The sequence below is a fragment of the Anthonomus grandis genome, chromosome 5 (genome assembly GCF_022605725.1).
Source record: "Anthonomus grandis grandis chromosome 5, icAntGran1.3, whole genome shotgun sequence".
NCBI classification, from domain to species: domain Eukaryota; kingdom Metazoa; phylum Arthropoda; class Insecta; order Coleoptera; family Curculionidae; genus Anthonomus; species Anthonomus grandis.
This window is the reverse complement of record NC_065550.1, coordinates 21,934,497-22,511,212: the sequence shown is the minus strand read 5'-3', so window position 1 is coordinate 22,511,212 and position 576,716 is coordinate 21,934,497. Positions and strand designations below refer to the sequence as shown.

Sequence of the window (576,716 nt, the reverse complement as noted above, 5' to 3'; positions counted from 1 at the left end):
TGTACATTGAATTATATGAGATTTATTAAGACCAACTTAATGATACAGAGTCTTATTTAACATTTTTATTTAATTGGCGAAGGGATGCAAGAATTTATTGACGTCCTTTTAAATAGAATCATATATTTCGCCACATTATAAATACATTAAAACCTCTAAGTGCAAAAATAGTACAAATGATACACGATACACATGGATCATTGTTAGCAATAATAAATATGCTCACATTATACTAATTACTCTTATATTAGTTTTCTGTTAAGGAAAAGTACAGGTTCCATATTAGGTGGAAAAAAACTAAATTTATATAACAAATACAGACATCATGAATTTAAGATATCTAGAGAATCCCTATTTTATTATTTAGTTTAATAATAATTTTTTATTTATTTTAATTATTTATTTTAATTTTTGCCTTTAAACAACATAAAAAAATAATTATAATAAAAGCTTTAGTAATTGCGTTTAAAAAAACAAAAATATAAATAAGAAATTACTCCATAAAATAAAACATAAAACGTTCAGTACACAATTTTTACATACATAAATTTATTTTAAATAAAGGTTCTCGTTGTGTTTTTACGCAATATATAAAATTTAATCTGAAAACTAATCAATAAGAGCAATTAGAAATAATCACAAGCGCAATTACGGTTCATTTTAAAAATTAACCCCAACCATCTAATAATGCCAATTTATGTTAATGGCCGGGTAGAGAGGAAGTCGATCTGCCTGCATGTGCATGGCCCATAAAAACCAGAATAAATTGCACCTTCGACAATAAATAACACGGCCTTATTGTTAATATTTAAACCTTAAATTGCTGTTTTATATTTAATTACAATTAAACAGTGTTTATAAACATAGATGGTGTTGTTTATCGGGTGCCATTAATTCACTTGGATCGAGATCTGGTTTGTGTTGCGTCAAAAGGAAATTAATTGGAGTGCCGAGAGACATGGGCTCGGTTTTTAAATATGGTATTCGGAGCATAATAACGCTTGACTCTTTTAGAAAACAAAATAATCTTTGAAGAGTCGAAATAATTTTAAACTTTTATACTTTGCGTTTCATACCTCCCCTTTTAACGGCTTATCCCAAATCTAAATAGGGATTAACTGAGTCATTATAACAACGAAGTTTAATAGAGATAAAAGCAATAAGGGATCTTCCCTTAGTAAAAAGTTCCCGGTGGAGATCCTTTGGGACCCGAATTCACCCCCTACGGAGTAGGGAAAGTTGGATTTGCACACAGGCCCGCCAGCGGAACAGGAAATGGAAGATTGTCCAGGATATGGCTATCTATTTGATTTGATTTCCAGTTGCCAGTAAATGACGGTTTATTTAAAGGAAATGCTATATTTTTTTCTTTTGAATTGTCATCGTCGTAACCAATGATGTTATTTATCAGTATCAAATCTTCACTTTTTAGTAGTGGAACTATAGCGAGTATCGCAGTTTGCTATTATTCAGAAGAAAAGTGATATTTTAGTAGTAAAAACCCAGGTTTTTTCTTTATATTGGTCTATATACAAGAACAGTTAAAGAGAATCAGGACGAATCAGTCTTAGTAGCAGCACACTAAAATTAACGCAATCCTATACAGGGTGTTTCAAATTCGACCCTCAACATGGGGTAAAGTATATATCTATAAAAGATACAATGATGGTTAAGTTGGGACCAAGATGAGAATTTTTCAGCTTAACAATATGCTATTTAAAAAAAATTAAAACATTACGAATGGTTCCAAGGATATAAAATTTAAAAAAATTGATTTAATTTTTTTCTGAGGTTATTTTTATCTGATTTTTAAATAATTTGCACATTTGCATTTCCACTTTTAACGTGCAACATGATGGCGTTTTTAGATTTTTAATACGACGTTTCATCTTTTGCCAACCAGCATCAACTTTCTTTTTTCTTATGGACGTTATATTTGGTTTTTGCATTTTAAAATCTTTGCAAAAAATTTTTTAATGATGTATATAGAATACAAGTAATATTTTTATTACTAAAAACCAAAATTTTTGGGAAAAACTAAATTGGCGGCATCAGGCTACGCATAAAGTGAAAAAACAATATTTAAATTATCAATAAATATTACACATTAGACAGAAATACTAGCAATGCAATACCATAGTAGGGCACACACATTACTTCAGGGTTACACCCTTATTATATTCGAAACTCCTGTAAATATTTCAATTGGGACTGAATTATTCTATTTACTTAAAAAAACAAGTAAACTTTAATAACAATTTGATCTGATATAGGGTTTAACTTTTTAAATTTATTTTTATCAATTTTTCGAAGTCATTATTCATAATTTACAGGCATTTGATGCAATTTTCTAGTTTTTCCAGGCAATCAAAGTTTTCTTATACTTTATTTGTCTTTCGAAAACTTCCATTGTTGATTTTTTTTATGCACTTGGAGTAATTTTTCATATTTTCCAAGGTCATTTTTGATTTTATTTTACAAAACTACGTTAAGTGCATGGAAGACAGAAAATTACGAAAAAGTCCTGAAAAATATTAAAAAAATGATTAAGATCCTGGAAAACGTAAACATTTCCATCAAATATCTAAAATAAAAAAGAAAATTAATCCAGTTTTTTCGAAAACCTACAGAATAAGGTCAAATGTTTAAAAGTCGTAAAAAATCGCAACAAGCGCCTGTAAAATTGAAAAACTAATTCTTAAAGCCTGGAATAAGACAAAACTTTTTTAAATGCCTCAAATAATTAAAAAATTATTGCATTGCATTTCATATAAAAAGAATAAATAGCGTATAAATAAACAAATACAATGTCTTGGCAATGACCCCGTAAACAAACCGAGCATAATTGGTTTTTTGGAGAGTGGCTAATGGTACAGACATTTTTATAGTGCGCCAGCTGATTGGAGTTAAACAGTCCGAGATAATTTAATTTATTTTGTTGGTCTGGAACTAACGAGGACGCCATGAGCATGGAATGATGACCCCAGGAAACAAAACAATAAATGTGTTTTTTTAAATTAAATATTTTAAAATAAGATTATAGATATTTGGGTAAATATTATGAAGTTATATTCCTACCGAATCTGTTTTTAAGTTAGTTCTTAACTGGTCAGATGATTTATTAAATCAATGATTACGTTATTAGTAAAACTCTGAAAAATGGTAGGTAAAGAGAGAACATACATCAAATAGAAGTTTAAAATATTGACTGCAGAATCTGTGGAAAGTTTTACAGTAAGTGTGCACTATTCAGATCACTTAGCAACAATAAGATGAAATACTCAGAAAAGTAATATTTACAAAAACCCTACTCATATAAAGTGAAACTTTTTGATGATAATATCGTCAGAAGGATTAAACTCGCTAAACTCGAATCGAATATGAAATGATGATTGTTTACTTTGCCTTAATGAAGGTCATTAAGATTATTATTACTCGAGATGAAAATCTAAGACTGGTTAGGGAAGATCACATACAAAATCTGGAGAAAGTGGTTCTCCAGATTTGATGGTTTGGGATAATATACTTGATAATACTATTATTGAAATCTGATTAATTGGGTAAAACTAGTATAATATATGCTTAAAGACGTAATAGGTTCTTTAGCTTGGAAAAATTGATGTGGTTAGTAGCGTGATTTGGTAATAATATCTTATTTGATTTTAACAAGGTTGTGTCCTTTCCCGCCAAAGGCTGGGTCGGGTTAATTAATAATGTAAATAGCTTGAACATATTCTTTATAATAGAAATGTGTATAGATAAATAATAACGGTTATTTATTACAATATAAATATTTACAAAATGTAAGCACACTCAAAATCACTCAAGCACAATAAGTGCTTTTACGTAAATAAGATGGCAAATGTAGGGTTTCGTCAAAATTCTTCGTAAAGTGACACAATCAGTAAAAAAGCACTATCCAAAAAATACCTATATAGAATTAATAAAGCAACAATTATAGCAGGTATTTTAAATTAATTAACTTAATAAAAGCGCCTCTGTCTCAGTCTCAACCTTTAATTATTATTTTAAATTTTTCGGATATACACTTCGCTTCAAAATTAACGCATAATTTTAAAAATAATTTCTTTTCAAATATTTTTTACTTCTTAAATTACAGAAGTAAAAAAGTTGATTTTCGATGAATTGTAAACAAACGGATATTATTTTAAAAGCCGAAAAAATCAAACAAAGATAAAAAGTGGTTCTGTTGGTATTTTTCCATTTAAAATTTCATGAGTTTAACTTTACATATTGAGTTCTTGCAAAATAAACCGACCGCAACGAGAAAACCGTAATTTTTCAGTGACTTCAACTTGCTGAAAAGAATTAATGTCAAACAGGCCACCATAATCAGAGTTTTGAGTGAGTTTGCGCAAATTGGTAGTTATATAGTTATTGGATAGTTGTGGTCTGTGTTGTGAAAGAGTTACTGCCTTTGCTCTTAAGCACCAAATTTGTAGTTACGAATACGGAGCAATAAATACTTTTGTACTTTAAGGTAACAGCTAAGAACTTCTTTACAAAATAAGTTCCTAGAGCGTAACAATTTAAGAATAAATCAAAACACAATCAGAAGAAGTTTAGCAGAGACTAATATGAGGTCTGCTAGAGCAGGTACTAGTGCATTACTCACCAGAGCACAAACAAGAGACGAAGACTACAATTTGTTCGTGAACACGTTGGTTGGAAAAATGGATATTGGGCACAGATTATGTTTAGCGGTTAATCCAGATACTGTATTTTTTTTGACGATAAACATAATAGACTTTACCAAAGGCCAAGAGAGTATGCGCAATTCAATATAGTGAGAACGGTATGGAGGGCCGCACAGAATTAGTACTTGTATATTACCGACATTTTAGAAGATCAGGTGGTCCCATTCACCCCATGTTGAAAATAATTTCCTGCTTATGCACGGTAATGCGGTACCACACATGGCAAGGGTGGTACAGGAGTACATTGAAGAAGTCTAACTCGCTACCTTGGATTGGCCACCCAGAAGCCTGGATATGAATCCAATAGAGCACATGTGGAATATTATGGGGAGACGACTGCAACAGTTGGTAAGTCCTTCAAACAATTTTGAATGAGATTGGTGGAAATTTGGGCTCAGATAAACCAAGATCAAATAAGGACCCTAATTTTCAGTATGAGAGATCAGTCTCAAGCCGTTATAAACACCAGAGGGGCATTTGGACTTAACAATTTATATTTTTGTTAACAAAAGTATTTAATTTATTTGTTGGTTTAAAATTTTAAGAACACATTGTGTATTTTTATTCTTATTATTTATAATTTAAACTAGAGAGACAAAAAATGAGCTGGAAGGACAAAAAAAGAGAGAAAAAATTAAATTTCTAATATTATGCGTTAATTTTGGTGCGCAGTGTAGTTTAAACTCAATTAAAATGTAATTTAAAAAAATTTTAACTAATTTTCCAATTTATATTTTTTAGTATTTCAAGATCAACATGTTGCAAATCTAAGGTCTTGGTTTAGGGAAAAAGTTCATTTACTGTTTTTTTCATTTTTTGTCATTATATTATTTTTTTTTATAATTTTTAAGAAACATTTTGGCATAGTCTTTAATTTTTTTAAATGATTTTTAGAGTCAGAGTCGGACTCCTCTCTAACCTAGTATACCAGATGCTAAATGACTTTAAATTAAGGACAAATGCAAAAATTTTATTTGTCTAATAATTCTAAAATCTAAGTCTCCTAATTTTCTAAACTAATTCGTTAAAATGTAGGTTCCATCTTGCTAAATTGTCTATTTTAATTCCATGGTAATTAATAGATGATATCCGTTTTTGGAAATTTGAGATTTGCCATTTCTTTTCACGCTTTGGGAAAAAATTCTTAAAGAGTGCAAATGGAATTTACTTTGTTGTTTTTACATTAAGCGATAACTTTTTATATTGCAATCACTTGCTTAAATCTAAAAAATGACTTTCAATTTAAAATTTTCAATAATTGTCAACATCTTGTTTTACAAAATATTGTCGTATCATCTGCAAATCTAAGAAGTGTTCCTTCTAATAAATAAAGTTCAAGCATATCATTCATATAAAGGGTAAAAAGCGCTCAAATTAAGCATAATGTTAACTCCTTGTTTTCCTACTCAATTGCATCTGGTATATGATATATTAAATATTTAATTGCATCCTGTATGGATTTTCCTTCTCGAAAGCTAAAATGTAAATCAAGAAGTATTGTATATTTCACTAAAAAACTATCCGAGTTATTCCACAAATTTTGAAAAAATTGATAAAAGAGACGAGTCTATAATTTGACACTATTTGCTTGTTATTATTAATATATAATGGTTTAATAATTTTATCTTTAAGGTAATCTAGAAAGCAACTTGCATCAAATGATTTATTGATTATTGAGATAAAGACAGAAGAAATTTCTTTTGATATATTTTTAACATTCGCTTCTTACATTATATGACCCAGGCGATTTCGTTAGATAAAACTAAGTTTATAATTCTTATATAAAAAAAAACCTATATGTAATTCTATCCAGAAAAATACAATGGAAGTAGCCATATTTATTCAGGACACTAACCAATAAAGTGCAAGGCAGGGCTAAAAGCATCATCGTTCCTAAATCTGGGAGCACTTCCTATGTGGAACCGGAAGTTCCATTTCCCGACGGTCGCCATAGCAGTAGCGTCACGCTACGCTGAAATCGGTGCCAAAGTGGCTTTTTGGCGTCGCAACGCCCGGCTTTGTTAAAAATACACACGACGCCATCGGCAGCGCCGTTACAGGGACGTAATGGCGTGGAAAGAGCAACGATGCCGACGGCGCTCCGTCAAATAATTCATTTAAAAAAACAAACGGGATGATACGAAACCGACGGTGCGAAAAATAACCATGTCGGGAAAAAAGTTCAGTGTAGATAAGCAATTGTTTACCACTGATTTAGTAGTCATTGTTGCAGTAGCAGATCCAATTCTTTCCTGTAACATCTTAGATATTGTCTCGTCATTGACTTTGTGATCTACCGATGCTCTATTTGGCCTCTCTGGGATGCCAAATGAATATAATAATATTGATAATAATAATAATAATAATAGAGGTACACAGACACTTATTTCAATGTAAGTAAGAATATTTTTCGTTGCCCCTAACAAAATAATTTTGTACATAAAAATAAATTTATAACTTCACACATAGTAACAATTAAAATTAGTGACCAATAGGCCATTATATTCACACTTTCAGGGGCGACTCTCAAGAAGCTCCCACAAATTCTCTTAAGGGCTTTGAATTAAAAATCAGATGCTAAAAAATAAACAGGAACATACACTTAAAATATCTATTTTAAATTATATCTTTGTCTATAATATTAAAAATAGTTTTATAATTTTATCATAAAATATTAATTTCCACATTAATTTCATAGTTACTTTTGCTCAGTTAAGAGAGAAAATTTATACCTTGTACAAATGCCGCTTAATTTTGGTTTAAATGGATTCTCGGATATCGCAAAGTCTATATTCTAAATTTATTTATACGATGCACTATAATATATGAAAATGACTTTTTAAACATTTCTTTGTTGTGAGAGCAAACAGTTAATAGATACTTTCTTTTCATATTTAAATTGTGAATATCTGTTCGACAGGTCACCTTTCTAACAAGATATGGTGGAGTTTCGTTTCCCATTTAAGCATCCGATAAAAAAACAAGCAAAATGCGGCAAGGTCGACATGTCGGTTTTCCTTATTGAGTCATGTTGCGTCCTTCAGCTTATGAGGTATATGCATTTTTCTTATTATGCCAAATATAAGCCTAATACAAGAAATTTGGAGTTTCTGTATTTCATATAAGTCATAATAATAAAGACAGGGCCCATAAATGGTATCTCCGAAGCCTAATGGTCATAATACTAGTGAATCGCAAAGCACTTTTTTAATATTGCCACTTAAAAAGTATCTTTGGAAAAAAAAAAAGATCTTAAGCAGAATATCTAGTTTTTAATTGCTTAAATGGTCTTTATGTTAATTTATAATCCATTGCCAGACTAAGGCACTATTTTTAAAAATAAGTCCATCGTTATTACATTAAATGTTTATATTACATAAAAGGGCGGTTTTGTGGCTATTGCTACAAAAAAGAATAGCTGTTCATTAAGCAGAGTTAATTTATATATCTAGCTTTTGAATTTCCGCCATTAAGTTTTATCAGTCATAATTTTTTGATTGGCTTGAGCAACGAAAAATAAATTTGAGTGTCATTAGCCTAGTTACGGTGCTTACAATATTTTATTATTTTTGTAATCTGTAATGTTTAAAGTGTGTATAGCAATGGACCAAGAATACTATCTTGGGAACGCAAATATTCACATCCAGGACTTTCAGAATGTTGCCATTTAATGTTATCCTATGTTTCCGATCAGACCAATAAGAGCAACGGCCGACACAGAAAAGCCTAAATAATGTAGCAATGCTAAAAGAATTTTGTGATTTACCAAAACAAAAGCCGTTGATAAATCTAAAAGAACTAACACGGTGGCTAGGCTACTATCCAGAGCATTCAGAATATCATCAGTTACTTGAGTTAATGCACTAGTACAGCTATAACCTTTACGAAAACCAGACAATTTCATTCAGAATTTGGTATTTCATAAATTCCTTTTATTTAAACCTAAAATATTATTATTAAAATCGCCAAGTAAAAAGGCAGAATCATAGAATGCATAAAAATCGACCAAAATGGTAGCTAAATGAGAGTAATATAAATTTAAATCGCCTTTGGGTGGGCGATACATGTTGCCAAAAAGGATTTTTTGTCACTTACTTTAATTTCAAACCAAATATGCTCATTAAATGCCATGAATTTCTGAAGCAAAACTCGATAATCACAAGTACTTTTTCAATATACAGCAACACCGCCAGCATATGACTAACCCATTTCCATTTCGGTTGTGCCCTAACTCATAGTATATACGTCACTTAAGTTCTTCTACGAATTTCCTCGTTGTGCACTTTATCCCTTAAAGTGATTTCTAGCATAGCCTCTCTATTGCATGTTGCATTGTTTGCAGCCTATTGCAGCAAATTTGCGGGTAATTTCCATTGCCTCGAGTCTATATGTGAGCACCGGCATCACACAAGAGTTGAATACTTTGCTTTTTAAATGTATAGGAAATTCACGATATTTAAGGATACATCGTAGTTTGCCAAAAGCTGTCCAGAAGAGGCCGATCCTTTTTGTGATTTTAGATGATTGGTTTTCTTTGTCAAGCTGAATTTTATGGCCTTGGTAAATATCTTCTGAGGCAACTGGTCTTCAACAGTTATCTTAATCTCTTCTGTACTTATGATCTTTATTTTGTTTAAGTTAATTTCCAGTCCAACTTGTTGCGGTGTTCAATGAAGTTCCCGAAGCATATTTCTAACCTCTTCACCTGTGCTAGCAATGACCACAATATCGTCGAAAAATCGTTAATTGTTTAGACGTACTTCATCAATGTTAATCCCCTGTTGTTGCCAGTCAATTTTTTTTTGAAGACTTCAAGGTAAGGAGAAAAAGTTTTGTAGAGATGGTGTCTCCCTGCCTTACTCTTCTTTCGATTGGAATCTTGTAAGTTTTTAAATCATCATCTATTTGCAAATGAACGGAAGCATTATTATTGGTAAGTTTGATAGGGCGTGAGTATCTAGAGTTGATCCTTGCATTTTCTAGGGTTTCCAGATTTTGCCCACGTTCCTAGGTAGTTGACAAAGGCTAAATGAAACAGAGTATAACATACTCTGTGGCTTGTTACGAGTATAAGAACAGAACCCGCTTGCTGGACTGGTTGGGATGTGTATATCTTGTTCCTCAACTGGTTGGTTATTATTTTTGTAAGCGGAATATAAGTGTGATAATAAGTTAACATAGGTCGATAACAATACCTATATGTTGTTTTCGTTTCCGTTCTTGTATAACAGGATGACTTTTGCATTTTGCCACTAAATTGGTTTGTTTTGCCTTTTGCTAAATATTCATTGAACAACAATATCACATGCTCCATCAGCGTCTCACCTCCTATTTTCTCTGTTTTTCATTCTATGTAGTGCTGCCTCCAATTCTCCGATATTTATTTCTGGAACCTCTTCAGATTCTACATTTTATATTATTTTCCTCTGATATTGACTGCCTTCGACCTTAGAACTGTAAAGGTTTTTGTAGAAGTCTTAAACAGCAGTCACCATTTTCCTACGATCGCTATTTATAATAGCCTCTTTCTTTTCTACATAGTCATTTTTGACTTTCGATTTGATAGTTTGAATCATGGAATTTTCATTTTTTATTATCTTTCATAGAATTTTTAAATAGCTTATTGTTATGGTTTCTTAAATCTTTTGGAATATTTATATTTATTTTTTTTGTGAAGATTCTTATACCTTTGGTTTTCGCGATTTATTTTTTTCTCAATTTTGCTCAAATTTCACATGTGTTTAAAGCATTTAATTCCTGTTGCAGTTGAGTTAAGTCTCAGTCTTCTCCTTTTTGCTAACATCGTTAGCGAAACACGTGTTGAGAGTAAAAATAAAGTGTTTTGGTTAGTGGTAAAACTGTCTCCTAATTTAAGTGTAATACGAAAGGTTCCATCATAGGACTATTATTGTCTTACTGCTTTGATGGAAAATTCGTATATACAATATACATAAAATTTGCTTTATCATATAAAAAATATAAGGACAGCATTTCGTGGTATAAGGACTTGCGAGGTACGTATGCATGTGAAAGGACTTCCCTGTTATTGTGTTTTCCCTGTTTATGTGTAAAAATTATAATTCACTGCAGTAGTGTCTTTAGCAAAACAGATTACGTAGAATAATATTTCATGTTATGTACATTCTTTTGTATCTATTGGATGTGCACAAAAGGAATTTAATAATCATCAGCAATATTACCTTCATAAATAATATTGAATGAAAAAAATTACTCGTAATATAAAATTATAATTGAGGAATTATGATAATCGGCTATCCTATCTTATATTTTATGGTTATATAAATTGCAGTTAAATCTCAAAAAGAGGAAATACTAGATAACAGCATTTATTTAACTGACAGGAAATTACATTAATACCTTCAAGATTTATCATAAGCACTTTTATTACATATAGAAATCTGATATAAGTGTAGATAATTCTTATTTTTATTATTTAATTAAAATCACCTACCGTAAATTTTAAATTATATATTGTTAAATTAAACAAATTATGTTTATAGTCCTTAGAAATGTCTAAAAATTTATGATTAACAAGTTAATAGAATTTACCAGAGTTTATATTTATGTAATCATTATTCACGTGATAAAAAAATTAAACCAATTTCAAGTGCACATAGTGGAATATTCACGATTTTAATTACGCAGATCTAGTTATTTATGCACAAAGAGTGAAGTGGGCTGTTTTACATTCTAGCATATTAAAACATGCACAGCATGCCCGTAAATTTTCCGTCAGTAATTTGGTTGCGGTTTTCTCATTTTGGAATTTACGGGGTTTTATATGCGCAAAACTGAAACTTTTTTACAAAATTATACCCAAAAGGATAATTAATTTTATGTAAAATTTTAAAGTATTCGGCTGGTTTTACCAGAAAAGGTACATTCTATAAATATTTTAAATTTATTTAAATTTTTTAATATTTCACATTTGTTGCAGGTTTTTGGCTTTATCCAGGATTAACATTAAATATCTATGTATTTATGAATAAAATTTTTGGTGTACATTTTAAATAAATAATGTTATATTTAATTTATAAAATAAGTAAATTAAATGTTTTACTCATCATTATCATCTACTAATTAAAGCTCTTCCTCTTTTCTTTTTACTTTAGGGACTATTTGATAATCAAGATCTCTTAGTTGCCATGAGAATGAGAATTTACCCGCAAATTTAATTTTGTTTAATTTGGTCAGATATTTTAACAATTTTTTTTTTATAATCATGTTTTGTTTTAGCTGTTGTTGTTTTAAGGTTTTAAAATGTAGCTGATTACACAATAGAACAATAGAACAATCCGTCGCTAATGTTAATACTAAAGCAAAATTATGAGTGTATTGTTTAATGCTTTCTCAATATTTTCGAAATAGGAAAACTGCATCTTAATATCAGTAAATACCCCAGTTAATATTTTTATCCCATTCGATTTAAAATACCTACATTTTTTAAAAATACAACTCTATAAATTATACACCGTCTATACGACTAATAAGTCACATTTCATCTTCTTCTAGGAAGCAAGTCCTGAGCTCGTCCACTACTGAACATAGGCATCTTAAACTTAGTTACATGTCTTTCTATCCTGTGCTATCTCTAATAAGTTTCTACCCGTAATTTTCTTTACATCATCAGCCAATCTCTTTTGAGGTCTGCCTTTGCTTCTTTTTGTTTGTTTTGGTCTCCACCTTATTAGTTTTGATGCCCATCTATCTGTGTCACTTCTTGCTATATGCCTTGCCCATTACAATTACCAAGTTAAGCATTTTCGTTCCACTAGATCTGTTATCTTTGTTCTTACTCTAATTTCTTTATTTGTTATTTTGTCTCTACGAGTGATGCCCAACGTTGCTCTTTTTATGGCACTATAACAAACTCTGAGTTTTTGTGATGGTCATGGTTTTCAGTTTGTAAGTTTTCACTGGTGAGATACAGCTAGCATGTACCTTTCACTCCAAGTTTATTGACATATGTTTATTTTTAAGTATATAACCCATCTTCCCAAATGCAGCTCACGCTTGTGCATTACTTCTTTTAATTTCTGATATCTGATGTTCCTTTCCCTTTCTGATCTTGTCTGATGTCGATATGCAGATACTCGCTGACATTTTCTATTTTTTAGTTGTTAATAAACTATACTGCTAGTAATGAATGTAATATTATCAGCAAAACGAGGATAGTTGAGGTTAATTCCAAAATGTTCCCATGATAGTTTTTTAAATATGTCTTCTAAGGCTAATGTAAAGAATTTGGAAGAGATAGTATCTCCTCATCTTACCGCTCTCCGTGCATTATGCATTGCTGTTATAAAGGCTCATTTTTCAACTATGTCAAACGCCTTTTAATTGTCAACAAAGGTTAAATGAAGCGGGATATTATATTATGTGATTTACTTAATCTTTATAGTTCCTATAATATGTAAGTGATCTACTCTACCCTATCCTTTTCTAACTCCAGCCTGTTCGTTCGGCTATTATTCGTCTAATCTTTGTGTTAGCTTGTTAGTAATAATTCTATTTAGAAATTTATATAAATGTAATAGAAGGCTAACAAGGCGATAGTTTTAGATATTTTTAGGATCACCTTTCTTAAATAGTAAGACTATGTTTTTTTTTGTAAGTAAAAGTCTATACTGGAAGTGGAGTGGCTATAATTAGCGGAATTCATTCATTTATGGGAAAAAATCTTCTCGTCCTTCCTAACCCGCTACAGTAAAACTACTTCCGCGTTCTGCCACGCGACCGGCATTCTTCCTTCTAAGAGATATTTCTTCATAAATATTTCTAATTTATCATCTAGAATCCTTCCTCCCGACTCTAATATTTCTATTATTATTAAATCTTTTCCTGGGGCCTTGTTATTTTTCATCTAATTTAAATGCCTGTCTTATTTCGTCTAATGTACTTTCTGACATGTCTTCCAATGCTACGTTAAGAATGTGTATCTGCGACCACGTGTGGTCTGGTCTTCTTGAGGTATATAGATCCTAGTAAAAACTTTGGATTTTTTACTAGATATGTTGTCTGCGTGATTTAATTGATCCATTCTCGGTTTTTATATTCATTATTCTTGGTTTCCCCTTCAACGGTTGTGCTCTCAATACTTTCATACCTTTGTTATTTTTTATTGTTTCTTTGATCTCACCGGTGTTGTGCTCTCGAGTACCCTGTCGGATTTTCTAATTCATATCCTTATTAAGATGCTTATGTCAATCAGTATATTTCCTGCATCTTTTTCTTTTTTTTTAAATAATTCTATTGTTTCCTTCTTGCTGCTTTATGATCCTTTCTTAATACAGATTGTAAATAAAATATTTCAAAAATCTAAATTTTGATAAAAATATGTATTCTAATGATCATTAGGAAAAGTTTCTTTAGCAGAAAATATATTTGGTAGAGTACCTACAATATTGCTCGGCCAACAAAGGTCTTGGTTGCCGACAAGTGGAATTATAATAATATGTCTTGGTCATGAGACAAAAAGAGAACAATAGTGTTTCTCCTAATCAAATTAAAGCCGAGATAGCCAACATTTACGGCAAATTGCATTTCCCCGTTCACCGGCAATAAATCGCTGAACCATTGTCGTTCTTGCTTGTGATTTTTTATTGCGCGTTAATGTACGGATATTTTGGCATCCAAGAACAAAAACTGTCGAACTTATATAATTTAATTTTACTATGCATTAATTTTCTGTGGGAGATTCTGCTCGTCACAAGCAGCTATTCTCACTACAATATCATATGATACTAGGTAATGCTAAACCATTAATGAATAGTACAAATAATAATAATGCAAGTATGGGTCCTTGTAGAGCATTTATTTTAACATCGTAAAGGTCAGATTTTACTCCAATTAGGTGTATCAGCATTTTTCTTTCGGTTAAAATATACATTATTATTCGCAGACGATTTCTCCTTATTCCCAAACGACATCGTTTCAAAAAAATGTCGGATTTAGGGTTTTAAACTCTCTGGAAAGATCAAAAAATATTCCAATAATTTGTTCAACATCTAATTTTTCCCTTATAACGTTTACAAGCTCAACCGCTGCTGATTTGGTACATTTTTCCGCCCACAATCCATGTTGGCTGTCGTCAATGAGGTCACTTTGCAAGAAGTGTCCCAAGTGTGATGTAAAGCACTTCCTCAATAATCCTGGAAAATGTGCTGAAAATTGATATTGCCGTATAGTTTTTAATACTTTCAATAAAAATAAAAATGAAAGTGTACCTGATAGCAAGGCTGTAATAATAGTTGCCAGCAGTTCAGCCAATTTATTTGCCATGGCTTTAATGACTTTTATTGATATTAAGTCAGTCTATCAGCTTGCTCTAGGAATATAGATTGAGGTTGTAACAAGCATGTGGTTGGAGTAGGTAGCAAATGGTTATCTAGATGACTATTGATTTCGCATGGCTATATAATTTATTCAGTTTATATTTCAATGGAAATTCAATGCAAGGACCATCAGAATTGATTAAATTGTACTAAGAATGCCCTTAAAGCATTTGATTTAAAGAAATACTACATCTAATTGCTAAAGTAATAAGTGTAATAAGGTAAAATATGTTTTATTAATCAAGTGATGCCATTATTCAGCCTTTAACACTGTATCAATCAAACATAAAATTAATACAAAAATTAATTTTCAGACGGAAAATTTGAGCTCACTCATAGGGAAGAGGATTTAATTAATTACCGTAAAGTCGGGTGACTTTGACCCAGTTTTAAAGTTTGTCTAAATTTTTTAATATATAATATCACAAAAAATGCAAAATTTTTATTAGTTTTATTTGAGCCTTAATGTATTTAATTGAACTATCTACCTAACAGTATGTAACTAAGTCCTATTTCAAAAAAAAAAAGTGGACGTGCAAAGTCACCCTCAAGGATAGGGTGACTTTGTTCCATACACTATTTTGTGCTTATTTAGGTTTATTTTAAAGACTGGGGCAAAGACACCCATTCGGATGGATATAGTTGACTCATATAAAAAATATAATTTAATTTATTTAGATTTTCAGAGAAGGCATGTTTGGTAAAACATAATTATGGCAAAAAAAATTAAAAAATATGAAAGCCAACAAACTTCTTTATTTAAACAAAGTTTTAAACATGAAATTATCCCTGTCTATGATAGATGGATCTCCACAGACATCAAAATATGCCACATGGTAGGAATTTCGTAAGGGCTGTTCAGGCCACTTCCAAATATTTTTTTTAACATGGACCATTTCTAAAACCCAGCCAAACCCAATGTCCTTGGCATACCCATCAAATTTGCCAGGAAAAGAATCTAGAGAATTGGGTTCGTTAACAATTACGTAGTCACCGATAGAAAAAAATTCTTCATTTTCTGACGAATTATCCATGTAAACTAAACTGGAACTAGAAATACTTGTGTCTGAATCCGATTCATATTTTGTGTTCTTCTTTTTTTCGATTTTTAATAAGCCGCTGGTTCCAGGCTCATTAGCATTTACAACTTCAATCGGTTCAGGCATATTATCTATTTCTGCAAGAAAATGATCAATTTCTTCTTCAGCAGCCTCCAAGGTCATCTCATCTATATTTTCCCTAGAATTCAGTGTGTGTATATTATTTTTCTTATTGTTATTTGTGTTTGTTTTTTCCTTTTTTTTATTTTTATTTTCATTTGTTTTTACTTACTTGGATTGTGTTTTTTTAGTGACCATTTTTTTCTTTTTAGTGTTTTCAGTTTTATTGAGGCTTTCTGCTATCTTGCCATTTTGAAGATCATCCGAGCTGATACTTTTTCCAGCAGTTACCTCAATTTTCCGTCTGCGTTTTTGTTTTGGTTCAGAGTTTATTCCTCTATTTTTTTCCAAAAAATTAATAACCCCATCACTTACCCTCGCTGCTATTTCGACGGGATTCTGCTGATTTCTGTTGTAACTTGGAATTTTCTCTAACACTTGTTGTTTGTCGAGTGGGAAAATTCCGCACTTTCGAAAGCCGTTTTTAAGATTTTTTCCATCCTGTTTACTAACAGCCTCCACTAGCTTTTTAAGGAGTTGAGGAAAAATGCTTTTGGGTATGGAGCCAGTATTGATGTTGTGGGTCTTGAAATCGAGTAGAATTTTCCGCCAAGCTTCCTTCATAAGATGAAAATAAGCTACGTCTAGGGGTGACGTTAAATGTGTGGAGTTGGCAGGAAGACACAAAAATGAGATATTTTCTCGTTCGCAATTCTGAATAACTGTGGGTGAAACATGGGAGGATAAGTTGTCTCCTATAATTACTTTTTTCTTAGGAATATTTTTAATTTGGACAGAACCAGAGAAATAAACCAGTCTTCAAAACACAACGAATCAAACCAACCGCTCTTGGATCTCTTATATCACGAATTATCTGGACCATTCTCTATCCAGGTTGGCCATAGCTTATCTGATTTATATACAACGTAGGGAGGAAGCACGTCGCCAGCAGCGTTACCACAAAACTTAATGGACACCGCAGATTTGCTAGTATTTAAGACCCTCTCTATATATTTGGTCCCGCGTTTGGTCAGAACTCTTTTACGACCCGGATCGTCACTTAAATTCGTTTCGTCATAGTTCCAAATACAATTTGGCGGAACGTCCTTAAGTTCTTCCTCCAAATTATTAAAATATTCAGTTATGGTTTCTTCATTTATTTCGGCCCGTGATGTTTTTATGTTACCCGCAAACCGTTGCGTTAGTGTTGGGTTTCTTAGAAGAAAAGATTTAATCCAATCTTTTCCAGGGATGTTTTCTGGAAACTGCTTTACCGTTCTGCCCTCGTGGTCTAAGTAGTTTTTAACTAAATATTTAAGGTCGGTTTGGTCGATGGGGAACCCATAATGAGAAAGAGTACAAATATGTGAAGTAAATGCATCTTCTTGAATTTGTGTAAAAACCGGCTGACCACCTATTGATTTTATGTGTCTATTTTTAATTTTGTTTTTATTGTCCCCACTGCAACTTTAAATTGTAGGGCAGCCTTTCTCTGAGAGAGTTCTCCGTTTTTTACTGCTTCTACGGCTCTATTTAAAGTCTCTTGGGTGTAGTTAACATAACTCCTAGCATCGGCTGTGCGTTTGTAGGTCGAAGGCATAGTTTACTGAAAAAAGGCCATTTTCAAAACCGTTGATAAAAACATTAGAAAGAAAACGTAAAATATTGTTATCAGATAGGTAGGTATTTAAAAAAATTAAGCTCTAGATAGGCTTTACCTACGACTAACTTAGTTTAAAATATTAGAAACTCATCTATTTGTTATTAAACACAATAAACAGGTATTCTTTAAATTGAGCCAAAGTCGCCCGAAGATTGTACTAAACGGCACGCTGTCTAATGGAAGACTAAAATAAAACCCGCGTGTATTTTTATTTTTTGATGCTTTTCGATCATAAAAATAGAGCAAAGAGTAGACTTAGTCTATAGGCAACCCGAAATACATTTATGAACTTACGCTGCATAAATGTATTTTTTAAACATATGTGAAATGGAAGAAGAATGTGTTACTTCGTCATATATGTAGGTTTATGTATACATTTAGGAATTTTCAAGAAAAAACACAATTTTAATCTTTTTCCTTGTTTTGAGACAAAGTCACCCCCGTGAGTCAAAGTCCCTCGACTTTACGGTAGTAGTAACAGAGAAATTAAGAAAAACTACAATATTAATAAAAATTCTCGAACATATATTAATATTAAAAATAGGTTACACATGTTTCGCCCCTAAATGATGACCCACGACCTGGTGGCCGTATTTTCGAAACCATGCGCGAATATTCGAATGCGAACAAAGTCGAGCGGCAAAATTCGCACACGAATTAAAAAGTGCATTTTTGAACAGTATTCGAAATTTCATTCGCATACGAACATGAAATGTAGTGGCAACGTAGCAAAGTCGAGTGCTATTGGAGGCCATATCAAACGGGATGAAGACGATAAATTCGAAACCAAGATGGCGTCCGATACAGGCGTGTGTTCGAAGTGCTCCGACAATTTTATCGTTAACCCAAGGTTTATTAAATGTAACCTATGTGAAGTTAAAAATCATTTGATGTGTGCTAGTATTAAAGACGCGTGGCTAAAAATATTTACCGAAAACACAAATCTTCACTGGATCTGCGATAAGTGCAACGGGAAGTGGTCATCAACCGTTAGTGCTTGCAGTGAAAATAACCTGCTAATAAAGGAGATTGAGTGCTTACAAAGAGAAAGAGAGCTGACTAAAAAGCTATTAGAGGGATTAGAATACACAGTGTCTCTTCAAAAAGATATTATTTATTTGCAAGAAGATCGATTAAAACATTCAAATAAACAAGGTAAAGAAGGTGAAACCAGGCGGTACCACAATCAAAACATTACCCCGCGCCCACCGCTTTTCTCCGAGGTTGCCGGCGGCAGCGATGCAGCAACGCAGTCAATATCGAGTGTGGTAAGCAATGGTGCCACAGTAAGAAAACCAACTTCTCCGAGGCCAGCAAAAAGCTTTGTGAGTGTTGCCAAATCTACCGCCATTGGTACCAACAGTACAACTTCAAAATTGCCCATGCCCAGCTCTAGCGTGACATTAGACATCAACAATGGCAATATGAGGTTAGGCGAAACGTCAACATCATCAAATTCCCGCCAAGAATACATTGTAAACAATAATAAAGTAATTTTTGATAGAAAAGCCGTGGGAAATGCTGTGATCCAAGCACAGCAAATCAATTATATGGAGGAAATTCGGCAACCTGGAAAGGACCAATATGATAACGATTGGACAGTGGTTGATCATAAACAAAATCGTAACAGAATTAGAAAATTTGTAGTTAGCCGAGGAACGGGGGATACAACTGCCATAAAAACAATACTAAAATACGCGGCATTGCATGTTACCAGACTTGCTCCAAATACTAAGCCAGAGGATTTAAAAACCATCTTAATAGATAAATTTCCCGAGGTGGTTTGCGAACCAGTACAGTCAAAACACCCAGGTATTTATACATCAATGAAAGTCACAATAAATCAAGATAACTTTAAAAAGGCATGGAATAAGGAGATCTGGCCGAATGGAGCCATTATATCGAGATTTTTTATGAAGAGGAGGGTGCCACAAATAAATCAAGTGGACCCTCAATAAAAAAAAATGGGGGCTCAAATACCCCTATATCTACATTAAAAGTTATGCATTTAAATACCCAAAGTATAAATAATAAAGTACTGGAAGTTGAGGTGATGTTAGATGAGGTAAAGCCAGATTTATTTTGTATTTCTGAACACTGGCTCCAGCATAACTTTATGGAACTGTTTAGCCTAAATAAATATTTGATGCTAAATTACTCTTCAAGGACTGAGTCTAGGGGAGGAGGAACTGCAATTTTTATTAGAAATAAATTATCTCCTGTCTTAAACATAAGCAAAATTCAAATGGAAATAAATATTGTAGAAAAAGATTTTGAGTACACAGGTTCACAGGTCTTAATTAAGGATAAGTTTTTTATAATTATATGTATCTATAGATCTCCAAATGGTAATTTTGAATTTTTTTTGTCTAAACTAAATGATCTTTTGACAGTAACATACTCAGCAAAGAAACATTATATAATTTGTGGTGATTTTAATGTAAACTTTTTGGTAAATAATGAAAATTCTTTTTTGCTATCACAATTAATGCTGAGCTTTGGGCTTAAATCGCAAGTTCACGGGGTAACTAGGCCTGACTCAGGTACACAGCTCGATAATATTTTTAGTAATTTGGATCAGTCAGTATCTGAAATTTTTGTAACTCATGTCTCAGATCACTATGGGCAAATCATGTCATATCAATATGATAAGCCTATTACAAAGGCTTTATATATTAAAAAACGATTTTTTACACCTTCTAATATACAAAGTTTTGTAGGTTATCTCAAAGAGGAAAAATGGGACGATATCCTAACTATAAACGATCCAAACAGGAAATATGAAAGTTTTTATAATACACTCTATTACTACTTTGATAAATCATTTCCTCTTTGTACTTCCAAAAAAAAGACAGAAGACAAATCTTGGATTAATTCTAATATAAAAAACTATGGTAAGTATATTAAAGATCTATATGTATGGTCAAAAATGACAAATTGTGAAAGGCATAAACAATTATTTAAAACTGAAAAAAAAAATTATCGCAAATATCTACATAATTATAAAACCACAATAAATGAAAATAAAATTGCTATTTCTGATAATAAAACAAAAGTTGCTTGGACCATTTTTAATCAAGAGTGCAATAAAAACATAAAAAACAATAAAACAATTAAAATATCTCATAATGGAAATATAACTGAAGATCCAAAAACAATCGCGGATTTGTTTATAAATCAATTTGATATCCCAACTGTCTACCCTTCAAGTCATAAACCTTTAAAAAACCCCATAACTCAAGCCATATTTTTAGATCCTGTAGATAGTTTGGAAATTTTTCGTATCATAATCAACTTGCCAAATAAATTTTCTGTAGGTCTAGATGAAATTCCAACTATAATTTTGAAACATTCAGCCAAATTCATAGCTAAACCAATATCAAGCATAGTGAACCTTTGTTTTCAAACAGGTACATTTCCCTCTGCCCTTAAGGCTGCAAGAATTGTGCCGGTACATAAAAAGGGAGATGCCCAGGTACTAGAGAATTACAGACCTGTATCTCTTCTGTCTTCCTTGTCCAAGGTTTTTGAAAGAGCTATATATAGCCGAATAATGACCTTCTTAGATCAGTATAATATACTTTCTGATAAACAGTATGGCTTTAGACCTAATCGATCAACACAATTGGCAATATTCACAACAATAAATCATATAATAAACAATGTTGACTGTAACAGGAGGGTGGCTGGGCTTTTTTTTGATCTTTCTAAGGCCTTTGACACCATTGATCATAGGATTTTGTTGCATAGATTGGAACACTATGGTTTGAGAGGATTGTCTGGTGCTTTACTGGGGTCTTATCTGGAGGAAAGAAAACAAATTGTGTGTATCTCAAAGGACAATAGAAATTATTATTCCAAGCTATTGTTTCGCAAGGTGTACCTCAGGGCTCGATTCTCGGTCCTGTGCTGTTTCTATTGTATGTGAATTCACTTTCAGATGAGGTGGCTGCGGGACTCCTCTGCCAGTATGCTGATGATACATCGGCTGTCGTGGTGGGGCAGAATTTTGGGAGCCTGGCTAACGAGTGCTCATGTGCAGCGGGGACAATGCAGGATTGGTGTGATGAGGCAGGGTTAATTCTGAACTGCGAAAAGACTGGTCTAATGCTATTTCAGAAAAATCCCAAATTAACAGAGTCTGTTTATTTGAAAATGCGAGGCAAATCAGTACCTGTGGAAAACACAGTTAAATGTTTAGGGGTCACCTTGGACACTGCTCTTGGCTGGGAGGAACATGTGAGGGTGCTCCAATCTAAACTAAATATCTTTTGTGCATTAGTGCGAAGACTAAAATATTCATTAACAGTAAATTCCATAAGACAGTTTTATTTTGCAGGGGTGCAGTCATTGATTGCCTATAGTGTGATGTTTTGGGGATCATCCTCTGTGGCTCCTCAAATTTTTGTAGTTCAGAAAAGGATCATCAGAGCTATGCTGGGGTTGCGCCCTGGAACATCATGCAAACCACATTTTGAATCACTGAATATAATGACTGTGCCTTCAATCTACTTTATGTCCTTAGTGATGTTTGTCAAAAGGCACCCACACCTTTTTTCGGTAAACAGTGACCATTATGGCACTGATATTGCAGTAATCACAAGGGGGAGGGGAGATCTTCGGGCACCAGCCCATGGTTCAGCGTTTTTTGAAAGGGGTCCTTATTATATGGCAGTTAAAGCATATGGGTTATTACCACCAGAAATAAAATCCATTAATAATAGTGTTAAATTTAGGAAAGCCAGACCTGTGAACCTGTTACACATATGTACATATTCTATATATTTTGAACTTCATTTATTGATATTGTAATTTTAACTTTGTAGTTGCTGTTTTAACTTTTACTGTTTGTTAGTCTATCTCATTTTATTCTATATGTATTTGATTGTATCATGTTTCTTATTATATGCAATATTCATCGTGAATCTATTTTAGGGAATTCACCATTTCTGCTTGACGTTGCTTTGTCAAATTTATTTTGATTTTGTTGGCAATAAAGGAAATATTATTATTATTATTATAAAGATTTTTTAACCTAACCTAAAATTTAAGTTTAAAAACATCAGGAAATTTTGAGGTTTTTTTCATAGAGTTTTTCGAATTGACTTTTTTTCAGGATGGATTCAAAAAATAAAAAATATTGCGGTTTTGTGTCGAGTGAGCAAAAGAAAGAACTAATTTCATTTATGGAAGAGCACCCGGAATTAAAGTCGGGCAAATTCACCCAAGATTTTTCAGCTAAAACTGCACTAACCTTGTGGATAAAAGCAGCAGAAAGATTACACAATCTCTAGAGCACATCAGTTCCATCGTAATAGGCTTGCTAAATCTATATAATTTATTAAATTGAGCATCTGAATACATTTCAAATGGGTCAAGAAATGAAGAGTACATCCTATTCCTTCTATCTGCCAGAGTTTTAGTCTCTTCTAGTGCATCGACGACGTTTCTTTGCACAAGATTGTTTAATCTTGCCATTGTGATTATTGTTATTTTTTTTTCAATAGCGAACAAAAAACACTACGAAAATACTTAACCAACTCACACAAATTTAAAAAAAAACAAAGCTAGTTTAAAATCAAAACAAGACAAGTGGCAGAATCAAATTGAGAATCGCACACGAACTTTAAAATTCAAATGGTATACACCCATTCGAGACACCGCATGTGAAAAAGTTCGCATACGAAGCGGTCGAAAATACGAATATCGATTTTTCATGCGAAATCCTCCAATTTCATATGCGAATCAAAGTCGAATGGTTTCAAAAATACGGCCCCTGATCAACAGCTTCTAAAATTTACATTCTTAAAAAACAGCAACTTTAAGATGTGCACACTACGGATAGATTACGGATACTCCTTCTATACCGTAGTGTGCATGCCTTAAAATTGCTTTTTTTTAAGAATCTACATTTTAGAGGCTGTTTATTAGATCTGATGACCTCTTTTAGGGGTAAAACAGGTGTAACCTATTCTTAATCTTAATATAATTTCGAGACTTTTGAACAAACGGCTGGATTTTTGTAATAAGTAAGTTTTTTTAAGAAATAATGGACGACTACTTTTAACAGAAATTAGAGAAAAGTCTGACAAAAAATGCTTTATTATCTTTATTATAGTGAGTGAATTGATTATAAAGGTTGTAGTAAAGATAGATGTTTCAGCTAGTGTTACCATATTTTAAAATATGGTAACGCAATAATACCCACAAAGAAATGGGGAACCCTTTAATATATATTTACATAATTTAACTTACTAATAATACCAATTGGTGTTCGAAAATAGTTTGCTAATAGCCAGGAATAATAATTGGATAATATTTTGGTTATTTAATAGTCCATACTAATAATCTTTTTAATACGAACATCTAAGTTTAAAAAACTACTTTTACGATTTAAACAAAATTCTTTTTCATATCTTTTTGCTGTTTACCTTTTATATTTTTCAGCAATAAACAAAATAGGCACTTGTTTCCTGTAAATTTGCAAGTAAAATGGCGCGCGGGCTCAACCTCTATAAGTTTCACCTTGTGACTGGCTTGATGGAGACCAACGTGGGTTAGATATAAAATGCATCTCTACATAACATCTTGCCCGTCTTATCTGCCTCATAACTCTTTCCTCAAGTAGGTACTAGGCACGGACCGTATCTCGTACATGTATATGGATTTAGCAAGATTAAGAATGTATGGCCTGTTCAGATAAAAGAACAAGTTTTATGGTATTTCGCTGAAAAACTTCTTAAATGCAAAAATAAAATGTATTTTTTTTTGTACAAGCAGTAGAATTATTTTAGGAAATGTGGATTTTTTTAATAAAGCCTCGAAATTCGAAAATAATTATTTTTTATGCAGGGCTTATAAATCTTCTTGATTGGCAGCTTTAGGTTGTATTAAAGAAAAAAAAATCCTCTTTGCACAGTAAGTATATTATTTTCAATTTATAAGTTTATTATGCAGGTAATTATCGTGAAGGCTAATATACAGTAATAATATGTTAAATAAAAATTGCAGGTAGAATTCTTTTACTTAAAAATGGCCGATAAACTTAAATTTACTATCTCGTTTATTTTCTTTAATAATTTTTAGATGTTACTCTCATATAATATTATAATTTCTAAAGTAAAATGAGAGTAATTAAAATTTCACTTTATATATTACTATTAGTAGGTGTAGAATTAATTTCTATGATGTGAATTTAATTCTACATTTGAATGCAAATGTGAATTTTTTTACAGATTTTTTATTCATAAAATTTTTAACTTTAAATTTTTTGATTTATAAAAGGACTTTTAATAGTTTTTTAAAAAATTAGGAGGTATATTATATAGATGGTGAATATATTAACTTATACCTTTTAATTTTCTTTAGAATGTTTGCGAATTCCTTAAAATTCTTTGGAGTACTCTATAAATTTAAAAAGAAGCAAGATATATATTAAATGAATTGATAAGTATAGTTAAACAATATGTATAATTGCTTATTAATTACAAAATAAATATATCAATAAAAGACTTAAAGAAAAAGGTTGGTATAATTTATATTTACAATTATGTTTGTTTTCTTTACTTTAATGTATTTTTTTCATTATTATTATTTTTTTATTAATTTTAATATAAATGTAGAAAATTGCCTATTTTTAGTTATTTTAACAACAAAAAGATACGGGTATCATAAATAAAATTTTCGAATTTGCACGTTAACTAATTAGCAGTTACGCGATAGGATTGGGCATAACCATTTGTTATGTTTAATTTTTCATTTATCTGTACGTTACTATACTTACATTTTCTAAATTTATCCAGAGATTTTGACATTACATATTTACATAATAATAAATTTAAATTTTATACATTTCATTATCAAACCCCAATACTTGTATTTGGCTTTAATAACTAATTATTTAATTCAATATTTTCCTTAAAGAAAACGATTTAATGTTCTTTAATTAATAAAACTAACTAAAGTTATTCAAATTTACCATCTACCGTTATTTAACCAAATATACAACTTCTTACCTAATTTTAAATTTAGTTAACATTTTTTTTATCACGTTATATATATTTTAGTTTTGCTTTATTTAGGTTGGGCGAATAATCACCAAGCCAAATTTAAGCTAACTTATAACATTTTAAGCATGTACCCACCTAATAAACTAGCAAACGTTGTCACATAATCAAAAATACGAGCTTTTCCAGTGCAGAAATGCATTCGCCTACGAATATATCACGACGATAACCGAAACAGAATATTTTATTGCAAAAAACGATTTATTAGCTAGTTTACGATTTGCTGTTGCTGTGCCTGATTGGGACATTGCGGTATAAGGCAACTGGGACATCTGATAACATGCTACTTTTATATGGGTACGTTGCAGTGGTATTTTGAACTTTCTTGGCTCAACCCCTTTTTTCTTAACATATATATTACTGCTTATAGAGAAAATATTAAATTTCATTTCCTTTTTAAAATTGTACGTTATATAAATTGTATAAGGGGTGCATCATAGCACAATAAAACCTTATTTTAAATCTTACAACTAAAGTTACAATTATAAAGAAATAAATCGGCAAATTAAATATTTGATTTTAATAAATTTTGAAGTCATTGCTAAAAATTCATTACACAAAAATAAAAACAGATACAATAAAACAAAAAATATAATAAAATATGACAAAACACATTTTAAAAAAAGCACACAAAACAAGCTTTAGTTGCCCGGAACATTGAAGAACTTAAAAACATGGTACTGGTATGTTGTGAAATGCTGAGGTCCAAGTTAGAACTAGCCGAAATTTTATGTTAAGATTAACATTATTCTTAAATTAATTTTCATGTTTTTTATAGAATGTCAGTAACTTATAGCAAAATTTTTAAAAGTATATCGAGAAGATTAACATGAAATTAAACCTAACAAATAAGGAAATGGCATAAGTTCTCCACTTAGCACTATCAAATATACATAATATACGTTTTCGCAATAGAAATGGTCTATTAATCTCGGAGATTGATGCTTTGCTATAATACCGTAAGAGAGTCTACTTATAAGATATGTATGCACACAAACCACAAATGCATTTAAGTTTACCTCTTTCTTAAATTTAGATACCGCAAAACACGAGGAGGCTAATGTATTGGTAAAATATTCGATATGACCTTCGAGCTCACCTTGGAATCAGTATTGATCCCTAAAAAATTCGTACATTTAAAATAGATTTACATTTATTCTCAGATGAATGGGAAATTGTTAGTAAGGTGTCATCTGTAAATTAATAAATTCTATAATAATAAAATTTTTTCAGATAATCGCTTAAGCCATTGCAAAATAATAAGAAAAGCAACGGTGAGAGTGTTCTGACTTAAGGCACTCCGTATCTTACATTTTAAATTTTTGACCTGATTTTGTAATTAAAAATCGTTCCTGATTTATATGCAAATTCGACAAATTGGCACCTGTCAGATACGTACGTTATAAGCCAATACAAGGCAGGTTCCCGTATATCGACGTATTCAAGTTTAGGACCTAGAGGGCCTTTGTTGATAATATAAAAGGCCTTAGATAGATCACAATAAATCTCAGAAATAAGCCGTTTTATATCAAGATGACAATGAATATCATTCAGGTTTTCAAAGAGTGCAATTTTAGTGGATTTTCTTTTTAAAAATCCATCCATACATGTATACATACATTTTTCAAATATTTTTGAGAAGACAAATATGTTTGAGAAAGAACAGGAACTATTTGGTTGGAATTTTTAGCGGTTTTTAGTAAGTTGGGAAATTTTTTATGTTCAAGCGAATTATTTATTACATTTTCTAAAGGAAATAATAATATGTCTGCCACATACCTTAAGATAAAGTAGGGATTTCATCTGGTCTACTTGAAGTGCTCCTGCATACCCGTAGAACGATCCTATAGATTTTCTTTGAGGTCACGGGATTTCGGAAAAAAATGCAACTATAATTTAAGGTATTGTATATGAGATTGGGTCTTATTTTTACTAGCATTAATAGTCAAAAGTGCCTGTTTAATGTGTTGCAAATTGTTTAGGGATTTTAAATTAACGTGTGGTCTATATTTAGAGAAGTAATTTAATAAGTACTGGACGAATTATAAATATTTAATTTTATAGTCTTCCAAACTCCTCTACTTATATTTCGTGAATGTTTGAAGAAAATTTACTATTGGTTACTGTGGTCCTCTATTGTACTTTTTAAGAATGTTTCGTTATTCTTGTTAAGTTTATTATATTTACCAGTAAGAATTTTTCTAATTTAGTTTAGCTAGTATAGACTCTTTAGTTAGCTAGACATGCTTAATATATCAGGAGTTTTCCAACTATTTGAAGATTAATTTTTTTTACTTCTGGGAAGATTTGAAAACTATTCTGAAAAAGAATATAACATATGGAGAACTTCTCATCTATGTCATTCGAATGTATACTATAATATTATAATTATAATATTATAGTATATTATAATTCTATGTATAGTATTAAAAGATTGACCAAAAAGTTAGTAATAAAAGTGCTATATTGGATTCTAAGAATGATCATCTCATAGTTTTTAGAATTGCGCGTTCAGTTTTGTAGTGTTATCACAAGATTCCGTAGATATGGCTATAGTCTAATTATTTTGACTATTGACGAAAACAAAGAAAACACATAGTCATAATCTCAAAATATGTCATATATATGTTTCGCTCTAGCTCACATAATATGATTGTTGTGAAATGGCTTTTAAAGGCCTGATGATAATACATATAGCTAGAGTGAAACAAGTGTAGTTAAAACATGTGTATTATTTTGTTTTATGTTATGACACCCTGACTGTTTATTATTCTTATTTTCGTTAATTTTGTATGTTGGTCTCTTTGCGAAGAATAGATTAGATTTTTCTATATTGACTATATTTAGTAAAAATATTATCATTTACGGAATAACGTAATAATATTATTGGTGAAATAGGTTAGGTTAGGTTTGTTGTTACTGGGGCACCTTGTGACCCTTCACTGCGACCCTAGGTCTATTGTGGCTAACTCCTAAGTATTTATACTTTACCATTTAAGTCTGCCCTCTTTAGGAGTAGACCTGATTGGGGAAATATTGGCAGAGTATAATCCATAGCTGCGCATAGAATTAACGGGAGAGTCTTATGACAACTCTCAACCCTGAAGTCAATATTAAAGTTTCCGGAAACAAACAGGTAATGAGCTCCTTTTATTGCATCTAGTAAGAGGCGAGCGATATAGTATTAGGAATAAGGTCTTTTTGTAGTCAACTAAAAATTCACAACAAACATAATATAGAACTTGTGCAACATATTCCCTATTGAAAATAATAGGCTTAGAAATTAATTCATTAAAAGTGAATCTTGAATAAAGTGAATGAAACATTATATATGACAAACAAATAAAATTAAATATAAAAAAAAAAAATAATTTTTTACGCACAAAGTAAACTTTATTTTTCACAAAGTAAACTTTTTTTTTTAAGTCTTATTTTTTATCTCTTAATTTGACTCAAATTCAAATTTTTTAAACTGATTTTAACGTCTGTTATTAGGTAATTTTTAATTTACTTCTAGCTTGTGTCAGTATTTGAATTTTATGTTATGTTTATTTTGATTATGAAAATTTGATTGCTTCTATATTCCTATTTTTATGTATGCCACTTTGTATTTATGTACAGGATGTCTGAGATAAAATAATCCACCCTAAAAATCTTTAAAAAAATGATTTTTTTAGCCAAAAATGGCCGAACACTTCAAACTTAATATTGAGGAGGACATTTATTGACAAAAATTGCGTTTCTCTCACGTTAACTCCTCACCCCGCAGAGCTCCCATGTCAATTTTTAAAACGAAAATAAGGGTCGAGTGATACCTTAAATTAAAGGTAATTTTATTCTCTACATAGTCCTATTTCTATTTTTGTATTTTATCAATTTATTCACAAGAAATATGAATAATCGTGGCCGACATTCTTTAAAAGTTTAAATCTTACAATTTTGTTGCTTGCACAAATTATCTTTATTTTTTAATTATCGAGATTATTATCTCTAACCAAGAAAAAATAAATAAATGTTGAAAATGTAGGTATTAATTGTATTTTATTTAATTTATTTATTTATTTTATTTATATTTGACGTATTCGTCAAAATATGCAGTTAATACCTGCATTCTTCGACGCTGTTGTTGGTTTAGTTATTTTTATTTTGGTATTGGTGTTTTGTTGAAGTGAGCAATAGCAACAGTAGCACGAAGTATTTGTTTAATTTAGTGCTGGTAATATTAATAGTATTGATAACAATGGTTTATACGCTGCAAGAAAGAATTGAGTGGTAGGTCTTCAGGATCCGGATGAGACGGTAAATAATCCTTACGTCATAAATTTGATGAGGAAGTTTCGGAGAAACAGGGCCAGTACAAAACAGAAAAAAAAAGTTTACCATCCAGTGCGAAATTGTAGAAACTGTAGTGTTGGGTCATGTTGAGACTAATACATCTTCAATCTTAAATTTCAAATTCAATCTTAAAAATTACACAAATATCATGCCTACAAAATCAAACTAGTACATGAGCTAAATAAAGATGATTTAGATTGTCGTATTCAATTTTGTGAGTACTTTAGTGATAGGTTAAATCGTGATAGAAATTTACTCTACAATGTGTTTCTCGAAAAAAATTCTCCTTTTATTTACATGGTGTAGTCAATAGACCTAACTCTTGATACTGAAGAGATATTAATTCTAATTTATTTGGAGAAACGCATCCGCAATGACCTCAAAAACTTAATGTACCTACGGGCTAGTATCCTGAGAGATTATATTGTTGATTTTTTTTATAAATACAAATCTTAATGCTAAAAATTACTTAGAAATTCTGCAGGACGCCATCAATCCCAGAATAATTGAGTAACGTAAACAAGATGATAACCTTCCAGAAGATAAACTAATGTTTCAACAAGATGGGGCACCACCACATTATGCTGCTGCCGTTCGTCATTTTTTGAGCGACGTATTTCCTGGACGATGGATTGGCCTACTAGATCTCCCGATCTTACCCCTTCTGGCGTTATTAACAAATAGCGTTATTAGCCAGAAATATTCTCTAATGTACGCAGACATTTTGAACAATTGTATTTTTGTATGGAGGTCAACGGAGATCATTTTCAACATTTAATAAAATAGATGTTTCATACTTTTGATTCTTTTCATTTACGAGAATTTATAGATAAAATAAAAACAGGGTCTACATAGCCCTATTGAATTAAATTAATTTTACTTCAAAGTATCGCTCAACCCTTATTCTTATTTAATAAACTTGATATGAGGCTCTGAGTGGTGAGAGAATGATGTCAGAGAAACGTCTCTGTTCAATAAATGTCTTTCTTAATATTAAATTTGCCGTATTCGGTCGTTCTTAGCTAAACAATTAATTTTTCAAGATCTTCAGAGTGAACCGTCTTATCTCGGACACCCTGTATGTATAAAACAATGATACTAAATAAAGATTATTAACATTATTTAATTTAACTCTTAAGATATATCGTGCTCCACAATAATTATTCTTTCAAGCAAGATATGGAAGAGTTCAATTAAAATTCGGTCATAAATAAGAACTCATTAAAAGGTAAAAAAAACACGACCTGCAAAGTAATTGATCAAACCAGATGGTAATAAGACTTGCCGTTTAATTTTTCAAACGGATTTTTTCGGAGCCAGAAATACAGGTTTACGTGAGAGACGAAGAGCAGGTCCTGTTGGTTGGTCGCGCCACTAAGTTCGTCGGCCGCAGTAAATATTTCAGTCGACCATACTTGAATTTTTATTAAAATTCTTTGATTCTTCATTAAAAGTTTTATTTTTACTATTTTTATTTGCTTAAATATCTTCTGTCTTATTACAATAAAAAACAGGCAACATATAAGAACTGACTTGCAATTACAAAATCAATCCACAAAAACGCATTTATATACAAACTTTTTATTTTAACTATTACACATACGCCTTCTATTTTAATAGATTTTATAAATAATTACAATTACACTTTTATCTGATAAGTGCATAATTAATTAAATAAACTTAAGTAGTTAGATTGAATTTTGTTATATTTACGTTAATATTATATTAATATTTATTAAGGCATTTAAGATAATATTTAAAGTTTTGAGATATGCAATAATTTACAAAGCCTTTAACTATATATAAAGAGTTTTTAATATTCCAGTCCACCAAACTTGAATTTTTGTTAAAATTCTTAGATTTTCCAATAAAATTTTTAATTTACTATTTTTATTTGCTCTAAAATCTAAGACTTATTACAATGAGAAAAGGCAACAAATAAGAACTGTCTTGCAATTATGAAATCAGTCTACAAAAACGCATTTATATACAAACTTTTTAATTTAACTATTACACTTACGCCTTTTAATTTATTACATTTTAAAAATAATTACATTTCCCCCTTTATCTGATTAGTGCATAATTAATTAAGTAAACTTATGTAGTTAGATTAAATTTTGTTATATATACGTTAATATTATATAATTATTTATTAAGGCATTTAAGACAATGTTTAAAGTTTCGAGATATAGGATATATAAACCATATATGAGAAATTTCTAATGAGGCAAATGCATACTCATATAATTTAATTTAACTTTAATAAATAAATTTAGATTTTTTTAATTTATTTAAAAAAAAATAATTTAATTATTTATACTGTATTATTTAATAGTTTAATAACTTTGTAAAATCATTTTTGCTTCCTTATAAAATTAAACACTTTTAAAATTGCTTGTACTAAGTTTAAAATAGCAATAAAGAATTTTTGAAACACCTTTACATGCATAAGTGAATTTCGTATTACTTGAATATTGAAGTTCTAATAACTAATTGTTCTACCATTTAACTTACGTACATATATCAATTATACGTTAAATCTTAAAGACCGTGACTTTTTGTAAATTAATATTAAAAGTAGATATACGTTTTTCATTATTTGTATATTTAGCAGTGTTCCTTTTAATGGACTTATTTTATTAATATTCTTAATGTTCGCACAAACTTCGAAGTATTTTTTTTAATATAGAATTTACAATCACAGTTATGTTTTTTATTGAAAGTACCTAATCTCCTTAAATCTGTACATATTAATTCATAAATTAAACGTCTCCAAAAGGTCTTTACAAAATCTGACCACATACTTCTAAGATCAAAATAGGTCAATTTAAAGCAACTTAGCTTAGTCCGAAATTGCTCCAAATTCGGCCTATTAAGTTAAACTCAAAAACTAAAAATCAATTTTTTTTTAAATTTATGAATATTTTTTCACGAATTACTCATAAAAATATATATCAAGGTTTTTTTTTAAGATGCACAGCCCAAATACACATACCATTTCACTGTAGCCATTGGAGCTTTACAGTGCACTTCTAATGAGATTTAAAATAGCCATATTTTTATAATTTATAGTTTTATTTAAGGACGAAATTAATTTAATAAACAATATGGATTTTACAAAAGTTGTTTAAAATGCACCAATTTTTTTGACAAATACAAAGATTTACACGTCTAAGAAAATTAAAATTAATTCTCTTTTCTGTAACTTCTGCTCGTAGATAATTTGTTATTTATTTATGTTAATTATTTCCTATGCACATTCATTTTTTGATGAAACAATAGTAGTCGCACTTTGTTCCTTATTTCTATAATATCAAGAGTCAAACCAATAAACTATTGTTACTTTGACTTATTGTAACTTTGACAACATTTAAATTTTTATTGCTTTCTTCATCATTTGTCAATGCGGCTCTGGAATATACCAAGGCAGTTGTCGCGAGTCTGTGCCTTTTGGAGATACCTTGTATACAAAATAACAAAAAAAGGAAAGAAAAAGGAAACTTATGTAAACATATATTAATAAAAAAACGCTTCAAATACAAAAAATAGCTTACTGATAAGTAAAGCATTAAATAAAATTAGTTGAATATAATACATACATAAAAGTCCACATTGAATTACAAAAATATATAATAGAACAAAAATTAAAATATTGATAAAACACAAAATATTTAAAAAACTTTGTATTACTCATGCCTTTTAACTTCATATTTTCTGTCGCTTGCAGCTTATTATGTTAAACCTAAGGTTTACCTGATTTAGTCAAACTTTGTGTTAAGAGATTTGATCTGGCATTTTTTATTCATTGCTAAAAGTTGAAAATCATGTTACTTCCTCAATTAGAATATGCAACTTTAACAGCATATATCCTAACAATAAACTTTGTGATAAAAAAGCTAGATAAAAGTAAGAATTACTCTATAGAGCTTTGATAGCTGACACTTTTTTGCGCCACACTATTGTTAAATTTTATTTAATTAAATTAATATAACTAACTCTATTTAAAGGAGGCAGAAGAAGCTAGCCCTCAATTATTTTTATAAAAATATGGCAAACTGCAAGATTCTGCGTATGTCCGTGTTAAGCTATCCAATATCTCGATATACATGAGATACATGATTGTTTTCTCTCTGAAAAACTCTTTAAAAACATACCCTGCTTTCCAAATCTAGAGAAAACTGATAAACTAAATCACTGTAATTAAAGTGCGACAAAACAAGAGATTCGTATGATTGTTCACATAATTAACATTTAATATATTTTAGCAATTATGCAATATTTTTAATGACGTAAAAGTTCTTAAATAAAATTTGTCAAGGTGTTCTTAAAATCTCAATTGATTATCTAAAATAACTCGCAAGCAGAGCTTACTTATGCCAATTTCGTATTATAAATATTAATATTTTTATTGGATTTCAAAAGTCTTTTTGATTTTTGTTGCCAAATATCATAGCTTTATCATAAGACATATTTGGATTTAGTTTTAAATTCTAATTCGGTGAATTCATGCTCATTCGTAAGTAATTCGGCTTTATTATAGTCGTTGTTATCCAAAGAATATTAAATTTTCGTAGCAAACGACGGTAGCTTTCTATCATTCCATCATTCCTTAAGAGACTCTAAAATATCTACAGTATAAATTATAAAGGGTAAAGTTTTTTAAACAAAACACTTGAGGGGCACTGCAAGTATTACTTTACTACTAGACTGTCTGTTATCGGCAAAAATTGTTGATATTTATGTGATAAATATGAAAATCGTAATATTTAAGCAATTCATTCTAACAAATCATGGTTGATAGTGTTAAACGCTTTTGAAAAATCCAACAACGCCAATACGCTATGGATATTTTTATCTCAGGCTCTAAATATATCATTAGTTACATTAGAAAGTTCTACTAAAGTATTAAAATGTTTTCTAAAGCCACATTGCGTATTTTCTATTTTATGATTATAAAAAATTTATTTAAAAATTTTAGAGACGGCAGGCAAAATACAAATATCAATAAAAATTACAGAAGCAGAAGTTTTAGGCTGAGGTTTTCCCATTAAAGTTCTCTATTGATCTGAAAATAACTTACATCAATTATTGGAAATTTGGTTACCTTCCTCCGTATTTGTTTAATGAGAAGTAATATATCTTTATAGTAATTTTGTATTTTATAGTCACGGACCATGAGTGCTTCCAGAGAGAGATCTTTGGTCATTATTTAAGATCGAATAGATGTCACAAAGTAGAAATTAGCAAAAGGCAAGTTTAATTACAGTTAATGTTAATAGAGAATATTTTTAGAAGAAGCCTCATGGAAGCCTGTTAACAAAATTCTTTGGTCAACATAGGTTGTTGCTTGTGGCTTATTTAAGCTTAAAAATTAATTAAATTTCTTGTCATTACTAATATAGTTCCTATTTAGTTATATAACGTTTATAACCTAACTTACTTTATAGCAAATAAAATAAAAATAATAAGGACTGAACGCCATCAGTCCAAAATAATCCCGAGTGTCCGCCATTGCCTAAATTGTGATAATGGACCGTCTAAATTTGATAACGCCCGAAGGATATCATATTCGGGGATTAAACAAAGTATTAAAGCTCGGCTTCACCCTTGTTGCACCGAGACCCCGCGGCTTAACTTAATTGGAAGTAGAATTTATACAGCCTTAAGGCAGCTCGTCGCAGAATCCTCTCTGAATGTGCATTTATAATTGGACATAAACTAAGGGAGATTACCTTGTCGGGTATTAAATGCTACGTTCCCAGATTGCACTGCCTTTTCTTATTTTGCGTTTTTTAAATTAAAATGTTGATAAAAATAAAGCATATAAAAGATATAAAATTTACAAATTGTTGTTTTAGTTATCCGTGAAAAAATGCGCTCAACTCAATGTCTTTAAATGGATAAAATATGGGTCGTTTAAGATTATGTCAGATTTATTCACCTAAAATAATCAGCTAATAATCCAATAAACCAAATATTATAAATATAAATACTAAAAAATTTTAAAAATTCTACCTATTCAAGTTAAAAAAATTAGAACGCAGTTCTCCTAAAACATCCAAAACAAAGTCAATTCTGGTCTCTGTTTTCGGATTACCTTCTTGCTGTGGATTAGCGATATATGACGATAGATTAAAACTTTTGCGCTCTTTAGCCCAAACTTAAGCAAGTATTAAACATTTTACGACTTTGCGTTTTCCAAAAAAGAAATATAACACCCAAATGTATACAAATGTATATTTGTTTGCTTATTGTAGTATGCATAACTTAATTGACCACGATACTTAGCTTATTTAAAAATGTTTTTTAATAGGAGTTTTTATTAATTTAATTTATTTATATAAAAACTGGTTTATAGCATATAATATCTATTATTAGTATTTTATATAGTTTAAGCGAAAGACATTTAAAACAGAAAGTTTCCTAAAACTGGATTGTACAAAATTTCTAGCACTATATGTAAACTTATTTTGTTATGGCAATCAATAAGTGAAAAAAAACCAATAATAAGGATCCTTATTAATCATTTACTCCACTTCCAAAATAGACTTCTTTAATAAACAAAGAAACCAAAAAGACAAATAGCTTGCTTAGACAAATAAAATGCTTAGCTCAGAAAATTATTTAAAAGGATTAAATTAATAATATATTTTTAAGTTATTTATAACATACGCAAAAAGTAAAAGCTAATTTTAATATTTAGGATTCTAAGAATAAAACATTTAAGAATTATTTAATAAAAATTGTTACATTGGTTTATATTTTCAATAAACAACAGTTAATGAAAATTATAAAATTAATTAGTGTATACATATATGTAAACAAAAATTAGATAAATTATCAAGAATATATAAGGTTATAGCTGTAACAGCTAAACTGAAAATAGATTTAAAATATAATTAAAAAAATATACTTTAGCTATTTTAAAATAAAAAAAGTATATTTTAAAAAGTGTTAAAGCCCTAGTTATTTTTTTCAGATATTGTTAGATTTAGGTGTGACACAATAAAATACATATTGTTCTTTTTCTTTACATAAAAAATATAAAAGGAAATTAAGGAATAAATATATAGTGATAAAAAATAAATACAAAAAATAGAAAGTTTCTATATTTGTTCAGACCGAAATTTAGTAAAAGAGTCAAACATTTAATTTGATATTTTACTTATTTGATTTAGCATAAAAGTTTTATTTTTTAAATTTAAAAATAATAATAATAATTTTTTATCATACATTTCTAATGTTTTCTATAAATTGACATAGTGGTAATGTATAAAGGTAATTTTTTTTCAAATTTTGCCAAAAATCAACAAGGGCATTAATTTGTAATTTTGGGTTTTAATTATCATATATCTTTATTATTACATAATTTTTATCCTTCCTCAGAAAGTCATATATTTACTGTTATTATTCATACTTATTATTATTAGTATTCAAAAAAATCTACTGAGGCGTCTTTATCTGATACATAAAGAAAAAATTACTTAAAATGTAAAATAAATTATTGAAAATTTAATAATAAAATATAATAATTCACTTAAAATTTCAGTAATATAATACCTAATAAAGAACTTAAATATACAAACCTACCACAGTAACGTTAATTCTATTTATATTTAATACCATAAATTATTTATTATTCTCATATTTCATCAAAAAGCAAAACAAACCCACGTTGACTAAGCACCTAATCTACAATTCTACACTTAAAAAAGTCACATTTTCTACTTCAAACTTGCAATCACAAATCAAAAAGATATAATGCTTTTAAAACTTATATAACGAGGTGAGACCTGACAGTTTCAACCATAAATTCTGACCACTTAAGAGTTCACTTTGTTGGAAATGTATTTATGTCTAAGAGTTCAGGATAGTGCGATAATATAAAAGGTCTAAAGTTTCTTTCACAGAGCAAGGCACGTTGTTGTTAGAGAACAAAATGATGAGTGGGCAAAATATGTGGGATTTATGGTCCGTTTCCTGTAGTTACTTTTTTGTTTTAAACAATTTGTTACTGGGTGTTTTAGTAAGAAATAGATTTATGCTATTAACTATTTTTTTTTACTTTTTAATAACTTATTAATTTATTAAACGCCTTAAATGTTAAAATTGTACCTAAGCTTCTTTTTAGTTCTTGAGAATTGTGCTAATGCTATTAACCTCGCATAGTTTCCCTATTCTAAAGAAAGCCTAAATACTTGTTTTTATATGTTCTATAAAGCAAGATCGGAAGCACATAGCTATGGAAAAGAAAAGGTTTTTGACATAAATACTTAAGAACAGTTTTGATCTTTATAAATGTTGCACAGCCTTTTGCTATACGGTATTTTGTTTTCACTGAATGATCTCACTCGCTATTAACTTAAACATATGCAGCTTTTGAGGCAACGTCAACTTCAACTGTTTTTTATTTTTCATCATCAATTCAACATCAATTTGTTATTTATTTTTCATAGAGTTGTTAATTTTTGGATCAACTTCAATCGCTAAAATTAATGATTTTCTCTGTGAATGAATTTGAGTCCTCAGAGTATTTACAAGATTGTATCATCCTATTCATTTAAGAGCCTCGATCTTCGACTCTAAAAGCTATTAAAAAAATAAAATTAAAATCACATCTACAGTAAGATGTGCCATAGACATTTAGGTTATGCATAAAATATATAATAACAATCAATTCTTATTTAAGTTTGCTTCTTAAATCTCATATTTGAAGACCGTACTTACGGCCAATAAACAGAATTCAAAGAGAATTGATGATTTTATCAATTCTGACGCCAACAGGATTCGATTTTCTCTTAATATTCAACAAAATGGCCAACACTTAATAATTATACCATTGCACATAAAATAACTTTCTTCTTGAATTCAAAAGTCTTGTTAAAATTCTTGACAAAGACTCAACAAATATTAAAAAATGGTTAAAGATTTTTTTGGTTTGTTATGTCAATTAATTTAAATTGAATGGTTCGTTTTGCAATAATCTCTCTAGTAACTTATTTTATTCATTACCACTACCTTTTTTCTAAGTCACTTACATTTTACGAAATTTCCTTTTTTCTTATCTGATATGTAATCTCTAGATCATTGGATTAAGTATTGCTTTTTTATTTAATTACCAAGACACCTATATCATTACTTTTAATATTTCTAAGTTTAGAAGTCAAGGCTAAAGTCGTAGATACTTTACAAGATTAGTAAGCCCAGGAATAATTAAAAAAACTTAGTATTTCTACTTTCTAATACATAAATAAAGCACAAGTTGTAAAGCAAAACCAAACATTCCATATCTGAATATCCGTTAAAAGAAAGTTATATTAATGTATATCTTCTTATCGTTCAAAAGATGTTTTTCAATAATAGTTCAATGCTCCATTCCAGCTTTAGTTTGGATAATCAAGTATCACTACTCACGAAATATCAGGAAGTAGTTGCTGCTTGCATTATCTGCTTACTTCGTTACATTTATCTGCTTTGTATCTTATTCCTAACAATAAGTTTCTTTATTGATCATATTAAATAATCATTTAAAATAGTTGTTATTTAAAGTTTTGACTGAAAAACTACCTTTGTATATAAACATCACATTTAAATTATGTTGCATATAATAAATTGACCTTAGCTGGCTGTACTTGAAAAACATCCTCTAAGGCAATAAGTTAACAAGATATATGCATATGCATAGCAATAAGCATATTTTTCTATAGCATACTTGTAGGTACTACATAAAGTATTTTATATAACTTCCATAATTATACGCCTTAAGAAAAATATGGTATATTGCTTATTAATTACGCAATTTAAATTAATAAAATTATACAATAAGTGGCATATAAGACTATAAGAAATAAGTTATAAGTGAGCGAGAATATTAACATGGTTATCATTCTCTAATTCTACGGACCTGTACCACAGTTCAAAAGATACTTTAAAATATTTAATCAAGCAGATTGCGTGCAAACTTATAAGTTATACCCTGGAATCTTTAATATATAAGCCTAAATAATTCACATGCCTGGCTAACATACATTTACCTGGTAGCCAACTACGAGGTTCGTATGCGTTTATATTCTTTATGGTTGTGCTTTAAGGCGTTCTCGCAGTGTGACATTGTGTATGATTTAAGATTAGCGCTCAGTTAATGGCGAGTGCATGCACACCTATAAATTTCGGTTTAGGAAAAACTGATTTACGCTGTAATAAATTCTCATACGCATCCTGTTTAATAGACCACAAGCAGGGTACGCAAATGAAAGGTTTAAGTTGGGTATTGAAAAGTGAATTGGCTGGAGCCGACTTGATTTATTAAGAAATAGATTATTGTATAAAGTCGTCGTTTTTATAAAGAGTAAAACTAGATGAGACTTTACATTTACTGCAAATTTTGTGCATAACTTAAATGTCTATTATACACCTTACTTTAAATGTGATTTATTAAGTGGTTTTTAAAGTGGAAGATTCTAAACCAATAAGAAAATACATCCCTTTAGATACACTCGTACTATATCATGAGACTGGTCTATAAGTTCTTTATTTTAGTCACAGCTAGAAGAACAATGTTTTACAATCCAACCAAATAAGAGTTATACCATGAAAAAATAATAACCTACAATAACTATACTAATCTAAATTAAAATAAAAACAAAGAAATGCCACTCACATACCAGAGGTATAGTCTTTACACCAACTATATTGCTTTAGTCACTAATATAAAATCGCTAGGTACCTCAAATTTAATTATACAATTTTAGGTTTGTTTCTTATTACTTTTTCTAATATTTTTTCATTCCTATGCCTTAAAATGGTCAGTAAAGATTTGATAATACCCCTGTTTTTTATATAACAGATTGGACAAAATTTTATTGTTGATATTCTCAGTTTTTGACATAAAATTATAAAGTTTCTTTATTTAAAGGAATACGTTTATTTTTAGAAGTTTTCTGCAAAAATCTTCAATCTATATTTTTTATTCGTGAATCATCAATAATATACCTGATTTGTTTGAAAGTTAGCACATAATCATTAAAAATAGACATATTCATACTTTACATGGCTTACAAATACTTGAAAATTCTTGATGCATTCAACTGAATTTAGTGAGATTTTAAAAATAATTAAACTTTTATTTTCTAAATACTTTGTGGATTACTGAATAAATATTTGGTCATAAATACATGATCTCTAGTATTGTGATGTTTTATGAACCATCCATTTAGTTTACCATAGTTCATATTGGAGTTGGTCGGTTTTACTGCGGTATAATCTATGAGATACTAACCCCATAAATCCTAATTACTAATCATTATATTACCATGATTTTAAAATTTTAGTAGTATGCTCTGAATATTTTTAAATTAGTAATTTTTTTATAATAAACTATGCAGATACTCTATTGTCGGACAACGATTTCTAAGTGTCTCGAGAAAGAATTTATTAGGCGTGACAAATTTTCAAGTAAAGTTTTAAGTCAACCCTTTACCTACGCAATTATTTGTTTTTTTTAGAACTGGTAAAAAATAACTGCATATAGAGAATCTTATATATAATACCTTGGCATATTTACGTCTTTTTATCTTGTAATCACATTATATATTATGCATTGAAAAAAAAAATAAAACCTAGACTGTCTTAGAGGAAAAGTTAATTAATGTTCATACATTAGGTTGTTATGACTTTTTTTACTACCATTCCTGTTTTTTCTTTCTGTTTGTTTTTTTACTTTGGAGCATATTATGACTGGTGTACATATTATAAAGATAAGGCCTTTATAGTTATATAACGTAAGGTCTATAAAAGCTGCAATTTTTGGAAGTATTCTGCACAAAATAATTCATATATAGAATAAACAATCTACAATAATTGTGATATATTTTTTAAATTTCATTGCCTGCTTAATTATCATTTGCACTGTAATAGTCATAGCACTAGTTCGATAATACAAATGCAGTTTTTCTACTGTAATTTAGAGAAATCACAGAATAATTTACATTTTTTATTCTGTTACATATTATATAAAATAATATTATAAAATTTCTTATAAAAACACAAAAAAAAATTAAAAAGGAAAAACCATATATAATTATAAAAATACGAGTAGATTATTAGTAATTTGTCTTTAATTTTAAAGATTAAATTTAAATTACGACTTTATTATTACATATTATATTTTTTTATTATTACATAATATTATTAGACTTTATTATTACATATCTTTCAAAATAGGTCACTATGGATTTTATAAAATAATTTTATTTTACAGCTACATTTCTGTATACATAAATAATATATTTCTGGGCATTATTTTTATTTACAGTGTAAGAAATACATATTACCGTAATTATATTAAAAAATTAGATTCTAGAAGATACAGACTTAAAACTATTTTGTACAAAATTCAAGATGGATTTTTTTACAAGTCTAACATTGTTTTTTGCATATTAAATTATCCAATTTTATGTTATTATTTTAATATAATATAACAAGACAAAAGAAGCCTTGGACTGTAGACAGTATTAATAAGGTATCTTTATGCTTTGAAAAAATAGGGCTTAAAACTTGTAAAGCTAGGGGTAAAAAAATGTAAATAATTGAGAAAAATATTGCAAACTTTAGATCCATTAGCTATGGACCAAAAGAAGGAATGCTACCTTAATCAAACATTGCGTCAGGGTAACTCTAAGAAAAAATTGGAAGGTTCTGCACTAGATTTTTATTAACTCAAAATGATGCAATGCAATTCTTAGCCATTTAGCTGATACCGAGCTCATTAATAATATTTTCATGAATGCTGCGAGTTTGGATGCTATAGATCCAGAAACTACGGCATTTGACCTCTCGAGGAAGTTAGGGAGGCTTTAGTTTTAATAAAACCGTTGGTACAGACAGATGTTTTTAATGTCTAGCATTTCTTAGTATATCATTTGGTCCCATATCCTCTAAGTTATAACAGATTTAAAAAAGAAATAGCAACAATTGATAAGCTGATTGGAAGACATAGACTTAAAGTTAATTTTAAAAAATGACCACACTTTATAAAGATAAAAAAACTTTCGTTGCAATATCATATAATCCTATTTTGACCAAAGGCATTGATAAGGTTATTAAAGACTTAGATCTAAGCATGGTCTATCAAAGTTTGGCCAAGTTCCGAAATATTTTAGGAAACCCAAAATATAAAATAAATCCAATGAAAAGTATGTGATCTATAAGATTAATTGCAACGATTGTGATAAGATCTACATAGGGCAAACAAGAAGATCAATTAATGTTAGATTAAAAGAACATGTAGCCCATGTGAAATATGGAAGAGTTGAAAAGTCAAGTTTGACCGAACATGTTTTAAATACTGGTCACTTTATAGATAATTATATACAGACTTTATAGACAACTTAAGTTTACTTAACCCAGTTAATAACAATAGAAAATTAGATGCAAACGATAGTTTAGCAATATTAGAAAATCAAAAGACTATTCCTAACAGCGATAAAGACCCAATAACTTATAGTCAAATATATACAGCGTGGTGACTTTAACTGGAATAAATTCAGTTAAAACCAATTAAAATTTATCTCGCAAAATTCCTGAGACCCGTCGATTTTTGTTTATTTTTTTTTTCACATTTCAAGATAGTTTTTGTATTTTTTCACCTACAGAGGGGGTCCAAATTAACCCCAACTTTTTTTTTTCAAATGGAAAGCCACTATTTTTAAACTCTCATTGAAAAGAGCCCTTTTTCTTGATTAAATTGCCCTATTTACTTTTGTGATTATCTAAAGGAGAAATACGAAAAAAAAAACCATTAAATTATTAAAAGTTGCGTTTAATGTATAAGATGCTCAAAATGAGCACCATTTACTTGTTGGCAAAGCCCAAGACGATAATAAAATTCGTTTCTGACATTTTGTAACACTTCTGGAGATATTTGTCGGATTTCTTGCCTAATACCTTCTTTGAGTTCATCTAGGTTTTCTGGTTTGCTCATATAAATTTGACTTTTCAAATGCCCCCACAGAAAAAAATCAAGTGGGGTGAGATCGGGAGAACGTGCCGGCCACTCGATTACACCCCTTCTACCAATCCATCTGTTTGGAAAATTGTCATCTAAATACTGGCGTATATTACGGGCATAATGTGGGGGAGAACCATCTTGTTGCATCCAGATTCTTTCATCATAAAAATCTGGATCGAACTGACGCGGATATAAGGCACGTAAGACTGGAACTAGTTCATGTTCAAGAAATTTTAGATATCTTTCCCCAGTTAAAGTATCATTGAAGAATATGGGCCCTATAACTTGCCTGCCAATTATGCCAGCCCAAACATTAGTTTTCTGGGAATATTGTGTATTAGTTTCCCTTACCCAGTGTGGGTTCTCGTCAGACCAGTAGCGACAGTTCTGCTTATTAACATGGCCATTTAGGGTGAATGTAGCCTGATCAGAAAAAAGGATCCACTTCGAAGATATGCGATTTTCGTCAATGGCGTTCATCATTAATTCACAGAACTGAACTCTGCGATCTGGATCGTCTTTCAATAACTCTTGAACGGGTTGCATTTTATAAAGTCGTTTGTTTGCACTTTTTAAAATTTGTAGCACAGATTTATGATGAATAGAGTTTTCGCAAGCTACTCTTCTGGCTGCAGTTACCAGATTTTCTTCCATCGCTGATTTTCGTATTTCTCCTTTAGATAATCACAGAAGTAAATAGGGCAATTTAATCAGGAAAAAAGGCTCTTTTCAATAAGAGTTTAAAAAAAAGTGGCTCTCCATTTGAAAAAAAAAAGTTTGGGTTAATTTGGACCCCCTGTAGGTGAAAAAATACAAAAACTATCTTGAAATGTGAAAAAAATAAACAAAAATCGACGGGTCTCAGGAATTTTGCGAGATAAAATTTAATTAGTTTTAACTGAATTTATTCCAGTTAAAGTCACCACACTGTAGTTTTGTTAGTGTTTAAGGTTTGTTCGGCCATGCTTGATTGCATTTTTCGCTCTATTACCCACATCTTTTGTATATAAGACCAATTGTAAGCAGTTTTAATTTTCTGCCAAAGATGATAACATTGTTAATGAAAAATTTGCCGATCCAATCATAGGACTATTAGCTGTATGGTTAAGATAAGATATGGCTACGCTCTAAATTATAGCTAAGACATTATAAGTGTTAACATTATTCTTATTTTGGTGACTACTGAATAACTGATTATCATAATTAAAATGAGACATGACCATTTGTAATTTACTTTGATAACTAAACATTTGTATCCATTAGTAAAAGCAGTACACAATACTCTAAATCTACAATAAATACATAAAAAAATTAAATCATAAAATGCAAATTTAAAAGAAAATTTCACCTAATACAGTATAGACCTTTTACATATCCAATAAATTAAGTCTTTTACGTATTAGATTGTATAACTAAGTTTCCAATATTTGGAAATAGAACTTTATATTTTTATATTTTCCAGTGTATTGTAAACAACACGTATCCACTACACCATCTAATTATTCTTATTATTACATAATATAACTTTATATTAATAAGCTTTATAAATATTTTTTGACACTAATTAAATAACACATTTTAGTGTAAATATATTGCAATTATTTTGAAAAATAAAATAAAAAATTATAAATTTTTTTGTCTATAAAATTTGTTTAAGAGCTATTAAATGTTCAACATCTAAGTTAAGTTTTTTATAAAATAAATTTTGTTCCTAATTTTCCAATACTTGACAAACAAACTTTATCAGTATACTTTTTTATAAAAAAATATACAATTTTTGATAACCATGGATTTTTTAAAATATGTTTATAGCGTGATTTCTGTATAAATGTTTATATGCTAGTATAATGTTTATATTTACATTGAAAAAGCAACACATATAAACTGTTGTAAATAAACCATTGTAATTATATCTAAAAACTAAGTTCCAAAATACAGATATAGGAAATATTATCTTATTTTTTTAATATTATTTTTTATAAACTTCGTTTTAGATGTCCAATATTGTAAGTTTGTTGGGGTTCAATGTAACTTTATTTATTTACTTTTTATGGCTATAGTATAAAAATAAGCAACTCCTCCATTACATACTATTTCGTAGAAATTATTTAATTTATGTTAATAAAAAGTAAGAGTTTTTTCCAAAGAATGTGTATTTATTTTAATATTGGTCATATAACACCACAGAAATGTTACTATTTCTTCTTTAATTTAGTTCTCTTGATATCGTGGCAGTAGTTTATTTGACCAATAAGTTAAATAGGTTAAATAACGCTTAGAATTTAATTCTGATAAAATATATCAAAACTATGACTCCAAAAAGTAGATGTCTTTACTACTATAACTGGTTTTATTTTCACTTGCTTAATGAAGATTATGTTTTTTATTAAGAACGGAGGCTGAAATTTTAGAGTTTTTCACATTAAAAATGGGCAAACTCCGCATTATAACTTGCTCTATAAATTGATTCTGGATACTTGTAATAATGTTTTACTCATAAAAGGATCACAAAAGCCGCAAGTATCCAGTTTATACTATAAGTAAAACAATTCTTTAAACTGTATCAAAACATGTCTCATGGTCATAGAAAATCGAGTCTTTCAGAATCCTGTATATACAATCATCTGCTTTAAGATGATACGACTTCCTTATTACTATAAACGTTTTATTAATTTATTAATTCACTATTAGTCTATGCACTTTTAATTCTAATTTTCCCACAACCACTATATAAAACTTTAAAATTGATCTTCTGGAGAATGTAGATTAAAACATTCCGAGGGTCTGGGCATGCAAAGAGATAAGTGCGCGTTTGTGTAAAATATCCGCCAACACACGGGCCAGAGCCACGGAATCGTATATCTCCCTGGGCACGACACGAAACCAAATCTTTTATCCGGACTCTCGCAACTTATTGGCTACACGACTCCATATTTAAGACGATTTTTTAACTCCGGACAGGTTACATGTAACACGGAAACAGATACTCGGGTGTGCTTTCTCGAAATCTTAGATAAATTTCGTTTTCATGCATATAAATTTGAGACAGTTCGTGATTTATACTAAAATTATGCGCTTTACTATTGCATGAAACCTTTTTAGATTAAGATTATTTAGAAAATTTTATAAAAAAATACTTTCATCCAGCCGTTTAAAAAACAAATGGTACTCAAATACCATGGTCTATTAATTTAAAACAATTAACTACACTTAAAGGGAGATTAATATTCATCTCGTCGATTTGCATTAAATCAATTAAAGCAAAAAATGTTTCCTTCGTATCTTTGCTCTGTTTTTATTAAGTGATTTATCGCCCCAGTTTGATGGTTCATTAAGTTTAACAGACCGAGTCGTAATTAAAGTTTTTTCTTTGCCACGCGGAATGACATTGCAAATGAAGCTGGTTTATCTTCCTTAAGGACATAGTTTGTTACGCTGCCTTGGTTTAATTTACAACGGCAAACCCAAGGATTGAAAATTAGTTCTCTCTTATTTGATTTATGTTTTCCCTTTATTCAAAATGGTTGCTGAATAGGGGATAGGCATTTCGCACGTTAACTTTTTTTAGTTACTTCGCTTATATCTTTTCTATTGGATATACGTGAAAAGCGAAAAGATAAAGCCGCGATAAATTTACATTTGGAGTTGATCCCAGATCGCGCGTCGCTTTGCGGTAACGCCCTCATATTTTCTTTCTATATTATCTTCCGGACCGTTTACACCTACAATGATAGCGTTATGGACATTTCCAGACATTTTATCACGGTCATTCGTGGCATATCGTCCGTGCATAGATAGCTGAGCGTTTTTCTCTTTTTGGGGTTATTTGTTGTGGGGCAAGATTTTTGTAAGGTTCATTTGCTTTTAACTTTATCAGTTGCATAAATACTATTCCTAATGCAGGGTGGTGCATCAAAAACAAATTTTGTTTTTAAAGGGGACACAACTTTAGTGAAATATTTCGTTGACGCGTGCAGCCCCCTGGGCAGGGGTGACACTACCCCTAAAATCTTAAATAGAAAAGGAAGTCGAGTGATACCCTATTTTAAAGGTTTTTTAATTTCTTTTGGAATGATTTAAATCTCATGTATAATTTTTATTGATTTTAAGCTTAAATAAAACTAATACATTATCATTAGAGGAGATCAATACATTTGGCAGGAAAGTAACAATAATAATAATAATAAGACATTTATTAGTCACCAAAAAATTACAGCAATTAAGCACAAAGAATACCAATAGGTAGGTGTATTAACTTTTACAAAATTGTAAATATGACAAAATTCTACTAAATGTTGAGTATTTCATCATTTACCAATAACAAAAAAAAATGGAAGAATTTGTAACAAAATAAAAAAGCTAATAATGCAAGGTGACCAACAGGCCATAATATGCAGATTTACAGAAATATCCCTTACATAAAAGGCTCCCTAAATTCTCTGGAGGCCAAAAAAAAAACAATAATTTAAAAACTTAATAATAAATATTCTACTGAATAAAGAAAGAACATACCTAACGGGAGCATGAGAAGAGTATCAGGATATAAAAGAAATACGAGGGGAACGGAAGATGAGGAAAATTATATAACGATTTATGGCAACGTTCAAAGCCGTTCAGGAACAAAAATCATGAACAATATTATACACAAAAACGTTAAAAAAAATTCACTCATACGCATAATTAAGCAAGGAGAAGCAGCTTAATGTTGACATTAAATGTTTTTTCTGTCAATGTCAAATCATTTATTTTAAACCTATTTATATAGTGTGCAATTAAGTATGAAAATGACTTTTTAAATAATTCCTTATTGTGCGCCGGAATAGTAAGCAATTTTTTTCTTCTAATATTTAGGTTATGTATATCCGTTCGGAATCTAATCTGATGGAGGCTTCCATTTAAGTAATTTATAGAAAAAACAAATAAGATGTAAAGTAGTTTAAAGATGAAAAATGAACTGACTCATCAGGCAAGTTGGAAACGACTAGCATGTAGTAATAAAGATTTTGCTCAAAACGTTGTCGCCTATTTTGCAATATTTGAAGGGTAATTTCAAGGCACTCATTCACAATTTTTTGCCACAAATCTTCAAACGATATTGACTAAGTAGCATAGATTTGGCTTTTTAAGTGACCCACAAAAAGAAATCCAAAGGTGATAAGTCTGGCGATCTTGGGGGCCATTCAATAGCACCTCTTCTACCGCATCTTATTATCAACCTACCTTCTGCATCGATCTGAAAACGTTCGATCTAAATATTATTGAACACAAAATGCGTATTCGCAATATATAGCCGATCATTCTATTTTTTTATTATGGCAGTTAGTGCAAGATCTATGACGTCTTTTAGTTATTCCAAATACATTTCATTGGTCAAATTTCCAGGTATGAAAAAGGGACCAACTAAATGATTGCCAAAAACACTAGCTCAAACATTAAATTTTTGTGTGCTGTACCTCATGATAAGGATTAGAATCGGACCAAAATCGGCAGTAATAGCGATTTACTACGCCATTAAAAAAAAGAACGTAAATCTTTTCGAAAGAATAACAAGTTTGGTTTTTTGCATTTTTTGTGATTCGTTCACACATATGTATTTTCACAAAATTGTATTCGCCAATCAAAATCGTCTTCGTTAATACGCTGGAGGTGGATTTAGATATGACCTATTAAAAGAACTTTACACAGACAGGGTTTACCACACGAAAAGATGATTTTTTTTAAAGCAAATTAACAGATTATAAATGAGAAAGTTGAGGTCTTTTAATGGTATAAGTTATGTTCCGACATTGTAAATCAGAACCTAAAATCATTCTATGATAAGTTAAAAGAACGTTATTAATTCAGCTATATTAAAAGCAAAATTAAAAAAAAAACCAGGTACATAATTAATTTAATAAAAAACAAACTAAAATTTATTTATTAAGTTTTTATAGAAAGTGAATTTTAAATGGATGAAAACTAGGTCGACTAACACCTCACACAGTATCCAATTTGCGTAAACTTAACGTAGGATCTACATAAACTTGCCCTAAAATCCCCACTTCTATTGCTTTTTTCCTTATAGGAATTTCAATGTTGCATTTTTTATTGGCTGATCCAGTTTTTCGAAGTTTGGCTACAAGTTCTAAAACATATTTTTGATGCACGTTACTGTTCTCATATCGTTGGTATATTCTAGTGCACTCATTATTTCCGAAAAATATTTCGATCATTTCAATTTCTGCCGTGGAATACACCATGGTTAATTTATGTAAAAAGCGTATTTTAGCAATAAAATTTGGTTTGGCATGGTAAACTATTTAGCATAGAAGCATCAACTGAACCAGTTTTGTCTATAAAAGCGTGGTCCATAAAAGCGTGGAAAGAACAAATCAATGCTCTACACCTTTAACTTACCAATAGCACAGAAGCTTAAATTCATTTATACAATACTGGCAAACAGTCCACACTTTTACTGACTTCTGGATCACACCATTGCAGTAATCTAGATGCTATTCGCTCCAGAAGAGTTCGATTTATCCTTAGAGGTTGTACAGCTCCAAACAGTCTTGGTATTTCTATAAACCATTTATCTGTGCACTGGCGAGAGACCTAAAGAGGTTGATATTTTTAATAAATTTAATGATAATCAAGAGTTAAAAAAGTCGCTATTAGTAATTATGGTCAGTAAGTTGATAATAATGAATGAAGTCAAGTTAATTCAGCTTAGTATTAGCTAGTGAGCAAATTCGCTTAAATTATAATAACAACAGTGATTATTATGTTTTAATTTATAATATTACCTGCAATATTTTTAAAGTAGTATATTATAAGGCCAAGTTACCTATAATAAAACTGCTTCTACAACTACCTCTTTAAGTTAAAGTGTTTACTGTTCATCTCCAAAAACAGTGCTAATAAATATTATATAAAACATCTTATAATCATTGCAAAATTTGAAAAAAAAGCGTTCAAAAAACAAAGAAGAAAATCGAGAAAGAAATGTGAAAGAATACAAGGCAAAAAGTGGGTTTTCAATAGTTTTAAATATCTTCAATGGACATTTTTGATAGTCTCTATGTGCTAAAAAAATTATGTTATAAAATAATCGCCTATATTTAGGTAACTTAGGTTTAATTACTTTTAATTTATTTAATTTTAATACTCTAATCATTTACAAATTGCCCAATAATAGTATTAAGCAATTTAATATTGAGACACATTATTGAGAAAATCAATATTGAGAAACATTTTATATTGAGCAATTGGAGCCTATTAATTTTTATTTTACTAAGAATTCTAATTTAATTCTGTAATTTAAAAAAAACCTTTAATGGACAAAAACCTTAACATTAGCTCTATTTTTACTCTTCCTAACTAAAATAGTCTTATTTCATTATAACGCCTCTTTTGTACTTGCTTCTATATAAGTGATAATGAAAAACCTGTGTGTCACGCCTTCCTTTCATATACTCGTCACGATTCATTCGAGATTCCAGTCTTATACCCACGTTCGATTGTTTGGCACGTGCATAATTTAACCGCACGGAACTGTAGATCCCGTCTAGATAAATCTTGGTAGCGTTTGGAGCCAATTGATGCGTGATAGAATCTAAGTATATATTATTGAAATTACAATAAAGACATTAAAACAAGATATATTTTATACGTAAATTGACTGCGTATGATATATATGTAGACGAAACACGTACGTCATATAGTTTTGTTAAAAAGTACCAAGCATGAGCTTGGAGCTTTATGAAAATAGAAAATATTTAATTTTTTAGTAGTTAAAGTTTTGCATTTTTTTACCGATTTTAAGTTTTTGATAGACTTTGATATCTGGTTGCTAGTGTTATACTAGGCGTTATTTTTCCATAATGTAAATACAGCGCCATTTACTTTAAATCAATTAGAGGCGATGCAAAATGAAACATCACAAGACCTGTCGATACTGTAGCTTCTAAAGGGAGTCCGATTCAAAGAGCTGTTAATAAAAACTTAAGATAATGGTCGAGAAGATAGATTTCTTACTAACTTGGAAATGTTTTAAGAAACTTTTTGCCACTTATTTTTTATTGACTTAACAAGCATAATTCTGTACCAGCAGGTGCATATTTGGTGATAATGATTGACTATTAGTTGGCCAAATCATATATGTATTGGAAACATGCTTCTCATCATATAGCCAACACCAGGTAGCATTTATCTTGTATGATATAGGAAGCTTATCAAAAATTGAAAAAAGTCTGTTTGTAGTTCCAACATATACCGTTTAAATTCTGACTGTTATTAAAAAGATAAGAAATTCAATGAGTGCTATAAAGAGCAATAGAGAATAGAATTTTGCGAGGTTGTCCCCTAACGACGATAATGTGACATTGAGCCACATCAAGCATATCCAGAACAAGACATGATGGATTCGAGGTAATGCTAAAGACTAGAAGAATATTCAGCAGTGATCTCAAAATTGCTAATTGATATAATAATGACAATGGCCTTAGCACCATAGTATTACTAGATATATATTTCTAACTAATTTACTATCTTCATAGCAACATATGCGCAACTAAAGAAAAACCTAAGCATTATCCGATAAGTGTACACTTGGTAGCAGAATATTTGAAATTATTTTTGGAAATTCTATATTTAACTATTATAGATATTAAACATAAAAGAAACAAATTACTGAAAGTTGTTAATAATATTTTAAATCAGTTTTCAGCAAGAATTTACAAATAAAACTATGTTACGCTTAGATTTATAAAAAATTTTGGCCAAAAAAATAAAAGGTAAAATTTTTGGTTATAAAGATTATTGGATTTAATGGATCGGTGTGCATTTGCTTAATCTATTGGAGCTTAATATTAGAGATTGGCCTTTTCTCCTAGTCAAGAATCTTAATTTTAACAAGCCAGAACTTTATTAAAATCGACAACTTTGACTTCGCTTTTTACAATATTAAACATCTTAACAGCTCATGTCTTAAGTTAACTAAAGTCATAGTACAAAGTTACAAAAGTAAAGTAATTTTTAAATTTTTCAGTGGAAAAATTGCAAATTATCATAGAGGTCACTTACTCAGATTTATCTTTCAAAACTATTGAGAGCTCAAGAGTTTTTGGGCGAAGTTCATTCGGTAAATTAAGGGAGTTGATCTGATCATCACCTTAAAAAACCTTAAAATTAAATTAGGTGCCGCATGGACCAGATTCCCATTTTATCGTTAAGGACTGCACTCAGACTCTTATGGCACCTCTTACCTCTATGTTTTGTTTTCAAACTCTCTATCACCTTTGGAATTTTTTTAACTTGTTGGACAACTGCCCGCATCACACCAATTTTTAAAAAGGGAAATAACATTTAATTATACAGCTATATCTATTTTTTTGTAATTTCTCTAAGTTATTCGAAATATGTACTTACAATCAAATTTATTTTTAAAATTAAAATATTTTTTCTTTTGACCAATGGGTTTACGGAGATTAGGTCAGTCATGTGTCACTAATTTGGGATGTCTTTCTCAGTTTATATGCTGCACTCTTAAAAATCAAAAGCATAGTAAATAAAAGTCAATGTAATTTATACCGATTTTCATTTGATCAGTATGATCTGAATATCCTAGTGTGAAGTTGAAGTTGTTAAGTTGAAGAAAGATTTTCAGAAAAATTATTAAAACTCCTTGGATCTTATCTACTGAAAATACATCAATTTATAGAAGTAGAGGGACTTAAATCTACAAAGTATGTTGTTGAAATTGAGGTTCTTCAGGGCTTAAAATTGGGTTCTCTATTATTTTTGCTATTTATGAATGATCTAACAGAACGCCTTGAATGTCAGAAGTTACTATTTGCTGACGAACTAAAAATCTACTGGCGTGTTTCTACTATTTCTGAATATCAACAACTAAAGGGTCAGTTAGACTTACTGAATGAGTGGGGCCAAACAAGTAAACTAAATTTAAATATTTCTAAATGTTTTATAGTTCCTAGGAAGCAGAATATAAAAAAATCATCCATACCAAATTAATTCTTAAGAAGTAATAACTATTAAAAATCTCCATATTACTTTTGATCGAGCTTATAGTTATTGAACATTTTGAACTAGTTACGCTTTTAGCTATAAGGTTACTGGGATTCATAAGATTCATTATAAGAAACTGCACAACATTTGAAAATATAGAGTATCTTAAATTTTTATTTAATTTTTTTGTAAGATCAACATTGGAATACTGTATAATTATTTGACAACCAATTTTTAAAACCTATATATAAGTTCTTTGGATTTAATAGAAAAAAAGTTGTTAAATATTTGGCACCCAAACAGGATGGACTATATCTATTAGAGGGAATATATCTATATTAACTCCTCAGGCTCGATTTAAAAAAAAAATCAATATGATCCGCTTGGACGACCGAAGAAAATTTATTACTATATTATTTTTACATAAGTCATTACATAATAAAATCAACTACATTAATCTATTTAATCAAGTAAGTTTTAAAACTCCAAGACAAAATTTAAGAAATCCGTATTTATTGGATCTTCTTTACACTAGATCTGCAAAAATATATTGCAATTCTAGTAATAACGTTGAAATATTTGTAGACACTTTGGAGTCTAATAAACGGGGACCGTTATAATAATGTATAGACTTATTTTCTTGTGTTTAGTAGGTGCACCAACATTCTACTTTTTTCTTTTAATATTCATTTTTGTTTTTTCTGTTACTGGAGGACTGTTGGAAATAAAGAGCTACTTATTTAATTTATTATTTATTTACTATTTAAAAAAGTATTTAAACAAAAACAAAAATATTGTTTCACAAATAGCATTTTCTTAAATAGCAGTTTAATTAACGAAGTAGTTATCTGCGAACCATAAAATACTTGGTTAAAAACAAGAAATTATGGATAAAGATTTAATACAGGTGACTGCTTTGGGGATCTTCTCAATACCATGTTTAATGATAGATATTGTCAGTGCTCTTGAGAGATAGATAGAAGTAAGTAACTGATATATTTTGCCACTTCTCAAAGGGATTTAAATGAGTCTGCGATAGAACCCTGCTTTAAAAATTTGGAATGTATGGTAATGCTTGGTCTCTGCTAGAATATAAAAATGGCAACATGTAGCTGAAATTGATTGTCTTTTGAATATATTTTATCTGCGATATATCAGAGATCAATAATGGTGTCTCATTTTATTCACTATGCAATGTCTCATTTTGTATACTTAAAACAGTTAGAATTGACTGATTACAGATAATATTTCAATTCTTAAAAAAAATTCATAAGAGATAACAAAATTAATTCACCTAACTATTTGACTTGAGTATTCAGGCCAAAAGCTAGTTTTATTCAACGTATAGATATCTCTCACTGAACAACTTATGCAGTTACTTAAGTCACAATAATAAAGTGCATTTTTTTATTTTTCAGTGGGAAAATTAACAAAAAAAATGTCAAAAGCTTGAAGGAAAAATACTTTTTTAAGACAACCGTAATCCGTTTTAAGTTAGATTTCTTTTTGTAACAAAGAAAGAATATAAACCTAGATGCGAAGCCTGACGTACACTGGAATCCATTTCTGTGACTTAAGAAAAGTGGTCGGCATTAAATTATATAAATGTATTTAATGTAAATAATCTTATGCAAACCTAACGAGAATAATAGTAAATATTGAGCTTCAAATGAGATTGCGTGCTAAAATATAGGATGCTCTAGTATCTAATTATAGTGTGGACACAACAGAGTATCGAAATACATATCTGGTAAGAGTAATTCATGTAACATAAACAGTTTTAAGAAATGGTGACCAGAGAGAGTAGTATCCTTTAACTACTACATGTTTCTTCGTAGAACAAACAAATTGTGCAACAAACCCTATAAAGTTATGCAAAATGTGTTAATTTAGGTACGGTACCATAACACGGATATCATCTAACATCGGACACATCCCACGGTACGGACACCATGTAATCGGCAACGCCGCAGTGGTGATGGCGCGGCGACCCAACCTCCTGCGACCACCTGAGAGGTGCCGCTCTGCTAAGAAATGCTGCTACAGGCACCGAGTGCATGATTTAAAGTGGTGCTTATTTACGAGCCTTCTTTATATGAAACATAGACACGGTACGGCAGAGTGCAGCGCCCTTTTGGATGAAATTCAGTGCAGTTCGTTTTTAGTTATATTTACGTCTTCGCTGTTGGGATATATTTATTTATTTCTCTTTTACTTACGTTAATAAACGTGAATTTTTGTTAAAAAAATGCATACATTATGCTCAAAGAGGTCTTGACAGAATACAAAACGCAAAGTTGTGGACTCAGAAACTATATAATCAAATAAATTATAGGTCACGTCTTTTTTCTAAAGGATTAATCAGACCCAAAATATAAAATACACCTTACTGTAAGACAAAGTTTATAAAAATATTACCTACCTGAATACACACATACTTTCGATTAATGACACGATAACACAGAGTAAAATTGCCTAATCACAACATACTTCTTAAAAAATATATTTAACATTAAAAAAATAAAAAAATTTAATCAGTCAAGTGGAGACCCGGCTTCTACATCTGATTATTATAGGCTAGGGCTTTATACAGGCTTAATTTATGGTTTAGAAATAACAGAAAGTAAGCGTGAGACTAAGTAAGGTTATTAAAGTCCCGGCTCGAGGTAAACATCATTAACGCAAATTTGAATAGAGCCTTTTCTGGCTTTAGGAATATCCATCTTTTGAAGAAGATCTAGCTTTCTACTCTTGTAGCACTGGTTAATATCCGAAACATTTTCAGAAATCGTAAAACTATGTCCTGTCATCAGAAAATGAATAGCAAATGCAGACTTCTTTTTCTGCAACTTTTGTATCTTTGAATTTCCTAACAAAGCTTAGTCGTTCTTGTACCCTGGATACTCTTCGTTCTGACTGTCCTACATAAAGAGAAAAATAATCTGCACATGGTAGGCAATATACACCAGACTTAGAGAGAGAGTCTAGTTGTTTTAAAGTCTTTATTAAGTTCTTTTTTAGTGAGTTATTTGTATTAACAGCTATGGTTAAACTACAGATCGTTCTTTGTTTTTGAATACGGTTTTTAGTTAAGTGATCGTGGGAACGGAAGAGTTTTTTGAAATGTAATGCTTACCCGCCAATTTTTCGATGTATAAGTCATTGGATAATAATTTGAGAAGGCTTTGGGAATTGAAACGCATACCTCAAAAATTAGTAGAGTCTCCAGAGGCAAAATTTTGTGACGATTTTTATTTGAGCATATTCTCTAGGGACTTATTTCCTAAGTACGTTGTTGCATTATTTTTTCCTACTTAAGATCAATGTTTTGGTGAATTTAGACGTTTAACGCTTAACTCTTCGTAGAGTCTACTCGCTTAAAAATAGACTTTATGGAAAACCCTTATTATTGCAAAGGTATAATGAGTTTAGGCAAGATTATTTAGATTCAGGTTATATATATTTGATTCCTTTAACTCAGCTCGAGAATGATTACTATATACCGCATTATTGCGTAATAAAGGAAAATTCTACTATAACAAAACTATGAGTTGTCTTTGATGCTAGTATCACAGTTAAAATCTATATACTTTGCTAGTATAATGAGTTTCGCAGGTATTTCATTTAATAATACGCTTTATGCTGAAACTTTAATAAAAATAAAATTTTTATATAAATTTAATATGGAGTATCTGCTTTCCGTCCGATGTCGCCAATTTTAACATAATTTCTACCATTGGCTTGTATCATGTAGTGTTGCTTTCTGCTTCTTCTTTCTTTTTTTTTATAAGTGAATACATAAGTGGATGTGATGATGCCTAGTATGGGCGAAACACGTGTAATTCTTTGACATTTATTTTAATAAATTTGAGACCTGTGGCTTAGAGTTTGTTTCATTAATATTTATTGTAAGCCAGTCTTTTTGAAAAAAAAAACTATTTTTTGGAATCATACTTAGTTTTACGCTTATTTTTTTTTAGTCCGAAATCATATATTAAGGCGAGGTATAAAGCTTTGGTCTATACTAAGCAAATGTAGAAGCTATGGATTCAAATCACATAACTAATTTTCATTTTTCTATTTTTATTTCATGTTTAATATAAATGTTTATATATTTGTTTTAAGAAGTATGTTGTTATGGCTATGCGATCTTACTCTAAGTGTTATCGTAAAGTTAGTTGATTGATCTTTCAAGTAATATTTTTATGAACTTTGTGCTATAGTGAGGTGTATATTATATTTTAGATTTGATCATGCTGAATTCTTTAAATAAAATATGTTACGTATAATTAATTTGATTATATAGTTTTTGAGACCTACACTTTGCATTTTTTCCGTTTGTTGTAAATGAATTCTTGTATTATTTTTAAATTTTATTACTTAATCTATAATCTTAAAATTTTTTTATTAGCTTTTAAAGGTTGCAGGTTAATAATCTAGTCAATGGCGAATTAGGTAATAACCATATGCTTCGGCAAGGTTATAAATGTTCATGAATTTTTTCGAAAAATTATAGGATCCAAGAAATGTTTCTTAGATAAACTAAATTCTTTGTATTACTCTTCAGTTAATTTATTTAAGCTAAAATGCTGCTAAAAGTCAATTTTTTAAGCTTCATTTATTTAACTGACAAAGAAATTTAAGTAAGAAAGTCCCAGATTTATTAAATGCGTTTGGAAAGGATAGGGCATGCTATATTTTGTGACCTCCCAATGGCATTTGATTGTGTCTACTAAAGACCTCTACTTCAAAAAAAATAAATAAATATGAGAACAGTGGTTAACTAATTTTCTTGGTTAATAAAGATTATAACCAAATAACTTACTTCATTAACTATTTTATCAAGGGTGGTACCCCATAGGTTAATTAGTACTTAAATGTCATTTTATTTATGACATATTCAAAATAATCTTTTTTTATATTAAAACCTAAGAAATGTATTCAATTTGTTATTGCTTTTGTTAAACCCCACATTATCAATTTGATCAACAAACAGGCTAAAATAAATTATTTTTTAAGAAAAATACTTCAAGATATGGTGACAATGATATATAAAGTCCTATTATAAAGTTTATAAAAATATATATATAATTCTGTTAACTTATCAACAATGGCCAACTATTACAATGCAGAAATAAAAATCACATAAAATTTTGCATTTTAGCTACTTAACTAATTTTGTGATTAAAGGAATTTAAATTATTTGTGTTATTAGATTTTAATTTTTTACAATAATTATTTATGAATTTAAAATTTTTATTACTATAGTAAATTTGAAATTAAAACTATCATTACCAAATGTTAAAGTTACTTTACATCTAAAATCTTTTATTTTCATAATATTTAATTTCATAAATTGTTTACATTTTATAACTAAACATATTCATATTTTTTTATTTTAAATATAAAAGGTTTTGTGATTTAATTACAAAAATTTACATTCTTAAAAAGAAAAATGCGAAGTAATAAAGTTAGCTAATTTAAACAGTTTTATATTAAAACTGAACAAAATTATGAGTGTTAGACAGTGAACTTAGAATATCCCATAAGTAAATATAAAAATAAACTTAGTGGATCATAAAGAACAAAATACCTTAAAACATATTAGAAATTTATTCGCATAACTCAAAACTCGCCCATAGTTTACATTTGCTCCTTCTCACATAAAAGAGCTAAAAATATGTGCTTTTCCTGGAGCACTTACTCACTGACAGTGCTGCACGCAAACGTATTGCTGTTTACGACGGTATTTTTGAAAGTCGTTAAGAATCCGCCGGAGAATGGAATTTCCAACATTTTACAGAAGATTGAGCATTATCGAGCTACGTGTTTACATTTAAAAGGAATAGTTTTAAGATAAGAAGGGGATTTAAAGCTATGTTCTAAGGATTTGTTAGTGTTTTCCAAAGTTTCTAGGAAAAAGTGTATCACGGCCATTTAAGTTATGCTTATGAAAACTTAAAAACTATTTTTTTTGTTTTGAAGGGAATCTATTTAATATTCCAATTAAGTATTCAATCTTGTATGCTTTATTAAATTTTTTTATGGCCTTAAAAATTCTTCCCAAAGTTACTTTGTTTCCATTGTTATTTTAGCGAGTCGCTTTCCAGTCACGAGACAATTTTTAGTTCCTACTGTAGTTCGCTTGCTTGGTGCATCCGTGATTTGTATTGTTTTAAATCGATTTACATATTTCGTGGCCACCATATCTGTATTATACAGTTCTCTTGGAACACGACTTACTTGTTTTACAATGCTAAAACATCTTAAATATTTATTTAGTCTAGAATAGAAAAATCTAGTTCAAATTAACCAAGATAATATTACAATTTTATGTTAATGGTTTATTCTTACTTTATTAATATTATTACTACAAAAATCGATTACAGCGGGTTTTAATGAAAGAGTCAACAATCATAAAAATATTTCAGAAAATAAATTATAATGTGGTGCATATCAAAATTACAGGTATTCAAACTATATTTTCGTTTTCACGGATTTTCTGCGGTATTAAATCCTGTGTTGGAACGAACTGAAAATAACTATGTGCAAAACATTATGAGCTAAATAAGTATTGAGAAGATTTAATTTATAATCGGGTGTAAACTATATATAATAACATAAAGCCTCTTTTAAACCTTGGTAAATATATAAATAAAATGAGAAGATAATATTCAAAAGGACATACCTAGGAACCCTATTGATTGATTAAAAATGAAAACATAAATAAAATGATTTAAACCAGATTTTTTTTATTTTGACTTGTGAAATTGACTGCTGCCCCTCTTAACTTTTTATTTTTTTACTTCTCATTTACATAGACCACACGATACCATACCATGTACATTTTTACAGACACCAGGCACCCATTGCACACCAGTACGCCACTCGTAATTTAACCATATTAATTGCCAAGCCAGTTTGTGTGGTAAATTGGAATCGCGTTTCTTGTACGCGTCATAAGCGCCATATTTATGGCATTATAATGGATATTTATTTGCTATAGAACGCGACTTGCGAGCAACCACGGTCCCTAGTTCTATATGCGATGAATTACGATGGTCTTGTTCTCTTTTGGCATTATAAATCTCGGGTTACAAGAAGATTATATTGGTCGTGTAGAATTTATTAATGAAGTGGAGGTGGGTGACTTATAATTTAGGAGAAATTGGTTCATGGTGATTTTAAAAGCTGTGATTAAAGAGCTTTTCATACTCGATAATGTTTACTATCTGATATTTCAAAAAAAGTAGATGTAAAGAGTTTAAAAGAAGGACCAAAATAGACGAAACGGTTCTTGTTTAGACCGCACCTCATCACAGGTCCAGGCAACTTAAGTCTGGTTTTAAATGTGAAAATTATTGTACTAATTTGCAATAATGAATCTATGATACAGGTTAGAAAGAGAACGATAGCGTTTCTACTTATTCTTCTTTACTAACTATAGTTTGACCAGCGTGTTCCCGAGTTGTGTCTACGTTTCTTATTTAAATAATCGGGATATCGGCATTAGTGTTGTCTCTTTAACTTAAGATTTTGATTTTCCATTACATACTTATATATGGGTATTTCAGCATTTAAGAAAGAAAGTTGGTAGCCGTGTATGTACTGCCCATATTGACCATATGTAATTGCGGACTAGGCTAATGCAGAACTTTCAAATATTAGTTGGTACTTTATTTTTAATTTCATAAATAGTCTAACAAAGTGCTGCATTGGTGATTTCTAAGTATTTATTCCAGCTGATATTCTGATCAACTAAACCTGATATCCGATATTAATTAATATCTGATATGTTAAATTCTACTAAAGAAATCGGTGCATCAACATTTTGTCAGTTTAATTTTAATAAAACCTAATATATTAAATCATTAAATTTTTAAAATACTGTGAAGCTATAAAAGAAACATTTGATTCTCCGCAAGTCATAATTCAGTTTTAAGTTTTGTCTAGCCACAGCCTAAGAAAATATAAATTTAAACTGATTATGAAAAAAATTTGTAATTTTTTTCATCATTTAAAAAATTTGTAATTATAATTGAAAACTAAAATATTTGAACAGATCAAGAGTTAGAAAAAGGTTTTGTTGATGATCAATCAATCAGGTAACCATTGCATAGAATTTTCTAAATTTTTTTAAGTTCAGAGGATGACCTCATAGAGATCAAACGGTCGCCTGAATATAAATACATGTTTTTCTAAGGAGCCTTAGTGCAATGCAACCTTAGTGCACAACCAAATATGGCAAATGCCTAAGACATACTAAAAAATACTCTTAAGGGCCAGGAAATCACGAATATTTTTACTCATTACCATCATTTAATGGAATTAATACAAAAATTACATCATTTGTCACCATTGGCTTAAAAAAAATTTCTGTTTTTTTTTAATATTTGCAACAAAAGTTCACGTAATCGGGTAAAATGTCCGAACGCTTTTTACAATTAGGATCTTCAGGATTCGTTGATTCGAGATGATCGTCTCCGAGTGTAATGTTAGTGCAAACATCTTAATCTAAGATAAACTGGGATTCTACAACAAAAACAATGGCTTATTGACAGCTTTGGAAATGAGCTTTAATATTAATATGAGGTAATTAAATTGATTAGTAGGTAGAAAATAGCTCACTTAGAAGAAAAGCTATAAAACCCGACCTGAAAAGTCATGTTCGAATAATCCAAAACAATTCGATTTCCGCCCATCCTGACCTCTTTCCCTCAAACAACATCGACATAGTTGACACTGACAGCGATCTATTTGTAAATGACATCGACCATGTGGACTACAAAAAATTAAATTCAAGTAAAGATACGTCAGACGGATTTATAAATGTGTCAAAAGTAGTGCTGGCATCACTACCAAATAAGAAAAGTAAACAAATGACCAAATCAGCACCAAATCAAATTTCTTCTGGAAATGAGATATAATAAAAATTTGTTATTTAATGCTGTTCAAGCTAAAATCCATGAGGCGCTTTTTTCTAAGACGCCTACAAGTAAAAATGCTTAGCCATCAGTTGTCAGCAAAAATAAATAAACCACCAAACGAAGACCAGGATACTACCTTTGTGTTTGTAGTCCAAAGAAAAAATGTGAAGACGAGGATAAGTAGCAAATCATTTAACCTAAAAATTACTAAGGACACAAGACCCATACCTACTAAGGGCACATGCATAAATTCCGCCTTTTGTGTTGACTTGATCGTCACTCAGAACAAATATTGGGCTTTCCTACCTGGGTTTTCAAGTACGATGGATAACGAAAATATCCCTAACTGTCTGAAATTGCAAACTCGGACGTTAAGGGCTTTACATGCAAAAAAATAAGTCTCAAGGAGAAACGTTGGAGTTCATTTAGACTGGAAGTGCCTATAAAGACCAGGGATAAAGTTATGGATCCAGAACTTTGGCTTACAGGTGTGACAATAAACCATTTTGTCAATCTGCAATGTCGTCACTCACGCCTCATATAAGTCTACCAGGTACCAGGTTTGAGGCTTGAGGCATTGAAATTGGAATGTAAGGACTGGGATTGCACTGACTTTTCCGGCTCTTAAGAAGCATATAGATGCATATTGAGCTTGTGTCAACTGATTTGATGAAAAGTGTGAAAGAGAGCCAATGGTTTCTGCTCGAACTCTATATCAAGAGCCCAACTGAAGGTCTAGGTACAGAATTGAAAGAATTTAAGAACAATACAAATTATACCCTAAATTTTTAAATAAGAACCCGGTACATTCTTCCTGAAAGGTCATAAATTGAAACTCAAGTCATAATGAAACTGTTAATGCCGGTCAATTAATTCAAAAAACCTTCTTTGTTCAGGTCCATAGCCCGAGTCTGGTAGATTTGCCTGCAGTGATAAGAAGTCATAGGCAGTTTCTGAGGCAGAATATTCTGATGGTCTTCAATTTAGCTAAGAAAATCTCATCCATTTTTCACAAAGAGACCGACGTATACAACAGACGAAAAACAATGAAAAACACAAAGTGACTTTGTGTTTTTCATTGTTTTTCGTCTGTTAAATTTAGCTTTCAGCAAGTAAGCTGGATAAAGATAAGAGATCCTATAGATTTTCTAAAAAAAATCAAGCAAAGACATATACGGTATCAATGTAACCATTATTAAAATGCTAAAAGAGCAGCTTATTTCTCCTATAACAAAACTGCAGTGTTTAATCTCTCGAAGACATTCGACTATATTTCCCATAGGATCTTCATGGACAAACTAGTATTTTATGGTGTAAATGATGTTACCCCATCAGCTGCAGACAGCATACAGTAAACAATAATGAAACATCCTTATAATATTAGTGTGGATTATGGATTTGGTTAAGAGGCGGTACTGGAGACTCTCTTGTTTTAGATTTCCATTAATGATGTTAAATATGTCTATTGTGCACCTGGTCTGTGGCTGTTTGCAAATGATACTACTCTGGCAAAAGAGGGTTTTCACCTTTGTCTTTCAGACTAGGAGCTAATACAATACAGAGGGTAATTAAAACGTGACAAAGTTCTTAGCATTACCAGGTTATAGCAATGGCAAAAAAAAGTTTCTGGTGAAAAATCTTCTCTATAGCATTTAGGAGTTTTTGTTTTACGATTTCTCCATTAAAAACTGTTAACGGTGGGAACAAATCTACGTGTTACTCTTCAATATTGTTAGTTGTTAAAATTTATGTTTTTTAACTATGGTCATAGTAGATCACGTAATTACTACAATTTTATTAAGAGATTTTAATTTTCTCTGGATCGTCAATTTTATAAGTGGAATCGGTTAGTACCATCATGCATTTAGAATTATATAATGTTTTTGTTATTTATAAATAATGTAGAGGTTATAAAGTTTAATTTACTATTTATGATTGTGACATGAGGAATGATTATATATCAAATACTTGAAATATAGTTTAATTTCATTTTATTTAAAAAATATATAAATAAGTACTTTCAAAGCCTGGAAAACAAGAAAATAAGTGAAATATTAAATATCAAAAAATCGCTAAGTTTGAGTAAAAAGAATTTACCTGAGTATGTTTGTTTAAATTGATATGAGTACAGAATTATTGCATTATAGCTAGAGATAATAAGATGCTAAACCATTGTTGCAGCTTAAAGAAGAGTGTATGCAAATGATGGTAATAAATTACTTATATTGTATTGTACCTTATCTTCGTAGATTCAGGCTTGCGTAAGTTTTCAGTACTAAAGCAACTTTAATTGGTATTGCCAATGATACTAGGGCTAAGGATAATTTAAGGGAGACAACATGCTTAACACTTTTAGATCCAAGTAAAGCGTTCGATACCATAGACCACCAAATACACCAAGTTGCACTATTTTGGTTTTTCGGCAGATGCAGTTAGTTTATAAATTAAGGCCTACCATGAAGATCGCTTACATTAAATTCGAATTGTAAATTACAGTAAAATTTAGATTTTCCAAGATATTGCCATTTCAATGCCTCAGGGTTTCATATTAGGTCCCCTACTTTTTTCTCTGTATGTTGCTGATATACTAAGTATGAGGATTAGAAAGAAATGTCATATGTACAATTTAAAATGATCATATAGACAATACAATATGAGGAACTCGCACATGTTTAGACTTCTACATCATAGAACATAAAGCTATAAAAAATCACTGCAGTATCTAGCAATTCACAGGTGGAACAAGTTGCCAAATTATATTATGATAGTTCACTTAACAAACTTATTATGTTAAGAAGATTCTTTGCAATTCTCAATTAGTAGAATAAGTATGTTAACAATAATTAGCAACCACAAGAACATTGCATTAGAATTAGATTGAATTAATATTTGTTCAAGAAAAGCATCTTGATTTTTAGTTTTTTTTTCAATAAAACATCTATTACCTAGTCACTCTTGCAAGCATAAATTAAATTTCATATTTGAATCTTAAAATATTTATTGCTACTTTGAGATGTTCGGGCTGTTCAGCCAATTTTTGAGCTTTTGCTACCTTTTATACAAGCAATAAAATATGTTTTATTTAATTATTTGGTTTTTTGGCTTCTTTTTAAGAGGCTTAAATACATATTTCTTAATTCATTTAAATTAAAAATACTGTATTTACGTATGTTACTGTGTGAACACCACATCCACGCTTTTTAGTTCGTTTGTATTATCGGTTTCGTTTAATCGCTGCTCAGTCTATTTCACCCTTATTTATGAATATTCTTATGTAAAAAAAGGGAAATTATCATTTTAATTGTATGCAATATTAATGTAGCAATACATTTTTTAAATTTGTATTTTAATTTTAATTTAACAAAAAATAATTCACGGGTCTCATGAATTTTTGTCGTATATATCAACAAAAGTTAATTGAAATTAAAAACATGAGGTCAATAAAATATTAAGTTCCCATTACTTTGGACGGTTCGCAACCAAACACAACACAACCCATTTATCGCGAATTAGCATCGAATTAAAATACATTTGGTATGAAACCGGGCGTCATTTTCGACTGTTGGGTCGGTTATTAAACGGTGGCACAAACAGAGCGCCGCCGTATTATCCAATTGAAATATACCGGTATTAAAGTTAATGGCAAGCGAACGCATATTTGGTCGCCGTTATTTGGTTAATATTTAACGATAAGTGATGTCAATAGCTAGGTTAAATGGTATTTAGTAGGTGCTTTTACTTAGCAGGTTAAACCAATGAAATATCGCGGCACGGTGTGAATCCGCTATGCACGGATACACGCTGCTTAATTAACTATTAAATGTGATATAGGTTAAAGCTGATGCACCTGCGTAACGATAAAATTTGAAAAACGGTTTTAAACTTACGTTAGTAGATACTCTATTAACAAATTTCGTCTAACTAGATGAAATGGCTATATTCATCAATTGGGTTCTTATAGCCAGAGTTTAGAGCCAAATTTAATCCCTAGCACTTAGATAGCCACTTCTGAGTATGATTAGTATCCTTTGGTCTAAAACCTCTAACATCAATCTTTGTTAATATAATTTTTCTCTCATGGTGTGTCAGCATTTTAACTTATATCTACCCAATTTAATAAATACACCAAATAATCCTAAATTGATCATCCGTTGTTTGAAATTGTAAAAAGAAATAATCGACATCCCTTTTTTGTTTTATAATCTTCGTTTTTAAATCCTCTTTAAGGATTTACTTTAAAAGTTAGATCGAGATATTCGGCGTTTATAGAGTTTTATTATTGTTTTTTTGTGATTAATTTGATTTTATTTAAGTTGGTTTATTTTATACACCGCCATGACAATCAGATTGATTTAAAAGCGTAAACAATTAATCTATTCTGAAATAAGGCAAGGCATTAATGTAAGTAAAAGTAACTCGGTATTAAGGTAGGGTAATTAATCTGTTTAAAAAAACTTAAATATTAAATTTAAATATTAAATTATTTTTATGTTTGGTGACACTAAAAGGAATGTATAATTTATTGTTTAAGTTTTTTAAATAAAAAAAAAAAAAATAATTTTTGGAGTTGAGGTACTCCGAAGGCTTTTTGGATAGTTTTTTATTTTGGTGCCTCAATTTAAATATATTTAACGCAATATAAAGTATAAAAATTGTAATAAGCTTGGAATAGGAATATAGCTTATAATCTTTAAAAGCTGAAAATAGCCCAATATTTCATTGTGAGTAATCTAAAAAGAGTAATGGCAAATTACTCGACGTACATTTATCTTTTTATAAAGTATATGAAAACGTAATACTGTAATATCATGTATTTCGTTAAGGTGCCTTTCTAAGAACCACACTGCATTTTTTAAAACATGTACTTTTTCAGCTGAAACAACTGAAAAAGGAAATTCTATGTTGCTTAAATAACTGTCGCATCCCTGAAAAATTAACATATTATTGACTGAGCGGGACTCGCCGTGCTTCTCCATGGCCTCCGTCCACAAGTGTGTGACGTAGGCCAGAAGATCGGCGGTGGATCTAAGCTTTCGGAAGTCGTATTTATGATCGCTGATTAGTCCAGATGATTCCAGATATCCTAACAGTTGTTGGTTGACTGCTTTCTCCATAATCTTCGATATTACTGGAACTAGTGCAATCGGGCGGTAATTGGAGGGCATCGTCTTCTTACCCTTTTTGGGTACAGCTTGCACTCGAGCAGTTTTCCAGCTTGTTGGAAATTGGCCCTGCTTATACGATGCCGTGAACAGTCTACATAAGGGAGGAGTCAATTTGTCTGTACAACGTTTTAGTATTAGGGCTGGAATTCCATCGGGTCCAGAAGCTTTGTTGGTGTCTACGCTCTTAAGAATTCTATTTATAATTCGTTGGGAAAACGAAATTTCTTCCATCGATTAGTTCACCCTTGGCAAATATGGCGGTGTTTTGCCTTGCGAGTGCAGAGTAGAATTGGACGGGAAGAGTTTACCCAGTAAGCTGGCTTTTTCCCTTACTGCTACCGCGATAGAACCATCATCTGCTGTTAGGGGCTTTCGATACCGACCAGAAAGTTCTTGTTCCATTTGAGCAGTTTAGCAGTTTGATTTTGATCCTGTTGTTTTGACTCTCTTTGCATTCATCAATAATTCGCTTGCAGCTATTTCTGAAGGCTAAAAAGTTCCTCCGATTTTCGATGGAAGGATGTTGACGCCATTTACGATATGCTGCGTTTTTAGTGTTTACTGCCTTTTTGCAATTCAGGTTGAACCATTGCTTGTTGTTTGATCCGCATTTAGTAGAAAAAGGGATATAAGCTTCCATTCCTGCCAAGATCGTCTCTGTAATTTGGTTTGCACATTCTGAGATGTTATTTGTTCTAAAGCAGACTTCTTTCCAAGGGAATGAGCGATAAAATTCCCAAAGATAGTTCCACTCTGCTGATTTATAGTGCCATACCTTCGCGGCATCGGAGGATCCTGCGTTTTAACCTCCAACTGGAAAGAGACTGTTATCAATTTGTGGTCCGATGTTTCAAGGGGGGCATGTACTGATACAGTCAGGGTCTGAAGCCAAGACCAGATCTAGGAGACTCGCGAACTCGCCGTCTCGATCGGAGATTCTGGTAGGTTCCTTCACAAGCTGCGTAAGCCCGCATATAGTGGCAAATAGCTCAGCTTCTCGTCCTTCATCGTCGTTCTTCTTGCAGAAGCGCAGCCAGTTGATATTGTGAACGTTAAAGTCACCCATGACGATGATTTCTTCGCTTGAGTAGTCAATTTGCAGATGGTTAATGCAATCAACCAGGTTAAAAAAGAGCCATCTATATTGGGTGTCGCTTGCTGGTCTGTAGATACAGCAGATAAATTTCGTGGCACCACTGGCCATTATTTTGAACCACATGACGTCGAAGCAGGTTCAAGCGTTTCCTTCCGCTGGCAACTCAAATCGTTCTTGACAAATACTACCAATCCAAAGTTTAGTCGAAATCGGGTGTGTAGATCGTATCCAGGGTAAATGAGGTGAACATTTGTTGTTAAAGGTTTCACCTTTGTTCCTGCCAATGCCAGAATGTGAGGCTTATTTGATTGCAGATGTTGGTGTACTGCATTAATATTGGTGTTTAGGCCTCTGATGTTGCAGAAATTGATTTTTAGGCTTTTTAATCCGCCTGATGGACCTCCCCGACCAGCCTCCGCCCGGTGATCCGAATGGGAGGCGAGTTTACCTCCGGAAAGTTTTGGTCGGGAGGGCGCCATCATGCATTTACTTTTCTTCTCCATTTCCCCTTTGGAAACCGGACACATCGACATGGCGGCGACTTCACGCCGCCTAAGTCCTATGTGGTGGTATTGAACCGGGCGATGCAAGTGGACAACATCTACCACCAAAGGGGTTGCTCTTTTAGTCGCCTTTTACGACAGGCAGAGCGTACCGAAGGGCTATTCTACCCCGGCCCTCCCCGGGAACAATTCAAACAAAAATAGGCGTAAAACCTTCTAACAGATTAAAATACTTCAAGTCAGTCAAATCCATAAAAAATATAGCTAAGCCTCACAACAACTTTATTAACTAACAAAGAACTAGTGATACAATAAAGCAAAATAAAATTAAAATACAAAAAATGCATGACCAACGAAACTTAAAATTTAATAGAAGAAATGAAGTCTCTCAGACAAGTAATAAACAAGAACGAAAAACTGAATATAGGAAACGATGTAGAGAAATATAACGGCTATGTAGACGGTCTAAAAATTACTATACAGAACACATATGCCAATAGATCGAAAGCAGACCTAACGTCATTGAAACTCGAGACCTTGTCCAATACGTTTAAGAAATTACAAGAGAATTTAAATGAAAAATAGAGAACAAAGAGGGATAAATCATCAATGAGATAAAATATGTAGTAGGGATTTGGCGGAAATACTGCAAAGATTTATACACTCATGAAACAAACAATCAATCATTAATACTCATTCCTTTTTCTGGGAAAATTAAACGGAAACTGGATATGCTAAAAGCAGAAATAAAGCAAGCCATATAATATTTAAGAAACAAGTACAGTAAATAGGCGTACAGGTGTTGGTTATATGAGCGCAGAAATTCTTAAGCAGCTTCAAGACAACACGATGAATCGACTCTTTTAAAAAGACGTCAAGAAAACCTCAGACAAAGATAAATAGAGAAAGATTTCCCAAACCACAAAGTAAATGGCAACCATGAGATCACGACTATCTAGTGGTGTCTCGTGTTTCCATATTTAAAAAAATAATTTTACGCAATTTACCGGTTATTTATTTATACTTTATGGCCGACCCATTTTGTACCGTGGAAAAAATGTTCACAATGCAATCGTGTGCCTGAATCCTGGCATGGACCTGGTTTTTTGTGTTTGTCTGTACCAAAAATCAAAACAAACAAAACTAATCTAGGTGGTATTGAATAAAAACCACTAGAATTCATTGCAATTGAGAAAAAAAAAAGATGTATACTTTTCCTGCAATTAAATTAATAGTGAGAAATTACACGAACACAATAAGATATTTGTAAACTTGCTCCTTAACTTTTAATTCACTGTGTCTGAGCTTATTTATCAAAAGTGAATTTTTTAAAGTGTGGTTTTTCATGGTTAGATTTATGTTTCCTGGCTCAGTTAACAGTACAGCTCTGAGAATAGTACCTTAGGAAGCAAATTGGTATATTATCTAGGCTAGTTTGTCAATTTATTTCTTTAGGGTATTTTTTCTTTTTAAATATTTGGAATTATTATTAGCATTATTTTAAGCTCCAAGTTCAATATTACAACACATTCAATAGTTTTGTGGATTCATAAGGGCCAACCAAATATTAAATTTAACCACCCAACCCAACCCAACCCAACCAAATAATAAATGTAAAAAAAATTATTTTACATTTTTCTTTAACTTGGATTTTAAATGATGTCAAAATAATCACATATTTAATAAATAAATGATATATTTTGAAAAACGAGACATTAAACAAATTTCGTGAATATTTTAGATCCATGGCGATGTATAATATTAGGTTCAGATTACATTTTTAAACCAGAAGTACTGTTTTTCTGACTCGTAAAGAAAAGTGGTTTTTCTTGTCCACGTTTAAAATAAATTTGAATAAAATGTTTGGAATAAATGTGAAAAACACAGGATTTCAAGATTTCTACATTGGGTTGTTTTAATAAATTAAATGTATGCTGTATAACTGTAAAAATAAAAAGTTGAATATAACTATTATTACACTAAATGTTGATAATTTTCCGATAAATTATTGGTAAAAACCATGGGTTTTTTCTTAATTTTTTCAAGTCATAAATTCAATATTTCAATTTTTTTTCAAACACGAACAAATACAACAGTTAAGTTGTATGTAGCCTAAGATTTTAAAAAACCTATTTATTGCATTAATTCCTATAATATTTACTAATGTTTAGGTTATTTTTGAATTACAATATTTTGATCCTTTGCTGAATGCGAGAATTTTTTTTTAAAAATCACATTTTTCTATCTAAATTTTAAAACTTGAAATAGTCGCAAGTCTAGCCTCGGACTTAACTGATTAAACATAAAACTTTACCTTCAGAGAATCCTTGAGCAAATAAAGGTAAAAAAGCCGCTTTAAAAAACATCCAATTTACCTATAGAACCCAAATTGGCATGAAGTCATAAAAATTAACCGAACGAAATAGAACCGAGTTCCGAAAAGGAACCTGACTTGATAATAAAAAACTCTTTTACCCTTTTAGCATTTAAGTTTTTTGTTGATTTTTTTACAAGGGCGAGTTAAACCTTTTTTTTTGGCGAGTTTATTGCAACCCTTACTTGTCCTTGCAATAAACGTTCCTAAATAGTTTTTGATTGAATAGGGTTTAGGAAAGGTATATTTTCAATTATACCTGGAGAATATGAATTCTCTTAGCAAAAAATTATTTTTTAGTACCCATAAAATAGGCCTAATTCTCATATAATAGTGTTAAATAAATCACATTTTTATGATAGTAATATAATAATAATAATAATAATACTAATGCTTAATTGTTAAAAAATTGTGTAAATGTGTAGACAAAATAGATAAGAATATTATTGTAAAAAGTAAAAGGAAAGAAAATTTCATAATTTAACATACTACAAAAGGTTAAAGATGACAGAAAAAAGAAAGATATACATCTTGTATCTAGAATATAAAAAAAGCAAAAGCATATAATTTTAATCAAATCAAATACAAAATGACAAACTTATTAAAAAGATTTTTTTAAGAGTTTTTTTTCGTTTACAGACTTAGACAGTACAGTGAAAGTAGTAATCGTAAGCAACGTAATAATCAATTTTTACTTATTACTGAAAAGCTTTTAGGGAGGTTACTAAACGGGTTTTAGGAATATGCAATCGGAAAAAAACAGTAGCAAACCCTATTAGCTTCGTGCAGCCTTGTAAAAAAATGATGATTATAGTTGAGAAATTTGTTATTAAAAAATATATTTTTTTTAGCAAATAGGTAAAAATTGTAGGATACCAGAGGCTAGTGGGAGAACAACATTACAAATAAAAATCTGAACACGTTATATCGAGTAAGTTTTCGGGCCGGTTAACCGAACCTTCTCGTTTCCACCCATCGTCATTTTCGTACAAAAATGTCGATAATTACTGCAATAAGACCTACTGCAAAATGTAAAACCATCTTTCTTCTAGTCAACATTCGGTCTCTCGGTCGGTCCTTTAGACGTCTAGGTGACATAAAAATAGGTCATAAATTAAATTCTAGGGACGTCCCATTACATGTGTGTTATGTGTTTTTTTATGTTCTACATTTTTTAAATTCAAGTGATTGTAAAAAAAAATAATTTTTCACCATAAAAATTGAAAAAACTGAATTTTGCAAACTTTGGCGTCCTCTATCTCTATCCTGACTGGTTGTACGGTTTTGCTCCCATAAAGAAAATTGTACAGCAGTTTTTTCTTTTCCTTCAATGACTTACATACTTGTTCGTAAGTCCAACCGTTTCCGAGAAAAATAAAATCCAAAATGTTTTTGAGATTTCCAAAAGTTGGAGAGGAGGAGGGATTCAACTTTTTGATTTTAAACTTTTCTCATGAACTACAATCAACTGTCAAAAAATATCAAAATGATGTATTCTTTGAAAGTGCAAATGCCAGATTGATTGTACTAATACTTTAGGAGACTTTAATATTATTTTTTTGATTTTAATAATGTTGTCCTTAGCTGTTTTGACTCATATAGTCTTGTGCAGATACTTCACGAATCAACTCGCATAACTTAAAATTTAAGCAAGCTTATAGATCCAATTTTTATCAGTGATACCACATTAGTCCTCTGGTACGCTCTCTGCCGATACAATCTCTGATCACAGACTCGTTTTTATTGACTTAAAAGTAAAATCCAATAAACCTTCATCAAAACTTGTTTCGTATCGTTGTTTTAAAGATTTTGTTCTAAATAATTTTTTGTCCAATCTCTACAATTTGCCTTGTATGGACATTGCTTATGAAGAACGATATAGACAAAAAATTACTTGTTTTTACTGATTTTTTAAACACACTTTTTGATATTCATGCTCTCTTTAAAAAATCTAGAGTGATAAAACCTCATGCTCCGTGACTAACTGAAAATTTGAAGGCTACCATGAAGGAGCGAGATAAAGCCTTACCAAAATGTAAGCGTACTAAAGAACCTCAAGATTGGGGCCGGTACAAAGAACTGCGTAATTTTACAGTTTCTGTACTGAGATCCGAAAAAAGGCCTATCTCAATTTTATTTCTAGACAAAGTCCTGAACTTAAAAAAAAAAACATGTCCTAAACTCAAATGATAGCAAGTTATTTCCTAATTTAACAAATCTAAACTTAATAAATCAGCATTTTTCTTAATTTTTTAACAACAGATCTAATGACTCTGATGAAACTATAAAATTTTACGAAAACAAGAAACTCAGCGCAACGAAAAAATATAACTTTCCATGTGTTCCATAGAAGATGTTCATAAAATTAGTCAAAACATGAAAACTAATGCTTGTGGCATAGATAAAATCACGTCATTAAAATCACTTATTAATCTTTACATAATTAATATTATTAACAGTTGCATAGAACGAAATTATTTTGCTCAAAGTTGGAAAACTGTAATAGGAATACCTTTATGTACTTATATTTAAATGATAATGGTATAATCTCAGAATTGCAAAACGGGTTCCGTAAGGGGTATTCCACATCCTCCGCCTTGGCTGTGGTAACTGATGATATAATAGAGGCACTGGATCATGTACTTGAAAGTATTCTTATACTATTAAATTACTCCAAGGCATTTGACACTATAAATCATCGACTCTTGTTGACAAAGCTAAGATATTACGGTTTTGAGGTCGACTCACTGTCACTCATCGCATCATACTTCTCTAACAGGTTACAAAAAGTGTTTGTTAATGATGTGTACTCAAAGTCTAGTGCTTTGCTATCAGGAGTACCTCAGGGCTCTATCCTTGGTCCCCTTTTCTTTATTATTTACACGTCTGAACTTATAGGCTTTCTTTATGTCGGAAAGATACAAGCTTTTGCTGACGATACCCAGATGTACGATTACTTCTCTTCAAACGACTTTGTAACTTATAACGAAACTATTAATCATGAACTAAACAACCTAAAAGATCTCTCTAAAAAAGACGGCCTTCAACTAAATCCCTCAAAATCAAAACTTATGCTGTTTGGCAAAAGAAATCAAAACGAATATTTAAAAAATAATATTAAATATTACCATTTTGTAATTCTGCTTATAATCTGGGTGCTATACTTGATTATCAGCTGAATTTTTCCAATCATGTTAAGCAACTTCTACAAAGGTCATGTTTATCACTTAAACAACTATATTCCAATAGAAACCTTTTAAGTACCAAGTTAATGACAATGTTATGTAAAACTCTTGCACTTTCCTACTTTAGCTATGCTGATTTTATTTATGGCCCTTGTCTTTGTCAAGCAGAACAATATCGCATTCAAAAGGTGTAGAATAGATGTATTAATCGAATTTTTAATTTAAGAAAATCAGATTACGTATCAGATAAAATTAATAATTTGAACTGGTTAAATATGTCAAATCGTAGAACTTAACATTTGGGTATTTTTATGCACGGTTTAATTACTAATTCAAAATTTATATCTAAATCGCTAAAAAATAAATTTAAAATCAATTTGAGCGTCCATGATATAAATACCAGAAATAAATTTAAATATATTATTCCTCGACATAATACAGAAACATACAAAAAGTCTTTTAGTCAGAATTCGATTAAAACATGTAACTCTTTGCCAAACAATGATTTACTACTTCATAATTTAACTAAGTTTAAATCAGGATTTAGGTTGTATTTATATAGAGAGCTCCTATTTTTTAACTCACTAGTATCGTGTACTCCAGAGCTAGCATGATAAAAGACCATTATTATTATTATTATTATTATTATTATTATTTTTATTATTATTATTATTATTATTATTATTATTATTATTATTATTATTATTATTATTATTATTATTATTATTATTAATTTATTATTATTATATTATTATTAATTTATTATTATTATTATTATTATTATATTAGCGTTTCCCCTCGAAAATTATTTTTATGGGTTTCGATAAAAGAGTCTGAGATAGATATTTAGTTTATAAAATTCATTTGAGTTTTGGTCACTAAAGAGTGAAGTTAAGTTAAGATACTGAGCTGGTCTGGGACCATTGCACAGCTCGTTGGATTTAACAAGGCTTTGTATCTGAAGAGGACCCTTGCGTTTTGGTGTCCTATGCACCCCTCAGTACAAAGTGTGTTATCGTCAAGTGGTCTAGATCGGAGAATGCTGTCTCATTCTCATGTTTCATGAAACGTTTAATTATCATGATAATATTTTTGGGAGCATTTTGGCTACGGTTTGTGAGTAATGTATTGCTCACGTATTCGCATATGGAACGATTGTATATAATAATAATAATAATAATAATAATAATAATAATAATAATAATAATAATAATAATAATAATAATAATCATAATAATAAATCATTTTATTGTTCCAATTAATTATAACAATTTTGCAAATACAAAACAAATATATAAATGAAACAAATGGCCTTTATAGTTAGCTTTTCTCCAAAAGAAGAGGCTGTTAAAGCCGTAGAAAAATTCTAAGCCGTACTTACATTTAGTTACCTAACCTAAGCCTAATAAAACACAATACATTAATAAAAAGCTAGATGACTCAGTCCAATATGTTAAGCGGTTCAGAGATAGTACATGGTAAAACTATTAAGCTCTGGTCAGAAAAAAAATTGTATGTATATAATATCTTATTTTCTCTGAAATGCATATAAACGCCCATAAAAACTCATTCACTGAAAAGCTGCTGTCTGATCCTTCTTTTGAAGCAGGATAAAGATGTGTTAAAATGAGTAACTTGAAATTTATTTATGGTTGACGCTATGTTATAAGAGAATCCTCTCTTAAAAAGTTCCTTATTGCTTGGGGATCGTAAGGATGTGCTTTCTACGTATATTTATATTATTAACATCAGTTCTGTAAACAATTTTCCTACTGAGATAGATAGGATACTGAAATTTAATGATGTTATAAAATCGACAAGCCGAGTATAGTACACGTCTATTGAACATTGATAACCAGCTTTAGTTTTGACGAGTGCTTATGTGATACGTATTGTTCACGTCTTGTGCCACATATAAAACGTATGCATGAGTTTTGAACCTTTTGCACTCTCCGGGCCTGTGTTGTATCCAGAAAAGGACCATAAACACTATCCGCAAGTTAAAGTGTGATAGTACAAGTGCATCACATAGTTCAATTTTGGTTTTCTTTTTTAAAGTAATGCCTATGAGGAAAAAGAGATTTGAGGGCGCAGTAGGATTTTTTAATACAAGCTGTTATGTGTTCGGTAAATTTAAGTTTAGTGTCACAAATTAAACCCGGGTTTTTAGTGGAATTTTTAAAAGAAATATTAGCGTTTCAGATACTTAGATCCAACTGACTCAAGATATTTTTACGTAGTTTATCATTACAAAATAATAAAGCCACCGATTTCAAGAGGTTCAACCTCAGCATGTGACCCGCGGACACCTCACAAATCGCCCGAAGATCCGTATTTAAATTTAAGGTTAGCCTCTGTCGCATTTTCTGGCTTAAAAGAGTATAAAATTTGAGTGTCGTCGGCATATAAATGATAATCACAATGGCGAATATAATTAATAAAATTAGACGTGTAAATTGTAAAAAGGAGGTGGCCCAAGACACTTCCCTGTGGGACACCTGAGTGTAAAGTAATTACCTCAGAGTATTTCCCATCAACTAATACCCTTTGCGTCCTGTTACTTACAAAAAGATTGAATTATAGATTGGGCATTAATCCGATAACTAATATGAACCAAAATACTCAACAAAACATTATGATTTAACAAGTCAAAAGTTCGTGAATAGTCTAGAAGTACCAAAACGCTCGCTTTGCTGTTATCCAATTCCCCATTAATACGGTCTGTAATCTCAACCAACGCAGTTGTACAACTATGTCCACGTCGAAATCCTGACTGCTCTCCTAGCAAAATATTATTACTTGAAATAAAGACAGAAATTTGCATTACCATAACTTTCTTTAAAATTTTGGACATAGGTGGTAGGATAGAAATAGATCTTAGCTATCCATAGTCATTGGGCTAATTTACTTTTGGAAAAGGAATAACAATGGCCGACTTCCAAGCACTCGGAAATGTTGATAATCGGAAACAATAATTAATTAAATGTTTAATATAAGGAATAATAAAGGGGCAGCACAATATTAAAATAGTACTGTTAATATCATCGCTTCCAGAAGCCTTAGATTTCATCCCAAGCACAATATTGGAAATTGTATCCTCTGTTACCTCACTGAAACAGAATTCCTGATTGACTTTTTTATTATTCTTGTTAAATTCTAAAAGGTCTTTGTTAGGAGCAGAGTTTAAATTTGTTGTGCTAACAAAATGTGAATTGATCTAGTTAGGTTTTTTTAAATGAGTCCGAAATGAATTTATTTTTATATTCACAATATTATTATTTTTTAATTCAGCCCACTTTTGTCTAGAGTTACAACTTTGGAATTTTATATTTAAGTATGCTTTTTCTCTGCGCGATATGCTGTTGTAAAAGTATTACGAAGTTGTAATATTCCCAATGTTGAGGCAAACGTGTAAGGCGAAATCGATTTAGTGCATCATTTCTTAGTCTTTTCAGTCACATCAGTACGATGTCGTTACTATGACATTTAACAATCGGATGAAAGTAATAAATTGGTGAATAATAGATTTTGGGATATTTAAGTAAAGTGGTTAAATATTGGTGAATATGAATTAAATAGTTATCGTAAAAGTTAAATCACTGAGCAAGTTTAAAACATATTAATTTATATTTTTCATATTAATGAGTTTCGCTTAATGTTTTTTAATTATTTATTTTATGGGAATAAGTGTGCTCAGGATACTTTTATTATTTTAGGTCTACACGTCACCATCTTTACTTTGGATTCGCCCAAGCGCCCAGTTGTTTTACAAGGTGTTTATTCTACTTTTATGCTTTATTTTGGACTATTTTGAATATATTTGATGTATTAAAAATTATAAAATTATTTAACTGACGCTCACAATAAATTGTATTATTAACTAACAATGAACAGTATACTTAGATAAACGAACATAAAATTAAAGAAAAAAATATAACGAATCTCGTGATGGTAAATCTATAAACCGAGAGTAAACGTGTGAGTCGCACGCACATGGGTTCCTCGAAGCCCGGGCGGCAGTACATTAGCGGTCAAACGGCCCGAGCGAGATTTATCTCCGCCATTTTCCTGAAATACGAGCCATTGTCCGATGCAACGGCCCACGGCCACTTTACAAACAACGACACCAAATTCGGCCACTCCATAAACCAACATTCAAAATGGCTTCATTTGCGATACCGATTCCTACCTAATTTAGATACGCGACAACGCATTTAAATTTAGTACCCTTGTTTTTCCTATATCTTTTTTTTTAATTTGGTATGTTGGCTTTTATCACGGTGCAAAACATTGTTTGTGGAGGAAGGTAAATATAACGTAGGTTTATATTTTCGATCCTAAAGTCTTCTTGAAGAATATCATTTCTAGGTAGGCGTAAAAAAGCCTCAAACTCACTAAGCAATTTATAAATTAATTTATTTAAGCATAGTGGCAATAAATCAGGCTATTGATACACAAAGGATTGACCTACATACAAAATGTGCAATTACCCACAAATGCACACCACTCCATACACAGATGTTTTAAAACTTTTGACTCCTTCTCGAAATTGCAAAAAACATCTTTTATATAACCCCAATAAAACCGCACAAAGAAAAAAACTCTTTGAATTCTTGTAATATGTACCGTTTAACCCATCCGATTGTTCTCATGGTTTACGACTCAGGTTTTTGGGTCGAGAGATGCCAAGAAAAGGACCGACCTTGTGTTATTATATTCGGATGCCTTTAAAACATTACAAGTTCTGAATCCTTTAGCTGTAGGGCCAAAGCCGGTTCTCATTATTAACTTTTTTGATAAATTTGCAAAAAGAATGTGTATTATTACAATAAATTTAAGACATTTTTCATCTCTAGGTGTTCCCTGAATTACTGATCCAGCATATTAGTCGATTCTATAATTATAAAAATATTTTGTTGGTGTTCTCATATACACATTTAGTTTGGAAAGCCTTTCAAATATTCCTTCTTAAATTATTTCCATTGTTTTTAGTTCAACCACTTTGTGAAATAAAATATATTACTTCCGATTATCTTAGATTTAGCATCATTACCAGAGCGGTATATCAATTCAAGTACCTCGTTATACAGATGCGTGTCATCTGCCTTTTAATAAATTTTAGAATTTAGCACAAATCTTGGCATATCCATGCTAAAATAATAAAAGTAGAGTGATTACTTGTAGCATATGTTCCTCTGAACTCTTATCATCCTCAACTCTTTACCATCCAAATATTTCTTAAAAAAATTTCCCGATTTTAATTTAAACCATAATAAGATAACTTAGCGCAGAGAAGTCAATGCTTTAAGTTGTCGAAGTGTCATTAGGCTTTACTGTATTCTAATAAAATTATCGCGATTAACTGCCCTCTATCAATTAAAACAATAACTAAATTATGACTTAGAGTATAGCATTAGGTGTGCTCTAATTAATATAATAATAAGCGAAAACCATATTGGTGTCTTCTTCCTAGAGTGCCTATCCATTTCGAATGCTGGCAATTATGTTGGTTGTGCGGAATAATTAAATGATTAATTAGTTGAACTACGTTCTTAAATTTTTCAACCACGCTATTCTTCTTCTGCACACTAATCTAGCTCTATATACCTTCCTAAAAGATCTTCTGCAAAAGGATTCATCGCTTCTTATTACGCATTACATGTTTAATATATTCTAGCTTTCAAGTATTAACTGTATTCAGGACTTGTTTATCCTTTCCCATCATTCTCGTACCAGTTATTCATCTTCATCTTAGTTATTTTCCTTGTTTAAGATATCGTTGGATTCTTCGGCACAACCAAATTTGGAATAGCTTAAGTTTTTTGGAGGAGACCTCTATAAGCGTTCACGATTCGACCCCATAAAAAACGATCAAAGACACGTAGCATCCTAAGTCGTGGCTGTTAAAGACTTTTTTCATCCTGGCAAATGCTGTTCTGACTTTTTCAATACGCGTCATGATGTCCACAGAATAGTACCAGTTATCATTTATGTTGGTGCTGCAGTATGTGTATTTGTTGACTTTTTCTAAAGGAGTTCCGTCTACCAATAAAATATCCGTAGTGTTTTGGAACTGATGGTCATGAACTTTGTTTTGTTGTATACTTCCAAACCATATTGTCGACTGTATCATGTAGCACTGTCCATTAAGAGTTGTAAGGAAGCAAGGTTGTCTACAAAAATAACGGTAACTTCTGCATACCTAATGTTATTCAGCCGTTCTTCATTTATCAGGATGATCCAGCTTGAAAATCTTGCAGAGCTTCTCTAAAAATGTATTGCGAGTACAGTTTAAAAATTTCAGAAGATAGTATGCATCCCTGCCTTCCACTACGTAATATTAGTATCTCATCTGTTGTCTCTTTGTCTACCCTGATTAAAGACATCTGATTCCAGCAAAAATTTGATAATTTTGAAGTCCTTCGCATCCATTCTTTTTGCAGAACTTTAATCATTTTCACGTTTTACACCTGATCAAACGCCTTCTTAAAATCTACGAAACATGCGTATGCTTTGCAGTTGACACCCTTGCAACGCTGGAAATACCTGGATCCAAATTAGAGCCTCGAATTTGATGTGCAAGAACTAAATTATGGTTGCCTTAATAGATTCCTCATTTTTTATTGGTAAATAATTTTTTGGAAATTTTTAGTAAGATAGCTTTTCTATAAACATAGATAAGAGGCTAGTTGGTCGTAAGCCTGAGATCTCTTAGAGATAAAAGGTTTAGGTAAAGACTCAATGATAGAAGTTTTCCGGTCTGGTGGGAAAACACTGTTTCCTAAACTAAAGATAGAAATATGATCAAGAATAAGGACCATTAAAGTACAACTAAGTTTAGTTATATTTGAAGATAGTGATCTAATAAAAACCATTTATTAATGTTTTACGAAAAATAGCATCAGATGTTTCTAATGAAGAAAAACTGCCTCTAAAATGTTGATTTTTCTTGTAAGATCACACTTGAGATCACAAGCCTGAAGAGGAGGCTTAACATAATTTGGTTTGAAGCATTAACGATAGTGACATCCCTACTTATATAGTCTTATCAAAAAATAGGAGAGATACCGCTTGCCCTCAAAAGAAACTTTCTCTGCATCAAATTGGCCTTTAAAAAGCGGGCTCTCAGGGATAAAGCAACTATAGATAATTTTGGGGAATTTAATGGAACACCTAAACAGAACCTCTATACTGCAGGAATAAGGACCTACCAACAATAGTGGAGAAATAAGATTTAGCTCTACATTATATTAATATCATAGAGAAAACGAATAAGCTGCCCTGTTTTGAACAACCATATTGCAACCAGTTAAGAACAATAAACTAGGCTAATTCAAACATTAAAAAATACTTCTCAGGGGATCAAACAAAACTCAATAACATATTACAGGGGAAACTTTCAGTACATGAATATATTTACAGAGATGGCTTCCTTAACCTCACAACAGAACAAACTGGAATTGGAGTATAGACTCAATCGAGGAAAATTGCAATTATTGAAAGGTCTATAAACGGGACAATCAATGAGGCACTGACAAGCCTGAGACAAGACACCAATTAAGTCCTCATAAACTGGGATTCACTAAGTGCTATTCAACGCAATCATAAAAAGGCATAAACAAATATGACAACATTACAAACAAGGAAAACTTTAACGAACTAAGACAGCAAGAAGACTTCTGATGAGGCACTATTTTAGAAATGACATAAGATTGTGAAAATTCTAAGCTATAATCTGTAAATTGTAAAAATACTCTTACTCTTTTATCTTTAGGATACAAAAATATATGATCACTGAGATACGTACTACAATTTTCCCTAGGTTCAATGAAAATCCAACAAAAAATTGTAATTCCTTAACTATTTAAGTAAGTAGTTGCTGAACTACTAAAGGTCAGCATCCAAAAGAAAAAGCTACTGTATTCGACTAAAAGATGTGTGTAGTAGAGTAAGTAGAGATAAAAATGGTAATAGTCGAAGTAGGAAAAAAGTATCTACATCTACAAAAAAATATTGTATAGAAGTAGTTCTTTACATGTTCCAGACAAATTTGCTTGCGTTAATTAGATTTATACTAAATAAAGTTATACTTAAAAGGCACCTGACGGCAATGTCATTACTCTATTGAATTACATCTCTCTTTAAATGTCTTCCAAAAGTTCAGTTGCCTTTTATAACTATCAAAAAACTACTTTTAATAAACCTATCCATATCAACACTGTTATCCTAATGTTATCACCTATTTTATAGACTACAGATCTTATTAGTATTAGTTTAATTTATATTAAGTGGAATTCTACTTAAAGGAATTATGAATGATTTGATGTGAATAAATGATGATTATGATTTGCAATTATTATATATTCTATTTGGCAACATCTGAAAGCAATGACATTGTACTACTGAAATACATCTCACTTTAAACGTCTTCAAGATTTTTAGTTGTCTTGTATAACCATTCAAACTACTACTGTCTAACCTGTTCATATCAACATATTTGACCTAATGATATCATCTATTTCATAATCTACAGAATCTTTTACTAATTTTAGCATCAAAACGTTTAATGGATAAATGCATCTTTGTGAAGACGAGTAGACCGATTTATAATTTTCGTTAAATCTCATTTTATATAATTTAAGGTTTCATTAGGATCGACAAGACTTACCAATATACTAATAGTTTAAAAAGACCTATAGGCAGGCAGTAAGAATGTTCATGAAAAATAATAGCGTTTTAACCTGTTAACCAAACTGCTATAACTATGAAACAAAATAAGCAATTGATTGAAAATTCTTATTCATAACTAACCTAAAAAGGTCAACAGTAATGGTCTTATATATCTCTTTCATGTTCTGGATACAGAGGCATAAGATTTAATTACCAAGTATTTTAATTAAATATTTAATCTTAAGTCCAAATGCAAGTCCAAGTGTTTTTACTGTAATGAAAATGATGACCCAAGTGACTTAATCTTTACTTTATCCCAAAGCAAAAATTTAATTTTTTCTCTGAGATGCTAGGTTTAAAAGTAAATGTAACATTAGAAGAAAGCATCAGCCTGTAATAGAATGAACAGAAATATGTTATCCTAATACAACTGAAAAAAGAAGTCAGAATCATTAGCAAGTATACATTCTAAAATATATTGCAATAAGTTTATATGATTTTAATTAATTACATCTGATGACCATGGAATACACCTAGTAAAAGTGTCGCATTATATATGAAATGTTTACATGCAACTTAAAAATACTCATGTAATTCTAAAGATATATATAATTTTTAATGTAGATAATATACCCTATTACATAAACACATAAAATAAAGGATTACAGATGTATCATATTACCAATATAACCTTGTTTTCTTTATATTACTGCAGCGCTCCTGTGTAAAATGGACATACACCATTTTCTCACATAACGCAAATATAATCTCAGGTCAGTTAATATTTTTGACTTTTATTTTACCACCACCAAAAGCTCAAGCACACTGAGGCCATTATGTAATAAATTTAGATAATGCTCTACAGCGAGACTGGAATTGCAACTAGTCGAATGCCATATAACGAGCATATAGGCTTAATTTTTGGTCTCTCTCTTTTGGCGTCTGTTCTGTGGCAGATTTTTCTCCTGAAGCCATTTTTAACATGTTTTGTTTTATTTTGTACGCGTTTTTATCAACTTCACTAAAATATGTATTTTTTAATTAAATGCTGTCTGAAAAAGTTGTTTAGAATTAAATACTAGCCGCATCCATAACTGAATATAATAAACATAATTTTATTAAGCTATTATGAACAATTAACCGAGAAACAAACAACAACAGCTCACAATAATAGTCTTTAAATAGGGTACTTTTCAAAACCGTGAGGTAATGATAATCCAGCAAACAACACCTGGAGTGTATATACATAGCGTTAGAGAGATCATGAAATGGCGTGCTCGTTAACATTCATGAAGTGTTTGTGAAACATTTAACAGTTCCATGAGTACGTTTTTATGCTCGGCTTGCGAACGTGACAGAACGGCTCCCGGCTTAGTCTTTGGAGAACAAAAAGACGCGACGCAAGTTTGCTCAAATAAAAGCTGATAATATGCTAATTTCTATGTTTAGTTTGTCCTATTTAAATTGCCCTTCGAACGAGCTTTTCGGCGCCGCTTTCAAAGTTTGTTTTAGGTTTTTTGGGTAGTTTAGACCCGAGAGTAGTAAGTTACAACTTTTGAGTTGGTTTAAGGGATTTCATTTAATAAAATTAAAATAAATTGTCTGAAAAAAATTGCAGACAAGGATATTATTTTTGCTTTTCGAATCAGTGTAGCTTCCATATAATGTCTTTTTATTTCTGGATTAAAGTAGGGCTCTGAAATACACCTATATCAAAAGTTAAAACTCTGTTATTTTTCTAGCCCTGGCTCTTGCTGGTTTACTTACATTATAACTTGAGACCCGAACACAGAGTCATCAAAGAGTAAAGTGAAAACAGGAGTGCCACAGGATATGTTCCTTAAACATTACCTTTAGATGCACATGAATAATCTTTTTCAATATCTTCGTACATCTTCTTTGCCAATAACACACCAACTATCTTAAAGGCACACAGATTATTGATTTGTTAGTCGCTCACAAGAATGTTTGATGGCTCATAAGCTTGTATTAACCAAGAATAGGAGTTGAGGTATGGATATGGATGTTCCAGATCAAGGGTCTGTTAAGTTCTTTAATATAAGTTTGCATGTAAGGCCCTAGTGATCGGCTCATATACATAAAACTACAAAGCATAAAAACATAAAATACACAATACATAAAACTACATAGCTACAAAGCAAGTGAATTCTTTAGAAGCATTTAAAGATAGATGTATTTTAGGTGAGCAGTGCCTTTGCTGTTAGATGCTAATAATTGTAAATGACTTCTTCTTCTTAATCTTTTTATATCCCTTGTAAGTATAACTCTATTTAATATAAGTCCAGCTAACGCAAGTAAAGTCTTTTTTTCTATAGAAGATGGCAGTCGCGTATAGTAAGGTGTATATTATTTCACTCGCACTGGGTATCTATTTAGCGGGTTTATATCGCATTTTAATTAATTTTGTTCTATTTGATATATTTTAGTAGTTGTGTTGAATCGTCAGTGTTGTTAGTGAAACTAGAAACCCATTTTTTCAGACATAAAAACTTAAAATACTGTGTTTTTAAAATTTTAAGTCGTCCATTTTGTTTATGTGTTGCGTCCAATTTTTCGTGAGCTACGTTCCAATATCCCAGTGTTAAATTGTTTTATGTGAAATGGCAGGCGGAAGCAAAACATTTGATGGGGATCCTTCAAATAGTTGTTTCAAGTGTCCACTTTCGATGATGTAAAGTCGATTATACAATGTACTGTATGTAGCATGTTTTTTCATGGGAAGTGTGAGAATATAGACATGAGAGGCTTTCATATGAAAAAAGCCACTTGGAAATGTGAGGTGTGTGATCCGAATCCCACTTGTACAAAATTCTCAAGAGCCGAAGACAAGAAAAAGGAGTCACTTGGAAGATCAGGGAAATCAAGAAATAGATGTTAATGCTACATTGTTACTACTAGTAGAGAAAACAAAAGAGTTAAGCCAAAAAGTAGATTTGTTGTAGCCTTAAAGTCGAAATAGCTAGTTTAAAAGAAAATAAGCAAGCCGTGACAGTACAGCCAAAGGGTAATGTTGAAGCAACTAATGCTATAATGTTACAAAAAACGACAATAAGGTATTGATAGTAAAACGAAAGTGTCCTCAAGAAGATGTACAGAAGGTAAAAGAAGGTTTAAGAAGTAAAGTGGATCCTACTGATTTAGGTGCGGGTTTAACTTTGGGAAAGACAACAAAGAATGGAGGAATTATTCTAAAATGTGGTACAGAAAAGGAGTTATCCAATATTCAAGCCCACAATCAGAATAAAATGGGAGATTCTTATAGTGTGGATATCTCAAAAGTATTAGAACACCGTGCTAAAGTAGTGGGCATAAGTGAATCTGAGTATCCCCTTCCAGAAAATAAGATTGTGGCAAAAATCAATAAGCAAAACAACTTGCAAGATAGTTCCAACAAGAAAATAAAAATTGTAAAGAAATCGAATATTCTAAACAAAAAATTTAGCGTGGTCCTGAAAGTTGATGCTACCTCGTATGGTATTTTTATCGAAAAAGAAAGAATGAATATCGGATGGAACCGCTGTATAGTCTTCAACGAGTATGGAATTCGGAGATGCTTTAGATGTTGTCGATATGGTCATTTACTTAAGGATTGTAAAGAGAACAAAGTATGTACAAAGTGTTGTGGAAACCACGATGTTAAAAAATGTAATGTGAATTTTGTTAAATATGTGAATTGTGTGTTGTCTAACGAAAAATATGGTCTCAACTTACATTTAAGTTGAGACCATGTAATCATGTTTCATGGAATGTGAATAAATGTGAATCTTATAAGAAAATAGAAAAAATTCAACGTAGTAAGTACATAAAATAGCAACTAGACTCCAATATTGTACTAAACGCCAACATTATTTATTTTAATTGTCAAGGTTATTTAAATAATAAGGATAATATTATTTTGCTGGTTAACGATAGGAGGCCTAAAGTTGTTCTTTTGAGTGAGACTCACATAACACCTGATGTTGAACCATACGAGCTGGACATAGATGGGTACAAGTTGGAACAGTGTATAACAGTAGAACAGAGGGAGTTATGGCTTTGATAAGATCTGATATTAGATATAAAAGGAAAAATGTTCTTTTTGTTAATTCTTGTGTCTGGTTATTGTCTTTGAAATTGTCTGTGTATAATGTTAAGTATTTGAGTTCAGTGTTGTATCGTATACCAAACAAATATGACGCCAATTTTTTAGACTTCCTCGAAGAATATTTAGATGAAGTAAGCAGTTTTAATGGTACTAACATTATTGTTGGCGATTTTAATTTTGATCTACTTAAACACACCTTTTATGGCAATAAAATGAAAAATCTTATATATTCAAAAGGATTTACACAAGTAGTGAAAGAGCCTACCAGAAAAGTTCATACAAGCCAAACTCTAATTGATTTTATTATTACAAATGATAAGCAATTGGCACATAAGGTACATCTGACCCCTAAAATCAGTGACCACTCACTTAAATCTATTTTATTTAACCAGCAAGAAAAACCACCTGTTGATACCGTGATTTATCAAAGATCTTTTAAAAATTATAATTGTAATCGTCTACAGGAAAAGCTGCTTGCTATTGACTGGAACAAGGATAGCTCTGATGTAAATTTACTGACAGACTCTATGATTGGGGACATTGAGGCATTCTCTTTTATACACAAATCTTAGTCAAATACAGCGACATTTTCTCTCTGGGATTTTGGGGCATTTAATTAGTTAAGCAGAAATTATGGAATTACCACTTTTTTGTTGGATTTTCATTGAGCTTAGTGGAAAATGTAGTAAGTGTGACTGATGGGTCATAGTCATATATTAATATTCATTTATGTCTGTATACAAAAATAAATGACCCAAGTAACATTTTTAACATTTATAGATAAGAGCTTAAAATGTTTACTCATTTCTTATCCTGTTTTGTTACTATTTAAAAAAAAAATTAAACCTATTATTTTTATCGCATTTCTAAGCAGTTGTTTTTTCTGTTTTTTTTTATTCGTATTATTTTTTCTTGGCCTTGTAACTACTCTGGTCTACTTATTTTTATAGGTAAGATCATTAGTGTACAATGTACAATGCATGAAAGGTCACCATCATGATCTTTTACGCATATAAAATGAGCCCTAAGAGATGATAACTAAAAAGTTTTAGTGACTCTTTTAAGGCAATGTGATAAATAAGCAAATTAATAAAGCATATTTTGAATAATAACACTCCCAAAATATAGAAAGAGAAGTTGTGAATATTTACAGAATTTAGGACTGTCAAAATTCTCAATTTTCACAAATCCGATGACTCTCTCTCAATTACTAATCCCTCTCTAAATAAGTGATCACTCTAAGTTATTAATTTATTAATATCATTAGGTGCTGACTTATCATCTTTTGTAACCATAAAAGGAAAATGAACAGTTCTTCTTCTCCTTCTTCTAGTTACCACTGACTGAATGCTCCACCAAGTCTAACCCATCTTTCCTGCTTGCCTACAACAGCTGTTTCGGTTCTCCACATGTACATAAGGAGTTGTAGGTGACCCCCAATCCTATTTAGGTGTGCTGGTGTTTAAGCAATGCCTTGCCCTCGGTCTACACATAAAGCTGGCTTTTACTCTGGAGAAACTAACTTCATCAAATCAGCCCTCTTTCCTAGTAGTTTCTACACCTAGTGGTATCATATACCGTTGTTTCTGCATATGTCGTGGTAGATGTTTTGCCATTTCTGTCATGTTTAATATTTAGCTCTCTTCTGTAGATCAGTGCGAAGCAAATTCCTATTGAAACTTGGTCACCTGTTCTGCCTTCTAAGCCTAGTTTAACTGCCCTCTCGTTACCCGCATGATATGTACCTCTTCTGCTTGAAGTCTTAGTTCGCTAAGTTTTTTCCTTGTTTGTAGTGTTATCATATTTGTTCCTGCATTCATCTTCATTTTTATAATGCGTTGAATAGTACTCAGTGAATTCGAGTATATGAGGGTTTTTAAATTTTATCTTTAGGCCCGAAGCTAGAGAGTTTAAGTGGCGTGTGTCATCAGAGAGAAAAGTGGAAACAGAACATCCATAGCATACATGTTAATGTATTCAGGCATAATCTACTTTAATAGGCCAATCTCTTCTTTGCCGATGACACCACCATTTCCCTAAAAGACACATAACTCATTGATTTATTTGTGGCTTAGCTGAAAGCTATAGAATGTTTGATAATTCATATGTTTAAACAGGAATAAAACTCCGAAAATAATTTTTGGTCTTCGGGATCTGGATAGTCGAGATCAAGGATCTGTCAAGTCTCTTAGTATTAATCCAGATCTAAGGCTCTAGTGGCTTATAGCCTATTTATGAGAAGCTTAGAAAAGCAGTTTATTTTCTTGCTTTGGCGGCTGCAGAGACCTATGTCTAAAGAGATTATACTCTCTGCATAATATGCTTTATTTAATTCTATAATAAAAAAGATGAGGCATAGCGTGGAGCAGCTTGTATACATTTTTGAATTCTAGAGAAGAACTAGCAGGCCTGATTTAAAGGAGGACTACAGGGGTTGTCGGTGTGAATATTGTAAATTTTTCCGTTGCCTTCATTATGGAGACTGTAGGATCTGCTTTAAAAATTAAAGAACGATTTCTTCTTCACAGCGATGTATAACTATGAAACGAGGAATAAAATTTATATAAGAATACTTAGGTAAAAAATTAAATTCAAGCGTCCGGGCCGAAGAATTTATTGGAGTGAATGTTTTCGATAAGCTACCTTTAAAAACAAGGAGTTTAAAATTAAAGTAATGTTAAAAAATATCTACTTCTTCCTGCCCTCTACAGCATATCTGATTTTTTAGATATGAGTTTTTCATAAACAACGAGAACAGCATATCGTAGGATTGAGATTTATGCTATTATCACAGTATTAATCACAAAACATGCATAATTTTTATTGTAGTCTAACACAGTAATTTATATATGAGGACAAATTTAGAAAAAAAATCAAATCTTCGGTAAAGAAAAGAAATGAGCTGTAATAAAAATAAATTAATACGCCATTAAAATTAAGATTAAATAGCAGATCTCTTAAATATAGACCTCAGATATATAAAAGGGCCTCAATGCTTAAAACATTTCTATATTTTTTAAATTATAGAAGCATGATTTATGCTATCAAAGGCATTGAAACAGTTGTTTTTTATTATATAACTAAAACTAAAAAAGAAAATCTGATGAACTTATTTATCCATTAATTGAAAAGAGTGTTTTTGGGATAATAATAAAAGTAGTAACAGAATCAGATATCTAGCAGAAAATGTTTTATCGGCAACACGTCTTTTCAGAGAGAGATAAAACTAGTAGTATAAATAACCCTAGATATCACTTAAAAATAAAATAAACCTCTATTTGTTGTGAGATGTCACTATTTCTATACTGGATCAATACAACATCAGATCATTAATACAGTTCATAATACAGATATAAATACATATTTATATGTATATAATAATATATGCCATCTGTATTTATAAATAGTATAAATACGGATCATAATCTAATGGTTCTGTCAATGATGTTCAAACACAACACATAAACAAAAATACGTGGGTCTCGAGTGACCACAGAATACGAAACCAAATAGATCATGACTGTGCTGGCCAATGCAACTTTTTGCAAGATGCAAAAAAATTTCATGTCGGTGAAAAACCGCCTCTAGTGGCAATCAAAGACAAGTAGTACCAAGAAGACAGAATGGTATGATGCGGAATGCGAACAAATCCAAAACACAAAAGATAAATCGGGATTGTGCATGTTATAAGACAATAATAACGTCACCATAGAAAAATTTAAAGCAGAAAGAAGGCAAGAAAACTTAGAAGAAATAACAAAAGAGCGGTCCAAAATTACTACAGTAACTGGAGGAGAATGCCAAAAGTAACAATAGTAGGAGATTCTTTTAAGTGCAACTAAAAAAAAGAAATAAATCTGTAGCAAGCAGTATCTTAAAAAGCAATGACGACAAACTGATAAGAGAAACGGCGGATATACTAAATATAATATAAAATGTAGTCTGATATGTATTTCAATATAGTCCCAGATATAGCTATCAAGAAAACCAACATCACCAAGGAATTATTTACTAACCAGAAGCCACAGATGATTTTGGCATTCACGGACGATATTGACGCAGTCGGAAGAAAAACTGTCGAAGTCAAGCTTCATACAAATTAAAAAGAAAAGTATGAAAATGAGCCTTAACATCCACGATGATAAAACCAAATTTATGCACTAATGTGCATAAATGCCAACAACCAACCAGGGACAGAATCTATATCTTCGAATGCGTCAGACAGTTTAAGTACCTTGACACGATCTAGTCAGACAACCACTTCAACGAAGTGATTAAAGCACAAATACATAGTGGCAATAGGTATTGCTTTATTATGGGAGCCCCATTTTCAGCTAAAGGAATGCAGAAGTCCAGGACCTACATATACAGAAAATTAGATATAGTAAAATCAATAAAATTCAGTGACTGATATGGGCAGAACATACATAGTCCTGATAACCGATTGACCAATTGGAAAAAGAATATTATAGACTACTAGATATATTAAGATCTACAAACTAGGCTGATATATGACTGAAAGGAGACGTTGTTGGACTGGGACCGATGGAGGGAAATCGTTAACGCAGCCAAGACCCATTAAGGATTGTAGTGCTATTAAAAGGAATGAGAAGGATCAATATAAAATGTTCAATGATAAAGTAGATGTTTGGATAAATATGATAAAGTGAGTTTTTTGTATAAACCCAACTACATAATGCATCTCATTTATGTGCAAATTCTCAATAATGTAAAATAAAAAACATGTTCGAGGAATCCAAATGAAAAAAGCATATCTAAGTATCTTTATTAACATGATGTAATGAAGAACCTTAACACATGGTCCTAAATAATTAAATTATAGTGATAGGAGTGATAAGTAATTCTGACCTACTTTATCATAAAAAACAAATGGATGATCTATTTTATTTGCTAAGGCTTAACACTATGAATTAAATAATAAGAATAACGCTCTTTTAATATATTACCTAACTTAATAATATCATAAATTTTATTATCGTAAATATACACAAAAAATCTTATTTCCAAATAGAAGACTCAAACCGACTTCATACATCTTAAAACATATCTTACATCCGAAAACAACCCCATTAAATGACCGTTTAGTCCTTCGGTTATTTTACAGCCTTGTAAACTCCAGTTAAGGGTTGTGTGTTTAATGTTTTGACTATATTGGGGGTGGAGCTTTTCATGGTCACTTGGTCACATCCTGTATTAGTATCAGGTTCTTGTCAGTCGATAGTGAGCTTTTAGTATTTTTTCTTAAATAATTTAGTGTTATTTTAAGTGAAAGTGCTTAAATTTTAACGTATCGTATTAAGTGTTTTGAAGTGGTTTTGTAGTTATAAGGGTTATAAGTGAGGTGTTAAGTGATATGTTTATTAGAATTTTGCCAGCAAGGAATATTGTGTGGGTAATGATGGAGGTCATGGAGGACGTGTTGAAAAGGTTGGTTTATGTCATAACATTATTATAATGAACTAGGTTATTAATGTTATTTAAATAGTGGATATCATTATTGTTAACTATAATAGTTATATTACTAAATGATTTTTTAATGAGAATTAAAAAATATAAATTGCGTGAGGCTCTTTTAGAATAAAACCGTTAATACCTGCTATTTTGTCTTATTTACAGTAAACCATTTCAATTTTTCTTCAGCATTTAGAGTATATCAGTAATTTTTTAGAATTAAAGAAATTTTCAATTACTCTTAAAACCACGTTAAGTTTATCATTTGAAGTTAATTTTTTGTTCGTTAGATTATTGAAGAAATATTTATTTTATACTGAATTAAGCTGTCCAATCTTCAGCTCAGTCTAGCCCATCATAGTAAAGGGCAATAAAATTATTCTATCCTTATCATATTTGGTATGCTCTGTCAGAGAGTAACAGAGAAGTAATCAAGTGGTTCTCCGTCCGACATAACGTAAAGGAGGTTATAAAATGATGCTGCCCTTTTTCATATTGAGAAAATTGAGTTAGATAAACATAATTTCCTAAAGGTTCAGGCAATCCTAAAAAAAGAATTAATAGTAGTTTTATCTCTATTTTCATATCATAGAAGAGGGTAATAAAAAGCTGCTGTCAAATCTGAAAAATATATATTAAAATATATTTCTTTCTAAAATATCTTTCTAATAAAATAATGTCTGTAACATTGAGCAAAATATGTCCGAGAATCCTAATTTCCAGAATATCCAGAGAAAAATATAATGTTCAACAAAGAGTTCTTTTTTTTATATATTCGTCACAGTCCAATATAATATAAAAGAGTAATAAAATAATATTAACTCATTGGGAAAACTGTGTTAGAAAAACACAATTTTGAGAAAATTTAGATTGTAATAAAGTAAAAAAAAAAACGATAAAACAAAAAGAAGAATAAGTTCCATTTTTATTTCTGCATATTTATCTTAATATGCGTTTTAAGAAAGAAAAGCCCTCAACTCTGTCTCTAATCACATTAGCTAAATTATGCCAAGAAAAACATAATTTCTAAAAGAACAAAATATTAAAAAAGAAGTACTATGGTCAAATAGAAAAAGGAGAAAAAAGTTCAATATTCACATTTCTATTCTTATCTAATAATATCAAACAGATGCAGATTTGTATGGGATATATGTATATGCAAAAAAAATAAAATTTTAATTATGTTGTCTAAGTGACATTGGGCAAAGTGTGCCAGAAAAACATAATTTTTCTTAAGATTTAGGGATCACACAGAAATTGATATAGATGAGAGAGAATTTTAATAACTTCAACATAAGCTATTATACGGGTAAAGTCTCTTTTTTATTAACTGTTTTATCAATAAAACTAAGAAACTAATTTTATTTTCTAAAATGTGATCAGACAATTAAAGCAGTAATTAAATTTGCTTCTCAATTTGAAAATTGGTGAAATTGGTTGGTACATACATACATTCAAAGGCATCGATAATTAAATTTAACATAAAACTAAAGATGCGTTATTTAATAGGCTTTTATCGAAATCAAATGCCACTAATCCTTTATTGTTTTAGAAAATATTTAACTCAAAAACGTGTATTTATGTGATTAACACATCAATTCATACTATCACATAGTAAACCCAGATGTTACGCTACTACGTGATCATAAAAAAATCGTAAAACCAAACGACCTGCCGGAATCATAAACAGACTCTAAAAACTGTCATTAAACTCAGGTTGATGTGTCGTGCGCCAACTTCACAAGGCTTGTGGCAGGTCGGAAATATTGTTCCTTGCAACAAAATCCTACGTTTACTGCTACTAAACGGGATTAAACATAAACAAGCCATAACATTTATTTTATTACCCAGTAAAACGCTCGTAAAATCAATGAGGATATATGTGAGTCTTTGACGGTGACGAGTTTTATGTTTTAGTGGTCCAAACGTGATAGTTTGTATTCCCTCCTTGTGTTTCTGATGGCTCTTCGTGTATGGAATTTTCACACCATTACGTCTTTGCGAATAGTTAATCATTGTCATATAATATATTAACATATGTTTTGGCTAAAGCTGGCTAAGCACAATTGTATAAAGAAAACTAATAAAACTTCTTTCAAGCATCATATGTTTTTCTAAAGACCATTTCTGTGCCATTAGGCACTGTAAAAGTTTAATCAAATCCTTGAAATGGCTCCCCATCCTCAGCAAAACACAGTCTGAAAGGTTCAAAATCAAATTAACAGGCTATACATGTCCTGTAAAAATCATCGACCCATTCCCAGGGCCGTAACGAAATAAGAGGAGCACATCTAAAGGCGCAGAGCTGTGTTGCCGATATAAAGGAATAAGTTTTTTTTCTCAATTTAATTCATTCAATTTAATATAATTGGCCAATATTTAGCGAAAAAATATATTTTTTCTTATCGGCTTGGATCTATTTATCCTCTTATTAAAGCCAGTAAATATGTTTTATTGCTAATCATCTTTTATAAAAAAAACATAATATTTATTCTTGCAGAAAGCTTATAATAGTAAAGGCATTGTTCGAATACAAATCATCGAAGTATTTGCGAATTGTTGATACCTTCATTCAAAGAGTATTTATTGAATCGGATCCATCCAAGTTTAATGTGCGTATTGAATCCAGCAAGACTATTAACAACTTTCCAAATTACTCTTGTAATTCCTCCAAAAAAGAAATGATCACTGCCTATAATAAACTAATAAATAAATTGAACTTTGGTACTGATGGGTGCCAAGTCTTGTCTTTAGAGATTGTGCATTTTGTCAAAGTTTGCTGCACAATTTTATAATCTTATATTGTCTTTGATTGTCTTCCTCAATGAATGGAAGACTGCAACAAGATCCCTGATACTCAAAAAGGGACCAAAGGATGACATTTAAAATTACAGACGTATATCGATCTTATATAATTTCTATAAATTTTTCAAAATAGTTCTTTATAATAAAATATACTCCCATCTCAAATTAGACATAGTATTTTGGTTGTGTTAAAAATCGCTGCTGTGTATTAAATCTAGCTCGATTAAATGATTATTTGTGCCAAAATTTATATAATAGTGGTCAGGTTGTTAATTTACCTTGACTTCTGCAAAGCTCTTGTCCAAATTGGCCATTTTATACTTTTTCATAAGCTAACATTATTTTGGTTTTTCTAAGAATTTAGTTGCTTTGTTATAATTTATTTACGAAATATAAAGGCGCTAAGTCTCATGTATATGAACTGTGTTCGGGAGTTTTGCAAGGATCTAACTTGGACCCGCGTCTCTTTCTATTATTTATTAACGATATTGTCAAATTACTATTAAATAGTTCACAAAAAATGATACTAAAGATGATTGCGAAGTTCTTTAAGTAAAGCTTAAAAAAATTGAGAATTATTTTTTTAAGATTTTTATATTAGAATATATTTATATATAAGAATAGAAAAGATTAATTTTATTTAAAAAGCAAATAAGCTTGTGTTAACTAACGTGATATAAGGTAATTGATCTGGGGATAACTTATGATGCTCAATTAAGTTTTGTCAAGCATGTGCAAAAATAGTTTCTGTTTCTGCCAAATCGTTAGGTTTGGTTGTTTCTGGTACCAAGAATAAACACTAGGGATTTTATGTTATTTTTTCTAAATTCTGCTAGGACTAATATTTTGTTTAAATCCCTTATTATTATGATCTGTCAGAAGTATATTCATAATAATTTATATGAATGGTACGATATTTTTGGTCACAGTTTATGCTAAAGATCAAGTGTATAAATTAGAGGGGTCTTTAAGGGTCTTTTAGATATATAGTCTGCCTTAGTACATAGGATGTTATGCATTTTTATTTAATTTTTATATATTACTATATACGCATCTTGTATTTTTTTTACTTGTCTCTATTTTTTTATCTGTAATTGGTAACAAGCCTGTTAAAAATAAATGATCTTTTTATATTCTGGGTGCATTCGATTTTCAGCAAAGTATTCGTGCTAACCTAATCTCAATTCGTTAAACGAGATGATGAAATATGAGAGAATAATCGCTCTATGCTGAATCGGAGCCAATGGATAATTGGTATTGCAAGAATGAAATAGGTTTTTTAAATATTACAGTTATGGTTGTAAACAATTTTAATTTGAAAATTAGACCCGAGAATCGAAATGGCATTAAAGAAGCTCCAGACTGAATTGCTAATAACAAAATTTATAATATAGAGTGATAAAGAACTACGACTTGATTCTTTGCATTCAAATAATTATTTAATTCTTTAGATATTCGATTATAAAAAACACTCGATTTTTCCATCTCTGGTTTATTGTTTAAAGCGTTTCAATATTATATTTACTTCAATAGTGATTTAAAAAGATCCCTAGAAGAGGGATTCTTCATCATATATTTGTCTTAACTGTGATCTTAAAAGCTAAATTTAACAGAAAAGCTGATTATGTTTTTTGCCTTATGAGAACTAAAAGACGTTAGTAAAACCGAAACCGGTAATATATTTATGGAGATATAAGCTTAATTTCTACACTTTATTTATCTCAGTAGTAATTTTAAAGGTTCGTTGCCGAAAATCAGTATTTTTTTCATAAATTTGCATAAATGCTATAATACTTTTAATTCAGTACTTATGTAAAATAGTGATCGACTTTTGGTTCTCGACTGATTATAAAAATATATTTACTAGTACACCATATTTTTTAATATAGGTTAATAGTAACTTGGTTGGATTCGATTTCATATAAGTGCAGTCGTATAAGAACCAACTAAAAGCATAGTCTCACCATTTTAATATCCGTGAAATATTTTGTGAGCATTGATTACTTACACGTAAGCACTTCATTCTTTATTTATCGACTTAAATGGTAATAATATTTCTAATTCACCAATTTTTTTAAATGATTATTGAACTTGAAGGCAATTGCATATGTACCTTAGCAGTAAATAATTTCTTCTAATTCTAATTTATATCACTGTATTTCTTTATGTAAGTTAATTGAATGGAAACCGGTCAAGAAAGTTCTTTTGATCGGTTTATTTTTTGTTTTTTTATGATCCGCTTAATGTCTGTAGAATGTTTTTCCTAGCAGCGATTTTAAAGGCTTATCGCTTCGGAAAAAAAAATTTACTTTGTTATTAGTTAAATTGTTTTTACCTTCCCGGTATAGGTGTGATAGTTTATTTATGTCAGATGCTATATCAATTAAAATTATTTAGGCTGATTTGATTTTTTTTAGATATTACCTTAATTTAATTGCTCGCTTATATACAATAAGCTATTAAATTTGCCAGTTATTTAAAAAAAATTATACGAGAGACAAGGTAAATCTTTTTTTACCTTATATACTTAGATGTGAAAATCTATTTATCGGAGAGTACTCATTATTTTTTATTGATTGATACCCGTAAAAAAATCTTTTTGCTCTTATTCTCTTAAATGTAAATGCATATTTATGCATATTGTATACATATTTATGTCAGTAGTAACATAGAAAAAATACTGGATCGGAAGCTTGAATATTTTAGCAGCTTTTTTTAGGCTCTCCTATCCTTGTAATAAGTTAACATAAAAGTAATTAGTAGATTTAAATCTAGTTTTACCAATCTACAACTCGTAAAACTTGACTGCGGTCGTAAAAAATCAGAAATGTCTTATTCCTTATTAGCATTAACTCGTTCATATCTCATTATTCTTTTTAAAAATAAAATAATAGCCTAAATTCCAACAAAGAGTACAAAAAAATTTATTGACTCCTAGTGGGTAAAACAATAGTTTTGCCCTTAACCGACTCACTAATATCTACCGGCACTAATTTAAAAGAATCCGCCAAGGCAGAGTTGTAAAAACATGTCTTTCATTAAAGTCAAGTATGCGGTGCACAAATGACACCAGGTATACAATTAAATCATAAATGAATCCAATGATATTTTCTAAAAAATAAGAAAAAAAGCAAAACAATTAAATTATTTTTTACCCATCTCTATGTATATTTGATGTCTGGTTATATAGAATTTTTTTTTTTGTTTAGATTAGTTTTAATTTTCCATTTATTTGTTTTTTCTGGTGTATTGTAATGATGTGATTTGGGTATTTTTTTGACAAAAACTACTGCAATTCTAATACGTCGAATTAGGGCCTCCAAATTGTCGACTTTGTACGCTTCTTTTTCAAACCAGCCCTCAAATAATAGTCCAGTGGTGTAAGGTCTGTCTCTACTATTAGAGACATGACAATACATTATGGTCCTATGACCATCGTAATCAATCCATAGTCTTGAAAACTTTGTGTAAATATCAGGTGTGGAAATCGTCGACGGTACTATCCATATTTGCTTATTCTAAATTTGAATAGAGGTGTGGCATTTTATATATTTGTACAAATTCAAAAATAATCGCGTCAAACACACTGACACTAATTGACATACTGACTATACTTATACGTGTCAGAACAAGAAAACGCACAAAACAATCGGTTCCTACAGCATTTGCTATAAGAAGAGGTGAACTGTTAAATATGCAAAAAATTAAAAAATAAATGATATAATAAAATGGACTGTACGAGTCTACCGTACGAGAGTACGGTTTTTGTTGTATAAATGTTTATTATTTTTGTGATTTGTTTAAAGGGGTATATGAAGATCATGTAATTACATAATAACAAATAACATTATGTAATGAAGATCACGGCTTTTTTGTTGACGATTGACTGTGCTTATCCCACATTAAATAAGAGTCTACTTCTGTTTCTACTAGGTAATTAGTTAAGTAATTTAGGTATTTTTTGGAAGGCTGGTAACGTAGATCGAGAACGAAATATAATCTGTTTTGCATGTAGTAATGCATAAAAGATTTGTGTCTAACCAATGTATAGTTTTTATTAACTAATTTTTTTTATGTTTTGTTTCACACTTCTTGCCATGTATCACCATTTGTATGGTAAAAAGTTAAATTTTGCCATTTATATCAAGTCTTAGGACGTCCTCTATGTAGATTAAAAATAATGTTGGAGTGATTACAGTATCTTGTGGGTCTCTGAGGCTTAAAAACTTTTTTCGCTAAATTCATTTTCTATTTGTATAAATTGCCTTTTTTAATTTAAATATCTTTTAATTCATTTGAGTGCAGTTTTTAGGATTACAATACTTTTTAGTTTTCGCAAAAGCTTTTCCTGACACATAGTTTCAAAAGCCTTTGCTAACTCTATAAATACGCTGACTAGTCGATTTTTTAAACCTTTTTCAAACACTTTTGCAAAATTTAATATTAAGCCTAATGATAATTTTCAACAACATCATACCTATGTTTCCGTTTTTTTTAAATACATGTTTGACGATTGCTGATTTCAATAGTGTAAGAGAATATTCGATGAAAAATGCTAAATTTATTATGTGTTTAATTAAATCAGCTATTTCTATTGCGATTATTTTAGGACGTTTACGTTAATTTGTTCGTAACCTGAAGCAGCATCAATTTTAAGTGATTTCATTAGGTCAGCTCATTCAGTATTATTGGTGTATTTTTTCTAGTATTACATTAGCCATTTTTCGTCCAATTGTCGTATATTGATGGGTAAATATAATTTGTAATATAAAAAAAAAATTGTTGAAATATAATTACAATTCATTTAGGATATGTTACTATTTCTTCACTTTTATTTTTCGATTCTTAAATTTTTGGGATTTATTTTTGTATTATTTTATTGTTTGCCACATCCTTTTATTGGTATTTGTGTTGTGATTTATTATTTGTTTATAGTGTTGAGCTTCTATTTCTTTTATAAGTTTATTTAGTTGATTTTTATTTTCTTTATATTTGTAGTATAATATACACTTTTGTGTTGCCTGTATAATTGCAGCTGATATCCATGGTTTTTATTACTTTCTTTCTTTGTTGTTCCTGTACAGCTTAATTATTCAGGTGCTTTTTTATTCAATTTTTCAGTGCTTCAGTGCATTATAATTGGTTCTATCTTTTACAAAAGTCAATCGACCAGTTCTGTTATCTCTGTAACTTCACCTATATAAAATGCTTGGCAACAATGTAAATAACTCAGACGTATAGTAAGAGAGGGATCGGTTGACATCCTCTTTTGCAGCTGGGGGACCTGAGCTTGCTCGCAAGCTCCGCGTCCTCGAGCTTTCGACGACAGAAAAGAATCTTGGTCGACCGACGACGCCATTTCCCCCTGCCCGGTCACGGATCCATATTATGTGCCCGTTTATAAACCGAACGGAGCGTTTATAGACTCCGAGAGGATGTTGTTTTCATTCCCTTCTGGATGCCTGGAGATTTTTAATGAAAACTCAAATCGGCTCCGGATTAAGGCTTGTTGAAACGTTTGAAGAATGTTTATTAGAGAAAATACATTTTAGGAAAAATTCATAAAATAGAGTCTGATTAAGTGGTATTTAAAGAAGCAGCAATAATTTAGAACAGGAAAAATGGTAAACAACTAGAAAGTAAACGAACATTTAATCCAATTATACAGGGACTAAAATATTCCAAAAAACGTAAATCTTTGTGCGGCCTTTAAAGAAATTTTTTTTGACCCCTTAAAGAGGGTTAAACCTAACTCTACTTAATTTTTTTTAAACGGCATGAAACAACACTTGCAATACTGTGTTCTAAAGCTATTTTAAAAAGAAAAATGGAGGTGTACTTTTCTTTTTGAAACAAATTAACTCGACTTTAAATTAAAAGAAATAGTAAAGTCTAAATTCTCCGATGTTAAATGAGTATTTTGTCTATCTTAAGGAAGTGATCAATGGCTAAAAAATTACCTGAGTGATCCCACAAGGAGTTAGGCCAGGTCAGCACTTAGCCCACATATTTTTTTAAGTGAAATGATACGGCTTGTACCACCTTGTATGTTTAGTATTAAAAAATTAAAGATTTTTTAACATTTCTGGTACCGTTGCTTAAACCGCAAAGGTTTTAAGAGATAATGAAAAGTCATAATATAAGTATACATTTTTTGCAAGAAAAATTAATACTTATGTAATTTTTTAAAATGTAAATAATTTACTTCTTAGCAAAGCTCTAAACGATGATTACCTTTTATTTGTAAACTTCTGAAAATATTTGGCTTAATTAACTGAACATCGATTCTAATCCTCTGTTTTGGTTCTTCAATATTTATGGCTATTATTGTAGCATATACTTTACCTTTAAGGCAACTTTAAAAATTAAAATCTTATGAAGTAAGGTCAGGTGACCTTGCTGGACATTTTTGATTATCTCTCTCCGTCCAGTTTATCTGTTGCGACAAAAAATATTAAGAAATTGTCGCACATTAGCAACATAATGAGGTGGTGCACCGTCTTGCTTAAAGTAGACTTTTTGGTCAAAATTTTAATTTTTAGTAAGAAATAGTCGTGTTAATTCTGGTACCAATATAGTAATAATCCAATAGAATAAATATATACGGGTATCCGTAAAGTAGGCGAATAAATTCAATAAAAACAAAATGGACCGTTTCTGAAAAAAATCGAACCCGTTGATTTTATTATTTGATTTAGGATTTTTCTACGTGAAAATTAAATATACAGGGTGACTCAAAAATAGATATGATGTAATTAATATGTTTTTTAAATGTAAACTACCATTTTCTAATGCAGAATCAAAAAGAACCCTCTTTTTTACAAAGGATATGGTACAAATAAATAGTAGTTACATATGCAAATATGAACGAAAAATGATGATAAAATGTAAAATTAAAAAAAATATCTATCTATACTAAATGTTCAAATTGAGAACCGTTAACAACCTAGCAATAACCAAGGCGTTTTAAAAATTCTTCTTCAACGTTGTCAATGACATCTGGAGTAAAATTTTCTGGCGTTTTTGTTTTTTTAAATCCTATAAACTCGCTGGTTTAGTGACATATATTTTGCTTTTTATGTATCCACATGAAAAGTAATTAAAGGGAGTTAAATCTGGCGATCTGGGTGGCCATTCAATGAACCCTCGTCTACCTATCCAACGATTTGGAAAAAACTTTATCTACATAAATGCGAACGAATTAAACATAGTGTGGCGGGGCTCCATCTTGCTGAAAAAAAGATCACTTTAATGCATGTCAGGTTCTTGCAAATCTGGATACAAAGTAATCAAAACGGGGACAAGAACATAATATTCATTAAGATCATCAATGTTAAAATCGACAGGTTCGGGAATTTTTTCCCGATCAGAAACGGTCCATTTCCTTTTTATTGAATTTATTTGCTGCTTTACGAATGCACTGTGTATTTCTTACGCTGAATACGTATTTTTATTCCATTTGACTGTTCGCGATAGTTAATAACAGCTTAAAACTGACGAAATTCAATGAAAATGCTTTAAAATTATTATCAAAAAAAACTGCCAGCCGCCACACAGTGCCAGTTCTTTCATAATGTTGTATATGCTGCTTGACCACCCACTTTGTATTTATTTTGGCATAATAACAACAATTTTGCCGGTTTACCTAAAAAGAAAAGCTATGGGATAGATATTTGCAAAGACCATATGATAAGGTTTTGGCTTAAACTTTAAAACGACATCAGCATCTATCTACTTGTGCGGACTCCGTTTAACAATCAATTAGAATACCTAAAGAATACGGCTTGGTTGTTTAAATTGTTGATGCTTAGTCGCAGTAAGTCTTCAAACAATTAAGGGCCTCTCCAATTATACCTCAAAAATTGCTGCAGATAGACAGGTTTTATTCTATTCCGAAAATCAGGTAATCCTCCTGAATCAGTGCACACAAGACTACATAACAATCAATTCCTACATCCAATGAGGTTAAATTCGTAGGAGTAACCATAGACAATATAGTAAGCTGGGAAGGTTTATAAAAACATATAATGAGACTGTATTTTAGACTATCAAGCTCTAAATTACACCCAGTTTAAAATATTTGACCAGTTTCAACCAAATTTATCATGGTTTCGAAAAATTCTAATTTATGGTCAGGATCGTCCTCTAATAGCTCCTAGATCAAATTTATTTTAAGGGATGCTGACTGTAGAACTTTTAAAACTATTTTGTGACATTGCTGGAGTGACAGGTTATGACTTAGTGTTACGATAAATCAGGATGAGTTTCTTGAGAAAACATGACAATTTCGTTTTGAGTTCGCATCCGGTTTCTAAACCCAATCGTTATTGGAATTTCAATCCTTAAACTTTCCAAAAAATACGGCATTTTGACATAAATATATACGAAAAAATACTGGGTACTTACTATACCAAGGAACACTTTTCTAATAACTACCCATTCTTTAGTTCGATTTATACATCCTAATACAAAAATCTGTTTATTTGTGCGTTTTTTTGTTAAAAAAAAAGTGCTTGAATTTGAATAATTACTTAAAGATGATCATACACGGTGATATGTACATAATTTTGGGGCAGATAGGTCGGTTTATAGGGGTTAATCACCTTCTCAAGGGGAACAAAATACGCGTTTAACATCGGGATATTTTGTTTTTAATTTTCATAACCCCACAGTTTTTTCAATTTAAAGTTAAAGGTTAATTTGTTTCAAAACCAAAGTACTCCGTCCATAATCTCTTAAAAAGGGTTATCAGATAAGTTGTCACAGGTGGCAGCATCACATTTAAAAAAATCAAGCAGAGTTAGGTTTTACCCTTTAGGGGTTAGAGGGGTTACAAAACAATTTTTAGTTTATTTTTAAATGCCGCAAAAAATTTTAGTAGACTTATTTTTGGTATATTTTTTAGTAGCCGGGTGCAAATTTATTCCAGTTTAAGTACCCAACCTGTAAATGCTTTTATATATATTACTTATATGGAAATTTATGAACAATCAACCAGTAAATAAACAGGTTTCCTACTGATAAGCTTATTATTTCTCAATGGGGTGAAAATGCTTTTGTAATCCAATACTGATAGCCATTCATTACTAGTTCTTGGGCTTAAAAAAATACTAAAGTAAAATTTATCTGAGTGTAGGATGCCTAAAAACGAAAGTAAAAATTAAATGAAGTAGTACCAATACAATACTAGACACTACCAATTACCACCAAATGGCAACTGAAGACGTTGTATCATAACCTTTAAAAAGCTTTTTATATCAAGCTTTTAAAAAATTTGATAGTTTTCTAGAATAAATAAAAAAATCCCTTAAAAGATCATCCAAAAGTAGAGTTAACTTTGGAAAAACAAGAACTCTTAAGCTCCTTTGATATAACTATCTATAATAAATTATTGTACATGTTTAAAATAAAAAATATGAAGCAATTTAATTAAGGGTTCACAATCATATTTCTCTATTTTTTCATATTAAAGGCTCTTTTAATTGCAAAAAACAATTATGTTATAATTATATAATATTAGACATTTTAAGAGTTGCTTTTTCAATACTTTTTCATACTACATATATCATATATACACATATAATTCTACATATATCAAAACAAATTTTTTTTCCATTATCACTTAAGAAGCATTAAATCAATTTGCTAAATATGTAAAACAGAGAAAAACAAAAGCTGAAAAAAGGTAGCTAGAACTGTTTAGGAGTTTAGTGACGAAATCTGAACGGTTTCTCGTAAAAGTAAAAAAATTCTTTAAAAGATAATCAATGTATTCAAACTTGTATCATTTGAGGCTTTATCAAAGATCCTAAAGATGAAGTAATGGTGATTCCCCGATTCACAAAATACTCAGGGTTTATGAAGCAACAATAATTCTACTATATGATTTTACTTCTAATAGCATAACAACTTGCTATAGAAGATAGGAGATGTAGAATCAATAAAGAAGTTACTAATATAGGGATTCAAAAATTTTTTTCTTTAGATTTTGTCATTATGCAGAGATAATTCTTAGACGGGTTCTTAAAGGAAGTTGATGAATATCTAATATAACATAAAATATAAATTTTTCATTTACAAGCTCCAAAAATGCCTGGTATATTGCAGTTAAAAATTCTCAAAATTTCTTTTTTTAAGTTAATTTTTTTTGTTATAAACCTAGTTTCCACTATCAGTCTCATCAGTCAAAACCATAAATTAATGCAGGAATTCTAAAGCCTACCAATCATATCATTTTCTATTATAAAGGCTCTTTTAAATTGCAAGGATTACTTATGTTATTAAGTCATAATAAGTGCTTTTCTAATGCATCCTCTTCCACATAAAATAATCAACACCTTTCAAAGCACTTACTTAAAAAAAAGGTACCAAGTAAAAATCAAAAAGAATTACTGGTTGTATTGATCCATTCGAACGTATTCGCCACCACTAATAATCCGATAACAAATTAATTAAAAGGTAGTGCGGTTTACATAATAGGAGTGAAAACTACCAACAAATAATCGAAATCGTCAATAAAAATGACATTGATGGGGCATAATATCCACGCCGACTTCATCTCATTACGACGGTCTGCTGGCAGGGTTCATTGTAACAAGACCCAACAGTTATTGCCACTAAAGAGAATTAAAATATAAACAAGCTATAAGTTTGATTTTTATGGAGGACATAATCGTAAAATCAATTGGAATAAGTGATCTTAACGGGGATTTTTATATTCCCAGTTAATCCGCGCCGGTTATTCGCAATATAATATTGGTAGTTTATTGGTGTTATTGATTTAATTTTAATAATAGTTTATGAATTAGTTTGTAATTGGTATAGACCTTGATTATATTAAATTTCATGTTTAGGTTTTGAATTAGCATTTTAAAGCTGTTTGACAACCTGTCCCAGTTTTTGAATATTGTTATCTTAAAGATCTTGATAGGTGCTTTCAGTAAATAAATTAGGACGTCTTACAAATCTAGTTTCTTAAATTTAATTATTGGTTATTCCAGTGTTTTAACCATGGTTTCAGTGATCTCCAATCCTACCGGGATTTTATATTTTTTGCTACCTTCCCTTCAAGTTTTTGATAAAGAGATATTATTATATAGAATTTGTTTTCAGAAAGACGTAATAAAATATAAATTTTATCAACCTTACTTTAACTCCTTAGCGGGTACGTCATTCACCCTTTCCTTTTCAAGCGGAAAGAGGTGTGTTGTGGTACATCTTTTTCTTTGCTGTGTAAATTTTTTTAAGAAGCATTTAATTTTCCTTAAATTTACGCTTTGTTTTGTAATTAAGCTGCAGGTTACCAAGGTCTTTAATTTTTTTTTAATTTAATAGTACTAACTTTTTATGTTATTAGTTGTTAAAAATGTTCGCCATTTACCTAAATACATTAATAGAGTAACTGTTTAATATGTGTTAGTAGTAAGTATTCCCGCACGTTGTAATGAAAATCGAGTATAATTTGATGCCATTCGTTAGTTATTTGGTTTCGTCAATCTTTCAAGGATTGATGCAGGATGGCAAAGTTTTTGAAAATTTTATTGGATGGCAATAAATAATGCCTATGCCTCTTCTTTTTTTATTATCATAACTAGATTTAAAACAAATATTTATTATTTTGCTAATCTAAAATATACAAAATTAAAATTATTTGTTTAGTTATTTAAAAGAGTTTCACGACAAAAAATTAAAGTATAATATTTTTTTGTTTATTAAGTTTGATAATTAATTAGGTTAAAAAGCTAATAAAATGAATAAATAGCTTAAAATATTGGTTATTGCTTAATTACTTTGAAGATTCGTGCCGGTTAATAAAATTTTATATCGTATTCATTTAAATTATGCATATTTTTTTTTAAATTAATATCGTTGGAATTATTATATCCTTTTTTAATGATTAATGTTTTTTTTAATTTAAAGCAAACTTTCATAAGAGAAAAAATATTTACCAAATTTAAGTAATGAGTTCTATTAAAGAAACAATACTTTTCCTGTTTTTAAAATTAAATATTGTAAATAGTATACAAAATGTTGATTTAACAACAAAAGATCGATATCTAAAAAAGGTGTTTTCATTTTATTTAAACTTATATCAAACATTACAACAAAATTTAAAAAATAGATGTCGGTGGCATAAAAATACGTACGATAGCTCAGTTAATCTGAAATAATATATAGAATATTGTGCCAGAAAAGTAGATAAAACTATAAACAATTAAAACACGAAAAAAGGTATTTAATTTCTTTGCCAATAAGTACCATTATGTAAGTTCAATAATCTAAGAAAATTTTAAAAAAATCCTTAAAAAGCGGTAAATTTCCAATAAAAAATCTCTTCTAAAAAAACTATTTCTTATTATAATTTTAATTTACCGTAAATAAATAGGTCTCCGCCTGGCATTTTTAGGTTATGATATGCTAGAGGCGTGAAAGTCTGAGTACATTACACTAACAAATACTTTTGAGATTTTTTGCTAATTGGAAATATTACTATAAAAGTTAATTTTTCGACATATAAGATAATTGTTATTTAAACGAGCTTTTCTCGAATTTGCATTTTATGATATATTTGAAAAGTATTATTAAATATTTCGTGAAAAATTCTTATACTTCCTAGAATCTTTTTTACATAGAGCGTCAAGAAGATCACATATATATTATTTTTTTAACTTGTTCAAAAGATATCTATTAAGCAACCTTTTAAGTTATGGACAGTATTACATAAAACTATTAGGACGGGCCAAAGTAAGGTTACTATTTATAAAATTTTAAATCGGATACCTATACAAAATAGCAAGATAATGTTTATTTAAATCAGTCCAGGTCACAAATCACTCAAGTTGTTATCGAAAGAGTAATAAAGTTTGATTCCTAATTACCCGTTGATTTTTTAATTACTGACATTCCCAGCCTTATGACATTTCTTACTGAAAACAAAGTTGGTATGTCTGACAATTTGTAAGCAAATTTTCAGTAAGTTCTGGTTCCTTCGGACACCTTAGAATGCAAATTTATTTTAATTATGATGTCATTTCGGTTATGTGACTAAACATTTTTGTGTAAAAAGGTTTCGGTAATTTAGTCTTATCTTTAAAAAAAAAAAAAAAAGTACTTTCGATTTAAAAAAATTAGCATAAGTTCGAAAAATAATGTAAATAATAATAACTTTGATATTTAGTTATGTGGAAATATATTTTCGTAATAAATATAATTTTTGTAAAATAATGACACAATGAAAAATTCCTAGTTTATCATCTTGAAATTCTTAAATATAGGAAAACAAAGGAAAACAGGGTAAAAAAAATATACACGTTTTAGCTGCTAGGGCGTTGCGTGATCCATACTTTATCCAAAATATGATTTATGATGCAGACTGCTTGGACACGAAGGTCCGCAGCACAGTCTAGCTTATTTATTTGTGAAATTCCATTTTCAAAATGATTAATTAGTAAGAACTTGGCTATCTATTATATTTTAGTTAAATATATGAATGAAGAAATTTAGGCCTGCAAAATAATTATATAAAGTAATACTGTCAGAAGGTAATTTTTGCCTTACAAAGTATCATAATTCAATTTAGTATAATATATTTACAATATTTTTTTTTAATAAATATATATGATCAGTATTAACACGTGTAAATTTCAGATTTAGAGCTTGTTTTTTTTTTATAATTTGGAAAATGGCTAGCAACAAAAAATTTTAATATCTATGAGTCCATCTAATTTTACCAGAAAAACTTCTCCTTTCCAAAATGATAAATTTTTATTTAATGATATAATTTATTTTTTTTTATTTTGTTTAATATATGCTAAATTACTCCTTAATCTCATGTACTCCCTGCGTTTCTTTTATGATGAACTTGCTTTTTAGTAGCTAATAACTTTTTAAGACCAAACTGAACTTTATTGGTTGACATGTAACCTAATTAAAACTAGCTTTTTAACTAGCTTTTTCTGTTTTAACTAGCAATAAATATACTAAATATAAAATGTAAGGTTTTCCTTAAAAACATTAGTCTTTTAGAGAGCATGAATAAAGGATAAACAAACCTTAGTATTTTTCTTTAACCTAAACCTAAGTTTTATGTCAATTTTGTCTAATAAAAAAGAGCAGTTATTAGTATCAGTAAGCACTTTGCACAAAAATAACACGCAATGTTTATTTCATTTGAAATAAATCAGTTTTTAAATATAAATTCTCACAATACTTTTTTTGTACCAATTTAATTAATTATATAGATTGTTCATAAATTCCTGTTTACTTTTTCCTAAAGCATACTACATTCGTTTGAGTACTTCACTGTTTGCTCTAAGAATTTCTAATTATTAAGGTTATAATTTTTGATTTACTCGATTTAAAATCCAAACTTGAATCACAATACTTCATTTTGTCTACAGTATTTACCACGTTACCGCTTCACATTCAATTGAAGTAAATTTCTGCTATTACACTTGTCGACAACACTAAGGCAAAATCGTAGGTTTCAAAACTGGAATTAACATTTTTTGAATTGAAACTTGTTTTCACTTAAGTGATATAATCGCAAAATCTCTTGATTAAAAAAAAGGCAAATTCAGTAAAATCAGCTCATATTGAAGCTAAGAGATTATTCTGCAGTCCATTAATGGCTTTATATTCAAATTTTCTAGGGATTTTTTTCAAAACAAATGTTGAAGTGTTTTAAGAAGATGTTCTGTATTAACTTGGATATAATTTCTAATACCACCTTAATATTAGAAAAGTTTTTGCTAAGTATATGGATGGATGCTCAGTATAAGGATGATATGGTATCTAAATCAGATTTCTAAATCAGAATAAATCTCTAAGAAGCCAGTAGGCTTTCTTGCAATAGTAACTAATTAAAAGATCCGTTAAAGTCTAAAAGTAACTTTGTAGCTGCTATTTGACAAATCTACGTAAATCTCAAAGTTAAATGCTTATTAAAGACTTTGTCTTTCTCTTTCTTTGTCTATCTTTTATCTGCCCGTATTAGTCTTTACACTTGAAAGTCACTACGATACTTACGATTAAGAAGTTATATTGACTTCACTACCATACCAGAAAGATTTAAAATTTAATCATATGAGTAAAAAAATATACCAGAACTGACGTTCAAGACATTTTTCTCTTCCAGGATCACGTAAAGAAGTAATAATAGATAAGGCATGAAATCTTTGATATCATGAAGGAAAGAAAACAAAAATTAAAAAATCAAATGAAGAATCAAGGAATAATTCGCAATATAAAAATAAAAATAAAGGAAGTGAAGGAATGCTGTCTGAAAAAGAAGTGACGTGAAATCGAAGAATGTGACAGAGATGATATGACTACCACAACATGTGCAAGAATATCAAAGTCTCTTAGGCAACTAAAAAGAAAACCAATAATCCTCACTAGTGGAAAGCCTTATATCAGATGACTTGAAGCTTATTGACACATGGAATGACTTTTCAATGATGAGCAGCAGCAGAGTGACAGAAGACCAAGATGACGACATTACTGGACCCAAAATATTAAGGTCTGAAGTAGAAAAACCTATTTGGTTACTTAAAAATGACAAAACACCAGATCGAGACAACATACAGGGCGAGATCATAAAACTCGTACACGAGAAATGGAGGACCACTTTAACATCTTACATAATTTTCATTTTAGACAGCATTTTAACATCTTTTAGGATAAAGAGGAGATTCTGAAGGAGTGGCTTCGACCATCGTTTGTAGCTCTACCTAAAACACCAAGCGCAAAACACTGTAATCAACACTGAATAATAATCCTAATAAATGAAGTTTTTAACACATTATAAAATTTTAATAAAGTTTTTAGTCGGTGAGTTGTAATTTAAAGATGCAGAGACATGCATAAGGACGTTAACTTCGGTTTTAACTTCTCCAAGGCATTTGATAATATCACACATAATATGCAAATGCTCAGGAAGATGCATAATGATGGGAAAGATCTGCGTATAATACCCAGGCTCTATTGGAACCAAAGTGCTGAGAAAATGGCTAACTTACACAGTGGGAAAATAGATATTAGAAAGGGTATATGACAGGCATCCTATATCTCGCCGCTTCTTTTCCATATATACTCTAAACAAATCTTCATTGAAGCATTAGAAGAAGTTTCAGAGGCTATCAAATTAATTGGAAAGGTACTAGCCTACACACACCAAGTCAAGAGTATGACCAAGCACTAAAAGGCCAGGCAACAAAGGGTTTTTGTGGTCTAGTTATTTTTTGAAATGCTTTTAATCTCTTTATGTACAAACGTTTTTTTGAAAAGATAAAAGCACCAATTTTTTGTTTGTGTTTTATACAAGGTGTTTAAAAAACTCAATTTTTTTACATTTTTCAGTTTTTTGCTAATAACTCCTAAACGATGCATTTCTGGGAAAATTTTATCCTTTCATAAAGTTAAGTATATAAAATTCTGCGTTGAATGAGTGTCATGTTATTAAAAATTCGCTAAAATATTGGGAAAATATGCCAGGAAAAATGTTGACGATATTTTCAATTAAAGAAATTAATTATACGTAACTAATTTAAAAATGTTTGTTTACTCGTTTTCATAATATAAAATTTAATACGTATATGAAATAATAATGTAATATTTCGAAACTTTATATTATCATATCGTGTAGCGGATCGTATTTCTGAATTCTGAACAAATTTTTTTAATAAATTGTGGGATTTAAAAATAAAAACGATTATTCTGGTTTAAGTGTGTTTGTAACAAAACGGCATAAGGTACAAAACGCGTTGATTTAAATTTTAATAATATAAAATACATATAGTTTAGAAAAAGATGTATACATACAGCCCTATTTAAATTTGCTGCGCTTAAAAGTATAGGCTGCCTGAATCAATTACTCTCATTTAGGATCCTCATCATCCACAAGTTCTTCTAATTCCGCGTTATCATCAGGTAGGATTATTTCGTCATCATTCAAGTTTGGTTCATTATCGATTTCACTTGTTGTATTGGTGCAGGATGTTCCTCAGCAATTATAGCAGATTGGGGAACATTACATTTCTCATATACACCCCTTCAAATATTTGCTCGCAATTTTACTAAGCAGTTCTTGTGAGGCTTGTTCTGCTGTTAAAGGTACTGGGAGCGTTCCATGAGTAGTAATTTTCCAACCCCATTAAAGTGGAAGATCCACTTAAGAAGACCACCTCAGATGATTCACTTTAGATGACCACTTTATGAGTGATTTGGAAATTAAAAGTCTTCTGTACTGAGAATTTAGCGAACAGTTTAAATCGTGTTTTATTCAGAGAATAGGATTAAATTAAGGCGAGCGTACAAAGCCGCATTTACCTTTTCACCATTTTACCAGTAGCATCAATTTGATCTTGAATCGCGTCAAGATTTTTCAATATCTTGACAATCTTTTGTACCTCCGCATCTTTGTCAAAAAGCTTCACAAAATGTATCTCTCCCTATTTAAAAATGGCTGAAGTTGAATCACATATGATTAACCCACGAGGAAATAAAATATTTTCTTCGAATTTTATTGATATATTGAAGTGTGTTGGGGAATACAAACCGGTTTCCGTTTTTCCTTTTCCAAGCTTCATTAAAAGCAACCTGTCGCTGTTTGGAGGTAGCATTTTTTAAAAAATTTTTCAACAAAATAATGCATTGCACTTATCTGATACACCACTTGGTGCTTAATATAACTGTATAAACTTATATAAACTTTAAATACAGAATTACTTTATATAGTAGATTTTACGTAATTGAAATAACGATCAAAATACTATTTTTGCTTCAAAGATTGGAAAGATGATTTGTGTTTAACATGCAGGTCGTCCATACCACATAGTTTAATTTAAAATGATTTATGCTCATTTGACGTGGAATTTCATGTGTTGTAATTTATAGAAAAAAATAAAATCTTCACAGAAATGCATCGTTTAGGATTTATTAGCAAAAACTTGACTTGTGTCGCATTTATATAAATGTTTCAATCTTTGCTGTCATAAACCAATATATAAAAAAAGTTACATTAGCCTTTAAAGGAGATATTTTGTTTTGTTAAATATAAATAAAAGAAAATTTTCACTTAAAATTTTCAAAAGCAATATACAAAATGTCAAAACACGGGACTCACTCTATACTCACCATAGTAGGGGATATTAAATAGTCAACACAGTAATGTTAAAAGTTTCATGTGAACCTCGTTGGGGTAAAAATAAAATTCCCACAAGCACTTGGCGACTTCGTCTCCCATGTTGCACCGTTTTTAAGTGCGGGTTTTAAAATAAAAGAGTTGCTTATCTGCTTTTTTTAGAGGTGTGAAAAATGTGAACGCCACCGACTGCTTGTTTTTATTTTGTCTGGTTTTACGGATAAATTCATATTTCGGTATCAAACTTATGTATTTATTTTCCTTTTTTTTTTACTTTAACAGATATTCAACCTATATTGCTATTTAGACTGTCCTAAGACTTATACGTAGATATTGAGCACCCGTTGAAAATGTACGTAGCGAGGTTTTATATCAAAATTAAGTATCTAAAAAATTTTAATTTAAAACTAATTTATAAATCTAGCTATATAAAAAAATATATACAGTGTGTCTATTTAAGTTGGCAATATATGGGAAACTTTTTTATTATTAGTCTTATCAAAAAAAAGTTATTTTTTATAAAAGGTTCTGCATGGTCCAGAATCTAAAATACAATAATCAAATATTAAATTAGTGGTATACGAGGTTTATCAAGAAATTTGAATTTTGCTCAAGAGTAAAGTACGTTTACAATACCGAAAATTGGGTACAATACCGAAATTATAAAAAGATGTTGATTAAAACTAAAAACGATGTTCAAATATGCAAATACATCGCGGTACTTAAAACATATTTTTTACAAACTGTTCTCAAATTAATTAAGGATACTGCACATTTTTTTAATTACAAACATGATAAGTGTACCTTTCCATTGAGAAAATAATGAGCAAATTTTCACAAAACAAAATAATGAATAATAAGAACTAATCTCTTAATTTTTATTAAACACCTTTACACTTATAACCTCTCAATTAATCAATGTCAGAACACTTTAGAGATGCATTTTAATAAAAAATACAGTAATAATTAATTATTGTAATAATTTTACCAAACATTATTTGCTCCTTCAATTCGCTAATGTCTCAATATATCCACCTTCTCTTTCAATACAGGAAATTATTCTATTAAATATATAAGAAGTTTTTCAATACAATTACTTGTATACTACTTTTTCTTTTAATTATAACGTGAGTAATACTCTGTAATGTCTCTTTCCAAATAAGCAACATCTGTAAATATCATTTTACTCTAAATATCGCCATAAGAAAAAATCAAGTGGCGTTAAATCTGGAGACCGAGGCGTCCAAAAAATGTATGAAACCCGATGTATCAGTCATCAAAACAATTTTCAAGGCTTTGCCTTTGCGTGTTGTAGTAGGAAAATATTGTCAAAAAATGAATATTTAAATGCTTCGCATTCAAATATTCATGGAAAAAAAAGATCCGGTTATTTTATTTCGATATATTCCACACCACACATCTGTTTTAATTGCCTATAGTTCATGACTTTTAATGTTTAAATTTGAACTAGTATCAGTCCACCAACGGTAATTTTGAAGAGACTGTTCTATTTAATGAAAATTTAATATATTTTCAATTAAATAAATAATATGTTTTTAAATATTTCTTAAAATAATACTTATTAAAAATAAATTATAGCCAAGCGAGCTACAAAGGGATATTTTATTAGATACAAGACAGTTGTAAGCATATATTAAACCTTTTATTACTATATTATTACTATATTATTACTAACGTTAAAAAAAAATATTGCAACCAAATGAACACGATAGATCCAATACGTTATCAATATCACTCTCAAATAGTCACTGAAATGACAAACAAAAGAATTAGTCAACGTGGTTTTTATTTTATTTCGCCCAGATTTTATACCAAAGTACCTACCTCTTTAAGCAAAAACCAAAATAATTAACTATTCTTACAAAAAGCTAGGAAGACTTGATTATTGATTGACATGGAGATTGCACCATAAAACGCTATCGCTAATTATAATATGTGATCTTCGCTGCGAGACTGTAAAATTAAACAACATGGAACATAACATAAAATTTTCCATAATTGTAATTCTTATTTTACAAAATAAGTTTAGGAGACAAATTTTCGGTCTATATAGATTTTATCTTTTTTTTAGATTTAAGAGAATAATATTCATCAAGTATATGTTATTAGAAAAAAAATTATTTCTGAATCATATAGTATCTTTATATATTATTGTATACCTACGCACATTATATATAATATGAAGTCTGTAGGACATACTTGATTTATTTTTTACCGTAAATGTAAAATTTGTTGGGTTACTTGTATTAATGTTATGAAAATAAATATATAGTCATAAACATAAATTATTATAACTTTCCCATAAATGGGTTTTCTCCATATTCAATATTTCTTGGATATCACAGCAAAATTCAGAGCATTCATCACGATTTTCTGGTCTTAACTTATGAATAAATTGTGACTTGTTGTAAGTAGCAGGATAAAGTCGCACATTCAAATGTAATTTTTAGTTCCTAGCAACTTTTTTTTATAATAATTTTCATTATTGTCAAAAATTAAGGCACTTTATTCTTGAGCCAAATCCACATTTTTTGACAAAATTCATATACAACTAACAAAATTTGATATTTCGTTATTGCATTTTAGATTTTGGGTCATGCAAATTTCTTTATAAAGAGAATAACTTATTTTCCTTAAACTAATAATGAAAAAGCTTTCCATATGTTGTCAACTTACGAAGACACAATTAAAATATAAGTAAACTGCGAAAAAAATTAAAAGCATCTTACATGCTTAAAATAAACTTTTCTGAAATATGTAAAAAAAAACTTTAAACATCTAAAAAAGAAAAGGGTTTAAATTACTTTAATTTTTTGTCAGTGGAAGGGAAAAAATGATTTCAAAAGCTGGGCATAAAATTAAGAATCCAAAGGCTGGATCTACAAAAAAGTGATTAAATCGAGAAATAGTGACCCAAAAGTAACTTTTTTATAGTTTCAAAAATTACTTTGAAGACTGTTTTAAAAAGTTTTTCCACTGGCTTTTATCTAACTATTTTTAACTCTAGTTAAAAAAAAAACGATCTTAAACATAAGGAAGAAATAAATGATAGTCTTAATTGCTTTTAAGAAATTCCCTTCTAATCATCAAAGAAGAAACTTAAAATAGCTTTAAATATAATATAAAATAAAATATAAAATTAGGCCAAATAACTGGAATACTTTAATTGAATTATTTCTTATATTTAAGTAATACTGGTGTATATAATGGCTTCAAATTTTATTTTCAATTTGCCTATTATCATAAATGACTTTAAAGGTTTAAGGACAGCCAAAAAAATCTAATATTGCCACAAATTTCTAGAATATTCAAACTTTTTAAAATGTTTCAGAAAACATGATTTTGGAAATCTGAATTTTACAGAAATTACTTAGAATACTTGAAAGAAATAAATTGTAATTCCAGAACTCTAGACGAAATTACTTTAAATACGATAAAGAAATTAGAAATGGAAACTTCAAGTACTTGGACAAATCGAAAATAACTATAATTGTAAGGAATATAATGAAAAATTATTCAAGGTCACAAAAGTGTCTAAGTAAAAAAAAAGTTATTGGAATAAAATAAGAACTATTCCAAAAGCCTGGAACAAGTAACTTATACAAAGTAACTGAAAAAAGTTTTAATTGTTTTGAAAGAATGGATTTAAAAATAAAGACCAAGCATTCTTAGATACTCGCAAAAATTACAAAATATGATCAAATGCCTTTAATATCAATAGAATATAAAAATAGTTAAATTTGAAAAAAATTTGAATAAATAAGGAGTAAGTTTAAATTGACCTTAATTGCCAGGAATAAAATAAAAATTCTCCAAAAGTTAAGAACCTAAACTGATAAAACCAAAAGTAGCAAAGAAAAATGATATTAAAATAGATTTAAATTAATTTAAGGACCATAGCATATCTTAGCAATCTAAGAAAAATAAAAATTCGCTGCAAATACCAGAAAGAAATTAGAATTAATTCAAAAGCAAGAATCAAATTAAAAGTTCAAACTAAATGATTTATCTAAAATTATTTTGTTTTAAACGTGTTTTACATATACGTGTATAATAGATTTATATTGTTTACATAGTATCATGTTTATTTAATTTATTTTTATGTTTTGCTAATAAAATTATTTTATATACTCACCTTTTTCAAAGTTTGTGATTTTGGAAATCTGAAAATATTTATTAAAAATATCAGGAAATCAATATTTTTGCAATATTAAACACATATTTTTAACAGTATAAATTTATAAAAAAGTTAAAGTTTAATATGTTGAAAAGAATATTAGTATAAGCAATTTGTATCACATTAAATTTTTTTATATAAAAAATAATTTCTTATAAGTTTGGCATTCACATTTTTCTGTAAATCTTGTTATTATAAAGATAATGATTGAAACCCGTAAATTCTATAAAAAATGGGTTTACTAACTCGTACTACCTTAGCCGGTGTAAGTTATCTAATAATTCCGTAAAAGACACTTTTATAGAGCATTGCATTCTAAGAAAAACTTGACTTAGGGCGATATGATACCATGTCAATCAACAAATAACGTTTACGTACGTTTTAAATGAAATATCTTTACATACCTTGGCTGATTTTTTTTTTAGATATTAATCTTAAACCTAAAAAAATAATGACAAAAAACATCTTTGTGTGTATATTTAATAATTTAGTTGTAATATTTTTAATTCGTGCATTTTCTATTAAGAAAATCACAAATACAGGAAAATAGGGCGTGTCTGTCTAAAAAAAACATTTGTAGGTCTACTTAAGACGCTTTTATCTATTTTAACTGACCTTATATTTCTTACGATCCTCTACATTTTCATTTTAATCCTCTTATTTTGGATACTTATATTTTATTAAATTAATTATAATTCTAATGTCACTAAGAAAATAATGTTAAAAATTATAAAATAATTATGAATAATAATATAATAGCTACCTGTCACAGAGCACTTACGTCGTTATTTATGATCCATCAATTGAATATCGATTGCGATTCATATTTGCATATTTATAGAGTGGTGTCGTCGTTATTTTCACTTACTGAATTTTAAATATTCATATATTCATTTAAATAGGATTGGTTTTCGACAGGTTGTTTGTTGGCTTTTTAATTGGTCGATAAATTGATGTTGTTAATAATATTAGAACCGCCTAGTGTTAAAAAAATATATTTTAAAAGAAACTTGCTTAATATCGGAAATCTTTTTATATAAAAACTAATTGCTTAAATAAATTAAAATGACTGGAAGAAATAATTTGCTCTAAAATCACTTGCACTTATGTAAATTGCACTTATTAATGTATAAATTTTTATGGCATTATTTGCATAAGGAGGGCAATTTTGTGAAAAATATATTATATTGAGAAAATTATAAAATAAATCAGAATAAATGTTAGTACTAATTAATGGATTTCTTTAGGGTTTCACTACATTAAGTTATTGTGGTACTTTCAAAGAAAAAAAAATTAGATTTTGTTGTTATAACTAAATTTATACATAAATATGCTTAAATAATTTTATTACAAACCGTCTTGAAATTGAATTAATTGATTTTTTAATATTATATTTTTTATTTTTACTTAATATTCCGGAAATTTTCGAATCGAAAGAAGTATATTCGTTCTTACAATATCCCTTTTAACGACATTTTAAGGTAGTTGCAGTTTTTAGTCAAAAATGTACCGTTTGTATGTACTGTGTAAAATGCATAAAAAATTTAATAATCTTTTAAGATCATTACAGTTTAGCTAACTTAATGTATATTTTCTTGAAATTAAAGAGTAATTGAAAATTTCTTTGTAAAACTGATAGTTTTTTAAATAATATATATTTTTTTATTACATATATTTTCTTTAAGAATAAAACCAATAAGATAATTATATTATTAAATTTATAAGTTTCTCATAAGGTAAATTTCCTATAGCATATTCGTTCTCGGAATATCTCTTTTAATGGCCATTTAAAGCAGTTTCAGAATTTAATGTAAAATAAACCGTATATACGGCTTAAAATGCCTAAAAATCTTATATGTATTTCTGCCTAAGAAACTAGATAATTAAGGAAAAGGTGAGTGAAAATGTTAAGAAATATTAATATTTATTTCGGCTATTTTTAATTTTGCGTTTATCAAATTATTTTTAAAATGTTGTTCATTTTTTTTTTAATTTAAATTAGGTATGCCAACATTTTATTGTAATTTTTTGTTCCGTTTTTCATTTTTAATTATAAGATATTTTCACAATTTTTTAATTAAATATTTTCTGCATAAATGAAGTGAAAAGAAATATACTTTTAATGTTTTAAAATGTAATTTTGCGCTTTTAAGCAAGTGTAATGTTTTATTGATTGTTTAGTTATTTTTAAATATTTACTACTTTAAAAATCAAAGTTATATTTTTAAAAATAGAATATGTAAAAATTATTAATAAAAATTTATTACTACAAAATAAGCATTATAATCTGCCAAAAATGATTTTACAAATTTAAAACGAATTTTCATTATTTATTTTCATTTCATATATTGCAACAAAATAATATATATTTTATGTAAACATCCGGCGTATTTATCATTAACTAATATACTGGATAATAATTATTTTGTATATAAATATAAAATGGTATTCGGTTAATTAATAATTTTCTCTAAAATCACTTGCACTTATATAAATTGCACTCATCAATATATAAATTATTATGGTATTATTTGCATAACGTCGCAGTTCTGTAGGAAATATTAACTAGGTTAAATATTTAGGAAAAATAATTTAAATAAAGTTATAAAATGTCATTATTTGCTAATGGATTTTTTTCGAATTTCCTTACTTTCATCTTATTTGCTACTTTAAAAAAAAATGTTATTCTAAACAAACTGATAACAAATATGCGACATTAATTGAAATAAATGGTATAATTTTATTTATTTTAACAATAAACTTAAATCGCTATGAGTTGTTTAATTTTTTTGCAAATTTTCTTGAAGTTAGACAACTCTTTTTAAAATTTTTATTTTGTTTTTTAAATTAAAATTAAAATAGAAAGAAAAAAATACGTAATTAATCCTATATTTGCATCTAAAAAATATAGAAAATGTAATTTTAAATAAAAAACAATTAAATTTTCTTCTAAAGATTCTTTTGGTTATTTTAAGTTTAATTTTTCAGTTTTTTATATTTTTTAGTTATCTTCGGTATTTTTTAAATAAATATTTTCGACCTAATTTAATTTTAAAGAAATGTGCTTCAAATGTTTAAAAATGTACCTTTGTTGTTTTAAAGGACATGTACATTTTATTTTTTTAATTTCTATTCTTTATATAGTTATTTTTAATTGCTTACTATTTAAAAAATTAAGGTTATATTCATAAAAAAAATATATAAATAAAATTACTGCTATTATTCAAAATTAGTAGTTTTAAAATTCGAAAAGCATTACAGAACGTCCCTAAAAAAATGACATAAATCATTTATTTTAATTAGAAAACTATACAGATATAAATGCCAAATTTCTTATTACTTAAATTAAAACTTATAAACCGCCGAAAAATTTTGTAATAAATTTAAAACGCGTTTTAATTACTCTTTTAATACATAAAAATATAATATATTTGATGTAAACATCCGGCACATTTATCAATAATTATTATATTGCAAATTAATTATTTCGATATGATTTTCGGTTGATTCGGTACGAATAAAATCATATATTAGCATTAATTTATACAAAAAAATTTAGAAATTAAATAATAAAATGTAAAATAACAAATTGAAGTAATATATGATAACAACTTTTCATACTAATATTTTTTAAATACATTCTATAGCTAAACATAATTGCTAAAAATATTGCTGAAGTTATTTTTTATTAAATTAGTCGTAAAGTCAAAATCAGGAAAAGTAATTTTATAGTTGTCATATTATATAGTTTAAAATATTTTACTGTAAAAACAACTTGTTTAAATATATACAACTTATTTTTTAATTAGAAATATATTTTACAAGCAATAGCAAGATATTCCCAATATCACTTACAAACTATAATTTTAGTACAGCCATTTAAATAATGTTTTATGTTTATTAAAATAATTTTGGTTTTGGTAAGTGCCCTTTATTAATTATTAAATTTCTATTAAATCTTGTTTGCTTGCTGACTTGCTGACCGATTAAGTGTTGTTTTAAGTTTTATTCCTTATTATTAGTTTATTACGTCCTAATAGTGCTTACTAACCGGCGTTAGCATCTTTAAATTTGTTTTTCTTTAATAACAAATGGGTTAAACTACTAATTAAATAAATTTTTCCTTACAATAAATTGTGTCTAATATGTAATTAATATAAGAATAATATTTTTCTTTAAATAATGTTTCCTCAGGTTTCCCAACAAGAAATCAATAACGTCCCAATGACACAAATCCTAAGTGACGCCGCTTACGTCATCACACCTCTACGTCAAAACTCTTTCTACCTCACTCGTTTCTACGACGTTTTTTCTAATTTTCTACAAAACCACACTTCCAAATGGCACTTACCAAAACAGTTTTTCTGAAAATTACAAACCAAAACTCATAATTTAACGTACAAAATAATCAAACCGCAACAAAAATAGATCCACAAAATCTAAAAATAATTCTCTTACATATAGGTAGAAAGCCCAAACTGATGTCCCCTTTATGGTGAGCAAGAGAGATGGCACGTTAATAGCCAAGATGGCCGCCAAAGCTCCGCACAAGCAGCATGGATTCTTTGACCCACTTGAATTTAGAAGGTTTTTTAGTTTTCGGGCAGTTGTTTTGGTTTTTTTAAGGTTTTTTGTTCAAAATTGTTACAGGTTGTGTTTGTCTGAATGGTTTTACGTGTGTTTTGTGCAATATTTTAATAAAAATTAATGAGGAAAATGGAAAAATGTGTGAGCTTTTAAGCTGCCACGCCTACTCGGCATGATTTCGAGCTGACAAAAGAGGATCCGAGCGGCCATTAAACTCGCTGATACGCGTTCTGGGATTGCGTTTGGAGCAAATGTGAACTAAGTAATTTTTCTTTATAATTTTATTTTTTATATATAGAAAATCTAATCATATGGGTCAATTAAATCATTATCATAGTTAAAATTATACATAACATACAGAAAAATATAATTTTGGCCAGACACCGTATATTTACTAAACGTGTTTTTTTTGTGTATTTGCTCGTGAAAAAAATTTCGTACATTTTCATCATCGACTTATTGTTAAAATTGTTTAAGCTTAATATTAATGCATTAAAATTTTTATATGTTTTTGAAAGTCAACCTCATTTACCACAAATATTTAATTTTAAAGTTAACAGTAAATTAAAATTATTATTCTAAACATATTATTAAATAAAGAAATGAACAATATAATTTTATGTATTTATGCAAATATTATGAGCAATATACAAATACGTTAAAATGCAAAGGAGAGACATTAACTAAATACTTAAATTTTTATTTAATCTTTATATTTGTTTTTTACGAAAATACCGTTAAAAGATAAAAAAATTACTTTGCAAAAGCTATTTATTACAATAATTTTTTTTCTTTACTTCATATTGAACTTTTATATTTTATGAGGTATATATAACTTTGAAAGAATTAATTTTATGTTATTTAACAAAACTATTATAATTATATATAATATTATAACATATTATTTTACCAAGTCAAGAAAACATGCATCATGAGAATAGAATATTCCTGATATTCCTGAACCAAATATATATTTAAATAATTTTTGTAAAAGTACTTTGGGAATTCTAGCAAAAGCTGTATAATATAGTTAATGCAGTTTAAAACATATAACAAATAAAAAAAATATATATATTTATATCTCTTTCCTAAAAACAGAACTAATAAAAGATCAAAATATTAAAAATTCTCAAAATATACATTTTTTATAGAATATTTGAAACGTCGAAAAATATCTTGTTAGGTTCTAGGGCTTCATGGACAATTCCAAAAAAACCTTTATTATCAAAATGAATATTACTAGAATGTTCCGCCATAATATTCCACAGATTTCGAACAAGAAAAGCATATCCATTGCGGAATATCTTTTTAAACGACCCTTTAATGTAGACTCTGATTTTAGTAAAAAATTAACCGTATATACGTATAAAATACACGTATGGTTTATTATGCAAAAATATACAAACATGTTTTGAACATTGATATCTATTTTTTTTTTCTGAAAAACTATTAAATTATAAAACAGCTGACCAAAATCCAAATGTTAAGAAATGATTTATTACGCTATTTGAAATTTTCCATTTATCAATTTATTTTTAAAAACTTTGTTAGTTTTTCTTTCTTAAATTAATTATACATATAAGTATATTCATTAAAGCTTATATCCTTCATATATTATTAAATAAAGAAATTTACAACATAAATCAATATAAATATGCAAATATTATGAGCTACCTATATATTTAAATGCAAAGAAGAGATATTATTTAACTATTTTCAACTGCTATTTTTATTTAAATTTTAAATACTTAAGTTTGTATTTATTCTTAATCTCGATTTTTTACAAAAATACTGATAACAAATTTTAAACAATGCCCTGCGAAAGCCAAATATTATAAAAAGCTTTTTCTTGGCTTTATTTTATATCTAACTTTTATATTTTATGCGAATTATTTCAAATTTCTAAATTTAATTACAATTCTTCATACAAAAATGGAAGAATCATATTTATATTATCTAATAAAACTATAAATATAGAAAAATAATAATAATAATATTAATCTTTATTTAGCATAAATAGCTACATACAAAAACACGAAATTTCCCAAAAATTAATAAAATAAAAATACATATAATTTTAATAATAATGTTCATAAAGCTAATTCAATACAAAATATAATTTAATGCACAATTATAAATAGAAATTAATAAAAAATCTAGGAATTCTATAAATTGTTTAAATGTGGAAGTATATAAATATTTATTCTGGTAGTAATTGCTTAAAAAAAAAAAGCTTTATATAAATATTTCTTGTATGTGATCCTTGTTTCTTAAATTTTTATAAACTAAACACTTAAAAAAACTAAGAAATAAGGAAGGAAATCGAATATAAATTTATTCAGGAATCATTTAAAATAGATACAAAGGAAATAATTTGACACTTTTTAGAATTACAATTTTTATTAATTAAAAATATAGCTATTTTTTGACACGTAAATTGTTATAAAATATATAAATATATGTGTAAATCAATTATTTTATTTGTTAATTTCATTACAAGAACTGCTAGTTATCAAACATTAAAAACAAATGAAAAATTAATTTTAAATTATTAAGAAAAAATTATTTTAATGAAAAAGTTTTATGACAAAAAGTTATATGAATAGAATTTAATGTTTATTTACTAGTTATAAGTTTCTTCCTCTATAGTCTAAAATATATACATAACATATTAAAAGAAACAAACTTATAAAAAATATTTTCATCTACCTAATACATGGTTATTATAAAATACTTAAATCACGGATAATTTAATAAACTCAGCGTAATTTTTATATATTTTCGACTCTGAAAGTTCAAAAAAAAAAAATTTAATATAATCAAAAGTTAAACAGATAATATTGTAAATATTTGGTTATTACCGGATGTAAATAAATTTACATTTGCTACTTATTTAAATAATGAATATCATATAATGTTATCTAATATCATCAATAATTTTTAATTTTTTCGTAAATTTTTTTTCTTAGGTACTACTCTACTTTTTTATATGTTCTATTATAATTAAAATTTCTACAAAAATAATTAAGAAATACGTAATATATGAAAATTGATTTCTCCCAATTTATAATATTTTTATTAACTTTTGCATATCTGATGCCACTAAGGTAAATTGAAAATTTAACTTTTTCTTGTATTTTTTTATAAATTTTTATAAAGTGATACCTCATATGGTTCTAAGATTACATTTTTTACTTACTAAAACATGGAAGTACGAACCGTATATAGTAGATATATATACATATATAGTAGTAGTATGGTAAATAAATTTTCCTTCTAAGTGAATCTTAATATGTCAAAACAAAACATAAACTAAGAAATAAAACATGCTTAATAAAATATTAATTATTAAGATTAAATCACTAAGAAGTAACATATTGTTCATTACTGGAAATGAATATTTGCAAATATTTCTTTAGTATATTTTGTTACTAATCTAATCCATGTTATGTAATAATGCTAATATCAATTTTTTCGTTTTTACCTGTTTCTACTACTTATATATATTTATACTGTTCTGCTGATTTATATATAAAAATAATTAAGAAATATATTGATAAATTTAAAACAAATATTTTTTTTTAATTATTAATAATATTTAAATATGTTTATAATTAATGAGAATTACGCTATAACATTTTGGTTCTCTCAGCAACATAAGAAAAAAAAAAAGCTGATAACTAAGACCAACATAAGACAGAGTGTCAAAAGTTCCAAAAATGCTTATTTTCTAATTGATAAAACTTAATATACTTTTAAAATATATTAGAAATATAAAATACAATTTAATATGACTCTTTCATTTTGGTATATTTAGTATACACTAAAAAATCAATTTCGAGAAGTACCTAAAACTCTTTCTAGATGGCGCATATATAGGCTGACCTACTGTAGTTTTAAAAACTGAGGTATTTAATTACTATCTATTTATTTAAAACAAAGTTTCTAACAAAACTATATACAGGGTGTCTTAAAAAATTAAACAGATTTCTTTAAATATAACTTTATATGTATTAACTTCTCTTTACTAATACATTTGAAATCATTGTATTTTTATGCTTATTTATTGGTGACTGAAAATTGTAAATCAGAAGTGGTGATTTGCAGAAAAATTAATGAAGTACAAATAATTTTTTTCTTCTTTTTGTATTTTTTTAAGCACTTAAAGAACATTAATGAATTTATGGAAATCTTATAAAAATCAATTTTAAATCACTAGGAATCAAATGCCTCATTTTCAGGTGATCTTTATATAATTTCATTTGCATGTAGTAGTAATTTCGAATATTAATTGTTATGTTGTCTATATTGCTTGAATATAAGAACTTAAATAAAGACTAAAAAATTAGGGAAAAAGAGAAAACAAACACCTAAAATAGATCAAGGACAAGGGCAAAGAACCCTAGCTCTGGTACTTTAATATTAGAATTATTATTTATTAGATTTTTACCCTTACAAAGGAAATGAGGAAATACAGATTTGGCAAGTAACTCTCTATCCTTACATTCTTCTTTATCCCCTGTCTTATAAATAAAATGCTTTGCAATATTGTATTAAATCAATAATTAGTCTATAAAGGAAGTAACTAGTTAGTTGACTTTTTAAAATTATTTATGAAAATACAATGCAAACGATGATAGAAACCAATTATTTTTTAATATATAAAAAAGTTAAGCTTTTGAGATTATATAACAAAAAAAGGCATGAAACACGTTACTTAAATAATGGCAGCATAACAAAGTGTTCAATAATAAAGATAATTTGCAGCTATAGAACAGATAGATAATTTATTTTTGCCTCGGGAGACAAGCACCCGACAATTTACGGATAATATGTGAAATTATCAGTAATGTTATGGTCTCTTACGTCTCTGAACTATGTAAATAAATCATTGTATAAAGTTAAATAATTTATAACTTTATTGGAGGCAATAATATGTATTAAGGTTGGTTTATTTATAGGTTAGCATAGGCCAAAAATGTTATGTCCAGTAGTGGACACATATTATGGTGAATTGGGATTATTAAAAAAAATACATATGTTATAGTTTAAAATGCATATATTTATTTTGTCTGATGTGTCAATTTATATGGGATCAAAATAATAAAATTAGAGTAAACAGTTTTTTTTTTGATGAGTCAGTTGCTATTAAATTATTAATATCAAACCACCTAAAAAAAGTGATAGATAAAACATAAGATTAAATAAAACTAAAATAAAAACTATATTTTAAGTATTTTTTTTTAATTCTTAAGGTTAAAGTTAGTTGAAAGAAGCCATTTTGGTAAAACCATGTTCAAAGTTTCCAATTTAAATTTGTATCATCAGATTTGTCTTGTATATTAAACACAGACCTGGATTTATGGGTTTAAATCATCTTTAGTCTGCTGAAAATTATACGTGTCGATAAAATTTTTAATAATGGCCAATTTTTAGGTAAATTGTACATTAATACCTTCATCTCTTTTTATTATAAAATTTTTATCAAAAATTTGCTTCTTATTAGCAAAGGTTATTTCAAATATTTTGTTTAAATAAAACTATTTGTGTAGTAGCTAATAATTTTATATAACGTATTTAGTAGTTATCTCTGTCACCATTTTGTAACTAATAAATTTAACATTGTTATCAGAATGGCTAATAAGTACCTTAAATTCAATTATATACTAAGTGACGAAAATTGCATAGTACACGAATACATTAACATTAATTGTTAAATTTAGGTTGATAACATTAAGTTCGCAGGAACATAATATTTAAAAAGCCATTTGTCTTATAAAAACTTAAGTTATAAATTAGATTCATTATAGATTGTCTTAGTTTTTCAAATGCTTTTTGCCTATTGACTGTAAATCATTATATTATTTCTATAGTTAAATGAGGTATAGTACATACCCAGGGTTTCAAATATTATGTGGTTAAATAGTCTAATTAAAAATTTTAATATTTGTGACTATATTAGTGTTATAAACCTAAATAGCTCTCAAATAAAACCAGAATATTGGTTGAAATAACTTATTAAATAAATAATGTATTATGTCATCGCTAGAATTGAGAACTATATATAGAAAGTTAATAAGGAAAAAACACATGTTACTAGCCTAATAATATGTTATATAATGATGCTATAATAAAACAAAAGATGTACATCAAAACAAAACAAAACAAAATATATAAATATTAAAACACAAAGAATTTATTTTAATTTCTTATTTTAGTGGAGAGAATATTGTAAAATTTAGGTGCTTAGTAATGTATGGTTCTTCATAAATCATAATTTTTTTAAACCGACATCTAACGTCTTTATTCGTTATTGAATCCCAGAATATGTTACTTCAATTACCATCATGGCATGATATTTTATGTGTATGTATAATACTGATGTTTTTTTTTTAAATTACCGTTTATAGTTATTATAAACTTAAATTAGTTTTGTTATTTTCAACAACAAACTTTTCAGTATAATTTAAATAGTTCTATAGCTTCAGTATAATATTTATGCCTAAAAAATTATTTTATATATTTTATGTTATTAGAACTTTTAGGAAAATTGGAAACTATTAGAACATTATCCTATGATATGCAACTTAGTTCAAGTTCGTCGACAGTTTTAAATAATGCCAATAATAAAAACGGAAACATTATTAAAAATAACATTAACATTAACAAATTATGTTAGATTACTCTAAACTCCCTTATGTTAACTCCTAATTTTGGAGGAAAATCTTCAGTAAAATTTAAATAGCTCTATAGCATCTGTATAATATTTATGCTTAAAAAACTATTTTATATATTTTATATTATTAGAATTTTAACAAAAATTGGAAACTATTAGAACATTATCCTATTATCTGCAACTTAGTTTAAGTACTACTTATGTTTTTATATACCTGCCTTATATTCGATTTGAAAACAATATTATAAAAATGCAAAATGCTTGTTGCAGATCAATATATAGTATTAAAAGGCGTGATCAGATATCACACAAAATAAAATAAACTGTTTGGCTGACTATGTCAAATAGATGCAACCTTCATCTACCAAATTTTGAACATAAGATTGTAACATTGTCAACAATAAAAATTAAAAATAAGTTTATCACTAGAAGTACTGTGCATATTTAAAAAAAAAGGATTTTTCACCATGCCTAAACTTAAATCTGCTTCATTCAAAAGATCTTTCCTAATAAATGTTATCGATTTATATACCGATAAACTTAACTAAGGGCTTAAGCTTTTAAGTATAAACAAATTTAAACATAAATTCAGGAAATACCTATTTTAAAAACAAGCACAGGTTGGCATAACAGCATGGATAAGCTTCTTTAGACTTTAATTTTATTTTGACCAACTAATTTGTCTTAAATTTTATATTATTTATGTATGTTTATATATTGTTTAAATGAGCTGCTGCAACTACACCACGTATATTACATTAAATTACCTATTATGTTAGTGATCTATTCAGGCAAGATTTCATAGCATTTTTTTATTATATCATTAACTATGTAATATAAAGCTCTACAGAATAGAAGCCCAATTATACTATTGTTGGTTTTCCTTTAAAAAAGGGTTATATATAATTTCTGATCTTTTATGGTTAATTTAGAGTCTACTTTATTATTATTAATTAATGGGTATTTGCACCTTTTCATGTAAACCTTCTTCTTTCATTTATTCTGCCTTATATAAAAATACTGCTCCCTATATTATCATGGAAAAATACCAAAACATATTATATATACCAAAACCTTTTATTTTTTACCAGAATAAAAATAAACTGTTATGTTAATATAAATACGCGCAGAAATAGTGGTACACAATTTAACAATTTTCCATTAGCATCTCTTTTTTTAAACATCATGTTAATAAATGCATTTCGAATTTTTAATATTTACTAAATTAAAAAAAAACACCTACATATCAATATAGCTCTGAGTTTTGGTTCTAATTAATTTTTGCATAATAAAGACATAACTAATAACTTAATGATCAAGTATACTAAAAGATAATATAGGTACCTAAATATTTGGGTTCTTTATCAAATGTCAAAGCAGCGGGAAATAATTAATTTTTCTTACGATAAAAAAACACAATTTAAAATCAACACAAACCTCTTATCTCTTGAAAATGTACAAATGTTAAAGTCTGTTAATGTTAATGTTAAGTCTATTAAACATTATTTGATTAGATTTAATCAATTCTACTATATTTTTAACAGAAAATATTTGATAAAATTACTGAAATATCCAAAATACAAACTAGAAATAAAACTTAAATTATTTATACTAGTAATATATTTCGCCAAAGGTTAGTGAAACTGAATAACTACAAACTAATATATCCTTATTACAAAATAATAGAAAACAATACAAAGTAACAAAAATTAACTAAAATAACCTAATTAAATTGAATTCAAAATCCATATTACATTTTTTTTTATAATGTAATCTACTTATGTCGTTTTGTAATTAAAAAATTAACATCCTAGTTTTTCACTTTTCCTGTTAGTCTAAGTTACATAAATAGAGCGCATTTAAAATATTATAATATAACATAAAAATAACAATCCGGTTTACCTCTTGAGTAAAATTAAAGGCAAATGTTATTTATATCCTATTAAGTTATGCTTTAAAGTCTAAATTAAGAAAATAAGCAGATTTGTTCAGTTCTAATTTTGCTGAAATATTATATCTAATATAAGCTTATTTTTAACTATCTCTTTTTTAAGTATTGATATATTGGCTAAACACCCATAAAACTTATCTACTTAATAAAATAAATGAATCCAAGCATAATTCAACTGAACGCAACCGCAGCCATCATAAAAATTTCATAAAGCCACTACTTTAACCTTCTGCAACATTTTTATTAAAAAAAGTGGTTTCCCAAAGGTATAAGAGAAGCAAAGGTAAAAGAAACGTCGGTCTTATGGCATATAAACAACATAACCGAAAGTTATTCCGTAACCTTATCGTAAGTAGAAACGTTTGTGCCTCATTCTACAAGCCGTTTTCGTTCTGGAACGGTTCCTTATTGGCCGTAAAACTCCCATCGTATTGATTGCTAATGGGTCCTTACATAAACTGAATCATCTTGCCCTGATTATGGTTCTATCCTTTTTTGATCCTTTGGTAAAAGGCGAGATGGCTAGATGTTCTCTTATTGAACGTTGCGGAGTATTGCTGAGTGGGCGAATATCGGTTTCTGTATTGTAAAAGGGCACTGCGAGGTTGGACTATTGGCTTGCAGATGGAGTTGCTAGTGGTTCTTCGGAGAATGGGTTTGGGTCAGGACTGCTTGTACGAATTGGTTCTGTAAAATATATATGATGTATTATACAGAACGTTAATGTGATGATAAGTTTGTGGAAGAATTAATTAATTTAATAGTAAAAGTAAGGAACATCCCGTTAATAAGTTTTTGTTTTGAGATACAGGCTAACGGGTTTAAATAAATATCTATAAAAGAAATAAATAATTTGCAATATAAGCGGTAGATATATAATACTATAATTGATAAAATACATGGGTGTGAATTATATTTAAGTGAAATATAAATTAAGGGCATTAAATATTATAAATTTATTAGTAAGTAACGAAATTATTGTATATATTTTTTAACTAAAATGAAATATACCATTTAAGTGCTGCTTAACATTAAAAATAAACAACTTAAATTTATTTTTATTTGTGTGTATACTAAAATAATTTCGTTTCTTTAATTTAAACAACAAAGGACCCATTAATAAGATATAAATGATACAGAGATAAATAGTTTTACGGTTATAATATAAGGGTTTTTATATATTTTGAATATGTATTTTAAATTGAAAAGTACGAATTTATAATACAGTGTCATATTTATAGAACTAGTAAGAATATTTTTATATTCGTATATTATAATTAACCAAAATATTGTGAAAATTTTAATAGCAAATGATCATTAATTTCTTTTAAACGAGTATTCATTTTAGAAATAAATAAAAAAGTTTTTTAACTTTTATCCTAAAACTTACAAATTAGGAGAAATCGTTAAAAATAAATGTTAGATTTACATAAATTGCATCTTATCATTGATATAACTACAAAAATTCAATTTATCCAAAAATCCAACGTTTCTTTTCTCATTTAAAAAACATATTAATCGCTTGTTTGGTTAAATTAAATTGATCCAGTATAATAAAATTCAAAATCAAAACTATAAATTTTGCCTAATACATATAATACTTATAATTAAGACTAAAAATAGCCTTGCTCTAATAGGAATAATCACAGTTTATGTCTGTTAATTGTTTAAAAAAACCATAAATATTTTTATAATTAAAATATACACAAGTAGTTTTATATTTTTTACCTTACATCCTGTATGCTAAATACGAAGCTTTCTTTGACTCATATTCAAAAAAACTTCCTTTTTATCTTCTACTGAGACGACATCCTTTGGGCTTTTTGCACTATAACTCTCTCTTTGTATATAGAAAATATAAATTATTTCTTTTTAAAATGTATCATATATTATGACTGCTGTGAAGAAAGAAATAAAAATTAAAAAAAAAATACTAAAATTTGCCATTGGACTTACCAATTCAAATAAAAATCTAGTTATCATAAATTAAATCAAAATGATTTATTATAGTAGAAAATTCAAATTTAGCCAATTAATTATTTATAAGAAGACACGCCTTATAATTTTTTTTTTGTATTCAAATTTCATTATTTCAGAATCCAAATAATAATTAAATAATTAATAAATTATGCATATAAGTGACAGATACGTTGTTTGTTTAATTTTCAGGTTAAAAGTTAATTAACTTGACAGTTTTTAAACAGTTTAAGTTTAACTAAACAATTTTTTTAATGAGCAATAATATTACAGTAAAATAAAGAACAAATAAAAAGAGTCTTTTGTAAGATTACTAAAAGAACTAAATTACAAAGCCACGTAACACGCCTCGTTTTCTCGTCACATCTGCTACCAAAACATCTTTTTACACTTTCAATACAAAAACTTACAAAGACGTGTGTATAAAAATGACCCCCTAGAAACATACACAAAATAAATCTTCAAGTATCCCAGGCAGTTGTAAATTCGAAAAAAAACCTTTTAAACAGGAAATTCAAGCGGTTCTTTTTCATAATTCATCAATAAAAAATATTTTTTATTTAAATAAATAGTTTTATAAATAAATAAAAAATATAACTAAAATATTAATAACCTATTTAATAAATACACTAAAATAAATAACTTATGTCTCTATTATTATAATTCCTAGCTACCAAATATTTAACAAAGATTTCTTATCTCCACAAACAACCTGTTAAAACACTTGTTAACACTATTTAATCACGTTCTTGCTTGGTCGCTATTTCAAACTACCAAGTCGTAAAACCTAATACAGGCAATAAATCCTATTATATTTAAATAGGCATGTAAAACTGAGGGTTTTTGTCATAAAATTAACAGATTATTTGGCCAATAATGACTTATATAAAGCCATAAAGTCACTTGAGTAACCCACCGGGTTTTTAAGTGTTTCATTATGGTTGCCTTAATAACATCGTAAAAGTACTATAAAATGCTGGCGAGCCATTCTCGTCTTTACGTCATAAGTATTTAAGGTCTTAAGAAATTCGGTCCTCAAGTTCGGCACTTTTTGTATGCAAGAAGGTAAATATATAGATGTGAAAAGTGAGTTTTATTAGTATTTGAGCGATCGTAAATGTCACCAATAGTAGCTAGAGGAACTTACGGCTTTTGCGGACCGTAAAGATTAGTATTATAAGTGTGAGAGGCGCGTGCCAAACCTCGTAAAACTTTTATGGCCGAATTACATAAACCACAACGATTTGTTTATGTTATAAAGATGATATTAAAAATTTTACGATATTTTTATGGGTCATTTATGCAATTGACTGTTATTTATTGTGCCGGCTAGTCCTTTAGGATATGATAAATTTAACTTTCTTATTTATTTATTAATAAATATTGTCATTCAGAAAATACTTTAGTAGAAAGCCTCATATTTTATTAAATTTGATTGTGATAAATTAGTTTTTGCGATTTTAAAAATAATGACTACAGCTTTTTTTTAATTTTAATATAATTTTGTTTGAAAGAACATTTTACTTAAGAATAGATAAAATTAATTATAGTAAGAAAGTTAATAGTAATATCGCCATAAATTCCTATTCTTATTATTTAAATATTTTAGTAAATCCCGGCAAGTCATATCCATTAAAGTTATGCATCAAGCCACTAGAAGTTGGCCTAATTTAGTTTATTGATCATCATTTATTAGTTTCCGTGTAATTGCGGCTTAAAAAAAATGCATGTAGTATGAGAAAATAATAGCAAACTATTCCAATAAATCACTGAATATAATTAAGCAAGACTAAGAAGAAAAAAGTTTCTAGAAACTGTAATATTATATTATAAAACGAGTAAAACTTTCTTAGTATCTTTAAGTTTAGCTTCAATTTTATTTTAATTTTGTAAGTGTACTTTTATATTAATAATTATTATTCGTAACTGATATATTCTCCTGTATTCTTCAATAAATGATATGGTATCCGAGGTCTCCTTCTTGCTAAGTACGATTCTTTAAACTCTTTCTGATGTATTTTTTACAATTAGGCTATTTACGAATAATTACTGGAACTAATTAAAAAATATAGGTATTTCTCAATGATAGGAAAATATTAAAATTATTGAAAATGTATGGCTTTCTGGTCATACAATATAAATAATAGAAAATATTATAGACTTTATGTCCTACTTTATATAAGTATAAACTATAAGCTACAGGTTACAAACAAATTTCAATCAAAATTATTACACTATCACAAATCTACATCGCTTTTACTGTAAGTGTTTACATCATGGGTACCAAAGAAAAACTCTCTTGAGAAATAAATTTTAAAAAAGTTGATTATAAAATGTACCAATAACCAATAAGAAATTCCATCAAGAGCATTTCTTCTTTTTGATCTGCAATCCATTAACAAATCTTATCGACCACATTCCCCATTGCCGCTAGTATCTATATATTATGTAAACCTGTTCTTTGTCCTGGATTTTTCATCGTACCTTATATGATCGAGGTAAGCTGTTGTTCTTTTTTTAATAGTATGGAAAAATATTACGGTCTTTGTTTATCATCCTTAAAACCTCTTTGTTTTTTACATTGTCCGTCCATGCGACCATCAGAATTCTGCAATAATCCATATTTCAAACGCCTGTAAATTATCAATTATGTTTGTCGTAAAATTCCAACCGCCAGCTTCATATCCAGCTAGATATTATAGTACAGGAATCATAACATTAGCTCCAGATAAAAATTAGTACACGCGAATATCTTTTTCAGTTTTATTAATGCATATTTTATCTAATTTATTTAAAGTTTTGATAAATTCCGGCAAATCATATCCATTATGCATACTAACACTTTAAATTTAGGCTAATTAGGTTGATTATTGACTTAATTTATAAAACTATAGAGAAATACTTTTTAAACATATTGATTACCAAAGGTATCAGTATGCAATAAAATATTTTGTAAACAGCATTTAGTAAAGTGAATTGTACTTGTTTATTTCCTATAAATGATTAATAATTTTTTTTTTGTCGATTTTTGAAATATTGTTGGGGATACCAGTAAAATAAGCATGAATATGGAAATGGAAAAATTAACTAATCCAAAATTAAAACTAAAAATAAAATGAGGATAATCATATACCTTAAATATCAAAATAGTTTTTTAATTGATTTTAATATTTAAATTTTATAATTTTAAGTAAAACTTGTAAACTTGTAGCAAGGCAAATATATAATATTAATAATAAAAATAATAATTTATACATCTTTACTTTTTATATAAAATCTGATAGAATTTCTTATAGTAAAAGATATTATATTCACACCATTTTTTAGAATTCTAAATTTAGCAGGATTTAAAGCTTTTGAAAAATATTTTGATTAAACTAGATTTCTTTATATTTTAAGATTTGATACATTGCATATTTAATTTTTGTAATTGAAAAAAAAGTTTAGCTAGTCGATGTGATGGTCTTTTAGGATTTGATATATTTAACTTTTTTATTTAAAAAAGTTAATTTTATATAACAAATATTTTATATTATTTGATTGTGATAAATTATTTTTTAGAGTTTTAAAAGTAATAATTTTTCAGTTTAAAAAAGTTTTATTTTTTTTATATAATTTTGTTGAAACTACATTTTACTTAAAAATGGATAATGTTAATTATGATAAGAATGTTGCTAATAATATTTCCCTAAAATAACACTTTAATATTTTCAGATATTTTATTGAACCCCGTAAGTCATATCCATTAAAATTATGCATCTTTTTACTTTAGACAATGTCCAAATTTATCTACCAAGAAAGACGATTAAAAAACATCTCTAGACCACGAAAATCCTACAAATATTTGTACTTGTTATGGCTTTGCACTTATTATTATACACGAAGATGATCTACGATAAATATGTCTTGTGAATGAGCTTATAGAACCTGAAACATCGACCAAAATTTATTAATTGATCGTCTGAAGCAGCTTAAAGAAATGTGTTTAAACTAAAGCAGGTTTTCTTATATTTCAAGGTTTGGTACATAGATATTTGTATTTTTGGAGAATTTGGATTACCTTTTTAGTGAGAACCAATATTCTGCTTAAACGAAACTCTTTTTAAATTTTTTTTAATTTAATTTTTTTTTAAATATATTTGTTTTATAAATTGTAATTAAAAATTACCTTAAAAGTTTATTGTTAATATAAGTATTTATTTTTTTTAATATATTTTATTTTGAGATTAACAATATCAAAATAAAAAGCCTAGATAGAAGACATACACCTATATTCGTTATTGAGCATCCTTATTAAATTTAGTAGTCTTAAATTGAATGACTTTCAATACTTCAACTAAAATTTAAAGAACAAGCCACAGAAAAACATGCTGCAGTTTCACCATACACCAGGGCGTTTTGGTGCCCACGAGGAAAACTTAATTTTTTTTTAATTATAATATTCGTTAGAAAAAAACTGAAAATTCATAAAAATTAGTATAAAGATATTTATAAAAAGGCTTGTCAAGCTTATTTTTGTATTTGTTTGATTTAGGGGAGAATATTATACGGCTTTGGAGCAAGACAGATAAAGAGTTTTAAATTTATGTTTTATAAATTCCATAGCATAAAATGAATGCTCTAAGCTTTTTATAGACATTAATGAATTTATTAAATTTAAAAATTATATAGAATTTATATATTAGTGCTTTAGCCAAATATTAGGTGTAAATATGACAATAAAGATTTTAATCAGGATATACACTGAAATGTTTTGTTTAAAAGGTTTCCTTTATTTTATTCTTATTGTCAATTAAAAAATTAAAAAATTGGCCCATTTGCCCTCGTTAAAGAAAATGTCATGTAATATTTTTTTTTTTACATTTAAATATAATTAATGCATACCTAAGCAATTTTCTATCCTATTTATGTTCTCTACAGCATATTGCTTAGATTGATCTTAATTTTTATCATTAAAATAAATGCTATTTAATTGTAATTAAATATTCGTTTATAAATGCTATTATATAAATTTTTTATTTGTTAAATTTATTTTGAATACTTATATTTTTGTATTAAAAATATGTTTGTAAATCTCCTCCAAGATTTTTAGGGTGCTTCAATTTCATCAAAAATTTTTTTATTTTATATAAGAATTAAAAATAAGTACTGACGCTACTCACATCAAAAAGGTTCTAAAGATTTTAGGTTGTAACTGAAAACATTTTTAATTTTTTAAAAGTCTTGGTCTTAAAAACTATACATATAATTAAAAATACATTTTATTGCAAATTGTATCAAGGCGCCTTTAAGCATAATGGACAAATTCTTTCAACTCTAAGAAAATAGTTTATATAAAAACTTAATTTTTTATTAATAATGACAATAATGGCATACGCAAAAATATTACTTCCTTATAGTACCTAAGATCACTTTCTTAAAACCAAAACAAATCTCTTATTTAAAAAAGAAAAACCAATAACATCATCAGATTTTCCCACGCTAAAACTTATTTTCTAAATCACATGAACGAAAAACTCGAAAACGGGCATGAAATTCACTCGAAACGGCTTCAAGTATTAATTTTGAAACGAATTTCATCCTTTACGAGCAGGCAATATCCCTTGATGTAGCCCATTCGAGCGCTCGAAATAGTCTGTTTTACTTAGTTCACGTCGGTGCCCACAGAGGCCGCCACACAACAAGCAGCCAGATTTAAACGTGCTAAAAAGAGACCGACAGATTTAAGTGGGGCGCATCACGGTGAGATGGACGATGTTATCCTTGCGCAACGTACAATGTGGGCGCCAACATTGTGACGAATGTTCGACGCCATTGGTCCTTTTATGATCCCTTCCATTGTATGCGCTCGTTTGCCTCTTTATTATTTTGCAAATACACTCGCACTTTCTCTCTCTTACTAACTGAGTTTTTATCAACATCTTTTTTTTACAAATTGTTTAAACAAATTCTTGTTAGTGATAGATAACTTCTAGAGTCTTGTCGTAGTTTAATAAGGGTGGTGGTGAGTTAAATACTAGTCAAGAAGACAGTGTAGCCAAGGGTTGAAGTGCTCAAAATGAACAAAAAAGGGTGATAATGAGCCGTAACTGACTCGAATTAGAGCTGAAAAAGTAGAGATGGTCGAAAACAGGTAGCATTTTACCGGCAGGTAATAATAATAGGCTATTAAAGTTGGCCGCGTGCTGCTCACACGGTAGTGGGGGAAGGGGAGAGTGAGAAAGCGCGATGGAAAATGTAAGCGCGAATGGGCTGGGAACGTGTGGGTCGGAGTCTGCTCGGGTGCTCCAGTGCACACTGGGTTTTGATCCATCCGCGATCTAAGCAGTATAAAACGTCAGCATTGCCGAACTGACAATCGCGCGGAGTACTCGTGCTTGGGTCATTTTATTACCCGCATTATTATCATTATTATTACGTCGTAACAATAATCATTTTTACTTACGATTATTATTAATTTATCCCCACCGTTCGAACTGTCGTTAGTTGACACGATGTCATTTGCATTTTTCGAGTGCCCGACCATCATCAGCTAACTTTGAAGTGTTTGTTTACATTTTGTGGAACTGTGACATTTTTTTTGTTGTTGTTTTATTTGTGCTTAAGGACGCATCCCTCCTATCGGGGGAGCATTAAAAATCAGCCAAAATTAACGCCGCAATTATGAACTCTTATTTTGAACAGAGTGGCTTCTACGGAAGCCACCACCACCAGGGCACAGGCTCGGTTACGGGGGCTCATCATCATGATCCTGCTGCTGCGGCGGCAGCCTACAGATCATTCCCTTTAAGTTTGGGAATGTCGCCTTATGCATCCACTCAGCATCACCACGCAGCACATTCCTTACACCAAACCAGACCTCCACAAGATTCTCCGTATGATGCTTCAGTAGCAGCCACATGCAAACTATATTCTACCACAGACGGGCAGCAAAATAGCTACAGTAATCCCACGGGCAAATCAGATTGTTCGAAAGGTAACGTGGATCAGAATGGGTATGCGGCTGTGGTAGCGGCATCAGAGGCAGTGAAAAATGCATGGCAAAATGCTACTTCGGGCACGGGTGCTAATTTGGCAAACAGTTTAGCTGGACCCGTACGTCCATCCGCGTGCACTCCTGATTCTAGAGTCGGTTATGGATCATCCGGGTTGATCGGCGGAGATCCCTCCACGAGTCCCGGAGCGGCTTCTGGTACCAGGACGTCAAATTCCCTGTCTTCTTGGAATAATCCGTGTTCATTAAATACTTCTTCATCGCAACCAGTTGGGACGCAGATTCATCAGCAGACGAACCACACTTTTTATCCTTGGATGGCGATAGCAGGTAAATTTATTATTAATGTCAATTAATGAGTAACCAATCCAATCACAAAAATTAACAAAATCAAGAATTAACTTTTGGGAGACCTTTCCATGATTTTTTTAGTCATATGAAATAGTTCTTGAAGTATTTTAAACTTTTTCCACTTAAAAATTATTAAAGCGGAATATTCGCTAAGGTACATAATAAATGCAAAATTGTTTTTAATTTTTAAGGTCAAAAATATTTTTTAATGAATATAAAAATACTAAAAAAATAATATGTTTAACAAACACAATTTAATTTTACAAAGTTTCCAAAAAATATTTCTTGTTTAAAAAAAAACCAAGAAAATTATAATATTTAGGCATAAAAACCTCTCAAGCATTAAGAATGATGCATAACCTTTTGTTATGCGACAACTATTTTTCTTTAAATAGAAAATTACGATCAAGCAAGGCAATTTTTTTATCAACACTAATAAAACCTTAAAAATAAAATGCCTTTAAAATTTCTGCTTGCGTCGCAGCATAGTTTTTTTAATAATGTAACATTAAAAAAAATTAATAAATAACATAGAACTAAGAAAAGTATCCTAACAAGCTTATATTATAAATCCATAAAACGCCTTTTAAGTTCTCTAATAAAACACCACCAAATTACATAAGCAAAATCGCTAAACTCCTTTTTAACCCCGTGTCAGGCAGTCAAGTGTATGAATAATCAGGGTTGAATGAACGAACTGCTTCTTCGTCAGATGCATTTTCGGCAATATGGTCCTCTCTTTGTCGTACCCGTTGCATCCGAACTAATGCGGTCCTTTTTTAAAGCCGTCCACGAGGCGATCAGCTGTTCGCATAGCCTATTTCGTGTTTCTATAGACCCCGGATCCTCTAAATTGTGAACGATTATGTAGGCCAGATGGAGTTTAATTGATTTCGGGTTAAAGGTCCTTAAGTTAATCTGCTAGTTATCATAAAGGTTTAAGTAAGGCACAAAAATAGATATTTTTAAGTTTAAAAAATTTTGTGCATAACCTTTTAGGCTATGATTAATTTTTAACTACAAGTCTGCTTGTATGACGCGTATCTTAATACTCATTTTCCATTGCATTAATTCCTAACATTTCTTAATGTCTAATTTAGTGCCACATTACATAACTTGGTAGGACATGAATGTGATTTATTTACCAGAAAATTATTTGCGACTACTTTTTTTGTGTATATCTTATTTTAATTATCTTAATATTTATACCTAATATTAAGAAAAATATAATTTAATTATGCATAACTTTTTAGAATATGAATATTATGTACTTACAAAGAGACAATCTTAGGCTGGTTCACTGGTGTGCATTACTGATTATTAATATAATTATTAATATTTATATTAAAAATTACATTTTCATCGTAAAATAGATTGAAGGTTTTAAATATCTAAAGATAAAACTATCTCCCTAGCAGATTCAATACTAAGCTCCATGTAAGCTATTTAGATAGAAAAGTTAAATTAATAAAACTTAAAGCCTTAAATAAACAATTTAAATAATTTCTAACTGGTTTTTAAAAAGTGATTGAGAAATCTGCGCCAAAGATTTTAACCTGGAAAATAAATGTTTTTTACTAGACACCAAAAAAATGTATTACTATAGTAAATCGTATTTAGCCCTATTAAAGTGCTTTATTTGGGACATTTTACCCCCTAAAAAAATACCAATTAAAATCTTAAAAACCTATTTCATTAAAAATGCTCAATTTCGTTAAAAATACCGTATTTCTTTAAAATTAGGAGGTTTCAAACAAAAGCCAAGAAACAATTCTACCCTTATAAATTTGAAACAATACTAAGCCGTCTATTCCCTTTAATATAATTTTTCTTTATTATATCTTAAATTTTTTAAAAAATACAAATTTAAATCAGATCAAAATAAGTACTAAGACAATCGAACTGAACAAAAAATAGTAAGGCTTATAGAAGAAAGGATTTATAGAAAATATAGAATTTATACAAAAAAATTAAGCATACACAAAAATCCCACTGCTTTTGCCGAAAATCAGGCTGCTCTTAACCTTAACATTTCGTAACATCTAATTTTATTACTTTTTTATAAAAATGAATATTAGGTTATCTTCATTTATTTTAACCTTCGCTTAACCTAGATGCAATCACGCGATTATTATAAGCCTAAATTAAAAAAACTTGTTATTTCCGTTTTACCAAAGTACAGTCAATTGTTTACTTTAATTCGATAATTATTATACATTTTAGTGTAAAAAGTAAAAATTATATAAACAGGATATTGATAAAATTTGAAAAACAATTTTGAAAAGAAAAAAAAATGTTTCGAATTAAATATGCCGGAATATTTTGTTAGATATTATTCGTTTGGTTTCGCTAAACTATCTGGACATTCGAAATTTATTTATTAGTGATCGATTTTGAAATATTAGATGCTTACTTTTACATTTAAAAAAAATACGTACAGGTACACGTATTAGAAGTATTTACAAAACACTAACTCAAAGTGGCAGACAAAACAACGGTCAAAAACAAGAAGTCAAGAAAAAAAAACAAAAAGAACCAAACTGCAACAATGTTTAAAACCCCGTCAAAAGTAACGAGTTCCGATGTAAAAAAAATGTGTGTGTAAATGAGCTGGCCATGCCAAATGAATTCAGTTGGCCCAGGCTCTTAAACTGTATAGTTTACGAGCCAGCCATGGAGAAATATGATCGCTCCTACAACCTAAACAAAAATACAATTTAACATTTCAAAACATTGGATTATTTTCGGTCGCTCCTAATGAGATTTTCTCAAATATTTTCGATAGTTTTCTTTGAAAACGCTTTGGATACATTTTAGCCGGGCATCATAAATCTCATTTAAGTAGTTTTACAATTTTAAAGTTATATTTCCTTGAAGTGTCGAGTTATAAAATTAGCTATTTTTCTATATCAGGGTCTATTTATTAAAAAATAAACGTAATTTTTTTACTAGATTAAGATTTAAATTTTGTTAACTTCCGTATTGGACTTTTGCTACCTCCCACTGTTAATTTACTAATAAAACTTATAATTTATTTGACTAAAATCAATTTTCCTAGAAACAACTATGTCCTAATAAAAACAAATTATCAATTTGATGAATAACTTTAATCAATATATCAAAATTTATAATTATAATTTTTTCTATATCAGTCAACTTAAATCGAAATATCCTATTGTTCCCTCTATGAATATTTAAATTTAAAAGACATATTTTAGTTTAAATAAATACTGGACCTCTGCTACCTCCCACTGGTAATTCAATAATAAAATTTAAAATTTATTTGGCATTTATCCTTTTATTGTTTTTATTGCACTATTTATTTGATGTTTATATGTATGCATTTATAACTTCTCTCTACTATAAATTCTAAATAAAATCCTTAGCTTAAACTAAAGCCAACTTATCAATAAACCAACATAAATCATTACAAACTATCTTAGTCAACACGAATTAATAAACTTGATGCATAACTTAAATGGATATGACCTACCCCAAGTCCCTCTAAAATGGTACGGGGTCTAAAAGGGCCTGCCAGAACACCAGTGATTCTCGCTTCGACTTCCTGAGAGTCGGGTTATCTTTTCAAGCGGCCAGTGGACTTGGGTGTAGCGTGAACCCGGAAATATAAATCAGTCTTATGCTGAGTTACCGAAATGTGGTCTAATTTGAATATTTCCTGCCTTAGAGATATAAATATCAAAATAAATGCCTTAATTTGCTTTGAAAAAAAAGTGTTTAAGTGGACTTTTAAGATATATCTAAGCTCTAACTGCCATCTACCTTTCAGTGCTTAAAGTATTTTGAAAAAAATCTATAAGCATAACGCCTTGTAAAGTCTTAGGACCCCAAAAGAGTGAGCCACTTTTGTGACCCTAAACTAAATTATTTTCTACCTTTCAGTTTCAGGTAGCTGTATTAAAAAGTCCCTATTAAATCTTAAAAAAAATTACTTGGTCTTGACTTTTGCTAGCACCCTTTCTTTGGAAATCTGAATTACAAAAAAACTGCCGTTCCGATAAATGGTAAGAATATATTGGCCGTAAGTCTAAAAATAGGGTGCTATTAGATTTGATTGAAACGGTTTGGTCTTAAGACCAGTGGTCGGACAGCACTCAATAAAATTAGCGATTGATGTAGTTGAATGAGCGGGAATAATAAAGTAAGTGGAAGTAATGGAACAGGTATAACAAAGCCATTACTCCGCCTTAATGGCATAATGGTGAGGACTTGCATAAGATTGCTTACGATTTAGACGATTCCACGGTCACGCTGCTTGGGTACTTTGTAATTAACTGTACGTTTTCCGATCTTTCTTTGGAATATAAACTTGCTTATATAAATAATATTTAGATTTATCACGTGCGAGAAAAGCCAATTTAAATTTATGATAGGAGTACTTGAGAAAATATAAAATAATTTTGCTTGTTTGTCGATCATGAAGGCTAAAGTTTAAATAGTTTTAGCGTCTTTCATTATTAATTAGTTAAAACTGTTTTTTTTCGTGACATAACTAGCTTACCTTTTTTGTAGTATATAAGCTTATTTTGATACATTTCTTATGAAAGAAAATCTTATTTCTATGATCTGTTCCTTGCAAAAATTATCCTATTCTTGAAAAAGATTGATTTTAGGAATTTAAAACGTTAAGCCATATTTATAGAAAAATAATATGAAAGTGTTCAAAATAATATAAATGTTTTCATAAAAAAAGGTATTTTTTTGTTCGAAAATTTAAAAAAAAATAGTTTTTAAAAAGGCAAGAATATTTTTTAATTAATAAATAGGGATAACATAAAAAAATAATGTTAGCATTAAATAGAAATAGACAAATGTGAAAATAAAATTAAGGTAAGAAACCTGATTATAAATACGGTTTAATATATGCACAGAAAGTATTTTTTATAAATCTTAATATTTTATGTCACAAATCGTTTTTTTTTCAGTTTTCTTAAATTTTCCTCAAATTTGCTTTAGTTTACTGAGAGTTAGTATTAATGATAATGAGTTCATGAGAATGGCTTTATAAGGGTTGAAACGTCGACATATAAATTAAAGAAGCTTTAGTTTAATTCAATTACTTAAGTACACTAAGTTGTAAACGAATTTGTAAATAAATGAGGTAAAGTAATTTTAGCTACTACAATACATTTATTTTGTGCAAGATTAGTTTCCTAAGACATAAGTAATTTTGACTAATTAGCAAATAAAAATATATTTTTGGATCATAAAACAATAACAAAATCACAATTTACAATAAGATTAAGTCACACATATAGAATGTTATAAATAATATTAGGCTTCTTTTGGACTTGTTTTTAGCTTAATATATTAAAAAATTTAAATTATTTAAAAATTGTAGTTGTCTACAACTTACTGCTTGCCTTAAATTGTTACATTTCTTTTATACTTAAAAAACTCATTAAAACTTAAAGTTTAATAATTTTATAAATTTGTAATATTCATTCAAATTCATAATTTATTTTAAAATAGATTTATAGCAAAATAATTGTGAATTCAAATTTGTAGATCTAAAAAATTAATTTTTAAAATAAAAATTAAGATTACAAAAACAGGAACTAATACATAATAAATAAAAGAACTCTAAAGGTCGAAACGTCGACATGTAAATTAAAGAAAATTTAGTTTTTATTCAATTCTGGGTCGTCCAACACACTTGAGAACACTAAATTGTAAGTGAATTTGTAAATACACGAAGACAGTTAATTTAAATAAATACTATACATATTATATGTATTGTATGTACTATACATACTATTTTGCGCAAGATTACTTCTTTTAAAAGTATAAGTAAAATTGACTAATTAGCCAATAAAAATAAATGTTCGGTTCATAAAACAATAACAACATTTTAAATTATAGTAAAAAAATATAAAATAATTTAAACTTATTTAACTAAAATTATTTGAAAATTACAATTATTTACAAATTATTTTGTTTTAAATAAATTGTAAACTTTTTTTCATACGTATTGATTTTATAAATTTTTTAAATATATCTGAGATTATAATATGTTTTAAAGTAGATTGGTAGTAGAATTGTGGATCTAAAAACATTGATAGAGTTTAATAATTATTACTTTACGTAAAAATGGAGATAAAAAGGTCGAAAGAAAAATTATTTTTACAATAAAATTAGGTTAAAAAATCTAAAATAAGAATATGTAGGTACATAATTTTATTTTTTCCAATTATAATTTTCTATTTTAGACATTTAAAAAAATATCCTATATCTTATAAATTAATTTTAAGTCACAATAACCTGGTATTTAAATAAAATATATTTCTTGTAATTTTTGTTTAATTTAGGGCAGTGTTTTTTTCTCATTTTTATTAGTTTGTAAAATTCCTTTAAACTCGCTTTAGTTTACTTTAAATTACGTCGCCTTAGAGTTTTATATACCAGATTAGTTCTTTAAAAATTCGACTACATTTGAATTAAAAATAATAAAAATAAAAATTAAGATTACAAAACAATAAAGAATTGTTAAATTACAATACTAGTACAATACGCCGATACGAAAAAAAAATTATATATATTTTATCTTTAGATATAAACTATGGAGTATTATTTATTTGTATAATTTTACAAATTCGCTTTTATCTACTTTAAATATTAAATTTTATTTTCAAATGGGTTTTGTATTATGACTATAGTAAGTCGATTACTAAACTAGGAAATAAAAAAAGCATTTTTAGTAAAATATTTTATATTCTGTAAAATATATATTTAATTTTTTTCATAAATCATAAATTTAATGCATTAAAAAAGTTGGTATCTTTAGACGCATATAAATCTCTTCTTAAAAAACAAAAATCTGGAATACTAAATATTTTAAAAATATAACAAATAACATAAAAAAAACAACCATTATTGTCATGTCAATTTTTTATATAGTTTTTTCTAAGCCAATGGTGACCGCAGCCTAACCCACTGACAATTTATACAATTTTCCCTTTTACTCTGACTCAATCGACCAAATACCTCATTCCAGGCTCCGAATTTAGTCGGAAATCAAGTTATTATTTTATTATAGAGCTCATAAATTATTAGTTCTCTCCGGCAGGTATATTAAAGGTATCTGTGAACGAACTTTTTTAAATTTATGACATTTGTAATGGTTTGGGTTACCGTTAGATTTAGTCAACAGTCAATAGACCCTTAATATCTCTATTATAAAATTAACCTTGAATTTTTTTAAAGCATTTCATGATGTATTAGCCTACTATTTAACCAAAAAAAATTAAAATAAATATTTTTTTTTGTTTCAGGTAAGCCACTTAAAAGTCGATATTCACAATTATGCTAATTAGTAAGTATTTTATGGATAACATATATTTTAATTTCTATATAATTGACGCAAAAAAAATAACAAGTTTCCTTAATTGACCGATAAAATATCTCAATAATTAAACTAATTTCGTGCCCGCGATATCTGAACCAATTAAAACTTTTTTAATTCCTGGCAAATTCTCGGTCTCAAAAGTACTACAGCAAACAAATTTCTGTGAAATGCACATTCTTTAATTAATTAAATTAAATTTAATACGACGGAATGCTCCCGTTTCCTATATCGTGAACGGCAAAAAAAAACTTTTGCGTTCGCGATTTTCTTTCGTGTACTGTAAATGGCGAGGCTGGTTTTCTTGGACGCACGAGGATTTTAATAAAAATGCACTTCTTGAAATCAAAGTCACTGTATCTCGTCAACGGCTAAGTAGACTGGTATGGAAATAAAGAAAAAAACTTCGAAACGGAAAGGAATCGATCAGCTTATGCGAGCTTACATGTCATGTTTATAATGGACTGGTACGAATGGAAAAAATTGTTGTATTGTTTTTTGCTCAATGTCATTGGGAGCAGTTGCTGGATCTTTTTAAAGAAACGGATTAAATAACAAAGTTCTTTAAGAATATGTAAGGATTTTTTGCAAAATTCCAATTCCAAAGAGTCTGACTTTTAATGTTATTGGATGCGGTGCAAAAAATCTTACAACAGTTATGCTTTACTTAGGCTTTAGAATATATAATACATTTTTTTTTAAATGTCCTACGTTATGCGTTTAGCCTATTGACAAACCTTAAAAAAGCTCTTAGGACTCTCTAATTTTCATTGTTTTTTAGAGATATTTTGAAATCCGGGAAACCTTTATTATTTTTAACTAAAACAAAGTACTTAATTGACTTTTTCTTAAACTCAAGATCTCAAATCTTCCTTGCGAACCTTAACTTGGATTTTATTTTTTGTAACTGTTAAAATATTAGTCTCTTTGAGGAATATGGTCTTTTTCTTGGAATCAGAAAATAATATGTGTTTAAAAAAGTATATTTCAAATTTTATCAAAATAGCCATTTAAGTTATGCCTTGAAGTTGCTGGATTTTTTCAAAAAAATAAATTTAACAACAAAGTTTTTTAAAAATAATAAGGATTTTTTGTAAAATTTCAATAGGAACCTAACTTTTATTATCTTTGAATTTGGTGCAAAAGATCTTGAACAGTTACGCCTAACTTAGGTTTTAGAATATACAGGGTGGTCTATTTAACTTGAGACATCGCAATATCTTAAAAACTAAACATATATCCAGAAAATGTTTCATGTGAAGTTTGAATGGTTTCCAGGAGGCCATAAAATGATGTCATTGGTTTGACCTTGAATGGACGTTTTTAAGGTTAAATGAAGGTCAACTTCACTTTTTTGCATAGAAACCTCTACTTTTTTTTAATAGTATCTAATTTAGCGTTAAAAAATAAGTAATTTTTATCTAAGACTTTCTTAGAGTCAGTAAATTATTTCAATATATACGTTTATATAATTCCACTGCTATACGTTTTTCGAGTCGCTTTCTAAACGATGGGTGAACAGAGTGCAGCATCTGTGGAGTTATCTTCCCGTAAACCTCCGGGATTCGCAGCTTTATATTTTCGGGAGTCGTTGGTGGATAGCGATATACAATCTCCTTCAAATAACCTCATAGAATAAAATCTCAAATCAGGTGACCGTGGCGGCCAGTGGACTGTTCCACCGCGACCTATCCAACGTCAATACGGATGAAACTTGTGACGTTTCAAAATTCTCTGGACACTTGCTTTGAAGATTCCAGAAGCAACTGCAGCTAAGATAGCGATTTCATTATTTTGACTGGTAATGCTTCTCTTTCGTGATCGATCTGTCATTCTCACACTTTCATCTTCTATAAAGTGGTTCACTACACGATAAAATGATGCTCGCGATAGAAGTCGCTGTTGAGGATGTCGCATGGTATACAGTTCGATGGCTCTATTAATATTCCGTTCAGATTCACCATATATAAGGACCATTTCAACTTTTTCATTTAATGTTAGGCATTCCATAGTCACTCAACAAAATAGTCCAATACTTGATAACTGAACGAATACTGTGAACCAAAATAATCTCCCATTTACTTTATTCATCAGTATTTGTTTATAATCGCCTGAAATACCTGGGATAAACACGTGAGATCTGTTCACTATAGGAAACTTTCGCAACATAACAACTTGCATTGATCATTGATCAACAATGCCTTGTCACAACAATATTGAAGAATTGCTGAACCAAAGCTATTCCTACTTCTAATGTCATTGTCGAGGAAAAAATTTGTAAAAGAATCAAGAATTAATATCTTGAAAATGAGAGGTCGCATTTAAAAAAATGTCAGATAAAATTTACTTATTTTTTAACGCTAAATCAGATACTATTAAAAAAAATAGAGGTTTCTATGCAAAAAAATGAAGTTGATCTTTATTTGACCTTGAAGACGTCCACTCAAGGTCAAATCAATGACGTCATTTTATGGCCCCCTGGAAACTATTCAAACTTCACATAAAACATTTTCTTAATACATGTTTAGTTTTCGAGATTTTGCGATGTCTCAAGTAAAATGGACCACCTGTATAACATATTCCTATAAAATGTCTTACTTTACTTTATAGTTTTAGCACATTTTTTCCAAACGACTGAACATTTTATATCTTACTTGTGAGATCTTAACTTGGAGTTTTCTTTGTTGTAACTATTAAAACATTGTTCTCTTTGATGATCTTTTTCTTGGAATCATAAAATAATATGCTACAAAAAAGTGTATTTAAAATTATTTGAAAATAACCATCTAAATGGTTATTTTCAAATAATGGTTATTTTCAAATAATTCATTATGCTTTGAAAATTTAAAAAAACGTTAGTAAGGTCAGTAAATTTAAATTATTGACAAAATCAAATTAATAAAAAATTATTATCATTTTTTTTTGCTCAATGTCAGTAGCTAGATCTTTAAAAAAAACGGGTTAAATAACAAAGTTCTTTAAGAATATGTAAGGATTTTTTGCAAAATTCCAATAATAGCCTGACTTTAAATGATATAGAATTTGGTGCAAAAAATCTTGAGCAGATATGCCTATTAAATAAATAGGCACGATACGTATATTATTATTATTATCAGTCCCATTGACAATATTAGTCTTTTTTTTTAATAGGAAAATAATATACCAATAAAAGCTTATTAAAAATTAAACTAACTTATACATGCAGGTCATTCTCTGAAAATAAAAAAAATATTTAGTGAGGTTAGTAGATTTTAATTAATGAACCAATCAAATTATGAATAAGTTTTTTATTCAGCGTCATTGGAATCATTTGCTAAATCTTTTTTAAGGAAAAATATTCATGAACAAAGTTCTTTAAGTCTTTATTTGAATCATTATCAATTATCAAAGTTCTTTATTTGAATTAATAGGGAAATCAAATTATATAAATAAAGATCAAAACATAAATATCAAGAAATCGTTTGAATAGTATTTGTGTTACATATAGTTTATGTGAATTAATTTACATGTATATTGTTAACCTAATTGAAAATTCTTTCATATTTACTAATTTTTGTTTGAAAATTTTTGTTATTTAATTCTTTCTTATTTTTTGCAGTATTTTTTTTTCATTTTCGTTTTTTTAAGTATTTAATTTTGATACTTAAATTTATTTTATAAGTCTATTTAGTTAGACAGTACTTAAAGGTTAAGGTAAAAAAGTATTTACCTACTGACTTTTAATTACTTAATACACCTACAGGAAACACATCAAAAAATCTTACAGGATGTTAATTACCATAATAAATAACTTTATACATCTTAAAAAATTGTTATAATTTTTAAAGAAATACTAAAATAAAGTAACTGAAGCTATTAAAAATAAATGATAATGAAACTGACATTTCATGAATAAAGCTGTTTTTAATATTATGGCTTAATTTATTTATTTCTAGCTAATTTTCTCTAAGATAATATTTTGTGCTAGGTAGCATAAAAATCATTTAATTTTAATCTAAAATAAAGTTTTGCTTATCATTTTTTTCGCTGATATAGTAAAAGATTAACTAGATTTTCACGAAGTTTGAACCAAGATTTATATTTATTCTTTACCCCATAAAATTTCAATTAACTTAATCCAATAACCATTTGTATTATGCTGTAATATTTAAGAAATTTTTCTTCTGTAGGCAAAATCTTTATGAATGTTACGTTATTTAAAATTATTTAAAGTCGTTATAAGGATATTCATTTTAAAGTAAAATATAAACCTATTTAAAGGTATAATAATAAGTACTTAAGTAAAACGGCATTAAATATTTTTTTGTATTTCATATTAACACTTGGTGGTTTTTAAAAATTAGATAAATAACAAAAAATTTTAGGTCATTTAATATGTTATAAATATAAAGTAAAATAAATAGGAAAGCCTTGAAAATTTTCCAATAAATTTTAATTTAAAATATTTTTAAGATTTAAATATTTAAATTATTAGAAGCTTTAAAAAATCTAAAATATATAGAAACGATTCAAAAACCCTAATTTCTTTTAATTTCCTTATTAAACCACAAGAGATGTTTTTTTTCCACTTATGTCAGGTTTTTTAGGTCTATTAATTCAATATCAGAATGCGTTAATAAAAACCTAAAAAAATATTTATTGAGCAGATTTAAAAAAATTATATTAAATATAATCTATTCATATAACACAATATATTCAATATAATTATATCTTAGAACTATATATTTGACCGGAAGGTGAAAAATAACCAAAAATTCCCACAAAAATTTATAGAGCAGTCTTAAAAAAACCTTCTTCAAACATTTTATCATTTATACAAAGTCCATTTCTCAATAGGCCTCAAAATTTGAATAAAAAGTGTCTCAATAAACAGGTGTTGTTTAAAGTACTATTTATCAAAAGGGATTTTCTGTATGATAATTTGGGATATAATGAGGGACTTTTCAGTTGTTTTCAAATTTACATTTTTGTTTAAAAAGTAGTGTGAAATTGTAAATGCGGAATTAACCTCATAGTTTTTGTACTGTGTGTAGCATTTTAGGACTTTTAAATTCAGCTGTTTATTTGGACAGCCACTGTTGATTTTTTGTTTCCAAAATTAGGTAAAAAAATTTCTCATATAGGTTTCCTAATGTTTTTTTGCCATCGGGTAAGGGTTACTTGGGTTTAATAATTTTAAATGTTTTATTAGTTATTTCGTAATAACTATTTTTAATGTGCTTGCAAAATATTTATAAAAACCGTTGTTCTTCATATATTAAGCTAACTATATCACACAGGTTTTTCTATTTTTGATAAATAATAAATTGATAAATACTCCGGCCTATTAAAGAAATCGTAGGCGCCCTCGTACATACATCGCCTCGCGCTCTAAAACACTTTGAGCGAATCGTTCCGACCTAAGTTGGACAACCTTTTGCGTAATAATAGATCTATGCAACGACCCGGCAGACCCAGCTATTACAAAAGCCAGTTTTTAATGGCGACCCTGAGAAATGAAGGTCCATATTTATACAAGGGACTTTTCGGCTATAATAGCTACCCTTGCGCAACCGTTAGTTCAAAGCTGCATCTTGGCTTGCAAACACGCTAGTTTTTTAAGACAACGATTTTTATCTCCTTTAAGTGGCTTAAAAGTGGTACTTGTATAGGTTCTCGGGGGTAGCTAATTCACATGTTCTCGAGTGGAGATTTCAGCAGTGTATAACAGGCACGAAAAATGACTTTATTTCAGTGTTAGTGGTTGTTTTTTAAAGTTTTTAAAGAAATTTCAATTTATGCTAAGTGAAAACCGGCTTTTTTGCGACAGGCACGTGACATTTCTGACGTATTATCAATAAAATCTCTAAAGTCTGTCCGCCATTGTGATGAGAATAAAAAGTGCTAAAAAAAGTTTGCCGCAAAAGTTTTTTCAATTTGTTACGCCAGATCGGGGAGATAAGCGAGAAGAAGTTATGAAGAATTTTTACCAAGGAGAAAGACGATTATATCATTAAGAATGTGGTAAAATAGTGTTATCCAAGTTACTTAATTCATTTCATAATTTTCATTACGTTTTTATTAAAGCTTGCCCCATTTCTGTGCCAACATTAACTATAAAATTAATTTAGATATTAGATTTTATATTTTCTAAAAAATGAAAATCAATCAACTAGAGTAACATTTTGGTGTTTAAGGTGCTAAGGAACTCTTTTTTTTTGTATGTTATTTCTTTTCTTCTTATTATGCTACAATTATGTTGAGAAATTAAAATCTTTATCTCCACCTATATTTATATTTGCCTATTTATTTACAAGCAATATACTTTTGAAAAACAACGCTCCTTAAAACCATTAAATAATAATTGTTATTTTGTCTACCGCAAACTATATAATTTAAATAGCATATCCATTTAAGTTATGCTTTGTTTATACTTAACTTTAAAAAAGTAATTAATGTTTGTTGTAATAATTAATGTGTTCCTAAAAGAAATTAATAGTCATCAAAGTTTATAATAGTTTTTCAGTTCATCTTTGACAAATGACATTGTTATATGATTGCGATTCAATATGTAATTTTTCTAATTTTAAAATTCTTTTTTATAATAATTTTTTTTTCAACTTGCTTAATTTTTTCTGTTGAATATACGAGTAGATTTAGACGATCGATTTATATATCTTTAACGACGTTTTAAAGAGATCATCCTTAGAACTCTAAAAGATACACAAAAATACAAATAAAGTTAAACATTCTGGCAGTGGTAATCACAGCTAAAATTTAAAATAAACATTTAACACAATTTATCAACTTTTAATTTTAAAAACAAAATTTTTATAACAGATAATATGAGACATATCACTTTAAAATGAAAATACTGCAGATACGCTCTTATATATCGTAGATCGTCTTTGTTAATCATAATAATTGTAAAACCATAATAAGTAAAAAGATTTATAGGATTTTGTGGTCTAGATTTTCCTAATTTTTCTCAACCACCTACCTTGAGAAATTAAGGGAGATGAATTAAGACAATAGTGGTTATACAAGTGTCTTTTAAGCAGCCAATTTTCTTGTCAATTCCTAATAGAAGAAAAAAACTGAAACATGACAAGTATTATGTTGTTATAAATTGTGATAATAAATATACCTCGGGACTCACCTAGTACAGAATCTTATGCTATATACAAAGTGTTTTCTTTTTTATGTTGCTAATTAAGTCGAAATAAGCACTACTTGCTAAAAACTTTTAAATAACTTAACCTTTGACCGCTGTAAACACCATTGGATTCACAACATCGAATTTATCGACTGCAGTAGTTTCTAGGTTCTTTGGTGTCTTTGTTTTTAATTTGAAAAAACCCGTTTAGTAGTATTTTTATTCTTAAAAGCAATATTAATATTATCGTGATTAACTTCTTTTGCAATCTTTTAAGACAAATTGTTTAAAATTAGTCAAAACATTATTAAATTAATCAAAACTTTAATTAAGAAATAATGTTTTGATTAGTTTTATTTAATTAATTAATTTATGTGGACTCAATTAGGTATCGAAAATTTAACCTTTGTAGCTATGCCAGAATATATCTCTTAGAAATCTGAGGATGATCTTAAAGAGATCGAGACCTCAATAACGAGAGGTTACGAGAAATATTTATAAAAAAATTAAAAGCTTAATTTTTAATAATGTTGAATAACAAAAGCAGAATTTAAAAGGAAAAATGAAATATAAAAAAATTACGGTTATTTTGATATTACATTATATTCTTCTTACTTTTTACTCTTAGAGACTGTTAATTAACGCACCAAAACTATAAAAAACTCAATATTAATTAAATACTTAAAGTACTAAAGAAAGAACACAGATCGAAATAATTCTCCTGCATCTTTCTTACTAGCTTGGCATTTTAATTTGTATGAATACGGTGTACTAATCACAATTCTTTAGTCTAATATTAAAACCGTATGGTACCCATTTAAGTTATGCGTTTAAAACTACTACTCTATTTAATTTGAACCCCTGATATATACTTCGCGTTGAAGCCTGAGTGAGAATATATATTTTATGAAAAGTATTACACAAAATACATATTTATATTTATCTTTAAAAATACATATTTCAAATATTGTTTGATTCCATTTAAATAGCAATATTTAGACAAAATGACCAATTAAAGTTTACTAACTTTTAAAAAAATTATTGTTCCTAAAATTTGTTGGTATTTTTTTATTCCTATTTACAGTTTTTTTATATTTTATTATGTTTATCATTTCCACTAAAAATCTTTAGAGGTTCCCATTTAAGTTAATATAATAATATTATCTATAATATTTCTATATTTTTTCTTATAAAAGTAATATAATAATATATATATTACTTAATTTTTTTTAAAGTAAATTAAGGATATATAAAGAAAAACAATCGATTCTGTTCTTTAGAATGCCAAGTGATGTTTATGGTAATTAAGACTAAAATTAAAGACTAATTTATTTTTTGTTACTTTAAAATATAATTTGTTTAATAACCTGCATTGTCTTATTGTAATATCATTTAAAACAGTTTAAAGGAGTCCTAGGCAAGCTAAATTGTTAAAGCATTTTTTATTAATTCAAGTCGAAGATTTTTTTTAATAAATGCACCCAATCTAAAAAAAAATATTAAATGTTCTCTAACCGTCATCGCATTAACTATTAACCTGATTGTTATGAAAATTTAATTAAAATAATCTCTTTAATAAATTCCAATTAGCTATTTGAAACTTATCAATGTAACCCAAAACTGAAATAAAAATATTTTTACAAAATTATAAAATATTTTAATCTCAAATTTTATCTTTCTTCTTAATTTAGACAGCGTGAATATTTACGATGCCTAAATTATTATATTAAAAATTTATATAAAGTGAATAGTAAAAACTAGGTAAGCTAAATGCTTAATTACTTTATAAAAATGACAGATCCAGTTAGTATTTCTGTAACTTCTTCTTAATTGTTTGGTATTTTAACTTGTACTACTATTATATTTTACTCGATATATTAATATTGTTTCTATTTGAGTCTGAGTAAAAATATATATTCAAGAAATATAATTATAAGAAATATATATTTATATTTGTCTCCAGAAATTAAAAATAGGCTATTTAAAATGTTTTTAAATATAATTTGGTATATGTTAAACCGTAATATAAAAAAAATAATTTTACTTCATATTTAAAATTTGTCGGTATTTTTTCATTTCGTCTTTCCTCTAGATTTCTTATTCTATTATGCTATTATTTAAAAATAAAATTCTTATATTTTTTCTATTTAAAGTAGTATAATATTTATACATATTTTATAGGGATAACTTTAGCTGAATTATTCAGATTATATACCACATAATTTTTTTATTTAAAAATATAGGATATATCAAAAAGGATTAGTCACAAATCTGTCTCTTAATCATTAAGGTCCCAAATAATTTTTCTGCAATTTTCAAATTTTTTTGATATGATACGCTATCTTTTTCATAGTAAGCTAAAATACTCGATATTGCAAGCATCTTTTATTTACCCAATTTAAAGATATTTTTTTATAAATCAACTCAATTTGCTGTTTTTTAAAACATTTGGATGAATTCTTCAATTAACGGCTTATTTATGAATTTTTCAATGAATAAGCCGTAATAATCAACATACTTTTAAGAAATTCAAAAGTTGTATCATACCCATTTAAGTTATGCCTCGTTTTCTATTAATTTGACTTATCGTTCTTCTCACTTAATATAATTAATTAAACAAACTAAACAACACAACCTCAATTCCAGCAAACACAACAGCTGTCATTGGTCGCAACACTCACTCACTACACAGAGCCATACCATTATGACATCCCCGTATCCACGTACAACTCGTTCGGCAAATATGGCCACCGAGAAACGCCATCCGAATAAATGTCAACACCACTATAAACAGATTAACATGCATTGTATGCTAATACCATATTTGGTTTAATTGTCCATATATTAACGGAGATATGCAAGTTAATATAAAGTAACACAGACTTATTTATGGCCTATTAATTATGTTACTGTTTTCTAATATCTATATTATTGTAATCGGTCGGATTTGTGGCATTCTAAAGATATTTTATCGAGAAGAGAAGGTTGTGCGTTGAGAAACGCCATTATAAATCTTTCGAGAACGTTAAGATAGATTAATTATATTTTTTAATTGTCCGGTACCTGATTTGGATTTTTAATGGGGTATTATTAGGTACTTTTTTTATGGTTCCGCTTGTAAATTTATGTTTGCTAATAAAGCCAATTTATTAGTATATTTTAAAATAAATTAAACATTGCTATTTTTAAAACGCTGACGAGAACATTGCTTTCTGTAAAATATCACGTATAATAACTTATTTAAGTAGCAACTGTACTAGCGCTTTTCTTTCAAAATATAATTAACAACAAAAAAAACAATACGTGCTCCTACCTTTCGCGCAAACAATGAGAGACCTATTGCGAAACCAATTCGTACATATTTTGAAATATGTGTTCTCCAGCAGCCGTTTGAGATAAAACGCTAAATGCAACCATGTTATCGACACGGACTTTTTCATTTCACGCGTGAACTACATTTTTTTTTAATTATCGCAGAAATGTTTCTGTTACGGTGCCAATTAGGTTGGTAGCCTTTATTTGTGTAGACCGGTAATCGATATGGGTTTGGGTTTAGTGGAACAGTTTTTCCAGATGGGATAAAAACATATTATGGCTTTGGTGGCATTTCTTAATTGGATCCAATTAGGTAAACCCAAGGGAATTTTTCAAAAGGATGATGGTTTTTTTTGGAGCAAAAATAACGCCCACTTTTCTAGGTCTTAGTAAATATGGCCACTTTTCGCATGTTAAAAAAAGATTTAAACAATCTCTTGACATAATTGGTTTTGGTCTTGTTAACAACTTCTTTAATTTCTTTCGAAAAAATCTTTAAAAAAAAGATCTTAACGAATAACTATAATATGTTTATTGCATATATGACTTTATATAAAATATTGATAAAATATCTTTCCTAACGAAGAATTTAAATATTTATTTATTAGGCATCATGCCTAATTACATAAACTAAATTTACTAGGTAACCTGGATTTTGTACCCTGGATTACCAATAAAATAAAAATATTATACATGCTAAATTGTTTTAAATAGTAAAAAAAGCTTTTTAACCGAATCAATCATCAATAATTAAGAACTTGAGTAATCACTGTCATCCGTCAAATTTCAAAATAAAAAAACAGAAAAATGGCTTATAGTTGGTGGCTTAATTACTAGAGAAGAAAGAAGAAAAACTCTTGGATGTAAAAAAACTTTAAATGTTTTAAAAATGTTTAATTTGTTTTTGTTAATACTGCAGGAACGCCCTTTCCTCTTCAGCAACAAATATTGCATTTTTACAATGAGAACATTTTTTTAAATATTTATAATCCTAATACGTAATTCGTGTTTCATAGCGGATTACATATCAATATTAAAAAATATTTTTAAATGTATTTTACCTCTACAGAGTGGAGCCTTGCCTAAGGTTCTATCACAGTCTAACTACTTGAAACCTATATACTTTGGTTCTGTGGTATATGCCAATTTTTTCGCTATTAGCATTTTATCGTCATTTTCAAAAAATTAAAAAAACATGTTCTTATAAAAGCCTTTGATATTTTACCCTAAAAATAATCTCGATTTAGGTAAGGTTATAGTTGTGCCACTATGTACACCCACCAAAGCATTTGATTACATAAGTCGTAAAATTAGCATATGGCATTTTGTTATTCTTCTGAGCAAACAGTAGAAATGCTAATTTTTTTCCTGGAGGATAAATCGTAAATAAATATATCTAATAAATTCGTAATAAAAATCGGAGTTTTTACATTTCTTAGTAATTCGTGGATTTAGTTTTCACTTACAGATATCTCGAAGATATCTACAAATGACACTCAATTTGTTTCTCTGAATAATTTTATTTAGCCAAATAATTTGGTAGCAGTAACATATAGGTTTTAAAATTTTATGTTATAAAATTTTTTATATTTTTATAATTTTATAACATAAAATTTTTATTATTTCTTTGATTATTTTGCTTTAGAAAGCAAATGTCTTTTCCTTTTATTTTTTTTAAGCATTTCTTATTCAATATTTCCTAAGAAATAAAATGAAAAAATTATTATGCTGATGCTATCTCATTTTAAACTTTGTGATAATGTATTAAATATGTTTTGACACACCCAATGAATTTTTACAATATTTGCAATAAATTTATATTACTTAAAAGTAAAATAGAATAATGAAGAAGTTAAAGGAAATTGGAGGAATTGGCTTAATTACGACTAGAAAGTTAAAAAAATCAATGTCTCAAAAACATAATTTAGAGTTTTGCTGATTATGTCACATTTGTCTTTGGTAATATAATCTTGTAAATATAATACCTTTATTATTTTTTTTCATTTTTACCATATTTTTTATACTTAAAAGCTTTAAGCATTCATTTATAATTATTTATAAAAATCTAAGTAACTCGATTCTTAAAAAACAGAGTTTATCACTGTCAAATATCTGCAGTTAGAAAATAAATTAAAAAGCCAATACTAAACGATTTAAAATTATTATTTTTCGCAAATTTATCAGTTAATTTTTTTACAGTATCTTTCTAGCATTAGAACTAAATGCCTAATGACTTGATGTGTGTTCCAGATTATTAGTAATCAACACTCATAGCATAATATACATGGCCACTCTAATTGGTATTCATAAACGTTGCAATTTCAGACGCCACTCTGGTCGTTTTATTTGCAGAATATTATTATGAAATTATAAACCGTCTTCGTATTTGAGTTTGGAATATCAAGTTTTTTAAATACTTTTTTGTCAGAAATGGCCCTAAATCTTTTACGGTTCGCGTAAAGGTAAACCGTTAAACGCATCGCGTAGATTAGGACGTAATTCATTTTGCAGAGAGGACGTTTGCTCTAAGTCTGAAATGATTTAGTCCCTGGAAGTTGTCACTGCGACGAAATTATTGCAGTTTTTTTGGTTAAACCGCAGACACGCCGGTTTACGTTATAAAACCTACTACATAGAGTTTCGTAAATAATTTGACAAAACGTCGCTTATTTGGTTTAAAGAACAAGCTACTAACAGATTAAAAATAAACACAATTTTAATTCCTGGTTCATTTAGTCTATTTTTAAAATTGTTTAGTAGAAAGGGGAGGGGCAGGTTTTTGGATCTTACATTTACCATAGCTGAGATTATACTTCGAATATAAACTGTTTATAGCAGTTTATAATATTAACGGGCCACCGAGACTTTTACATAAACATTGCAAGAATTTATTAGTCGTTTGTTTTGGCCTTGCAACTTGCCTTAACAATGTCATGTGCATTTATTAATGCTGGTTTAACAAAAATTATATGAATTCTTTTAGCTTATGTAATATTAATTAAATATTAGGCATATCAAATACAAATAAAAAAAACAAATAATGCTTTAACCAAATTAAATATATTATTTAATAGGTACAAAAAATTCAAGGCTATTGCTAAGTAAAGAATATTTTTTTTAATGCTGCTCCTAAAAATATTACTAATTTAATTACTTCTTTAATTTTTCTGCTTAATTTTGGTGTAATAATTTTAATTAAGTGCTATCTCTAACTGAATTTTTAAAATTTTTAATTAACTTATTAGTGTTACAGTTTTCGTTATTATGACTTATACATGTTTACGATAGTGCTAAGCAAAGTTTATTGTGCAGCAGTTTACAGTGTAAAATAATTGACTATATCAATAAGTACCATATTTCACCTCCACAAAGGCTCAATAATGCGGTTCTTGGTAGCAGAACCTGTATTAAAAAAATATTCTAATAATCTGCTGGCAAGTGTTTTTATTTCTATTAACCAGGTCTACGTCTAGCATGCGAAATAAATAAAGTTTTTTATAATAGAAAAATTATATAAATATTTATAAAAATATTAACAATTTAGAAAAATCCTTGGGACTTTCCCAAATAATTCCAAAAAAAGTGGCGTTAAAATATATTTTCGAAAATATTCTACTTCAATATGTCCCATAATTTGACATTTAAAAAATATTTTAATATTCATTTTACGAGACGTTAAATTATTCAAAATCCATTGTAATTTTAACTAAGCATTATAAAAGTAATTCACCAATAAAATACAAAAATTATATTTTTTTTAATATTAATATTAAAGATGTTCCTTAATGCCCTTATAGCATAGCTTATAAAATGCTGCAAAAAAAATGATATTAGATAGCTTTAGGGTCAGCATTGTAAAAAAGTTACGGGCTGTTAAAGCCACAAAATATATTAAAATTGGCTGTAGATAAATTTTTATTAAAATTAATTTTGCAAAAATGAAAGTATAGAAACAAAAAATAAGCTTTCTGCTAAATAGTAAAAGGGAAAAACAACGAAAAAAAAAAGTAATATACGGTTCTTATACTCATAAAAACTTATATGATGTACTAAGAAATATAAAGCTTTTTCCTGATCATATTCTTAAATGTTTTAATTAATAGGAAAAAATCTAAAATATGTACGTAAATAATAATAAATTATATTTATTAATAATTAATTAGTTTATTATCCTTTGGAACATCAATAAAATATTAGTGTCTTATATTCGCAGTGTGTACTGTTGCTCTCAATTATATTTGTATATTCTTGTTAAAGGAATATCCAGGGCTGTATGGCTTTATGCTATAATAGAATAAAATGGAATGAAGCTCTTTACGCCTTGCCATATCTAACTAATTGATGTCATTCAATTTATAGGTTACATATACTATTGCATCTACGTATTCAAAATATAAATCTTAAGCAGAGATTTTGTAATGTCTGAATATGCCGTTTTGTTAGCCTATCAAAACAAGGACCGATATATGGAATCTTAAAAATTTAAAACGAGATAAGAATAAAGATTTAGATAGTACCTTATTGGTCTCTTAAATTAGACAGTGTCGATGTGGATATAGATAGCATTTTTAAAGTTGAATATGCTACTTTAATTTTTATGCCAATAAGTTCCTTAAACTATAATTTATAATCTATTATTAACCCTAAGTTTCTTACGTTATCCTTAATCTTATACCTATATATGTACGGTGATTGTCACTAGCATTGCAATATATTTTTTTGGATTAAGTAGTACCATTAGACGTTGCTAGTAATTGGAGAATCTAATAAAATTACTATTTATTCCAAAGTTGACTTCGTGAATTTTAAATGTCAAAATTATAAATTAATAATATTTACACAAAATCTATATAAAATTATAAAAGTATCTTCGGCATACATACAATGAGAACAATACCAAAGATATATTATCCTGTGGAATACCGGCAACAAAAATTGCTTAATTTGAGTACGAGTTTCTAATACAAACTGTTTGAAGTCTATTTGTAAAATATGACTTCATTACTTTTAAAGGTAATTATAAAAATGCGAAAGCAATCATCATCCTGTGATTTAGAGTGTTGAATGCTTTGGAATAAACTAACAATATAAGCATAGAAGCTCTATTTATATTAGGAGATCAAATTATAGAGTCTGTAAGTTGGGCCAAACAAATCCGTTTCGCTGCTATACCCCTGTAAGACCTGACAGATTTTCTGGTAAAACATTGTTTTGGCTTAAGAAAATATTAATTTTAATCTCCATAACCCTTTCCATAATTTTAAGAGTTCTTAAAGAGTCTTTAAGATTAAACTGGTAAAATTCAAAATTATACAAAAATAGTGATTTACATTTGCCTATTTTCTTAAGTCTGGAAAGACACTGAAATTAAGGCAGATTAATTTTTATTAACTGTATTATAGGAGAAATTAAAAATGGAAAATAGGATAACATTAAATTTGAATTTAATTTGTCTGGATCGATTGCATTTAATTTAATTTTTTGAAATACTTTTAAAATATCTTTATCAGTTACAGACTTAAACTAAAATTTAATTGCATTTAACTAATAAAATTTATTTAGTTATATAAACATGATAATAATGGATTTTAAAGTAATTTTTTTTAATATTTTTTTTAATTCAGTTATTGTAAGCAAGTATTTCTTTTTCAATTAAATTCGTAATTAGCTTTGCTTCCTTTTTTTATTCGCATATTTTTATTCTAACTAAAATAATATTTTTTACCTATTCTAATGAAAATTTAATTCGTTTAAATTAGTAATTTTTTTTTATAAAGAAGTTCTTATTTATTTTAGCTTAGTATTTTTGACTTTCTAATTTATATTTAAAATACATTGTTTTAAAAATAACCATAATTTTTTTAATTAATGTGTAACTTAGTGTGACTTATTTGAATCTTTATATTTTTCAATAAATCAATGACTTTGACTCAGTATAGTCGCATATTTTTAAATACTATATATAAGGATTTATAAAAAAATCATAACTTAGATATTGTTTTTGTAGTGACTAAACAATTTTATTTCTATTTAAATTTTTTTAGTAAGTTAATCTTAAAAAAACTACGGATTTCTAAGCTTTAACAAGCTCAATGTTCTTTTAAGTGTTCCTGTTTTTATTTATTTAAATTTAATTTTTAGTTTATTTTGCAAGTTTTATGAAATGAGGTTTTATAAAAATTTTGACAAAAATTTAATTTTTTTAAATTGTTTCTAATACCTTTATTGTTCCTCTTAGAATATTTTTTTATTTATATTTACTAATAAATATATTTCTATTCCCACTTTCTCAAAAAAGAAATAATTTTTATAAACCAGAATAAAATATCTTATAAATGATTATCATGATAGTTATAAATTATTTTCACCATGAAAGAATTTATAATTAAATTTTTTAAGTTAAATATAAGTTATCTAAATATTTTAAATACTTAATTATTTTATTACGTGCCATTTTAATTAATGATCTAATATTATTCATCAAAAACAATTCCAGAATATACGAGCAATATACTTAATATTCAAACTGTCATGAGAGCTTATTAGGATATGCCAAAAATATTTATTGTTATTAAAGTTCTGTCTGGATAAATTTTTATCACTATGACTAAGACTACTACAATTCCCAGATTATTTAGTTGTTTACGATTGCAAATAAACAGATAAGATAACTATTAACTTAACAATAATATTTGCTTTATTCGCATATTTCTGTATTGTTAATTTAGCAAATCTATCCAAACTTGTATCAAATAACATATTTGCTATAAATTTTATAATCAGATGTTCGATCGTGTAACTTATTTTTTACCTTGGGTGGTCTTTTGTTCGCAGTAACATTAAGGGGACCCCTAGTGCTATTTAAGATTAATTGATATGTGTTAAATACGCCTTGGCAGTTTTTTTTTACTAATTTCTTATTGTCAATTTGTTTCCTTATTACAAAAATATTTATATTGCGGTAATAAAAAGGACGATAATAATATAACAGGATAAATAACAGTAAATTACGTCAGAAGTATTTCGCTTAGAAAAATAATAACTATTCATTTCCCAGAATTCTGCCAAATCACAGTGTGTCATGCTATGTAGGAACATAAAATGGTGAATACTTTTAGCCCCCTTTATTTAACGTAACATGATATAACTATAAATTTATTTAATGGTGTGCTTGGCAAACAAAAATGTTACTCTACAAATTTGTCTGTTTAATTTGGAAATAAACTATAAAACATGATCCTGACGTCTAAATTAGCGTAACTATTTTTTATTAGTTCTCATTAAAAATATCTCCCAAAAATTCAGATGTAAAACCGGTTGGTTTTCACTTAGTAATTTATGCCTTTAAAGCTTTATTAGCCGTAACGGTTGTTATTTTAGTCCAAAAAAGTATATTTTGTATTGTTCAAAATTATCTTACTACTATGAGAATTTAAGTTTATTCACCCTAAGAAAATTACATTATAAAAAGTCAATTTTTACCATGTTATTAATAATATGAAGGAAGATTGTGCTTGATTTAAAATTCATTTCTGAAATCGACAAATGCGGTTTGGAACCCGCCCTGTTGACGGGATCGATGCATGGACTACCTGGCGGCCATCAGTTCCCACTTTTCATCTTATTTTTAAGGCCCTCTCTAGATCCGTGATGACTTGCGGCCAGAATAAAGTTATTAAAGCGTTTATTCAGAATTTTTATTAGAATATTATTTTTTCACTTGCAATTTTATGTTAGAAGAAACCTTTATATAAATTTCGTTATGTTACAAACTTATTATCAGGTAGCGGTCTGTGACTTGTCAAAATAAGTTTGTATTACTTTATATATACATAAAATTTTAATGCAATATCAAGCAACCTAAAATTTAAAAGAATAAAAAAAAAGATTCTTTACATTTGAGTTTAAAGTTATATTTTCTCTAATTAACCTTATGGTTGATAAACGATTTTAACATTAATTTAATAAATATATGAAACGCTGATACTAAGGGGTTCATATATAGTATCAGCGTTAGTATAAGGGATTGGGGGTATTTCAAGTTTTAAATTTCTGTAAAGAACAGCAAAAGTAGCAAAAAGATAATTAAAAAAGAAACTTTTAACGTAGATTTTAGTGATCATGACTCAATTGTTTGCAATATGTACGTTTAGGTAAATGATAATTAACCTGAATTAAAAACATAGAAAAATTTTTTTTTCATAGGTCTTATAACAGAATTCCACGGATTATTGGCCTCATATTAAAACTATAAACATAAGTCTACAGCAATATAAAGCAGAAAACTTAGCAAGTTTTGATAATATTAATACACATTTTTTAAATTCAGTACCCACTCTTGTAGAAAATGTTGAACAACTACAATTGTATAATCAAAATAATTATCTACCAAGTTTTATTTTTTATCCAGTAAATAAACTTGAACAATTTAAGATTGTATCGCAAATTAAAACTACAGCCTCTAGAGTAGACAGTATTGATATTCTGTCTCTGAAATCATGCATCCTATTTATCCTACCCTACTTAACACAAGTTATTGTGCCATTACAGAAGATGTATTTGTACAATATGTGAAAGAAAGCACTTATTGTACGAACATGAAGAAATAATTCAAACAGATAATATTTTAGATTATAGGAATAAAAAAAGGCCTACATTGCTACTTCTTTTAGATTTTAGCAAAGGGTTTGATGTCATAAAGTTTTATTAGCTATTTTATGTTAAGTGGATCTAACAAATAATGCTGTATAACTATCATATGCATTTTTAAAGATAGAAGTCTTAAATGCAAATTTATCTAGATTTCAATTTGTTACCAGTGGTGTTCCGTAAGGATCCATACTTCGTTTACTTCTATTTAAAGTTTATATAGCTAAGCTGCCTCAAGGTTTTCTATCTTGTAAGCATCATTTATATGCCCACGATACTTAAATATATTTTAAAAGTAATGAGTCTATGGGTGCTTTTAATTGTGACTTTAATCAGTTTTCTAACCGAGCATAAAATCATAACATCATAATTAATTTTATAAAATCGTTAACTATGCTTTTTGGTAAGTTTCATGATTAGCTATATTTTCATTTATTCAATAGAAAACTTCAAATTTTGTTTACGATTTCTTAGTGTTATCGTATTTGGACTACTGTGATATTGTTTACGGACCGTATATAATTACGGCTGTATCAACAAGATACAATACAATTTGTAAAACAAGATATTTAAATATTGTTTGTTCATATCATAATATGTCATGGCGTAATTTAAATATCCATATTATAAATATTAATGTGTCAAGGTAACAATTTCCGCGTATTCTACTTACCTCTTTAAAGTGCAGTTGTATTGACAATGTCTTTAGTTAATTTTGAAAAATATGTAAAAAAATCTATTTATACAATTTTTTTGCTTTATAAATTCGTATGAAAATAAAAAACATAAATACGCATTAAAAGTTAAGGAAATTATAAAATTTACGCCCATGACTAAAATATTTATATTAGCGAACATTAGACACAGCTAAACGAAACTTTCATTTAAAATTTTCTTACATTATGAAAATCTTAAAGCAGTTTTTAATATATTTTTTTTTTCTTTCATTTCAATTATGCTAACCATCATTTAGTGCTTATTTTTAAGGCAAAAAAGTAAAAAAATAAAATAAATGAATAATATAAGCAAGCAAGAAATGTATCGCCTCGAGAAAAAAAGTTATTTGGGTACTTACGAATATGCCAGAAATTAAAAAAAAAATATAGGGTTATTAGAGAATAAATAAAATGTATAACGTTATATGAGAAGGATAAATTACTGATAAAAAAAATTAAATACCATTTTAAATTATTATCTTATTTATTAATTGCTTCTATATTGAATAATTTTTATTGTATAAAAAAAATGTTGTTAAAAATTTACTGTCCTATTATTAACAGTTTCTTAATTAACCTAATATGAAGTGTTAAGCATAGTTCTTTACATTTTTTAGGTAGTACAAGCCCTAAGTTTTATTTTTGTTCTTTTTTACGTTCTTCATAAAATCAAATTTAAAATTTAAAGTTAAAAGTAAAATTTATCAAAATAATTTTATAAAACATTTTTGTATTTTATGTCATTTACCATTTTGCGTTTATTCCGCTTTTATTAATTAGAATTTTAAATATATAATGAAATATTAATTTTATCCTAAACATATTGCTTAAATAATTTAAGAAAATTAAAAGAGAGCTATATATAATATTTACATTAAAATGTAAGAACTAAAATATTTTTAAAGCAAAAAAGTAAAAAACTAAAATAAATTATCCTAGTAAAAGAAGAATGAGCAAACAATTAAAAGAAGTAAGAAATAAAACCAAATCACAAAATAGGTTAAACTCTTTGTTTTATTCTCGAGGCGCGTTTCAGTAACATTGTTACCCAAAAGTTAAGGAAATATTAAAAATCACGCACATAAATAAAATATTTATTACTTATTAATAATTTTCTTACGTCATAATTTTCGTGCAGAGTTATATATTTTTTTTTTTCTCGTTTGATCATTGTTTTTGAAAATTAGTTAATTTTTCATTATATAAATAATTATTATTTGAATGCTTTTTTAGATTCAAATGGCCAAAGTTTTATTTTTGATTTTTTTTCATAAAATTCAAAATTTAACTCAATAGTTAAATTTACCAAAATGCCATTATAGATTTTTTTTGTAATTTAAATTTCGTAACAATTTTGTGTTTATTTAATTTTTATTAAAAATATCAGTATATATTATAATATAAATTCAATATTCAATTTAGCATGAAGATATTGCTAAATTATTTAAAAAAATATTTCAATATATTTTTAAAAAATATAATAAGAGAGCTCTATAAAATATTTATATTAAAATGTAAGAACTAAAATATTTTCAATGCAAAAAAGTAGAAAAATTAAATAAATGATCATAGTCAAAGAATTGAAGCAAAAAAGTAAAAAAAAGCAGGAAATGAAACGTGTTGACAAAAGAAGTTCGTCGAGTACGGATTAAAAAATTTTAAAAATGAAAAGAATGTAGATCAAGAAATTTTTTACAAAATTTACAGGGTTTTTGGAGAATAAATAAAAATTAAAAATGTACAACATAATATGGAAAGGATGAAAAACAGATTAAAATAATCATTATAAGTATCATTTAATATCATATTTATTTATTGCTTTTTTTAAAGAATAATTTTTATTATATTAATAAACTTTTAAGTCTAAAAAAATTAATTATATTTAATATCGACTCTTCAGTCTATCAGTAGCTTTTAAAATTTTACCATCCTATTAGTACTAGTTGAATTACTAACCTAATATTAGGGAAAGTATTAACATTCATTCTTTAATTTTTAATTTTTTAATGTCCAGGCAAGTAAGAATTATTGGAATTGTTAAATGTAGAATCCCAATTTTAAAATCCAGCATATTAGTTCATATCAATTAGTTTAATTAATTTTTTTTTGCATTATACAGTATAATTTTTATCCTGAATATATATTTATATTTTATGATTTTACAATTTTTAATAGTAATATATTCTTATTTGCAAACTAAGCAATCAACTTACTTATACATGTATCTAAATGATTTAATATTTTGATGAATCAAATTCATACCTGATCATATATAATAATTGTCTTATAAAAGACTAGAACCACGAACAATATATGAGTCAAATAAGAACTTCACAAAACCGTATAATTATTTCCACTAATTTCGTGACAAAATAAAATTGACGTTTTAAGAAAATCTGTATTTTAAATATATTTCAGTTCCGTTATTTTAAAATCTGTTACATTAACTGTTTGTTAGTCTTAAAGTATAATAAAGATACCTTTTATTTAACTTATCATACCGCTTTTGCAGTGAACATTTTTTACGCTATTTTTCTCAAATTTAGTAATATTTTTTCGTTCTCATTTTAATAAAAATATTTCAAATAAAAATATGTTGTTAGCTGATAATTTTAAATTTCAGAATTTGCTTTGCACTTTGCATATAACGCTACATTTAATAGAAACTTCTTTGGTTACTTTTCTGTATGAATCTTATCATGCCTCTTAACTTAATTTCCTTTTTAAATCCGTCTCGACTTTAAGCAGTCATCGTAAATTCGCCAATTCTTACCCATTTTTAATTAGACTTAAATCAGGCCACAGAAATGAAATAATTAAATTTAAGAAAGAGAGAACCCGGTGCCTAAAGGCAATTAAATTAGCATTCGGCAATGCATCTCAATTTGGCCTGGCGGTTTATCAACAGGCAGATTCTTGCTGTCGTATACAATGACGATGCATCAGCTTTTATTGTCTTACAACCGTTCGCTGGTGAGAAAACCTAAGAAACTGCCGATCGAATGAGCTATAAAACACTGGAGACGATTGTTTTCCACGCCACTATTTTAAGGACGTTTTATTTCATCTGTCCCACCGCCTATTTCCTAATTGATTTCTTTTTAATTAATTCCTATTTTCTTTAAATATATCTATATTTCTTAACGGTTTGTTATTATATCAACCTGTAATTAACTGAGTACTATTTTTTCTTAGTTTTTTATTTGAATATCAAACTAAATATAGGTTTTAGCTTAACATATCATGTAAGTTGCCTTGATTGGGAACCTTGGTGGCAAAATAAAAGAATTATTAAGAGTAAACTATTACCGTTAGTTGCTAGCTACTTTGGAATTATGTAATATTTAGAAGGTTCTAATTATAACTACATTTACTATCTTACTTTTGATATAATTTAAAGAGTTATTATCATTTCCACTCGAAGCGTTCTTCTATAAAAACCAAAATCCAAAAAAAAATCCGGAATTTTTCGAATTGTCCGCAGGCTTTTGCTGTTACGTGTCAACCCAGCAAACACTTCAAAGACTAATTTATCTCCAATTGAAATTCCAAATTTTTTTTCATTTAATTAAAACGCTTAATAAAAATGGTGAAGCCGTTAAATTATTGCCTCCGATGATTTACGATGTCCGGGATTTGAATATATGGGGGCTGCAATAAATAATAATTTACGTAACAATTATTAAATGGATGACTGATAAAATTGTGTAACTGTAAATGCGTATATGTGAAGGAAACAAACAGTAATACGGATAATTTTGTCAGTGTCTATTTATTACAGCAGTAATTGGATAAAATTTATTTATATTACGAACTTCAGACATAAACAGTAGCTTATAACTTATAACCACTAAATGTTATTAAACAAACACTTCATATTTTCTAAGGTATCAATTTTCTAATGATCGCCAGCATACTTGTCTACAGGTGTATGTAATAATTACAATTTATATGCGACCTATTAAAAAGCCATAAACTATGGTAATTACTATATGCTAGATATGCAAAATTAATGAACAATTTCGCGTTAAACGGATGGGAAATTAAAACAAACGCGTTTTGGTGAATACAAAATAAAAGGCGATGAAGTGCCCATAATGATGTTGCATTATAGCTCATAACAGTGAGGGAAATGATGTGTATAATTATACGCAATGTCAATTGAATTAGAAGTGGTTCTCTACGTTAAGCTATTTATGGAATATTATGTTCCCTTTTTAATTGGGTTTTTATAAATTAATGAAAACAAAATTTAACCCAGAAACCTGGTCTCGAAAAGTTACGAAAAAGGAAACCATAAAAAAATTATCTTATACAGTCTGGTAATTCTGCATAACAACGAACCAAAATTTATGATCAGTTTTACCTGAAAGAGTCAGTGACCGTCAAAAAAAACTGCAAATTTACCGAGCATCAAGCTCATTGTGTAAAACTCGTACTGTAATTGTGTACTCGACCTTGCAGTTTTACGATTTTTGTGAGGACACTTTTTTCTTTAACTTAAAAAATGCAATAAAACTTAAAGGTCTATTTGACAAAGCAATTATGAAATGCTTTTTTTGAATAGATTGAGTTATAAAGAAATAAATGGTACCGTTGCAGGTACATTTAGTTTTACCAAAATCAATATTTTTCAACGTAAAGAAATCCTTGGTTTAACGTTTTTTGAAATTATTCGTTTTGTATATACTTATAATATCAGGTAGTTAATTTTAAAGTTAACACTAATAGCTTATCATTATATGCGATTCGAACAATTTAATTTTCACCTAAATCCTGTAGAAATCCAGGAGTTGGATCAATAGCACATAAATCCCAATGTGGTAATTAATACCATCCTTGTCGGTTTGTGTGCGAATGTGTGCTTTAATGGCGCTTACGAAAACAGCATTATAAGTGAAAATTACGAGGGAAAAGATAATGGGGTAAAAACATACGATTTAAAAAGGCATTGTCAAAAATCACATGAAATATTTATTCAACTGTCAAACCAGGAATTTTATTTTAATGTGTAATCTTAAAGTATACTAAAAAAAGTATAACTTAAATGACTACGATGCCAATTTCCTATTTAATATTTAATTACATTAATATTTATTTAAAAAAATTAAAGCAAATCAAATGGCAATGGGCTATAAATTTAATTAGATAGAAAATGTTCACACACTGATTAAACTAAATATAACGTTTTTTGTTTAAAACATAATATTAAATACTTTTATTAATTTAATAATAAAAAAATCAGAGAAGTATTTTATTTTTTCAACTGACGACAGTGTCTAGACGTTTTTACAAAGAAAAAAATAAAACGAATTTATTTGTATGATTGAATAAATAATTAAAATATTTAAGGTTAGGTTTAAGGCAAAAAATGTATGGAAAAAAGATTATTGTTTATCATTTGTGCTGATTTTTTTATGTTAAATCTGAAAAATTAAAGAACCCCAGCAAAAAATGCTATCAATAATTTAATGCATAACTCAAATAGAAATTATGGCCCTTATTTATTTTTCAAATATATTTATTTATTTTTATGTCACATTTTCAATAATCTTAAATTTTCTGACTGTAAATTTGGTTAGACTCTAAAAGCGCTTGCATACAATATTGAAATAAAAGTTAATAAAAATCAATTATTTAAATACAATAAATTTATCTTAAATATCTCATGGTTTTATTTAAAAGATAATTAAAATTTTATTTTTTTTTAATTAAACTATAAAAAGAAAATAATGAAGGATGTATTAAATCAGAGAGAAAATTTACAACAAAACGAAAAAATGCAGTCTTCAAAAAGTCTTCAAAACAAGTTTTACGATACCTTGGTTTAATTTTTATTAATTGCTATTGCCTAAATTTGTAAATTACATGAGCTATGTAGATGATATTTTTTTTGATGAAAAGCTTGCTTTTAAACAAAAATCTGTATGTGAAATTAATTATTTATTAGAAAGATTTAGTTTTCAAAAACTTAAAATTTAGCCAATCGATTAACTTAATCCTAATTATTATGTTGTATTGTAAAAAAACAAAATTTTATTGTTCCAAAAACTTAATTAGGTATTACCAATTTTATACAGAATATTACAAAACCTTTTTATAGCAACACAGGTTCTGCCGCAGTCAGTTATTATTTCTGGTCACGGCAAAATTTATGCCTGAAAGATTATCATACCATTTCAGTAAGATTTCCCTTAAGCAAGGTTAGAGCGGTAAAATCATCTTTGCTTAGGAAGACTATCGGTCTGGGGATCTCCCTAAAGGCCGCGTAAACTGTGTTTTAATAACACCCATAAATATGATTTAATAAGAGATAGAATTACTTTGCACATCATAACGAATATTGCATAAAATGAATAGTAATCAGATCGATGCAAGGCTACACATTTCTCTTTACGAAACTAAAAACCGCATGTCTTTAAACGAATTAATATCCGCTTTTAAACTATAATTCAATAACGCCTATTAGAGGTAAAATTATTATGTATAGAGCAACGAATGCCATGCAGAATTTATCATATAAGAATAACCTCAAGTTTATTATTCAAAAAACAAGAAAAGTGTACTTATGTAAAGCAAACAATTAATTTTCTTTAAAATAAAAAAGAAACTTGAACCTTAGTAAAGTAAAATAATTATCCCGCAATAAATTGTAAGATGACGTTTTGAAAACTAGTTTGACGAGAAAAGATCTTCATTTTCTTCGTATAGCAATTAAATTTATCAATTTATCATTAACTGTTGCTAAAATAAGAGCGTACGCTTATAACGGAAACCTCGAATGCTGCCGGAATATCTGATGAACAGAAAATGACTTTATATAAAAGAGGCTGACTCAGTACCTGACCAACATATAAGAAAGAAGAAACTTTTCAAAAAATTTAATAATTGTTTTTTCTTTAAGTTTTAATTTAAGTGGTAGTTATTTAACAAGTCATAAAAATGAAATAAGCTTAGTAAGAAGAATTTGTTAATCGCCCATGAATAGCCAATAGTACAGGAAAATAAGCTTTTTTAATATTCTTAATAGTGAAGAAATAGTCCATACTTGCAGTGGCGTCGTAAAGTTTATCTGTAATAAAAAAATTAATAAATAATAATAAATAAAGGGTTTTTTGACATGGACTTAAACCCTGGTGTGTAAACTAATACCAATTTAAAATTTTATACCCTAATGATGGACACCGCAGTGTCCGAAGCATGTAGGGAATTATAAAAACTGAATGATGTTTAATAAATAACTGGAGGGCGACTGTAAGATTTGCTTTTTATTTTTTTAATATTGCAATAGTACTCTGTAGAGTAATTATTTACTACTTTAAAACTCTATTGACTTCCTACTATAAATATGCATAACTTAAATAAATGCGATGCCCTTTTCACCTACTTAAGCGATTTTGTCACTCATAATTAATTTAAAATAAATACAATGATCTTTTTATTTACTTTAAAGATAATATTAAGAATTCAATATTTAAGTGTGTTTAGGCTGTCTTTAATGAATAGTTCAGAGCTTGATTAACTTTGGACTATAAATGACCTCAAAAACAGGAATTTTTATATTTATTACTAATATATTTCTAATAAATAAAGTTAACGAAGTAAGAACTGATTGTCTGCCCTAACTAAGCGATATGATAAATTAATAAATTTATTAGTCGGAAGTACAGAAAAATACGCCTTTTTAATTATGTTTTAATATTCTTTAAAGTAGGCAACTCATATCTTAAAACTATATGGAATTTGTAATAATAATATGCATAACATAAATGAATACGGTGCCCTTTTTATCTATTTTAAAGGTCTAAGCGGTTCTGCGACTGCGAGCTTTAAAATTGATAATAAATTTTTTTACTTACGTTAAATGTAATGGTTAGCAAGTAAAATGTATGGGCCCAAATTAAAATATGTTGCGATGCTCTTTCTAACTACCTTAGAACTTTAAGCAGTTTTGCAACTAGTTAACTGTAGTCCATACCTGCTCATTAATCCAACAAAATAATATTTTTACTTGTTTTAAGGGTAATGCTAAGAAGGTTGTATAGATTAAAATTAAAATGTGTTCCAAGTGTGATGACCAATACATCAAATAAAAAAATATTTAGGTATTAAATGGTAATACATTTTGCTAAAAAATGCCAAAATAATGTCTTAAAAAATTTGTTTCAATTTAATGTTCTTGATTCTAAATTTTATAATGCTATAGTACTGGCTTTATTAATTAAATATTTCTAGGATATTTAGAAGTTTTTAAGTTAAAAAGTTAATTCCATTTAAAGAGTCTGCTTGCTAAATGTATTTAATATTACCTTTTTATAGAATTATTAATATACTTGTAATATCCAAATATTTTAATAAGCATTAATATTTTGTTAAAATTCCTAAAAATGTAATTTTTTAGCTGTGGGAATTTAAAAATATTAATTTAATGCATAACTTAAGTGAAAGATAAATTTAAAAAAATAACTTAATTTTCTTTATTAATATTTTTACAAATTTCCATTACAAAAGTGCTCCAAACAAATAAAAACTCAACAATCACTTAGTTCAAGTTGTTTCGTGCCACACAGAAATTCATATAAGCGAATATGTAATAGCTGAGGGCACACCAGTAATTAGGCAAGAATAATGATTTATCGTATCCACAGTACCCACCTTGGAAGCCATTAAAATTATAATTACCCACAATTATAATTTTATAGATGAAAGATATCGGACTTAGGTGTTACATTAATTTAAAACTAATCTTATATGTTACGAAGGAGTAATCAAAATATTATTTATTGTAACTTCCAACCCGTAGTAAGGCAAGTTTAAGTAAAATTTATCAAGTTTTGTTTTGTCTACCTTATCATCGACAATCGCACAAATGTAAGCCGCAGCAGATCGATCGAAAATGCTACGTTGGTGGTCGGCAATATATAAACGCCTATTATTAATAACAACACGTTTATGAATGGGCCTTATTAAAAATGCATTACTTCTTACGTTTATCGGTTCGCAATGATCTCCGAGGATATATGCAGTGTCTAGTTACAAACTGGAAATTAAAGACCTGTATATATCCTTGGGTAATTCATCATCCTTTCTGCTTCAGCTCCTCGATGTAAATTACGGTTTCAATATCGATATTTTTTTTCAATTTCAGTACATCATTTCACAAAATATAATTATCTTTATGATCAATTGCTTTAAAATACATGAAAAGCATCTTTAAAATATTATTTTGGGAGCAAAAAATAACGGGACAAAATAATTCTTCCCCGATATAGGCGCTACGTGCCTTCAAATGACATTAAGTCAACGCTTTATGAAATACGAATCTAATTAAAAATATATCATTTTCAGATCAGATAGAAGGCTTTTACCTTCTTCGGGCAACGTCATAAAGCCCGGTTGTGTATTTTTCTGCAAGAATCAACAAGAAGAGAGATAGGCCATATCTAACGGGGTGCACCGCGTGTTTATATAAATGAAATGGCGCCATGCCTCAACTCCTAACGGTTATTAACGCCGACCAGAATTCTCGTTAGGGCACGTTCACTTGTTAAATTTTCGTTGATAAATCCGCCGGTGCGCCTGTTTTTTGACTTATTGGACCCCTTTTTAACAGTTGTATTGAAAAAAATTTGTTAAAATTGCCTGCTGTTTAGCCACATGTTTTAATAGTCATTTTAAACCCAGAATATTACCACTTCAGATAATGGCTTTAAATTTAAATGGCCAATGTTTCAGATAAACCTACCATATTCGTAAAATTCGCCCAGCAAATAAACAAATAATTAATTGCTTTAATTTCTACTATTTTATTAAAATAAATCATGAAGGGTAATGCAAAAATTAAATCGAATCTCTAGGATAACGCCCTTTACCAAATCATTCCAGAAAAATATTCCATAGAGTCTAGTTATTTCTGACTCGAATTCACGTATTCACCTTGGCCCGGTCCAAAACGTGACCGGTCGTTTGACTAATGGCCCGTCACGGTTCGCTTCAGCAATGGAGTTTGTTTCTGGTTTCCCCCATTGTATCCCATTTAAAGCAGCTACAGCTGGTAGCTGAGTCCCACAGTTTCTGTGAACCCCAAATAAGCGACCGCTAGTTTTCGAGGTGACGCTGGATATGGATTTTTTATGTTTTATGTAGGTCAGGATTAAACGGTCAGAAGAATGTAGAAAGGAATTTTAGTTTTAATTGAATATTTGCAAGTGTCTATTATTTTAAAGTTTTTTGCATATTTGAGAAGATTGGAAAGTTCATAAATGGCCTAGTTGGGTAATTAAGTAATATTTATTATATATTTTTTTACGTAAGTGCTGCATAGTAATTATTTACTTTTGTGAGTAAATTCAAATCAGAATGATGTCGCTGGTTCAACTAAGGGTAATTTAAACCCAAAAGTCTATTCACTTCTAGCATGCTGGCTCTAGGTACTATTAAGTTTTTCCTCATATAAATTTTCCAAACTCTCAAACTTTATGCTTTCCCAATGAAGGGCCAATAAAACACTTTTCCAAATAAAATATTTACTAGTTATAATAAGACTTAGATTTATTTATGGAAAATAACGGAGACCAAGAGTCAACTGATTTTAATAACTATGAAGATCATAAAGCGACTAAAGTCTATTCTACCTTTCTTCATAGAAAAAAAAGATTAATCCTAAAAACGTTGAGCAGTTGCATGATGCTTTCCGCGAAGTATAAGTTTCGTTTGCGTTAGAATTAAAGTTGACCCGTAAGTAATTATCTTATTGGTCGGTTATTAGTCGGGTTTTGATATGTTCAAAGTTTTAAATTTTTAAAAAGCTCATGCAGGCTTTGTATTACTAGCTTGATAACACTAAAGTCAACAATGATAAATACTATTAATTTAATTTCGAAAAAAGTAAAGGACTAAAAAAAATTAAACAAAATTCTCTGCAATTAAGTTACACTAACAAATAAAAAAAAATTATACGCAAATTATTTTTTCACTTGTCTATCACTGGAATCAATACAGGCAAGTTCAGTAGATGATTTATAAAAATTGTTAATACTACACGATAAAAATCAAATGGCACTTCTCTCTTTTTCTATTTGTTTTCACTTCATACATTTTACTATAAATATTATTAAAACGATTAAAGTAATTCTTAATATTTTAGCACACAATTAGAAACATTTTATGTTTAAAATTGCATTGTATTTAGGTACAGTTCGTAGAGCGGGACATTAAAAAATAAATAAGGGATATCTGAAGTTGTGCGTTCGTCGGGAAATTTTTAAAAATTATAAAAAATAGAGTGTTTTATGAAAGCACATATTCCCTCAATTTTCTAAGTTAACCACCCTCTCTTCTTTAATTTTTTAGTTGATAGATAATTTTTTTCTAAATTTCTTTATTGACTACTTCATAAACAAATACAATTTTAGCAGGTTAAAAATGTGCAAGTTACAGTGCTTACTGGTAAACGTGCATTATAGACATATATAAAACATTACACTTACTAAGATATATTTTATCACAATACAGTGACTAAAATAGACCTGATTCAAATTAAAGATATGTAATATTATGACATATTTGAATACGTTAAATCCTCTATTAAGAGCTCCCATATACTGAGTAGAATAGAAGGCATTTTTATAAGATATAGCTTATTAAATTTTATTATAGGTGAATTTTTACATTTATTTTTTTACAACTCAAACCTATATCTATGTAGACGCAGAAGTGATGCCGAGCTTGTTGATTGCTACTGATGATAGTCTAAGTTGGATTCATACTTACTTATATTTTCAAGTATTTTGCATAAATGGGGGTAAATGTATAAGCAAGGTAGAGTTTCCTCAAATTTTTAAAAAATGGGGTGCAATAGTCTCAGCAGCCTGCCTAGTTGTCCTAAGTTATCCTAGAGTTCCAATCCTTACGGCATATAAGAGTAAAAAATAACATATCATGAACTGACACGTTATTCTGTCCAAACACAAACTACAAGGATACCTTCAATTTTTTTTATCAAAATAGATACGAGTGTGCGTCAACTCATTCTATCATCCAAAGTTATCCCAAGGACCTTGGCAGATTTTTCAAATATCACTTGACTGTTATTTGAGAATATAAGTTGTTGAGTTTTGTCAATATTTAATTTTAGGTTATTGCTTGTAAACCAAGATTCAGCGTTCTGTTTTTTTTTACGAAATCTGAAAAGGTATAAGAGCAAATACACAAATTAGACAAGTATGTCAGAGGCTTGAAAAGAAATTTTTTACAAAATTTTATAATTTTGCTATTTATATTATAGAGGTCCATGAAATAAGTTGATAGTTTCATAGCTAGACGAACATTTTCTTCTATTACTGACTCTAAAAAGAAGGTTTTGTTAGACACGGGTATTTCAATATATAGATACTTGTCGACATTGAGATTACTGACAGAGTTTTATGAATAACGGAGCAGATTGGATTATTATTTGCCAAGCATACTGTAGTAGTTTTTTTAGCTAATTTTATATGGGAGTTATAGTTTTTTTTTTAATATTGTATACTTATTTAAAAATGTTGTATTTTGCGACTTGTTACTAAGTAGATTAATATTCCCTGTATTTTAAGCCAAGGTCAATGCAAGCGCTTTCCATAAAGTTTGATGACGTTTTTGGATGTCTTGGCGCCCTCTAACTTTTATTCTGTATATTGTACAGCTTCGCTATTGAAAGATAAATTTATTAAAATAGATACAAAATAATTGTTTAAAATTTTTATTTTATATATTTTTCTATTGGACAGTTAAACCAATAATTAATTTTTTATTATTTTAATTTTTCTTAATTTTCTTTAAAAAGAGCAAGAGTGAAATACAGATTATGATTTCCAAGCTTTCCTTCTTTTGATAACAAAAAAAAGCTTTATGGATTTTTCACACTTACAAGCCCTTTCTAATACTAAATTAAAACTTTTTAAATAAAGAATAAAGTGCATTTTTTTATGAATAATAGACGATAATACTAGAGAAAACATATTCATTTCCAATTAAATTATGCTTTAGTTTAGTACATTTACTTTTACGCGATACTCATGTGTTAAACCTCGAGAAATTAACTTTAAAATTTTTTAAGCTAAACTATACATGAAATATATTTCGCTCTACATAACGTCCGAACTAAAGATGAAATTAATTAAAAAAATGGTAAAAATATACACCTCTTTACTAGATCGTATATATTTACACATTGTTAACATGGCTATGGCGAAGAAACCAGTTCCAACAATCTGGATAACTGCTCTGGGAATCTCTATACCAAAGAACAGCCAGCCTTCTAATGTTTCCAAGTTTAGGATCATAAGTATTCTTACCACACTGTCAACGATTTTCCAACGAATTGTTTATATTCAAATATTAACTCATTTTACTATTAACAGCTGCTTATTTTATTTACTGCTTAATAAGAAATGTGAATTTTAAAAGAATTTTAGTACGGTATTTCTAGACTTTTCCAAGGCCTTTGGTACTCTGAATCATCGTCTCCTATTAGCTGAGCTGAAATATTATGGTTTCGGCATAGACTCTTCAATTTGTAAATTTATTTTTAAGCAGCTGGTCGTACAAGGTGGTTCATAACAATATCAGATCAGATGTGCCACAAGAAGCTATTTTATCCCTCCTTCTCTTTTTCATTTATACCATTGATATATTTTTTTTTTCTTAATACTGTGAAACACAATCATATGCGCGTAATGCACAAATCTATGTTTCTTTTAATTATAACAAATCGCAAGTGGAGCCGGAAATTAAACGTTCAGTTAAAGAATTATCTGCTGAACATTACCTAAACTGAAAAACATTTTTAGTATTTACTTTTGTAGTCTTTAATTTAGGTATTAGAGTTAAGTTAGGGTTAGTTGAAGAGTTGTTAGATTTACAATCTGACAAAGTAAACCTCGCCTTTTTGAATATTTACCATTATTTTATTTATTTTTTTTTGATTTGTCAGTCTGTAATCTGAAATGTGAATGAACAAATAAAGTCCTTGTTATTAATATTATTAATAAATTTTGATAAAACTAGACTTTTATGTACTAGAAGTAAAATTGAAAGAAATTCTATTTAAAATAACTTAAAACTGAAAGAAAATAATTCTACATTAAAATTTGTATCCAGCGTGAAAAACCTTAGTTTCGTGCACACGTTCAGAATATCATAAGAAAAAGCTTTTCTGTGCTAAAATTATTAAATAATATTCGGCTAGCTATATATTGCAAAAATCAAACTAAATACTCATAGTCGATGTAATAATTATGAAAAATATGAACTTCAGCTGTATATAAGCAAGGGATCTTAGGAATCTTATCTTCTATACAACCTTAAGGCATTCAATATGGCAATAATAATAAAGGCACATATTTAAACAAGGAGCGAATCAAAGAGCAATTAAATAATTTGAAACAGTAAACTGAAATATTTACACTTTGGCTAGTCATATAATCAAGACTACGTATACTCCTTTTATTTACATCCAAAATTAAACGGATTAGGTAGGTTAAATAAGAGTAGCCACAGGGATGGGATTTTGCCTTACTACAATTCCACAGTTGTATATCAAAAATAACTTACCATTTTTTACCATATGTTGCGATGTATATTAGTGCTTTTTTTAATTTTTATGTTCGAATCGTTATTAGAAATTCGTCAAAGTAACTACTTAAATGACATTAAAAAAAAAGAGTAATTTTCATTTTTATCCCCTCTAATACTAACCCTTTTCAATCCTGAATTTGGCGACATCGATATGAGTAATGGCCATCACAAACATTAAAGGCGGAGTGCCGGAATTCAGTGTGTATCGTGAAATAGACAGGCCTCGGTGGGTTAAAACGGCTTCTGGTCCTTAATACTTGGTGCACAAACTGTCACCTGCCTTTCACGGTTATGAATTGGAGAATTATTCGGACAGTGGTCGGTTTGGTGCAAAAACTAAAAAGAAAAATATTTTAGTTATTACAAAGAGGCCGTAAAAATTTAAGAATAAAATGCGAGACAATGAAACAACTAGACCGTATGAATTTTATTGGCAAAATGAATAATAAAATACAGTATAAACAAATTTAAAGAAACTGAAAATGTGTATGTTTTTTATATAGAATATTTATATGCACGAAGGAAAAACTTTATAAATAATGTTTGGCAACTACAGCCATATTACTCAACCTTTTTTTTTGAAGGTTCAGACAAAATATTGTTAACACTTTTTCCTTTAGAGCCCATAATAAAAAACTGATATTCATCCCTATTTAAGTTATGCCTTATTATTTTAAAAAAACTACCTTCTCTGCTTATAAAATTATAAGATTAGTTATAGTAAAACAGTCATTCGTTGATTTTCACATTTGGCCCATTACAAAAGACAATAAATATATTGTATGAAAAATTAAATAAATACATACATATTTACAAGAATTCTAATACTGGTTCTAAAATACCATCTAAATAAGCAAATCTATTACAATATAAAATTATTGCAATATTTTTTTTGAATAGTCATTTTTATCTACTGGTGCGGTTAAAGTAAGATACGCCCACCATATAAACCCCCACCATATTTTTTTTTCTACAACATTTCCATTCATACGTCATGCCAACCAGAACTCACGGATATCTCAATGCGGAATAAAATAACAATTAAAAAGTAAAAAAGAAAATACCACATATGCTTTTTCCTATACACAATGCAGGTGATTAAAATTTTCTTGGAAATGCTCCGCGGCATAATAAGCCTTAATGACTGCAAAGGATATTTTTATTTCTGCTTGTGAAAAAATTTAAACCACATTTTTATGTTTATTTATTTGTGTCTAAGAATTATTATTGCTTTCGACATGCAACTGGAATTCTTTTCGTTAATGTACCTTTATGAAATTAATGTTTTTTTACTTACTCGAGTATTATTTTTTTTATAATTAAAGGAAGCTTAGTAAAGTAAATATACTGGATTATAATTGTATTTTACTGCATCAGTGTAACAATTTACTATTTTATTAAAATTAACGAAACTACCAGAAAAATGAAAATATAATATACGAACGAGTATGACTAAAAAAGCATTCATTTTAATAATTGCTGTTTTACGTTTTTAATATATAGCACAAATTTACGGGCCCTAAATCAAAGGTGTAGTATTTTATTTGTCACGGGCCTTTTTTCGCCAAAAATTCAGAGGCGTACTAATATTTTCGACGTACTTTTAGATTAATTGTAAAAATATTTTAGACAAATGTTTAAGTGGTCATATTTATTTTTAACTTAAATTTGCTTTTGAAAGTTTTTGGAAAATCATAATTCTTTAAGTTGGTTTGATAATGAGTTTTAAAAAAAAAAAATAATTTAACTCTAACAAGCATAACTGTTGTGGATATGATGTATTTTTTACATATTTTAAAGCTAAAAACAACTAAAAGCTAATAAAACTAACTATATAGCGTTCTCACCGACCAATAAAAATAGACCAATCATAGTAAACTACTTTTAAACCATTTGAGTAAGGACGGAAAGGGTAAGACTTGGGAATATAATTGATTACTAATTTGCCATAAAATTCGTAGTTTGATTCATAAATTCTATGTGCTTCAAAAGATATCACGTAAAAAATCATGCCTAATTATTTATAAATCTTTGGTAGTTGTCAAGTCGTTGCTATCGTATTGTATTATATAGGTGGTTACAAAATAAACAAACTATACTCAATGGAATTTTTATATAATTCTGAAATAAGTAATATAGATTGATTTTACATACAAAATGTTTGCTCGTTTGTACATAAAACTGATATATTAAAGAGACAAGTTCTTTATTTTCAGAAAACCAGGAAAATTGTCAATATAATCCTTTTTTATTACTAAAGCACAAACAGTTTATTCTCCATTTTATAAATTACTTAAGGCCAACATTTTCAAACTTAATTTTATCCTAAAATAAGACATATAAAAAACTTAAAATATTCAGTAATAAAGTGTGGGAATATGTATATAATAATTATAATAAATTTAATAGGATAGATTCGTGTACTGGTTTTGGTTATTTCTTTTTCTCACAATTGATTATTCCTACATAATTTAAGGTTGAAATTTAAACTAAATATATAGACATTTTTGTTTTCTATAATGTTATAAGCACATACAAGTGTTTAGTTACTTAGTGCTTTTTTATATGCAATTAATATTTTAATGTAAAATTTTGCAAATAAATTAGAATTTTCAAATTGTGCCAGATTAATTAAATTCCTAAATAACTGATTATCTTTAAATTAATATTAAAAAATATATATACATATATATACATAGAAATTTAGGTAAATATTAAAATTATTGAAACATTTCATTAAAGATTAAAACTTAAACTGTTTAATAAAGATGGCATGTATGTTTTTTCAAATTAAAAAGACACTCAAGAGGTAAAACCAAATTGTGAATTTAAAAGAAAAAAATAGCACCGCCACCTAATTAATTCGAAAATGAGATAAATATAGAAGAGTAAAAATTGATACTATGCATAACTTAAATGGATACGAATAGTTTTAGGTAATTTTTTTTTTATTAATGGATGGCACTTTTTGATGATGATCTAAAATATTATCAAAGTTAATATTTTTTTAGATATGAACTTGTAAAATTTTGTAATTTGATTTTTTATTAATGTGTGCCTGACTAATTTGTCTTTGTAGTACCCTAATGTTAAGGTAATAAATTAAATGTAAAAGTTCAAATCCAACAGCGCTTCTTTATTTATTAATTTAAATTATTTTTTTAATTTGTTGGCTTTTTAATTAAATAATTTTTTGTTTCATATTTCTCTTTTGAAATATTATCGGTTTAATGTTTCATCATTTTTATATTTTTGCTTCGAGCTATATATACTACGAACTATATATTCTATAGTTTTTAGCATGTAAAAAATAATTGTGACTAAAATAATTAAAAAGATCTTTAACTTAATTAAATTACGTTTACCAAATTGTAAAAAATTTATAGAATATCTGTCCTAGGAGCTTAAAAACTAAAGCCTCTAAGGCCTAATGCTTCAGTAAGATAGAATAAGAACCTTTTATTTTTTCATGATTTATTTTATGTTCAAATAGTGCTTCTTCAATCTGGTTTTAATATATACCTCTACTATGTTCATATTAGGCTTTTATACTATTTTTTTTTATAGAATTGAAAAATTACTGAAATTTACCTCAACTATACGGTAAGGTAACTGAGATTGAACTTTTTTTATTACTTAAATGCTTTTGTTTTGATTTTTAGTTAAGTATTTTACGTTAAACAGTTTATAAGCTACATATATACTTAACTCTATTGAAAAAATACGTAATTTAATTTTTTGGTACCCACCACTGGTTTCTATTCTCTCTTGAATTTTTATTGTGTCCGATCTAGTGCAAATGGCATGCTAGATGGCAGTTTGCAGCAGAGCCGCACCACTCCGAGCTTGGGAAAAGCGCGTGTTGAGTGTGTCTTTCTCATCGATTTTCTGTCGCCTCTAATTATAAGTACGCACTGATTTTAATTTACAGATATGTTTTCGCGACACGGAAATATCACATCGATTTCACCCCCATGACAGTACGTTTTAACTTTGTTTTAAAGTGAAAAGTTTTTTAAGTGAAAGACCTTCTTAAGAACTTCGTTTATGGCATGTAAAACCAACATTAGAATATTATTTGTTTTAGCATTTATAGTTTTAAATGTAATTTTAGGGAGAAATTAACAACCCCGCTATGACCCAAGTGGGTCAAGGGAAACAATAAATTTTAATTAATACTAACGTGAAAAAACTCGCAAGCGTAAAGCATAATAAAAAATTTACATGACAACAAAACATGAAAACTGTATACGGATATACCCTAAAAATGTTGGCACAGAATGAACCCTTTTATGATCGCGTAAATGGATGGCAATTTTTGGTGACTGTTATAATATTATTAAATTCTTTTTTTTAATTTTGTATTAATATGTAATAATAAAGTTAATTTTTATAAAAAAGTGTTAACCATAGCCATTTAAGTTATGCTTGTCAAAGCATGTATATATTGTAAATGTTTAATATATTTTTTATTAGAATATAATAAAGTGTTTTATTTTACTTACATGACACATTTGTATTATAAATACTTCCGAGATCTCAGAGAATATTAAAAGAAATACATGAATATATTATATTTTAAATTATTAGGCTTGTTTACTAACTTACCACTTAACGAACTGAAAAATATCTATAAAATTATATTAATTCGAATATATCCCTCCCTCGGATGTACCACTTTATACTTAAATAAAGTATAAATAATAGCAGGATCGCGTGCGAACCATTAAGCATTATATCCGCTGAAAATGGAAACAATATTTAACCTAAACGAATGCATGTTTTTCTGTTTTGTTTTGCCTTTAATTTTATTATTGTGGGTGCATTAGGAATAAGTAATATTTAACTTAGGACACAAAAAAATTTTAAAAAAATTATATAAGACTTACTTTAGCATTCCTTATGCAATCTAAAACCAGCCTGTTCGTTTTCGTATTATTTAAAATATTCGTGAAGTGCAAGTGCATGTTTCTCACCGTGTTTTAAATTACATGCGATTTAATCAATTTAAAATTCTGAAGTTTTTGAAGGAAGATATATTATTACCATAATAATATATTAATTGCGGATATTATAAGCTGATCCTTGATGTATATTATGTATTACCGTTAAAGAATTATAGTGCATAATTGACGTAATATGGTGAGAAAATTAGGGCGCAAAAAAAGAACTTACAAAATTTAGTTAAAAGGGATCTTTTAGGTCCTAATGAAAGTTTTAATGATAGGAGTTTTCGTAGCAACAAATTTTTTATTTTTCTAGGCTAATGTGCATCATAAAAGTTTAAAAAATTTAAATAAACTATTGTTATTCATACAAGACCACTTAGGGTGAGTATCAACTAATGGCAAAAGTAAACACAGTACAGTGACAAATTTATTTAATTTAGAAAATGCATTTCAAAAAATAAAAGCTCTTCAATATTAGTTTTGACGTCCTTCAACATTAAATTAATTCTTGTTGCAGAACATTCTTTAAAAGCTTAAAAAATATTAAATATGAACTAAGAAAAACCTAATTAATAAGTACGAAATAATAAAGATGAAAATTAAAAAAAAAACGTTAAATCAAAGAAAAGAAATATTTCAATTTACAAAAAAATGTATTTATTTTAAGATACCTAAAGAGCAATTAAAAAAAACGAATTTACTTAACTCTTTAACTGTGCAATACTCAGGTAAATTAGAGATAAGAAACTTTTATTGTTTTGATGCTAAGCTTCCAACGTGTTTCGGACACTGCTACGTCCATCATCAGGGGCTCAGACACTAAGAGGAATTGGTCGTAAGCACAGAAAAATAAATCAATAAAACACAGGAAGGATATCAAAATTGATAGAAATCGTGTACTAACCAGGGCTCGAGTATTTTTACATCAAGAGCAATCCATGTTTTTTTTTGTTTTAAATTTAATTTTCTGAAGTAAATATTAATAAATTATAGTAATAAATTTAAATTAAAGAAAATATTGACTCTTTTCTATTGAATATTTCTTTATTAAATTATAAAGTACAATTACAATAACACAAAATTATAATAACATTTTTACGAATGTTAAAACAATTTTTAAAGATTTAGCCATTTAAGAAAAAATTATGTTATATTTAATATTACGAAAAAATTAAAAATTAAAAAAATATAATAGAAAATACTTTAACCCTTTATATACAAAATATATATTAGAAGCATGTTAATACGAACGTTAAAAAAATTTCAAAATTAAAGTTTTGGTTAATAATAATTTTTAGGGAAACATCAAGTTCTAAAAAAAAACATTTTCTAATAATTTTATGCCTAAAATTTAATATTTTACATATCAAAGAGTGAAAAACTAATTTTCAACACTTGTAAGTTTATAAATTCTTTACTTAAAATTTTCTATTTAATTTATTTTAAATTAATTCTAATACATAAAATTATTTTTCTAAATAAAATTTTAAAAGAAAAGATTTCTAATTATTTTCGTGTTTAGAAATGTTGCAATTGTTGAATTTTACTTAACTATTTTTTGCCTAAGTTTATTACAAACTAAAACAGAAAAATTAAACTTTAATGAAATTCTTATTATATAATATAACCAAAAAATTATTCACATATTCACAACAATTTCACATATTCAAAATCGTCCTTTTACAACCGCATCTATCGCCACCTACATCCACAATCTGAAACCATAAGAAATATTCGGACACCAGACGCCATCTACGACAACATCACCGAAACTCAGGCTGTAGAAAGTTTACGAAAGTCTGCACGTCGGCGAAAGCATGGCTCAAAAAAAGGAGGAGCTACGTAAAGCTACGGAGGAGAGTGGGGATACGTAGGGGAAACGTGACGCGAGAGAGATAGAGAAGGTTGTTTTGGTCCTGGGTTAATGGCATGGCGTGGACTTTGAAGAAGAAACCCGCCAATTTAGAGAAGTGTTTTGAACCATGAAACTATAACTATATTATGAAATTGAAATAAAAATTAACGTTTTGAAGGGGTAATATATTAAGAATTGGTCTAAAATATAGGAAGTGTAGATTTTTAAAGCTTTTTGATGTTATTTTATTGTCAGATTGGTGAATTTTTTAATCCAGAAAATATTTTTGGATAGGTACGCCAGAAAAAGAAACCTTTGCGTAACATGTTAATTATTTCGGACAAATTTCAAATGTTTATCAGTTTAAAATTGGCTTAATTAATTGGCATTTCAAAATAAGTAAAAAATGTTAATTTTTTATATTATTATTTTAATAAAATCACTTATTTCTCTTCAAGGCAAAATTAGTGAAATGAGATAAGTTAAATAATATTTATTTATAAAAGTACGTCAGAGTAAATAAAATTAATAATTAAATAGGAGAATAATATTGAATACAAAAAAGAACTATTTTATTTCTTATAAATTCAAACACTATTTATTAACTTATTCTTCCCTACTCTAAATTTAATTCTGTTTCACTGTCACTATCACTGTCTAAGCTTATTATTAAGGGCTGAACAGTGGTATTTATAGACGCGTAAGAAATTTCTACTTTTAAAATTATGTTGTATGGAGTTTTTCTAACTATGGGTTGTAATAATATTTTCTATACTTTTTATTAATTCCTCTACAGATGCATTTGATGTTGGGAAAGTATTTTTAGATTGTATTTCTTCGAATATTCAATTTTACTTAATGTTATATTATAAGATCAATGGGATTAAAACCATAATAATATGCAGGTAGTCGCAACCCTGTATGCCCATTTTCCATTGCAAGTTTATTACACACTTATTCTTTTTTTTTAACTGTTTAACTTAAGAAAAATATATTAAGACTTGGTCTAAAATTAAGAAAGTGTAAATTTTTAAAGCTTTTTAATGTTATTTTATTGTCAAACTAGTGAATTTTTAATCCAGAACATATTTTTAGATACGCCAGAAAAAAAACCTTTGCGTAACATTGTCAATTATTATCACTTTATATCATTACAATATATGTCACTTTAGACACTTTAAAATTGGCTTAATTAATTGGAAGGTAGCATTTTAAAAAGAGTAAAAAAAATTCCTAATTACTTTTTATTGTGAATTTTGAAAATATAGGAGTGCCTGTAAAAAGCCAAAGACCTTGTCTGGCATTGACAAATAAATATCTTGGGTTCTCATCGTCCAAATTTAAAAATTATTAATTTATGTACTACTCTAAAGACTTTTTTTGTATTTTTTTGTTATGCTAATTTTTTATATTATTATTTTATTAATATCACTTATTTCTTCTTCAAGGTGAGGCAAAACTAGTCAAATGAGACAAGTTAAATAATATTTATTTATAAAAGTATGTAAGAGTTAATAAAATTAATAATAAAATAGAAGAATAATATAAAATACAAAAATAACTATTTCATTTCTTCGCGTAAGAATTTTCTACTTTTAAAATATGTCGTATATAAAAATATGTGTATTTACTACACTTTTTATTAATTCAACTACAGATGCATTTGATATGCAGGTAGTTACAACCCTGTATACCTACCCATTTTCCATTGCGAGTTTATTACACACATATTTTTTTTTTTACTGTTTATACTTATAAAAATTCTTGTTTTGTTACGTCTTTTTAAAATATAACAAAATAATACCATAAAATTTTGAATTTCTGCTTTAGTACTATTATAACAAGATAACTTGACTACCTACTTGACGGCATTATCCATAATAATAACACTATTTTTTGGAATAATTTTGACAAGCCGATATTCAAACCAATTTTCAAAAAGTTGTGAGTTAGTATCTTAGTGGTAATCCAGGGAAAAATCAACTATATTTTTAGCTGAAACTAGAAGACCGTTCAAAATATAACCACTTTCTGAGACTGCATGTATTATTGTTATCCTCTTCCCTTTATTTGAGGGTGCGTTGGTGTTATTTTTTTTGAAGAGTCACTGCATCCTTTTTGTACAGTATCAAGAGCATCAACCAAGCTTTGTCAGAGTAAATTATTGGTCGATTCTCATCTCTATACAGACCTAACATCACAAGTTTTAATTTATTCGTTTTTTGCCATTAATCGTACCGACTTAATATTTTGCAATGCAGGTAAATATTAACACTTTATCCAGCTCATAATTAGGGCTTCATTGCGGTCAAAAGATCAGCAGTAAATCTTTGAGTGAAATATACCAACTTTTAAACAATTGGAGCGCTTCTAATTTAACCAGTAAGTACTTACATCAAAATTCTAAAAAAAAAGTTTTTTTTTACATTTAACCTCCGAAAAAATATTTTAAAATGCATTTTATTAGTTAATTTATACATTCTAAAACCGCAAATGAGGTTCACCTGGTACCCCATCGAGCTGACGCGCAATAAATCGACAATCCGCGAAAAGGAGAGCAATAATTTAAAGATTTCTTCCATAGTCTAGGTCACGTTGTTCGATACAGCCCAGTGGTAGTAATAAATTCGCGATATGGTCCGGAGCGCGTGCAACTCCGCGTGGGCATAAACATGTCTGTCCGGCTCTGGAGAAGTTCATTAATGCAACTCCGGTTTCGTCGGGCTAAAACGGCACTGCCCTCTGGCGGACTTAAATGACGACTTTAAAATTGCATTTGCATAGCCTATCAACGTATTAAGTCTTTCTTTCGAATATATTATACATGCTCGGAATGAGAAAAATATATTGCTTTATTTATTACGCCAATTCGTTGTTTATTACTTAATTTGCTGGGTGCTGCCGTAATGAATAATTATCCCTGCTATGAGAACGGTTGTACATAATATGTTAATATTGTAAGATGCTCTTTAAATGAATCGGTATCTTCAAAATGCCTATTAATGAAAAAATAAATTTTTAAACGATTTTGGTGATCATTTTTAAGATACCAAATACAATAATCGGAAATTTTGGTTTGCAACAGGCCAAAACATGTTCCAAAAAATTACATTCCGTAAAAATAAATACCCAATTTCAAGCTAAGAAAACTTACAATAAAAAACGTATTTAAATAAATAAAATGATGACAATTCGTTAATAACAAAAGCAGTATCAAAATATTTTTTGTTAATCTGTGCATATTAAAAACTATTACTTCTACTTAAAAATTATACAATTGAATATTTATAAAATATAGAAATCTACCTCATATCTGTCAATGTTTGGTGTTAAAAAATATCTTAAATCCATCATCATTAAACAGCTATTTACGTCCACTGCTGGTCATAGGCCTCTCTTATTAGTGTCTGCCACCGTTTTAGTCTTGTGCATCCTGTATCCATTTTCCTTGGATTCTCTTTATATCGTCCCTCCATATTGTTGGTGGTCTGCCTCTGTTCCTATAGGCTTCGTACCTCAGTGTCCAGAATACCCTTTGACCATCTTCAATCCGTTGTTGATGCCAATTCAAAAGTCCCATTTCAAGGTTGCACTTCACTCTATGACATCGGTCACACCCGTCCTATGCAGTATAGTCACATTGAGTATCCTGTGTCTTAGAGACAGTTATTGACCGCTCCATGCATTCCTATGCAACTCGCAGCTTGTACGCTATTTTTTTTGGTAACCGTTAAAGTTTCTATACCATAGGTTGTAGTTTTCTGTCTGCAATATATAGAAATATTCGATTTAAATACATCCCCAAGCTTTCCAGGCCAAGCCTATTCTCATTTTAAGCTCTCAGGTTTAATTATCTCGGTCAATCCTGATCTCGCGTCCCAAATATTTATATGAGGCAACCTGCTTAATACTCCTATAGTCAACTGAGATATTTTAGCTCATGACAAGGTTGGTTTTTGATTTGAAATTTACTTGTATGTGCTTATAACCTTATTGTTTTATTTATATTTTGTTATATTTATATAACCAGTTGCCTGCTTGTATATGTTTTTCAATAGGGAATTCTATCAGTGATCAATATGACAGCCCGCCATCGCTAGCAATATTCGAAGCTATCTTCATCTATAAATACCAGGACAAGTGTATAACCTTCATTATATTTAAATTTTGTGATAGCTAAAAATAAATAAATACTTCCAGTTTTGTCGATGTCAGAAACTTTTAACTAGTAAAAGTTTGCTGTTTATAAAGGGTCGCAAGAATAATATAAAAATCAGTTAAACACAAAATGAACTTTAATCTAATTTAATTTAATTATATAATATTACAACTCTCAGACAAAATCAAGGTTTATATATCGAAATGATTAAATACAAAAGGTACTCGCTAAATATCTACCTTTGCCCAAATATATATACTCGTTTATAAAACCTGGGTCACTATAAATTAAGAAAAAACATACGCTAACCCACTAAATGCAAAAAAGAAGATAGTTCACTGTCTGGAATTATGACTTAGTATCAACGGTCAATTCTATCTAGAGCCATCTCGTGACAAGAGTGGTAATCCAATTCCAAAACCAATAAATCAGGGAACAAAACCACTTTAGCTTTGTTGTGCTGTAGCAACCAGTAATACAGTAAGCCTAGAGAAGGATTTGTAGATTTGTGTTATTAGGCTATAATTTATGTTTTATTTATTTTATGCTGAAAGATTAAATATATGTTGAGAATTTGAAGTTCATTATTTTAATAAAAGACCCACAAAAGTAAAAACGCTACTACTATTAGAGTCTTAATAGTTTAAAGAAGGTCGTTTGTTCCATACTCTGCTCTATATCCCGCCTGTTCAGGTGGCTGGTATAATTGTAATTTAGATATCAGCTTTGCTATAATACCCATTAAGTAATAGTCTTCTAGTTTTGCGATATATTAAAAAGCATTACGATTTTTATAGCATTATCCCACAATAAAGGTGTTATTCCCTTCAGGAGGCATGCATTGATAAGCCTTCAGATATTCTTAATCAAAATGCTTCCTTCTATCTTAATAGGTTCAATGAAAATAAAGTCTTTACCTGAGCCTTTATTGTCCTTAATTTCTTGCAGCAATGCTTTTATCTCATGCAGGTAAATATCAAAAATATCCTTTGAACCTTGGTTTCTTTATACTGAGGTAATTTCTCAAGCGGAATTTGTTTATTTTCTTTGTATAGCTCTGTATAAAAGTGATCAATTAACTTTAAAATCTCTCCCTTATTTGAAGTAGTACGGTCTGCTCCATTCTCCAGCTTACAGATGTTCTTAGTACAAGAGAAGTTTTATCCAAAGATCTTCAAACTTTTATTGCTTTCAATAACTAATAGAATAAATATTGAAGCTATTTTCTGTTTCCCCCTAGTATTCTACGCCATAAATTATTCTCTCTGGACTAATGGTACACTTCTTAGATTTTTAGTCACTTTTTATCTGATTCTGACCTTAAATTTTTTCCAGTAATTTGAAGCTATTTTCTGGATAATTCTAGGTATTTGAAGTCACTTTAAGTTTTTTGATGATATTTGATGCTAATAATATATTTCGTCTTGGTTATTGGAATTTAGTTCTTGGCCATTTCATGAATTTCTTTATATGTTTCAAATATTTTGTATAATTTGTTATATCTTTAAGATATTTGAAGTAATTCATTTTTGTCTAGTTCTTGCAGCAAGAAGAGCTATAGAAGAACTTGTAAAATAACTCACGAGAGCCTATAGACTGACCTAGTCTGAATAGAAAAATTACTCTTGTTAATTTTTAAGAGTCCATTATTATCATTTTCATTTAGGTATGATTCCTAGACCAACACATTGATAATAAAATATTGATTTATGCTAGAGCCATAGATATACCACGAAGTATAATTATTGGTTAAAAAAACTTAAAAGAACTGCTTCTTTCTAGATAAAAATATTAATCTTTCTTTAAATTTAAACTTCTAATATCTTTCCTGACGCCCCTTAAGATGTCTTTATTGACGATTCGTAGTTGGTATGTATTCGTGGTATGCTTCAAATTTAGTTCCCATCTTTTTAAATGCCATAACACTCCTTGTCTTTTCATTAAGCATATCCTTTGAATTCTTATTTTTTGAGCACCACAATTTTTTTGCGTCTTTTAAAATTTTAATAATTTTTTAATTTCCTGCTTCGACATTTACTTTCTCATTTTTCGCAAACTCAGAGTTCAAGGTCTATCTCTTTCTGGTATTCACTCAGGTCTTTAACATCGGACCACTTTTGACTTGCTCGCTTCATAATTATTGTCCTCTTTCATTTTATATTGATCATCCTTGCTTTTACCATTCTATGGTCAGTTCTAATTAAAAATTGTACTATACGGTGACATCTTGTACAATATTTTTTCTGTCAGTAATCTCATGACCAATCTCATTTTTGATAATTACATCTGGGCCATGCCCAACGCTTCTGTTTACTATTTTTTTTAAATTAGTTCATGCAAAAAAACATCTAATTAAATTTAATATATATTTTCTGTAAGATTTTCACACTTACCAAAAGCTTATGTGACAAAAATACAAAAATGCTCTATTTTTAAACTATTGGTAATATTTTATAAGAAACGAGGATTGGAGCAACAATATTCTAAAGCAACTTCCATCAAGTATAGAGAGTATATATTAATATATTATTAAATTATTTTATATGATGTTTAAGCTAGTTTTGTAGTTATGTTCCACTTACAGTCTAACGAAAAGCTTTAATGTTTGTGTTAGCCCTGAAGAAGGCCTAATATACGACGAAACGTTGGCATTAAAAGAAAAAGAGTTTTAAGGAGCTTGGATCTCAATTGACCTCTGATCCAACTTACCCTTATTAAAATATTTTTAAACAAAATTATTTTTTTATCTCAAACTTCTCTAATATCTAATTTATAAATTTATTTTTCTTTACCTTTGTTTAACGTTTTCATTAATATTGAATGCTGCTTTTATCTATTATATCTATGTATATAATTATTAATGGCAATAAAAATAGCCGAAGAGCTGAAAATGCTCGTTTCCTTTTTAGGATAAAGTCCTCCACTATTAGCGTTAAATTATAATTAAATTTTATTTTATATTATCTTATTATTTATTAAAAAAAATACATACAGTAATTTTATAAATGCTTCCAAAAGTATAAATTGTCATTGCTATAACTGTATTTTAAATTTTCAATACCAGAACCGTTTTAATAATTTTATAAAGAAAATTTAGGTAAAATCTGTATTCAATATATAATGAATAGAACAGAAAATAATCAAAAAAATATTAAATATTAGAAAAATTTTATAAATATTTTTACCATGATTATTACTCATAGGATATGTTAAAGTAAGAAAGTTTCTTGTCTTTCTTTAAAAACTTAAAATTTTAGCTATTTACATATCGAAAATGTTCAAGTTTTGATTTTCTATTTAAAAAACCTCGACTAATTTTTTTAAATGTGTCAATATTTTTAAAGCCTTTTAGTTTCTTTAAAATGTTATTGCAATTTAATAATAATCGTTAATTAGCATTAAAAAAAAAGCTACATATAAAATACAATCCATTTTACAAAATTCAATAAGAATGTAATACTTTTACCAACCTAGTTCATTATAACCTACTTTCGTCAGCAGCTTAAATTAATATTTATGGCATTTACTAAAACAATAAAAAAAGATCTAAAAGTCTTTGAATTATTTATTTATTAATAAATAAATTAGTTTTAAATTTACATAAAAGTCAATTATTTAATAAATATAATTGAAAAATTTATAGATATTTTTTTGACAATTTTATAATTATTTTACTAAAAAGTTATAGAAAATGTTTTAAACCTTTGACGTTATATTAAACTGCAGTTTTTCTTTCACGGTAAATTTTTATGTTTTTGTCTTTTTTCTTTTATAGATAAGTTAAAATTTAAGAAAAAATATTTAGGGTCAAGTGGGGTAATTGTAAATGAAATATGCAATTTTTATAAATGTCAATATTTTTAAATATATTTGTAAATAATTTGAAAATCATAGGATATATTATAGCCTTCCTTAGAGTCTTTACTTTTGATCTAAGATGGTTTCCATCAAGTTTTTTGCATTTTTATGGAATTATGGTTCTTTTACAATTACCCGGTGCTATTTGCAATTTCCCCTAATATTTGGGGTAAATGTAAATTAATTTTAGTCTAAATATGGGTGATAATGTTTCAAAACAAAGGGTAATTGGAAACAAATGGGCTGATAATAATTTTTCCTGGACTAACATTATGGTAGTTTCATATCAAGATCTGTCATTTACAATTACCCCATGTGCAACGTTAACAAATACACCATTAAATAATACTAAACATTTGAAAGTAGTTTTTATTAAAGAAAAGATGCCTACAAAGCCACTTCTTAAAAAAACATAAAGAAAAATAAAACTTACTCTAATAAAACTTAACTCTAGTTAACTCAGTTTTTGCCCAATTATGGTTTATTTTTCAAATACACTAACATAGCCAGGAAAAATATACAGCAATTTTCTTTTTTCCAACATAATTTTATGGTCTGGTAAAATTGCTACTATTGAGCTGAACTCAATCTCTGTAGTTAGTTCTTCTCGAGCAGCAAAAACAGTAGAATATTTATCTTCTCTTCCAAAACAATTGAGATAGATTTCCCCCTCATCTATAGATCCTTGTTCAATGCATACTACATATTGTTAATGGTTTGTTTTCCTTAGGCCCTCCAAAAAGTCTGCCACTAAAAATATACCGGGTTTAAGTTTGTTCCATTCTGGTTTTTCATAATCTACTTCTTTCAAATTTTCTTTTATGCAAGATTCCAGAAAATCAGAATCATCTGATTCATTATCTGAGCTTTAATTAGTATTGTTTTCATCGAGGTCTTCATTGTCCGAATCAGTTTCAATTGGATTTTTCCTTTTTCCCGTCTTTTTATGTTTCTTCTGTTTCTTTTTTAAATCTTTATTTTCTTTATTCTTATTTTTCATGACTTATTTTCATCTATTTTTTTACTTGGGGTTTTAATTGGAGTTTTATGGGTAGAGGTCGAAGGAATAGCAAGTTCAGGATCAGAGATTTTAGAAACGTTTTTTTCCAAATTAATATCAAGTGTGCTGTTTTCTAAGGTAGTATTGGCTTGATTATTTACATTTAATATCTTAAGATTTTTAATAGGAGATTGCCTCGGAGATTGCTCTTCAATATTTTCTGTAAATTGTGTAGGGCTAGTGCATGGTGTGGATGAGTTTTTAGATTTAAGCTGATTTTCTTTATACCTTCTTAACAAAACAGGATTAAAATCTGCCTTAGGAAATGTTGTTAAACCAACTGGAAATGTGCCAGTAGAAATAAAACCTTTAACGATGTTATCATGTTTCATAGAATCTCTCCGAACCTCTCCTAATGACTCAACAAATTGGGATTTTGATAACCTTATGTTACCTTTACCAATTAGTTTTTTTTTCATGAAGGTTATTAATTTTTTTGTCCAAGCCGTTTGCACTGGACCGAAGATACATTTATCTAATGGTTGGATCTTATCAGTCAAATGACTCGGAAATTTGTAAACTTGAATGTTGTTATTAAGTGCCGCATTTACAATACGACAGCTTATGTGAGAACTATGCCCATCATACATTAAAAGAGCTGTTTGATTTGGTGTTCCCCATGTTCTTCTTTTATTCTGAACCTCTTGCACAAAAGTTGTAGAAAACCATTCAAAAAACTGAGGTTCCTCCCTCCAGCCATTGGATGAAGTAGTGTTTAGGGTCCCTGGGTAAGCTTTTTCTAAAATCCATCTTGGTTAAACTGCTGCTCCTTTAAATAGTATATAGGGGGGCAAATACGAACCATCTGCATAAATTGTTGCCAACACTGAAATGGATTCTCTGCCTGATCCACCTGTGACACGTACTAAAGCTAAAACCAAAAAGGGAGATAATACAATATTAGTTAAAAATTAAGGAGACTTACATTTTCCTTATTCTCCTAATGCCTTTAGTTTGTGTGGATCAGTACCAAATCCACTTTCATCTGTGTTAAACATAAATGATGGTTTTTCTTCCAAATTATAATCCTTAACAAGCTGCGAAAGTTCATTATAAAAATTGTAAACAACTTCAGGGTCTCTGGCGTCTTTTCTTGATTTTTCTAATAGTTCGGGTTTTTTAAATGAAATTGAGGGTTTCCGTTTTAAAAACCCGTAGTACCAATCGTCTCCGGGTGTATCATCTTTAAAGGGATTTTTAATTTGAGAAGTCTCGACATATTGAGCCACAATATTTTTAATTCCTTCTTTGTCACAGGGATAACCCATCCTAGCACGAGCTTTAATACACTGTACCAACTTTTCTTCTTCTTCTTTTGACAACACTGATGGACGCCCAGCACCTATTTTATCTAAAGAGATATTGCGTCCTTTAATTCGATGAAAAATACAGGATTTGAGAACACCGTAAAAGTTTTCAGCTTGTTGATATGTCTTGTTTTTATTGAGAACATCCTCCACAGCACTTCTTGGCGCTTCTTCGTATATTTGCGAGGCATTTCTGAGGAAAAAAACAGTTATTTGCAATTACCCTGAATCTATGTTTACAATTTCCCGATAACAAACATTTTTTTGGGTAATTGTAAATTATCAAGAATATACAAAAACCCTTTTGTCAAAAAGACACAATTGTTGCTAGTCAGATACTAACATGGCTAACTTACCTTTTAAAAATATTTAGAATAAGTATTAATCAATACACACTCAAAATTTTTACCAAAACATTCAACGTGTATAAAGCGATTTTTAGTTTTTTCGACACATTTCAGAAACACGTGCGCTAAAACCTCATCCCACGAAATACAAATGCAACCTGATCATGTACATTATAGCCCAAGGTTAAAACATTGCTGCAGAAGCACCATCTACATTTTAAAGCCCGCGGCTATTTGACAAACAGGCCTTTTACATTTACCCTGTTTTTACAATTACCCCACTTGACCCTATTATTTTAAATGTTAAATGAATACAAATAAAATGCTAAATTTGTGAATATGAATAACTTTGAATTTTAAATATTTAAAATCTCTTAAATCGTGCATAGAAGTATATTTTTATTTAAATTTTACCCATTTTTTATCCAAGATTTTAGCTCGTATTTAAGTAGTTCTCAAAAAGCTTAAATTTTGCAGTTTTTCCGTTTTCCAAACATTTTCTCTTTAATTTTTTTGTTATTTTTAAATAAAAATTCTAATAAATACTTGCAATTTTCAAATAAAATTGACATTTATATGAGTTCTTAGATTTATGCTTCTCAGATAATTTCTTTCTTTATACTCTCATTATATAAAGTAAAATATTTTTTCTTAAAAAAGTTCTATAAAAACTTTGTTAAGTAACTTCTTCTTTTTTTTTGAGATAAGATGTAACACTCTTTAGATCAATTTTACTATATTTTCAGTTAAGAGTTGGAAAATAAAAGTTTATTTGTAATACTCGTATTCAATATACCTTCTGTGTAACTTGTTAAGGGAATTTATACACACAAAATTTTTTTGCACGTTAGGTATTTCTTGACCATTTTTTTTCTGATAAAAATAACCATAATTTAATATTCCAGATATACCATTAATTCATCAAATTATCAAGAATTATATTCCGATAAACAAAACCACAACCACAAATGTGGTTAATCATTTCGCTTTTCAACACTAATAATACAGTATTTAGTAATAACATACTATTGATCCGTCATTTCCAAAGCAAAGAATTTTACAGTTCTGTATGGTTTTCACGTAATACCGTTTATATCGATTACACGTACTCTCACTCATTCGCATCCTTGGCGGTAATACAAAACAAAAACCACAACAGCGACGAATAAAAAAATGAAGCGTATAAGGTAGTTAAATTCTTCAATACCCAACCCATCCATCATATATAATTTAACGAAAAAAAACTGGTTTGCCCTTGTTCCTTAAATTGGTTATTATATACCATCCTGTATTATAACACGGGGTTTTGGCCATTACGGTACCCCACCAGTTACGTTTTTCGGGGGGTCAACGATTTCTCACTCGAAATTATGTTATTACGCAATTAAGTGATTTTTGGACGCTGCTGAACGCATATATACACTAATCAGCACAGGACCCAGGCTTTTTTATCGGTATATTATTTAAAAGATTTTTTTATATGAATATTATACATAATGGATACAATATTTTAATAATTTTTGATAGCATAATAGCTTCATTCTGCAATTAGTGCAAAACTATTAATTCTGGCATCTGTTTCAAAATAAGTATCTATGGCGCCATCTAAGTGTCATGCTTATAGACATGAATTAAGGTATTTGGTTAAGGAAAGGTAAACTGGAATGTGAATTAAATCGAAGTGTCTAATTCAACTCATCAACACTCCTTTTAGGATCTATACTATTCTAGTTTTAATTAATAACCAAAGATGCTTAGATCGTCGCGAGTTCATAAAAATAAGGCAGCCACCCGTCGGCCATAAGTTCCGCCACCCACTAACTCTCACCCCAGGTGTCTCCCACTGACATATTGCTCCAACCAGGGGTTGTCTTACTGATTTATCTCACCTGTGAAGAGGGTGCAACGGCACTGCCATAACTCAAACCTATCACGGGCGACTATAGCTCTTAAACTAGAAGATACACAAGGACCAATTTCTCGTGCTTGGCGAGAAAAAACATGAGCCATTTAAAATGTTTCCTACCTGAGATGCGACCGAGATGATTTACGATACAAGATGGAAATCTGGTATTAAATTCGGTAAAAGTCCTTATAGGTATAGGTAGGCATGAGGGAGGCCAAATGTTTTCATTTTTTTTTCTACGTTTCGGGTTTTTATGGTGTGAAAACATAAAGTGGGTTTAAAATTTCTTTTTAATGAGTTACGTTGCGTGTTATTTGATTTTAATGGCTTGTTGATTTGCATATCATAAATTCGGAAGAAAAAATTCTTTCAGGGTTTTACCTATCAAGCATAATTCTTGTGTTTTTGCCGTTAGTTTGAATCAAATTTTAATTTAGTGCACTGAAATAATGAATAATTTTCGTTTCCAAGTTTCAATAAGGTAGGAAATGCAGGAATAATTATGTCATTTATAGCAGACCACAAATTCAGGGGTCAGATAAATCCTAGGATACATGAGCTACCCAGACTTTCGTAGACCAAGAACCATATCTAGGTAAGAGGCAAATCCCTCGCTGACTAAACAATTCTAAAGATACAGCTAAAAAAATAAAGACGGGTTTGACAGGAAGTTTGAGAAAACATGTCGTCAATAAATGGGGACCGACAAACTTTAAGAAGAAAACAAATGTTTATGGTTGCTACAATTGCTCTTTGATAGTCCTTAGCAGATATTATAAGCATTTCGATAACGTTTATGAATTAAGACATAATCAATTTTAATCCTAACTGAGCAATTGATGTTATCGTTGGGTGATTTCCAAATGTAAAGTGATGCTTTGGGTATGTATTTGGAATTACCTTGTCTTGTGCTTGACAGAACTATGTCATTCTATCCCCACTTTAATTTTTTGTGACCAACCCAAAATTACCAATTGTAATATCTTCTAATTTCTTCACTCTTCAAAGTTGGGTCCTAACTCTCACGAGATGTGTAAGCCTAAAACGATATTGAGCCTAGGGATACTGAAGCGAGTAAAATTGTGATTGACGTGAGTTACAACTATGTCATTAGCAAATAAAATTTTAAAACTGGACCTCGATTAGACCCTTGTGGAAGGTATATGATCTGTATCCCTGATAGGCTGATGATGACAATCAAAAATGCCTGGAATAAATAAATAAAATATAATAAACAGCCAGCATATTAAATAAATAAATTTACCTCAAGTGTAAATAGTAACATTGGTATAAAAATGTCATATTCCTTAGGAAAATTTATCAAAACCTGCACAAACGGATAAACCAAGTGCTGCAGTTGGTACCTTGGGTAGTTCAGGATGAGTTGAGCCTCCAAGATGCTTTAAAGGTTCATATATTATCAAATATATTCGGCCTGTGAGAGAGCATGAAAATAGAATACTTGAGAAGTTAAAAACAACTAATATAATAGGGGTAGAACATTTTTTTTGGGAAGTTAAAAATATAAAAAGTACGTTCATATCAAGATCATATACTATTGTAAAAAAAGATAAAGGAAACCTAGTAATAAACGAAATGAAAGTAACTGAAACTAATTTGGAAAAAACTTCTCAGCTATAGACAAAATCCTCACTGATGGAGAAATATTGGGAATGCAGCCAACCTTTACACCAACTATTTATTGATTTTCAACAAGCATATGTATGCAACGTAATATAGAATTTAAACAGTGCTGCTATACAACGTTATGCCAGAACTAGGAGTATCTAGAAAGTTGATAAACATAGCTTAGATAGAGTGTGGACGCCTTGTGGCCCCTGCTGTTTAACATAGTATTAAAAAAGGTCGTAGGAACAGCAAACGCTGGTACACTTTGTGGAGGATATAGGCATAGTAGAAAAGTGGGAAAGACAACCGTAGATATAAAAGAAGATGCTTTTAAACTAGAAAATGCTGTAAAACAAGTCAGTTTGAAATCCAATGGGTCTTACACTAAATATATGACAACAGTAAGAACCAGTCAGCGAGATCGAAATAGGCAAAATATAACAATATATACATATAATTTTATGCGAGTGGAACACTTTAGATTTTTAGGATCTACCATAGCAGCAAGTAATACCAGGACAAAGCAAATTAACATGATAATGCAAAGTAAAAATCATTGTTAGTTTGCAGTACAAAAAATAATGAAGTCCAAAACCAACAGAAAGAAAAGAATTTTGAAGTATGTATGGGCCAATAAAAAAACAAAAAACTGTACCGGATTAGAAGCATTAAAAAACTAAAAATTATGTACCGTCAACCAGTTATCATCAAAACGGTTACTGCTCAAAGACGTAGATTGGCCAGATACATTAAAAGACTAAATGACGACGAACGAGTGGTGCAATTAGTATAAGAACAGAATTCAGCCAGCAGAAGACCTCTTGGAAGACCTAAATTGCCCTGTAGAGATAACCTGTAGCAAAAACGAAAAACTGTATATTATAACTTAGGAGCATGCTATAAGTGGAGTGGTCTTATGCGGAATTTTGGCCTTCTGTTTTTTAAATTTTGTGAAGAACAAGATTGAGATTAAGAAAATGTGAAAATATTTATCTTAGCAAGGGCTGAGTAGTAAATGTGGAAAATTTATGGTGCATTATTGTGATAACTTTAGTAGTTCCAGTAAAATAAATTATATTTATTTTTTCTTTAGCTCGGTCAAATAAACACATTTTAAACCCAATAGTATTCGTCTCGTCAATGATTCGTTCCTATTTACTAAATTTATGCAATTTGGGGTTTTCCCATTTACTTAGTGGAGATAACCAATATTCATTGCTTTATTATGAGTAAGCTTTGTGACAATAAGAAACAAAATGTTTTTAGTTTCGTGAAAAATCGAAGATTTGTAAAAAATTATTTAAAGAAAGTTTTTTATAGAAATTGCTAAATAAGATTTGGTATTTGCTTCGGCCTAAGTACTTTATATCTAGTGTAAAATGTATTAAAAAAATTATAATAAAATGACTTATGAAATCGCTAGGCAATCACAGGAAAATCCATGTGACTCACTCAGAAATTATTGACAGTCAACCTCATAATTAATTGGTAATCTTTGAAAGTCACATTTAATACCACACATTTATACTATCCTAGTCTATTCCAAAAACTCATGATTAAATTTTATTTTTTTTTATATATCAACAAAAGTACTTTGATTTGACACATTAGATGTTAAATCAAAAGTTGCTATTTATTATAGCAAATGTGCAATTCGTGCTATTTTTCCTTTTTGAATTTTTTCTGCATTTTGGTGATAAAAATTTTAGTATTTCAACGGGTTTCTTTTATGGATATAAAAACAAATTAACAAAACACACCACCACAATTTTAAATAAAAAAAATGCTGTTTACACAAAAAGGTGATAGGGTATTAACCAATAAGGGTTTACACTTCTTACGTGTCAATAATTATTTCACAAAGTTGTTCTTTTACCATATTTTTTACTGTTTTTCCTTAACAGGTTATTTCTTAATTTAGCCCCATATCTTTACTTGCTTGATTGCTGGTCTTTATTTTATAGGTTTATTTATTACAACAGGTATTCTGCTGAGAAAATATTTTTACAGACAAAGATTAAAAGTATTTTAGAAGTTTTATTCTTAGTACCAGCGCTTGTTCAAAATCTTGGTAGCATTTTTCATATATAAATTAATTTTTGATTGTTATTATTTGGTTTTTTTAAAAGCATTTTGTTTAGTTTTTGGATTTCTTAAAATTATGGATTTTGGTTCATAAATCATGTTGAAAAAAAATTAGTTTATATAAATTGGTATCATAATCTTTCATATTTCGTAATTGGCACCATAATTTTTGAAAACCATCCTATAGGAATTAAAGTCTTCACTTATTTAATAAACATGATAAAAAGGTAAAATTGGCATCAGTTATATGGTATGCAAACTAGGTTTTGAGTCCATGAGTGGGAATTTATCTTTGCCAATAATAGAATGTAAATAAATAAAATAGAAAATTAATAACAAATAAAAATACAATAATAAAAAATAAAGATTTTTTTTGACATGGACTCAAACCCTGGTGCGCATAACATATAACTGATACCAATTTTAAACTTTTTATCCAGTGATGATGAACACCTCTATATCCGAAACATGTCGGGAATTATAAAGACTGAATGATGTTAAATAAATAATTGGAGGGAGACTGTAGAATTTTCATTTTAATTTACAACTCCACTCTGGGTATGGACTATTTTTTCACTATATAGGAATTATGTAGTTGGTTCAAAGGTTCCGTTTGATTATGTAGCAAATTATAAATTGAAAGTGTATTCCTTAAAGGATTATTAATTTTTTTTGTCCTATTCCTTAAAGCCATTTTTTAATTTTTTTCAAGGAATCGATATATGTTTATTGTAGATTTTAAAAGATTTAATATATATTTGACACATTTATAGTCGTGTTTAATTTCGCCCATACGATTATTTTTAAACTGGTAAAATTATTCCTAGGCATTCTAAAGTTATTTTTAAAAGAAATTTTAAGATTTTTCATAATTTGTGCATAACTTAAATGGACACGACTCATTTTTGTCTTTTTAGGCACATGTACTATTCTTATAATTTATAGAGGCAATCGAAGATTCTAGTAATGCTGTATTTCATCCATGCAATTAATTTTTCAGACTATTGAAGTTATTCCCAGACATTCTAATGCTATTTTAGAGCTTCCATTTTGGAACACCCTGTGTACACATTTTTAAGTTTTTATTGTCTATATTTAAAAGATTTTTCAAAAGCTTAAAAATTCTTAAATAATAAAAAAACTAATAATGGAATCCGGTTGTTATAAATTTAACAGAATGTGAGTTAAATGTTTATTAAGGAAAAAATTTTGCTTAAAAAGTTGTATATTTTTCAGTTTAGCAGTAGTATGTGGAAAGCTAAAACACTTATTTTTTGTTTCAGGTAAATCATGATATGTTCATAAAATTATTTGGCTAAATTGGTAAGTAGATACTTTAACTTAAGATATTTAACTTCTTGGAACATTTACGTCTTGAGAAGCCTCTCAAAAACTACTTTTTTTAAACTATAACATTGTTGCTGCACAGCTATTGATATATAATCTGTAAAATGAAAACGTATGTCGTTCTAATTACAATTTCTGACCCTGCGAAAGGGAGCGGCGAAACTTGGCATATCTCTCGGAGGCCACAAGTGGTAAAGTAAGAAAACTTGAAATGCAGAATTAGAAGTTAGTGGCACTTTAGGGGTCTCCTTGACGCTAATTTGAAATTTAAACCGGCACTAAATTAGCCTATATGAATTTTAGTGAGCTTACCAAGAATTTACTGCCGCTTTTGAAACTCCAAAATTGGAGTTATTGTGCGCGGAGGATATTTATCGATTAAACTTTTTCTTCTTCTACGGTGCAAACTTTTTGAACGCGCGGCGTAGGGAGAGTCGGAGAGAGAAGTTACTTTGTGTAACTTATATAACTTCATATTTCATTAGTTGTGGGGTTAAGTTATTGTTGTTCTTGGCTCGCGTATAAAAGATCAGGAAAATTTCTCGTATTTCTCCACTCACTGGCTCGCTTGGCTGAAAGAAGAAATTTCCTTGGACTGCGTACAATAGACCATGATTTACTGTAGTTGTTGAATATGGAACGGGGAGGTTTTATGGCTATTTTCTTAGATTTATATATAGTAATAGGAACTTTTAAAGCATGATTTATAATAAGAGAGAAAAATGTAATATCTTTGGAGATAAGTTTTATATTGCGTCCCAAACGTAATGGAAAATAACCACAAAATATTGGAATTGATTTAAAAAGAAAATTGTTTTTATAACTAAGCATGTTTTAAATCTAAGAGTATTATAAAAAGAATGGCGTAATTAAAGCATATGGGCAGTTTTTTTTAATATTGCAGTTAATATATATAATTATATTTTATTATTAATGTTGCGCCTTTAAAGAAATAAGAAAATATACTTGGTTTTAGATATAAATCAACGGCTTTATTTTTTTCTTAACATTTAATCCCTGAAAAAACAATAACATTTCATCAAATACTGAATTTTTCTATAGTTTTATAATTTAGGCTAACTTTTAATTTAAATCTATAATATATAGCACACTTACGTTAAATGTTCTATATATTTTATTAAAATAGCAACAATCTAACTAATATTGCCTTCTTTTCACCATATGAAATCCTCTTCCATTTTTTCTAAGATACCACACAAAATGTAAACAAACAAACAAAAAACAATGTCACGGTCTCATAAGCAAATTTTATTGGTTACACGTGTTTCGCTCTGTATAAGCAGGGCATCATCAGGCCTAAAAACAATTAAAAGGGGTGTTGTAATTTACAACCATTTGAAAATAAAATAAAATTACCTTAGGACCTACACATACACTGTGAAACTAACAACAATAATTAACAAGGTAATTTTACCAGGTAAGATGTTTAGGGTAATAAGGTGTCTGTTGTATCGCTCAAAAATGCGGTCATAGAACCATATAGATCAGAGATTATAGAAATTAAATTTTCTTCAAATTTCGTGACAAAAATACTTTTTTTTGTAAAAGATAAAAAAAACAAAATTTTGAATATTTTAAATTTTAAATGTAAATTCTGCGAAAAAAATTAAAAGAAAAATTGTAGATCTTTTTATTACCTACAATTTTGCCATTTAACTTTTTTCTAAAGAACTTTTAGTTTTAAAAAATGTACTTTTGAGAAAATTGCATTTAATTGTTTTTTACTTTCTTGTGGTTTGCTTTTTCATCAAAAGAAAAATATTTTAAAAACTTCTTACTAGACCACTATCTTAAAAGTAACTTTTTTTTTTCTTTTTTTAATAATGCATTTAACTATAATCTATGAGAGAAAAAGTACCAAGGTAAATAAGCATGTGTTAAAATTTAACTTATTTATTAGGGTTTCTTGGACACCCTGTATGTTTGATACACAATTGAAACTTGCCCCAGTGAAAAGATAACGAAATATTGCTTTTATAACTATTTAAAAAAATTATATTGGTTATTACCAATTTCACTTAACATGCAAAAATGAAAACCCTTAATAAAACTAATAAGCAATATAATATGAGTAATAAAAAATAAAATGCCAATAAAGGAAGCTTGGAATAAATGCATAAAACTTACACAGTTATTACTACAAAAAATTACGATGTAATCCTTTAGTAATGAGTTCAGGTTATCTACCAACCCTTTATTATTTGTGCCTTTATTTTTTTTTTAAATTGCTTTTGATTAACTTTTACAACCTCTTTAGGGCTAATTTTGCTTAAATTACTTTATATCAGAAAGAAACTGCCGACAATATTGTAACTTAATTTAGCCATAAATCTGCGTTATTATCCATGACCGGCATTACGATAATAAGAATATGATAATTGTCACAGCCTAATCTTCTTTACATTTTAATAGTAATAAAAAAGGCCAGTACTATAAGGAGTATCCCATAAAACAATTGGCGATAAAAATCGGCTAATTCATTTATAAAGAACTTTAGTTGAAGATGTTAAGTCTGAATTTTTTAACGTTGTTGTGTACATTATCCGCCATCGTAAATTTAATTGTTTATCAGATTTTTTCCAAATATCTCGGTTAATATTCAAGGCTAAAAGTTGACATGTTCAATTGTTCGTGATAAAATTTTGTTTATTTAAAAAATTGCTGAACTTATATGAAAATTGTAGTAACAACATTGTTTTCTTGATTTTAACTACTTTTTTCAAAACAAGGCACATATTTAAATATAAAAGGTGAAGGAGATGAAATTTGCCAACTTTTGTGTATTACATAAATGATTGTACTATTTTTAATCTTTTAAAAAATTATCAACCTGCACGATCCGCCATCTTGTATTTTTTTATCATATTTTTCCTCAATAGCCCAGTTTCTTCTAAGTGAACTTATTACCCATCATATTTTAAACTAATTTAATATACTATAAATATTTTGCAAACTACTAATTATTTCAAAAAACGACTAAATTCGCCCTAAATGCCAGCAGGGACGTAATTTTTTGCGTTATTCGCTATTTTTTTCTTTTTCATGAGTATATACTTAAAATTAAGGTTGCATGGTAAAAAATATCAAGAATAACCATTTATTAATAACATTTTGTGATCCTGATTTAATTTGTTTATTTAATATTTCCTTCACATCTTGACTACCTCTGTGTGTATATTCATAGTTGATGAGTTAATTTGTTCTGAAATAGAAACTTAACGGAATAAAAAGTTTGTTGCCTAAAAGTCAATAAAAACAGTTTTTATAGACACGGATATTTACAATCAACATATTTATTAAAAAACCATTGTTTGCATAAATTTGTTTAAGTAATAATCAAATAACTCCTAATGTGTCAAGTTTAACAGAAAATGTGATTATGTAAAACCTTATTAATAAACCACAATTATAAATGAAAAAATAGTCGAAATATTACGGAAAATGTAAATAAACAAATATATGCAACTATTACATTGGCGTGAGTGATTTGTCAACAAACATTTATTATGTACACTGAAATTTTGATTTCTGTGTGATTTGATTTTTTAACTATTTTAATATAGTTGTGAACATACCAAATTAGCCCCATGTAGTTACAGTCTACACTCAGAAGAAAAGGAGATATGCAGACAAGGCCTATTTAACTAATTAATTTTACGTGGTGAAATATGCAGGTTAACAATTCGTTAAATAAATAAAATGATGCATCTACGTAATTGTTCTATAAAACAACAGTAATAAATATTAACAATGTAAAAGTGTTATACTTATAAGGGTACTCCTTTTTATATCGCGCCGCGGCATTATTCTACCATACCCTACATTATTTATGTGATACGCAAAAGTTGTTAGAATAAAATTTATTGCAAATTTTATTTTCTAAAATTTTTACATATGTACATATTTATATATATGTTACCTTTACATACATATATCTCAATATTTGCAAAAAAACCTGATTAAAAATTAAATTCAAGATGGCGGATAAATCACACAATAAATTAGTTGGAAAACTCGGATTTAACACCTCCACGTGCAGGTCTTTAAAACTGCAATAACCGATTTTTTCTGCCAATTATTTTGTAGGAACATAATATTGTAATGCATTTAAATGGGAGACACTTAAATAAGTAATTGGGTTTCATTCCTTAATTCCATAATAAATATTTTTTGAAGCAACTAAACGCCGCGCCGGTAAAGTTTCTGTGCTTTTAAGAAAAAACAATTAATGCCATAGTGCAAGATGGCTTTGTAGGTAGGTATGTAGCAATAATTGCACAAAACTGAAAAAGACAATAATTTATAGGAAAAATGCCTTTCGTCGGAGAGGTAATTAGGAGCAAATCTTTATCTTTGTAGAAATCAGAAAATTGCGGTCCGGTCGCAGCAGCGTTGGGCAAAAAAGCCGGTAATGTATTGATAAATGCGGTAACGATGTGCTCGATAATTGAAAATGCCCCTTAATTAACCAGGATTCCTCGGCTACCGGAGAGTTATTCCCACGTCCGCGACACAAAGACAACGTAACCGGGGAAAGATAAGAAATAATACGTCAGCGGGACAGCTGTCAACTCGATACCGGAAAAATGCCTCGCGATAAATAACGGCAAGTTTTTCGTTAAAATGTTTCCTGTTATTATACGCCAATTGCGTTTTTCAATATTTGTTTACGGACAAACTTTAGGCGGAGATTCTGCTATAATAAACAAATCATTTTATTAGATTTTATACACGGTGGCAACAAAATATGTAAACATACTTTAACCATCGAATTTTTAGTCAGTTTGAAGACAATATCCTGTATGTTTAGAAAGAAACGACAATAATATAAAATAGTTTTTTTTTACAATAAATGTTTAAATTGGCCGCTTTCAATTTCAATACAGACATCTAGTCTTTAAAACATTGATTAACGAACTCCCTAAAAATACCCGGCGTATTTTGTATAGTCAGACATGACTCGACAAATTTCTCAAGTCCTTCACCCTTTGAACAGGATTCTTGTATACTAATAATATCTAATATCTTCATAAAAAAAATCAGGATTAATGTCGAGCGATTTAGACGGCCATAGCTATGGTCCTCCTCTTCCAATCCCATCGATTTAGATAATTATGATTCAGGAATTCTCGCGCAACGACACTGGTGTACCACATGCGATGTCGTTTTCTAAGAGGAATTTCCTCCATTAATCCAGGTAACTCAAATATGGAAATGGAGTCCAATCAAGTAATCAATAATAAATATTTATCGAAAAGTCGTATTGCGTATTATTTTCAATTACGTATATTTTGGAGCTTTATTAGTTCTATTTGCAAAAAACATGCTTCGTCTAATTAATAAATATTGTTCTTTTACGTAACTACTTGAAAAAATCAATAATTATAATATATTATAAACATATCAAGAGGCAAAAGTGCTTGTACATATTGTAGATAGGGATAATGTTGCTGATCTTTTAAAATTTGCCACACCGTTACATGATTTATTATACATTTAAAAAAGGCATCGTTCCAAGGATACAGGGTGTCAAAATGTGTATGGGAATTTTCAAATTTATTAATATTTTAGTTACTAAAATAAAATTTGGATAGTTATCTAAACTTATTACTTAATCTAGATAGATCCTTTCACGTAAAAAAATTTACTTTCATTAATGATGGAGATGTTTAATTATTTTTTTTCTATTTTTTAGAAATCAGTAGGTATTTCAATTTTTTACTGTAAGCAGAGTGTCAAATAGAAAAAAGTAACGATAATTTTTTGGATGTCATTTAAACAATAATTCTAGAAATATTTATATTTTTTCAGAAATTAGTACCAGCTATTTTTTTTACTAAAATTGTTCAAACTTGTATCCACACGAACGTGACTAGTAGCAGTAAATCAATATTTTTTTAGTTAAAATATGTATTCAAATTATTTATGATGTATGCCGAATTTCAATTTTTAAGTATATAATTTTTTTTTAAATTTTGATTTTGTGCATCTTTGTAAGAAAGCCTCTTGTCAATATAATTATTAAAAGAAACTTATATTATTTTATGTTTTTCAGTTTGCTTTTGAAATTTCCGCTTTCAAAACTGGACCACCTTGTATTGTAGAAAATATATGCATCGTCATATTTATAATTTTTATTATTACAGTCATGTCTTATAATTTTTTATACACACATTTTGTAGCACAAAACATTAATTCAAATCATTTAGCATTTAATAATTTAAGCAATTAATTTTCAAGTAGATTTTGACTTTGGTTCAGTTTTTTTTACTAAGAATGATGAATTTACAATGCATTCTATCTGAATAGGTTTCATGCAATGTGCACGTGCTTGGTCTAAAAGAGAGATCAAAAAAATTATATGAAGTAATTGTATTATTACATATTTGTTGTTTTTTTTTTCTTTTAAATTCTTCCTTGGATTTTTAATATTTATCAAATTATTTAAAATAAAAGATTTTCCTTAAAACGCACAATATTTTTTTTAAATTACTGTTTTTGTTAAACTGTCATCTGTCATTGCATTTGATTCATTATATTTCTTATTTATTCCAGATATTGGACTAAATTTCAGTTTTCTTTGGGTCATTTTAAATTTATTGTGTATTTCTGGAGACCAAAATACTTTTTCACGTAGATATTTTATAAGATTTTTTTATGTCTCTTAGAATTTTTAAATATTAATGATTGACTGAATAATTGTTTTTTTGCTCCTAAAGAATTTACCATCATTTTTAGAAGTTGAAATGAATCAAAGAATTGAACATAAGTTTGAATATTTTTAAACAGTATTTTTTATAATTTAAAATTGGAAATAATTTGTCACATCATTTCGAGCATTTATCGTATTTCTTTATTTTATTCAAGGCATTTAAAATGTATTTTTCCAGGTTTTTGACTGGATAATTAATTAATTTTTTAATTAAATATTTGGCGTAATTTTTAGATCTTCAAAGAAGTTTTAAGCGATTTTTGAAAAAAAAAAAAAATTTAAATCTTTTAGCAATTGGAAATTGTAGTTTAAGCAAAGTAATTTTTCTTTGCATAGCAGGATTGAAAATGTCTCTTTTCAGGTATTTAAATAATTGAAAATAAGTTTTTATATTTGTTATTTTAATTAATATTTAAAAATATTTCAGGCGACTAACATATTTTTTTATTATTGTTCAAGATTTGAAAAGATTTTTGTGCATTTTCAGGCTTTAGTAGTAACTTTTTAGGTTTCCGATTATTTTAAGGACATTTTTTCATTTGTTTTAATAAAGTAGTAGATAAAACTTTCACTGCTTCAATAACTAACTGTATAGCTTCTAATGAAATTTTTTAACCTATAAACCTACTTACAGTGTTTAAATCAAAAATTAGTCCTATGGCTTAAAACTTTGGTGTGACACTCAAATTACAAAACACTATCACTAAATACAACTCTTCATTTTACTTTCCACATGTATTTTGTTAACTATGTTATAAGTTGTCTGTTGTTGAAATGTTTGAACACATGTTTCTTTAAAAATCACTCAATAGTAAAGGTCTTTTTATTTTAAAAATTATTTAGAATGACTAATTCTAACAGGTGGTGAGATTTGGCACTGCTACTTCACATAACGATACTATTAAAAATATGTTCATAAAATATTATTTCTAACTTAAAATAAATGATGACGAACCAATGCAAAAAGGTAGTATAAGATAAAAAGGTAGCAGATTTTAACTCAGTAGAGAGAGTATTAACCACATTGTAGCTAAACAATTTTGTAAACTTAGCAATCTTTTGTTTAGTAATGACAAGGCTATTGCAGTTACGATTATGTCGATTGTGGATGGTAGCATGGGACAAGTTTATCAAAAAATATGTGGGATTTCTTCATAATATAATTTTATGAGTAATAGTAGAGTATTGCACTAGATATTTTTCGTCTAGATTCAACCACTTAAACGCTTTAAATTAGGGCATTACTGCCTAGAAAAATTGCCTGTTTTTGTTTTTAATTAAGTGCAAGCTACTAGAGTACATTACAATTGAAAAATATAAAAAAAAACAATAACGCGCATAATCATAACTTAATGTTGGTGTAAAGGATATATATGTGTATGTATAAGAGTTTAAATTAATGTTCAAAATTTAATTTATTGTTAATCTAAATTTTTTACACGCAGGAGTGAAAATCATGCCTTTACCTTAAATAACGTTTAAAGTTAAATGAATGTAGATAACGTATATTAGAGAAAAAGGCAATGCCGCTCAATCGCATTGTTGATTCCACCGACACAAGTAATCTTTACCAGTGACGTCGTCAAAAAATATTTACATGATAAAAATTTAACCGTTTATAAACTCTTTAAGCATTTTTTAACGTACTTTATTAAAGAAAGGTACTTATCTATAAAAAGGGTTTTTATGGAAATTAAATATTTGATAAATATTATAGATTTCTTAATAAGTTTTTATTATTCTAGGTTTATGACGACGCTTGTCCCTTTATATAATAAATATGATTGTATTGATATATAGCTGAAACTTAATAAGAAAGAATCGATAAATGTGTTTGTAAACAAAACACTTCCTTGCCCCTGTGTACAAATTGAACCTAAATAAAATTGTTGTTTTCTAATTCTAGTCTTTCAATATTCTAAGTAAAGTTTATTATTATGTTTTATGAAACTTTTTTTCTGTTTACTATTAAAATTCAATTTCTACAGAGTGCGCCAAAAACTTCAATACAAGATCTAAATTTATGCTGAAGGTAATTAAATTTCTTTAATCCCGGTATTTTTTTAAAGTAGATTCCGTGTTTTATTTTTCAAACTTTGTTAGAACTTTTTGACGTAACTCTATCCTAAACTTTATCGTTTAACCAGAAGGCTATTATCGGTTAACCATGATGTTCTGAAACTGTAAATCAGTTAGCCTAAAACTAGATATTTGGTTACTTTTTGTCTTTTGTAATTTTCATTTAAAGTCTTTTCGTCATCATTGAATTCCTATTTAGTCCTTTACAAATGCTTTTCAAGAAAACTTAAGCGTCCAGTTACACGTGAGAATTACCTTTTGAAGGTAATTAGAGTCTTCGTAACATCCATTATCGTTATCTTCTAATGAACTAATTTTTATAATTTAAACTCTGAAATTAATACTTTTACATTTAGCTCCGTAATAGAAACAACTGACACTATACTTTTTTCACTAGCATCCAAAACCGGTAGCAATCTGTTCTGAAAACCGCGCACATTTTGTATTAAATAAACAGAATGTTCATTACGCCATATTTCAGTGGGGTGGAGGTGATATAGTTCCGACCAGGCCGGAGTTATGTCTGCGGCCGTGTGTGTTTCTCATTTCGCAGCTACAACTGCGCTTATTACGCCCGGAGTATAACGTGATTATGAATATGGGAACGACGATGTAGTGGATGCTGTTTCCAGAATTTACTCGCGCCTAGCTCTTGCTGCCAGTGAATTATTGGATTGCCCCAACTTGTCTACGATGGTATTGTTGCTTGTTTTCCTTAATTTTGTGCGGTTTTGCTTAATTTACAACTACGATGTCTTACAAGTAGCTTAAATTAGGGCCAGCTATTTATATTAACTCATTTAGTACAAGTTGATTGTTGCTCCTATAGTCACCATAATCACAAGAATGATATAATATTATTTTATTATGACGATTTTAAAAGTGGCATTAGACTCAATTTTTTTAAGTATCTTTTAATCTAAAAAAGACTTTTTTTAGTAAAAGCATTTACCAATGTTTTATTTAGTTTATATATTAATCATGATCATAAAATTTTTTTAAAAAGTTAATTAAATTAAAAAAATTAATGAAAGTAAGGAACAAAGCATTAACCAAGAAAAAAAGAAATATTATACTGTTAAAGATCGAAAATGAACTTTACCTTCAAACCAAATTTGCATGTTGGTAATGTAAAACATAATTGGAATATCCTTGGAGATCTGAATATTAATTTTTGGCATACGAATTACATTTCATTCGACGAAAAAAATGATTACCACCCTCAAATTTAGATTCGCATCAATTGATGAAGTTACATCCCCGTTTTCCAAGTCCATACAATTGAAGGTTTTTAAAACTGATGGAGTCAGACTGCTAAACAACTGATTTCCTAATAAGAGAGAAATCCCTTAATTTTCTACTGCGTGGAAAAGTTAATTTCTTTTAGAGCTACCTAAAATTTCCTATAGTCTTCTAAACTCAAAGATTTCAGGCCGATAAGTATCCTTCCTACTATGTGCAAGATTGTTAAAAGGGCCTTAGAAAGTGTATATGTGAATCATAGCTATACAACCGACTGATGACATCCTTCAAACGCCTGATAAAGGTGATTTTACATCTTTAATACTGTTCGATTATTCGAAAGCTATTGACAAGTTTAATCCTCAATTATTTTTGGTTATCCTAAATAATTTGTAATTTAGTAGATCGCACCTAATGCGTAAAATTAAATGGACAGCAGTTAAGGTGTCAAGCAGTTTGTAATGTAGTTCCTCAAGAATTTATACTCGCTCCACTTTTTATTACACTTTATACTTCTCAAATTTACACTCATATGGATTTTGCTTCCTCGCACTTTTATACTATTGATTTATTTATTAAGTTCAGACAATATTGGTTATGCCTATTATCATCAAGCTTTTCGCAAATGCAAGTTCCCAAAGGCAAAAGCCTTTAAAGTTAAAAAATTAAAAGTAAATTTGAGTGCATCAAAATCAATTGAATTCATGAAAAGCAGATGTACAGTCAGGAAAAAAAATATGGAAGGATTTTCTTTTTGCCCATGTCTTTAATCATTGCTTATCAATAACAGATTTTATGTCAAAATATAGACCAATACTACTAAATAAATGATCTCTTATTCGAGAAATAAAAATACAAATTAAAACAATGGGATCTTATGAAACATAAAAAAACTCAAGTGGACAAATGTATATATGGCCTTAAATGTACAAGGTTCTGACACACTTCAACTGGAATATTCTTCCACTGATCTTATAAAATTTCCTATAAATGATTTTCATTATGTATTATTCTTTTCATAATTTTTCACTCCCAAGTGCTCCCAAAAGTATTCAATCAGATTAAGGTCTGGCGATTGCGAGGGCCACTCTAGGTATTCAACGCAATATATAATCGAATATTATATTGTTGATATCTCCACAAAAGAGGCATTTCTTCTTCAGCATAAGGTAACATCGTATCCGCACTATCGCGGTACATAAATCAATTCATTTTTGCAGTTATTTTTGCCATCGGACTTGTCCCAGACCTTGAAAAGCATCCACAGACCATAATACTATAACCCCTATGCACCCCTGAGCAAACTAAAGTCTTGCCCTTCAATTTTTTTTGAGAGTAACAATTTTTTGAAAGCAACTCTTTGTGTTGAAATTTTAAAGCATTTCCGCACAAATTTGAGACAATGACTTATGCGGGTTAGCGATCGAAATCTTTTTAATGCATTTTTCGTGATACGGGGTAGTTTTTCTAGGGCAACCTTATTGTGGCTGATTAATAATATTATCAAATATTTCTTGTCTTTTTAAATCGACATCTCTAAGTTGCTACTCTTTTAGCAAATACTTATTTTTCTTCACTTTAACACAGTGTTGGGTACAATTGTAGCAGAAAAATACTGTAACAATTATTTTAAATCTTAAATATGCACATCAGACATTATCTTTTCATACATATGTGCAAACCGTAAGCAAAAAAGGCAGATAAGAAAGGAATGTCTACAGCCCAAAAGCATGCGAGAAAACTGAACCTTAGCAAGTATATTATATAAACGTAGTATATTTTTGTTACATACAATGTGTGCTAAAAAGCTAATTGAATTAAAATTATTTGCATGCTTTGGACAGTGAAAATAAAAGTGGCCCCAAGATTGACCACTGCGGAACACCTTTCTGGTAATGCAACTATTAAAAAAGTTTCATTTAATACAAACTCTTAGGCTCCTTCCCATTAGGTAATTTTAAATAAGTTGAACCGCATTCTGACTTAAGGCAAAATATTTAAGCTTCTGGCAAACAAAAGTATCGAATACTTTACTATAGTCTAAAAGAGTCAATGCTGTTGGACGACTTTCATCGATGTGTAACATAGTAGTAATGGTACTATGGCCAGTTCTGAAAATTAACTGAGTAGGTTTGCTCAATATGCGATTTTATTTGATATCATATAATCTATAAGTACATTTGTCTATTAATTAAAGGACACGTTTTAAAGAAACTAAGAAAATGGTGAAAAGCAATGTAGCCAAGCAAGTAGCAAAAAAGACCTAAAAATTAAAATAAATCAGTTATATACGGAACAATTTCTAATTTTAAAAGAACGGGTAACTTGAAAGGAGTTCTGCCAAAAGTGACAGAAAAAAAGACTAAGACTGTGGTGGATAGAAATATCAAGAGCTTTATTGTACAAAATCCATTTGTTAGTGTTTCTTCAGTTAAAAAACAGATATGTATCAGTATCAGCAAGTATTACCAACCGAAAACTTTAAGAAAGGAAGTTGGTTTATACGGTAAAGAGTCAGCAAAGAAACACTTCACCTCAATGAAGAAATAAGAGATCAGTTTTTGATTTGCCAAGAGGATCTAAACTGGTCTTCGGTATTATGGTAAACAGTAGTATTTTTATATGAAAGTCATTTGAATCTGTTTAGATCAGATGGTATTTGCTCGGTTGGGAGACCACTGATCGAAACATTTAATTTTAAATATACGCAATCCACAATAAAACACGGTGCTGGTGGTATCATAGTTTGTGGTTGCTTTGGAGTTTGCTTGATATTACATATTTGAGAACAAGATGCTGCCTTGGGCAGAAGACAACATGTCCTTTAGATGGGGTTTTCAGCATGAAAACGACCCAAGCATACATTAAAATCGGTTAAGAGTTATTTAAATGCTAATTAAGTTGACATTATGCTTTTTCCATCCGAAAACTACAACCCAACCAATAATTTGTGTGATAAAATTGATAGAAGAATCCATTAAAAAAAAGTTCTAAAGAAAATGAATTGTATGAAGAAATTTAAAACGTAGGGAAATTAATTCCTTAAGACTATGTTAAAAAACTTTTAAAATCCATAAAAAGATGATAATTAACGATATATAACGATAATATAACGTCATTATAAATAAACGATATGCTATATAAAGGCAAAATATTTAAGCTTCTGGCAACCAAAAGTATCGAATACTTTACTATAGTCTAAAACAGTCAATGCTGTTGGACGACTTTCATCGATATGTAACATAGTAGTAATGGTACTATGGCCAGTTCTGAAAATTAACTGAGTAGGTTTGCTCAATATGCGATTCTATTTGATATCATATAATCCTTATAAGAATCTTGACTAAGGATAGAAGAATGCTCACTAATCGCTAACGGCAAGACTTCGGAATGATGTCAGCCAGTTTTCAAGGAGATTTGCAGGATTTTAGAGCATTATTGTGATGGAATTACTGCTGAAGTACTAAAAAACATGGGTGAATAAGGTATACCCATCATAATGTCAGTAGCCCTCGACGACAGGAAGTTGGCCAGAAAAATTGTTATTTAATTTTTTTGCTGTTATATATATAAGAAATGTTCCCCTCTCGACTAACTGTAAACTATGGTATGATTGCCCTTATTTCGCATGCTAGCAAACTCATGCTCGGGACACTGAACGAAAGGCTGAATAAATACTCCTCTCAAATAAATACTAGACGAACAGATCTTGAACGTCCGATAAATCATCGAAAAACCAGAGAGTTTAATGTTAAAATGCTCATATGGACTACAGGAAGGCTTTTGAGGAGGATGGGAACATCGAAGCAATATTTAAGTTTGAATCTGGTCTAATGAGTAAAGAGCAACAAAAACATAATAGTCATATTGCTATTGAACAACAACTTGATTGCTCGATGATCGCTAAAAATCGTTAGTAATTTCAGATGTAAATTTAAGATTTTCTGAATTAAATGATCTGATGATTATCCGCTTCAATGATTTGAAACGAATATAACTAACACAAACCCCATGTGTGTGTTTGATTACTAGTATCAGAAAGTATATTAAGGGTGCAAAACTAAGAGAGATCCGATGGCTAATTACAACGGAAAGAAGGACTTTACAGTTGTTGATGTTAAAGCATGAAATTATTCTCAACAAATTGCCGAGCTGTATCAAAAAATGAAGCTTAGGCACGATGCACATAGAGTTACGGCTTAAACGTGTGATCAGTCCTCCACTATAAAAACTGGTCTCTTTTAAAAAATCATGGAGTTATCAACTATCGTCTTTATTAAAATTTAAAGGTACATTACTGAATAATATTTTGTATTTATGTATAAGAAAATAAGTCTACTAATTGTATTATTATTCATCTATTTTCTAAACCGTGCGCATCAGTTATTAAAATATGTTGTCAGTTAATCTAGGGTAAGTCATTATTATTATTATTAATCTCTTGTTTAAACTTATTTCTGTTTACTATATTGGACTACTTACTATATACTATTTAGGTGACTTAAGATAGAAAAGTAATGAAGTCAGTAAAAGGTGAGGGAAAATTATGCAGTACTATTTGGAACAATTTGTTCCGGCTTATTTGGCGAATCGATTATGTAAATTCAAGCAGGTATTTACTTAAGATGACAAGTTTGAATTTCCATAAATAAAACACTAACAATGCTACCGGCAACTGCCTTGATGAAATATATTCATTTTTACCATATATTTTTTAATAAATTACCACGATAAAGCTTCATTAAGAAGCTGTAGCATTTTACACAAATGGTGGAATATTTATTCAAATGAGAATTAATGTGTACAGTACTGTTAATTAAAACTAATTTATCACTTTGCATAAATACATAAATCAGATGAATGTATACAGGTCTTTTAATTAATTATGCAAATGAAATTTTACATATTATCAACACATTTCATACTTAAAGGATGAAATATACAGTATTATGTATTAAATATGTTTTTTTTTAGTTAGTTGCAATGGCAATCAAAAATATTTTAATTGAAATAATTTTTAGTCAAATACAAGTTAAATGGGAATCCTATCCACTTAGTTTATGCATAGTTTTTTTCAAAAACAGTATAGGTTTGTATTAAGACATATCTAGTTATGAGCCACTCAATAAAGCTCGTCAACTGTAGAAAAATATCTGCCGACGTCACGCGATAAAATGCCGGCAAGAAAATCATCCTAAAAAAGGCAAAACTAAATAAATTTATGAGCGCAACTGACCGCAAATTCAATGTTGACTATACGGCTTTATTAATGTCGATTTATGGCTCCCTGTCATTTTACTAATCAAATAGGAAACCTGCTCCTAGATTGTTATTTCCAGGCCTGTCTTGAGGAGATATTTCTAAGAGCTTTCAAAGACGAAAATTTAGTTTCTTCTGTTAGGCCTTCTTAATGAAGAGCTTTTGCATAAGTTCGTCCCATCTAATAGAAACTTTAACCAAGCGTAAAAGAACTTGAAGACCAATTAAATGGGAAATCATAAAATTAAAGCCATTCCCATCCTGTTCCTGTGCTTTTGAATACAATACATTCTCCAAATGCCTCGCATTGGTTTATTAAATATTCCTCATTTAGGTACGCTCGCTGTTGTACTCGGAGCGAATCCCCGTTTATGCAACATTCACGTGTTTTGCTTTTGTTGCAATTGTTCTTTTGTGCTCCGGGTAACCGCACACCATTTAATACTATGGTAGGTGCATGAGCCGACCATATGGGCGGGGTTAACACTGGATAAATTCAATTAGGCCATCGCGAAATGAGTTATTACTGATTGGATAAAATATGAGTGGAAGCGCTTTTGATTTACGGCATCATTGGTACTTTTGCTGGATGGGGTAAAATTAAAAGATTTATTTACGAGGGTTAAAGCGCAATCTGTTATTCAGTACATGAGTCTCGATCGAAGAAGCATGGTGATATTCAAGAGGTGCACAACCAACCAAAAGAAAAAACACCTGAGTAAAGCAAATAAATTATTCATATGAAAGTTTTAATGAAAATTCTCGCAAAGCTGCCCAGTGGCAAATACTTGAGGGACAAAAACGCGGACAAAGAGAGATAATGCCCCGGCCTGATTGGGAAAAATTACAAGAAACGCGGAGCAGAATGGTATTCTCGTCGCATGCAACGTGAACAAAAACCGGCACAGAAGGAGAAGGATTTCTCGATCGAAAAATCAAAATAAAAGAAATGAATAATGGCGTTATACCTGTTGAACCTGTATTTCATGAAAAGATACTTCATTTCGGGTCGTCACATGTTTGTTTTTTATGTTTTTGCCGTTCGCATGTCCTGAATGACTGAGGACTCTTTTAATTGGTATCATTTTATATTTTGGATTATTATATATTTATGTTTTTCTTTTGGCATGAACCAGCTCTTTTTTATATAAGTGTTTGTAAGCATATACCGTTTTTTATTTGAATAACAAAAATAGCCAATAATTATATAGTAAATAAAAATATTTTTGGCCTAAGTTATATATCTTGATTTATTTTGACTTAAAATTACTTTAAACGTAAATAAAAAAAATGTGATGAGGCTACTGTTTGCTAATTCCTATACATCTGAGGTAGAAAAAAACTGATAATAATTATAAAAGCTCTACGCTATAAAGTTGCAACATTTGTTGTATTACAACAAGGGCAGAGCTACAAACTTTTTAAAATAATAATATTTAGGAATTCAGACATAATTAAGATTTAGTAACAGATACTATTATTGAAATGTATTTGTTAATTTTGTGCGACCATATTTTTCGCTGATTTTTGCATTTTTAAGCAGCTCATATGTATTGCAACTAAATTTTATATTTATTTTTTATTTAGTTGTGTTTGTCCTCTTGAGTTTATCTGTGGTGAATTTAAAAGTATAAAGATTTAACATGCTAAGGAGTGTCATTTGTCTCTGTAAATTAAAGGACAAGTTCTAAAGAAATTAAGAAAATGGTGAAAAGCAAAGTAAAGTAGCAAAAAAGACCTAAAAATTAAAATAAATCAGTAATATACGGAACAATTTCTAATTTTAAAAGAACGGGTATCTTGAAAGGAGTTCTGACAAAAGTGATAGAAAAAAAGACTGAGACTGTGGTGGATAGAAATATCAAAAGTTTTATTGAGCAAAATCGATTTGTTAGTGCTTCTTGAGTTAAAAAGCAGTTATGTTCCAGTATCAGTAAGCATTACTAAACAAAGGCTTTAAAAAAGGAAGCTGGTTTATACGATAAAGAGTCAGCAAAAAAACACTTCGGCTCAAGAAAGAAATAAGAGATCAGTTTTTGATTTGCCAAAAGGATCTAAGCTGGTCTTACATAATGGTAAACAGTAGTATTTTCATATGAAAGTCATTTAAATCGGTTTAGATCAGATGGTATTTGCTAGGTTAGGAGACCACTGATCGAAACATTTAATCCCAAATGTACGCAATCTACAATAAAACACGGTGCTGATGGTATCATAGTTTGTAGTTGCTTTGGAGGGTTTGGTATAGGTTCATCGGTGAAAATTGAACGTATTATGAATTGCTTGGTATAACATATTTTAAAAACAAGATGCCGCCTTGGGCAAAAGACCACATGTTTTTAAGATGGGGTTTTCAGCATGAAAACAATCCAAAGCATACATCAAAACCAGTTAAAAATTATTTAAGTGCTAATTAAGTTGGCATTATGCTTTTTTCGGCCGAAAGCCACAACTCAACCAATAATTTGTTAGATAAAATTGATAGAAGAATCTATCAAAAAAAATTTTCTAAAGGAAATAAACTGTATTAAGAAATTTAAAACGTATGAAATTAATTTCTTAGGACTATGTTAAAAAAAATTAAAATCAATAAAAAGAAGATATGAAAAGCCAGTCATCATAGAAAAAAAAGTCATCATAAGTAAAGGATATGCTACCAGATATTAAATAAAATTTATATTTATTTTGGAACATATATTTAGTTTAAGTTGCTTTACTTTTGAGCTATACATTTTGTAACATATATTAATTTTAGTATACATAGGACATTGAAAACTTAAAATGAGTTCTTAGCAAAGTTGTTTTATAATAACATATTAACTTGGCAGAATTATTTTTGAAAAGGAATTAAAAAGAGAGAAACCACTTAAAAAGCAAAACCTATTTAGACTGAACTTACTTCATTAGAATATTTATGAAACGGAGTTGTAAATGCACCTTCAAATCACCTGGAATATTGCAGATCATCCGACAACGTTTTGGCAAAATCTATATTATCGTACAAAGAATAGATAATTAATTAATGAGCATGAAGTTTAAACTCAACAAGACTTTTAACTAAACCTTTAATTTATTAGTAAGATTTCTGAAATTTCGATAAGAGGTATCAGAGAGACTAAAAAAAGTGTAATTAAAGAATGCATAAAATTAAAATTGTCCACTATAGGCACTAACTAATTTAAAAAAAAATCAGTATCATAAACAAATAAAAACATCAAAATTTATTATTATGTACTGGAAAGAAGATAACACTGAATTTTTACAGGTATCTTTGAAAGTTATATTGTTAACCATACAATGTAAAACTTTGCCTTAATTATATCCTTTTTATCTTTTTAGCAGCTAGAGTACTACCACCTACAACTACTACTACTTACAACAACTATCCACACCTACAACTACTTACAGAGATTTCAATAGTAGCCTAGTAGAACTTCAATCACTGAACTAGAACTACAATCCTGCTTAATCACCTAAAAAATTAGAAAATTAATAATAAAATTATTTCTCGATTATACGACGGTTAAATTATTGATTAATTTTTAGACTAACAAAAAATTTAAAAAGCCTTAATAAGCAGAAAAATATTGAAAACTGGTTGCAAAATATAAACACCTTCTCTTTTTAAAAAGTTAAAACAATGTGTTGACAGCATAAAAATTAAAGGAAATTAATAAATATATGAGAAAAAATAACGGATACTATAATAAATACGGTACTGTTTTCCAGATTTCTCAGCTACCAGTGAAAAAATCGAAATTAGTCTAGAATATAATTTGCCTATACAATTTGTAATAAAAGATACTAAATAACGTGTACATGAGAGGGAAATTTGTATAGAGCATTATGGCTATACTGCATACAATAATTCAGTTGCTCAAAACAGAGAAAAATACTAAAATTTAAAAAATAGGAAAATGAATAAGGTGATAAGAATATTGTTTATATTAAGAATTATAAATATTTAATTTGTCACATTTTATTATAGTTACATTTTTTCAAATATAATTTTTAAGAATTTAGAATTTAAGTTGTAAAATACTGTAAATCAACTATAATATAAAAATAAAATATCTGAAAAATATTCAATGTCTAAACTGAGCTTAGCTGCAAACTATAGGCAAGGTGTTCATCAACTCTCAGACAATGATGATCCATTTACCAGTTTTTTATACAATAAATATCATTTTTCATTATCAAGTTTTATTTTAATTTGCTATCGATTAATAAATAAATTAAGACAAATCAACAAACTTTTCAGAACAAAGTTAATGAAAGAAAAGCAACTTGGCAACATAGAATACGCGATATGTTTACAATGCAAGTATCCATTGTTGCCACTTTGTGTTGTTTTTAACATATGATAAATAAAAAAAAAATAACTATAAATAACTGACTATAATGTGGAGTATGTGAAAAAAATCTTTTTGGCATACCTGAATTAAGGGAGGCCTAAAAATAAACATATTATATACACCTAACATTGATCTGAGAATGTGGTCTTTACTACAATGACTGAAAAACTTAAACTGACTTTAAAAATAGTTGTGCCTATTTTCAGTTTTGTACTCAACAGAAAATCGTATAAGTTAAGGCATAAAAAATTTTATTGAATTAAATATATTGGGCGCTAAGAAAAGTTGACAGGAAAAAAAGGTTTATTTATATACATAAAATATTTCGGTTAAATCTAAATAATTTGCCATATTTTAATAACATACTTAATGACGTAATTCTAATTATTTTTTTTTAAACTGAGGCCAAGAAACTAAATTTTAGAACCCAATACCGATATTTCAAAAATATTTTGTATATCTTTTATGATATCATAACAAATGCTCATGATAACTAACTTATCTGTAAAAGAGACGATTTGAATTTCTTTTTGTCCAATATAAATAAAACACATTTTTTTACATTTGTAAGAAAAAAGTTAGTACATAATTTATACTATTTTATACTACAATTAATAAAAAAACGCACTAAAATCATTCAAATTTGTATTTTTATTAATAATAATACATGAAAAAAACCACGTACTACACCATTTAAATCAATTCACAGCATTGCCGTTCTGTTTGGAATTTGGTGAAAAAATTGTTTTGGTTATTATAGGAATTTTACCATTTCGGTTGCTTTAAAATATTTTTTTTTAATTTATGCTATGTACAATAATTCATTATATCTTTTTATATTTTGTTAAAATTAAGTAATAACTAACAACGTGGAACACCAAGTACCTTTATCAATAAAATATCCTGTCTGTCCCCCGTGTAGATGATAACCTTACAACAACCTTAAATAGCCAATGTTTATTTAAGTGCATTTAATGTTTTAAGAAAATTATGTTTAAACATCTTTAAAACGCTATATTACTTATTTTTGGCCCTCACTTACTGGCAATAAAATGAGCGATATCTATTTAAATCCATATGCAAATCCATATTGAGATTAAATACTCATTACACATAAGGTATAATAATTTACAAACACCATAATCCTTACCTAATGGTGTTACTTCTAGATGTTAATAGCATAGAATTAGAAGCAATTATATTTATGACTTACTTAGCAGAAGCTATTTAACAACATAACGCGTCAAAAGTGTTTAAACGAGGCAGAGCAATTTCATTTTTTCTGAATAAGGACAGGCCCAAATAGAGAAACCAACTCCGCAAGCAAAATAAAGTTCTTTTGAGTTAAAAACCGCATATCCTACGTTAATTGCCGTTGCCACAGAGAAGAAAGGAGCTGAAAAGCCTCGACAAAAACCACTAATTAGCAGACTAAAACGACCGGACCATATACAGATAGCAAAAATCCGGGTCTGGAATGTAGTCCATTAATATGAACAATTAAAACACATATAGATTCAAAGATGGACGCGACCTCACAGGGCGAACATATCTGAAATGGTTCAGATTTCAGCTCGAAGGGGCATTGGTCATAACAATGACGCGTAAATGGCGGCTCTGTTGCCTTTTGTGAATTTCTAGGTACAGATAGTTACTGCTTGTGGTACTGGACTGGTCGGGATACTACAACCCGCGTGCCTTACCGTTAGCGCTGGCTGACTGGTATACTATTGTAATCAGACTGAATCTTAATTAGTTGGCCACCCGTGAGAATAGGTTTATCGAAGCAAAAGGAGAAATCGGTCTCGATGCAACACCTCAGTCATTAGCACGAGCTAATGGTACTGAACTGACTATTTTTAGGCTTAGCGGGAAAAACTAGGAGAAATGTATTTACCATATTGTCGAACATGGCTATACTGGCGATAACATATAAAAGCAAAGTCGTAATTAATTATCTACTTGCAAAGTTGGTCTAAAATTACTTTTTAAAATAACATTACATAAATTGCTACAAATAAAGAGTTTAAGTGCTTTACAAGTCACCAAACAATCAGTTTATCTAACTTTTTTTTCTTGTGCCCTTAAATGTGAGTAAAAAGAGTTATTGACAAAATACGATACTTTTTGTATATTTAGAGAAAAAAAAATTATCGTATTTTGACGTAAAATTCATAGTTATTATACAAGGTCTTTCAAATTCAAGGGTGACCCTTAAGATCTTAAAAATCGTAAACGTTATATATAAGTATAGTTAAACTCACAGGTTACTCTAATAAGCAATTTAAATTTGAAAGGATTTTTTTTTTATTTCTGGAAAAATTTGAAAAAACTAAAATTTAAAAAAAAATACTGGTGCCGTGGAACAAAATACACACATCAAAATAGTCTAGAAGACAAGGGAGAAAAAGCCGTCTTATTTTTAGAGGAAAAAACTGTAAAAAGTTTAGTAAATTCTATTAATTATTTGAAGTGATTCTTATTGATATTAAATAAATAGTTTAAGTTATACAAGGCATATTCTGAGAAATGTATTCAGTGCAATTTTTGCTTACAGTGTAGGGAGAATTTGTATTAATTTTGCGTGTAACATAGTCAATATTCAAAAGCAACACATACGCTTAACACACTAACTGTTGGTTTGGTACAGGCTGGTAAGCTGCAAATGCTACCAAGAGCACTATAGAAAGGTTGTGAAAGAGATTTAAAGAGGCTGATAATGTGAAAGAAAGACATGCTGGCCTAGCAAGAGCAACAGAACCTATACATCATATGTTTATTTTCGTTCAGGCATTACGAAATATTAATATTACTACCAACCAGCTAAGAAGTAAGCTTTAAACTACTTATGTCGTAAGTGTCACTGCTCAAACAGTAAAGAATAGGTTATCTGAAATCAATTATTATAGTAGATATCCCATTAGAGCTTCAGTCTTATCCTGTGGTTATTGCGCAAAGTTGATTTTCTTGACTAATCTGGTTTTCATTAAAGGATGTTTAACATGCAAATATTCGTGCAAGATCTGAAGCCCACAGATGCAGAATTTGTTTAAAATTTTGTACTTATGCACACCAGTGCACGCATGTTGCAAGAACAGCTAGAATTATTTTCGAGCAGCACAATATTCAGATACTACCATGGTCTGTGTAAACCTCTGACTTAAGTCTTATCGAGCATGTTAGAGATATGTTAAAAATATGTGTTTTAAATCAAGAAATAGGGTTTCACATAAAGGAAGATCTATGAAACAGTTTGCAAATGATACAAGTTGAGCAAAACGATATTTATTTAAAACAATTTAATTAGGAGCTTGCTAAATAGACGTCGAGCTGTTTTTAAGAACAAGAGTGATTATAGGTTCAAGGGCTTCACGAATTCTTGCCACAAGGTTAACCGGTCAGTAAGAAGTACTACCTACAAGCTCAAGCAATCCGAAAAATACGTCCGGATTTAGGGAAAAACTATTCATAGCTTTTACACCACAGTAATGCATCTGCTACACTCTATTGCTTGGTCGTGAATTTTTGGCCAAAAGCAACGATACCCCAGCCTCCATATTTACCAGATGTGCCTCAATGTGACTTTTTTCTATTTCGAAAAATAAAAAGAACATAGGTAAAATGCGAATCGCTGAAAGAGGCTATCCAAAAGATTGAGTTTGAGAAGTATTTCGAAGATTGGAAGAAACGCTAGAGCATTATCTCTAATTGGGACTATTTTGATAGTGACACCATCTGTGTCAAATAAATTTTCTTTAACTTTAACTTTCCTCCTGTAATTCGGTTGGGACCTAGGGACTCTTGTAATACTTTTTTTCTCGATCATCAGTAACCAGGAGCAGACACGGACCGGATATCCTACTACATCATTAAACTTTCTATGAAAGATAGGCACATTTCAGGGCAGTGAGGGCTTATCAAATGCTCTTACAAAATTTACAATGTCAACAAAACTTCAACACTTTTAAGAAAGTACTGATGGATTTATTACTCTACTACTACTACTCCTTTCTTTCTACTTAATTATCACAGAGAGTTTTTTTTATTATTTATTTGTTTTTCTTCACGTTGTTTTTAAATTTGAATGTCAACTCAGATCAAAATCAAACCAATGAATTACAATACAGAAATTACAAATGCAAGTTATAAGTATGGTCAGTTAAAATGAACTTAACCTAAGAAGTGTAACAGATATTAAAGAAATATTAAAATATCAAAAGTATTGCTAATTAAATGTAAAATACACATAAAACTCATACTACACCTACTAATAGTAAACTACACAAGAACAATCTAACCACGCACGGTAAAACTTTTAGAATATTTGATATAGGCCAGTGGTATTCAAAATCCAAAAATTCCTGGACTAAATAAAAAATATTTTCCAAGAGGATTTTTTTGTTCTTAATTTAAGCCCTTTATGATGCACCTCCATTTCTAGAATAGCTTTTAATTTGTTCAAGCTTTATCAGCAAACCTTGCCCATAGGCAAGGTTTTTCAGCGTTCCGAGTTTTATGCTGGTGGACGTCACAGCTTTCTTGTAAATATTTTTTAAGCATATAATCAACCAACTGCAAAATATAAAGACTTGGCAATGTAAGAATACCATGTTTTTAAACACACGTCTACAGGGGCATCTAGTGGACTTAACTCCATGCATCTCAGAACTTCCTTTTTTGCTTCTTAAAGTGCCATGATGGACCCCAGAAAATCAGGTCATATTGCAGAGCAGCCTATACCTGTACCCATGATAAACAATTCTCAGCATCTTTATTCTAACTGAGTTTCTAATTTGTCCTATTAGAAAACAAAGTGATTCAAGTCTTGTGTACAAATCATATCAATGTGGTATTTCCAAGTAAGCTTTCGATTCAGGTATAAGCTTAAAAACATAGTTGTTGGTCTTTCAATTAGAGTCTTCGCATTAAACCAAATTAATAAGCTATGATCAATCAAATATTTTTTATATAAATGCCTTAAAATAGTAATTTTATTATTAGGCACTAAACCATTCCCACAACAATAGTCAACTATATCCTAACATGCTTTGCTGCAATTTTTTGCAAGTTGATTCTCATCTGAATTACTCAGTAACAGATTTGTGTCGTCTGCATACAAGACAGCTTGACCAAAGCTGTCACAATGTCATTCATAAATAAAATAAAAAAGGTACGACCCAATATTTACCCCTGTGCCATAAAGGACTTAGTTTCATTTAATACAACAACCAGCTTTCGTTTTGAGAGGTATGAAGTCACCTAACTGTGTGATATACCACGTACACTAGCAGCATTTAGTTTTTGCCATAATAAGTTGTAGTTGACTATATCAAAACGCTTAAGTCAAAGAAAAGCCCACAACTTCTTCCTATCATTAAGTGCATCAAAAATATATTTAACATATTTAGATATTGCAGTGGCTTTCGATTCATTTGGTAGAATTCCATGCTATCCGCTAGTAATGTATTTGCATACTTTTACATATTCCAGTAATCTTTTGGCAAAACAGAGTTCAAAAATTATTGATAGCTGACTCTGAAGTGACTTTAGACATGTATGGGTCTGCAACTAGAAGTATCTCTTCCCAATCGTCTTGAAAACAGGCATGCATTTGCACATCTTAATTAGATATATTTAAGAGCTTGTGGCTCTACCACTTAAAATTTATTAGAGTGCATATGTATGTAGAAATTTCATCATTGATAGGGTTAATATCGTCGTCTTGTACAAATTTTGTCTTAATATATATCACTCTCGTCTTTTACACTTACACCCTTTTACGTTTTATGCATACTGTCATCGTCTTTATAATAATTTGCGAGTGGTTCCTCGCATCCGTCTTTTACTCGACACATTGAGGGCGCCAGTTGTATCAGCGTTGTCACGTTCAATTCAAATTATTGAAATTGTCGGCAAAATATTAAAAGTATTATAAATTATATAAAATTACACTTACATGTATTTTTGTCATTTCTCTTTGGGACGTTGCTTTGTAATTATATATGATGTAGTTTCCAATAAAAGGATATTAATAATATTAGCATCTCTGCTGAATTTGTAAATTGAAGATGACCTTACCTAGTGAAATAAAGAAATGCTTTTCGGAAAAAAAAATAAAGTTGGAGTTTTAAATTTTTAGCTCTATTTTATAGTTTCGAACGTAGAAACTAAACTTCCTGATTCTCGATATTCTAATGAGCCCCGAATTACAGTAACAATAAAAAACGGGGTTTCCTAAGCCCGACCAAATGGCAAACAGTGCGCCAAAATTTAATAGCCCCCGTTCGGAAATTGCCAGGACTTCCGATAATTTAGGAGCATGCATGTTCTATCGCTCCAGGCAGGCACAAACCAAACAGCCTCTGATCTAAAGCGCGCCCGGTGGGGATTTAAATTGGCCAACTAAGCCGCGCTAAATATCGCGATGGCCGAAACCACGTCTGCATTTTTCCTCGTTAATTGGATTTTGGCTTCGCTTTTGTGGTGAAAAGAAAGAATAGTTTCGGATGCATTTATTAAAATACATGTACTAGTATCTTTATTTATCATTTTTCTTTAAGAGATAAATTGCCATAATAAAAACCAAAAATAAGCTTATCCAGAAAGTATGCTAAAATTCCTAAACAAATTTTTTATAAATGACCCAAAACTAACGAAAAAAAAACTATATTATACGGACTAGCCATAATATTATCTTAGCCACTGAACACAATCTGCCAAGTCAGCTACCATTTATCTATATCCATCGAACTTCCAAAACATTTATTTGTTTTTCCAATATAGCTTTCTGATTTGATGCTATATATCACATGGGCTACAGGGATACTCCCTTATAACACACATAAAGAAAGTTTTAGTCATATATAATTCCAACCAATAGAGCCACTTTGTCTTAATAAATAACCTAAAGTATTTATTTAAACCAACCACCAAATATATTCAAAGTAATTTAGGAAAAAGCCGAAATAAATCTTAAAGGGGGGTTAATCAAGGTGCTTAAGTAAATCCAAAAAGCAAAGACCTCTCCGACTTCTGTATTTAACTTACATTGCTGATCTTGATTGGTTGACATAAGATAGGAGGGTCTTCAGGAAATTCGGGAAAGAGATAAGACGCTGAGAAAATTGGATGGATTGAATTCAACGAGGTTATTTAATCAAAGCAATTGTGATGCGTGGTAAAGCCAGGCGATGCGAGGGTTAGTCTGAAAAAAAGGGGAATTTATTTTGTTGGATTTATTTGTTTCGATCTAGCCAAAAGATATTTAAAATATCGGATTTTCTTTTTGAGACTTTATTATTTTTGTATAAGGTGTTTCTTTACTTTACAAGATATTGTGTGATCCAAATAATCTTAAATCTTTAAAAAGTTTAAATTTTTTAGGATTTATTTGTTAATAGTTAAAAGTTTCGTTTGTCTTATCCGCTAATATTTTCCTCGTTTTAATGGACTTTTTTATACTCTTAATTGTTTTTTTCATTAATTGAGGATTTTTGAGAATAAATATACTTCGGTCATCCTCAGCTAAATTTATTTAAAATATTAATCCTACATGTTTCAGATATATAACATGTCCATCATCAAGGATAACAAATTAAGGGGTTTCGTCAATACATCTTACAGATCTAGGGCCTCAGATAAGGTTAAAAGGTTAAAACAAATTAAGATACATAAGAATAGGTCCAAACATGGATTTACAAAAACTTTAAAATAACATTATTATGACAATACGATAATTATTAAAATTATTGAAAAAATTATATTCCAGACTATCCAGATATTATTAAGAAAACGATGCAATGATACAAAAAAGGTGGAAAACTCGAATTCTCATTTATATATCCCTATCTCAGAATTAGAAGAATATGCGAATAAAGAGATGTTTTTCGGGTATAATCTGGCAAATTAAGGGAGAAAAACACAATTTCCAGGTAATCCAGACACTACTAAGAAAACGATACGACAGTAAATAAACAGGTGATATATTAAATTATCATAATTATTGTATTGTCATAATAATGTAATTTTAAAGTTTTTGTAAATCCATGTTTGGTTTCATTCTCATGTATCTTAATTTATTTTAACCTTTTAACCTTGTCTGAGGCACTAGATCTGCAAGATGTATTAACGAAACCCCTTAATTTGTTATCCCTGATGATAGACATGTTATATGTCCCAAACATGTAAGATTAATATTTTAAATAAATTTAGTGGAGGACGACCGAAGTATTTTTAGTTACCCATTAATTTAGATTTGGAATTGTAGACGTGAATCAAACTTCCTGATAAACAGAAAGATAATTTAGCATTATCAATAGTCTTAATAACGTCGTAATAGTCGTTATAATCTAAATAAGCTAACCTGCAGAATTTTTGGCACAATTTTTCTTCTTCATCTTCTTCTTCTTCTTTTTTACGTGCCACGTCACCCTACGACATCAGGGATCATCAATATGATTTTAATTTAATTAAAAGCGGTATGAAACAGGCTCGTAGAATTAACACCATACTACCTCTCTCAAGTTTTTCAGCCAGGTTACTCGTCATCTTCCTAGACACCTTCTTCCTTGGATTTTGCCTTGCATAATATTCTGCAAAGTACGGTACTTTTTCCCTCTTATAACTTGTCGTGCGTTTCTTGATGATAGACATGACTTATAGTTACTTCTGGAAATGGGCAAACACCTTGATGTTTCGGTCTCTGCCTACCCATGATAATCGTAGCAGGGGACAGTAGGACCACGTCTCGATATTTGGCTACATATTGCTTTTGTTAATATCCACACTTTTATTTCATAGTACAGAATTGGAAATACGTAGCACCGTAGTAAGCGGATAGGTAAGGGTATTGATAAGTCTTGAGAAGTAAGAACTTTTTTGTTACCCGATGCTAGGGTCGTTATTTCCTTCGTGCTATCCCAGGTTCTTTTCATTAAGCATCTTAAATATCTGAAGCTGGAGACTTGCTGAATTTGTTGGTAGCCTCTGCTCAGGTTTGCTGGGCCATTTTTATTCATAGCCAAAGCTTTGCTTTTGCTGATATTTAATTTGAGCCTTCTTTCTTAGTTTTTACATATAAGCCTATCTAGTAACGCCTGCAAGTCATTAGCACTTCCTGGCAGTAGAACTGCATTTTTCTTACGGTTGCATAACGCAAATTATTTATTACTTCTATGTTAATAACAATTCCTGACTATGCTTTGTTCAATGCGTCGGCGAAAATTTGCTCAGAGGTAATGTTAAGTAATGATTAAAGTGAAGAATGAACACACTCTTGCCTCATACATCGCTCGGAAGTCATATCCTCAATTTTGACAGCAGCGATTTGTTTGTAATATAGGTCTTTCATAATACGGGCATATCTACCATCTAAACCCGTATTCTGAAGGACGATTATAAGTTTCCTATGGTCAACATAGTCTAAAGCCTTCTGGTAATCGAGAAAACATGCGTATCCATCTGTATACACGTTGCGGCATCTTTTTATTAAGACCTCTATACCGAAAATGGCTTCTCTCGTTCCAAGCCCATTACGAAATCCAAATTGAGTATCAAAGAGGTATTCCGCGATTTATGGTATAATCGACCATGTATTATTTAAAAAAATATTTTTAGACTATAGTAGTCTTCTCATGTTTTGGGCTATATCTTCTTAGGTATTGTGACGAAAACAAACTCCAACCAATCACTTGGTATATTCCCAGGAACATATATGGCGTTAAAGAGGCTGACCAATTTATCTGTAAATTGATTATAGTAGATTATTCGTCAATGAACCAAATGAACGTCGTGTGATCCATCCAGCTTTTCGTGGCAATCCTGTTTCCTGTTTAGAAGTGCTGCGGAGCGATTACGTTTTTTAGTTCCAGCAGCATCTTTGATTTGCTTTTATAAATTAAAGGTGTGTTTTGCATTTAAACTTTTAGTTTTGTCAGATTTTTTTATAAATCACATTGCTTTTAAGATACATCAATAGCACAGTCTGAATATCAGTTCAACTGAAGTTATTATTGAAAATTACTTCCAATAGAAGTTGAAAAAGAAAACTTTTGATTAATTATCTGGAATATTGATGAAATTATAGATCATTTTAGGTAAGTAAAAGATAAAGAAGAAGGACTGAGTCAAAATTGCCTTGACTAGGAAGCTTCACTTAAAGAAGAAGAAGTACTTTTAATCAACAGCCTAAAATCGTTTTATAATTCATTTAATTACTTGGAGGAATTTCTTGGATGAAATCCTTAAATGAATTGCTATTGAAGGATGATCACTGGAAAAAAAAGGAGAAGCTGATCCTGATGGCAAAGTATACTTCTAGAAGGTAAAAAAATTAAATTTTAATCAATTGCTTGGAACAATGGCAAAATTTTACTGCTGGTAAGAAGATGATAATAAAAAAGAAAAAGAAAAAGAACATAAAATTTAAGACACATCAATAAAGCAACCTAATATCCAATAACTTGTACAAACGATATTATTACACATTTCTGCCAACGAAGAAGTAGAACAAAATTTTTTGTTAACTTTCGTAGCATATTAATAAAATTTTAGATCACTGTAGGTAAGAAAAAGATAAAAAAGATGAACTGAGTAAATACTGCATTGACTAGGAAATTTTACTTAGTGAGGAAGAAGCAGAGAACTTATGTTCAACTGCCTGGAATAATTTTAAAATTTCCATTCACAAACATTCTTATTATAAATTACTTTCAATAAAAGAAGAAAAAGGAAAAGATGCAGATGAATTAGAAAAACAACTTGCAGATAAAGAGCGAGATCAATAAACTTTTTATTAAAAATAATTTGCATTACTACCTAAGACTAACAAATGGCATAATTTGAAAATTTCATAAACTACCTGGACCAATTTCTTTTATTGAAGTATTGAGTAAATTTATCCCGAAACTAATAAGTCGAAAGAAAAGGAAGAAGAAAAATTTCAGGATACATCAATAAAACAATCTGAAGTTCAACTAAAGTTTTTATTGAAAATTACTTCTAATAGAAGTAGAAAAAGGGAACCTTTGGCCAAGCAACTTAGATAAAAAGAAGAAGAGAACTTATTGGAATAATTTAAAAAAAAATTGAACTAGACGAATTTCTTAGATAGGACCATTAAATGAATTTACATTGAAGGGTAATGAGGTAGAAAACGGGAAAAGAAGAACTTTGTCATCTTGATGGTAATGTTCGCTTTGAGGAAAATCCCGCCAAGCAATAATTAATACGTTATAAACAGGATGGATCCTAAACTTGTTTTCTGGACTATTTTATTATTTAGTAAAGAATAACATCATTATTTTTGCCATATTGTCCATTCTTTTTTCCTTAATAACTCTTAAAAAACACATCAACACACATTATATTGTTCTAAAGACAATCAATCGGTCATAAGGGAACAGTGTCAAATGCTTTTGAGAAGTCGAGGAAAAAAAGCCAGGCATTTTTGGTTTTCTTTTAGAATATTAATAATTTTAGAAGTCATACTTTATAATGCATCAGTGGTACTGTTTAAAAAGCCAAGCTTTTTATCTGAAAGAGTCTTAAGCGTCTTAAAAAAATTACTAATCTGTCTTTTAAAGATTTTTCCAGCAGTTTTGCAATGTATTATTCTTTTTTATTGCGGTTTATTATTCTTCAGATTTTGACGTATATCCATAAGATCCAAGATCTTGTTAATCATCCAATGTTTTGTCGTATCATTTCTTGATTGCTTGAGTTCGATTGTTGGTGTTTTTATTCTGATCAATATTTCCTTAGTATCTAGCATGTGCTCGAGGTTCAGTGACTGTATAGCTGCGTTGATCTTCAAACCAACGATGTCTCAGATTTCAGGACTATTAAGCAGCTTTATGTTCAGCCTCCACACTTTTGATTTCGTTCACCCTCATTCACTCCTTCCAACTTTGGTGTTAAGATCTCCTAGTAGCATTGGTAAATCTGAATTACACTCTTTGAGTTCAAGAGATAGTTGCTTGTAGAATGATTCAATATTTTCCTCGTTACCGTTACCAATTCTCTTATACAAAACCAATCGTTGTTCTATACTTATATATGACCTAATCGTTTACTATAACAATGCTAATTATTAAGAGATTATTACTTCTTAATTGTTTGGTTAGATAAAAACCTAAGGGTTATTTTGATGAGAGACTCTCATTTGTGGACCATATAAATGTAATAGTCTTAATTATGATTTTTCTACATTTTTTATTAAATGTAATAGGGTTGTTTACTATGCTAAGGTAAGATCCACTTAGGAATAATTTTCTGTTGGTCGGTCCTTATTTTCAGGCACACAGGGAATTATTGGCAGGAATCAGCAAAGGGTTTGTGCATTTGGAAATGGGTCTTATAATTGCAGATTACGACCACGGTTTTATGGAAACTTGATTAAGACTACCTCCTTTAGTTCCCCAAGATATAAGTTTATTATTTGTTTATTGGTTCATGGTCATATTTGCTGTCATGATTTGCTGGGGCTTATTGGACTTGATGTATTAAGTAGAGGGCTACGACATCAAGATATTTCATATTCCATTTCATAGAACAAGTTATGCTGTGAACTATCGTTTGCTTAGATAGATGTCTCCGATAAATAAAGTTCGATGTTTTTAATGTATCTCTTACTCAATTTAGAAATTTATTAGCTAAATATGATCTTATGAAATGTAATTGCCTAGACTTAAAGATTTTTTTATTGATTAATTAAATTTATATATACTCTTTTTGATGATTTATGTTCCTGATTTAAGAATCTTGGTATTTGCTTATGTGGTACAAATTTACATTTTTAAAAATTTTATGGCTGTAAGTCTATTCTTAGTATATTTTAGATTGCTGTTGTATATCATTCTCGATAATCATACATAACTCGAAAATCCTATTATTTTCTTATTAAGGCAAGGATCATACGATCTGTATTAAATTAAAATTTTAAAGTGTTTGAATCAATTTTTTAGTCCCAATTTATTTTCTGGTAATTGTAGTCAAACTCAGTTTTTTTTTAAATTTTATATCCTAATTTAGTAATTGTATTCTGATCCTTCTATAATTTTTTAAGTAAATTCTAAGAAACTAATAAAATTTGCATTAAAAATAAGCACAAATTTTATATCCTCTTTACCGTATCTTAAAAATCGAATCAAAAAATTGTACATTTTATAATTTTTTCTACATTTATACATTTTTATATAAACATATTTTTCTAATATTGCAAAATTAACACTTAATTTTTTTTTGTTTCAGGTATGTATGGATTTGGCGTTAGTTGACCCTTTAAACAAGATATAACCAACTTGTAAAGGTAAATTCATTAACAAAACTTATAAAGTAGTTACTAAGTAAAAATAAAAAAATTCTCAAGTTAACACCCAACCACTAAAAAAATAATCGCAGTATTTTACTGAAAATCCCCGAGTCAAAACCGGCGAAAATCTCATAAAAGCTCGCAAGCAGTTTAAAAGCCCCCTCGCGGTGTAGATTAGCAGTTAGCCGCGTTTCAACGTGATGAAACTACTTTCGTAATTTGTAAGGGGGCATAAACTCTAAAATGGTCGTCTAAATAACGCAAAACTGCGATTTAAGAAGAAGCTTTGCCTAGATTTTCTCTATTTCTCTATGAGGTTGCTGGCTTTGAGCCGAAACTCGAGCTGAACACGTATGCATTAACGACGAATGCAAATGCGTCGTTATGGTTACCTTTTGAGATTCTGCGAGGAGAAATCCAATTGGGAAGTAATAAATTTAGTAAAGTTCTAAATAGTGTTGGCAAATATTGATTATTTTTTTAATTTTGTAGGTTTAAAATAGATTATACTAAAAGGGGGTCAAATAAAACTCCAGATTTCTTACATTTTTAATATGTCAACGTTTTGGCTTATATTAATCCTTCTGCAGGGCGCAACAGTAAAAAGAGTAATAAAGTTTAATTATTACTGTTTTTTATGAAAAATTAGTTTTAGTACATTGCTTTTTAAACATGTTCATTTATTTTTCATTTTTCACTGATTATCGCTTCTTCGGCTAATATTTTTTCTTTCATTTTCCTTCTAAATATATTTGCTTTTAGTAATTTTATTTCTTCAGTGTAATTATACTCAGCTTTTAAATGTATATGCTAGCTTAGTTCTTGGTGTTCATATTTCTTTTTCTATTTATTTTAAATTTATTTTGCCATTTGTGAGAAAGAACTTTTGTTTTAAAAAATAAATCGTCAATAGTCAATAATTAATCTTGTATATATTTAGATTGCTTAATCATTTTTTACTAGGGATTTCCTATGTAAGTTTACGTATTATGATCACTATCTTTCTTTCCTATGTCTTATTTTGGTTTAGGTATCGTTAATTCAAAAAAGTCTCTAAGTAAAGTATCTCTAAATAAGTAGGAATTAAAAGTGAAAAGCGCTAAAAAAATGTATGATTCTAAGCTCCCTGAATTTTTCTATTTTCGTTAAATCCTTTAAGTGGTATTACTTTTTTCTTTGTTGCTTGTCACTAAATTTTTTTTTTTTTTATTAGCTCTTTTGCAAGTTTTGAGTTTTTGTTGTCTTTGTTTATATACTAGATTCTTTAAATATTTCCTATATTTTCGTATTGGTTATCTTTTACAAGTTTTATACGTTTGGCATATTTTTTGAGGTTATGGTTAAAGGTTTTGTTATTTGTTAATATAATGACTAAAGTTAAGTAATTTCTTAAGATTTGAAATTTGATATATATATAGTAATAAATGAAGGATTAATTTAAATTAGTTTTACGAATTTAACCCGCTCTTAAATTCTGCATGTAAAAAAATTATTTTTCAAATACTACTAGATATTTTGCGCTTTTTTAAAAACTTTTTGATAAGCTTAATATCGGTACAAATTTAGCTTTCTAGTAAGTTTCCATATTACTTTAAGGTTTCTATTAAAGTGGAACATTATTTTTAAAGAGATATGTATTTTTAATAATGATTTTGCGTTTAAAGACAATATTTTAAGGATTTGCAAAACTGTAGTTTTGAGTAAGATAGCTTTAAAACTATTATAAACTCTGTAATTATCCACTTATACCTCTGTCTTTTGCTATATTTTATTAAATTAACATTTTTGCTTTATATAAATAAAATAGTTGATACTTCTTTATTAATTAAAGTGAACTGAAATGCAAATTGTAAAATTTCATTTTTATTCTGACCATAGAACTTTTTCCTACTTACTACTAAGTTTCTAAATTTACTACTAAGCTTATATTCTTTAATAATTTTTTATTTAAAAGTTTAAGAGGTCAATTGATTTGGGCAATTATTTAAGAAACTTAATCATATAACAACTCATTTATAAATCTGAAAATCATCAACTTATATTACAAAAAAGAAACAATACCAATACAAAAATTTCAGGGTTGCGCCTTTCGGATCTGGCCAAACAAACATCTTCTTTAAACAGCAGAACTAAGCAATGCTTGAGCGAAGGCGATTTTTTTGCTCGGACCAGATTTTAACAACATTTTTGGCCGGCATTGTTGAGCACGGTCAATGCATACGAAATAAATCACCCTGTGTAAATTATTCAGCGGGTCTGTCTGGGTTTTACTTTCAGCCAGAAGAAAGATTTAAAACACGCATTTTTATGTTCTACGTTGCCAAATCTTTTTAATATCGATTAAAACCCTATATTACATATACAATTAAACTTGAATTTTAATGACAAAATATTGGCGCCCAACAATACTCTTAAAATATACTCTATGAATGTATGCGAGGATTAAAAAGATTCAAAATAATTGTAAATAAATATTTAAGCCAATAACAAAATTTTTAAGCAATATTAATATATAAACAGACCCAAAGTAAATTAATTAATTCAGTATTTTTTACTGAATTAAATTAATTAATTCAGTATTAGTTTAGGGATTAGGATGTCTATTAAACTTGGCAATATTGCAATTCAATAAATACATACAACAACGTTCAGCTAGCAGAGTCCAAGTCAAGATACTGCAACATCTTTATTCGTTTTCAGGTCGGAAAAATCGCTTAGGGTTGATAACCAGCGGACAAAAATAATGTTTCTTATTTTGCTTTTGTTTATGATTCAGATTTATTACATGACTTATTGTAATGTTTATTAGTTAACTCCTTAGATAAAAAGAAAGTGAAATAAAGAGCAAATGACAAACTTTAATTAAATAAGCTTTAATGCAATTAAATGCAAATTAAGTTTATTAAGGAATAAATTTAGATTTGCTTAAATGTATATAAATGTATTTTTTTACAACAAACATCAATAAGTTGCAAGCTCCTTACATTTTCCAAAATAAACAAAAATACTTATCTTAACAATCAATAAAAAATATTATTTAGTTGACTTTTATGCGGCACAATAATCAATCAAAATTAATTATATCTGAAAAACAACCAAAAAACAAATAATATATTCTTATTGACCTAAAAAAAATGCACACTTAGCAAACATATAATTTTGTATTTTTATAATTAAAATAAATCATTTCAAGGTTCAAGGGTTCATTGGGGATCCGACTGTAAAGGAAAATAGTGTTATGTAAAACACACACACAATACATATTATACTTTGGTCAAGGGACATAGCCGTGTGAGTGGTATATAATATCAATAAATATTATTTATGTCTAATGTAGACAAAAAATTAAACTAATATTCACATACAAAAAGAAAATAGAAAAATAAGCCATTTACCTTCAACTAAATATTGTTTTTAAGTTTTAAAGTAGCCTCATTATAACTGACATTATACTATACGATATATAGATCCAGAAGAGTTTTTTATATAGATAATAATATGTAGGTCTTTCTATATAAGAAGGTTATTGTATCCATTTAGGTTATGCATCTATTTATGCTTAAGGAACACAGAATTCGCGAATGCCTATTAAAGATGTTTAAAACAAGATTACAAAAATATTTAGTTTTATCGTTAATTTAAATTTTACTAAATAGATTATATTATTAAATGGGAGTAAGTTTACGTTTTGCGAAAAAAAAATGAGTATAACTAAAATTTTATTAAAAGTTTCTATATTTAATAGATCTAGTTCATTAGCTAATACTATATTGTAAAATATCTTGTGGTGCTCACAAATATTATCAGTTGATATGGTGCCTGTTTTTTAGATAATAGGTGGATTACAAATAAATATCACATTAACTAAAATGTTTATAGTACCTGTTATTTAAGTCTATATCTGCACATGGATATAATGGAGGAAAAACATTATCAAACTGCGCTATTAAATAAATAAAGTTTAAAAATGTGACCTATATACACCGCCAAATAGGTGTGTTTTGTGTTTAAGTATTATCTTTAAAAAAATTAAATGCCTCCAAATCAAAATTAAAGAAAATCATATTAGCCTTGTATTTGTTTTAAACATATTGAACCTAAAATTTGATAATTCCATGATGAACCCTGGAACCTGATTTTTTTCCTTTCTAAAAAAGTGGTAGCCAAGAATTCGATAATTATATAAAGTCTTTTTCTGCAAACCAGATCTCATATATAAATGTTATATATTATCAACATCATTCTTTTACAATAGATTTTTGAACTCACTGGACCTTCTATTTAAAGATAGAACGTTTATATATCCTAATTTCATGTACCTACGTGACCTGCTGAAAAATACAATTAAGTATAATTAAGTTCTACTATCCCAAAGCTATAAATAACCTAGCAAAAAAGAAGTAATAAATGCTAAGCTATACTTTATCGAATTTCATTAAAAAATATGTAAATATAAGATAATATCAATTAACATTATTTATGTCAAATGTAGAGAAAAAAGAAAACTAAAATACACAAACAAAAAAAAAATCTTTTTACCTCATTACAACTTATACGATGAATAGGTAGAGAAGCGTCTTTCACATAGATAATATACAGGACTTATTATATAAAAAGGTCATTAGTATCCTTTTAGGTTATGCATCTATTTATGACAAAGGAACTTAAATAAAGGCATAACGTAAATGTTGTTGTTTTATAACAACGGTTTTATTATACATTTATAAATAAAACTTTATATACTTTTATAAGCTAAACTATATATATTAGGCTTAATTATTATCTTATACTTATTATCAATGGTTTTTGGTCCTTGACCTCTGGCCATAAGCTCCCTCAAAATATGGCGACGCTCTTTGCCGGTCCGAAAATCCCTTTTAATTCCAAATTGTCTCGAAAATACGCTGGCCCGTTATTATTTGTCGGTCCCCGCATATAAGCGCCCTTTTCGTCATTTTATTAAACGAGCGAGGCCCCGGCTCATACACGAGCTAATTTAGAGTTAATTTGTTCTTCTTGTTTCTTTTATAATGCGCCCATGTATGTGGGGATGTCGTACCATTTTATAACACGGTTTTAAAAAGTAATAAAAAAAAAAGTCGGTGCTATTATTCGAAAGTAAACCGTTGTTGTCGTTGTCGTCTCCACGCAAGCAAAGGTACGATCGTATTTTTACGTAGCCAAGCCAATTTCCCACAGAGGATTGCCCCGGGTACTAACTTATCGGCTCCTCTATCGGATTACTGGATCCAATTACACGAGCAACATATATAAAGGCTACGAAATCAAGAAATACCTTCTTGGCCTGATAGAGATCAGCTGGTTACTTGCTTGCAGAGCGCGTGTGCGGTTAGGTACTTCTTATAACTAATTAGAATACTTCTAATTTATTTAAATAATAATGTGCTACATTGCATCAAAAATTATTATTTAATTAATCCTTATAAAGCAAGTTTCTTTATTATTTCTTCAATGCATAATTTTAGGAAACAATTATCCATTAACCACTTTTATCTATGGTTTAGCTGAGTAAAAAAAAAACCATTGGGTGCCATTTATCATGCTCTTAAATGAAGGTACTAAAAATATACAAGATATGTCCCAAAGTAAGAGAGATGCTATTACGTTATGGGTACTTGGAGAACCAATATTCTTAATAATAATAATAATATCGCGGACAAAGTACAAATTTTTAAAGGAATTTTCCAACGAGATTCTTTGTCACTAATATGGTTCTGCCTAGCATTGGACCCTTTATCTACACTTTTAATAATACAAATATTAGATACAGGTTCAATACAAGTATGATTCATTCATTCATTCATCATTCAGTCAAATTCTCCACCAAAAATTAAATCACTGCCATAAACACTTAAACAGTACCTACCTTTATCTACACTTTTGGGATTTTAAAATGGTCCGATACTGATCTTAATGAGCTAGACAGAGCAGCACACACAACGTTGGCCAAGTTTGCGTTTCATTTCATGTTTACACATGAATGCATCAACAAAAAGACCTTATTGGGGAGTGGTGAAAATCTACAAGTTATGCTGAACCGGCTCCTCAAATCCAACGATATAATAATAAGATTGGAAGCCCAGGAAGACCAAAGGCTATACATGGCAAAATCTGCAATACACAGATCTCGAGTTTAAAAGTCTACAGCTGGATAACGTTGACAAACCGTCTTCGTTATGCTGGTTACCTCTATCCACAGACCAAAGGTTTCTTTATAGCCATCCGAGATAGAGTAATAAGAACACGAAATTACGACAAACACTGCCTTCAAATTAAAGTCGAAGATAAATACAGAAAATGCAATAAGATAAGAATCCAAAATATCCTAAGGACTCAACTCAACCAACAGTCAAGTACACCAGGTATCCAAAGGAGGAAAAAGATCAACCCTAACAGAAATATTTTATAATAAAATCGAATAAAGTACAAATCATAAGTCTTACCTCGCAAACTAATGAGGGTTACTAAAAACGTGCCACTAAGGAATATGACGCAGTGGATTTGATCTAAAATAAACTTTTGAAGCAAGTTATAAAATTATGGTGTCCAAACACGGATACAATCATACCGAAATTTCAAATATAGGACAACTGGACCACTTTCATCATTATAAAAAGTAAAATGTCCAAAAATTCCAAAGACTGCATGTGGGTACAACTACAATTTCCAGCCAACTGAGAACGATCTAGAATCATCCTCTTTAAAAAAAAAATTAAAAAAACCAATGAGAGGTTCAAGTTTTTTAAATTATACATTTTATTTAGATATTTAAGACAAGAAGCAAAGAAAAACGAAAGGTTTCTCCCTCCCGTCCGTTCTCGACTTCTTAAGGACACAGAGGGTGGCAAATCGGAGGCGGCTGAGACTCGCAGCTTGCCAGAAATTATGTACACGGCTCGGGGAGCAATAAGTCGTAGAACGGGACGTGCCAGACAGAACAGCCCCGTATTATATACGGAGAAACTTGAACGGGAGATCGGGAATTCCCCAGGCGATCGTCTATCGGGAATGAGACAATGAGACATAACCTCTTAAATTGTTATTTGAAGGAGGAAAAGTTCATTAGTTTGCCGCGGGCGTAACACAACACGCCTATCGGTAAATTAGTTTTTACGTTCGGATTTGGTATTTTTCAAGGATTTGGCTTCTTAATGTTTTTTTTCTAAACATGGACTTGGTCCATGTTTTATTTAAGTTTTTTTTGTTTAGATCAATATTAAGATGTTTGGGATAATCAGCGTTATCGTGTTAAGCTCGAGCTTCGGAAAAGCTTCGAAATTTTTTAACCATTAATAGTTAATTAATGTTCGTTGTTTTTATTTAAATATTTTCTAATAGACCTTACTATTTCAATAAAATCTTATATTTGGATATTTTTTTATAAAAGTCTTTGTTAAATATGACTAGTTTTACACAAAACACTACTTTTGTTTGAGTTTTCTATAGTCAAGTACAATTTGCTACTTTTCATCCGAAATAATTAGATTATGTTTTTTAACACTTGATCATATTCATTTAAGTTATGCATAAATATTAAAATTATCTAATGTTTTTTAGATTTTAAAATTTGCCTTAAACTTAAACATTTGACACCGTTTTTGCTTATATTCAATTTCAAATTTAAATATAAAATAACAATATTTATCACATAAGTTGTTATTGGTAGTTTTGTTGAGAATAAGTAGCTAGTATAATTAGTTGGATCCAAAATTTTATTTCGATTGAAATTTTATGTGCAAACAGATGAATTATAATTATTTGAATAATTGGATAAATATATAAAAAATAGATAAGGCGAGAAAAGAGATGTATGTATTTAGACGTGCAGGAGAGTTAAAATATAAAAGAAACAAGTGTCAAAATAATTATTATTTAAGTCAAAAGATAACAATATTTTATGTCTTTTGTTTTATGTGGTACTACTTTTTTGAGTATCTAGAAAGTATTTGTGTAAAGATATTAAATGGCAAATTGTTAATATTGTCGGGAGTTTTATTCCACAGTTAAAAACAAAAGATTTTTAAAAGTTAGAAGTTTTATACATATAGCATATAGAATATAATATTGTGCGGATTTCAATAATTTAATAATTTGTCAAATAGGTATGATTTTCTAGGTTTTATAACATAAGTCTACAGATGATACTTTCTGCGATTTTCTATATTTAGGATCATACTAGATAAGAAGAAATGTGATTTTTAATAAAAAACTGGTATGAAAAGCACATAAAGTAGTTTTAAAGATTTTGTATTAAATAGCCATAAACTTCAGTAAGTGAATCAGAGTAAAAAATATCGCAGTAGTCACTCAGGGATCAAATAAGTCTACTGCTTAAACGAAATTTTATCTTAGAAGATAATTTATTTTACCACGTTCTGAAATGCCAATATTAAGTTTATCTTTTATATACCTGTTTAATAAAATATCATAATTAAATACACTTCTAAGTTTTGACCTCTTGAACCAGCGGCAATTGAGTGTTATGAATCTGTAAGTAAAAATTGAAAGAAAATCGTGGGCATTCCTCCCTCCGCCTAGGAACATCAACGATGATTAAAATGTATTTAATTTCAAATTATGATATCTCGAAAAGCTTAGGTATATTCTCTATATCTCTAATAAATCGGTCTTTTATTACAGGAAACTTTGGCGTAAAAATGAAATATACAATTACGAATTATCAGCGTGTTATTGTAACATAGAATGACTTACACAAGATTTTATATCTGCGACGTACAACGAAAATGACAATGGACCTTAAATAGAACTTTAAGGACACTAGTAGGAACAGGAACATAATTTGATTTTCTGCCCTGAAACTCTTTGTCTCTTACACATAGTCCTGTCTGTTATTAAGATATGAGCTATAGAATTTGATTGCATCATTAAAAAAATTAAAATAATGTAGTGTTGCTAATAACAGTTCGGTGTCTAGTGTATCGAAAGCTCGATTAAAATAAAAAAAAATATTTTTAGCTTCAAATATTAAAAAAGCAAATTTAAAAAATAAAATAAATCTTCCCTTCTACTTCAAACTTATTTTAATGTTAAAAATTATACTTTCCAAGCACATTCCAATATTTACGAATTTATCGTTGCGTGACTCCTCCGTTGCCGTTCGTTAGTATAAAATACCTGAATATGCATTATTTTGTCTTTTGCGAAGACTTTTGGAATTTTAACTTCGTTGTTAATTCCACAATGACAGCTGCAAGATGTATTGCCAAGTCTAAGTTCTTTTAGCAAGTCCCCTGTCACTTGTCCGCTTGCGTTTCAACAAAAAGGAAAGCCCTTATCTTTGACACAAGATAAAATGTTTTGTTTTCGATGGGTTTTCATAAATTATTCATATCGTTGGGTTTTGCCTTGGATGACGATTCTTTCCCGTTTCCTTTGCCAAACTAACGTAAAAATATATTTATCTTAAAGAGTTATTTTACGGGGTTTTTCCTGTAATGCCCATTCATATTATTATAGCAGTCGAACGACATAAAAATCATTAATACTGCTATTTCAAAAAAACATTAAACTTCCATTTGGACTTTGATAAGAAAACATTTCCTCTTGGCTGATGTCTCTATCATATTTCACTTGAAACTCAAATCAAATTCGCCTTAGGGCGTGAGCGCAAATGCAAACATAAATCTTAACTCCCGTATGTGTTTTTGATGGCTAAAATGCATACAGATAACAAAATAATTTTAATAATATTATGATAATGTAAAAGTTTGAAATCGGAGTAGCAGAAAATGGCGCATCCCAAAAAAAAAGACCTTAGAGAGCAAAACAGCAGGAACAGAAATACGCAAGTTGATTTAAGTTTATTTGACGGGCTAAGCCCCGAAGATTTATTGCTGTAATTTAATGGCGGGGCAGATATATTTGTAGAAAATAAATATAATTTATTTCTCCAAGGAAAAGCACGTTACATATATACCCGAAAGTATGGGAGATATAATACGTTATTTAGAAGCACGCACGGAATATGCGGGGGTGATTTATCTTTGGAACGTTCGAAGAAAGAATACATCCGGTCGCTTCAGACAAAACAACGTATATAAAAATTTGTTTTGGGGACTTTATAAAGCCAAATATGGATTTTTTGTTCGCATTTGTACAATAAATTAATTTAATACATAGCAAAAAGCGACAAACCGCTAATTTTTCTTTTAACCGCATCTGAAAGCTACAAATAATGCTTTTTTTCTCAAACGGGAGCGGAACTTTATCAAGGCAATTAAGTTTCCAAGTGAATTTATGATTTCGGCTGGGAGGGAGCGATAAAGTAGCGAAGGGGTGAAGAATTTCGATCTAAAATGGAAATTGGAGTGTCACATCCTTTGTCTTTTCTAGAAACGGCACTTTTTGCGCCCCGAGGTCGCAGATAACCGGAGACGAATGAGGACAGACGACGCGAGCGCTACAGAAATATTGGCTCGGAAAGTTCCTTTGTCTTTTTTGGTGTGTGTGGCTTAAGTACATTAAACATATAAATTTCTAAATATGTTAATACCATGTGTTATTACACTTTGAATCATTATCAGGCTTTATTTACAAATGTAATAAATTTTTTAGAACTAGTATTTTTTTAACATTTCTTAAACCCGGAATATGAACTATATGAAAAAAAAAACTATTTAAAAATTAATACGCTCTAATCCAAATCGAATAAAAGTTATAGTCTTAGAGATTATTAGTTATATTAGGAATTGAACATCGTATCCAGTAAAGTTATGCATACAATTTTAGTATTTATCTTGAAAAAATATGTATATATTATTTAATTGTTTTATTTAAATGTTATTTTAAAAATTGGTGATATATTTTGGTGATACTTCGGTGATATATTTTGGTTTGCGTTTTTTTCATCAGTGTTCAGTGCTTGCTTTAGGAGTTGAGTTTGTTGGCGTTTTGGTTTGGTGGTTCTCTTATCCTGCTCTTTAAACACTTACTATCTGGGGAATCAGTTGGAGAAACTTATCTTAAAGATTGGGGATAGGTTTTGATCTTAAATCTTTAAAAGTTAGCTACAAATATGGTATTTTCAATATGGGAAGAAAGGTCGTAGAAAGATCATTTTTAAAGCTGTACTCGTGGAGAAATCGTGGTTTTCTGTAAAGAGATTTACTGTGTGGCATTGATAGCTTGTCTTTAGCGTATTTTTTTTTATTTTTTAATTGATAATCGAAGAGTTTGAGAGTTACTTGGGGCAATCTTATATTATCTCAATATCTTAGGGCAATTGTAAATGATGTTAATGTGCACTTTTTACTTTTTTCCTCTAAATTTTCCACTAGAAGAATGCGGAAGTTCCATGTAAGTTTTGCGCTGGAATTCAATTTTTTGCAGGTTTTTTTTTTAGATTTTTAAAGCAAGACGATTATAGATCCTTCTCAGTTTAGTAGAGGGTACAATTTTAAGCGCATTTTGTCGAAATTTTATGTGCATACATATATAATATAATTAACTAAGTATTTAAATAAATCTATAAACAAAAACATAAGGCGAGGTATATATGTAGATTTGCAAGAAAGGTAAACTATGAAAGAAACAAGTATCAAAATTATTGCAATTTAATACAAAGACGGTCAGTGATCGGTAAAAAAAGACCTTTGTTTTTTATTTTAAGTAATACAATTTTTTTGAGCATTAGAAAGCATTAAAAGGCAAATTCTTAATATTTTTGGAATTTTTATATCATGGTTGAGAGACAATAAAAATAAAAGATTTTCGAAAATTTGACATTACATGCTGTGGTACTCTAAATAAATTTATGAATCTTGTATTGTGCGAATACAAATATTTTGAAAATTGTCAGCTAAATATAATGGTTATCCAGTTTTTATAATTATATGAACAAAAGTATACATATAATGCTTTCTGCAATTTTTTATACTTAGGATCATATTATTATTAAGGTAAGGTAAAGTGGTAAGGTGATTTCTGACTAAAACTTAGTATAAAAAGCGCATAGAGCAGTCCCTGAAGATTTGGTGTTGAATAGACACAATCTCCAATAACTGAATAAGAGTAAAGAATATGGAAGTAGTCAAACAGGCAGAAAAGAAATGTGTTGCATAAATAAAATTTTACCTTAGAAGGTAAATAGTTCCTAAACGCATATAGGAAATATTCGGTTTTTTTAAAGATAAGTGCGTGTGAAATTAAATACCAGAATCAAGGTATGTACCTAAATTTTTGACTCGTTAAACTACCGGCAATTGGTGGTATGAATCTGTGGGTTCCTTCCGCCATCTAAGAAATCTCCGATGATTAGATTTAGATCAGATATATTTAATTTCAAATTATAATTTTTGCAAAAGCTTTCTATATTCCCTAGGTCTTGATTGAATTGCTTCTCTATTACAAAAAGGTTTTGACGTAAAAAATATTTTTTCTTTGTCATTAGAGAAATCAAAATAATGTAGTTTTGCTAATATCAGAATATCTTTAGAATGTCTTTAGAATTCTTAATTTCACATTTTTTTAGGGGCTCAAAGTGGTTTATATGTATTTGGAATTTCGGTAGAGTTATACTTTTTTTGAAAAATATAATTTTACCCTCTTAGGGTTAATTTAAGACTCAACTATCTGCGTCGCATATCCCTGCAGTGGCTAAAACCCACTACAATCTATATAAAAAATTGATTAAAATCATATATAGCGAGTGTCAAAAGCAATAACTTAATTCGGTAATTATTTTATACTATTTGAATTTTTGCATAAGTTTAAATGATTGTGGCTTTATAGGACATAAAAAAAGGTTCCTTTAAATTTTGCACTAAGCGTTAAAATATTTTTGCTTGAAATATTAATGCGTTTAAAGAAAATCTAATAAGAAAGTTTAGTAGTACAGATTTTATGATTATTAGATGCTTTTTACATCAAACTCAAATTTAAAAAAAAATTATGAAATGTTGAAAGTGACTTTCTCTTTTACATAGATTCAGATAAAAAGTGCAGGAAAATTACGAATAGTATACATTTAAGTTATGCTAATAGTAATAATATTTACTTGGTAATAAATTTTTAAAGGTAATAAACTTCTATTTTATTGAAATGAGTCATAGACTTTTGCTTAAGTTAAATAAGCATTTTTAAGTTTCTGGACGTGCTGATTTAGTACATTAAAATGTGAATAATTAAATATATTAACAATAATTATAGTTAGTTATACTATAAATTCTTATTAAATAAATAAGGTCTCTAGTTTTTTATCTAATTAAAGGACTTAAAAAATCCAGAATTATAAATTCAGAATGTCTTTACGATTAGTTAAGTTTGAAACTGGTAACAGTAAATATTCTGACTCAAAAAGTATAGCATATCAATCCAATTTTAATTTAAAGTTAAAATTTTGCATTTTACCAATTATCTTAGAAAATATGTTAATAGTATCCATTTAAGTTATGCATATAAGGTTAATTTTACCGCGCATTTATTATATAAAATTGTTTCATTTTATTACAAAAACTCATATTAAGCTCAAGTTAAATTACTATTTTTATTTTCTAGTATCATTTTTGCTAAAATATTAAAAGAATAATTTGTTTTAAGTATTTTTTTTAAATCTTTAAAAAATACTCAAATTCGAAATAAATGCTATCAGAATTAGGATATGAGAATCTTATTTATTAAATTTAATTAGTGAGTTTTTATTTTAATTTATCTTAAGGTTTATTAAGATGTCATTTATAAAGGTAAAATTATTTGTCTAAGATTTGTGAAGTTATTGAATATATAGTTTTAATAAGAATTTGATAGTTTAAATGAAAAAAGTATTTATTTAAGTTGCATTGATTGTTATTATTTTTACTCAAATTTAAATAGCGATTTATATCAAAATCCCTTTTGATTTTTTTAAAGTAAAAAATTATAAAAATATAATATAAAAAACTTAAAACAAAATAAACCTATATTTAAAGAAAATTATTTTTTTAAGAAATATTGAAAAAAAATCCTAATATAGTAACGAATACACAAATTATTAAAAATTTAAACCATTAGGTCGCGTGCGATTTATTCGCGTGAAAATAAGATACACAATTTTTAATTGATTCAAAACTTAATATGAAGAGTATAAGGATAAAGTTAATGTTTCCGATATCTTAATAAAATTACTTTTGCTACTTTAAATAAAGTTAAAGTGTGCATATCTTTTCATAAATTAAAAACTTAGTATTTATTTTTCAATTTAAAAAAAAAAACTTGAGAAATAAATAACTTAACTAATCCCTAAGAAAATGGAATTATTTAAATCTGCCTAATTTAAATTTGCAGACTCAGCGGACGGCCGTGGCAGGAAAACAAAAAAAAATAAAACGAAAACGAACTTCCCGAGCGAAAAAAGGCATGATGCATGTTCGGGATAAAAAAGATTAACATAGCAGGAGTGCAAAGCGTCTGGTTAAAGTCCGATAAATAACTGAGCCCGTGACAGGCTTTAATTACTGAATCAAAAGTGCAGTGGTTCTTAGGCTGTTGTTAAGGACAATTTCAATTAATTTGCATTCGATACCCTCCTTTTATTCGGTTTGGTGCAAATTTAAACTGCGCTGAATATATGCGCGGACACTGCCTTGAATAAATTTTAAGACTTGGTAACATACTAGTACACAGGAACGTATTTAGAGCAATTTCTCTTGAACCTCTTAAATTATTCCTATAAACATTTTGCCACTAATCTCGTAAGAGCCCGTTTTGATAAATATTTATTTAAAAAAAATATCATCACCTTAAGGAATTAAATACTAGTTTAAAAAGTTTTTTTCATTTAAGACGAATCCAGCTCTGTATAAATTGAAAACCGAGAGATACACGCGTGGCTTCAGCTGGTTCTCTAAAGGTATGCAAATGCGGAATCGGTAGCTTCTTTAATCTTGATCTAGAGGGAGCGAATAGTCGTAAACATGTCTACTTGCCCTTTTCGTGAAATTTCTTAGTTACGTTAACCTATGCACCCCTCCATGAAAGCAATTTAGCGAAAAAGTCGGCGATACAAATAAAATAAATACAGGAAAAACCATTGCTAATATATTTTCGGGTCCTTGTTAAGTTTCAGCAGCGAGTCTATAAATTGCCAGTTTCATTTATCTCGAAAGTTTTCTTGAATTATAATGGTCTTTCATTATCTTTTATATATTTCGACTAGAAATGCAACGTTTCCGGAAAATCTATTACTCTAATTTCTTTGGAGTATCTTCTAGAAAACTTGTAAGATTCCAGCAGAGTTATGGCCGCATTTAATCTGTAGATTGAATGAACCTCTTTACAGAATTGGTAATGAACTTTCACCAGAATATGAAATAATTTCCCATCGGGTTGGCTGATTCGTGGAATCAATAAAAGCAATAAACTTTCAAATTGACATAAAGGAAAAGGAATACTTATAAACGTGCGCTTTTTTAAAAAGCCCGACTCTATTCGCGATTAACATGCAACGCTGAGACCGTGCTTTCTGCCTACATGCATGCAACATGTCAGATCGGTTCGGTCGTAAATAACGCGGCCATACACATAAATCAACTAACGAGTTAATCACTTGCAGCAAAGAAAATAATTACAAGGCCGGCGGCCATTTTGCCGAAGCTTCAATTCTAACACTTATCGGTCGACACACTCCTACAGCCTTTTCATATTTTTTTATTCTTGCTTTGGTGCTTTATCTAAATTAGCATTTTAAATGTAAATTTTTGTAAAATCAATATATTTGATATATTTAAAAGGTATGCACATAAAGGACAGGGTGTTTTTAAATTTTAACTGCTTCTCGGACTCGTCAAAAAAAGCTGATATACCAAAAATCGCCTATATAAAAGTTGCACAATAAAATAAATAGTGAAACTTTAATTTAGCAATATTAGGAAATGAATTCTGTGTACCGACGAGGCCACATTTATACGAGATAAAATGTAAAATTTCCACAACAATTATGTTTCGGTAGTAGCAAATCAGCATGCTGTAAAAAGATCTCATTTTCAATATAGATTTGCATTAAATGTTTGGGCTGATGTGGCAAATGGCATACTTTTTGGACCTTTTTTTTTCTACCTCGACTAACTGGAGAGATTTTTTAGATTTTCGTCGGCAAAATCTGCCACAATTCATAGATAATATTCCTCTAAATGTGAGACAGTTTATGTGGTTCCTATGTGCTAGGGCTCCACCACATTTTAGACGAGAAGTTCATAAACATCTAAATAATGAGTTTCCGAATAGATGGATAGGTCATAATGGACCCATGTGTTGGCCTCCTCGCTCCCCAGATTTAATGCCTTGTGATTTTTTTTTGTGAGGTTATTTGAAAGAGGTGCTGTATCACGATGAAGACTAAATACTCCGGAAGAATTTTGGGAAAAGGGAATTGAAAATTCTTGTGATTTAATTCGTGGACACCAGGATCTTATTAAAGAAGCTTGTAAAGAGTCTTGAGTTTTGTGTAAGTGGAACACATAAGGACGTTTTTAAACAATTTTCGGAAAAACCCTAACCATTTTTCTTAATAAATATTTTTTAAATGATTTTCAATAATGTAAAGTAACTCTCTTATTATGCCATTCTGATATAGGTGATTTTTAGTATATCAACTAACTTTTTGTGACTAGTTCTACAAGGTATTAAAATAAATTATCAAACTTTAAAAACCTCCTGCATAAATGCTTATAAATTTGTAATATTCATATTTTAAATTATCTTTTTTGTAATACCTAAATTCACTTTTGTAAAGTCAATATAAAGTTGACGTCCATTTTGCCCAAAACTTTAGTTTTAATACTTATCGGTCCAATAAATTTTTTTAAATAAATATTTGTAATTTATCCAAATGTTATGCACATTAAATATGAAAGCTTAAAACATTCTAATAATTATATTTTGAATTTTACTTTTCGTGAAATTTAAATTTATTAGGAAGAATTTATGAATATTATTATAATAAAAATTATTCACAAACATACAAGAGTTGTAAAAAATAACTATCCACTACGATTACTACTAATTATTATTTTGCCAAAGTACCACCATTTTTCTCTAAATTGCGTACCTATCTAAAAAATTTCCAAACTATGGAGTCATTTTTACAATTTTTGTAAAAAAAGCTTATAATGTACTTATGTATTTATATTTGTCGCCAAATAATAATTATTTTGAATAATTTGTTATAATACTTATTTTGCTTATATGTAAATTTTTACAAAAAAATTGATTTGTATAAAATTTTAAAACTTTAAAAAAAAAATCAATTCCAAAAAAATATTAAATTTGAAATTTAAAACAATATTTAAAAATTTCCATAATTACTCTCCTGATTTACTAATAATATTAATGATTTTGACTGAATAGTGTAATAATAACTAATATGCATATTTGGAACTTTGAAACCTTAAATGTGAATGAAATTAAAACATTTAAATAAAACAAAATTTACTGCTACTTAGAAACAATGCATTATTAAAATTAATAGTTCTTAGAGCATCATATGCACTTAAGTTATGCACGTTTTAATTTTTTGCTAAAAAATATGTACATTTAAGATTTTTAAAAATACCTTGTTTTATTGTTGACAAATTTTGCAATGTAAATAAATAAACATATTTTGATTTTTTCCTTATGTTGGTTATAAAAAAATTAGGTTTATCAAATTAGTTAAGGTTATCAAAACGTAATTTTTTTTATATTTTCACCATGATTTTTCTTTTATTAAAATGTATATTGAGCGGACAAAATGGAAGTTTTGTTGAAGAATTTTAGAAAATAAAATCTCTCTGTGGTAACTTTGTTTCCTAATTCCATAAAAAAAAGTAAAATCAATTATAAACTTTGATACATTTAAAATTTTTGATTTACGTTCCTAATTTATCACGTTGTATTATATTTTATTTAAATCCATTTGAGTTATATCAGCATTATCAATATGTAATTTTCTAATTTAATAACCGTCCAAAATTGTTTTTTGATTAATTAGAGCAAAGCATACATGAAATTATTTAAAACATTACAATTCTATTTACTGAAATAATAAAACATTTTTAATTTTTCATATTTAATTCATATAAGCGTAATTATGAATGTTTATTATTTTAGATTACTTATATCTTCACTAAAAGAACGAATCTGTTTATTTAAAAACATAGAAATATTTAATCATAGATTCAAAATAACTTTTTAATTATTTTTAAATAAAATCCTCAGTTATCTTTCAAAAGCATAAAAAAAGACAAATTGTTTTAATAAATTGGTATCAATTTTCAATAACAGCGCTCTTATCTTTAAGACAGGATGTTACATAAGCCACATTAAGAATGTGCCGATAACTCACTTTCAAGAAACAATCGAAACTACTCATTGCTTGCTAAACAATACGTTTTTATCATGAGCAATAAACAAAAGTTGCTCTACCTGCAAATACTTACTATCTCGAACATATTATTATTGTTCTCGAACATGTAAGCAATAATATAACCGATTGAATTTCAAGAGTTAATCGGTTTGGTAGATTTGATATTGGCAATAACGTATATAATTTTGAGAATTTGTGAAAGGGTTGATAGTAATTATATTTCTGGAGCAATTACTCACCGTTTTCTCTTCTAACATAACAAATAAATGATAAAATGTCTGCCGGAGATGATAAAAACTTGCTTGCACGCATAAATTTAGATTGCATTTTTATTTATATCTGCTGATATAAATCCTGCTTTATGTGTTTTATGTAGACATAGCAAAAAAACGTGAACCGCTTTTTGATTTAATAGAAGCAGTAAATCTAAGCTGCTAAGTAGCTTTTTAAAGTGGTTATGATATTTTTTCCTCGATGTACTGCTTTCAGAATTCCTGCATTAGAAAGACATATTGCATTCTGTTTTGGGTTGGATCAATAATTTGAAATTTTAATGTAATATTGACGTAGCGTAATGCTCGATGCAGGAACTAGTAAATAATTATGATTTATAATGGCAAGGAAAAATTTATAGGCGCATTGTTTGAACACCATGATTAAATTTATCGATTTTGTCATTTATTTATATCGAAATTTATAGTTATTATATAACAATGAATATATAAAATAGTGCAAATCATTAGATATTTGTTTCATTTCATTTATTTTTTATCATGTTATTTTAGCATGTAGTCTTAGCTCAAATATATTATTTTTATTGCTTTTTTTTCTATTTATAACTGCATGTGCTTTAACTTTCGTTTGCTCTGCTTTTTATGTTACTAACATTGCTTTTCTTTAATTTTCAGGATACTATAAAGGTAGGTGAGCATAATACCAGGATGCACTTTAACACTTTATTTTTTTATCAGTATGAGTGCTATAGAGTAAGACATATTTTTTTCTTTTTTTGATCTTTTAGGTAAAAAGATATTTTTTGCTATATTTATAAAGTGGTGCATTGTATGAAATGAAGTTATCAGAAGATTTGCTTTTGATTATATAGGTGGTAAAATGTTAATCCAAGTTTGACAGAGATTTTCTGTAAAGTAGGTTTTAATGCTGAAGTCCAGGATTGCAGTATCTTAAATTAAGGTTCAGATAACTACTTATTATCTCAGTCTCTCAAAAAAGAAATTTATCCTCAAAATTATTAAGAGTAACGCATAATTAAACAAATATTATTACTCCTTAGTACTAAGTCTAAAATAGATTATATACATTATATAGATTATATTTTCTTACTTTATACATGTTTTTAATTTTTACATATTTTTTACTTTATACAAGAAACTCCTGAAATATGTTTGATGTATATAAGGTAAACCTACGTTTGTAATTTTGTCTGGATACAAGTATAGTTTCCTATTAACAAAAAAATAAATTTATCAAATGAAATCAAATTAAATAACATTTCTGACAAAAGGCGTTCCTAAATCTGGACGACGGGTTACGGTACAAGCGATTTCCTTTTTTTTGCGTGGATTTGACCTGCTTTTAGAGTATGCCTAACTCCGTTGTTAAACATTCTTAGGGTAAAATTAAAACATGAAAACTTTATTATTTAAATTAGATAAATGCTCATTATATAATTGGAAAAGAAACAAATCTTTTAAAATTCAATTCCCAAGTGCATTCTAAATACAATAAATAAGAAATAAGATTTTAAATATATACTCAAACTTCTCCTTAATAAACCCCTATGATTAACCCTTAAAGAGATTTAAAAAAACTTTATTTGACATAAGCAAAATAAAAATATTTAAAATAAAATTTCAAAAAATATGGAATTAAAGTCGATCTATATTCAAACATTTTATTTTTAAAATCATTTTAATCAAAATCTCAATAGTAATTTAAAATAAAATAAATATGACACAGATCAACTAGGAAAAACTATATACAAACAATAACATTAATTATATTTCTCTTATATCTAGATTTGTTTGCTACAGGTGATACATCTAGCAAAAAGCTGAAGCAAGGACAAGCTTATAGTTATCAGAAATTTAATATTACTTTTGAGATATAAAATAAAATATGCTAAATAATTCTGATTTTTAACAAAATTATTAAATAAAATAAAACAATGGTTTATATTAATAACCTTAAACAACATTATTCTTCTACCTTCAAGAAGCTTTAAAAGAATATTAATGCACATAGTTTAATTGAATTTTATATGTCTATATTCTCAAAACATATTTAATATAAACATACATTGCACCTCTACAATATAGTAAAACCATTAACCTAGACAATTGGATATTTTTTTCGATACAAAAACCAAATCTGTTTCCTCAAATTGAATTCGAAATAAAGACTAACGGTCAATAAATTCATTGCGTCGGCAATTTTTACGTAGCGAATAGGACATAAAATGGAAAATGGCATATAAAATTCTGGCAGGATGAAGTGTAAACGCGGCGTTGGTTCGCGGTTCAATGAAATAAACTGTGCCGGTGTTTCTGGTTACAATTGATTACTGCTTGATTTACCAAAAGGAGGTTTTACAAATCGTCGTCTACTATTATGTTATGCAATTTTGTTAAAGTATTAAATTAATTAAGTGTAAAAGCTTTAAGTTAGTTTTACATTAAACATTAAAAGGTATTATTAAAAAACTAAAATATTTGAATTTTCCATTTAGCATAATTTCATTTAGCATATTCTGGATAATTATTTAAAATAAGGTTATTTATAATTAAAACCAAATACATACGTAATACCTAATTTTTTTTTGTTTCTCTCAAAAACATTTACTTTTTAAAAAAATTGATTTTAATAACAACAAAAATATAGCCTATAATTGTTGTGAAGATTTTCTAATTATTTATTTTTGATTAATTTTAATATAAAAATTTGTTTTAGTGAATAATTGGTATTGTGAAATAAATGTTGAATAAATAAATTGAATTAAATGAAAAATATGTTTTATGAATTTGCAGTAAAAGAGGTGAACGGTTAATCCAATTCCAATTCTACCAAAAAAAAATAAATTTAATGAATAACTTCTTTAAATAACCTCCTAGAAGACCATATACACGGGACGTGGATACGTGGATACGTGGATAGATCCGGTAGATGGCTTAAAAGACGGATTATTCAGAAATTAATTCAAATATATTTTCACTATTAGAAGATTTAAAACTTTTATAAAATTAGTAAAAACTCATCTTGGGGCAGACATATCACCCGATCATAATTTCCTTCTGGCAACAGTAAATCCCAGGCTCAAAAGGATTAAAACAAAGAAAGAGGAGGTTGAGAAAGATCTCTTAATGCAGAAACACAACGTCACGTTCTAAAACTAGTTCTTCAATATAAAATGAATTTGGAGAACTTACAGGTTACATTCAATTCGGTTTTAATAAGGGATTAGGTACAAAAGAAGCTTCATTAAACATGAAATACTACTATATGAGTACAAGTATTTATTGAAAGATGCAAATATATCAATACAAATATATACAAACTAAAACAAACTTATTAAAATAAATCAATCAGGCTCAAAGCATCGTGTTCTAAGATGTTATGTTTTTGCACATTACTTTATGGTATGGAAACGTGAACGCTAACAGAAACAACTTAAAGGAGAGTGAAGGCCTTTAAAATGTCATGTTACTGTAATATGTTGAGAATTTCTTGGACAAGCAATATTACCAACATCAAGGTCCTAAATCGTATGGAGAAACAAATAGAAATAATGATAATTGAAAGAAAAATAGACCAAAAAGGGGAACAGGCAGAGGAAGGAATTCATGCCTGCATATGACTTTTAATGAATTGTTTCGAGCTGCAGTTAATAAAATTAGATAGGATAATATTATCGTCAACATCCTGAGAGAATAAGGCGCTACGAGAAAATATATTTACGGAATAAAATGTAATTTTTCTTTTATCTTTACTGGTTGTTTAAGTTATTACGTAGTAAAAAGAAATTAATTAATTTATTTAAGTATTTGCATTAAAATTCTTATATTACTCTTTCTTAAAAATTTATTAAATCTATTTATAAAAAATATTAACACAATTAATTAATATTATAATTATCAGGAAAAATATGTATGTAAACTGGCTGGTTGGTTTTCAGGGCGTTTGAATTAATAATAAAAGTCACTAAAAAATTAATTTATTTTAATATTTTCAACCATTTTTTTATTTTGTATTTGAGTACTTTTTTTTAATTTTATAAGAACGTCGCATATATTAGTGTCCTATTAAGTTATGCATCCTCGTAAAATCAAGTTAATAATTTTTTTTTATTATGATTTTCAATTAAAATTTATTTGAGTTTAATTTTTAATTAAAATACGTTAGTTCCAATACATTTATAATACGATCTTTAAAAACATATATCTGTTGGTATTTAAATTTTAGTATATTTATGGTAGCGATTATGCTTAGGTATTAAGTAAGCGAAGAGATTACACCAAAATAAGTATTTCTCGGAATCTCACTTTGAATTTAGATGAAAAAATTTAATATATAAATTTAGAAATTAGAATTTAAAAAAAATTAATATTCTGCATGGCGGAAAGAAAAACAAGAATATTTTTTTCTAAGGAAATCACGCCTGATTAAGAATTGAATATAAAGCGTAGATGTGTATTTAAATAATAAATAAAAATAAAGCCCGTAATATATTCATAATTGTGATATTTTTTTAATTTTTTATCGTTAATTTTGTCTGAGTATGACTAGCAATAAAGTCTGCAATAATGTCGTTGAGTGTTACCTTAAAAGGTAAATTAATTTTTGTGTTCATAAGGACTTTATATAACCTATATACCAAATTACCAAAAACTGATTATGTTCTTTTAACACATTTACTGAGTTAATTTTGGTTAATAGAAAATTAGTTTTATGTTTTAACCGTGAGATTTTATGTTTTGGGTAAATAAAAAAATATAATTTTTTAGGTATTTAAACTAAAATTTTAAATAGATTGAATATTAAGTCGAATAGGAAATTATGAAATCCTTAACTTTTTATTACATAACCAATGTCAAAAAATTAAAAAACTTTATTGTTTAGCTTACCAACATTTTAACTTATTTTTAGAAACTACATCCTTCATTAAAAAGGTGTGAGAAAAACTAATTTTTCTTCTTTTTTTTGTTTATTTTTATTGGCATATACAAGTAAATGATTTTGAATAGCATTTTCACTTAAAATCATTAATTTTGCTTAACTAAACATAATGTTATGCCAAATACAACTGGGCAGAAATAATACAACTAAGAAATTTAGTTCAAACTAAGATTTTATGAAGTGAATTGGAGACATCAAACATCTTTTAGTTTTACTAATATCCAAAATAGGAATATCTTTATTAGCACAATAGTTTCATGAATAGTTAATATTTCATGAACGTTTACTAACAAAGTTAATAATAATCCTTTTATCAATCTTTTGAAATATTCGTAACCTGTTGTAATTTGCTTTTCTAAGTTTTTTGTCTTGCTTGTTAAATTTTTTATCAAAGTTGATTATAGTAATGGTATTTTATTGTCATTTCCAAAAATGTAAGAAATAGTGATAAATAATACAGAAACTTGTCATTTATATTATTTTTTAATATTTATTAATGGCAAATCATTTACAATAAATTTAATAAATGTTTATATAATTTTTTTTTTAATTTAACTAAAATATCTCAGAGGTAATCATCGTCATAGCAATAAGTATTCTCCTCGATTCCAAAAACGTTGATTCAGAAGTAGTTCTATTCCACTCATTCTTATAATTCTCCCTCCCATAATCAGAGTTACTCTTCTTTAAAATTATTTTTAAACTATTTCTAATTTATTAATGTTACAATGGCTTACATGAGACCAAACAATTGAGCCAAATTTTAGAATGGCTTAAAGAATTCATAGTGAAATCAGTTAAGGATCCCTAAACAAAACTAGACGCTTTGATCAATTTTGATGCAATCTGATTTATCTTGCTAAAAAAATTTAACTTTAGATATAATTAGGATTTCAAGATTAGATATAATTATATACATTTTACAATTAATTGGTGTACGCTCAAATTACAATATAAAATTTATCGAATCTCCTTGTCATGACAATGAGATTTTGTATTATTTACTAATATTTTAAGTGCATTTAATTTTATTTACTTCACCCCAGTCAATAAAAAAGTCTAGGTTCTTTTGAAGATACACATATTTTTCTTTAACAAATTAGAATATTAGCAAACATTAAGCATTATTGATATAATACTATTTATTTTTTGTTGTAAATAAATGAAAAATTAGCAAAAGAGAATATGGTCAAAATTAGAATCCTAAAATAATCTAAGATCCACCATTTCCATTTAATAAACATGCCAGGATAAAAAAGTACAGATTTAGGCTAACAGTGAAGCACCTCACGGTAGACCTAGTCAAATGCCCTTGATAACTCTGCATAGAGCAGATCACAAAAAGGCTTTGCACAGGAGTAATTGGGTAACCAAGACAAAACTAAAGGTCATAACTTGACAAAATATACAAGAAAGTTTCTTCATCGTTATTTTTCTTCATATCTAATCAAACAATTACCAGTTCTCTTAAATTTGTTTTTCATACTCTCTATTCTAGTTACCAATATTATAGCAAACTTGATCGTGCACAACTTCATTTTCAGCTAGAATAATAATGAAACTGGATATTTTACTAAAACTGACATTTATTCATTACTTTTGATAAAGATTTGATAGCTTGTGGTATACAAAATTGAAAAACCTGATTTTAGCTTACTCTAGTAAGCTTTTGATCTTAAGATAGGACTAAGCCCTAAAAAATGGTATAGTGCATAAACTACTTTTTCACTTTGAAGACTAACAAGCTTAGTTCTCATATTAATTCAAACCTAGTAAAAAAGAAACAGAGCCTATTCGATACCTATCACCGGTGTGCAAAGAAAGCCCGATGGTGAAAATCAAACCCATTGACAAGCAAACGACTTTTTGCGTGACGCGAGACATTTACACTGTCTGGATTTTATCTAGCAACGTTTAATTCAATTTAAACACTCATATTAGGAGTAAACAACCGATATACCATATAATTAAAGTACCATAAGAGGCGTCGCGCATCGCATTATACAATCAGCTTTAATAACATTATTTCATTAAAATTCATATAAATGTAAGCAGACGGCAGTGGTTACCAGTTTATTCGCATTTACAAGTTTTATAGTTCGACGAGAAGTAATAAATTAGGAGAGTCGTTATTTAAAGAGGATCAAGTTTAGATTTTTGCTTTAGATTAGATTTGTTTTGTATAATTATTTCTGTTTTTCTTATGTTGTTGGCTTATATTTCATTTTATATATGAGGCGCGCTCTCTGAAGGTGATGCTTTGATGCCGCACCTTTGTATTTATTTAACACAATTTTTTGTGTAAAATACTTAAATGGTATGAGGGAGTTTTTGACCAAATTAGTATCATTTAGCAGCTGTTAAGTTAATAAATAATATTAAATCAGTGGTACATACCTTTTTCTAATTCTAACAACGATTTATCACAGAACCTAATAAACATATTTCTAGCAACATCACCACTTAAGTAAAAACACTTTAAAATACCCCATTAATACTTTGTCACAACTAAAACACAACTAAGTGCAGATTTAGAGCCTAAAAATATTTTTACAGCGGCTCTTCCTTCCTTTTGATCGACATCCTTTTAGTATTCTTGGAAGTTACTTTAAGATACCGTAACAAAAACTTTCTCTTCTAAAAAACAAAATTGTTTTTTCAGGTATATGCGGTAATATAGAGCCCTGGTTGCCTAATTATTATTGCACCTTAACGGCGGTTTATTTTATATTAGGCTTCATGGTAAAAATGCGTAAAAAATCACCTTTATATGTGGGTCAGTAGAAAAAGGTAGAACGAAATAACCATAAAGTATTTTCTACCTTATTTGTTAGTTCGGTATATTTAGAAAGCACATTTTTTATGTTTCTTAGGATATTTTGGCTGAAGTCCCAATTAGATTAATCAAAATGAGAAATTTAGACAGAGAGGAGCAATGTTAAAAAATAACAGCTCCAAAATGATGGTTTTAGGTCTTTGCAGAGTTCCTATTGATTAGTTTTGTTACAAATTTAATAAATAAAATGACTGGTATTCAATCTATTTACTGACTGAAAAAGGCAAAATTAATAGAAATACGAGACAAAAAAAACTGCCGTGTAGGAAGCTAATTTCAAACAGAAATTCTAAATATAAATTAACAATAAATATTTTAGTATGTCCAATATTGATTTAATGAGCTGTGGTTGACGAACAAACTCCAGAAGCTATAGATATGAATAATTAGGTAAGACATTTTCAATTAAAGTTCAAGTTTGATGATTAAGAACAGCCGAGATATAAAAATATTGGCTCTCGGGGGCTATTGCAACTACTCAAAACTACATAACAATTTATTATAATTCTTTAACCCTTTAAAAAAATTATCACATTATTAAAGGTAAAAATAAGGCGTTGTAAAAAAGACTGAGTAGCGTAGTTAAAAAAAAACTTATATTTTTTTCTATTAATGTTCTATTTTTGTTATTATTATCAAGTTATTAAGCGTATCCCTAAAAGTTATGCCTAACTTACATTACTTGTTATATATTATCTTTATAAATAGGAATGGGGTTTTATACTTAAAAGTTATTAACCCTATTCGTAGAAGTTATATCTAATTTACATTGCTTGTAATATAAAGGGGTAAAATCTATTTTTATCTCCACTAATAGGAATGGGATTCTATACTTACACAAAGCTTTGGGTATGAAGTTAGAAAATGTGTCTAAAAGGTATCTCTTGCTTGTTGGGTCTTAAAACAAAATCTAATTAAAATTAATGTCTATTAGGGCAGCCTGGGGAAGACCTAAGGATTTCAGGTTGACTTTAATTTTCATAAATTCAAATCATTTAAAACACCATAGGAAAATTTAGTTTTAACATATAAATATAAAAATTATTTGGTTAGGAAAGCTTATATAATAATATTAAATAGAATTTTTAATAAGCTGCTAAAAGTGTAGAAAATGTTTCTGATACAGTTTTTGTAAAGATTTTATTATCAGCTGCAAGGAAAATATGAGACATGCAAATATCTTGACAAAAACCAACAAAAGTTCCATTGAACTATGCAGATATTAATATAGAAGTAGCAAACAGTTCTTTTTGGAGATCCAGGGTAGATTTTAAAAATCGAAGTTATTTTTAAATTCTTGAGCGTTTGATAAAATAATAATTAATTGAATCCTAATTACCTAAAGTATCAGTCAATATTTTAAATTTCGTTTTTCTTTTAATTAAATAAAATTACAACAAAAGTGCTTTGTAAAGTCAAATATAAGTAAGGATATTAAAAATAAACATATGCTTAAGTCAACGACACTGAAAAATAAACAACATGGACGTGTTCGGTTGTCGCATGACTAGAACGTTTAAAGCACAATATTTTTTGCGTGGAAATACATCTAGGATTTATAACGTTTAGGATCATAAATCCGACAACGCGGCGCTTAATCTGTCACCAAATTTCCTTTGTGGATATTGTAGCGGAATGTACAAACATTCATCATCAACGCTTCCATGTCGTTCTCGTTTTTTCATCTAGCATTTGCCAAAATTACTAAATGTCTTTTATTTATGTTCTTAGGAAAATACACTTTAACTATTTTTTCTTAATTACTTACGAGATTTAATGTATGTAAAGGTGCCATTTTATAATTACCAATCTTGGTCAAAACGAGGCAAAGACAGTCACTGTTCTATTTCTTGCACAATTCCAACTAGACCCCGATCGGTTCCAAGGTTTTTAAAATGGCAAAATAAAAAGGGAGAAGCCAAAGAAACCGCAAAGAAGATTAGAATCTAAACTATGAACTTTACACATGCATGCTAATATTTATTTATTTATGTATTTATTTCGCTGCGCGAGTTATACTTGGCAGGATAAGTAATGTATTTTGCCGGGTGTACGTAGCCGCATAATTTAAAATGACAACTCTATTTTACTTGCTGGATATTGCGATGCAAATTTTTATTCTCTTGTCGAAACGAGTGTTTTATGCGATAAATATTTATAAGTTAAAGGATTTCATTTGGTACACTGATAAAGCAAATCTCTAAATCAAAAAAATATATATACTTAAAGCTTCATTTAAAGAGTATTTTGCACCAAAAATAAACATTTATTTAATAAACAGTATATAACATCAATTAAATTGATTATTTTTTTTATTTTAATATTACATATACATATTTAATTAAAATGAATACTATTACTGGTAAAAAAAATGTTTCTTTTTAAGTTTTTATGCGTTTCTTTAAATTAAATTGTTTTAATTGCTTTTCTGTTTTTTTTTTTAATATTTTCCTATTAAATATTTAAACAAAATTATATAATTGAGAAACAATATTATTATTAACATCAAAGGGAAAATAAAATTTATTTAGAAAGTAAATTGTTTTAAGAATAACAGAATAATAAGACACTTAAGAATTATTTTTATACAAATATGTATAAAAATAATTCGTTTTTAAAAACTAAAGTGAGTTGAAAAGGTTTATAAAAATATATTTATGAGAAATAATTAAAAAAGAAGTCAAAGTTTTATTAATATAATTATCAACTTAATAACGGTTGAGATCTCGAAAGGACATAATATATGAAATCGTTTAATTTAATAGATGACCTCTTTAACTGAAAGCATTTATGCACCTACATAAACTTTTTTAATAAATTACTTAAATTCTTGTTTTATACTTTAATATTTATACTAATTGTTGCTACCTATACTTTAATTTATCTTAATTTTATAGTAAAAAATTAATTTACGTGTTTGTTTTAATTTTTTTTAAAGTAGAAAATGTCTTAAAAAAGGTCTTTAAATTATATTTTTAGAATTTATTTGCTGTTTTAACTATACAATGCTCTACGCTATTGTTTAATTTCTATTAAATAACTTTTTAGACCTGAGATAACTTAAATAAATGAAATAGCTAATTAGTTTAAGTAGCAAATTATTCTACTAATGTAATTTAATATCAACGGTCAATTCCTTACTTTAAGAAAAAGTATATGTAAATTAAATGTTTTACTTATTTTTTATAATAATAGAAAAATTTTATTATCATAAAAAATAAGACAAAAATTTAAATAAATGATTATTTTTCAAATTTTTAACTTATATAACTATTTATTTTATTCTAATATATTTTTATTTTAAATATACTATATAAACATATTATGTAGCAATAGCAAACATAATATAAATATAAAATAATTTTACTAAATAAATGTAATTCCATGTATTTCACTGTCAATTAATTACATTGAGACATAGTATATTTAAACTATGTAGATTGTTATAAATTTGCGACTCTTAATACCTTCTGTTTAATTTTATTTTTAATTTTAATTATAATTATAAAATACGATTTAATTATGTTTTTATTTTTGTACTTAATAATTGTTTATAAAAAAATATTTTTTAAAAATACGTTTTTAATCATATCTTCGATCTCTTTTTACCCTAGGAACTGTTAATACCCCTCTTTAAGAGGAAGTATAATTAAATTAAATTTATTGTTATAAAATTGTGTTATAATTTTCGTTCTGTTCGTTTTTTACTCTCTCTTTCTTTTACGTTAATCTTTTTATTTTTAATAAACACTTAATATTTAAAAAATATATTAAATAGTACTTTACAGATTTGAGACAAAATTGTATTTTACCTTTATTAAAAAGATATATATAAGAAAAATAAAAATAATTAATACGAATCAGAAAATGATTTCTTCTATTGAAGTCGGTAACAATTACGAAATTAATTTAAAAAAGCTAATTGCAATATTTAATAAATTCTTAGGTTTAAAATCAAAAAAATTAAATTTGATCTATTGAAGCTATTTAATACTTCAAATATGATTTCGAAAAATATATGTTTAATATTAAAATTAATTTTTTATTTATTGTAAGCTTTTTTTTTTAAAATATCTCTAAAAATTAGGGTAAAATGGAAATAATGAAATAAATATTTTGTAATATTTTAAATTGTAAAAGTCTTGTAGATTGTGAAATTTTGTATTAAAACTGTTGAATAAACTACATATATTAAAATAATAATAATCTTTATTTAGCAAAAAAAAGCTACATAGATAAAATAGTAAAAAAAAATATATATTATATTATTGTTAATCGTGCTTCCATTGCATTTCCAAATAATACATAAAACATATATGTATAATGAAAAATTATAGAAGAAAAAGTCAAAGTTTTATTGATATTTCTTCTAATAATCTGTTGTGTAATATTTTTATTATATTTAAATAATTACCAACTTAATAACGGTTCAGATCTCAAAAGGAATTATTATATCAAATAGTTTGATTAAATCGCTGATTTTTTTACCTTAGCATTCATTTAACTAAATTACATTTTTATTTAAAGTATCTTATGAGCCTATTTTAGCTACTTATACTTTAATAAATCTATATTTTATAATTAAATTACATTTTGTCTTGTTTTTAATGTTAATGCCCATCATCTTTTAAATTTGTTTAAATCATAATTTTAGAATATATTTGCGATTTTAAATATATAACGCTTTTTTTTATTTCTACTAAATAATTAATAAAATATCTAATCATAAGAAAGTGCTTTAGAACATGGTATTTATTTATTTCTTTCTAGCGGAATACATTTTATTAAATAGTTTTTAAACAAAAAATATATCAATAACAAAATTAATTAAAATCCCACATTGTTTTACTAATTTAAAGTTATTTAATTTATTTTTAAAAGTAAATTAATTATATTTTTCTAAAATGAAGATAAAATATATTGACATTAAATATAATACAATTAATTTGAGACTATTGTTAGCTTTTATTTAATATTTTGTATTTTTTATAAATCCTGTAATTCTTTCTCTAAGCAATATCTTTTTTTTCTAAAATCTTTATTATAAAAATTCCAATAATAAATCCTTGAATTTAGCAAGAAATAATTTTAATCTGATCTATTGAAACTATTTATGTAAAGTAAATGTTTAATATATAGAAAGTAATAAACTTGAAGTATACATACATAAATTGAATCAAAAATTATAGAAGCACGTAAATTTTCAATAATTAATGCCCCCCCATTAAGAGTATTTAGACTACTGTATCTATATCTCATAAAATATCTAAGTTATTTTTTTTTTCTAAGTATCTTGATCTAAAAATACCTCAAACGCCATGGCCTACGCGAACCAGTAATAACGTAAACAAAACCTAAGCAAAACAGCATTCACAAAACTAATAAAAATAAACAATAAAACACCATAAAAACCATTCATAAAACCACTAAAATAACGAAAATATCCCATTAAGAAAACCTCTGCGTTTACGATTCCATTTTATTGCACGGCACATGCCATCAAAAGCCATGATGATGCTACACGCCGCCTTCCGAACACATCGTGCCGCGGCCATTACGCAATCGACTCGTGAGTCACAATTTGCCCATTCAAATTTCGGGTTTTTTACCTCTATTTTGGCACTAAAAACTTAATTTTTTACTAAAATTTGTTTATCAAGTCAAGGCGTAACTAATCTTGTTAGTGATTTGGTTAAAAACAATTAAAATACGGTAAGAATAGCCCGGTTAAAAAATGAAAGAGCGCAGCACTGTCGGACATTCAACATGGCTGCTGAAGTGCGCAGGGCTGAAGCTAGACGAGGCTGTTTGGCATGTAGAGAAAAGGAGAGATTGAAGTGAGATGAAGATATTAAAGAAGCTTTTGGGTAGGTTTTAGAATGAAATTAGGAGCTTATAAAGCTGAATTGTTTTTAATAACTGTTCTTGTTTAATATCGTTTAAAAATTGTTGGACGCCAATATAAGATATATAATATTATATAATTAAAAAAATTAAATAAATTCTAGAAAAAACTGTAAACTTTTTGTAAACCACAAGCTTAATATTTCTTATACTTTATTTTTCCACTGCATTTTTTCTTTAAGAAATTGAGGCAATAATGGATTCAATATACGAGACAGTAAAGTAAGATAGAGGTATTATGAAAGGTCTTACGTATATTTTTAAACAGAATTAGGAAATATGCAGTTATTTTAAGAAAATAATAATAACTTAATTTTCCTTAAAAATCCTATGAAAAAATGTTGGGCGCCAACATATGTGCATAAATGCATATATTTTATGGGGACAAAAATTTTGACTAATTTACCTTTGATTAATATAGTTCTAAAAATAATAAAAAACTTATTTTTTTTTAATATTATTTTTATATTTCCTAATAAAACAATATATTTTAATGAAAATAATAACTATATAAACTATATACATTTTCTAAGATATTTTTATTCTTTGTAGTTTATTTGCAAGCTAATTTATACTTTATTTTCAAGTAAACTGTCTTAATTATCCAATATAAACAACATCGATGTTCAGAAAGATTAACAGTTACGTATAAATATATTGTTATAATATTACACAGTAAATATATGAAATAATTGAATTCAACAGAAAATGTGTAAAAATTAAGTAAAATATACATAATTTCATAATTGAATAAATTTAGTATCATATTAAACAAACAGGTTTTATGAAAGAAAATTATATCTAATTAATATTTTTAAATTAGTAATCTAAGAAAAGTATTGGGTTATAAAATATCATTAGTAAAAGAAAATATTTAGGTTTGTTAAAAGGACCAAAATATATTTTTTTATAAATAAAAAAAATATTTAAAAGAAGATTTTTGTATAAATATAGAAATTCAAATTTAGTAATTACATAATATTAAATAAAAATAAGGAGTAAGATAAAGATAATAAAAAAATTTTTATATAATTTTATAGAATATTGACAAGAAATGAATAGTTTTTACAACCACCTCACATTCCTCATATTCAAATAATTTTTACAGAAATATTAAAAAATTATGGATTTTCAAGATCTAATTGGTTAAAAGAATCTTTTATTTTTTCGATTATTAGCAATATAATAATGATATAATATTAATTAGCAATATAATTTATTCCTTATCAACAGTCTTAATTATTCATTATTAGAATGTTGTGCCATTGTAAGTGTAGTTTAAAAAATATAAGTGAAAATAGTAAATTATTTATTAATTCCTCATACATTTTGTAAATAAATATGTAAAACTCAAACAAAAAAAAAACACACAATTTTATAATTAAAGAATATGCAAATTTAGTATTTACATACTAAATTTGCATACTATATTTACCTATAAGATAAAATATCCAAAAAAAAAATTATATTCTAGATCTCCAACATTAAATAATAAACATAATTCTAATAGTGACTTTAGTAACATAAAAAAATAATTAAGCAGAAAAAAATGTAAATAGTAATAAACTAAACAAAATTTGTTGTTCATTTAGAGCCTATAATAGGAAAACTTAAATATTTAGATAAGCCATTTGAGTTTATTTATTTAATATAGAGACGCTTAAAAATACGTTGACAATATTAGACAAATGATAATAGTTTTCTTAAAATTTGACCAACTAGGAAAGTTTGGTACCAATATTTACTAATATATATATATTGTTGATGCTAAAACTATACAATTAATTATAAAATATAATAAAAAATTATAATGCCTAAATTTATTATAATAAAATGTTATTTTGGCTAGAAAAACTAAATCTAAAATCAATATATAACTGAAATAAACTAAAATATAATAACTAGCTTTAATAAATATAAGGAGTGGCAGTTAAAGACATATTGAAATTAAAAGTTATTACCACTAATTTATAAAAAGAAAAGAAGAATTGTATTTAACGTTGAGTTAAACAATTTATAAAAAAGAATATAATCAGATAAATTTTATAAAATAAAACAAAAAACAAGTTTGTTAATATTAGATATAAACAAAATTTGAATTCTATTTTGAAACGTGCATCTAGATATATGCGACATATTTAATAATAATAATAATAAATCCTTTAGTTAAGCCATAAATATAAAAAATATAATAAAGGGGTAAAAGACAATTTCAGCATCCTTTCTTTTCATAAGAAAGGGCTGTTGAAGCCTAAATTTAAAGAAAAACATAAATGTACAAAATAATTATTTCTTTGACACTTTTTTTTCTATATGTAATTATTAATAAAATTGCATGCATATTAAAACTAGATTGATAGCATAATATAAAGTTTTAAGGGCTTAAGTATTTTGAAATGTTCATAGCTAGACTAGTAATACAGATTTAAGATTTTGTTGTCATTAATTCTATCATGAAGATTAAAAATTAAATACAGAAAATGTTTGAGAATATTTTTACAGTTTTGTTGGCGAAACTGTAAAAATATTTTCAAACAATAAATGTTGGGAACTGCGAATACAATTATAAACGAAGACAACTGGCTAGGAGAAAACAAAGGGTAAACTGAATTAAAATGTTCTCTTTGTTTTTATTATGGGCAGGTTTAGTAAAGATATACTGCCGCCAAATGTTTAGATTATGAACATCAGTACGAAATCTGATTTTGTTATAAAGATAACGTGAACATTTAAATTTAATTATTTTATAAAATAGGAAGAAAGAGTACAAAAGACGTCTCATAGTAAGTCATCCCAATTCTCTTAATTTGTATGACACAGGCTGTCTTCGTTGTATTCTAAATATCTGACGTAAACAAGATATTTGCTTCGAGACTAATATGTTTTTTTAAATTTCTATTTATCATCCAAAATAAAAGAGATATCTCATTTATAAAATATTTTACAAAGCACTACCTTTTAAAAAAAAATTAACTGAGGAGTTAAAAAATCGCTAGCCTACAGCAAGTGAATTATAAAAACATTTACACAGATAAGATCTTGCATGCCAACATAACTTATTTCAAAAATTACCGTTTACATGACGTTTTCGCCAAGTTTCGCGCGCAAAGAAACCAAAAAAAAACCGGTAAAAGTGCGGCCTTATTTATAATGGCGGATACATAATGTGGCAATTATTATATCATCCTATGGCAAGACGAAACTACGTACATTAATATGCATGTAAAGGTTTATATAAACGTAATTATATAGCAATTTTAAGCTTTATTTTACATTCTTATTGTTCCTTAATATCCGTGGTGGGAATTTGTTTAGGTGTAAAATAAAAATGTGTAACATGTAAGCTGCATATATTCATGCATAACTTAAAGCGATATGAATTTATTATTATCTTAAATCCAACATTTATTTATAGCATCCAATAGTAGCACAAATAACCTTCAATTCTCTAGTAGCTTTTAGCACTTATGTTTCTTATGTATTTATTAAATTCCCATTTACATATAAAAAGTATCATTGCTGTTCCTTAACCATTGCAAATACAACCATAAATTATTTCATATTAAAACTTTATGAGATCGAATAATAAATTGTGTCATTATCTGGATTATAATTACCGTCATATTACTTTTATAAAATTATTTATTTAATTGTAAATTCCTGGGCGTAGCGTTATCTATGTTTGCTTTTAATGGCAAAAATTATAAATTGCCTATATATACGTCTGTTAAACAACCGATGTAATTGCTTATTAAGTTTTGCAGCATTTATATGTCCGTTTGGATTTTATTCGGGTTTTTTTAGCATGGGGTTAAATGTAAATAAGCGCTTAAATTTTATGTACATTTTAACAAAATTTTGCCTTTTATGCCTGGGGTTGAGGACTTTTTCCTGTTTTGGAATTTGGGACAACAGGATCGCTCAGCGTGCGTGTTCCTTGATTTATGGGGTCACATAATCCTTTTATACCAAATTTCTCAATTGTACTAAGCGTTCCAGAAATATTCTCATAAGGGTTAGTTGGCTTTATTATATTGAGTTATGTATTATATAAATTTTAGTATAACGTTTTATATTTAATTTTGAAGGAGGAACTTAATTAATAAGTTGAAGCTGTTAATCCAGTGTCTTAATAAGTTGTATAATTCATATGATGTTTCTTGTTAAAAGACTCTCCAAAGACGCTTTTCAAAAAGAACATAATATTATAAAAATAATTGCTGTAAACAATAATTTCTCACTTTACAGCTTGAACAAATTATATTACAAATTTTATAATAAATATAAACTGTCTTATCACATCGTCCACCCACCGAACAACATCATCAACAATAATAATTTTAGATGCCGTTATTTCTATTTTTATTATTTATTTTTTTAAGCCTTTCAGCCTTTCTATAGCTTTCAAAACGACTAACTCGCTAAGAAAGAACCTAGTAAAGACGTTGGATAAAAGTGATCCTCTATCTAAATCGGGTGTATATTGTCTTAATTGTAAGGATTGCCCTGCTGTTTATGTGGGACAATCAGGAAGGAGAGTATCCACAAGGGTACAGGAACACCTAAGCCTCGTTAATAAGTTCAGGGACACCAACACCACAGAAACTAAGTCAACATTTGCTTACCATTTATTATCAACGGGTCATAGTTTTTCCGTCCCTGAAAATGTTTCCATTGTTTACGAGTGCCCTAAGGGTAGAAAGTTGGATCTCTTGGAGAAAATGGAAATCACCAAAACCAAAAAGGAGTCCAAATTTGACATGCATTAGTGATGTTTTCACCTTTGAGCCAGGACTTACTACACCTGTCACGTTTTTTCCCTTTTTATATGTTTTATATTTTTTCTTAATTTTTTGTGCCGTGTTATTGTTTTTATTACAAAGTATGTGGGTATTCTCAGATTTAAATTGTATTTGTCAGTACTTAGCAGGTCATCTAGCTGTAAGGCAATTTTAACTAATTTTTAATATTTAATTTTGTTTTAGTGTAAAGTTTTATAGTAGTTACGTGTGTTTTTTTGTTTATTGTAGGTCTGATGCTTTATTAGCGATGTGTTACCTGATTAATTAAAAAGATATTTTGAGACTGAGAGTTTTCATTTTTTCTCTGATGTTTCTTGAACTAGAGCCTAGGCAAACAACTTGAAAATTGGCATAACTTTAAAACCTATTATTACCAGCATTGATTAAGTATTAAATATACATTTTGTCTTAATCTTTTAGTATAAGTTAAAGTAGGAGAAACCAGTTAAAGTAAAAAATTCTGCTTAAACTATATAGATTATCGTGGATAGTTATTAATTAACATTGACAGTTTATTCACAAAATTGTAATATAAATTAAATTACAGTGGGTGATGCTGAATATCGCAAATAATTAATATAAAAATTTTAAGAAACAAAAAACTTACCCCAAACTAATTACCACTTAAAAATTGTGGCAAAACACTCTAAGATGAATTCATACAATAGCAATTTTGAACACACTATATAAAATATCATATCTAGTAAATGAGAGAAATTTCTAGTTTCTCGTTGTTAAGAAAATTATTGTTTTATTATATGAATAACGATAATAATGCATGTACATTTCTTCTTAGTCTTTTTTTAATTGATTTTATTTTTTTCAGGTAAGCAGTAATTGGTAAAGCTTAGTTTGGAAACTATAAACATTGGTAAGAAATTAGATTTAATTAAAATTATAATGTAATTTTATTTGAGAATGCATAAAGTTAGTAACCTGACTTAAATTATATTATCTTTATTGGTCCAAAAAAAGATTAAGAAAACAGATGTATGGTAAATCGAACTATGCATTTTTACAATAACAAATTACTGAAAAAAATAAAAACCCTATTTTTTCATCTTGTATTCCTTGTACGAGGTATAAAAGTTATTAAAGAAGTATGTGGCAATAACCTACAATAATAGGCCTATATAGTACCATAATATTTAGGGATTCAGATATAAATAGAATTTAATATTTAACAAATCCAATGTAGTCGTCTATTTTTTCTGAAAAAATTACAAGTTTGGTCAAGAGTCTTACACTTATATTACGATTTAAAATTGACTACACGTATTTCGCCACCAAAAGTATCTTTAGACCTGATCAACTGAAGTTTCTAAAATTGACATTATTAAAAAACAGGCAAATTTAAGATCTCGTAATATATTTATAGTATGCGTGTCTTAAAGTCGCTGTTTTTTAAGAATGTAAAATTTAGATACTGTTGATCAGGTTTAGTGATGTCTTTAGTGATGAAATACGTGTTTTAGTCTTAATATAAATTCGTGACTTTTTACCAATGTCGTATTTCTTGTGATATTTAACAAATACCACAATAGGAAAGTTTTTATCAATGTTGTGAGACAAAGTTCTTTGCTGATAATTTTTTTTAATTTTTTTGTTAGTTTATATATAGCGTAACTGACTTTTATATATACCTCTTGGTCAGTTTTGTGTGTAGTCTTGACTTTATCTGTGGCAAATGTAAAAGCATAAATAATAAGCAAACATTGTCTGTGCAAATAATAAAAAACCAATTTGAAAAAATAACAAAATAGTGACAAGCAAAGTATATTAATAAAAGACTTACATTTAAATAGGTCAGTAGTATGCAAAATTATTTTTTATTTTAATAGAAAAGGACTTTTAGAAAGGTTCCAAAAAGTGGCACAAAAAAAACTGTGAATGTGAATAGAAATATCAAGAAATTGGTTATGTAAGATACATTAATTGGTACTTCTGGTGTTAAACAATAGTTGAGACATGTTTCAATATAGCACTATAAAACAAAGACTTCGAGATGGTACCATGATAGTACAGGTATAATAGTTTGGGATTCCTTTGGAGGGTTTGGTATAAGTCCACTGGTTAAAATCGAAGGGATCGTTTTGTATACCAAAATAAATTAGAAAACGACATGCTATCTTAGGCGGGTTTTCAGCATGACAGCAAAGCACACATCAAACCTAGTTAAAAATTGGTGCTAATAAAGTCGATTAAAAATTTTTGGGATGAAATTAATAGGAGAATCCAACAAAAAGAATATCTAATGTGAATGAATTCTATGAAGAAATTCAAAACATTTGGAAATCAATGCACCAGATCAGAAGGATGTGAAGCAGTTATTAAAAGTAAAGAATATTTCTGATCAAATTTGAGAACATTTTACAAAAATTTTATATTAAATATAGTAATATCTTAAATTTTGGAGGTTTTAATATAAATTTTTTAGATGATGAAGCACTACAAACAAAATATTTGATGAAGGTTTTTAATTTGAGGCAGATTATAAATACACTTACAAGAATAACTCAAACCAATTCTTCTTTGATTGACCTAATATGTAGTAATTTACCCTATTTACAAGATTTTGACACGGAAGATATCAGGGTCTCTGATCATATGTTGACTTATGCAAACTTTTGATTTCAAAGGCGATGGCTCCATGCCTAAGCGCTTTAGATATAGACCTTTAAATAAAATAAATTTTATTAATTTTCAAAGGGATCTGGAACTTATAAATTGGAATCATATCTATGCGACAGATAATATAGATTATAAAGTACTCTTTATTACAAAATCTATTCTTGACCTTTTTAATATTCATGCACTACTGAGAAAAATTAAATAACAATTAAATAACTAAAACTATAGCCCTTGAATGACTGACATTATCAAACTAATGATTAAACTTCGAAACCAGGCACTAAATCGATATAGACGTACTAAACAAGCAAGTATTGAAAATATTTTAAGCGAATAATAAATCTTACTACTAACTCAATAATATTTGGGAAAAGATTTACTTAAATAGAAAGTCTTTAAATAGTATTGCTGCAAAACAATGAAGTGAGTTGTAAAAATTAAATAAGCTACGTTCCAAAATTTAAATACCTGATAAATTCAAAAAAACCAAACGAATTTAATGATTACTTTACTTAAATCTCCAAGAGTGCTTCTATCGCAATTTTAAAATACAGTTTTAAGAAAACGACTTCCTGATAATCCTGTTTCTTCATATTTAGCTGATAGATTTCAAAGGGTAGTTGTAGAGCATTAATTTTCTGATTTAGAGTGCGTAATGGTATGGCCTTCCTCAGGGTTCAATATTGGGAACCCTAAAATTTTCTTGCTTATGTCAAATGATCAATTACTTAAAACAGCCAGCAAAAGCATGACTATATTATTTTGTCCTAAAAATTATTACACGATTTTCATGGATAGACTGAGCATTAAATTACGGGATGATTATATAACTTTTAAGGATTCTCCAAGGAGTCTAGGGCTTATTTTAGATAACCGACTTAAACTTAAGGAACATGTGAGTTTTTGCTCAAAAAAAAGCATTTTCGAAACTAAAATGAATTTATACATACCGTGATTCATTCACTTCTAAGACTAAAGCATTATTTTGTAAATCTCTAACACTATCAAATTTGAATTTTGCGGATTTGGTCAATGGTCCTTTCTTGGATGTTATTGATACAACCCGTATTAAAAAAATGCATAAATCTTGGTTACGTCTATTATATGGTTTACGACAAAAATAGCCTGTCTCTAATAAGTTAAAAGAATTGGGGTGGCTTAGCATAGTTAAAAGACGCGTTTTGCATTCTTTGTGTCTATTTTAAAAAATAATAACGTCCGCCCTACTTGTATAGTAAGATTAGATTTCGCACCGATGTTCATAATCTAAATATTCGGCGACAATATATTTTAACAATGCAAAATCATAAAAAAATAACTATTTAAGAAGTTTGATTCATATTTAATCGCATCAACCATAAACAAGTAAGATAATTTTTTTTTAGTCCCTACTATGTATTAATTTATATTACTAGTATCTATTGTTCAAATTTTTTTTATTCCAATTTTTGATCAGCAGTTCGAATATATACACCGTATTAATATAATTTTTATGGAATAATGAAAGTATTAATATAATATTTAAACTCGGTTCTTACTAAAGTTGTTAAATTACATGTGAAATTAGACTTATTTTTGAAAAGGAATTAAAAAGAGAAAAAAATTAGGTTTTTCAAACGTTGCTGTATATATGGCAATAGTATATCAAAAAAACTTTAACAAATAGGATTGTAAAAATAAATAAGAGCTTGAAAAAATAAAAATACGTTCCTGTGTAAATATATCCGAACAAAAACGAAAAGAAATGCCTGTTTATTCAACTTTAATAAGCTCCTTTTCGGCAAAGGGCATCAATCCAAAACATACACGGTGATATGGTATGTTGTGCTTCTAATGGCGATATCGTATTAAACCCGTTTCGAAAAGTATAAAGAGCTCGAATGCCGCCGGACTGTTGACAAGGCCCGATATGAAAAATGTATCACCGGCCCGAACTGATTGGCTTGCAAAGGCTGGCTTTTTGCACCGTCGCCGTCTGTGTCGGTCTACTTTCATTATCCAACACAAAAGGAACTTCTTTTTGTCTCAAATCGTTCGGCAAATCTCGACAAGTCCTCACGGAAACTAATTAAAATTTTCTGATGGCTGGACTTTGGGCTACGCCGTTTTTTTCGTCTCAATGGATCATGAAGAGAAATCATAATAACCCACGATAGAGTTTTTTTTGTTTGGATGAAATTCATCACTAATTATACCTTTATTAAAGTAAACATTGACTTATTACCCGAAAATCTGCTATCGCTTTTCTTTTACTTGAATATATAACTTAGGAAACAAATAACTATCTTAGTTTTAAGTTTCTGTCTAGTAAGCATAGGAACTCATAATTAACATTTTTATTTCATTAGAGCTAGATACCAATACTATATTAGAAAATATTTGTCTGTGCTAATCAATTTATAAAAAGAGATACTGGTATCCATTTTAGTTATGCATAGCACTTTTTTTTCAAATTTAAAATTGGTGCTTTTTATTTGCTATTATTTAGTCTTAATAAAATAAATGTTGGTGAAATCATAGAAACACTCTATACGATAGTACATATTATTGATAATTTATCATTATGCTGTACTAAAAATACAGTTTTCTAAACTACTTATTTCATCATCTTTTTATCACTAACACTTTCTAACCGATTAAAAACTCATTTCCAAACGGGTTTTTAAAAAAAGAATAAAGGCAATATGCAAACAAACAATCAAAGGTAATTTTTTATGGGGTGTGTTAATTCTAAAGTCGTAAACGCGAGACACCCAAAGAACTAACGACATGGCGGACGTCCATAAATCGCTAGACTAGGCTAAGCCAACGGCACCGGGCAAAGTTTCCGTATAAATAGCCGTTGACCGGTAGAGGTATTTTCGTTTTTTTTTTAGATTTTATTCGCTTTTCCACGAATAAACCAACAGTATACGTTGGCTCTTTTTAATTGGTCAATTCAATTGTTTTTTACTTTATTCCGTGTCATTATCGCTTCATTAGAGTAACCAGGATTTTTACCGTATAAGACGACGTTTGCATGTGTGCTACTGACAAAAAAAGTTTTTATCAATGGACCTGACTGACACCGACAGTCTCATTCAAAACAGCTTTCGGTAGCATAATAATGGCATTTTGTGTCAGCGGGTTTTTAAGTAGGTGATACGCGATTTGGCTAATTACAGCATTATATTACTCAATAACGGTTGTTCCCAGGATCAGCTCGGCACCTTAGCAGTCTCCAGATAACCTTATCGAAAATTCGTAAAGAATAGCATCCTGAGATTGGTTTGGGTAAGGTGGACAGTGGCGGTACTTCAGGAATTTGAAGATGTCTCAGTTAAAGTATTGGCAAAATTAGAAATTAACTAGGTGGATGGATATGTTAATCAGCGGCCCAAAGATTATATCCTTACTGGAATTTAAATAAGTATAAGGTTTTGACAGTTTTAAAGTAGAAATGCTTCCAAATATCTTTAGGGAATTTTAAAATTTTCCTATAAAACCATAAAATTTGTTTTTTAGTATTGGCCTTTTACTTATAGATTTAAAAAAATGTACTTTACAAAAGTAGAATGACTGATGATATAAATAGCCTAAAACCCATTTCTCTTATTTTAGATTATTTTAATATAATAGAAATATGTTAAAAGTATCGCTTAGTTATTATTATTATAGTATAATTACTCCTAGTCTGTTAATAAAAATGAACCAACTATTTACATTTTTACCAACCTTACTAGTTTTTGATATAGTAAATCATGACTTATTCAAAAAACTAATGAATAATGAAAACTCAAAACTCAAACTCAAAAAAGAACTCAAAAAATACGGGATATAATATAAAAACCTAAATATTTAAAGTCATAATTAGACAGACGCTATCTTTTTGTGACAAGCCACTCCTTACAATTGCAAATAAATTACGGCAAATCCGATGAGAAAAAAACAAGCGATTGGTATACTAATACACTAAATGTTATTCAAGGATAAGATCAAAGATATCAATTCAAGATCAAAGACACCTATATACACGGCTAGCCAACAAAGGTCTTAGGTGCGAAAATCAAAATATTAAATTGGAATATTAAGTCTAGTGTAAAATCATATTTAAAATGTGGTTTATTACTTGTTCAAGTTGCTCTAAGCCAATGAGTGTCTGCAATTGCAAATTTACTCAACAGTCATCTTCATCTTATAGTCAGACAAAAACCTGAACCTCATATAAATATAACACTAACCATTACTGTTCTGTCAACTTGAAATATTACAATATACCTGCAGTATCTCGGTTTACATCAATTAACACAATGTTACAATCCAATATTTAGATATAACAGAGAGGGTTAGAGTAAGAGCTTCTCCAAACGCTCCACTGTCGCTAAATACATTTCTATTATAACCTCATGTTTATTTGTATCAATCGAGCCCCAGGTAAGGTTCCTAATCTTACTAGTCAGCACTCGAGGAATTGCGCATTCATTCCTTATTAAACAGAGGATTTCACACCTAATTGTGCGGGTACCAAAAGTGCGCAATATAAAACAGATCTGTGCAAACTTACTTGATCGACTATTTCTCTCATATTCACCGCTATTAAATTCAGCACCCTCATGCCACTTATAATACTTCTTGCAAACGTTACTGTCGGACTTACTGACTCATTAACTTTTTTGTGTTTCCTCTGGACTAATTATTAGAGAACTTTAGCCATATACATATACAATAGATAAAGTTATTTATTGATTAAAGCATGTTTGACATATATTTAATATATATTAAAACTTGGATTTTAAACGGTAAATACATATATATTAAAATTGTAAATAAAAAGAAAAGAATAATATATTAAAATTTACTATTAATTATAAAACAATAATATTAAAACTTAATATAATAAAATATAATAAGTTTTACACTAGATTACAAGTTAAAAAGAGGACGATCTCCTACTCGCCTTCTACTAAGTACAGTTTATTTAAATTTTATGCAAGACTTTTTCTTTCAGCGCTAAAGGGAAGGCGGGATCTGGGATTTGATGCAGCATTGTCGTTTCGACTTTAATACATAAACTTTTATTCCGTCTTAATCCATAAGTATTTTGGCACCCAACAAATAAATTCGTGAAACGTGTATGCAAACCCTATAAAATTAAACGTTAGATTTAGCCTATCAATTAATTTATTTTCCACAATCTAGTAAAAAATACCTAGCGGAATTAAAAAAAAAATCATATTTTCCTTTTAATTTCGTATATATGTTTCTAATATTAAACATGTTTCTTCTATTTTACGTCTTTCTATAATATATATATATTTCTATATTATAATATATATATTTCTTATATATCTGTATCCACATGGTGCTGTTTTTAAAAAATAGTGATTTTCTTCTAGTGTGTAGGAAGTCAGCATAAAAGATTTAAAAGCATGAACAAACAAAGTTTGCATTCCTTCAACATTAAATTTTTAACCTCCATACTCTATCCTAAGATTATTATTTATTAAAAAAAAATTGGATTCTTAGGCCGCCACTGTGACCCGTAACAAAACCACCACACTGGCAAAACAACCGGTTCTATATACGGTCTCTACACGACAGGTCTCCGGGCTGCTGTCAGAGCCATTTCCTCCGCTAATGAGATAGAATTGGAAGGACAAGCCGGAGCTGTTTAGTTGCCCCGTTTGCCACTTTTGCCACAGATACATCGTTAAAAAACTGCATGGCATTATACACGGTGTTCCTTAATATTATTTCAAACTGAAATATATTATTAATTGGCTTATTTAATTCAAGTGCATATAAACATGTATCTTAAATTGACTTATTTTAAAGATTTAATGTTTTAAAATTTGATTTGTATTTTTATGTTTTTTATCTAACTAATTTTTAGATATAAACTATATTTAAATAAAAAACATAATAAATTTTTCCTACGTGTTTAAATTCTCTCACTAAGAAAGTAATTTTTTATGATTTTTTTCCTTATTTGTAAATGCCATTAAAGTCATTAATGAACAGATTATTCTTATTTTACTGAAAATATTTTAAAATTATTTTATAAAATAGTATTAGTTTTAAAGCGAACTTTAAATTAGAGCATACTCTTAATTTAAAGTGAACCCTAATTTTGAAGGATGGTCTACTACACTTTAATCACTAAAAAACCACACTAAATCTAAATATTACGTTACATCTTTTCAAGAATTTTGACTTTGAAGTTTTGTGATTTGGTTTGCTTCTTATTATATGTAATAAAAAAGCGTTAAATAAGAGGCTTCAAAATAGAAATGTGTAGTTCAGGTTCAAGCAGTTCAGGAGAAGAAGAGGTTATTTTTATATGCGAAAACTAAATGTTTATGTAATTTAAGGAGACATTATTTCAATAAATATGATGAACTGCAGTTTTTCGAACGTTTTCATTAAAAAAAAAAAATATCAAAAAAAAATCTGATTTTAAGAATTCAGCCTTTAATAAATTAAGGTAATTTATTTAATGTATTTAAGAAAACAAAAAAATGTTTTACGATAATTTTAATCTAGCAGAGGTCAGTGGTATGCAGTGGTATTAAGAGTAGGGTAGGCACTAGGCAATAAGGTAGCATAATTTTTTTAAATGCACTTACCATTACAAACTCATCAAGAAGAATCGTTTTCTTGATGAACTGGAACATTGTCTTTATTTACACAAATTCATTTAAAAATGTCTGACTAACTGAGAAACAGAAACAATCATTTTTTATAAATTAGTTCAATACGACGATTTTTCATCAAAAATGCATTGATAACATCATCATAAAAACTCAACTTACGTTTTAAATCTAGCAAGGGTTCTTTCTCCAAGGAAAATATTGATAAACTGCTTAGCCGTTCTTGTCCTTGAGTATGACGTAAATACGTGTGGATGCGTTTTAATCCAGAGAATGAACGTTCTGCAGATGCCTAGCTAGTGGGTATTGTTTCGATTAATTTTGCTAATTTCATTATTTGAGGGAACACACACATGTTTTTTTACTGGCAAAAACGTATGACTTCATAAGCATTCATGCCTTTGAATTCTGATGATGAATACAAACAATTAAGCTCAATTTTCAATCTCTCAAAATCACGATTTTGTCCGTATTTCAATTTTAATCCATTGAATATTTCATCTGGAAATTTATTTCTAAAAGCTTCGAAACAATCATTCCAAAATCCAAATCCAAATCCAAAAGACGGAAAAAATCGAATAGTCTAATTTCCCTGTAGCGATCATCAATTTCGCTTTTGATGTTGTCAACTATTTCTCTGAAAATTCGTCTGTAATGCGTTTTAACATCATCTATATTTCGTTTTCTTCGAGGTTCGCCATAAGCATTCACACATTTACTACATAGATTTTCGAATTCTATAAAGACATTTTCCAAAAATCCTTTGAAACTCTCAATTTTTTTAATATAATAGCCAATATCAGATAGTTTCGACTGTATTATATTATACAGTACATCCGTCTGAACAAATATTTCATTGAAAATTTCCAAAAAATAATTGAATTCAAAATCTTCTAGTGTAAATAAATACCTTCTAGCTGCCGAAAGATTCTCTCCATCCCAGTTTGATTGATTTTTAAGCACATCATTGAATAGATTTTTCAAATTTCACTGAAAATTACGTTTACAGTTCTGGAATTATAGACCCATCGAGCCTGTACTACACGTGGTAATTTTTTAGAACAAAATCGATTATAGAAATCAGAACGTTTGATACTCGTGTGGAAAAATGTGCCCAAATTTTTAATTGTTCTAAAAAAGTGTTTGGTTTTCACTACCCTCTCGCAGGATTTCGACAAAACTAAATTTAAAATAGGAGCACTGCACCATACGTATATAGCGTTAGGCCAAATTTCCCGCACTTTTTGCTGAACCCCATTTTTACTAGACGATAAAACAGCGGCTCCATCATAAGTTTGAACTATACTAGTTTATCAGTACATTTATAGTCATTCAAGATATCCGTAATTATTTTGGTTAGCGCTTCTGCAGTTCGTTTTTCACTTACGTCGATAAATCCCATAAATCGATCTTTATCTTTATATCGTTATTTCTCTAATTTTCAAATATTGCTAGGGTAAGCAATGCCTTTTTGCCTACATGGTTTGCACGCCATTGGAAGAGGTGCTATTCAGCCAATAATAAAACTTCTAACTCTTTTGATCTAACTCTTAAGATTTTTTTGAATAAATATATACATAGCTGTCGCTGATTTAATAGTATCAAGACCTTTATTTTACAGAGTTATTTATCAAGTAACGAGTAATTAGAATATATATAAAAATAGGTACAGACAATGTCGAATTGAATACCTTATACCGCCAAAAAATGTTGCAAGTAAATTTAGTAGATCTTTCCTATTAGGAGATAAGGTATATGCTCTACAGTCATATTTAATGACCAAATTAACAAACATGCAAGAACTTATATAATGAGTCATTAATAAGGACTAAAAATGTAGTTAAACGACAATATGGGGTGTGGAAAAGGCGTTTTTCAATTATACAAAAACGAAATAGATTTAAAAACATATTTAGTTATCAGTATCATCATAGTAACAGTAGAGTTATATAACATAGCAATGGATATAATGATATATTTACAGAGGAGAATAAAATTAATTTAACCGAGGCAAAATTTGACGACTTGTTAGAGGAAGGTGATGACATCCTAAACAATGTTCGTCAATATTGAAATTTATTAATATAACAATATTTTTCTATTCTAAACTGTTTATAATCTAATTCTAATAATTTAACTCTAAATTCTTATTCTCTCTTAACTCTCGCCTCTTTGGTTATTTTCTTTATTCTTTTGCCTTTGTCCCTTTTCCTGTAAATCTAATATTTTTAATTTCCTCTTGTAGTACTTAGATTTTGCATTTATGACAAGATTTGCTACTTTTCTTCTCAACTTATTTCAAACTTTTCCTTTTAATTTCTCTAGAACATAAATATTGCAAGACATCAAAGGCGTTTTGGGGGAGTTTTAAAATATGCAAGCATATCCATTATTGCATTCAGAAAAGTAAATATTTTTTATATACCTTAATTGATAGACCTGCAACTAATGAAGCAATAATTTCTGATTGCAGATTCTGACTTGTATCCGCAGTAGTGGAAGCGGTACACATGAATAACTACAAAAAAACCGCAAATTATGATACAAGCAATGCGGTTGGTACACATGTACTATAGACTCAAATAATCATTTTTACCCGAAGTTCCTATAAATACATCCCTTAGGGGATGAGTGGAAGCACCATTCTGACCGCCCTCAAAATTCAGATGTATTTATTCACCAAATGTCAGTAAACCAGCTTTCATTCTGTTTCAAAATATTGTGAATTACGATCAGGTGTTAAAAAAAGGTAATAGTAATCTTTAAAAGCAGTCGAAACAATTATTAACCCCTAAAAGGGGGTGGCTACCCCATGATTTTTTAAAACTTTAGCGCAAAAGATAAATGTTTGAGTTAGTACATTTCCATAAAATAAATTTGATGCAAATTAAAAAACTAAAAATTTTGAAAGCATTTGGGGGGGTGAGAGAGCCTACTGCTCAACTTACAAGAAACAAAAAAAAATGTTATGTACCATTGCGATCAATATTCAAGGACAGTTCTTTTTTAAACAAATTGTACTTGTGACTTTTTATGCCCTAAAATATTATTTTTTATTTTGCCCTATAATATTATTTTCATCTATATAAGCCCACGGGCACTTCCACAAATGTCTCTGAATACTGTTCTAAACAGTTAGTTCCTGATCTAACAAAAATTGCTACCAGCGTAAGTGCTCTTAGAATAGATGTGGCCTGGGATCTTTACTGCAATATGAGTCTTAAAGCGACCACTCGTGATCGAATAGGTGCTGGAGTTCGCCAGATAGATACTCCCGAAAGAGGTAAGAAAATTTGACACAAATAACTTTTTACCAATAGTATTTGCTATTATTTTTTATTTGTTATAGATATTTTTCCAAAAAACTGAAACGACTATTTAAAAAACTCAGAAAACAAACAGAAACTGTTCCGTTTTCTCGCTAGAAATCTTATAACTTTACTAAAACAATTTCAAATTGTTACAAATGTTGATAATAAAATTGTAACGTCACCTGGATCTACTTCTGAGTTACAAGAATTGCATATTTCCCAAATGGAGGAAGCTGACGGCAGAATACTTCTTCATGGAAAAGATATGGTTGCCAATGGAATCGAGTCAGTTCTGATCTGCTGTTCCGACATAGACGTAGTTGTTGTGGGAGTATCATATTTCAACGAGCTTTAAGATCACGGTTTAAGAAAGTTATGGATTTTGTTTGGCAACGCATTAAAAAAAAAGATACATTCCCGTCCACGAAATCGCAAATAAACTTGCGCTGCGTGGATTTCACGGCTTTACAGGGTGTGATTCAACTTCCTTTTTACATCAAAGGGTGCGTACTCTTATCATTGTAAGAGAAATTGTTTTGATATAATGTGTTTTAGGTAAGAGAAGTGCCTGGTCTACTTGGAAAGACCCAGACATTACTTCAGCTTTTAAGTGTTTGTCCTACCCCTCCAGCATCGATCAGCTGACTGATGCACACATGAAAGCTCTAGAAAAATTTACGATTGATATGTACGATTCACGCAGCGAAATAACCGATATCGCCGAAGCCCGTCGTCACTTATTTGTCACTGGAGAGAAGTCCATCTCAGGGATACCTCCTACCGCTGGTGCCCTTTTAGAGCATATAAAATGCGTTAAGTACCAAGCTGGAGAGATATGGGGACGTGCACTGGAAGGCTCTATATCTAGCCGACTACCCCCAGAACAATGGGGCTGGAAGAGGCGCAAAGATGGTTCCCTTGAGCCAGTTTGGTCGCAGCTAGACTGGATATGGGCATCAGTTAAAGAGCTGGATAGATGTGGTTGTCGGTCTGGCTGTGACACAAATAGATGCTGCTGTAAAAAATATGCAATCCCGTGTACACCCGCCTGCAAAGTTTGCCACGGAGACTGCATTAATAAAACGTGTGTTTGTCAATTATTTTATCCTAATTATTTTATTCGAATACTCCTTTTTTATTTTTGTACAGGGAAGCAATGAAGATGAAAATCTCTGAATAGAAAATCAATTAAATTAGTTAAGGAGGCAAGAAGGGGCGCATTTTAGGGGTGCCTGCCTGCCTTCGTAGCACCGTCTAAGACCATATTTTATTTTAGTTGTGCCATACCTGGGATAAAATACCTATAATAACTAACATGTTTATAACTAATACGTTTGTCTCTAAAAAAAAATATTTGGTAAAGTTCGCTTTTAGGGGTTAAAACTAATTTTTTACTCCCTTTAGGACTACTGAAACTACTGTTAATGTCTATTTACCAACCACAAGACTTTCTAACAGGATAAATGCACGCTTACCTACGATTTGTAAAGAAATCTATTTACATTTTCAGTAAGCGGTAGTTATTCTCCCCATTTCTCCCCTAAGGGAAATTTTCGTAGGAACTTCGGGCCAGAATGATTATTTGGGTCTATAATATACATGTACCAAACGTCTTGCTTGTATCACAATTTGCGGTTTTTTTCTAGCTACCGCTTCCACTACAGTGATGGCATCCCATAAAGAAAACAAATAAGTTACAATTGGTTTAAGTGCAAATAAAGTCATTGCTGTATAAATTATTGTAAGCACTTTTTCATTTACTTTAATTGATGACACTACCCAAGATAGTGCAATTTCTGTATGAGGTAGCTCTGTACCAAACTGCCACTACATTGATTGCCACTCATTAAAAATCTCTACTGTATTTCGCTGTTTATTTTTTATTATTGCTCTGTACTGTGTTTGATAATTCACGCATTTTCTGAGTAATGGAATTTAAAAAAAAATACATATATATATATATATAGTTGCTTATCAGTAATAAACCAAAAATACCTTTATCTACAATTTTTTTTAATATTGCGACAAAACTTAGAGATATGTTCCTTGCACGAAATTAAGAAAAAAAAGTTTCTATTAACATTTGTCCTAAACGTCTTAAACTTATAATGCAGGTTGGTAAAGTTAAAAAAAACTTATTTTGTAAATATGTGTATTACAACTAAATTTTTATAATTAGCGTAGTAATAATATATTTACCATTATGATTAAAAGAGGCCAACAAGAGTTTTAATATTGATCATATTTAGAACAGCTTCTAACATTGGTTTGAGATCATTGATATATTTTTAGTTTTACTGCTTTTTTTCAGCTGCTCTTAGCTGGTCACTCTTCGAATTAAACGAATTTAAAATAACTTAATATTAGATTCGTTCTATGAATTAATATATTAACAAACCTTTTAGTGCTAACTAATCTTATTGGTTCCTTGCATTCAATAACATGTTCATGTTTGGCAATTTCTTTAACAAGAAAAAGTTCTTTTTTTTTAAATTAGTAAAGCGATTTTTTCTTATTTCTTCGTGGGTACTCAAATTTAAAAAAAAAGACCGTATATTATCAACGGCAAGTATAAAATATGTTCTAAGATGAAAAATATTTAAACTTTTTCGCATAAATCAATAACGGGTAAATTCGGTTTTTTGCTCCACGCCTTTTAGGTACTACTAATCTAACACAAGTATCTTTAAAGCTCACTTTTGTTAAGCTATATTTATCGGTTCATTATAGGACTGAAACTAAATAAAAGTCCACCTAAGTAAAAGAAACTTTATTCTTAAAATTATAAAATCGGCCGTTAGACCTTAACATACATGTAAAGGTGCATGGTCTCATCATATGGGTATCTCGTGCATCATCTGAAAATTATGTCACATAATATTTTACTCAGTCTTAGTAATATATATAAAAACCTTGGTCTCCTTATTAATACTGACCCAAGATTCCAAGTCCCAAATGATCCAAGTTGCATTGAGATCCTTGATTGCACAGAAAGATTAATAAAAGAGAAATCTTTTAAATCATTTAGCTTGCTTATATGCGTTAGACTGGTCAATTTATTTTTTAGATGCTAAAATACTTATTCATTAATATGTAACACAAAATCATAGAAAATGCCTTAATTTTAAGATAAAACAACAATGCTTCACTGATTCCTAGTGCTAGACACTATAAGATAAACTATATTTTTGCGTAGTGAATATTGCATGCAACATAATTCGAAATCGATTGGATATTCCAATTATATATTTCCGCCAGCATTCCTTTCCTTCTTCGCTTTCCCTACTAGTAATTTGAGTCAAAATCTTATTACTAGAGGAAGTAGAGTATTAGAAACACTATGTCTCTTGTTTTAACATACGACGTTAATTTGTTATTGCAATAAATTGATTACCGCACCTAAGATCGAAGTTGGACGGACCTGTATATTATTACGAAAAATTAATTTGCATGAAATATGTAGCATTAATCTATAACAAATTAAAATTTTTAAATGGCTTAATATTTTTTTTTTAGCAAAACAGTCTGTTGTAACCTATGTAAAGGTAATTTTAATGTTTAACTTAAAAAAAATGGATTAATACTTGAGCCTTTGCAGAATAGTAAGGATTGAACTAAGCAGTTTAATGACTAGTATTTGGAAGTTTAAATTATTTGCTTAAAATTAGCCTTTAGATTATTTTCAATTTTAATTAAAGGAAATTTTCAATGTGTCTCACTTGCCTGCCCGCAAAGTGTTCGTATTGTTTTTAGAATTTTTAGATCCTTTAAGGCTTAAATGAATGCTTATTGAGCAGAGGAAAACTACGATTAAGCATCAGCCGATTAAGAAATCTTTCTTAATAAAAACGTCTAGGATTTCTATAGAATTTTTACTGACAAGAGTATATATGAATTAAAGTTAACCCCCTATATACTAATTTATAGTATGTTTCAATAAGAATGCAAGATTTGAATTGCGCGCCATATTTGACAGTCATAATGTCACATGAATATAACATAACAGATGAAAGTTTACTTCTGGTCGTGGCATTTCTCGATTTGGTGACCAGAATTGGCCTCCAGGCTTTTCCGATTTAACGCCTTTAGACTTCTGACTGTGGGGTTATCTGAGGTTATGTCAGAGGTTTATGCCAATAAACCTGCAATCATCGAAGCATTAAAAACCAATAAGATGCTATATCAATGAATATCACCGCATGTATAAAATAATACTGTTACTGAAAAATTTGTCGAAAGGGTACGTAAATGCCAGCAAAACCGTGGTGGCCATTTTCAAGATATTTTATTGCATACATAATTCCCAAAAGTATATTTTCTAAATCAGTAAATATTTTAATACTTTTCTATATAACACTATGTTCTATTAAACACTGATATCTTTCCAAATCTAAATCTTAGTTTAATTATTCTTTAAACTTCTTGATTTGCTAATTCTCATTGTTGTACCCAGTCAAACCGGTACTGAAAATATTAGTATTAAGTTTCAAAATGTCTATTTCATATTTCGTTATTGTACAGCACGTTCCCTTCGGCCTGGCGAGGCAATCGTATCGATTGCCTTTGGAAAAAATAAGTTCATGCGCGCCATAAACTTTTCACCGGGTGTGCAGACCGAACTTGCATAAAACAACGCTTTTCCTGTACGTTACGTTGCACTTCATAACTCCATTGCTCGGCGTGAGCCCGCGTGTTTTATTTCTCTATATTTTTATCAAAAAGTCGTTTATAACGCGCTTTGAATAGTTGGACTTCCTTTTCGAGTTACCCGGTAAAGCGGTTCAACAAGGATTATCGTAAATTAAGATTTTGTACTTTTTACATTTTTGCCTTCATAAAACACAAACGACTTTACTGAATTATTTATGGATATTCCAATATAATCTAGGGCTGCTTAGTGTTGTCCAGAAGTTAATTACAATAAATTTTGAAGTGGAATTCAAACGCGCCAGACCACATTCGGAATGTATTGTTCTTTGACCTCCAGGATCAAGCGCTATATCCGATCGTATTTTAGATGCTTGGAGAATACGTTTGGGCCGCTTACTGCTCCGAATGCTGGATTAAGTATTATATAGTTAATGAAGAGATTATTGCTAAAATCGTAATCTTCTTTATTGTTTGATCTAAGGTTTTCTCTATACGCTCTTTTAATAATTCTTTAAAATAAAATGCTTCGTTTAAATTTACCCCAGTAGTTCTGATGACTCAATATTTATCCCTAAAGAGACAATATTGAATTTATTGGGAGCAGTTTATTAAACTTGGGCCAATAATAGACCCATCGATGGGGGAAGAAGGTCCCTTCCTATAAAGCCCTTTATTACTAATTTTAAATAATGCATTATTTATAAATTCCTTTAGTGTTAAAAAATTCCAACAGGGCTATACTCGTAGATAAAAAATGTGTTTTATGCATTATTAGTGTTACTATTTATTTACAGTTTCATAATTTACGTTTAGATCAAAATTACGATTTGCAAAATGAACTTTCCGGGACTTTATTGCGACGCTAAAATTTATTTTCGCGCGATTTTATTTGCTGGATGCGTTCATTAACCAAATTTTATTGCTCATAGTAAATTTTGAATAAATATGGGAATAACCCACATTATGAATTATTTTTCGTATGTAGTAAATTATTTACTGATAAATTATATCAGGAAAATTAAAGGTATTACTCAGTTATAGTCTAAATAATTTTTGTTGTTCTGTGTATGCATAACTTTAATGGGTTTGTTTTTCTTTCTTCAAGAACAAGAAGATCTAAAATTAAAATTAAATTATTTAAAATATATACTATTGCATTATTTTTTTTTAGGTAAAAAAGTTCATATGAGAGGTATGCCTGGAGATGCTTCATTTTCAGGATACTAGATGTTAAGTTTTTTTAAATCGACTTTTTATTTAATTTCTGAAAAACGTTTTAAGGTTTGCTCAGCTTGATACAAATATTAAACGCAGAAAAAATGGTGGCATACCCACAAAACAAATAGATTTTAATCAGCAAACCATTGCAATTATTATTTAAAATTTAAACACCAAAAGTAGCAACTTAATAATTACTTAATAGCTAAGACTCTAATATACCATAATTCTTATTACTAATAAAGTTGAATTCAATTGAAAATGCTTATAAACGAATTTGAAATTAGGTTTTTCAATCACATCAAATGTTTATCTAATGTGTAATGAGATTTAAACTAAACTCAAATGGATCAAACTGAAGTCTTGGTCTATAGAAACGGGGATTACAAATTAGTATTACAACTACAAATACACTTAGTAAATATTTTAATATATATACGCGGTAATTGCTTAGTTTTTGATTTTATGTTAATGTGGTAGGGGCAGAAACAAACAAAAATATACGCATAACTTAAATGGACACGATATTCTTAAATTTTTTTAAAATTTACTTTTTTACTTTATTTCTTGAAGGTCAATTTGCTGATTAGAATTACCTGAATTAAATCGGTTTATATATTTTAAAAGTCATATGAATTAATTGAGAATAATAACTATATATAAATCATCTTAAAAAAAATTTCGTTTAGACTTAAATGAAGAAAAAAATTGTGTTGTAGAATTGTGTTTCAAGATGAATTTTGCTAACAAATATTGATCTTTTTAGCTAAAAATCTACGTGGAAGTTAATTTTATATATACTAAATCTATAAATGCCTAAAATACGGTTAAAGAGTTGTCATTAATTATCTCTCAAATAATTTAGTTTACTAAAAAAAAACCTACTATATTTCAACCTAACAACATTTTTGCCAAAAACGTATTGAAAAAAAAACTAATATTTTGAACACATTTTAAATAAATAACGCGCAATTTACCATCAGTAATTTAAACGCAGTCCAGCTTTAAACAATAAAATGAAACCAGCTCGTTGTATTGGTTTTACCTGAAATTTATCGTCCGCCATATTTAACCGGCGGCTAGTACATCAATTAAATATTGACATATTGCATTTGGTCTCGCATAAACATAATGTGAATTTATGTCGTATCGTATTTGCCGCTAAGCACACTATTAATATCATTATCCGGATATGCAGATAAATTCTCCAGTACTAATATTCTGCTGCCAAGCTTTGATATTAAAAAATAAATAAATAGTTGACTAATGTGGAATAGCTTGCATTATCGGTGTTCCTTGTCCAACCAACCCATCTTGAAAACCACCTTCAAATTAATTTAGGAAAACCATAATTTAGTTCAAGGCTTGCCTATGCGATACCCTAGCTAGACCATATTAAAGCTTCCTAGTAACTCAAGCTGCGGTTTCAAGGCATGAGTTAGCATAGCTATCTTCGTAACAGCAGTAGTATAGAGCGGTTCGCAACTCTAGAGTTGTTAAATACAAAAGCTCGCCTTCTAATTTACTACGATGTTTCTCTCTAATAAAGCAAGTGGTACATGAGGCTAGAGCTCGTGTAAATTTAATAGGGGGGGATTTTTTGCATGCTGTTAACGGATAAATTGCAACTAATAAGGTAAACCAGCCGAAATGTTATTAAGGAAATTTCAGGAACGCGAAAACTACTTGCGGTTTTAATAAATGAAACCGCACGGCGTTCGTTTTTATTGAGGCGGCCAATAAATCATGCTCGAACAACCTTCATCGATAAAAAGGGCGAGCAACTTTCCAATAAGAGGGTCTTATAATGTAGGCATTCTATTACTTTGATTTAGTAATGCGACAAAGTCGATTTATTGTCCGATGCAGTCCAAATAAAAAACGTTTTTACAGTAGAGTTGCCGTTTGCTGATTAAAACAGTTTTTTCCAAAAAGGGGTTGGGTTTTCCAAAGATTACTTTTTTTTGGTCTGGAAAATTTATAATTTCTTTTCCAGATTTACGATTCTCAGTAAGCATTTTGTTTTTCAGTGATAGTTTCATTTCAAAATAGTAATGAAATTCTCATCATAAGAATACATATACCAATGGACCTGCTGATCATGATATTTAATATCTTATACAAAATGGAATTTAGTTTTTATGAGATCGATTTTTTACAAATTTTGTGTCAAAGTAAACAATTGTAAAAAAGCATAATTATTGCATATAAATATTGACCAGCACTTATAAGTAAATAATTTAATTTTAACGTGAAGAAAGAAGTTTTTCGTAAAGAATTAAAGAAACTATTATTTCAAAAATATAATCGCTAAGTCTTATAGAAGCAACTAAGTCTTAAAGAATTTCAACTGGCATATTTTGAAACTCTGTTTTAGAGTTAAACGTTTTTTAAAGCAATTGTTTAGAACTGTAACCATAGTTGTCTGTGCGATGAATCCGTGCATAAAGGATTGTTATCAACATTATTTCTCATTAAACCTTTAAGTTGATATTGTGGGTGACTCGTTAATTAAACCGGTAGTTCTACCAGCAAGACTAACGAGATATACCACGAATTTTTAAAATAAATACTCTTTCTGGAGGAAGTGCTTTGGGCTACAAGAAATGTAATCTGGCTTAAACCCCTCACATTTTAACATGGTTGCTCGTCATGTCTTACCAGCATCATATGAAGATTGCTCAATTGGTTAAGGTGGACTCCACCTCTAACTGGCTTAATCACCGGACTTAAAACCTACTGAATTATTTTATATTGTTTTCCTAAACACTATAGTTAGTTCCTAAATACTAGTCTAGTGGAAGATTTATTATTTAGATTATTTTAATTATTTAGAAGATGGCACTCAAGGAGATGCGTTTTTAATTTTTGTTTAAACATTTCTTAGTAAAGTAAAACAGCCTATGTAGGTCGAAACTCTTCGGTGGCTATAGTAGTATACTCTCAAGTAAGTAAACACGTAATATTAAAGTCTTCCTCACACTTAAACAGAATTATTGCATCTCAAAAACTAATAAATATTCACCACATTTTAGTTTTGTTGCTCAATGAATCTTAGCAGCTAGGTATCGAGATCTCTGGATTGGTTAAGGGGGACCTCGCATATAGCCTGCTCGATCACCGGACTTAAAATCTATTGAATTATTTCACACTGGTCACCTAAATAGTTTATACTAGTCTAGTGAAAAATGTGCAAATTTTTAGAAATCGGATAGTTAGTGAAAGTAACTCCATGAGCTCGGAAGTTAAGAACATACATTTTTGATTCTTGTATATTAATAATTATATTTTACTTCATACGTCATATAAACACTTTGAACATCTCTTTAAATCAATGTTAATCAGTTGATACTAGTATGTTGTTCAAAGAAGCACTCTCAATTAAGTAAAAATGTCTGGCCAGTTATATTGCCAGGATGAAGTCACAATAAAGACTTGACATTGTTCTCGTAGCTTTTATTCAGGGTTGATCAATATTTGAAAAAATCGATTAGAAAAATAATCCCTCTGTGAACCTTAAATGGTATGATGGCTAATAAAAGTGAAATAACTATGTAAGTAAGAGAAATATGAGACTTATCGTGGCATCAGTTTTTAATGTTTTTGGTAATATCATAAAAACGTTAAGGTCAAGTTTTATATCGAATTCTCTGATATCACCTATTCAGACGCTTGGAGGTCTAATATTTATAATTTTTTACATCTGTGTCACATAACTTTCAGCCTAATTATGTCAATAATACCCCTAATCCTAAATTTACTTACTGTTATGCAAAATAAAAAATACTTTTCCTAACGTTGGCTTTTTAAGAACGTTGATCAAATTAAATAAATCAAAGAGAATTATTGCATTTGGATATTGAAGAGCATTTGTGAGTAAATAATTGTCACTAATCATCACATTTTGGTATTGTTGCTAGAGAGTTCAAGAGCAATATATGGAGATAGCTGGATTGGTTAAGATGGACCACGCCTATGGCCGGCTCGATAACCGGATTTAAAACCTACTGGAATATTTTATACGGGTTACCTTAAGATTATAATTCATACTACTCTGGTTCAAGATGTAAAAGATTTTAGAAATCAAATATTTACATAGAGTAACTCCATGAGTTTGGCAGTCGATGAGGAGAAAATTCTAGTTTTAAATTAGAACTAGATGTACTTTTAATTTTTCTACGTCCTTGTACGGCTGTGTTGTAAACTTATATTAGTCTTTTGTATATAAATGGTTCTAATTTTGTATTAAAAAATATTTTGAAAAGAAATAATTTTCTGATAAAATATATTTTTGTTAACATACACTTGATATCTATAAATATTTCTTAAATAAAAACAGAACTCTTAGGTCGGGACTACTAAATAGCTATAGTAGCGTTAATATGCTGTGCTTCTTTAGGAACTCCTAATTAAGTAAAATGTCCTGCTAGTCGCATGGTGTAATGAAGTCATACTGAAGACCATCCTGGACTAGTAGCTCTTATTCAATAAATCAACATTTTTAACATATATATATGTAAAATTAACCTTTGTGTCTGTTAACATTTAATCGAAGAGAACTGAAAAATTGTAGGTTTTACAGTAGTATTAAAAATCACTAACCTTTGCAATTTTATTGGCATCTAAAAATATAGTTATGAATGTTACAAGAGGAATAATCTCAAGAATATCAGGCTTATCATACATTAGATTTCTTTTTAGGGTTTTTATTATAATACAAATATTACTATCAAGTTTAATATTGAATTTTTTGATGCATTAAGATCTAGTATCTCTCATTATTTACATGTAACATGTTATTAAAGAGTTTTGCTTTACCAAATAGGTCTTTATTAAAAACCTGAGAAAAATTGTTTGGATAATGTACGTTAACTATAAGAGGTTTTGCTTTTCAACTAGTCAATACTTAGTTAATGAACAGGGGTTTTTTCTTATATTAACAAGTATTTTCATTTTTTTTTTTGACGATACACATTTAGATTAATTCAGCTCTACTATTTAAAAATTAAGTCGCGGTCTGTCTTATTTCAACCAAGAGTGACTTGAGTTGGTGACAGGTTTGATTTAAGACACATAAGGACTTGTCATTCGTTTTCTATCGACTATGATATCTCCATAGGCATCTGGCGGGACGGAATGGCATGAAGACATCGTCCTCGTGCATTCCTCTAACATGTGTGTGAGACGATGGGTCAACGCTGAATGTTGTTCTACTCTTGGGAAACGGCAATGCCGATAGCGATAACGCCGTGTTTTTAGTAAAACATTGGCGTAGAAGTTGTCGGTTTTGTGATTTTTTTTTAATGTTGTATCGCTCTTTATTTTTTAGGTCAAAGAGAACGCTAATGAAGATACTCAAAGCCTATTTATTAATTATTTTAAAAACCTACATTTATAGCGTCACACATAAATGTTTTTCTAAAAATTGACGGAGCCCTTAAAAAACATAAAAACACCTCATAAAAAATAGAAAGTTTAGACCCTTTTCAGTCATCGCAGCGTTACCGACAAAAGACTGCATTTTTTAAGGAAATAGAAAGTTGGGCTTTACAACTTTGCACCTTCAAGTCCATTAAGTTTTCTATGGAACTTAAGGGTTGGCGTACAGATATTTTTAACGAAACTTTATGAAGGGTAAATTTATTACTTTTTTTTGGCAGGGAGAAAGTTGTTCCTTTCCAATTCTTTTCCTACAATATTTCTTAAGGCAGTTGAAGTCTGTTTGTGTTGTAAAGTGTGTTTGCAAAATACTGTTATATTCATTACAAAAACTAAATATGTATTGAAGCAGGTAATAATTATAATTTAAAAAATTTGCATACTCTAATTAAGTCATTAAAACCTTTGCTTCAACTGACCAGTTTACCTAATCTAAATATTTAAACCCTAACAAAAAAAAAATAAATTAAAAACTGCTTGACCAAAAAATCCGCGCTGATACTTTATCTCTTTATATTAATCTCCGAGATTAAACTGAGCTCCCGTATAATAAATCTGGAGGAGTAATTATAGTGGGAATACGAAGTCTGACAGGACACTAATGCATTTCATTTGTTTTCAGGTGAGCAACGTAGTACCTATGGAAATTTATCTTTTGGGCACCCGGTTTTCGCCAATTAAACAGCCGCATGCGGCGACGTGAGTAAATGCATCTTTTATTTTTTCCGATTTGTTTTTATTTTTCAAATATCTAATTAAAATTTAATACATTTTTTATTAATGATTTATTTTTTTGATTAAAATTACGTTTTAAATTGGTACTGCTAGGTGACATATGCGATATTTATGGATTTAGGTATTTATTATATCCTAAGAGTCTGATAAAAAAAATGATGAAAGAAACTTTATCGATAGCGCAGAACAAAGTAATTTAATCTAAAAATTTTATAAATAAGTGCTCATATAAAAATTAAACAAAAGATAAATATAATTTGCCCAAATAGCGATTGATGGTTTCTGTATGCTCTCTGTCCAAGTTCCCTTCCCTCTCTCTCTTTTGCGATTTGGTGGTCCCATTTTATAGAAATTTTAGGCAGTTTTGTTTCTGTCATCCTTTGTCATTATCGAATCATTTATTCCCAATCGTTATCGTACGCCGTCATTTCAGATGCTATTTCTTTGTCATACCCACTGCTAAAAACGTCGATTTTAGCTGCTTCAAGATTTCTTCAACTTTGATTTATTATTCTTCATGTCTCTGCTCTATAAATTAAATTGCTTTTAATAAGTGTTTCATATATGTTGTATTTACGTTGTTTTTTAACTTCGTTACTCTATTTTTACCATTACACATTTAGACATTTTTCTGGCTTGTGTCATTCTTTTCTTTAATTCTCTATCGTCTTTTCCAGATGAGTCAAACTCTACACCAAGATACGTGTAAACGTTGCAACTACTTACTTCATCTAATCTTATTAAATGTGAAATGGTTCTGCTTCTATAGGGAGATATTTCGTTTTCTGTGTATTAATTTTCAGTCCCCAGTTATTATATTCGTCCTATATTTTTTTACGCTATACATTGTAGTTCTACTAGTCGTCCTTATCGTTTGCTATGATAACTTGGTTGTCAGTTGTAGAGCTTAAAGGCAAGTGTCTCTGATGTCAATGCCTATTCCGTTACACTTTTTGTTCCTTTGATACAAAGCTCGAGCTACATAGATCTTAAATAATGTAGGTGATGTACAGCAGCATTGGTGTAATTTTTTTTTACTGGGAACTCCTCTGTCAAGTTATTACCGATTTTTACATTTGTCAGTGTTCTATCATTTCTTATATTGAGGGACTAAGATTGGTTTTGTAAAAAACTTTCCACAACTTTCTGACAGGGAATGTTTCATAGGTCTTTTGGTCATCCATGAACATGAGACAGATTTCTTGGTTGATGGCTGACTTTTTTCTATAATTTATTTTAAAAAGAAGATGTTACTCATACACGTTCTCCCTGCTTGAAATTTGGACTGTTCTTCTTTGTTCATATATTCCTGTTCAATGAAATCCCGGATAATTCCCATACAGCGGACTCATGGTACTAGTTACAGATTTACCTCTATAGTTTTAATATTCCTTAGTGCTTTCTTGATTTGGTTGATATTGACCATACTTGTATCACCCTCTACTATCACATGCGCAGGTGTGTTCAACAAATACTGTTCATGGTTTTCAGTCAACAGCTTTTGATAGTCATCGGTATATTTCCTTGTTGGTATAATTTAAACGTTTACCTTATGTTTTGAGTCGGACTTAAAAGAAATCTAACTTAGTCGCAATTAAACGTTATATATTATTTTATATTTAATTAATTAAATATAGGTAAATTTAATGTTTTTGTTAAAATTAAGCTTAGAATCAATATACAAATCAAGCTTCATCTGTTTAGTAAAATAATCAGAAATACACTATAAATTTGTTTTTCATGCCACTTAATTTAACCTTTAAATTTAATTTGAAAGATTTTTTTCTTAACTATAGGAAAAGTTTAAAAATTTAAGGACATGCAAAGGTCAATGGAAAAACATGATGTGATTAAATTATTTTGTTGTTTCGGGCTTTTCTGGTTATGAGTGAATAAGATGAAAATAAGATAATTATAGTTTGAATTTAAGTTGAACTCGCCCTTACCAATTATTAAATAACGATTAATTATTTAATTATCAACACTATTTTTTAAAGTTGTGGTAAAAATTATGTTTTCTATTTTTGATTCCACTTTTACTTATATAATAAAACTCTTTTTACCCTACGTACATTCATATTAATTTAATAGGTTAAAAAAAATCAATTTTGCTACTTTTCAAATTTCAGAATGTATCAATTTAATTCAATTTTACTAAGGATTTAAAAACTATCTAACTTTAGTTAAGTTTTAAACTTTTGATCAATAACTGTACTTTAACCTTTTTTATTAAGAAATAAATGTTTTTCTTCTTATTAAGTACTTAAAACAATAAGTATATTAATATAAAGCTCTAAAATAAATGAAATTAAAATTTTTATGTATAACTTTTGTACAAAATTTAAGAACAGAGGGTTCCCAGTACATCTACATTACTTATATTTCAAAATTAACCACGCTTAGTAACTTAAAGGTTAATTTTGCATAGGATAAAATTGGTTGTCAATCACCTGCTCATCTTTAGCGCACCCCTATATGAGTATATGTTATCGTGTGATACAACATTCTAACGGGCATAAAATAGTCTATTTAACCATGCCAATAAAACGTATAACAGTATGCAAAAATAAGTAAATATTAAGTATTTTATGGACCTCAAACTTTTGTCTCTCAAATGTCAGGAAATATTATTTTTTAAAGCAATTAGGGTATTTGAAGTTAATGCGGTTTAAAGAATTTAGTTAAATAAATACTTGAAGTGTGCGGAATTATTATCGGGAAAATAGTAGAGCCTATTTTGACATCACAAAACTATTAAAAAGTCAGTATTTTTAATATATGGTCGATTTTTGACTAGTTTATGAAAATGTCTATAATATCCATTTAAGTTATGCCTAGTAAATCAACCATTTATACAAAATTTTGTGCCATATACAGATTTCTTTGCTAATTAATATAACTTAGTCATCATTAATATAAATACTTTACAATAAATTATTAGTTAATAATTCAATTTTATAAAATCATTAGAAGGAATAATTTAATAATGTAATAGAATCCGCCCCTATATTACATATTATGGTAATGAGCGGTCTATAGAGCAAGGCAAGTAAAAAAGATTGCAGAAAGAAATAATAGAAATAATTAAAAATTATCTACATTATATTTTTTTCTTCTAAAAAGCAAAAAATAATTAAAATGTTTAAGTGAATCAAACGCTGTGAGTTATCCCGTACTATTTTAATATCTTTGCTAGATTAAAAAAAAAGTCCCTACTACTACATAAGTATAATTTCTTTACATTTAAATAAAATACATAAAATTAATACCATATCCATTTAAGTTATGCATTTTTTATTCATTTTGTTTTTTTTAATTTTTATGCAAATTAATTTAATTTTCTGAAACAGCATTCATTTAAAATACAGCTGACAATCCTAAACTTTATAATACATATACACACGAACAATTTAATAATTTTAAGTGCACCCGCCCCTATATAACAAAACAGGGAGTACATTCACAGCAACATCTAACTATACATAAATTCAAATACTAATTCATTTAAAAACATTCTTATGCATGACCCATCAATAAATGACTTATAGGACCGCCATAGGCATATCCGAGCCATTTTGCCCCCTTTTCGAAACACAATACCGACTCAAAAGGGTCGCGCGGGGTTGTTGCAAAAGGTGATACGGTTTCGGGGGCATGTATTGGGGTCCATTAAATCATCTTTGACGTTTCGAAAGTGTCCGCCAGCATTGTTAAACTTAAGTGGATTCTGATTACTTCCAAAGTTTGGTCTTGTTTCGAAGCAGATGCGAAATTTATAGGCCGTCATATGCTGGAGCCATTTTAACTTTCGGACGGTTATGGGTATTCTAACAGAACGTGAAATTTTCACCGCTATAACTTATTAAATTAACAAAAGAACGTTAACTTTTAATTGGGTGGGAGTAATTTAATTTCGCAAAACATTAGCGCGGCAAAAAAAGCCTTAAAAGTTCACTTCTTTATAAAATAATTAAATTCCAACCATGAATTTACATTCAGTTTTTTAAAGCGTTTGTTTTCTTTCATCTTGTAATTAAACAAGACTTTTTGCGAGTTGAAATGGCCCCGTTTTGCATTCATAAACGAACTTATTATGCTAATTGGCGTAATGGCTGGTGTGACATTAAGCAATAAATTTGTGCGAAATTAAAAATTAAACAAGAATAAATGTATTAAGTGTGAAAATGGAATTGTTTATTTAACACTAACAAATTGCTTATTAAATAAATTATCTGAAACTTTTTAGGAATTAAAAAATAATTAGTATATTTATTAAAAATATTTTAAATTACAATGTAACAAAGCCAATGCATTTGAATTAAAAAAAACTCCTTATATTTTTAAATTATTTTGTAATTTTGAAAATTATATAATTTACTATTTTATATTTTACTATATGTTGGAGTGACAAAAAGTTTTATAGAATATGCTTAGATGTTCAGCACAAATAATAAGTAGAAAAAAAAGGAATAAAAAAACTTAAGAAAAATAAAGTAAAATTATATTTATCTTTATATAAAAATATAGCATAGGGCCAAAAAAAGTTTTGTTAAGATTGACTGTTAAATCAAGATTAAGTACCTTTAGTCAGGTTTGTTTCTGCTAGTATTTGCAAAATCTCTATTTATCATTAATATAAATTAGGCCAGTATCATCTGCAAATCATATTGCTTCCCCACTCGATTTGATGAAAAATAAATTATTTATATACAAAGTAGACGAAATTAGACCCTATTTGTGCAGAATTAACCTAATTCTAACCGTTATTTATAGATATGCACTGGGTTTTTTAAAATTGGTGGCTTTTAAGAAGATCAAACGATATTTCTCTAAGTTTAACGCTCTTTAAACTTCCCTAAAGAATATTATGGGCAATAATGTCAAGGGCCTTGGTAAATTGGGGAATACATACGACATGTCAATATGAGAATATAAAATCAGTAATAATATTAGTAAAAAATTTATAAACTCATTAAGCCAACCGTGGACATATCGTCTCTGAAAGCAAACTGAATTTTAGACGATACTAAGAGTATAGTTACAAACTTTACCAAAAGTGTTCATATTATTTTTAAAAATATTGCTAATGCAGCTCAAAATTCTTATATTGTATTTTATATTATATTTATTTTTATGTGTTTTTCTTTACTTACTTTAATCAGGAAGTTCTATAACAGCTTAAAAGGAATATCCAAATTCAAATCTCCTATTTACTAAAAGGCATCGAAATTTTCAAAATCACTTTTTAGTTCATTAATGCCTAAACAGTCTTTTTTTAAGATTTACTTTTTCAACGATTTTATTACTTGAGTTATTTCATTTAAGTAAGTTTAGAATAAAAGTTGTTGGTTATTCTTCTAAATTGGTGACCAAAAATTATAATTTAGGTGTGTTATTTTGTGGGTAATTTGGTAAAATGCTAAAGAAAACTATTTATTTTTACCCATAAAATATCACATCTAATTTGGAACAAAAATTACCTATAATTTACATTCAACAGATTTTTGTCAATATGTAATAGTATAATTAATAATATATGTAATAGCCAGTGCCCAATGCTTCCAAAATTATTGTTTAAATATTTTTTTTTGTATTTTTCATTTACTTCAATTCGTCTTATAATTATCCTTATTTTATATTCATATTTATTTATTACTTAATCTAAATAATATATTTAAGCCTAAGCCTTATTTTAACACTCCTTAAAAAAACAATAATATTAAAAGAAAAATAGAGATAATAAGATTCTATAGTATATCTAACAATGTATGTACTAAACGAGAAATAATTATTACAATTATGTTTAAAACAATTATAAAAACCGTGACAAAAACCCTAAGTTACTCAGAGAATATCTAATACTATGTAAATCGTCCATAATATCCTAAATATTTTTTTATTTGGTCTAGCAAATAGTAACAAATCAATCCTGTAATTAAATCATGTTTTTAATCTGTCTCTTAAAGTTGGATGAAGATATGCCCAAGATTTCAATCTCGTTTAAATTATTAACTTTATGTGTTCTTTCAATAGGAGAGTGGACTGCATAATTTTTACCATAAAATGGTAAAACGACAATTGATTTTACTTCAACATTTCTAAAGGGAATATTGAAAGATATTGTTTTAAAGAATTTAGGGCAGCAAGAATGGTAACTGGGAATGCCCATACCAAGTTTGTATAAGTAAAACCTAATAAATTTATTTTGGACTTTTTCCACATGCAACTGTTCATATAAAATGGGAACCATATCATTAAACCACTTCCCTCTTCCATATCATTAAGGCATATTTGAATTGTGACACAACTAGAGAGATATATAAATTTGTGCAGGTCTCGATAGAAAATATTTTAAAATTACGCAAAATAAACCTCATCAGTACACTTATACTCAGATTCAAACTTTTGATTTTTCTTAAAGAAATTAATAAACTAACTAATACCAATATTAAGGAATAGCCTATAGGCAACACATCATTTATTGAGCCTATCCAAATTACTCTGCAATAAGGTTTGGTCATAAGAAGATTCCACTTCCCTATAAAACTTTACGTCGTCAGCAGACCGTTTTTAAAGCAATTGTTAATATAAAAAAGTTTAAAACGATTTTTAGTATTTTTTAAACTTTCTCCTATAGTGTGTTCCGCTTACTCATGTTTTTGTTTATAAGGGATTTATATTAATCAATATATGCTTGATCAAAAAATGAATGCTGGATACATTTTAAATTCATCCTAAGACTGTAGATTTTAAGAAAACATTTCCATTTTTTATATACGTTATACGTATTTTACATTGATTTGAGTATGACAAGGGTTATATTCTTTAATATATTTTTATCGTTGATTAATGATTAGCTAACAAGAAAATTAAAAAAAAAAAAATACGTATTGCTATAAATCATTGTGCCATTGCTCTATTTGAAATCGGTGATCCGATAAAGTTATCCGTGTAAACTGCGGCGTAATTGTCAAATAGCAGTCCGTTGGCAAACAGGCTCGGTAGGCCTGTTAAAATAGCGCTTGCCGGAACAATATTGGTCTCTGGTCTGGCATTTTCGAATCTCTTGGGGGTTTTCGTAGCGCTACCGAGCGAGTTATCAAGCGGTAACCAGATTATAGCACTATATTGTCGACGGTCTATCGTTACTTTTTAATTTTTACCACCATAGCACGTTCGCTGTAGTTCAGTGTAAAGAGTGGTTAGTCAAGTAATCTATTAGGGCCGTAAATAGGAAGCTGTGCTCCTTACCTAATAAAGAAATGCTTATTTCTTGCGAATACGAAAATTAAAGCATAATTTATTTTATCCCAAAATTTTACATTCAAAGAAATCTTTTATACCATAAAGTACCTTCAGAGTTTCTTACAATCTAAGCTGGCACTATATAGCAAGTCGTTTCTATTCATTGCAAGGGGGGATATTTTGGCTCGAATATCGCAATATTTTAAAGGAGATATACATAGGAACTATTGTAGCACGATCTTATCGAAATGTATGCAGTGCACTGCGAGATCCTAGATCCGGACGTTATCTTCTTTGGAACGTGGCCCTGCCCGGATTCAAATACAGCAAACGGATTCCGGAATTCGAGACTTTGGCCGCTTTTCGAAAGACTCACGGCGAGCTTCGGCTTAGGACGAAGCTTAAAAGTTTTGTTTTAGTTAAAACTTTATTTTAGGTTATAATTTTAGGTTAAACCTAAAATGTGACTGGTTGCTAAGAATATAAGTTGCTTGAGGAATTTAAAAATATATAACAAAATGTTACGATTATAGTTAGTTTTAGGAGTAATTTATTATATTTAGAATAAATTATAATTTTCTACAATTTTATAATAGTATACAAAATAATGCATTTCTAAATAAATTATTTTAGTGTGGTAGTAAAAAAAATACTGAAAATTTATTATAGTTATAATACGAATAAATAAACTATCATTTGGCAAGTTTTCAATTTTAAATTTACTTAGGTATGCATAACTTAAATGGGTATAATTTTTTTTTATTTTTAATAACTTTGACAGAAGAAATTTATATTAAAATGGTCATTGCTTTAAAGGCAATAAATTATAATAATTACAAGACATCTATTTAGTCGCATTACAATTTTAGAGATATATATTAAAAAAAGCATATAAAGCTTGATTCCTTACCAGTAGATTGTTAATAGTCAATACTTTTTTAATTACCGGTGTAATACCTTTTAATCTTAATTTTATATTCCCTACTTTCCCAAAGAAAAAGTCGATCGTGAGATGGCGTTTAAGCCTCTCCAAACTAAGAAGCTAATTTACAAATAATTACTTCTTTAGAATTACTAATTATCCGGAAACCAGTACTTATAATTAACATTCCCGTAACTTTCGGCGAGTCCTGCCTGCAAAAACTTGTTAAAACGTTAACTAAAAGTCAAAGAAATTAGATAAGTGCCAATTAAAAAAAACTTGTTAGCAAATCGACAGTTTTTATAAACTCTAGTGAGGCATTAAAACTGAGATATAATTTAACTTTAGGAGCTTTAAAAATTTGCAAGAGCGCCTGTTATTTGAAGCACGCTTAGAACCCCATTAAATGAAATGTAACCCCCCGCAGCTAACTCATTAATATAATCAGATCCAGCAGAGAGATACTTTCCGTTTTGCACACAAGGCAATTTATTGCCCGAGTTGATTCACGCCTTTCTATTACCTACAAAGGCTTAGATATAACATAACAACTTGTCCAATAGCCTTTATTTGAATCACTTGAGTATACATTACTTTATTGCTATCATAATTATCAGTTAATTCCTTGATAAGCTTAAAAAATTTGATCAGTATGCATAGATGTAGAACTACAGTGAACCATATATTCTTTAAGCCCAAGAATTACTCCATAACTTAAAAAGGCGTTTTCAATATGATTTCACCCTATTAATTTTAGCAGGACGCCACCACGTTTGGAATTTTCAATTCTATATGAATATTAGACCTTTCCGTCCTCATATGACATCTATAAAACTCCTTTATGGCCCGAAACGTCGCCGTATGGACTCCTGAATCGCCCATTAGTAATCGTTGAAAACGTATAAGGGATGGGGGTGCATTTTATATTTTAAGATAATGCTGCCGGTCCCTGCTTAGTAAGCTTTCGAAGTAATAATGTCGGATTTAGAAGTATATACTTATTTAAATTGAGGAGCCACGGGATTTGGTATATACGTTGGGGAATGTAAAATTTTGTGGAAAGTTTATGGCTTTTTAAACGTCACTTAACGGGGCTTGACTATGGGTTTTTTAGTTCAAAGAAAGACTTAAATCAGGCGCAGTTATTTTTCATGAGACCAATATTTTTGTTCCCACTCTTTGGTGTCATTACACCACTTAAGAATTAATTATCTATATTTCATATATGCCTAGTCGCTTTTAGTAGATTCATAAATCACGACAAAAAAACGAACAGCTGGAAAATGGCTTCCTAACAATAAATATTTCGTGGAAAAAAAGACTGGGCCTTAACTTATTAAAATACGCTTGTTTATTTCTTTCTTTTTCAAAGGAAGGGATAAATCACGACGTTTCTCGAGGTGCTACAATCTTAAGATTTATTTGGTATTTTGTATAGAACATAAAACATGGAATGAAAAGGTCGAGAGGCAAATTGAATAATGTTTTGACCGGCCTTCGGTTTTGGTGATTTACATAAGATCGAATCTTTTTGGACCCCGTTTTCTCAACTTTTCGATATTTTAATACTTGCCTCTATTATAATTTAGCCACGTAAAGCTTTTCTATACATAACTTGAAAGCATATTATAGCAAAATAACTAAAGGTTTTGCTTTTATATGCAGTGGAGAAAAAATATAAGAGTTCCTTGTAAAGCCTTATAATCTCTTATACTAATAAAGTATATAAGCAATATCATAACGGGCACACAATAATAGTTTAGTACGACACTAATCCAACTTACAATATCATGCAATAGACGTAACTCATGCGGGCCATACACACGCGTGCATAGTGTGCACATTTGCACTTCATTAATAAAATTACAATTCCAGATTTCCAGTGAAATACGGCTGTCCCGAAGGTTTATTTTCTTAAAGAGTTCCGGCCAGTAGTTCAAACGTTAACAAGCGGCACAACTTCAAATGTGTATTTTATTTTAATCTCGATTTATCATACGCGATAAGTCAGTCGCTTTACCTTTCGAAGTGGATTTGCATTCTGATATCTTGATAAGTTAAGGCCTGACCGGTGGTTTTGTCGTACGCTTTTTTTCTGGGTACGTAGGCGACAACAAAAGTTTTAGTTCGATTAAGAATAAATTGCATTTATTAAAGCAACTTCTTTCTGCATGTCGTAAATGATTTAGAGCATTGTTATCTAAAGCCTACGATATTTTCTAGGTTGAAAGTGTTTGCACCTCATTTGTAAGAGAAACATATTCCGTTTCACCGTTCCTTTGCCTTGTTATACTATTACTACAAGGCACTTCAAGTGTAAGAAGTATAGGCTGGTTGAAATTCGTGGGCGTCGAGTATGGATCTTCTTAATTGAATAGGTATAGACTAAATTTTTAGCGCCTTTGGTGAAATATTTCCTTTTTTTGTTAATAAATTAACTATATAATATACTGCACAAAAATTACTAATAGAACGTGCTATTTACCAGAGTAGAGAAAATTCAAGAGTTAGCCCTATTAACCATTAGCAGTATAATCACCAGTTGTAATGTAAAAACTGTAGCATACCAAAAGATTTGCTAACGGATATCTATTTCCAAAGCTGTTATAAAAGATTTTAAAGCCGTGTTAGACGCTTTGTCCATTTGCCGAATTAAAATAAAAATTATATCATGTTTATTGCAACTTAGACACTGGGTTTAAGCAGTTCATTTTTTTGACTACCAATTCGTCATTTGACAATCCTTAAAAACCAAAATGATGATGATCCTTCTTCACCTTTTTCATTGGCTAGATTCGTATCTATTAACAGTTTCCGTTTTAACCATATTTACCAATTTTAACTCTTCAATTTTTCTTTTTTGTCCTAAAATAATAATTCTATTTTCACCACTCTTTGGGCCTCTAGCCTGATAGATGTACAGCTAAGAAAATAAAAATAAAACAGATCAACTTCTTCTTGTGATTCTAAAGACCTTGTTCATCAGAATTCGTAAGCTGAGAGAAGTGAAGAGAAAATACTATGAAATGATTAGTAATATAGTTTAGTTTAAGAAAAAATCGAGGAAATTTGAAGAAGCTTATATACAAGAAAAAATAGACAATTATAATTGTGAATATAATAGAATCATTAGGATTTTAAATTTATAATATTTTCCAAGCCTTCAATTTTTTTTCTATAAGAGCAAAAGCCCTACTACACTAAATATATCCTATTTATTACTCATACATTTACTGATAATACATACACAGGTACTGCAATATCAATATATGTATTATTTACTTGTTGCAATTTATTATCTTTTACAGTAAGATACTATAAGAGACGAAGTATTAGGCAGTTTCAAAGAAAAACTCATTAGAAATATAATTTAATAACTGCGAAGCTTAGGTTAAAGAGGCTCAATAAAAAAATGTTGTTAACTTAATTGTATTATCCACTTTAAGGATATTCTTGGTCAATATAGCTTTTCCTTTTTTGGATACAATGATCGCACGTGAAAGTAAAACATTCCAGAAAGGCCGCTTTGTTCTGTTAAAAATGTTCATCAGCAATGCGGCGTAGGTGCAAAATTACCTTTTCTCTATGTAACTTTATGAACATCCATATAGATCTCGGGGCCCGTTGTCTTGCAAATTGTGTGCAAAATCGCACCTCTAAGAATGGCCAATTATAATATCGGCTAGGGCTACTGCTGCTACGGCGTTTGATTAAAATTACATGTAAACCTGGCCCTGGCTTGTTTTACATTCCATTGTGTGCAGCCGAGAACAAAGGTTCTTCGTGCCGCGATTCTTTCCTCCTTGCCATTGCAAGTCTTAATTTTTATCCGCCATCCTGTCGATAATTTATTGTGGCAATCATGCATTATGTATTTTACTTATGTCTTTATTCGCGAAATTTTACATATTCTCTTGATAGTTTCCCGTTGCCTTCTCCGTTAAACCTGCGTTAAAAAGAACTGTAGAGCGAGTGCATCAGTTCCCAGCAGAAAAAAATATGCAAATCTGTTTTTATTGTGTTTCTTAAAAATATACAAAATTATTATACGAGATTATATAAAAAAACACAGGTCCCAAGTAATGTCTCGTCTTGGTTAAGCGGCATTTAATAATAAATGCGTGCAAAGAAAATCTCACCGATTCATTAATTATAATTACCGGTAGCTACGTAATTGCGTACTATTAGTTGGTGCAGTGAGGATGAAACACAGCCTATAATTAACCACGTCTAGGGGCGGAGCTCGGTGGTATCACGTGACATAGTTTAAACTTTTCTGTCCATAGAGCGTGTAGCGGCTATCCTTCTCGTTCGATATGTATAAAGTATGTGCATTGTTACCTATAATTAAATAATTATGTAGTATGGGTATAAGTTATTAGGTGATTTATTATAGTTTCAAAGCGTATGGAAAGTATTGTATATAAATTGCACAATTGGATTCGGTAAAAGATTTATTGTATGTAAAAATATTCTTTAGGTAGTTTTTCTTAAAAATAATAGTTTTGTTTATTATGGCATAACTTAATTACATACGAATCTAATGCATTTAGAAATCCTTAATTTCCAATTTTATACGTTATTTACAATTTTCATTGAACTTTTATTGCAATATTCAAGTTCTGCTAATATAATTATTTTAGAAAATCTTTGAAATTTCTTCCTTTTATGTATTATAATATATTTTAAAATAATATACAATTATGCTAGACCACCATAGTGATATATATTTATCAGACTGGGCCAAGAAAATCGACTATATTTTTTTTAAATATACTAAATTCGAGCCGATTTTTTATTTATGCTTCCAATTTTGCATCACAGCTATCAAACTATTAGAATAAAAAATAATTATCTGACCATACGTTTTTAGGAAATTAAATTCCTTAGAGAAAACCTTTTTTTAAAAATTTTCGCCAGAGGAGCCGTTTCCTCTGTAAATAATAAACAAATAAATATATAGAAAAGAACAATATACGTCCTTAAAGGGAATTTATTGCTCTACAAAAAAGCTTTCTAAACGTTTTAGAGTAAAATATTTCTTTTAAAAGTTATTCAAAATTTTGGTATTATTAATAATTTATCTAAATATCTTATGCAAAATTAAATTTTATAATAGATTTAATTAGAAAAAAATATTGACTGAGCAGCTTTTGTGCTAAAAGATAATTATTTGTTCTTTTGTTGCATAACTTTATTGTATAGCATCCTCATGCTTTTATATATCATTAGTTTTTATATTTTCAGCGTTATTCGCATTCTGAATTGAACTTACTTTTATACGTATATATATCCAGGCTTTCAAATTTATTGTCATTAAATTTTTTCATATTTCTGTGAATTAATATCATTGATTTAAAATATCTTTGGACTTTCCTGCTTTATTGTTGGTAATGATTATTATTTTAAAATGTTTAGTTTGCTTAACCACCATAATTGTATTTGTTCTTAATACACTATACCCTCTGCCTGTAAATCGGTGAATTTTAATAAACATTTACTTGGTTAAATTTCTTATTATACAATAGTCCTTTTTCTGTTGTTAACTTGTTAGTCCGAATTTTTTAGTCTTACATTTCTATTTGGAAACCTAAAAGGAGTGCAAGTTTTTTTCCATCTTAGACTAGTACTCTTTAGTCAAATGGCGAGTACAGGTGACTCTTATTGCAAAGGCTTTAAACAGTAAAATGTTCTTAAAAGAAATTTTGCGAAACTTTTACTTTTATTTATTTCTTAATTGCCTGAAGCCTTTATGCAGTTATATCAAACTGTATATTGCAGAGACTTTTTTTACTTATATTATTGTAGTGGTTATGGAAATGCTCCCTTATAAATTAGGCATCGTTTTCTTTTATCTTGATTCTGATCAAATTTTCCATTATCAAGACACTTTATTTAGTTGATATAAGTTTAGTAGCTTTTAAGGTAAAAGAAGCACTTAAACGAGTTATCTTAGAAAACTAAGAATTTTGTGGTCTTGATATGAAAAGATATTTAGACAAAACTGCTTTTACGTTTCATCTCATGTTACCTATTTACTATATAATTATATTTCTGCAAACATAACTTTGATACTAAATTATTCTTAATAATTGTTCTTTTTGTAAATTAGTTTTATATTAAGTCATTTGTCAAGTAGGATAAATATTTGCTTACATAAAATGTATAATTTGATAACACTCTTAGCCGTGAGTACCTTTTAGATGCAAAATTAAAAAAAATCTATTTATATTAGTTCTATAATTAACTGTATCCGACTCATAGGTTATTAGAATTAAATTACAATTTTTTTAAAAATTATTAAGTGATGCCTTAAGTCTAACTAAAAATTAAATAATAGTTTTGTCATTTAGGGTTGTTATAACAAAAAAAATATTTTTTTGCTAAGAAGTATGTTTGCATATATGAGTTTATTATTCTGGCCTATAAATATTAATTAATAAATCAAAAAGACATTAAGTTTATTATTCTATTAATATTTAAAATATCTGCTTTTGCTTTCCAACTTTTGCATTTTCAAAAAAAAATTAAGGCATTGCACTCACATAATCTATAATTACGTACTTCTATGCATAACATAGTTGAATCTGACTCCCACCCTAATTTCAACTTTGATGATTTATATATTTATTATAAAAATCTTTAGAACTACCGAAAAAGTGACAAACAAAAAAAGTGCTTTTCCCAGAGAGTATGTTTGTATGGATGCTTTCACGTTTAACTTAGTGGCCTATTAATAACAATTAATAGCCCAAAATAATAATTTTTTTTATCTTATATATACTTCTTTAATATGGCAATAATGATAATTTCGAATAACAACTTAAGGCAGTTATTCGAAAAGGTATTACCACAGATATCCGATTACTAACCTTTTCCGGTTCCAATAATTTCCTTTACCACAATTAATAATTTAAACAAAGCCATATTCTTTCACGATAATTTTCCAAATATTCATAGTATTTAATATAGCAACCCGTTTGGTATGACATATAGTTATTTTTCTTATCTTATGTATTTTTTATCGCAATAAAAATAGGTAGCTACATATAAAATTTCAAAATGCATAACTAATGTATTTCTGCGAAAACACGCAAATTCTGGCTGCTTATTATTTATGATAGTATGTAACATTTTAAATATTCACGTATTAAACAAAATTGATCTTGGACTAGGACTAGTTAAGAATATAAAATGTAAAAGCTTTTATTCAGCTTGAAAAAGTAAATAATGGACAATCTTTAAACATATACTACCAGGCATAACATAAATGGATAAGATACTCATCACCCTATTAATATATTATGATCATGACCACTGTTTTTAATAGTTTATCCATCCTATAAACTATGTTGCTATGGTTGCTTATATAATTGTTGGACCAATTTGTACTGGACAATAAAAATATTATTAATGAACCTAAAAATACGTAAATATTCTCACTTTATAAACACTTATAACACCTGCTTTTGTAATTAAAAAGTACTTCTTGCAATCTGCAAAAACAAACCTTCAAAAACATTAATTTCTTAGTCTTTAATTTAAACATTAATCATAACTATAATCAAACATTAATCATAAGTTATTAATCATAACAAATATAGGCAGGTGATTTTTACTACAGACAAGTAATCGCTACCCTTTTCCGGTTACTTAAAGAAAGTCGTATTGATACAGAAAAATAAGAAAAAGGAGTTTCACGAATACTTATAGTGTGCTTCAATAATAAAATAACATCAGATATCGTTCTTTTTTAATTTGTATAAATTTCTTTCGCAATAAAAATAAATATCTAATTACAAGACGCATCGCTGATGTATTTCTGCGAAAAACCGCAAATCCTAACCGCTTACTACCGATAGCATTTAACATTTTAAATGTTCAAGTACGCGGAATAAACATCCATTAGTAACGCTTGAGAAGGTATTTTCATGAGAATGATTCTACTGTTTATTTAAAAAGCTTAAGTGAAATTTTGCCTAGTAAGGTTACGTAAAAATAACAAAAATAATTTGTAGGGAAGATATTGCACCCTCGCAAACTTTAATCAGATACTACTAAGCATAAAAACCTAAGAAACAACTTAAAAGAATAAATTTAAAAAAAAAACCAAAATGTCTCGTTGAAAGATATACGCGAGCATTTTTATCTTCTCACATCTGATTCCCATGAACGCTATTGATTTATTTCCTTCTTTATCTCGCACAAACATGTAAAAAACATAACCTAGGGCCGCCGAGATATATGGCCGTAGTAGTTCGTGGGGTGGAAGGCGGTTTTATCGGACCCCCGAGACTTGAAATTCGTAAGATTGGACCAATTCACTTTTGAGGATTGGGGACCTCCGATGCACACATACTGTCTGGCTTCGTATATGATTCCCGATAGTCGTGGTAATTCAATAATTCTTAATTATGGCTTGACATCAGACTTAAAGAGGATATATACTTTATCTGCTTGATGAATGTGGTATTTTCTTATTAATGGCTCTAAGTGCGGCAGTTAAGTACTTGGGATATATTGTTGTAGATGATTGTGTCGGAATGTCTTTAGTTTTTTAGTACTATTCAGTAAACCAGATGTGGGTGTGGTAAAACACTTTATTGTGGGATATTTTAGACAGGCCTAAAATTTTGTTAAGGTCTGGCGAGGGAAAACTAAAATTTGATATTTTTTTTCATTCAAAAAAAAAATTTTAATTTGAACAAACGAATAAGAATAAAGGTTAACTAATTTAGATCTGAAGTTAACATCATAAGTATTACCAAAAATAAATCTTATAAAGTCATGATATTCCGTGAACCAAAAAGCAGATAAAATAAGGATGATACATGCCGAAACATATTTCTACTCTTTGGCTTCTTCAGGGCAAAGCCACTAAAAAACCAATGGAAAAGAACGAATAAAAAATACAAGGGATACAGACAGAGGTAAACGTCGATATATTCATAGATAGATAAATTATAACTGGTTACTATTTATGAATATAACGTTTTTTTTTTTTAGATATAAATTTAGATTTTTGGTACTAGTAAACACATTTAAAGATAATCTTCGGTATGCTTTTAACTATTAAGTAATATTTCAAGTTCACATCAACTTAAGATATTTAGGAAATCTTTAATTTTATTCATTAATTTGCTAAATATCCTAATTTAGGCCCGCGTTACATTTTAAATTAATTCTTTGGAGTTTATGATAATCTAAACTTATAAAAACTTATAATTCAATTAAACTATTTTAAATTTTATTCTTTTATATAATTACTGTGAAGTTCGAATGTAAATATAAAGATTATTAACGGAAATAGACCATAATGTTACAAGCAATTGAAACAGAAAGGACAGAGTTTAGGAAAGTTGTTTTAAAAATAAGCAAATTTAAGTTTTATTAATGGCATTGTTATTTTTGTTTGTAGAAACCACACATTAAACCTCTTTATACTAGATTCTTAAAACAAGTCATAAATTAATTTTTGTGATAAAAGTAGAAATAAATTTAAAAGCTTTTTAAATAAACGTTAAAAAAATTAAAAGGCATTTTTATGTTGTTTTCAAATTATTTAAAAGCATGTCAATTTTTTATAAAATAATTAAACAATCTAAGCTTTGTTGATTATTTTATATAATTTTTTTTTAAGTAGGTAGTATAAATTCATGCCTTTTTTTTCGTTTTAAATAGAACAATTTTAAAAAAGAGCTTTTTTTAAAATTAATCATGCAAGTATTAAGGTTTTAACACAGGGATAATGGTAACTAAAATCATTTAGAATATTTAAATATTCGTATTTTTATTTGTAAATTATATTATTTAAAATTGAAAGCAATTCTAAATGCAATTTTTACATTTCTTGAATATATTTAAATATAAAAGCTCTCATTGATTTTCTTAAACTGATTGAAAACTTATATTTAGATTAATATATAATAAATTAAATAAATTATTTATCAAATTAATTAAAAATGTTTCAATGTTTTACAGTAAACAAAACGTTAATAAAGTGTGCGAATAAATAAATTTACATTGAAACTCTATTCCTTTTTATTGATTGATGTTCGAATTTTTATGCTTACCCAATTTGTATCTTTTTATTTTTTCTTTCTTTACTGTATACATTAAATTGAATAAATTACTTTTTTTGCATACTTTTTAAACTTCAAATTTGTTATCATATATAAGAAAATGTTAATTACACCTATAGGTAAAACACGTTTATCCCTAAGTAAACTTTAACCAATCTAATGGCCTACAAAAGCTCAAATTAAGCTCATCATCTTTTCATCATCATCGCCGTTTTAAGCCAAATCGTCGAAAATATCGGATGTTTAGTAAAACAATTACGTGCGTGCATAATGAATACCTAATGAAAACGTTGCCATTTAAATTACAGCAATCAATTCACGGTAATTATAGGTTGTTATGCCGGGTTTGATGTAATTGTGCGCTAGTTATTTTCCCTGGATGCACGCGGATCTTGCAGAGCGCTCAGCAAATTAAGCTTTATAGATTAACCGCGACATCGTAAAACCATTAAAATAATTATCATAACCAATGACTGTTAGATACATTTTTTTTGATTCGTTTATCTTTTTAGATTCAGTGACCTTATTTTATATTGTGAGGCAAGACTTAGATGGCACCACAGGTATTCGTTCCGACACAAGGGAGAAAATCATTATTTTAAATATTTGCTTATTTATTTGACGAACAAAGAGCCCAATATTACAGAGAATAAATTGAATTTAAAATTACAATTGTATGCTTACCCTAAGATGAAACAAACTCTATATGGCAATATACCACAAGTTATAGAATAAAACTTTACAACTAGGTGGTCAGCTTTTTTATTAGAAAAGAAGATAAACTAATACAAGAGAAATTTATAGTTGACGCCTATTGAAAATTCATTACAAACACAACTCAATTTACTCGATTTGGAAAAGGCGTTTAGAACACAAGACAAAAAGAAAATAATTCAGAATACAAATATTATAAATTATTATTATAAATTAATAATTATATATTAAATATTAATTAAAGAATCAGTTAAAGTCATAGTTGGTTCTATACGCAGAGTGCTATGCAGTGCTACTATAACTTGTTTCTCTTGATGGTATATGAATGAGAATATACGCCAATTTGTTGCGGGTGTGAGTAACAAAAATGGAGAAAATCATCAAAAACTGACATCTTAGCCTCTCAAGATTTTTCCTGATTGCAAGAGTTGTTAGATGTAAAACCTCTTCGACTTGTCGTTGGTCCCAGGAAGATTTATCCTGTATTCTATATGTCTAAAGAATTTGTGTTGAACTCGCTTGATGTTTTAAATATGGATAATGTAAGAAGGGAACCATGCACGTGAACCATATTTCAAGTAAAGACGGCAAAGGAACAGCAAACCAGACGAATTGAGTCAGTGCTCTAAAAATATCTACAATATCTCTTGATAAAGCCTAACATTTGAAGTGCCTTTAAAGTAATTTTGGAATGTAATAAATGTACAAAACTTAAACGGCTATCAAGTGTGATACATAGATCTTTTACTTATGAAACAGATGAAGAATATTGTTATTGATGAGTCCGAAATAAAATACCGACTTCTACATTGTGTGACATTTTTTAGCATTTAAATTCATAGAACTATTATTGCAGCAAGCAGCCAACCTGTTAATGTTACCTTGCTGCCGAGCACAATTATCAGCCGATTTTACTTAAAGTCATCAACAAAAAGATGCAAAGAACGGTGATGAAAACATTTAGAGATGTAGTTGATATAAACATTGATTAATGAGGTATGACCTTTGAAGCACACCAGATAGCACAAGAATCTCTTGATATTGATATTCTTGGATTCGAACAACCTGAGTTCAATCATTTAAGTACAATTTAATTCACTGCAGCAAGAATCTATTAACGCCCATTTTTTTATATAGTTACATTTGGTATTTGGCCCTATCGAAGGCCTAAGAGAAGTTTGTGCAGGGAACTGTTCAGGAAGTCAGCAAACGTTAAAAGATATAACTCAAGTATAACGATTAGCAATAAAGCCAAACTGTTTATCGAGAAGTTGTAAGTGAAGAGAGAAAGTCATAACGTCGCAGATAAAACTCAAACATCTTAGGAATGGTACTTATTATGCTGATAGTTCTGTAATTAGTTACTTTGGATATGTCGCAATTTTTATGAATTTGAGTTATGTAAGTGGCCATGGAAATAGAAAGCTAAACTGCCTTAAGAAACTGGAGAACCGACCATCTTAGTCCGGCCTGTACTTATATTCAATAATAATAACTTGATATAGATACCAGAAATTGATAAAGATAATTTGGTTAAATGTAAATTGTTAAAAACTGATACATTGGGGATTAGATGAGCTCTTTGCATTTTAGCAAAATTAGTGCCTCTTCAGTAACTTGCATTATGCTCTTAGGTTACAAAAGAAAATATAGTTTGTTTATAAATTAGAGTTAACATATCATTTTTTTTTCTATAAATCAATATTTAAGTTTACCAATACCTGACATAAACCTTAAACCAGCATTAAAGTCAAACGACTTAAAGTCTTTGTAATAACCGTTACCTACAAGCTTAGTCTTTTTGTTAAAAAAAAGGAAATGTTAACTGTTAGAGATAAATGGTACCTATCTAGCGGCAACAGAATTCGCTCTTTAGCCAAGTCTATCTTAAGATATACCGGAAAAAATAAAAAATTCCAGACCTTGGAGGTCGATATCTCGGCTTCTTTAAGCACCATTGAGAATATTCTGTTAGTAGCTTTTATATAAGCCGAGATTTCGCCTTTTGAGGACTAAAACACAATGTCAAAAAAAGGCTTTTTCCAAATTTTCAAGTGCTCTTATTCCCTTAGTTCTACTCAAATCCCATTATAACCCGATGTTTTCTGATGTAGGTGATGCGAGCAAGTCGATGTTGTAGTTAGTTCAAATTCGAAAAAAATTCTTAGTGAAAAAAATGATACGGGGATATTATACGATACTATCTTGAGATCCCTATTAGTATTATATATCAGATCTAGCTAAGAGGCAGCATTATTAATAATTTCAAAGAATAAAAGCTGGCAAGGACAGTAGAATGGTATCTGTCGGCAAGTACTATCTTTATCTGTTCTGCTTCATGTCACGGAGTATTCCGATTAACCTATTCTTCTGCCATTAATAACAAAGTTACTGACTTGATACAGTTTATAAAAGCAGCACATACCCATTAGAACCCACTAGTTTTAGCCATATTTGGAAAAGTATTGGTGGTGCCTCTTGCCAGATATAGTAAGCAAATTTCACAATGAGTGATTTTTCGTTCACTGTTTGCCCCAGAGCCAAGTCTCATGTTAAACATGAGGATTTGAGATTAGTTGCTTACTTTTGAGACTCATATGTACTGCAACGAGTACTCCGCCTCTCCTACAAAGTAAACTGGTACTGAGAGACCTGTCTTGCTATAAATTTTGTAGTCATATAGTCGCAATTGACTATCAGAAAAATTTGGTGTAAGCCAAATCTCATTGAGTACAATTATGCTGTAGTGTGAATATGTGGCATTAACAAAAAGAGTATCCAGCTTGGTACGGAATTATGGTACGGAATAAAAGCTATTAGAGATTTGTCAAGATTTCGTTACTTCCTCTACTGAATTCTCTGCTGAAGTCTGATTTTTAAAGAATGGTACCCATTTTTATTTTTTCTGCCAATCCTGGTAACATCAGTAATTTTCAAAGCGCTCTTGGTTAGTTGGGACAAGAATAATTGAGCCTCTGGCGGTGCTAAAGTTTTAATTTTTTATAGTACTGAAATCGAAAAAATTCTCTTCTAAAAACTGATTTAAAGTGGTTCGAATTATTTTTTTTAATTAAGGAAAAAAGTTGATACGGGCGCTAATGACTGTCACCATACTAAAAAGTATAAAAGGCATACTATCGAGACAGGCGAGCGGTTCGCGAAAAAGGGACGGACATACGTGGCCAATTAAAATTTTCTAAGTGCGGCTTTCGATATATAAAGAATAAAAGAGGCCGTTATCGCCATTCTGAATGCGTCGGAAATGGGAGGCCAATTACAAGTTGGGCCGAGTAAGCGTCAAGCCATGTCCAGTCCGGGTGCCGCGGCCGCGAAAAAGACAATTGACAGACGACGGATTTTTGCCGTAAATAAGGCAAATTAACATTCTTCGCGGTGGTAGCCTCGCAAATTTGCTAATTGGTAATTAGTCGCTGCGATGGAAGGCTTAAGGTTTTGCTATTTATTACATGTAGACATTTTGATTGTAGTTACCATTGTAGTTACCATGTAGTTACCATTCAATAACATACACCTCTTATGGGCTTAAAGCTTCTGTTAAACATCATATTTGATAATTTTAGTAGAGCAAAATTTAGATTTTTTTGAGAGAAAGATTTAATTACTAAGCACAGAGCGTCTCCTGGTTTTAAAACTGTAAACGCTTTGGTAATTCTTGAAAATTTTAAAATCTGGATAATATCTAACTTTAATTTTTATTTTTGTTTTTTATTTTATACCACATACTCATATATTATTAAATTCTTACTCATTATATTATATAATTACTCCAAAATTAAACTATTACATACATGTGTATATTATACAACATTCTTAAGGTTTACAATTGTAAATAGATTAGATAAGTAGAAAACCTTATTTCTGTAAGTACCATAATAACCATAATACTACGAGTTTAATAACAAAAACTAACTGGATAAATATTAAAATAAGGTATGTGCACCATTCGAACTCATAATAAAACTTAGTTAGCTTGATAATTGATAGTAATAGATAAATAAATAAATAATATTATGAATTAAAATAAAGAAGTTTTATTAATTTGAATCAAGAAAACAATTCAGAACAATTTGGAAAACTTTTCCAAATTATGAGCTTTAAAAGTTGCATGTTTCTTATTAAAAGTTTTTCTGTTCCCTATCATCCTTTCTGTGAGCGGCAAAATAATGTATACCCAAGGTTTAGGTTGGTAGTACTATTGGAAATCTGTAAGTTTCCTTCATCATTAATCCTGGTATAGTAAGAATTGACTAACATATATACAGTTATTTCAGGATTTTCGTATATAAAGAAACAAACACTTAAAATATATGAAGATCGAATTGCCAGTGGTTTTTCACTGTAAAGTAGGTATGCTGGGAACACTTTGTTCTTTCTTAAAATAATATTAAAAATGTAATTTTGGATTACCTTTAAAGGTTTTAATGCATTTTTATAAGAACACCATACTATTATAGCATATTTCAGTAAAGACTCTACAAGAGCTTTGTAAACACATTTCAAAAGTTGTTTGTTTAGAATTTCCCCAATCATAATGAAATTTTTAAATTAATGTTGTTAATTAACCTTAAAACATGTTGTTTCTACTTGAGATGATTCCTTCTAAATATTTAGTAAATTGTGCATCCCTTATTTCAATTTTAAATCCATTTACCTGAATGCTATTAGAATTGGCGCGATTGGCATTTGTAGGGAGAAAGCTATGAAGTTGGTTTTGACAACATTTATTGTAAGTTTAAAAGAGTCTAGCAAATTTTTGATTACTGTTGAACCTATGTTTTTTAATTTCACCCATGAAAGTAACCACAGTATCGTCAGCACAGGAAACCACCATACCGTTCTCAAATAAGATATCTAATAAAGAATCTATATAGATTAAGAAAAGTAATGGCTCAAGAACGATACCCTGTGGTATTTCTATCAGCATCTCTGAGGGATCACTTTAGATATAATTAATTTTGGTCATTTGTTTTATGTTCGCTAGATAACTCTTAAAAGCTTCTAATACAATTCCTCTAACACCATAAATATGTAAGACATCATAAAGATTCTTATAAGGTACAGTGTCAAAGGCCTTCGCTAGATCAAGAAATGTTACAAGATTCTTTTTACCTTTACTGAGGTATTTTATTATGATTCTTTGACTGGAGTATAGCGTCCAAAGTACTAATACTTGTGCAAAATCCGAATTGGTGTTTAAATAAAATATTATTCTCAGACAAAAATTTAGAGAGTCGTTCTTTTAGGCATTTTTCAAAAAATTTGCGAAATTTGTAATCACACTAATTGGACAAAAATTAATAAAAATAATTTAATAATTATAAAATGATTTAAATAATTTTTGATCATGAGCCTTCTAGATAAGATTAGGCAGCTTTTCAGAGGTTTTAAAACATTTAGGGACAGTGCCCGATGTAGATATATGACTGAAAATATGTATTATTAGATTAATCATATATAAGTGATTTTTTTTATGATTTCAGTTTGTATTCCATTATAACCAGGCGAGCAGTTGTTTTTGAGCGAATTTATATGTTCACAGTTTCATTTCTATAAACGGGTATTTAAAACATTAAATTCAGTGATCTATACTGTAAATTGAAAATATTTCTTGCAGATTTTATTTAACTTGCCATAGTTTTCCCTACAATAACAAAAAATTGGTTGCAGTATTCAGCCATTTGTTTTTTGTCAGTAAAAGGCTGAATATTACCATCCTGAATATATATGTTTGCAGATTGTTCCTTAGTTTCATTAACTGCTATTGAAATGATTCGATTTATATTTTTGAAATCTTGTTGATGAGAATTAATTTGGGCTTTATAATAGTTAAAGTATAACTTTTGTTTATTATTTATTTTATCTAGATTATTTCCATAATTTATATAAATACTCTTTAATACATAAATACTCTTTTATTTTCTAAATTTAATAAATAAAATTATTTTACAACAATATAAAGTGATTAAAATGTAGACATTTAAAAATATGTCAGCTTTTTCTACCTAAGAACCCAAAGGAACTAAAAGGTGTAATATATATTTATATGGAAAATGTCACAATGTTGATATGCGTAAATTTCACCTAAGGAAAGCAACATGGAAAGTAAAATGTATGGCCGTGTAGTCAGTATATCGGAGGTTGGTAAGTTCAAATGTACCCCGAAAAGGAGTGTGGTGATTACTTCTTTCACTGTTGATGATTTTGCAAATGTGATCTGTGCTACTTTGAGATTTTAAGTTAAAAATGCTAAAGAATTAAACCAAAAAAATCAAGATCTTAAAGTGAAGGTTGTTAGACTAAAAGAGTGGAAACAACAACCAAGTGCATTAATATCTAACATGAATTTAGTAAAGTCATCCTATGCTGTTACTGTCACTAATAATAGTGAAAAAGTTCTAGTTTTAAAGCAAAAATGCCCCAAGAAGCATGTACATCAGGTTTTGAGTCAGAACGTCAATCCTACTGATATAGGGACTAGTTATTCAATTAGGTAAGCCAACCAAAAATGTAGGTGTAATCATCAGATGTGGAAATAAGAACACTATTAGTGCTACTTAGTCTTAGTCTAAGAAAAATGGCTGATAATTAGTATTAAATACCAAAGTAATTAGCATTAATGAATAGGAGTCTAACCTTACAGACAAAGAGATTCTGTTCAAATTTTAAAAAATCAAAATAATATTTATGAAACGTTTGATATAATATAGAAAAATCAAAGCTGTAAGAAAAAAGAAAATTATTAAAAAAATATTTTTAGTGGTGTTGGAAGTTAATAATAGCACTTTGAGAGTTTTCACAGGAAAAGAGAAACTGAACTTTAGACGGTATTGTTGTCCTGTCTTTAACAAATTTGGAATTAGAAAAAGTTTTAAATGATGTCACCTGCTAAAAGAATGCGAAGGATTGCAAAGTATAGTGGATCACATGATATAGAAGATTCTAATATTAATAAGTGTATAAGTTGTATTACATCTAATGAAAAATATGGTCTTGATTTTAATGTTATTTATAATTTTTGGAACGTTAATAAGTGCGATTCTCATAAACGAATTAAAGAAGCTAAGAAAAAATAAGTACATCAAATAGCAATTAAAGTTAGTTACTTTACTTAACACTAGTATTCTTTACTTTAATTACCAGGGTTATCCAAACAAAGATAACATTGTCTTATTAGCAAATAATTGGAAACCGAAGGTCTTACTACTGAGTGAGACTCAAGTAATGCTTGAAATTGAATAATGAGAGTTGATCATTGATGGCACAATTTGGAACAATGTACGAGTAATACAGTAGAATATTGCTTTGACCAGAGTTGATATTAAATATAAGGTTAAGACTGTAGTGTTTGATGAAGGTTAAGTTGGGTTGTTATTATGTTATAGTTGAAGATAATAAATTTAAAGATTTTTTTGAACATTACTTAATAAGTTATTGATTTTAAATGGATTTTAATTTTGACTAATTAAAAAAAAATAATAGTAACAAAATCGTAAATAGTATTTATAGTAATGCTTTTAACTAAACAATAAAGAGCCCTACTAGAATAACGCTAAGAAATTAGAAACTAATCAGTGTCTGTCCTCTTGGCCTTATTAAATTTCGATTACTTAATTTTAGATGATAAAAATCTTTAATATAACCGACCATTCCATTATATCACTTCTTATTGATTAAAAAGTGATTCTCACTTATCACTTTTTATTGGAAAATAAAAAAAACCACAAGAGATCGAAGGTCTCTTAAAAATTGTAGTTGTGATAAACCTTTTTGTAATCCAAGGGACCGAATTTATAAAAAGGCTCCTATAGAAAGTAGTGAACTTATAAAGAATAAATATGAAAATCTAAGAAATTTGTTTGTTAGCAAAATAAGTGTAAATAAGGAAAGATTTTACGTACAATGCATAGATTCGAATAATACTTTTTTGCCCGGAAATATTTTGTAAATATTATTATACATTTTATTAAAATATTCCTCGAGCGGCTAATGGGCTAACTAAGTGTACAAGAACTCCTGTGCTAAATAATTTATTGTCAAAATTCAATATAATTTTCATGGCAAGAATAAAAGAAATCCTTAAGCTTTAAAACATATTGAAGGGAGAGTGATTTTTCAAAGAAAATTCTATGTAATGTAACTTATGCTATCGGTAATTATTTTTTAGATATTGTTAGTACTTCTTTGATTTATAGAGCCTTTGTAGAGTCCTGGAAACAGTCTACTATTATTCCTATTCCCAAAGTACAAAACACCAAGTGTGGTAATGAATTCTGACCTATTAATGCTGTGCCATTATATGAGAAGCTTCTTAAAGTTTGTTTCACTTCTTGACTACTGGAACAATAATAAATTGATTGTCTCTATCCAATCAGGCTCTCATGAGAATCACTCATGTGATACTTGGATACTTGTTCCCCAAAGTTTTCCGAGGTACTTATAAAATAGTAGATGCATTAGGTAGGAAAACCTCGAAGAGAAAGCTTACTACACATAAAACTTAAAAAAAAACTGTGTCCTACTTTGTTCTGTATTGCTTGAGTTTAAACAAAAATTTCCAGATAATCCGTTCTAAAATAGAAGCATAATACTAGTATTCTAAAGATGTCATATTAGTGGAATTGATCCGGATACGCCTAAAGATTTTGGATTTATGCATTAAAAGGTACAACTGGAACAAAAAAAAATTTAATAGTTGAGTTTTTGGTAGTGAATTTAATTATAAATAATTTTTATTAAAATAGTAGGATATTTGTTGGATAAGAAAATTAAATAGCACATTTATTATTCGACTGCATTTGGAACCAAAACTTCAAGAATGTAAAAAAAAAGTTTCTTTAATATTTCAAGCCTTTTTTTAATTAGGAACCTTTATTTTATTAAAAAAGTCAAAATTTTAGCTCTTTAGGTTATAAAAACTACTATTTTATTTTTTTATAATTCATCTATTCGTATACTTTCTCATACATGAATAGATAGAAACAGCAACGTTCTGAGAACAAGAAATATTCGCTCTGGGTATGATGCATTCGTCGTGCAAGCGAAAAAATAAATCCCGCCATGAGAAATGTATGCCGGACCACCCAAGATGGCTGAATAATCTTATTCGAGGAGGCCTTAAAGCTTAAACTGGTCATCGAAATAAGATAATTATATATTATATTTAATTAATTCTCGCGTTTTTCGTTGAAATTTTTAAGGCGAGTTAAATTGCATCCATTTAGGGAGAAAAATATGATTAAAAGCTTAAATATTAATTTTGATAAAAGACGGTCAAACCGTGCTTACATTATCATGGTAAATAATTGACAAGTAAATATTGAATATACTATAATAAATTTATTATTATATCAAGTTTTTGTTTATTTTATGTTTATATATTTAAATATTGGACCGAAAGTTAAAAAAAGACAGTAAAAACGAAAAACCTCGTGTAATAATTTAGCCATTATAAAGAAAAATGCAAAAAAATATAATTTAATAAATTATCTTTAATCTAGTACCTCGGTACACCAAAGGCCATCGCTAATCCCGGTGTTTGCTTTAATAAAAGCAAGGCATGCTGAATTTTTATCAAGACGCGATCATCGTCCCATCGCGGGTACTCAATAATCTTCTCAACAATTTTCATTAAATCACTCTTTTAGTCCGTCAATGCATTAAACGGTTCAAGTGATGAAATTATAGGCGTTCTATAAAGCGGTTAAAATGAAAAACCAGAGGCGGCTCCCATAAAAGTATTTTATAGGGTAAAAAGAATTTAGTTTTAAGTAATAGACTCTTAGTAAAATTAATATATAAATTGTATATTATTATTACAGAAAGAACAACCATAATACTCAAAGTCTTAAGTTATTTAAAATATATTAAACTATAGTCAAACGGCCACCGCATATCCTTTTAAATTATGCCTCTTTCTTACCAGAAACGTGTTTTCAATTAAAATTTTTATCTTATTAGTGTTGCTTTAAAATGAACTTTAAATTATTTTAGGAGTCCCTAAACTAACTTAAAATAATAAAAATACTTAATAGAATTACAGTTTTTATTTATGGCCAGACATTGCTGAACCACCATCCCTTATTTTCGGTGATAAATCACCTTAGCCTCCGGTTCTGTATAAGCTCGAATGCCTCGCTTTCCTGACTTTGATCTATTGCCTAATCTGGTATTTTTGCCATTTTTTTTAGTTCTTTACGTCTTGGCTAAGTTCCATATCGTAAAACAAATCAATACAGATATACGAATAGTATATTAAAAGTATGTACAAATAAAGTTAACAGTGAAACTTTGCCTTCTATTAAAAGACTTGATTGTTATTTTATAATTGAAAATTTATAATTTTTTTAATTTGTTTTAAATAGTGCTCAAAATCTCTATAAACAATGTTTTTAATAGAATAGTGCGGATTTTATTTATTGCTACCCATAGAGTTTTTATATTTTGAACTGATTTTTATAATAAAATTTTAGAATTAATTAAATTTAATATTTTTTTTTAATTAATGGATAATTAATTTTTTTCTAATAATTGTTATTATTTTGAGGTAAATATCATCATTTTAAATTCCTTAACATAAATTAAATAATGAATTTTTCTCTAGGTTTTAGGTAATTAAATATGGACTTTTTCAAATTATATAAAAATGCTAGCGTTTTAAAATTTTAATATTTTAAGAGATAAAAGCTCCTAAATACAAACAGCTGGGCATTTAGGACTTTTAAAAATTTTAAAATAAAATGTTAAATATTTACCTTATTTTAAGAACTTTCCTATATATATTATATATATATTCCTTTATTTCCTATATATATTCCTGGTAAGTGTTTTTTATTATTTAAGTAATTAATGTTTACATTTGTAATATTTTGTGTCTAATAAATAAATTGCAATTTTTTAAATAAATTAAACAACAAAAAAACTTAAAACAGCTCCGTATAATAATATCGACATCTATGTCGATATAGGGAGTAAACTATCGTAAGTAATTTTATACATAGAAGATTCACAAAGTCGTCGCGTTGTAAAATAAATCTGAGCGATTAATAATAAAATGCCAAATTGAAAAATTTGCAAATATTATCAAGGCACTATTGGCAAAATGAAAATTAAGCTGTTCTGCGGAACTTGCAGCGGCGTTTTTCACTTGTAATGCTTAAATGTAACTGAAATTCAAGAAAGAAAGACCTGGTGTGGTGAAGACTGTTGTACTAAGGATAGCTCAGCACACTAACCTAGATCCAGAAGAATGTCTATATGGCCTACTTATTCAAGTCCTGAGACAGTTCATGGAGTTTCCTACTCTAAAGTAAGAAGAAAAGTGATAATATAATGAGGTTATGGCTGAGATGTTTTAGAAATTAAACAATAAAAAAAATAGTTACTTTTACAAAAGGGTTTTTAGATTGGAATAAACAGTAAGCATGCAAGGCCCATAAAATAAAGAATAATATATGTATTAGTGCTTTGATTTGCGTTGACTCTGGAAAAATGCCCTTTCTCAAATACTTGTTACATTATGTGACTCCCTGAATAAACCTTCATCTATCAGCAACTTTGAAGTTATTAGTCATTGCAAAACTCATTACAAATTTAGGTCATTAATTAAAGTTACAGACTCGGAATTATATTATATGTTTTAGAAGAACTTACGAAAGACATCTATAATTTTTAAGAAATTATCTTTATCCATTAAAGTTTCATTGGCCTTCCAAAAGATGTTTGGAAAAGTAAAGTTAGTTTACCTAAGTCCAATATTAATAGATTTTTTTGTAAAGTTATTGGATTTATATTTCTATAGATATATCAGGCATCCATTACTGGTCGAACCATCATAACTTTGATGAATATGCATAACATGCCATGAATTTAGGCAAAAGAACCATTAAACAAAATACACTAATGATAAGCTATTGAACTCATATTTTTATAGATCAGTTATCTTTTCTTAAAAAATGTAGAAGACCTACTATTGTGGATTGAAAAAAATGGTAAAAGTCAATGGATGAACATAAATAAAAAGCCACTGTACTCGTATTTTTCTAGACTCATTAAACGTTGCTTCGAAAACTGTATTTTCATTTTAATGAATATACTGGACGTCTTCTAGATTTTCAAAATTCTTAATCTCATGGCTTCAATCAAATAAGAAGTCACTGGTGAGACAATAAGAAAAAACAATTTTAATGAATGTGTTTTAAATGAGAACCAGGATAGTACCGTTTAATAAACAACTCTGTGGATATTTTGCATCGAAACTTATGTTATCCTTTTATTTTTTTTTGTTATTTGGAAATACTATGGATGAGGAGTTAGTTATTATCGATTGGACTTTCTATTTTACACATCCCTTTGTATCAACAAATTATCTGTCTAGTGGATAATTTTAGTTAATCATCCTATACCGATACATTTTGTAACATTTGTATAACCCTATAAATATCCATCGTATTTCTTTAAAAATTAATTTCCATTGGAAAGATTTGGGCTATCTGGGATATCGTTATTAGAACTGAAGAACACTTAAATGAACTATATGGTTAACTTTTTCTTTTTGATCTTGTGTTAATTAATGCCTTCCAAAATTGACAAAAATTAATATTTCCTTATAATAAATAACACACATAAAATGTTACTAATATAAGCCATATTAAATCGAGATCCTAATTACTCTGAATTAATGACATAAAACATTATGTGAAACAACATAATTTTTCATGTTTTATATGTTTTTTATCGTCGTTTGGCGACAAAATGTCCCAAAATATTACGCGAAAATCCAGGCATTTTTAAAATACAGGGTGTTTCAGAACTATGGGATCAAACTTCTGGGGTTTGTTTAGTGCAACAGAAGAATCCATTTGAGTATAGGAACCCATGTCCGGAAATACGTCACTACGCCACTACGGCCCTAAGACGCTTTAAAATTTATAAAAAACATTAATTATCTAAATAGAATCTGCTGCATTTATTTTTACCTTTTGTACATGATAGCATGAAAACAATTGTTTAAAATCAACGCTTATCAATGTCATGTTTAAAAATTTTACAGCTTACAATTTTTAAACATTTATTGCTAATGGAAATATTTACCAATCAAGAATTGGCGGATATGCATTTGGCATACAAAGCAACAAACTGCAATGCACGAGCAGCATCGCGGTTGTATCATGAACGTTATCCCCATCGACAGCATCCACCACTTTCAGAAAGTTCAAGGTATGACTGCAGCCGGTTATCATCCTAGAAATCAATTTTGTCGATGGCTTCTGGATCACATCATTGCATAAGCAAATTTATTACAATATGTTTTATGGACCGATGAAGCCTCTTTCACAGGAGACGGTTTTTTTAATAGTAGGAATAGCCATGTTTGGGATGAAGAATATCCATATGCAGTTTTTCCAAGAAAACATCAGAATCGTTGGTCTGTCAACGTATGGGCAGGCATTGTTGATGATTATTTAATTGCGCCATACCTTCTACGTTAACAGGACCTATTTATCTGCGTTTCTTGGACGAAGTTCTCCCAGAAGTCCTTGAAAATATTCCAATAAAGGTTAGACAGCAAATGTAGTTTCAGCATAATGGAGCGCCGGCTCACTTTGCTGTACAAGTACGCGAGTATTTGGCTCAGCGGTTTGGGCACCGTTGGATTGCCAGAGGTGGAGCAGTTTCTTGGCCTCCTCGGTCACCCGATTTAACGTAGCTCGATTTTTCTTGTGGGGACATGTAAAGTCTTTAGTCTAGAAAACTCCAGTAGAGCAATGTATTTCATACATTGTACTGCCGAATTGCCTCCATAAAACCATTTAATTAGTTGAACTCTTTCGGAAGGGGTTTAAACAGCCATAGTGAAAAAAACACGAAAATAACGCTCAAAAATTATTAATGCAACGTGTAGTAACACAGCAAAGTGAGGTCTGCTGACTCCCGGTTCAAAAAATAAAAACGAAAAATTCCGCCGCCTACAAGCCGCAACCAAGCGGTATTGCCATTATTTTGGGTAATACGTAGCTCACGATAACACGATCTGTATAAGTTTAAATATTAATAGCGTCAAGATTCATATAGCTCATCATGGATAAGACGAAGGTATAGAACTTTTACTGTATGCGCATTGTACACATTGTAAAATACTTAACCATTAAATAACTAATTATTTTAGGCAAATATGAATTAAGTTAAAAGTACAAAATAAAAAATCTATTTTGGGTCTATAAACCTCCAGAATTTTCCAGTTTTGCAGAATTTTTATATGAATTTAAATTAAATATCTCTTTAAATCTACTAGCACTCGATAATCCTATTTGTTTCAAGGATATTTTCGTCAATTTCGTCTAGATATTTTAAAAACAAACGCTACCCTCACGAATCTCATTTTATTTTCAAACCTTAACTAAATAGTAGACGCCGGTGTCGCTCCTACCCTTAATATCTCAGACTTTTTACCAATAAAATAGAAATCGAAACTACAAATATTTAAACAAAAATCTTTTTACAAAAAGTACAGAAACTTTCGCAATTTTAACTAGCAAAATTTCTACAAAAAAACAAAAAAATCTTAATAATTGGAAGTCATATTAACTCCTTAGGAAGTAGGTTAGAATTACACGCCAAAATGCTAAAAAAAAGGTATCTTTCCAATAACATAACGATCGATTATCCTAAAACTACTTAGTAAGGACTTAAGGATTTAAATACTCGTATATACTGTAAACTTAAAAATCAGTTTCTGTAATGCTTGATAAGGTGGAAAATATTAACAAGTATTTTGTCGATGCGGCTACTTCCAGAAGCCCTGATCTATATACCTTAAATTTTTAGCGGCAAAATAAAAAATGTACTGCAGGTGACTAATTTCTCTTTAGTTACCATCGCTGACATTAAGAAAAAAAAACATTAAGATAAAAAAATATCTCCATAAAATCTGAGGCAATTGGTACTGATAGTATTGGAATTAAAATACTCAGCTACTGTTGTACACATATATTGCTAATAATTTTACACTAAATTAATTTCTTTATTAAAAAACGTACGTTTTTTAACCTATGGATTCCAAAAGTAGCAAATCCCAACAAACTTAAACACCTTTGACCAATAAGCATTCTGCCAACTATGTCAAAGATCCTGGAGAAGATTTTAAGCTTTCGTATTTGAGATGCAGTAATGCTGAAGCACATTATACAAATATTACCTTCAGGAGTCCGCCAAGATCATACCTGTACTTTTCTTAAAGTGATGGACGATGTTCTGGAGGCTGCTGATCATGGTCGGTTTACTGAACTCGTCTTGTTGGATTACTTCAAAACATTTGAAAGGCTTAATTAAGAGGTACTTTTAGCAATTCTGCAATATTAAAGGTTGAGCGCATTGTTGATCTGTAAAATTCAATATGCAAGAATCTGGTGGGGTGCATATTTTTAACATTGTTCCTTCAGGGTCTATCCTTGGACCTCTTCTTTCCACTTTATACACTTCGTTGCCTATATACTTACCTTAAATGCTCATATATTGTTGATGTTAATGATTCATAAAATGTATCTGTCGTTTTTACCTGAGGAAGTAAACAGTAAGATTAACGAGGATATCCATGTTTTAATTAGTGCTTCAGAAAAATATTGCTTAAAGTCTAAATAAATAAATATCAAGATCTAATATTCAAGCGTACTTTTCCTAGGCAACAGTATCTAGATCAGCTTAACATTCTAATAGGTAGAGAAAAAGTTGATCATTCCGATATTGCTAAAAACCTGGAATTGGCGATGGATTTTGATTTTCGATTCTAATCGCATATAGGTAACTGAATAAGAAAGGCATTTACTAATATTAAACTTATATAATATAATCAGCGTCATTTATTAGGTATTAAACTAAAAACTTAATTTTATGAGCCTGGTTCTTTCGCAATTTGCATTTTGTGATGTAGTATATAGTTAGTTCTTGCCTCTTAAATAAGACGAGATGCGCATTTAACGTATACAAAACTACTGTATTCGTTTAATCGATATTTTGAGCTTTTTATTTTTCTTTTTAGTCAACTTATGTTAAAGTATCAAATGCTTAATATTTATTACAAAAACTTTAAAAATCAATATAAACTTTCAGAATAATATATTAAAAGTACAAATGATAATAAATTTCATTGTGAGACTCAATGAAACTCTACCCTTTGGTATATGAGATTTAAGGGTTGACTGTTCTAACAAAAACAATGAGGCACGATATTGGCTTAGGGTTCACTTTGCTAAATTAGTTTACAACCCTACTACCATTGCCGACTGCTGACAAATGGCGAAATTGGCCTTCTGTGAAATGTGGCGAGAGAGAGTTATGGCGATATTTATTTAAAGAAAAGGAAACTTTGCTTGATTAAGATTCTTTGAAACTTTTCTTGAAATTACTGCCGTTCACCCCTTATATTCGACTCGTATTTGCTTGGTGACATTTAAATATTTTCTAGTTAATTAAAAAATATTTCTATAATAAGGCGATATGATATTTAGATGCAGGTATCAAAGATATTCCCTTGTTGTTCTTCCCACAACCCAGATAAGAAGTGGGCACCAAGCAAGAAATACCGACCTTTATACACGGTTTTTATATCTAAGTGATCAGGTTCGATACACCTAGTAAAAGGCCCTAATAAGTATCTTCGGACATCTTTGAAGAAAGCGGAAAATGCATCAAGAATGGACCATATATCAATGTTATGTCAGAAGAGTGGGCGGGTGGCTTTTAAAGCTCGACTTCGGGACCATTAATGAGATTTTAGAATATTGGGAGGACTTTAGTTAAAAATATAAATTGTAAAATGTCATAGAGACAGATATACCGTTACCTCGCGGCGGTCTCTTTTAAACCTCAGCATCTGAATTAGAGGCCAATGTATCTGTCTCTTTTTAATATTCGCAGGTATTGATTTCACAAAGTATTATTTTACATTACATCTTGGAAAATGCTTACATTAGAAGGAGACATAAGTCATGATGATTTATAACGTTGAAACAACCTACTTCTTTGGTCAGCGCGCGGTGATTTTGAATTGGCTGTAACTTTGAATAGGATGTAATGTGTCATGTGGCGAGTCAGCTTTTGCGGTAAAGGAATGGCGGCTTTATAAAATCAAGATTTTAAATTATGTATTTTTATTCGTAATTCGTAGTTCAAATAACGGAAAAGTAAAATAAATTATGGTATCAAATAAATATTATCAAGTTGTATTAGAAATCTTGGAAAACTATTAGAGAGTAAGGATTATACATCGTAAAATAAGGTTATTTTACTTTAATTGGTAATTTAAGAATATCTCTTTTAGTAATTAGCAATTTGAGTATATTTGCATCTAGGGGCGAAAAGTGTATTGATGCAAATTTTTTTTGAAGATTGTAACAAATGACTGTCAGCCTTTATTTATTACAGATAATGTAGAGCTTTTGAAAATATATCATTAAACTTTATATAAACCGCCGAGTAGAAAGGATCTGTCAGCAATGATTCTACCGCGCAACTATGCAGAAGCCAATAGTTAAAGCTTTACTATAAATTATTAAATTGATATTTGAACTACGTGTAGTAATGGTGGTTATATTACTTTGACAACACATTTCACATTAAGTAATAAATTAAATGCTTAAGAGGGAATATGCAATATAATGCAAATGCAGTACGTCTTACTTTAACTGAATGGAATGCCATCGATAAGATATTAATAATAACAAATATTAAAAACAGCAGTAGTACCTATTTTTAAAAACACCACTAGCTTTGTGTTGCTCATAACCTTAATTTTAGTGCCAAAAGTGTAGTTTTAAAATGGTGTAGAGAGCTTGTCGGTCCTTTAGCACAAACGCGTATAATAAATTAAAATTTAGTCAAGACCAAATGAACCTTTTAGTATTAAAAGTCATGAAAGATGTGTCAATGCGATGAAATTCATCTATTATAACATGTTGGAAAGACTTTTGGAAATTAAAGATCCATTAAGTGTTCGCATCATTATTTTGCCTAAATCTTTCGAGTTTCTAGATGCAAAGGAGTACAGGAATATTATTGATTTTATTTACGTGTTAGAACACCGGTTTTTTTGTCTGACAAAGAATACAATTTCATTGATTGTATCACCGATTAGGAGAGTAAATGTTCGCTTAAAAATTGTACATATATGGACGCAGCATTAAAAAAAATATTAAGTGCAGTAGACTAGGTATATTGGAAAGAAATCAAACTGTGGCAAAAGCTACTTTCATTAACATAAAATAAAAAAAAAATTGTTTTGCTGTTAAGAAAAAATTAAACAAATGCACAAAAGTGGGTAAGAGAGAAACTTACTATTAATTTACTATAACAAGAAATAACTTGAAAAGAGATAATGTGGAAACCCAACCCAAAACCTTGGTTTTAATGAAGGTCATATTTGGGCTTATTTCGATAGAAGGCTGCCAAAAAAATCATTTTCAATACCAACAATCTTGTTAAATACGTTAATGATGAGACCGTTTTTGTATATAATTTCTGTCACTACTTATTTATAGATATTTTTATTATATTCCCTTACGGACAGCTGAGACACAGCTGAGCACAAATTGATCAAGATTCGTGTTAAGAGAGTTTATTTGATTTGTATTGTTATACGAAGAAGATCGTTTTTGTAAATCTTTATTATGCCTGGGAATTTAAACCTCTTCTTCGTAAACTAACGTGATGCATGTCAGTACGAAAAAATATTTTTTATACAGGGTGTTCGGCACATAAACCGACAAAATTTTTTGGCATATTCTTGGGGTCATTTGTAAGCTTTTTATTCCAATACCTTGGGTCCTAAAAGTTACTGTTCCGAAAATATGAATTTTTTAATATTTTTTCTTAAATTATTTAAAATGTCGCTTTTAAAACCATATAACTTTTTTATAAGTGTAATATTTCCTAATGTATGGTATTTAAATAGTAAACAGCTTTTGTTTCGACTGATTGCCCTAAAGGGAAATACGATGTTTTTTATTTAAGAAAGTCAGTAAATGTTTGAAAAAAAAATCAACGTCAAAATTTAATTTAAAAAAAGTAGCAGGAACTAGGAGTTTTAATTCATTTTAATAAATTCGCCAATTATTGACCTTTCTGATGGTGTGCTTATTATTAGTAAAAAAATGTATGGTTGAAAAAATACAGTATTCTGTCACAAGGGCGGAAATCGATCAGAATTAAAAAAAATCAACTATGGCTTATGATCGTTTACTTGAAGAAAAAATTAACTAAAAACAAACATTAATTACCTAAGTAACTATTTTCTTGGTACAAATTTTGTTCGAACTCTTGTCCTCTATTCCTAATGCACGCTCGACATCTCTTTCATACTTCAACAGTTACGGTAGATAAACGCATTTCGTCTCGCTTTGTTCCAAAAGCGGCGTTTATCCTTTAATACCTCTCTCGTAGGCACCTCCATCGCATAAACTAAAGCTTTGGGCCGCCCCCCAGATGTAAAAGTCTAAGAAAGTTAGGTCTGGAGATCGTGCGAGCCTTTAGAACCCAAGGTATTTGGGTAAAAAGTGTTTAAATGACCCCAAGACTATGCCAAAAAATTTTGTCGACTTATGTGCTGGCACCTTGTATAAATATGATAAAGAACGATGTTTTTAAATTTTTGAATAAAATCTAAGTAATGTAGAGTTTCTTGATTTTGCATATGTAATCATGTCAATTCTTAAGGCTTAAAAAAAAGTTTGTGTCGACAAATGTGAAGAATAAGACAAGTGCAAACATTTTGATGTTTTTGTAGTCTCGCCTTGTCATTGCAATATAAGCACCATGTATTTACTGAGACAGCACTAGTGTTTCACAGAATAACTTTTTTGTTTCTTGCCTCAGATAATGCCTCTATAAATATACTAATTTAAGCGCCAAATACGCTTTATTCAGGATTAACGAAATATGCTTTACGAAATAAAATTCTCTATTGTAAGGCCCAAATTGTACAATTTTGGACAACCAAAATATTTGTACTCCCTTTTTTAAAACTAATATTATTGCTTAAAGGTAAAACTTGTAAAAATTGTAAAAAGCAGTGGATCTAATATGCTACCTTATGGTACTCCACTCTCACCGCTAAAGGCGCGGAAATATTGTTTTCTATTTTAACTCGTAATCGATCGCTTAAAAAATTGTTATTTATTTAAGGGCATTGTTAAAGAATCTCATATAATATAAGACAAATTTAAGTAATTTATGGTTTACAAAATCGAAAATTTACGTTTAATCCAATGAAACCAAATATTTATAAGATTAGCTGTTTCATAATCATTACCACGAGTTTTAATAATGTCATTAATAGCATATTGCATAGAAAGGGCATTGCTATAACCTTTTTGAAATTCAGATTGTTGTGGTGGTAAATTAGCGCCAGAGTCCAAGAAATTGCGTATTTCAGAGTCAAAAATCCTTTCTTATTTTTTTGAAAATATGGGTAAAGTACTTAAAAAAGGTCCAAAATTAGTGAATTGGGTTAGGTGGAGTTGAGTTGGATTAAATATAAAAAAATACATAGACTGGCAAACCTAATTAAACTTTTGGAATTTGAATTCTTAAATAATACTTATATAATTTCACATCGTCATATATTTACCGCCGCTTGAACTTATTTTTATTTCTTTTTTAATATTTAAATTAATTCTTGTTCTTAAATTTCTTTAAATAAATCCAACAGATTTTGAAATATTGTTTGACTATTTAGAGTTAGCACTTCTCCCTATATATAGATACTTATTTCATAACCTAAAAAATATTGAAAAAGTAAGAAAAAACGCATTCAGGAGTTCCTTATATAAGATCTTATTAAAAATTTCATAGTACACTTACAGACAAATATAAAATATACAACAGAACAAAATTTTCCAAATATATCTAATAATTAGAAATATTAAAATTATTGCACACCACGTTCCATCTAAGTAACCTAATAACGTTTTCCATAAAAACTTCTTGTTGGCGGTCACCCCTCCCCATTATAATGGGGAAACTTTCGTATGGTTGCCGTAAGAGCAGAAGCAATTTCTCAACTTTTAATGGTTTCCCGGTGTAAAAGTTCTCATCTCTTCCGAGAGAAAAATGCGCCTTCATGATACCCAACTAATTTTCCTAAAGATGTCGGTCGGCTTAAGTTCCAGACATGTTTAGGGCCAGAGGAATTAGGCAAACTTGCGAAGTTATGCTCAACACGTAAATACCGCCCTTACAGTATACCACCGTTTGGCTTTCGTTATAAGGCTTCTCTTACCCCCTTCCGCCATTAAATCTTTGTTTTAATTAATTCGTTTTATTAAATGCATTAACGATTTGTTTAATGGGGGTTTATTTTAAGATTATGTTCGGTAATATTTCTTTACTTGAATTTATTTTAATAGATAAAGCAATTTATAAAGAAGGTTTAAAATAATTATTTAAACTAAATAGTAATAAAATTTGTATAAGGATTTTGTTAACGTTTGTTTTTTATTTTCAGGTAAATAAAAACCATCAGCAATATGTAGAAATGTAGGTAAGTTTATTTGGACTTACAAGCCTAATAGATAAATTGCCCTCAATGACTATTACTAGTTGACTTTATGTGTAGAAAAACCTATGGACAAATAACTGCTAATTATTATCACTTCAAAAAAAATCAAATTTTATTATTTGGATTTTTGGATGTAACATTGTTCTATATTCCAAATAAACAAATTTTTAAAGATGTATTACCTATTATATTATTGTTGACCTTTACTCCAATTTTTATAATTTAGTAACAACTTTGCATTTTAAAATAGCGTTTTCGCCTACCAAAAATTTTTTTTTCTCACTTATAAAGCATTTGTTTTACTTTTTATAGTTTATTTATTATTATAAGTTTTTATACAAAATTTCAGTTGCAAAACTACAGAGTTTATAACCGATTTAATTCTGTTAATATTTTTTCAATTAATTTTTTTTTTAACAGGGATCAGATTTCTGGAAAGTTAAAATTTTTTAGCTCTTCTTAGAAAGAAACAGCTGATCTTATATCTGTAATTAGTTAATATTAACAAATTAATATTCTCGAAAACGATTTAATTATCTGTATATAAAAAAAAAAAATTCTTATACAATATACTTTTTATCAAAATCTTGATAATACTAAAAGCATATATTGAAATCCTCAGAATTAAAAAAATTCTAAAGGAAAAAATAATTAACATAACTTAGGTACCTTAGAATAAATTACATGCATTATATAACTCGACTGCATATATAAAACCATAAGGAAAATAGCATGAAAAATGTATTAAAAAATTATTAAAATGATTTTTATTAAACGTTAAAATAATAAGTTACTTATTTTGTTGGGTATTACGTCACTTATAATAAAAATTATATATTAATTAAATTTTTTTAAACATAAATTTGGTTATAAATATTTTTTTTAATTCTTAAAGGCTTCTAGGTGTTTTTTTACTTAATCGTATTTATGCCTACTACTAAAATATAAAATGAATATTTTTTTATACAAATAGCAAATGTTATTTCAGTTTTTCAAAATTTTAGCTGTTGTCGAAATTTTGTTTGTGTATATTAAATTTACTCTATTAACATATGCCTAAACTTTTTAAGTATGTTTAAAGCTTTTTATATTATATGAACTGTATACCATTAACTGATATAAATCTTATTTATCGCTTCTTTTGCCTTTTTTTCCATTGAATAAAACCAACTAATAACCTATTTTTAATTTAGTTGTAATACATTTATACACATATGAGCATCAATATTAACCTTTACACTAAATTTAGTAGCACAGAGATGATCTACACACTGATATGGATATGAATTTCTATTAAGTTGACTTTAAAGCCTTAAATACAGTAAGACATAAAAAAATTGAATTAATTCCTAAAACAAAATACATAGATAACAGAGATTTAAGAATATTAACAAATCTTTACTGGAATCAATGCACACAAATAATAGTGGACAAAGAACAAAGCCAGAAATAGAAATAAGGAGAGGAGTGAGATAAATAAATGCTATGTCAACCCTGCTCTTCAATGTATACAGTAAATCAATTTTTGATAAGGCACTACTATCTCAGGATAGAGGAATAATAATTATAAATTAAAAAGTAAGATATAAAATAAGACTTGCATATGACATAGTGATTTTAGCAAGCTTCGGATGACTTTTAAATAGTATTAAATAGAAGCAGTACATTTTGTGTACAGTATAAAATTATCAAAAAAAGGATTAAAAATGAAGTAATAACAAAGAAGCCAAAAATACACTCAAACATTAATTTACTAGATCGCCAAATAGAAAGAGTTCGAAAATACCTGGGCACCTGGATTACAGAAAATAATGAACCGATCATAAAAATAAGAACAAGGATAGAAACAGTAAGAAATGCGTTTGTAAAATTGAAAATATTCCTTTGTTTCAGAGATCTCAAAATTAAGAAACAGGTCAAAAATATTAGGTAATTAACATCATAAGAGCAAGAAAGTTACAATGTTTCGGACATATAATGAGAGGAGAGCGGTATGAGATGCTTATGAGATGCAAGATGGAGAAGAATAAGCATTGATAGAAGGAGAATTACATGGTTGAGAAATTTAACGAATTGGCTTAACGTATGTAAAGTGTGTAAATTCTTCGGCATACGAACTCCAGTAGAAACAGAACAAGACTTAATTGGATTAATTATAGCATTATATAATTGTGATTTAAAACAAGGATCACATTTTTAATCAAGTTCGGCAAAGACATTTTGACCAATTATTGTGATGATTTTATATGATACAAAAGGCTAAAATGAAATGCATTAAATCATATTTAGGCAATACATCGTCTCTCTAAATTTTAACGCGTCTTAGGGCCGTAGTGTTACTATTCCGGACATAGGTGCCTATACTCAAATGTTGTCTACTGCTGCACTGAAAAACCTCTAAAAGGTTGAATCTATAGTTCTGAAACACCATGTATAATAATATTTTTCTCCACATTTTAATTTTTTTAATTATTTTGCGTGAAATTCATACTATTATATGATGTAAATCTGTTTTATAATCTGTTATATACCCAATTTTAATTTAATTGTAGTAAGTACTGTGCAAATTTTGTAGAGAGTTTATTAACTAAGCGGTAAAATCTATGACTTATACTTATACCTGTTAGGCAAATATTTTAACCAAAGTGACTTTTCAAAACCCTTAAAAAGCAGGTCCACCTAAATCTGAATTACAAACGAATTTTTATGGCCCTTTTGTTTTATTCGGTTCATGTTCTAAGGAGACCATCCATCTTTTCGCGGCCTCCTTTTGGATTTATGAGATCAATTTAATTGGATCCCCTTCTCAACCCCGCAAAACCCTCTCTTCGAGCGAACTTTTTCCCCATCGGTGAAGGAACGATTCGTTCCAAGCTAAAACCATCCCCTTTTGATAATATTTTTTATAACACAGTGCCGGGTTAAACATATTACATATTTTTCTTTAAACGGTTAATTATTTAACATTGTGGCTCTAATGGGAATAGGTCATATAAAGATTGAATTTTCCAGTGATAAAATACTTTTTAATAATCTAATTCAAATATATATTGATCTTACTCATTGTAATTTGTTATTCTATTAAGAAACCAATTTTAATTACAGTTTAAAATAATTATAAGAAAAGCACGAGTTAGCAACGTTTTTTCTTTTGAAATGGAAACATTGGCTCAAAATCCTTGGTTTATAGAACAATTAAGTTAAAAAACTGGAGGGTTGGTCTACGTCACTGGCAGTTTAAATAAGAAACGCGTCCAAGAACCGGCAAAATAGGGTGACAAATTGGTCGGACCCTGCAGCAGTGGCAGCAGAAGGGCTAACGGCAGGCAGCCTCTTCCACCCTTCCTTATATTCTGCGCCATGCAACAGTAAGTATGAAAGTAATATTGCTTCCACGACATTCCTAAGTTATTTAGATGACGGTAAATTTAAGGGCGCGCATCCCCCTAAATTGGATAACGGACCCTTTGCAGTCCCGTTCCGATGGTTTCTCGAGTGCCTCGAGTTCATAAGGATATTTAAGGAATTTTTATTGGAAATGATATTAAGAAAAATAACTGAAACGAATTTGTTGGTATGATATTTTAAGACTTTGTGGGAAATTTGGATGGTTAAGTCCATAAATAAGAGTAAGATAGTTTTGTTTTATCATTTTTACAGTGGTTATTGAAAGCTTTTTTACTATTTGATTTAAGTTAGATTAGGATCTTCGACTTCTAAGCTTCTTCTAAGGCACGAAAAACGGAGCACTTATTCACAGCATTACTAATGTTTGGTGATGTTTGTTCTAGTAACTTACACAAAAAAAACGTTACATTTTAAGTAATTTCCAACAACAATCATCCTATCTAAATAAACAAAAACTGGGTCAATATAAATTGTATTAAAATGAAAATTCTGCATACCTGGGTTTGTATTGTTTGTGATAAATTTGACAAATAATTGTCGAAGTTTTACTGTGTTTGGCAAGTCATTTAAAAGTTTAGCTACGTTTATTTGAGCTAAAAATGCCTGTTTAGTTCTGATATTAGTCCTGAAAAAGCGCGGTTAGTCCAAAAACAGCGGCTGATAAGGTTGCTTTGTTTCAATACGAAAGAAGTGTGCGTTATATTGCCCTACGTGATCATAGCTTATTAAATAGCACTGTACGTTATATTTATACAAGCTTTTTGGAAACTGAAGTTTATACTAGATCACTTTATCATCTAACAAAGTCTCCACGATATTGTCTTAATACATCAGAAATCGACTTCATCATGTCCGGAAGACCAATATAAGGGAACGGGCCATTATATAAAGACTTGCTAGATCTTGCTATTCATAGATCAGCATCAGATTCACAGCTTCTAAGACGTTATCATATTACGCGACTTCAGTCTTCCAGGAATTCTGAACACTGAAGTAAAAATGAATAAGAGCGTCTTATGCTTCATCCAGAGTTAACCTGTAGTCTCCACATGATAGAAAAAGAGTTTGGCAAAGACCACAAGAACGTTTTGAAAATTGATCCTTTAGTCCTAAGGCAGGCTACCAAAGGGATTCACTTACGGTTTGGGTGGAATTTTTTTAGAGGCATGTACAGAGTTGTAGTAGTGTCTTTTCAAGAGGCCCTTTAACTGCTCTCAGGTATATTATTGAAATTCTGAATGATTTTGTTGTTCTTTATATTAATTTTATTAGAAATAATTTTATTCTGATGTATGATAACGCCAAACCCTACACCGTCAGATATACTTAAGAATACCTTAACGATGTAGACATTCCAGTCTTGGAAAGGCCAGTGTTAAGTTCGGATGCTAACCAAATTGAACATGTTTAGGAAATACTTGGACGAAGACGTGTTCCTGCTCCTTTAACCTTAAATAAGTTACAATATTCTCTTTTAGACAAATAGAAGATTATTCCTTAAGAAGACATTCGTCATTTGATTTTATTAATTGACTTGATTAATGGTAAAAATTCCCCACCGCAGTTTTTGCTACCAATAAATTTTATTTTCTAATAACTTAAGGTCTTTTTAGCAAATTATGTGTTTTCGTAGTGTTGTAACAAGAGAGTTTTATTTTAAATAAATGGTAGATTTTTGTTCGTAATTTTACGTTTCAAAACACGTTGTCTTATTTAGGTGTAAGTTATCAGAATAATACATCATAAAAATTTTAAAAGGAAATTGCATATAAAAAGTTAAGAGCTTTATTTTTTGTATGTAATTATAGCTTTATGACAATGTTTTTGGGAACTCTTTTTTTTCTTCGTACATGTACAATTGGTTTAGATCCAGTAAGGCGAACTTAAGTTGATTATGACATATTTTTCCATTAGGCTTTCTTAAATAGTAGCATCATGAGAACTAGAGCTTTCTTCAAGACCTTTTTTTATTATTTTATTGTTATTTAACTTACCTTTACTGTAGAAGATTCCATAAAACTCCTAAAATTTTTTTAAGCAGAATTGCCTAAGTTCTCAATTTAGGACATAATAATAATTATCTAAGTTTAACCACATCAGATTAATCGACTTTGTTATTGTTTTCAACGTTTTTTTTTGTCAACGTAAATGAGAAACATGATTTCTTTTGAATAAACGGTGATACTTTAAGCAACAGCCTCAAGTAATTTTTCTCATATTTATACACGACTAGTCGTTTACATGTTAATTACAACAAAAAAATATAGGCAAAATCTTTAAAAGTTAAATAAAGCAGACAGTGCTGGGTGGTTTTCCCATATACTCTAAGTGCTGAGATCTGCAATACGCTTTATCCCATTCGATTTTTTTTACATTTAATTTATGTTGATCTCTAAGTTGTAGAGAAAGAATTCGAGAAATATTATTTTTTTAACTTGGAACCCACATTACAAGACATTGGTTTCCGCACTTAGTTTACCAAGCGTGTATGGTTTAGTTATTTTCCATGAGTTTATTATATTCAATTTAAGGTAATTAGATTTATATGTAGTTATTGAGGAGGCGCATTCTGCAATATCATAATATAAATGTCTATGTAGATACATGAATATCATGTGAAATATGAAAGAGTTGAAAAGTCAAGTTTTGTAAAAATAAATAGTTTAAAATTAGAAAATGAGTTAATAATAATCGAAAATTAGATCTTCTTCTTCTTCTTCCTCAGTCATAGCTTCTTCACTCTTGTTTGGGTAGCAGCAGTTCGCATGCTGTAAAAAATTTAATTTGTTACATATATTTTCATTTAATGTTTTGAGCTGGTGTGATAAATGACATGCTTATTAAACCCTACTTTTTTCCACCTTTACTGACCGGTGAAATTTATTTAAATTTACTTCGACATAAGTTGCCACAATTATTAGAAGATGTTGCCCTAATTTTAGACAGAATATTTGATTCCTACATTTCCACTTCCTATATGCTCCACTACATTTTAGACAAGAAGTTCATGAATATCTAAATAATAAGCTTCCGAATAGATGGATAGGGCGTAAAATGGGTCAATTTTTTGGCCTCTCCGCTCCCCACATTTAACGCCGTGCAATTTTTTTCTATGTATATTAATTGCATTGCATTTAAATTCGCCAATTCTTTCCACTACATTTGTCACGTACGTTCTTCCTCTTATTTTTTTATTTATTGTTGACTGATCCCCACATCGCTTTTTTTACGGCAAACTCTGAGTTTTTCAGCAGTTCTTTCTGTGATAGTCATGGCTTCAAGTACGTAAGATATTACTGGTAAGATACAGCTAAAGTCGAAATTATACCCATTTGTAATGACGTCATTTTTGTTTATCTTTGTTTAGCATATTCCAAGCAGCGGCGACAACAAACTTTTGAAAAAAATTGGTGTATAATGATTATTCATCTTTTATATAATAGGTTATGTGAAATATCCGTCACTGTCAATCAAAAATATTGGTTTGTCAACTTGTTCTTGAAAGTTATTTCGAAAAGTGTTAGATAATGCCTAAAAAAAGATATAATAGGTATAATGAACAATCGCAGCTGATGATTCTAAATATATTGGCTTTTTTTCAAGTCCGAAACGGAATTGCACTTCAAATTAAGAATGTGCAAACAGCGAGCCACAGATGCAACAAAATTGAGCACAACAACGATCGCAAATATAAAGAAGAATGAGATAAAATCAGATTAGGATTACGCAGCCCGTATAGAATTCGGGACACAATTTATTCTATGTACGCCAGAAAAGAATATGTAATATTGGCAACAATAAGAGAGAAGTTCAGGGAAGAAATTCAATATTTTGAGTTTTCCATTGACTCCTTAAGAAGATGGATCAATAGTATAGGCTTCAAGTGGAAAAAATAAAAAAACAGAAAATATTTGATGGACTTGCCAAATATTGTTCATAAAAGAATCAATTTTTTAAGGGAGTATATCAAAAATAGAAATGTAGGTCCGGAAGGTTTTACTCCAGTTTTCATTGACGAGACGTAGATTTTTAGCAAGGGATCATTTCGTAGTAGCTGGCACGATGACACCAAGCACACGGATTCAAACTTCAAAAATAATGAAGGTAAAAATTATCTGGTTATCTTTTTAGATTTTTTATGAATAAAAACTATTGCCCTTGTAAGGGCCCTCTAACTTCATAATTTTATCTGTTTCGTAGTTTCATATAATTTCTCTCTAAGACAATATGAGGGAATTTACCTCCATACACTACTCGTATGTGCATGGAACATTACTTATTAATTATATTAAATTTATGTTCTGGATAAATGATTTCTAAAAGAAGAGAATTTATTTTTTTTTTATTTTTAAGGTCATCGTTATGTCGTGGTCCACGCCGGAACCAAAGATGGCTTCATCAAGGGTGTAAATTTAATATTCAAGAGTGGATTAAAGACGGGAGATTCTCATGACAATATGAACAGGAAAAACTTCGAAAACTGGTTTGAAACTCAGCTGGTTCCAAATCTTTCCCCAAAGTCATTTATAATCATGGACAATGCAAGTTACCATTCTGGTTTATTAGAATAAATCCCGAGAAAATCTTGGACAAAGTAGAGATTGACCGAATGGTTGAAGAAAAAGAATATTGGCTTCCAGCTGGCTTCCAGAAAAAGCCAAAAAAGATAAAATATGGAGCATTACTTGCAGAAACTGCCCTAGTGAAAAAAAGTACTTCCTTGATGAATATGTTAAACCTTTAGGACACAAAATTTTGCGACTGCCACCATATCATTGCCAGTTTAATGCAATTGAAATGGTATGGTCGGAATGTAAACGAAAATATGATCAATATATTTCCAATTTTAAGGGGTCGCCTTCAGAAGTTCTGACTACATGGTTTCTATAGATCATTGGCAAAAATATGTTTTTCATAGAGAAAAGGTAATTGAAAAGGCTTGGGAGGCAATACAAATGTGTGATGCTTATGACATTCTGCCACTTGTGATTACGACTGACGAAGACGACGATGACGAAGACAATATTTCTGATTTCAGTTCTGACTCTGACAATACTGACGAGATTGATTAAGCTTTTTTGTTCTAGCAAATTTTATTTTATGATCGTCATTTAAGTATTCAATCATGTCGTTGCAATTTCATTAACTTGGTAATGCAATATGGCGTGTTTTTTTTTGAGTTTGTATGTTTTATTTTTTGGAATGGTATTTTCATTTTAATGTGTTAACATATTCCTTCAAGCAGCATTTTTTTTCATGAACAAGTAAATTAAATTGTCAGTATTTAAATTTTTTCCAGTAAGTTAAAATAATTTTATACCATTATTCACAATTTTTGTAAGCTCGGTTTTGTTACGTCTAGTGCTCGTGCCGAATTCTACTTTTCAAATATGTTGTAGATTTGGTTTTTGCGGTCTTTTGCTTGGAAAATATATGAGCAATAATGCTAATCTGATTTTATCCCATTCTTCTTTATATTTGCGATTGTTGTTGTGCTCAATTTTGTTGTATCTGCGGCTCGCTCTATCACATTCTCAATTTGAAGTGCAATTCCGTTTCGGACTTATTGTTTATGTCCCATTATTTATGATTAATTATAATAATATTTGTTCATTGTTAGGTTTGTCAATAATACAATAAATACTACAAGATTTTTTAAATTGTTTGGGAATGAAAGTATATAAACGAATATAAAAATATAATAATATGCTGCTAAAATAAATCATTTGTTAATTTGTGAACGTATACAAATACATAGCAGACTATTAATATCTGAAGGCGATGGTAAAGTTTCTAACCTTATATTGATTGGCAAAAATAACTACGCCATACGTTTTTTCTCACCTGGATGACGGAACTACAAATGGGTATAATTTCGACTTCACTATATACTTTTCTCTTCAAATTTAATGTGTTACCTTGTATATATGTCGTATTTTTTTTTCTTTTCTATTCTGATCTTATGTCCCAGATATTTGTACTCGCTGACTTTTTCTATTTGTTAGTATTAATTAACACTTCAATTTCGTTAATACACATTAATTTTTGTTTTTTGGTAGTTCAAGTCCGATTTGACACGATACATTCGTTAGTTGTTGCAACATAGTTTAAAACTTATCTACATCACGAGTAATAAAGTACAATATCATCAGCAAAATGAAAATGATTAATGTAACTCCCGTCAATATTCATTCCAAAATGTTCCTATAGAAGCTTTTTAAAGATGTCATCCAAGGTCAAGTAATAATTAGATTCTAGATAAAATCCTAATTAGATACATACAAATCTCTTAATAGGGACAAATTTGAGATTGGTCTCAACAGCCATGATTCATTGGATTTCTCAATCTATTATCTTTAATTTATAAATTGCAAATGATTAGTTTCATTCTTCTCATGAGGAGGCGATTAGCGAAATACTTATCGAGAATAAAATAAAGAATTTTGCTTACTAGTAACTGTTTTATGATTTGTGTCACACCAAAGGTTTCAATCATAGAACTATTTTAGTATAATTACCGAAATTAGAGATGTAGATTCGCAAACATTAACTAGTTTTATCATTATTGGAAGAAAAATAATAGTATATAAAAAGATAGCTGAATACATATAGTGTAATATGGCAGCAAGGAAAATTAACTTGCAGGAAATGCAGTAGTAGATATATATTGAATTTTTTGTAGATGTTAAGTCTGTCAATTATTAGGAGTTATATTATAGGAGTAAGCCATCAGCATAGGAGAAAATAAAAAACTATATATAAAATTCATCTAGAATTATGCTTCTTAGATAGTATATGGGTCAAATACTAAAGCGAAAAGAAAAATATATATGAGTAAAACTACAGGCAGAAATTACTGGCATCAAACTTATATAACAGAAGACGAATGAATATGAATGTCCCTATAGTAACTTCTACGCAATAAATAAAAATCTGCAAGTATATAAGCTATTTCCTTAAATATTTTGTTCCATTCTCAAGGTAATAAATGCTTAATATCGTCTAACACTGCTTAATTAAAAAATGGCCCTATTTGAGATTACAAATTACACCCTCAAAAAATTTATCTCAATTATGCGTATATAATTCAAATCAAATCAAGCAAGCAATAAAGTATTAGTATCAAGCAGTATATTTGCAATTTTGATATGATATATGGGCTGCGGATTACGACACCCCGTATAATATCAGGGGTGGTGTTAGTCTACGCCACCGACGTAAATTAACGGTGTGAAATGGCCGCACGGTCTCGCGCCTAGTTAACGAGGTACAAGTGATCCCACCGAATTTATGTAGGAAATTTGCAAATAAATTGAACGCCGCTACCTAACTAAATTGCTCTATAAACAAATAGGTTTGGGCCGCGCAGCAAGATTGAACGCTGACATTTTGAATTTATCACGTATCCGATAGAGTTACGATTGGGGTATGTGATTTTTGGCTAAATAAAGGCATTTTCGTATTGGTGATGTAGGCATTTTTATTTGCACATTACTTGGTTTATTTAGAATCACCTTTTTAAAACTAAAAATTAAACAATTTGACTTGATTTTCTATGCTTTTTAATAATTTTTGTTACTGCTGTTAATTTCGCATTCTATTGATAACCTTTACAGCTGACCTGAATAGCATACATGCAAATTTCAACCACTACCATGAATGATTACCACCTTATAATAGAACTCGTAAAGAACCGTTCGGCATTTATGACAGGCCATCTACATATAACATTGGCGGAAAATGAAGTTATTAAGCCGTAATATACATCACGCGACAACAGATCATTGTTACCACCAGAAGGAAACATAAATCTGTGTTATATAGACTTAGGCTATTTGTATAGGTAGATTGATTTAGCGAAGTCGTACATTTGTAACAATCAAATTGCTGTAAATATTCGAGACGGTTGCCCAAGGGAAATAAATATAATTTACATGTGAAAAGGTTGTTAAAGAGGCTTGTTTTTGCTTGGTGCTTACTATTAGGTATAAATTATTATTTAATTTTTGGGTTTTGTATTAGCTCTTCAAGTTCATAGATGTATAACTTCTAAAATATTAACAATAAATAACATGTCTTAACTAATCAATTTAATAGAAAATATCATTTTTTTTCTTCATAGTGTTTGAAATCTTAGTGTAGAATTATGACTAAGGAAATACTTACTCTTCTTTATTCAGGTTAGATTCTGACAGCTTCATTTTCTTTTTAAGTTTTTCATAAAAAAATCAGGTAATCCTAAAAAGAAGTCAGATCTTAACCCTTTCTCTCTTACTTTAAATACTGCTTGTATCGGACATATTTATATTGGGGTAAGCTAGCCATATCATCAACAATATAGTGATATTCAAGAGGCTTACGTCTTTACTATACAATTTTATGATATTTTCCTTCATAGTTTGTCTTTGAATAGAAGTATAATTGACTACAAATGACGCGAACCTTGAATGTGTTGTGTGATTTTTTTTTTCAAATTATTAACATTAAACTTTTAATATTTTAGAGATTCTTATATATTTACTATATTATATGATTTTCATCCTCATATTTATTTTTGTCTCGATACAAATTCTACTTAAATCCAAAGAACATATAAAGATATTATTATTTCTATAAATTATGAAAACCTGATACCTACATTTTTCAGCCCACCCAAGGCCTTACTATGAACCTTTATTAATCCTAATAAAAACTCTTACTTTAATCCTTAGGGAATTACTAATTATTAAACCTATAGCTACATTATTTAGCCATGCAAATTTCATAGATTTTTTGTAACCATTTATCGTGTATATTCCCATTTCCAGAAATATCTATCTTTTTGCTGTTCATCAAGGCTTTTAAAAGTAACAGATGATATATTCCATTCTATAGAAAATAATGAATTGAGTATTTTAATCCTCCTGATTAGTTAAAGCAGCTGATAAAATAAATATTACAATTCTTCTAGTAATTTAAAAATATTTGGGCCTTGATAGTAAACTTGTCACAAGTTATCTAGAGGGTACAAATCAAAAGGTTGATATTAATGGCACAGTTTCTGATTTTAGGCATCTATTTTTTTTAAATGTATTTTGGAGCCTTTGCTTTAAATACTTTATACATCCAAGAGGGCAAAACATATACATTTGTAAGCAGATAATAGTCAGATTTATAAATCATTCAAGCCAGACCATATTTTCTAGTCTGTAGGTCCATTGAACCAAGATGTAGATACTCTTCTCTCAGTATCTCAGAACATTGCATAGTATTGTTTCAATATATCAATCCTTTTAAGTCTCCAGGTATTGCTGTTTAGTAGAACTTGGTCACGAAATTTGAATTTAGCTAAAATTCATTTAACATTAAATAATAATGGATTTCTACATTTGTAATGTGAGCTATCTATGGTATTCTGTTAATGGTATAATGTTAATCTCCTATACAGCCACTCAAATGCTATTGATTTTTAGCGGTGGTATATGTAAGTGTCCAGGGAGTGTAAGGCCATATAATAAAACAAAAAGAACGTACCTTACTTTCATTTCAAAAGTTTTCATTTTAGTAAATACTATCCTTACTTTTCCTATACGACATTTGATTTTTTCTACATTATCTCATTTTTCATTTAATATAATGCCAAGGTAGCAATATAGTTGAACACTATTTGGAGTTCCGTTGACATATATAATTCTTTTGCTGATGATAATTTAATTATTTTTTTTTCTACGCTGATATTAAAACCATAATGATGACAGTACTGCTTAATATGATTCATTAACATTTGCAGTGTTTCCAAGCTCTCTGCTATCACCATGCTATCATCGGTGCATTGCATATTATCTTTTTCTTCTCCGTTAAGGGACTCTTTGAAAATTGTTTCGTATGACATATTCCTGTTTGGTCCCACGTTGTATTTTCATCTATTTCGTTCAATTTATATCAAGGCATAGGCATGCTGCCTGAATCCAGTAGAGATTAAAATTAGTCTGATAACTGTATAATTCAAGCCAGCCACTTCCAGGTTATTGATCATTTTATGATGTTAATCGCGATCAACTGCTTTTTCATAATTGGTTAGACATGTGTGTATATATAATAGTTGACATCTCTGTATAAGAATTGAATTATAATAATGGACTTGCTGATACCAATTTCTCAAAGAACTTAGGTCTTATTTTACATACAAGACTTTATTTCAATAAATATACATTATAAATTCAAGATTTTAAAGTAATGGCGAAGTCTTGCCCTAAGAGCTACTCTAACCTAACCACAAAAAAAATAGCATATGATTTTTTTTTAATTTTATAAACTAACAATAATAAAATTAATATTTTATTCGATAAGACTATAAAATAATACGTATTTTAATTTAATATTAAGAATATATAGAGAATATATAAGGCTATAGATCCAGGGGCCCATCTAAAATCAAATATGATTAAACAATAAATTTTATAAAATAATAAGAATCTTGTTGCTTCATATACCTAAGGTTATATAATCTAAGGCTAAAGGACCGTATGTAAACAATGTACCTACATGATGGCATGCTCTCCTACGGTTGTTTTTGAAATATATAATCCCTAAATTTATAATTAAATTTATTTATATTTAAAAGTTTAAACTCATTAGATATATTATTATATAATTCATTAGCATAAAACAGAAAAAATCTTTTGTAAAAAGTAGATTCAAATGTAGGCATGGTGAAGAATCCTTTATTTCTTATGTTCAAATTATGTACTTTACCCCTAGGGATAACCTTATTTTTTAGTTTTATTATTGAAAAAGTTAATACTAGTATTGTAACAATCTTGTGTACAAAATTTGCTAAATGAAGCTTGCATCTATTTGACATGTTAAGCCATTTAGTTTCTTTCATTTTATGTGATATATGTTCATTCTTTTTAATACCATATATTAATGTGCAACAAGAATTTTGCATTTTTTGGATTGTTTCCTTTTTCTACTAATCGAATACATGGCATGTATATAAAATCACAGTACAAATAAGGGCTTAGGACAAGACTTTCACAGAGTATTCTTTTTAATCTAAAATTAAGCAAATGTCTTTAGCTGTATATTAATTTAAGAGAAAGGAAAGATTTTTAATTTAAATGCTTAACGTGCTGGCTGTAAATTTTCATCAAGGATTAATACAAAATTTTCAGGTGAAGTAACATAGCAACAACAACATATCAACGTTTTTCTTAATAATGTTGCTGTTTTTATTATTGGCAATACATAAAAGTTTTGACTTGCTTGAATTTAGTTGCAAATTATGCTGATAAGACAATGTTCTAATAGTTTCCAAGTCCAGATTGACCTTCTGTGCCGCATCAACATATTTAGATGTGTCAAAATTGTATACAAGCTGTGTGTCGTCAGCGAAAGCAGTGACTCTGCAGTAACTCGTAAATTGAAGAATATTAGCAAAAAAATATAAGATATTTATAATAATTATTATTTATAAAATTATAATTATTTAAAATTTTTATTTAAACATAGACATTCACCTACGCAATCTTTGGAAAAAATGCTTTGTAACGTCTAGACTTTCTAATTTTAATTTTGCTGATATGCGTGGATTTTGCTCATGTTAGCTGAAAAGGGATAAATACTGCATTCAACTTCTTTAGAACGACTGTGTAAAATTGGTTAAGGGTCTGCGCAGTAGAGAGCGGGGTGTTTCAACTAAATTAAGGAACTTACACGGGCTTAGAATGGACAAGAATTATATACTTCACTCTGTTATTTTGTTTCATAAAGTAATTGCAAAAAGCGTCCTTATTATTTATCCCGAAAAATAAAGTTTGGCTCTGAAATACATACATGTTTCAAATCTAGGGATATTGAAATATTTTAATTACAAAGTCGTTTTAAATTTCCAAATGAATTATTTTTTGTAACCATTGTAGGAAGAGATAATCCAATAACAAATCAATTATAATGTAATATCAAATTACTGATGTTCATGCGAAAAATTTAAATTTATTTACAATATATGCGAGACAACAAAAAAATTGTAAACAAAATTTTAGAAAAAAATATAATATGGTATGTGATCTCCGAATATATACGTATAATGTGATCGTGCATTGATTGTGGTTCTACATCGTCTTTTCATGGTAAGCATTAGGTTATTTCGATCTTTTTGGGGAATTGTTGCTATACAACACTGTTATCTATAGCTGATCTTGGTCTTATACCTGATTCTGGCACTGAACAACTCTTGACAGAAGCTATCCCAGACATGCTTTATAGTATTGAGATCAGAAGATTGAGCCAAACAGTTTAAAATACGAATATTCTGCTCTTCCAAAAAATTTCGTGTGATTCTAGCTCTATGTGGTGTGGCATTATCATGCGCTAAAACAAAATTTGCATCAATATTTTGAACATATGGAACAACAGTAAGCTCTAGAACATTTCTAATGTAGCGGTCTGCTAATAATAAATGATTTAGAAGAACAAGCTCGGTTCGACTCCCAAGAGAAGTATGGGCAGGAAATACCACAATTGTGTCTCTTCTATAACTATGGAACTCCTGGGTATATTGGATTCGATTTCTTGTACCAGGTGCCCTCCATATACGTATTTAAGAATATGAATATAAGCCAAAGCGAGATTCATTAGCAAATAAAACATTTTGCCTTTGATTTTGTTCCCAAGTGACATGTTCCTCAGCCCAAGTTAGTCGACTGGCGGGATTCCCTAGCGATTCAAGAGTTGGCATCTTCAAGGTTTTTGGCATACAAGATTACCTTCTTATGATCTTCTGTAGATGTAAATTGTGGTGCTGTCACCGTGTCGCTTCTTTGAGCTTCTAACTGAACATATCGATCCCTATGAGGAGTAGTCACCCTTGGTTGACCTAAATGCCTTTTGCATGTGGTTCCAGTCTATCGATTACGGCTCTAGAGGATAAAAAAAACGCTCTGAGTGATGCCTATAAGATTGGCTACATCAGTCTGATGCATTCTGGCCTCAAGCATTCCCACAGGCCATTACATCTCACTATCTGCTAAATGATTTCTAGGAATATTTAAACAATTTAAAAACTTAAGTCATATTAAATAGTTATCAAAAATTTAATAGTTAAAGTTTTAAATATCCCTGAATTTTGAGCATGTGTATACGTAATCTCGCGTTACAGATTTAATAACAAACCCATTTGAGAAAACTACTTTTTTTTGAAAAATCTTTTAGTTACAACATACCATGCTTTATAATAAATTACCTCTGCATATAAAATCTTTACCGCAGGTCTCTTTTAGAAAATATGTTAAGGTTTAGATTGATCGGTTTGAATATTGTATCATATTATTGGATATTGGTGTAGTAGTTGCATTTTAGGTTAAAAATTCAGAGATTGGAGAGACACAAAGTCAATTGTCTCAGATTATAAACTGAGACTTTTATAATCTGAGACCATTGACTGTTGACTGTATGTCCCTCCAATATCTGAATTTTAATTATTAAGAGGTCTCTTAGAGAAAAATGGACCACTTTTTTACATTTAAGGTTATTTAATATTTCGTGGTATAAGTAGAATAGGATCGTTGCTGTTGTCTAATCAAATCTGGGTTTAGTACTTTTTGGTGTGTACATTTATTTCTCTGAATAGCCTCTTGGTGCCTATACTAGGTTCAGTAGTAGGGTACTGCGCCATGGTTAAGGCATTAGTGTTGTTTATTTTTGACAATAATATTGCCTCTATTTGTATTTGTAATAAAAACCACAATACAACAATACAACAATATTATCATTAATTTTTTTTTCATTGATTTTATGGATAATTTTTAATTAAGGGCTTTTAGGCTCTGGTCAGACTTTTCGTGCCTATATAAGTTCAGCTAATGCTTTATCAAAACTACTGTATTCATTATAATTATATTAATAAGCAATGCTTTTGATACAACAACTGACTATTTCCAAACGAAAAATGTAATTAAATACAAATCGTGCCAGATTCGGCACCCACCTCGCGGTAATTACTTCGATTCGGCACGGGTTCCGGGCAATCGGGGCAAACTTTATCGTCGTTCCGGGCGTGACCGGACGGAAGTTATAAGTAGATAGTCAATATTTTAGCCGGCAGCGCGTGCGAAGCGCCAAACACGGCCAAGTTACCGCAAAATGCGTACAGATGGTTCACCCCACTTTCATACTTCCATATCTCTCTCCCAAACTCTCTCTCGCGTTGCTTTGATTTATATTTCCAGGCTGGTTTACAAGCTGCGAAATTTGAGGGGGGACCGTAATTAACTGAGGTAATATTATGTCGAGGACAATAAATATTCATTCCGAAGGTTCATTAGCTATTAGGCTACGGATAAACTTTGGGGGGGTGGATGTTTTTAAATTAATAATTTATTGGGATTTAAAGGTTTTGTTTCCTCATATATGGATATCCCAATATTTTCTAAATTAATAAATTAAAATTTACCAATAATAAAAAAAATTAATTTTAATAAAACGTGTGAAGTGTCCAATTAGATTATGCAGCAAATATAAAATATTTCAACAAATAAAATACGTGCAAAAAAACATGTGGTTGATAAACTCTTATAAGTCTTAATATATATTATTATTAGCATATAAAATATATTTAACAAGGTGAGACGTATTTCGCCGTCTTATACGATATCCTCAGACCTGAATAAAATACAGTTTTAAAATCCACTAGCATAACTAGGACAGGAAATTAAAACGTGCACATTATTACCGACAATAGCAAATTATAAACAATGCTTAACTTTTAGGAATTCGCTTAGAAAAAATGTACATAATGCAAATGGATGCAACATGAAATCAAAAAAAGTAAAATTAAAAATGTATTTTTTTTGGTTCTACCAAAAGCCAGAACCCAACGCCCACACGCTTAAACAAAGCATCACTACCATTTACCTAATCGGGTTCGATGAAAGATAGACGATGTTAGATAAATATAGAGAACAAAAATTTCTAGTTAATATTATGAAAAAACCAACCTGGTTTAAAATTGAATATATCGTTCACACAAACCTCTTAAAACGAAGTCTGTCTTTCTAGGGATTTCAATTTTTTGTAAAGGATAAAGTTTAACGCACTTTCGTTTGCAAAAGCTGACTTGGTTTCTACCATATCTAAATTTTTAAATTTGTCTACTTAACCATTCAAAAGCCCTTCAAAAGCCCTTCTTCTGAAGAGGTCTACTTAAATCGATAGACATTCATTACAATTCAAAGCATATACGCCTAAAATTTTCTGAATAATTCAAACAGAAATAATGTTCATGGATGGCTTTAATTTAAAAAAATAAATATGCATCCAAAATTCAAAAATAGTATAAAATAGTAAGAAAAAAATCATTAACTAATAACGGACAAAACAGAGAAATATATAAATAAATTCGTGTAAGGCATTATATGAGAAGAAGTATAAAAGATGCCTAGTAATTCTACGAAGTAAAAGGCAATAGCCAAAAGTTTTAGTTAAAAGGGCTTTAAGTAATATTTGTCATTCAAATAGATTCAAATACCAAAAAAATTAAATCTTATTGAGTCACTTTTTAAAAAAATTAAAATTCAGAAATCAATTTACATACATTTTTTGAGAAGTTATATGAACTACAGAACTAGTAGCATCTAAGCGAGTTGATTTCATTTATATATCCCAATATCAATCTGAGATATCGTAAATGATAATAGTAAAATTATGTTTTATGCACGCAATTGGGGAAATTTCACAAGAAAAAGAGAATTTTGATATAATTTGATGGAGTAAAAATGAAAAATATATCTAAAATATCTGTATTACACTAAAAAGGCATTTGTTGCAGTTGTAAATTTAAATGTATTATAGTTTGTGGAATTAGTAGATTTTGATTTTAGAGTAACATGATCGGGTATTTATTAGCAATTTTAGACAAAAGTTTCTTTTTGAGTAACAATTGTTAGTATTTCAACTTTTTTTAAGATTAACTTAATTAACTTGCAAATAATAAGTTAACTTTATCTTGATGGAGAACATTGCGTAGCCCATTTTATTTATCCTTAATAGTGTGACAACACCAAATTCCTATAATATCTTTCAAATCTGATTATAAATAAAAAATAAACTTTATTACTTAAGGGATTTTAAGGAATCTAGATATTTAGAAAAAGGTACAATTTCCTAATATTATATTTAGACAAGAGAAAAAAAACGAAATTCTTAAAAATTAATTTCTTTCCTATTTTATAACATAAAAATTCAATATATTTTGTAAGATCAATCCCAGTGACCATGGAGAATCTTAAAAAATTGTTGGTTTTGTATAAACTACATTAAAAAACATAATTTGAAATAAGGAAACAAACAATTTATGAAAGAAATTAATAGCGTGTTTTCCATATTTGCAAATGAAAATCCATCAACTCAAAGTGACTAGCATAAAACTGAGTATTTTCTATTTTAGTTAAAATCCTTTTTTTACAAAATTCTGTTTTTTTTTTAACATTTTCCTGCCCTTTTGGGTTATAGTTATTAAGTTATAAATTTGGATAAGCACGTCAATTTGATTCCAAAAGAACTGCTTGTCTCAGCCTATTCATCGCATCTGAAAACCAACTAAAATTACCGAAACACTAGGTGGAAAATGTCTAGAAAGCGTTTAAATTAATACCGGTTCAGAATACGAAGGATATAAATGTTTAACTATAGCCACATAAAACAAAAAAATATTAGCCAATCTCTTGGCCAACCAATATTATTTGGTTTATAATTTTTCATTAGTTTTAAGTTGTATAACTGACCAAAAATATTACAAAACTATATCCTTTAAAGCCGCAAAACTACAAAAATAATCCAAATATTCCTTTCTCCACAATAATACTTTTGCTCCTAATTGATTTGAAAATATATTTTTTAAATATTTTAAGAAAATATTTTTAGAATTTAATTAAAATTTTAATTGTCTCATAAACTCCACTGGGAATAACACTGCCAGTATTCTATTTTTTGAAAACCTGGCAATTTTTTATTTGTTTCTTAAAACCTACTTCCCATTCCTCTTTTCGGTAAACCTTAATTATTTTGCAGATTATTCTGTAAATTGTGATTAGTCTGGTTTTTGGGTAATAAGTTAAAATTTTAAATCGTAGACACTACTTGATCCACGATTTAATTTATATCCATATTTTGGTTTTATTCTTGTAGATTTTTGTAAAAATTTGCATTACTCTTATTTAAATTTACTCTTGCACTCAAATTATTATTATTTGTATTTCGCTATCTTAAAATATCACTTCCACCTCTAACCCATCAAAATAATTTTTCTTAGCTTTATTTTGCAATATTTTCTCTTTTTCTGACCAACCGTAGTTTAAAGAATTCATAAGGTTGTCGTTCTCTGGATTTAAATTTACCGGAAATTTGGGTACACTTGTATTTAAAAAAGTCATATCTGCTCTCAAGTACCTTGATTGGTTTTCAGAAGAAGAAACTACGAGATAAACTGAACTAAAATTGTCTACAGTTCTTACACTTATAAAACACACAATTTTAAAATTAAAATTAAATGATATTCGATTCTCTGCTCTATTATTTTTTTATGAATGTTGTCCAATTAAGTTATGCATAGAATGTATATTTTTGCAAGTTTGTAAAAAAGTGTAGTTTTTGTGTGAAAAAGGAATTGTTGGTTCATTTATAAATGCCCTAGAAACAATTAAGCAATAAAGCTACTATTTCCAATTTTATTTTTTACTAAAGTGTAGCTATACTACATCAAAATTATAAGTGCATCCATATTTGTATAAATTACCCGGTCCCAAATCAATTTCCTAATTTTTCTTGCGTAGCACTATAATTTAAATAAATAAAAATCACCGCGGCCATTGATATCGCCCCGACCATTTCCCTAATTTAGGGTCATAAATTTTCAACTTAAACGCCACATACCAGTTTTATTTTTATAAATTACTGTTTTTTCGGTCCTGTCATGTACGACTGCCGGTTCATTCGTTTATCTAGACAACTTCGACCGGGCCAGTAAATAACCCGTGGTACCCAAAAAACCGGACTTATTAATCACTGGGTTATACAAGGTGTATACACCTTAAAAAAATATATCGGAACATTAAACGATTTATGGATCTAGCTATATTACTATGAATATATTACATAAGGTGCCGTTTTATTAATAATTTGCAATTTATTTTGGTTATCCTCTATACTGCCAAACGAATGTTCATGACTTATTTTAGCGCCTACTTATTTATGTGTCGCCGAGAAAACGGTCAGGTGGCGCAAGCGTTCGACTTCCATTAAAAACGCATTAAGAATTTACTTATCTTTCGGAAAATGGATGTTTTTTAGATTATAATTGAGGAGGAAAGTTATCGTGGCATTTTATTTTTAAACCAAATTAACGGTGTCATTTTTAAAAAAATTCCAACAAAATTATATTATTGGCCTACAAATATATATTATTTAATTTAAATAATTTACTAATAAGAAAAAGATGGTTGCTTATAGCTTTCCAACCCTCTGTTTCCGTTCCATACTGAATTTGTAACTTATATAAGATGGCACGGGATGCAAAACCGTAACTAAAATAGAAATATTTCTTTAAATAGCCTTATTAGGAAATATTTATTACAACCATATGTTAGAAAAAAACCTTCAGTTTTAATTAGTTTGCTACAACAACATCTGTAGGCCAGTATTCATAAAATTAGGTTTTTTCTATGATGTAAGAAATCTGTATCCAACAAATAATTTAAATTTAATTAGAGCCTTGTATAAATTTTAAAATTTTTATTAATTCTATAATAAACATTTATGTTAATTTTTATTAAATTAGATTAACTTAAGCAGATATAAAGGATTTAATTTAAAGATTACAAAAATTAAAAAATCAAGACGCGTTGGAATTAATTGAAAATATTTAAAATTTTTCACTTTAAATTTTTTAAATATTTCGTCTCTATAAAAAACAATATGGCTAAGTATTAATTAAAATGGCGATTGTATTTGCTTTTTTATTAAACCCCTTTTTTAGAATTGGATTTCCGTTATATTATTGACTATTTATAAGGAGCCTTTATGCTAAAGAAGAAGTTTGGATAAATTTATTAATGCTTTTGAGTGGGCATGCATAAAGTTATACTTTTTTATAATAAGTTCTTTCAAATTATATGTTTATTTAATTTAGTTGCGCTTACAAGTAATGGACATTGTTTCAAGAGAATTATGGTTATTTTTAACACTAATTGCACTAGTAATATTTTTTAGAGCTTTTATTAGGCCTTACTAGTAACTATCATATCAAGGCAGTTCCTATATATTGTATAAAATTACCCAATATTTTTCTATTTTTTTTCAAATAACTCTGTGTTTTCAAATTTAATTACAAAAATCTAAAATCTATCTTTATTTAACCTATAATTTTACTTGTCTTTTATTATATATTTATTAGGTTTGTTTTAATGAAAATTAAGTTTTTTTAAGCATTTTTATTAAAAAATTATAATTTACACAGTTTAATAACGAACTAACGAATGTAACAACGAACGAATGAATAATGAACTCTCGTAAGAGGTAAATATACGATATTTACTATCACCGCTATATTAAATCTTTATTGGGAGGAAATCATTTAGAGAGCACTAGAGAAAACAACAATGGAAGTGAAGGTTAATGGAATACCTAATAACAATATCTGGTATGCAGACGACACGATACTTATTACCGAAATATTACAACACTTACGGAGCTTAGTTGATAAAGTAATGACCAAAAGCGAGAGCGGACTTGGGATGAAATTCTAGAGTTAAGTTAAGGAAGTGATCCACTTAAATAATTTGAGATGGGGTCATATAGAGGCACTTTATGAATAAGTTGGGTGGACGTGGTAATACATGAGGAGGTACTAGGGAGAAAGTTAAAGAAATAGTGAACACAATTAAAATAAGGAAGCTGCCATATCTGGAGCACGTAATAAGAGGAGAGAAATATGTATTACTATAGAATATTATGTAGAAAAAGATACAGGAAAAAAGAAGCAAAGGAAAATAATACATTTACTGGTTACAGTAAAAAGAATTTGTATATCTAAACTCGACAATCATTTAAGGCATTTAGTATAGCTTTGAGCACAATTGTATCAAAGGCTTTGTGAAAGTCTACAAAAAGAAGGAGTAGTGATTTATTGTATTCGATTGTTTTCTTAATGAGTCTTAATACTCTGCAAATGGTTATTAGTTTTAAAGATTCAAATCGGTATCTATTTTGTTTCCAATATGGCTCTCGTGAAAATAAATATAGATTAGGCATTTGACCATCTTTTAATTTGTGTTCATATATATACTTGAGCAATACTAAAGTCATAAGCCTTTCAGATACAGTAGATATATTTTGTATATTTTATAGCAAATAAATACTATATATAACGAGTATTTAACCTATTAATTTCCAGTAGCTTCTCATATGTTGTCAAGTCAAATTGAAACTAAACCATTATTCAAAGCACTGCATTAAGTATATCGTCGGCATAAGGCTTAGGATCTGAACCCTTTACTCTTAATAAAAATTCACAGATCTCACATTTACTTCTCACATTTTACGCAAGTATCTTGGGCATATAGAAATTATCAATCACAATTCACAATTACCAGGTTAACATATTTGGTGATTTTGGTTTTTCAGATAAAGGATAAGAATCATATCAATACCCTGTATATTATTTAATATTGTAAATCGTTATTATTACTATTATTTTATAGTGCAATTTGGTGAAAAATCGAAATAAAAATCAAAATTCAAATAAGACATTCTATTTTTACTAATTAATGATTAAGAAATTTTTATTATTAACTGGCAAAACGGGTACCAATACTCTGGTTTTGTCCATTGGCCAAAATGGTTGCGCCATCAAGAAGGTATTTTTTAGTATTTTTCTTATAGCATGTCTGTTTATGAATATGAGTTCGTAACATTCTAGAACTGGATACTAAGGTTTTCTTTGCTGAGGCAATAATATCAATTAACTCTATAGTTCCTGGCAAATCTTCACCGTCTAAAAAGTTATTCTCCCTAGAAGATGCATTTTCTAGCCATAATAACATATGAGCGTGAGGACCACCTCGATATTGAAATTCAATTTAAATAATCTTTGAAATAATATTTCTGAAATGGGCCATTTTCTTCAATTTTAAACCAGCCATTATATTTTTAGAAATTTTTTTAAAATATTGACAACAAATAACAGGATTAATATTGACTTATTCTCCTCTTGCAGTATTGGTCACACCATCAAAAGTACTATCTCTATATTCTATATTATCTATATTATCTTCATTTTTAAAATTTTCTCTAATTTTATAACCACATTTTAATAGTTTTTTTTAGTATATTTTTGAGGCGTTCAATACAGTTGGTACCGTACTCGTCTCCACACAACAGTATTTATTTAGTTTATTAAAATAAAAAAATTTTTTATATAATTTATCAAAAATAATGTTCTGTTTTCAAACATCTTTACATTGGTTGGTTTTATCGTAGCTAAACTAATATTATTAGATTAAATTTGGTTTGTAGTACTACTAGAACTTGCTTTGGAAAAGTTGTCATCCATAAGTAAATCAGTAGCTGCATCGTTCATTAGCGAATGTTTCCCCAAATATTTTACCCAAAACTGGATCAGTTTTGGGTAAAACATTTGCCTATAGCTGAGTTTCCTTTTTACGGTAACGTCGACAATTTAATGCATTTTTAGATACAGCATTTTCAACATGGACATCCTTAACATTAGTTGTATTAATAGCTGTTACTAAATTAGCGTGATTTATTTGTCTTTATGTCGTTGTCTGATATTACGACATTTTTCCGCGTTTGATAAACGGCTATGCTATGTGACAGGTGACAATATTATTTGCTCGTCGCTTACGTTGTCTATAAGCACGACATTTTTCTGTGTTGAAAAAAGAACTTTTGTTATTTTCTGTATTTTTTTTATTTTTCCTTTACCAAATGTGTTTTCCTCATTTTGTTTGTTATAATGAATAAAAAACTGGGCCTTGTAAATTGTCTCTGTTTTGACTTTATTTTAAAACTAAAATACATTATGTGACAAAAAAAAAATTGCTGCTGACTGCAAAATATCACATCTGTCAATGTTGCCAGTCTCCATCCAGATGGATATTTATCTTTACGTGAATCACCCTGTATATTAGAATTTAAAATAGTTAACCTAGTATTCTAAACAAAACAACACTATAACCTATCTTATTCAAAATAATTGTTTCTTAGGGAAATACCTAATTTTCGCCGCAAGTAACAAAGATAACGAAAATAACAAATAAAAATATTCGGATCTAGTTTATTCATTCAATCACAATTTAACGCGACTTGAATGGTACAATCTGCACTAATAAATAAATAAATAAATATTGATAATAATATTGGTTTATTTTGCTTGAAATGGTGTCGCTTGGCGGTGTCGAGGTCGCGACATCCTATGTTAAGTTTCAATAAAAAAGGTCCCAGTAGTATTTGCAATACTAAAAATTAACACTATAGAAAAGAATTTATAGAATTGTTTAAGTCTCACTCTTTTTTAATATCCTTACATTTATATCAACGTAATCTAAATATGCCTCAAAATATGACTCGTCTCTATTTTTATTAAAATTCTTTCCAAAACCGGCGTTTCCATCTGAAAATTTCAACGTTTCATAGCGAACTGTTCTGATATCTCTTATATTGATGATGTTACATTAAAGATATGGTCTTCATTACGGCAAGGTATCGGCATGTTCTCTTTTACATATCTAGATGCACGATAATACCAGTGCTGATCTGCAGCATGCCCCCAACTCATGTCGTTTAGGAAATATACATTGCCTTTATAGCGTAATAAAGTAGACCTGATGATGTTATTAGGGGTAAACCAATGTGTATATTTACCCATAGCCCAAGTAAGTGTCATTAACATTTTCGAAGAGCGCCGCAAAATTAAGGGAATATACAAAATGTTTTTATTATAGCGTGTGGTAAAGTAGAAGCCGTTCCATCAATAATATCTCAATCAAGCGAGCGGTCATGCACGCAATTATCAGTGGAGCAATAAAGATGGCGAATTCTATGCATGTCGAAGGAAGGCAGAAAGAGAATTAACGGCGCAGGGGTATTAAAATATGAGGGTGAGGCACAGGCGGACTCGTCTTGTTTTTCTCCGATTTGCTGCACAGCTGGGTACTCAGCCATGAATCTTAAGAAATACGTGTGGTTTTATATACGTATTGGTTTGTTAGTACTTTACTTCTCAAGCAGACACAAGAAACAATTCAGAGTATTCTGACATAAAATTTATAAATTATTTAATCTATAACTAGATTCAAATAATTTCTGAAACATTTTTTATATGGTTCCTTATGTGGACAAAACCAAAACCTTCTACTTTACTTAAGTTTTATGGTATATTAATTATTTATAAGTATATTGAGCTCGAGATTTATCTTTAAGTCCCATTGTTTTTATAGATTTATTTCATAGCGATTTAATAAATTTTTATTCATAAGTGATCATCATAAGAATGAATTTTTTAATATAGAATAAATACATTGGGATGGTGTTAAAAAACACTATTAAAAGGAGTTAAGAAACACTATGGAAAATTCTCAATAAAACTTGTTTAAGAGTTTTAGGTCTAATATAAATAGAAGATTCTTGTTTAAAAGTAAATGTTCGAGTTGAAACCTAAGTCTTATAAAAATATTACCAGTTCCTATGTTACCATCTATTAAAAACCGTACCGTATCTCCATTCATTCGATGTATTTGAAAGCTCTTTTTGAAAAAACAGGCAAATATCTAAAAAACCTCAATTTTAAGGAGCTAAAAAATAAATGCATTTAAATGAATAAAAGTAGTAACTCAAAAGGAGTTGGGCAGAGTACCCAAGCAATGCATCATATATTATACTCGTCAAATATATATTTATTCACCGATTTTTTAGTAAATTTTAATTTTCGTATATTTATCAACCGTATGGTCAAGATATGTTTACTAAACTGTAGAACATACGTATATCATACACTGTACAAAAATTTCGCTAATTAAAAAAAATGACACGGGATTTACTTATGTAGTTTTTAAACTCGATTACTGCACCTCAAATATTTGGCAAAATTCTTTTGGAAATTCACTGTTTTTCGTTAATATTTTCCAATCTAATAATGCCGTTGTTAAACTGAATATTTAAATATAAAATTGTATCAAATTTAAATAAACAGTATAATCAAATTAAGGATTACATATATATTTTCTGCAAAAACATTTTTTTTTATTAACACGACCCTTAACCCCCCACCCACCCCAAACATTTGCTTAGTAAGACATTCTTCTGAAATATCACTGTTTTTTGTCCATAATATCTAATCTAATAGCATTGTTTTTGTATTAAATATTTATTAATATATATATATATATCAAATTTAAATAAATAAACTGTGTTATAAGATTGAATATTAACGACAAAACCAGCTATTATACATGCGTATTATTTTGGAAAACAATGATTTTTGAAAATAAAGGCTTACTGGTAAGTTATGTGGAATGGGTTGTGGGGGGGAGGGTAAAGGTAGGGTTGTTTTTTGCCTGAGAGAAAAATGCTTTTTAAGAAAATTATAGGTGATAAAAAAATCTATAGTTTTTGTATCTATATTTTTTTCACATAACTTGATCACCTAACAATGTTTGCGAGTAAAATGTAAAAAAATGTTTTAAAAGTTGTATAAAAAATTCAGTCTTTTTTGGTTTTAGACAACTTTTCATCTAGGTTTAAAAATACAGTTTTTAAATTAAAATTATTGGTATATCTATCAACCATATATGGTCATGGTATATTTATTAAACTTTAAAATATATGTATATCATATGCGATTCTGTTTATACAAGGGAAAGAAATTCGGCATTTAAAGAAATTGATATGGGACTTACATAGCTATAAAATAGTGTTTACACTCGATCACTACACTTCAAATAAGTAATAAAATAAGCCCGATATCACATATTTGCCACTGTGTAGGATACGATATACTTTTCATACACGTTTATATCTTGTAGTGTAATATTGGAATATCATAAACAAAGAAACCTAGGAAAAAATAGGAAATCCATTAAAGTGTATGAAACAATAATTATATCAAATAAGATATACAAATAAAAAATACTCAAGAGTATAAATTTGCTCAAAACTAAACAAGAATTTAAAAAGTAAAATTTATTTTAGAAAAAAGTAGTGGTAAATTTTTTTTATTAAATAATATTTACAATAAAGCTCATATCGACTTCGTTTGTAAAAATTAATTTTTGCTTTGTACGTCGAAAAATGCTCCCTGATGCATAAAACACATCTGCAAAAAAAATATCTACATTGGCAGTAAAGTTATTTTTAAAAAATCTCATTTTATTAAACGCTTTTTATAAACGTTTTTAAATAGTATACAATATACTATACTTAAGCTTTTATGAAATAATAATTGTATATTAATAACATGCAATAAACCTTGTTAAACGTGAATGAAACATTAACATAATATTAAATTCCTCAACACATATCTCGCGGACATTTTATCCATTAAAATGTACATCTGTTATTAACCAAAAATAAACGTTTATTTAACTATCGTGTATTGGTTGAGATGTGTATATGGTCTATATTCAGCAGTAGATGTTTTAAGGCTGGTTGATGATGACAATGATAAAGATTAATATTAATCAAATGAAATCTAAATTTTGTGAATCATAAGTTTTTGTTAATTGTTAGATTAAAATTATGCTGCTTACTGTTTTAATATTGAAATAGTGGCGAACATATACAAACTAGTAAATCATTATTTCAATCTAAAGATAAAAAAACTGACAGCAATTCTAACAATAACAAAGGAACAATCTTAGAAGTAAACGATTCATAGAAAACATCTGCAAAAATACCCTAAATCCTTAATTTAATCGTCATTATTTCCACGGGCAAACGTCCAAGCAAATTTCAGGGTACTCGTTCCAAAGACGACTCCCAAGAAGTAATGAAATCGAATTGCTTAACCCGTAATTGGCGCATAATTTTATTTAACCCTGGGCCCGCTTCATCCGCTATCCAGTCGGGGAAACTTAGTTTGCTCCCGCTCCCGAATTTACGAGGGGGGCAGTAAAGTTGGCGGACGACATGTCACTTGGGTAGCCATGGCGTGATGTAAACACAATTAGGGAATCGGTGCGGTCTCTCAGGGAGTAACTTACTATATATTGAGCTTTGTATTGGCTTTTGGGCAAAGTCAATATAGGGCTGAGTACATATAGATACGTCAAACAGGAGTAAATCGTGTTAGAGGGCACGCGGACTGAGTTATGATTATTAGGTTTGTGTATAAATACTAATGGTATTAGCTTTAGTTTGATTTGTATTGGTGGAGTGGGTAATTTATATTAGTCTCGATAGAGAATTATATGGAGATATGGGGGTTTTATTAGGAAGTCATTGCTGTTTATGTTAATAACGGTCTTCTTATACCAATTCAGCCAAATCCATGATTTTCATCATTCAAGATTTCAAGATTGCAGTAATATATTGTCAGCACTTGGAAGTTTCTTCAAAATCAACAAAATTTCACCAACTGGCAGATGATGTACATCACCTTCACCCAGAAAAGAAACGAGTAACATTTATAAACATTTTATATTGATTAATAAAGAAATTCGAAATGGCTGTAAAGGGTGTCCCATTTTGGGTAGTTTTGCTGGATATCTCGGTTATTTTTAATATAAGCGAGGTTTTCGCGACAATCTGCTACTTTTTTGTACTTTAGTTTTTAAAATACAAGTCATTTTGAAAAATTTTTTACTTTGAAACCTCCCTCGTATTTCTGTTATCCTTATTTAACTTATCGCAAAGTTAAAATAATATCCTAATAATTTTTTTTTCTTAGAATTTAGTGATGTAGATAATATTTGTTACATAAATGCTATTTTCAAATTGAAAACCAAACATTTTTTTTTAATAGAACACCCTACATATTTATAGACACTAAAACTTATCTTCTTTTGACCATTTCAAAAATATATAATAGTATGCACTATTTTTCATAAACACGCAAAAAAATTACAATTTTCTAAAATTAAATGCATAATTCAATAGTAGGTCACGAACAATATTAAATAGTTGGTAGCTACACTATTACTAATGAAGGATTGAATACTTTGCAAATCAAGGTCATCTTTTTATAAAACCATACATTTTCCAAACACTTAAGTAATTTTTTTTTATTATAACACTAAGTTTCTAACAACAGTTTTGTAGCATAAGCATAAAGTAATAATATAACAAACATAATAAATTACTTTATAAAAAAAAACTAATTTTTCAATTTTTATTTTCTTTGATGCAAAATTGACTTGATCTTGAAAGGACAAATGATTTACCCATTGAAGTTCTGCTATGTCGTCTTATCGTTATACAGGGTGATTCAAAATTAAGTGCAAAGATTTTATGGGCGTATTTACCAGCCAAAAATAAGTCTTTTTCATAAGAATTTATGTCCTAACTTGTTTCGTTTTCTAGATACAGAGTGTAAAAGTTGTTTATCAATTGTTCAGAATTCTTTTAGCCGATTTAGATAAAATTTGGTAGGTTTATTTGTCGTCATAAAGGCCCCCTTTTGGTGGGAATGAAATAAATTTATTAATTTCAGTGGCGTTTCAGGGGGCTACCTATTTGATACTTATAGGTAAAATTATGGTACGCCACCGCTTTATTTGACAATTTAATGTTTTTTTTTTAGATTAAAAAACTTTTACACTCTGTAATTAGAAAACGAAACAAGTTAGGACATACGTTTTTATGAAAAAAACTTCTTAGTTAGGTTGGTAAATACGCCCTTGAAATATTTGCACTTAATTTTTAATCATCCTGTATACTTAATTTTGTATATAGCTCTATAAAAAAAATCTAAATTTGAAAGATCTGGAGTCCGTGGAGGGTTGATATCTATCCGTCTTTGGGAAAAGTCATTATAAAAAAATGCCCTTAAAAGTCTACAGTTATGACTTACGACACCATCTTGTTGCAGATCAACAGCATTTTATTAGAGTAATGGAATAGTTTTGAATAGTTCTAGAATAGCTTCCTTAATCTTGCTAGATATCTACGTACTGTAAAACCTTCTTTAAAAAAATTATAAACTATTTGTCTGCCTAAAATAAAACATGACAGTCCCAACACCGAAGCTGTCCAGCCATACATATTTCAGATCCAGTGACCTTGTTTATGTTTTGGAACATGGTTCTTAGATGGCACGACAGGTATTCAACTCGAAACAAGTGCGAGTTCAATATCAGTTTGTCTAATTTAATGGTTTTAATAGCACATTTAAATAAGCTTAGAGTTTTTGTATTGCCAGGAATTCCTTATTGGATAAGTATTGCAAGTAAGTAAGCCAGGACTTGATTGGTATAGTTCTTCGACAGAGAGATTTTTTTTGAGAGTGTCATAATCTCTTCAATATAATTACTGAGACATACTGAAATTTGCTAAGATCTGTAGAAAAGATTAAATTTTTCCTCCAATCACCTGAGAGAACTTTTCAAGAGATCAATCTAATTAAAGAAATCTCCTGTAATCAACTGACAGAGTTCAATGCCTTGCAAACATTACAGGCTCTATACGATTAGGCCCTGTCCTTGAAACTCTGTTCAACTGCCCCTGGACTTTGTAGTTTAATCCATGAAGATTGAGTATTGTTTTTATGATCATTCTAAAATCTGATCGCATTCCAGAAATGTCCTCTCCTTTTGATGGAGTTAAACGTCCTTTCCTTCTGAGCGTTAGTTTTTATTTAAGGATGAAGACATCGACAGCCGTGTATGTTAGGAAGATTAAATATTGTTTTACTTCTTTAGTATCGTATTTTTGTGTTATAAAAGCCCTATTTAATTTATTTATTTATATAGAAACTAAGAAAACTGAGTTGTGAATGTTATTATTTTTGCCATACTTTTTTCAATGTTCTTTAATTTACTTATTTGTGTATTATATAACAATATATTTTATTCCTTAGACCCATAAATTAACTTCATCTAATGTAGCAATATTTCACCTTTCAGAAAAAAAATCGATTCATTTGTTTTAAGGATATTTCCTTCCGGCTCAGAATCACGAAGGTAGGAGTGCCTAAAGTGGTATAATTTGACATCGAAAAGAAAAATGGATTCTAGTCACGGATAGTGCCAAATCAGGGGGAAATGATTAATTTTTGTTGGAATTTCGTGACGAAACTAAAAATATAAATTATCTCGAACGCATATTTTCTAAAATATGGTGCAAAAGAACACCTTTTTATTTAGGCAATAAAACTTAAAACTTTCTCTTTGCCTTTTAGAAGTCGTTGTTAAAAAAGGGATTTTTATTACAATGGGTGGTTAAAAAACTTTCTAATCCTTTTCATTTCAGGTAGAAAAGCACAGAAAGGTTTTTTATGAAAAAAACACATTAATACAAATTTCTCAGAACAAACTAGAAAGTTTGCTTCTTGAAGTAACAAATCCGTTATTGAAGAATATGAGTCACATCTTGATACATTCGTATGCTCAGCAGCCAAATATTTACGCTAATTATAATTGCACGTGGCCATAAAAGGTAAAGAAAAATATATTAAAGAAAATTTATCTCACAGCGCCTTAATTTAAATATTAGAAATACAAGGCCCTAATTTATTTTCCGTGTTTCTTGTTCCGGAAGGGCTCCCCGAGCCGCTCCCGAATTAGGAACTTTTTTATTTTTATCTTGCCGTTGAGAATTTTTTTTTCCTCCAATTAAAAACGCCACCCTCACAGTCTCCCGAGAAATAAAACTGGCTGTATAAATGCATTATGGTTTGCGGAAAATAAAAAGTGAAGTGACATAAGGCGGCCGGTTACCCTTGGAAACCGCCGCTGAATCACGTAGTAGAGAAAATGGTAGAAAATTGGATATATATACGCGGTTTGGATCTATTGGTTTATTGGTTTTCGACCCCCAGGGACACATATGCTTTCTAAGATTATCTGTTAGGCAATTTTTGAGTAGTGTATTGGTGATTTATTTTGGATTATGTAGGGAATAACCGAGGGTCTTACTTTTAAGAAACATAAAGAGAAACCACTTTTATAAGATATTTCTTTTTTAAACTAACTTTTTTTATTTGTCCTTACAACTTAATTAGAAATAATTTAATTCAACATGAGAATCCTATAATTTAAATATTGTAAGCATTAGATTAGCGGTAAATTAGTTATACAGATACTTAACGGGTTCTAGATATTAAAAATTTAAATACTAGGCACCTTAAATACTAACATATTATTTTATTATATCAAAAGTGTCATTGTATATCAGCTATTTAATCAAAACCTCTTTACTGTCTTATTCTTGCGTAATTTCTAAAGTTTGAAGAAAAGTGTCTAATGCCCATTTAAGTTATGACTTAAAATTAACTTCCTCTTTATATTAAGTTCACAAATAATAATCTTTTCAAATTGTTTATGGTTTGCATATTGTTATAGCTTATTTAAAAAAGCTTGGGTTCTTAAAATTTCACATATTCTACCTTGACCACAAAAATCTGGTAAAATCCGCGCCTGTAAACCCGTCAGACAAAACACACACGGGGTTTTCTACCTGACCGAGACCAGCTAGATATAAAGACCTTTATCTCTGTCAAGCTGGCTCGGAATTCCACAGCGGGAAGTCGAGCTCGAACACCAATCATGTGGCTTCCTTCAGCTTTTAAAAAAGATGCCTGTCCAACGGCCATTTCTGAGAGAGATCTGCCTCAGTTTTAGTTTGAGTGCTGGTTGTGACACATTTTTTTTAGGTTTTTTAGGTCAAGTTATTAGTTAAGATGGTTTAAAGGTAAGCGTTTTAAAATTACTAGCAATTTGCTAAAGTAATCGTATTAAGGTTTAATAAAATATTCAAATATTAATCCGATTAAGAAGTCGTATAAATATCATTATACAAAAATCGCAAAAGAAGTGCATATTTTCACTTTTAAAGCTATTTGTAGCGCCTTATGGTTCGCATAATAGGCTAGTCAGTTTTTGCAAATAAATAAATATAAATAAAATTTTCCAAAAGTATCCCTTTTCTCAATAGATTTTCAATTTGGCATATAAAATATAAATTTTGTGCGTGTTAAATGAAAATAAAAGTTAATTTTTTTTTGTTTAATATATCTTTCAGGCATCTAAAGTTATTCTAGTTTCTTTGTAGTAATTTTGTTACTTATTTAGAGCCATGTTTCAAAATATTAGCTTTATTAAATTTCTGCTTTTATAATCATTTCCTATGTCTTCCAGGCATTGAAAGTACTTCATATGTGATTCGATCATTTTAGCAATTCGAGATAATATAAAAAATCATTTTATTTTAGATATTTAATAATTTTTTCTTTTGGGCATTTAAACTACTTTTTAATTTTATCTTTTGCCGTAATGTCTTGAATTCTTAGATAAGTTTAAGAACTTGTCAATTTATTCAAAGTATTTGACTTAATTTTAAAACTCTTTCGTTCAAAAATCAAGAAAGTTTTCAAATTTTTGATAACTTTATTCTGATTTTTACCATTTTTAGAATGAATTAATATTTTTCTGTTACGTTTCACATTATGTTAATTAAAACCTCCTCATTTCTAGCTAAATATTTTACTTTCCTTCACATTGAATATTGACTCTTCTTCTTTTTTACATTTTTCTGTTTTGTATTTTAAGTTTAAAAATTTTCATAATTTGTTGAACCCCGGTACCAAAGTTCATCTTTGCACTAAACAAGAAATATATTTTAAAAAAGTTAAAATAAAGATGTAATTACGTGGTGACCATAGTTCTATATTAAAGATGATTTTATCGTTACATGTCAATTTATGTATATCTATATAGTAAATAATGATAAACAGTGGAAATATGTAAGTGCATTTTATGCTAAATAAATGTAAAAGCTAAATGAAGATACATAGCTACCCAAGTAATTTTAGTTTTCAAGTAGTTTTTTTTTCTTTTACTTTTTGTTATTTTAGTGATTTTTTAATACCATTTTATAATAAAAAAAATTATATTACGGTTCAAAATAATTTCTCTCATATGAACATTTTTCGTAATTTGATGTAGAATAGTATTTTCTCCAAATATATGATAAAAAAAAAATATTTTAAGTAGAATTTGAATTTCTCGATTCACTAAAGCCAATCTTGAATTCTTTTCAATACAGATATTAAAGATGTGTATGTATTAGTTAATAAATTTGACTAGATAAGTGATAGATTCTACTATTTTCAAAACCAATTTTCTCAGAAGTTTTTCATTATTTCTTTTTATAATAATGAAATATTCTTAAATTATATTATTCTACCCTAGGTATACTTAAAATAAGTTAACATTTGAAATTAATTTTATTTCACAAAATAATCTATGTTAAATATTTTGCCTTTATAATATTAAATTAGAATCTATTGCAATTCATTTTATTTAGAACTTTTATTAGAACTATATAATTTTGAACACTTTCTTTATAACTTCCCCATTAATATTCGCTTATGCTGGATTATGTCAATATGCTTAATCTTATTGAATGCGATTAATCTTTTAGTATTGCTATAACTTATGTTATTAAAAGAGTTTTTAGTTTAACAAAAAACAGTTTTAAGGTAAGCGTCTTCCAACTATTAACAATTTGCTATAATAATCATGTTAAGATGGACCGTAATAAAATATTCATCACATTAAGGAGTCGTACAAATATCATTATAAAAAATTCGTAAAAAAAGTGCATATTTCCATTTTTAAATATATTAGTAGCGGCTCATGGTTTGTATTATAGCCAAGATTATCTTAAGAAGAGATTTCTAATTTTGGAATTAAAATTTAAATTTTATTATGATTAAATTCAAATAAAATGCATTAAACATATTTTTTGTTTAATATGATTTTCAAGCATTTAAACTTATTCTGGTATTCTTCGAGTCATTTTATTAAATTTTTAGAGAAATATTTTTTTTATTACAGGCATTTAAAATAATTTTTCTTACTAATTTCTGCTTAAAAATAATTTAAAGCAGAAATTAATTGAGATTTAAAAAATTAAATGTCTTTTAGGCATTAGAAATATTTCTTTTATTTTTTAATCATTTCAAGTATTTCTTATTCTGTTTTCAGCATTTCACGTAATTTTACATTTTTCCCACATTTGAAAGAACATTTTATATTCTCAAGATATTTTAAATATTTTTTTTTTGTCTTTCAGTCAATTTAATTAATTGTATTTGTGATATTTAACATAATGTATAAAAATAAAATTAATTTTATTTCAGATATTTTTCCTTTTAGGCATTATAAATTCTTTTATTTTATTCTTAGATTTTACAATAATTTCACTGTATAAGCCATACTCACCTACTCAGAAATAAAACACTAAATAGGGTGTTTATTAATGTTAAAACATTGGCAATGGACATACAGTACAGCCAGTGGAATATAAAATTTGCAGGAAACATTGTTTTCCTGTTTTTATTTTAGTAATTTGTTAATAGCATTTTAAAATAACAAATTAGTAAAGAGTCAAAAATCACTTTTTTCGATGTCAATTTTAATTTTACAAATTTCGATACTTTTTTTTTTTAAAGACTACATTTTATTTATAATATGAATATTATCTAAACTTGGTTGTAAAATACGATTTTCTCCAAGAAACGTTATCATAAGCAGAATATGGATTCTCATATGACTTAAGCCAATCTTGGATTTTTCCAAACTTTATAAAAAGGTTCTCAAAAATTTGTTTTTATTGATATTAGAGTTTTCTTAAATTAAAATATTTTAGACTAGGTATACTTAAGCTTAAATAAGTAAAGAAATAAAGAGTATTCTATTTAAAAAAATAATCTATTTTAAATATTTTGTGTTAATACTATAAAATTAAAATCTACACCAATTTGATTTTACCATAGATATCATAACTACATTATTTTAAACAGTGTCTTTAAGACTTTCCCAATAATATTCACTTACGCTCTGTTAAGAAAATATGCATAACCTAATTGAACGCGATCAATTTTTTCATTTTACTTTATAAATTTACCATTAAAGCACTATTAACATACAGAGACTTATTTGTATTGGTAAAACTTGAGTTGATCTGCTTGTCAATAAATTATGTATTTTATTATTATGTAAGATGTACGTAGGTTTTAATTTACTATGTTCTAAATTTTTGGCTTGTCTTATTTTTTTTAAATATGTAAAATGTCATTAAAAATGATTTATTCACATGAAAAATGAAATTTTGTGAAATCTAAATATAATAGCAAAACCTTCAACTTAAAAAACATAATTCGTGATGTCTCCTTAAAATTTTTATGAAATATAAATATTAAACCTAAAGAAATACACTAAATATTTTCTAAAGCTAATTTTGCATTAAATCATAAAAATTACTTCTTAAGAAAAATGTGTTTTAAGAATGACTTTCTATCTCAATAAAAGCTGACTGCCATTTTATCTGCATATAGTCTAGAATATTAAAAAAGAACAAACAATAATTCTTTAGACTTGTAGAAGTAATTAAAGAACGCAGTCCGAAATCGTACAACGAAAACAAATCGATATAGAATTCTTGTTAATTGTTATCGCAATGTGTGGTCTCTCGCTTGGCGCGATTGAACTTGCGCTGCGGCCGGTTAATAAAAGAAGAGCAGAGAGCAAAAAAAACGAAGAAGTGAAACAAAAGATGGTTTATGGAGCCTCCGCTGCGATTTTTTTCGTTTGGTAGAGTTTATCTGATATCAGATTCAGGAAGGCTAATATTAAATCGATTCGGTTGTTTATAGGTCTCATATTTCGTGTGTTATTTTTCAAGCTCGCGGTTATTATATTTTCGAAGGAATTGGTTTGCCACGTTTACCTTATTATTACTAAGATTATACTTTCGTATCAAAGTAACATTAATTTATATTTTTTTTGAAATTCTTTATAATTTACATGTTAATATATTATATACACTCAAGCTGAAATAAAAAACATTTAAAGGATCTCTATTTTACAAAAAAAAGTATAAAATTACATTGTTATTGCTAACAATTGACATCAATTTAAAGAATCGCTTTAAAATAATAAAATAAAAAATATTACTTCATAAATATTCAATTATTTAATTATAAATGAATGTGCATAACTTAACTGGATACGACTAACCTTTTATTAGTATTTTTTTAAATCCTCAGTATTCACTTTTGGACTTTATTATTTACCTTAATTTTTAACTAAATTTCATCAAACTGAATAATAAACACATATGCGTATATTTGTAAAATTTGTTTTGGTCAGCTTACCAATATTTTGCATATTTTATTAATATCTGTCCAATATTGTACACAATTAATGTTACTGCCTCAATATTTGTTTTGTTTTTACAATAATAAAGTAATAAATAAATATTAGAGTCAATTTATTAAAGGCTGCAACAGCAATAAAATTTATTTTATACGCCATTCGATTGGATTTTAATGATATTATGTGATTAATATTATTGCTCTAATACCAATTTATATTAGGCTCGTAGCTTTTTAGCAAGAATTATCAAAATAAATTACAGATTTGTTCGGTTTTGTTTGTTTAATAATTAAATTAAATATTTTTAAAATGTAGCAAATCAAGATAATATTAAAACGGAATGACCTCCTTCAATAAATATTTAATAACACGCTTGAAAGCAGCAATTCTTATATTATAACTGGTTTCGGTTCTTATTGTACTTGAGAGTTTTAAATTATACCTCTATAACTACAGACGTGCCAAAGATTAAGTGGGTGTTTCGTAACACGTATGAAAATAATAATTAGGCAGATTAAATCGGTTTTTAAATAGTTAGGGTTTTACTTTTGCTGAATATGAGCTGCGTTCTTAAACTATTATTATTGTTTTAATATTGTAGGAAAAGTATGGTATTGGCTTATCTGATTTTAAAAGAACTGCTCTAGCTTTTAAAAAATTGATTACAATATTTTTTTTTTTTATTCTGAAAAATTGTAAAATGCATAACTTATTTAAATACGATTGACCTCTGTTTATAAAATACCGTGCAAATATATGTTAGTCGCACAAAGTAGCACCACAGCAAACTTGACTCTAAAAATGGACAAATTTAGTTATGCCTCCTTTTCTACTTAATTTTTGCTACTTCATATTTATCATTAGGTAACACTGTTTTGACCCTATATGGTCCTTTAAGCTTACTACCTATTTTTGATAAACAAACCTGCAGCAAAAGATTATATCTTACATTTATTTGTAATAAACATTTACTTATGCCTTATGCTAATTCTCGTATTTTGAGTAAAGAAGTACTCGTATTATCTTCGTCTAAAAATTGATATATTAACATGTTTATTTTCAATAAGTAAATTACTTATTTAGTATCCAATAGCAGTTGAAAACTAGCAAACTTGTGTAGTACTTTTGGGAATTGGCAATAAACTCGTTGCAGAAATTTAGCAGCATAAGAGATAAAACCTCCAACCAGGTATCCTAGGTATTAAACTTAAGTTTTTTAAGAAACCTCAAGAAATTTGAGGTTTTTTATATTAAATTAAAAGAGATTTGTCAAAACTGATAGAATAATTTTCAAATAATATAGCCCCTTACTAATTGAAGCAGAAAAAATCAGTATATCGTCGATATAGACAACCGCAAAATTTGTATTGTAGGTGTCCAAGAGCTTTCTCATTAGCACCCTGATGAACAAAAGAATTATTAGCAAATCTAAATAGCATAGTCAAGAACTCGTAGTGGGCTGAGATACACAAGCCGTTTTCTCAATACTATTCTGACTAACAGGTATTTGTTAAAAACCTGAAGCCATGTCAATAGTTTAAAAATAGAGGGCACTCTTAATGCGATTAAATGTTAACGGATAATTGTCTAAAATACTTTTTTCAGTCAGAACCTGAATCAAAGACAAAAAGGAACAATCTTACCATTTTTGGTGTCCTTTTGGCCTTGCGACAATACCTGCATCTCTACCAAATTCCTCCACCTTTCTTCATATCTGGGTTTTCTAGTAGAAGCTTGCTTTTCTTTATCAGGACAACATTGCAATATGCCTTGATTTCTACAAGAAAAACACATAACGGATTTTCCGATTTTGCCAACGCGCCGTTTATTTACAGATACAACATGTAACATTCACTCAACATTGATTAGCCTCATGTCCAAGTTTGCCACAGACACGCCTGCCCATAAACGATTGTTCCTTCTTGTTTGGAGGAAAGACTCGATGCTTTAAACTAATTTGGTGATCAGTTGGACCGTTTACCTGTCGACCCTCTTAATGCAATGCAAACACTTTTGCAATGGCTTACGCAGCATTTAAGGAATATTCTAATGTCCAAGAACTGCTTCCTCGGACATCTCCATAAGGTCAACAGGTTTTAAATTGTCAATAAAACTTCTGTGCAAATATCTTTCCTTGTTTTGCTCAAAGATCTAAAGCAAATAAGCCGATCCTCTGTCATAAACCAATCTCTTTAAGTGTACACAATAAACTAGTCATTAACATAATTCCCGATAACTTTTGCATTTTAACAAACTCATCAACTTAACAGCACCAGTCTTCCGGATTAGTTGATTGTGATCCCACTTCTGATGTTACACAATTTTTGTTTTGTTTTCAGACCACATTTTAACACTTGTTAATACAAGAAATGATAAAATGAGATTTTTCATTTAAAATAAAGCTAAAATCTCTGTCTTGTCCTTTTACACTCGAGAGATCATGGTGACATCATGTCTTAATTACTCTGATCATCGTTATCAATATTTGTCTGCCTTGACGTTCAAGAAAACCTTCTTGCAGACCATGACCAATGATTTCTTTGGTTTGATCCACGAATTGATACGTTAGTTTGGTGTTCTGTACATGATATTCGCAGCATTATTCTTCAAATACCCTAATTTAAAAAAAAAATAGTGAAATAGTCTGGAGCAGACATATATTATCTCAGATCGGTTTGAATGTGAACTTTTATTTTTAAATTCCATTTACCCTTTTTATGTAAAACAAATTTCTGTTTCAGGTGCTAACGGGTTAAGGAGGCGCGGCCGTCAAACGTACACCAGGTACCAGACGTTAGAGCTCGAGAAGGAATTCCACACCAACCACTACCTGACTAGGCGGAGAAGGATAGAAATGGCGCACGCGCTTTGCCTGACAGAGAGACAAATTAAAATATGGTTTCAAAATAGGCGGATGAAGCTCAAAAAAGAAATACAGGTAATTTATATAATAATTATATACCTATTTTTATTTTATTTTTAATATTGGGGATCTGGAGTGAGTCGATTTTTTATATTTGCTACATCTCCTTAATTATTTTTAGAATTTCTATATATTTGCAAAAGCATCTTATATTTTTAGTAAATTCAATTTTATTAATTATTTTTTAGCTTGCTCGTATTATTCAATTCATATTAAATTTATCGACAAAAAAATTATTTCGACAATCTACCAACCTGTAGTACAAAATCTAAGACGTTTTTTCCCTCTAGCAATCTTATGTCTTGGAATGTAATAAAAAACGTTTTTATTTTCGTTCTTCTAATCACATATTTGGACTCTAGTATATTCTTTAGGATGTACAAACACCTGTTGGCTAACTTTAGGCGTTTTCCGATTTGAATGTGATTGTGGGATTGTTTTACATTTTCGGAGTTATATATGTCCATGGGCACATTTTGTTCTATTCTAGCTCTGCCTGGTCTTGAGACATGCATATATTTTGTTTTGACCTCGTTGGCTTTAAGCCCTATATATGGTACTTCTTTTTCAATTCTATAAAATAGCTCTTTAACTTTTAAGACGTTTAAGGTCGCCCCTTCCATATCGTCAAAAATACTGAGATTTAATGTTGACTTCTCTTACTACTTTCTACAATACGATAATAAACAGCGTAGGTGATGCGTTTTTCTATTTCAGACTTGTAATCACCTGAAACACATCTGAGAGGTCATCACCAATCTTTACTCTGCACCTAGATCTTTCCATACAAGCCTTTGTTACTCTGATTATTATGGTTACGTGGGATGGCAAACTTTTTCTTTATTTCATTGTATGTCATACATTGACCCTTTTTACGCTGTAACATGCCTGCTGAAAATTTATAGATATTTGGTGGAGTTCTTGGTTTAACACCCAAGTTTTCTCTAGCAATGGTAAGGAACTGGTCCAACTCCCAATATTTTTTTTCCGGTGAAGGAGGTTAGTCTTAGAAGAATTACGTTCAATAGCACTTTATAGGCTACATTGATTAGTGCTATTCCTTTGTAGTTTTTACAGAACGTGCTGTCTTTTTCTGGATTATTGTAGTAATATTCTTCTTCCAGTAATCAGGGACATCTTTCTTTTCCGATAGGGTTTTAATGAGATTTTGCGGCTGTGTTATAATAGCATCGCCACCATATTTAGGATTCAGCTCTGCTTAAGTCTCCTGCAGGAGCTTTATTATTTTTTAATTTCTTTATTACTTTTATAAATTTCTTTTTAGAAGTGTCTTATTTGGGTTGTTCCGTAGCCAGCACATCCAGAGCTTGCTTCTCTTTACCTGTTCTTTCATCAAGCAGTTGACAAAAGTAGTTTTTTCATGCAATATTTTCACTTTGTCAGTTTTTGGATCGCCATTTTCCGTCTTTAAGATATTGTCGATCTTGGGTATGAATCCTGCGTAGAGCGTAATTTTTAATGCGTTTTTTTGAGTGCATTTTTCACATGTTATGAATTAAGTTTTTCCAAAGTTCATGTTTAAATCGACTTTAAGCTGTGTAAACAGCATATAATTTAGTCATAATTCTAATCTCTCCCAGGTTGTCTGTTACTAGAACTATATCATGGGCAAATCACAGATGATAGAGCATTTCGCCGTTAATACACGGTATAGTCGTGGAAGCATTGCTTGTTCTGCTTTTATCAGTTTAGAGTACCGATAGTCTATGCGCCTTCTACAGCACTTTTATAACACTGTTTGTTCCGATCGTTTCGAATGCTTTGCAAAAATCGACAAAGGCCAGGACCAGAGTCGGTTCTATTTGTGGAGCCTTTTATACAGTTAGTACAAAAGTTTCTCCTAAAATCCGACTTTGCTGGTAAAAGTCCAATTTTTTTTTTATTGATTTGCTATTTAACTTTCTGTCTTGCAATTCTCTTTTTTGCCTTTTTAAAATTTTCTTTTCTAGGGTGCGTAGTCCCTTGATTTTTTTCCTGTTCTCGTTTCTGGGACTTTTTATAATTTTGAAACTAGCAGTGTCTCTGTTCTCTATACCATTTTTGAAATCTTAATCACACGAATGGTTATTGTGTTGCCTCTTAGGTTTTTGCTCCACCACGTTTCTAGCTACCTCTGCAATTATTCCAGATATAAACTTCCAATGTGCATCCATATCAATATTTTATGTGGAGTTAGTAATTTCTCTGATATATCGCCCTAGTTCTCCCTAATACCTTATGTCTGTCTGTTGTAGCCTTTCTTTATTCGACTGAGGAGAATGACAATTGGTTTGCTTGTAATTCTGACGTTAATTTTGGATTTGACTAGATGACTAAGTAAATTGTCATATCTTCATGAATTCTGACAGATCTACAAAAACTGGAGGTCGCCTAATAACCTTTATGTATTATTAAGGAAAATGAATCAGTATGTACTCAACGTTCATTTATACATGCAATGTCAAACAATTGTTCATTAAGGACTATCTCTAACTTTGATATAACTTGATTTCATCTAAAAAATACGTCTCTGAATTTTGACCCAATAATAAAAAAACATCCTGTGTATTTTGATTTCTTTTTGCTTTTAATTCTATTTAATTTAAGACAAAATGCCTTATTTCCTTATTACCCTTTGTCACCTATTTTTTCACAATAGAGTTTTTTAACGTATTTTATCTTACTAATTTAGCAACAAGAGAGTGTTGTAAAAAAGTTTGCACAACACTTTTGATTCGAAAATATTTAATTCGCATTTAAATTTAAAATAAATTGGCGTCATTTTAAAAATAATAAAATCAGTGTTGTATTTTTTATTTATTAAAACAAAATAAATCTAGGTGAGAACAGTGTAGTGAAACTTAAAAAGCTAATATTCTCATTATGTACTTCATTATGGTTTAATTAAAAATGCAAAATAAAAATAGGAACTTAAAAATGGTACCGGAATTAAAATAAAATCCAAGAACGCCTGCATTTTGTTTTCTTTGTTTTATATTGGTAATATACTAGTAAATACTCTTTTTCTAATTATGTGTCTAAAGAAGGAAGATATTAAAGAACCGCCCTGTAAAAAAATATGTGATAATTTATTACACAGAATTTTGACTTAGAAGATTTATCTGGCACTTTCACCATTTTAGTTCCTTTTTAAAATAGTCTTAGTACAAGTTTTTTTTCTTTTAAACTAAAACTACTTTCGACAATTTTCATTGACAGTAGTTCTTGTTGTAGGCAATAAAAGAACTAAACGAACAAGAGAAACAAGCGCAAGCGCAAAAAGCGGCGGCCGCGGCAGCTGTAGTTGCACAGCAGGTGGATCAAAACTAGTTAATTGCCCCCCTCCCTCTCTCCAGTGATAATGGCGGGATGTACGGCTGCTGAGTTCATTTACTGATAAGGTAAGTGAGCTTTCAGCCATTAGAACAGCAATACCAAATTTAGCCACGTCTCGATATACGATATACGTAAAAAAAAAACAAATAATATACTATGCCAATTTTGTATTATACATAATAAGAATTGCCCAGCATTAAGTGTGTCTAATTTTTTTTATTAGTTTTAATAAACTGAATACGTACCTTGCCTTAAAAAATTATTTTAGAGCAAATAAGTAGATACTCAAAGAAAATATTTATTATTGGCTAAAATGTACTTGAGTCCCATTTTCTTGAGAGGAGGGGGGCAGTTACTTTTTTCCCTTACGTCTGCAGGTTAAGTATAAAGTAGAATTTCGATACTGTAAAATTAACAATAATAAATAACTAAGGATAGTAGGCTTATACCGTAAACAACCTTTATAATGTTTTGCAAAAAATAAAATTGGTTTTATTTGTATAAATTAAATAATTATCCATTTTAAAAAATGATTTTTCTTTGTCAAACGTTATGTCTACAATTTTAAATTACATTTTAGCATATTTTATTAAAATTATACATTATATCGCAGATTCGAGGCTTATTACTGCAACAGTATGAGACACGAAGTGGGTTAAATTAATGCAAAGTTTAGCAATTTAATACCAAAGTATTTTTTTTTTATTTCAATCTAAATGCTTCTCTGAAAATGATTTTTACATTATTTAACATTAATTTTTTAAAGAAGTTCTAAATGATTGTCAAGCTTTATTTTAAAAATTCAAGGCGTAGTCTCTTGAGGCACTGTTTTTTTTCGTAAAACTACTTATTATAACTATTTCATACGCAAGTTATTTGAATGATATTTATTATTATAAAAAAGATTTAAGCCATTATTAAATCAGATAAGTATTTACCAAAAATGCTTTAAAATGACGTTTATTATTTTTGCTTTAAGTGTCTAATGGTACTTTTCTTTTAATTAATAAATTTATTAAGTTATTAAAATTTCATTTATTAAAAATGTTAATTATTTAACTTATTTCCAGAAGCACTAAAATTTATTTAAATTAAGAAGCATTTTATTTATCATTAAATTGCTAAACTTTCTCCAATATAACCAAACTTAAAAAAATTGGGATACCCTGTATATTAAAAAAACATCAGCAATTTTTAAAACATTTTTTCAATATGTGTCTGTTAACAAAACTAAATTTGGTTATTAATCACAAATATATACAAAGTCAAACCCGTTACAAAGGTTAACTATTTATTCTCGGTTTAATTTAATAACAGAAGAATAGAATATAATAATAAAAAATATATTTTTATATTTTTGACAATCATTGTGCTGCCTATTAATTTTACTACTTTTAATAAGTTTGAAAAAATTTATTTTTGGCTTATTTTGAGTTGTTTTGTGCTAATTTTGATCTTACAATTATATAATTTAAGTAAGTTCAAAATTTTTTTGAACTTGAAAAATTAGTGTTGTATTAAGTTTTGTTAATTAATTTTAATAAGGTTTTTTTTTTATTTTAAAAATTGTTATTGCACATATTTTATTATGTTAAATAATATTTGTAATAAACTTTTTGTAATACTACTTAAAAATATTTAATGTAAAACTGTTTGAATACTACACAATTTTTTTAATGTAAATAAAAAAAAAATGATTTTTTTTTTAACATTAATGAATATAAACATTACTAATTTTAATTATTAAATAAAGGAGATGTGAAATATTTACTATAATTATTAATCTCTATTTTAATAAACGATAATTTGGAATATACCTCGCATTTATACTTTATTAAATTTCAAAAATATATTCAATTGAAAGTTGTGGTATTTATTTTTGCTTGTAAATTAAGTTTTAATGTTTTTTTTGTAAATTTTATTTAAAAAAAATAATTTTAGTGATGTCTTAATAAAACATATAAAATTATTACAGGTCAAATAAATACATGCAAAATTTTTGTATTTTTATATTATAATCTAAAATCCTACATGGCTAACCTTTGTAATGGTAATTGTATAAAACCCTATATATTTGTATAAATAAAAAATTATTGTATAAATAGTATTGAAAATTTTTTACATATAGTCTAGTTAGAATTGTAATTTTAGATTTTCTTTGAGTATCTATACTTTATTTTTACATTAAACGAGTATACTTAAATATAAGTAAAATATTAATAATTTATTGAATAAATATGGTTTGTAGTGCAATTCTTCTAATGGTTTATAAAATGAACCAAAAAGTACATATATTTATAATTTATTTGTAAATAGTCTAAGATTAATTCGCAAATTAGTGGTTAAACTTGGTAATGTTCCTTTAGTTAATAGTATTGTACTTATTTGTCTAGTAAATATAAAAATACTACTTTAAAATTAAAAAAAAAAACATTGTAAGATCGTGCGTGTGTCATAAAGTACCTCCTCGAATGTATTTAAAATTATTTCTTTTAGTAAAAAAAAAATTACGGAAAAAATCATATTTTTATGTTTCGGTGATGTTTTTTATTTACATAATTAGATTATGATCTCTGATGTTATCATGTATACGTAACTTATACCTTGTTTTGTTAATATGTTTTTTCTTTGCATAGAAAAAGCGTAGCCATTTTATATATTATAAAAATGTTTTGTTATTTTTTTTGCCAAATAAGTTAATAAATTTAATTTAAAGAATTATTGAGGCGTATTTTTTTATGTGTTTTTCGCTTCGAAAAAAGAGATAATTTTTGCAATTAATTTTAACTTCGTCATACTTTAGAAATATTTTAATCTTATAATAAATTTCAAAAACTTATAGAATATTTTTTTTAATATTTCAATTAGTTCTGAAGTTAATAATATTTTTACTGTCTTTTTTATTAAATATTTGATAGCTTTATTAATACTTGGGAGGCAGAAACACCAATTACCAATAATTTACAATTGCGTAAAGCTTCTATAAAAAGTTAGAGTTTCTTGAATATCTTAGCATTTGCTGTGTAAAGTCAGAGATATTAAAGAAAATAATTAAGCAAAATAATAATAAGACAACCCATGACGTCAAAGGTTACTTCCTTTTAATTAACCCACAATTCAACTACTTTTATTTGTTTTGCATTTATATATTTTTATTTTATTACTGGGCGGAAACTCGTTTTACTATATAGCTACTGCCACTTTAAATATATTTTTTTGCTTTATCTTATTGGGACTTTTAAATCAAATTTTGAAAAAATCAAGTTTTTAACTATGATAATACTGCTGCGTTTAATAATTAACGCTCTATACATTTGATAAAAAAATATCAATCAATCATCAATTATCAATTTTTTTCAATTGTTTTTTCTCTTCCATATCTCTTGTCTCTCTAGAGCATTAAGTTTCTCGTATATTTTATCTCATTTTTTTTCCTTACGAGTATCATTTCCAAACCCGTTTTTTTCAGATTTTAACTAAGTGAATGATTACTGTGGGTTCGGTTATTTCACAATTAATTTAAGTTTACTATTTAGATAACAAAATATATAAAAATATGTGGGGCTTAATTATTGTAAGTTACAGATTGAATAGGTGAAGATAAACAAAAAGCGAATTGAAAACCATGCTCTGCATGATTCTTTGGTGCTACTCTGCATACATAGTTATAATCAATAATAATTAGGATATATTTGGTAAACATTGTTAAAGTAGTCAAATCTAATTTTTGAACTATTGTCCTTATTTTTAATTTAACCCTTAACAACTATTCCAAACAAAAAATCGCAACAACTATTGATGGGTCAGTATGACCCACTGTATTATTTATTTAAAAAAAGGTAACGAAACAACGTATTTTCTAACATAAAAACAAAAATATTTTAACAGAAAAAAAACTTACTTAGTGTAGTTAGGACAAACTTTTATTGCACATTGTTGACAAATAGGCTTTTTACAATTATTGCAAACAGTATTTGTTTTTCGGTCCTTTGACAATGGGCATATGGCACATCTTTTTCGCTTGGACGTTGTTCTATCAGCGAGTGACACAGGAGGTTCTGTGTAATCTCAGTGTGAAATATATTGGAGCCCATTTCTCGAACCTTTCGAGGTACCTTTGTATTTCCTAGTCTTTTTATGACGAACGGCTTGCATAACGATACCCCTAGCCGCTTTAGAAAATCATAGCGCGTAATTCTTGTTTCATTAGATGCACAGTTATATAAAACATAACTATTAATTCCAGCAATATTCAATATTGCATTAAATGCCATTGGCCAACGTCTTGTTCTGCTTTCGTTTTTGGAATTTGGCCTGCTTGTTCAGTTTTTGGAACAAATGATACCTTGGTAATCGCCGGAGAAAAACCAAACAGTAAACTTTTAGGTTGTCGCTTACGGCTGGGTTGAAATTCTGGTGGCATTTGACGTTTATTTTTTTTTAGAGTGCCTACATAAGTAAGCTTATTATTCAGCAGCTCATTTACTATTCAATCAATTAAAGAGTACCAGTTGTCAGCAGTTATATTGCGGTTGGTACCCATTATGTGCTTTGTCAAACGAAGCACAACCTCCGAAGGATTCGAAAAACGTTTTTCTTTAGGGGTCCGATCTCCAAATTGGGGCACCTGTATATACTTCGGCGTTCAACATATAGTGGGTCTTTGAATGCGTCAGAATTTGTACTTTCAAGCCATACTTAGCTGGTTTACTAGGGATATACATACGAAATCTGCATCTACCCTTAAAGGGTACCAACATCTCATCCAGGGTAACATTATCACCAGGGTTATACATTTCCCGTGCGTTATCCACAAATGTATTAAAAACTTCTGAAATCGGTGCCAGTTTGTCCAATTTGATCCTTTCCTTCCTGGTTTGTAAATCATCAAAACGTAAACAACAAATCAAAAAAGAAAATCTTGCAAGGCTCATTGTAGCTCTAAAAATGTATCTTCCTGTTCCATCAGTATACTACATTGACCTTAGATCCTCATGACCAGACTTGAATAAGCCTTGAAGATATAAAAAACCAAAAAATGCTTTTAGCTCTTCTTCACTTGTTTTGGCAATAAACGTTGGTTGAAATTTTCTTCTGGCAGCCCTACGTCTTTTGAAACTTTTATATTTGGCCTGACAAGGTCCAATTTTTATATTTGTAAATTTACAAACTATCTTTAGGATCTTATCATTTATAAGTAAGTTCCATGCTGACTCAGGTGACTTGGGTCGATTGGACAATGCAAAGCCCTTCAAACCTGATTTAGTGTAAATAATGTTATGAGCTGCTGCTCTTCCACGTGTTGCTGCTCCTTTTGACCATCTTGTTCTATCCTTTCCAACCCAAGACATAAAATTAATTAGAGGTTGATCTTCTTCAGAATCATCATTGCCAGAAACCCCAGAAGCCTCACTCGGAGAATTATGTTCACTAAATAGCTCGCAGTCCTCTTCAGAATCATCGCTTTTATCTCCATCCTCCAAAATTTCAAAAGAGAGTCCTGTTCATTCTCAGCAATTTCCAAGGGCACATTGGCGCCATTTTCATCATCCGTGAACTCATTAGTTTCATCCACGTTTTCGAGGTCCTGCAAAAATCGTCATTTTCTATAATGTCTAAAAGCTCCGCATCCGTGTATAATTTGGAATTCATTTTTATGGATAACTAGATAGAAAAATTAAAATGAACACTTCTTCGAAACAATTTTTATGCAAAAAAAACTTACCAAAATAATTATTTCATAGTACTAAATTGAAAATATTTATAACGCAACAAATACCGCTGGGTCACTTTGACCCATTTTCGTAAATTCGGCCACAACGAAGCTGCATTCCTACGTAGTTAATGTGCTGCTAAAAGTAAACACGCGCGCTAGACAAAGTCGTGAAGCCTTGCCCCCAAGTTACAAAATTGGAGGGGGAAATTTCAGTTTAAAGGCGTCTCTGGGTCAATTTGACCCCGTCAATAGTGGTTAGGGTTTAACATGTCATTTTTATTGGGAAGTATATTGAAGCATTATCAATTGCAAACTAACAATAATACATATTCTGAAGGCTTATATTAGATATAATGTGTATAGAGCTGAATAACGTTTCATCATGCATAAATCGTATTAGATCCAACAGTGTTCTAACAGTAGATATGTTGGGAATATCAACACTGGACTGACTGAAGTATTCTCAGTTTTTCGCTATGTAAGTTGTTTCCAGATATCTTCTTTTCTTTTGATAATACTCTTTACACAAAATCTTTGCCTCTATTCAATGTATAATATGATCATTGGACCAATCAAGTTTTGCTATTTCTGATCTGGAAATCTCTCCTATTTAGGTTCACTTTGTCCTGACTTCCAGTGGTCGCTTTTTTATCGCGAATGTATGAATCTCCGCATTCACAGGAGATTTGATATACGCAGTTCTTGATGTTCAGAACGAATTCTGGCTTGGTCTTCAATACTAAACCTTATCTGGTTGGCTGCGAAGGCTTGATGTTGAATTTTTTGACTTTTTAGAAGCTTTTTTGATGTAAAAAATCGTTTAAAAATCTGGTAGGGGCATCCACTTACTATTGTTCTTTCTTTGTTATGTAGCTGCTTTTCTAATGGTTGTCTTTATTAGTTTGCCTGTTATTACATATTGTGTCTGCCCTCTTATATAGGGTTTTAATAATTCCCACCTTTGTTAAACCAGGATGATTACAGTTGAAGTATAGATATTGTCCTATGGGTGTTGGTTTGGAATAGACTGATGTACTTATTAACATTGTTTATTATTCTTTGTAAGATTATCTAAAAAGGGAAGTACTGACTTAGTTTCCAACTTTATCGTGATACTTGGCCTAATGTTAATAATTTGTTTGTTAGCTCTATATCACTTTTGTTTCAAATAATAAATAAAATTAATAAAAAAATAAATAAGATCAATATATCAAAACCACATCTTGGGTTTGGATAGAGCTGTCCTTATAGCGTGCCTTATGGCTACCACTGGAGAAAACGACGAGCCGATTGGAAGTCCTTCATCCTGAATATAAAACCTATCTTTTATTTAAAAGATGGAGTTAAGAAGACAAGCCTCCAAAAGATATGTCATTCTCTCCAGTGGAAATCCAGTGCGTTCTTCAAGTGTTGCGTTCTACTTAAGTTTTTCAATAATGCTGTTAAGGGATTCGATAGGCACATTTATACAAATGTGACTTTTAACAACAATGCTGATTAGCTTATCGAAATGTCTAACGTTAATGGCCTAAAGAAGTTCGACGAAATGAGCTTTCGTGTAAGGGAGTCCGTGTTCCCTTGTAGTGGCTGAAGCATGCTCAACTGGAGTGAGTTTGGTCTGCCGTGCATGAAATAGCTACCGTGAATACTCTTTAGGAGCTGTGGTGTGTGAGTTTTAGTTAGGTATTCACTTTTATTCTAGACTTCTTCTTGCAGGTCCATATTCACTGCGTAGAATTTGATGTTGGTGTTCCTTTTTAGATCTTTAAGTACAGTTTATTTCTACCTGAAGATAATTCTTTTTGGTGGTTTCTATACTAGTTGGTTCAGAGTACTTCTAATTTCCTAGCGAAATTTGTCTGCTTCCGCGCATGTCATCTTACATATTAGTGATAATATTTAGGCCCGATGAGTTTTCTTCACAAGTGGGAGAAAAGACCGAGAATATTTTTGTATAGTCCCATTTTAATCAGTTTAAGGTTTTGATGTTCTCCAAAGAAGATCGATGTGGAATATTTGGAAAAAAAAATTTATAGTGGAATAATAAAATTTATGATGAAGGTGAAAAGGTCATTCAGAAAATAGAAAAGAAATTTAAACTCTTAAGTTCTTTTGTTCATTAGGCTTATTCTATATTAAAGTTTTAAATATTTAGTCTATTTCTGTATTTAGATTCATATTTTTTAATAACTGCGACCTTTGCGAAGAGTTTGTGATCATTTAGTTTAGTAAGTTTGGTGCTCTAATAATAGAAGTATTTGGGATTTAGGACATTTCTTAAGAATTAACTTCTTTATTATCCCTTTTTTATTTCAATATTTTGGTATTCTATGTTATCTATTAAAATTAATTTATGGACATTGATTTTGTTAAAATAATAAATTAAATTTTCTTTAGCGATTTAAATATTAATCAAGACGAATTTTTATGTTAATTTCAATTTTAATCGACTAAACTTATAATGATTTTAATACTTTGGTGATCGGTAAATACCAATAAAATCAACCCAATATAGTTCTATTGCAGGGATCTTGTTCACACTTTAAAATAAATACTAAATTTAGTAATTTTATTAAAAAGAAAAGAAACCCTATTTAGCCAATATTTTATTATTTCTTATTCATCTTCTTTGTCATTACCAATTATTTCAATGAAAGAGACATCATGATAATTAAATATCTGTATATAAAGACTGAAATATTTTTTTGTAAGATACTTAGTGAGACAAAGAGGAGCTTTATGTATTAATCGTATTTTTAACTACCACTATGATCATCTGATGATTTTTTTATCACTCACTAATTAATAAGGTTCATATCCCATTCATCCGATAAGATTTCTTGTATTGACTATATTATTCACAAAGATTCTGATATTCCTGTTTATCTAGATTTTTTAATTAGGCTAATCAATTAAAATTTCATGATCGATAAAAATATACATTTTATTAAGATTTTTTTTTATAAAGTTTAGTAAAAGACATTTAGTGCTATGATCTTTATATTTTTATTTCTTATTTACCCATTTTCCAAAATTATAATATTTGGTAACAGGCAACATTTAATAGCTTGCGATTACAGCTTGTTATCCGTTTGAAAGGTAAGTCTCAATATCATAGTATCACCTTAAAATCAATAATTCATTAACTATTTTTGAACCTATTTTTAGAAAACATTTTTCAAAAAAAAGTTGATATAATATAGTAACGTCCAAGAATCATGTTCTATCTATAAGGTGATGACTCACGTCAAAGTGCAAGATTTCAGCAACCATTTAGAAAATTCTCATGAAACAAACAGCATTTTATTAAGAAAACTATGGTTAACAAATAATGTTAAAATTGAAGAAGCAGTCCATGCTTGCAGTGGAGTTAATATGTCAAAGGGTAACTAAAATAGTTTCGGTCATCCTCCACTAAATTTAGTGGAAATATTGTTAAAAGTTTTAAACTAATACAGGCAAAAGTTTTCGAGAAAATGGACTTTTAAACCAGTGACGTTCAAAAACCATGTTCCGTCTTCAAGATGATCATTCACATAAAAGTCCAATATCTTAGCAATCATTCTCATAAAACAAATAGCATAGTATTAAAAAAACTATGCCTTACAGACAATGTTAAAAGTTCTAAACTAAAACAGGTAACAGTTTTGGAGAAAATTGACTTTTTGTCTAGTGACGTTCAAGAATCATGTTCCATCTTCAAGGTAATGACTCACATCAAAGTGCATGATCTCAGCAACCATTGGGGCAATTTTCAATAAACAGTAAAATATTAAGAAAAGTATGCTTAACAAATAACTTTAAGGAAGTTTTAACTGATTCAGGTAACAGCCTTGGAAAACGTTCAAGAATCATGTTACATATTTAAGGTGATGACTCACATCAAAGTGCAAGATCTTAGCAATTGTTCGGAGAATTCTCATGAAACAAACATACAAATATTAAAAAAACCATGCTTAAAAATTAGTACTGTACTCAATTTAATTCAGTTATTAGTTTTAAAGAAATAAAGCTAAATCAATTCTTAGAGCTTAGTTGAATAACTTTGAAATAAAGCATTTATTACGAAAGAGTAAAAATTTTTTAAAACAATTAAACGGAACAGCTAAAGCCTTCAAATTACTAAAAAGTGGTCTGTAGGAAGTTTTAGAGGCTACTTTTGTATTAGACATATTTTTCTCCAATAAATACATGCATCATTACTAGTAGCTATAATAAATCATTGCAATGTACACCTCTCATGAAAAAATGTCATCTAGTACCAAGCCAAGAAACTTTCTTGTTTTTTGCATTGCAAGAAACTACCATTATTATTTAAATAGATGTAAATGTCAAAATTTAATTTTTTCTTTAGGTGAAAAAAACATATAATTGGTTTCCTTGGTATTAAGAAAAGTTTATTTAAAGCAAACCAGTTGTTTAGCTATGCAAATTTTTACAGTAGTAATGTGCATATTTTCTGTACTTTGTTGTCCAACAAGTGCTGATGTATCATACGCGTACATAGTAACGCGGCTATGCAATAAATATGTGTGCAATAAATTCACAAATATGGGAAATAACACAGTTGTGATTACCGAATTCTGATGTACTCCCAAGTCAGTATAAAAATTGTTTCAACAATATGAGCCTAATTATTTTCACACCCCTAATAGGGAATGATTCCATCTTCGACAACAAAGCATTAAGGCTGAGACAGCTGACAAAACCCTTGCTTAAATCGCAAAACATCTCCACAGGCTGCTCAGCATCTTCAAAGTCATCAATAACCTCAGATTAAAACGTAAAAATGGCACACAAGGAAGAACCATGGTGTCTTTTTAAAAATATTTTTTGCTTTATTTAATAAACTAAAACCCTGTCAAGCATTATATATTCTAATAAAAAATTTAATTTAGATTTACATTTCTTTAGAGACACACTTTTGATGGTACAAATCAACAAATCATTTTCAAAATTTGCTCTTGCAAGTAAGAAAAACAAAAATTATACTAACTCTTGAAGCTTAAAGCTTAGATAGTTAAAATATATTTAGTTTGCTGATTTGTACTAGTACTTCCTAATGTACTGATTGATAAATTATCATTTTAAATGTCTAACTAAAAAATTCTTATCTTATCTTTTAAGCTATTTATTTCTATTTTATTATTTTTAAACTCAACATTCTAATGAGATACACTCTCACGAGATGTGTATTTTGACTTATTAAACTAAGTATCTGCTTCTATTTTTTTAAATTTCTTTATGAATCACTTAGGTATAAAGCTTAGTTAACTTAAAATTACAATTTTATTTTTTTTTTAATTAAAAGTAATTGGAGCTACCCACTATATATAAGAAACTTGTAAACAATTACACACTTAAATTTAATTCCGGTGATGATTTAATATATTATTTTCACAACGACAAAAAAGCAGCATTTATCATTTGTAAAGATAAACAAAGACAATCGACAGACTGTACTTTTCATACTATGCGTATTATGATTATGAGCATAATTATCGCATTATGATAACCGTAGTGTTTTGCTATTAAGTGAAACAAAAAATTGAAAGCCGTAAATCATTACTGATATGGTATAATTAGCTATTATTTATGTTGTAAACAATGTGAAAATATTGTTTATTCTTAAAAAAACTTAAGAGGAAGCAAATTATTATTAGCCTTTTTAATCAATTATTTACCTAATTTATTATTGGACAGAATATTTTAAAAGTATTTTAGAGGCTGGCCTAGGATATTAAAAGAGACTTTTATAATTGATGTTACAGTAAGATATACCACAGACAAATTCGTTTTTATTTATAAAACTTTATTTCGTTTAAATATTCTGACTTAACTGCAATAAATTTTAATATAGAATATTGGCTCAATAAACCAAAAACTTCCATAATTATAGATTTGCAATAGAGTGAACATTTTTATATTGTAATTCTTGCTTCTATCCATTGTCACTATAAAGAAAATAAAAAAGATTAATTACAGAGTAAGTACTACTAAAGTACTAAATGCTAAATATATTCCATTATTAATTATAGGATTCTTATATGTATATAACTGGATCATAACTCAGTTTATTAGAACTCCATTTCGGAATAAGTGATGAAAGTAGTAGTTTCCGATAAGTATCTATCAAGTAAGGAGCAAAAAAAAGAAAAAGATGATTAAAAGACTTTAGAATGAGAAGGGTCCAATAAAAGGCTGGAAAAAAGAAAAAATTAGGTGACCAACAAGAAATGAAAACAAAACGATATATATAAACGGGAATTTAAAAGCAACTTAACTAACATTAGTTACATAAATAGCATCTTTATACTGAGGGTCTAAGAACATACCAGAAATAATTTTAGCAACGAGATTAATTTTTTACAACAATATAACTGTCTAAAAGCTCATAATTATATATGATGTGTCAGTTTCTGAGCCATAAATTTTCACACCAACTGAAGACTTGAATTGAAAACAGAGCCTTATAGGCTGGCCTTCCTGCTCTCCCGATTTTAACTCCTTGGATCATTAAAAAATTTGTCTTCATACAAAGAAAAAGCCTGAATTAACTTATTATCTTATTATTTAGGCGCCAACTTTTCATTTTTTCAGCCATTTATTTAGGGGTTCTTCAAGGCTATTTTTCCGATATAAGGCATATGAGACCCAAACAGCACTTATTTTCCAATGGATGTCGTTGATCCAAACTTAATCATAATGTCCATGGATTAATTGTAGACATCCCCAAATGATAAAAAGGGAAACCATTGAATAAATACTAATGCACTAATGAAAAGCCGTTGAACCCAGATCATTAAAATCATCAACTCAATTTCAAGCCCATGGATTGAAAAAAGTGAATAAAAAGTCATTAGGCATTGGACAATTCCAATAAACATGCTCAAAATCAGAACGTGTAATAAAATGTGTTTTTAAAGATAAAAAGAAGTGTATTCTTACACAAGGTAGTGCCGTTTATTGAACCTGTTTGGCAATTGTATGGAAGTCCAATGGACTCATTAGCATTATATATCTATTAATTTTTTCTTTAGTAGTTATTTGGATCCATTTAACTTTCTATTTTTCATATACCTTTACATCGACAAATTTTATATAATGGTCCTATGGTTCGCCAAGTTTGTGATATTTGTATATTCTTATGAACATCCATTGGTTTTTTGAAGAAATTAAATTGATGTTCAATGGACATTTATACTTCAAAAAAGAAGAAAACCTTTGGATATCCATTAGATAGATTTGTGCTATCCAAATAGCAAAATAAAAAAGTAAGTAACAAAACAAGAACAATTTGCCTTATGGGTATTTTTAAGCCAAAACTTTTTTACTATCACTCTAAAAAAACGTATAAGCAAAGCACACTTTTTTGTCCAACAAAAAACATATTTTTAAAAAAAATATTGTATTAAAAAATAGATTAACGTGTATTGATTCATTTAAAAAATTCCTGTATTCCAAATATATCTCTTATACTAATTTAAGTTTGAACTCACTTATACCTTGATCTTAATAACGTCAGATACATCATCGTTCTTAATTTTTCCTTGCTACATTTTTAAAGTGCTATGTTAATTTGAATAAATTTTGAGCGGGATATTTTTTTAGATTCAGTAACCTTTATTCACGTTTTAAAGCATTGGTGCTACAGAAGTTAATTACGAAAAATATAAATAGATAATTTTTTTAGCACTATTTAAAGAAAAAAGCTTTTTTAAAATATATGTTGAAATGCAATTATTTGTAATAGTTGTAAAAATTAACTTTCTTTCACTTTCTGGAACTCTTTAAATTTTACTGAATCAATTTACCTAGTTGACACCTGTATGAAAAAAATCCTTAAAAATAAGAATGACCTAATAAAAATAAAAAAATCGATATATTCCTTGATTTGCGTGAACCCTGAACAATTATTATAAATTGATCCAATTCATATAATGATCCATTATTGTGCTGTTAAACGTATATGATAAACAAATTTATTATTTATACTTGCATTATTTTTATAACAAGACGTTCTGACATTCCGTAAATATAAAGAATATGACGAAGTTCTTAATGCCTTAATTTTGAACTGATTTTTAGTACTAGATCCTCTTTGGCGATGCAATAAGCTTGATCAGTTTACTTCCGGATTAATTTTGTTCCTTTAATTTCAATAATTTTAAGTCAATAATAAAAGCGTATCAACTAAAAAAAATTACCAGCAAATCTTTGGCCAGGCGTTTTTTTTTCACGCAAAAAACTTTATTTCGTACTTACACTATTACTGTACTTTTCTCTTTTTTAAAATTATTTTTGTGTTGATATATGTTTTTTTTAAGTTGATATATGGTAATTTTTGCTCTCATAGCTCAGTGTGTTGATTCTCTTTTTTTTTTGGTTTAGTATAAAATATGTTTGTATGGTTAAGTAGAAGTCTCTAAAATTTCGCTGTCCATTTATTTCAATTAATAAAAGGCATTATTTATTTATTGAAATAATAAAGAAACATTTATTTTATAAATATATCATTGTATATACCATTTACATAAGCTGGAAAATAGTCGAAATAATAAAGCCATAAAAGTAATGAAGTAAACAAATTATCTGCACGTATGCTCCAATTAATATTTAAAATCCCTTGTAAGCAATTAATTATAATTTATAGGTCATTAATTTAGATAAATAATAAATTGTGTACCTCACTACTCTACTAGATCAAGAAGATAAATATAAATTTGTAATAAAGCTAAATATATATAATTACGGCACCGGTAAGCTTACGGTTAAAATATCTTCGGTGAGGTAATTATTACAATAACTGAATTGGCGCTTTACATCCTCACAAAGCATCTAACAAAATACGTTTTAACTACTATCATTAGGCCTAAAGCCTTCAGGTAGTATAAAATCATGTCTAAACCTATTCAGATTTGCATATTAAATAATGGTCATTAAAACCGGGACAAAGTTCCGACCCAAGCGCCAATAATGATTGGTGTAAACAAACCAAATGACTGAAATGGTGCTGTAAAAGTAACACCCTCTTATTCAGCCATTTGAATGGGGATAATCGTGTTTACGATCATAAAGATGATCGTAAAATGACGAAGGCTGAGTTTTATGGTTTACTCGACGGTGTTGAGGTGTGTAAAAAGCCGTACGGATTGACGGTAAACTGACGGAGTTGTTTTTGTTTGGGTTTGAAGTAAAATTGGTTTGTATTTTTTTTCAATTTTATTAATATCAGCATCGCAAATTAATAAATAAAAACAACCATATAATAAAAATTGCATTGCAGTAATTGTAATTTATGCATATAATCATTAACAGATTTCCAAAGTACCTGAGAAGTTTAAATATATAATTTATGGTTATTTTATTAAATATGTTCCTAACAAATAAAATTTGAGTTTATTTAAATAAGAATACATATATGGTTACAAAAATATTATTATCACGGTGCTTTGGTCAGGCCATAAGAAAATAGTGTCTGGATGAAAAGAAATAAAAATTTGAATAATTTCTTAGACACATTAAAAAAATTGCATCAAATGTATAAAAGGAAATAGAAAATTACTTTGAATGACTAAGGGATAATAAAAATTTACTACTACTTAAAGATATAAAAAGGATGTCGGATGCCTAAAATAAAAGGAAAAATTGTTTGCAAAAGCATCGAAAATGCTTGATTGCTAGACTTTAATATCTAAAATATAATATATTAAATGATTTTTATTATCTAAACGATATAAATATAAAAGAATTTAATAAAATTGAAAATTTTTTGGATGATAGACACACAATTTTTTAATTGCTTCGTCTCTTAAGAGATTATTTTAAAAATTTGTATTTACAAATATTAATAAATATTTGATATTGAAATTCTCTAAATAGACCAGAAGCACCTTGGTCTTCTAATAAACATAAAAATTATTTAAGAAATTTTTTGTTTCATTGGGATATATTCTTGCTGGTTGTTCTTTAGAATATTGTTACAAACTGTATATAACATTTTTAAAAAGTATTGAAAGAAAAAAGCTCTTGTTTCCCAAAATTTTAGATTTTTATAATTTTTAAAAATTAAGACATAATTAAATGTCACTTAGAATCCGCCTCAAATACATTTTTTAAATCAAAATAAAGAGATTTTTAAGCATGAAACTAAAGGTAAAAGTATGGTTGTAAGTAAAGAGTTAATAATACTTACCTTAGATGGAAAAACTATTATTAATTTAAAAAGTAAACCTATACATTTTTAAATATATGTTATAAAATTAAGAATTCAATATTCAAAATTTATTAATAATAAATACATTAAAAAGAGCATACAGATGCGGTGTGACAAATAATATTTATTGCCTATTCTAGAAACATTAAATGTATTGATCAATTTATAAATATTCACAGATGGTTCAGAACATTCACATAATGTTAAAGTTTTGAGTAAATACTATTCCTCTTAGGATTTTTGAGTATTTTTAAATAAATAAATAATATTTTTTACGTGATTTTTGAAGTATTTGGAAAGATTTTTTAAAAGTGTTTTGTATACATTTTCTTACTTATAGGTTAAACATGTTATACAGTAGTTTTTTAATAATAGGTAAAAAAAAGCTTTTTCTTAATTTAACAGCTTTTTTTTAATTATCTAAAATTATAGATTATTTTATAACTGTTTAAACAAGAATGAAACAAAAAATTATTTGTATATTGATGCAAAATTCTGAAAATTTTCTTGTTAAACAAATTTGACATATTTCGATTAAATATTATTATACAAGTATTCGCTGAAAGTCAATTTTGACTTTAATTAAAAATGAATGCTTAATGGTTGAAATATTGACTTAAATTTTTTTTTTATTCAAGGAATACTTGTTCAAATTTTGTATATTTTCACTTTATTTTTTATGTTAACAAAGATATTGGAAAGAATTTAGAAAAAGTAAAATTTAGGAGAAGTCATACCTAGTATTTATAAAATTAATTAAATACAAAAATTATTTGAAGACTTTTATGTCAGTAGCAAGATCCTTGAAAAATTTTAGAAAAATTATATATATATATTTTATGTTTAAATATTTTTTTTTAAATATATATAAAAAATTTTTCACTGAAAGTTAAAATATTTACATAGGGGAAATAAAGAACAAATGAAATTTAAATTTATATATATTTTTTTTTGGCAAATTTTGTTTCATAGAGAATATTCATACTTGTTTATTATTTTAATCTCTACATCTTTCTAAAATGCCATTAAACATTTATGAGGGACACATCAGTACTACTACTAAATAATTAAAATACATCAAAAATTTATTCAAGAATACTTAGGTAATATAGTTCAGCTATATCAAATTTAATATGACAGATTTTTTTTGGTATTGCCTGACTTTGAATGTTCCTAGAATGTTCTAAATATCTGAGGTATTTATATCAGTAATATTTCTTGTTTGTAAGATATTAAAAGTGAGTTTTTCGATAACGTATTTTGCGAAAAATTTTAAGCAACAAAAAGTACGACATTTAGGTATTATTTCTAGTAAGTAAAATAAACCAGTAAGTACGGAAGTAGCTTTAAGTGTCGCTTTTTAGTACTGAATTTTTTTAAAAATATAATTTTTTGTTCTTAATGTCACTTTCGATAATAGTCACAATAAGGGTTAGAGTTTTTATATATGCATAATGTACTTGATGAACTCAAACCTATATAAAAGTTGCATAATAAGAGAGTTACTTTACATTGCTGAAATTTACTTATGAAAAATCTTTATTAAACTAAATTGTTATCGTTTATTCAAAAATTGTTTGAAATTTTCCCCATTTGTTCGATTAGTACATACTCGGCAAATCTCCGACTCTTTACAAGCTTTGAAAATCCTGGTATTTACGAATCAAATTACAAAAATGTTTAATACATTCTTAAAGTTCTTCTAGATTTTTTTCGTCATGGATACACCAACTCTATCAAATAGCACGATAGAAAAAATCATGAGGGGTTAAATCTGAAGCGAGAAGGCCAAGAAATAGGTCTAATAAATTTTGGAAACCATCTATTTGGAAACACAGTATTTAGATATTCATTAACTTCTCTAACACATTAAAGGGAACATAATAATTATGGTAGATTGTGTCGAAGAAAATCTGAATAAAGTGTACCAGTCTGTCGAGGTGGAAAAAAGTAGGATTCAATTAGCATTTAATTTATTATACCAACCTAATTAGTTTATGAAAAACTATTTTGAAAATTAGATCATTTTACGGCATGCGGATTTTGTACTACTCAAACATGATTATTATGGAAATTTTGCGCTCAATCTTCTATAAATATGACCTCATCTGTACACAAAATTAATTTCGTGAAATGATAGAATGATCTACAGGTAATAACGCTTATACCTGTTGTGAATGATAAGGACAATACTGTTCTTGTATCGTCTTTTATATGAGAAATTTCAACTTGAGCTGCTATATGGCTCTAGTACCCATTGTTCAGTCATCTTTCATCATTTGTAAAATGACTTTCTCAATTTGAAACATTTCAGATTGAGTAGCTCTTTTAGCGTGGCCTCCTCGTTGTTAGTTTAGATACCCTATGCCACGAAATTTAATAGCTAAATTTATAATTATACGTGGGTCTGGGTAAAGTTTGCAACCTCTATGCAATTGCATGCAGGTTAAATGCAATAGTCATTATTTTAGTAAACGTGGATTATTTTTCCGCACATTATAATCAGTTAAATAAGCTACGCTTTATTAAAGACTGGTACAACTAATAAAATCAAAGATTGGTTTTAAGAACCATAAAATAATACAGATTTTAGTAAACGGTAAACGTAAAAGAGCAGTGAACAAAAAATGGTCTCTTATTTTTTCTTATTTTGAATGTTTCACTAACTCTCATTTAGTTTCCAACTTTTAAGGTGATTGTGATTTTCTTTATAGGTGATCTGTGGTAAACCCCTTTAAAGGAGTTCTACAAGCAGTTAAAACTAAATGTCTTAACTTTTAAAACTCCCTGTATATTAATACAGATAACATAATGCCTTAGTTGCTTATTAATTTTTATGTAAAAAAAGGAATTAATTTCTTGTATGCTTATTTCTACCATCCATTTTTTTTTATTTAGTATTAAATAATTTTTGAAAAATACCGTCTTTTACAGATTTTGAGTAATCATGCCCCCTTTTCCAAATATTGTATTTTTTGAATGTGTGCACGAAATATCTAGTTTTTACAAATAATGAGAAGTTTAATTTGTTTTATTTTGAGATAATTAATATTCTTTGTTTTTCAGATATAAATATTTTCTCAAATATTTAAGAAGTGAAATTGAGATAAATGTGTGGAGTATGATACAAATTAAGAAAAAAATTTTCTTAGATATATTTAATCCCCATTTTGACCTAAGATCACAAGTCAGCTGAATAGAAAATTGCCCTGTCATTAGTAAAACTTATGATAATACATTTAATTTGATTTTTTGGAAAACTAGAATATATTGTAAACAGTAATAGTCCCGTATCTATTCTCCGGGATACTCCGCATGCCACAATCTTAGTTTCACTTTCTATTTTGTGTAGTTTTTGCTAAGACCTGTTCTTTAAGTAATTTTTAGAAAAATTAATCACACTATCTCTAATACCAATTTCTTTACTTCTTAATTAAAATTTCATAACAAACTGCGTCGAAAGCATTTGGCAAGTCTACAAACACTCATTTTCCAAGGCTTTATAGATTATATTCGTTTATAGTTATGATTCAAAAATTTTGGAATTATTCGATGTAAGTAATATCAGTCTATAATTCCTTAGTTCACATAGGTTATATTACCCTAATTTTTAAGAAGTCTAAAACAGCACAATTGGATCATTTAATTTTAGCAATTATTGATTTTTAAAATGGTTTTTGACATATATTATTTTTATGTTAAGTTTCGGTTTGTAATAATTGTAAGAATATATAAATAATGTTTCTCCTCTACTCAAAAAGTATCCAAAAGAAAAACGACTCGACATCGGCAACATCGCAACAATCTAAACTTACTATCGGTGACTCACTCTATAGGCGAATGAACTGACGACACAAGCTCTGTGTCGAAGCGCGCTGTAAAGTAGAGCTTAAAGCTCATAAAGCTTTATGGGGTCATAGTTGGACGAGTTACGGGTAGATGGCCGTCGCAGCCGAAGAATTAAATCCGTAGCACTTGTGCGTGTGGCTCGTTGTTTATTGCATAGATGGCGCCCAACATATTGGTTTTTAAGTTATTGGAAAATTAAACTTTCACACAGATTTTATGATGCTTGGCTTTGCATTTTTATTATACATCATTCAATTTATTAGAATTTTAAAACATGATTTGAATCAAAATAAAGCTTTTTTTAGGGCTTATTTTTTTATAAATAATCAAAAATTATGGCCACCAAATTTTTAAATAATGTATTAATAAAGATGTGCAGAAATGTAACAAATATTTTTACAATATTAAAAATAATAAAGAAAGTAATAAATAGCAATGAATAACCGATGAAATTATTGCAGGAGAGCTAACGAAATAAAACCCTTTGCATATAAAAAGGTTTTTTTGCCTTTTGCGGTAGAGTGATCTGGATCTGAGTTTTAACTCATATCGATTGGTAATTTTATTCAACAAATTTTGCTATTCCAATTACAATATATACACTTATTCAAATATTTTGTATTTTAATCGTCTTCCAATTGGTTAATTTTTTTTTCAAAACTTATAATTTGGAACAAAATAATTATGTATTTATAATGTTTATATAATTATAGCTTGAAAGCAAGTTTTCAATATATAATTTATTTTGTAAAAAAACTTGTAAAAATAGCTTGCTCTATCTTCCCTCTGTTGACATTTTCACCATTATATCATGAAAATATTAGAGAGCCTAAACCAAACTGATAAAATTATATTAAAGAAAAAAAACAAATATTGGCAATAAAGTAGTCATATAGAAATTTGCGTGAATTTCAAATTTAAATTATTATTATACATTTTTTTGTCGCTAACCTTACAGTAAAGGAAAGTAAAATAAAAAGCAAAAAAAAAAATAAAAACAATAGAAGTTTATGATTCTGGGTTCAAAAATGTAATAATACGTACTGTCTACAATGTCTTTTATATGTCTATGTTTAACGTAATTAATTTATTCTTACAGCTATTTAAATATTCATTTTAATAGTTACTCTACAAAGTGATTAGGAATCAGAATGTTTAAACGCGTATAAGTTTTTATAACGCAGTAATGAAGCGGATTTACTATAAATTTAGAACCTCATTTGTCATATTTCATAATAGCTAATAAGTAGGTAGCTAAACCGTTTTTTTATTCTCGTCATTTTTAGTTAGGCCTAAGAACTGGAATTTGGCTTGATTGGGCTTTGTCAGTTTGATGGATGATTGGGAATAGCTAGTAAATATTTGTAAAGGTTTATTTTTCTGCAATTATAGAATATACAAGATAGTTTTTGTAGAATTAAATTTATAATAAAATTACTTAGTAGTGATGTAAAGCAAAGTTGTATCGTACTAGAAAAAGTTTTTAAAAATTTTCATCCTGTCAAACTTTTAATTAGATCACTTTACTTTATAGGACCTAAAGTACAATTTCATGTTTAAATAACAATTAAAATATGATTAAATTTTAAATTAGATACATTAAAATTAAATAACGAAAACTTGTTATTATAAAGCCTAAATAATATTTTTATTTAATATAAGCCAAATATATATTTTTCTGCCTACGCTAAGATGAAGATATTGGGACCAAACATAGTACATGTATTGTTTTAATTGAATTTTTTTATTCCTCATCACAACATATTTTTTTAATATAAATTGGTTTTACCTGGCCAGATGCCATAGTTTTTTTTATCACACTGAACCTGAGATATATTATACAAGTTATTGGTAAAAATCATAGCTTCATATAAAACTTCTTTTTTAATCAAAATTGTTGCCGAACTAGTTGAGTAAGTTTTGTTTTTAATTAGATTTTCAAATTTTAATATTTTGCTTAATTTTTGTTTTATATTTTTAGATATATAAGATAATATATAATTTTTGAATACTATATATAAGTCTTCTGGGCTTAAATTTATCAAAATAATATAAGAAAATACTAGGTTAAGTCTGTCATAAAAAAAATTAATCAATAGCTCTTTATATTCAACAACCACACTTACAGGAAATACAAAAACTTACAAATTTGATCTTTATCTACCCGACATATTTTTAACAGATTAAAAAGTATCTTTGTTAACTAACAATAAATAAAAAAAGAAAACAAGTAAGTTATATATTCCATAATAGATATGAGAAAAAAGATTCCACTTTTTTATCACCATCAAATGATAAAAATTTAACAGTAGAAAAACAAATAAGTCTAAAGATAATAAAAAAATATAACAAAATGCAGAGTACTATAGGATAAGTCCGGGATAGTTGGCTCACTTTTTTAAAAAATGACATAAAATGAAAACCCAAAAGTTAATCAAACCAAAGAAAAGAGATTTAACATAAGCATTTATTCCAGTTAACGCCAAAGTTAACATTTAAAGAAAAACTAAAAAATCTAACCCTACAAACAGTTTTAAAAAAATAAGCTGAATGGGCCAACTCTCCCAGATGCTATGGGTTAGTTGGCTCACCCATACTAGGTGAGACGGCCCATTAAAAAAACTTAATTTAACATCGCTTTTTTGATAAAATTTTTCCTTATAGGTCACAGAGATTCAAATATTTAGAGCAGCTTTCATGAAACCACCTTGTGCAGTGAATACATTGAATCCAGTCATCAGTTTTAGTTGTGAGTTTGTATATCTCGCCACATCCAAGGCATTCTGTAGAATCGTCTTCTTGTAAGCAGTCCGCAGATTCGGAAACATAGTCGTCTGATGTGTCAGTATCTGTGGATGAGTCGTCTTTATTTAAGTATTTTCGCTTTTGGTTTTTGGGTGGTAAGGTTTAATTTATTTTTCCCCTTTATGTTTTTAGTTTGTTCCTTTACATATGAATCATTTGACCCATCATCATTATTTTTTTGTTTTTGCTTGTTTATAATCGTCGTATCTTTTTTCTTTTCTTTGTCCTTCTTACGCGCGTTAGCCAATTTTTGTTTTTGAATATTTTCCGGAGATGTTTGGACGCAAGCTACCTGTTTTGCACTTTTTCGTGCATTTTCAATATTAGCTGATGTGATTGGAACAGGCGAAAATTTGTTTAACAGTGTTCCGGGTGTGTCCCGATTTTGATCTTCATCACGTTCCGATGGTATGTTATTGAAGCCTGACGTTAACGTGGATGGTATTGCTTGTTCTTATTTTGGCATTTGATTTTCATCAATATTAGCTCTATTTGCATCATTATTAACTGTTGCCGTTTTATCTAAAAATGTTTTTTTTTATAAATAAATAAAAATACGTTTGTTAGAGGGACTTACTCAAATTTATCATGTCCTCTTCAGATCCCAAATATGCGTACTCTGGTATGGCTGAAGGATTAAAGGGACAAACACCTGTTGACCTAAAAGCAGATACAGCATTCTCAACTGTCGTAGCTTTTGACCACGCCTTAGATAGCAGCTGGCCAAATTGTAACCGGTTAATTTTCCTAGTTGGATTTGTTTTAATAAATGTTTTTATTAAAGAAAGCTTTAAGGCTCTTAAAAACATCTATCTAAAGGTTGGAGAAACTGTGTAGTATGACTGGGCAGGCAAAGAGGAATAACAGCATGTTTATCAGCGTATTTAAGCATCTCTGATGAGCTGCAATGGCTGGCATGCCCATGCAGTAAAAGTAGAACTTTGCCTTGCGGTTTACGTGGTATAAATTGATTTTTTAGCTAAGCAAACATTATGTCAGTGTTAATGTAAGCCGATTTTGCATTCATATATACATTGGAGCCAGGGGGCATGCCTTCTTCAAACTCAGCTTTTTTATTTTTCCCCTTGAATATACAAGTAGGTGGTATATAATAACCTTCTGCATTACAACATGATATTACTGTTATGGTTTCTCCCTTCTCTGAAGCAGTAATTGCAGCAACATTTTTTGGGCCTTTTGTAGCAATAACATAACGAGGTTTATTATTTAATTGTAAGCCCGTTTCGTCCATACTAAATATGTGACCAGCTTTGTTCATTATTTTTTCATCAATTAATGTGGTTTCAAGTAAATTAAAATACACAAAAATATCTGTCTTATTCATTCCTTTACAACGGGATAGTGTAAAGGAATGAATACACTATCCCGTTGTAAAGGAAACTGCCAAGAATAACTGCCAAGTAAAATGCCATTGCTCTGACGCATTCACGAGTTGGTGCAAATCCATGTTTCTGTAATTTCTGGATATGTAGCTTAATTTTTTTCTCCTTTTCGATACCAAGAACACAAGGTGGACCAAGAGCTCGTTTCTGGAAATCATTGTTTTTGAAGCGCCTACGAAATGTTGGTGGTGGAATGTTGGTAAGATTACAGCATGCCTCTCTGATTCTCATAACACCATTTCTGATAGCTTCTGCAGCATTGACTAAATCTTCTTCAGTCCAGTTTCCTCTTTGCACTGAACCTTTTCTAATGTAGTCAGTCGGCATGACTCTAAAAAATACATTTAGATACTTTGGATGTCTAAATTGTATACTCAAATGCCAATTTTAGACTTATATTTTTGTATGGATTAAATAAAAAAATATTTTTGTTTTCCGGGATAGACGGCTCATGGGCCAACTAACCCATTTAGTAGTTGGGTCATCTATCCCAAAAGTCAGGGTGTGAGATAGCCCACTAAATATTTCCTAAGATTTATTAAATTTTAGAGGTACGGGTGCATTAACATACTCAAAACATAACAACCATACATAACAACCTCAAAAATACACAAACCCAAAAGGAGTAACAAGAACTTGAAAAAAAAACAAAATTTTCAGAAAAAAACTATACATTACTTTTAAGGTTAAATATTTTTAATGCTTGTAAAATATTTTTTTTAGCAAAACTTACCTTAAAGTGTAGAAAAAACTGCAAACCTGGATCACGATATATACAGCACGTTGAATAGGATGTCTAAAGCTACAGTGCCATAAATCAAATATATTTAGGAAATATTATAAAAAGCCATCTCACCCGGCGGGCCATCTCTCCCGGAATTACCCTAATGTAGAAATAATATCGTATCCAACTTCATTCATAAAATGGTAATAGAAGAAAACATTAAAACCTTTACTGTTAAAAGTTTAACACATATATTAAAACAGTATATACAGGGTGTCCCATTAGTACGATAACGGACGATAGCTCCTTATACAGTAATACAAAACAAAATTTTTTTATATAAAGTTACTTTACTGTCTAAGGTGCATAACATAAAAATAATTTTGGATATACAGGGTGATTCATAAATGTGATATGATACTCAACTTTTTTAATTTAAATGGAACACCCTATATTTTATTGCATTTTTGGATTGCTTTAAAAATTCTGCATACCTTTTATCAGCATCGTCTCTACCAAAACTTACCCCTTTGTGAGATATTTAATATTTTATCAAAAAATCGACGTTTGCACGTCTCCACAAAAACAAAAATAATTCACTCATTTGGGATCCTACAAGCCAAATCTTTTGTAGGTTGTTAGTGCATACTTACACTTACTTTATGGTCCTATGAGAATTTGATAATATTTTACAAGGTGTTCGCAATACTCTATCCAAAACCAAAAAATGTAAACAACCATATCTTATTTTTTTCAAATGGTATGACCCATATTTTTTTATCTTAAAATGTTCACAATGTGATAAGCTTTCTTTTTTGTTAAGCATGTTCTATACCTATCTGTAATAGTTATCGAGTTTTTTACACTTTTTCCTAATTTCGCCCTTAAAATCCACAATAGTCGCGTTTTAACTTAAAAGAAGTTTGCCTAGTTGGCCATGGAAATAACAATAATTGCACAAAGATCAAGCAATTACTTTGACAGAAAATTTAGTCAGTTTATCACTAAAGCGAAACATTTTTGCAATAAAAATGAATTTTTCGAAAGAGGATATGGTGAAAATGATTTACTGTTTGGATGCTAGTGAGAAAAATTGTTTACTGGCAAGCAGAGTTTATGCACAGAGATATCCGGATGCGAAACGACATCCAAATCGATTGGCATTTGAAAGACTAAAGGAGAGATTTGAAATAACTGGAAATTTAAATTATGAAATGTCACAAAGACAAAAAACAGGAGCAAATCCACAAAATGAAATGCTTGTTATGCAAGCCCCAGTAGAAAATCCGCATGTCTCTTGTAGACAAATTGAAAGGCAGTTGGACATTAAAAAAATCCACTGTTAATAGAATCACCCAGAAACATAAATTTCATCCATATCACGTACAGCTTGTACAAGAATTAAGCGGTCAAGGTTTTGCTAATCGCCGAAACTTTTGCCGCTGGGCTTTGCATCAAATCCAACTGCAATAGGACTTTTTTGACTTTGTGTTGTTCACTGATGAAGCGACATTCCATAAAAATGAATTTGTAAACCGACACAACTTCCATTATTACAACGACATAAATCCAAGGCATGTGATACCACTGGATCATCAACATAGATGGTCACTTAATGTATGGGCTGGTATCATTGAGACAAAGCTTCTTGGACCATATTTCTTTGATGGGGCAGTGAACGGTCAGAACTTTCTACATTTTTTGCAAAATGAATTCGAAGAAGAGCTGGATGATTTACCGTTACAAATAGTAAGACGAATCTGGGTACAATTAGATGGAGCGCCTCCTCATTTTAGCCGTGTTGTGAGGGACCATCTAAATGACCATTTTCGAAATAAATGGATTGGCAGGAGAGGACCAGTTGCTTGGCCGGCCAGATCTCCTGACCTTACAAAACTCGATTTGCTGATTAAAAAGACAATATAAAATTATGTTAAATCTATTATAACTATTATATTAATTATTAAATCTATATATATGTTAATTAATAGTATTATATTAAGTTATATTATAAGAAATCATTATAAAAATAGTGTTTATGTTAATAGCGCATGCATATGCTAGATATGATCCCTTATAAGAATAAAATAATAAACGCATAGTAAAAGATGTTATTCAAATACTTAATTTAAACACTCTATAAGAAAAAAATACGATAAAAAAAGAATAAAAAAATGGCAACCAAACATCTTATAATCTAATACAGTGCATACAATTTTCGAAATCAGGCAAGGAGAGTTTTTATAATATATATATATATATATATATATATATATATATGTGATGTTATTCAAATACTTAATTTAAACACTCTATAAGAAAAAAATACGATAAAAAAAGAATAAAAAAATGGCAACCAAACATCTTATAATCTAATACAGTGCATACAATTTTCGAAATCAGGCAAGGAGAGTTTTTATAATATATATATATATATATATATATATATATATATATAAAGAAAATCCAGTCATAACATAAAAGTAGCCAAAATCTCCACTTATTCTCTTAAAAGGTAAGGGTCGAAAAAATATTAAACACTTTTAAATTTAATAAATAAAACTAAAAATTCTAGCGCAAATGTTAAAATTTACCGTTATAAAGCCAGAATATAGGAATTAAAAAAAAGTTATTGCTTAGCGGTTTAAATAAACGATATAAATATATCAAAGTAAGCACCTAGTGTTAATTAAAAAAAAAAACAAACATAAATAAAAAACTCAATAATAAACCAAAAATTAGTGACATTGTTAAACTTAATTCTTGCAAATAGATAATCTGAAAAAAAATTATTACAGTTTTACATAAATTAATAAATAGTAAATCGAAAAAAGTCTTCTAAGTCTAAATAACATACAAGTTTTAAATCCCGATCCCACTAAGCTAGTAAAAAATAAATATTGGTATAATTTCAACTTTCTTTTATATAATATTATAAAATTATTTTTATGGCTTAAAATTAGAGCACAAGGCTACCAAAAGTAAACCTAACAAACACGCTTTTTAAAGAGGTCAACTGACAATAAAATTTTATTAGGTAGACCCTGCAGACACATTTTTTTTACAATTCTTAAGCGAACAACTGTAAACATTTGTGAGAATTAGAAAACTACTAACCTCTTAAAAATATCAAGCGCATCCGGGCTTTTACCTTATTAAAGAAGATTTATTAGTTTTTTTTTTGGAACACCGGAAGGTCGGTGTACTTTTTTTTTTATTAATGGTGTTGAGTATGTCCTTGCATAAAAAATACATTTTAGACTAAATTGATATTAGGTTTATTAAAAATAACCAAAAGTTACCTGTAAAACTTATTAAACCCGATACTAAGCACGTGCCTTATCTGAAAATTGGTTAAGGCCTATTGGAAAACTAACAGCGCTCCAACTTTGTTTAAGTTTCTCGTTCCGAGCGTGTACATTGTTTAATTAGTCTCTTATCTTGGGGTTTCGGCACTTTAGTTTCTAGACTTTTGACCCTGAATTTAAATTACTTTATTAATATAATTTTAAATATTTTGTCATACGTTGATTTATCACTGTCGGCACTTAAACAACCATAAGGCACTGACGTTTTATCCATACAGCCCTAAAAATGAAAATAAATAAAGAAGTAACGTGTAATAAAAAACCTTACACACTTCTCGGTAGTTAAAGTGATTTTTACGATCTGTAAACTCGACCGTAAATGTCTCGTAATGTTCCGGCATTACGGTCGCATGTTAACAGCCCTAACCATCATTAGTCGTCAGCCTCGAATCACTATAGAGCCACATTTTGGTGGCAATTTATCATATTTAACGTAAATTTTTTACTTTATGTTAAATTGTCCAGTTTAAAGTTAATATAGACGCATAACCCTTAGGCATGTGTCACCTATTTCTCTATAAAGCGAAGGTATTTTTTCCAATTAAACTCCCAAGATAGTGGTCAAAATAAAAGAAGCGCCGCTTATTGTCTGAAGCTGAGTTATGGCCGGGGTAAAACACGTGACTGGCGAAAAAGAGAGGGAGAGCGAAAAAGGGGCTGATCAATAAAACATTTGCCCTTATGCGGGGTGCACCCTCGCCCTACGAAAAGAAAGAAAATCGTTACCAGGAAGAATGATATAAATGGGCCTCCTTGGCTGAATATAAGGGCGTAAAGTATATTATCTTATCAGTTTTTGGTTCCATGAGACATAAAAATTTGAAAAAGTTTTTTTTATTTATCATACCCATAAATAATACGTTTACTTATTATAATTTATTACATATAAGTACATTTCCATAAATAGAAACATAGTAATTTTTGAGTAGAGCTATATATAAATAATTAAAACTATGTAAGAAAAAAATATATTTGCAATAAAACTTTACCAAAAAAAATCTATTCTCTAATTTACTAACTCATATTTCTAGGACTAAGGTATTAATATAGGTTTAATAAAATTAAAAAAAAAAAAACAAAACGTACAATCTTTTATTAATATAATATAAAATATAGCATTTAAAAACAATAAAATTAACATTTTTATAGCTAAAAAATATAATTGCTTAAATAAAATAATTTTTACCAGCTAGTCTTAAAAAGGTAAAAAGAGAAATAGGTTATGAGGTGTAATAAGCAGCAAATTTTTTTTTAAAGTCCTTAAAAATAAAATTTAAAAGTATTAAGATAATGTGTTAACTGAGTTTGTATTTTGCGTTATAGACAAGAGCTACTATAAGACGTTAGTACGAAAATAAAGTATGGAATATTTTGTTTTAGGTCTAATGTTCACATAATACACAGACCAAGATATTTTAAAGATATTGCATATCATGCGCTTGAAGTTTATGAGTAAAATTGAAAAAAGACAATTATTCAGAAATGAAAATTTTATGTAATTTTTATAATTTTTTTTTAACTGATCCCAAATCTTTGGATTTATTTTAAAGAAATTAGTAAAATACTATTGATCACTTACTAAATAATAAAATTAAAAATTGCATTAAACTGAAATATTAAAAAAATTATTTAAAAAAATTAAAAACATAAAAGGGGTAAAAAAATAGATTTACACCATAATAAGTGAAAAAACTTAAAATTACTTGAAATGCCTGTAATAAAACATAAAGTTACATTAAATACCTAGAAGTCATATAGTATGATGTAAACTAGTATGGTTTGAAAAATCTCTTCCTGTTATTTGAAGCTAATTATGAACATTTACAATGGCTGAACAAAAATATATTTTATACTAATATTTATTTAATAGGAATATCAAAGTTCTTCGACATTTAGGAAAATTGATATAGTTAAAAGAATTTTGTAAAATCTTTTAGAAAATTATAAGTTTTAATATATAAATAATGTTTTACCTAACAATAAAGAAAAATAAAAAATAGATTCATAAACTAGGAAAAGCCTAAAATTAAGGATGTAAAAAAATAATTTAAATGCATGTAAAACTTAAAAAGTGATGTTTGTTAAGTTAATTAAAAACTATTTTATTTAAATATATATAAAACGAACATTTAGTTTATACAGAATTTTATATAAAAATTGATTTAAAGCATTTTAATTCTCTGAAATGTAGAGTAATTTTATTTTACTATAAGAAATCGCACCCTAATATGTTATGAAAAAAAAAATAATTATAACAAAATTATTTTGAAATATTTCAGTTTTCTGAAATAAATTCACAAATAAAAGTTAGCTGCCTGAAAGAATACTAAAAAATTACGAACTAAATAATTATGTAATATCGAAAAAATAAATCTTATTTAATTGTAAAATTATTTTCAAAATTGCCTGGAATTAAAATAATTTTGAATACTTCAATTGCCTTCATTGAAGTATAAATATCATGGGCTCAATCTAATGGACTCAATCAAAGATCCAGCTATTTAGACTTAGATACTAAAAGCCTAATAGTATCATGGTTTAGAGGATTAGAAGTATCAAAGGTCTTTAAATAAAGAAGTTGGGCTAGAACTATAACATTGCTCTAATCTGTGTTTTTAATGTCTAGTTGCTGCTAGTAGAATATGTCATAAAGACTACTAGAACCAGCAAATTCAAGTAGTTCCAATAATGCTTTTGTGTGTTAGAGAAAAATATTTATTCCGACAACAACGATTTATTATATTGACAATATCAATAAACAGACCACAGGATTTAAGCATTTAAGTTATAGAGTTTTCCTTTAAAAAAATGCAATAAAAGATATTTAGAAATAAATTTAATTTTATTCCTATAAGTCAAGCCAAATTTTTTAATTTTTCAAAATTTTAGGAATAAGGAATTTTATAATCTGGACCATATATTTTTATAATACACGACTACTGCAAATGGCATGTATAAATAGCACAGGGTACCACAATAAATCTTTTTACAAGGAGACATATTTTATAATAAGGTAGGCTCAATATTCTTCAATTGCATGAAATTAATTTAAAAATAACCAAGTTTGCATAAGAGTATTGTACTAACAATTATCGAAAAAATTATTTTTATAACAAATATAAATAGATACCAACATCGTTGTAGATATTTTTATTTACCCAAGTTTTGGCACAGCCCACACTAAAAATTTGTATGAATAAATTTTGTATTCTTAAGTATATCATTTATATTCAATAATTTTGTTTAATAATTTATTAAGGGTAAGTAATGTAAATTTTTAATTTTTAAAATTAATACCTTTTTTTAAAATATTATAAAGGGCCAATTATAGAATTCAAAGAAAATTAAAACACAAAGATGAGGATAGTTCTTGACTGCCCTGGTGAAGAATAATGACTTGGAAGAATATTGATTTTACCAGATATGCTGAAAGAATATTACTCCATGTACGCACTTGTATGAAAAAATATAGGAGTGGTAAGTTCTATCTTTTTTTTTTAATTTTATTTTATGAAGTCATCTCCTTTATACCAAATAACAAAAAACAACGAACTAATTCCGTGACTATTTTCGGCTTCTAATAAACATTTAATATACATGGAGGAATAATTTAGTTAAGATCCAAATTCTTAGATCCTAGGCCATTTAAAGTGCTCCTGGTTAAGTAATCAGTATCTCTTTTCTTCAATTCATTCAAATATTCAGTGCTCTGTATTGACTGTAGAGAAGCTCAGAATTTCCCTGAAACTAAGAAAATTGAAATTAATTTTTATCTATTATAATGTTCGAAAAATCTTGTTTTTTGCAGGTTAAAAATGCTATGCAACTGTGCAACATCGACTTACATATATTTTAATATGACTTTTAATAGACACCAGACATAAAAAGTTTGAACTAAGGTTTCTAAGGCTTAATCAAGGGTCATAATACACATAAAAAAAACTTACAATAAAACCCTTGTCAGCACCATACGACATGAATTAACATGCAAATTTTTGCTCTACATCATCCTTACACCTCCAAATCACTCCATCCATTGTTCTTTTTATAATTGGATCCATTGTACAAATATTCGCCCCCGCCTGTGTCTTTCGCTAACTAACCAACCCCGAGAATAAAAAGGGGTCGTAGATTTTAAAACTGCCCCCATAAATCCCAAAGTACGGATGGGATTTCTGTCGCAAAGAGGCAAGCGGCATCTGTAGATAAAGTTGTTTTAGCTGCAATACGACATTTTAATTCTGACATTTGTTTACCCGAGAAAAAGACGCATGTCCTAGATGGTTGCGGATAAAGTCGCGGGCGCGCGCTTTTCGACGAATTCTACTTTACTTAGGAATTCTCCTTATATGAAAGTGTGCCTCGTTATTTTAAAATACCTGCTGTTCTTTTCTCTTATACCTGATGCGGTTAAGATCGATAGTCTCGGTTAGATTGCTTGAAGTATTATAGCATTTTTGTAGTTTATTGGTTCAATAACTAAAATATTTAAAAGTGCATTTCGTTTTTACTTAAAAACTGTGTCCTAATTTAATAATATATATCTCAATAACTTTGGCTGTAACCAAAACCAATTCAACTAAATTTTTTTAAATTTTACTAGTATTAATTTATGTTAAAAAAGGGCATATAAAATACGTAAATATAAAAATGTAACTTTAATAACATGTTGCTTTATAACTGGAATATTGCTTTCGTATATACAATCTTTGGCACATTTATATGATATTCCGTGGATATTTGGTATAGTCCTAAAATTTCCCTAGTAGTTATTTTTTTGTCTGTACAGAATTATATTCTATTAGTACTGCCTGAATAAAATATTCAAACGAATATTTTATAACGTAATTTAATCCACTTCATACGGGAAACAACGTTACCGATCCGATATTTAAATCCACTTTTCTTGAATTAAGGAAAAATATTAATTTCTCCCAAGTGAATTACGGTTTTTCATTATGGCTTAAGTCAATAAATCAATTACATACAATGCATAAATACATAATTGAAAAAATAATATTTTTTATTTTTATTTTTTATTATATATAACACTCATAATATATTACAGTTTAATAAACTAAAATTACAATAAAGTCAATGATTTAAAATACTAAAAGAAAATAAATAATTTACTCAACTAAATTAATAACATACCTTATTTACTTTTTTATCTTAAATGAACCCTTTAATTTTAATTGTTTCAACAATTTATAAAATGGTATAAAATGCATAATTTAAATGGGTAATACAGGCGATTTATTAGTGGCGTAAATATTTGTTATAATGTAATGTAAGGCGCTCAAATAGCTTAAACAAAGCCCTTTAATGGTTAGAGTGACAATAATATATTTTTGCATTGGTATTATTTTACATAAATTCGTGTGTTATTTGTTTTTACTATTTAATAGATTACAGGCCAATAATTAATATGTCAATATATATGTTTTTATATAATTTATAGGTCTAAATGCTTTAATATTTTATCTTTTCTGATAACTATTGGTGTTTAATTTAAAGCCAGCAGTAGGTAAACTAAAATAAAATAAAAGGTATGAAAAATCAATAATGTAAAATGATTTTATTTAAAACAATAATTGTTTGCATAATATAAGTGGATTTCACTATCCGTTTATTAATTTTTTTATTTAGTGTTGTTTTACTCTTCCAGGATTTAAAAGAATCTGTAAAAATAAAAAGTATACACAAATAAAAAGAAATAATACAAATATAAACTAAAATAAGCTGAAACCAACTTTAGAATTTTTTCTACAGCTTTGCTACTTTTGTTAAATTAAACTTGTTTTAGTGGGTTTTCTAATTAAAATTATTAATTTTTAGGATTTATTTTATATAGAGAAACTTAATTTCATTGAGATAAACCAAATATTTTGTAAAAGTCATTTCGTTATAATTTTTTTTTATGACTTTTATTAGGGTAAAAATCATACATCTGTACTATTTTTTTATTATCGATATTATTTATTATAATTATTATTATATATAATAATTAATAATAAATTTAGAATGTTTGATTATTTTTTGAACAACTAATTCATGAGAATTGGGTTCAGAGAAAATAGGATGGATTTAAGAAGATCAGGTTAGGTTAAGGTTTTAATTTATTTGGATGATTATAGTCGTATTTTAATAGTAAAATATTCATTTATGTATTTTAGATGGTTCATTCATTTTGCCTTTTTAATTAATTATTGTTAATCATTAGAGCTTGTTAAAATACGATAACTAGTTTAAGCATTAATTTATAATAAATTGTAATAAATCCATATAAAAATCATATCCTTATTATTAATTTATTAGGTAATAATTATTGCAAACATTTACTCATAATATTTTATTATATGATATTACATTAATATTCTTATAGACAAATTGAGATATTACATTGTAAAACTTAAAAAAAAGGGTTTTTAATACTTTTAACAATACTCGGAAAATTCTCTTTTGACCGTTTATCTTAAGTGGTGCAATTTTAACCCAAAAAAATGTATGTAAATTTTATTGAAGTTTATTGTAAAAATCTACAATCATAAAGTAATTCCTCTGCTTCCTTAAACTCTATAAATCCAATAAAAAAGTTATTTCTAAAAAATTGTGAAAAAAAGTATTTAAATAAAGTGATATTTCTCAAATTTTATGGAAGCAGTAAACAAAATTATAAATAATGCCTAATTTAAATGGCTGTGATAGCCTTTCAATTCAAATCTTTATTTAATAGGACCCTACTATATTGCAACGATGTACGATTAACCTGTAAAATTAATTAATATTTTTGGTATTAGCGAGGGAACTAATGTTATCTATTTTTACGCTAGATTTTTGTATTAAAAAAATTGCCTTATTTTCTTAAAAGATATCTATTTTCAATTAGTTTTTATTTAACACAGTATAATAAATTAATTTATCTTCTTTATTAATTAACTGAAGTTGAATAAAAAACTAATAAATCTTGGTGTAATATTTTAAATTTAAAGTTGAGTTTAAGCCTACCATCAATCTTTTAAATCCCATACAGTAACCATTATAAGGTGACCAATGTCCATCTAAACATCCTATACAAATTTATAAGCCCACCCTTTTACATCCCTTAGTTGTCGCCATAATAAATCGCAGGCGGCGTTTATTTCTCAATGATTTATGTACCTAATAGCCGCAGAGTGACCATCTGCCCACAAACAATTTAAATCTATATTAAACCCTTCCGCTAGGTCTTACTTTAAAATGGTTTCTTATTAGTCAGAAACCCTAAGTTGTATTTTGTGTAACCTAATTTGTAACCCTAATTTGTAGTTTTGAAAATGGCTGCCAAGAAGATAATAAAGTGAAAATTAATAAATAGAAACCGCCCGCGGGGACGTCAATGAAAATCTCGCCCTCCCCTCCCCTCAAACACCATTTTCTTGGTGATTCTCGCTTCTCTCATTTCTCGGTTGGTTGGACGCAATTGAGTACCTTTTTAAGTTTAGAAACTATCGTGTCACTTTTATCTGATGGCCACCAACAAAATTTATCGGTCTTTCTTCTATTACTTAGATGGAAAGAGAGTCAGCAATGGTTATTTCTCTAAATCCGTTTCTGTGTTGTGGAATTACTGCGATTCACAGGGCCGTACACAAGTAATTTAAGTTAAAAAATTTGAAAAACAGCATAGTTTGAAATTAGATAATAAATAAATTAAATACTTTCAGTTTTTTTCTTGTATTGAGTAAATAGCTTTACTGTAAGACTTATACTTTTTTTTTAATTAGTAGAATAACTAGATGAATTTTCTCTTTATTTAATTTTTTTTATAGATATGTATTCCATGTCCCATTTTAGAAATTTTTCTAAAAACTTTACGGGAGCTTAGAAAACAATTATATGTATTTTTCTCTACTTACCTGATATCAAATTAAAAATTTTAAAATATGCAAGGCACTCTGGATTAGATTAATTTAAAATCTTGAAAAACATATTGTAGGTCTCAATTAAAATAAGTGAATTTATTAGAAAACATTAGAAAAAAATACAGGATTTTGCAGAAATGTCTTGTTAAAAAAATCGCTGTTTAAAAAAGTTATAGCGCCAAAACCACTTGCTTGGAAAACCCAATATAATAGAAATTAATCTAACAAATTTTCCTTTTACCCCAAATAGTTTTTAATATTATTTCTGGCAGACATCCATTTTTTTTTTACTTATTTCTGCAATCAGTTTTTGAGGCCTTAAATTTTTGGTAAAAATATACTACTACTAGTAAAAAATTATCTTAATTAACATAGTTCCTTATATAAAGAGCAAAGTCACTCCAGAGATGTTTTTGCCTCTTATATTATCACATTCTAAACTTCTTCAAAATGGTAAACAAACCATATATTTTTAAAATTTTGAAGATAGATTCCAAAGTTATGGGAATAATTATGAAAAGAAATAAATAGGTTTACCTAATATGAATGAATTTGACCCTGTGTTTATTCATTTTAAAACTTCATCTATATTTATCGCTATAGAATAATAATAATAATAGTAATATCGTTTACTTAGCATAATAGCTACATACAAAAAACTGGTGTCAAAAAAGTATATAAAACATACAAACTGCAAAATACATAAGGCTGCGATGACAAAGAAACTACAAAAACCTTGAGAAGCACGAAAAACTAATAATTTAAAAGTGATAAAAACTAACCTAAACTAAAAATTGTAAAGAAAAAATTGTGTGCTCAAAATGAAAGATAAAATTTTACAAATACAATGGCGACAAAATATTACAACAAAGATATTACTACGAAGACAATAATGAAATAAATTTCACAATATTTTAACATTTATTTAAAATAAATCCTCTCAGGTGCCGCTTGAACTGGTTCAATTTATCATAACTTTTAATGTCATTAGGTGACTTATTAAACCTAATTAAGCCCTTGAATAGAACAGTATTGGGCATTTGACTGTTCGACATATATCAACTAGAATAAAGTCTGTACGATTTCTGGTATTGTATTCATGTACATCTGCGAATACTCTTAATTTTTGACAAATATATTTAGGTAGTAGACGTTTATTTATCTTAAAAATAAACAAGTACACATTAAACATAAATCTCTTTTTACAGATAACATATTTAGGACTTTTAACATAGACATGTTTTGTATTATTTCCAGTTTAACATTAAAATTATTAAATACCATTAAAAAATATTTATATCATTGACTGATTCTTACTAGAACTGTCGCTGCAAGAAAGAATTCCTGTTCAAGTTCGGAAAAAAGGAAAGAGGAGGAAAAATTAAAACATTAAAAAATGTGTCCTACATACTTTCCTGTTAAGTGAGTTCAGTGGATAGTTTAGTTCTTTTTGGACTTTTTAAACGTTTTTTTTTTTGTTCTGTAGTTTTCTAGTAAAGTAAAGATTTATAGCTTCAAGTTGTTTTTAGTGATTATTTCCAAATCAAAAAGGTCTAATTACTCTTTCTAGAATTATAGGTGACTAAGCTAAAGTTTCTTTATGGTTATTTTTATAGAGTACCTTTTGAAAACTTGCAAGTGTGTGTAGAATACTGGGATAGTCTGTTGTTATATGTAAGTACCCTATATGGCCCAGTAATTTTTTTGAGGATAGCAATATTTACCACAAATTAACAAATATTTTTTATAATTATTTCATATCTTACGATTTTAAGCAAAATATCAACAAACCCACAAGAATAACTGCTAACCCAAAAAAAATTATAGACGTGATCTACACAAATAACTTTGAGTATATAACTTCCTCTAGAATCCTATTAGCTGACCTAATATCGGATCACATACACCACGTTTATTTACAGGCTCCAGAAGCATTCACCCAAGGTGGTAACTTATCGTGATTTTAAGAGCATGAATGGTGATCTTTTCTTTTGAGGATCTAGGAAGAATGCATTGGGATCAAATATTCTATATGCCTGATATCGAGCAAAAAATTAATTATTTAAACTATCAGATATTGGAACTATTTGATCAATATGGTTTTATTGGCTGTTATTAGGACAAAAATTTTAAAAAAAAATTGTCCTTGCTTAACAGTTACAATAAAGGAAGTTATAAAAGACAGAGACAAATTGTTGGCAGTTCAAGCACTATTAAGGGGTAAAAAATGCATATTTAGGATATTGTGAGACTCACAAAGACACAAAACAGCTTTGAAAAAACTCTTAAGAGTATTCATATTCAAATTAAAAAATAAAACTGGAATTCCTATCATTTAAAAAAAAACCAAACGAAACGAATCAATATTTCTCCTCAGTCTTTGGTAACCCTTAAAGCTGAATAGAGCATGTCTCGTTATTAAGGACTAATAAATTAAATCAAGAACGTAGTTTTCGCTTTGAAATTACGTCAGCAATCTCAAAAGCAACGCTGTTGGTTGTAATAATAATACAAAAATGTGTATACTATAATGCTTATACTATCATTCTGCTATATATAAACATATAACAAATATTATGTATTACACTGTTGTTCGGAAAGTGGCAACTTTTCAGACTTGTGGAAAATCTCGCATAAAACTCTTTTAACTTAGATCACTAATCCCGAAACATCTTTGGATTAAAAGCCCATTAGTATACTTCTTACAATTTATACAATACTACAAAAAGTATGTATATGCCCCTAGAAGTCCTCTATAAGGCTTTCGAAAAGGTCGAAGAATGTCCATATTAATGCGATAGAAGATATTTATAGGTCTCGCAATAAAACTAAAGGTACAGTCTCAGTTCTTCTGGATTTTTCAAAAGCTTTCGACACTCTGGATCATAATTTGCTTTGTGCCGACCTTAAATACTATGGCCTTGATCCGACTTGCATTAAGTTTTTTATTAATTATTTAAGTGGTGTAGTGTAGTAGAGTGTATATTCATTGATATGGTCGGAAAACGATGCGCATCACTTCTGAAGTGCCGCAAGGATCCATATTTGGACCGCTATTATTCTTGATATACACTTGATATACACAGACATATTTGGTTGGATTATGTACTTTAGTATGTGTTGCTTTGCCGATGACACGCAAATGCCATATTCATTTAATGTTTCATTCACTGCAGAGGCTTTTTACGAAATAAACAAAGAACTTATAATATAAATATAATAATATCAAAACAAAAATAACTTTGTGCTTAATGCGCAAAAATGCTTAGCTTTACCCTTATGCTATCCATAAAGAGAGCACTATCTAAACATTTAACACTGAAAGGCTTCATTATGTGACTGGTGCTAGAAAACTTGCGCTTATGGTTGATACTGACCAAAAATTCTGAGAACATGTATTTTTGGCTATCTGAAGTTTAAGAAATCGATTTAATCCTTTCTTCTATCTAATAAGTAGTTACTATATGCTGTATGTTTTTTTTTATTGTTTTAAATATGAGGCTCACGAATATCGGTAATTTTTAATTAAGAATATTACTTATATACTCAATAATTTACTTAACAAAACAAGGGATATTGCAATTTATGAGTAGCTATGTAAAGCTAAACTTCGCCGTTTTTCGTCAAATATGTATGTTACAAGAATAAAAATGTATAATAATATGATAATTATGCATATATTAAATTAAAGGGTGACTAAGTAAATTTAATTTTTTTTCAAATTTTTGAAAAAAAGGTTATCTTAAAAATTATAAGTAATGCATAATTTAAATACATATGGTTGTCACTTTTATTATTTCTCAAACTATATTTATTTATAAGGTTTTTTAATGTAGAAGATTATTCTAAACAGTTTTTAATATACCCGTATGACCAGGAATAATTTAATATTTACATAACTTTTCTTCAAGACCCTATTTTTATAACAAAATGTTTGCAGGTAAAACCCCAAATTAATAACATAAATTTTCTAACATTTTTAATTAAAATGAGACATGTTTAGTTTTAATATCACTATAATTACGGTTTAAAGTAATTTCAGTTTAATTAGGAGCGTTTCTTTTTGTATTTTCCTCTCTTGATAAATTATCATTTTTTTCTGATTATTATAATATATTTACATTATATCAAAATTTGCCTTAAGCTCGTTCTGCTTTATTAATCCCTAAAATTTTTTGAAGTCATTGTTGAAATAAAAGGCATATATGTATAAATTATGTTAAAAAAATTACATAATAAGTACGGCTCTGTAGAAAACGTGCATAAACAAAGCGACCCATTTTTTTAATTTTACCTTACGATATCAAGTCTTTATTTTCAGAAGGCATATAAGAGGTGACAATGACAAGTTCCCGGTAAATACTTATTTATGGGATCTTATGAAATAGCGGGGTGTTTCTCCTTGGTCAGACCGGAGTCCGGGCTGGGCCTTTTTTAAGTAGGATTTATGAGCTCAAGGATTTTTTTCTTCGGAAGATGATGCGTGTAAAAAATATAGCCAGTTTTTATGGTCCCCGGGGTTCTATATTGTGTTAAGAAGATTTGTTTGAGATTATTTATGAGGTTTCTAACTAAAGATTTGGTGGAAAGGTTGCGGGAAGTTTGGCAGAATTTTGGACAAGTTTACCCATGTAAGGTGTGTGTATACATTTTATTTTGTTATATCATATATACTGTAAGATTTTAAAACAATTCAAGAATTTTTAATTTTAATAATCTTGAATATTAAATTTGATAATTTAAAGAGATACTAAGGATTAAGGAGACCATTAAACCTCTTATATAATAGAAAAAGTTACTATGAAAATAGACCATTTTCGCTGACTAAACAAAATTAATTTAAAAAGAACTTTCCTTATAAATATATAGGAATTTGATATATAAGTTAAAATGTAAACTAATAAGTGTAAAGACTCGTTTGTTTTTCTTAATAAATTTAATCCAAGTTGCAGGAAAGTTGTCAAATTGTTGAGAAAATACGATGACTAAGTTTTGAACTAAGCAAAAATCTTAAAAATGATTTTAATTGGGTTTGTTAATATTATTCAAATAGAAATATGCTTTACAAACTTTAATGAAATTATATATTAACTTTCGTTTAATTACTTTCTGAAAACCAGAAACAATTTATGATAATACAGAAATGAAACTTAATAAAACACCTTTTTATTTTAAAGTGATAATCACAAATTTTATGGTTATGGTTGTATAAATAAATCATTAAAAAAAAGTAAAAAGAACAATAAATTAATTAAATGTTTGATTCCTATTATATTACGTAGAAGCAAATATGCTAATAAAAAATTTAAAAAAATATTTAATTATTATTTATCTTTGAAAATTTATCTAATATTGAGAAGGAAATTAATTCTTACTGTATAATACTCGTATTTTTTTTTAATTTTAGAGAAAATATAACTTTTCACCTGTAAGAAAATTTTATAAAATAATTTTTCATACAAATCATTTGCTTTTAAAATCTAAATCATTTATTAATTAAAATTCATAAATATGATCTAAAAAACATAAGGGGAAAGTCGTTAGGGTTGGCACACTTTTGAGACTTTCCTCTGCAACTTTAAATTAAAAATTGGCCGACATTTTTATTTCATACATGATGATTACGTCGATAAAAATAAAGTTTTCCATCGTTCAAATCAATGTGCATTTTGAAAAAATAAATTAACAACAAAATAAAGAAACAAAAAACAAAACAGGGTTAAGGCTTGTAATCAGAGTTGGGACACTAGTAAAAACCTGCGAAACTTGTGTCAGAATAATTTTTCATGATCTCATATTGAATCAAATCATTTTGTTTATCCGTTTAATAACACAGACTTCTGACGTGAAAACATTAGTCAAATTCACAGTTTTGGCAAACGAAGTAACTCTTAGTGAGTTCTGCGCACTTCAGATGAACTCTTTTGCACTCACTGCATGCAATGGAGTTGTTATGACTCCGGGAGCATCGTTTTCAAGAAAATTATGCATAAGTTCTCATTCTCATTTTCGTTTGAAGAAGGTTGCTTTTGCGTTTTTTTGGTAGGCGACCTCATTTTACTGATGTTTTGTGCTAAATACTGAGCCTTTTTTCTGTTTTAGACGTGTTCCGTTTTTTTTTGTTTTTTCGAAGTTCGTTACGGTTTTCTGGTATTATAATGGAGCTTTTTATATTGGGCTATTCATGGTCAAATTTTTTCGTTGGCACGGCTACTTACATAGGTCTAGTCGATGACAAAATTCTAGAAAGGTCAGAGTCACATGAAGTAGAAGCCAAAGGCTCAGAACTTGCTGCTTCTGCGCAAATCTCAAGAGTATCCGAAACTATTATATAGCGGTGTAGATCTCCTTCGGTTACTCCGTTCTAAAGGGTTGCTTGCAATGACTACATTGAAAGGAAAATGAGAGTAAAAGATGCGACGTATTTATCTTACTGCAACAGTTTGGGTGTTTGCCTTGAGGCTTTTGGTTTATCAACGAAAAATTTGATGCACTTAACAAAATCTGTTTGTTACATCTACTTAAATAAAATTTATAAAGCAAACAAATATCATTCTCATGTATTACAGTCGAAAAAAAAGTTGCGACACAGTTATTCGCTTTATTAAAATAAAAAAGTGATATGTCACTTTGTACCATTTCACATCACTTTGCCTAGGGATAATCAGGTTGAAATTTTAACTTTATCTCTAGGAACTTATTGAGAGACACCTGCAGATTAGAAGCGAATTATAAAATTTAATAAGTTACAACATTTTTAATAATAAAATTAGAGACGAGATCTCATCGTCTGATCGTATCTTACAATTTTAAAAATAAAATAGATAGAGTAGAAGAAAGAAAAACACCGAGAAGAAACTTACTTAGTGAGTTTATGCTTGTAGTTTTAAATTATCTTTAGGTGTAATAAACAAGAAAAGCCGTTAATTTATAGAAAAGTAGAAAAAGAGGGAAATTTACGTTTTGGTTTTTTTACAATGACTGACTGACCTAGTTATTAAACCATTAATTTAAAAAATCAAGTTAAATATAAAATTAATAGACTATTATCCTATAGTGGTTATCCTATAATTTTAGTTGACGATGCAATTTGAATATAATAGTAGATGAGAAACTGGGTCATTTGTGTTCTTATTTCGGTTTTTATTAATTTTGGTTATTGTGAAATTTTCTAATAAAATTTATAGCTGGGTCCTCAAGGGAGGAAGTTGCAAATAAAAAAAAATTGGCTTTAAAAACAGCTACTTTAGCTGTTATTGATATGCGTAAAATATTTCGAAAGTTATTATATGTTGTTTAGTTTAAATAACGGGAAAAAAGAATAATAAAAACTAGAAGAAATAAAAGAAAACATGTAAAAAAAAATAAATAAAATTCCTAATATAAAATGTTATATTTTTCGTACCTTCTATTAAGATTAATATTGTTATTAAGTTGTTATTCTTTATATTTTTCAACATTCTTTGTTCATAAGTATAATGCATTATGCAACCATAAAACAAAAATAACACACAAGTATTATTATTTTAAGAACAGTTGACTTTCAGTTTAGTTTAAACGAAAACCGACATTTCTTATCTCTAACAATGGTGTTCAGCATAGCTGAACGTGTAGACATTATTTTCATTTATGGTTCTCAAGATAAATATTTCTTAAGGACAGCTCAATGTTTTAGCTAAAGGCACTCAGGTCATAGTGTAATTGATACGCACTTCTTTATGTTAAGGTTTAGTTGATATTTCGTATACCAAACACACAATCTATCAAGGTCTTGGTACAGGAGTAATAGATATCCAAAACTTCAAATCATCAGAAAATTTACTATTAAGTCATCAGACATTTAGTGTTCTTAAAACAATAAGTTTTGTAGCGTGTTCTCGTTAGTTAGGTGTGAATTAAAACAATCGAAAATAGTCAACTAATTTATTTACACACTATGAAAAACACGATCGCTCACAGAGAGATCACCAGAGATTTTTATTTTTACTGTATTAATTATAGTTATTTAAATCTCGCGCCAATATTCCGAACTTTATGTGCTTATGAGCTTAATACTTTAATGAACTGAGAACTAACGGTAATGTGACTCTTTATATTTTCGGTAGAACGCTGTTTCGGAAGATTTCCGCTAATCTTCAAGAGGTCGTGTAGTGTATCACTTGTGTTATTCCGGAATGACAGCGAATCAGATGGTCCTCGGTTTTTATAACATCGTTACACTGCCCCTGCCTTAAGCTCGTCTCGAAATTATTCTAAAGATGGAGAGTCACGATATCGGCAAATGGTTCAGGTCAAAACATAAGACTGAAGTATGTTCTCCAACTATGTTTCAAATTGAAAAAACTGGCTTCATCATGAATAAAAAGAGTAATCAACTGAGATTAGCCAACGAAACAGCGCAAATTAAAATTCTGGCTGAGTTTGCAATAAATGCAACTTTATCAACTTGCTAAGCAGCTGAAGCAACTGGATTATCTAGTGATTCCATAAGAAAGAAACACAAGAATCTAGTTTTGTCACAGATTTACAGAATACAGATGCAAAACTGATCGAAAATACGTGTGCGAGCGCCAGACTTCAGACACGCCTCCTGGGTGATGGATTTCCATCACTCGCCTAGTACGGTGGCAAGGGGTTTAATTTGCTGCAAGCCTCCGCGCCGCGTGCTTCTAATTTTCTTTGCGTAGTACGCGTGTTTATGATCAATAATTAAATTGAAATAATATATTTGTATTTTTTCTTAAATATTTTTTTAGTATTATTTTTGTTGCAATGGGGGGTATAAGTGTGTAAATTTCGTATTTGTTATATGATAACAATAAAGGCTGTACTAGCACTTTGGCAGCAACTTTCTAGTTTGGGCTTTAGCTATATTAAATTGAGAAGAATCAACCAGGATTGTTTAGAAAATTTTTTTGGCAGTACTAGACAACAACAAGGCAATATCATAAATCCAACTCCAATAGAATTTGAAAGGGCTTTCAGAAAACTTTTTTGTCAAACTCTCTTGCATTCAAATCACATGAATTGTGCTGACGACTTAGGAATTCTCTTAGAGCATTTGAATAATACTAAACGTGCGACTTTGGAAAAAAAAATATTCCGGAGCAAAAGATTAAAGCAATTACCCTGCAAGATTATGATTACGAAAAGGAAAACTTGCCAACGCAAAATGAATTTATTTACGTCTGTGGGTTCTTAATTATTAAAACTCTAAAAATTCATAAATGTGATATTTGTTTCTAATTTGCCAGTGATGCTAATGTTTTAGACAACAACTTATTTACTAGATTTAAACAGTACCATAATGACAGTGACAGTGTTATCGAAAATATTGAAAGGGGTCTGAAGTCGCCAAATGAATAATTTATATGCGTAATATATAAATTGGAAAATTTTTTTGTTAAATTATTTGAAACAAATTGCAATAAAGAAGGAATTTCACAAAAATATTTTGAGATAATGAAAAGCATTAATTTGACTCACCCATGTAATAACTTTCCTTTCCAGTATTTAACAAAATTATTTATACGACTTAAAATATTTTATACTTTAAAATTCGTCAACAGCGATTTATCATCTGCCAAAAAATCAGATAAAACTAAAAGAAAATTAAAAATTTTGTTTCATCTTTAATGTTTTATTAAATAAAATCCTTAAATCTGTTAAATGAAATAAAAATGTACTTAAGGACCCTTACATTCTGTTTTATTTAAGCCTATTTCTATTTTGACATTATAAATGCATTATAATATCCCAGCGAAATTATAGTGCAGAACATCTATCCCTTCAAAACAAAAACTTAAAAATGCATTGGTGCGGCCAGTCCAAACCATCCGTTTCAAGGGCATCGAATATCGGGAGCTTATATCTGCGATCTTTCGCATCTGGTAATCTGTAAATCTGTGGTTTTGTAAAATAATGACAGATAGAATTATGACAGAATCTCGACTAGTTAAAAATATTTGCTGCAGTAATTAGTGTACCTTTTATTTAAACGGGCATGTTAATAAGCAACACTGTTGTTACTGAAATAACGAGAACCTACACGTATTTAAAGGAGGGCATACCCAGTATCTCCAGAAAATTGGTAGATGGTATTATCAATTATCAGCCCAATATTTATAGCAGGAAATTTAAATCTTGACGTGTATGCTGAAATGCTACAAAGCTCTATCGAGGCACTAATAGAAGAATCCACTACAATTCCAACAAGATAAAGCACCTCCTTCATTATGTAGAACTTCATTATGTAGTTCTTCTTAGGCAACGGTTGGATGATCGTTGGATGAAATGCATGTTTTTGTTCACTCTTGGTCTAATAGAAACTGTTTTCAGCGTTTTTTTATTCAATTTTTCGTTTCTAATATATGCCAATTTCAAGTTTTTAAATTGTCACCCTGTATACTGTCCTGGCCAATGAAAGACTTGGGTGCGGAAAACGTTATAACTTAATAACAAGTATAATAAAACACAAGTAGTGTCTTTCTCTCTCTAACTTAAAGCATTCCCTATAATTTTTGTTGCATACTAATATACGGATATTGGCACCCAAGGAATAAATTTGCCCTATGTATTTGTATATGAGGAGAATTATTACTTTTATTTAAAAAGGAATAAACAAAGTGATAGTTATCTTAACATACAAGTGCCATTTTATTTCTATTCATATATTAGTCAGTATTAAACATTAAACATATATCTAATGACTTTTTTTCTTTTTTAATAACATAACAAGCTAATTCAACATTCTATATTGAATTAATTTTTGATATCTTTTAGTATTAAATATTTTCTTAAACAAAGCACTTTTTCTAATAACTGATCTTAATCCTATTTGATTAGAACGCGAATATACCAATAAAATTAAATATAAGAACTAACCTCTATTGCAATATTCAAAAAGGCTTAAAATGGTTTTAATTACAGAATTTCAATAGCCATATATTTTCTACTTCGGAAACTTTTCCACCGAATCAAGTTAAATTGAGTTTTCGGATCCGTAACATCCGCCAATAATGAAGGCGGGTATATATATCGGGAAAAGTGCGGAAAGAAAAGACGATAAGTATAATTTAATAATGACTTATTGCCTTAAGCCTACGGATTACAAGAACCATGATTACCGGCGCGTCATAAATATAGGGATTTGTCAATTTAAAATGGGGTTAAATAATTATTTATTACTTAGCCGATAACCCTCCCGCTTTAATTTTGTCGGTTTGCTCCCCATTTTGGGGGATAGCGAGCGAGCACGTGTTGTGCGAGATTAAATGGCCGACTTTTTAACAATTTACTAATTAAACAAACATTCTGCCAAGTTGTTTTTTTTTTGCTAATTTTTATTATTAAACAGCAGAATTTTTTTAATAAAAAAATGAAACGGAGGAAAACAAATTGAAAAACGTTATTATAAATGCCACCGCAATAAAAATGTAAAACAAAACCATATTTCAAAATAACGCGCACCCCATTTGCGAGGATTAGCATTTTAAAACCAGACACCTTGGCTTTAAGGAGCTATATGCGTTTTGGGGAAAGAGGGCATGGAGACAGGGTTGGATTTTAATACAAATTATGGCCCCTTCATGTTTATTTATGTACCGAAATGTGACAGCGCTTTTATTAAAGTATATAATAAAAAAAATGAAGAATATTTGAAATATTTCCTTTTAGATACAACATATAGCTCTTTGAGTTGAATTTAGCGGTAAACCTTAAAATATACAGGATTACTCAAAGATCACGCATAAAATTCAAAATGGTGAAATATGGGAAACACTTCGAAAGTTGGATGACCTTTTAAGTCTATTTTGGATCTTTCTAATTTAACACATTCGGCACGATGAAATTGACCCTTAAAAATATAAATGGAAGAACGGTTAGAGTGATACCTTATATAAAAGGGTTGTCAGTTGTTTTTGAGAAAAACACGTGGGAATAATTTCGACAGTATAATTTATAAAAATTAAAATTACTAAATAAAGTATTTAGTCGATAATTTTTATTACATGTTGATATTGTTTTGAGCCATTAAGTTCGATTTTTCTGACAACCTTGACTCTACTTTATTTATTAAGAGATATTTTAAAGTGAACCCAAAATAGATATACGTTCTTGATTTATGGATGATGTATGTGTAAAAAATTACCACCTCCTTTAACTTGTAAGCGGCAAAACGATGACAAGAGCCGTCGGCAGAGTTGTGATTACCTTCGATTGGTATATTATTCAATGCAATTCCAATTTTCCCTCTTAATACGTCAATGTGATCTGGTTTATTTTAATAAACCCTTTTTTGATATATTCCCAAGAAAAATAGTCCAACGGTGTTAAATCAGGAGATCTAGGTGGCCATTCCATAGCACCTCGTCGATCAATCCAACTATGTGAAAAAATTAGATTAAGACACCTGTGACCACAGTACAAGATACTTGTGACACCAAAATATAGAGGAGCACCATTTTGCTAAAACCAAATTCGGTCATGGTCTATATCTGAAGACGGCTTTTCGAAAATATACGGCTTAAGAAGAAAACGAACAGAACGAGACAAAATCTAAAGATCATTCGGCTGTAAAATTATTTTCGAGAAAGTATGGTCCCAAAATTATATAGTTGATAATGCTAGTTTAAACATTCACATTTTTATGAATCCTAAGTATGTCTGAAGCACATAGTAAGTATCCAGTATATCCATCTTTGGTCTATTAACAATGCGTTTTTACAAAATACTACTTCGCTAGATAATAGAGTATTGTATGGAAAGTTATTATTGTCATTAAATCTTCTAATAATTTCCTCATAAAACTGTAGTCGCTCAGTAGGATCATCTTCTAAAAGTTGATGTATTAGGCTTACTTTATATGGGAGATACATTTCATTTCTTATAAATCTGTGTATTTGTAAGAGTAGGTTGTGGAACATTGTTATCCAATCGTTATCTTGGCTTAATAAAACAGTTGAGTTATATGGATTCTCATGAATAGGAATTAGTATATCGATTTTTTATACTCACTCAAACCAGAAGGTTCACCACTTCTTGGTAAGTCTTTGGTAGTCTCATTGAACCAGTTTTTGCTAAACTTGTGGAATATCCTACTAACAGTTGAGTGTGAAATATCATTTTCAAGATATGCTGCATTAAAAGACGCACAAACTTCTGTCTGAATTCTTATTTTATTATAAAATCAAAACATCAATAAAATTTCAATCTGATGTCTTGCCGAGAAACCCATTTTTTTACAAAATAAAGTGACATAATACTTGTAGCCGATACTACATTTACACTTGAATTATTAATAATGCTACGATAAAACTACTAAGGAGATAAGAAATTTTAAAAATTGAGAGATCAGGTATGGCTATTTTGTGTTCACATAAAAATATCTATTAACAAAAACTAGTACCAAGGTCATCGGAAGTTAAGGATGTGCGGTTTAAATATTAATACTCAAATATTGTACCTGTACCTCATTTTTTAATAAGAAAATTAAAATCAAAATTCAAGAAATTATTAGCTTAAGCCACAAAAAAAATTGAAATTAACAATCACAACCTAAGAATTACTTGAAAATCTTGTCCGTTATTAAGATAATAAGTTATTCACATATTTTAGGGAAACTGTTTCCTTTTTGATTAAGGCAATTTTTAAAGTCTACACGATTAAAATTAGTATCTTATAAATACATTGAAAACAAAAGAGGAACAAATTAAAAACCCATTTTTTTTTGCCAATCCTTTGAAATATATTTAATTTCTCAATCTTCAGAGCTCTAGAATGGTTAGAGAGAAACGGTGTTTTAAATCCTTTTCTTTATATTTGTTAAAAAAATTATATTTTTCGTAAAAAAAAAGAGGAGAAGGGAAAACTATCAAAACCACTTATAAAAGTCTCAATTCTTTCGCATTAACTTCTAACAGTTCTTCTTTTTCAGGTTTCTGTCCAATCATGTTCGGATGCTCGCAATCATGTTCGCCATTATAATTTTTTTGTAACAGCTTGAAATAGTTTTACTAAGCTTTCTTAAGTCCGTAGGTTACGCACTCATAATGTTCTTTTTCTTCCGGACCCTCTTTTACCCAGTACCTTTTTTTGTATTACGGTTTGCAGTAGGGAGGATCGATCTTTATTTCTCATAACGTGCCCTAGGTATTGTAGTATTCTTTTTTTAATAGTGTACATGACTTCTAGATCTGTTTTCATGCTTCTTAACACTTCTATGTTTGTAATGTAAGTCTGCTGACCATGATATTCTGAGCATTCTCTTGTACAACCACATCTCAAAGATTTTTAGTGGTGGCTTCTGTGAGTGTCCAGGATTCTATGACATGCAATAAAACAGAAAAAACAGATAGCATCTCAAGTGCCTTATTTTCATTTCAAGATATATGTGGTAACTTTTGAAGATGTACTTATTTCATGAAATACGTCCATGCTTTTCCTATATGACATTTTATTTCTTGAGCACTCTCAGTGATCGTTCCAGAGTAGCAATATTGTTGAACAAGTTCAATTCTAGTTTCGTCGATATATATGTGATCTCCATTTATATTTCTTTTGCTGATGGTCATTTGTTTCATTTTCTTTGCATTGATATTAAGGCCATATTGTACTGTACGATATGGTCCAATAATACCATGGTATTGTTAACATATCGAATATTATTCAGTATGACTCTGTTCAAAAGGAATCCTTCTTGTACTCCGTTAAGGGCTTCGTTGTAATTTTTTTAAAGTACGAGTTGAATATTAAAGACAAACACTTTCCTGTCTGACCCCACGTTGTATTTTCACCTGTTCTGTTTGATCTCCATCAAGTCCTACGAATGATGTCTGATTCTAGTAGATATTTGATATTAATCTGACATCTTTATCGTCCAAGCTGGCCTCTTCTAGGATATTTATCATTTTTTGACGTTGAAGGCAATCAGATGCTTTTTCATAATTTATTAGACATGTGTCTATTCCACAGTTGACGTTTCTGCATGTGTGGATTAGGACTTGAGCTTTTGCATTTATTGTAAATTCGTCTTTAGATGATTTAAAAAAATAATTTTAGCATGTGAATCATCAGATAATCCAATATTTCTCGCACTTCTTTGCTCTAGGTTTTTTGGGCCTTGGAAGATGTCACTAATCCAGGCTATTTCTTTTAACAATAGCTTCGGAAGATCAGCTTTTATGTTGTCTGGTCGCACTACTTTTCTGCTTTTTATTTATTGCTATTTTTAACTCGCGGATTTCTAACTCAGTACTAGCTGTAAAAAATACAGAATAATTGTATGCATTTATATTTGTAAGTAATTAAATAATAATTCTAAGATAAGAGTATTGTCGCTCGCAAAAATTAATAATTGCGTTTAATTAAAAAACATAGAAATTCATAATAAATAAATATAAATTAAAAACACAAATTTCACAAACAAAGGCCTTTCCAATTTTTTTATTTATTGGGTTACTATAATTATTTTCTTATAAAATATTTGAAAAAAAAGGATATTTTATGGCTAATTTTAGAAATTAATGATGTTTTTTTTTTAACAAGCAAACAAATTAATAGACAGCTGAAATAAAAATAGTCATAACAAGTTACTAACTAAAATAAATTACAAGCCAATAAACTATTAATTTAAAATGAAACAAAGGCGTATATATAAACATCTTTCTTATATATCAAAAGTTATCAGTGCGAAAAATATTCATTTGTATCAAAAACATTTTAACTTTAATTTTATTGAGTATTGAATATTCGATATTAACATTATTTCATATACATATATAATATTTAGCTAAACACAAAAAAATACATAAAACATTACAATACATAGCAATGTTTAAAAAATTGGTGATAAGATGATAAAATAATATAAATGAAGTTAAAAAATCTTCAAACAATAAAATATTTTCATAATGAATGAATAATATATCAATATGTTTTTATTATTTATATAATTTTGTTTTATAAAAATAAAAAACCTTATATAGTATATTTTATAATCTTAAATTTTACTAAATAATTATTTTGAAAAACAACAAAGACATACAATTTTAATTGAAAAATAAAAAGGATTTGAATAAATGTATGTTAAAAAGATTTCTTCACTAACATAAATATCGTTCTATGTTATTTATTTTATTTATAATTTAATTCAGTTTAATATTTGTTTGTTTTAATATTATGTTATGCTACTTTTAACAAATTTTAAAATTAACTTTTTTATATTCTTGTTTTTAATATAATTGCAATTTTAAAAAAATATTAAAGAAAAATATTTAAAATATCAAAGTACAAAGCTACAAATAATAATAAAAAAGTTTCATATTTGTAATTTTTTTATTTACATAATTTATCATTCACTCATATTTTTGAGCGCAAATATTTACAATATTATTTTTATTATATATAACATCTATTTATAAAACCTTAATTTTTGGTCAACGTATGACAAATCTTTAACTTATAACAGGTTTATATGCCAACAACAAAAAAAAACTGCAAAAAACATATTTTAGAAAATAAAATAATAAAACAATGAGCAAGATTAAGAATAAAAATGGATTTCTATAAATTGTTTGCACGATACCCATTTAGGTTATGCATAACGATATAAAACTAGCTATAATCGAAGTTTTAGCATCATCATGTAAAAACAAATTAAATTTTCGAAGGAAAATATGTCCTTTTTGGATGCTAGTCATATCATTCAAATGTATATGGAAACCTAGATTACAAAAACAATTTATACATTAAAACTTACAAAGTATTGATTGATTATTAACATTATGACATAAAAATTAATTGATTTGTCTAAAAAGACACCTAAGAACTGAAAAAAAAAATTATGACTAAAATTGTGACGGTGAGAATTAAATATACTTTAAGCCTAATTCGATAAACGAAATAATAAAAAAATTGATAATAAGTAATAAATATATCTTTTTTAGTTCAGGCTTGAATTTATCGTTTTTTGACATAGAGATTCAAGAATTCACAAGTCAGATGAAAACATCATTCTGCATTGACGAAAAAGAATAAAATTTCTCAAAACAAAAAGGGTAACATATCTAACCAAGTTTTGAATAAAATACTGTTTTTATAATATATTTATTTGAATATTCATTAAATGCTTAAATTTAATAATCAAACTAGAGAAACTTATAATACCAATAAAATATTTAATGCAATTTTATAATGCACCAATTCGTCTATAGCGATACTGCGGCTCTCCAGTCGTCAGTATCACCTTTCTAAGACAATACACCATGTAGTGTTTTTCATTTTCTTTATATTACCCTTGATGGTCGTAAAAGCATTTGCCATGACACAACTTTTATACTACTTTAGATTGTGACTGGTGTAACTTATTAGCTGACAGGGGCGTACTATTTCTTTTATGAATCCATTTCCTACAAGAATTTTAAGTAAGTTGTAAATGTAATTGGTAATAATTGATTTATGTTGATAACTTGTAATAAAACTGATCGTATATTTTAATATATTTCTACTATAATTTTATATTCTTGAAATTTGCTTGCTTTTTTTAAATGACATAGTTCAATTTGCAATTGATATTTGGGTTTTTTCTTTATCAGCACCTTGTTTGGACCTTCTTAATTTCTCCAACTACGCTACCCCTCTTTCACAACAGAGAATCATGTTTCTAACTGACTTGTGCATTCTTGGATATTTATGTCAAAAACGGTAAGTTTCAGCCTAAACTAATGAAGATATGGTAATTATTTATTATTCATTTTTATTATGTAATTGTGTTTGTAATATAGGTTTCTATATACATTTGCATACTGTCACTAGCATGCAAATGAAATATATTACAAAGTTTGTTGGTCTCATTACTCTCCAGCGAATTTATTTTTCATAAGATCATAAATAATAACAAATACTGAGCTTTAATTTAGTTTATTCTCTTTTTAATGGTTAGTTTTATATAGTTATGCATAACCTAAATGGGTATCGTGCAAACAATTTATAGAAATCCATTTTTATTCCTAATCTTGCTAATTGTTTTATTTTTTTATTTTCTAAAATATGTGTTTTGCAGTGTTTTTTTGTTGTTGGCGTATAAACCTGTTACTATAAGGTAAAGACTCATCATATGTTGAGCGAAAATTTAGATTTTGTTTTTCAAGTTTTATTAACAATACTTTAATCATGCAATAAAAATATAAATTTAATAACTTATTTACTTAGTACCACCACTGTCTTCTTGCACAATATGAAGCCTATCGGGCCACTTTTTTCAAAGTAAGACAATTTCTTTGTTTCGATAGTCGGAATGCCACAACTGATTGAGAAGGGAATAGGGGACCGCTCGTTTTTCTTCCGAGACTCCCAATAGACCCGCTAAGCTAATTGAGAATATTTATTTCTTTACAACGCCAACTTGTTCTACATTTTTTCTGCGTTCGATATTAAATATTTTTCCTACTGGTTTTTATAGGTTACATGCCGCTATATTATATGTTGTCGTATTATTGCTGACGTTGATTTATTTCGAACAATATTTTATTAGATTTTTTCATTACTCAGAGTATTATCTAAGGAGTCATGTAAATAGTATGAGAACTATTTAGCTATTTTGTATTTTTAAAACTCATACTTCACAAGTATATTATAAGAATACAAAATATTTTTTTTAGTTTGTAGTATTAAATTATTAATATATAAAGTTGCTAAGCGGGGGCAGGGTGTCAAACACAGCTTTTTGTCAAAATCTAAAAATTTAATAAGTTATGTTCTTCTTAGGACAATAGTTATAATTTGTATGTTCAGATCTACAATTCGTGTTCATAAATTTGTAAAATGCTTATATAGTCAATATTAAACATTTGCATATTTCAACATTTCTGGTAATTTATTAATTTAAGAATGAAAAATATTATTTCTGGTACTTATTGCTGTGTATTGCATATTGTACGGTAATTTAATGTTTGACAATTGAAGCATATTACTACTATACCGATTAATACTTACAAATCCCAATAATGGAGTTACGACCTAATAAAAGAACCTGACATACCTCAAACGATAATGCAGTGAAGGCCCAAACAAGAAACTAAGACAAAAATTCCTCAACAACCAAAAAAGATTAGCAGAGAAACTAGAGAAAAGATACAAAAAAAAACAAAAGAAATGTAGAAGACAACACAGAAGAAGAGCTAAGGGAAATAAACAGACAAATCTCCTAAGCAATAAGAAAAAATACACGGAGGACAAAGTTAAAGTAATTAAATAAATCATAGAAAATAACAAAAGCATAAAGGCACTTAAAAGAAAACTTACGAATAAAAGGAAAGAAATATGCAAAATGCAAAATAAAGATGGAGACTTACGACCAATTAAAAGGGAGTATTAAATATAGTCAAGGAATTTATAGAAAATTGAAAATACTTGTTATAAAATGTTATTTTAATATAGAAAAGCAAGTTTTTATTTTTAAAATCTAATTTTTTCCATTTTGATTTTTTAATTTCTTTTTTTTTATAAAAGTTTCGGCGTATGCAAAGACGTTAAAATAAAAGAAATAAAAATGACATAATTTGCACATTTTAATAGAGCCTAAAGGTTTAACGTGTTTAATGTAAGAAGTAGTATTATAAATTAAACAGAAATTAAAAGAAATTAATTAGCTTTCTGAAATAGGACACTAATAACCAAATTATTTCAAAATAAACAATAATTCTTAGATCATATTTTACCGAAAATACCTAAAAGGGACCAAAACTAAGGAAACTAGTTCTAATAAACCAATAAACAATTACTTTTATATTAAGTTTAGGATCTCTAAATGCATCTCATGGTATAACATTTAAAAAGACCTTAACACACATACTAGTAATTTATTTATAGCTTTTCACTAATTTTATTATTATTTAAAAAAAACTAAATTTCATCATAAAAAAATAGGCAAAAATTAATTATAATTATTGGGTTTTTCTATTTTTTTTTTTAAATTCTTGCCACTTACTAATTATATATAAAATTGTATTTTTCAATTTTTTTAGCTCTAATTGATCTAAATAGCTCTAAAGATCTAAATAATTTATTTAAATTTAAACCAGGCGAAGCAAGTATAGTTTCTTTTAGCAAAAAATTCACATTTTTTAATTTATACCAATGAGCTATAAATACTGGTGCAACTATAAAGAAAAAGCGAATTTAAAAATAAAATAACAAGAGAAACCTTTTATAAAGTTAATTTTCATGTTGCATATACAATAACTTAACTTTTTATTACCTCTATATCAAACAAAAAAATGCGTGCTTTGTTAACACTACATAAAACCAATAAATCTTTAAACGTTTTTACACCCCCGCCCTTAACTTTTAGTTTCCTGAACAGATTAAAAATGGGCTCTATCCGGAATTCCGTAAAACTTCGGGGGATTACCTTGTTTATCCAGGTTGAAAACACCCCTCTGTTTTAGAAAGGGAACGCAAATGTTCTTAGGCTAAACTTATACGCACAACCCCCATTTCCACAGCTATAATTTGTTAAAGACTTGTGCTTTCTGTCACTTTTTGTTACAAAGTATTTGATATATGTCCATTTATAAGCCGTAACTTACTAGGAAACAAATGCTACCTTATGTCTAGATTTGGATTATAATAAATTTTAGGTTTTGCCGCTTAAGTCAAAAGTTATAAATAACAGAATAAGTTGACAAAAACGGCAATTTAAACTATTTCCCTAAATAAATATATTTCCCAAAGAAAAAACATTTATTATCAACCCAGATAATTTTGGTTTCGTGTTTCTCCGCCATGCATCACAAGTGTAACAAACGTGTCCATTTTTTACAAGCGTCAGGCGGGCGAGCAGGGTCCTATGGCGAGGGTGCGTGGTCAGGTAGATTAGGTCCTAAATCAAAAATTATTTGTGAGAGCACCCCTCTGCCCAGATGTGCTGGATAGATAGTGTATCCAGAATCTAGTTGACAAATGGGTTATTGGATATTCCCGCGACGAAACGAGAATTGGATGTAGGTTTAGGTTTTGTTACCTGAGATCTTTTTTAAAACAATAGGTTGTAGTGATTTATGTTGTAGATTTATTTTTAAGGTTTGTGATAATTATTCTGTATTTCTACAAAAGAAGCAGATGAGTGATTAATTATGTTCTGCTGATGTATATGACTTTTGTTCCCTTTAATTAAATAAATTTCATATAATTTTTTATGATATATTATGTATTTTGGCCATTTTTGGCCATTGTCAGATACAAAAGAACAGCTTTTCTGCATTGGAATACGTACTTCTTCTATTTTAATTGTATAGGTTTAGGGTACCTCTTACTTGTGCTCGTTTTTTGTTTGTGACATGCAAATTAAAAATAAACAATATTTTTTTTAACGGTAATATCATATTTAAAAAAAAAAAAAGATTATTGTGCCACCCAAGCTGTAAAAAATAGGGTGTTATAAAATAAAATTAAACTTATCTTTTGGTCTATAAGGAAAGCTTTTAAATAAAAACGGGTATCTTCCTTTGCCTTTATTGTTTCTTGGAGAATTTTTGCATGTATTTTGTTTGCTAATCTATAAATCGTACAGAAAGATGTATAGAAGAAACATTATTAATTTTTTTTAAAATTTATTATTTTAAAGAAAAAAAGCGAAAATAAAGCTGAAAGGCCGCAAAGTCTCTAGAGTAACAAATTTTTTACTAATATATTTTATATCTTGCGATGAGTTTGGTTCAAAATATTTTTTGTGTTAATTTTTTTTACACAGAATTGATAGGAAAAGTTATTATTTCTAACTTTACTGTTATCTAGCTTTTAAAAACACTTTTAAATACAATAGAATGTACAAAAAGCAACAAAGTAAATTTTATATTCTTCACTAAAGTTTATAAATAAATCAAATTCATGAATAATTTTAAAATGCATAACCTAAATGGGTACGATACACCCTTTAGATTTTGCTATAAAAAAACTGTAAATAGAAAAAAGTAATTAAAAAATCAGATATAAATTACTAGCGGAAAATCTTTAATATTTAGCAGTATAAAAACCATATATTATTGGAAAATTTGTCATACATATGGCTCAAAAATTATTATTAACATTTTTTTTACCCAGCTCAACCGTACAGAACTCTTATTATGTAAAGTTTGCAGTGTTAAATTAAGTAATAAATTAGTTTTTATGCTTTTTATAAGAAAATTAAAAAAAATATATGCATTCTTAACAACTCACAGATGTAAACTTTGGGTTAACATCTACATGATTAAAAATTGAAAAGTGATGATCTATTTATGGAATATTATAGAAATATTGTAATCAAAGATACAGTGCTGTCTCTATAGGTCCAAATAGCCAAAGAGAAACTTCTTACTTTTATAAAAATTATTTTAATTTGCTGATTTAATAGTATAGGAAACTACACTAGTTCTAGGCTTCATAAAGTTTTAATTAATCACTGCATTCTAAAGAGAATTCTAAAGAGTATTGTCAAATTTCCTGTGTGATGCCTGTAGAAGGCATTAATATCAACGTTAAAATTAAACACTTCCAATAAAAAAATACTACTTAATGGTAAATGAAACCTCTAAAAAATCAAAAATTCTAACCAAACTGTACACAATTAAAAAATTCTGTTTTTTTTATTTAATTGAGTTTTACTTAAAAATTCCAAGAATTAGAATTCCAAGAATATCAAAAATCCACAAGACCACTACTAATCCTCGTTGGCCAATCATCGGAATTATTAAATTATTTTATCCATTCACAGTTTAAAATTATGTTTTTAATAACTTTTAATTAAGTTTACATGATTCAACACCTTAAAAATTAAAAGATCTGATTCAGATAAAATTGTGAGAATCTTTAAAAATTATAAATCTAAATACTTAGATACTTAGAATGTTTTTGAGCAATCGATTTATTTGCTTATTTTTTAGGCCTTATGAAGAAGTGTCTCTAATATTGTTCTTCTATTTGTATCTTGACAATTATTTATAGAATTAATATTAATTTTATACAGAGTAAGAGTTATTTATACGTTTGTGATTTTTAAACATATACTAATAAAAACTACTAAAATAAAAATTAATATTAAAATTTCGCCTATGAATGAAAACTCAGGACATTCACTATAAGTTTAAAATACGAAAAAGCAGGTTTTATTTTATAAGCTTTATAACTTGTTACACATAAATCTAGTCATTTTAAATCCTAATAAATTACTGAAAAATAACAGTTTCTAAAAATGGTAATTTATTCTGTTTTACGTGACTGTGGTTATGTAAATTGATATTTTTCAACCATGCACAAACGTTAACTTAATATTTAAAATTCGAATTTTTCTTGTTATATAAAAACTAACTTTTAAAACTTAATTTGATTACTTATTTTTAATATCTATGTAAATCTGAAATCAAAACAAATCACTTTCTTCTCTGGTCATATTAAAGTACTTAAGATTTAGTGCAACATATAGATTAATTTTTATTACATTTACTACTTTTACAGGAAGCAAAAATCATAGTATGTTAACAAAATGGAAAGTAGCAAGTAATTATATTCGTAGCGATCTGTATAGATCGGAAAGCATTCATACAAGCATGCAATTTTTAAGAAACTTAAAAATAAGCCAAGGTGCAATTGTCATATTATACGTATTATAAGTATGACCTTTGTGGAAGAAAAAAAATACTTGCAACCAAATAACAATTATTTTCGTGGATAATTTACCTTACAAAATAACATTAGCAGAATAACAAGAGAGCAAAGTAGTGTGCAACTATAATCCAGAACCTTTAACTTTTTCAAGAAATTGTATTATTTACACACATGCCAGTTTCTATATGAGAGATATACTTACTTGGATATAGTAGGATCTCACTAATTATCTGATGGTAGGACGAAAACCTACTATCAGATACGAAGTTTAGAAACACCATAAATACTTTATATATTTATTTATTTTGCCGTAGGGGCAAAAGTAGCTATTCACCCTTCATCAACGAAAATGACTACCACAAAGCGATTTTATCGTGATAGGAATAAAATATTTAAGAATCTCTTAAAAATTTCGTAATAATGTAAAAGGTATTAGACTTAAATGTTCTTTTGAATTCCCTGTTCATTCATTATAGGGGTTTTTTGAATCTTGTTAGCACTCTTCTACAAATTTCTCTAATGGACATAATATTATAAATCCAGCAAATACTAAATCTTAGCTTTCTAAAGAAATTTCATCTTTAGCTTATCTTAGATGTTTTGATAATTTTAAAACCAAACCAACAGATCTATATCATTACATTTAAGAATGAACAGATTTGATTTGGGAAAACGAGATTCTTGTTAATAATAATAAACTACAATAAATACATTTATTAGCTTATATCAGTATAATAAGAGCCATAAAATTATTGTCTTCAGTATCCATGAAGACCATTCTAAATCTTTCCGATAAGAATTTATCTAGTCGAGACATTAAAGATTTTTAGTTATCTGAAAGGACTTAACATTATATATATTAAGTTCTATCACTTTTAAATAATTTCATTTATATGCCCTTTAAAGTTAAGCTTTTATATAAAAAAAATTGAAATATTAGCAATAGTAGCCTTCATAAAGATCTGATCCATTATACGACTGAATATACTATCGATAAAAGGACCTGTATATTTGGAGGAAAAAAAGGTCAGGAGATTTTTTACGCCTTAAGAAATCTTAAGCAATGCAAGTCTAGACAAAAATCTTTGAAAGAAATGAGGAAATTTGCATACTCGAAGGAGCAACAAGGATGGAGGGCTCACCTTGCGACATCTCGAGACACACGTAGAAAGTTGGCGAATGTTTTAGAACAATGGTCTATCTAATATATAAGGAGACCTCGGCGCTAGGACTTCAAGTCTGCCTGTAGTCTGATAAGTTTGATAGAGATTATAGACTTTTAAATCATAATTATTAGAAGAGAATAAATATATTGTAAATAATTTTTTTAAGTCGTCCTTAGTAATGGTGTTGTGCATGTGTTGACTATTTTTCATGGACCAAGTGTTTTTATTTACACGTAGACGAACAGTTAAAAAAAATTGGTGTTAGGCATAGGGTGTAAATTAGATGTCGGTCAACTGCACAATAGTGAACTAAAGTAAATCTAACTATTAGTGTGTACGTATGTAATAATTGTGTTATAAGATATAATAGGTTGATTTTTTTCGTGTATCGAGTGTGTTTCACACCTAAACGGATAGTAAAAACACCCACATTAAGGCTGATGAACTCTCGAGGAGAGGATCTTCTTCACACTGAATTGGATAGGATTCCGCGTTTTGGCTCTAATAACAAGTATTGAATTTAAGACTACAGAGACAGGTTGAAAAACTATTGGAGTCAGAATGCTTAAAGATATTTAAATAGAGCTGGCGTCTTCTGTGGAGATCTAAATTCTAGACTGTATAATAAGAAAACCTGCCTCACAAGTATAAAATTAAGAAGGGCAAACAGAGTCCAGAAAATCCAACTATCAGAAAAGCACAACTTTTATAAACTGGTACAGAATAGATTACGTAATTGAAGTAATTATTTATACGTATAATCAGTGAGTAAATCTTTTAAATCTAAAAAAAATAATACGACAGAAGAAGCAATATTGCAAAAAAGGGTTCTTTGAAACAATTTATAAAATATTTGGCATATATATTTTGAGTCAGATTTTCGGTCAGAAAAAGAAATTGCATTTGACTTTTTAAATTGAGGACACTATCAATTTAAGAAATTTATTAAAATATTAGGAAATTATTAGGAAAAAGGAAAAACTCTATTTATTACTAAAAAAATTAAAGCAAGTAGTTTTTTTCTCGTTTTACTAACTTACATTACTAATAATAATAATACAATCTCTAAATAAATTTATTTTATATAAAAATATTTTTCGAAAAAAATCTATTTAATTTAAATTGGTTTTATAATAAACTAAATAATTTAGTAGAATTTATGTGAAAAAATATTATTTTTTCATCAATTCTATAATTTAAAGAGAAAGAAAAATATATTCATATACATATCTTTACCTTATTTGATTATGATGCATATAACTGTATACTACGATGCCTATTTAAATAATGTAATAAATTATTTATTATGATGAAACCATGCAAAAGTAAAGTACTTTTCAAGCCAACAAAAAATTCAAATTTACAACTTCACTAATAAGTTGTTTCGCAGATGTCAACTTAATCTTTATTAATATCCTTTCTTTGCTAAACTTTGAATAACTTGCGTCGGCTTGCTCTGTAAACCTGAGACAGTTTTGATTAAAATGTTAGCGGTTTTCCGCTATGGTTTCTTTATGTGTTGATTTACTTTATTTTAGACGTAAATAGGTAAAATTTATGAAAAATATTTACCTTAGCACCATATACCGAAATATTATGCTTTTTTGGGAAAAACTTTCTCTTTGGGATTTAAGCTATAAATTTTCATCGAATTTAACTTTTATTTGATTGCCTATATGCGACATTTCACCGAGAAACATAAGTCAAGATCGAAACCTGTCCCAATTGTCTAGCCATTATGGTTCAGTAGTGGATATTTACGGGCGTAGAAGCATCGTGCAAAATGTTTCGGAAAACGATAAATATTCGCTTGGCAATCCATATTTCTTGCGGGATTGCACGGCGGTATAATAATGCATCAAATCCGCGGACGCAATCCAGAATTAAATATAGGATGGAAGCTCCCTGGCAGATATATCGGGCGGGAAAAGCGGCTCGACGCGGCATTACTCAACCTAAGCCCGTCCAATCCCCCAATTTATCCTGGAGCTGCCGCCTGGAACGGCTGGAAAGTAGAGGATCTCATTGGGATTTGATGAAATTCGCCCGCTTGCTGCTAATCTGCCGGTTAACAAGCTTTGCAAAATAGATGCCGCGCTGCAAAAAAGTTTTGCGGTGAGATGCCCCTTCGCTGCCTTGAACTTTTCCTTTATTATTAATGTGAAAAAATTGCTACTCAGTCATCCTCGCTAAAGGATGTTTTAGCAAACATATACGGGGTCTTAATAGGGCATGTACAATAAAGTTCATAAGCTATTCTTTGAGTAATTTTAAGACAAAAAGTTCAAATAAACATAAGTATCCGCAACAGCTTTGTTTCCGATATACAATATACAAGGTGTTAAACTATAATCAGAAAATTGTTTTTTTGTTAACGTCCTAAATATAACTTCTGCAATATATACTAATAAAGAGTTGATTTAGTCTCAGTTTTGTTAAATTTTTTAAGTTGGCTGGCGTCCCGAGTAATACATAAACCAATATTTTCGAGTAGAAAAATGCACGCCTCTGACTTTTTTATGGATTTTCTTTTACTTTTTTTGGATAAATTAATCAAAAGTACAGCTTTTTTATCTCCTGACTTTTTTTTTGTATTTTGCTTAGTTTTCGGGTCAAGAAATTAAATGCACTTAATTTCATATACCTAGACCATATAAAAAAACATGAGAAGTTTTTTTATGAACCATTATGGCAACAATAAATAAGCACAAAAGTAAGAAATATAAACCAATGAATTTTATTAAATGGAGTATTGGAAATAGCTCCCTTTAGTCTCAATATAACCGTCTAGCCACCTCATTAAAGTCACTCAAAAATACCTGGCTTTTTCTTATTATTTTACATTAATTAATATTTCCATTTCGTATATCCCCTTTACACTTAATGGGAATTTTGTATATTAACCCTTTAGTATGTCCGTAGAAAAAATAATCTAAAGGATTCATGTTGGCAAGCGAACGAGCCAGTTGTGTGCCTGCTCACCCAATCCAGCGATTATGATTTTTTTCATCCGAAAATTGCTGCGCCATTGAAAGTTCAAATAAAACAAATTCGTAAAACCTTTGATAATTCCAACTTAGATATTACAAAAAAACTGTTCTTGAAAATTATTTTCCATTAATAATACCGTAATTTATCAAAGATCTTTTAGAAATTATAATTCTAATCATCTACAAGAAAAGCTGCTTGCTAGTGACTGGAACAAGGATAGATAGCTCTGATGTAAATTTACTGGCTGACTCTATAATTGGGGATATTAAGACGATCTTAGACCAAATGTGCCCTAAAGTCAAGATTATCCAAAAGCAAAAATATGTGGATAAAAAATGGATAACGTCTGACATTAAAAACCTTATGCATGAAAGGGATTTTTATACAAAAGGGCTGTTCCTTATAGGAGTGAGGGTGCCTGGGATGAGTATAAGGCAAAAAGAAATATTATGGTTAATAAAATTAGAGTAGAGAAGGAAAAATTATATGCAGAATGCATAGATGAAAATAATAATAACCCTAAGGAATTATGGAAAACATCTTAAGACTCTACTACCTGGTAAAAAGCAAACAGTACCCAATTAAATAAACTTTGAAGAAGAACTGATAAATCAAGAAGTGGTTATTGTACAAAAATTTAATAAATATTTTGTAAACAGTATCGAAAGTATCATTTAAAATGTTCCACAATCTCCAAATATGCTAATTCAATTTACCAGGGCCTCTAAACCTAATAATATCTTTTCCGAGTTTAACAAAATTTCAATGAAAATAATGAAGGAAATTTTAAAAAACCTGAAAAACTTAGGAGGAGGTGAAAGTGGTATATCCAAGGCTGTGCTGTCTGATGTATCTTATACTGTAGGTGATCGTCTGTTAAATATTATAAACAGTTCCTTAAGTAACGGTATGTTTCCAGATTCCTGGAAACTCTCTACTGTTATTCCTGTTCCAAAAGTACAAAATGCCGTTAATTACAATGAATTCAGACCCATTAACACCGTATCTGTCGATGAAAAGCTCTTTGAGGTTTGTGCAAAAGAGCAACTTCTTGATTTTTGCAACCAAAATTCAATAATCGTTTCCGATCAATCGGGTTTTCGTGAGAAACACTCTTGTGAATGTGTGGTTGTTGATATCTGTGATAATTTTCTCAGAGACATTGATAGTGATATCTATGTTTTAGCTTTTTTTTTTTTAAATTTTAGAAGAGCTTTTGAAACTATTGATAAGAATATTTTAATTCAAAAATTAGAAATATTGGGAATTAAAGGTACAGTCTTATAACAGAGTCCAACGTGTTAAGTATGTTAGTTGTCTATCTGGTGTTCTTGATGTTATGTTTGGTGTATCGCAAGGCATAGTGATAAGTCCATTAATGTATGCACTATATATTAATGATATGATAAAAGTAGTCAAAAAATGTAAAATCGTATTATTTGCAGATGATACCATGATTTAGGCAGTTGGTAAAAATCTTAATGAAATGATATCTAATATAAACAATGATCTTACTAACTTATTTGGCTGGCTCTGCCACAATTAACTGCGTAAATAAATAATAAACCAATAAATCAAAATTCTGTGTGTTTAACAGAAAATCAAGATTAAGCCAGGTTGATGCTATGGACATTATTGTAAATGGAGAAAAAATTCTTTTTGAAAAAATAAAAAACTTAGGGACTATTTTGGAGGCAAGCCTAAACTTTCATGCGTATGCTAATCACATCATGAGGAAATTTTCAAAGAGAGTTGGATTTATACCACGCATAGGAAATAAACTATCAATGCACAAAAAACCATTGCTTTTTAATGCCATTGCCCTTCTTCATCTGCAATTCTGTTCCACATTATTATTTAATTCACCCCAATATATAGTAAACCAGTTTCAAATATTACAAAATAGAGCTATGAGACTGATTCTTAAATGTAATCGTTATACCCCAGTTGTGTCTATGTTAAACGTCCTAGGTACATCATCGTAATCTGTGAATGTCATCTGTGAACGAAAGAATTATATTTTATGTTTATCGGTTTATTTTTAAATTAAAACATCATTCTGTTCTGATTTTATATTTTAAAATTTTAATTCAACTTATTTTATTACTTATTTACGTTTAGCTTAAGATTTTATTTGTATGATTTTGTTTTTATTTTTTTTTATATTTCCACTCATATTTGAGTTCATAATCCTAAACATATTTATTTGGCCACAATATTCGTATCTTAATAGCACTATTATTGTAATATTATTCTTATTTTTTGGTTTTTAATTTTAGTTTATTAGTTTTTAATATTTTATAAAAAGCCATATGTATTTTATTTTTATGTAGCATCTTTTGCTAAATAAACAAAGATTATTATTTTTAAGGCGTGTGGGTGATTTCCAGCCCATATGTGATTGTTTGAGTAAAAATTGGTAACTAAATTTCAAGAAAAATAAGCTTCATCTTATAATTTTATTAACGTAAATATTATTTGGCTCAGGAAACTTGTATTTCTTCTTATTTTACTTTGTAATCAATGAAAAAATGCTAGTCTTAAATTAAACTATCATACATTGCATATGGCAGAAAAATGCTGCTGGTCTCTTAAAATCTGCAATACAGTGATGTGGTTAAAATTTAGTTCTTCAGATATTTTCTAAATGGATTAGGCTGGTATTAGGATTTGCTTCAATTTTATTTAAAACAGTGTCTTTATGTTGAATGGTACGTATAGCTACAGGCCTGCCGATAAGAACCATCGATCTTCTAAAGCTGTCTGTTTTAAAAAGTCGAGCATGAAGATGTTCAAAAGTTCTTCCGTTGGGTATAACACGTTGAGAAAATCTTTCTCCATAAATGCGTTTTGTAGCATTGGGGTTATCATGAGTAATTCACCATTAGTAAATTAAACCATTCTGCAAAAAACACAACTCAAAAAATACCTATTAATAACTACCAGTAGATTAATAACAATTAACAACAAGAAGAACTATCAACTCTCAAAAAGAATGTGTTATTAGAAATTGGTCAACAGGAATCAAGGTTTACAACAACTCTAAGTTATTTACTAAATGTTGCAAATTATTTTCTAAGGAAACCCTTGATTATTATCTTCTACGTGTTCCTTAATTACTTAAGTAAAAACCATTTATTTAGATGTGAACGTAATGCAATTTTATTTAGTGTTTATTAAAATATATTGTTGCTGTTACATGATTGTTAATAAAAAAATTATAATCGGCAAAATTTCTATGGTCTAAAGATATCCAATTAAGTGCAAGTTTTTTTCTAAAAAACTAAGCTGCAGATGAAAAAAATTCTTAATTGATTTATCTAAAGAGAATTTAAGAAAATCTATAAAAGTCAATGACGTGGATTATTCGAGTCAAAAATAGTCGTTACGGCACCGCTTAGGACGCTGCTAGAGTTAAAAAATGAGTTAATGGGACTAGGACTAAATTAACATCAATAGTATAAATTACACCGCCAAATTATAACCAAATTGGATAAAGCATATTTAGGATATTTAGGAAAAACCAATATTTTTACTTAGGTTAAATATACTGTATCTTATAAACAAAGCCGTTGCGGATATATGTTTATTTAAACTTTTATTTTAAAATTACTTAAAGAATCGCCTCGAAAAATCAAATTTATTGTACATACTTAATAAATACCTTTTCTATAACCGATACATTCAAGTTCAAATAAAATAAATTAAAAATCCTAAATTTACTTGGCTGGCTACCAAAAATTCCGAAATTTTGAAAAATCACGACTTGTCACACAAAGTTTATAAAAGCAAAATCTTTTAAGATACACAATTCTTCAATTTTTCTAATTTTACCACTTTAGATATTTTGGACCATTATATAAACAGTCCTTCTTTAAATGCATACTGTCGTTTTATGTTAACTTATATTTCTATTATTTTTTAACAAATATTTATAAAAAATAGAAAAAAAACCTTCTATCGATTGTAGAGCCCTACAGATGAATTAAATATAAATCGAAACATTGGCTAGAACCAATTTTTTTTTTAATCATTGACCAATACACTTACAAAATACGACTGCTAATACACAATCTTTGGTCACAAAATCTCAAAAATTATAAACAAATTTTGTTCCTTTTGCATGTGTTGTCAACAGAGCGGTTAAAATGCTTTATACAGAGTAATAGTAGGCAGATCTTACTTGTGGTGAAATTGGCAGCAGAATAAATAAAACAAAGCACCACTGAATCCCATTCTTTTTGCGAACACTAACTTAAACCCTCTGTTTTTATAAAAATAAAAGAACTTGGGTTCATGAGATCGGATTTAGTTCTCCAAGAGCATTTTAAGGAGCACCAGTCATACAAATATTTAGATCCTGGCATTTAGAGTAAATAAATATAAGATACAATTGAGGTCTATATGATAAGTCCAACGATAAGTTTGAATTACCCTGCGAAAATTATCAGTTATATAAAATTATAGGTTTTTTCACCTAAGTCATTTATAAATATAGATTATCTTAGAATTAACAGCTTAATCAACGATAATTAGTTTAAAGCTTTGTAGCTTAATACTCAAAGTACTATATTTATGTAATTTGATACAGAAATTGGAATGAAATAAATATAGTCACCGTCAGATATAATTTATTTTAATCGCCTGTCAAAATCTTTAAATAAAGCCTGGACTTTTTTTACCCAGAGAGAAGAAAATTAGTATACTTACAAAGTTATGAAACAAACTGAGTACTTTTCGTAGATTTTTATTACTCCTTGGAGTTTCTTCAGTGGACTTTTTTATCTAGATTTAGGTAGTTTCTGGGTTGTTTAGAGAGGTTAACTAATAAAATGTCATTGACGAGTATGTAATTTTCTTTTCTTATGAAGGATATTCAAACATAGTGACTCTACAAGTAAAAGATAGTAGAGTCTCGTCTTTCTTAAACGAACAAATATTTACATAGACCAATATTATTTTATGGAGTTGGAATTTACACTGGTGAGATCCTATTATACTATATCTTAACCATTTCTCAGAAATGATGACCTAGGACTGGTCTCTAGGACTGCAAATTACAAAAAGTATATTATAATCAAGACAAAGATGTTATGTGAAGAGGTTTAATTCTTACCATTAATATTAGAGATTTGACAAGATCCAGGAAAAAAATTAAGCTAAGTTATTATAGCTTGCAACTTTGTAAGTATAGTTTGTTACTGAGGTTGTTATTTTATTATTGATGGGAATTCGCCAACGAATATCATACAGAAGAAAGTGTCAGGTGCTGACTAAAAGTGTTTTTAATTATCAAATCGTTAATCTAATAATATCACTTAAAAATTAATAAATATTTTTTTTGTTAAAGAGTAAACCAATAAGAGAAGCTTTGATTTTCCTTTTAGGAAATTTAATATTTGTGATATTATTGTAAAAAAACATTTTGCGCATAGCTTATATGCGAAAGAAATCAATATTTTATTTGATTTCTTTCGCATTTTTTTCTAATTACTAAATGTCTTTATATTATACTAATATTATATATAACTTAGACAAACATTTGTATACAAAAATCGTGTGCATTTTTTTTCACTACTTATAGCATTTTTTCCAATATTTAAACAATTATTTCAGGTCTTTAAATTTTTATGCAGTAAATAAAAAATTTAGTAGTTTATATTTGTGAACTTTGTGTAAATTGAACATTGTCTTATTATAGTTGAAATGAGCCTAATAGCATTGCTGGAAATAAAAAAAAGATTTATCAACTGCTCGAAAACTAATAAGAATAAACAAATTAAAAAATAAATCTTAAAAAATTATAACAAATGCTAAAGGAATATGTTTATTATGTAATAAAACATATAAATAAATATAATAATATAAGGATAAAATTACTTTCAGTAAGTTTTAAATTACAAAAAAAATTGATATATCTAAGTACAACGAAAACCAAAAAAACATTGTAAATTTCTTGTAAGGGCGCAAGTTTAGCAAATTATTATTCTTACTCAACTTATTTAAGATCCACTCAAAATAAAATATTTAAAAAGGTTCTTTTTAAAAAAGCACGCATTTTGTATAAGTCATAATATATAAACAACTTTACAGAATATCTTTTCTAATAAAAAGAATACTTGTCAGTTTGCTATAAATTAATGTAAGCGCATAAAATATTTTTTTAATTACCTTCCGTACGTGTTTAAGAAACAGATCCTCATCCACTATTAAGCCAAATTTTTTTCACAAAAGAGAAACTTGTGCTACCAATGTGTAGAGTTAGAGAGTTTCTTACCATGTCTTTTTTGATTTTATTACCAAAACATATTAATTTTAGTTTATTAAAGTTTATGTTGGTAAGCTAATTGATTCACTATATTAAGATTTGAGTTTATTTTTTGCCGGTATTCTAAGGATTAAAAGAAAAGTAGATCGGAGTATCGTCAGCGTAGGTATGTGTACTGCAAAACAAAGGAGCAGTTATAACGTCTACTGTGTAAAAAATTAAATAAAACTGCATAAAAGATAAGAGCGGGTATAAGATGCTACATATAAGCACCTTGAAATATTACTTGATACCAAGAGATTTAAACAGATATTTTGCGATCTATTATAAAAAAAAATGAACTAACCAAGTTAAGTGCATCTATCTCAAGGCCACACATAATACTCAAGCTTAGGTAATGAGAGCCTATGATCTTAAGTATCAAAGGTTTTAGAGATGTCAATAAAACTAAAACACTAATAAGAGTTCTCGAAACTCTTAATGACTTAATCAAGACCAAGCTAAAGGCGAGGAATTTAGTCCGTAAATTCGAAATGTGATCAGTAAGTCAGCCTAGAGATGAGTAATTTAAATTTTTGAGCATCGCAGCTCAAAAAAGCAAAGAATTACAGTTTTTATTTTATGAGGCTTTGAAAATTACATAAATTACCGATAAGGTTTAACCAAGTTTTTAAGATAATTATGTAGCATTTAAAAAAAATGTGTATAAAGATTATTTTACCTTTTAAACATATTTTTTAACCTTTTTTGTGAAATAAAAGAAAACATTAACTTATTGCTTAAAAACGGGTAATAACATTAGTTGCATGATAACGAACAATAAATATCTTGGGTATCAAAATTTTAAAAATATCTGTTTGACAATTTTTTCCATTAAGTGCTAAAACGAATATAAATTCCCTTTATTTAATATAAAAATCGTTTTTAAAAAATATTGTATGTTCTCTTTATTTTGCTATTAAAATAATTTCTGAACTTTCTGAACTCTTTGATATCTAACTTAATTCTTTATAAAAATCATGATAAATTTAAAAAATTAACGCAGATAACTTGCATGCTAAAACTGCCCAGAAATTTTTTATAGCAAATGCAGCTGTATATAAAAGCATAAAATGTTACCCAGAATATTAACTACCTAAAAAAATATTTTTTTTTTTTTGTAACTGGCTTCATAAATATACAGAAACGAAGACCTTAATCATTTTTATGTTAAATAGTGATATACAGCGGTATGCTGTAGAAAATGCTTAATAATTATCTATGATTTTAATTTTTAACGTAAGCAAATTAACCATATTTCCTATCAATATGTGCAAATGACTATAGCATAGCATGGCAAAATAAAATTACATAAATTTTAATCCTATCAATGTGAATAAAAAAACCCAAAATTTACCCCGGTAATTTTTCTCAAATCATTAATTTAGCTTCGCAACTCTAGTGGCGGAAAATTGACGCCCTCCAAGTATAATTCCCTTCGGGCAATAAATTACGGAGTTCGGCAGTGTAGCCCTGCGATAAGAAAGGAAGGTCGTCCTGCCGCCAGCAAAGATCACAAAACAAATAGATCAAGATTGGAATCCACCCAGTTGCGCCAAAAGCCTTAGGCACTTTGCTTAGCTCTGCATACACTTTGTCTCTTTGGTTCCCATTTAAAGGGATATTTCTGAAAAAAAAACATGCTAATATTATGTCAATTCACTAAAAAAAAATATTTTTTTAGGGTTTAGTTTTAGAGTTACAACAAAAGAAAAAAAAGTAGGCGACTTTTACTCGGTGCTATATAACAAACACAATATGGCGATCGGTATGATTTACGATGGGCCTAAAGTGGAATAAAAAGCACGGAGAGCAAATTTAGATAATGCATATTTCACAGACCAATAAATCAAAATGGTGTGCTCCGACTAGCAATTTCGCACATGAGAATTTCTGAAAAAGCTCCAGCACTGGCCTGCATTACCAGAATATAAAATATATCGTTCCTTTCACATTGAACTAGCATTTGTTTGGGTAAGTATAAAGGCAGAAGTAGGAAAACGCAATGTATATACATATGTTTATATTACAGTTTGGTTTTTGTACAATGAATTTCATACGCATCTCTTTTACATAATTTATATTTGAGTATCTTAGATTGGATAAAAAATTCAATTTGCTTGCAAAATATTTTTGATAAATGCAGTTTTTTAGCGATAGTTAGAAATAGTCTTTCTCTCTTTCTCTCAACTGTAACTATTTCTGGACTCTTTTAATTTTTGACCAACTAATTTCTAAAGGCAATAGACTTTTACTTTTTCTTATTTTTAACATTATAAAGACTATATTTGCAATTCTTTTAAACTAACATTGTGACAATATACTAGCAACTTTTGGGACGTTTTTATAAATATAGATAAGTTTTAAAACTCTACTAATTAGATTCTAATCTGTCAAGTCTTAAATAAGTAAAATTTATTTAAAGTTTGTTATCTTCTCATAATAAATTATTACTTTAGTTGAAAGCAGCAGATTTCTATTTTAAATTTATTAAAATGTAAATCAAGGTCATAAGATTTTTCATAATTTTATATTTTATTTAAAATTAACAAAAAAAAATTAAATATATTTTTACGGCCCTAGTGAAAAATAAATGATAATTTGTTGTCGCCAATTACTACCAAATTAATCAAATAATTGATTTTACAGCTATGTGTCTTTCTTGCATATCAAAAACAAAAATCGATTTTTTAAAATTATCTACCTACCTACCTTTTAAAATTACCCTATTTTTTAAAATTATTATCTACCTCTTTCACATATGTAATGGATCCCAAATAATTATTTGATAAATATTAAGTAAAAAATCATTAAGTAGTTAACTTTCAGGTAAAACTAAAATCAATTCCTACTAAAATCAAGTTTTATTGATTTTCGAGGTTATAAGATATTTAGATTTATATAAAGCTTTTGACAGTGTCAGTATTTTCAGAACCATATTAAAAATTACTTAACAACTCCTAAGGCTGTATTATACAAGGAATATTATTAAGACTATTAATATAAAAAAATAAATTAATAATTTTAAAATAAAAGTCTAGTATTTTAATTTTGTTTTAATAGCTAAACTAATATTTTTTAGGTATAGGGTTTTTTAAAGTGAGAAAATGTAAAATAAGACTTTTGTGTAATTTATTTTATTTTATAATAATTGCTCTATTTTTCTATTTTTTATTTATGGTTAATAAAAAATAGTAATATCAAAACGCAAAAATTGCTTTTTTGCTTTTTTAATATACAGTGCTTTTCTTTGAAGTCCCCCCCCTCCCATTTATTTTTTGAACGGGTCAAAAAAAATTTTTGAAACTTGGCATAAGTAAATTGGTCTATAGATACTATTTTTCACTGTAAACTAGGTAGTTGTAATTTCCAAGATGGCGGCTGGGCGACATCTTGAGAAAAAAAATTAAATAGAAAGGGGGGTCGTATGGTACCTCATTTTAAAGGTCTCAATGAGTACTTTATAACCCTGAAATATTAGACCCATATCTTAACTCGTTTCAAAATGGCGGCCTAATAAAAAAGTATTTTTTTTTTATTTTAACGTTTTACATTTTTATGATTTTTGAATAGGTAAAAATCAGTGTACGAAAATAAATGCGTCACTATTTTATTTTGACATAAAAACGACAGTTCTAAATGTCAAAATAACACATAAGCGCCATCTTGAATAAATGCATTAAATAGAAATCTTGTGTTACCTCATTTGAAAGGTTTTATTGAGTACTTTTAATATTTATTACATGGACAATTTTTAAATCCAAAATTCAAAAATTATAAATTATTTGTATATTATTATTAAAAACGTTAATAAAATCGCAACAGTGTATTTTTTTGGCTGTTACTTTTAGACAGGTCAAAACGGAGTCCACCGAGTCCATGTAATAAATATTAAAAGTACTCAATAAAACCTTTTAAATGAGGTAACACAAGATTTCTATTTACTGATTTTAATTATTTAATTTCTTTCTCAGCATTCTGACTTTGCTAGAGCGAGAGAAAGAACGATAAAGTTATGTGCTTATTTTAATATTAAAGCTTCTCGATATTGAGACTTGATAAATTATCTTTCGTTTTCCTTATAATAAATATATTTTTAAAAGAGTTTTTCCTTACATAAAACTAAATATTCTCTAATTTCATTTGTCAAAGTTAACAGAAATCGATATTTCGTAAAACCATTTTATTTTCAGCTGTGGCTTCCCAATGAACATTTTCATGCACTATTGCAAAAATAAAATTATACTTACTTTGTGTCTCTTCTTTATTTATTAAGACTTAAATCCTCTGTTTTGTTCTAAAATTTTTATGTAAAATTTCTGGTTTTAATCTTAAAGGCCTTTTGGCCTGTTTTTAAAAAGCATTATTTTTTAAAAACATATTAAAATGTTTAATACATTATTCCACTATTTTGGGTAAAGTCAGTAATTTCACATATTAGTTTTTTTGTCTCCCTTTTTTAAATAATGGTTTTATAGTGTAAGGTTTCAAAGCGCCTGGAATACTATTTAAAGACGTTTATAAAATGCGTTTAATGGAAATAGATTTTTTTTTAAATAACCTAACTTCCAATGTGTGTGAGAAAAGTGTAGATACTAAAACTAAAATTTTTTTAATCACGTATAATTTTTTTTTTAAAGAGCATTTTTTCTCAGGCAATTATTTTCTGCAAAAAAAATCATTTTTCATTAACCCTACCCTTACTCCTCCACTTACCCTACACAACTTATCAATAAGAAAAAGTTTTCAAAAATCATTGTTTTCCAAAATAATACGCATGGATAAAAGCTGGGTTCATCGGAATATTTAATCAAATAACACAGTTTGTCTAGCATTTGTTATAATTACATATATATTATGTATTTTAATAAATACTTAATACAAAAACAGTGCTATAAATGACGAAAAACGGTAATTTTTGTAATGAATTTTTTCTAGTAAAATAATTGGGGTGGGTGGGGGGTTAAGGGTTGTTTTGATGAAAAACAATGCTTTGCAGAAAATATATATTTAATATTTAATTTAATAATACTCTTTATTTAAATTTGATATAATTTTATATATAAATATCAAGTATAAAAATTAGTTAATAAATTAAATAATATGGACCCAAAATAATGATTTTTTAAAAGACTTTCATCAAATATTTAAAGTGTAGTAATCAAGTTTAAGAACTAAATATATAAATCTTATTTTAATTTTTTTAAATGCCAAAATTTTCTTCCTTTTTGTAAAAAGAATTGTATATGATATACGCATATTCTATAGTTCAATAAATATGCCTTAACCTTGACTTATAAATATATGGTTGATAAATATACCAAAACCAAAAATTTACTAAAAAATCGTTGAATAAATGTATATTTATTGATACTAATATTTAATGATAATATTATTTAATAAGTTTTTTGGAAAGATTTTCTTATGTGATATTATATTTAGCTATTCATTATGACTAACTTCTATTTTGTTCCTTGTATATGCTAATTTAACACTTTGTTTCCTTATCGTCTGTTTTTATAAGATTTTTGCTTAATTTAAATCTCCTTCTAGTTTCTGATTATCTTATGAAAAAATCATCACTGGGATAACCATCTAAAATAAAACTGTTTTACATAAAAATTACCTAATTTTCCTTAACAAAAAAGTGATAAATAAACCTTTTTAATAATAAATAATTAAAATAAAAATAATTATAATTAATTATAAAAAATTAAAGTTTAATAAAACTTTTTAATTATTGCTGATCAGATTGTAATCCCCTTTAGTAAAAATACAAAATTCGGTATTTGTTTTATTTCGTATAAATTATAGTAAAATACCTATTTAAAATACATTTCCATGTGGTCATTCTTTTTATATTAAAAAAAAAACTATTTCCATACAGATTTATTTCTTATTTGACTTTATCTTCGTAATTTTCAATAATAAAAACCCCGAAAATTTAAGTCTAATTATCCTGACTATAAAAAAAATATATCGGACCTTTAAAATCAAATATTATCTCTTTCTAGGTAGCTAATAACATGTTGGGTTTGTTTAGGCAGTGAACGTCAGGAAAATTTAAAAAAAAGTTGGTAATAATATACGTTAAGAAATAAAAGTAGAGTATACTTCATGGCTTGTCTTGAAGTGTCGTGATCTCATAAATGCCATTCAAGTTGTGGTTTAGGAAATCTTCTATTTATCCCTCTCTGATGCATTCCTAAAGTTTTTTTTTAAATGGAGCACAGGCGATGATCCTTCCATCGACATGGACTATTCCTCTGCTATGGTCGCACCATCGTATCAATAGTATGACAAACTTTAACGCGATTTCCATGTGTTTCTAGTAACACTTTCCAGGGTTAAGACAATTCCACGTAGTCAAAAGTTTTACTGTAATTCAGGAAACATAGAAACGTACCATTCCCGAACTTTCTTGCTTTCTCGATGATCTGTCGTACATTCATAATTTGTTTTCTAGTGCTTTTTCCGGTAAAGAATCTGGCTTGTTCTTTTAGGATCTGCCACTTAAAGAAATTTTTGACTCGGTTTAGTAGGATTCTAGGTATAACTTTACTAGAATGGGATATCAGTGCGATGGTTCTGTAGTTGCAACATTTTTGACTTATTCCTTTTTTATGTAGAGGAATGAAAGTGGATAAGGTCTAGTCACTCGGGCACTATTCAGTTTTCTAGATCCTGTTGCAGATCTTCTAATATTGAATAACACCGCTTGGAGAAAGCTATTTTAGCCTGTGATCACATTATCTACACATGTACTTTTATTGTTTCTAAGTAACGGCTAGGTAATGCAACAAAAGAGTTAAAATTAAAATGAATAATGTGGTAATAATCTTTATGTTTGTTAAAGTCTATAAAATATACATATATTTAATTTGCTGTAGGTTACATGATAAAAAATAAATAAATAAATTTTTAAACACCCGATACAAGCATTTTACTATCTTTTAATTTTAACGTGTTTACAAATTTTTTTTATAAACACTACACAAATATAATATTACCATTAAAAGTATATTGCTTTTTTATTAACGTTATCACCATAATACATAATAACCAGTTTTAAAATGTAATAAGAATATCAAAATCCAAGGAAAATATGGAACTAATTGTATAAGCGAACCATAAATAACTCGCGAGAACTGCATTACAATAAGATGATTAATGGCCCTGGAAAGTAAAAGGAATATTTATTTAATATTATAATTTATTCAGAAAAAGTCTGGTGGTAAATCTAAGTCTGCTTTTGACATGGAACACTGCGCGTATATTTAAAATCTTGAATTATGGCCGCTACGTCTTGAGGAGCAAACCCAAAAAGATTAAGACAAATAAATACCCACAAGTTTTGGGTTTCTTTTTCATGACTGTTTATATTTTTATTTGTGGTTAAGTGTTGATTTATGGCGTTTAATTAAAACGGCCCAGTTGGTTTCACAGTCAACTTTATAAACATATCGCATACAATTTTCGAAAGTGACTTAACTAAAAAAAAAGTCCCCGCTTTATTTCCCGAAAGTAAAATACGTTCAATTCCATTTAAATAGCCGCATTATCAACTCGCGCAATCCATAAAGCGCGGCATTTCGGAATCCATCTGCAAAATTTATATAGGACAAAATTTGCTGAGTACTTACCCTGTTCAAAATTGATAGTGAGCATAAATCAGTGGTCAGGATATTGCTATAAAAATTATGTTCAAAGTTTGCGGACTCCTTTGCAGTCGGACAAATTGGTTTTTATAATTTGTTACGTTTATTACCGAGTCTCTTGGCATGTTTGTTACATCGAAACGGATTTATTTAGGATTTTTGTCAAGAGTTTTAATTTACTTGACGAGTGTTGCTATCATAAAATAGTTTTGTGGAATAATCGTAGGTATTTCTAGTTCACGATCTGTTTACATACGTTATCAATTTAATACTTCTGTTTATCGATTCAACTTACGATTCACTTCAGAGTACCTAGTAGCAAGATCATAGATAAACAAAGAAAGGGTTAGTTATTAGTAGGTTAATAGGCTTTGAGGAGTTTTTTACCTCTAAACATTATTTTTTATTTATTTTTACAATTATTAACTTAACCTAGCTTTTTCGTTTTGATTTTAAATAATTTAAGCTATATTGTTCTTATAGGTTTATTTTCTGCTCTATCGTTCTTTAACTTTTTATATGTATATACGTTTTTATCATCTTTCACCTAAATTTGATCAGATTTATCGATTTGGCTTTTTCTGAGATGGTGTCGGATTAAGTTGTTATTGTTAGAAAACGATCTCAAAGCATTATGTCACTTTCCAGAAATCATATTTATTTTTGATTATTTATTTATTTTAATTAATATGAATAGAAATTAATATATTAAAACATATTTTAGTATAATGTATTTTTACTTCTAATGCCGACGTTTCGAAATTTTGACCTTTATTTAAAAATGACAAGTTACAGTATATAACTTCACAATTAAATTAATAAATGTAGGAAAAAATAAATATTTAAATAAAAACAATAAAAAACAGACAAAACGTCTGTCTCAAATATGTACAAGAACAGGAAAGTGCCAACATGTAGCTACCTAATTCTGTGTAAAAAAACATTTTTTATCCAATGAAATTTAAAAGAAACATGACATTAATCAAACTTATATATTAATATATAAAAACTCTATTGCCTAATGCATTAATGTGCTATGCATGTGCCGAAGCGCTACTAGGGTATATATTTAAATAGTTGAACTAGTGCTCTCAAGTAGTGAATATGGAGGAGAGTATTTGCAAATTATTCTTTAGATAAAAAGAAGTCTATCATTATTACAGAAATCGCAGATAACTGAGATTTTTAACGAAATGCAAAATTTAGTTACTTTTCTTTACTTACCACCTCCATCTTTCGCAGCAGCTACTTTCACGTAAAATATTATGGGGAAAATGGTTTCCTCCAGTTAGTAGTACCTTTTCCTAGTTTAACAAATATTTATGTAGGTTTTGTCCTTTGAGACGTAAGATTTCAATAAAGAGCGCAAGATTTCAGCTTTTAATAAAACATAGTTTTTTGTAGCAAATTATTGAAATATTTATTAAATTTAGAAAATGCGTACCCTTTTGACGAAATTATCAATAACATTATTGTGTATATGTGATGCAGCTTTATTGGCATAAGCCTGCAACTTCAGATAACCTTACAGTCAGAAGTCTAAAGGCGTTAAGTCGTAAGAGCGTCGAGGCGAAATCGGAAAATGACACGATCAGGAGCTAACTTGTGCAAGATCGTCAATGTTTCATGGCGGTATGACATATAGCACCGTCCTGCTAAAACTACATGTCGTCAAAATCAATAGCTTCCAAACGAGGTACAAAAAAGTGGCTTACCGTAGCACGATAATATTCGCCATTACTGCAACTTTTTTTCGATTTCGAAAAAAAAAACGATCTAATTATTTCTTCAGACCATAATGCACATTATACAATGACACGTTGTGGATGCATTATTATCTGATAAATAGTTCATCGATTTTCTAAGCCCCAAATGCGACAATTTTGCCTACTAATGAAGGTATTGAGGTTGAAATGGGCGTCATCACTGAAAATGATTTTGTTTGCAAAACTAGCAGGTTGATTGTCAGGGATTCAACTGGTAAATTCTCTTTGCTGTTTATGATCTACTGGCAGAAATTGTTGAGTCAGTTGGATTTTATCGGCATGCAGCTGTAAATCTTTAGTATGAATTTGCTGAAGAGTGCCTGTTGAATATCTAATTCTTGTTTCCGATGTTGAACTAACGTCTCTGGCGACTCGCGAACAGCCGTGATGCTTTGTTTTGGAGGGTTCCTATGAGCTCGTATCGTGTGTTTCGCATCACTAACCGTACCAGAACTTTTTGATTATTCTTTTCATTCTTAATGGATAAATTAGAAACATTATTTCGACCAAACACTGGAATTTTTTTGATAATCAGGACTTGTTGTTCTACCCTGTAATGCTTCATGTTTGCTAACACCACCTGTCAACTGTGGATCGACATATCGCGTAATTCAAATCTTACGTTTTTATTGAAACGTGGTGTAATCAGTGCTCAATTTGGTCAACAAGGGTGATAGCGGTTTTTACTAATTATTCATCATTAGTAGATTATGTGTTAGTATTATTTTGCCGAAAAGCCACTTAATAGCCAACGTCAAATCTGACGAGCCAGAAAAATAAACCATTTTTGCCATTGTTTTTTAGTCGAAAAGGAGGACATAGTGCTGCTGCATCATATTGACCATGGTTCAAGAAGCAATTTTGCAAAAAGTTTTACATAATTTTATCAGATGTGATTAATATTGCTTTTCATTTAATGATCATATTTTTTTTACAGTTCCCCTATTTAACTGTATTAACTTGTCAGTTCAATAGCTTTTTAGATTATCGTTTATTGGAGATCAGTTTATTATTATTTGCATCTTTCTATTTTCAATAGCAGCTTGTTTGATAAAAGAATATGGAGAATTTTATTTGTTCGGACAAATATTTTTTGGTTTGATCTTAATCCTGTAAAAAAGGCTGATAGTTTTTCTTTTCTTATTGTTTATTATTTGAAGTTATTATAATAAACCATTATTACTTTGAAGGATCTTTTTATTTAGCCAATGTAAAATTTTTCGAATCATGCAGAAAATGTATCTTTGCATTTTAATAATAATAATAATAATAATAATTCGTTTACTAGGACCAACAATATTAACCAAAAATACAGAAATTTCAATGCAATATGTCCTAAAAGGCTCCTCAGATACCTTACAATAGAAGTGTTGTAAGGCACTGCTTAAGCCCAAACACAAATAAATTAAAACTTTTACATTTTTAAATATTTAGAATCTAAGGTAATCATTACAAAATAAGGTAGAGTAACAAAATTGAAATAAGCATAATTAAAAATAAATGCAAAATACAAAAATACACAATGGCCAAAGCAAACACATAATTTAAAATCATAGAACCATAAAATACTTAAAATAAGTATAAAATGTAAAACAGAAATACAGAGATAAAAATAGAAACACAAAGCAAAAACAGCAAACAAAAACACAAGAAATCAAAAAAAAATATAAAAAAAAATACAATAACTCAACACGTAATTTAAAAACCGTTTTTTAAGAAATCACAGCTATTTAAGAGATCCAGTTAGACAAGCTTACCGCTATAATTAAGTTAGAGCCTATTTGTTCAACAATCAGAATTTTTTTAAGTCGTTTTTTAAAGTTCAACAGCGAAGTGTTTGAAATTGACGGTGAAAATAGGTTTATAGTTTTAGCCGCACAATATGAAAAAGATCTTTTAAATATTTCTCTTCGATGTCTAGGTATGGACACTTTATCATTAAAACGCAAAGGTCGATTACAAGCATCAACTCTAAATTCAAGTTTCTCAAAAAGATATCCTGGTTTTTTTGTTTTAAGAATTTTAAAGCAAAATGTATTCATGTGTAGTTTTCTACGATTGTACATGTTAAGCCATTTTGATTTACGTAAAAACGGTGAAATGCGTTCGTGTCTACGGACGCCATAAATTAAACGTAAACACGAATTTTGTACTTTTTGAATCCTTCTAGATTAAAAACTATCAAGACAAGGCCCATAAATAACATCACAGTGATTGAAATGGCTTAGCACTAACGAATCACATAGCAATAATTTAATATCTTTTTGTAAAAAATGACGACTAGAATAAATAAGACGGAGAGTTGAATAAGCTTTTTTCACTTCTGAAGTTACATGTTTCCGAAACCGCAAATCACTATCTATTTCCAATCCCAAACTCTTGGCAGGTTGTACACAAGGTATATTCACATTGTCAATTTTAAGACTTAGGCGCTCCTGGGCAACTTTTTTTGACACTTCATTACCAAAAATAATAAAATTTGATTTGGCAGGATTAATTTTTAAATTATGATCAGCGGAGGTTTGACAAACTCTCTGAAGGTCAAGGTTTATATTCTCGTTAGCAATGTCGACTTCACGTATATTAAAAGAATAGTAGAGCTGAGTATCATCAGCGTAAAGATGGTAATTGCAAAACTAAAGACTGTCAACAAAATTACAAGTATAAATTGTATAAAGGAGAGGACCCAATATGCTTCCTTGTGGTACCCCAGCAATAACTTGAAGACAGTCAGAAAGCCTATCCCGATACATAACCTGCTGTGATCTATTTGCAAGGTATGATCTAATAAGCCGTGCAGATGACATACTAAAACCAATGTAATGCAAAATTGCTATGAGAATATGATAATTTACCATATTAAAAGCCTTACTATAGTCTAATAGGATTAAAGCACTTGTTTTCCCGTCATCAACCGACTTAATCAGATCATCTGTAACAGCTGCCATTGCGGAGGAGCAGCCAAATCCTGGGCGAAAACCAGATTTCTTTGAAGGAATGATATCAAACTCACGTACCTTTTCGAAGATCTTCGACAGGGCCGGAAGAATGCTTATAGAACGCAAATGATTAAATTCAGTTGGTTCATTAACTTTAGGTAAGGGAATTACATATGCATGCTTCCAACGCTGTGGAAAATAGCCAATTTCAATGCAGACATTAGTAATATGCGTGATGTAAGAATAATATGAATAATACGAGGGCAACAAAGTTGAATTAGGTGGGCATTTATTTGATCAGACCCAAAAGCTTTGCTTTTAATGTCATATATAATTTTAGTGACTTCTGCCTCTACTACCGGTTCAAAAGTTAATATATTTGTTATACCTTCCTTAATGTGAGTACTATAAAAGTGAATTAGATCATTATTTAACGGATGAGTAACCTGTGTTGGATTAGCAAAAAACGAATTTATATTGTTTAGTTTTTCAGTTAAATGTTTAGGAATTCTATTATTATTCCTTGATCCTGTTAAATTAAGTTTCTGCAGCTCTGCCCGTTTTTCCTTCACAGTTGAAATCAAAAATGTATCCCTCAAATAAGCCCTCTTCTCAACTCTTATAGCCCATGGTGTTTAATTTCTCAATTCTTTGTAATAAGAAAAATGTGCTGGTAATTTTGATTTTTTATAACGTCTTAAGGCAGTGTTACGTAGGTTCTGTAGGAGTTTAATATTTTCAGTTATCCATGGCGCATAATTTTGTTTATTGCTAGTTTTAAAGGTTTTTATGGGAGCATGAATATCAAAAAGGTTTAAAATAAGAGAATTCAGATATTCTAACTTATCATCCACGTTTGGCATATATAAAATTTCATCCCAAGGACATATAGACAAATCACGACTAAAATCATTTAAATTAATATTCTTTAAAGGTCTATACTTAATAGTTCTCGACTCACATGCTTCTTTTGGAGTATTTATTTCTAAATAGGTGGCAAAATGATCATCAATCTGAACTGTACTAACGCCAAAAGATTTAACAATTTTTGAATTACAAAATATAAGATCAATTAGAGATGCAGAGCGGTTAGTAATTCTAGTAGGTTCGTTTATAACTTGCGTTAATTCAAACACTTTTGCAATATTTTCCAACTTTTTTGTATTATTAGAAGCCTGAAGCAAATTAATATTAAAGTCTCCAAAACATATAATATTTTCGTATTGAGAATAGAGGTTCGACATGCTGTTTTCAAAAAAGTCCAAGAAATCACCAATGTTACCATTTGGAGGTCTGCATATTAGTCCAAGTAGATACACTATGTTAGAATACCTAACTTCAACCTACATAAATTCAACAAACACAAAATTGCCGGAATTCAGTATTTTATATTTTATGCGTTCTCCAACATAGAGAGCAACGCCACCACCCCTACGATTATCCGTTCGATCATGTGAGATAAAAGTAAACTTGTCAATACCTATGATGTTTCTATCAAAACTTTGTGCAAGCCACGTTTCAGTTAAACCAACTATATGAAATTCCGTGTTTTGAATAAAATCTTTAAAATCAGTAAAATTTGCCACTAGGGATCGAATATTTGAATGACAAATATTAAATGCCATTGATTTAAATAAGTCATTAATAGTAAAATAAATATAAATGAATTGACATATAACAAACAGTGTTTAAAATAAAACTACTTACACAAAAATACTAATAAAATAATTTAGGACTACCTATCTAAGCCTTTCCTTAACAAGACGTAGAGTTTGTTCTTCCTAAATTTGTTTTCTTAGTGACAAAAGATTATTCAGCCTTTGATATTAACTTATCATTTAATTAGTCTTCAGAGCAGGCTCATTGACGCAGCAATAATACGCAGAATTTTGTTTCTCTTGATTTGTCCTTTTTGGACATTTTATTTATTAGTGTATTATTAGTCAATCATGTGCTAAAGCTACTTATTTAGCCCTGCATATATTGTGATCAGAGTAGTGAACCCATCTTTATCTTTATTATTTAAAAGGTATCACACACGTAGTGAGTCATCGTTAGTAGTAGTATCATCATTATTATGTATCTATAACAATTTAAAAAAAAAGTGGATAATTCCAGAGTCAAAATGAAAAATTTAAACATGTGTCAAATTAATAAAAGTGCTTTCAGTGCAAAACCTAAAATAATTTGCTTAATTTCCTACTAAATTTTATGCCAATTAAATCATAAGAAATGGCTATTAATTGCAAACAAAACATTTATCAAATAATCCAATGGTTTTTGACCTAAAAGAAATGTGAAAAATCCTGCAGTCAATAACCAAACCTTGGTCAAAATATGCAATAATTCCTCCAATTTTCCAACCAGTATTAAAATGCTAAAAAAGCCAAATATTTAGCCAATGTCAAATCTGACAAGCAAGGTAGGTAATCCATCTTTGCAATTGTTTTGTTTATCGAAAAGGAGTACATAGTCATTATAATAAAGCATTGTTAAGGTAAGGGACTAAATTAACAATTGCCTTTCAAAACATTGATAACTGACTTTAAATTAAAATATTATGTGCATCTTTTTATTTTCAGTACAAAAGAGTGCATTTGATTTTAGGAAACAATTGTTAGGGTAAAGGCCAATTGTCTTGTCAAAGTTTGAGTATGTCATTATTAGTATTATCATCAGTATCAGTTTACCATTAGTAGATCATATTTTAAAGTATTATTATGCTAGAAAAGCCAATGATTCCATCTTCCATTTTCGCAATTATTTTCTTTATATTACGGAGAATTGTTGGGTGGGGTCGGAAATAAAATAGAAACCTGTTTACATAAATGTCGACGTTTTGACTTATATTAAGTTATCCTCAGGACACTGAAGTGGATAATGTTTTTTTCAACAAAAAAACAACCTATTATAAACGTATTTAAATTATAACTAAAGAAACCTAGACTTAGGTAAGAGGTGTAATATATAAAAAAATAATTTAAATTTTTTTTGTTATTAAATTAAAAATTATTAAATTAAAAACCATTTTTTAACGGATTTTACCTGAAGGTAATTTTAATTGTGTCGTGGTTTTTGTCATTTCTTGTTGTTCTAGTTTTTGTACACATAAAGAACATTTATTTTAATAATGTTTTTCATGTACTTGAAATTTGTGTTCTGAGGATGACTTAATATAAGTCGAAACACCGACATTTAAGTAAACAGATTTCTGTTTAATTTCTGACCCCAACCAACAACCCTCCGCAATATTGAAGATATTGAGTCACAAACACGAAACTAAAAATTGTTTTTTTTTATTACATGTTAAGGTGAGCGAGCAAATTGACAATACCCATCCAGATTATTGTAAACTCGAGATTAATTCGTCATTACTTGTATCTTTGTATCTTTAGCAGCTTCTTCGATAAAAGAATATGGACAATTTTTAACAACTTTGTTGTTAAAAACCATTGGTACTTTAAAGAGTTCACTTATTAAGCCAATATAAAATCTGTCAAATAAGGCCAAAAATCTCTCTTTGATTTTTAATGGTTAGTGTCAAAATAGTGCTTAGTTAGTGAATCATAATTTTTCAAAGAATTGTTTGCGCAAAGGCCCATTGCCTAGTCAAAATTTAAGGAGCCTTTTATATATTAACTTAATAGGTTTATTAGCTTCAGATTAGGGCGGGATCAAGAGTGCTTGAACATTTACTAATAATTACGCATTTTCATTTTTAGCAGCAGGATTTTTGAGTTGAGAAATATTGTGCACAATTTTATTTTAATTGATAAACTCAGGTTTTTTTCCCTTAAAATTTTCAGTATATATTTAGTAAATCACGTCTAAAGCCTTGTTATGATAAAATTACTTATTTAGCCATTTCATATAATGTAATCAAAATATCAAATCCAACTTTTTCATTATGTTTCTTAGTCCAAAAGTATCACATTATTAGTAGATAATATACTAATATGTATCTAATACGTCTTTTGGTTTCAACTGTTACTGATAAAGGCGACTTGAAAAAACTCAATTTTATAGTTTTAGTTTATGGGTGTTGGAGAATATTTTGACATTTATCATATTTAACATTGACCACGTTTCATCTTCAGAATTTAATTAGCAGTAGCTTCTTCAACCTATTATTTTCGAAATATTATAGAAAAAGTAATTCCTCTCTTATGCATTTGCTTATATTACTTATTAGCAGTTTCTAAATGATCAATTTTTAAATTATTTGCATTAGCTTTAAATAAAGTAAAATCTATCCAGTAAACAAAACATTTCAGACCCTCCTCTAAAATATAGCTACATAGTTTCCTTTATAAGCTCTTAAAAAAATTAATATATTATATTCAAACAAGGGCATTTTGTAAATTTAGAGCCCAAGGCGCTAGGGATATATCATCTAATATGTCTTCCGGTTGGCATCGGGATATTCACATTCTGGAACTTTTTTGTTTATGCGCATTTCATGCTAATCGCGCGCCGTCTGATTTATGCATTTGTCGGTATAGTTTCAACAATGACAAATAATTTGTTGTTTGCAGAAACCAACAATGTTAACAACATAATTTTGAGGTTAGACCAATGGCTCGAAATGATGCGGATCTTATGCTTCGGTTGTTTACTACATGTTTGTTATATTCTATATTTATTGTAGCCATACATAACAGAATAATTGCTTATTAATTATATGTAAGTTCTCCTTCGAGATTTCCTATACCTAAGTAGAAAAAATTAACAAAATATTTGTTTTACGTAATACTATAAAATCAAGGATGAAATAAAATGATTCTTCACTTTTGTTGTCTACTTTTTTAGGTTTTGTAGATTCAAAAGTTTGTCACCTTGCTTTTATACGAAGAATTTCTTTAGCGTTTGCAATTTTTTGTGGGCTTATTTATAACTACAGTACTATATTCGTTGCCTCACAGAAATGTTAACAATTTTATTTTTATTCAGGTTCTATTTTTGGTTCAAATACTAGAGTCAAAAAAATTACATTTTACAAGATGAAAAGATGACTCGACAAGTCATGAGTTGGGATTTCGCAGAGTGATAGACCTTCATAATAGACCGAGAAGCGCGTAGCTATGAAAAATAGCGGTTTTTGCAAAAATCCATTAAAATGGTTGGGTTTTTTATAAAATGGGTAGATTTAGATATTATATATTTCACTAAGAATGGCTGAAAGCCAAATTATATACACAAATTATAACAACGAGGATATTATCACGCACAAAGTTACTCATGGCGGCATGCGGACGATGTGTCCGTTTGTCCATTTTTAACAATTTTAACGCGATAGGATATGATTAATTAATAGAATAATCTTGCCTTCGATAAGTTTGTCAATAAATTATATAAAAAAGCCAACAACTGCCCATCTTGCTCATTCGCACACCGTACAATCTTTCACAAAAAGAATGGCTATGTTTTGAGCTGGTATTATATCTAATGGTCGCACACAATTAATTTATATTTAAGGCACAATGACTGGTGAGAGATACATGAGGGAAATTCTAAACATCAGACTATGGTGAGGCTTTCATTTTTATGGATGATAACTTCCGACCTCACCGTACCAGAACTGTAAATGAATATCTAGAATTGGAAGACATCATTCATTTGGACTAGCCCGCAATATCGCCAAACATGAATCCCATAGAACATGCTTGGGACATACTTTTCAGTGCAGTGGCTGTAAGCAGAAACCTAGGATTATATAAGAAGAACAATATTCCTCAACAACAGATCTCCAATCTCATCGACTTGACATAGAAACATACGGTATGACATGGAGGTATACGGTATATACATAAAAGTTTTCCAGTACCTTTTTTTAAGAAAAACTATAAAATTATTAATTTTAATTTCTATTAAAAAATATCACTAAGAGTAATCAATTTTTTTTAACAAGCATCTTAGTTATTTTCTTAATTTAAATTTATCAATTAATAAGTTTTTAATCTAATTTTTCCGATAAAGAGAACGGAAATTTAAGGAGATGCAAAACCTTTGAATCTATGTGTATGTTTTGTTCTCTTACAGTCTTAAAAAATCATAAACAATTAATAAAGAAATTATTTATTGGCTCATTGACCTATATTTAGTAAAATTGCCCATTTTTCTTTCGCGCTGTACATAATGAAATATTTATTTAATTATTAGTTTTTAAAGTTCAATATTTCGTTATCAGTCCAAACATATTGTTTTCTTACTGGCGCTAAAAAAATAGGTAAGCATAACCCAAGAAACAGACGATAGTTGAATAAACGTTAATTTTTGGTTTACACTAGGTGTTTTAATTTTGAACTTCAACGAAAAATATCGGATAAAATTATTATTTCATAAAAGTGAACGTTTAGGTATCGTGTATCGTATAATATTTAAAGACGCTTGTAAAATCTATCTACAACATTAACTACCATCAACAAAAGGTTGAATTTTTATAAAACTTGTATTTTAATAGCTAAATAATTGTTTATATGGAATTTATAATAAACGTATCTATTTAGGCTTAAATTGTGACATATTATACCAATTGTCAAGAAACTTTAACCACAAACTTAGGATAATTCTTGAACAAACAATAGGAATTTTTTTTTGTATGAATAATGCTTTAAACTTTCTTCTTTCGGATTTACAGGGTATTAAAAATGTAAGTACGCCACAGCATTTTTCTGAAATATATTTTATTTTTGAAATTCCTATTAAGCAAATTGAGCAAATTTATATTTTTGAATTTAGGTTTTTCAGAAAGGCGAAATTTTTAGATTTAACTTTCAATAGAAAAGCAACTATAAATAGCTATAAATAAAAATCCAACAGTGAGCATTATAAAGATTAAATAACAATATTCTATAGAAAAACAAATATTTTAGATCTATTAATGTTTTTTACATATTTGATATAGACACATAGTTTAATTTTTATTTAAAAAAGTATGAGCAAATATTCTTTTTTTTTAAGTAATATAGAAAATTTTAATACCACCACTATCAAACTGATATAAGTACTGGTATAAATGTTGTAAAATAAATTTTTAAAACGATGCAAATAATTTATAAAAGTGGGTCCATAAAGGAATAGAAGTTTTACAAAATTAACGTAGCCTTTAGACTCAACGTATTAAGCTGTAAATAGAATAGTATATGATATACGTATATTCTACAATTTAGTGAATATATCTGAATCACACAGTTAATGAATATACTAAAACGGAAAATTTACTAAAAAATCGTTGAACAAACATATATTTAATGATAATAGTAACGCTACAAGCTTTAGTTATCAGAAATAAGCAAATTAACAAATTTTTAGGTAAAACATTAATTTTGGCACTGTGTATGCGTGTCATTGTAAAAACAATATAAAAAGGTGCAATGTTCTGCCTCTCAATTTACTTTTAAAAAAATTATCCTTAAATAATAATTTAAAAGTTAATTGGACCTAGAACCAATAAGGAAAACAATTCTATCGATTTAGACGCAATTAAGTATTTCTTTAAGTAGTGATTTTAAAAAATTATTATATATTTTTTAATAATGCTGTAGCTAATAGATAAAGCTGCCTAATAAGGATTTGTTTTCTTTTTATTATAAAAAAAAATTATTTTGCTAAGCAGTGACTTACAGGTTATCGCGCAATATAAAATAGCTTTTTCTTATAACAGACTTAATACAATATAGACGATGATTATAGTAGGGCTTATGGAAATAATGAAATATATATATCAATAGTGTTTAAAGATTTTACCACTAGAATCAATTAAGTTATGGTTTTTCTTGTGTCAGATAAAATATTGCTTATAAATCTAACTTTCAAAATTCATTAAAACAAAAATAAAAAAAAAATATTACGTCATAAAGTGTTTATAAAATCAGATGGCTTATATTAATAAAAGAAATAATAATCCAAACAGTGATTCTGAAGGTTTATTACGCCAATACTGCTAATAATTTTTTATCAGCCTGAAAAAACTACTTTAATGATTTTAATGTCATCTGCTCTCAGTAAAACATATTTTTTTCTCGTATTAACTTCCAAGAGCCTAAGACAATAAAACATTTATTTAAGTACTAAATAAAAATAAGTAATAAAATATCAATGTAAAAACAAATTTTCTTGTGATCTAGGAAGTAATAAATTATTAATTATATCACTCAGGTTTTTAAGAGATTACATTTTTAAAGATTTGTTATGCTAAAATCAGTAGTTAATAAAAAAACTCAGCAGAGATAATTACGATTAAAAAATTGTAAAAGTCTTATTTTAATAGTGATTTTAACTATATGTTTATTTATATTAGGTAAAAAATTTTCTTTTGTGAGTGCGATAAATGCAAAATATTGATTTGCAAGTTTTCTAGTATCAAATTTCAAGAAATCGGAGGCAGGAGATTTTTTTTAAATTAATTTAATTAATTAATTTTTTTAATTTATTAATCTAATAAATATTCCATAAGGTGACTATATTTCTTCATTTATTTATTGTTTTACCAAATAAATTAATTAAAATATTTAAATAAGTTAGCCCAGAATTGCAGCCATTTAAGTACATTCACGCAAGGATACTATTTAAGTCCTAATTTAAATAAAAATATTGTTTACTTGATAAATTTGGCGTTTAACTGCTTCTTCTACTATATAACCATATAAACACTTACATACAGGGTGACAATGGTCACCCTAAAATGGTCATTTATAAGGACTGAAAAATTAAATATAAAAAGGCTGAACACAGTTTATATAAAAGATAGGAGAAACAAAAATAAGCATATTATCTCACCCTTACCTGCAATTTTTTGGATAAGGTGAGAAGGGTCGAGTGATATTTTTTTCCAATGATACGAAAGAAGTCACATTCCGGAAAATTCTTTTCTGTTTATCGAGGAAAATAATGAATAAAACACTATTTTGTAATTTTTAATATTTTTTTATTAAATTTTTATTAAAGGAATCCCAGAAAAAAAAGTCAATAGGTGTTAGCACAGAATAAATGATCTCAGTGAGATCGTTTATTCTGTGGTGTTAGGTCCAAGGATCTAGGTGGCCATTCAATAGGACCTTTTCTACCAATCCACTGATTAGGATAATGATCATTAAACGATTGCCTAACAGGAACTATATAATGAGGGGGTACTTCTTTCTATTAAAATTGTAGTAAGTGTTCTTCTAAAGATAAATTTCCGTGTATGTCCTTCTGATTTTCTAATTACCACACGGTGGATCAATAGACCTCTGTCGCAAATCAGTTCATAAGTCGCCATTTAAATTTCTCGGTGTAAATATTGGGCCGATAATACCATCTTTCAATATGCATTAACATTAAAAAATTGGAAGAAAAAAAAAGAGAAAATACAGATATCTTTATGCCGTGGGGCTAGAGAGGGAAAACAAATTAGATAAACTTGGAAAGTCTGCTATAACAATGCCACTAACTGAAAATCAAAGAGTAATTTTTTTAATATATTTCTAAAGAAGCGGAATAAACTTATAAATGTAGTTATTAATTAAAGTAATAAATTATAGAAAAATTATCTTTAAAAGATTTAAAATTATTTGGGTATAGTCAAAGTATCTTTTTATCATAAATATAGGCTATGAATATTCCTTTTAAATTGCAATTTGTCATAAAGATAGCAAGGCATTTTCAGTTGCAGGCATAATAATCCTCCCTTCCGTGAATAATTGTCCTTATATTACTTAAAAAAATAATAATAAAGCTTCGTCAAGCTGAAACTAGTAAAAAGTATTTTACTTTCGTATTGCAGTAAAAAAATCTTTATCTTAGATGTAATTTGAAATTAAACTAAAGAAACTAAAAGTTGAAATATGCTTATTCAATGTGTGGTATTAATATTAATTTGCTGAAAAGGTATGGATACTAGTTTTCATCAATTCTTGTTTCAATTTTGGCCGATTTTACTACGTCGGTACCTCACATTAATGAAGCCTAATGCCTCTCATTAGGCGCAATTTTGTAATAGACCAAATATGTGAGTATCCATATCGCACAAATATTTAGATATCAAATTTATGTCCGGCGCAGCTTCCATTAGTGGGCGACCTCAGCCAGCGAATATGAGTTATTAAATTATCTTATTTATACCATAACGCGGGTGAAAATACGTGCCGTGACTAAAGTATCGCCCAATGCGCGATGGCCGGAAAATGAATTTACTACGGAGGCTCTTAATATTTCTCAATTATTAAAATTACAATACGCATTAAAACACATGTTATTACGCTTTTAATAAACCATACGTTATCGCGGCGGATTATAATTTGTTGGCTAAATTAATTTGCGGAACGCACCATCGATGGTATTTATCGTCCTGTGGGATTTTCATAAATCAGTAGCGGGATAGTTTGACTTCTCTCGATATATTTATTATATGTATTAATTAAAGAAGCGAAGCTCTTCTTTTTATGGATACAGTTTCAGGCTTGAGACCTATGTTGTGGTTTTCTCTGCGTCTTCATCGTTTTACAGGGTTGCATCAGAGCAAAAATAAATTTTTATTTGAAAAAACTCATATTTCTATTTGACTTTATAGCAATTGCTAGATAATGTCTTAAAGCCTTGAAGTATGTTTTGCTGATAATTTTTTACGCTGTTACAGAAAACAACGATTCTTTGTTCTGGTACTATTTACATATCTATTTGAAATCATTGCTTCAGGATGCATAACAATTTTTTTATGTTTCTTTTTATGCATATCAGAATTTACTATGTTTTTAAAATTTTTCACAAAGTTAGTGATTTTACCATTTTTCAGGTAGAATAATGAGTTTGTAGTTAAGAAGTGCTCATATAGTATTTTTTAAATATTCTTTTTAGCTTACCGTACCTGCTCTTTTATTATTTGCTTCTTTAGTCTTAAAATCACATTACTATCTATAGCTGTTAGAAAAATTCGTAATTCATTTCCTTGAATTCTAAAAGGTTGAGTACTATATTTAAGTATATCTTACGTCCATCTATTATTCCTTGTATTTGTATTTGCTTTGGTATTTTAATGATTTAAAATAAATATATCTTAGATGTGACAATTAGTTGGCATCTATTTTCAATTAAGTCCGGTAAATAAAATCAATGATATTTAGAGCAATAAGGCAAATAAATTAACTCTTGATATGAATGTGCTGGATTTCAGAAAGACTTTTGACAAAATTGACTATGTTATGCTATTGGCAAAGTTTTTTAAATCTTAGTTTAATATTATACCTCTGTCTGTAATAAAAACTAGCAATAGTATATTTAAGCAAAATTTCTGGTTAAATTTTTTGATTTTGAAATCAGGTGCCTAATAGGCACAATAATGGACCCATTATTATTTTCAATTTATATTTCTTAATATGAATTCATTAATTTTAAACTTAAAAACATAACAATATGCTGATGAATCACAAATATTTAGTCAATTTTTAAAAAATTTATGAACAAATTTCGACCTACACATATTTAGCTTAAAATGTTTGAAGTTAAGTCAGCTATAACCCCCTTAAAGGATTGCATCTAGTTTCCGGACACTTTGTATAACGCCTAAATAGATCAATAGACAAAAAACAAGAAAAAAATTACAATTGTTTTATAAAAAATAAATAATGAAACTAGGTCTGATAAAAGGATCCTATTTTATTTATCTATTCGAAAGCCTCCTAAAAATATTTTTGAACCTAAGAAATTAGATATTGTTATTTTTTAAATATGGTAATATGTAAGGCTATAAACAGAAACAAGAGGGGATACATATTTTAAGGGATAAGAATAACAACAGATCTAACTCATAAATTAAAGCTATCAAGAGTGAATATTGGATCAAATTTATAAGTGATATGAATCATAATAAATAAGGCGCCCAAAGGAAAGTTTGAAAACTGTTAAAGTATAGAAAAATGTCGACGAGTTTATATAAAGAAAAGGGATAGCTACGAAAATGCAGAAAGAATATTTTGAAACGCTATATGAAGCCAACGAAATACGCGAAATTGAATATTGTGTAACAGTCTCTTATACGGCAATTAAGAGAAAACTGAAAAAAGTAAAGAGTAGAAAACTACCGGAAACATAAAATATGCCAAAGGAACTTATAAAATTCTTCTCTTTAGTAAAGTACTTCGAGCACAATAGTCCCCATCTTTAAAAAAGGACAAAAGAAATCTTTCGATAACTACAGAGGAATAACCTATTGAATACAATATTAAGGCTGTTTATAGGACTGCTAAAGGATAGACTAGAGGAACGCATAGCAAATAGGAAAGAACAATAAAAATTCAGATATAGGAGATCGACGCCTCACCTCATATTCATTAGTAAACAAATAAAACAAAAGACCATATAAGATAACACAATGGCATTTATTAACTCCGCCTTACTATTTAGTGCAATCTTACTAAATCATTTGACCAACTCCAACCAGGCGATGTCCTCAAGATGTTGATGAAACACCAACCCATATAGTTAAAGTAATTTTACAGTAGAGTTAAAGTTATTTTGAAGTAAGTCGACAACTCAACATGCACTCAGACGTAAGTAAATGAAGATAAGCCTATAGAGCAGATGATGCAATTTAAATATCTCGGTATGAATATATTCTGTGGCCACGATCCAACAAATAACCTTTGCGGCCAAATTAACAAAGCCACAGTAATATCAGCTTGCCTAAGAGACATTATGTATTACAACCCCTACATTCGAATGGCCAGTTAGATTAGGATATAGAAAGAGTAATACCAGTCATGTATGCAATAGGAACTGAATAGGAGCAAGAAGACACTAACAAAATCAAAAGCATGCTTTGCATGGCAGCAATGAAAGTGCTGAGAGCCGCTGACAAAATCAAAGAAAACGTATAAGAAGTATGAACATAAGAAAACAATGCGGCGTACAAAATACAATAAGATGGGGAAGACAAAGAAAAAGAAAAGAATATGACCATGTCAAAACGACGGCCGAGATAATGAATTAGTTTGATCAAGTAGAAGAAGAAAAACAAAAAGAAGAAGAAGAAGAAGAAGAAGAAGAAGAAGAAGATGAAGAAAAACAACATCAAATTATCAAAAAAAAGGTCATAATTTCAAAAAAAAGTATGGAATTTTTTTAAAAATATATAATCAAAAATTAATTTTTAGAGTTAATGGTAAATATGGTATAAACTTATAGGGCAAAACAATAAATGTAATTAAAACTTAGTAAACTGATCGATTTGCAATAGTTTAATAGTTTAATTAATAACTTTTAATCATTTTCTTATTATTAAAATTAATTGCATACAAATTCTGACATCCACATGTATGACATCCAGATGTATTACAGCGAATGGTAAACTAGGGTTAAAGAAAGGCTTTCGGGTGGAAATTTTGATGGGGAAAGAATGTAGCTAAACAGTTTACAGGCCTGGTATACAGATGTATAATGGATGCAAAGCACCAAGTTAGCTAGAGTCAGCAGAATGGAAACCAACATAAGGAAATCCTTTTCGCTAGGGAAACACACCACAGTATTCCAAGCGGAGGCTTATGCTATACTTGAAGTAGCAAATAAATAGGAAGCATTAGAAGGTAACGAGGGAATTTGTCTACCTTATAGTCAAGCTACCCTCAGGCCAATCCAAAAACCCAGGTCCAGCTCAGCGATAGTGTTTTGGAGCGTATTGGAAAGAATGGCAGCATATAAGAAAGTAAGACTAAGATGGTTCTTAGGACCTCAGGATGTCGAGAGCAACCAACGGGCTGACGAATTAGTAATAGAAGGTTCCTTCGTAGGTGCCGAACCGTATTTTCACCTCAGTAAATAACAAGTTTTCAATGAACATTGAAAATGCAGAATTCCCTTTGTTCCAAATAGGCTTGGCAGGATCTTTCTACTTGCGGGTGGATTAAAACACAAAAAGTTCAATTTTACAACTTTAATGTGATGGTTAAGTTTATGTTATAGTGGACTGTAACAGAGAGAGATCGAAAGGTAGAAACCCCTCCCAATCGCGACGGCTCCGTTGAGCTGAACGCGTGAACAACGCAATATTATGTTTTCTTTCACTCTTACACATAGAGCGCGTGGAGATTGTTGAAGTGACGATGATCGCTTCTCCCTTCGAGTGCCGAGCCGTAGTAAGCTACGAAATGTCAATGTCTATCTACGATAGATGACGATTAAACATAACAGTGGCGTAACATAATTAATTATATAAATAAAAACTGTTCATACCGCCGCCCTTGAAAGTACTAAGGTATCTTTCAACAACTTGATTGATTAAAGAAAGGAGAAAGGTCACGCAACTTAAAACAAAGAGGTTACAAAATAAATAACTTAAATTACTAACAAAAAATTACCGTGAGGTAATTAAAATTTGATACAAGTATATTATCTAATTAACTTAAGTAAATAAAAAATAAAGTGTTATTAATTTGCTTATAAAATCAAGTAAAAGTCTTAAGTCATTTTAGAAGCCTTGAATTCGCAAGACTCATCTGAAATAGGTAGAGGACAGATCTTAACGATACTGCGTTTAAAAACATTCCCGTTTGCAACACGAACACTAACAACACGTGTTATACCGTCCTTCCCGGGATGAAGATTGACAATTCTTGCAAGGGTCCATTTGGAAGGTGGGCTGTTCTCTTCCTTCAGTAAAACAAGAGAGTCTTGAAGGCTTCCAGGGTCGGTCTTAAAGCGCCATTTTGATCGCTCGTGGAGGGTATGTAAGTACTGCTCTGACCATCTGCGCCAGAAATGTTGCGCTAAAGATTGCAGCATGTGGTACCGGTTCAATCTGTTGATTGGCGTAGTCTCCAAATCAATGTCAGGTACTAGGTTTAAAGGATGGCCGATAAGGAAGTGTCCGGGAGTCAAGGATTCAAAATCATTGGGATCATTAGTAAGAGGTAAAAGGGGACGTGAGTTCAACACTGCTTCCACCTGAACTATGAAAGTGTAAAACTCCTCATAAGTGAGGGGATTGTCATTTGATATTACCCGCCGGAGGTGATGCTTAAACGATTTCACCACACTTTCCCATAACCCCCCAAAATGCGGAGAAACAGCAGGGTTAAAATGAAACTGAATCATATTATTTCTAGCATATTCTTCAAACTCGGGGGATTGATTAAGCTTATAAATTTCCTGTAACTCACCATTAGCCCCAACGAAATTTGTGCCATTGTCACAATACAGGTGCTGACATAAGCCACGGCGAGAAACGAAACGCCTGAGCATGGCCAGAAAACCGCGAGTAGTCAAATCTGACACCAACTCTAGGTGGACAGCCTTGGTGGCTAAACAAACAAATATACATAAGTAGGCTTTTATAAATTTTCGGTTTCGAAGTTTTGAATCTTTTATCATGAAATACCCAGCATAATCCATACCGGTATGCGTGAACGGTCTAGAAGGAGTTACTCGAGGTTTAGGTAGGTCTCCCAGCAGGGTACTTAAAGGTTTAGGATTTTGTTTATAACAAGTAATGCATTTGTGAATTACAGTTTTCACAGCAGATTTTCCTTGAATGGGCCAAAATGTTTGTCTCACGAAAGACAATGTGGCCTGTGTACCAGCATGGAAATTTTTCTCATGAGTATGAAGGATGATTAAACGAGTAAATGGGTGTCTTTTTGGTAAGAGTATAGGATGTTTGGACTCATAGTCGAGAGAAGAGTATTCGAGCCGTCCTCCTACTCTCAGTATTCCGTTTTTATCAATAAATGGATTTAAAGCCTTTAATTTACTTTGAGAACGCAAACGATTTTTATTCTTTAAATCTCGTAGGTCAGAAGCAAATTCTTCTTCTTGCGTTATGATTACTAAAATGGTTAAGGCATGATTACGTTCAAATAACGTTAATTGTCCTATCTGACGTGTAGGTTTAGGTAACCTTAGATTCTGATAAAATCTAAAGCAATAAGCGACTACATTTATAAGTTTATTATAATTCGAAAATAGTTCAAAAATAGAAACTTTAGGCACAGTTGAAGCAAGTATGATTGACTTAGGATTCATTTCGAGGGTGTCATTGTCGAAAACCTTGCGTGAGTAGTTGGAAATATGAGTATCTGTGGGCCAATATTCTGCGGGTTGACATAAAAATGATGGACCTTGCCACCACAAAGTACAAGATTTAAGCTCTTGAGGACTCATACCTCTTGATATTATATCAGCAGGGTTTTGATTCGATGTGATGTGATGCCAATCATCTATATCAGCAGTTTTCTGGACTTCAGATACACGGTTACAAATATATGTTTTTAGTTGCCTTGGTTGTAGGGAAAGCCAGCATAATACAATTGTGGAGTCAGTGTAGTAGTACACCTTGTTTGGCTTACAATTCAGAGATTTTAGGATTTTGTCCATTAGCCTGGAGAGAAGTAAAGCTCCGCATAGCTCAAGGCGCGGCAATGATACAGCCTTTAAAGGAGCTACGCGACTTTTGGCAGAAAGTAAGTTGACGGAAATATTTCCTAGGGAGTCCAGGGTACGAACATAAACACATGCGCCAAAGGCATTTATCGAAGAATCACTGAAACCATGGAGTTCCAGGTAAGTATAATTTTTAATGGTTACTTGGCGTGGAATTTTGAAATACTCAACGAGTGACAAGTGGTAAGTAAAATTTTTCCATATTCTAAAAATGTCTACAGGTACGGGATCATCCCAGCCAAGTTTAAGAAGCCAAAGCTTCTGCAAAAGAAGTTTTACTTGCAAGATCATAGGTCCAAGGAGACCGAGAGGGTCAAATATTTGAGAAATCAGTGAAAGGATCACACGCTTGGTTACAATATTGGTATTTAGATTAATGGTAGAATTATAGATAAAGTTATCTTGTTCTGGATTCCAGGATATGCCTAGAGTTTTGTGATGATGGGTTGCATCTAAAGCAAGGGATTTATTTACATTATTTACAGGGTCATCCATGTCAGATAAGATTATCTTAGAGTTTGAATAGAATTTCCTTAAATCTAGACCATAGGATTTAAAAATATTTACAAGGTTGTTACGGATATTTAAAAGGGATTCTTCAGTAGATGAGCCGGTTATTCCGTCATCAACGTAAAAGTCATTTTTAATGATGTTGCTTTCAATTGGATATGACTCAGAGATATCGTATGAAATTTGCCTTAGACAACGTGTGGCTAGAAAGGCACTGCTCGACATGCCGTAGGTTATAGTATTTAATTCATAATGGAGAAGTGGGTTTTGAGGTTCGTTGCGCCATAAAATGCGTTGAAGGCATCGTTGGTTAGAATCAATTAAAAATTGCCGGTACATCTTGGCGATGTCTCCAGTTAAAACATAGTTGTGTTCTCGAAAACGCAGTAGGATGGTAAATAGATCATTTTGAACAGTGGGTCCAATTTTGAGGCAATCATTAATAGCGAAACCGGAAGAAGAAGCAGATGAGCCATCAAACACAACTCGGAGCCGTGTAGTTAGGCTATCGGACTTTTCAACGCAGTGGTGAGGTAAGTAATAGGCTGGATAAGAAAGGTGAGTATCATTTATCGGGTTAATTTCGGACATATGTCCGAGAGAAACGTATTCAGAGATAAAATCAGAGTAAGATTTTTTTATTTCAGGGTTTTTAGCAAGTTTTTGTTCTAGGCTGTTAAAACGCTTAAGTGCGGTTTGTAAAGAGTCTCCAAGTATAAACACATTGGAGTTAAGAGGTAGATTTAAAATAAATCTTCCTGCAGGATCCCGGCGTGTGGTAGACTGAAAATGGTTTTCACACTCTGTTTCCTCCAGAGAATATTTATTATTGATTTGAAGTTGTTCGGTGGTTTCTTCAGAGTTCCAAAAAAGTTCTAGACATTTCTGAAGAGCATTATCGGAGGTGGTGCAGGTTAAAGCATTTGAAGTCTGAGGTTGGAGATTTAAGTTAAATAAGGATATAGGAATAGGTCCACTTACAACCCATCCAAGTTTGGTGTCTTGTAAGATAGGTTTGTATTTGCCGAGTTTAATTTGGCTAGGTTTAAGTAGGCTATAGAAAATTTCTGCACCTAAAAGTAGGTCAATAGAGGCAGGATTTAAAAATTCTTGATCAGCAAGAATAAGATCACTTGGGATATTTAGGTTGGAAGCATTGATTGATAATTGAGGGATTGGTTGGGTTATTTTAGGTATAACTAAGGCAGATACCTTGAAAGTAAAATTATTAGGAAGAGCCTTTATTTTAATTTGGGTTCGTTTAGAAATAGTGGTTTGGTTTTGGCTTATTCCAGTGACGGACATGTTAATAGGATAATAAGGTAAGTTTAGTTTATTAAATAGGTTTTGGGTTAATAAATTGGATTGACTTCCATTATCTAGGATAGCCTTGCATTTTATAGGTTGGTTGTTTTTATCGAAAACTTCTACGAGGGCTGTAGAAAGCAGAATAAATGAGTTTTGGCTTGCATTTGAACAATAAAGATTTTGAGAGTTATTTGTGGTAGTAGATGGATTAGTTAAATCGATATGATCATCGTCAATTGGCTGGATAAATGCGGTATTTGTAGAAGTAGAAGGTCTTGAGTAGGCGGTGTTAGGTTGAGTATTAGACTGAGGTTGAGTGTTGCATTGAGCAGTAGGTTGTGTGTCTTGAGAATGTGCGAGTTTAGTTTGCATGTGTAGCAATGAATGGTGCTTACCTTTGCAGACTCGACAAGAATATGAAGACTTACAGTCACCTTGACGGTGTCCAGGACGTAGACAGTTGGTGCACAGGTTGGCACGCTTAGCTTCCGAAAATCTATTGGCTACTGGTAAGTCATGAAATTTTCGGCAGGAGTATATGAAATGATTTTCTTTACATAAGACACAAGTAGGGTAATTATTTGAGGTAAGTAAAGTTTTACGTTCATATTTAGATTCATGTTTTTCAGGTTTTTGGAGCTTTTTATTGCTTAATTTAAAATCAAAAGATTCGAGGAATCGGCAACGTTGCGATAAAAAGTTTATAAAATCACTAGTTTTAGGTTTGTCAATACTACGTGAAAATAATTCCCATTCCTTACGACTATTTAAGTCTAGTTTCATGGTAAGTAAATAAATTATTAGGCTACACCACTGGTCAACAGGTTCTCCCAAGTTTTGTAAGGATTTGTAATTGCTTTGAAAACCATCTAAGAGTTTTCTAAGACTTACGTGAGATTCGTCCCTTACTTGGTTAAGATCAAAGATGCATTTAATATGTGAATGTATTATAGCCTTTTTATTTTCAAAGCGCTCTTGTAATAGAGACCAGGCGGTGTTGTAATTACTTTCGGTGGTAGCTAAAGAGTTAATAAGTTGAGCAGCCTCGCCCTGCAAACTCGATTGTAAATAGTAAAATTTTTCTATGTTATTAATTTGTGAATTTTTCTCGATAAGCGAGATAAACGTGTCCTTAAAGTTGGTCCACGTTTCGTATGAACCACTAAATTTTGGTAAAGGGATAGGAGGTAGGCGTGGGCCATACTGGGTACCAGATAGAAAAAATGGTGAATGCACAGGGGAACTAGAATTCGCGTTTTCGTCCGAATTTGGTGTTTGCGCGGCAATAATTTTCTCTAGAATTAATTTACCTTGAGAAATATTGTCAAAATATAAATTTTCAAATTCCTCTCTTTCCTGGCCCTGCTCATTCGCTTCGTCAAACTGATTTTTAAGGCATAGTTGCTCAATATCAAGCTGAATAGATTCAAAATCGGTATTTAAAGATGCAATTCTGTTCAGTCGGGCGCTTAGGTCAATTTTTAGACGTGGGTCATTTAGGGTTAAGCACTTGGTTTCCAAAAAACTGTGAAAACGGTTAATTTGGTTGGTTATGGCATCACGGCGAGCCACTAGATTATTATAAAGATCGACTTGACGTTTGAGCTCGGCTTGTTCAGAATCATTTTCACTAGAGTTAGCATTTACCTGCTTAGTGTTTCGTTTGGGCATTTTGAAGGAGTCGTATAGGATTTAAAGCATAAAAAAATCGAATAACACACACAAGGGCAGTTTTTTATTTTAAATATACGATGTTAAAATGACAAAATTGGTTAGTATTTGCATAAAAATGCATAAAAATCACACCAAAATAGCAATAAAATAGAACATGCAGTAATTTACTGTGTGATTTTACTATTAGCCACTCATAAATTAATTTATTAAATGCTGAACAATCGGTATAATAAAGAAAATTATATAGAATATTGGTTAAAAAACGCTAATAAAGGTTTGAAATATCATTAAATATCATCGGAATTGTTCAAGTGACAGCAGCATTAAAATTTCATAGGATTTATTAGTATAAAATGATTTGGAAAGGACTGACCTGACATTGCAGTAGATGTGCAATACAAAATCCAGTTCACTCCATTGGCACTAATGCATGGCTAGCTTCAAGTACTCGAGAACACGTATTTACGAGTATAAAAACGCACCGGGTGGCGATGGCGTCGGCTTCGGTTATACAAAGTAGCGGCTTGCTTGATAAATAGGGTAATATCTGGCTTTAAGGACCATATGAAAATGCAGAATTCCCTTTGTTCCAAATAGGCTTGGCAGGATCTTTCTACTTGCGGGTGGATTAAAACACAAAAAGTTCAATTTTACAACTTTAATGTGATGGTTAAGTTTATGTTATAGTGGACTGTAACAGAGAGAGATCGAAAGGTAGAAACCCCTCCCAATCGCGACGGCTCCGTTGAGCTGAACGCGTGAACAACGCAATATTATGTTTTCTTTCACTCTTACACATAGAGCGCGTGGAGATTGTTGAAGTGACGACGATCGCTTCTCCCTTCGAGTGCCGAGCCGTAGTAAGCTACGAAATGTCAATGTCTATCTACGATAGATGACGATTAAACATAACAGTGGCGTAACATAATTAATTATATAAATAAAAACTGTTCAAACATAATAAATGAACCTGGAAACAAACAAGGAAAATAATAAATGAACTTGAAAACAAACAAGGAAAAATTGGAGAAGGACATAAAGATGGATACAGGCCAAGGACATAATACTAGCTCATGCCGACTTTAAAGTCAGGCAATTACTAACAAAGAGTTGACAGAGGATCAAAGACTTAGTAGAAATCCTAACTGGGCATAACGAACAGACATCTAAACCTTCTTGATATAAGAGAAAGTCCGCTTTGTCAAATTGCAGTACGAGGGAGAAAAATTCATACCACATATTAAGAATTTGCGATTGGTGGATTTGCCCTAAAAGAAAAATTTTTGGAGCAATGACACTTCAACGAGAAAACCATGTGCAAGCTAAGAGAACTCAGTAAAGACCGTGCGTTAGAAGGGATGATTCTGGGGGTAGAAAAAAGGGGCTTTCAGGCATTTTTGCCGAGCTCTAGCTTTCTCACCCTTGCTACTACTTCTATATTAAAAACAAGATTTAAAGAAAAAATACATTAAAAAAGCCAAATCTTCTGTCAAATTAACTAAATACTAAGTTTTAAAATATTTTTAAAAGCATCTTTTTAGTTAAAATTTGTTGTCTACATTTAATACGATATATTTTTTATTATTACTTATAGTTTAATTTCTGTGTCAAACGGATAATAAGTAGAAAAAAGACTCAACGTGCCAAAAATACTTTTAATATTTCTAGTTTGCAACTTTCAAACTAAAAAATTTTACAATACCAAGTTTTTATACATTTAAAATCCTGTCCTGTATATCTTTCTCAATATGGCGGGGCATAATTAACGTAACTAATACTGCAGCGAAGAGATTAATATGCCATAATTTACTGGCGGCGCTCCGGAGCGCTCTGGAGTGGCGAAGGCAGAAAACTGAACCAGCCGCTCAGCTCCGCTCCGTGATTAACTGACTTCATTTCGTACACAAATTCCACCAAATGCAAATTTAATAAGTTGCTATTTTTACTCCACTCGTGACGATACAGACGTTTTTTTTTTATTCAGGGACTTTTAAATTAATGCTTTGTTAAAGATTTTCTTATTATATTATTAGTGTTGTTTATTGGATGAACCCTTGAGCTACCTGTCAGCAAGGAAATAAGGTTTTTTTGTTTTCTAAGATGCAATAATATATATGTGAAGATCTCCTGAAAAATTAGTATGAGTAATGGAAAATAAAACATTTATTGTTAATTCCTAAGTTTTATTTCATTGGAGATTGACTTTACGACTTTGAGTCGTCAAATATTAAACACGATCACGTTTATAGTGCTACAAATATAATTTATATATGTTTAAAATGTTTAAAAAAAATATTAAATTAATTCACAAAACCAATATTAATGTATCCCCCATATTGTTGAATGAACCATTGTTTCATAGGCACAGCAAACTGTTCTTTTAATATAGGTAAATACAGGGTGAGGCAGGAACAAATATTAGTACAAATATTGAGAAAATTGTTACTTGGCTTGATAGCAATCTTTTAACAAGTAGGAATAAAACTATGTATTTGTCTTTTTCATTATATGGTGATGCACTTCTACCTAATTATTTAATTAGGGTTCTGCTTTCAAGTAGAAATAATAAAGTTTGGAAATTAGACAAGTCTAGTAACGCAAGTTATTTAGACACTATTTTTGACAACCATTTTAAATAGTACTTAGATAGATCGAAGTTAACTAAGAAACTACGATTGCTATTAAACGTATTTTGATAAATAAAAACTTAAAAACTCTGTACTTTACAACTTTACACTTGTCCAGTCATAGTTAACATATGGTATAACGGTTTGAGGAGCGACATATAAATATACTATTGACTGACTAGAAGTTTTTCAAAAGTGAATAAATAAAATAATCCATTCTAAGTGACATGTAACTTTATCCTTAAACTCTTAGAATAGCTTCTTAAGAGAACTAATATTTTTCCCTTTACGACATTTTTATTCACATTCTCAGTATTACCATGAACTCGTTTTGATAATCTGAATCAAGCGGATGTTCACTACTAATTTCGTCAAAATGACATGTTCTTATTTCTAGAGTGGAAGCCCGCAAAAGACAATGCATATCTATATATATAGGGAAAAAAATATACAATTTATTACCCAAAGAACATACAACCAGAAACGCAAATTAAAAAAAAAATCTGAATGGCTAATAAATGGGAAAGTATGTAAATATATTTATATTTTTCTTTTTTATTATAAGTAATTATAAACGACTGATGTAAGCAAAAACGTTTGTCCTAATTATTTGTGTTTAAAGGTTGGTTTTATTAGATTTTGCTTACCACTTTCCATTAGACATTAGTGAGGTAGCATGATTAAGGATCTGGAGTGAATGAGTCCTTGCTAACACGGGGTTCGATGTTCTGGATTCAGGCAAAGCGATTTGGCCTGACGAATTTCGGAGAGTTTTAGTCGAATTTTGGGGAAGATTTAATATAGGAGTTAATTTTTTTTCCATCAATGTTTATTGCTATATTGTAGCTAGTAAGAAATAACTATAAAGAAATAATTAAATGAATATTGCTTATTATTATTATATCTGTGAAACTTTAACTCGTGCTACAAAGTATGCAAGATTTCCCAATATTACTTCAACAAACAAAACAGGTTATTTGTTTTGTTTTTCATATGTTAGAACTTAAGATTCCTTTTATTATTAAATATAATCACCTTTAGAGTGCCCTAAATATTTCTTATGTTTATTTTAAATTTTTAAAAGAACTTATTAAATTAATAATAAATTTACAAGACCCCGTCTAGGGATTATTTCTTAACATTAACAATTTTAACTTGCTTTTTTGACATATAACGAGTAATTTTGCTTTGAGTATAGAACATCACAAAAATGTAAATATATAGTTAAGATTTTAAACATAATGGAAAAAATTTTAGTTAAAAACTAAATCTTTCCAATATCAACGTTGGCTTTAAAATTCTAATAATAATATTTGTATTTCAGTACCTTTAACTATTAATTTTTATAATATGGTCTGAATTTTAAAGTAGCTTTATAACATTTTACATTAAATTTAAAGGATCGTATCCAATTAAGTTATGCATTAATTACCTTATTTTAAAATACTCGCAAAAAAATTGTAATTTTTGGTTGGGAGTCCTAAAAAGTTTCACATGATATACTTAATGATTTTAAATGTCATACAAAATAAATTAAATACTGGAATCCCATTTGAAGATGGCGTTTATAAAATATTCTAAGATATTGCAAAAATTCAAAAAATAAAAATTATTTAAATGTCTGTAAATAATTACAATTAAAAATATAGGAAGAAAATCAATCGTACTTGACTAGTTAAAAATATCAACTTATAAGTCGAAATTATTCATTATTTTCTTCAAAATCTAATTGACATAATTTTGTTATTATAATAGATTTTTTATTGTTTTTTGATGTAAGTATTTTAATAATTTGGAGGCTGTAAGGAGAACAAAGTAAAAAAATCTTTAGAATTAGGCTATATTTATTTACTAATTTCCTCAAAATAAAAGAACTGTCAGTTTTAATCTTTGACTAATTACTAAAAATAAATGCACCTTATAGCTGCTTAACAAATATGGTGTTTTAAATTAAATTAGATAATAGATCTAAAAATAGTCGGTATGTTAAAGTTTTATCATCAATCTTGAATAAGTAACTTATTAAGTCAACATTCGTTTTTCTCTATTAAACTTTAATGAATAATGCCCGCGTCAACAAGGTAATAGACATCATGCAGGAACGCCGCAAATTTGCTGTTGCATTTATTATCAGTCACACAATTTACCAAAATTATAAAGTCTGGCCGGGGCGTAACAAATTTCCCTTCCGTAACAAATTTTCACCGCAGCCAGACACAGCAGCGCGGCCAGTGTTTGAAAATGCGAGAAATTTTCCCGGATCACCATATTTCAGGATGACCGGGCCGCTATGCATAATTCACTTGCATTAATTTAGTGTACAATGTCCTGTTAACAAAATTATTATACGTGTACGGGGTGTTCATAATTGATTTATTTTTTAATAATAATAAATAAAATTGCATTTCGCAGTGCATCTATAATACATAAATTGAATAATAACGAGTGTGTTCAAGAGAATATTCGGACATGTCGATTGGCGTTTTTAGTTGCGCATTTTTTTTAATATACATATTTTATTACGAAGCGGTTCAAATATTAATAATTAAAAATCTCTAAGACTGCTAAAGTAAACAACATTATTATCAGTAATTAAGAAATAATTACAGAATTAGCAATATATAACTGACAGTTTCTGAATATTGGGAGCTTTGTCTTAATCTATGTTTTCAAGATTTTAAACAATTTTCATATTTCAAAACTTTGTTCATTCATATACAAGTTCGTTTATATTTATATTTGATTTAATTTTATACCAATACTCTTTGAAAAATGTTTTTCTTCTTCTTTAAGTCCTCATCCGTATACGGATTTTAGTGATAATCATGGCAGTTTGAACCTTTGCAGCCCAAATTCTAAAACCAAGAGATTCTTCTCCTCCCAGGTCTCCTTTATGGCAAATTCTCTATAACCTCTATATCTCATCTGCTTGAGCACTCACACTAATATTTGTGACGTGCACTGTCCAAGGTATTTAAAGTATTTGGCGATATAGCCACATCTTCAATGTCTCGAGCTTTTCTGAGGAGTATTTGGAGTATTAAGTGTATGTCCATTATTCTGCTCCATAAAGAAACACTAGAAACTCCTAATAGCGAGGCATTCTTACTGTTGTTAGATTAACGTTGTGGCTTTTAAAAAAGGGTTGACATTTTTAAAAACGTCACTTGGGATTTTTCAATTTGGCATTTAATTTCACTATGATGGTCCCAATCTTTAATTTTTATAATGTATGAATGTTAACTTTTTTAATTTGCTGGTTTCTAATAGTAAGTTGGCACGGTTCCTTTCCGGATTATCATCAATTTAATCTTATCTATTTTCAACGTTATACCATATTTTTCACTGGTACCTTGGACCCTTGTCATGAGTTCTTGAAGGCTTTCAATATTGTCAGCAAATACAACGGTAACGTCTGCTTACCTTATATTGTTCAATCGTTGACCATTTATGGTTATATGTCATCTATGGCCTCCTCAAATATCTGTTCTAAATATAGGTTCATTAATATAGGTAAAGGGATATACCCTAGTCGTACTCTTCATTGTATTTCAATAACATCTAACATCTGCTATCTTTGGCTTCTATTCGTATATTTGCTATTTGACCCCAATAAAAGTTCTAATCTAGGTTCTAAGAATCTTTTCTAGTTTTCCATGCTGAGATTGGTCAAATGCTTTTTGCTAATCCACGAAGCTTGCGTACACATCGAGTTCAAATCACAACATTTCTAAAATAGCACTTGTATATATAAATTTGCAGTTCTTACAATTCCCACACCGACTTCATACCACTATTAGATACGATTTTTGTTTGGTTTATTCTCACTGTGATAGTATCAGGAACAAAACTAAAAATTTTAAAAATAGATTACTTAAAATATTTCAGCTTTTTTTTTTCACTTCTTGATATTACATTTCTAGTTTGTGCTCAAATGGGGTAAATATTATTTACATATTTAACCAAGATTTTTTATGGTATAGATTAATAAGTAATTTATAAAAATAAATCTTTTATATTTCAAATACCTTCGTAAGTTTATAAAATTGTTCTAAAGGAATTTTTTTTTAAATATTTAATACAAATTTTTATAGAAATTTTATTAAGGAGCAATTTATTATATCACTTATCTTACTCCTTAATTAGGAGCATATAAAGCTGAGTAATCATTATATCAATTAGATTATCTAAATGTCTAATTGATATTATGGCTCGGATTGAAATATCTCTATATATTTTAAAAGAACCTATATTTTAACTATTTTTTTTTTTAATATTCAATCTTATCTGAAATCAATTTGAAATCTGTATAAGCCTTAGTTTTTATTATCATCATAAATGATTAATTACTATTGGATTAATTTTTTCCAAATTGTTCACATATCTATATAATAAATAAAAAAATTAATAATTAAGATCCTAGAATCATGATATATTGTCAAAGATACTTTCTACTTTAATTACCATAGTAACTGCTTTTGATTAAATAAATATTATGTAATTTAATTTTCCTTGGTTTTATAAGAAACAACCTATATTTTATTTGAATCTTGAGGGAAATTCAAGGTTCATTCTATATGTTATTTATTGGTCTGTTTCAGAAAAATTGAAATAATGAAAATATATTTTCTATTTGTACTAAAATAATTTTAATTACATAAAAATAACAAAATTTCAAAGTCATTATAATAAAAGAGTTAAAGGTTAAAAAGTTATTATAATAAAAATATAAATTAATTTAAATAAAATCCTAAAAAATTTAAAGTATATTTAAGGGCCAACCAATTAAAATCAAAAAACAAAAACTTTAACGAAAAACAAATTTTGCAAATGTTCATAGTATCAACCATTTTGTAAAATAAAGTTCTAAATATTTTACCGACAAACGATAACATCAGATACAATTCCCGCTTGGCCATGAAACAAACTACCCCTTCCAATCCAGCGATCTAAGTAAATGTGACTTAGAAGATCACGCGCTCTTCAAGAACAATATACAATCATTACGTTGATTTCACATATTTGGCACTAATTTTATTTCCCTAAACTCCGCATTAAAACTCCTTTTAAACACATTTAAACTCCACCTATTTTGGTAATCTACTTTCCACATCCTGTAAGGGATTTTCGGGACCAATAATACATGCGACGAGAAAAACTAGCTTCATCAGTCCATAACATTCTAACGAGGAACTGGGGATTTTTGTTGCATATTTCTCGAAGCCACTAACAATAGTCGAGGCAAAATTATTTCTTGATAGAGCTTGGTGCAAGAATACATGAAGTTTAAAGTCTTTTAAAATTCGGAATACTGAAGGATGACTAATTCCTAGATGAAGTGAAAGTTCTACTAAAGCTTAAAATGCGCTAAGTTTCAACCTATGCACGATTATAAAATTACCTTTAAGGTTTTTCATAGGACGCCTTCTAAGTGGAACATACAGGGGATATACACTTTCCGTTGTTTTTAAATTTAATGTATTGTCAATCGTCGAAATACTTTTTTGTTAAAATGCCTACGTGTCCCAATAGAAGCATTTTTAAAATACTGAAAATATACGGCGAACATGTCATGGGCCTCGGCTCTGGTGTAGGTCATTTTAGCTATAAAAATGTACCTCAAATATACAATAACAAAGGCAAATAAAACTAATTAAAGATGTAAAATGTCAAAAAAAAAAATATTTCAAATTTTTATCTTCATGGAAACCTACCGATGATTTGCTCTGGCCATCTATATTTACCTTACAGTATTCTAAGTAGATTAGGACTGTGATGGTTCACATAAATTATTTGTTTATTATAATACCGTAATCCGAAGGCTAAATGAACTGTGAGGGGAGGTGTTAAATAAGCAAAATAAACCCAATCATTAATAACGCCAAGTGACATACCCGTATTAAAGGTTATAATATTATAATTTTATTATAAGCGTCAAAAATTCTTATTTTGGTAATAATTTGAGAAGCAGAAAAAATATCTGACTGCGTGTTTGAGTTTTTTTTAGAAAATTTAATCCACTCTTTGATTATGCTATCAAAATTATACATTCCTATTTAAATTTTTGTGGAAAAATCAAAGTAAGAGTTTCTAATTCAAATGACGCTTCCTACTAATTTTACTAAAAACTTTCGGGTGCTACGTAAGTACGGTACTTAAAAGTACTTATATTTCACTTTTAAACAAGCATAAATTGAACAAAATTGAGTCAGTTTTTAAGAAGTTATAGCTATTTAAACAGTTACACTTTCTGACCCTCCTTTACTTTATAAAAGTCGGTGCGTTAATAAGTCTTGAACAAAAATGAGGAGAAATATTACGTTAAGGTTTTTAATTATATTTAAAAAAGGCAAGCTTAAGCTGACATTTTCTACAGAAAATTAGAATTGAATTATTAGCCTTTTAGCTATGCCCCCTAGTGGTCAATTTTTAAACTAAAAACTAATTACCAGCTTTTTAATTAGCACCATTTTCTTTTGGCCACTTTTAGAATGCCAAAAAAAAAATCCAATAATATCAGATTGACAAATCCCGAGATATAGTCGCGATCTAGGCTTAGTGGAACATCCTGTATATATATGTATTTAAAGGGATTTCAAAATATAAAGAATTTTATCAAGTTTAAACTTAACAAACACCAAAATTAAAAGATAACCTGGAATTCTTATTAACCGAGAAAAAATACATTTCCTAGTAAAAGTTATGTATATTAGTTAATGATTTAAAAATTGTTATAGCAAATTTTAATTATTTTTATCCATTCATTTAACTCCATTTTCGTTCCACAATATTTAAGTCATTTATTACTTTGATGAAATTCAGTGGAATTTGGGAATTATTTCTTTTAAGCAAATTAACATATTAAAGTTTAAAAAACAGAAAATAATTACTAAAAACAATATATAGCTCTCAACTAGTTAATATAGTAAATTGAAAATATGCATTAAAGTTATGTATAATAACAAAGAAAAAAAGAAAAATAATTCTATTACTGGTATAAAAAATTTAAGTAATACAGGCTTAGAGATATATAGTTTTTTCCGACAAATGAAAAAAACTTGAAAATATTAGCTCAATTGGTTTTTGTGGGACCTAATGTTTATGGTAGAGTTTAGAAAAGAAAATAATTTGTAAAATATTTTATCTAAATGGTCCTCTTCTGATAATATGGAGTATTAGAGAGTTTACTTACATAAATAAGGAATAAAACCAAACGAATCTTTATTTTACCAATAATTTAAAAATACTGGAAAAAATATTTTTGGGCCTGAATGATTGCGTTCTACCCATAAAACCTTTACAAACTGCAAACTAATCGGCCAGGGAGCCACATAATGTCTGCCCGCTCTCTCCCTTCCAAATTACCTGAGAACGTTATTTTAAATTCAGGCATCTGTCTTCCTTACCTCGAGCTACGTCCCTGCGCCCCGCTCACCCCCTTTGCAACCCCCTGATCCCGTTCCCCACCACTTCGCCTCGAGCATCCCTCGGAAGGCCATGTGACCGGCAATTCTTCACCGGGAGACAGCCACCCCGTTGCCATGGCGATAAATCTTGTTCTTGCCACTTCTAATTGGCTTTCTTTAAAGTGTAGTTTAATTTCATGTTAAGTTGGTATGTCCCGGCGGGAATTTACGGGAGGCGATCCCTCACCGTCTTACAAATGATGTAACGTCTACATATTCGTGGCGTCCGTGAAATATGTTGGCGTGCGAAAATTTCGCGCATTTTGCGACGCAAATTGTGTGACGAAAATGCGACGAAAGCGAAATCTCTTTTTTTATATGTCTTGGATGCTCGTTTTTGCTAAGTACAGTCTATATTCGTGAGTCTTTAATTCAATTAGAATTCCTAAAATGGAAAAAAAAATAATATAAATAAATGAAATATGCAGGGTGGGGACTCTAACTGGAATAAATTTGCTATTTTATTGCTAATTTAGCGCTTTTAAGAATCAATTTTTTTTTCGACCCCTCTGCAAAGATGACTCTTAACCGTACTTAATTTTTTTAAATGGGATAATGCTAATTGTGACACCTTGTTAGGAAGTTTTCTTGAAAAGGAAGTTGATGATGTACTTTTCTTTTTAAAACAAATTAACTCTTGATTTAATTGAAAAAAACTGTCTAGACGTATGAAAATTAAAAAAAATAATAATGTGTTTATTTAGGATATAAGGGCTACAAGAGTATTACACCTTATTTACTTAATCCTACACGAAAAAAAAACTTAAAAATTTAAAAGTACGATAAATAAGCCTTGAAGGATAGATACATACTTTGAAACAAATAACTATGGTTGGTGTTTAAGAAAAAATTTAAAAAAAAGAACATAATTGTCAATATAATACAAACAAAATTTAAACTAGGTCTAAAATATAAATAATAAATAAAATGTGGCCAGAGTTAATGTAAAAATATTAATATGTTAGTACAGATAAAATGTAAACAAAGGTTAAAAAAGTAAATAGTTAAAAGTTTAAATAAACAAACTTATCTTAGAATTAAAGTTATGAAACTAAATAATATTAAAACTAAAATATAAAAGGCAAAATGGCTATACTCTACTTAAAATAAACTTATTAGTAAAAATTAATTTAGGAAATACGATCTCACACGTTCATAAAGTAAAAAAAAGAAGAAAATACACTTATTCATGTATTTAATAGAAATATGAACCTAAATCTTTAATGATACCTTTTGTTATATTTAGTTTTATTTAAGTTCAATAAGTTTTAAATACACAAATTTACTTGAGGTATAATAGATTTTTTGTATGTTTTTATTACTTATATATTTACATATTTTTTTCCATATCATTAATCTATCATAAAAATAACAAGGGACCCTAAACTGTACTTTGAGGCACACCATTTTTAATATTAGCATATTTAGATATACAACTCTTAAACACAAAACGTCGGACTGTATTAATTATGTAAATAAGACTTAAACCAGTTTAGAAGCGTATATCTAAAACCCAATTGCTCCAATTTTTTAGTAAGAATAACAAATCTATGTGTTCAAAGGGTCTCTTAAAATCTAAGAACGCAACTAGAAGTAAATTATCAGAATCAATGTCATTAAGAAAATTATTACAGATACTAACATTAACGGACTTACATGAGTGATTCTCGCGAAAACCTGACCTGAGCTTTTTGTAAACAGGCACTGTGTTAATCGGTTGGAATTTAATATGAGATTTTCTATTTTCTACTTTGAGTACAGGAATATAGTAGACAATTTCCATAAATCAGTGAAAATCCTAAGAAGGGTATTTTCTTTGTTAGATTTTATCTATGCTATCAACGATATATTATTAGCCTCGCATGTGATTGTCTCAGTCTCAAAAACTATTTCATTAGGTTAACTTGATTTTTTTCGAATAAAAAGATTTTAGGTTTTTCCATAGCAGTTTCGTTAGATGATATTTATTTGTGTATATATTTTGCGCAAAAAATTTTCCTTGTTTCACTTTAATTTTGTCTATAATGATCGCTCTTTTGTACAGTCGATCTTTTTAACGATTTGCTCTATAATTTTGTTAGTTATTAATTTTTGATAAATGCATTTTTATATTTGAACCATCTCAATTCTTAGGCACATAAAGTTTTAAGTAACGTTAATAAAACAATTGTCAAATATTTATATTGGCTAGTTCATTCACATATGAGCTGTCTTTGTTTCATTTATTCCTGAAGCAGATTACAATTATAGTTTTTAAAGGACCCTTAGAATATTATTTTAATGTGTTGTACATTTTGTTTATTTATGTTTATTGATAATATAAAATAATCACTAATTTTAGGCGTCAAATGGATCTTATGTTAGAGATCCTTATTATCGTTAACTATATAATAAATTAGGGTTTGACTTCTTGCTGCTATACTTATGGGTGTTTTAATTATTTAGTGAAAACCATTGGTATATTGTTGCCTTTAAAAATATATTAACATGTCGAAATTAAAATCTCCCAATTCGTTAAAAAAATTTACAAATTTTGTATCTTCTTTTTGCGGTGAATGGTATAACTTAGAACATATAGAGAATATTAATTACTTGATATGCCTAACTCAAAATATATTAACCAGATATAGTTATTAACATACGATACAGATTTAACCTTATATTTAATATCACATTTAAATAAAGCCAAAACCTCTTCTGTTCTACTCTCACATGAATTAATATTAGCCGTTACATGAGTCACTCAAGAGTATGATCTTGGGCTTAATTATTAAACGACTATATTAATACCTAAATGTTATCTCTGTTTTTAAATAATCCTGAGAAATAAAGAATACAATACTAAAATTAAGTACAAGATTTAATTTTAGTTGCTGGTCAATGTATTTATTTCCTTGCAATTCCTCAATTCGCTTATAAGACTCACATTTATTCATATCATATTTTAGTTAAAAATTTTAAGCTTGACGTATCGATTTCTCACGCAATATGCAAATACTTTAATTGTTTTTTTTAATATTGATTTATAATAAGATAGCCAATCAAAAAAATATTGTTAATTTTTGTTGAAAAGTAACTGAGTACTAATTGTCTTTTAATAAATTATTTATATAATATAAGTTAATAAATTTTTTATGTTATTTTATTATTATGTATATTCTATTTCTAGCATATTTTCGGTAGGTAAAAATTTTGTAATGAAAGTGCGACAAAAATATTTTTTTTTATATGTCTTAAAAAATCATATTTTCTAAGTAAAGTTTAAGTCCGAGCATTCTCTATAGAGCAGTAATCCACTTTCATGGAATTTTTAGAATGGAAAAAAAATCTCTTATAAAAGTAAATATAAAATATTATAATTTTTTAAGGTTAAAAAAATTTAAATTGTAAATATCGATATTTTATGCACTATGGAAATATATAAGCTTAATAAAATAAATTTAAGTACATATCATATCAAAAATTTATCACCTAAATAAAATGTTTTTAAGTCTTTGAAAATCTAAAAACTTTCCAAAATCAATAATTTTGCTTCAGGTTTATAGATCCTACAAAAAACATAAAGGCAGTTACTTAACGTAAAACACGAAACATAGTAGACTAATATGATTTTTTCTAACAAGAGTCAATAAATCAAATGTTTTTAAAATTTTAACTAACAAATTACGGAAAAAAATTATAATAAACATTATGACTTTAACCTTTTTTAACCAAAAAATAAAAGTCTCAAATCACGGATTAAAAAAAAAAAAAAATTTCATAAAAATCTGCTAGAAAAGTGTTAAAACAACTATTGTACCAAAAGTAAGTTAAAGTATTTTGTTTCCTAACAACAGAAAAGAATTACCAGATAATTCATTTTCAAAAATCTAATTCCCCATGACAAAATTAATATAAAGTGTTTTTTTTTTTAATTTACAGTTCAATTCAGTTAATTTACAATATGTATTAGCGTAATTTATAAATGGCAAGGACGTATTTTACTAATTTCCTAAAATAAAATTAATTGAATCAAAATATATGGTTTTTTATAAAAAATTACAAAGAAAGTTAAAAATTTTGCAATATTTTGGATTTAAATTCTAGAAATAAAAATTGAAAATATTAAATTAAAACAAAAGTGTCGGATACTTAGGATCTTTTAATAAATATTTAAAACAAAAAACTTTTATATTAGGATTAATATTACCTATTAATTATCCAACAATAAATATCTTAAAAACAAAATCCAACTCTTGGAGAAGAAGCGTTATTCAATCTAGAGCTTTTTGCATCAAAGGTTTGTCATATCCATTTAAGTTATGCATTTTATTTATTTAATTTAGGAATATATTTATTATGTTTCCTCGCTCAATCATTTTTTAATTTAAAGTTTTATCATCAAATCATATAACAGTGTTTTTTTTTCTATTTTAGAATATCAAAAATTCTGCTTCAGATTAAGGTATTAACAAGGATTTAAAAATACTAAATCTTTATTTTTTTTATAAAGATTTGTTCTTTTCTTCCTTAATATATTTTTTTATTTTAATTTGGACAGTAATTCGACAGCTAATAAAATTAATTAAATAATTTATGGAATCAGCTAACTAGTGCATGAATATTTAATTAACTATGCGTGAACTATCACAATTTAGGTAGAAAAAAGTTACCAAAAAATCTTTTGACTAAGTAAATATTCCCAACCGAAGTTAAAAAAAAATCATTGTAAATTATTTATATAATTAAAAAATACTTCAAAATAGGTCAAAAATTTCTTTGGTAATTTTTTTCTACGTAAATTGTGATAGTTTATGCATATATAGTTAATTAAATATTATACATGCGTTGATATACATGCACTAGTTAGCTAAATCCATAAATTATTTAGTTAATCTTATAAGTTATCTTTCGAGTTACTGTCCAAATTAACATACAAAAAAATTATACTAAGAAAAAAACAAATATTAACACAAAAAAAGAAAGACTTATAGATAAAACAAACATTTGATACTAAAAGCTCTAAATTACATAAATCTTCTTCTCCAAAGAGTGGGAATTTGTTTTTTAAATCTGTAATTTTGGGCAATCAATCAAGACTTTTATTGCTAATATAAAAGTTTTCTGTTTTAATTCTTTTTAAAAACTTTTTTACTATCATATAAATTATTTATATAATAAAAATAAATAAATTTAAATAATATCCAAACGTAAATAGGAATTAACTAGCACAAAAAGCAAATCATTTTATACATCAAAGAAATATTATTACGCTGTGTAGCTAAAAATAATCTGCCAAGTATCTCTGAGGGAGAAATTCAATTACGTTCCCTCAATATACCTGCGGCACCCGGCAGCTTTTCATTTTGAGCGACGAACCGAATCAATCTTCAGATATGGGAGGAAAACACGCTATCTCCGTAATATTTTTTGAGATGTACGATGTGGGGAAATAGTCGTTTCAGATAACAATGTGTGCAAATGGAAACATGAAATAGTTGAAAATATATGTTACAGCAATTTAATTTAAGTAAACTCTGTATGTTCACCTTAAACATTTATTAAAAAAGAAAACTTGACCAATAACTCTTCTCCGGTTGCTGTACGCGGTACCACTGTTCAACACGAAGATATCTTCATAAAACGCGTAAGACAGCTCTCGTATTTCTTGTATCGGTACTCGGAAATACCCTGCTGGTAGTAGTATTATATATTGCTTGACTTCCTTGTGCTTTCTTGTAATACTAGAAAAGCTTATATCTTTGACCATCTCTATAGAAAGATATGTAGGATTTGACGTTATTCCTTTTTAGGGATTCAAGATTTGTGGGCACATCTTTATTCTCATGGGACTCTTAGTACTATTTAAAAATAATTCTTTTGTTAATACTTTACTTATGTAAAACCTTTTTACTTAGTTTGCAGTATTGTTACTATTTGCCGTGTATTATAATATAAACTTAGAAACTAAAATTTTTTAATTTAAGTTAAAACATTTTTCTTCGTAAGAAACGATCTATTATCAAAGTTGAATTGGGTATACGTAAACTGTTCTTTTTCTTTGTCACTCGAACTTTTTTTAAACGCCTCTATAATGGAAACCGGATGGAGGATTCAAAACGCGTCTGGCATGGAAAAACTTTAAGATCCGTTTCCAGTCTTCGCAGGTCTAAACTTCTTGGACACTTTGGATATATTTATTTTAGAAGTTTTTACTTTGTTGTTTTGGAAAACATAAATTTGAAATGTTTTAGTTGTACGTGAGAAACGTTTTAGTCTATTAGGATATAAAAACTTATAATAGCGCAAATAATATAAAGCTATTTTAAGTTTGAGATAAAATTTGAATATTAATGATTGCTAAATACTGGCAATCCAAATTTAATAATTAGTTTATGATTTTGTGTTATGTTATATAAATTTTTGTTCATACTCTTTAATAATTTGCATATAATACATCTTTTGAGTTAACTCCCTTATAATTTAACTTGCACTTAACGCATAAAAATTATTTATTATAATATTAAGAAAAAAGTATGTAACTAAGTATGTAAATTAAATAAAAAGTTATTAAATACATTTGATACAATTAAAATATTTAGAATCTTAATAAATAACCAATGTCTGATTTATTTTCCTATAATTCCATGTGTTATATTCATATTATTCATATTATTGGCAGTAAATTTGGTAATATAGCCACGAACATATTGCTACAAACAGGGAATATATTATATTATATAAATAATATAGACTATAATAAAATCTTGGTATAACAAGCTAGTGGAATATCAGCCATTTGTTTTAAACAGAATTTGTATAGATATGTTTTGTACAATATAAAAATGATTAAGGTTTATTGTAAAGAAATTAACATTAAAACTAGAGCTGATAAAAGATGATGATATATTTGGACTCTCTATTTTTTATAATGTTCGGTTCTTGAAATAATAATAATAATAACTTATTTTTCTGTTAAAAAAATTAATATTGATAAAAAGTAACATTTTATAATATGTGTTGAGAAATCCGTAGATTTTGAGATTAGAGTTATAAATATTGGCATTTTTTTAATTCGGATTTAAAAAAAAATTATTATTTTTTTGTTAACCCTGGAATGCTACTTGGGGTACATTTGTACTCCATCATTAATCATATCTCAAATTAAATGGAAGTGGGCGGGGGAACGAACGCCGACGTCTTATTAGTTTCAAGATGCGACAAGTCAGTTCGCGTGCGACAATTGACATTGGCACACGGTTTTTTTTTTCGAGATTTGTGATATTTGGGGTTAGCGCCTACCCCAGTGTAGCAGTTTAGGTTAAATATACTCTGTGATTATTTCGCTTCTTAGTAGATTTTGGTGATTATTATTATATGGGTAAGTATTTTTTTTTTGAAAAATATTTCTAAAATATGGTAATAATACTTAACTGAAAATATTTTGATTTTTTTTTTAAGTTATTATATTTTTCTTTGATTTTTAAGTTATTATTGATTTTCTTTGTTAGGCTGCACGAATAATGACTGAACAGAAAAAGTTTTTCGACCTAACAAAGTCTGAAGATGTCGGAGAAATTCATCGCATTCTCTATGAATATGATTCAGACAGTTTTTCGGATGACAGCGAGGAGGAAGATGCCGTTATACCTGATTTTAGAGAGGAGCCAGAAGAGGATGAAATACGCGGCAATCAAATCAATCTTAATTCTTTAATGCACCAGAACAGACTCAGGATACCTTTCCATCTGATACAGATTCGGAAGATGACAATATACCATTGGCAGAAATACAGGCGATCAACAGAGATATGGTGGAAATTTTACCAGTGCCTACCAAATTAAGGGGTAAAAATGTGGTTTATGTGGTCAGTTAAGAAAGGAGCAATTTATCGTACACCAAAACGAAATCTGGTTTTGCATTTACCTGGAAACAAAAACGAAGCAAAACATTTAACATCGGGAACTGAAGCTTGGAAATTATGTTTCACTCAAGAAAATCTCGATAAAATTACCCAATATACTAATAACGAGATCCAAGATCAACGATTGAAATATTCAAATAAGAACAATGACCAAAATACTGATGCACCTGTTATTACGCCAGTAGGTAAGAGACCCTCTGGGACTAAGGATACAAACAGCATTGAACTCCGAGCACTTTTCGTGCTATTTTATTATGCCGGTGTTATGAAAATGGCCGGAGTTTTGACCAAGGAGCTATTTGATAAAGACACAGGAATTCCAATATTCCGTGCCACCATGCCCGAGGCACATTTCAGGTTTTTGATAAACTGTCTTCGCTTTGATGATAAGCAGTCCAGAGCTGAAAGAAAAGAAACTGATAAGCTTACAACTTTTCGAGAGGTATTTGAGAGGTCAATCGTTAAAATGAAAAACCTATATACTCCTTCAGAATATATTAAAATTGATGAACAATTGGTTGGTTTTAGAGGGCGATGTCCTTTTAAAATGTACATCTCTTCAAAGCCCAATAAATACGTTTTCAAAATTGTGTTGTCCTGTGATGCCAAAATAGCTTTTACACTTGATGCTGAAATTTATATAGGAAAAGGTTCCACACCAACTGATGTTCCTGTAGCTCAGTATTACTGTAACAAACTAACCAGTTCTGTCCAAGGAACAAATAGGAACTTGACCATGGATAACTGGTTTACTTCTATTGAGACCGCGAAACATCTTTTGGAGAGGAAAATTACTATTGTTGGTACTAAGAGAAGAAATAAAAAAAATTCCTGAGTCGTTTTTGGAACTCAAAGAAAGGAATCAAAATTCTGCTATGTTTTGCTACAGTGGACATCTGACACTGGTATCATACTGTCCACCCAAGTGTGCTAAAAAAGCAGTAATTATGCTATGACAATGCACGAAAAAGGTGATGAGCCATTTACGACCAAGTTACCAGAAATTATTCAATTTTATAATTCTACAAAAGGAGGAGTGGATACTTTAGACTAGTTGTGCCACACTTATTCTACTGGTAGAAAAACACGTCGCTGGCTATTATGTCTGTTCTATAAATTGTTGGATATTCTGGGATATAATTCAATGATTCTTTTGCGTGGCTCTGGCGAAGTGAATAAAGAAATTGTAAACCACAGGAGAGAATACCTCAAGAAGCTTGCCCTTGACCTGGTCAGACCGCACATGATGAATCGTCTGGAAGCTTCAACTTTGAGGCGCGAATTTCGTGAAACTATATGTAGGGTTCTCAAGATAACCACTTCAGAAGAAGTACCTACTAGGCTTACAACAACAGTGGGTAGGTGTGTGCTTTGTCCCAAAAGAGAGGATCGAAAATCGACAGTAAGCTGTGCTGTATGCAAAAAGTTTGTGTGTTTGCAACATCAAAAAAAAAATATGCTCAGTGTGTGCCGCATTTACATTTTATTATAGATGTGCGTTAAAAGTGTTCTTAGAGACTCGGTTTAAGTTATTATTTTTCTATAAGTGAATAAATTTTTCGTTTTTCTAAAATACGACGTGTTTTATTTGGGGTACGGTTGTACCCCTGTGTAGCAGATGCAGAGTCGGAAATAAGTGTAGCATTCCAGGGTTAATAATACAGTATCCTTATTCTTTATCGGGAAACATAATTTTAGAAAATCACTTTATTTGAAAAAAGTAAATTTTGTAATTTTAACACCGAAACATTTTTTTTACAAATTTGAGATTTTAATAATTTTTATATTTAGATTTTGCTATTGAAGATAAATAGATAAAATCAATTTTCTATTAATATGAGCATTTTTGAGGAAAATTAAAATTTAATTACAATTTTAATAAAAATTAAGGCTTTTGCCATAATTATTTTATGAATCCTCAAATATTTAAATTTGATCAATATTTCATTCATGAAAATAGAGAGACAAAAAATGACATAAAATAAAAAAATTAAAATTTAAGCATCAATTACTTTTTCTATTATTGTATCTATTATTTTAAGTGGCCAATTAAAAATTACAAAAAAACCATTTTAAATTCTTCCACTTCAGATACTCATAAAAATTCTTAATAAATATTTTGCTATTAACAATAAGAAAATTTTATATTTATTGAAATATTAGTCAAACTTTCAATTAAAATAAAGGATAGATGAGTTATAAGAAAATAAAAATTAAAAAATATATAATTTAAATTTATTTTCATAAAATAAATATTATTATGTTATAATTTAAAAAAAAAAGCTAGATACGAGCAGAAAATAACAACCATATAACAAATTAACTAAATAAATTGAATAAGTCGATATCTTAAAATCATATACTACAGGTTTAAATAAATAAATATTTGAAGCAAATTTTTTTTAAATTTCATGTTTAAGTAATAAAATAAAAAAAAACTTTTAAATTCGTTTGTTTAAAGTGTGTTTAGAAGCGTCTTTACTTAACAACTGTTATTCACTTTTAAAAAATAAAACTAATTTTAAAAAAATTAATGGCGTAACACTTTTATCGACGAACTTGTCGAGAATTTGAATTATCATTAATTTTATATAATTCCGCATATAATTTACCAGTGGCATCTAAGATGGTAAAAAGTAAGAAATTGGTTTTTTAAGTATAAGTTTGTAATTAGGTTTTTAATTTTTTTTTAAGTAGTACTGTATTTTCATTTTACAATTAATTGATTGAATTCCACTCAAAAAATTTAAAGTTGAAAATCATGTGTCGGCTAAAAAAGGGCAGTAAATCAAATTTGCCCTAAAGTAAATAGGGATTTTAATTACCATTTTAATTTTTTATTAAAATTTGGGATATATAGGTGTTTCAAAAACTACGAGATCCCATCCTATATGAACGGCACTATAACCCTTTTTTTATATATTTTTTTAGTTCTTAAGTGTAAAATAAAATAAGACAAATGAAAAAGCCATATGAAAAATAAAATGTATTATGCTTGCTAGAAATATAAAATGAGATAAGGACAAACAGAAAATATATAAATATTAATTCCAGCAAAATGATAGCATATATAATATAAGAAATGGTAATAAGGAATTCAGCTTACTTGTATGAAGAAATAGAGTCGCACCCTTTTTGTATTGAAATAATCCTAAACAATTGATATACCTGCATTTTGATAATAATGTATGTAAGTCATTATTAAGTCATTATCAGGGCTAGAAACTAATAACTTAATGGATGTAATAAAAGAAGTATGAAGAAACTAAATAAGGTGAGAAATTTTAAGTAAATTATTTAAAAATAAGTTTACATTTAATTAAAAAAGCATATGAACCTCATATTCTCTTAGATCAATCTAGTTTTAGCTTATTATTATTACTTTTAATATATGATTCTTACTAAAGCAACTAATTTATTTGACAAAAAATAAAAATATACAAAATGTTTCTTAATAAATTACAATGTTAATTTCCTAGCAGTAGATATGCATAGGTACGAATTTTCTAGCAATAGGTAAGCATTTTGATTTTAACAAAACCGATACAAAGACCCACTTTTAATAAAAAAAGGACTTACCCAATGCACTTTTGGAAAATATGTTTGAATTTAGAAACAATAAATATATTTTTTTCCAAATAAAAAAACGCAATTTGGATGCTAAAATCGCAGAAAGACGCGAAAACCTAATGTGAGTTACATGAAGAAAACTATATATTATTAATTCAAGATATACAACTTAAAAAAAAATCAAATTACCGACCATCGACAAAATAGAAATATCAGCAATGCACATAATACAAATTGTACTTTTAGTGTTATTCATTTGAAAATAAAAAAATTTAATACAAATACACTTATATCAAAAAATTATGAATGCATTTGAAATTCTAACAAAAACCTTTTATTATATACTTTAAATATTAAGAGTAAAGTTTTGCATGGGCAGTTAAACACCATAAACTTCTTTTTTTTTTTTATTTATTACATGTGGATCTCGTATAATAGTGTGTTTAGAAGGATGAATGCAAGTGAAGGTTTTTCTTTTGTTCATTTTAATATACGATCGTTATGCGCAAGTTTTCATGATTTTCAGGAATTTGTGACAGAGGAGAGATTTCAGGTGGTGGTCTGTCTGAGACCTGGCTCAATGATAATATACCCACTGAAAGTTTACATATTCCAAATTACAATCTTATTAGAAGGGATAGAGATGGACGGAGTGGTGAAGTAGCATTATATATACATAATACTCTGAAATTTAAAGTTTTAAAACCTCCAGAACAAAGCAGTCTTCTTGAACAGATTTGGGTAAGTGTTAAAATACAAGGTAAAACAATATATTTTGGTTCTCTATATAGACCCCCTAGTTTAAATGTTAATGAGAGCCTTGAAGATTTGTAAAATACCCTGGTGAGTTTCATGCCATGTTGCAATCATATCTTTTTTGGTTCTGATTTTAATATAGATATTTCACAAACCGATAGTGCTGCTTGTAAACATTTATTTCGCTTGTTAAACAAATATAATTTGTCCCAACTTATACAATCTCCTACTCGCGTTAGTGAAAATAGTACCTCGACTCTAGATTTATTACTTACGAATTCGCCGGAAATGTCATCTAAAGTGGAGGTTATTAAAATGGATGATATATCAGATCATCATTTAGTTTATTCAGTTTTGCGATTAGAAAAAACTCGTATACCAATTTCATTTCGAACCTATAGGGATTATTCTAATTTTAATTTAGACTTTTTCCTGGCAGATCTTCTATGCTATAAATTGGGATCTTATTTTCTCTTTCAATGATGTTAATCATATGGTTTCTTTTTTGAATGAAAACTTAATCAAAATTGTTGATGCTCATGCTCCAATGAAAAGCTCTAGATTTACTAAGGCACCAGCACCTTGGATAACTCCTAATATAAAGTTTATGATGAGGTTAAGACGTAAAGCCCTATCAAAATATAAAAAGTTAAAAACCGAAGCAGCATTTAATGAATATAAGCAAATCCGTAATTATGTAACGTCAGCTGTTCGAAATGAAAAAAAAGCGTTTCTACAACATAAATTCAAAACTGACCCTAAGTCATTTTGGAAAACGTTAAAATCTTTAAACATCAGTGACTGCTCGAAGTCATCAGAAAATATTCTAGAATATTCACCTTCAGATTTTAATAACTTTTTTATTAATAGTGTACCAAAAGTAACTTTAAACTCTGGCAATGATATATTTCAACAATATTCATCAAATGATCCCGCTTTGAATTTGGAAAATCAATTTAAATTTAATCAGGTAAACGAAGAGAGCGTAAATAAAGCCATATCCCAAATTAAAAGTACTGCTATGGGTTCTGACTGCATTACGATGAAAATGATTAATCTCGTAACACCTCATGTTTCCCCGCATCTAACATTTATAATAAACTATTGTATTTCCATGGGTGTTTTCCCGGATGCTTGGAAAAAAGCTGATATAATCCCTGTCCCTAAGATTGGAAATCCAACGGAATTATCGCACTATCGTCCTATAAGCATACTCCCTGCCATTTCCAAAATTTTTGAAATAATTGTTAATGATCAGCTTAATGAATTCTGCTTAACTAAAAATTTGCTTCCAGTAACACAGTCGGGTTTTCGTGCAAAGCATAGTACCAGTACAGCTCTTCTTCATATTTATGATGATATATTTAAAGCTCTTGATCAGAAAAAAAGAACAGTTTTAGTATTGCTGGACTTTAGTCGTGCATTTGACACACTGGATCATTTAATTTTATTGGCAAAGCTCTAATATTTTGGGCTACATACTTCTGCTCTTAAACTGCTAAAAAATTATCTTTTAAATAGACGTCAAAGGGTAAGAATTACTTCTATTCTATCTGAATATTTGCAGTTGGATCAGGGTGTCCCGCAGGGAAGTATTCTTGGCCCCTTACTCTTTTTGTTATATCTATGTGACTTTCATAAATTCCTTCGAGTTTGTGAATCGCACCAGTACGCCGATGACACACGGATCTATCGTTCATTTAAATTTATGGAGGCCATAGAAGCTGTGAATGTTATTAATTTTGATCTTTTAGCCATATCTGACTTGTGTAAGAGTCACAGACTCGTATTGAATGCTGCAAAGTCCAAACTCCTTGTCTTTGGCAAGCCCCTTCCAGATACCGTGAAGATCAGCATAGATGGATCTCCTTTACCTCCTTCTAATAACCAGAAGAATTTGGGGATTGTCCTTGACACGGATCTCAGGTTTGAGGGGCATGTGTCGAATTTGTTGAGGGCATGTTTTTATAAATTAAAAATACTCTATATGAACAAACAGTTTTTGACAGCTGATATTAAACTACATCTTTGTGATACATTAATTTTGTCAATTGTTAGTTATGCTCAAGTTCTGTTTTGGCCTGCCTTGTATCAACGTGAAAAAAATAGCCTTCAGAAAATTCAAAACGCGTGCCTCAAGTTTAGTTTTGGTATGAGTAAATGCGACCATGTCACTCCCCTGTTGGTCAGATCAGGGTGGCTTTCTTTGGATGTACTGCAAATGGCTACACTAGTCCATAAAGTTGTGCTTTTCGGACAACCAGCTTATTTATCTAATACATTAATTTCAAACTCTAAAATTCACGGCAGAACCACACGAAACGCGCATAATCTTGTTATTCCAGGGCATAAAACTGCAAAATTCCAGGGCTCATTTAGTTACAATGCTTCAAAAATCTATAATGCACTACCACCTGAAGTTAAGTCTCTTCTCTCTGTAACAATCTTTAAACAAAAAACTAAAAATAATATGTTTCAAAACCGACATAGGTAATCTTCTCTGGTCCTTCATTGAAGTACCTACTATGATTTATTGCGCATAGCAGATTGTATTATATTTATTATTTTACATTTTTATTCTGCTATTATGTTCTATAAAATTTTGCATTTGTGCTTATTAATATGGTTAGATAGAGTAGCTTTAAGCTAGATCTCGCCATTACTTATTTAGTAGTTAAGAAAACATGTATTTTTATGCTGAATAAAGAAGACATTTATTATTATTATTATTATTATTATTATTATTATTATTATTATTATTATTATTATTATTATTATTATTATTATTATTATTATTATTATTATTATTATTATTATTATTATTATTATTATTATAAATTATTTTACATTTGTATGGCCACAAAGTTGAAAAATCATTAATACGCTCCTGTACGATATTGGTCTATCCAATAGCGATTAAAATGTCATCTATTATGTGTGTGATCATAAATATTAATTAGCTCTTTTAGGTACGGCGTTTTCCCAGTTTTAAATTCTTATAAATGACGCTTTCACCTATTTTCTATTTTAAATAAGAGTCAAAATTAAGAAAAGGTGTTATGACACTTCTGCATGAGATTCTATAAGAAAACCTTATACAGGAAACCATTTTTGAATAGAAATAGAGACTGCACTAGTAATTGCATTAATAGAAACTACACCGCAACAGTCAAATAAAGATAGTATTCACGTATTATATAAGAAGTATTTAGTTTTAGACATTTAGACACCTAAAATTATGCAGACCCGTTAGACGCATTTAAGCAATGCTCAACTTCTTATTTATATAGGCTATGAGGCTTAAGGTGCTATCAACAATTAGTCCTAAATTTTTGGCTTTATCCACTTCTGGTAAAATTGTATTTTGGATTTTTAGTGTAAGGTTATTCGAGTTCAATTTTATTTCATCCTAAGAAAAGAGCACCTGATTCATTAGCATTCAATTTTAAATTGTGATTTTCAGCATATATTAAAATTGAGAAAAAATTAAGAAATTTGGACATAATACCGTATATAGCTGTTAATCATCAGCATACTACTGAAATTTCGAACGAGTCCATTTTGTTTCCATATCATATTCCATTTGCCCCATACAAAAAAAATTAAAGGTCCTAGACTAGCGCCTGGTGGCACTCCGGTATTTAAAGTTACATAATTTGATTTTATAATTAAGTATTAATTTTTAATTACAAAGCAAGTATATCAGATGCTTGACTAAAGTCTAAACGACACAGGCAAGTTATTAGTTTTCTTATTTTCATTATGTCTTATATCATTAATAGACTTTATTAGTTGTACCGAACTGTTTACGAAAACCGGACTGACAGCTTGAAGTCTTAACATAAGAATTACAAAATTTTATTATCTGATTATAAAAATGTCCAAAATTAACAACAACTAATAAAATACTAATAAATCTTGAATCTTTAAGCTCCTTAAGGTTCGTTTAGCTATTATGTGTATAGAAATATATTTTCCGAAATGCACGTATTAATGATATTTAAATGCAGTTTTTTGCAAGAAGGGTGCTGTTGTGAGGTCAAGTCTCTTATAAACAGATATTCTTCTCGTAACAGAGTTGGTACTAAATAAACTTTTTACTTTTACTAGAGTTGATTCATCCATTAATCTTGAACTAAGTTAATTTTATATAAGGTTAGAGTTAATATTATTTTGATCAAAATGAATCAGGTCATTTAAAGTACATTCAGGTAGATTATTACAATAAGCAAAGTAGTCATTAAACATTATTTAAATTAGGAAGATATGTAAAATATTCAATTTTTACAGTATTCCAAAATCGTTTACTTTGTATTTCTGATACATTTTTAAAGTAAGCATTTTTTCCATGGGTAATTGTAACTATATGTAACTATTTATACATTTTCCATTATATACTTTAAATATCCTTTATGAAAGTATTTGTAATAATAACAGAGCCTATGCTATTAAAACAGTAGCTTCAATTAAAATTTTAAACTAGATGTACACGGTATACTATATTTATCAATTTATGTTTTTTTCCTATGTGAATTTCATATAGAAACTAAACTCACTGTATATATTTTTATTGAACCCCAGACGAAGATAAGACGGGGAGCGATACGATGTGTATATATGCGGGTCGCGTACACAAGCCGCGGGAGTGAGGGCGAAAGGGGGTGCGACAGCATGGCGGCCAACGTCACATACTTCATTCTTTGCGCTCTTTCAGCACATTTTAAAATGTATCATCCCCCGATAAAATTACAATAAGATATGTGCGTTCATACATCGTGCATTTTTATGAACAACAAACAAAGAGTTGGATGTTTGTACTGCTGTCTCGAAAGGATGTAATCCTTGTTTTATTTTCTTTTATGTTTTTTAAGTGTTTCTTGAATGAGTAAAGGTATATAGAGAGGGCATGTAATGTTACTATTTGTTGATAGCACTTACTTAAAAAATAAGGTTTAGCATATCAAAATCTGTAAGAGAGATTACAAATCACAGTCTACTTCTGAAGTTCGCTTATTTATTTCTTCTGACAGCAACTTATTTTATTTTAGCGTGCAATAAAACTAAAATTCAAAAAGTTGAATTTTACTTATTATTTCTATCCTTTCTGTAACTTTTTTTACAGGTCTTAATTGCAAAGGTTGACAGTTATATTTTTTTTTCTTTAAGGTCCATGATTCCAAGCCATAAAGCAGTACAGATAGCACATAGCATCTCAGCAATCTGATAAAAATGATATTTTTTGTGGAAATATTTTTCGCATCATACGTAATGCTAATCTTGCTTATTCTGTTCCAATTTTTGCAAAATTGGGTGCGAATATTTGAAGAGCGTATTGCTAGAGTAAAAATAACTTCTTTCTTGACTTTTTTCTCTATAAACATGTGTCCTAAAATGCTCTCTCTTACTCCAAGCCAATCAAATTGCTTAAAGAAAATAGTTTATTTGGAATACTAATTATAGTTATGCATTAAATCTTTTGAAAATTTGCAAGTCTCTGTTTTATTCTCTAGTCTCTCTATTCTAAGTCTTTCTATTCTAAGTTCTCTTGATATTTTTTGTCATAAAAATGGTCAAAATTCAGATTCAGGGGATCTTACCCTTATCAAAATTCTGGGACAACGTCGGATTAGCCATGAAAAAATCTAAAATTATAATTTTTTGCATTGTTACGATTTAAAAAATATAAATTTTAAATAATAAATAATAATAAATTTAAATAAAATGAAAAATATCAAAAAAAATAAATTAAAAACCAGGGAAAATCGCTTAACCGTTTAGTAATTAAAACACCGCATTACATATCCCAGCGAGACTTACTTAACTCTGTGAGGTCTCCATCATCAACATTGTATAACCGTAAGATTAATGGCGTCTCGGAATCCAAACAAATAACGCCAAAAAGCCGACATGTTTGACTTATTTTTCGTTTCATTACAGATTGATATTTTGCAGTCATTTTAATTACTCGGTCCGGGAGGCCGCATTAAACAAATGCGTTTTCAATATGGCCGTATAAATCAACTTTGACAGCGATAATAAATATTTCGTTCCAAGATCGGACGGGCATGTATATGTTAAGGAGTGAGAGAGAAGGGTTGTGTTTTATTTATCCAAGTCGCAAATGTAAATAGTTATACGGCATTTGTTTGGATTTATTCAAATGCGTTCAATATTTTATCTATTTTGCTCTAGCTACGTCCTTGAATTAAAAGCTCTCGGAAATGCATTTTTAAAAATTGCATACCTTTTTTCAATTGCACATTTACCTGACGGAATTGTTCGTTCTGTTTCGGCAAGTTTTATAACGGATTGCGCAAATTCAAGGTAACCGCTGGGTCTATTATAATAGGTTCTATTTGGAAGTATGATAAATTTCAAAAGATTGTTTTTTAAAATAATAATTTAACCTTGTAGGAGATTTTTTGTCTGTTTTGAAGACAGGTCAGTTGATCTTTTGTATTTAGGTAAATCTTTTTGGGTTTTATGGCCAGTTTTTACCTTTTGCAGGTGGTACAAATTATAAATAAAACAGATGGTAATAAATCAAATAACTGTTTTTATAAGTGTTTATTTTAGTATGTATTATATCAAACCGAAGGTAAAATTAGTTACAGTAGTTTAGTTAGAAAGCAGAAATAGTAACCAAATTTATTTATATAAGTAGTTGGCAAAAACAAACCTTAAATAATTTTTTTATACTCTTAAAAGTTTTTTTATTAAATTTCTCATACATTTTGAGGTTTCATAAATTTTGAGGTTTTTTCATAAGTTCTTTAAAAAGTTTTGAACGAAAAAAATACAGTTTAGTAAGTTTCTTGTAGACAGTCCGTGCGGTGTTTTAATTATTAATACCTAAAATAATTTTACCGAACTTTTAATAAAATTTATACTCAGCAATTTTTTTAAACTTCATACTTCCAACGAGTATATTGAAAAATAATTATATTATTTAATGGTATTGATGCAAATCAAATAAAATATAACAAACAGAACGCCTAAAAAAACGAACCCTTATACAGAATTAGCAAATAAATGCTAGTAATCTAAAAATATATATATGGATACAGTTATCGTTTTATTTAAAATCATTAATGAAAGGAAATTAAAACTACCTGTTAAATATTTATCAAAAGAGCAAAATTCACTATTTGTCAAATTTAATTAATTTTTTTTTTAAATATATTGACTTTGATATTTTGATTTCTTATATAATATGCAATAACATTGAAGAACTGAACATAATAGAAATCAGAGCCTAGTCTGGTTCTTGAGAGCCTGCGAAAGTCTGTGATAATATTCCAACTATATCTGTATAATTTCTTAACTGGAAGATGTTATTACAAATATATAGTAAATAATAATATATGGATGCACAAGGAAATTTAGGGTTTTTGAAATACTGCCTACAACAATCTCTATACCCAGGGCTGGTCCATCTATCAACCATGGTCCTGATACATCTTTGTTAAAGCTTAAAGATTTCCTATGAATAATTCCTGACCTACTTTGTATTTTAAGTTAATTAATTTATTGTTCTTCGATGCACTTAGGACAAGTCTATTGGTCAAAATCCATTCATAAATAATATTTTTAATTGCTATTACCTATCATGCCACATTAGAAGAAAAGTAGTATATAACATTACTAATATCATTTGCAAGAACAGAACCTTATGATACACTATGATTTATGTTTCTGTCAGTTGATACGCTATTCATAAAAGCAACACATTGACTACAATTCTGAAGATATGACTTAATTAGACTTATACCATTAACATCCAGATGGTAAAGTTTAATTTCTGGTTAAGAGTTGTTTGTGCAAGAGTCATAGGCTTTTTTCTTTGTTTGACAAATTACTTGTCTGTAAAGGATTTTATATTTGTTTTATTGTTCCTTGGTGGCTTAATTAGGATTACAATTATACATCTGATACCAAGTAGGTAACCTTTCACGTATACATTACAGGCGATTTGCATGTCCTTTCTATATTAATTTAACATGTACAGTAAGCTGGCATAATAAGTGAATCTCTTTTTAAGCTAAAGTTTAACTTGTAAGTTTTCGCATGTATTTAGTGAAAATTTATTGGCCAAACACAGTATCAGAAAAGACGTGCTCGATAAAATGACTAGTATCATCTGCAAAAAGAAAAGTTTTTAAATACTAAATATTTGGAATATTAATAATGTATATAAGGAATAGCGGAGGACTAAAAACAGAATAAAACAACATATTGACTGCAACCCTGGAAGTATGGCTCAACTAGTATCATGCTAATTATATCCAGATGCTGTAGTTTTTAGTTCTAGTTAAGGATCTTATAAGAGTCATTATCAAATTCTTTAGTAATGTCATTAAAAGAAGCATATGGATCCATACCCAATTCTCATCCTTCCATGGTATTTTGTGTAATTCTATCTATTGCCAATGTTGTAGATTTATTATTTTTAAAACCAAGTTAGATGTCTGTAAATAGTTTGTTTTTTTTTTCAAAATAGATTGGTAATTCATCCTTTGAAATTGGCCAACAATTTTAGAAAGTATAGAAAGGAGAGAAAGTAGGTGGTAATTTGTTAGATCTTCCTAAGGTCCCTTTCCCTTAAATATAGGAACTACTTTTGTTCATTTAAATCCACTTGAAAAAATACTGATTTATTAGTATTGTCAACGGAACAGGCATGTACTCCAAAAATGAAGTTAAGTTAGTAGGCATACTACTGAAAATTTATCTTTTATGGATAAGAAGGAATTTAAAGAATTTGCACTAAATGTATTATTACTATTACTTAAAACTTGTATATTCGAATTTTATCTTATTATTTTCCACATTGAAACTTGTTTGTTATTGAAGTTGTTTATGTAACAGTATGTAACCTTGCACGCATACCTACTAGCTCAATATTAAACCATTTAATTTTTATGTCATCATTGCCTCCATTAACCATTCGCGTTTTTAGAAAAAAACATTCTTCGTCATAAGTGCAACAGAATTGATGAAACTTTTTATAAACAGAAAATATATTTTATTCAAACTTTTTGAACTTATTATAAATAATAAATAGGTCTTTCTGTGTCATTGTCCTGCAAGTAATTCTTGATTTAATTCTGTATTTAAGGCAATCGAAACACATATCGTAGCTCTATGGTCTGTGAGATGAACCAAATCAAAGGATTTCAAGATTTAATTTTCTATAGTATTTTTAGAAAATATATTATCTATACGTGCATATAATCTCGTATAAAAAATTAACCATAGGACAACATTTGATTCAAAAGTTAATTGGAAAATTTTTCAGGAACTTTAAAATAAAACCATAAATAGATATTTTAAACCTTAACTATTTTATAATCCAACCAATTATAAAGGAAAAGTAATAAATATATTTTTTTAATTTTCTCATACACACTTGTATATAAATTATACACAAATTTCTATTTTTTTTTTATATAATGTTTTATACTTTCCTTATTTACAATAATCTGCATTAATAATTTAAGCTTTACTATATAGGGTGTTTCTTAGCCTATACGCATAAACTTGGGAAATTATTGCTAATAATAAATAATGACTAATAGTGAAAAAAAAATTAAGTAAAATATTTTTAGTTTCTGAGATAATTCTTTTTTTTCACAAAAATTTAAGAACTTTATCAGGTGGAATTTTGTTGTTCAAATTAAGAAGTAAACAAGTCCGGATGGTGTTTATTATGTTTAGTAGTACCTACTTTGCTATCAGTTGATACAGTTGTGGTCTTATTTCGTTTTTTATTAAAATTATGCCGCATAATTTTTCAAATGAAGAACTAATAGACATGTTACTGGCATACGGGGATCCAAGACAAAACAGTGTGGCTGCAGCTAATCTTTATGCACAAAGTTTTCCTCATAGGTATCATCTGTCGCGTGATGCTTTTTTGCATGTGGTTCAGCGGGGTAGAGAAACTGGAAATTTGCGGCCGAGGCCAGGGCAACATGGTGGAGCCATTAGACCTAGGCGCAGTTTAAATCTGGAGAATTTGATTTTAGATATCATCGAGGAGCATCCCGACATAAGCACTAGAACAATTGCAACGCAGTTTGGATTATCACCAGTCACAGTTTGGCGAATTTTAAGGCATGAATTACTGTATCCATTTCACGTCCAAAGGGTACAAGCTTTACTTCCAAGGGATCATGTGCCTTGAGTAAACTTGCGAGTGGTTATTACATCAGCAGCAGTTAAACCCAAACTTTACCAGGAACATTTTACTTACAGATGAAGCAATTTTCACACGCAATGGTATTCACAATTTTCGCAACACGCATTTTTGGGGCCGTTGAAAATCCGCATGCCATTCGGCAAACAAACTTTCAACAACGATTTTCAGTAAATGTATGGGCTAGAATTGTAAACGAAATACTTATTGGCGCTTTCATTTTGGATAATCGTCTAACTGGTGCTCTTTACTTACAATTCTTGCGACAAAATTTGCCGGTACTCCTTGAAGAAGTCCCTCTTCACATTAGGTAGAATTTGTGGTTTCTTCACGATGGTGCTCCACCACATTTTGCGCGACCAGTGCGGGACGGCATTTGGATCGAATGTGCTCCGAACGATGGATATGCCGAGGTGGTCCAATTGGATGGCCTCCTCGATCACCCGACCTTAATCCGCTTGACTTTTTGGGGCCACCTAAAATCTCTGGTGTATGTAACCGAAGTTGACAATGAATAAGAATTAAGAAATCGGATATTTGCTGCCGCCGAGGAAATTCGACTACAACCTGGATTAGCTGCTGTCTGCAACTGTTGGATTAGGCGTGCTCAATTAGGTATTGAAAGTCATGGAAATAACTTCGAACAGTTACTATAATAGTTAAATAAACATTTATTTTGGAGAATTTACGTTTTTTTTTAATTTTTAATTAATAAGTCATTTATCTTCGCAACTAAAACTATTTTACTAATTTTTTTTTCACTATTAGTCATTATTTGCCGTCAGCAATAATTTCCTAAGTTTATGCATATAGGTAAAGGCATTAATATTCAATTTGGAAATTAGAAATTTATAAGATTCGTAATATATTACTGCCTAAAAGTAAATGTTCTAACGTACCATTCAATTTAATGCTCGAGATGAAATAACCAACCAAAACGTGATTTCCTTACATACCCATACCTTGTTGTTCACTTATCTTTACCTACTACCATGTAAGCTAAGCTGCAAGTTTATTAAGTTGTTAAGTGGTTCGATCTTGATTTTAGGTTTGCCTTTTCACGTTCACGAACCGCCGTTCGAATATATGAGATTATTTAAGAAACATTTTTTTTTTAATTGAAACTGTATCTCTTACAAAAAAATAATTATTAACATGTTGTTAACATTACGACATTATTAATCAATTATTAACATTGTTTTTACTATTTGGTTCTTTTATATTTAATAAAAAAAAACAAAATAAATAAAATATTTAAAAAAATAAATTATAAGTTACTTTGAAAGACCATAAAGGAAGGCTTAGTGTACATCTTACAATTCAAATTTACTTTATCTCATAATATTTAAATTTATTTTATTTAAAATCATATCAGATATTGCTTCTATATTTAAATTGTAAATGTTTTAAATAAACCTATAGAAAATAAATTAAAAAATTTCATAACGAGCATGATTAGATAAATATAAATCCTAATAATCATAATATACCGGCGCGAACAACAGAGTTCTGGGGTGCAAATATTAATGCGTCAACTTGCAATAAAAGTCACAAGTTAAAAAAAGAACGAGTTTCTGTTTATTCCCTTCTATTAAAGATTTTTTCTTAATATAAATTATGTTTAAAACCTGAGAATGTAAAGGAAGGGCCATACGGTCAAATGATTTTAAATATATAAAGTATATATGTCAACTCAGGTCTTAGGTGTAGAAATCAATGTATCAACTTGCAATAATAAAAACCAAGTCACAAGTAGATTAAGGATCTTAGCAGCAAGCGGAGGTATTGGGAAAAAAGTAAAGCATTGTCGTTCTCCTTTTAACTTTTTTAACTTAAGGCTTTACCTATAGGTTTTACTTGCATATTAAGGAATGGGAATTTTGGCACCTAAAAAAGAATTTTTTTGGTTGTGTACAAAAATAATAAATGCGAAAAGATGTAAAAATAAAACAAATAAAGAAAAAATACAGTTTGAATCATCAAGTATTATACTTTTTCAAAATTTTTCACGTTTCCTTTGAATTATTGAAAAAAAGCCAATTTTGAAATAAGTAAAAAGGTAATTAATAGTGTATTTATTAAAATAGAATATGGTTGAGGAAAACTTAAGATTCTGTCATTTGTGTTAAAAAATCCAGACTAATACTCGAGTATAAAATTTATAGAATTCATAAAAATTGTAAAAATAAATCTGCTTTAACGTAATGCCTTTATGAGCCTTGATTTTTATAAAACTATTTGATTTTTATAAAGCCATTTTTTGTTGTGTCACTTTTAACCCCCTAACCCCCAGTGAATCTACCCCTAAAATTTTAAAAAGCAACCTCTATTTCTTTAACCATTTTTGTGTTCCTTATAAAATTCTACATAAACTGCATTTAATTTTTTTTCAAAATTCTGACCTAACTTTACAAATGAGTAAAATGTATTTTATGTACATTTAAATAATGCAACTCCTTGAAAAATTATGATATTGATAATGAAATACTGGAAACCTTACCATTATTACCTTATGAGTTGTTCAAAATAGGTTCTATTTGTTTCTATGCACAAATACAGCCGGCATTCAAACTGTTCTCGGACGTTTTGAAGAGTTTTAGGTAGAATCCTTTTACGGTGAAATTCTTTGCTGTAATTATTGAATTGTATCTGGTTGACTTTGAAAATCTAGCGGTGTCAGGTTTGGTGACCTAGGTGGCCATTATATAGGTCCTCTCCAACCAATCTGCTGGAGTAATGATCATCCAACCACTCTATTACTGGGCGTACATAATGCGGATGCGCTCCGTTTTATTGAAAGTTTAGCAAATTCTTGCAAATATTGAAAGTTCATCTAGAGCAATATTTCCATTGGCGTCCCTTTGATTTTCCACCTCATAAACTATAAGAGGTTCTATAGTTGTGTCTAACGTTTCTGCAAAATTTTCACCATGTAATTTTTACACCATTTTTTTTAGACATTATTTTGTCCAGATGTATTAATTTTTATTGATTCTTCTAATCAAAATTGGTAAAGGGAAATATTATTCATTATAAATTAACATATCTTCTTATTACGCATAAATAACACAGTAAATTTTTATAAATACAAATCAGACCAATAGATATTAAGAAAAATATAAATGTAGCTCAATTTAGTTAGTATATATATAAAAGTAAAGACTCTGAACCCTTAAGGTAAGCCACTTTATGTTCTGGACTTGTAGAGTATAACGAATTATTTTTAATTATGTCTTTATGTAATGGAAGATTTTGCAAGTTTCATTTACATCATATTACTCTAACACTGCATAAGTGGACTACTTCTTCTATATGTATTAGTGAATTACTAATATAATTATAATAAAAACTATAGTCATCAAACAATTCAGTTAAAAACATTTTTTTTTAGTAAGTGGCCTCTTTTAAATTTTCTCATCATCGATGTATAACAAAAAAAACCGACTCATAAACATGATACTGGGTTACTAAGCAAACCTTCGTGCTAAACTAACCAACTGGATTCAACAATTACTCATCCGAGTCCTGCTGGCCAGTTAATATTTCATCGATGGGATTATAAATTGCGCTTTTGACAGGCACCTTTATGTATCAAATCACAGATTAATTGATTTATACTCGCTACAGCAGTCGTGGCTCATTTGCATTTACATTGTGTATAACCACTGAGAATCTACTACTTCTATTACCCTCGCATCCTATAAAAACTAGTAAAAAAAGGATAATTATTCTATAAAAAAAAAGATGCAAGTTGAAAGGAAAAAAATACATTTAAACTTGCTTGTTGCATCTGCGCTTCTTGACATGCCCACCTCGATCCCGGGCTTGATGGAAAGAAGTGAATTGATCGGTATCATGCAAATGGGTGGCTTGTACCCTCATTAGAGATAAATTTAAATATTTTATGCAAGCAGTCAGATAAAGCTTTTTCTATAAAACGTAATTCCCGTCGTTTCTGTTTAGGTTTGACAGTATATACCTATTAGGTAAAATCGTCTGAGTTTTGAAAATGCATTATTTTATTATAATATAAGATTTAAAAAATAAAATTAAATAAAAGATACTTTTAATACGATTATATTTCAATGTTAATTTTTCTCTTAATAATGACTTGAAAAGTTCAGCAAAACTAAGGAACCTTTTAAACCATAATAGTTTTTAATGTATTTTGGTTGCAATTGTTCGGGAAACCTTAAGGTCAAAATTAAACTCATTTAAGACCCAAGATATGTGGCATTTTTATAGAAAAAAACTAGATGGCTAATGTAAAAATGGCACAGTAGAATTAAGAAGAAAGTTCCTTAGAATTCAAAAATTAGGTGTAAAGTAAACATGCATAAAAAATCATAAGGCTTACTTAATTTTCTACAAAGAATATTGTTTTTATTCTATTAGAATATTGTTTATAAAGAAAAGCATAATATTTTTCTTTGATATTCACCAAATGTTCACATAAAGTTAACAAAAATTCTTGGGGTATTATTATTATACCTTGGTTTTCAAAAACACTTAAAAGAATGATCTGTGCCAGCCACCTAAATTTTATTTTAATATCTCAAACTTTTCAAAATATGTTTAATAATAAAAAATAATGGGAAAGAGCCACTAAAAAATCAAAGTGGGTTCCAAACAATTTATTAAACTCAATATAATTAATCAGGAAATAATGTTGTAGAAATCAATTTTTGAAATATATGCATAACTTAAATGGATACGAGTCCCAAAAATCTAAATATCTTTTAGACGTTAATAATATATTGTAAAATAACATATTTTAAGCTTGTATTAAAAGAAACTAAAAATCCTTATTTTTATAATTCAAGAAATAATAAACTATTACTAGAATAATTAAAAATAATTGTTTGAATATGCAAGTTCATAAATACATCGATTTTGTTTTAAAATTGCTATTTTCATTCTTCAGAAACTATAAAATTAGATTGTTAAAAGACCATAAAACCCATTAATACCAAAATGCTATATAGACCTAAAAAAATGCTCTACTAACCTATGAAAAGCTAAGCAAATAATTAATTGTTTTAAAACAGAAGTACTTAAAGTTGATCTATAATATTTACTATTCTAATAAAATATTAAAGGTAAATTATTTTGATTGCAATGGATCCCTCTTAAAATTCTTTATAGTCATTATTAAGGCAGATGCAAAATTTTCGGAAATTGACTTATATTTACATCTTAATCATGTATTATTTATTACTAAAAGTGTTGCCTATGAATTTGTATAAGTCCTTAAGAGCCTTTAAAAAACTTAAAGTTAATATCAGAGTGGTTTCCGAAAAATAATTAACTCAATGTAATTAATTAGAACTTAATATTGAACTAGTATTTAGTTTATCAAATATATGCATAACTTAAGTGGACACGAATCATAAAGATCTAAATACATGTTTGCTTAATTTTTGCTTTTGTTGGATAGATTAGGTCAAAAAAACTATCTCAGACGGTCAATTATATTAAGATAAAATTATATGCACTATTTTTTTACGACCAATTATATATTTATCGTGGACAGTCGACAAAAATGCTGACAAAATACATAGTTGATCGTCTAAAGCAGTTTTTTAGACCTATATTCAACAAAAGCAAAAATTTAGCAGACTTCTAAACTGAGGTCATCAGAAGGAATTTAAATCTAAATATACAATGGGATTTGTAAAAGTATTTTTTTATCTCACTGATTAAAAATTTATTTGTATAAAATAATAAAACTGATACTTTTTCTGTGGTGAGATATTAAATATTCTATAGTAGATGGAAATTTCTTTACTCATAAAACAAATCAATTTTTAATGTAATAATTCTAATATTAAAATTTATTAATAATATAATTTTTTAATTCAATTAATATTTATGATATTTATTACCTATTTAAATATGTTTAAATATGCCCTGAACAGGACTAAACCTAATAAATAATGTAAAATGAATTGTTTTAAGATACTATTAAAGGAAAATGAAAATCAAAAATAATTTAAAATATATGCGATTTTTAAAATACACCTATTTTCTTCTTAAATTTCTTGCAATTTTCAGTTTCAGAAACTTAAAACAAGGCTGTTAAAGGACCTTAAACTCATTAATGCCAAAATGCTTCATAGACCTTAGCTAAGCAACTTTTACCTTTTACTATTGCTTTTACTACATTTTTGAAACGGAAGAATTACTTTAAGTTAGTCTATAATATTTACTATTTTAATTAAATATTCTTTGTAATCATTGTTAGGACATACAAACAATGCAAAATTTACTCAAATAATAATATATATCGTAAGTTGAAAATATTATATAAAAAAAATTACATAAAAAAATTACAATTTGAAAATTTGTTATATTAGTCAAAAGAACAATGTCCAGATGAGGTATCGTAACTTAACCTAGGTCATTCGTTGAAATCAGAAAAAGAAAAAAGAAAAATTTAAAAACTGTGAAAGAAAAATTTAAACAATATCAAAATCTTATATACGGAGTGTCCCGGTTCATGTGGGAAATCTCTCGGATTTATGTAGAACATAAAAAAATAATACCGAGAAAAAACAACTTACAAAAAAATGCCAAAAACCAAATATGTAAACAAAAGTTAAATTCTTCAAAACGAGCAATAAACAATTAATTATTAAAAACTTCATAAGTACATTCGACGTGGGCTCCGTGAACTGTAACACATTCGCGGGCACGACGAATCGAGGACTGCTGCACTCGCCACAATAACCCAAGATTGTTTTTTATATTACCATTTAATAAAATGTAATTCTTTGGAGCAGTTCTTCCCGAGTATCAACTGGGGTGGAATACACTAAGGTTTTGAGGTGACCCCATAAATAAAAATCTAATGGCGTTAGATCGGGAGACCGAGGAGGCCAAGCAACAAGTCCTCCTCTACCTATCCAACGGTTTTCAAAAGTATTATTTAAGTGGTGTCTTACAGCAAGGCTAAAATGGGGTGGGGCTCCATCATGCATAAAATACATATCTCGGCGAATTGCAAGGGGTAAATCTTGAAGATAAAATAAATCTGGAAAAAGAAATCTGGAAGATTGTTTTGGAGGAACTCCAAATAATGTTCTCCGTTTAAACGTGGTGGCAGTTCAAATGGCCCAATCAAAAAATTGCCAATAAATCCTGCCCAGATATTTATTGATTGGAATTGATGTTGATGATGAGAAATAATAGTATCACGGGGATTTTCATCAGCCCATACATGCGAGTTATGTAAGTTTTCAATTCCATTTTTGGTAAACCCTGCTTCATCCGTAAAAAGAATCGTGCTGATAAAGTTAGGGTTATTTCGCTGCTGATCTAACAGACAGTTTGCGAAGTTCATTCTAGGAGCAAAATCTCTGGACAGTAGTTCATGAACTTTTTGTAAGTGATATGGGTACAGCAGTTGTTCTTGAAGTACCATATGTACAATTGTTTTGGACGAATGAAGCTGAGCGGCTAATTTTCGAGTACTCGTTGTAGGAGTGTCAGCTACATCGTCTAAAATATTTTCTTCCAATTGCACTTTACGTGCTATTCTCCTCCGACCACCATTATTCTTTTTTTTTTCAAAACATCCTAAAATTGCATCAAGGAAATTTAATAGTATTACCTCATTAAGTGGAAAACAGAAACCTACCAGTTTCCCTTAGACGTTGATCAACACGTTGAAATGTTTTCTGATCCGGAATAATGCGATTGGGAAATCTTTCTTCGTACAATCTTTTTGCTTCCAATGCATTGCAAGACGCCAGAACATACATAAGTACAATACAATACAATTGGTTTACATTATTTTTTTAGTTTTTTTATGTTTAATTTTTATCTTAAGAATAACAAAAAAGAAATAAACACAAGAAATATTTTGTAAAAGTATTTTTTAGGACACCACTGTATTTTTTTTTAATTAAATGACTTAATCGAAATTTCTCTGTTCTTTGAATAAGTGGCGTACTTATCTCATTTAAAAAAAATAAAAAAAAAAACATTGGCTTGTTTATTTTTTTTTTCTCCAAAACGGTTCATTTTATCGATAATGAACACGAGTACCTTTTTTTAGCCTAGGGTTTAAGGTATCCAAATTTATTTTTTTTAGACTTAAACATACAGGGTGTTAAAACTATACGCATTAAAGTGTACAACCTAGTCCGCCCCTGATAAAGTAAACAAGGTAAATGTATTTTAAGGATGTTATTTTAAGAGGTCCCTAATAGTGTTCATCAGCTAAAATTTTTTTTAATTTCTACCGGATAGTTTAAAAGTAATTTATGAAAAACAAATTTCCAGCAGCGTCCTTAAGGAGGCTGTATCTTCGTAAAAAGGCCTGTAGAAATTTTTTTTATAGGATCGTTCGGTATTATTTTTCGATGTTCTACCTGCATCCGAGAGATTTCCCACATGAACCGGGACACCCTGTATATATAAGACAACAGATAAGCATAAAATTTGCGATTATTATTAATTAAGTTTCTGGAATTACTTAATATCTGGAATTAATTCAAAGGCAGTAAAGAAAATACTCTCGAGATATTTTTAACTAAAGGTCTTGCATATAAAATTTGCAAATGCCTAATAGTCTGCACGAATCTTTTAAAACGAAGATTTTAAAATTTTAGCCAAGGAGTATCCAAGGAGTAAGTAATTTAAAATATTTCAGAAAAATTCAGAAATTATCAGAATGTCAAATGTCAGAAAGTATCAGCCACTTGAATATAAATTGAATTTTTTAAGCTGTGTCGCTTAGTATTGGAAAATAAAATAAATGCTTAAGAGTCAATAAAAAAATTAAAATAGTCTGTCTAATGACCTGGGTCCTCAGCAATAATAAAGTCACTGTAATTGATGAGAATTTAATGCTTTACAATATAACTAATAAAATATATGCATAACTTAAATGGATACGAGCCTTAAAGATCTCATGAGAATGATAAACTGCGTAAAAATTTATTTATGATAATGAATGATATGAATAATTAAACTATTTACACTTTTTGTGATCAGATATAAAATAGTCTACAGTTGAATGGAATTTTTTTAACATTTAAATCAAACTAATTTTTAATATAGTAATTCTAATATTAGAACTTTACTAAAAATAATTTTTCTTATTGAACTAATTTATATGAAATTTATTTGATTTAAGTTGCCCTGAACAATACTAAACTAAATAATAAATATTTTTAAATACGTTGTCTAAAGCGACTAAAAATCTTTATTTTTGTTCTAAAAATATTAAAAGATAAATATTTCTAGAGTAATTTAAATAAAGTAATTTGAAATGTATGATTTCTTAAGTGCATTAATTTTTTTAAATATTTTCTTGCAATATTTTCGAAAACCTCACCAGAAATATAAACATTATGTTATCAAAAGACCTTAAATTCAATATTACCAAAAAGCTCCATTGGCCTAATGAAATCCTAAGTAAATAATTTACTATTTTAATAAAATATTGAGTATATCAGTTGATCTTTTTTTAATGATTGAGATTTTCTTAATTAAAAATCTTGCATTTAAATTTTAAAAATAATTCGAAGTTCTTAAAAATCTAACATATTAAAAGTTTATCCAAACAAGAAATCTCTAAAAAGAGATGGGTTTGATAACTTATCCAGCTTAGTTTAAAAATAAAATCAGTTTTCTCATAGATTCTTGATTTAAAAGATGTTATGGCCTATAGGTTTCTTCTGGCAAAATTAAAGCTGCATAAAAATGATTAAAACGTCAGCCATAAGAAGATTTTTATAATGTGTATTTTATACATTACATTACATATCTTTTTTACGTCAAATTTTTTAATGGGTAACAAACGTCAATACTATAGCACAAAACCAGAAACAATTCATTTATCTAACATCCAGAAAGGTCTTTAAATTATTAAAAGATGATGGCCGCCACCGCTCCCAGAATAAACTTGTGTAAAAGCTTTTCAACTTTTAACAGACTTGGCGAGTGTGTATGAAAATTAACGGCCCGAGAACGTGCGCGAAGATAAAGCATAATTACCGCGGTGTCGTTTACACTTGTTATTTGAATTTAAAAATGTTTTATTTTTTTGATATGCATCTTCTCTGACGGTTTTACGCTCGTATTTTTGTTCTATTTCTCCGCTCGTATTTTTCAATTATTTCCGCGCTCCAAAAACTGTCTGTTTCGCTTGTTTTTACAAACAAATGACTTTCCCTTACACTCAAATTTGCTTGAGGTGAAACAAGTCGAGGAAATTGATAAAAACATTTAAAACAGTCGGTGCAGAAAGGACAATATTTCTCAAGGAGCGGATCAAGTTCAATGTAAAGCAACATATACATGAGTGCTTAATGGTGCGACAAATTTCATACGGCAGCGTATTAAACGTCCGAATAAATATCGTCGTTGAGATACGGGTAAGTGAAGCGGTTCGAGAAGAATGGGACTTAGATAAATTTTAAAACTCTGATTTATGGTGACTTGTATCGTTTGCTTTGTAAACAGCAAATGAAATTTATTTGCTATTGAAGTCCGGATTTTAAATTTCTGGACGTTTTTCTTAGATATATTGCCTCGGTCCGGAAAATAGAAATAACCTGCTAAGGAAGAGATCATTTCAAGTATAAAAGTACTTTTATAAGTTAATTAGTTCTTTATAAAATATCCTGTAATTTAGTCAATTTAGTGAGGTTTTTATTTTTCCCTGATATGATATAAGTATTTGTAGAGTAAATATGTGTTAATAAATACAAGAAGAGTTGATGGCTTATGAACTGTCATGGATTTTATTAAACAGTTAAAAAACTAAATTCTTCTTTTTTGCGGCAAATGGAAGTTCTTGCGTAGGCTTCCGTCATATACTTTTGTCAATTGCAGTATTTTGAAAACTGCTGAATTCATAAAAACTGCTTATCCGCGTTCATTGTCTAATATTCCGCAACCACGAAAACTTCCTTCTTCCTATTTCCTACTTTTCAGCTTCGATCTTACCTTGAAAGAAAAGGCGCTGGAATTCATAGCGTTCTTCTCCGATCTTTAATATAATATTTTATTTTTGTATTTGTTTTCTTTAAAGAACTTCTTCATTTCCTATGTACCCTACTCATGATATTCTCAGCATTCTTCTCAGACACCACATCTAGAATGTTTATAATTTATTTATAGAACTTGCTTCTAATGTCCAGTTATCTTCACCGCACAAGAGAATTGAGCAAACGTAACAATTTAGAGTTTCTTCCTTAGTTTAAAGTTAAAATTCTTTTCATTTGAATTCAAAAATGCTGCTCTTGTTCTATTTTGCAATAGAAAATTAGGGCTATCTACAATCGCCTTAAAGAGTAGACATTGAACAACATCGATGATAAAACGCAGCGTTGTCTTACACCCTTTTTATACCAAACTGCTCGGTTCTTGCCGAGTTGCTCAATTGCTGCTTACTGGTTTCAGTACAGATTGCTAATTAATCGAATGTATTTACCATCTAGACGCAGATCCTTAAGGGACGATTTTAGGAGGTCATGTTTTACATTGTCGAAGGCCTCATAATCGATGAATTACATAAAAATATCCCTTCTTTGGACAATTGTATACCAAAGTTTGTATACTGAATATTGCTTTCTTGATCCAAAACCATTTTTGCTGACTGCTTTTAGAAATTATTTATTAGACTTATAAACTGGTAGTGTTTTTGAATAACTTGATTTTCGTTATAAATCCAGGCCTGTGGAATATGAATCTGGAATATGTTTAGCTTCTTCACATCATTTAGTAAGGCATTTTTCCTTTCTTCCTTAATCTTATTTCTGATTCTTCTTTGTAGGTCTCTATACTTACTATTGTCATTTGGAATTTTGCATAGTCTTCGCTTTTCCATTGACTCTTATATTTCTCGGGTTATCCATTTATTTTCTATTGTGTCTTTGTCATTTTTGAGATTTTTAAATTAGTGATTAAAATAGTTAATGAGTAAATTTTTGAGATTATTCTTATATGTTATGCCAACACTCTTTAACAACACTGACTAAAGTTATGGTGTCGCGTTGATTATTTATATATTGTGCGTACTCATTCTGAATGTTCGTATTTTTGAGCAGTTTTATGTTGAATATATTCTTCTTATTTTTTTAAGCTTTAAACAGACGTTGGCCCTAACTTAGTTGTGATTTGATTCGATATCAGTACCTGGCCAATTTAGTGGATTGCGTATAATGCGTTGGTCTTTATCTTGATGTGACTTCCAAGTATATGGGCGACTGTGCGAAAATTTATACCATGTTTGTTTAATAACTAACTTAAATTCCTTACAATACTGGCTTAACTTTTCTCCTCTTTCATTTTTGTGTCCTAGGCTCATAGTCTCCATTCACAGTTCCTACTATGCTCCTACCCACTTTGGCATTAAAGTCTCCCATTAGTATGCAGATTTCGTTCAGTTTAGCTGGTTGAAGGCTTTGATTAATTTGTTTATAAAAGTCTCCTATCTCGTTACCTGGTTTTGTTGGCTATTAAGACATCAGCCTGAATGATGTTGTATTAATTGGTTTGCGCTGCAGCTGGAGTATTGCAAGTCTTTCAGAGATAGGATTTAACTTTTTTTACTAAGTTCTTAAGTTGTTTAGCTAGAAGTATTATAAAACTAAGTCAATGATTTGGGTCGTTATTATTGTTTCCTGATAAGTAGAATACTTTCTTTCCTGAACTGAATTATTCCGTTGCCTGGCCATTGGACTTTACTTGTTCCTAAAATATTGGTACTCAATACTTAAATATTTATTACCATAGACTCATACAAATAAGTATTGGATAATGTCAAAAAATAAAAATATAAGACCTAAATATACCACTTTTAAAAGGCCTTAATAAAAATAAAAAATCAACAATTAACTAAAGACTAAGAATATAAGAAAACAGTTAGTCAGACAGGTTACGCTTTATATGCATGAGGTGGCATAATTTTCAAGTCTGGAAAAAGTGTTTTACAAGAAAATGTATAAGGCTTAAATAAAATAGTACTAATTATTTTTTTTCTGGGCCGTAAGAACTTTACCACTTCTAGAACAGTTACCCCAACACATTATGTCATATGACAAACATGACTGGACATAACCACATTAATAAAGAAGTATTAGGCCAATATCGAATTCATTACGTAACTGCCAGATTACATAGGCATAAACTGATAATTTCTTTAAAACCATATCTACGTGATAAGACCAACTAAGACTCGATTTCATCGATTAATATTCCTAAGTACTTGACAACCTTATTTCGTTCTATGATTTTGTTATACATTTTAACAAGCAAGCTATTCAAATCGGTAAGACTAAAAAATATCATTTCAGTTTTTGACTCATTAAGCACTAGGCTGTTCCTGCTACTGATACTTATCATTCGGTCAACTATCCCGGTTAAACCTCTTGATAGTTCTACTAAGTTAATACTCGACGTTGATATAACAACATCATCAGCAAACGCAGCTATGTGGTTGTCAAAATATTGATTTTTAGCTTCTTCGTATTTTGAGATAAGTTGTGTAGTTTTTCTGCTGCATATACCATTCTAACCTTTCGGATAGCTATTTATGCTATCTTATTTAGTAAAACCGGAGGATTCTTTGCACCTTTTGATAATTTAAAACCTGCCCGGGACTAGATGCCATTCGTTCATGTTCTTCAAGCATAATAAGATTTTTGGACGGATGTCCTGCGGATCTCTGTAGAGGTCTGTAACAACAGCTCATCCACCCAAAGCTGTTGACTGTTGAAAGAGGCCCGTTTCAGGAAGTTTTAGGAATAAACGGGCCTAGAGCCTCACTGGTTGTCTGGCAGGATGCACCACGTTTAGTTGAGGTAGTCATTTATGTCGGCTATTCTGTATTGCCGTCACCCCTTACACGTCAAGAACTAAATAACATTGAATAGAAAAATTTTAAAAATTTAGGAATTAAGTATTATATTTTTAATTCAAACCTTGAAATAAGTAAAAACAACTAGATGCTTCTAATTTAAACCATGTTTAGGAATGTCACAAGGCTCACAGTTTTTTTTTTATCCAAATAAGAAATTATTCAAAATTTACAGAGGTATTTCCGGTTTCTAAGCAAAATCTTTAAAGAAGTTAGGAAATAAACTAAAGCCCTAGTAGGGGAATATATAAGCATTACATGTATAAAATTGGTAATGCTAGAGGCAAATAATGCATGGAAGATCTCACTGTAAATATACACTTAAAAAAATAAAAAATAACAATAATATTATAGGCTTTTATTTGAAATTTAAATAAATACAATAATATTATCAAAAAACAAATAATGGTAATGCGGTATGATGGCAGTGCTTCATGAGTGTAGCTTAATAGCTACTTTACTGAACCAAAGGCACCACAAATCTAAGTATCAAATAGGTTAATTAGATAAAATTGGACACCAAATTATACTACTTACTTTTTATTATACTACCAAACATTCAGACATTCAACTAATCATAGATACAACTATTGAACTACATCAATATTATATTATATGATACATTATAGAAATCGATCAATATAAACTTCAACATACTTTCTAAAAAAGATTCGTGGCAAAGATTTTATGTGCAGAGAGGTAATTGTAACTAGAAGATCTTTTAATAATAAAAGTTTTGTGATATGGGTTTGTTACTGAATTAGAATCGTGAAGATCTAGATAATGGAATTCAGAGCGAAACTATTTTTCGGATAAAATATTCAGGACGTTTTCTTGTAAATCTTTTATGAAACAAAATAACTGCTTAAAGCCTGTCATTAATTCTAAGGCAGTGTAAGTCCCTTAATTTAGCTGATACTTCCTACTCTCTACTGCGCAGATTTCTAATCAATTTCACATAGTGAGTCTGAGGTAGTTGAATGCGGTATTTATATCTTTCTAGCAAACATGGGCTATAAACCTCATTTGCAACATAAAAATGAGAGAATGCTAAGTAGACGCTATGCATTTTTTTGCAAATATTGTATAAATAAATTTTTATGTTTGTAACAATTTTAAATAAGCAAAGGCCTTCCTTATATGCATACTCGTGTGCTCATTAACCTTAAATTATTATCTAAAAATTAGACCTAAGTTCTTTGCGGAATCAGAAATAGCAATATCTGATTCGCAATTATAATATTACTCAAAGTTAAATGCATGTCATCCGAATTCAAATTATGTGACCGAGTTCCACCTTAAAGCAATACCTGGGACTTAGAAGGACTGAGATCTAAGTTTTGAGATACTCAGAGCAGAGTATCTAGATATTGGTCCAGTTGAGCTACGGATTCTAAAGGGTGGTCTGATGGTTTGAAAAATTTATTAAGCTGCATATCTCAACCTCAAGCATAAAATATATAATATATTCTTTAGTCACTTCATTGGACTTCTTGTGTGGAATAGGGATAGTTCACAATTTAAATCTCTGAAGCACTACAAAAGATCATGCTAAAATAGTTTTTAAATTATTGGTGATATTATTTTATATCAACCTATGTTTTTGCTAATATTATATGCATTTTGTTCTGTGTTTGCGGGTCAAGCCTTTATTTAGCACTTCAATTTTATTAGGACATTTTATCTCAATCTTATTCTTGTTATATTTTTTTTAGTAAATTTGCACTAAATTTCATGGTTTAAAACCTTGTCAGAGTTTTGTTATTTTCTTCCAGTATAGTCATTCTTATTAGCACTGGTATTCCATTTGGTTTAAAATATTTTTTAATTAAACGGTGGAAATCCTTTTTCATGAATGTTTTTTAATAAGTTTTGTACTTTACAGTTTTACTAAATATGTTCACGCCAGTTATGACTCAAGTTTAAGATAATTAAGGATTGTTTTTGTTTTCCTTATTCTTTTCTTATTTAAAATATTAAAATAATTTTTCTTAAGAAATTTTAGCTTTTGTGCTGCAGACATAGACTATGACAAATGTGATATGATTGTCAAAGTACATTTTTTTTTTAAGCATAAAGCTTTTTAGTAAGATAACAAAAATAAAAAATTTTCATATAATTTTTCTATAGATCAACATATTTTTTTTGATTTAATTTCTCCTTGAATTGCTACGAACTATTGACGATCTCATTGTTTTAATATTTAAACCTTCAAACTCTCTTCTTTTCAATTGATAATAAATTGTTTATCATTGCATTTTATTATTTACTATCTGAAGAATTTTGTTTTTAGAACTGTTCATGAGCTACTATTAACAATAGTAATAATATTAGTCATAAATGTCTTTTATTTTGTAAATTTACAAAGATAATAAACAATAGTTTCAATATCTCAAGTTTTAAAGAGCAAGGCGTAGACTAGCTTTAAAATAGCTACTCTCTCTATTATCTACACTATAATGGAAGGTAAAGAAAAACTATACTACTAAGGTCCATATTTATTATTTATCAAGTAAAAAAATCTTTTTTAGGGCAAAAAATCATAATATTTGATTTAAGAGGTTGAGTTTAAGATTGCGCTTCAAGGCTAATTACTTAAGTAAATTTTTATCTTGATTAATTAGTAATTATGCATTTAGGTAATCACGATGGTCAACATAAAATTGAGTGTCATTTGCAAAAGCTTGTAGCTCACAGTACTTTAAAGTCTTTGACCAAATCATCCCCTTATCATTAGGTTTTACGTCATTTCCTTTAATGTAACCATGATTAAGATAAAAGATATTGACAATTGCATTTTAAGCAAGATTTGATTTTACGGCTGTGTCATATGTATCCTCTGATACACTGTTAGCTGTTCTTTTATCGTACTTGGAAAAATTACTCATAGTTTTTATTATATTTGTCACAAAACTTAAATGTTGGCAAGATTAGGCAATAAAAAACATATTTTTTAAAAAAACAATCTTTCAAAAAAAAAATATATATTTGAATTATATTTTATAACTTTTATTTTTTCTGATTATTACGTCAAACTCTTTTAATAAAGAAAATCCAAATTAATCAAATCAAAGAAGTTTTATTTTAAACGGGAACTGATCTTGCCACCTTTATATTCAGATATCCACATTTAGATTTATAAAAGTTTTATTTATTTACAATCAATTGTTTGCGTATGTAAATGAGAATGGGTTATTGTCTAGCAATCAGTCATGGATTTCGCCCAGGACATGGAACAGCCACAATATTACTTCATGTCACGGATCTTATAATCAAGGGTCTGGATAGCGGAATGGCTACTATTTTAATATTGCTTGATTTTTTTAGAGCATTTGACTGCGTAGACCACGATCAACTAATTTCTAAACTACAGTTTTTTAAATTGGGAGATCGTTCTCTTTCATTCTTTAAAAACTATCTAAGTAATAGAAAGCAATTGATTGTGCAGAAATTATGTCTGGGGTGCCACAGGCCTCCATTCTAGGGCCACTTTTAATTTTGCTGTATACTTTTGATTTAAGCAAAGTTGCTGAATTTTCCCAAACTCAAAGTTATGCCGATGATACACAGCTTATTTTATACTTTTGATCTATTGGAATATAATGAAATTGAAGCAAACGTAAACTCGGACCTTAGGAAAATCTCCGTATATAGCAAGAAACACAACAAGTCCGGAAAAAGCTTTGCGAGTCTTAGTGTACGTGCACACAGGACGCGATTAAGCGATAACCGATGCTATGCGATGCGGTGCGATTAATACAAGCCTCTAAAATTAAAAGCAAGCGTTCAAACAGCGCGCTTGTTGCTGCTTTAAGATGCGATGCGATGCAACGTAATCTTGCGCGTCTGTTTGATTTTTAAGCAAGTTTGATTTTAATCGCTTGGATCCTCGCGCTGCTAGTTATTGTCTAGTTATATTTGCCCGTTGTGTATATATGTAATAAATGCAGTCCGAGTGCGTCTTCCACTATGGAATCAACAAAACAAAGGCTATCGAGATCGTGACAAAGTTGAGAAATTATGGCAGGAGGTAGCTGCAGAACAAAACATTTCAAGTAAATTAAACATGGTGTTTACATACTAGTTTATTTTATATTTAAAAAAAAAACTTTTCTTAATTTACGAGAAATAGAATAACAATTATATTAGTGGTTTACTAAATACGATTTCAAAATATCTTTTAATTCATATGCTTGTTTTGACGCTCTGTTGTTTACACGTGAGGCAGGCTGGCTGTCACTGCAATCATGTCACTGCAAGTTTGTTCGTGATTGTTTATATAAGAGCATTTAATTATGATTTCTGCCACGGAAGAGTCGGTCTCTATTGCTTTTGTTAATATTCTTCACCTAGGCACTAGAATACCAAATGCACATTCCATACACCTCCGAGCTCTGCATAGCCTACGGTTGAAATTCTCATTTTCATCTGTGAGTTGCCTTCGAGGAAATGGTCATATTAGGAAATGTGTCTAGGGATATGCTTCATCTCCAGTCAAATAGAACGGGAATTCTATGTCTAAATCAGGTAATGTTGTTGTCTTGGGTAAATTAAACTTTTCATTTTTTAACAAAGCATATGTTTGTGACGACTGAAAGATTCCCCCATCGCTTTGTTTTCCATATGCACCCACTTCTATGGTCAGAAATTTGTAGTTGGCGTTAGCCACAGCTTGTAAAACGATGGACAAGTATTGTTTATAATTGTAAAACATTGTTCCTGAATTCGCCGGACATTTAATTCGTACATGTTTACCATCAATTGAGCCGACGCAATGAGGCAAATTGCGGCACTGACGATAACGCAAGCCAACTAAACGAAGATGTATCCAATGATCATTTATTACCTGATGACATCGACGATGAGACATCTGTTACTCCGGATGAAAGAATTGAATCAGCAGAACTATTATATGATCCCAACAACCAAACTATTGCAACTACTAGCTCAGAAAAAAATGTACGTCAAGAGCCAACTGACTGTGGGCATCCGCCAAAATGTCCTGCAAAAAGAGCAACTAAAAGAAAAGAAGACTTTGATATTGAAGAATTTTTTAAGCTAGAGCAACAAAAATTGATGTTCTTAAACCAATAATTCCGTTTTATCGACACAATTTCAGATTACTCAGGATGATGACTATAATATCACTTTCTTATGAGTTTCCATACACCGCTAAAAAAATGCGTTTTGAAATAAAGATGTGGTTTTGCCTCAAGATGCGGGAACTGATTTACCAAGTGAACGAGCACCATGTTGAAAATATAAGTTTTGCCAATAATATGCCAATTCATCAGCCTCAAATGACACACACTTTTGTTGAAACAAATAGTTCTTACACAATTGTCCCCTGAAGAAAAAAGACATATTTTATACGTTTACATTTCTATTTGTTTATTTTTCTAAAATAACTGTAACGAATTTAAAATAAAATATTTAAGTATTCACATATATCTAAGCATTTTTTTCTTACCTTAACGTTACGGTAAGGCGTTCTTTAACGGTGATTGGAACCCTCCAGTTTGTTGTCACTTTTTCTACTAATGGTGTTATACTATTTTCAATAAGTATGAATGTTTCTAAAGACATTCGGAAATACGAGTATTCTCGAAATTTGTCAGGGTATAAGGTAAGTTCGGAGAACAAATGATGAAATTCTCCGTAGGTTAATCGTTCACGATTAATTTCATGTACTCATTTCTTTTTTTACTTTTCATTTTTTTTACATATGTACGTATATCGTAAAAATGAATTTTCTAATAATAATAATTCCATGGTAGCTGGAACTGACGCAGGCAGAGGTTTGAAAGTTACTAAGCTTTTGTTTATCGCCTTCTATTATAACACAACCAAAATATAGCAGGTAATCAAAAGCAAAGCATCGCATAGCGTCGTATCTCATAGCAAAGGTTATCGCTTAATTGCGTCCTGTGTGCACGTACACTTATGTTTTGTCCAAAGTATACTATTGCTTAATTTTATATTATCCATGTTTAAGTTTTGTAGACAGACAACGATTGCAAATAATCCAAAATAATTGCGGTAGATTTATTCACAACTTAAAAAAATTCGATCAAATTTCTCACAACATTAATCAGCTTTAGTGTCTTAACGTTTCTTTTTCGTATCAGTACTTTTTGATGATATTTGCATTTAAACTACTTAAAACTGTTCCGCAGTATTTAAGATCCAAATTATTGTTTCGACAAGATGTTCATATAGCACCCATTAGATCTAATACTCTTTATATGCAGAATCATCACAAGGCAATTTTTCAACGTTTTCCATATAATTAAGTATTATTATATAATAAGTATATCAAACATTTTAGTTTAAAAAATCTTTTTAAATTTCGCAAAAAAATTAAAGAAATACTTTTTAGTTCTCAGCACGATGTTGTTGAGGTATAGCCTATTATTATTATGCTATTAAATTTAATCGTATTTAATAATTGTTAATTTAAAAAAAAATTTAAATGTTAAAGATTTTAAATTTTGGGGTTAATGTTGAGTAGCTAGCCTTAAAGTCAGCTAGACATCGCCTTTTGAGAAATGTACTTTTCCTCTTAAAATTGTATTTTTCTTAATAAAGACATTTATTATTATTATATACAAATAACCAAAAATAATTAAAGGGCCAAAATTTAATAAACGAATTTGTTTACATTTTTATTTACAGTTTTACTACGATATATTTCTAAATTTTTTACAACTCATTACGTAGGGTTTCATGCACTTTGCATAGCAGTATATTGAAAATGGTGGACTGCATCGAAATATATCCATCTGCGATCCTTAGTGACTTAGAAACATTGATGCGAAACTGTGTGAACACACTTTGTTGGATAGGTACTATACACGTCGGGCCCACAGTGTCTGGCATGCGGAAATTGATGTATTGACTTGCAATAACAAGTCTACTGCAGAAAATAAACATAAAGATGGCCGAGACGTTCTACGTATTCATTTTTCAGAAGCAAGTGCATGTGAGTGATCACGGAATTAGTGAAGCATGTCATTTTCCCTTAATACTTCGCCTATAAATTTCTGTTGCTTGTTGGTGCATATATCGGCACTCAAGGAAGAGATTTGTCGAGCATGTTAAGAATATACTTGAAAAATATTTTAACAATATAAGCAACAAATAGTTATTTATCTAGAAGATTTGCAAAATAATCCAGTTAATGGGAATAGGCAAGAAACATACTGTGAAGTTTCTTTGTACTACCAATAAAAACATTATTTTAAATATTGTAATGTAAAAAAAATAAAATATTAATATTATATAACCGAATTTTCTTTCTGATCCTACATTACAAACAAAAGATAAAAATGTGTTTTATTTTAAGCAGATTTGAACCTGGACCTTCCTAATAAAATCAGATAATTATAATTAATATTTAACTACAAATACTAGTAAAAAAATCAGTTATTCATGTCGTATAATGTGTATGTGTTATTTCTTTAAAACATATCCTACTCACAAATTATGTTGTATAATAATAGTAAAAGAAAACGCTAGCCAAATGCAAGTGTTCAATAATCTTTTCTTACTTTTTTGCAAGTCTGCTATTAATTTATGTTTATTTTTGACTCCTAAGATTCCAAATAAATAATAAAAAACAATTCTTAGTAAAAAAGAACATTAAGCAATGATCTCGCTTCGGCATTGTAACAAACTATGTAACAAAAGACGAGGCCACAAATAACAAAATTAAAAATGCCTGTTCTTTCTACCTGGTTATAAGTCAAACGTCAAGTTGTTTAGATGAAAAGAGACTCCGGGAATTTCTTATCTACACAGAGAGTCAACGTGTCTGAAACGTGGGTGTAACCCAGCAGAAATTTTGTCAGAGAAAAATTAGTAGGCGGTACTCAAACATCTGTATGTGTATAAAATGGTTGTGTTAGATATCAGATTTTTTTTTAAATATTATTTTTAGATTTAGGTTATTGTGGAAACTTTAATACTGATAAATGTACATCATCTTGTCGCAGTGATATTGATGAAAATTCCGTAAAGTATAAAATACGCTAATCTGGCAAGTTATATTCTCTCCACGAACTTTCTCGGGAAACTGCTGGATTCAAGGTTTAAATTTTCGAGCGTAAATCTTTCAATATTTATCTGCGTTATTTTCTATTTTTCTGTTGCCTGATTTATTTCTCTTAAGCATTTAAACTAAAAATAAAATAATGATTTTCTTCTTATTTGTAGATTATTTATGAACAAAGGATTTCGAGAGCTACACCCCCAGTCAACTGCCTCGAAACAAAGGAATTCCAGAAATGAAACACAAATACGTAATTTATGGGACAAAAGTTTAAACTGTGAACATGTGTATACTATTAAAGTTAAGGATTATGACTTAAGTATAGTGTAAATTTTATAAATTATTTTTAGCTAATTAGACTTTATTAGGTTAAAAACTGCAGAATTGTAGATCCAATATTTAAGGAAATTAATTTAGAGAGTAAAAAGCCATTAAATATCACTAAAGAACGATAATTTAAAGTTATTGCTTGCAACAAAATTATATGTCCAGTAAATTTATTTTAAACGCTGTTTTCACACACTATATAAATTATCAAAGAAAGTTGATATATCAAAAATCACTTATATTAATGCGCATTAATAAATAACTAAAAGAATTAGAAAAATCATTTTTAAAATTATACCTATTTATTTTTTTCTAGAGCGTATAAATTATCAAAAAATATGTGTACTAAGATTTATATAATTTTACAATTCCTTTTTCTTGTACATATTTTATATGGCTGATTTTTGTTATATTTTCTTATTTTTAGTAGTTATTTTTTAAGAAATCCTATATAGTAGGTAACTTATGATAGCTTTAAAATGAGGTTGTTTTTAGCATCAGTATTTTAAAAAATGAAAAATATATACATTTTGGTTAAGATCTACTGTCGCAAATTGTCACATTTCTATAAATATTAGCATAACTATTTTTGTTTTATAAATATATTGTGAACTGTATATCGATAAAAATAATAGTTTTAATATTTCATTTGTTAATGTAGTTATTTTAATTTAATATTTAATTTTTAAATTAAGAGTTGTCTTAAACTTGTATGTCTAATTAGGCAACACAAACAATTTGTATGATATTTTAAACACAAATTTTGGGACTGTATGCACAGTTTAAAAGTAACTCATACAATAAATATTGTAGTTAATATTTTTAAGTACATTTTTATACATTTTGATATCTAAATCCAACACATCATTAAAATATAAAAGGATTTTGCTAAATTAATTTCCCAATTGTTCACATGCTTGTTGCAACTTGTAAACTTATTTTAATTTTTTTTTTAATTTCTTTTCAGTTTTCTATGAACCTTATTTCACTATTTAATTAGTTAGCAAGTAAAATGGGAGACGGGAGGGATTTTATTACAATATTACATTAAATCCTAGAAATAAGGTGCTATGGTAATCAATACACCTTTTATTATACCATATACAAGCATAATAATAAAATAGATAAAAATTTCACACTAAAATAAATCAGCATCCACATTAAATTTATCACATTTGTAATTTCTGAAAAATAACAATAAATTAAATTATTTAGTATACATACTTTATAGAACTAGTAAACAAAGAGAAAATTAGAAAAAAATGCTTACTAAAAAAATATAATTTTATTGAAAGTTTTTAAAGTGATAAGGAAAAAGGATATTTGACAAAAAACACAAAAAAAATATTAATTAAAAGAAGGACAGTCCTCCAAAAAGAATGCTTGCTAACTATAGATAGTTATTGCAAATTTAATTAAGTCTTAAAAAGCAAAAAGGAAACTCTCAAAAAAAAACAAACTCTACCAAAATGTTAATTAAATATTAACGGATACAAAATGGTAACTTTCAGTTTAAGTGTAGTATTGCATATATCAATAATAAATGAAAACTAAACTTTAAATTTTATATTTTTTAACAAATTTTCTTGCAATATTATGGCTACAGTAAATGCATAACTTTTCATACTATTGTCTTCTGTCTTAGTATATTTTTTACTTTACTATAATATATTTTTGATCTAAAGTTTATTTTACATGAAATACTTTTTATTTTACATTATGAAGAGTTTTATGTTAGAAATGAAGTCGGTTAAATTTAGTCGTAAATTACAATAAATTAGTGAACCATTAAGTGAAAAGAAAAATAAATTTAGTTTTTAATGATGTATTAATTAAAAACAATAATTTATTAGCCTGTAAGATTTATGAAATTTTAATGAGAGTTAATAAAGTATCCTTTTAAAATAATTACGTTAAACATATTTTGTATATCAAAGCAGCTTTAAATTATTATTTGCTTAAATTAATTGAAATACAGAAAAAATTGATGCTACATAATATTTTTCTTAGATAATAAAAATGAATTAAATGGAATAAATTTAAAAGAACAAGTATTGCAACAAGCCTTTTAAATAGTCGCTAAGGTCTTTTAGGACTATACATAAAACCTAAAAACCTGTATATTTGTAATTTGCCTTATAAAATATATTCAAAATCAAAATGAAAAAAACAATATTTTCTTTAAATAAAAGGTGTTCAATAAATATAAAACACCACTGCAAAATTAAAACTACAAGAATTTGCTTGTTATTTTACTGTTCTAATGAAAGCCTCATGTTTAGTTTTGCTGTCATATAGATTAGACTACGATTGTAAATAAACATTGATAGAAAATACATTTTTGCCAGTAGTAATTAATATATCTAATTTAATAATATATCTAATTTTTGTACATATATAACATGTATAAATTTTAAAACCTCTTGGTATGAATTTAAAATTACATGAATATTTTAAGATTGTACCTATATAATTACCAAGCATATTAAAACAACAAAAGTTTATGCAATGCTTAGTTATAGAAAAAAATTATTTTAACAATAATGTAAATTGCTTACATTTTTTTATTAATTTTTAATATCTTACCAAATACTTGTTTCAAAGAAAGTACAACAAAACTGTATACGTAAATAAAATTAAACCTAATTAAGATATTAAGTATTTTGATCATTAAATAAGTAGATTAAATATTAAATGTAAATGTTGTAAGCTCTATTCAATTGTCAGTACCTCAAAATGTTCTGACAGTTTTCTTAAGTGACAAAATGGTGAACCCAATACGAAATACGTAAAAAAATGTACATAACTTTGTAAAGTAGAATATAAGGATAAAATGTATACTGTTTACGTAACTGTATAAGTCATAGCGTGTTTTTAATATTATTAAGAAAATATTATTTGCTTATTTGTTGCTCAATTTTTTAATTTTCATGTAATATAATGCGCTCTTATCGTGGTCTGTGTGTGATTGTAATTTATTTTAATAAAAATCATGTTGTAAATTCATGAGTTTTTGTTATGGATAGAAATATATCACAAAATACTTCAAAACTTATATACTGTGCAGTTAATGCATAACTTAAATGGGGATTAATATTTTAATTTTTTTAATTCTCTTAACTCGGTTAAAATGATATTGGGGTGTTTTAAACTTAAAATATATTCAAGAAATATAAAGGCTTTTAAGCAATTCTTTTTAACAGTTTTGAGTATAAAATGTAGGTGTTTTTTTAAATTATTAAAAAAATATTTGCTTGTGCTTAAGGACCACCAAAGCATACCCAAAAAAGGTTTCTTTAGTATACCGATTTAAAATATTCAATTTTCAATAAAAGGCAATTATCTTAATTGCCAAAATATAATAACTTTTAGAGGAAAGCCATGCAGAAGCTGAACAAACATATATTGGAGTGGCAATGAATCAGAGTTTCAGCTAAATCCACCTTGATGAATGTTTTTGGCTTCATGCCTGTATAAATCCTCAATGCATACCAATGAAGTAAAGTCTGTTCCGATTTAAGTGGCTTCACGTCGGCCCTATTTCGCAAGCGAGGTTTCTTTTTCTTTTTTATTTTATATAGGGAAAGCGGGGAATTGTCTTTAAAGAAACTTATTGTTAAAATTTCGTACAGTAAGTTAAATGCATTTAAAAAAAATTGTCTTAAATTTTCTTTATTATAGGGGTTAAAAAGGGCGGAAAGACTCTTCTCTACAAATGAAAATGCCATTCTTTTAATTAAATCTTTATATTTTTTATATAACCATTGTAGCTAAGTAGTGTGCAAGTCTGATGATGATGACTGAACTCATTACGCATCACTCTATATTATACTATGTTAAAATATTAGCATTTTCATTTATGAAGGAAAGTCTTCCCGCCCTTTCGATTTTCCAAATTTATTTCATATTAAATAAAAAAATGTAAAACTGTTCCTTTAATAAAAGCTTAAATAAAATATCATCTTAGTTCATGTTCCTATTAATTTTTATATACTTAATATATGAACATCGTGTTTTTTATTTTTTAATTTATGAATTAGTAAATTTTATGTAAATATTTATTGTATGTTTATCGATTATCAATTGTTAATATATTTATTAAAATGGCTTTTTATTATATTAAAAAAATAAATAAATGTTTCTGGTTTTATAGATATTTAAATTCAAAGATTAGAATTTGCATTAATGATATGTCATGATGCAGTAATATGCAAGAAATCTTCATCTAAATTTTAGGTGATGACTTAGATTCTAAATTGTTCTTTATTTGGTATAAGAAAGTTAGGTGTTGTGAAAACGATTTATTATGGATATAATAAAACCAAAATTAATTTTTTAATTTATTATACTTTTATTAAAATATATAAAAAAAATAAATTAAATAGTTAATTAAAGTATATCATGTTCTTCAGGCTTTCTATTATAATATTTTTGCTTTTAAATAAATATTAAAAGTTTTATTTGTTAAATAATAAAATTTACTTTTTAGAATAATAGTGTTAGTAATCTATCGGAAAGAACACTTTTATTGAAAATAGTTTAAAAATTTAATAACATTTAATATTTTAATAAAGATCGAGTTTAAAAAAACATTTTTATTATGTTTTTAAAAAAGTATTCAAGAAAAAAATATTTTAATTTTCTTTTGCAAGGAAAATAATAAAAACAATTTGTCTCAGATCATGATGCTTAAATATTGATTTACTTGATAATATGAACTTACAAAAAACCCTCTATTAGAAATATACATAAGCTTGATTGATAAGTTTAAAGACACAATTTACAGTACTTTATAAGGTGAAGTTCACACGAGTTAAAAAAAAAATTTAAAGAGGACTAAATTAAGATATCTTAATCTAGATTAATTTTTTATTATAAATTTTAAATTATTGCAGTAGAATTGAAAGCGACAATTATTAGATAGTAATAACTTGTTTAACAATCTGGGATATAAACCTGACAGTATTAACCCTTAAAAAGATGTTGTTATAATAAGTCGTTATGTTTTATCTTATAAATGCTAAGACGTCATTACCATTTGGCTATGGATACTGATAATATCTGTAAGTTTTTATAGTATTTAGTATTATATTTCAAGTATTTATTATTCTAAATATTTATGCATTCATTATTTTAAAACTTAAATTGCATATAGAGAATAGTCTCGATTTGAACAAAATATTTCTTTTTAGTCTGAACTTGAGAAAAATGGTTACGTTGGAACTTGTAAATAATTTTTCCGCTGCACTTTAATAATTATTACTCATTTTTCCCCCAACTATAAGTGATCTATGTCAATAAAGCTTCTGGATTTACTATATTTTACTAGGTTAAGTTCGTTTAAAAAAAGTTTAATTTATAGTTCTAAAAGTTAAATTTAATTTAATTTGTTTTGTATATTTTACCTTTACTTTTTAATTGATTTTTGAATATGTTTCTACTTTATTAGCTTGACTTGAACCAAATTATTATTTTTCTTTAAGTAATATCACTGGATATAAAATAATAAATAAGACATGCATAAGCAACATGGATTTAACTAAAATTTATCAAATAGACCATTAAACTTTTTATTATTTTAACATATTGATGTGATAGTTATAGTCAGTTTAATAATTTTATAGAAAATACCAGTAAATATAAAAATAACAGATGCATAACTTATGTGGCCTTTACATTTTTATTGTTTTATTATTTAGTATGCGGTAAATAAAATATGATGACCATGTCTATGTAACAAAGATGTGAGTATTTAGACTTTGAACTTAATAAACTAATACAGGCCAGGACCAGATCAAAAAATAATAGAACAGCTAAAGAAAATCGGTATAGATATTACGGCAATACAGGAGATCCGATGAAGGGATATAGGACATTAAATTATCGATAAATCTTGTATCGAATTTAAACCTATTAACGAGCGGATTTGTCAAATCAGATTTGCAGGCAAGTGGTATAATTCTTCGATGTATGGACTGAAGAAATAGTTGACATAAGTAAAGAAGCCTTGTATGATAAATTAGAAAGAAAAGAGCTTAAAGAGGGAACTCTTGGTTCGACAAGGACGGTGAAGAAAAGATAGGGCAAGACACATGGCTTGACTGAAGATTAGAGAGAAATAGAGATAAACAAGAATAGCAGTATAAAGAACATTTAGAGTAAATAATGAATCACACAAACAAAAAATATTAGAAGACTTGGAATCAAATCAAACAAATAACTAACCCAGATAGCACCCGTTACGCCATTCGATATCCAATGGCTGCCCCTTCTGAATATACTGTCAATTTGATGCACATCCAAAAATAATTCAAATTATATACAATGGATATCCAACGGAAAATCGAACGACACACTTTTGGAGGCCCATTTGGATTTCATTACTTGTCTCATGATAGACACTTATCTGGACCAGCTTTGGAAACATTTTCTTAGGTCAATAAGATTCATTAAAATATATATTATTTTTACTTGTAATTAAGTTCGGCAAAAATAACATAAATCAATTAAACGCTATAATTCATCTCCTGGTGAAATTTTGAACTAAATGTAAAATAAATCATTGATATTTTTAATATTTCTGTTTTACAGCGCAAAAATTCTTCCAAAAAAGTAGTCGTGTCACACAACTTTAATTGCTGTTTGAAAATAATTTTAAATTCATTAATTCTAGCAAAAGTATTGATTTTATAACTTTTTTAGAAATCCGTATTTCTTAGGACAGTAATAGGCATGCACATGGATGTCCTAAACTAATAATTTATTGGATGTCCATTTTTTGTACTTGGACATATTGGATAACAATTAAACTAATTTTGGATGTAAATTGAACATAATGTGCTATCTGGGAAATTAGGATTTTTTTTTCAACAAGCGAGAGACTTATCAGATAATGAATGGTATCGAGGTTGGGTTACCTGGTAAGTACCGTAATTTTGGTAAGGAGGGTTAGTTGGGAGGTATCGAAGGCGATCAGCAGGCTGAAATATAACAGAGCACCTATGACACAATATCAGCAGAGTTTTTTAAATATGGAGAAAATGCTTTTCTCACATACTTCCACACCTTCATACTCCAGATTTGGAAGGAATAGTAAATATTTGGTAGTTGAAAAAATTGTGCCCCTTTAGAAAAAGGGAGATAAATTGAATGTTTTAACTATCGGGGAATATAGTTAACAAATACTTAATATAGGGTTTGATCCCTAGTACTACTCAAAATATTAACATTTTACGTAGAGCATTAGCTGACTACCAATGTGGTTTCAGAAAAAAGCGATCAACCGTAGATAAGATCTCTACAGTCCGTCAATTCATGGAAAAGTGCTGGAAATACGATAGTGAAGTCCTACGTCAACCTTTTATCGACTAAAAACAAGTGTATAATAATGTCCTTAAGGTGGAATTGTGGAATGCTATGGTAGAACTAGGAATCCCGAATAAAATTCTCAGATTAACAAATATTTAGAGAGAGAACTATATCAACCATAACTTAGTTATAGGGTGATTCACCCCTTGGCTTCGACTCACGACAACCCCAAAATTTTAAATGGCACTACCCCTTTTAGAATGCCTTAGATTAAAGTTCTTTTGGAGTAATATTTACCTGCACAATAATTTTTTCTAAATTTTATATGGGGCTAAAGAAAGGTATGATTGAATAAAATAAACTTTGTTTTTATGAAGTGCTATTTCATTTCATTTAATTTTTAAAATGCAATCCATTTTGGGCTAAAAAAAAGTATAATCTATTCTCAAATTCATCTTTCACATTTTGAAACACGTCTCTTGGATTAGACGCACATTCTGTAATAATCCGTTGCCAAAGATCATTGAGTGAAGCTGGCTTTGTTTTAGACACTACAGTTTTTAAGTGACTTCAGAGAAAAAAGTCGAAGGGTATTAGATCTGGCGCTCTCGCCGGCCATTCCATTAAACCTCTTCTCTCAATCCAATGATCTAAAAACGCATCATTTAAAAATTGCCTTACAGAAAGAACATGGTGGGGTACTTCATCTTATTAAAATTCGTTCACATTGATTTTTTCTGGATACTGTGTGTGCCCCTCCCTGAAAACATGTGGATTTTCATTATTCCAGTATATACAGTTGTGTTTATTTACAGAACTATTAAAAAAAAAACGTTTATTCGTCGCTAAAATAAATATTTTTTAGCAACTCAGGAGTAACACGTAATTTTCCTCTCACTCTCTTGCAAAATTATTTTTCGTACAGGGTTCACTTTAACAACTCCTGAAGAATTTTCATTTTGTATGGATGGAAACGACTTAATTTAAGGACCTGATGATATTATTAGTATAGATTCATGACAAATTCCTTTTATCGCTGAAGCTTGACGTAGAGATAATGTAGGATTCATAGCAAAATAGTCTAATACTTCTACTTGTTCCGCTTCATCAAGAACGCTACGACGAACTCTTTTTTTTTGTTTTTCACTGATCCTGTTTTTTCAAATTTGAGACATAGTTGCTTCACGTAAGGATGACTTATATTTTTTCCAGGACTCATTTTTTTATAAATAATGCAGCAGTCTCTAAACCACAACGATTTTGAGAACTATAAATATAAATTATTTCAGCCATACGATAAAGGTACGTTTCCTTTGAAGCGGCGGACGCACGCGGCTGATGGACTGCATCTGACGCAAGTATCTGCTACAATGAAAATTAAATATAATCGTTTTCTTTCATGCGTCTGACGCTATGCGTTTGGTGTGGCTGAAGCAGATAAGGACCAGTGGCTGCGTCAGTACCTCTCTCCAAGCAGTCAAGCCGCAGCCGCAGGGCAGGATAGATTGTAAAATTTTTGAAATTTGTGTTTACAAAGAGCAAAATCAGGTTTAAAAATCAGTATTATGGCCGTTAATAACGCAAAAGTCTTATTTTCATGTACGGATGACGAAAGATTGGTGGAATGTTTTTTAAAGCTTTCTTGTTTATTTGACTTGGAACACTCCTCGTACAAAGATCAATTAGTGAAAGATAATGCCTGGAAAAAGGTTGCGGAGTTTGTACCAAAATCAGGTATGGAGTTAGTACCAAAATCAGATAGGTATATTACTTACTTAAGAGTGATAAAAAAAACTATAGACGCAGTTTGACTGTAAACCTATAGAGGCAGTTTGTCATTTTATGTAATGCCAATATGATAGACTGTGAATTCCTGCTTTGTAAAATTTGCTCCTGTATATTTACCAACATAACAAGGGCGTCATGAAATTAATGTTTTTTTTTCTTTTAATTATTAGATGTTATTTCTATTTAGTGCACTTAATGTTTTCGGTAAAATTCGTCCTGGTAACAATTTATTTAAGCCAAAAATAAATTTTGCAGCGTTACGAGTTTTTTTTTGAAAATAGGAAGAAATGGTTCTTGTGAGCTTATTTCGGCATGTAAACAAACCTGAATTTATGAAAGGAAAGCTCTTGCTATAGTTTTTATTACTCTAAGATTAATTATTATAATAAATTAAAAACGTTTTTTTTTAATCTTTATTATAAGATAATATCTGTATATTTTTACGCATTTATGATATATTGATTTTGCCACATGACAAATCCTGCGTCCCCATTAAAGTAATCCATAAATAAATCTCTTACATAAAAACCGTCAGCATTTGCAAAACCTCCTGTTCTAGCTAAGGGAATGAAATTTTCTGATGGTGGTGGTGAAGGTCTATTTTGAGCCTTTAAGTATGCTTCTCTAAGAAAATTATCTAGGCAGCAGGCTACAATAATTAAATCATTAGTTATCTCTGGATTCAAAGCAATAGGCGTGTAGAATATGCGAAAAATTTGAGACGGCAAGCCAAATGCGTTTTTAGAAACTCCTAGCGCTGCAAAGTCTTTAGCACTTGCAGCTGGTCTAGAAAAGGGTTTCATCATATGTGTATGTAATCGGAATGCTTCATCACCCACTAAAACAAAGGGCGCCACAATTTCTGAGTTTGGTAGGCTACAAGACTGCGGAAACATAGTTCCACTTCTAAAATATTTTCCAATATTACTTTTATCAAAGATTCCATTGTCACCTTCTTTACCATATGATCCAACATCAATAAATATAAATTTTTAGTTGGCATCGACAACTGCTGGTAAAACCATGGAGAAAAAATGTTTGTAGTTAGAATACAGATCCAGTTTTCATTGGACAAAACATCCGTAGATGTTTGCCGTCTATAGTCCCGCAGCAGTTAGAAAAATTCCATTTTGTCCAAATTCCTTGGCCTTTTTTTTTAAATCTTCTGGTGGAACTGATGATAAAAAGATTGGCATTAATTTTTGGCGTAATACTGAAAGTGTCGTTTGTACAATTTTGGATACATAACTGTGAGATGTCCTAAGTGCAAATGCCAGTGAGTGATATGATTCGCCAGTCGCCATATATCTGTAAAAAAAATTAATGATACATGATACCTTTTAACTAGCAAAAAACATTAATAAATATTTTACTTTTTAAATTATTGTTTACATTTTTTTCAGTGATAGATTGTAAGAAAAGATGGCCCAACATTAAGGACACTTATATGAAAAGAGAAAAAAAAAGAAGAAGGGATCAACTGGATCTGCTACCAATAAATCATTAATTACCTTGGCCTCTGTCTGAAAGGTTGCTTTTTCTAAAAAAAGTGAATCATAAACGACTGTAAGTATATTCAAGAGATTTGGATTCTTTATAATTTCCTTAATACAATACATTATATTGTAGAAGCACATCAAACATTGAAGAGCAAGAAAGTCAATATGAACAAGAAACTGACGGTAATGAAACTATATGCACAACAATTGAAGAAACACCTTATTCACCCCCGGAGTTTGATGATGCACTTTCCACCTTTAAAGCACCACCTACATCTATTTTTCAAGAATCTGGTTTTACTCTACAAAGGTCTTTCTGACACTCACAACTGACACTCCAAGTCACAGTTTACGTTCACAGCCAAGTAAGAAACAAAAATTCACTGACAATCTTACTTGAATGATGCAAGACAGGCAAAACGACCGAGCCAAAATTATAAATTCAGTATCTAAAAACGAAGATGATGAAATTGATGTGTTTTTCAAAAGTAATGCTATGTCCGTAAAAAATTCAAGAGAGAGCTCCAAAACGAAGCAAAGTTGCAAACCTTAAAAATGGTTATTGATTTAGAAGAACGTAACAAATCTAATACCAGTACGCCTCAAATATCACCTTTAGAATCAAATTCTAGCAGTAGTTTATTATATTCGATTTCACCACCACCAACAGCTTCGATTTCACCAACGCCAACAGTACCTTCGAACATGCAAAATTTTTATGTACATGCTTTCAACCAATATGAAAATTTATGATGTATTTTAATTAGGTACCTACCGAATATGATCATGAATAAATAAATAATACTTACCGCAAAGTAACAGCTATAGTTTTTCATCTGGGGTTATAGGATACGGATATTTATTTGAGAAATTTCTCATTATATCATCTTTTATCACATCCAGAATATATTTAAATTGTGAAATGTTTAGCCTAAAAAACTCTTTCTTAAAATTTTTTCGTAATTGTTGAGTTCCATCAATATTTCCTCCTTTTCATCGATTTCTTCCAATAAAAGATATAATAGCAAGTCGTTTTTATCCATAATAGACTTTATTTCTATCGAAAAGAAGTATCCGCTTTCTGTCAAAGATCGTACACAACTGACGCGAGAGAGAAAACACTAAACTTGCGTCAACCACAGGCGTTAGACGCAGTCCCTCAGCCGCGTGCGTCCGCCGCTTCAAAGGAAACGTACCTTTAGCCATTCTTTGAAGTATTTGAGTGAGACGGTGAAAGGTCACAAGCCGATATACAACGTAAAATATTTTTTTAAACTAGCTCCAAACATCTACTTTCCGGTACAATCTAAAACCTGCATTCCCACTTTACTAAGTAACAAACCTTTTTATCGGATTAAAAAAAAATATTGTTAATTTTGACTTTTTTGACTGTGACACACTTGACTTAAATTGGGCTTCTAATTCATTTCAATTAGAAGCAAGCAATAAAAAATTGTTGAGCGTAGAGAACTTTAGCGACGAATTAATTACAAAGTGTGCATCTATTCCAAGGAAAGGCTTTCAGAATAATAAAAATGAGTTTAAGAAATATAATTATTTTTGTTTAACCCAAAACGGAAAGCATTTTGAGTATCTAATTTAAGAAATTAACACTTTATAAAACAAGGTTTATTTTATTTAACTTTTGAAATTCTTATTTGTGACTCGTGCCATTTGAAATTTTGGGGTAAGGGTGCATCAGGCCCATGAAGTGACTCACTCTATAACCAAAATATGGTGGTTGTAGTTCCCCCTAACTGTATATTATTTGTAACTTAACTTTTTTAATTTCAGAGATATTTGCATTGACAGTTTTTAAATTGACACCCTGTGTAAAGAATTAATGCACATATATTTTAGAAGTCACTTTAGGCTACTTGAGAGAATATTTTAAAAATAAAAATTAGGTTTATCGCTTCGAATGATCTGCATTTCACTAATTAAAAATAAAGAATAAAGTATATAAGGAGACCAAGTTAAAAGATAAGCTTGTTGATTGGCAAGCGTAGAAGAAGGTTTATTAAAATAGCAGCTGCAAAATTTTCCTTATAGTAATAAGGAATATATTTTTGTACTTACATATTTGTTTTTATTTTTCGTGACCTCAGTTTGTGAAAAGTGTTTGTGGATTTGGGGTATTTTGTTTGGATTTATATAATAATATCTACATATCACAGTAATCTAAAATTCCTATTTATCTCTGATAGTGAAGCTTCTAAATAAAATGTTACCACTTAAATTAAAAATCGGTTTAATTTTTTTACCATATGCTGTTTACATTTAAATATTTAAATTTATTATACATTTTATGTTTCTTAGTATATATTTTAATATTTTTTATATTGTAAAGTATTTACTTTTTTTAGGTGGCTTTGCACATATTATATTTAGTCACTTCCTTAACCTAACGACCTATGACACCCTAAAAAATCTTAACTAAATTAAATAGTTTCACCCTTTTATCAAAATACTTATTTTGTGAAGTTCACTTAATTAATCATTAATATATTTTTATTGCAAACCACCACTACTAACTGGGCAAAAATGTAAATATCTTGCAATATACTGCAACACGCTTAAAAATTTCAAAAAATATAAGAAAACGCCATACCAATAATAAAAACATGGACGTTCGCCTTATGAAAGTCTCGACAATCCTCGCCGGGTAATACGTTCTGTTTCTCATCCTGTTTTGCTATATAAGGCTGTTTGTTGCAACAGAAAGACTAATGCGCCCTTAGGGAAATTTTCCGCCTCCTAAATATATCTTATTTTTAATATGCTTTTTACAAGCCCCATATAAATTAACGGTAACATAGTGGAAACGTAATTTCCCGACCTGGTTCGATAAATTCTTCAGAAGCCGCGACGCGATTCCCGGCATTTTCAGTAACGTCGAATAATTTTTTTGTTTATAGATACAAACGTTTAAAATCTTAATTAGACATGTTATTAAATTTTGTCTGCAGTTTTTATTTTATATTGAGAACTCCAATATGTACAATTTATTAATTTTTTTATTAAATAATAAACATATCAAAAAAATGCCTTTAGGTAAGAGTGAAAAATAAAAAGAGAAAATTAATATGAAATAAAGTCTGAAAACTGAAAAAAAAATTAAAGAATTTACAAATACAAGGAAAAAGAGAATGTAATGCATGAAAGTTGAAGTTAAAACAAATAGGTTTTTCTCTGTTTTTTTTTATTAGTTGAATTTAGTAAAAACAGGTTTATAGAATAATATATTTTGATATGGATAATTTAAATTGGATCTTTAATGATGAAAAATGGTTTTAAAAATTCGTCCCGCCACTGATATTTTTACATAAGAAGCTGTCCTATCCAGGCCTAGTTAACATTCAGCCAACGATTCGGCTCGCCATCATTTCCTCGCTGAAGTTTTCCGCCTGCGAAATTTTCCTCCTGATATAAGTCTTACTTTATCAAGCACGCGTCCCGTTATATCAAAAAGATCACTATCATTTTTACACATCGTGGTTTCTGGGGTATTTTATGGACATTTTAAATAAAGCACGCGCAACCCAGCAAATAAAAAGGGATCCGACCCACGCCGGCTTTACCGGGATATCGTTGGTGTATTTTCTCAAATCTGGAAAGAATAAAAGCTAAGCAGATTTAACGATTTATTTACAGGCATTTTTCATGAGGAATGTTGCATTCGTTATTGGGAAAAATGGCTTATTACAAATTCAAATAAAATACTTGTAAAAACTTAAAAGTACCTAAAAGAAGCCTGACAGAAGAAACAAAAGAAATTCATAAGCTCCGCGATGCAGTAGCTGTAATCATAATAGAAAAAAAAAACAAACATTATAAATAGTACAAAATATCTACAGGAAACGTTATACAAAAGTATAAAATAATAAACAGAAAACAAACATTTTAAAAATCTTTAATCAAAGCTCTATCATCAGAAATTAAAGTCACCTTAAAAGATACGATATTTTACGATTAACTCTTATATTAGATTTCTTCTAACCTAGAGAACCAGCAAGTCTGAGGTCAGGTTATGATACAAATGACTATTTACTAGTCATGAAAACGCTCATAGAAAAAACAGTGGGGTACAATAATATATTTGCTGCACTAGCTGATTGTAGAGTTGACTACGTGTATGTTAACACTTATATTTATAATGGAATATAGAGTACGATAACGTCATAACATATTCACAATGTTCGCAGAATACTTTTTTTTAAAAAATAGGTTAAAAGAACATGGAAATTATTATAGATTGTCACCCACTTTTACTTTGCTGACCATATCGTGTTGATTTTGGATATTGACCTTAAAGAAGTCTAGGAGTAACTAAGGATACTAAATGCAGCCTCATATAAGGTAGGTTTAAAAATTAACCGTACAAAAACTTAATATACGACAAATTTGGTTTCGAGTAACAACATATCACTAAACGAATCTAAAATCTAATATGTAACATCTTATAAATATTTAGGCTATGAACTGAGAATAAACAGAGATACCCAATCATGCAAAATTAAAAGACGCATAACGAAAAGATGAGAAAAGACGAAAAAATTGATGTGACTCACTGAGCCATGGTAAGGTCAATGTTGGAAATAATAGGGTAAACTGGGTAACAGTGAGATACGGGGAACAGTAAGACATTCGAATTGTATCTTAGCTGCATTGACAGTTACCGATTTCCTATCCGTTTGAATTCTGTCCGAATTAAATTCTGTCGTATTCACGTGCCTTTCGTGTGCAAAAAGTAAATATCAACAGGTAAGTTGAGACTTTTTTGTAAAATTAAGTTGAATATTTAGCAGCTTATTAGTATTATCATAAAGTTATGTGTATATTATCTAACAGAATAAGGCAGTTTAATAGAGCAAAAGAAATTTGAGGTTAGGGTTATGATGTTTTATTTAGCTTTAGAGACAATGGGTCTTATTGTTACACAGATATTATTAAAAAATATAGAACTCGCTTCTTTTAGAATCTCTCGCTTTTTTTAGAATTTTATAAAAAAAGTGTTTAGACTGCCGAGGAATCCACCAAAGAAAACAAATTAAGGAACATTTTCCGAGGAAACTATGAAAAGGGTAATTAAAGCTGAGCTTAGCGGACGTAGCACTAGATCTGTTGCAAAACAAGAAAATTTAAGTTTCCAGACCTTACTTAGGTAAAAAAAGTTAGTTTAATCATACTTACCAAATACATACAATATCAATTTTTAGATATGTGCGAAAGAGAAAATCCAGTTAGGATGAATTAATTCGGTATACATCTAATTATGCAGTAAATAGTAAATAAGTATTTAATACCCAGCAAGGAAAACTGGCTGATTATATTAATAAATGCTCTCAGATGTTTTATGGGCTCCCTCTTCGTGATTGCCGTAAATTATGAGCTAGCATTCATAAACCATATTAAGATGCCTCCAAAATGGTCCGTTAATAAAATGGCAGGAGAGGAGTGGATGAGAAATTTCATAAGAAGAAATCCAAATGTTTCTTTAAGAACTCTAGAAGGATGTAGTCTGTCACGGGCCACATCCTTTAATAGGCATAACTTTATTTGTTTTTTAATAACTTATGCAAAGCAATGAAACGCAGTAAAAGATTTAGCGATGGGACGCGTATTTTTAATCTTGATTAAACGGCTACAGTGACTGTTCAAAATTCGGCCAAAGTTTTAGCCGAAAAAGGAGCAAAACAAGTAAATAAAGTTATAAGTGGAGAAAGTGGCGTTCTAGTAAGTGCTGCAGGAAATCATCTCCTTCTTGCTATGGTTTTTCTACGGGTTCACTTCAAAGAACACATAATTGTTGGTGCTTCGCCTGGTACTGTAGGTCTGGCGATTGTTTTTAAAAGTAATGAAGCACATCTTTATTTGAAAGAAAATCCAAGTTTTTTACTGCATGACAATCATGAGAGTCATCTATCCATCCAGGTTATCAATCTTTCTAAGGAAAATTGCATCATTATTGTGACATTTCCACCACACTCGACCAATAAGATGCAACCTTTAGACGTTGGCATTTTTAAGCCCTTCAGTATTGTCTATAGTGCTTCTATAGATAGCTGGCTGTTGCATCATCCTGGAAAGCCAGTTAACATTTATCAAGTTGCAGGTTGTGTGGGGAAAGCATATTAAAAAGCGGTGACTTCAGCAAATATAACATCCGCTTTTAAAAAATGCGGAATATTTCCTTTTGACAGAGAAATATTTACAGATATTGACTTTATACCATACTCAGTCACTGATAGATCTGAACTAGAACTGGGTAATCAAACTTCTCCTCGGGAACCAATTGATGATAAAACTAAACTAAACGCAAATAGATTTATAACCCCGGAAGATATTTGCCAGTTTCCTAAAGCTAAGCTGAGAAAAGAGACATTCAAAGATAGACGAAAAGGGAAAAGCATGATACCCACCGATACTCCCGAAAAACTTGAGCTGGAAGAAAGACAGGCTAAAAAACAATACCTTTAAGCTCAATAGATGTACAAAAAATGAAAAGTGTAAAGCGAAAGATTTAGGACAGTGATGAAGATGATGAAGATGGCATTCTGATGCATCATCTGAACATCTTGAACCTGAAGTGGATTCAAGAGTGGATCACACAGCATTTGAAGATCTGTCAAAATTTTCAGAGGTTCAGGATTATGTTTTGGTTGAATTTAAACCAGAAAACATAAAATCAAAGCCTGTTTACTACATAGGAAAGGTCCTTTCTTGTGTTACTGAGACAAATGAGGCGAATATTAGTTTTATGAGGGAAAGCTAAAAGACTGATTCAATATTTTACTTTCCCGTTATCCCAGACATTACCACAATACCAGTTAAGGACGCTAAAATTATTTTACCAAGACCCCTTAATTACGGTCATACTAAGCAAAAAAATTATTTTTTTTCGTTTGAATTAAACTTTATTTAATGAATATGTGGTAATCTTCTTTTAAAACATGTTTTTTTTACTTTAAAAATTAAAGTAAGCATAAAGCCCCAATTTCCCTTGATGTTCTGTTTAAAAATCAAAACAGAAATAAAATAAGTTGGAGTTTTTATTTTGTTTGAATCACTAATATTTAGGAAATTACATATAGTGTCTTACTGTTACCCATGCATGGGTAACACTGAGACAAATGACAACTGAATTTTATGTATCAAATTTAGAGATCTTAGAACAGGCCCTGCTAAATTCTATACATATTGTGTTAATAAAAGGAATTAGGAAGTAAAAATATAGTCATTAAATAATTTTGTTTATTTATTTAATAGTAATGATCTTATAGTAAAAAGAAAAAAAAGTGTCTCGCTGTTACTCAGTTTCCCCTACGTATAGGTAAAGGTCAAGATTTGAATATTAGAATTAGAACTGGGACATGTAGTGAGAATGGACGATGCTGATGGACTAAATGAATTATAGCGTGGGGTCCTAGGTTGCAGGCATTTAGAAGTAATTCTCCAATGATGATATCAGGAGACTTGCAGCAAACTGAATTCTATCAATACGGGAGCGAGAACATTGGAAACGATTGAGGAAGGCCTATATTGAGCAGTAAACACCACGGACTATGTGATAATTATGATTAAATAATAAGTGTAGAAAGTAAAGTATTTTCCTCTAGAGTTTTTTGGTAAATATCCAACGGTGAAAAATCCGATTACAAATTAAATACATAATACAAATTACTTAAATTCTTTAAACTGGTTTATTGAATCTTATTTTCACTTTATATAGAAATATAGTGTTCACACCAGGTTTTATATGCAATTAAGTTTTCACTGTTTAAGGTTTTTATGTAATTTTCTTGTGCTTTTATAATTTATTCCATTTCTTTGATCTCTTATTCATTAAGTTTTAAGTGCGATCAATGTAGCTGCTTGAGATTTATCTAAAAAGAAGGCTCAGTTAAATTGCGCAACTTTGCTTTAATACCGATTTCCCTGGTGAAGTACAACAAAACCGTCATAAGTTACTATATACTAGAATGTATTTATGTTCGAAAGTCGACTTTCCTATAAGACTAGGATTTGCGCTGGTAGGCCACTAACTAATAAATAGCATAGGTGCTTCAGCATTAAAGAATCTATTTATTTAAGTGTCTTTTTATTATCAACAAATATATTTAAAACTTCTCTGATTTATTAGTGGAAGGGTTATACGAAACAATATTTATGATTCTGCAGCAGTGCAAGTGCATTACATTTTACACAGCAAAAATGAACCTAGATAAGCCCCGATCCCACATCGAAAAATGTTATTGATTTTATAGTTTCTGACAAAATTAATGTTGCTCAAAATGTCACTATACTAAACCACTTCTCCGTAGGTAGTGACCATCGGCTAGTTAAAGTAACAAAAGGTGAATGTGAAGGGTAAGGAGCAAAAATGGTATCTGCCTCGTCATGCGAAAATGGACAGTCTATCAAAGAATGCATACGAAACAGAAATAGCTTTAAATATTAAGGGTTTGGAAAATCTAAAAGCGGAAATCAGCGTAGATGATCTAAACAGGCAAATAAGTCATATTTTAAAGAAGGCTCAAGAAAGGGCACATCGAAAAGAAAGAAGAAAAAAACCAACTAAGCCAAAATACGAGGAACCGAGATGAGAAGAGAAGAGAGATGCGAGAAAAATACCCGGCAAATTCTGGTATCCTGAAAAAGGAAAATCTTGAAATTGTAGAAGACTTCTACAAAGAGTTTTTCAAAACTAACAAGGAACTGCTTAAGCCAAAGTAGATAGCGAAAATAAAACATATAGGATTTGAAGATATCCCTGAAATAACACTTATTAAAGTATTATAGTAGTTAGACATTACCTTTTGTCCCATCTTTATAAGCTATTTATAAAAATCATGAGGTTCATGAGGTTCGTATCAAGGCTGGATTCCGTAAAGATTTTGGTACAAACGATTACTTGCAGGTCATTAAGATAATAACTAATAAAGAAATGTATGGAATATAACAAGTCACTTATACTTGTATTTGAAAATTATGATAAAGCGTTTGATACCATCGATCAATACCGAATGCTCCAAGCTCAAGCTCATAATCTACCGTGTCCGGCAGGGTGATCCACCAAAGTTATTCAGGAATGTTGGAATACGTGTGTAAGCAAATAAATTGGACAAACAAAATTTTAATCTTAATTAATATAAATATATTTAATGTACTTACCAATTAACATAAATAAAGACAAAAAAATATATTAATATATTTCAACGATTTTATAGGGTAGATCTACGGTTGCATGCCTATTTTAATTCATAAAGAAATTATTCAATTGAAATGAATTTTTTCTTCAGAAGATGAATACAGCACTTTTTACCTCTAAGAACCTAAAAAAGGTTTTTATGGCCACAAAGAGTTTCTAGATATGTTTATTAAACATCATAAATGGCGTTTATATATTAAAAATACAATTTTTATATTCTTAAATAATTTTTTAGCTTAAGATTATTTGCTAATAAAACTATGAAAAAAGAATTAAATTAATATTTTTAGATTTGAACAAAAATACTGAAGCTGATAGTTTTACGTTAATAATGTCAAAATTCAAGAAGTCATATGCATATTTATTCTACTATCTAATGTTATATTTGATAACTTTCAACATAATTGGACGTACTGTAGGTACAATTAGTAAAAAAAAATTATTAGGAACTAATATTATACAAAGTTTTTACCACACGTTGGGTGCCATTATTCCATATATCCTTCATATAGTTGAAAATTAAAAAATATAATGTAGGCTATAGAAAATTACCACATTGGCAAAATAATTAAGATTTAAACAAAAATACTGAAGATTTCCAATTTTTAAATAAAAAAGTCAAACTTTTAAAGGCTCTGTTTACTTTACTGAAGTAAATCAACGTGCGTAATCATAAATAAAGAAGATTTGAATGATTTAGACTTTGCAGATATTATTTTAATATCACACAAAGCCACGCAAATACTGGAAAAAATTTCACAAACCTCAAAATTAGCTGGATTCAACAGCATTATTTCAAAGTCCAAATTTGTGATCATTCTTGTGTGAAGTGAAAACATTCCGATGATAGGCGTTAAACATAGACAGATCACTAATACGGTTATTAACATATACAGGCTAATTTTACTAAATTAGTACTTTAAATAGAGCCTCTTCTAATATACTATAGTACTTATATTACTTTATTATAAATTTTGCCTTGCTCTGACAAATCTACTGTTGGTCTACAAGCATCCATACTTTAGCTCTATGGCTTAATTTAAAGTACAGTGGAAGTAAAATATTTAATTTCTTTTAATACTTATATTTCTTTATTATGCGATTCAAAAAATACTTAAATTTGTCGAATATTTAGGATTTTTAAATTAATGTCAATTTTAAAGCTACAATTTTATGTTGGAACATTTTTCTGCTTTTTTTGGTAATAGTTCTTAATAACAGCAAACTGTTTTTTTTTTAATTAAATCTGAATGCTGCTTTAATGCAGGACACAAATATTTAAGTTTTAAATAAATTAATATACGTTACAGTTACGATATACTTTTTACATATTTAAACAAAACATTCTCTTTAGCTTATGTTAGTAACGTTTAACAAAAGGTTTTTATGTGTAACTCTTAAACCTTCTTGTTTTTATTAATTTGCATATTTTATTTTACTGACAGCACATGCATGCTCTTAACTTTCTTAAATTTAATTACAATAATTCAAGATATTGTTTTTCCTTTATATATATTGTTAATTCAATACCAGACTAAACCATCATCTATATATTTGATGAACATTTACTTATCAGAGATGTAGATAATAATTTTAGCAAACCATATTTAAGAACTCTTACAGATAATACCATTGCATATATAAGAAACTGCATAATTTAGGTGATTTCGATGAACCTTTACTTATAAGGCCTTTTTAACATACATTATTTAAAAACTTTAAAAGGGTGTCATGTCACGGCATACAAAAATAACTCCCTAAAGCGTAATAGTTATTACATGTTTTTTAAATAGTATTTCAAATAAATTTAACTTTTTGATGCTTTTTAACTCGAAACAAAACTGATTCTCTCATTCACCCACTGTCGGACCGGACGAAACTAATAAGGTAAAGCATTTTTCTCTTGGATGGTTAAGAAATCCTCCTGTAAAGGTAAATTACTCTCTGTCTTAAGTGCTTCTAGCTCATGGGTAAGAAATCAATAGTCTTTTCGAGCATATTAAGGTACAGATCATCTGTTATGTGTATGTTCATTTAAGAAAAAATTAACATTTATCGCTGAAACAGATATTCGGCAGAAAGCCACTCCAAATCTCTTTATAAATAGGTGTATCCCACCATTTTTATGGTTTATAAACTTTCCTAGCTCCTTGTATATTTTCAAAAAAAAAATTATTTAATATTCACATGTCTCTAATGCGCATTATTAGTCTTAAGCCCATTAACTGTCATTTCTCCTTAACATTTTCTTAGTTCATCATACATTTGCGTAATGTTGTAGTTGTTCATCCTTCCGCAGTGCCGGTAAATTCGCCACCATTTTCCGCAGATCTTGTTAATTTTAAAGTATAAAATATTGGTTGTTAAAATAATCTACTAATACGAAATAACCTGTGACACCAAAAACCAATAAGTTTATACGCCTATTACCTGCATTTAACGTTAACTGGATTCTCTCCGCCCGCTTACCAGATCCAGGACGAGTGCCAGTTAACCTTATTCGCCCCCAAAAACGTTCACGTTTTGTCCGAGACAAAATTAAGGTGCGCATTTCTCTTCCAGCCGGACAGAAGAATTGAATAGCCTGGTGATACATGGCGTCGGCAGCCCCTAATCTATTATACAATTTCTTTCAAGTTTTGCCCAATAAGAGACCATATTTTATACGGAGGAATTAATTTTCTGGATATAGAAAAAAATACCGTTTGCCTATAAATTGTCAGTTAGGCGTAATTTATTGGAGGGAGGATTGTAATAAAGCATATGTTTTTTTTGTGAATTTGTTTTATTACTTTTATATCTAGAAAAATATAAAAAAACTAATTAACTATTTACGAAAAATCCGGAGCAATAAGTACAATATTCTGGAAACAAGTTTTAATATAGATAAATACATTGATAGTTTTAAGGTATAATATATACAAAAATATATTAAATGACACAAATAAAGTTATGCATTATAAAAGTATAAAATTAATTAACATTTGAAATAATATTTTAAAAACTACAAAAGAATAGGTAATAAAACGGCAGTTTAGGTTAAAACTGGATCCGAGATACTCCTCAATTGAAGGCATGCCCGACAAGATACCTCTTTATTTATTTTTTAAACTGATTGAAGTTAAGAGCTTTAACTCTAGCTCGAATGTAGTTAATAAATTTTATAACTAAATTTCTTAGCCGTTTCTGGATCTATGCAGACTGCTGGCTACAAAATTTTTGTTGTTTTGTATGGGATGGGTATAAAAATCTTCATAAGAGTTGTATAGATTGAGTTTTTGTTTAACGTGCAACAAACACTGCATAATACACAAATAGACTAAGGTAAAATGTTAAGATTTATAACGAAATTTCGACAGTCCTCTCTATAGCCAAGACTAGAGATTAAAGAGATGCATTTTTTATTAGCCAAATGTCTATCAATATGACACCAAGGCGTATATCCTATTGTACGCCAAAAAATTTAACATTTATTCCACATTCAGGCAAAGAATCATTTATAGTCTCATTGTTGTTCCTAAAACTAAAGTAAATACTATGCGATTTTGCATTATTTAAAGATACGCGATTTGCTAAAAACTATTGAAATAAATTATTTTCTAAGGGTTTGTAGTTAAGATTATTAACTTCCGGAATTCAAATTGATCTATTGCAAACAGATAAGTAAACCCAAAGTGTTTGTTAATTTGATTTTTTTAAATACGTTCATAACCTTTGATAATATTAGCAACAGATATATGAAGCAATAATTGTTGTACTCATTAATTGAGCCTTTATTATTGAAGAGAGGATATGTATTGCAAGCTATCGATTGCTTAATGCCTTAATGATTCTTTTGTGAATACTGCCTCGATCTTTGCTGCTGCTATTTTTTTATCTCTGAGATAGATATATCAACATCAGTAAGCCTAACAAAATGAATGACTTAAATGTTAACATATATTTTTTCTTAAAATATAATTTATTCAATGATTGATGCAATAATTATTAAAACTTCTCGTATTAAGTATTGAATTTGAGTTAGTCATGTTTTCTATTATGCCAACGACGTTTTAAAAAAAGTTATTTGGTAAATAGCGATACCGAATTCTCAAAGCAAAAACAAAAATTTACCTAATCAATTATAATAAATGAATTTATACACTTAAACTGCAAATAAACCATGAAATACAATATAACATTGGTAAGCATATACATAAGCAAAATAATATATGTAGGGTGGCAGAATTGTGTACATAACTCGACTCGTCTAAGTCGAAAACAACAGAGATGATGTGTTGCTTTTCGCAGTACCAGGAGTAGCCTCTTCTTCTTTAGCTTCTCTCTTTTCTAGGTCTTAAAATTCTTCTTCAGTGGTACTTTCCCTTTTAGTAAACTCATAGATAGCAAAGAACATACCGAGTGGTGCGTCGCCGAGCGGAGCATAGGAAATCCCATGTAAATTTTAAGGGGGTTAATTATTGGCTTCCCTGTACATTTTACAGAAAAAATTTTAGATATTTTTTTGAAGAGACCAATCTGGCAAACTCTCGTGCAAAGTTTCAAAAAATTGTAATAAGCGAATCTTGAATTATTCAACTGAATGAAATTGCAAAATTACCAAATTTTTGGTTCAGGTAAACCCAGACACCAGCCACCAGCAAACAATTTGTTATAAGGCTTTGTCAAATCTGACGTACAGCCGAATACAAGAAATGTTTTTTCGTTTTATCAATCTCACAGCCATACATTCAAAGTAAGATATGTTCACATTACTATTTTATCTAAACTGTTGTTTAATATAACGAAGAAGTTAAACCAATAACAATTATTATTATCGATTATTAAAAAAATAATTTTATCATACTTAATTAAACCAATAGCAGTATCTGAAATATTTTCAATTTATTTTCCCATCAAGCCTATTTATCCTAGCCTATTTGGTCCATTTCAACCATTAAACTTATTGTTAGTAAATTCGAGTCCAAAGACATTGCAATAAATAATTGTAAATGTTTAACTCAGAAGATCGAAAATAGATCCGAAAAAAGAGAGAACAGAACTTTTAATATTTTACTAAGTTTGAAAAAATAAAATAAAATACAATAACTTTTTAAAAATAATAGAGAATTACATGAAAACATCAATTAATCAAATGTTCAAACAACCCCCCATTAACGGCTAAACAATATTCTAACCGATCATAAAATTCATTTCTAACGTTACTTAGTTGATATTGGGAAATTTTATTACATTCTAACGAAATAGCGTTTTGTAACTGGTTTAGATTCTCAAATTTTACACTTTTATAAATGACACTTTTTAAATGACCCTACAAAAAGAAGTCATTCGGTGAAAGATCAGGTGACCTGGCCAAAGTATCCGGTACCGTGGACCAATAATATTGCCGTTAAAAGCATTTTCCAAGCACTCTCTAACCATATGGGCATTATCAGCCGGGCAGCGTATTTACATACTATACTACAGCACAGAGCACCATAGAACTCGGCGGCTCTGCACTGCAGTATAATATGTAGTTCAGAAATGCGCTTATTTATCACTACATACTATACTACGCTACAGAGCATTAGAAGAAAAATTGTTTTTGTGATTTATTTGGTGCTGTAAAAATGATAGTAATACATTTAATTATTGTGTAATTATTTATGTTGTTATTATTATTGAATTTTGTTTTTTTTTTGCTGGCGATTTCGATATACAAGATAAAGAATGTTTAAATATTAAACGAATATGATGCAACTGGAAAATTTGAAAACAAATACCTAATGTTGTGAAGGTGTGTTGTATTTTAAAAATTTTAATAGTGGCTTCTGGGCTTTTAAAGGTACGTAAATACAACTTTTAAATACGTACGCGTAAAACGTAATTTCTTTAGTCCATTCCTAAATTTGGTTTAATTTTAAAATATAGGTTTTGCTTCAGAATCTACAGATTTATATTTTGTATCACTAATCTGCTTGCATGGATAATAGAAGGGAATAAACTTTTCTGAAATAGCGAAAAAATACCGTTATGTTGGTAAAAACGTACAACGTAGCCACACGTTATAAAAGTAATAGCGCAAAAGTTGATTTATATTATTCTGCAATTCATATGAATTAAGAACTAAATTAAAGACTCCTTCAGTGGTTAAGCTTGACTACGTTAAGTATTCTTCTAAAGTTTGCTTTCAATTTTTTTGCAATTTTAGAATAGTTTGCAAGCTGTTTAGAATTAGGTGTACCAAGTAAGGATACGACTGTCAGGGATTATTTTATTAGATTAATTTTAATAGAAAATTAAACAGATTTATAGGTATTAAACAAATATTTATTAAAAATAAACACAGGTACTTAACGTAAAATAAAAATAAAATATCTCAGTCTATCAAACTTTATCTTAATCTTATTGTCTAATTAGTTGTATTAGTATCTAAATTAGTAATTTTATTATAGTTAGTTAGTCTAAAACAAACTTTTTAATGAGAGATTTGGTGTTTTGGCGATTGCAGTCCACAGCTTGGTTAAGTGACCTTAAAACCTTACGTCTTCGGATGATTTTTAATTTTTTTGCTGGCCTTCCTGCCTGAATTGGATCTTCTACTTGTGGACGTAGGCTGTACTTTAATTATTTTTCCATGACGAATATTCTTCATTCTACTAAATAGATTTAGCAGCTCCGATGAGGTTTTTATTTTTTGTAATGTTTTGTTCAGTTTTACATATTTGTTGCTTCAGGAGTCGAGTCTCTTTTAACCATCTGTATATACGAGATTTAAAAAAATGTTGACTTAATTATTCTACCGCAACTTCTTTTCTCTTAAATAGATCATCTGGATGTCATCCAGATATGAAGGCAAATTTTGAACCATATCTTGTTGAAAAAATGTAAGTGTGTCATCTTTTTCTTCACTGTTATTTTCATTTGTGTGTGATGGATATTTCTAACTTCACTTCTATGTTAGAAATATCCATCCGTTAAGGCTCCAAGGTCACTAAATTAACTTGTGCCCTACAATCGTCAAAACGCAATATATCACTAAATATTTCAATTTTTTTTAAGATAAGTACTATGGAATTGAATCTTTTTGTTATGAATACTAGGTATCATCTCTTTTATTTTTTTTTTATAAAATAGATCTAATAAAGTATTGAATGATTTCTTACAGCTTTTTCTTACTGATTAACAGTGGTGTTCGTATAAACTCCTTAAGTTTAGTAATATTGTCTATAGGTAGATAATATCTCCAATCTATGGTAGAAAATATTAGGTAGATGAGTAAAATAAAAAGGAAATAAATAAAAACCTGTATATTCCTATATATTCTGTCTCATTAACTCACAAGAATATGCATCTAATTTTACCATTTCTAATCCCCAAAGTCTTCAGGTTTTGCTTTCATATTTTAAGCAAAAGTATTTCCTTTCTTTTTATTCATTAGGCTTTAATTTTCAAATCTAAATTAAATTGGTAGAACCTTATTAAAATCTAACAATTTATATGTACTCAATTAGATACATACTTTGTATTCATAGACATAAAAATAAAAAACCTAACTTAAATAGTGCTTTAAATAAAGCACTATCGAAATTTTAAAACCCAAAATACAACACACCTTCACAACATTGTTTTTAAATTTTAAAGTAGCATTAATGTATTCATTAAATATTTTAACACGCCTTATCTTCTAAATTAAAATTATCAACAAAAATGAAACAAAAACCAAAAATAATAATAACGTAAATAATTACACATTTATTCATTGTTACTACCAACTTTACAGCACCAAAAAATCACATAAAAACATTTTTCTTTCTAATGCTCTGTAGCGTAGTATAGTATGTAGTGATAAATAAGCGCATTTCTCAACTACATATTATACTGCGGTGCAGAGCCGCCAAGTTCTATGGTGCTCTGTGCTGTAGTATAGTATGTAAATACGCAGCCGGGCAACCGTCCATTTGATAACAGATCATTTGATCTTCCTGAACAACTTCTTCCAAGGCGGGTCCAATTTGATTTTGAAATAAGTCCAAATAGGTTTCAGCTGTTAGGTTCATAAAAAAAACGCTAAAGTTCATAAAAAAGGGTCCATTGATATGGTGTCCGATAATTCCCAGGAATACATTTGTTTTTTGGGGATATTGTGTCCGAGTATGAACAAAGCGATGTTCATTTTCTTGGCTCCAATACCGGCAATTCTGAAAATTTGGTTCATTGTTGAAGGTAATTGTACATTCATCGGTAAAACAAATATTTTTAAAAAAAGTCATTATTTGCTCTTTCCATCATTTCAAAACAAAATGCCATTCTTCGCTCTTCATCTCCTTTCTGCAGCTCTTGATGTTTTTCGAATTTATATGAATAATATTTGTGTTTTTTTCTTTTAAAGTGCGCAATACCGTTGTATGATGTTTATTTACCTCTTGCCCAAGAACCCTCGTACTAACCATCTTGTTTTCCTCCACACTCAGTAGAATATTAAGATTTAAATTAAGATCTCTGTTCTCTCTTTCTTCGGCTTTATTTTCGATATTCTGAGTTGAACATTTACAATTGTTTATTACGGTACCTTTGGACTCGAACTTATTGACAATATGTTTAATAGCTGAAATGGACGGAATGGGCTTGGTGGGGAAATAAACTAAAAACATTTCAGTTACTGCTCTAAAACTGTTTCCTGCATAATGCCACTTAATTTTGGCTATTTTTTCGTCGATTGAATAATTCATACTTGTTTTCAAATATCGACAAAATTGATTCATTCAATCACTGATTTATTGACACTTTTTCTCACGTCAGTGACAATATTCATTTTACTGGTGCCCGTTTGGTTTTACCTGAACCGAAAATATACATTTAATTGAATAATTCAGGATTCGCTTATTAAATTTTTTTGAAACTTTGCATAAGGGTTTGCCAGATTGGTCTCTTCAAAAACTTATCTTACATTTTTTCTATAAAATGTACAGGGAAGCCAATAATTGACCCCTTTAAATTTACATGATTTTCCTATGTTCTGCTCGGCGACGCACCACCCGGTATAGTATATAACTAAGATAGTTTTGGAGGTTGTACTAAAGCCACATGCTGCACAGTTAATTCTTTCTTTTTATTCTGGAATAATTTTCGGGATATTTAGATAGTCAATGATCGAATGTGGAAAAATAATTTTTGCCTTGGGCAGCTGCATTTTAATGTTATTAAATGAAAGGGCTAATCCTTAGGATATCCGCTTGATTCCAGAATTGTGCTCCTAGTAAACTTATAACGCATTTAAATGGTATTTCTATTAAATCAGGTGTATCGATGAAGAAACTTTATTTTGGCACATTTGTGCTACTTTTACTTAGGTACTAGCAGGAATAGCTTAAACATATTGTTGATTCATGAATTGGACAATAGGGGTAGTGACAGGGGTGAAAATGTACTGAAACTTTGGTAATTTCTGACTAATTGAATTGAATTATATTTTATTTCTACATAATGAAGGAAACTATGTTTACTTACTATAATTCTCGCATTTCCTAGGTGAAAGGAAAATATAGGAGATTTGGTTGAGGTTATAGCATAAGTCGTGATCACTATTAATTATCAATAATAATTATAGGAGGACTGCGAGGCTCTTCTGAAGTATCAGGAGGCTCATTATTCCGGAAAAAAATATTTTTTAGGTTTCTTTATCATAGATTTATATAGAGCTTTCTTGTTTTTTGTAATTATTTTGTTATCTATATCCTCTTGAGCATATTCTATTTTCTATTTCTTTGGTTTTTCTTTAATTCTTAAAGCAGATTTATCGGTTATAAAGATTTTTAATCCTGATGGCATACCTATAGAGGTTTCTCTATTTTTGGTCTGTTTTTCATCTAAATGTTATTTAGTGTTAAAAGACTAAATATAGATTTTATCATTAATAATTTTTAATCGGTCTTTACGTTCATAAATATTTTTATTCAAAATACTTTCTTTCGGTAAATCGAAGGTCGACCTTTAAGATGTTTAAACGTCAATTTAAGACGTGGAAGGGCTTTTGTAACAGTAGTAACATTTAGTAACAATATGTACAATGAGATTGTAATCCGTAATTGCGTAAATCATTAATTGTATTTAAGAATTTGAGTTTTAAAACTTTAATGTAGTCAAGGTTGAATGGAGTCTTTCGATGGAGCTGTTGGTATTCAAGTTACCTATGGTAATGAAATGAATTTTTATTTTGTGAAGTGTACAGCACCCAATTAATAAGGACGTTTTAAATTTAGTGCCATTATCACAGGTCTTCCGTATGATAGCCTATAAAAATAGATAAATTATCTAGATCTGCTAATACGTTGTTGCTGGGTTCTAGGGCGTAAGCATGAGCGCAACGTAAGAAAACATCTATTAATGTTAAAAATTTTACGTTAAAAATTTGGAAATTAACGATATGGATGAAATTTAAAAATTCCCTAGTTGTGGGCGTCAATAAAAATTTAAATTCGGAGGATAGCGGTCATATTTGACTTGGTGACATATATCACAATTATTTATGTATTGGGTAAGGTCTAATTTCATATTAAGCCAGTATTAAAGTTTCTAGATAGGAGTTTCCTTGTTGTAGTTTATAACTGGTTAAATATATAATTTCTTGTTTTGTTATCAATAAGCTTTCCCATCATATTGAGGATTACTAGATTTTATTAATTCATCGTTTGCTTTGATTTCTTCAAATATAATAGATCTTCTGTTATTAGTCTATAATAGACTGGTTTAAGAATTTGTAGATAAATATTGGGTTGGAAAAAGATATCTGTGTGGTCTGAAGTTTAAGCGAAATTAATTGGCTTAGTAAATTCATCAGTGTTGGTGATCAGATATCTCTGGATATTATTTTATTTAAAATGTCAAATTTAACTAGTCTTTTAATTTTCTTAAAAACTTTCATCATTACATTAAAGAATCTATCTAAATCATTGTCTGAACATGCTATATGACTTCTTTAATATAAGACTTAAATAATACAAATATATTTATTTAAAATATAAATAAAATATTACATGTTTAGTATACTGCCACCACGTTTCTTAAGTCCACGTTGTTTTATTAACTAAAAAAATACATTTTTATCCTTGCAACGCAATTAACCATAAACAATTTGCCTATTTCAGAATACCAGGTGTGTGGCTTAAAGAGACAGAACAAGTTATTTCCATAGGCGGTAAACCGTATGCTGTTAAAGCCAAAGTATCAATTAAAATGGAGTAATAGCTTTTGCCATTTTTGTCGGACCCCCTTTTCCTATTTTTTTTTTCTGTTCGCTCATTAACGTCTATTACTTATGCACGGCACATTATCACCGTAGCCCCAATTAAAAGACACAGAAACCAAAGAATTCTTCAAAAATACCTGCACACGGCCACTATCCGCGAAAGGTAAATGAAAACCAATAAAAATCTTGCGCCAACAACTTTTTAGAGCTGGTACAAGACAAGCCCGATATAAAAACATGTTCAAGAGAACAAATGAAGACATTAAGATGGTAAAATTACTTCTCGGTACTTGCGCAACATGTAGGTTTTGTTTGTTTTTCCCCGAACGTGCGTCGGTCTATGATTATCTAAAAGATTAAAAAAGTTTCAACCACATACATTTAAGTTATGCCTAAAAAAAAACAAAATAAAATTAAAAAATTCGTTCTGGGCTTGATTAATTCGTTAATTTAAATAAAACAAACATTTTTTATGCATGAAGTACTAAATTTCGGCATGTATGTTTCTGCTATATTTACGTGCAATTTGCA

At 28.9% G+C, this 576,716-nt stretch overlaps 2 protein-coding genes and 1 long non-coding RNA gene across 6 annotated transcripts; 1 reads left to right on the top strand and 2 right to left on the bottom strand.

The window, feature by feature from the left end:
- Window positions 1-132,071: 132,071 nt before the first annotated feature.
- On the bottom strand, window positions 132,072-272,910 carry LOC126735956 (uncharacterized). The gene is made up of 4 exons (XR_007660563.1): window positions 272,604-272,910; window positions 226,501-226,567; window positions 183,400-183,615; window positions 132,072-132,850 (listed from the first exon to the last, which is right to left on the bottom strand). It is a non-coding gene; the product is annotated as an uncharacterized LOC126735956 (long non-coding RNA).
- On the top strand, window positions 140,343-545,408 carry LOC126735955 (homeotic protein ultrabithorax). 4 transcript variants are annotated; one of them, XR_007660562.1, is made up of 7 exons: window positions 140,343-141,464; window positions 260,025-260,036; window positions 384,511-384,707; window positions 387,927-388,093; window positions 418,999-419,122; window positions 419,429-419,586; window positions 459,805-460,044. XR_007660562.1 is itself a non-coding variant. In XM_050440079.1 (4 exons), the coding sequence occupies exons 1-4, from the start codon at window positions 140,804-140,806 to the stop codon at window positions 388,020-388,022; spliced, it is 966 nt and encodes a 321-aa protein (XP_050296036.1). In that variant the 5' UTR covers window positions 140,344-140,803; the 3' UTR covers window positions 388,023-389,109. The 4 variants fall into 4 exon arrangements, 2 of the variants coding, with proteins under 2 accessions (XP_050296036.1, XP_050296037.1); XR_007660561.1 differs by lacking the exons at window positions 418,999-419,122; window positions 419,429-419,586; window positions 459,805-460,044 and adding an exon at window positions 544,990-545,408; XM_050440079.1 differs by lacking the exons at window positions 418,999-419,122; window positions 419,429-419,586; window positions 459,805-460,044 and having other exon boundaries at window positions 140,344-141,464; window positions 387,927-389,109.
- Window positions 484,911-490,379, bottom strand: LOC126736240 (uncharacterized). Its single transcript, XM_050440504.1, has one exon. It carries the CDS (start codon window positions 490,377-490,379, stop codon window positions 484,911-484,913), a length of 5,469 nt encoding a protein of 1,822 aa, XP_050296461.1.
- Window positions 545,409-576,716: the final 31,308 nt, after the last annotated feature.

What these genes read in the sequence shown, in the direction of transcription:
- LOC126736240 (XM_050440504.1), bottom strand. Translation starts at nt 490,379, where the DNA reads ATGCCCAAACGAAACACTAAGCAGGTAAATGCTAACTCTAGTGAAAAT.
- LOC126735955 (XM_050440079.1), top strand. Translation starts at nt 140,804, where the DNA reads ATGAACTCTTATTTTGAACAGAGTGGCTTCTACGGAAGCCACCACCAC. An exon ending in AGCTCAAAAAAGAAATACAG is followed by an intron (nt 384,708 to 387,926) that starts GTAATTTATATA and finishes TTCTTGTTGTAG; the next exon opens with GCAATAAAAGAACTAAACGA.